General features: G+C 45.7%; 9 protein-coding genes across 46 annotated transcripts in view; 4 read left to right on the forward strand and 5 right to left on the reverse strand.

The window, feature by feature from the left end:
- Window positions 1-16,832, forward strand: part of wnt5b (wingless-type MMTV integration site family, member 5b) — a 99,948-nt gene extending 83,116 nt beyond the window's left edge. For 4 of the 5 annotated variants that reach the window (XM_010891997.5, XM_010891999.5, XM_010892000.5 and 1 more), the window contains 4 exons: window positions 3,489-3,652; window positions 4,324-4,571; window positions 8,218-8,510; window positions 15,351-16,832. In XM_010891997.5, coding sequence (XP_010890299.1) covers window positions 3,540-3,652; window positions 4,324-4,571; window positions 8,218-8,510; window positions 15,351-15,809 — 1,113 coding nt within the window. In that variant the 5' untranslated portion in view covers window positions 3,489-3,539 and the 3' untranslated portion in view covers window positions 15,810-16,832. Of the gene's footprint in view, window positions 1-3,025; window positions 3,653-4,323; window positions 4,572-8,217; window positions 8,511-15,350 lie in introns of those variants that run through there. The other variant, XM_013138652.4, reaches the window with a different exon arrangement.
- A 1,867-nt stretch (window positions 16,833-18,699) lies between these two features.
- On the forward strand, window positions 18,700-52,383 carry LOC105023093 (adiponectin receptor protein 2). 2 transcript variants are annotated; one of them, XM_034287720.1, is made up of 8 exons: window positions 18,700-18,719; window positions 29,769-30,154; window positions 40,874-41,050; window positions 43,687-43,858; window positions 44,965-45,151; window positions 45,457-45,644; window positions 47,788-47,981; window positions 48,996-52,383. In XM_034287720.1, exons 2-8 carry the CDS (start codon window positions 30,032-30,034, stop codon window positions 49,122-49,124), a joined length of 1,170 nt encoding a protein of 389 aa, XP_034143611.1. In that variant the 5' UTR covers window positions 18,700-18,719; window positions 29,769-30,031; the 3' UTR covers window positions 49,125-52,383. The 2 variants fall into 2 exon arrangements, with proteins under 2 accessions (XP_034143611.1, XP_010890303.1); XM_010892001.4 differs by lacking the exon at window positions 18,700-18,719 and adding an exon at window positions 20,820-20,939.
- Window positions 52,384-57,527: 5,144 nt separating this feature from the next.
- cacna2d4a (calcium channel, voltage-dependent, alpha 2/delta subunit 4a) lies at window positions 57,528-167,227 on the reverse strand. 12 transcript variants are annotated; one of them, XM_034287674.1, is made up of 41 exons: window positions 167,018-167,227; window positions 164,889-165,214; window positions 160,343-160,424; window positions 154,948-155,124; window positions 154,620-154,782; window positions 153,932-154,063; window positions 153,383-153,443; window positions 151,267-151,417; window positions 150,669-150,743; window positions 150,282-150,371; window positions 149,863-149,976; window positions 149,506-149,584; window positions 146,788-146,921; window positions 145,521-145,538; window positions 144,662-144,739; window positions 144,396-144,476; window positions 143,860-144,021; window positions 143,661-143,732; window positions 143,460-143,521; window positions 143,264-143,331; window positions 142,840-142,885; window positions 142,227-142,324; window positions 141,847-141,940; window positions 141,601-141,693; window positions 140,717-140,734; window positions 139,430-139,557; window positions 137,591-137,671; window positions 135,498-135,572; window positions 74,027-74,088; window positions 72,096-72,110; window positions 70,582-70,626; window positions 69,118-69,180; window positions 65,008-65,078; window positions 64,123-64,198; window positions 63,267-63,319; window positions 62,980-63,038; window positions 62,746-62,763; window positions 61,963-62,083; window positions 58,789-58,904; window positions 58,332-58,414; window positions 57,528-58,091 (listed from the first exon to the last, which is right to left on the reverse strand). In XM_034287674.1, exons 2-41 carry the CDS (start codon window positions 165,035-165,037, stop codon window positions 57,975-57,977), a joined length of 3,480 nt encoding a protein of 1,159 aa, XP_034143565.1. In that variant the 5' UTR covers window positions 165,038-165,214; window positions 167,018-167,227; the 3' UTR covers window positions 57,528-57,974. The 12 variants fall into 12 exon arrangements, 9 of the variants coding, with proteins under 9 accessions (XP_034143565.1, XP_034143566.1, XP_034143568.1 ...); XM_034287675.1 differs by lacking the exon at window positions 167,018-167,227 and having other exon boundaries at window positions 62,980-63,035; window positions 164,889-166,038; XM_034287677.1 differs by lacking the exons at window positions 145,521-145,538; window positions 167,018-167,227 and having other exon boundaries at window positions 164,889-166,038.
- On the forward strand, window positions 96,579-126,956 carry lrtm2a (leucine-rich repeats and transmembrane domains 2a). 3 transcript variants are annotated; one of them, XM_029114586.2, is made up of 4 exons: window positions 96,579-97,100; window positions 107,806-107,978; window positions 122,313-122,909; window positions 126,457-126,956. In XM_029114586.2, the coding sequence occupies exons 2-4, from the start codon at window positions 107,909-107,911 to the stop codon at window positions 126,945-126,947; spliced, it is 1,158 nt and encodes a 385-aa protein (XP_028970419.2). In that variant the 5' UTR covers window positions 96,579-97,100; window positions 107,806-107,908; the 3' UTR covers window positions 126,948-126,956. The 3 variants fall into 3 exon arrangements, with proteins under 3 accessions (XP_028970419.2, XP_028970418.2, XP_028970420.2); XM_029114585.2 differs by lacking the exon at window positions 96,579-97,100 and adding an exon at window positions 99,952-100,044; XM_029114587.2 differs by lacking the exons at window positions 96,579-97,100; window positions 107,806-107,978 and adding an exon at window positions 116,854-117,489.
- A 10,262-nt stretch (window positions 167,228-177,489) lies between the features above and the next one.
- Window positions 177,490-191,737, reverse strand: dcp1b (decapping mRNA 1B). Of its 3 annotated transcripts, none has more exons than XM_029114500.2 (9): window positions 191,105-191,737; window positions 190,528-190,568; window positions 186,995-187,122; window positions 182,735-182,798; window positions 182,044-182,191; window positions 181,300-181,428; window positions 180,214-181,140; window positions 179,160-179,378; window positions 177,490-178,648 (listed from the first exon to the last, which is right to left on the reverse strand). In XM_029114500.2, the coding sequence occupies exons 1-9, from the start codon at window positions 191,261-191,263 to the stop codon at window positions 178,568-178,570; spliced, it is 1,896 nt and encodes a 631-aa protein (XP_028970333.2). In that variant the 5' UTR covers window positions 191,264-191,737; the 3' UTR covers window positions 177,490-178,567. The 3 variants fall into 3 exon arrangements, with proteins under 3 accessions (XP_028970333.2, XP_028970332.2, XP_028970334.2); XM_029114499.2 differs by having other exon boundaries at window positions 182,735-182,801; window positions 191,105-191,735; XM_029114501.2 differs by lacking the exon at window positions 190,528-190,568 and having other exon boundaries at window positions 182,735-182,801; window positions 191,105-191,192.
- Window positions 185,468-455,211, forward strand: cacna1c (calcium channel, voltage-dependent, L type, alpha 1C subunit). Of its 14 annotated transcripts, XM_029114495.2 has the most exons (48): window positions 185,740-185,777; window positions 194,853-195,093; window positions 250,962-251,355; window positions 257,781-257,886; window positions 375,560-375,699; window positions 384,524-384,663; window positions 385,427-385,597; window positions 388,429-388,628; window positions 390,976-391,079; window positions 395,773-395,945; window positions 402,070-402,144; window positions 406,761-406,851; window positions 409,968-409,994; window positions 411,071-411,231; window positions 412,535-412,760; window positions 417,566-417,767; window positions 420,045-420,165; window positions 420,743-420,857; window positions 421,012-421,138; window positions 421,688-421,781; window positions 422,172-422,304; window positions 423,676-423,805; window positions 424,458-424,517; window positions 424,646-424,752; window positions 425,141-425,228; window positions 425,753-425,860; window positions 426,525-426,577; window positions 426,726-426,872; window positions 427,378-427,579; window positions 428,164-428,322; window positions 429,048-429,158; window positions 431,681-431,764; window positions 437,126-437,176; window positions 438,703-438,840; window positions 439,473-439,538; window positions 439,839-439,930; window positions 440,339-440,492; window positions 440,786-440,913; window positions 441,260-441,459; window positions 441,604-441,833; window positions 442,800-442,934; window positions 443,835-444,211; window positions 444,494-444,520; window positions 445,484-445,615; window positions 446,483-446,628; window positions 446,849-446,946; window positions 447,162-447,533; window positions 449,149-455,211. In XM_029114495.2, exons 2-48 carry the CDS (start codon window positions 195,036-195,038, stop codon window positions 449,572-449,574), a joined length of 6,879 nt encoding a protein of 2,292 aa, XP_028970328.2. In that variant the 5' UTR covers window positions 185,740-185,777; window positions 194,853-195,035; the 3' UTR covers window positions 449,575-455,211. The 14 variants fall into 14 exon arrangements, with proteins under 14 accessions (XP_028970327.2, XP_028970320.2, XP_028970319.2 ...); XM_029114494.2 differs by lacking the exon at window positions 194,853-195,093 and having other exon boundaries at window positions 185,468-185,777; XM_029114487.2 differs by lacking the exon at window positions 194,853-195,093 and having other exon boundaries at window positions 185,468-185,777; window positions 446,483-446,601.
- A 6,588-nt stretch (window positions 455,212-461,799) lies between these two features.
- On the reverse strand, window positions 461,800-470,591 carry napepld (N-acyl phosphatidylethanolamine phospholipase D). Of its 2 annotated transcripts, none has more exons than XM_010892010.5 (6): window positions 470,383-470,591; window positions 466,968-467,165; window positions 466,580-466,778; window positions 464,859-465,508; window positions 463,655-463,769; window positions 461,800-462,454 (listed from the first exon to the last, which is right to left on the reverse strand). In XM_010892010.5, exons 1-6 carry the CDS (start codon window positions 470,505-470,507, stop codon window positions 462,326-462,328), a joined length of 1,416 nt encoding a protein of 471 aa, XP_010890312.1. In that variant the 5' UTR covers window positions 470,508-470,591; the 3' UTR covers window positions 461,800-462,325. The 2 variants fall into 2 exon arrangements, with proteins under 2 accessions (XP_010890312.1, XP_010890313.1); XM_010892011.5 differs by lacking the exon at window positions 470,383-470,591 and adding an exon at window positions 469,353-470,124.
- A 2,872-nt stretch (window positions 470,592-473,463) lies between these two features.
- Window positions 473,464-485,849, reverse strand: LOC105023100 (calpain-1 catalytic subunit). Of its 2 annotated transcripts, none has more exons than XM_010892013.5 (22): window positions 485,739-485,849; window positions 481,349-481,663; window positions 480,802-480,871; window positions 480,102-480,220; window positions 478,989-479,122; window positions 478,710-478,878; window positions 478,535-478,618; window positions 478,269-478,354; window positions 478,107-478,181; window positions 477,604-477,764; window positions 477,319-477,479; window positions 477,178-477,189; window positions 476,776-476,987; window positions 476,556-476,595; window positions 476,347-476,412; window positions 476,195-476,252; window positions 475,709-475,773; window positions 475,526-475,594; window positions 475,292-475,370; window positions 474,962-475,078; window positions 474,481-474,539; window positions 473,464-474,144 (listed from the first exon to the last, which is right to left on the reverse strand). In XM_010892013.5, the coding sequence occupies exons 2-22, from the start codon at window positions 481,598-481,600 to the stop codon at window positions 474,118-474,120; spliced, it is 2,115 nt and encodes a 704-aa protein (XP_010890315.1). In that variant the 5' UTR covers window positions 481,601-481,663; window positions 485,739-485,849; the 3' UTR covers window positions 473,464-474,117. The 2 variants fall into 2 exon arrangements, with proteins under 2 accessions (XP_010890315.1, XP_010890316.1); XM_010892014.3 differs by lacking the exon at window positions 485,739-485,849 and adding an exon at window positions 485,491-485,578.
- A 4,290-nt stretch (window positions 485,850-490,139) lies between these two features.
- The window catches only part of frs2a (fibroblast growth factor receptor substrate 2a), a 36,702-nt gene continuing 7,035 nt past the window's right edge, over window positions 490,140-519,806 (reverse strand). Inside the window, exons 2-8 of one of the 3 annotated variants that reach the window (XM_010892016.4) lie at window positions 498,448-498,543; window positions 498,318-498,374; window positions 497,692-497,783; window positions 494,710-494,896; window positions 493,244-493,405; window positions 492,028-492,191; window positions 490,140-491,809 (exon numbers count right to left, since the gene is read on the reverse strand). In XM_010892016.4, coding sequence (XP_010890318.2) covers window positions 490,526-491,809; window positions 492,028-492,191; window positions 493,244-493,405; window positions 494,710-494,896; window positions 497,692-497,757 — 1,863 coding nt within the window. In that variant the 5' untranslated portion in view covers window positions 497,758-497,783; window positions 498,318-498,374; window positions 498,448-498,543 and the 3' untranslated portion in view covers window positions 490,140-490,525. Of the gene's footprint in view, window positions 491,810-492,027; window positions 492,192-493,243; window positions 493,406-494,709; window positions 494,897-497,691; window positions 497,784-498,317; window positions 498,375-498,447; window positions 498,544-499,122; window positions 499,191-519,806 lie in introns of those variants that run through there. The other 2 variants (XM_034287979.1, XM_010892015.3) reach the window with 2 other exon arrangements.

A 519,806-nucleotide genomic window follows, 5' to 3' on the forward strand; every position in this document is an offset into this window, starting at 1 on the left:
ATGGCAGTTAATATTTTACTCTTCTTGAATGAACCCAGATCTGGAGTGTTCTGGTGTTTAAAGTTCAAATGTGCATTTATTCAACTGCATGAACCAAAAGATCTGAAGTACTTTTTGCTTCAAAAAGTAAAAATGACAAATGACAAAGACTTTCCCAAATATTTCTTAATTCTAAAAGAAGAAACCCTGCAATATTTAATAAACTTATTTCAAACAACACACATTACACCAATTGAATGTTTAAAATATATTTAATGAAACATGTATTTGTTTAGAAATTAATACCTATCTCTATGATCAAGATAGCCTATACAGTGAACTCTAAATGTATTTGGAAAAAGACACATTTTTAGTTTTCCCCTCCATATCAGATTAACCATTTATAAATGACGGCACATATTGTACATTGTCCCCCCATTTAAGGGGACCAAAAGTATTTTGACAATTGGCTTCCCAGCTGTCTCTTTAGGCAGCCGTGTTAGTTTGCATCTCAGATTTTGTGCACGACAGTTTGGTTTGTTAGTCAGTTGGTATGAATGGACAAAGTCAGTCTTTCTGAACAATGAAAAATGAATGTGACATGGCACGCAACATCTATGCAGTAATGAAATAGTCTATAAATCATAAATAATAGCAAAAAATCTAAATACAAAGTATATACATTACAATGGTGACTAAAAGCAGTTCCAGTAAATGTAGAAATGGGAATATGGACAGTATGAAATCTTAAATATTATAAATAGAAGTGTTGTAGTGCCTATAAGTGGATACATTAAAAAAATATGATTATGTACATTGAATGTACATAGAAAGGGACCAGAGTATATGAAATGTCCATGTGATTAATAGATCAATGTTCCTGGATGAGGAGCCTTATAGTCTGGGGGTAAAACCTGTTTGTGAATCTGGAAGTGCGTGACGGAGTCAAATCCACCATCTTCACCTTTATTTCATGGAGGGGACAATGACGTAAAAATAATAACTTTACTTAAACACCATTACATCCTAGTTAGGATTATAAAGAGACCTCAATGGGTTCTGGAATGTGTTCACAGCCCATAGCTGTAACTACTGTATGTTCCCACCGGAGGGCGTACTTATTCAATGCTGGGATTCAATTGATCCTAAAGACAAGCAGGAATGAGATAAGGAGGGACACGTTTCCCTTTGCAGATTAACCAGCAGAGGGCGCTGTTTACCTAATAACATAAACATTTTCCTTACAAAATTGATAGATTATTAATATCTAACTACCATTAACAGACTGTTTGTCTACTCGCACATATTGTTATGCAAAAACATTCAACCAGTCCAGACAGAATTGTAAAGATGTGTCTGTGTTTTTTTTTTTTTTACAGATTTATAATCTTAAACGTTCTTTAAACACTTCGAGAATTTGGTGAGGGATTTTTTTTTTTATCAATTCATTATTTAAAACATATATATATATATATATATATATATATTTGGGTTAAAAAAACTTCAAAGGGTCCACTGGTAGGGAACGGTCTACACGCAGACCTTTTATACTAGCAGTTAAGCATGACAAGCTGGAATAAACACATGTATATTGTATGTATATTGCAAGCAGTCAAACCCCTTTACCAGAGGGGCGGGGGGCGGTATTAAGTCTAGGCTGCCAGGCGACGGTGGGCGCATAAAAAGGTGTTAGGTTGGGGTCTAGGGGTCTGGTGAAACATGAAAGGCGCGAAGACCGTGGTATTATCATGCAGGACGGGTCGGAAATCGAGTGGCGTCTCCCTCGCGCCAATCAAGTCCATAATTTTCACTGACTGGTCTGCCCTTTGTGGAACGGAGCTATAACAAACACTCACGCAAATATATACAACCGAACGCGCACGCACACTGTTTAAAAGAATACAAGTGACCAATGATAATTTAGGCTGCCTGTTCGGCTCCTCTGTGTTCTTATGCAATTGCCCGGAACAGAGGATGACAGATTATTTTGTTTCATTCGAACATGCATGAAATATTTCTAGTTTTTAAAATGCATTATTACTACTACTAATAATAAATGTACATTCCTATTATTAGTAAATTTGTGTCTGAGTTATATAGGGTTGATGACAAGTTTTATTTCTTTTACTTTGATTATGTTTATCGCTGCCCTAAAAACGGTCTATTGACTGTTTTCATTAAAAACATATTTTAAATTAAATTACTTTTATACCTTTAGATCAAAGGGCCTCAGTTCAGCATTGCCTATTACTTTTAAGGCCAAGTTGTGAACAATTCAAATGAGGAATGCTCGCTTCAACACGCCTTTTCTTTAGAGGAGCTAGTCCTCAGAGCTCAGAATGTGTGGCCGTCTTTATGTTGCTAACCAAAGGAGGATTAAGGTTTTTGAAGCACTCACGTTTATTCAAACAAATCATCAAGTTGAAAAAAGACGGATTTAGCGGACATGAACTTTGAACTACGTTCTTCTCTCATTATTTTCTCTCTCTCCGTCTCTAGCTCAAGGTGGCACCAGCGCGCCCGCGTACCACAAAAAAGCCTCAGTTCATTTGTAATTAATTCATGCCATCCCTGCCAGAAATCTGTTTTTTTTTGTTCTTACACATATAAATATAAATGGACAATGACTTTCATCTTTAAAAATATCCTGACCGTTTAGTTTGAAACTGGTTGAAATGGGGCTTAGAAGTGCAACCTTTATTCTAACATGGCATAAAGTGCATCTTCTTCATTGAAGAATGGGGTGCGGCCGTTAAATTGGTTATTTTCGGTCCGCGTCTTATGTGCAGATCGGAGGCTTGGATATGACCGTGCGTTGCAGTGCAGTCCGTCTCTCTACCCATTTGCTATGCCCCCTTGTTTTCCTATCACACCCCGGTGGTCTCTCCCTTGCGCCGGGACATGAACGGTGTCCCCCACCGCCGTCCCTCCCCTCAGCCCATTGTGTGCCAGTAGAACAAGGGGGGGACGGGAGGGGGAGGAGAAGAGGGGAGAGGGATGAGGAGAGGCAGTCACTGTTAAGTGTGGACTTACAAAGTAGATCAGACCTGGGCAGGAACCAGCACTTGTTGAAATGTTTTCATAGTTTGCTTTCTTTTCTTTTACCTTCCTGTTATCTACCTGCTGAGGCGTATTTCTTATTGTATTAACCGACGTTTTTACCTCATCCAGACTTTCCATGGAATGTTTCTTTAAATGTGACCTATTTTTAGTCTTCAACAAAACGTCCATTTGATGTAGCTGGCTTGCCACTAACCGCATTGTCTCTAAAAACAGATTAGATTTTCCTTTTTCTAAATAGTTTACGCACGACTGGAAACTGGGATTAGGCGCTCCAAACAGAGATTAGACAAAGCTACGAGTCAATAGGGTGTTGTGGAAAATGCGCAGGACACATTATCTTCTCGGAATCGGATATTGACTCTTGTTTCTCTTGGCATCATCTCCGTGAACCGACGAGAAACGGAACCCCCCACAGAGGATTACAGGTCGTCTTTTTTTCTTCACAGAGGACCACTTTTCCGTTTGGTTAGGCCTATTTATCGGTGGCACAAGGGGGCATGGAGACCAGCACCGGCCGGAGACGGTGGAACAGCGCCGGACAATACCTACTGCTGGCGACTTCTCTCATCGCCTGCAACTCGCAACTACCGGTGGACGCAAACTCCTGGTTGTAAGTTGAAGACATTTCACACACTATGCCAAACAAATTATGTATAGACAAGGATTAGTTGCGACTTCAGTTTAAGTGCAATGCATTGGCTACATTGACAAATGGTAGAGTTTCTGACTGTGTTTGTAACACAATTCATTGTATTTGTTCTGGCGAGTTGTGGTAGAGCCGTGCGTGTGTTGTGTTAGCTTGTAGTGTCATGTCGTGTTCTGAAGAGTGGTGGAAGGGACCAGTGGAGAGAACAAATGTGAAGGCTTTGTCACAATATTTACCCATGCAGCCGCACAAATGGCCAATCTGTCGCAATGAGCGGGACACGGCGTCTTGACCTCGTTGCGGAGAGACTTGCGTTCCCTAACGTTCCATTCTGACAGAGAACATTTAAACAGACCTTTGAGTCACCATCCGGCACCCATACAGTCCTCTGTAGGCTGTTTACATGCAATTACATTAACATCAGAAAAGTGTAGCCCTTGTACTTTCGTATTCATTTAGCCCATTCCTCTTCGGTTTTAAATCGTGCACGTTCGCTACGGTAGTCAATGTGTTTTGCACTATGTTGACATTTGGAAACGATTATTGTTGGACTCGGTGAAGGCTAACTGCTTTTACTTGACTTGTTTCACGCACACATCACTGTCTATAACACCGGCCCCTACTGTCCTGCGCAGGTCGTTAGCGATGAACCCTATCCAGAGACCGGAGATGTACATCATTGGCGCCCAGCCTTTATGCAGCCAGCTTACGGGTCTGTCGCAGGGGCAGAGGAAGCTGTGCCAGCTCTACCAGGACCACATGGTTTACATTGGCGAGGGAGCCAAGACGGGCATAAAGGAGTGCCAGTACCAGTTCCGGCAGCGGCGGTGGAACTGCAGCACCGTGGATAATACTTCGGTGTTCGGACGCGTCATGCAGATAGGTGAGTTTTATCGGTAGACCTGGTTGGAATTGGACGCGCGTGGCTCCGATCCAAGCTGTCCCTGCGCGTTCCTTCGCCGACGGTTGGTAGCGGCCTACTAAGCAATGAACCGGCGCCAGTTTTAGGCCCACGGGCCAGAGAATGACACGTTTACATTCTGATTTCCAGTGTCAGCTGGTGCACTTCAGAAGAGTAAACGGTGGAATCTGTAGTTTTGAAAGTAATTTAAAATCCGTTTTAGGCTCCCTAGCCAGTTAAACTAGGCTTCGCACTTAATTATAAGATTCCATGGTAAAATTGAGAGGCAGTTGGCTCGTGGCAAGTGAAACTAACCTTTCTCGACAATTGAGTGTTAGTTCCGTTCAGTGGTGAGACGAGAATGTGCCCCTGAATACCCCCTGCTCTACCCCTCGTACGGCCAAGCAGGTCGACCCCCTCTCTCTCCCTCCGACGCCGTTCCGTTCCAAACAGCAATGGAGTTGTTTGCAGTCAATCGCATGCGTTGTTTTGAGGTGTTAGTCTGGCTATTGTCCACGGCCGCCTTTTGAAATGCAATCATGGGATGACACGGACTCGGCAGTTCCGGGCTTCTATTTGAAGTCGGGATTCTATGGGCCAATAAAAACCTGGTCTTTATCGGGCGCCCAGGCTCGTGGCGCATCTAGGCCAGAACATTCCGCTTAAAAGAGAACATAATGAAGTTCCAAACTTCTTGACACGTGACTAGTGCCAGGAATCAAGATATAAAAGTAGTTTGAAAATCTGAACGTTCTGTACTTACCGAAAAGCGTTACGGTTGCAGAAATTGTGAACTGAAATAGTTCCTTGGTGCGCCAAAGTTGATAGGCAAATCAACCCACGCTATACTGTAAATCATACATGTACACATTACTTTTGTATACACAGAAATTCTACATAACATACATACATTGTATAATGCAGCCATATACAGTAGCCTACATTTACATAACTAAACTGGTAGCCTACAGTAAGCTACAATGCCTTATTACCTCTCTAAAATAATTTGAAAATCACAAACCCAATATAAGGAACTAGAACAAACAGAAAAAGTATATACACTCACCTTCAAAACGATTGGCAACATTCATAAAAAAAATTAACAACAAAGTCTGTACAAGATAAACAGCACAGACTGCAAGCTGTAGATATTGCAGTTTTCCAACATTTGGAATATATTGTAGGCCACCACATTAATGATCAAAGGGAATCAACAGATATGACATATTTCTTGAGTGATACATGTTTTTCCCTGAATAAAAGTTGTCAGAATCTTTGGAACTTTTGTTCTTTGTACATTGAGAACTATCTTTTGGCGGAGGGAACAGCACTCAGCCTTTTCCGACAATTGTTTATGAGACTGAAGACATTGGAAGGGATTTTACGCCAGTCCTCCATAAAGAATCTTTCCAGTTCTTTGAGATCTGTCAGAATGCGCTCATGGGCTGCCCTTTTCAATTGAAACCTCAGGTTTTCATTTGGAATAAAGTCCAGAGACTGAAATGGTCATTGCAAAATGTTTATTTTGTCATCAGTCAACGATTCCTGTGTGGATTTCGACGTGTACGTAAGATCCACTTGCAGACCACCTGCTGTAAGATCCACTTGAGCACCAGTTCTTTCAATAATAATTTTTCAGGCATTTCTCTTTCTTTATTGGACTGGAAAACAGGGAGATATGGAGGAGAGACTTTTGGCCTAAAGAGCAATGAGAGGCAGCTGTTTAGATCGCTGGACATCTCTCTGACACGCTCATTAAAATACCCAATTGATGGTGTTATAGGGTTCATTTGGAATTTAGATTAATTGCCTTTATTCAATAATAAAGTGCAGTACATTAAATATGTTTTTACACCAATTGTTGCTCATATAAAAAATTTGTACATATATAATATATATATATAAATAAATAAACACATACATACATAGTACCCCCTCCTGAAGTTTGGACACCTACTTATTCGTGGTATTTCTTTATTTATACTACATTGTACACTGTAGAGTAATAGGGGTGACATCAAAACTTTGAAATATGGAATCATGTAGTAACTCAAAAAGTGTTAAAAAAAAAACTAAACATGTTTATATTGTAAATTCTTCAAAGTAGCCACCCTTTGCCTTGATGGCAACTTTGCCCACTCAGAGTATTCTCTAATCCAGCTTTATGAGGTAGTCACCTGGAATGCTTTTTCAACAGTCTTGAAGGAGTTCCCACATAGGCTGAGCACTTGTTGGCTGCTTTTCTATTCACTCTGTGGTCCAACTCATCCCAAACCATCTAATTTGGGTTGAGGTCAGGTGATTGTAGAGGCCAGGTCATCTGATGCGGCACCATCTCTCTCCTTCTTGGTCCAATAGCCTTTACACATCCTGGAGGATCTGGGTCATTGTCCGGTTGAAAAACAAGTGATACTCCCACTAAGAGCAATCCAGATGGGATGTGGTGTCTCTGCAGAATGCTATGGTGGTCATGCTGGTCGGGTGTGCCTTGAAATCGAAAATAACTCAGCGACAGTGTCTTACAGTAACGATGGACTGTCATTTCTCTTTGTTTATTTGAGCTGTTCTTGCCATTACATGGACTACTGCAGTACAGACAGAATGATGGTCTTGCGTATACCCGCCTTGCCTTGTCACAACACAGCTGATTGGCTGAAACGAATTAAGAAGGAAAGAAATTCCACAAATTAACTTAACAAGTTAACTGACAAGGCACACGTGCTAATTTAAATGCATTCCAGGTTACTACCTCATGAAGCTGGTTGATAGAATGCAAAGAGTGTGCAAAGTCAAGGCAAAGGGTGGTTACTTTGTTTAGCCTATCCATCTGTCTATCTTATCTATCTGTTTATCTGTTGTCTAGCTTATCTTTTCATCTGTCTATCTGTCTAGCTCATCTATCTATCTATCTATCTATCTATCTACCTGGCTGTCCATCTGACTGTCTGACTATTTATCAGGTCTCAATCAACTCTCATTCTCTTTCTCTCTGGGTTTCTCTACCTCTGTGTATATAATCTACCAATCTATCTGTCTCTGTGTCTGTCTGTCTGTCTATTTATCAGTGCTCATGCTTTTTCTCTCTCTGTGTTGCTCTCTCTGTTTTTCTCTCTGTTTCTTTCTCTCTCTGTTTTTCTCTCTGTTTCTCTCTCTGTTTCTCTTTCTCTATTTCTCCCTCTGTTTCTCTCTCTGTTTTTCTCTGTTTCTCTCTCCCTCTGTGATCAGACCAACCATAGTCCCCTGGCCAGGAGTGCCTGAAGCCAGGACTCATTTTTAATTGTCCCCTGTAGTCACACTTCAAAAACAGGAAACGTGGTCACAGACCCAGCACCACGTGGGGCCAAAAGGGGTATTGCCCCCTCAGATAGAAACTACCCCCCCCCCCGCCCCAGTTTTGTGGGGGGTGGGGGGTGGTGGGGTGCGCGCAGTGATTAGACACGCCCCCTCATTTGTGCAAAATGCATCCTCAGGCATGTCATTCTGGCGCTGGACCTGCACGGTCAACTGGGTTAGTTAAAGGGCTAGCAAGCGAAGCGCACGTGTGTGCGTGCGTGACAGTGTGTTAGAGGTGTAGCTGTTTACGCTAACCCGCCTTCTGTGTGCGTGTGTGTCTGTGTCCATCCAACAGGCAGCAGGGAGACAGCCTTCACCTATGCCATCAGTGCTGCAGGCGTGGTGAACGCGGTGAGCAGAGCGTGCCGGGAGGGAGAGCTCTCCACCTGCGGATGCAGCCGCGCAGCTCGTCCCCGCGACCTGCCGAGGGATTGGCTGTGGGGCGGCTGTGGCGACAACGTCAACTATGGCTACCGTTTCGCCCGGGAGTTTGTGGACGCGCGGGAGCGAGAGAAGAACTATCCTCGTGGCTCCGTAGAGCACGCTAGAACCCTGATGAACCTGCAGAACAATGAGGCTGGTAGACAGGTGAGGAACTAGAACAAGCACAGGCATAAACACACACACACACCTTTATGTGTCCATCTATGATTTAACAAGGTTTGTCTGACCGACATGATTGGAGGGAGATACAGAGGAACCGATTGATTGGCTGAGAGAGCAACGAGAGTCAGAGAGAAGAGGGAGAGAAAAGAGACAGCGACGAAGAGAGAAAAGTGAGAGAGAAGTGAGACAGTGCCAGTGAGTGAGCAGAGAGGTGACAGAGAGAGAGAAGAGAAAGCGTGATTGAGGGAGAGAAGAGAGACAGAGAGAGAAGAAAGACAGTGACAGAGAGAGAGAGAAATAAAGAGATAGAGAGAGAGATGAGGGACAGTGCTGCCTGTATATGTGGGAGGAGAGCCCAAATACACAAGCCCTCTAGACAAGAACGGAAGCCTCTCAACGCCCGGTTACAGCATCCTCATCATTTGGTTGAGAGAGAGAGGGAATAAATGGGGGAGGGAGAGAAGGGGGAGAGAGAGATACAGGGAAGGAGAGAGGAATAAAAGGATGCAGTAAAATAAATAATATTCTTATTCTTGGCCTGACTAGTTCCGCATTAAAAGCGGTCTGGTTTGACCGTCCCAGTCATGTTCTCCTTGACAATGTACCACTGATGTTTACCCGGCAAGTCAACGATGTATACATGGAATTGAAAGAGAGAGAAAAGAGATCTTCACTGTTTGCTTAGCTTGATAATTGTTGGTTTATTTTCCCGCAAAGTCAACACAGAACTGAGATAGGAGGGGAAACCCAAAGCGCCGGCTAAACCAACAAACTCAACTCCAATGGACAGAGGAGCACCAGGAATTAACTCTGTCCCAAATGGCACCCTATTCCCTTACGTCCCCCTCGTGGCCTGGGTTAGACACTGGCTAACAGGAAATGAGGTGCCATTTGGAGCCCTGGCCAAGCTCACAATGCCTGGGTGTCTGTGGAGTCATCATAAGCACATCAACAAACAGCACGCACAGAATGTGTGTCTGTGTGTGTGTTGAAGTGGCTGCTTTGTAGCAGGGGGAGGAGCAGCAGAGTGGAATAGATAATTTATTAGGAGCCCCCAAATGGCCCCTGCTCTACAGCAGTGTGTGTGTGTGTGTGTGTGTGTTGTCAGAGTGGCTAACGCCCTTGGAGTCTGTTGGGGTCACGGGGTCAGAGAACATTCCTCCAGGGTAACAGGGCCACTCACCCTGACTTACCCACTCTCTCCGTGTGTGTGTGTGTGTGTGTGTGTGTGTACGTGTGTGTGTGTGTGTGTGTGTGTCAGTTACTTAACCTCTCGCTGCCTGCTAAATACTGAACCCATCATTCAGGGGCATGATTGTTTGAAAAAGGAAAATGGGAATCAATCTCACTCTTTTTAGACCACTCATCCTGACCCACTAACAAACCGCTCCTTGCCTTTTGTAAGGTGACTTACTGACTGCCTGCTTCAGTCCTATCATGTTGTAATATGACTTACTTACTGCTTTTGACCCATCATGTTTTAATGGCTTACTGACTGCTTTATACCAATCATGTTTTAATATGACTTACTGACTGCTTTAGACCCATCCTGTTTTAATGACTTACTGACTGCTTTATACCAATCATGTTTTAAAATGAATTACCGACTTCTTTAGACCCATCATGTTTCAACATGACTCATTGACTGGCTGTTTTGGATCTTTAACCCTTTTAGAGGTGAGAAGGTGGAACAGAATTTATATCTTGTAGAGTGGTTTTGATTCCTGCCCACGTTTCTCTCTGGCTCTTCATTGCTCTTCATCTCTCTTCATTGCCCTCTCTCCGTCTCTCTCTCACTGTGTCATTCCATCTCTCTTTATTTCTCTCTCTCAATCTCTCTATTTCTCTCTCCCTGTCCATCTCTTTGTCTCTGAACCTTCATTCCCGTCTCTGTCTGTCTGTCTCTCTATCCCTCCTCCCATCCAGAGTGACCGATAAGTTTGAGGTTTTCAAAAGAGAGCCACTGGTCTCAACCTGCCCATCCTCCCCATTGAGCCAGCAATGTGTTCAGGGAGGAGTCTGTCTGTGTCTCCAGCTGAAAGCTTTAATGCCTCCCAAAACAAACACAGCGCTGTTGACATTCATCACCGCAGAGAAGCTCCGCCGCTCACAGAGAGACTATGGCCATTAGAGTCTTGACAGTTCACCCTCAAGAGTAATGCTGTTCAGAGATGGAGAGATGAGAGGAAAAATAGAGAGAGGTAGAGAGGAGGAGAATGGAGAGAAGGGAAGGGCGGGAGACACAAGGAAGTAGAGAAGGGGGGAGCAGAGAGGGTAGATGTGAGGTGTGTTTTCCCGTGTTGACCTTTGACACGTCCAGGTGGGTGTTAATGCCACCACCAGCTTATCACTCTCTCTGAAAGAAAAACGGGACCTGGGGAATTTCAGTCAGATTTATCCTGGTTGGGATCACAGAGACCGGCATTCCGCCGTGGAATGTTAAGGTTTTAACCTCCAGAATTACCCCCCTTTAGGATGGGAAACACTCCTGGAAACTAGGGTGCCGGACGTTTTCCAAAAGCCCACTACTCCCCATAGGCTCGCTCCTACTCAAGTACACTCTGTAGGGAATAGAAGGTCATTTAGGACACAAGCCTAGTCCGTCCCTATCCACACCAATTCTGTCCCCTATGGCTGAGACCAATGTGGCCCCCTATTCCCAATAGTGTCCACTCCTGACCAGGGCCTTCAGTAGAGACTAGAGTGCAGATTGGGACCCTGGCGCGGGTCTAATAAAAGGTCCATTTGCCTGGTCGTAACCATTCAGGATGTCATCTGAAGCTGGATATCTGTTCAGCATGTGTTTGTCTTAAGCTGTTTACAGAAGACCCCTTACACACAGTGTTTGGGAGAGTGTGTGTGTGTTCCGAAGAGGTCGCGGGGTCAAGGTCTGGTAAGGTTATGGCGCTGTTGAGTGTCCCATTGGGGCTGTATAGGGGAGAGAGAAAGTGTGTGTGTTTGTGTGCGCGTGCACCTCTGAATGCAATGAATGTATATATCAGTGTAGCCGTGTGTTATTTAAACATTTAGGAATTAATTTACTTGTGTGTGTGTGCACGTGTGCGTGTGTGTGTGTGTGTGTCTTTTACAGGGGCACCACTTGGTAGAGATTGAGGAGATTACATGCAACCCATTAGATCAGGGGGCTTAGGGTTTGCAATCTGGCCATTGAGCCTCGGCCCGTATCTGATACTTTGACAAAGCACCTCGAATCAGCCCCCCTCAGCCCCCCACTACCTCAGAGACCCCCCCCCCCTCAAGAGCATGTAAGATTAAGGTCTCAGTGTGTTTGAGTGACGAGGGCTTCTGTCCCTGTTATTGTTGTCTTTCAGGCCGGGGCGGAAGACGGGATGAGAGGGATGGATGAGCAGGGTGTGGCACGGCCCATTTCATCCCTTCGTTTTCCAGCCTTCCCTTTCTCTTTTACTCCTGCTCCTCCTTTCTCTACATTCCCTCTCTGTTTTCCTGCGAGCCTGCTTGCTGCTCCGCCAGGCTTGGCCTGCCTGGGATTTGTCCTGCATGGATGCTTTGGGTTGGGGGGGTCGGGGGGGTGGGGGTAACAGGGTTCGCAGGGCCTTTTGTGGAAGTGACACGGGTGTATCGGTGCAGTCACAGCCCGCTGGACACCTCAGCCGTCTGGCCTCCGAGACGGGGTAGACACGGCGCACCGGGGTGGGGTGGGGGGGGGGTGGGGGGGGGCTGGGGCGGCGGGGAGCAGCGGACTTCCTGTTCTCTTTCCGAAAACACACACACCTGGCGATGGCGTGGGGGGTGGTGGGATCCCTCCCGCTCTCCCTCTGAATTTCTTTTATAACGGACTCGCGTTCGGGTGGGAAGGTCAATATTACGTTACTCATCTTGAAATGTCGACAGCGCTAGAATGTTTCCATCTTTGAAGTGAACACTTGATATTTTTTAAAGTGTGGCTAGTCCTCTCTTTCGTCTCCCCCTCCTGTCATCCTTCTCTTATCTACACACCTCTGGGTGTGGGGGGGGGGGCGGGGTATTTACTTACCCCCCCCCCTCCCTCCCACCTTTCTCCCCCTCTTTCAGCCTGTCTGAGCTGCCTCTATTGTCCCTGTGCCGGGAAGCATGCATTCGACGGACGGATGGATGGATGTGTGTGTGTGTGTGTGTGTGTGCGCGTGCGCGTGCGCATGTGTGATGTCAGCTTCAGTTCGGGACCCTGCAGGCACGGTGACACTGTCATCCACCCCTGTCCTATAGGACACAGCCCTGACACAATGACCCCAGGCCCGTTGACCTCTAACCTTATACCCTGCAATTAACTGAACTCATCAGTCACGCTGAGAATCCAAACATTAGCCGGGAAGGCCCGGAGTCAAGCGTGCTTCTCGTGTAACAGGGCTTGCGTGTATTGAGGCCTACGTAAGTGTTTTAGGTAGGATTTTTTGGGGTTTTTTACGAGGGCAGCTAAGATAGTTGAGCTTCTGGACCTCCCTCATGAATCCTTATGTTAGAACAACTCTGACCTGGGTTGCTGTGAGTAATGGCGGATAGAATGTTCTAGAATGCAGTAGAATGTGCCAGAGTTCTAGAAGGTCAGTAGGGGTCATATCCTGTATTGCCGGGTGCAGAGTGGTGTCCCCGTTGGCCAGTTTGAGGGATGAGGTGTGCATGTAAGTCTGTGTGTGTGTGTGTGTGTGTGTTGAGGGAAAGGTTTGGGTTACAGTTTGGTGTTGTGGTAGTCAGCAGCCTCAAGCAGTGAACACGGAAGTGTAAATGGATGCTATCGCCACCTTGTGGCTCGGTGTGCAAGAGCAGGGGAGGTGGTTGGGGGTGGCCAGGGGACCTCAGTGTGGGGAGTTCGCCCAGGTGTGCTGTCATCCAGGTGCAGAGACCTCCTGACAGTGCTCTGGGGGAAAGGGGGACAGAAAGGTGTCAGGTGTCTGTCTTCAATTCACCTTTCTCTCTCTGCTCCCCTGTCTCTTTATCTCTCTGTCTTTCTCTGTACCTCTCTCTATCTCTCTCTCAGCCCCCCACTCTCTATCACTCTGTTTCTTCCTTCCTCTCTGCCCATCTCTCCAACCCCCTCTCTCTCTCTGTGCCCTCCCCCTTTCTCCATCCATTTTTCTTTCCTTCTCTTTCTCTCAGTCAGCAAACAGCTGTTGCCTACTTAGAGAGGTAGGGGGTTGCTGAGCTGTGGAAGCTGGTGAGGGAAGGGAGATTGGAATCAATGCAACACCTGGTCTCCATCATTATCAACTATCCGCCCTTCACCAACTTCCACTGAGGCATCATTCTGCCATGTTCTCTTGTTTAAACCACCAAGGCCATACAGGGAGGCAGAGACAGATAGGCAGACAGACAGGCAGACAGACAGGAGGGAGCGAGAGAGGTCCGAGAAAGATACAGAGAGAGTCAGAAGAGAGAGAGAAGGGGAAATCCTTTGATGTCATCATGCCAAATGGTTAAGGTCACTGGAGCCTCAACACACTGACTGCACAGGCACAAAAACATTTCAATAGTTTCTCTGACTCTTTCTATCCATCTCTTCTCTCCAACTTCGTCTATACCCATCTGCTCTCTCAAACCTTTTATCCATCTCTTCTCTCACTATCTGTCTCTTCTCTCTCACTCCTTCTGTCTCTGCTCTCTCACTCCTTCTGTCTCTTCTCTCTCACTCCTTCTGTCCATCTCTTCTCTCATACTCCCTGTTCCTCTCTCTCTTTCTCTCATTTTCTGTTCTCTTACTCTCTTGGGGAGCCTGGCTCTGGAATTTATTCATAAGCTTTGCTTTTGTGTTGGACATTTGGTTCGCTGCTTGATCGAATGGACACATTTCCAAACACAAGTGTTGGGCATCAAAGTGAATTTGTGAGTGTGTGTGTGTGTGTGTGTGTGTGGATGCGTGACAATGGCATCCTCATCCCGTCCCAGCAGGAGCTCGATACACTCTTTGAACTCCCACACTGATCCGGTGGCAGCACACACACACACACACACACACACACACACCGAGTCATCCCTGCAAGTCATGCGTGTAAAAGAGTCACGCTTGTAAAGTCAGTATCGGAGATTTTTAAAGGCAGTCTGTAGCTTTTAAGTCATGTTTATTTACTTAGGTCGTGCTGAGGAGTGTGTGTCGGCGTTTCAGGCTAAAGACATTTCCTCTAAGAGCCTTGTCTAATACCTCCAGAGACTGTTTGAACTCTCTAGTCTCTGCTGACGTTTGTCCTTTCAACAGGTGTGTACCCTGGATTTGTCATAGCAGTTTGTTCAATGGGTACTTTTCCTTCTCTGGCCCTGTGTGCTCTTTTTTAACATCTGACCGTTTGTTTAGGCTTGTTTGTAGCTTTGTTAACTAGCTGGGACGTTCCCTGTTTAAATCAGTGGGGAGCTTTTAGTGCACTCAACTGAAGGTCTGTTGCCTGTTGTACGATGGAGTGGCCATTGTGTCCAAAAAACGCTCACCCTGTTTCTCCACCACTCTCTTTTCAAAAGCCAGTCTAAACGGAAAGACCCACAACCTCTCGCAGTTCTTTTCGGAGATGGCGTTGTGGTGCAATGTTTTGACGTCACCACTAGGGGGCATCCGCGTTGCACAGACGGCAACAGCGCCCAGGACATCACAGTATTAGTCAATGTGTAGATTGAGCTCATTTTCAACATGGCATTTTGAAAGTCACCGACAGCCTAAAGTGCTACAGTGTGCCACAGTGTTTAATTAAATAGGACATTTATGTAAATGTGCTCTTTTGGCTGGCTCACGACATTGCAGATGTGTATTTAAAGCATCTCCTTCTCCCTCTCCCCGTCTCCCCCTCTCCCCGTCTCCCCGTCTCCCTCTCCCCCCCCCAGTCTGTTTATAACCTGGCCAACGTGGCGTGCAAGTGTCACGGCGTCTCGGGCTCCTGCAGCCTGAAGACCTGCTGGTTACAGCTGGCTGACTTCCGGCGCGTCGGGGAGTTCCTCAAGGAGAAGTACGACAGCGCCGCGGCCATGCGCGTCGGGCGCAAGGGCAAACTGGAGCAGGTGGACAAGCGCTTCAACGTTCCCACCCCGGAGGACCTGGTCTACACCGACCAGAGTCCAGACTACTGCCTGAAGAACGAGACGACCGGCTCCATGGGCACCCAGGGCCGGCTCTGTAACAAGACGTCTGAGGGGATGGACGGCTGCGAGCTGATGTGCTGCGGGAGGGGCTACGACCAGTTCAAGACCTACAAGCACGAGAGGTGCCACTGCAAGTTCCACTGGTGCTGCTATGTGAAGTGCAAGCGCTGCACGTCGCTGGTGGATCAGTTTGTCTGCAAATAGCAAGGAAGGGAAAGGGTTAGGGATGAGTGGATGGATGATGGATGGATGGATGGATGATGGTTGAATGGCTGGATGGATGGATCTATGGGTGAATGGATGGATGATGAATGGATGGACATGTGTTAATCGTGGGAAGGGAGGGGTTGGGGACTTGGAAAGGACACAGCCTGTGGGGGGAGTGAGGTTAGATAACAATCAAAAATAAATAAATAAAACTAAATGAAATATATAAATAAATGAACAAATGTGTTGATAATAATTTAACGAGACTTTAAATGACTCAAGCCACCTAAGGGAAGACCTGACTGACAAGCAGGCAAACACAAAACCAAGACTGCTGTTTTTTTGCTCTGCTCTTTCCGCTCTGCGATTCGCTTCTTCTCCCTTCTACAACTGTCCACTGATTGGTGGCTTGTGCTGACCAGGAAGTACGGTCACTAGTATCTCTGTTGCCCGATTTGCAGTGGGGGAGGGGGGTTTGACTCCTTTTTCGTTAGAGACTCTTTTCAGAGCAAAAGGTTAAGAGAAAGACTGAGAGTGGAAAAGTGAATGTAAAAACGACAGAAGGAAAGAAAAGGCTGAGAATGGATAGACTTCAGTGAGATGCAGCCAGTTTCTATGGCCTCCTGTCCCTCCCCTCCACCTCCCCTGTCCTCCCCCTATAATCATCACCCTGGCAGAGCTCTTAAAAACCACCACGCAAAGCCAAGGGACTGCTGACCTCACACAGGAACGACGGAGTTTGAAACTGTTGAACTTCCTGGTCAGGAACCATGGAGCCATGGAATGTGTTCTACGGTTCTACCGATATTTATGATGTAGGAAGACGGCTTGTGACTTTGGGACAAATAACAGAACTTTGTGTGCTCATTGTAACCAAGACTCCAAGAAGGACAAGAGACACAGAAGTTGTGTTGATTGAACAGGCGGGGACTCTGGGACAGTCACGTGTTCCGGTTTCAGAGTGAAGGCCGGGGACCGGCTCTTGACATGAAAGAAACTCATTGGGGACCATGTCATGAGTCTCGGGTGGGAGGGGGGGGGGGGGGGGGGGGGCAAGGAGAAGTCGGTGAGTGGAGAACTGGAACGAGGGTCTTTTATTAATGTCGTACCCCTCTCTGCTTAACTCCATTAAAAAATAAATAAATGTAAGCTGTTTTTTTCATCTAATGTTTTTGAGAAGGAGGCAAGTCACGTGCCACGGAGAAATGGCCCATGACTGGACAGAGACTTGAGGGGTGGAGCCAACACCAGCACCGATCTGCTTCTAACCCATACTAATCTAGCACCATAGCCCGGGCCTGTCACCATACCTTAAATAATGTTGTATGTCACCTTTCTGTATCATCACATTGTCTTGGTCTGGTGAAGGGTCACAGTTCCGTCACCCTCTTCCTATTTGTTTCATAAGCATTGTGTTCAGCCAGCTGTTGGATGGGGAGAAGCCCTTCTGACATTACCATGACCACCACTAAGGCAATGTCTTAAACAGATTCCACACAGCTATGTAAGGGGATGTGACATGTGTTTGTGTTTTATGAATGTGGGAGGGGGGTGAAACAGAAGAAACTTGGGGGGAGGACTGCAAATAAGTATTGTCGGGAAAAGCTAACATAAAAATAATGGTTCATTAAAAATATATATTTTATTAATAATTGCTTTTTTCAAGTCAGACCATGTATGTATTGTTTTGATTATACTGTCTTTGACATGGAGCCTTGGAGAAGGGTTCGCGTTCCAAATGGCATCCTATTCCTTATCTCTATAAGCTCTCCTATAGGCTCTGGTCAAAAGTAGAATGCTACATAAAGAATTAGCTGCCATTTGGAACTCAGTGTTTGAGACGTTGTTGTTCAGCAGAACCTCTCCCTCAGGGTTCCTTCCTGCTTCCAGTGGAATGTCCAGTCTCTGCCAATGCTGTCCACTGTTCAACCATTGACAGACAAGCCTGTCCTTTGTCATCCAGTGAGTGTTGTACTAAACATGTAAAAAGCAGCAGCCCTTACCCATATACGCAGATTATTATTGCAGCATAAAGACTCCAGGTCCTGTGTTGTTTACTTATATTATTATAATTATCTCAACGTTTGTTGTTATGATACAATCTATAATTATGCTCCATGTGTATATTGTATTGTGTTCCCCATCAAAACAGTCATATTAAACCAATAATAGTGATGATTATGATAATAAGTGTTTTTCTCATGTTCCTGTCCTCTCCTAATGCTGGATTTTCTATTTTTGTCTAAATCGATTTACGCAGCAGGTAAGGAAAGGACACATTAGGTTATGGTTTGGAAATAGGGTTAGGGGTGAGCTAAAATGCAAAAAATTAAACTTTTGTAAGTCAATTTGACATAAACGGTATGTTATTTAGCTATGACCATAATGCTCTTCCTCTGGGGACTGGCTGTGTGTTAGTGAGTTTATGTGTGTATTTGTGCATGTTTTCATTGTGATATTCAGTTATCATAATGAAAACATGTTTGCACATGGAGATGCTAAAATGCTAACCTTGGATTTTATTAATAATATAGCAAGCAACATATTATTGATGGGAAGAACTATTGTGAACCACAGGGTACAAATAGACAGAGACTTCAGAAGATTTTTGTCCCACGCGGCTAAATTGGCCCATGATGTCGTCTTCTCTGGGAGCGACCTTAGATCATGACAGTAGATTAGAAGCAGCGCCCAAGGATAAGGCCACACTGGCCTAGGTAATCCTTGTAATCACCCTGACAACTTGGACAACTGTCACTATGACTCAGTAGCCCCACCTCAGCACCACACACCTTTTTTAGAAATTACAACAGGATGTGGTCTGATCGTCTGACTGTCTCGGAATTAGTGAAACGAATGAAAAGATTCTAGAACGATGTTTCTATGGTTTTGCAAATTCACAGATTGGTGAGTACAGAGCATTCTCCCGAGGCATTTTATTGGCAATTAAAATGCCTCGGGAGAGAACGTGTTTAAACCGGATGGACTGGATGGGAGAGCAACTGTTACATTGCGTTTTGTTGTGCTGTGATCAGAGACAACGGGTGTTCACAACAGGGTATGTGTTCCAGCAGCAGGTGTAAAACCTGTTTCTAGGGCGCGGACTCTCCTGGCTCTCTGACTTTATCACCCAGCTAACTTGTTTTATCAAAAGACAAATTCCACCGTCAGCCAGAGTCAACGTGTGTTGGGATTTGGGGTGAAGGTGAAGAGCCCGCAGCACCTCTGAAGACGATCTGCATCTTCTTTCAGCCCTGCATTATCCTGCTGTTTATTTGTGATTACGTGATACTAAGTAGTTATCTTAACATATTTTAGATCATTATAAGGGCCCTAATCAAAATAGATAAGATGTTACTGGAACAAACAGTCATATATACTATCTGGTATTGGATAGCCTCCAATACCCATGGCTCAATGCAATACAGTTAGTGACAAGGGGGTTAACCAAGGTGAGTGTGTGTGTGTGTGTGTGTGTAATGGATATAGGATTAGGTAATTGCAAGCCTTCATCTGACATGTGTTCCTTAAGGTAGCTGCAGGTGAGTGACCCCTGGGTGTGTGTTTTCCAGCTAGAGGATTTTCAGCAATGACTCCCTTTGGATCAGCCTGTGAAACCCACCAACACAACACACTGACACAACTCTTATTAACGGATCATTGCTTAAAGGAGGCAGGCAAAATGCAACTCTGCAGAGGTCCAAAAAGGTTAAAAGGTCACATTTGGGATTGGTACATTGTTTAAAACCCTATGGAATTTCATGCCATTTGTGACCAACTGTACCATTGCATCATGGGCCTGTTGCACAACTGCCCCGAAACTTCGCTCTTTGCACTCAGCAGTGTTTTTATGTGTGTGTGTCCAAAAGTCCTTCCACATGCCAAGGGTGCATGAGTTCATCAAACATACTTGGCTTGGACTGAAATAGCTGCCTGGAATAATTTGAGTGCAGGTTATGTTGTCTTCCAAAATTGTGGGGGAACTGTGGATTGGACTCCATACTTGCAGTGTTACATATTGGACTCCATGCTAGACAGTTTCCTTTTATGACCAATGGATATTCCACCATTTTGAATTTGTGAAAGACACACGTGGAACACTACCCTTCCGGCATTTACTGAGTGGATGGGTTGGTGCTTGCTATACACAACCAATCAGATGACAGAATGCGATGACAGCTGAGAATCTAGCTTATAACTTGAGGGAAGTTGAAGCTCAGTTAATTACATCACCATAAGCTGCAACACAGATATTGATATTAGCTTCCTACATCAATCAGTCACGGATATTTCAGCATAGGCAAAACTAATCAAAACAAAAACCGTTAACCACGTGGCGCAGCTATAAGGAACGCATATCTATACCTTTTAATTAGTCTGACTGGGAGTGATTAAATTTGGCACACATGCTCAGAGTGATGAGTATTGTTAACCCATGCCTATCTCCAACACAGCAGGCACCGTTTTTCTAAGCTGTGTCTTGTCATAGGAATTTCGGATTAATAAAGTTCCCTGATTAGCCCATGGGGGATGACATACTGTAGCCTAGTTATATTTAATAGTGGGAACACCCCAGTACCCTCAATAGAGTATGGAAGGAGCGCTCTACAATTGTATCTGCTGAAACTTCGTAAAGTAGTTGTTTAGTTGATTAGTAGTCCTTAGAACCATCCATGCATTGCTATATCTTGAGCGCAGGCCTTATAAAATATTGATTAGTGTTCAGTGTTATTAGTGAGGTTGTAAAAATGAATGTAAAGTCAGGTACTCTCAACGCTGAAATTTTATAGAAACATTTATTGTTCTGACTGGGACAATGTTCTGCGGTTGTTCGGGACGTAGTGTATAATGACAGCGCGCAACGGTGAGACAAACACCAAGGAACTACAGTTCCCATCAAACATATTACCAAATAATCTTTCTCTGCCACCTGTCCCCGATAGGGCCATCTGATTGGTTTCAGGGAGCTCACGCGAGGGGCGTCACAAAGTGTGCTACGTCATTAGGGGAGTCAATTCTAGGCAGTCTTCAGAATCGCTTTCAGAGCGGTCGGAGCCAATGAAGTAATAGACGGAGTCGTGTCAACTCTTTTGGAACAACGCTAGACCAAGAGGACAGCACAAGCAGGTACACATAGTGGTTGTCACGTCGATTTAACCGGCATTTCTGATTTTTACTTACATTTATTCTAACGGCTTTGGGATAAATAGATAGTTACGTTAGCCTAGCAAATAGCCAATGCGCTCCATCCAGTGACAGTGTTAGTGACGCACTGCTTAGCTAGCTAGTGTTAGCTAGGGCTTTCAGTTCCACAACATCAGTCGGTAGGCTCAGTTGCTGTCGTACACCCAGTACTGTAGCCAGTGAGTTCTTGTCTGGGCTAGATTGAGCCAGTTGTTGGAAATTACAACGTGATTTTAGGCTGCCTAGCTGACGTAAGCTTGTACAATAATATATTTGTCGGTAGTATTTGTATCTAGATGGCCAGATTGTTAGCTTACTAACCTTCGACGATAATAACATTCGATTTGGTAACTGATCAAAAGTCACTGACCCGGTTCTTTCAAAGACTACGATACGTTCAGTACACTGAAAGCTTGCTAGTAGCAGCTATCCATCTACGCTAACTAGCTAGCTTGTAAACAAAACCCGTATCTGTCATCACATCGTCTGGTATTTTGTTTTCGCTTTGGTCGATGACATTGTACATTTGACACCTGGGTTGTTTTGCTTGTCAGTTGTTCATTCGTAAAGTTTTTGTCATATTGTCGATACGAACATTGTATTATAGTGGACTCATTTTAGGCTGTCAACATACTGTGGGCAGAGATGTCAGAGGAGACCTTGGGAGTTTGGATTTCTTTGTCTCGCAGCTCGACACAAATGTTTTGCTAGCGAGCTGGCTGGATTAGGCTGGTCCAATGCCGAATGGTATATCGTCAAGCTACTGACTAACGGTATGGGGTTTGTAACAAACCTCCAATTACTGCTCACTTTTTAAACGAGCAGGGAGGTATTTAAAAACATGTTATTATTGTCATGTAGCTAGGTAACTAGTATATTGTCAAACTCAAAGAACTTAAGCTAGCTGTCACACGTTCCTTTGTTTGCATCGATTACAGTACAGCATACTTCACAATTTGACGACGCTGATTAAATTGCCGTTAACAGAATACTCTGTCTGCATTTTTATTTATCCGAGCACAGCCTTTGCCAATACTGACAGTTGTTTTTTATACAACTAATTTGTTCATACTGTTACTGAGAATATATTTCTAGGTGGTGGCTGTTTTTGAAGTCAGTTTGTCAGAAAATAACTGTAGGGCATCCAAGGCCGTTTAACTTTTCTGGATCTGGTCAAAAGTAGTAGCTGCTACGTAAAATGTATTTGGCACACATTCTGATTGTGGGTGAAAGCATGTGTGTCATGCAATCACAAGGAAATATCTATTACCACAACTGAGGCTTGATTACATCAGACATCTCCAAATTATCTCAAAATGTAACTTGCCATGTAAAAATCGATATTTTTTTATTTGGGTGAATAAAATATTAACTGAGATTGTAGGTTTGTCAGTGGATTTGTAGCCCTTCTCCCTATTCAGAAATTATAAAATTTCTAAGCCTATTTCCATGAATCTGACAAATGTTTAAATGTTAGTGATTTTCAAGCTTATCTCTTGATCCTGAGAGGACATTTTCCATTTAAATAGTAAAAAAAAATTCCTCAGCGAATTCGGTGTTCTTTTGGTCATCATAATAACAAATTACAAAAAGGCTCTGAAATACGTTCAAAACCATCTCCTGAGCACCTGCCCAACCACATGAAACTCCTGACCACCTGGTTTGAACCCCCACCCACACGCTTTGCAAGTCACTGTTTTAGATTGATCGACTGTGACAAGCCCACAACCTCCGCAATGAATAAGTCCACTGATAAAGGCACAAATTAGACTGGTGTCTCAGAAGTACATATATAATTTATACTGCTTGACTATAGAAATTACAGTTGACCCAGAGCCAAACAATCATGCAGTCCACGAAACTGGTTCTGCCCTAGAGTTTACCACAACAAAGGGTTTTCTTCCTTTTTTGGTTTTGGGTGATTCTTGGGTTAATAGAAATTCAAGTGAAGCGTCATACATCCCTGGTCTTTTTCAGTGGAAATTGCAATGTGTTCTTAGCCGCATATAGCAAGGTCAGCAGCCGGCGTTCAAACTAAAATACTTGCCTTTTCTGAGAAGAGTCTGTCACCTGCTCGAAAACGTCAACTGATACTAGAAATGATACTCAGTCGCCAGGCCCTGCTAATATTAATGGGTGTTGTTCCCAGGCCCTTGTGGACTGAAGTCTTCGTCACATGACGTCCCCACTGCTGCCAGGCATTTAAATGAAACGCTTGTCGTGGATCTCTGCGTTTTCTGTGGTTTTGTTGGCCTAAATAGCCCTCTACTTAACGCGTCCGTGGGTCCCTCATTGTTTTCACAGACTTAACTAGCGACTTCTTAATGCGTTTGTTAACCTGCGTCCGTCAGACATGCCCAGAGATGCACGTGTTCCCAAGGGCAGCCTATTCCCTATTTGGTGCACTTTTCTTGGACAAGGGGTCCTGGCTGGGTCTCTTTGAGGCTCGGTGGGTAGGTGTGGTGTGTACTTTTCCCTCATGTCCCCTCTTTCTTGGTATTCGTCTGATCCGGCGCCGGCCCTTACGGTCAGGTCTTATGATGCAGGCCCAGACACAAAGGGCCCAGTGTTAACACGCACACATCACATGTTAAGCACACCCAGAGATGGCTCCAGCAGGTTTTGTGGCTGTTTAAACTCAGCCCCATTCTCACTGCTCCGTATTTGGCTAGTTTCTTGTCGTGGGTCTGTCTGTGCTGAATGAAACAGTGTGGCCCAATATTAATTATTCACCCTGCTAGGCACAGGCTGAGTTGGATATGCCCTGGGCTGGTGATGTTGTATTGCCTCTGTGGTGCTATGAAAAGTGTCTGTTAGACAAATGATACTCTGGTTCTCCCGAATGACATGCTACGATTCTTAAGCATGTGACGACACTGAGTTGTATTCATTCGTTCTTTGCCACAAACCAGCAACCAATTCTTGACAGAGAATAGCCTGGTTGAAAACCTGTGGTGCCTGTAAACATAACACACTAAGCTATGACATGTGTACATCTTGTTGAGTGTACCTGTTATGACTACCAGGCTTTCCTCCAGAAGGTTTCCTCTTCTGGGCTTAGTAAGGTGCACCTGTTTTTTTTGGTTTTACATTTTTGATGAACTGGCTATACTGGTTCTCTGAAACCAACTCGCAGAATAGTCAATAAACCATCGGCCAACTTTCAAAACTGGTTTTGTCTGTCCGGATCGTGTCAAATTCAGTTCAGAATGGATTCCCTTCTCAGTTCTGCTCTTGAGTTAACTTCATTAGCTTTAATGATGGTGTTGTTTCAGGTGTCATTTTGCGTAATGTATTCATGTGAATATTAGGTTACGCCTGTCTGTCAGTCTGAGCGTGTTATAAGAACTGAGGTGACATGCGACCTGGAGCATAGAGTACTTTTTTTTTTTGGGGTCAATCTGCTGTAATGGAACTACTGTAGCCTGATCTTATTTGGTTGGACGCCTAGACCAATGATTCTCAAACCTCTCCTGGGGTCCCCCAGCAATCCCATCTAGCCACTGTATTCCAGTGCTAGCACACCTGGATCAACTAGTGAGCTAGTTCAGGGCTACAACAAAAGTGTGTGTGTGTGTGTCTGTCTGTCTGTTTGTCAGGGGTGACTAGCTAGACCACAGTGGATGTCACTGGGGCAGGGCGATTTACACGTGGCCATAGAATGGCATTGTCTTTTTAATCCATAGAAGGGGCATGTGCATATAATGTCAATGTATTAACATGCATTAGTTAACATGTCAAAGAGCTGAAAGCAGTACATAGACTACTCCTTCTATAAAACGTATTTGAAACTAATAATTAAAGGGAAAACAAATGTCCCAACAAATTAACCAAATGATTCATAAGGCCAACCGGTTGCTTTTCAAATGGTAAGCTTATATAAATCATTCTCAAGTGCAACACTAGACAGACCGGTAGGTCCTGCTCCTCATCCGTTGTTATAAACCTGTTCTTCAGGTTTATAATAAATGCATGTTATAACCCTGAAGGACATTGACTATGGTGAATAGAGACCAGGGAACACACCTGCTGTCATGTTATCCTCACTGCTCTCTGGGCTCGTGTTCTGGTGGACCCGGGCAGCGCCAGTCAACTTCAAAACACAGTAACACATGGTTTTCGACACTGCGGTGTCATCGTAGTATCTATCATCGATAGAGGTGTCGTCCGAGGCTACAGAACCAAAACGCCCGTCCCTACGGACCTGAAGAATCCAAGTCTGTGATGCTGGCTGTCATTTCTTTAGCTGGTCCCGCCCAGTAGAGCACCCTGGAACCCAGTGAGAACATCGCTGTGGAGGTAGTCGCTGGTCACTGATGCTCCCCTGGCTTCCTGCAAGTCCCCGTGTTCCCACATACCGTCATAAGCAAGGCTTTGGTCTAGCCGGAGCGGTCACCGCGTCATGCCCACGGTTCTGACCGGAAAGCCCTCAACCGATAACACGCTCTGTATACACACTAGAACCCAATGGCCCCCTCCTGAGGTTTAAAGCCCCAGGGTTTCGCCGTCAATTCTCCTCTCAAAAGCACTTTGAGCTTTACCGCAGCCACTCTTGGAAAAAAAAATCTGATAGAAATCAATTCTCAATGACATTTCCCCTTCCTCCTTTCAGGCTTCGCTCCATCTCTTCCTGCGACTGGCAATGCAATTGATTTTTCTATTCCTTGTGGTACCAAAGCGGTGAGGTCGTTCTCTAGAGGAACATTGACAATAGACTCTACTGACTTCTTTGGTAGATCTTTTTTTTTTCACGTCTGTCCTTTGTATTACAAACTTTTTAGATTTGACCAGGGTGAAGCCCTGTGTGTAGTAATATTCAACCTTTAGACACCATTGAGATTCCCAGAGTGTCTTGACCCCAGGCTGTGGTGTGGGTGGTATTCAGAGCAGAGGCCAGGACTGTCGGCGGTGTGCCAGATACATGTTGAAAGAGTGAGGGGGAGGTCCGGGGTGGGCTCAGAGTTTTAAACCGCACCAGCCACATGCCCAAAGAAACAGAGGACTTCTTTACCTTATGTTGTGTTTTCCGAGACGTATTGGTTATGACGCCAAGTGCAAAATTGTTTTGTATATTGATGGCTTGAGATGCCCCCGTCCGAGGTAGCTTGCGCCACATTTTTGTTACAGCCCCATTGGATTTTGGCAAGTGTGAAGACCGTTCTGTTGGATCTGCGCAGTGCACGGGTTTCCCGCGATTGACGGCCAAAGTCCTGTGTGGTGCATCTCGAACATGCCGGAGCACATTCAAATGCTATGGGAATTAATATGCAGACCAACAGCAACAAAGGGTTAAGCAGGGGAAAGAGAGAGGAAAATGTCCAGAGAGACTCTTGAGGAATGACCAGTAGACTGAGGGGAGAAGGACATAACCTTAGGTCAAAAGGTAAGGCAAACTAAACATGGCCCTTGGGCTTGGCAGGTGGTCATCAGGCTGGTGTCCATGTACTTTGGGGCTGTGGTTTCTAGGCCCAGGACCTTAAAAGAGGGTGTATTGGAGGGTTAGGGGAAGGACCTAGAGGGAGGTGGTGTGAGGTGCCATTTAAGACACTGGCCTGCACTAGATGACACGCGTGTAATAACTGATTTTAACCGTCCTATTGTCCGTTATCCTCCCTGTGTAGGAATTACTGGGCTTTCTCACAGACAAAAAAAATATACTTGAAAGCGGTCATTGTAATTTCGCCGATCGCAGCTTGTAGGGACTAAAAGGGGGAAAAAATTCAAACGGTCCTGAGATTGATCGAACAATCACACTAGAAGTGGCGGTTTTAAGTTGGTCTGGAAGCTTTTCATCAGGCAAGCAGCAAAATGAAATGGGCTGAAATGTCGGCCTGTATCATCAGAGCTGCAGAACGAGGTGTTCGTTTAGTGTGAGATCTGAAATGGCCCCATTCTCCCTTGGACTCTCTGCATTCACAGTGAGTGACAAATTCAGATATTTAGCATTATTACTGAAAAGAGCTGATGTAATTAGTCGCAAATGGTCAGGATTGGGCTACCTTTAACAATGCATCCAACCCAGGTCTGTTGTTTGATGCAACTTAAAAAGGACATCAGATTGTTTTTTAAGAGAGGGAGAGAACATTGGAACTGCTAAGTCATTTAACAGCTGTAGGTAAAATGCAAACACACACTTTTAAAAAAACTTATTTTTACAGAGCTGTAAGAGACCACTGCAACTTTTTCTTTTCTTTCCAGAATGTTGAAAAGAAGTGTTCAATTCAGTGGTCTCCTAATATTAACCCTTCCGTTCCTCACTCAAAACCTTCCTTTTCGACTTTTTTGGAAAGGAAAAGGTTCAGTGGTCTCTTAATTTTTTCCAGAGCTGTAATTTAATCTTTGATAAACTAAGCTATTTAGTTTACCCATGCTGGTCCTTTTAATGAAAAACACTCCTGCAAACTGCCTTTCCATTTTATTCTTTCAGATTTTCTCACATCCACTGCTACTCTAATTGCGCAACCTTTTTAATTGATGTCAGAAGATTTTACGTTGACTCTCAATCTTCAGTGTGTTAATATATTATTCTCTCTAGGAAAGACACATTAATGCCACTGGCCTGGTGCATGCTCTGTAAACCGTAGCGAGATGTGTGAGAGAAGCTGTTTTGACAGTAGACCCCTCACACACATGCACATGCACGCTCCTTTTCCGATGTTTTAGTGAGTGTTTACACAGTGTGCTGAAAGCTAACAGAAACTCCTTAGTTGCTTTTTGTGTGTCCTGGTTAAGCCGTGTCCTCAGTCCTCTGTGTGTCCTGGTTAAGCCGTGTCCTCAGTCCTCTGTGTGTCCTGGTTAAGCCGTGTCCTCAGTCCTCTGTGTGTCCTGGTTAAGCCGTGTCCTCAGTCCTCTGTGTGTCCTGGTTAAGCCGTGTCCTCAGTCCTCTGTGTGTCCTGGTTAAGCCGTGTCCTCAGTCCTCCGTGTGTCCTGGTTAAGCCGTGTCCTCAGTCCTCCGTGTGTCCTGGTTAAGCCGTGTCCTCAGTCCTCCGTGTGTCCTGGTTAAGCCGTGTCCTCAGTCCTCCGTGTGTCCTGGTTAAGCCGTGTCCTCAGTCCTCCGTGTGTCCTGGTTAAGCCGTGTCCTCAGTCCTCCGTGTGTCCTGGTTAAGCCGTGTCCTCAGTCCTCCGTGTGTCCTGGTTAAGCCGTGTCCTCAGTCCTCCGTGTGTCCTGGTTAAGCCGTGTCCTCAGTCCTCCGTGTGTCCTGGTTAAGCCGTGTCCTCAGTCCTCCGTGTGTCCTGGTTAAGCCGTGTCCTCAGTCCTCCGTGTGTCCTGGTTAAGCCGTGTCCTCAGTCCTCCTTACTGGGGAGGAATCACAAAGTGGTACAGTTTGTATAGCCAAATGTGAAACCGTATTGGGTTTCATTGGTTTAAGTTGGCCGGACAAATGTCTTGGTGTAGGATCTATTCATCGTCCGGTAAATAGTCTGTGGTCTTACATGGCGTATAATGCTCCTATTGGTGGACGAGCTTCATGTTTTATTCACTTTGACTGGATAAGATCAACCTAAGCAAGTGGGTGTGGTTCAGAACATTTGTTGTTATGGTTTCTGTCAACAATAGCCTGATATTTGCATGCATATATGTGCAAGAGAGCCGTGTTGATGCCAGAAAGATCGGAGAGCACCAAAGCATATGCTAGATGTTGCATGGGGCCTTCACCCCCCACCCCATCCCCAGCTTTGTGGTGGATTGTGGGTAATTCTAGTGTCTCAGAAGACACTCCACTGTTCATAGCTGATTGTTTTAACATCTGTTTTTAATTTAACTTGTCAGCCTAGTCTACTCTATCACAATCAATCACTGAATGGATCTATCTATAGGCCTAGCCGAGTTCCCTTTTATAGAGTTGTTTGCTAATAACCTAGATTGAAGCTTGTAGGCCTAATATTAGAGAAAAGGAGAATTACAAAACTCAGTGACCCCCCCCCCCTCCTTCCGGGGGTAGTCTATATGAGGTAGGTCACCCCTTACACAGTGACACTCCAGGTCCCATCCAGTTGTTCTGCACTGCGGTTCCCAGCCCACCCCCTCCCAGCCAAGGGACCATGTCATCAGAGAATGGGGGGGGGGGGGGGGTGTTGTATTGCTTCAGGGCGTGCTCACCTTGAACATGCCGCTGGTGTTAAGGCAGTCCTGTCCGAGGCTCGGGGGGGAATGTGGGCCCGTGGCGTACCGAGCCGTGTGTGGCCTGTCCCTCGGGTCTGGGATGTTTCCAGTAACCTACAGCGACGCCCCTGACATTCAGAGAGGGGAGAAACTATGCAGCGGGACATTTGGATGTGTGTCAGACGCTCAGATGGCGTGAGAGCAAAGGGGAGGGTGTGAGATGAAGGCAGGCATTTATTTTATTTAATATATTTTTTTTAAAGGCCAGTACAGAAGAGAGGGAAGGAGTGAGATATGAAAGACGTGTCCTTGGCACGATTGGTTGCTAGGCTACGGAGCATAACACCCCGCTCAGCCAAAATGTCTGGTGGGGAGCTGTCTTCTTGTCATTTAATTGCTGCCATCTCGCCGTGAAATGTGTGCTGTCGGCTTGCTTGTATTCCCCTGTTCTAGACCCGGTTCTTCTAGGCTCCTTGCTGTTACGTGGTTGTCGCCAATCCTCACACCAGCGTATGGGAAGTCCACCTCAAAATGCCGCCGTTTGTACATTAGACGCCAGCGCCTCCTCGGCTCAACGTTTTTGCCCCGGCGGAAGGGTTACGAACGGTTAATAACAAGGAAGTAATTAACGACGAGTCATTTCCTGTCTCCTGTTCTCTCCCGTCCAGACCTCTCGCAGATCTCCTCGAACCCCCCCACCCCCCAATCCCTGGAGACCCGCCCGCTGCCCTTTTCTAACGGGTGGGGGACAGTTCCGCCCGTCCATCTCCACCGGTCCAGCCGGCGGCCTCTCAATCAGGCCCATCAGTCCGCAGCGGGGAGCACCAGGCCGGCAGCCAAGCTGGAGGGAGCAGGAGGAGGAGGAGGAGGAGGAGGAGGAAGTGGCGGAGGGGAGCAGCAGGGGACCGTGACGTCCGATGCCCCCAGCTTCATGTTGAGGCACAGAGGCTGTGGGAGCTCTGCTGTGGACGCTGATGGTGCCACTACAGAGGGACCGGGGGGCTCCAAAGAGGTCCACCTGGGGGGTCACGCGCACAATGGACAGAGCAGGAGGGTGAGTGCTGATTTTATTGCTTCCTGTCAGGCGGATGTTCTAATCGCACTCCCAGTACCCCCCCCCCCCCCCAATAATGTCTTATTGTGTTTTTCTGTGGAGTTCCCCATTTGACCCGAGTTGACTAGTGTCTGCTATATTCAATAACGACCCCGTGCAATAATGGCCACGGTTCCCAGTAGTCAATATTGATTTCTGTAGCAACTGTTTTACAATCAAGATATTGATACGGAACTAAGATGAGGAGCTCATCGTTCCTTGCGGGTATCGGGCTACGGCAGCAAACACACTCTTTAGGACAGTAAGTTGATTTATAACTACAGCTTGGTTTAATACAGGCAGGATCGTGTTGGAGGCATCTAGGAAGTCGCCGTGCAGGGCCTGGTCCAAACCCCAGCCGTCTACTTGAAACCTAGATAATTGTGGTGGCATACGTGGTGTTAGATGGTTCACATGTTCTGTGACAGCCTCAGTGCTGGTGTCTTTAATGACATGTTTCTACAGTAGGAAATGAAAGGTGAATTTGGATGACAACAGCGTAACGTTTGTCTCTGGCCCCGGGACCGGTCTTGCTTAACGTGTTGGGTCTGCTTCACGTTCTGGACCCAACTATGCTAATGACATCAACGTGATGGTGCAACCACAAACCCAGAGTGGTCAGTGACAGGGTGTCCAAGGCGAGGATGAGATGACGACCTCTGAAAGGTAACGTCTTTATTCAGGGCTGTTTAAATCCTGTGTCGCGGTGTCCTTACGTCTCCGCCTCACGTCTCTCTTTCATTAGGTGGCCCTAATCATTATGCAGTGTGTGAAAGTGAGACTGTGTATAATGCACTGTTAGAGTCAGATAAAGACTCTGCATTTCATTTGATCTCTGCTTAGCTTGGGGGGGTGTGAGGGAAGGAAAACGCACCTCAGTCTGGCGTCTCTCCTCTTTCGCTCTTTCCTTTGTTTCTCTCTCTCTCTGTCCTGTCCTCTCTTTTTTTTTTTTTTTCTCCCCTCCCTCTCTCGCATCTGTCTCTTGTCTCCCTCAATGCTTCTTCGTTTTTCTCTCTGTTCTCCAGTGTTATAATCACATTGAGGGTTTCATCAAACAGCGTGGAGACTGAGCCCCAACATGTGGCTGTCCATCTCATCTTAAAAGATGAGCACAGAGCCAAACAGACATGCACAGTTGCACAGTTGCACACACAGAAGATGACAAAACACGTCTTTCGATTTTGTTATCGTGGCAAGTGAGTCATGCTTACTTGTTCTCCACAACGCCACCCCCACACACACACACACACACACACACACACACACACACACACACACACACACACACACACACACACACACACACACACACACACGATTCTCACTGCCATCCGTATCTTCATTAACCTCCCTGTTGTTATTACACCAGATCACGCCAGTGTCGTTGACCCAGTTTGGTTTCAAGCATCATCCCGACACACTACAATTGATTCTGACGGAGAGTGTCAGGAGGGAGGGACGGGCGGGGGGGGGAGACAGGTGGGGGGGAGACAAGAGGGATGGACGGGGGGGGGGGGGGGGGGGGGGAATGGACGGGGGGGGGGGGGGGGGGGGATGGACAGAGGGGGTGGGGGACAGGAGGGACGGATGGAGGTAGATGGGTGGGTCAGATGGGGGGAGGGAGGGGGAGAGAGCAAGGCAGTGGACCCTAAATATGACCGTGCACCTCACCTGGAAGCTCAGTCCCACAGGCAGGGCTTTCAACCGGAGCCCTCTGGTGTTGATCGTTGGAGGTACCGTTCAATGGCCTCACTAGTCCTCCATGTAATTGGACGGTCAGGATGAAGGACACTGGCCTCAGTATCCCTCTGTGTAATTGGGCGATCAGGATCGAGGAACACTCAAACACAGGTTGGACCTCACTCACTCGCTCATTATTGACTGGTTAACGTGCTGACATAATTGGTCCTCCGGGTCTGAGATGTGGCCCAGGGATGGAGATTATTGGCCTCCTGTTCTGTTCTAACGCGCCAGCAAACCCCTTCGATGCACGATCAGCCCCTTGAGTAGAAAGGGATGATGGGACGCCTTGGTGCTGGGAGAAACCCCTGGCCAGGGATTCACCGGAGCGTACCCAGCCAGCAGACACATGTCCTGCAGGGCTCTCCCGGCCGAGCGCCGCTGGCTGTACCTGAGGTTGGTGCGTGACGGTGTTTGGGAGAGACGCGTGGTTGCCTCGGCAGGCCGAGCGCTGTTCTGTGTCACTTAGGAATTCCAGCCTCACACACCGGCTGAGGTACTTTTCTCCTGACTGATTTAATGAGACTCTGCTAGCTGGCGGAGGACAGGCTCTGATTTACAAGTGTGCCCCGGTCATACCGTTTTTATCCTTTGTCCAGTGGCAAAGATTGGGCTGAACTGTGCTTGGCCCCACACACACACACACACACACACACACACACCCTTCCAGTGGTTATGTTAGTTTTATCCCAGCCCTCGTTTTGGGTTGTTGCCCTGCGTGTTCATCTGTTGTTATGTGAACCAGGTGTGGTGAGTCAGAGTGCGGTGTGGCCTGTATGGGCTTCACCTCCACTGTAGAGACCAGGCATGAAATGCTGCTTTACCTGGGACCTCCTCCGTGTGATGAAAACAATCAGGTCTCAGCGACACTCTCCCCATTTAGCCTTGTGGTGCCTCTAACAGGCCTGACTACTCGTCTTCTGTTGAGTGTGAAAAGGCCACTTAAAAAAAATACAAAATAAAACAGAAATGTTTTTGAATGTCTGACAAGTATCTTTGATAGCGTGCTTCCTCAGACGTGTGTGTGTGTGTGTGTGTGTGTGTGTGTGTGTGTGTGTGTGTGTGTGTGTGTGTGTGTGTGTGTGTGTGTGTGTGTGTGTGTGTGTGTGTGTGTGTGTGTGTGTGTGTGTGTGTGTGTGTGTGTGTGTGTGTGTGTGTGTGTGTGTGTGTGTGTGTGTGTGTGTGTGTGTGTGTGTGTGTGTGTGTGTGTGTGTGTGTGTGTGTGTGTGTGTGTGTGTGTGTGTGTGTGTGTGTGTGTGTGTGTGTGTGTGTGTGTGTGTGTGTGTGTGTGTGTGTGTGTGTGTGTGTGTGTGTGTGTGTGTGTGTGTGTGTGACAGTCTGGCGTCACATGGTGTCTGTGGCTTTTCTAGGCCTTGGTTTCTAGGTACAGGGGTTAGCCAGAATTTCACTTCTTCAAACTTTCTACCCAGTCACTCCCTGGCCAGACATCCGCTCCCTCTAAGCATGTGACTGTTTGCCCCCGTGAGGCAGTGAAAGGTCATTGCCCCCCCCCCCCCCCCCCATTTGGATTCCACTGTCGTTCTGACTTCTCCAGTTCCTTGTTGGGTTGATAGTGTCTGGCGAGATTGATATGGGACGTTACCTGGACACGGGCAGGTGTCTGGGAACTCTGTTATGTGTGGTGGAACATGCCTTCTCCAGAGAGCACACAGCTCTTCATTGATATGGGACGTTACCTGGACACGGGCAGGTGTCTGGGAACTCTGTTGTGTGGTGGAACATGCCTTCTCCAGAGAGCACACAGCTCTTCATTGATATGGGACGTTACCTGGACACGGGCAGGTGTCTGGGAACTCTGTTGTGTGTGGTGGAACATGCCTTCTCCAGAGAGCACACAGCTCTTCATTGATATGGGACGTTACCTGGACACGGGCAGGTGTCTGGGAACTCTGTTGTGTGGTGGAACATGCCTTCTCCAGAGAGCACACAGCTCTTCATTGATATGGGACGTTACCTGGACACGGGCAGGTGTCTGGGAACTCTGTTGTGTGTGGTGGAACATGCCTTCTCCAGAGAGCACACAGCTCTTCATTGATATGGGACGTTACCTGGACACGGGCAGGTGTCTGGGAACTCTGTTGTGTGTGGTGGAACATGCCTTCTCCAGAGAGCACACAGCTCTTCATTGATATGGGACGTTACCTGGACACGGGCAGGTGTCTGGGAACTCTGTTATGTGTGGTGGAACATGCCTTCTCCAGAGAGCACACAGCTCTTCATTGATATGGGACGTTACCTGGACACGGGCAGGTGTCTGGGAACTCTGTTATGTGTGGTGGAACATGCCTTCTCCAGAGAGCACACAGCTCTTCATTGATATGGGACGTTACCTGGACACGGGCAGGTGTCTGGGAACTCTGTTGTGTGGTGGAACATGCCTTCTCCAGAGAGCACACAGCTCTTCATTGATGATCCCTTTGCAGATCGAGGACACGAATTGATTGGAATTAGACGTTTCTGTGTTTTCACACATGTACCTTTTGAAACCGATACAGTCACGGACCGACACACACACCCGTCAGCCAGCCGGCCACACCGGGTACACCCCCTGGAGAAGGGCGCCTGCTCACATCCTGTCCCATCTTTCCCCTCCTGTAGTAATCTCATCTCAATCTGGCTCTCGCCTGCTGTCGTCCCGTTTTTTTTCATTTCTCTTCATTTTTCTTTTCACTTTTTATCTCAGTTTAAGTTTCTTTGTGTCTGTCGGTCTGTCTGCCGTATGTCCCAGTAAAACTGGTTCCTGTTTATTTACCAATCTAGGGGCCCCCGTCTCCGGCCCTCGTCTGCCCTTTAAGCCCCGCCCACACGCGTACATCCACCCGCGTCCGTGATTTATTAAACTTCAAAGCCCTGTGAAGCGTCTCTCCGGTTTCCACCTGGGGGCATTGGCTACAGTACGATGACCTCTGAACTCTTCTGGGCGGCTGTAGAGCTGTTGTGGTACAATAGAGACACGCCTCCTATGAAGGAGAAAAACCGGTCCGACACCAGGGCTGATGGGTCTGCATGAGGACTCTATTCCAGTGAAGAGCACAAGGACACCGAAGGACTTTCCACTCGGCACTGCAGTTCCTTGCTGTTTCTCCTATCTGGGAAAATCAGCCCTTTTCCGCCCGGTTGCATCTTCAGAATGCCCTGGATATGTGCTGTGTCAAATAATAAACCGTTTTCTTTTTCTATCCTGCCTTCTCAGCTTGCCCAAACAACAGCGCGCAGCTCGCCCAAACGACATCGCAATTCTTTTTTACATTTTCAAAGTGATGTGATAAAAGCTTAGATGCAAGCTAGAATTTAAAATGTAACGGGCAAGGTTTCCCTTTTCTTTACATTTATGCGTTAGCTATATTAATAAAAAATTTATATATTATAATATTTAGGTACTCTTCAATTTTGCCATGTCCTTGCAAAGCATCATGTTTTTCTAAACGTGATCTCAAATGTTATTTGGTTGCTGCTATTTTCATCTTACAAAAACAATATTGTTGCCATGACATAATAAATAATTCATATGTGAACCATGTTTTCGGTGCCAGTGTTCTCAGCTCCACGGGAGCATGTTTAGAAGTACAGGATATCTGCGTTAGAATTACAACCATCTGTCGGTTCAATAGAGAAATGTGTTGAACCTTGGGACACTTCTTAAAAACAGTGCAGCGTTATTGGACATAGTCACCCAGCGTCAACTCCAGCAATAGGAGAGCGCGAAGGTCAGGACACCGTTTGTGAGGTGCTGATGTGCCCCCTCTAATGTTGGTTGGTTTATTTTGTCTTCGTTTGATGGTGGGCCGTAAATCCTTAACCTTGAACATGAAAGGATTAAGGGCAAAGCCCCCTATATACACACGCACACACTCTCTCCCTCATCTACTGCTTACCTTGGTGTGCCCTCTGAGCTTTCGTGCTGTTTATGTAGCCAGTGTGCTGCTCTGTGGTTGCCTGTCACACGTAATGTTGACTTCCTGGTTCATCGTGTTCTATTACTGGGAGTTCATCTCGGTCCACCTCGCTGAGCGCTGTTTCAGAATGTATGCTGGCCATCTTTGAAGACTTCATAGACCATACGCCTTTTCTCTTTAAATCACCCTAGCTTAGGCCTTCATTTCTCATCTGATCCCTTCAGTTTCCGCTTTAGTTTTACTCTATAATGTCATTGTTAACATACTTTACATTTGGATGAATTGATGAGTGTTTTGTTTTTGTGATTGGGATCTGAGTTATGGTTTTTTTGTTTTGCATATTGTGTGCGGTGTGTAGACCTGTGCTTGTACATGTTTTGATGTCTGCACGCGAGCGCTCTGTAATCTTGTCGTCTTGGACTCAACATGGCCCCCTGCTGAAAATAAAGATTATCACCAGGAATGATGATACTTACGTATAATATATTCCTATGGACACCAAAGACGGTCAGTGTGCAAACAAATCTGGTTAGAAGTATCCAGGGAATAAGGTGTCATTTCAGCCGGCCTGTGTCTTATTTCCAGCCTGAAGGAGTCTTTTGGCCAGGAGGTATCTGCCAGTACATTTGAGGACACTACTTTACCAGTGCACTTCAGCAGGATACCTCATCGTTTAGTAACCTTTGACCCTCTGGAAATGGCATGACCCCTGTCCTGGTTTTGTGCCCTTTGGCATTATTTAATATTCATGACATCTAGTGTATGTTCCAAGGTGTAGTCTGAGATTGAGGCCAAGATGAATTGATCTGTTAAGGCGATGCCGGGATCATCACTGTGGTAAACGTTGTGACAAGTAGACAGTGTGTGTTGTAAATGGCCTCACCTTGTGGACTTTGATAGGAAGATGTTTTCTGTCTGTGTTTTGTGCTCTAAGGATGTGGGGAGACAGACATGGTGGGACTAAGAGACAGGAATAGAGGGTGGGGGCAGATGAGGGGGCTCTCCCTCCCTGGGTGTCCTTAGGGTTTGTAGTGTGGTGCCTGGGCTTGTCATGTGAGTAGGGTAATCTATAGTGACGTGCTTTCAGGCTCCAGTCGCTCCTGCTAATCTCCTCCTCTGCAGTGAGGGGAGAGGCGTAGCGCTCCTCACCTGTTTACATGCACCAGTTCTCCCCATCCTACCTTGTCATAGATCCCTGCTCTTACTGCACAAGGTATTTAAACGGTAGCCCCGTTCTAAATCAGCCACGGCCCATCCCTGTGAATGGTCCTACGCTGCTCCCACGTGGCCTATCAGTGTGGTCGGCTCCACCCCCTTGATCCGGACGGCAGATCTGCTTCGAATAACTACTTGCGGGGGATGTACCCAGAACGCCAGCTGGACGTCGTGGCAACGATTGTTTGTTTTGATGGTGTGGTCTAACATGACACAGATTAGCTGGATTATTTCAATCCCATTGTTGCTAGGCAATCAGGGACATAACTGCTGACCGGCCTAGACATGTAGGGTTAGATTACTGGGCCCTTGTCTTAATCTGACTCCGTTAACCGCAGGTAATATTTTATTTTGCTCACTATGTTCTCGTTCCTGTAGCTTGGTGTTTTACGTAGGCTTTAGCTACACTACATGAGTCTGGTTGCCGTGACATCAATGTCATGTCAACGTAACGTTCAACCTGCTACTCCGGAAACCAGCAGGAAGTAACTCGCTGAACCGCCTTGTCATTTGGGTAAACCCTGGCCGTTGGCAATCAAGCCGTGGGATTCCTGAGGTTGGACGCCACCGTTTGACGAAATCCAGACAGTATGTTGGTGTTAGTTAGATTTCAGATGTGTTCCATTGATGGCTGAAGGCTAACTACCAGGGTTGTAGCATTGCAGAGCGACAAAGCCACAAAGCTGAGACCATATTTTCAAATGTTATTTAATCAGCAGAAAAATGAATGTGTATTTTAATTGAAAGGAGCTTCTAAGACATGATTGAGGGTTCTGTTGACACAGAACATGGATTATTCTGTTATAACTAAAAGAAGAGCGTTGGACCAGTTTTCAAAGAGGCTGCTCCGCATATATGAAAGAGGTCCCTTCTGGACAGATGGTCACAGGCTGTATTTGGGGTTTGCTGCTAAATGAAACAAATCCTTTGAGATTGTGAACAACAGATTGTTAGTTATGAGTCTTAATATTATAAGTCTAATCTTTCGCTCCGTGTCTTCTGGTCAAGGGCTTTCAACAGGAAATGGATCAGCGTTCGAGGGTAATGGAAAACGACGGCGCCTCAGTTCATTAGGCCGTGAAGTTGGAGTGATTCAGCAACGCCACTTAAAAAGAGCATGAGTTATTACTGAGTTGTATCACGGTTGATGTGCAGCATTTGCCCTGTTTCATGGCTGACATATTTCCTGTTTTCAGCTGGCTCTGTGGATTTTTCTTTAAGTGTATTTTCCAGCTATTCCAGCAACTGAAGCGCGTGCGTGGTGATGGCCGGGGGTGGGGGGGGGGGGGCGCTTCTCGTGGTGTAGATCTTGTGTGTTCACGCATGGTTGTCTATGTGGGTTGGTGACTTTTGCGGTGCGTGTGTGATTGACCTGTCTTGAGGAAGGGTTTGGTTCACGTCTTGGTTGTTTCATGTTTTTAGAGTCTCTGTTCCGTCTGGCGCTTCCAGCAGAGCGTGTGTACACTGTAACGGACATCCTTGTTGTTTAAATAGATCTGAACCAGGTATGGGTAGCTGAGCTGTCTTGGTTTCCACAGTTTTCACTATAATAGATTCAGTCCAATCCTATAAAAACAGATTTAGAGAACCGATTTGTCTGCGTGTCTTCACAAACGTGCGCACGTGCTCACACTGAGTAGGCCCTAGGATAACTTTAGAGTTAGCCTAACATTGAGACATGGCGATGTCTGCAACAAGCCTAACTGAAAACCCACACACACTCCCTGGCCAGGCTGTTGTTAGAATGCTCTGTAAGTCTGTTTGTCTAGCTGGCGGCCATTGGAAATGGGTTAGTCATGCATTATAAATCCAGCCAGCATCTTATCTGATCACCGCTAGCTAGCCCCTCTGTCGCTGGATGAGAGAGCAGTCCTGCAGAGCCAATGGGGCCGAGGCCCTCTAGTGGTTAGTTTTCCAGCTCTCTCATTCTTCTCTTTGATCCTACACACATCCAACACAGCTACACGTGTCCAACACACATGCCCAACACACCTACACGCGTCCATGTTAGTGTTCTTGTTTGATTGATTGACCCATAGCGTTTCTCTCCAGTGTCTGGTGTGGATTAAACACTAGCCTTGATTCACTGTGAGTCTCTGTGTGTTGAGATGCAGTTGGCTAGTTATGAACTGGTTTCACTGTGCCTCTCTGTGTGTGAGATTACGTGTGCTATCATAAATGTGTACAGGTTCTGTTCAGGGCCAAGGACATCAGACAGCCATGCTCCCAATTAGGTCATAGTACCAGTCCCGAGATGTTTCGTGGGTGGAGGTTGGTGTTGGCTGCGCCAGTGCTCTGGCTTGGCTCCAACAGTGCTCACCAGATTAGTTTTATGGGTGTGACAGTTTGTGGTGGCTAGGGAAATCACTTTAAATCACATTTTAAAAAATGTTTTATCAAATGACTGGAGACATTGGTTCCTCTAAGACAATGCTCTCTCCAGGGGAGGCAGGACAACTCTGTGTTTTTGGAGGTTGTGGCTAATCTGGCTGTGCCTCTTTCTCTGTCTATCATGTGCTCCCTGACTCGACGTCTTCCTCGCTGGTATCCTGGCACTCAAACGCTGTCTTTTCTACTTGCATCTGTTCTCTGTATTGCTCTGAATATCTTCCCTTCTTATCTCTTCCTCTCATCTCTCTCGCTCGCTCTGCCTCTCGTGCTCTCTCTGCCGCTCTCTCTGCCACTCGCTCTGCCACTCGCTCTGCCTCTCGCTCTGCCTCTCTCCCTTCATTTAACTAGGCCTAACTTTTGGTCTTTATCATGTTTGTGTGTTTGTGTGTGTGTGTGTGTGTGCGTGTGTGTGTGCGCGAGTGCCAGCTGATGACATTATGGTGAATCGGGGGCTGTTGGCGTTGAGGAGGAGGGCCTGGTGATTAGAGGTCTGAAGACGGAGAGACTTGCGCGTCTCTGCTCGGTGGAAGCCCTTTGTTCTACTGCGGATGTGTGTGCTTTTTGTGAGCCATCTCATACTGGTCGCCTTGCGCATCTGCACGTGTGTGTGACTGCCTTTGTAGTGGGAGTGAAGCGAGGAGATGCCAGGGAGGGGGACAGACACTTAAGATCTGCATTCCAACTGGCACCTTGTGCCCTTCTATTAACCAGGGTCCGTAGGGAGCAGGGTGCTGTTTGGGACAGCTTGTGCCCTTTCTTGTGCCCTTCTATTAACCAGGGTCCGTAGGGAGGAGGGTGCTGTTTGGGACAACTTGTGCCCTTCTATTAACCAGGGTCCATAGGGAGGAGGGTGCTGTTTGGGACAACTTGTGCCCTTCTATTAACCAGGGTCCATAGGGAGGAGGGTGCTGTTTGGGACAGCCCAGGGCTGCTGAACGGGAGGGAGGCGGCCACATGAGTGGGCGGGGCTTTGAACTCTGCCGAGCCTCAAAGTGACTGGCTCAAAATTGGCACCAGCCAGACTGCACCAATTGTGCGTGTGCGTGCGTGAGCGTGCATGTACGTGTACGAACGACCTGCTGATATTCCCTGTTGTGATGTAGAGCAATGGGCTCTGACCCAAGTCTCCACCTGTGCATGCTTGTGGGTGTGTTCCCAGACTGTGTGGGGGGACTTCAAACACTTCTGTTCACACACAGGTTTTTTGGCAGGTCCCCACTACAGAAAATCCCATTAGGGCGTAGTGTTAGAACTTGGGTTACTTTTCGATTAAGGCTGTACTGATTCGGAGAGAACGTTACTGGGTTTCAGGTCCCCCACAAAGATAGAAAAACTAACCAGACATGTCTGTGTTCAGGGTCTGTGTTCAGGGTCTGTGTTCAGGGTCTCACTGTTCCACACTCCCTTGTTTTCTCAGCGACCCAGTGATCTGGAGTGGCGGAAGGAGGCGGTGGAGGAGGACGGAGATGGGACTGAAAACTGCAGCTCCCCTGTGGAGGAGGAGCCGAAGACTCCAGACGAGGGCTTCATGGGGTTGACACCCCTGTTACAGGCCCACCACGCCATGGAGAAGATGGAGGAGTTTGTGCACAAGGTGACACACACACACACACACACACACACACACACACACACACACACACACAGGTCCACGGAAGTCCTGCTCTCCTTGTCTGTGCATTAAGAGCTGAGTGGCCATGTTTCTGCAACTGGATGAAGTCCGCAGCTGACAGCGGGTGTGGGGTCAGTTACATGGACAGTGTTTCTGACTCCACAGCTGGTATTATCCTGGGTTCGTTAATACAACGTCCCGCGCTTTGCCCACACCCCATAAGGTTGACAGGACGTGGAGAGGGAATGCTGGCTAACGAGACTGAGACTGCTAACAGGAGTGTGACTTTGTCATTGCTGTTTTGCGTTGTTTTGTTCACATTTTAACCCATGGCTGTTTATCCAGTGTGGTTTATTTTTAGTCTGAACGTCTTGGGGGTGTTCATTTTTACTTTGTTCCTGATTATACATGGACCACGTCACCAACTTGTTTATTCAACTTTTATTCATTTCTTCTCATAAAAACAAAAAACACGCTTCCTAAAAGGATGTGCCCTGATTCAGGCTGTTAAACACATTAGGCCAGCAAGAAGCCAACATGGTACACACACACACACACACACACACACACACACACAGATCAGCTGGAGACTTTAGGCTATTTTACCCATTCTACTGAACACTTCTCCCCAAATATGTTGAGAGGCAAAACACACCAACATGTTTGACTGACACACACACATCCAAAGAAACAAGACGAAGTGGGAGAGTCATGGTTCAACACCTGCTTTCTGTAACTTTCAGCTTTTCCAGCTCTTCACCACCCCAACTGCTTTTCTCTCTGACAGCTTCTCTTCATTCAGGGTTCGTCCAAAATGTCACCCTGTTTCCTACTTAGTGAACTGTGGATGAGTACTACAGTATTCATCCACATCCATTCTCACAATGAGGAAGATTATTACTTGCTCTGCCCCCCCCCCCACCCCAGCCTCTCCCCCTCCCTCTCTCTGCCCCCCCCCAGCCTCTCCCCCTCCCTCTCTCCTCCCCTCCCTCTTGGCCTCTCCCCCTCCCTCTTGGCCTCTCCCCCTCCCTCTTGGCCTCTCCCCCTTCATCTCTCCTCCCCTCCCCCTTGGCCCCTCCCTCTTGGCCTCTCCCCCTCCCTCTTGGCCTCTCCCCCTCCCTCTTGGCCTCTCCCCCTCCCTCTTGGCCTCTCCCCCTCCCTCTTGGTCTCTCCCCCTCCCTCTCGGCCCCTCCCTCTCGGCCCCTCCCTCTCGGCCCCTCCCTCTAGTGTCTCCCTCACCATCGGCCTCTCTCACCCTCACAACAAAAGCTTCTCAGATATCCACATTTTATGGAAACTAAGTTAACCTTGTTGGTATTTCAAAAGGCAGGCTTTCAATTAGGGAAATGAGTCATTTCATGTGACAGATTCTCCTGTGTTTACCAGCCTGTTGAAAAATGGCTTCTCCCAAATGGAACCCTGACCTCTATACAAGTCAGTGTGTCTGGCCTGAACCAACTGGAAATGGGGTGCAGATTGGGCTGCTGCCTGTGTGTTCCGGTCCATGTCCGCTAGCTTGGAGAGACATTGGGATTTTTCCTCTCTCGTGGCCATTGTCCCTGTCTTTCCCTCTGGCCTTGCTGAATCCAGAAAGCTGTGTGTAGGAGGCCAGCTTCACATTATGCATGTGTTGGAAACAGACTGGGCTCTGCCAGCATGGCTCATCTGTAGAACTGGATTAAATGGAGGTTATCTATACTTTTGTGTTGCAGCATACTCTAAACCTGGCTTTATATTAATCCTAGTTACATTTAGTCATTCGTAATGACTAAACAGCCACTTCGGATATCCGAGTTACTGCCTTACAGGGCCTGGATTGTGGAGCCCTGAAGGGAGATTCCAGCTGGGCCTTCTCCCTGGATGGGCAGTGTGTCGGGCCTTCTCCCTGGATGGGCAGTGTGTCGGGCCTTCTCCCTGGATGGGCAGTGTGTCGGGCCTTCTCCCTGGATGGGCAGTGTGTCGGGCCTTCTCCCTGGATGGGCAGTGTGTCGGGCCTTCTCCCTGGATGGGCAGTGTGTCGGGCCTTCTCCCTGGATGGGCAGTGTGTCGGGCCTTCTCCCTGGATGGGCAGTGTGTCGGGCCTTCTCCCTGGATGGGCAGTGTGTCGGGCCTTCTCCCTGGATGGGCAGTGTGTCGGGCCGTCCCTGATGGATTCCACCCCTGGGATATTTAATTATTTTCAAGCATGTGAGAATCACAGTAATCCGCTAATAGCTGGATACTTGCTCGGGTCTCTGCAGCCACTTCCTGGCGGATTCTGATCCAGGTCACAGGTCACCAGAGTAATTAAGTTGCTACTTCCTTGTTGTACTTCTGATTGTTGGGTTTAGGCCCATATTTCTCCAGGTCCATCCCTAAGTTGTCTCTATGGACCTGAGGCCGGGCATTCGCTTTAACGTCCAGTAAATATTCGACCCGAGTCACATTTCCTTTGTAACATCCCAGCCAGTAGATCTCCCAGTGATGTGAACTCTTCCTGCGCGTGAACAAAACACACCAACAAGATGTCAAACACCAATCCCATTATTTCAGTATTTTTTTCAGCATGTAGCCGTGGCCCCAGCCTTACTATTCCTCCCCCGGGGACGACTGTAACCGCCCCTGTGTCTTGTGACTAGGTCTGGGAGGGCCGGTGGCGTGTCATCCCACACGACGTGCTGCCGGAGTGGCTCAAGGACAACGAGTTCCTGCAGCACGGCCATCGTCCGCCCATGCCGTCCTTCAGGGCCTGCTTCCGGAGCATCTTCAGGATCCACACGGAGACCGGCAACATCTGGACGCACCTTCTGGGTGAGAGGGCCACCATCTGACATGGGTCGACCTTGAACACGGGTAGAGGGGGGGGGGGGGGGGGTGTGTGTGGAGGGAGAGATAAGGGGGAGGAACAGCCTATAGCGGAGCCCCCGTCACACACCAACCCAAGGGATAAGCACACAGCCATCTATCTGTCCCTCTAATAGAGCTGCGTCATTAAGCCCACGTGTCCTAACGCCCTGCCCTAATCACCAGTAATCAACTTAATGTTCCTTGTTCTAACATGCGCACGGGTGAACGCACGCACGCACGCACGCACGCACGCACGCGCACTGCTTGAGGAAGACGAGTGGCTGAATGCCTGAGTCAGCCCAGAGACATCGGTTTGAGCTGAAGCACCGTCAGACAAACATTACACTGTGGTGATGCACTACCCAAGGAGCACACACACACACACACACACACACACACACACACCTTCTCGCGCCAGTGCAGATACGTTTAGCATTAATTGGGGACAGGGCTTCTGAGTAAACATGGAACTGAATATGCATATATCCCATTTAACTGGTAGGGTTTAGACTGTCCCTGGTCACCATTAAACAACCAGTCCACCAGGACTAACACAGTAAATAGAAACCAGCACGCTACAACCTACTAAACCAAATCAACCAACCAAACGGAACATGCTAGAACCCCCCCCGACCAGAACCAACACTCTGAACCAATGACGGTTCCAGGCAGCCATGCAGAGTGGTTGGTCGGTTGTGCTCTCTTCAGGCTCTTTCACAAAACATGAATATATATATATTTAACTGCGCCACATTAACTCTGTAATAGTGTGACTACTGGACACACTCTCCACGCGTGGAGTGTTCTGCCACCTAGTGGACACTTGTATTATTATTATTTTTTACTTTACAGTCTTAACATATGTATAAAAGAGAGGCCTGATGAGGGACAGACCGGTTGACATTGCGGGGAGGCCTGATGAGGGATAGACAAGCTGACATGCAGGAAGGCCTGAGGAGGGACATTTATGTTATTAAAATGTCTGCATGGAATGTAGTTTCCCTTATTCATCAACTCTGTTTCCATCTCCCTCTCTCCTTGTCTCTCTCCCTCTCTCTCTCCCTCTCCAGGCTGTTTGTTCTTTCTGTGCCTGGGCATCATGTACATGTTCCGGTCCAACATGTACTTTGCTGCCCCGTTCCAGGAGAAGATCGTTATAGGCATATTCTTCATCGGAGCCATCCTCTGTCTGTCTTTCTCCTGGCTCTTCCACACCGTGTACTGCCACTCAGAGGGCGTGTCCCGCGTCTTCTCCAAGTAAGCCCCTGGCTGTGTAGAATCCTGGCCTGTGACTGGACCACCTGTCTTAGCAGAACCGCTTTTGAGTCATTTCATCGGGACTAACCCGCCGGTTCCCTCGGTTTGAGCAGTCGAGGGAGCGGCGGTTCGGTTTTCCCCTCGTCAGTTTCGACGGCAGAACGCACCATTCCAAACTGCTTTATTAACATGCCCTAACGATGCACATTCTGGCTAAAGTGTACCTTTGCAAATGTGATGATTGACTAACAATTGGTCTCTTTCCTCCAGGTCATTCATCTCACTGTCTCCCTCTCTCTCTGCAGACTGGACTACTCTGGCATAGCCTTCCTGATAATGGGCTCCTTTGTTCCGTGGCTGTACTATTCATTCTACTGCTCCCCCAACCCCAGGTTAATCTATCTAATCGTTGTCTGCATCCTGGGTGTCTCGGCCATCATCGTCTCCCAGTGCGACTTCTTCGCCAAGCCACAGTACCGCGGCGTCAGGGCAGGTCAGTGGCTCTTTGTGGATTTTATTCTTTTATTCTTGAACGCGTAGGACTTAATCGGCACGGGAAACTTTTACGTCGCCCAAACGTAATTGGGAAATAAGGACAGAATTAAAATAATAAATAACACAAGTAGGGGGGAAAACATCCCTCTTCTCCTTCCTCTCTGTCCCTCCTGCTGGGTCTCCAGCCGCTAAAGGGGCTGAGCTGGGCCTAGTTGGCTGTAAATAATCCACTGAGGCTGGGATCTCCTCCCCCCACCCCCTTTGCTCTCCGTCCTCCTGCTAGGCTGGCCCCAGAGGTGAACTTCCCCGGCTGGCTGTTTTTCCTCCCTCCCTTTTCTCCCTGCACACACACACACACACACACACACACACACACACACACACACACAGAACTCTTTCCCGTATCCCTCTGTCCTCTATGTTTTATGGAGCCCATTAAGCTGGTCCTCATCAGTCCTGTGTGACGTTTATGGGGTCATTAGGGTGAGCAGGCCCGGTGCCAGAGATGTGTCTGGGCTACCAGGCAGGAGAGGGTCATCCCCTCAATCTCCCTCCATCTTCTCCTAACTTTAAAGTCTGCTCCTTCTCTCCCAATCCCTCTCACTCCCTCTTGGTGGAAAGAAAGGGCACAGAAATAATAGTATTTTCTGGGATAGGAAACGGTGCGTCGGGACAAGCATGGGAGACCTGCTTAAATCCGCTGTGGTGTCTCACTAGCGTTTTGGCTAGCTGGCGTTTCTGTGAGCAGGACGTGGGGCTCTTTAGGGGAGGTATTCCGCCTTAGCCTTCATTTGTACGGACGGGTGACAAAGGAAGCACCTGAGTAAATGAGTGGAGGAACGTAGTTTCACTGTGTGGTGTGATTAAGCAATTAAAATCCTTTCATGCTCATGGCATGTATGAGAATGGCTGCGCTGGCCCGGTTGACCCTCGGTTTTGGATCAGGGTGGCAAGAGGAAAGGAACAAATTATTAGGCCGTGCTCTCCACCATCACCACCATCAAAACACCAAATGATTTGGAACGGTGGTGTTCCATCCCTCCAGGAGAGTTCCAGACACTAGTAGAATCAATGCTAATGCGCATTGAAGCTGTCCGGGCAGTTCTCGGGGGCTAGCACACCTGGTTAGACAGCCTGACCGTCAAGCCTGTGAATAGTGTGTCAGGCGTGCCTGTTGGGGGGGTTAGTTCAGACTGGGTCTATCGTCATATTCAGTATGGGACTCCGGTTCGTCTCTCTTCACAAACCAGGATGTTGGTTGGTTGAACCCATGCAGTCCGCTTTGCTGCCTCAACTCTGTAAGGAAGCATGTTTTCGAGACTTGCGCTATAGAGTTGGGAATATGAATTGTGGAAATTGTTGCAAAACGGCCAGGAGTAACCAGGATGTAATAACCATTTTAGCGTGTCTCATTGGCCAATCTGTTTATCTACTTGACATGTCTTATTGTAAACAATAGCAACAGCATATCAGCAGAGAGCTGATCTATAACCTTACAGTGCCTGCAGAAAACATTTGTGTTGTCAGTGCCTCTTGGTTTCATCCATTTACATTTTCCCCAATTAACTACACACCGTAACCACACTCTCGTTGTTGTGAAATAAATAGTACATAAAAATAACTATTGTCAAATTTTTTGAAATCCCTGACCCTCTGTGTTGATATTTGGTGGAAGAACCTTTTGGCAATGTGACTCTGGGCACGTTCCACCCTACAGTAATAAAATGAGTTTTCTTGGGTAGACAAGTGAAGAAGGAAAAGAGAACCATAATTCAGATGCATACAGCAAAACGAAGAGACGTTTAAGTATATAGTTTCAACATAAAATAAACCACAGTATAAGTAGTTTTAATGAACCAATCAAATAAGCGTTTGTGTTCCTCACTGATCATCCATTTCCTGTCAGCTCCGCCCCCGTGGCACATGTCTTCAGGAAATGGCACAGATGTTTTATACTGGATCCCTCAGAGGTTGTGGCTGTGAGCCACTCGGCTCGACAGACCAGGGGTGGTCGTGGCTGCTCTCGTTTCTGTCTCTCAGGTGTTTGCTTCCGTCTGTTCTTTTATTTATTTTGTGTCTGTTGCATGCCCGTCACGTGCGTGCGCGTGCCTCTATGAATCCCCCTGTCTCTCTCCATCCAGGTGTGTTTGTGGGTCTGGGCCTGAGCGGCGTGGTCCCCACCCTGCACTTCGTCATCACCGAGGGGCTCCTGAGGGCCACCACCATGGGCCAGATGGGCTGGCTCCTACTCATGGCCACGCTCTACATCGCCGGCGCCGCCATCTACGCGGCCCGCATCCCTGAGAGGTTCTTCCCGGGGAAATGCGACATCTGGGTAGGGTTAAGTCGAAGGCCTCTGGGCCTTGGGCGGGGCGGCATGGGTTAACGCACACGCGAACAACATAGGGTTTTAAATAGAGCTCTCAGGCGGTTTTGTTCAGGATGATTAAACCCAGATGTGTGTTTGTTTTGGTATTACGGATTTGTCAACCTGATCTTCCTGTACACACACACACAGACACACACACACACACACGGCTGGCTGTAGGTAAATTGTTATGAATGGGGAACGTTGAAAATAGTGGTTAAGTCATAAAGTACGCAATTCCCCTCCTTTCCACATCCCGCCACATGTGACCCTCTGCCTTGTCGGCGTGGATACCAGCTGGGGGCGGCTGACCCACGTTCCTCCTCTCCCCACTGGAGGGGGTCGGTTATGCATCGGGTCCCAAAAGGCGGTCTATATCCAATGTGGTGCAAGACTTCTGGCCAGTGTCCGTAGTGGGGCGGAGTGTGATGGGTGGCCAGTGTCCGTAGTGGGGCGTAGTGTGATGGGTGGCCAGTGTCCGTAGTGGGGCGTAGTGTGATGGGTGGCCAGTGTCTGTAGTGGGGCGTAGTGTGATGGGTGGCCAGTGTCCGTAGTGGGGCGTAGTGTGATGGGTGGCCAGTGTCCGTAGTGGGGCGTAGTGTGATGGGTGGCCAGTGAACCGCAGTCCTCCCCAGAGCTTCCGTTTCACACCTTGTTCACCTACATATTCTGCTTACCACTTTGCCGTTGTAGTTTGCTGGCTTCCGTGTGTCTGGAACACTTTGAGTTAGGTATTCTACAAAACGTTTGTTGTCGCGTATCTCCATTTTTGTGCTCATTTGCTTGAATGGCTTCCAAAGTTTTACACTTTCAGAGTATTTCAGTGAGCACATTTTTTGGGCAGTTGGGATATTTTAGCCAGTAGTCACATGCAGGGCAGAAAGAGGGGTTAGGTTTAGGGAAAATGGTCGGCTTTGGGGTTAGCCATTACTGGTTAGGGTTAGTAAAAGTCTAATTTTTATGCCTCTCTCCTCTGTCCAGTTCCACTCCCATCAGCTGTTCCACATCCTGGTTGTAGCGGGAGCGTTCGTCCATTTCCACGGTGTGTCCAACCTGCAGGCGTTCCGCTACGCGGCCGGGGCGGGCTGTGAGGTGGACAACGCCCTTTGAGGCTACCAAAAAATGCCACGCCCACGGTGACCGTCGCCACAACCGGGAGACACACGGGTGCACACTCTCCTCTGTGGTGGCCAGTCTCTCTGTGCGCCCCCTACAGAATGACTCATAGAGGAAACCAGGAGAAAAGACTGAGGGGGGGGGGGAGATGGAGGGAGATTGGGAAAAAAAAAACACCTTTTGTCTAGTTTTTGTTTTCTCTTTACTGTTTTGAGGGGTTCACTGCTTCAAGGGTTGAGACCACCCACCCCCCCCACCCCCCCCAAAAAAAAATGTTGAGGGAAGGGAATAAACTTGTAAATTGTAGAATTTGTCATGGCTGTTATAATTCTGAACATGCTGCTCATGATGTGAAGCAGTGGAGAGGCTTATGTGGGTTCATTGTGTCAAACTAAAGAAGAGCAAAGAGGTCATTCAAAAAGTGGAGTAAGAACATTTGAATTTGATGTATTTTTGTTTTTTCTTCCATAAAAATTGCGGGGGGTGGGGGTGGAGTGGGGGTCCAGGAAGGCCACTTTTACAAACGTTTTTTTTTCATGTAAATAAGATTTCTAAATTTGGGTTATATAGATTTGTATTGAATATATGAAGAAAAAAAAAATGCAAGTTGATGATTTTGACCGAGAGGAGTTCATTGGGGTTAGAGGGCAACCGCGTCCGATTGAAGGAAGCCACTGCGCTGAGATCGTCTGTGTGGCAGTAGGGGAGCACGTCTCCACCAGTCTGAAGGGGTTAAACCTCCGGCTGGATACTCAGCCTCTGACTGTCTGAAGCAGTGCCGCAGTTGGCCAATCAGGTGCCGTATTACTGAACTAGGGGACCAACGGGCTGTGTCGGTATTCCAAACGGAACCCGGTCCCCCGTGAAGTGCACTCCCTTTAACCCTAGCCCGCTGAGGCCCAGGTCGAAAAGACTGCTCCGTGTTGGGATTAGGGTGCCATTCATGTGGATGTGGGACCCGGATCTTGAGCTGTCGCTACTGTGTATGAAGTGAGTGCACGGCCAAAATGGCACCCGATTCCCGATATGGTGCGGTGCTTTTGACCTGAGCCCGACACAGGCACCTGCGGTGATGGACTAGGGGAGTGGTGCCGTTCTTGAAGCGCGTCGTCAGTTTCCGACCCCGTCCCGACCCTGTCCCGGCCCTAGGCTCCTTGTTTAGGTATTGCATAAAGTGACTTTTTGTAGTAAGTTTTTGTGTGAAGTGTGATTCATTGACTTTGAGGCCGCATCCCAGAATGGTATACATTCCCCTACTGAGGGCACTACTTTTGACCAGGGCTCTGGTTACGAAATGGGTTGCCACTTGGAATGATGCCTAACAATATGGACCAGCTTTTCACGAGTCATCTGATTGGATGTCAGCAATCAGGGGTCAATGCAGAGAGGTCGAATCAGGAGTCAGTGCTTAGAGGCGGGGTGATTCACTGACTTGCGTGGGGAAACCCTTTTCTAGTTCTTGTTCCTATGCATTCAATCCTATTCGATTGCCAAAATCCAAATCCGGTGACTTTTTAAAAACTGTCCAGAACATCAACGATAGTTCAGAACAAAGATCTCAGATGTGTGATTGATTATCAGTTTGTTTTGCTATTATCTTTGTAAAATTCATTTTTTTTAGTTGATTTTCTTTCAACGTTTACAAATTGTGTCTAGGTTTCTTTCTATTCTCTTGCAACGATATGTACGAACCAAACCACTGTCCTGTTTCCACAGTGAGACGTAGTGTATTAAGTACAGTGTTTCAAAACGACTTTCTCTAGACATGCATTGCTGTGCTAAGGCCCAGATCCTTCTCGCTCCAAACCCGATGAATCTGCTGCACACCCTGCTCTGTACAAATGTACCTGTCGCTGAAGGACAAACACTAGCATTTATTCATTTTAAAAAGGTCGAAACAGGGTGGAGTCAAAGCCAGGCCCTGTTTCATAAGTAGTTTTCCGACTAAAACCTAGTTGCCCCGTGTGTATGTGCTTTAGCCAACATGTGCCATGACATTAGGAGTCGGATTAGTTTGCTAAATCCCAAACATGCAGTGTGTGGGTCCATTTTCCCCAAAGCATCTTTGAGGTAAGTTCCTCCTTGGAATGTTGTCACATTCGTGAGATGTTGTGAAAAAGCCATTGCAACCGAAGCTGCACTCGAAGCCCAATCACTTCAGAATGAAGTCTACTCAAAAAGGAGAAGGAAAAAAAAGGTCTTGGCAATTGGTACCAACAGGTGGTAGGATAAAACATTAATATGAACACAGAACACACTGCATTAAATGTATAGGCTCAATGAATAGGGCTGTTTTTAAGTATAGGCTACAGGTATCAGCTCCGAACACATTGTGTTCAATTTAGCCATTAGGCTGTAGTATTTTGCCTCTGTATATTTAACAAATAACAACAGGAGTGCAATAATGTGCAGCATCTGCAATTGGCGTGTATTTGGGTATGCATAAAACTCCCTCTCAATATTTGTAACCATGGTAATATCTCTAGGAAATGATTGGTGGTATGTTCTAATGTTATGGTGAAATTTGATTGGCAAAGGCAACACTTCTTTTCTCTGTCGTACCACGATCTGACAATTCATCCCGTGTGTTTTTCAAACTGCATCTTCAACCATTGCAGGAACAATACATTGTGAAACTACTCGCGAGACTTAAACCTTATGGTTATCGGGGAATTGGGCACGTAGACCACAGTTTGGTTTGTCAGACCAATTACGCAGCCATCTTCATCAGTGTTTTAATTTCTGTTGGGATTTAAAAGTGTGTTTAAACCTGATCAGGGAGGCAGTTGTCACTCTTTAAGGGGAAGAGTTTCCCCCCTTTGTCCTTCTCTTGGGTTAGGGTTCCTGGTTCCAGATCTTTTTGGGCTGTATTGCCAAATCAATGTTAAGAATATTGCTGTAGGAGCAACAGGTGATGGGGAGGGAGATTGCACACGCACGTCTGGGTCCAGGATAGGTCCTTGACACTCTGCATCAACACTATACATAAACATAGAAACCTTCTGCCCCATAGTTAAGAGGCCCTTTGTTTCTTTTCGATATTGTCAACGGTCAAGAGAGACATGGGAGGAAAACTTTTTTTTCACTTTATTTTTTTGGTGTGCTTTGATATTTTTATCATTTTAAAAGTAATTTATTTATTTGTTTTCTTTTGGGAAGTGCATATTGTTTGTTGTTGAAGCACATTCAGTTTTGAGAGGATGATTGAGCTTTATATCTGCTGTATTGTTCTAATAAAAGTTTATATCTGCTGTATTGTTCTAATAAAAGTTATTTGAATCTGTGAAAGTTCTATCTGTCATTTCAAACTCAAAATACTGTGCAAATTCTGTAGGGTTTATTTTCAGTCTGTTTTATGTGGCATTTCAGACTGTGTTGCCATCTAGTGGTACACTTTATTTTTTTTTGCAGGGCATTCAGTAACTTCGCGTTCTAATTTCTACTTTCACCTCTGGGGTTAATGATCGTGACATGGTTCTTTTCTGTTTTGAATAAAAATTGTTTCTTTAAAAGCCCTGATTCAAGCAGAATAGTCTAATCAGAGGATCTTGTGATGTTGCGCCAAAATATATATATTTTTTTACTGTTCTCTTTTTCTGAAGAGCAACGTCTGGGTTTATCTTTAATATTACCCATTAATCTCCAATTTTGAGTTTTTTAAACGAAATGGCAAATTACATGGTGTATTAAGGAAGACCTGGAGTGGATAGCCAAACAATGCTTACCCTAATGAAGAAAAAAACGTAGTTATGAATGTTTCAGCCAGCCCTGAATGATAAAACTTCGCCAGCCAAAATACAGAGACAAAACTGCAAGGTGCAAGGTTATCCACCTTTTCCCTGCATTAGCTAAGGCCCTGAGTGAACAGACTTTAACATGTACCAGAGCGGTGTGTGATTTCTCAGGGCCAAAAGTAGTTCTTCCTTGTCCAAGTCAATCACCTGATCTGAATCAAAGTGACAATGCCTTTCAGATGCTGATGACATTAAAGGCAACAAGGCCCTGAAGCAAACCACACATGGCAAAAAAAAATCTACAAACTGGCCTGAAGAAAATTTTTAACCCAAACCATCTGTTGCACATCTAAACAAGCTTAAATCCTTTCTGGGCAAATGTCTTGTGGGCCGATGAAGAAAAGTTGGAGCCCTCTAGCCAAGAAAATCAATACTGTTTTTTGATGTGTGGAAGCCTTCAAAGAAAAGAACACCCTACCAACAGTAAAATATGGAAGAGGTCCAATAACATTCTGAGGTGCTGGAGGTCTTCAATTGTTGAAGGCATCATGAAATCAATTAATTATCATGATGTTTTGGTGTGCAATGTTAAACCTGGCATTCAGAAACTGTTGTTGAAGCACATCCAGTCTTAAACTTTATATTTGAGCACTGTATCTGCTGTATTTTTCTAATAAATGTTTTTGAATCTGGTGAAGTTATATGGGTTTATCCAAATATAAACACCATACTTAAAGTATTAAGATGCATTTGAAACTCAAAAATACTGTGCAGTTTCTGTAGCAGGTGATTTTTACATTTCAAATGTAGTCTGCAATTTCAGACTGTTGCCATCTAGTGGTGAAATGTTTTTGGAGCAGTGTATACTGTAACAATGCCCGTTTTAATTTCTAGCGTCACCACTCAATAGAAGACAGGTCTATCTCCAAATCCACTCACACCACTCCGTTCACTTTTCCCTACCATTTTCTGACTGCCAATTATAATGAAGGTCGCTGCCCTGACAATCTGTTTATTGTGGAGATAAATCACCCAGAAGTTTGTTGGTTTTCAGTGCAGCAACGTAGGTATTCTTTCTGCACTATGCGCCGCTTGTGCTGCTGTAGATTACATAATGTCGGTTATATGGCATAATTGTAGGTTTTTTGTAGTTTGTTAACATGTTTAACGTGTCTAAATAATTGTCCAGCTGATCAGCTATCTAGTTAACTATATATATTGTCAGTTGGTTATTAGCTTGTGATAGCATTTGATTTCAGTGAAATGACATTGTGCTTTCGACATTCAAACTACAGTAATCGGGTTGTTTTGAAAACCATGTCGTTCGAGTTTTAAATGAATTTCAATAAAAAAACAGATCATTGCAAGTATTTTACAAAATTGCAACTCAAGACTGATTTTGATAGACCACGTGATATCTGATCGCTATAGCTAATTACTAGCAACACAAATGTACAGATACACAAGTTAATGTAGCTAGGAGAAATTAAAGTGTTATTAGCTCCTAGTACAGCTATCAAATTGATAGATTCCAGCTAACGTAACATTGGTAAATAAACGACATGCTATTGTCAGTTCGTGGCTTGTTTAGTGGTGATACGTAGGGTCAACAATTGTTTCAAGGGATGCTGTCTTTTCCCTCTTTGTTCATTTGTTTCGAGTTAACGTTTTCTCCTGGCCGAAGCCTTTTAAAGGGGGTGAGCGAGGTATCTGAATCTGACTAAGGTTGCCGTCCGTTCCGTAGAATACCGGTTCGTTTTCTCTCCGTCAGAAACATAAATAAATTCATAACCTCAGCCTTAAATTTATTTTCTCACTAATCAGCTATAGACACCTCACGCCTGTAGCGGCTGTTTGCGTGCGTGTGTCTGACGTACACTTAACTGTCTGCTAAATGACGTAATCTACGAGGTCGTTGTTGGAACGATGAGGCCTGCAGGAGAGATCTAAGACTTTCTCTATGTACACAAAAGGCCTATTTCTCTCAAATATTGTTCACAAATCTGTCTAAATCTGTGTTAGTGAGCACTTCTCCTTTGCCGAGACAATCCATCCACCTCACAGGTGTGGCATATCAAGATGCTGATTAGACAGCATGATTATTGCAAAGGTGTGCCTTAGGCTGCCCACAATAAAAGGCCAATCTAAAATGTGCAATTTCACTGTATTGGGAGGGTTTGGGGGGGGTCCGAAAACCAGTCAGTATTTGGTGTGACCACCATTTGCCTCACACAGTGCAACACATCTCCTTCGCATAGAGTTGATCAGGTTGTTGATTGTGGCCTGTGGAAAGTTGGTCCACTCCTCTTCAATGGCTGTCTGAAGTTGCTGGATATTGGCAGGACCTGGAACATGCTGTTGTATACGCCGATCCAGAGCATCCCAAACATGCTCAATGGGTGACATGTCCGGTGAGTATGCTGGCCATGCAAGAACTGGGATGTTTTCAGCTTCCAGAAATTGTGTACAGATCCTTGCAACATGGGGCTGTGCATTATCATGCTGCAACATGAGGTGATGGTCATGGATGAATGGCACAACAATGGGCCTCAGGATCTCGTCACGGTATCTCTGTGCATTCAAAATGCCCTCAATAAAATGCACCTGTGTTCGTTGTCCATAACACCCTCCTGCCCATACCATAACCCCTCCGCCACCACAGTCAGGTCGAGACCCCGATGAGGACAACGAGCATGCAGATGAGCTTCCCTGAGACGGTTTCTGACAGTTTGTGCAGAAATTCTTTGGTTCTGCAAACCGATTGTTGCAGCAGCTGTCCGGGTGGCTGGTCTCAGATGATCTTGGAGGTGAAGATGCTGGATGTGGAGGTCCTGGGCTGGTGTGGTTACACGTGGTCTGCAGTTGTGAGACTGGTTGGATGTACTGTCAAGGCTTATGGTAGAGAAATGAACATTCAATTCTCAGGCAACAGCTCTGGTGGACATTCCTGCAGTCACCATGCTAATTGCACACTCCCTCAAAACTTGCGACATCTGTGGCATTGTGCTGTGTAATGGAACTGCACATTTTAGAGTGGCCTTTTATTGTGGCCAGCCTAAGGCACACCTGTGCAGTAATCATGCTATCTAATCAGCATCTTGATATGCCACACCTGTGAGGTGGATAGATTATCTCGGCAAAGGAGAATTGCTCACTAACAACGATTTAGACAGTTTGTGAACAATATTTGAGAGAAATAGGCCTTTTGTGTACATAGAGACAGTTTTAGATCTTTGTGTTCAGCTCATGATAAATGGGGGCAAAAACAAAAGTGTTGCGTTTATAATTTTGTTCAGTGCATATATAAAAGAGCCGTAAATGAGCGTTGATTGACATGACCGGTGATTGACAGCTGTCAAGCAGGCTCTGTAGCAGTTAATTAATTCGAGATGCTTAACTGCCATTGGTAGACGCGTTAAACTTCAATTATTGTATTTCTCTGCGCTGTTGGAGGCCATGAACTCCTGAGATTACACTGGCACATTTGGAGGTGTACAGATCACAATGGAGTACACCAGCAGTTTTAATAGACACTAAGCACTAACGTGGAATTGTTATTTTGATAAATGTTTTACATTTTAAATGTTAATGTAGCCTATAGCCTAATGCAACATCTTACTACAGACTGCCATATCCGTTAAAGTAGAACACATTATTTCTTCACTACTGAGTCCCAGACTCCCAATTGCATGGGCTATTCTGTGTTCTTCTCTGCTGAAGGTGGTAATCTTATATCTGTCAGAAAAAGTGAATTCACTGGCCAGAAAGTCAAGCTTTTCCAAAAGCCAGTAAGACTTGTGGGGTGAGCTGAACAAGTGAGCCCACAAGCGAGGACCAAGGAATCAAGATGAAATTCTGCATGGATGAATTGTCTCAGGCCCCTTGCTTCGTTTTCTCCAATCTGATCAACCATTTGAGGTGAAGGATCAATTTTATCTCAATTAAATATTACATTACTCTCTTTTGTGTGTAAGATCAAGCTGATAAACAACAATTACATTTTTTCATAGCATTTTTTTTCACCCATCTTTATCAAGTGGCGAATAATTCTAGAGGGCACTGTATACATAAACAGGTAACAGCTTTAGCATCTCATTCAACAATATCAGTTGTATCATTAGGATGCATGATGATATAAAATCATTATGGCATTAATCTAAAAGTGTACAGCCAAAAGATTGTTATTTGAAAATCACAAGACACTGAAATCGTACAAAGACTTAATATGTCCAGCAAGCAGTACTCAGGATCCTATATTATATAACTCAATTTATTAATGACTAAAGGCAATTAAATTCACTGTAGCTAGTGGTACAGCTCTTCAGTCGGTGATCTTAGCAAAAAGCCAAGTCATCTTGGCCCCTTTTAGAGAGCAATTTGTTTTTGTTTAGCTGTAAGATTTGAAATAAACAGTATGTAAATGTCACACTTCAACTAACATGTGAAAACGAATTGGTTCATCCACTGCATTTCAACTTTTATTACCTAGCCCATCTCTGATGATGAGTGCATCTCCAACCTGCAGTGTCATTGCCAGACCAGCAGAGGGTGATGATTCCAATTCAGTTTGTTTTTCTAAGTGCCTGTTGTCCAAAGTGGTGCATGGTTACTCCATTTCATGGCGCACGTTAAACCAACAATCACATTGTACAGATCCAGAGTATTCGTTATTATAGTCTTTTATTTAAAAAAAAAAACATAATTCAAAGAGTTATGAGTAGCTTCCCATGGTCTTATTTGCAAATTCCTACAAAAATATGGGCCGGAGATATCCGTTCCTCGGTCAAAGCACATTTCCTTTTCCATAGAAAACACTGTGATTGCTCCCTTATAAGACACAGAAGAGGAAAATAATAAATAAAGCCCTTTCATAGTTTTAGAAGTCTTGTCCAGAAGAGGCAACACTCTGGCGGTCTTCGAGTGTTCAAAGAGAGTCAGCCTCCCAGGGGCTCGGGGTGAATATTCCATGTTCTTCTCAGTCCAAAACACAAACGATCAACGTAATAAACTGAAGTCGTACGGTGAAATGTATTGATAAACATGATGCAGGCATGCTAAGGTCAGGCATTCTGGATTCCTCGAGGGGGAAGGTAAGGTATGTGTCTGTCTGTCATCGACAGACCAGTGCGGAGGCCTTGAGACAGGCCAGGGAGGCAGTGAGACAGGTAAGGAAGAGAGAGACAGATGGGTAGATGTGTGATGCCCCTCCACACTCCTTGGCATTTTCCTGCAACGACACACACAGAGTTGGTACAACAAACATACAGGAAGACCAGAAAAAGACGATTTAGATAACATTCACATAGTCATGAAACAAAGTCCTGTCAGACACATTTTGACACATTGTCGATGTTTTACTTTAATGTTTCGGTCATCACAAATGTTTGTATTATGCTGGCTTCATTAGGTGAAATTTTTTGGTTGAGCGAGTTGTCAATCAGTGGCAGTGAACCAATGGGATACTGACATGTGGGTGGTAGGCGTGGCAGGACTCTGGCCTCCTGCGGACCTTCTGTGATTTCATCCTGTCACACTTCACTGATGCGTTATGTAAACAGACGTCAAGGACAACAACACACATCAGCATCAGTAACATCTGGGTTGCATTTTATCTCCGGTATCAGTTTCATTCATGAGTGACTTCATGAGATTCAACATGTCAAGGTGAACTCTCGGAGCAGAGGCCATTTGTATCAGCCGCTCATGACCGGAGTACGTAAACAATGTTTGACATTGACGCCAAACGTGAACTACGTTGTCTGGCTTACGACCACGGAGCTATCCCTTCTGCCCCGCTGCAATGACTGTGAATCACCGTTATTTTGGGCTTTGTGAGAGGAGGGCATTTGACATAAGGAACTAGCTAAAATCAGTCACGAAGGACAGTGTTTCCTCGGGCGTTAGCTGTTATCTTTGAAGGATATATTTGACTTCTTTGGGATTCATTGTGATGGGGGGGTACTGCCTGGAGCAGTCACAGTCTGCCTGCACCACCAGTATCAGCAGGTTACTGTCCGGGACAGCCTGGGTCACAAACATCCTGGAAAACACACACACACACACACAGTGAGAGAGGACGAGAGCAACAGCAAGTGTAGGACCGCTTGTATGGAACACATTTCCCCAAGTGAAAATGTTTGGCTCATCTGTGATATTTTGGCTTAGACTCGGGTCAAAAGGTTTTTGGGTTGAGCAATAGACCACGTTACATTTGAGCTATGTACCAGATTACTTGTTATTAGGAATACATAATTTTGGGGGGGAATAAGGTTTGTAATGTAGTCATTTGTTATTTGTTTTTTATGTTGTAATTAACTGGTAAACACTTGTAGTGGCTGATTTTTAATATACCTGCCACAGGTGCTCTTTATAAAGATTTAGAGAAGTTGATTAGCTAGAATCCACAATTGTCATCATCACAAACAAACAATGCAACCCTCATGATTTATCTTCATTTGTCGTCACAGTACAGAAAAAAAGATAAAAGGTACTCTCTTGCCTGGGTAAAAAAGGTGATGCAACTTCTGAAAGCTTTTCTACAAATAAATCATTTCCCCCAGACCCATGCAAGGACAATCAATGCCGCCCCTAATTCCCTGTCATAATAAGGCACACATTATTTGTTGTTATTCCCAACTTAGCCAAATGGAGGCGCTGGATCACCTCAAATCAATATTCCTACCCAGATCAAACTGAGATGGCCTTTGCTAAGCCCATCACAGTGGAAACAAATCCTTAGGAAATTGAGTGCACCTGCCCAATTTACGATCATTCCTGGCTTTGCTTCCTCTCTATTGCTCTATTCTCCTTTTATCCTAAATGTATCTACTTCTCATTTAGAGTCTTACACTAAGAGCAATTTATAAAAACTGAATCTTTTGTCTTGTAAGATAAATGTCAAAAAAGCCAAACCTTTGATATAACAAGAATACTCTTATGTAATAGCTTCTTTATTCTTTTTGACTTTCATTTACAGTATATTAACCAATTCGTATATACTTATAAAAATATTTATAATGAAAATAAATGTGTGAATGCTTATGTATGTATATTTAAGACCTGTGTGAAGTTGGCCCCCCAACTTACAGGTGCTGGTCATAAAATTAGAATATCATCAAAAAGTTGATTTATTTCAGTAATTCTATTCAAAAAGTAAAACTTGTATAATGTATACATTCATTCCACACAGACTGATATATTTCGAGTGTTTATTTCTTTTAATTGTGATGATTATAACTGACAACTAATGAAAATCCCAAATTCAGTATCTCAGAAAATTTGAATATTACTTAAGACCAATACAAAGAAATATTTTTTTGAAATGTTGGCCAACTGAAAAGTATGAACATGTAAGGTTTGAGCATGTACAGCCCTCAATACTTAGTTGGGGCTCCTTTTGCCTGAAGTACTGCAGCAATGCAGTGTAGCATGGAGTTGATCAGTCTGTGACACTGCTCAGGTGTTATGAGAGCACTGGTTGCTCTGATTGTGGACTTCAGCTCTTCTGCATTGTTGGGTCTGGCGTATTGCATCTTCCTCTTCACAATACCCCATAGATTTTCAATAGGGTTAAGGTCAGGCGAGTTTGCTGGCCAATTAAGAACAGGGATACCATGGTCCTTAAACCAGGTACTGGTAGCTTTGGCACAGTGTGCAGGTGCTAAGTCCTGTTGGAAAATGAAATCTGCATCTCCATAAAGTTGGACCTTGGAAAACACAGTGGACCAACACCAGCAGATGACATGGCACCCCAAACCATTACTGACTGTGGATACTTTACACTGGACTTCAAGCAACGTGGATTCTGTGCTTTAGTTTCACAATCCTCTCCAGGGTGCGGTTATCTCTATTGCTTATACACTTATGAACAGCCAGCCTCTTTAGCTATGACCTTTTGTGTCTTGCCCTCCTTGGGCAAGGTGTCAATGGTCATCTTTTGGACAGCTGTCAAGTCAGCAGTGCTCCCCATGATTGTGTTGCCTACAGAACTAGACTGAGAGACCATTTAAAGGCCTTTGCAGGTGTTTTGGGTTCATTAGCTGATTAGAGTGTGGCACCAGGTGTCTTAAATATTGAACCTTTTCACAATATTCAAATTCTGAGATCATAAAAGAAATAAACACTTGAAATATATCAGTCTGTATGGAATGAATGTATCAATTATACAAGTTTCATTTTTTGAATGGAATTACTGAAATAAATCTACTTTTTGATGATATTCTAATTTTATGACCAGCACCTGTATATATAGGCTCAATTGTTTGTTTCTCCATTGGTGCTGGTTTGTAACATTACAATTTTCATTTGTGCTGCTATCATTTTTAGATTTAAAGAACATATAAAGCCTCATTTGAGTCAATTTGGAGCAGGTTGGGGGGCAGACCTAAAATTAAATGTCTAACACAGCTTCAGCATAAACAAAACTTTAACGGCACAAACTTGCACAAACAGGGCACAAACAAACAAGTCTATTTTGGGTGAATTTGGAGCGTGTTGGGGGGCCTTGTATTCTTTAATATTTAAAAAAAGATAGCAGCACAAACAATATTTTTACATGAACAAACCAGCACAAACAGAGAACAACCAATTGAGACTATTTTGCCAACCTTTTGCATTGGGCAGGGGGCCAACTTCACGCAGGTAAGTAGAATCATGTTTTTGTATTGTGTGTGTGTGTGTGTTTTATGGTCTAACTATACTCATGGGGACCAAATGTCCCCATGAGTACAGTAGTCCCCATGAGGCAAAAGTTAATTTCCAGCTCAGGGTTTAGGGTCAAACTTACAATTCATTTTAGAGTTTAGAATTGAGGTTTCTTTAAGGTCCAGGCGTTGTTGATTAAGTTTAGGGTTAACGTTAGACATTACATCTAGGTAAAGTTTAGCCATAAATGTTACTTTATTGAGGTTAATGTTAGGGTTAGATTAGGGTTAGGTTAAGGTTAGGGTTATGGTTAGGTTTAGGGTTAAGATTAGGGCAAGGGAGCATGCAATTTCTATTTTCTGGTCCCCATGATGATTGCCATAAAAACGTGTGTGTGTGTGTGTGTGTGCACGGGTGTGTGATTTTGTTGAGAGTATGTGTGTGTGTGTTCTTACTTCTGACAGCGTCCACACTTGATGAGGCTGTTGGTCTCCTTGATGGAGGGCTCGTAGACAAAGCTAGGATACTCTGTGTCACAAGGCTGCAAGATGTCTGCCTTCTTCCTCTGGGCTGACGCTGAAGAGGAGCACAGACCATAATTCAGCCATCATCAAAGACCCTCAAAAATGATCACCTCCTTCACTCCTCACACCAAAAATAAAATGTCTCTGCTGCTTTTCGATCAGTGCACCTGCTAAGCACCTTCTGCATCTACCCATACAAGATGTGCCCCTTCACCTGGTGTAATTTGTTGATCTTTCAATTATTACCTTGTGTTTATACATCTACATTTTAAATAGATTATCCAGAGTATAATACTGTATATTGTTTCCCTTACTGGCCCCCAGTGGGAAGAAAGTCCATAACCCAGGCTTTGGAAATTGTCAGGTTGAGGACTTTGCACATGTGTTCACTAGAAACATCCCAGAGAGCCCAGAGATCCCAGGCTGAAAGCAGCGTTTACAGTGGAGAACATTGTTTCATTAGTTATGATCAAACCTGCCTGTCTTACAGCGATCATCCCAAACGGCCACGCGGTGGAACTGACATCTTAATGACCAAGACAAGCATAGACCCTCAACCACGTCAGCCAGTTTAATTATTCACCAGCTGTCATTACTGTGGACATCCGTGAGCCCTGATCAACTTAAATACGCCAGGAATCTGCATCTACATTCTCTGAAGACATAAAACACACAAACACACACACACACACACACGCAATGCTTGATCTATACCTTTGAAGCCTGGCTTGGCTGAGTGCCGATGTGGTGACAATGATTGACAAAGGATGTGATGATGTGATGATGAAGGTGACGATGATGAGGTTAGGAGAGAACATTAAGAGACGTTGTGAAAGGGCACCCCCAAAAAATGGCAAAACAACAATGGAATTCCAGCAAAATTAATGGGGGGTTAGGGGTTAGGGGTTAGGGGTTAGGGGTTAGGATTAGCTTGTGCGGTGTGCTCACCTTCAGCCAAGTGGTCTGAGTGCCAGAAACCACAGATGTTAAACTCCAGTAAAAATCTACTGAGATAGAAAGAGAAACATTATCAAAATGAACATTTAGCAAAGAGAACAGTTACAAAAAAATGGCACAATATGCAATTATCACAGCTCTGGTGTTATTATTAGTCAACATAATCTACATTGTAAAAATCTTGAACATAAGAAATTATTAAAGGGTTTAAAATCATATTTGAAGAGGATACATTGTATAGATAGTAATAAAATATCTTTGGCCTCTCTGACACTTACAGCAAGAAGTTGGTGAGGAACCATTTCAGAGCAGCCACCATGCCATAAAAGGGCTGCAGAAAGCAGAGAGAAACAGGGAGAGAGGTAGAATCGATCAATCAATTTAATTCAAATCCTTTAATTAGCACTTTTGACAGAAACATTTGTCTCAAAGTGCCTTTGACTTTCTCTCACACATGCCCACAAAAAAAAAAAAAACACTCCCAGAAAGAGGAAGAGTGAGAATTGAGTTTCCACTCAAAGTGTTAAATCCGTCTGCCTTTGGCAGTAACAGCTCTGGGAAGTCTGTCAGAGCTGAGGGATGAAATGTCTGCTGTGAAGTAAGTCTGTGCTGTAATCCCTGCCAGTATGCCTCCATTTACAGCCATATCATACAGCAAAGCAGGCTTCAGCTTCCTGCACTGAAACTACGGTTACCTTGCAAAATTCCAATGGAAATTATTCTGGTTCCCGGAAATTACGGATGGAACATTTTCCCGGAGAGAATTACCTGGAATTTACTCGATCCTCAAAGCAGGATTTCTGAATTATCAGTGGCTTTATTGAAATGTCACACAATTTTGCAACCCTAATTGGCATGAAGGCAATGGCCCACAAATACTCTCAAATGCCCCAAGTGGTCCACTGATCCCCGAGCCCTGCCTCCAGCCCACTATCCTGGCCAGTCCAACCCAGCCACGGTGTCATAAGCGTGGGATCGCTTATGACACGTAACGTGGTCTTCTCCTGACCTTGGGACGCATACCGATAATGAACACCAAGATTACATGATGAAGCAAAGCTGTGAGTGTGTTTGTGTGCTGGTGTATGCAGAAAGAAGGAGACACACACACACAGTTGAAACATTTCTACTCACACTAAGAAGTGGTCGAGCGCTACTGGTGGAATGTCCTCCCATTTTACACATAGCCTGGTAGTCATACAAAGATACCCTGCGGAGACACACACACACACACACAAACAGCTTATGTAATATCCTCTGTTAAATGAAGCTCTTACATTTCTTCCAGGTGTTATAAATAGCATGACATCACTCAGCAGGGATTTCCGCATAAAAGACGCTACTGAAGGATTTTATTGTCAGTGATGTGGCCCACTCCGCTAAATGCACCCAAAGGGCCCTGGTCAGAAGGACACAGAGAAAGGCCGTCATGTAGGACACATTTACAGTAGATGGAAGACCAAAGGGCCCTGGTCAGAAGGACACAGAGAAAGGCCGTCATGTAGGACACATTTACAGTAGATGGAAGACAAAAGGGCTGAGCTAAACAAACTAACAGCCTTACTAGGATGACAGCTTGGTATGGTTGTATACAGGAACAACTAAACAGCCTCAAATGAACACCCGGCTCTAGAGCAAAGAATTGTAAAAACCAACAGAGAATTTTTTTTTGGACAACGATAAGAACAGTGCAGAAAATATGTTTTCACGTAAGCGTTGTCAGTTTCCTGTTGGGAAGGACGCAACTTTACCCTTTACCTAAACACAGCAACAGCATTCACCATCGTTAACAGACCCTTCCAAAATTAAGAGGACATCACCCACAAAATGTCTCTAGATCATTTTAATTCTGGATAGCCAAGATTATGCACACAATCGTACACTTACAACTTGTGCTTAGTGTTTATGTCATTGTTAAAAACTTTTAGGATACAGTTTTCAAAAAAAATATTGATGCAATATACAATCTACAATCAAAACTTAAATTTGAATGATTCATATGTCCTAGTCTTGTGTTACCTTTTGAACATACCCATTCTGATGAGCTGAGCCATCACAGACCCATCAACCTCTCCAAAGAACCTCCCCACCTATGCACACAGACAGGCAGACATAAAGACAGACATACAGACAGTTAGACAGACAGGAATATCCACATAACATACATATACTTAATACTTGTAAATATTTTCTGCTCTCCTCTATTAGCACTTCTGGTTAGATGCCAATTGCATTTCGTTGTACTGTACTTGTACTGTTCACCGACAGTTAAGTTGAATCTAATCTAATACAGGCAGACAGACATACAGGCAGTCAGACAGACAGTCACAGTACCTCACATTTAAATATTCACAGGGTTTACTGTTTTACAGTAAATGTAGTCCTGAGAGGCATTCCTATCCAACCATCATCCTATCCAACCATCATCCTATCCAACCATCATCCCATCCATCCATCCAGTTTTGCTTTCACCTCATTTGGCAAAGTAGAAAACTCTAAATATTTATTTTCCATCTCTCTCCAAATGTACCTCTCTCTCCAGTCCTTTCCCCCCTATAACTCTCACTCCACCTCTTACTCTTTCTCTACCTATCACTGTACACACTGAATTATTCATTTCAACCTCCCTGGCTTGGCCCAGGCAAGCTCGGCTGTGTGCTGCTGTTTTTTGTGCCCCCCCCCACACACACAGTCTTGTAGTGACGCAAGAAAGAGACACATTGATCTCATTCATTCAAAAACACTTGGTTTTCAGAGTGTTTCTGCAGATGCTGGTAACAGCGCCATTTCAGCTGGTTTGGACTGGTCAGCTGTAACACCATCAACTGCTGTTCCTATGGAGGCCGTAGCCATCTCTCCACTGTATTACATTTGACTATTACATATTACATGTTTTAATATTCTACTACCTCTAAGGGTTTGGTCGACTCCTAGGGCTTTTAGTTCAGTTCGAAACATTTCTTTTAACACGCAAAGTCTTAGAGGACACATTTCTCCTCAGAACACAGCTCTTTGCTAAGTTGGCCAACCTTTCGCTAAGTTGCAAGTTCACATTCAGGGTTACCAACTGCCTTTGGACCTGGATGGGGTTGACTTTTTGTAGCGGTTTACATGGTTGTAGCGGAAATGAAGTCAGAAGTGGAACCCACTGGACGAGGAAAGTGTGATGTCCTTCCCTTATGACCTCCTCCAATGGGTTTTGAGGAGGAAGGGAAAACCTGACCACCTACAACATTTAGAAAAAGGTCAGTTGTGTCTACGACAAAGTTTATATATCGTGGCTAGTTATTTAGCCATGCTAGTCAGGGTAACTGGCATATTAGACAGTAAACAGACAAACTTTAGCTAGACCTATGATGACACGTTGATATTGTAGCTGGTTCCACTATTAGTATATTTGGTGGAGAGTGAAATGTCATGTTCATGTCTCTTCTTTCTCAGAATCTGCTGCTTGTTTCACCAGTACTTGCTGACGTAATTTACACAATATTTATTTTAGGATCGATGATCTAGAGTTTGTTAGGCATGGGCATGTCTGTAGGGAAACATTGTATGCATTAACCTTTAGTTTAATAGAATTGAATTGATCAGTAGATAGATATTATTTTGGTCTGCTTTGCCCAAATTCTCCCTTTAAAGAGGCGCTATGTAAAGACTGACAAAAATCTGTTATTCTGCTCACGATCCAGGACAGTTAGAATTTTAAAGAAGAATTTCACAACTTGAGAATTTTAAACTTCATTTTAGACGGCTCAATTCACAATGAATGTAATCTATTGGCCAAGATAATCTGAACTCCACTAATTATTTTAAACCGCTGTTGTCCTGGCTCTAAAACTTCAACCGATTTTAGATACTGCTAGCTAAAACAAATCTATGGAAGCAATCAGGGCATGTCAGGCTGTTTATTTATTAATGGCCAAATGACCTTCAACATTTAGCCCTGTATTGAATTGATTTAATGTTTAAGAGATTTTAAGCACGCCCAAATGCCCTGTTTACTTCCACAGATGTTAAGTTAGGCATGGCTGAGTTTATCGGTAGATTGCAATGGCTGAATAAAGAAAACTGGACCGTGGAAAACAGTTTATCTTTCCATCCATGTACCACTTCAGTCTGAGGACTCACGCTGAAATTAATAATGAAAACAAAATGTAATTTAAGGCAGCGCGATTTCAACACAAAAGCAAACCATTATCCAAGGATGACGTATTTAATAATATTGTGAATCTGTTTCCACATCCCTCCTCCAGAGAGAGACAGGGACGTAAACATTCACCAGGACACCGAGGAGTTAAAACGTCTGACACAGCCAGGAATAATGTGACAGTACAAATTCTAGTTGCTGGTCCCACTTCCTTTCAGAGGCCAATGATGTTTGTTTGGACCAAACGGTGCTTCACAGTTTTTGTTCTGGTAGCTAAAAATGTAACTCCTCACAGTCACGGATAATGACTGGTTACTCATGTCATTTCACAACGTCTCGCCACCCTTGATCGGCGGACATTTCAGGACCCCGTGGAGATGACCTCGCGGAGATGACCTCGAGGAGATGAACTCCGGGGTTGTGGGATTTTAGTCAACACGTGCGTCACTAGTGAACTTGAATTGCCATGACCTCCCTCTAGTGGCCAAGTAGGTAAACAACTCAAACGGATGTCACTCGCCTAACATCAAGGAAGTTCTGCCACCGCTAATGGAGCCTGTCAACGTGAAACAGAAGTGAGGACACCTTAGACACTCTGTCCTCAACCCTATGTGGAGGCACAACACTGCAACACACACACGCACGCACACCCAAACGCACGCACGCAAACACACACATACACACAAGCACTCACACACACACATTCACACACACACACATGCGCTCACACACCAAGGGATTACAGTAAGGTATGTGGCTGCGTTGGGATCAGAGCTGGGGTTACTATAAGGGTGTGTGTGTGTGTGTGCGTGCGTGCATGCGTGCGTGTTGAATCAATGTGTTCATGTTTTTTCTCTCCTCAGCTATAAGACACACAAATGGATTGCGGAGATGTGGCCTGTCCTGCTGGTCTAACGAAACACAGGGGCTCGCTTCCTCAATGACCCCCTTAACCCTACTCTTTCCTTTACTTTTAACAAGGGCCCTCAGGGGCAACATATGCACTGCACACAACCTAGGGAGGAAGGATGCACTTTGGTCTGTGGACACGCACCTTCAGTGCTCCTTAAACAGACACGTTTATGTTCCACAGGGGTGCTGTTCTCTGCCTCAATTGTGCTGACAAACACCAAAAACAGTGGTCAGAAGCCGGCACGATGACACTCTGGTCCGTGGGTTTGTGAGGGTGAGAGAAAATGTGTGTGTGTATTTTTGTGTATGTGTGTGTGTTAGACAGAGAGGGAAAGAGAGATAATGTGTGTGTGTGTGTGTGTGTCCGCTCTCTGTCCCAGAGGAAAGATTAGTAAGGTTGTTGTAAATCTCTTGGTACAGCTGTTGTTTGTGGTATTACAGTCTCCCACTGTGTCCTGCTCGTTGACCGTACATGTCCAGCTGGATGGCGACACATCCTCGTTTGCTTTGTCTTCACGTGTCTTGTCGTTGTTTTTCAATAATGTACTGGAAGGCCCCTACAGGTGACTAGAATCAGTGAACCGGGCAGCCGAAACCAACACACATCTGCAGTCACTAGACAGCTTCACAGAGAACAAGGCAGTGCAGAATCATTGTGAATTATCACTTAGCAACAGCTATAGAGCAGTAAGTGGAGTTCTCAGAATGTTCACACTGAGACCTCATTGGCCGATCTCTCCACACATGACTCTACTGTTAGACCAATCCCTCTACATGTGACTCTACTGTTAGACCAGTCAACACACATGACTCTACTATTTGACCTATCCCTCCACACGTGACTCTACTGTTAGATCAATCCCTCAAACAGGACAGACAAACACAGACAGACAGACACACAAACAGGACAGACAAACACAGACAGACAGACACACAAACAGGACAGACAAACACAGACAGACACACAAACAGGAAAAGACAGACAGACGGACACAGAAATGGGACTGACAAACACAGACAGACAAACACAGACAGTGCATCGATCTCTGAGTGCTGCCAGAGTTACTCACATCGTTTCTTTCTTTGGAGATGATGATGAAAGCATTGTTGTCAATGATGTAGCAGGCCAGGTCCTGTGAGTGGGAGGGGTGAGAGAGACAGGGGGGAGAGAGGGAGAGAGGGAGGGAGGGAGGGATAAAGCGAAGGCGAGACGAAGAGAGAAGGAGGAAGGACGGAGGTGAAACAGGTAGATAGAAATGTGTAAATAAAAATAATAACAGTGGGAAGATTAGACAGAGAGAGAAGAGTGATGAATATTACTGCTTGACTCTCTGTTTGTCACAAGTCCTTCAAACTCTGTCAGGGACTAGAACTTTAACTAGAACCGTTTGGCTACAGCAAGAAATCAGTCCTGCAGCAGCAGCAAGTGTGGATTATTAAATGTTATTATCGCTGCTGGTGAGGAAAAATCAAGTCCAAAAATGTCAACGTGGAAATGCACTCACTCCAGAAGCCAACGATCGCCGTCTCCCATCGGGGGTCTTATATGAGCGACTTTGCAAGGACAGTTCTGACATGTTTACATTCCACATTACACTGAAACTGGGCAGCGGAGTGAATGTGCATGTCGGCTGGAGCCTGGAACTATACCGTCAGACACTGGCCAAACCAAGGCTCCCATTCAACGTTAATCAAAGAGAAATTACAGATAAGTTAAAGGGGAAAATCCAGAGTGTTTAACCATTTAGGAGGCTATTACCTAAAGCACTTTCCCAGCCTGTTAATGGCCCAGTATGACCATACAGTTTAACTTTCAAGGTCTGGGAATAAATGAATAAATGACTTCTATATTTCACCGGCTAAACGAGGCAGCTGGAAAGCTGTAAAATGTCTCAGTGTAAAATGGACCAATATGTTACAGTAGTGAAAAAAGCAGGATCTCAGCATTGGTTTTCTAGCCATTAAAATCCAATTAACTATTCCTTTTTAGCTTGACAACTCAAATGCATTTGAGATATTATTTTATAATTGTGGAGCATTTATCAAATTCCTGCATTAGTGATTCAAATGTGTCTAGAAAGCAAAAACGAATAGAATCTGCAGCCGGACGAGGCTTCTCACCCGGGACGGTTCAACAACCGACCACCGTCTCCAACCTTCAACATGACGACCGTGTCTTTACAACACAACGACTGGGTCCGAGGACACCGTCAGTCATGTGACTCGGGTCACTGAGGTGACGGCCGTGCTCACGGCTGACAGTCACATTCGGGGAAAGCAGACCTCATCCCAAACAACACCCTATTCGATTTCAGTGTACTATGGGCCTCGGTCAGAAGTAGTTTACTATAAAGTAGTGTACTAAAAAGTATTTTACTATAAAGCAGTGTACTAAAAAGTAGTGTACTAAAAAGTAGTTTACTATAAAGTAGTGTACTAAAAAGTAGTGAACTAAAAAGTTGTTTATTATAAAGTAGTGTACTAAAAAGTAGTGTACTACAAAGGGCTGCATTTAAAGCCCATGAAAGACTCACCATGGCTTCACAGGTCAATGGACAGATCCCCTCGGTATTAGAGCACTGAAGAGAGAGGGAGACAGCTGCAAACATCCATTCATGCCCAAAAATGCATCTATTGAACTGAACTGACAGAAGGAAGGGATGACAAGTGTGAAAGAGGGGGGTATAGAAATAGGGATGGATGGAAGGAAGAGAGGGATAGAGGGAGAAGGACGAAAGAGAGAGATGGAGAAATGAGGCAAAGGGATAAGGGGATGGAGAGAGAGATGAGGAAAGGATGGATGAGGGAGGGAGATGGATGAAGGTACCAACAGAGAGGAACAGTGGATATGAGGTAATAATTCTGAATGCTCTTGAACCGCACTTAGCTACGGAGACGGTACCATGGTAACAAGCGCGCATGAACACGTGTGCGCACGCACGCACACACACACACACACACACACACACACACACACACACACACCATCCGTGAATAATCTCTCTTGTCTGTTATTGGAAACAGGATAGGGAGGCCGACACAGACATACGAAGACTATTGACTCCCCTGTCTCTATGATTAGGCCCGCGTCACAACTGGTACCCTACTGCCTTCACCGAACACTTCACTAGACTAAGGCCTATTGGGCTAGTGTGGTACAGAGGGAACAACAATAACATTTGGAACACATCCTGATGTAGCCTCCCTGCTTATCACAGCCTTATGTAACCCTAACAGTCCTTCAAATCAGCTGCACACACACACTCACACTCACACGCACACACACACTCACACTCACACACGCACACACAAACACACTCACACATACACACACACTCACTCACTCACACACACACACTTGAACACTCACATGTACACGCACAAACACACACACACTTACACACACCTACCTATCTTCTAGAGTATCTGTCTGCCTGCCTGTCTGCCTGTCTGCCTGTGGGTCTGTCTGTCTGCCTGTCTGCCTGTCTGTGGGCGGTCTCACTTCCACGCACTCTCGTTATTCCCTCTCTCTCTTTCTCTCTGTTCTTTCTGTCTTGCTGTCTCTCTCTCGTTGCCCGTCTCTCTGCTCTCTCTCGTTTTGTTCAGTCAAAGGGTGTGAGAAATGTTTGTTCGCGTTTCAAATAGTTTACGTTATATTGAATTATTGTAAACATTTACAGATGGCTAAAGTATGATTGAGAAGGTCAAATAAATACATACATTTTAGTTGATTCTTTTTTGTGCCCTTTTTTCATGGTAACTGGTCACAAATCAAACAGTTAAAGGAGTTTATTAACTTTCGATTCAAGTCATGAATGTTGATGTAGACAGTGATTAGATTGTCAAAACCAACAAAATGAGATGTCAGTGAATGGATGATGTCTGTGTGTGTGTGTGCGTGCGTGCGTGCATGCACAACGCATAAACCCTGCATACTGATTTTCAGTTAAGCCAAAAGAGGCAGAGGGGCGTGTTAAACTGGGTCTGGTGAAGGAAAAGAAGGGAAGAGTAGAAGAATGAAATAGTGAAAATGATGCTGTCAACTTACGTCTGTGTCATTGGGCTGAGAGGTACATAATCCACAGGAGAGAGGGGAGAGGGGGGAGAGGGAGAGAGGGAGAGAGGGAGAGAGGGGAGAGAATAAAAGAGGGGTTATTAATAGAGGCCATGACCTTTGACACCATTAAAGCAGGTAAACTGGGTTTCTTAAATATAAGACTGTTTCTGTTATCCCGTTGAGAAAGGGTTAATCTGAATAGTTTATGTATTAATAATCTTTGAACCGATGCTCCGTGTCCATTCCAGAAGGCTCCCACACGGAACATCGACATTCCACTTGAGAACTTTGAGGGGATTTGAAAAAGCTGTTCATTTGACTCTACTTAGCAGCCTCTGAAATAAAGATGGAAGCAGTCAACGTTGACATGAGTCAGTGAGGTACTTACATAATCTGAACGAGACGAGGAGCAAAGAGAGGAGAGATGAAGGATAGAGAGGAAAGGGAGAAGACCAGGAGGAGGAATCGGGGGAAAGATGAAATGAGAGAAAGGGATGGAAGTAAGAGCGGAGAAGTGAGAAAAGAAAAGTGGAGGGTTTTACCATTCTCTCTCCCTCTTTTTCTCCCTCTGTCTATCTCAGTCTCTCATCTGTGGACTTTCACACATGATTTGTTAACGGAGCGGAAGGATTGACTCTATGTAGGTTGTTCAGTCCAATCCTACTAGACAATGTCACTGTAGTTAGCTTGTGTAAAGGCAAGTTGAAAGACAGTACGACCACCAATGGCCTTCAGGCTAGTTCAGAAATAGACATCTCCCTTCATGGCCTTCCTTTATCCAACGTTCCAGGGTCAGGAATCTCGTACCAAAAGAAACCCGCAGAGAAGCCCTAACGTTGGGAACAAACATTGTCGCATTGTCATCAAAAGTCACGTCTATTTACGTTCCGAGGAACAGAACGTCAAAAGGCTCGTATTCAAGGGACCAAAACAATAGGGCCTGCTTCAGGTTTTCATTGCTGCCAGGGGAAATATATTGCTCTAATGTTATTGTCACAACTGTAATTCTACACAGTAAGTAAGCCATACTTCACCCAGGAAACGGCTGTAGTCTGTATATACCGTGTTCCGATCCCATCAGAGGCTATAATGTGGTAATGAATCATGTGATTTCCGTCCCAGTACTGTATGCGAATATCCCCTACCACGACGGCGGTGAGAAGCTCCCAATGCAGATGGCTCTACATACGCTACGTGGTAACGCTATGACTCACAGATAATTGATTTTCTTTACACACAGGGGTAAACACACACACACACTAACACACTACACCCACTAAACACAGAATACAGCTTATGTGTCAGGACTGCTAACTGTAAGTTACTCTGAAAAAGAGCCACGGCTAAACATTTAAAAAGAAAAATGTCAGACTCAGTGCTGCTGATTGAACCTACAGGGATCAGGAACATGAATTGTCTCTTTAACCGGAGACAATCAGATTTCTGCTTCCACAGCTTGGCACTCGTGACATTGCCAGTACAGATGCAATTTTTTAATTGGAGCCAGTTTACTTCAGAAACGGAAATGTATTATAATTGATTAACTGTTTTTATTAGGGGAAATTAATTCTAGACATTTTCAAGATTTTTCAAGTTCAGGTGGCTTTTATTAAATCTGCAGTTCCACAAAATTCCTGCATCAACAGGCAATCCTATTGAGGTCTCGCAACTGTAGATTTTTTACGGAACTGCTGATTCTATATCCACTCCCTATGATGTAAGGTTAGAAAATATAGTGACCATACGCTCTGTTCTTGTTATCAGCTCAGTGACTCAAAGCTTTAATGACTGATTTGCTGAAAGCCATGGTATAAGTATGCAATAAAGCATGAGGAGATGCAGTGGCCATGGCCAATACATCACGGCTAAGAGCTTTCATTAGGCACAACAAAATATTGCTCACCTGCTCAGCTGTAACTCACCTGCTTAGCCGTAGCCCAGAACCTCGTCTCTAACAGGTCCAAGGTCATCTGAATGCCAATGGCTGGAAGACACAAAGAGATGAGGTCCATCATTTTCCTGGTCCTTCTTTCTAATCCTAATTACTTTTGCACAGTTTCTGTAGCGTCAAAATATTTCTTCGGCTGTCATCATAGGAGAACAATCCCTGGTGGAAAGCAGGAAAGACCCTCCCTGTATTTGGTTATTAACTGGAACAAAAAAATATTCTTCAAAGGGTTCTCCTATTGGTACAACTGAAGAACCTATTTGGGTTTTAGATACCACATATTTTTCTGAGAGTCGTCGGTTAAATCAAAAGTGGTTTCAATGATCTTCAATGTCAAGGGGAAAAGTATCTGGAAGAGAAAAGGTTGTTTTGAAGGTGTGAGATCAGATGAGCATGCTAAGCTAAAGGTAGATTTTGCAATTAATTCCAATAATTAATCCAATAAGAACTTAAGGGCCTCCAGGCGCTGACAGCATTATCACTACAGGAAAGGAGAGCATCCAGTAACTAGCTCTGATTACATTATCACTACAGGAGATGAGAGCATGCAGTAACTAGGTCTGACCGCATTATCACTACAGGAGATGAGAGCATGCAATAACTAGCTCTGACTACATTATCACTACAGAAAATCAGGGCTGTATAGTTCCCAATAATCTTCAAAAAATTTGCAAATACGTACACGCACACAGACACACACAAACAAACAAACACACCCACAAAAAAGTTACTGAGTGATGGTTGTGTGTGATGAGCTTTGCCTTGTCAACTGCACTGGGTGCCTGGACAATAAGAGACAGGGATATGATTGCATAAGATACACCATGTGGCCTGCACAAAAACACACACACACACAGGCTTCCCTGCCGTGGGGCTGAGGAAACATTTCGAATCAGCATCAAAGCTGCAACCTCCCAGCATGCTTTGTAGCCACTCAGGGAAGCCTACGCTTCACACTGCCGAGCCAAGCGCCTACTATTCCCGTCTCCCCGCTCACCCGCCCCCGCACGCCTCCTCTCCACACACACATCTTTCTCTCTCTCTCCAAAACACTCTAGGAGACCACTCTTTGCTCAGCAGGATATGAACAACTAGTCATTCTTAGACTGTCACTGAATGACAGGTTGTATGTTGTGGGAAGACTCTCTGACAGAACAGCACTTCAAATGTTGTGCTAATGTTATGGGATGTCTCTGACAGAACGGCAGGTCTAATGTTGTGCTAATGTTATGGGTTGTCTCTGACAGAACGGCAGGTCTAATGTTGTGCTAATGTTATGGGTTGTCTCTGACAGAACGACAGGTCGAATGTTATGGGATGTCTCTCAGACAGAACTGCAGGTTAATGTTATGCTAATGTTATGGGTTGTCTCTCTGACAGAACGTTAGGTCTAATGTTATGGGATGTCTTTCTGACACAACGGCAGGTTTAACGTTATGGGATGTCCTTCTGATAGAACAGCAGGTCAAATGTTATGGGATGTCTTTCTGACAGAACGGCAGGTTTAATGTTATGGGATGTCTTTCTGACAGAACGGCAGGTTTAATGTTATGGGATGTCTTTCTGACAGAATGGCAGGTTTAATGTTATGGGATGTATTTCTGGTAGAACGGCAGGTTTAATGTTATGGGATGTCTCTCTGACAGAACGGCAGGTTTAACGTTTTGGGATGTCTTTCTGACAGAACGGCAGGTTTAACGTTTTGGGATGTCTTTCTGACAGAACGGCAGGTTTAACGTTTTGGGATGTCTTTCTGATAGAACAGCAGGTCAACTGTTATGGGATGTCTCTCTGACAGAACGGCAGGTTTAACGTTTTGGGTGTCTCTCTGACAGGAAACAGACGTAGAGATGAGGAAGTTTGTCTGTGTTGAGTGGAACAAAGTTCCAAATGTCACCCTATTCTTCACTAAGTGCACTAAAACAATATGTCCACCATCCCTCTCTGGTTAAAGGGAGGGCACTACGTAAGGAATGGTGTGTTTTGGGACAGGAAGCCAGGCTCTAATTGTTCAGGGACTTTGAGACAGACGGTGTGTGTTTTTGTGTGTGCGTGAGCGCACACATTTCTAATTAATTTAAAAGTCTGATTGGGCGGCAAATGCAGAGACACAGGACTCAGAACTGGAACACAAGCCTGAGTTCTAATTACTGTGAGCTGTCAATCTTTCTCGCTCACACACACACACACACACATATTCACTCAAACAGACACACACATATTCTATATAAATAATACATAAATAAGTGAATATGATAATTGAATTGATTGCCTCAAAGACAGAGAGAAAGTGTTTGGTTAATTTGTTCTTTTAATTCTCCATTTGCTTTGGCAATGTAAACAAATGTTATCCATGAACAAGTGACTGTAAATTATTATCATTATTACAAATGAACTGTTCATGTTGATAAATCCCACAGTTTTGCGCAGAAATGATCTCAAGCATAGTTTACTCACGGATTTGCACACACACACGCTTGATGAATGAGGCACCAGGCACTCTACACCAGGGGTTTTCAAATCTGACCCTATGAGGTCCGGAGGTTCTGGTTTTCTGTCCCACCTCATCATAATTGCACCCACCTGGTGTCCAATGTCTAAATAAGTTCCTAATCAGAGGGCTAAAATGAAAAAACGGAGTGGATCTGGCTTGGAGGTCCGGAGTGGAGTTTGAGGGCTTAAGACCGTGCCAAATGTATGAACACCTATTAGTGTTCAACCCTCTCCTCAGGGACCCCAAGCCGTTCCATGTATTTGATAGATTCCAGAGCTAGCATACCTGATTAGACTTGTTGTTGGGGTTATGTTGAGGTTAAAGTTTAGATTTAGGGTATTGGAAAATAGGACTGAATGGGAATAATGTTTGGGTTGCCTGGTAGGGAGGGAAATATAGATGTAAGCCTGCATCTACTGGAGAGTTAAGGTAGACAGATAAAAGAGACTGAAAGAGAGAGGAAAACACAAAACAAACTCTCTCTTCTTCTGTAGTCATGTTCAAAGTCGCACACAGGAAGAAGAGCATCATGGGAAGCCCCTTGAGGACGGTTGGGAAAGAGAGGAGGAGAGGAGGAGGTGGAGAGACCCTCCCTGCGGTCCCAGACTGTCACACTGAGGAACTGACTGTTACTTTAACACCCTTCGTTAGGAATCCAAAACACACATCTCGCCCCTCTGAGACTAACAGAGAAATAAATAGGTTGGGTCTCAAATGACACCGTAGCCAATCCGGTCCACAGCTATCTACTTCAGCACAGTCTCACCTCAATGCCATAAATCATAAAATGGCAAAAATATACCCTTGTAAAAAGCAATTAAAACATTTTTAGGTATTCATTCCAGGTTTGGAAGAATTTGAAGGACTCCACTATCAAGTAGACCTGTGGTTTAATCTAGAAAATTCTCTGACCCTCGCTCTTGGTGGCCAGTATTCAAGTGACATATTTGGTAGCCCACAGCCAGCCCACGAGTAGCCCAATGGATCCTATTCTCTGTCAAAGACAGTTGACCATTGCAGGGAAGGAGTTTGACCTCAAGCTTATTGGCTGACCACTCTGTTCCTCTTTCCATCTCTTCCTCTGTTCCTCCTTCCATCCCTCTCTCTGTTCCTCTCTCTGTTCCTCCTTCCATCCCTCCCTCCCTCTGGTCCTCCTTCCATTCCTCCCTCTGTTCCTCCTTCCATCCCTCCCTCTGTTCCTCCTTCCATCCCTCCCTCTGTCCCTCTCTCTGTTCCTCCTTCCATCCCTCCCCCTGTTCCTCCTTCCATCCCTCCCTCTGTTCCTCCTTCCATTTCTCCCTCTGTTCCTCCTTCCATTTCTCCCTCTGTTCCTCCTTCCATTCCTCCATCTGTCCCTCCTTTCATCCCTCCCTCTGTTCCTCCTTCCATTCCTCCCTCTGTTCCTCCTTCCATCCCTCCCTCTGTTCCTCCTTCCATCCCTCCCTCTGTTCCTCTCTCTGTTTCTCCTTCCATCCCTCTCTCTGTTCCTTTCTCTGTTCCTCCTTCCATCCCTCCCTCCCTCTGTTCCTCCTTCCATTCCTCCCTCTGTTCCTCCTTCCATCCCTCCCTCTGTTCCTCCTTCCATCCCTCTCTCTGTTCCTCCTTCCATCCCTCCCTCTGTTCCTCCTTCCATTCCTCCCTCTGTACCTCCTTCCATTCCTCCATCTGTTCCTCCTTCCATTCCTCCCTCTGTTCCTCCTTCCATCCCTCCCTCTGTTCCTCTCTCTGTTCCTCCTTCCATCCCTCCATCTGTTCCTCCCTCTGTTCCTCCTTCCATCCCTCTCTCTGTTCCTCCTTCCATCCCTCCCTCTGTTCCTCTCTCTGTTCCTCCTTCCATCCCTCCCTCTGTTCCTCCTTCCATTCCTCCCTCTGTTCCTCCTTCCAATCCTCCATCTGTCCCTCCTTTCATTCCTCCCTCTGTTCCTCCTTCCATCCCTCCCTCTGTCCCTCCCTCTGTTCCTCCTTCCATCCCTCCCTCTGTTCCTCCTTCCATCCCTCCCTCCCTCTGTTCCTCCTTCCATCCCTCCCTCTGTTCCTCCTTCCATCCCTCCCTCTGTCTCTCCTTTCATCCCTCCCTCTGTTCCTCCTTCCATTCCTCCCTCTGTTCCTCCTTCCATCTCTCCCTCTGTTCCTCTCTCTGTTCCTCCCACCTCATCCTTCCCATACAAAACACCGGGGCATTTCTGCCCCACATTCTGTGACAAGGGGATTACAGCGTGAAGATGAACGATGAGGGGGGGACATTTCATTTTCCACCAATGACCTCGCTTTCCCACTGAGTCACATACCACTTTTGTTTCAATGTCACAAAAGCACATATAGATATAACTTAATAACGGTATGAAGGAGAAAAGGGAGAGGAGAGGGGAGGACAGCGGATTTCATCACTGATGGCTACAGTAGGTGTGTAGTATCTGTTGATTGTGTGGGTGTGTGTGGGTGTGTGTGGGTGTGTGTGTCGTCTTGTTTTCATCACTTGTGGGGACATTGTTCTGGTCCCCATGAATCAAAAGTAAATTTCCGACTCAGGGTTTAGGTTTAGGGTCAAACTTACAATTAACTTTAGAGTTAGAATTGGGGTATCTTTAAGGTCCAGGCGTTGTTGGTTAAGTTTAGGGTTAAAGTTAGGCATTACATCTAGGTAAAGTTTAGGCATAAATGTTACTTTATTGAGGTTAAGGTTAGGCTTAGATTAGGGTTAGGTTATGGTTAGGGTTAGGTTTAGGGTTAGGTTTAGGGTTAAGATTAGGGCAAGGGTCCCCACAAGTTACAAAAACGAGGATGTGTGTGTGTGTGTGTGTGTGTGTGTGTGTGTGCGTGTGTGTGTGTGTGTGTGTGTGTGTGGAGCCCTTCTGGCTGATCATGAAAAGCCATCCTCACATAGTCTTGGCACTCAGTTGCGTTTTAGTTCCTTGCAAAAGGAGGGCCGTAGCCACTCCTTAGAGAGCGTGTATGCAGACAAGTCCTGTTAATCCCACACTGGTTCCCATGTTTTAAAGGTACAGCAACATCTAAGCTGTGTTGCTCAATTTCAAATGGCCATAATAAACGCCCAAGAATCGCAGAATAACGCACTTTGGGGATTACATGAGGCGGCCATGTTGGGCTATTAACTAGTCCGCTTCCTCGGGAAACACACAAGTGTGCGGTGTAGGTTTGAGTCCGGCCCACTGCTCTTTCAGGGTTGCCCTCTCTGACACTCTCACGTAAGGGGCGTGGCCATGCGTCTTGTTCCCACGGCCACAACCGTGACGGACCACGTTATGACGCAGACATAACAAAAACGCTACGTCAACCGCCGTCGTAACAAGCGTTTCGTCAGCGAACGGAATTCGTCCAAAATTCATAGGCACTATTACACTTATATTGATAATATTTATTGTATTTCATATTGGCAATATACCCCTTTTCTACACACTTTGGATTTGCTGCTAGTTTACAAGTGTTAATTTAGTGCTAGTTAACATTTATGTAAATTATTTTCTATTTTCTGCTTTCTATTTTACTTAATGCTACTGTGTAGATGTCACGTGCCTTGTCATAAGAATTTCATTGCTCAGAATGACGCTGTGTTAATTTGTGCATTTGTAAGAAACACATTGTCCCTTCAGTTACGACAGAGTATGATGAAGCGTGGTATAGGGGAACCTGCTGAGTTACAGGACCACTGCTCGTTAAACATGAAATATTCAAGCCATGCAGGATGTGTAGAAAGCAGCTGCCTTGCAGTCGCTAACGTACACGCACCTGCGGTAAGCACCTGACAGCCACTGAACTGTGTGTGTTTGTTTGGGTGTGTGTGTGTGTGTTTGTGATAGCTGGGTATGCGGTAGAAGGACAACCTGAAGTCCCTCAATGTAGCTATAAGCGGAGGGCTTAGCGTCTAGTGTTTCTCACACATCATGGGTGTGTGTGCTTGCGTGGGTGTGTGTTTGTTTGTGACAACAGCCGTGAACGCATACACAGACACACACACAGAGTCGACGAGAACGTGTGAGCAAAATAGCTTTATAAATAGAAAAGTGTGTGTTTGCATTTGTGTGTGTGTTTGAATCTGGTGGCCTTTTCAGAGTAGAGTGGGTATAGTGTTTCTCTTAATGTAGGGAATGGGGAGTGACTGCATTGTGTAAACAGGAAGGACCAGTTATAAACACCATGCCTCTTTCCTGTTTAATGTCCACTCACCATGCCTCCTTCCTGTTTAATGACAATAAGCATGCCTATATCCTGTTTGTGTTCTTTTTAATGACCAATCACCATGCTCTTTTCTGTTTACGTTCTGTTTAATGACCAATCACAATGCCTCTTTTCTGTATTCAACCACTTAGTTCTCCACAACAAGACCATTTATGGACATTCAAAAGGAAGACATAGTGTTGGGTATTTACTCTCTGTTTCTCTCTCTCTCACACACACACACACACACACACACACAAGTAGAACATAAGCAGTTGACGTGCACGCGATTGGCTGCACTTGAAAATTGGTTCATTCAGACTCCTTTCTCTTCACATTCACTCTGACTAGGCATCAGTGGTGCTTTCAGTACACCACCACTGAGCTGTGTCAGTTCACACTGCCGTGTCCCAGGGTGCATCAGACAAACACACACAGCATCTTTAATGGCCGTTTTCTGGCCAACAACCAATGGCCTGCAGCCAGAAGGATTTCACACCTCACAAACAAAAGGCTTGTCTTCCCCTGTATCGCTTGGCTCCAAGAACCTGGAATATTGTTATTTAAACTGTATTTAAAATAACACTAATGAAGGAGTAAACATCCCTTTTCCAACGGAGATCAGGCCACATTTTCAGCAAGCACAGTTTTAAACCCCACTAAAAACACTAAGGAATCCTGAAGGATTGTACCCAGAACCAAAAAAGATTTCTCACTCAAGGAGAGAAGAATAACCATTGGCTCTGAAATTGCAGAGTGGCCAGACGTCAGATGTGATTGGTAGGATGTGAGCAGTGGGGCGGGACAGGTGGACAGATGTTCAATTAGCTGCAGTGTGGCTCAATGTCTAAAGCTCATTACAGTATGTCATTGGTTGTTGTAGAGAAAGAAGAACATTTCCTTTTAATCTTCATTCTACAAAAAATACATCCCATGTCCCAGATTTTCAAAAGCATTTTGGTTAGCAGATGAATGAACGGGAGGGACTGGGCCCCATCCAAGTCAGTGATTTGTCAGTTCCATATCTTGTATTTGTATGGGTAATCCCATCTGACGGTAGATGTTTTGAAAAACCTGGCCCTGAAGTCTCGTGTCTGTCTGTCTGGAATGACCAGATGTTCTATGAAACATGGATCCTGGAATGAAGTGTTCACAGTTAAAAGGTGAAACACAGTGTTCGGCAAAATTGTACTTCTGAACATTCACTTGAACACTCCAGAGCATGTAAAATCTGACATACAGTCCATTAAACATTCTGAAAATGGGGGCAAAGGAAGAGAATGGGGGGTAACATCCCACCCCACCACCCCAACAACAAAACCAGTCAGAAACTGCTACTGTGGCCTGACCAGTGTTACACCCTGCGTAGCCAAAGTCCAGAAGAGTCGCTTTCTAAGAAGCCACGGTCACCGTCGCAAGCTTAACAAACGATATACAGAAAGACGGATGGACAGACAAGCTCTTTGGTAGATTTCGACCTCCTCTGGAACAGCAGTGTCCCCCACCTAGCATTTCATTGTACTGTAGTTGTACTGTTCAATGACAATAAAGCTGAATCTAATCTAATTAATCTTTGTCTGTGAATCTGGCCCCTAGTAGTTGGGTTTAGTGTTAGCGTTATGGTTTAGGTTACGTTCAGGCAAAAATATTAGGTTACTCGGGTTAAACCTCTGCTAAAATATGAAGGGGTGGCTAGCTACAGTACTGTATTTCAGCTAGCATAGCGACAGCTGTGGCTAATTCTCCCAGGCTTTCTCTGAATATGTCATGGCTGATTAAGCAGTAATAAATGGGGCTTTTGAGCAGAAAGACCTTCCTGAATTATATAGCAGAAAGGCTTTTACTCTCTGCCACAGAAAAATATAAAGAGAGAAGACAGAAAGAGGAAGAGAGAAATGGAGAGAAATAAAGAAAAGGGGGAGACCAAAGGCACTTAACTAACCTCTGTGCTAGAACGCTAATTCATAGAATTAATCATGTCAGATTATTATTTGAAAATGTCATCATCAGTGAAAGATTAAATAATGAGGAAGAAGCGATTTTGTTAAGAAAAAGACGGGAATGAAATACCCCCCCCCCCTCAATGTTTTTCCACGGACAGCGATGCAAACGTCAGGTTGTGTGATGAAGAGAAGGAAAGGTGGACAGAGAAAGGGAAGTGGGGGGGGGGGGGATTCAAGATGACAGGCTGAGAAATAACCTGAGATAAAATCTTGCATACTTCGGCCATCCACTGGTGACTGTTTTTAATGAATCAATTGTGAAATCAAAAGAAAGAAATTCACATGTCCTCTATGTAGTCGATGTCATGCCAGCACAATGTCAGCAGGCAGCACTATTTCTTACACACACACACACACACATACACAAAAACACAAACACACACACACACACACAAAACACGGACACACATTACTGCATTTACGGTCTGTCAAATATGCACGCAGGTTTGAAAGCCTGTTCGTTGGTGTGAAATCGTTTCCCAAAATACGACTATTCTGGCAGTATGTTCCCCTACTGAGGGAAGAAGATGACCAGCGGTCATGACCTCTGACCCGGCGTTACATTCTCGCAGCTCCTCCCATTACGCCGCCAACTGGCCCGCCGAAGTAACATCGTACCAGACGCATGGTATGACGTCTAAAAGGGAATGGTGAAACAATTACTATTTGGGCGTGACCGAGGCTTTGCGTCACGTGGCACAAGCTGATTTTGCTAATGTTGACCTTGCGTAAAAAGGCCTCAACACCTTTGGCAGGCTTTACCAGCCGAGCAGCGTTCAGGAGCTTAATAAATACAGGAAGAGGTGGAGCAGCCAGTGCGGACCAAACGCACAGCAAGAGTCGACAGAGACAGAATATAAAGTAAAACACAATCGACTGCTTTTAACAATTTCATTCATAGTTGGTCTCAATCAAAAATGCATAGACGCACAGACACACAGACACGCTCCTTTAGAAAAACAGGTTCAAATGAAGATAGTGTGTGGCCCATGAATCCCTTTTTATGGATTTTCTGAGAATATGGAAATGACTGCAAAGGCAATTAACAATCCTGGGATACATCCCAAATGACAAACTTTTTACAGTTTAGTGCAATTTTTTGTCCAGGTGAACATCCAAAAGTAGGGCACTGTGTATGAGAAAAGTATGCCATTTAGGACACTATCCTGGAGAATGTTACAAAAATATAACAAGAGAGTTCCCATATTCAATTACATGAGTCATAGGGAATTTATCGGGTACCAGAGCTGTAGAACTTGACTATATTTCTTCCCCTTAAATTGGCTCATAGCTGTTCTGCTTGGTAGTCAGACCCCATGTGTCCCACCGAGTAGCTGTGGACTAGGCAGGTGAAAGTGCCTTTGTTGAGTTAGTAATGTCATGAAGTCGTCAGAATTTAACGCGAACGCTTTAGGATCTCAGTCCATGTGGGGACATTATTATTATTTTTCTGAATGCTCCTTGTTTTAAAGTCATTTTAATGGGTTTGGTAAAGAATAAAAATGTGTTAAAGGTTCACATGGTAACTGAATGTAACTAGGCAGTCAGATCAAGTTGGAACAACTAATGGCCAACCTTACCTAAGATGTTTCTGACAAACAATCACTGGCTGTCCTTCCCTGAGATCTAATTGACAAACAACCAATTGCTGTCTTTCCCTGAGATGTCACTGACAAACAACCAATGGCTGTCCTTCCCTGGGATGTTGCTGACAAACAACCAATGGCTGTGTCTTTTTTTGGCTATGTTTCTGATAGTGTTCTGATTTTCAACCTTATGTTGTCTTGGTCCTCATGTTGACAGACACCAATACCAGAGTCCAAAGGCAAACGCAAAACCCCGGTTCCAGACAAGACATTGACAGCTGTCTCATGTCTGTGCAAATGATGTGACGGAACACACCTGCTTAAAAGAAGACAAACCAATTGCACTAATACCTTGATGCTCTGAGATACACGGACAGATGTTCAAAAAGTGTTTCTGAATGGTCAAACCAACATGTAAACGTGTACCCTGAAATAAAAGCTTGGAATGTCAACCGCAAAGTAACCGTTTCAAAGTCAAAATGAGTCAAAATGAGTCAAAATAAGACAAATATCTCCACTGTCTTTCAGATCACATATCATAGTGGTATTCTTTGTATGATAGATCAGTTCCAGAACTTTGGAATTTCATAAAGAATTGCTGTCCAACCTTTTGGCATTTAAACAAAACGTCTGGCTTTTAAACCAACGTTTATATTAGTTCTGTGCCGTGTCTGTTTTTGATTATAGTAAGATGGACGAAGAACATTATGATTAACCTTCTCTTCCAGCCCCCCGATAGGGCAACAATAGGTTTTTCATGTATTTGTAGAGCCTATACATTTCCATACACACCATTTAATTCCATGTGAGGCATAATGTTCCAATCCCAATTTACAATGATATTCAGAAACACAATGCCTGCGTCACCTCATTCATCCGAGAAGATCTGTCTTTGATCAATACATTGAAGTATTTTCCATGACATATGTTGAAGTACCTGTTCAGCCCCTTCTGGGGGATAATATTTTAATTCTAACCTACTCGGCACTGTGTAATTTTGGTAGGAAGATACTTCCAACTTGAGATCCATTTCCATCCAATGAAAATGCTAGTTTTCAATCTGCAATCATATTTCATCTCTTAGTTGCTTGCTGGAAAACCAGTTTAGATTGAAAAAGCATTTCGGTATTAGTGAGGCTTTCAGTGATAGGGTCAAAGCTTTCATATTTCAGTGTTTTAATCTTCCAGATTCATGCTTTTTTTTATTAAAAAGCATTCTCCATTCCAGATGATTTGACTTTATTTTATCAGATGACTTGGAAAAAAAGATTTTTTAGTCCCCTTGACTAAATTATCCAAATTACAATACGACAGACAGGTATTTCCCTTCTTTTTATAATTTCAAAATCCTGTGTATGTTGCTAGGCTGTGAGGTGGTTTGATCTACCTGGGATTGGGGGCGAGGGGGGGGGGGCTTTGTAATGATGGAGATCTAACGAGGTCAGATAGGAAGTGACACACACCTTTATCACAGCCAACCAAATTACAGGCGAGGCAGCAGCTGGTGTGTGTTGAGCAGGACCCAACCCAACTGACCAACACGATCATGCGTCCACAAAGACGAACAGAGAAACGCGGTACGAGACAGAGGGAGACTGGGAGAGAAAAGGGAGGGAACAAAAGGGAGGGAGGGAGAGAGAGACATGGGGAGACAGGGAGGGGAAAAATAAAGATGAAGAGCTGAATACGGACAGAAATAAAGAGGTAGAGATGAAGAGAAAGGTAGACAGAGAGAGATGGAGAGATGGAGGGAGAGAGAGAGAGAGAGAGAGAGACTAACAGCTCTGTCTGATCACAGCTAAATTACCTTTTCCCTAAGAAGACAGAGGTAGAAAAATATTCTTCACAGCCCACTGAACTGTACAACATCAACAGTTCATACTGATGGGGCCCAAAACAACACAGAAGAATACGAGAACGCAATCAGTGACCAAATAAACCAATTACTGCTAGATAACACTCTGGATAACGGGTGATGTCACAGTGGAGAAGGCCTTCATCAAATAACATTAACAACATTTCAGTCAAACAGCGAAAACATTGCTGAAACTGACAAAGCATGCAAGGCGAAATTAGGCTAATATACACTAATAAACAATGTTAAGCAAAGCAACAAAGAGCAACATAGATTCGGAGACGTCTAAAATACCGTGATGCTTTCTAATAGCATTAGCAAGCCCTGTAAAACCACGAGGTCGACAAAGATAAAAGACCCTTTATCCTACTTGGGCTCAGAAACTTGGGCTCAGAAACTTGGGCTCAGAAACTTGGGCTCAGAAACTTTGTATGTGTCCCAAATGACACGCTAGTCCCTATGTAGGGCACCAAGTCAGCCCATGATAGACCCCCGACACCCCCACGACAGCCCATGATAGACCCACGACAGCCCATGATAGACCCACGACACGCACACACACATGCACGCACACACACACCCACTACAAATGCAGCTTCTGTGTGATGCCCAAAGGCTAAACAACCCAAGGCCTAAACATACCTGTTCAAAACATACCATTCAAAACATACCATTCAAAACATACCATTCAAAATTTGCTATTGAATCATCACCATCCAACCAGCACCATTCGATAATTTACTATCCAACCATGTCAATCTAAGCATCGCACGACTCTCATCATCACAATCCAATCACTACTATCAAACTATCACAAGCAAGTCAAATAACCACTATATGACCATCACCATCAAATAATCACAAATAAAACATCACTATTCAAGCATCACTATCGAATCGCCATCACACAGTGATCACTACTCAATCCTCCTGAATATTAACTGACAGGCTTTGTCTGTTGGTTTGGTGACATGCCAAAACACTGACACAAGCACTGACAAATGTGCCTTTGGCTATTTGTTCAGGTAGTAATGATTTAGTGAGGGGATGGGGAGAAGGGTGAGACACAGGGAGGGACAGCAATGGAGACAAATCTCCACATTAAAGCCTGCCTAATAATAGTGAATATGGAGGCAGCCGGGTGAGCTGGTTTAGAGATAAAGAGAGATGAAGAGTGAGAGAGAAGGGAGGGTGTGAGAGAGACAGAGAGGGAAAGAGAAGACAGAGAAAACAGAGGAAGAGAGAAAAGAAGAGAGACAGTTTACAGGGCAGAGTGAGTCACTCTCCACAGCCAATCGCAGCCCTCCCCTCTCCCTGCCTGTTGCTTAGGTAACGTGATGTCAGACAGCCCCTGGTGACACCTCTGAGGAGTGTCGAAGGAGAGTGCCTTATTCTCCCTGTCCAGTGTGTGAGTGTGTGTGAGTGTGTGAGGAAATGGAACTGGAGTAATCCTGTCACGTATTCTTTAAATGATAGCAGTATAATGTCTGTGTTTCTGTGTTTATTCTAAAATGTGTTGTTTCTGTAATCTGATCATGTTCTGTCAATGTCCTGTATATAACCCGTAAATGTTCTAGATATAACCCGTAATTGTCCTGTGTTCTAGATATAACCCGTAAATGTCCTGTATATAACCCGTAAATGTTCTAGATATAAACCATACATGTCCTGTATATAACCCGTAAATGTCCTGTATATAACCCATAATTGTCCTGTATATAACCCATAATTGTCCTGTACATAACCCGTAAATGTTCTAGATATAACCCATAAATGTTCTAGATATAACCCGTAAATGTCCTGTATATAACCCATAATTGTCCTGTATATAACCCGTAAATGTTCTAGATATAACCCGTAAATGTTCTAGATATAACCTGTAAATGTCCTGTATATAACCTGTAAATGTTCTAGATATAACCCGTAAATGTCCTGTATATAACCCGTAAATGTCCTGTATATAACCCATAATTGTCCTGTATATAACCTGTAAATGTTCAAGATATAACCTGTAAATGTCCTGTATATAACCCGTAAATGTTCTAGATATAACCCGTAATTGTCCTGTATATAACCCGTAAATGTCCTGTATAGAATCCATAATTGTCCTGTACATAACCCGTCAATGCTCTAGATATAAACCATACATGTCCTGTATATAACTTGTAAATGTCCTGTATATAACCCATAATTGTCCTGTATATAACCCGTAAATGTTCTAGATATAACCCGTAATTGTCCTGTATATAACCCGTAAATGTCCTGTATAGAATCCATAATTGTCCTGTACATAACCCGTCAATGCTCTAGATATAAACCATACATGTCCTGTATATAACTCGTAAATGTCCTGTATATAACCCATAATTGTCCTGTATATAACCCGTAAATGTTCTAGATACATCCCGTGTATGTTCTAGATATATCCTGAATTTGTTCTAGATATATCCTGTATGTGTTCTAGATATAACCCATGTATGTTCTAGATATATCCCGTATATGTTCTAGATATATCCTGTATGTTTTCTAGATATATTCTACATATGTTCTAGATATATCCTGTATATTTTCTAGATATATTCTTTATATATTCTAGATATATTCTTCATATGTTCCAGATATATACCTTGTATGTTCTCAATATATCCTGTATATGGCTTTTGGCGGCAAGTTACTGAAGGTTCATTTAAGGCTGAAGGAAAGTAGGATATTCTCTCATCCCATCCCTCAACTTGCTCCTTTTCTATTTTATTCTCCCTCTCTCTCTCCCTCCATCGCTGTTTCTCACTCTCTCCTCCATCTCTCTCTCCCTCCATCGCTGTTTCTCACTCTCTCCTCCATCTCCCTCTCCCTCCATTTCTATTTCTTTAATCTAGGAAAGCCCTATAACATCTGGCTGTAATGTTGGAAGGGACTAATCAATTTGGTCAATTTACTGAAAAACCTTGTTCTGAAAGATTTATGCTGTGACCACTAAAAATTATGGGAATGTGTTAAGGGACACTGCTTTGATAGTGCAAACAAGAGAGGACAGGAGAAGAAGAAAGGAGGAGAGGAGAAGATAGAAGAAGACAGGACAGGAGGAGAGAAAGGGAGGAGAGGACAGGAGAGGACATGAGGGGAGGAGAGGACAGGAAGAGAGGACAGGAGAACAGGACAGGAGGACAGGACAGGAGAAGACAGGAGGAGAGGAGAGGAGGAGAGTACAGTAGAGGAGAGGATGAGAGGAGAGGACAGGAGATGACAGGAGGAGAGGGCAGGAGGACAGGACAGGAGATGACAGGAGGAGAGGGCAGGAGGAGAGGGCAGGAGATGACAGGAGGAGAGGGCAGGAGATGACAGGAGAGGGCAGAAGGAGAGGACAAGAGATGACAGGAGGAGAGGGCAGGAGATGACAGGAGAGGGCAGAAGGAGAGGACAGAAGATGACAGGAGGAGAGGACAGGAGGAGAGGACAGGAGGAGAGGACAGGAGATGACAGGAGGAGAGGGCAGGAGATGACAGGAGAGGGCAGAAGGAGAGGACAGGAGATGACAGGAGGAGAGGACAGGAGATTACAGGAAGAGGGGACAGTAGAGGAGACAGAAATAAATATAAACATAATGGGCCAATTAACTAACCAACCTCTGAAAGGGTTGAACACTGATCTGAAAGAGACAGGAAATAAATGGTCGAAGTGTCAAATCACGATAAAGAGTCATTAAATGATTCAGAAATACAGGCTGTTTGTGTAAATACATCGACCCAATTAGGGAGTATCCTTGGATATGACAGACATTACATCACTGTGTGTTTTCCTCCAGCTGAGGCAATGCAAGCGTGTGCATGTGTGTACGTGTGTTTGTGCCTGTGTGAGTGTGTGTGTCAGTGTGTGTGGGCATTCAATGTAATTACTTTTTTCTAATGTGACACATCGTCTCTCTCTCTCCCTCTCTCTCCCTCTCTCTCTCTCCCTCTCCCTCTCTCTCTCTCTCCCTCTCTCTCTCTCTTCCACTCTCTCTCTCCCACTGCTGAACCAGATAACAAGAGATGTCTGTTCCAGAGGCTTCAAATAAACACTAGAGGTTTGTCCCGCTGGGCAAATTGAAAAAAAACTGTCTTGGTCAGTGCAGAAGAAGGAGCAGAGACATCAGTCATCGGACACTCGTCACGCTGGGCCTGGATGGGGAATGGGTTAGGGTTAGCGTCACTGAAGCCACAGTCTCAAAACTAGCTCATTTTATTTGCCTTTCGCAAAACCTTAGCTCTTTGGAAGTTATGTAACCTTAATCACACCCCTTGAGGTAGTAATCCAACCAAACCTGAAATGAATCCCAAACTTCTCAGGGTAATCCACCCAAAACTCAACTTAATCCTAACCCTCAAGTAGTAATCCAACCAAACCTACATTTAATCCAAACTCTCAAGGTGTGGTCCACACAGTATTATGTCTTGAATGTAAAACATGTCTATACACAATCACGCAAGTATATATCCGCATACGTTAATTAGTTAAATTGTATGTTAATTGTAAAAAATCCCTTAAGACAAACTGCAACATCTGCATGGAAGTTCCAATCTTACCATGTTCAACTTGGTCAAGATTTTGTTTCTAGTTTAAAGCTGTGTGAAATTGGTTGTCATGGCAACATGCAAGGGTCCCGGGAGTCTGCAAGCGATGAGACACGGGATGAGACACAGGATGAGACACGGGACGAGACACAAGATGAGACACGGGACGAGACACGGGACGAGACACGGGACGAGACACAGGACGAGACACGGGACGAGACAAGAGACAAGACACTTGACGAGACAGAGGATGAAACACGGGACGAGACATGGGACGAGACACGGGACAAGACACTTGATGAGACACAGGAGGAGACACTTGACGAGACACGGGATGAGACAAGGGACGAGACACTTGACGAGACAGAGGATGAGACACGGGACGAGACATGGGACGAGACACGGGACAAGACACTTAACGAGACACGTGACAAGACACAGGACGAGACACGGGACGAGATGACGATAGCATGACGATAGTTAAACTATGAAAGGACAATATCAACATTTTCAAACTTGTAATTTCAGGGAGTCAAACCGGCAACCTGCCGGTACTTGGCCCAGCCCTATTTCTACCAGCCTAGATACCATCCTTAACAAACATCTCAAAAATGAAATCATTGTGGTTTTTTTAAATTTAAACCACAGAAAATGATAGGCCTTCATCAAACTGACAGTTGTTTCATGATCTGTGTTTCAGGAGGATGGATTACCGCTTCAACCCTTAACGTAATTAGCAGTAATTAATACCTAATCTTAACTATAACCCCAACCATATTGGTTTACGCACACACACGCACCCACACAAAGGTGGGATTTACTATCAAGGTAGGGCCTGGAAATTTTATAACTTCATAAATTAATATTTTACTGAACCCTTAACTTTAACCTTAATCTAACCCTAGCCTAACTCAAACTTCACGTGATTTTCTTTGTTATACTGTCACCCAGATAGTAAAACAGGAACACACGTAAGATCAGATTCTGAATTTCACCAACAGGTTGTGGAGTGAATTAAAGGGATGTTGAAGTGGATTTAAACAACGGATTCTAAATCAATCTGAACAAACCAATCATGAAGTGAACTGAAACATCGGATCATGAAGTGAACTGAAACATCAGAACAAGAAGTGAACTGAAACATCGGATCATGAATTTAACTGAAACATCGGATCATGAAGTGGATGTAATACCTTGCTGTCTGTCCTGCTTTCAGTCTCCCCCTACCCACTTAAGGTTTCAATTTAAATGCACATAAATATTTTACACATTCACCACTGTCTTGTTTCACTTCAATATAACTTTCGTAAGTATTTCATGGTAGTGTCTTAACACAGAAACAGCAGTGTGTTATCCCCATCTGTTAAGACTCCAAGGTGATAAATTTGCTCAGTAGTCCGAATTCACTCAGTTAAACCAATAAATCAACATTGGTTACCATGAAAATGTGCACTATAAAGGAAATAGGGTGCCATTTGGAACGCACTGTGAAGAATACTGCAGTGTTGGTTAGTAGGGGTTCAAATGACTAGGCTTCATATTACCTGCCCACGGGAGAGAGAGATATGAAGAGACAAGGACAGAGTGATGGGTGGAGGGTGAAAGGGACAGAATCTGATAGAAGTGGAGAGCAAAGAGGGAGAAGGACAGTGAGGCACCGAAAGACAAAAGACTTAGAGGTGAGGGGGAGGAGAAAAGAGGCAGAGAGGAAGAAGCTCAGGAGAAAGAGGGAGCAAGAGAGAGAGATGTAGAAAGAAAAAGGTAGAGAGAAAGATAGGTAGAGCGAGAGGTGCAGAGAAAGAGAGGTAGAGAGGGAGAGAGAGAGAGAGGAGAGAGAGGGAGAGAGCGAGAGAGGAGAGAGATAACTCTACAAGGAGAACTGAGCAAGACACACACACACCCACTAATGCAGTCGTGGTCTGACACATACTGGAGGTGTGTGTACGCAGACATTCTGTACTGTGGCAATAACACATCATAGTGTCAATGAAAGAACACGTACACACACACACACACACAACAAGAGGCTCTGCCTCGTTCCCTGTCACACCTCTGAGGCGTGCGGTCATTCCCCAGCGCTGAGGTGCTGTCCGCCACTCTTCAAAGCCTGTCGGTGTTAGCGGTCAGGGCAGTCGATCGATACTCTATCGCAGTGTCCGGTAACTCACACACGCCCGCACACACGCAGTCCCACACGCAGTCACACACACAGTCCCACACGCAGTCCCACACGCAGTCCCACACGCAGTCCCACACGCAGTCACACACGCAGTCCCACACGCAGTCACACACGCAGTCCCACACGCAGTCACACACGCAGTCCCACACGCAGTCCCACACGCAGTCACACACGCAGTCCCACACGCAGTCACACACGCAGTCCCACACGCAGTCACACACGCAGTCCCACACGCAGTCCCACACGCATGAGGTGAAGAACTGGAACCAAGCAGCAAACGGTCTTCATGTCGTTGTAGTGTGGATGTTTAATGCGAAGGATCAATGCTTCGTCTTCTCAACGATCAGGTGGGCAAAAAAAAACACAAATCCACTCCTACACACACACGCACACACACACACACACACACACACACACAGGAAACACACTCAGACACACACTTGCATTTACATGCAATCTGTTACTTTTAAGCACTTATTTCATGCTGTAGATTTCAGTCACTCTACTCAATATTTTCATTGCTCCTCTCAGTCTCTTTTTCTCCCTCTTGGTTAGGAGAGCAGGACGAATGCACATAAATGGCTTCTGCAGTAGGACACCGTCGCCAAGAAAGGCTGGCTCCTCCCTAGGAAGCCAGATCAGATAGCTAGTCGGTGTCTCATGGGAGAACGTAGTGAACTACATACAGTGAATATACAGTGAATAAACAGTGCAAAAACAGCACTGGAATGGAGTAAATAAATTTCAGACCTCCACGTTGCACCTCCTAGACCCCCCCATTACACATCCTAGACCCCCACATTACACATCCTAGACCCCCACATTACACATCCTAGAGCCCCACATTACACCTCCTAGACCTCCACATTATACCTCCTAGACCACCACATTAAACCTACTTGGACCTCCACATTACACCTCCTTGGACCTCCATATTACACCTCCTTAGACCTCCATATTACACCTCCTTGGACCTCCACATTACACCTTGTTGGACCTCCACATTACACCTTGTTGGACCTCCACATTACACCTCCTTAGACATCCATATTACACCTCCTTGGACCTTCACATTACACCTCCTTGGACCTCCACATTACATCTCCTTGGACCTTCACATTACACCTCCTTGGACCTCCATATTACACCTCCTTAGACCTCCATATTACACCTCCTTGGACCTCCATATTACACCTCCTTGGACATACTGTACCAAACAGGCAGCACACATTTTAAACATTTAGTAAATGCTCTTAACTCTCTTTCATCTCTCTCTCTCTCTGTCTCTCTTTGTCTTCCAGGGACTGATGCATTCATCCAGGAAAGACAACCAAAACAGCCCCGGAACTCTCCCTTTCATGCCCCCTCCATTTCTCTCTGTGTGAGTTTCAGGACCGACATCATAAGTGTACTCTTGTATTGAAGCGTTGCATCGGCACAAAGACGTAACTGAGAGATGATGTGACAAGGCCTCTCTAACACCAGACCTCAGCCCAAAGGGGATCTTGAAGAAGGAAGGACCCTTCATTTTGCAACACCATGCCATACCCTGTGGACAGCACTTGATTGGAGCCAATTTCCTCATACAACTGTTCCTAGAGCACAGCTCCAAACTATGCAAGAACTATTTAGGGAAGAAGCAGTCAGCTGGTACTCTGTCTATAATGACCAGAACAGTCACAGAATCTGAACCCTGTTGAGCTGTTGTGGGAGCAGCTTGACCGTATGCTACGTAAGAAGTGCCCATCAAGCCCATCCAACTGGTGGGAGGAGCTTCAGGAAGCATGGGGTGAAATCTCTTCAGATTACCTCAACAAATTGTCTACTAGAACACCAAAGGTCTGCAAGGCTGTAATTACTGCAAATGGAGCATTCTTATACAAAAGCAAAGTTTGTAGGTCACAATTATTATTTAAATTAAAACTCATTATTTCTAACCTTGTCAATGCCTACATTTCCTAATAATTTTACTATATTTCCTGTTCAAACTCATTTCATGTATATTTCATGGAGAACAAGGACATTTCTAAGTAACCCCAAACATTTGACCGGTAGTGTACTTACCCTGAAAGTAAGACTTGTACTAACCTAAAGCCTGACTTTAATATTAATCTAAATAACGTATCTTTTATGCCTAAACCTCACCTGACAATAACCCCTAAACCTAACCCCTAATGTCAAAACGTCACCCTAACCCGACATTAGAATATTAAACTACTTTTATTTTAAGTGAGGATTGGCAATGATCTACCAGGAGTTACTAGTCCTGTAGACCAGATGTCATGATCTACCAGGAGTTACTAGTCCTGTAGACCAGATGTCATGATATACCAGGAGTTACTAGTTGTGTAGACTAGATGTCATGATATACCAGGGGTTCCTAGTTGTGTAGACTAGATGTCATGATATACCAGGGGTTCCTAGTTGTGTAGACCAGATGTCATGATATACCAGGGGTTCCTAGTTGTGTAGACTAGATGTCATGATATACCAGGGGTTCCTAGTTGTGTAGACTAGATGTCATGATATACCAGGGGTTCCTAGTTGTGTAGACTAGATGTCATGATATACCAGGGGTTCCTAGTTGTGTAGACTAGATGTCCTCACAAGTATAGTAGTAAACATGCACAAACGTACAAACACACACACACACACACACATACACACAGCCAGCCCACCACCTTGTGAAACACAGCAGATAAATGGATCAAAAGGGAGGAGGGAAAAAAGACAATGAAAAAAGATAAAAGGGAGGAGGGAGATTCTCATCTTCTATGAGACCAGCTGATCCCCCCCTCTCCTTCTACACCTCTCCTGCTCCCCCCCTCTCCTCCTCCTACACCTCTCCTTCTGCACCTCTCCTGTTCCCCCTTCTCTCCTTCTACACCTCTCCTTCTACACCTCTCCTTCTACACCTCTCCTTCTACACCTCTCCTGCTCCCCCCCTCTCCTCCTCCTACACCTCTCCTTCTACACCTCTCCTGTTCCCCCTTCTCTCCTTCTACACCTCTCCTGCCCCCCCCTCCTCCTCCTACACCTCTCCTTCTGCACCTCTCCTGTTCCACCTTCTCTCCTTCTACACCTCTCCTTCTACACCTCTCCTTTTCCTTACCTCCCCCTTCTTCCACCTCCACCCTCCCTCCCTCCCCACCTCCCTCCTTTCTTTCCCTTGCTCTCTACTCCATCTCTCTCCCTTCCTCTAATCCCACCCCTTCTTCCTCCCATACCTTTCTCTCCCCCACTCTCCCTCCTCACCCCTGTATCCCCTCCACTTCCGCCTCTCCTCTGTCTGCTCTCTCCACACAGTTCGTTCTGTCTCTTTCACAGTGTGGGACTAGACCTAGCTCAGACAAGCCCAGCTGTAATGTTACCTTCTTTGTAAATCTGAAACTCACACACACACACACACACACAGACACACACACACACACAGACACACACACGCTCCTGACGCACACACAGAACTGCACACAAATGCGTACAAAGGGGGAGGAACACAAACACAGCACACCAGAAAGGCTACCCTCAGGAGTGCTCACACACACACACACACACACACACGATTTGTCTCTCGCACTATCTCTCTCACACACACACACACACGATCCGTCTCTCTCCATCTCTCTCTTCATTTCTCTCTCACATACACACATGCACACACACACAGACACGTGCACAATCTCTTTCTCCCTCTCAAACACACGCTCTCTGTCTTTCACACACATACACACACACACGCTCTCTGGGCACTGGCGCGTGTTGGGGAAGACGACTCAGAAGCATAGCGACACATAACGGCTAGTGAGGGAGTTGGGCGCGTGACGACAGGAGAGCAACAGACAGAGAGAGAGACCTTTACTGGACTGGGATATATTCATACTGGGAGAGGCAGACCTCGTCATGGCAACCAACCAACCTCTCTAAGGATTAAACTTCTCTTCCTCCAAATGACTTAATCCTCCATCCTCTTTTTTGTTCATCCATTCTCCAACATCCACCCGTCCGTTTTCTCCCTCCCCCCCCACAATCTTTTTTCTTTTTTCGGTTGTTGCTGCCGGCAAGAGATCGCTGTGAGGATTTATACCAACAGTTATTTTTGGTCGCTTCCTTTGTATTTTGCTGTGAATTTTTTGTCTGTTGGGTTTTGTTCTGGGTCGTTGGTGGTTTTGCTCTGGGTGCTTGGTGGTTTTCTGGTGTTTTGAAAGGTGAGTGTTTTTGTAATCTACCTGCAATGTTAATGTTCGCTCGATGATTTTTACTGTCATCAATTACAGTATATTAAATACAGAATTCATGTACACACAATAAACACAGACACATTTTTTCACACAATAACACACACAGAGAGAGACACACACACACACACAGCATTCTCACACATGCCTGCACATACCCAGCAAATATATAAATGACATATTTAAATGACCAGATACAGTCAAAAAAATAATAATTAAACGATAACACATATTTGAAGATTATGAAAAGAAGAACATATTGCCTAAGCATAAGATATGTTTTACAGTCACTTGAAACATTGACAGCATCAAGTTCTTTCCAGATTGACACTAAAGACAATGTTGTCAATCCTTTTGTGTGTGTGTGTGCGTGTGTGTGTGTGTGTCTGAGTATGTGTGCGTGTGTGGTGGATTACAATGGTCTCCAAGTCAATTACTCCACAGGTCTAAATGTTTAATGTCTTTGTTCGGGTGTGTGCCTTAGTGTGTGTGTGTGTGTGTGTGTGTATACATACATAATAGCATGGGTGTATGTGTGTGTGTGTATCAGCACTAACCTAGTGTTTTCAGGCAATGTTGACACCATAGCAAAACAGCATTAGAAAAATGGATAGCGATATGGGCACAATCAGATGCTTCAGGAATACACACGTACACATGCTGGAGAGATAGACAGAAAAAAGGAGAGAGAGACATAAAGAGAGAGAGAGAGAGGAGAGAAAGAGAAAGGGAGAAGGGATAGTGGTTTTAGAGATGTGAACTTTGTTGACGGTATGTTGCCAGTTTTGACCAGAGGGGTATTACTGAAAGATGACTTCACAAATTCAGGCTTCCCTGATGAGGGAGTCCTGGAGTTTTTGGTTCCAGAACAGCTGGTTGTCATTTAAATCATTAGTGAAGTGCAGATTGGTTGAACCGACAACTCACGCACACACACACACACACACACACACGAACGCACACACACACGCACGCACATACACACACACACACACACCATTTCAAAAGGTCCTTACGATGATGAGAGAAAACATGATGGACATCAAGGAGTCAAAAGACAATATTTTAGTTGTTTGGAACAATAAATTATTGTTACTGCCTCTACCGATCAAGTGAATGTTTTTTCCCATTTAAAAAAAAATTATTTTCTTATATTTAGTTATGTCCTTTTTTATACCATTGGTTTTCAACTACAGAGTAAATGTGGAAAATCACTTGAGGAATTTAACAAAACACCATTCATATATTAGCTATGCAATGAGCCTACCATTGCAATTATTACACAACATTGGCTATGTTCAGGTTTATATTCCAGCTTCTTAACCAGTGTCACATATCTGCTTAATACATTTTATGAACTTCATATATCAGCTTCATTTCCAGCTCCATATATATATATATATATATATATATATACAGTCTCTCCAGACACCACTGCACCTTTTCCTTTCCTTTCCAAAAAGGTCAAAAAGGAAGGTTTTGAGAGAGTAACAGAAGGGTTAAAATTAAGGGACCACAGGATATTGAACACTTCTGTTCCTCACTCAAAACCTTCCTTTTTTAACTTTTTTGGAAAGGAAAGAAAAAGGTGCAGTGGTCTAATCATTTCTTCCGGAGATGTATATCAGCCCCATTCATCATCTTCATTTCCAGCTTTATATTAGCTTCATATCTAGCTTTAGCAGTTTTACAAATCAGCTTCTTAACAGAAGAGCAGTTTCTGTTGTACAAAAACCTGTGATGTTGCCTCAACAAGTTGAACTATGGAGCGATACCTTAAATGTACATCTATATCAGCTAGTCCCAACATCTTGCTCGCTATCAGCCATCTCTGTACATCAGCCTGTTGTATAAATTACCTAGCTCTACCTAGCTTGATATATATCTGTTAGTTTTATATATCAGCCAGCTCTATATCAGCTAGTCCTGTAAATTACCTACTGTAGCTCCATATCAGCTAGTTCTATATCAGTTATTTCTACATATCAGCTAGATCTATATACCAGCTAGCTTTATGTAAATCAGCTAGCTCTATATATCAGCTAGCTCTATATCAGCTAGCTCTATATATCAGCTAGCTTGTAGATCTAGGGCCTGTTCTCCCTCCATTGTGTGGAGGCTCTCAATAATTGATACTGGGAGCATGCAGCCAGCCTTCTCTTTGTTAGGCTCAATGCTTTGTTCCCACAACAACAACACACACACACACACGCACACACACTAACATTACAATACAGCTGTTATTGACTCTGGAAGCAAGGCCAGAACTTCATCTTATTACCTCCGTATGGACGGGTGTATGTGTGTGCGTGTAATTGACACTCTGCTGAATGGAGAGGGGAAGAGGGCAGCTGAGGGGAACTGGAGGTATTTCCGTACGTGCCAGTACACAGTATGTGAAGACAGCAGTCTTGTCGCAAGAGGAACGACTGGGCATGAAAAGAGGAGCAGAGAGGAGGATGAGAAACGACTGGGCATGGAAAGAGGAGCAGAGAGGAGGATGAGGAAGGATAAGGAGAAGCGTGACCGGCACCTGGCTCCACAGCACGGAGGACGCATTGACACAGAGTATTTATGGGTCCAGACTCGAGAGAGCGGGACAGACTGGCTGACAGAGGGAGGTATTAAAAGCCTTCTGAGAATACAGACCGCTTTAGCACTGTAGGACTCGACCTTTGTGTCGACCAGCCTGACCTCGGGACAGGAAAACAACACAGCCAGCTGTGTTTAAACCCACGTCCTTTTCACAGTCCCGGGCCTTAACCACGGACTACATTCAACCTTCAACGGGGACCGGGCTCCGGCGTGGGCTGTGAAACAATGAAGGTCAAGGGGCAGCTGCTGGATTCATTTCAGAACCAGTGATGAGTACCAGCGTGTTGTTGAAGAATGAAACCTGCACGTGTCCAGTGAGGTTGGTTTAACTGTCGTAGCCCAGTAGAAGCAAAAACTGAAACTATATTTTGCAGTTTTAATATTTGTGTGAGTGAATGAAAAATACAGTATTGAAAAGTGGGTTAAGCAATCATGGTATCATCATGAATGGTCTTTACTAACACTGTCTACCAAAACGGCTTGGATAACGCTTTGGTCAATCTCAACTGCTGATTAATTCTGTAAAAGCCAAGTACCGAGTTAATGTATTTTTCAAAGAGAATAGTAAGATTAGGAGAGGAAAGTGGAGAGTATCCCTCTTACAAAAGCATGAGAGGTTGACAAGGGGTTGTTGAGAAGTTCTTGAAAGGAAGTGATCTTCAAGAGAATTAAATTAAGTATTATACCTTTACCACTGCCTTCTGGAGGCAGCACACAACCAGGTCAGTGTGAGCACAACTTTCTGGCTCAACCCCAGTGTGGAGGAGAATTTAATAGCTGAGTAATGTTTTTATAATGAAAATACAGAGTGCTCTCTGTGGAGTGTGAGGTCAGTACAGGACAATAGTAACCTGCTAGAGACTGACAGACAGACTGGCAGACAGGCAGACAGACAGTCAGGCATATAGACAGACACTGTCAAACTGTCAAACAAACATTCTGACAGACAGACAGTTCAAAGTTCAAAAGATTTATTTGTCATTTGCAATGACAAGTTATGACAATGAAATGCTTGGGTTGACAGGCTGGCAGACAGACAGACAAACACGTTGGCAGGCAGACAGACAGATAAACATGATGACAGACAGACAGGCTGGCAGACAGACAGACAAACAAACGGGCTGGCAGACAGACAAACAGATAAACATGCTGACAGACAGACAGGTGGCCAGACAGACAAACAAACAAGCTGGCAGACAGACAGGCTGGCCGACAGCCAGACAGACACACAGGCAGAAATAGAGTAACGGCACCCACTTCGAATGTTATCATTGGATTGAATGGGCGTTATCAGTGGTTATCAGCCACATAGACATGGGTCAGAAGGGGCCTGCTACGCCTACTGGTAGGCTCAGAAGGCTGTTATCATCCATTCGCATGGTTAATCACGGATAAATACACGAGAAGACTCCAGATCCAATCCCAGACAAATCCAGGTCGCCACTAATCGGAAGTCTACAGGAAAGGGTTAGGTTTAGGTTTAGGGTTAAGGTTAGGGTTAGGGTTAAACTGTGATAATTTAGTCTAAATTATCAAAATACTAAATTAACCATGGGAATGGATGATAACAGCCTTCTGAGCCTACCAGTAGGTGTAGCAGGCCCCTTCTGACCCATGTCTATGATGCTGATAACCAATGATAACGCCCATTCAATCCAATGATAACATTTGAACCGCCTGGTAACAGCCTAGAACAACACAGGAGGAATCTGGACCTGATGATCGGAGATAGATGCAGAGATACAGACAAAGAGACAGACAAGGGGGTTAAATACAGACAGAAGCTACTGGCTAATTCTGCTGGCTGCTTGTGGACTGTTATGGCAACCAACAGGTACTGACATCTCTAATGATAATGGTTGTAACTCCAGAGGGACACAGCTGAGAAGGGAGCAACACCTAACATCTCCTCTGGCTCTCCGCTATTCTTCTTTCACTTTTCCTCCCATTTTGTGTCTTTTCTTCTCTGTCCCTCTTCCAACAGTACTTCACTTAAACATACAGTTACTACCTACTACTTATATAAATATACCGTTACTACCTACTACTTATATAAGTATACCGTTACTACCTACTACTTATATAAGTATACCGTTACTACCTACTACTTATATAAACATACCGTTACGACCTAGTACTAATAAAAAAATATTTTTAGGAATTGAAATGCTTTAATAGACAAACAGATTAGGTTTTTCTTAAATAGTAGTGGGCTGAATTTGAACCAAGACTGCAGGGGTAGTTATATGTCTGGGCCACCAGCCCACTCCCACAGGCCTCTCCCACAGGCCACCCCCACAGGCCTCTCCCACAGGTCACTCCCACAGGCCACTCCCACAGGCCTCTCCCACAGGGCAATCCCACAGACCTCTCTCAAAGGCCACTCCCACAGGCCTCTCCCATAGGCCACACCCACAGGCCACACCCACGGGCCTCCCTCTCCACTCCTCCTGATGCCAGTTGTTTTACCTTCTTTCCTATCTGTTTCTGAAGATCAACCCAGGCTCATTTATGAACAGCATGTGTCAACAGCATGTTGAACTGTAGTAGTTTGGAACTCAAAGAACAACCTTAATCTCAGTCAGTGTCTGTCAGTGTCAGTCAGTGTCTGTCAGTGTCTGTTAGTGTCTGTTAGTGTCTGTTAGTTTCTGTCAGTTTCTGTTAGTGCCGGTCTGTCTTCATGATTGCCTACCTGTCCATCTATCTACTTGTCCATCAACGTGACCGTCTGTCTACCTGTCCATCTACAGTGGGGAGAACAAGTATTTGATACACTGCCGATTTTGCAGGTTTTCCTACTTACAAAAGAATGTAGAGGTCTGTAATTTTTATCATAGGTACTCTTCAACTGTGAGAGACGGAATCTAAAACAAAAATCCAGAAAATCACATTGTATGATTTTTAAATAATCAATTTGCATTTTATTGCATGACATAAGTATTTGATCACCTACAACCAGTAAGAATTCCATCTCACACAGACCTGTTAGTTTTTCTTTAAGAAGCCCTCCTGTTCTCCACTCATTACCTGTATTAACTGCACCTGTTTGAACTCGTTACCTGTATAAAAGACACCTGTCCACATACTCAATCAAACAGACTCCAACCTCTCCACAATGGCCAAGACCAGAGAGCTGTGTAAGGACAGCAGGGATAAAATTGTAGACCTGCACAAGGTTGGGATGGACTACAGGACAATAGGCAAGCAGCTTGGTGAGAAGGCGCTATTATTAGAACATGGAAGAAGTTCAAGATGACGGTCAATCTCCCTCAGTCTCGGGCTCCATGCAAGATCTCACCTCGTGGGGCATCAATGATCATGAGGAAGGTGAGGGTTCAGCCCAGAACTACACGGCAGGGCCAGGTCAATGACCTGAAGAGAGCTGGGACCACAGTCTCAAAGAAAACCATTAGTAACACACTACGCCGTCATGGATTAAAATTCTGCAAGTCCCCCTGCTCAATCCAGCGCATGTCCAGGCCCGTCTGAAGTTTGCCATTGACCATCTGGATGATCCAGAGGAGGAATGGGAGAAGGTCATGTGGTCTGATGAGACAAAAATAGAGCTTTTTGGTCCAAACTCCACTCGCCATGTTTGGAGGAAGAAGAAGGATGAGTACAACCCCAAGAACACCATCCCAACCGTGAAGCATGGAGGTGGAAACATCATTCTTTGGGGATGCTTTTCTGCAAAGGGGACAGGACGACTGCACTGTACTGAGGGGAGGATGGATGGGGCCATGTATCGCAAGATCTTGGCCAACAACCTCCTTCCCTCAGTAAGAGCATTAAAGATGGGTCGTGGCTGACAATGACCCGAAACACACAGCCAGGGCAACTAAGTAGTGGCTCCATAAGAAGCATCTCAAGGTCCAGGAGTGGCCTAGCCAGTCTCCAGACCTGAACCCAATAGAAAATCTTTGGAGGGAGCTGAAAGTCCGTATTGCCCAGCGACAGCCTCGAAACCTGAAGGATCTGGAGAAGGTTTATGGAAGTGTGGGCTAAAATCCCTGCTGCAGTGTGTGCAAACCTGGTCAAGAACTACAGGAAACGTATGATCTCTGTAATTGCAAACAAAGGTTTCTGTACCAAATATTAAGTTCAGCTTTTCTGATGTATCAAATACTTAAGTCATGCATTAAAATGCTAATTAATTACTTAAGAATCATACATTCTGGATTCCGTCACTCACAGTTGAAAAGTACCTATGATAAAAATTACAGACTTCTACATGCTTTGTAAATGGGAAAACCTGCAAAAATCGGCAGTGTATCAAATACTTGTTCTCCTCACTGTATCTACCTGTCCATCTACCTGTCCGTCTGTCTACCTGTCCATCTATCTACCTGTCCATCTATCTACCTGTCCATCTACCTGTCCATCTATATTCCTGACCGTCTGTTTACCTGTCCATCTATCTACCTGTCCATCTATCTGTCCGTCTGCATGTCCATCTATCTACCTGTCCATCTATCTACCTGTCCATATACCTGTCCATCTATCTACCTGTCCATCTACCTGTCCATATACCTGTCCATCTATCTACCTGTCCATATATCTGTCCATCTATCTACCTGTCCATCTACCTGTCCGTCTGCATGTCCATCTATCTACCTGTCCGTCTACCTGTCCATCTACCTGTCCGTCTGTCTACCTGACCATCTACCTGTCCATCTACCTGTCCGTCTGCGTGTCCATCTACCTGTCCGTCTGCGTGTCCATCTATGTGACCGTCCATTTACTTGTCCGACAGTCTACATGTTTGTCTGTCTTTCAGGCCTTCACCTCTCTCCCTGTTCTAATCCTCAATGTTGGCTTTTGATCCCCTCTTTGTCCTCATTTTCAGAGATCACTGGTCAAACACAGTATTTATAGTTGGGGGAAAAGTCAAGGGATCAGACCAGTGTGTCTGTTCTGATGGGTTCTGATGGGTTCTGATGGGTTCTCAGGGTTCAGAGAAATAGGTCAGAACAGAAGAACTGTCTCCTTTTAAGGTGGTGACACTGTCCTCAAAAGACCTCCTGTGTTCTCCAACGCACGTTGTCAGCCAGTCAGCATCAAGAGCTGGCCTCTTTAGCACAGCCAATCAGGAGGAAGAGGTAGTCTCTCCAATAAACAGCCAGCCAACCGGCATGAAGAAGTATCCTCTCCAACACACTGCCAGCCAGTCATGTGCACAGACAGGGGGGGACTTGAGCCCCGCCCCTGTCACTTCAGAGTCAACAAGTGCCCATTTTGCCCGAAAGTCAACGGGGGCCGCATGACCAAGTCGCTGCATGACCATCCGGGGAGGACTTTGTAATTTCAGCCCCTCCAAAAGGTCTGTGCACGCCTCTGCAGCCAGCCAATCAAGATCAAACGCTGGCCTCTCCAACACACACACACACACAGTCAGCTGGCCTGTCCGCTTCATTATTAATAACTTCCTTTCTTCCAGAATGAAACCAGTTTTGTTCTGCTGCTATTACATAACATAAATGCCAGATGCTCTCAGCAGAATAGTACAGCACGACCGTGCGCTGTTCGTCCTTTCCTCTGTCCCCGCAAGATAGACTCCCCACAGTGCAAATCTCTGTCTGTTTGTCTGTCTCTGTGTGTTTCTGCCTGTCTGCCTGGCTGCTTGCCTGTCTGTCTGTCGGTCTGTCTGCACCCCAGGATTGCTACTCACTCTCCCATCTCTCTCCCATCTGTCTCTCGTCTTTTCTCCGTAATTGTCTTTCTTCACGCTGTCTCTGCTATTCTCATTTCTCTCTAATTTCCATCCATTTCTCTCCACCCCAGTATGGTGTGTGTGTGTGTGTGTGTGTGTGTGTAAACTGCTAAGACACAGAGTGTATTATTCATGTGTGGTGACCGCAGGGCTATTTCTGATAAGCTGAGACATGCTTCCTTCTGACTCTGCTGCCTACATCACCCAGGGACTGACTGGCATGGCTGGGACTGTGTGTGTGTGTATGTGGTGTGTGTGTGTGTGTTTGGAGTGTGTGTGCACAATCCTCGTCTAACTGAAGTCCCCCAAAGAGTGTAAAACTGGAAAAACTGCCCCCACATTTTTTCTGCCAGGTCCTCCACTTTGCAGCACATTTCTGGCTCAGAGGTTAGGTTTAGGTAATAACAGACAACTGGGCATATTGTGAGATTTGAGATTTCTTTCAGATTTAGGCATTGCCGGTTTAGGCAGATTTCGGCATTGCCGGTCATGGTAAGGTGTTATGGCTGGAGAACCTTAAGACACAAAGGTTAGGATAATGAAGTTAAGGTTGGGTTTAGGGTTGGGGGAACGTGAAATTCTGGGACGCTGTTAGGCCTCAGGTCCCCACAAGCATAGAAAAACAAATGTGTGTGTACTTTAGCAGGACATGAATAGAGTCTTTATATGCAAAGGATCCACAGTCTTATAACAGGGTTTGAAAAACACCCAGCAGAGACAAATCCACACACAAAATTACCCCCTGCCCCCCCCCCCCCCCAAAAAAACATTTCAAAACCTCCAAAACTGCTTGAAAACCCTGATAAGGGACTTCAGTGAAGTGTGCAAAACTGGCAAAGACTGCCGTTATTATCCTGAATTTCAGTGTGTCCACGGAGAGGGGATTCTCTCTCCAAAACCGAGTAAAGGCGGCCTCAAGGAGATTCGATTTCCTGACAGCGGGAGATAACTTTGAGCAGGCCAAGATCTGCACCAAACGTATCTGGTGACACTCCTTGTTTTGAGTCAAATGTCTGGTTTATTTGAGTCAAATGTCTGGTTTATTTGAGTCAAATGTCTGGTTCATTTGAGTCAAATGTCTGGTTCATTTGAGTCAAATGTCTGGTTCATTTGAGTCAAATGTCGGATTTATTTGGCTGATTTGAATGCTCAAACAGCCAGTATTTATTACTGTGTTGGCTGAAGGCTTTAGCTCATGGTGCTGTATGCTGTGTCCAGTACATTTTTAAAATGTCAGAGAAAATAAAATAATGGAAGCCCTGACACACACACCCTAAACACAGACCACACACATGGCAAAAACCTTGAGGCCGGGTTTAAAGAACCAGCTTATCCTGAGCCACCTAGATATATCAATTGCATGAATGACGTATCACTATTTTCTACAAGGGGGAGGAGAGGGGATTAACGAATTGGATTGGAAGCTGGGGATGTTAAGGTGGTCATGATGGTTTGAGGGTTAAGGCTACCAACAGAGCCAGGAAACCAGGGATCAAACCTCTAATCTTTACTGACCACAGAGAGTCAGGACACCTGCTTTACATGCGGTCAGAAAGACGGCATGCATCCCCTCTACTCCGCTGGGGACCCTGTTTCAGTGTAGACATCTTCTCCTGTAACCGTCTCTCTTTCTCCCCAGGGCTGGGTACATCTTCTCCTGTAACCGTCTCTCTTTCTCCCCAGGGCTGGGTACCTCTTCTTCTCCTGTAACCGTCTGTCTTTCTCCCCAGGGCTGGGTACCTCTTCTTCTCCTGTAACCGTCTGTCTTTCTCCCCAGGGCTGGGTACCTCTTCTTCTCCTGTAACCGTCTGTCTTTCTCCCCAGGGCTGGGTACCTCTTCTTCTCCTGTAACAGTCTGTCTTTCTCCCCAGGGCTATGTACCTCGCCTTCTCCTGTAACAGTCTGTCTTTCTCCCCAGGGCTGTGTACCTCTTCTTCTCCTGTAACAGTCTGTCTTTCTCCCCAGGGCTGGGTACCTCTTCTTCTCCTGTAACAGTCTGCCCTTCTCCCCAGGGCTGTGTACATCTTCTCCTGTAACAGTCTGTCTTTCTCCCCAGGGCTGGGTACCTCTTCTTCTACTGTAGCAGTCTGTCCTTCTCCCCAGGGCTGTGTACATCTTCTCCTGTAACAGTCTGTCTTTCTCCCCAGGGCTGGGTACCTCTTCTTCTACTGTAAAAGTCTGTCCTTCTCCCCAGGGCTGTGTACATCTTCTCCTGTAACAGTCTGTCTTTCTCCCCAGGGCTATGTACATCTTCTCCTGTAACAGTCTGTCTTTCTCCCCAGGGCTATGTACATCTCCTGTAACAGTCTGTCTTTCTCCCCAGGCCTATTTACTTTGTCTACTCCTATAACAGTCTCTCTTTCTCCCCAGGGCTGTGTACATCTTCTTTGCCGCTCTCAAGACGAGATGGCTGGCATCGTGGCGCCCTGATGCTAGAACTCGTCTAGAGAGGGTGGACGCGGGACACTTCGTCATGCCCCGCCCACTCCACTCTGCCGGGCCCCCCGATTGGCGCCAGGGGAGGACCACGCCCACCAGACCCGGTGAGTCTATCAGAGAAGCCACACTGATCACTGGATGAATGCGAGGAGCCTGACTAGTAGAGCACAAAGCCAAAGAGAAGATCACTGCAAATATAGCATAGGATCACGTTAAGATCACATTAGGATCGCTTTACTGCCACCCTATGTGTTGTCCCTGACAAGCAGATGTTCAGGCTTTCGGGGAGAACGTAAAGAGAACTTCTGATGTGGTCTAACCGGGCAGATTAAAAAATCTCCTTGCAGTTTTGCATTTATTTGTTAATCTCATTAAGACCATGGGATATGCAGTTTTCAGGCTACACAGGGCAATGTAAAATGGACACACATACACACACACATAGACACACACACAGACACTGACACACACATATGCAAACACACACGTCCGTTCTGTTGACGTTTGTTACTGTGGCAATTGTTCTAGCTGACATTTGGCATTTCATCTGGATTTTTCACATCCATTTTGATCTTGTGTGTTATGTCTGTATGTGTGTGTCTGTCTGTGTGTGTCTGTATGTGTGTATGTGTGTGTCTGTCTGTGTGTGTGAGTGAGCCTTAGCAGTCAAACTGGGAACAAACTGCACATGCTCAGTGCGTGTTTAGGGCTCCTCACCGCAGGGCCCAGGTTCAAAGTAGTGCACTAAATGCTTATAGGAAATAAGGTGCCATTTGGGACGCAGTGGTGCCTTCATTTCTCCATTAACATTGTTATGAAACCCCAAAAAGATGAATAAAAACAACATTAAGATTCAGGCTGGCTACTGTTCTTCCGCTGAATCGGTGAGATGAAAAGCTCTACACAACCATTCTCCCTCTCCCCCTCCATAGCCCAAGGCTAACATCTCAAGCGCTTATGACTCCTTCTCGTCTGTGAAATAACTAGACTCCCCATCACACTGATTCCATACATGGCACTAATAATAGCCAAGTGAGCTCTTCAAGTTTGGAATGAAAAGAAATGGGAAAACTAGAAATGTGTCATTGTGAAATCAACACGTGTGTGATGACCAGAGGGAAATGATTCAACATGAGTGAAAGGATGAGGGGCCGTGTCTCCATCTGCCAGTGACCACACAGCAGCTAAGGAAGTGACCGTCCTGACAGACTACCTCACCGTGACCACACAGAGACTAAGGAAGTGACCGTTCTGACAGACTGCCTCACCGTGACCAAACAGAGACTAAGGAAGTGACCATTCTGACAGACTGCCTCACCGTGACCAAACAGAGACTAAGGAAGTGACCATTCTGACAGACTGCCTCACCGTGACCACACAGAGACTAAGGAAGTGACCGTCCTGACAGACTACCTCACCGTGACCACACAGCGACTAAGGAAGTGACCGTCCTGACAGACTACCTCACTGTGACCACACAGCGGCTAAGGAAGTGACCGTTCTGACAGACTGCCTCACCGTGACCACACAGCGGCTAAGGAAGTGACCGTCCTGACAGACTGCCTCACCGTGACCACACAGAGACTAAGGAAGTGACCGTCCTGACAGACTACCTCACTGTGACCACACAGCGGCTAAGGAAGTGACCGTCCTGACAGACTACCTCACTGTGACCACACAGAGACTAAGGAAGTGACCGTTCTGACAGACTGCCTCACTGTGACCACACAGAGACTAAGGAAGTGACCGTTCTGACAGACTGACTCACCGTGACCACACAGTGGCTAAGGAAGTGACCGTCCTGACAGACTACCTCACCGTGACCACACAGCGGCTAAGGAAGCGAGGAAAAAAACCCAGACAGAAATGCGAAACGTTAGCAATCATAACAGCTGAAATGTCAACAGTTGATTTTGTCATGATATTCAATTTCCCTGCATTATTGAGCAACTCGCTAGCCAGATGAAATATGAATATGAGATACATGTTGGACTAGAGGGTTAAGGTATATGAGATACATGTTGGACTAGAGTGTTAAGGTATATGAGATACATGTTGGACTAGAGGGTTAAGGTATATGAGATACATGTTGGACTAGAGTGTTAAGGTATATGAGATACATGTTGGACTAGAGGGTTAAGGTATATGAGATACATGTTGGACTAGAGTGTTAAGGTATATGAGATACATGTTGGACTAGAGTGTTAAGGTATATGAGATACATGTTGGACAAGAGTATGACAGATGTCAGCCTGATGACCTCATTAAAAATTCCACAGACTACCTCACCGTGACCACACAGAGACTAAGGAAGTGACCGTCCTGACAGACTACCTCACCGTGACCATACAGAGACTAAGGAAGTGACCGTCCTGACAGACTACCTCACCGTGACCACACAGCGGCTAAGGAAGTGACCGTCCTGACAGACTGCCTCACCGTGACCACACAGAGACTAAGGAAGTGACCGTCCTGACAGACTGCCTCACCGTGACCACACAGAGACTAAGGAAGTGACCGTCCTGACAGACTGCCTCACCGTGACCACACAGCGGCCAAGGAAGTGACCGTTCTGACAGACTGCCTCACCGTGACCACACAGAGACTAAGGAAGTGACCGTCCTGACAGACTGCCTCACCGTGACCACACAGCGGCCAAGGAAGTGACCGTTCTGACAGACTGCCTCACCGTGACCACACAGAGACTAAGGAAGTGACCGTCCTGACAGACTGCCTCACCGTGACCAAACAGAGACTAAGGAAGTGACCGTCCTGACAGACTACCTCACCGTGACCACACAGAGACTAAGGAAGTGACCGTCCTGACAGACTGCCTCACCGTGACCACACAGCGGCCAAGGAAGTGACCGTTCTGACAGACTGCCTCACCGTGACCAAACAGAGACTAAGGAAGTGACCGTCCTGACAGACTACCTCACCGTGACCACACAGCGGCCAAGGAAGTGACCGTCCTGACAGACTGCCTCACCGTGACCACACAGAGACTAAGGAAGTGACCGTTCTGACAGACTACCTCACCGTGACCACACAGCGGCCAAGGAAGTGACCGTCCTGACAGACTGCCTCACCGTGACCACACAGAGACTAAGGAAGTGACCGTCCTGACAGACTGCCTCACCGTGACCAAACAGAGACTAAGGAAGTGACCGTCCTGACAGACTACCTCACCGTGACCACACAGAGACTAAGGAAGTGACCGTCCTGACAGACTACCTCACCGTGACCACACAGCGGCCAAGGAAGTGACCATTCTGACAGACTACCTCACCGTGACCACACAGAGACTAAGGAAGTGACCGTTCTGACAGACTACCTCACAGTATGACAGATGTCAGCCTGATGACCTCATTAAAAATTCCACACATACACACACACACATACACACACACACACACGTACACACACACACATATACACACACACACACACATACACACACACACACACACACATACACACACACACACACACATACACACACACATACACACACATTCAGCAGAAAGACCATAGAGAGTAGAAATACCTGTCGGAACACGGGGGACAAAGCAACAGATAGTTGCGTGCAAGTGTGAATGAGTGTGTGTGTGTGTTTGTGTGTGTGTCTTTGTGTGTGTGTGTGTGTGTGTTCAAGGATATCTTGACAGTACATCCAGCCCCTTTACAATTACTCCCTCCGACTCACTAGTACGCTCTGATTACAATCACTGGTTGTTGAGGCAGGTGGTTCACAGCAGATCCAAGTCCACATGAGATGTTTGTCCAGCTGAGCAGAACGAGAGATACCACTGTGAAAGCTATTACATATGTATCTTAGACTGCCCACGAAAGCATTATGAATGAAATTGGCGTGTCGTAGACGACTAAAACTCCAAGGGTTGCAAGTTCAAATCCTAGGAGAAGCAATAAGGTTTTGTGGACAGACTGATATGTTAGCATCTGTGAAGCCACATAACTTTAACCATTGCCATAACCATACAATATTAATACCAAATCTAATGTTTAATACCAAACATAAGTCACCCTAATCATCCGCAGACCATCATCCACAGACGTTAGCTTTCGCCACACCGACAGGCGTTCCTTCTCCTTCACTTGTCATAACAGACAAACGTCTCAAACCATAAAGAGTGACAGTGAGATCTTGTTGAGTGATGATTTTGTTGGTGTGCATGTGGGGGCGTGTCCACACGCAGGCCAGCCCCCAGACTCACCATTCAATATTCCAGAGTGAGATAATCACAGTCAGATAACCACACAAGGTCTGTCCCAGAAAACAATGATTGGGAGCAGAATGAGCGGCTACATTGACGCCTTCATCTATCCAACACACGTCCAAGTGTTTCCGGGTTCCATCCTATCTCTCTCTCTCGCTCTCTCTCTCTCTCCGTCTCTCTCTCCGTCTCTATCTGTGATTCACCCACTCCCTCACTCACCCCTTCCCTGCCTTTCGCCTTCCATTTTACGTCAGCTATTTCTTAAAAAAAAAAACATTAGGCAGGGCGTTTCACTCCCACTGGGGTTCACTCCCACTGTGCTTCAGACATGTGGGTGGTGACGTAGAAAGACAAACCTCACTTCCTGTTGTGACTGAGGGGTTATCAGCCAACAACCCCAAAGCTGTGCTACGGGGCTTCAATGAAAAATATTTAAAAAGGAGGCCTGATAAACTGCTGAGTTTCATTGCGGCAGGCACAAGCGGGCTGCTTCAGAAAGTTGTTAACTTTAAATTAATTTAGAAATCCACACGACTACAGTCAATGGTTTATTAGCCAACAAACTTCTGGTACAGAAAACAACAACTTTGCTAGCAACCTATCCAGCCCTGTTGCCCAAGGCAACAGAGGCTTTGACTGGGCAAGGTGCCCCACACACGTTTTCCGCCATAGTCGGCATGAAACCCTCCCACTGCCAGTGTAAACAGACGAACAGAGCTACATATAAGGTACATCATGTAGTGGAAAGGGGACCTTAAACTCCCTCCCTCATTCCTGTCCTCTCCCTTCTCCACTCTGAGGTTGTAATTTTCTGATCTCTTCTCCAAATCCTTTCACACACACACACACACACAAACAACACATTCACGGACAAATCAATATTCATATAAACAAACTCACTGCATGACCTGTGTATTGACATGCTGTCACCCCCGGAGGCATACTGGAGTTGGGTTGCGGTTTTGGCTCTGAGATGTCTGTTAAACAGTGGCGTTTAGTGGCACCTAACAGGCTGACATAGAAGCGGGTGTCTTCAGTCCATCACCCAGGTCTATAACTGTTGAACAGGTCTAACAACCAAACAGCTCCCCTTCACAGTCCCTATACACAACCGCCTGTCCACAGGTACGACTAATGTGTAGTCTCTTTCACATGTCCTACGTACCTCTCCTTCACAGCTGTTATACAAACCTCCACAGCTCCTACAGACACCCTCTCCTTCACATCTCCTACAAACACCCTCTCCTTCACAGCTCCTACGAACACCCTCTCCTTCACAGCAAGGTACACACAAAGCAAGCTACCAATTACAGAAGAGAGGAAGAAATAAAGAGAACAAAGAGAGAGGGATGGAGAAAAAAGCAACAAATGTGTACATAATTTCAAACGAGGCATAAGGGACACCGAGAGAGGTAGAGAACAGACTGGTGAGAGGTTGAGAACAGACTGGTGAGAGGTAGAGAACAGACTGGTGAGAGAGAGGTAGAGAACAGACTGGTGAGAGGTAGAGAACAGACTGGTGAGAGGTAGAGAACAGACTGGTGAGAGAGGTAGAGAACAGACTGGTGAGAGGTAGAGAACAGACTGGTGAGAGGTAGAGAACAGACTGGTGAGAGGTAGAGAACAGACTGGTGAGAGAGGTAGAGAACAGACTGGTGAGAGGTAGAGAACAGACTGGTGAGAGGTAGAGAACAGACTGGTGAGAGGTAGAGAACAGACTGGTGAGAGGTTGAGAACAGACTGGTGAGAGGTTGAGAACAGACTGGTGAGAGGTAGAGAACAGACTGGTGAGAGAGAGGTAGAGAACAGACTGGTGAGAGAGAGGTAGAGAACAGACTGGTGAGAGGTAGAGAACAGACTGGTGAGAGAGAGGTAGAGAACAGACTGGTGAGAGGTAGAGAACAGACTGGTGAGAGGTAGAGAACAGACTGGTGAGAGAGGTAGAGAACAGACTGGTGAGAGGTAGAGAACAGACTGGTGAGAGAGAGGTAGAGAACAGACTGGTGAGAGGTAGAGAACAGACTGGCGAGAGAGGTAGAGAACAGACTGGTGAGAGAGAGGTAGAGAACAGACTGGTGAGAGAGGTAGAGAACAGACTGGTGAGAGAGAGGTAGAGAACAGACTGGTGAGAGAGGTAGAGAACATACTGGTGAGAGAGAGGTAGAGAACAGACTGGTGAGAGAGGTAGAGAACAGACTGGTGAGAGAGGTAGAGAACAGACTGGTGAGAGAGGTAGAGAACAGACTGGTGAGAGAGAGGTAGAGAACAGACTGGTGAGAGAGGTAGAGAACATACTGGTGAGAGAGAGGTAGAGAACAGACTGGTGAGAGGTAGAGAACAGACTGGTGAGAGAGGTAGAGAACAGACTGGTGAGAGAGAGGTAGAGAACAGACTGGTGAGAGGTAGAGAACAGACTGGTGAGAGGTAGAGAACAGACTGGCGAGAGAGGTAGAGAACAGACTGGTGAGAGGTAGAGAACAGACTGGTGAGAGGTAGAGAACAGACTGGTGAGAGGTAGAGAACAGACTGGTGAGAGAGAGGTAGAGAACAGACTGGTGAGAGAGAGGTAGAGAACAGACTGGTGAGAGAGAGGTAGAGAACAGACTGGTGAGAGAAGGATTCTTCCAGTGCAGAGGAGGACAGCAGAGCAGAGGAGGAGAGCAGAAAGAAGATGACGCGCAGGACAAAGCAGGATAAAGCCATATGGTGCTGGCCCTGTGCCGTGAAGGCCCGCCATGTGTCTCAAACTACTTGGAAATTCTCTCAAACACACACAAACACACACACACCATATACGACAGCTACACACACCACAGCTCAAATCTCCCACATGGGGTTTAGTGCCTCTAATCACCATGAATGAGGCTAGCTGTGTTCTGTGCATATGTGGCTACACCTCAGTACTGTCAAGATGGCGGTGGGGGGTTTACTGACGTAGCTAATACCTTCCTAAGAGAAAGGCATAGAGGGCGGTGGTGGTTTGGCGGAATCGAATTAGGATCAAAGTCAACAACGGTGTGGGCCATCTTGTGTCCTTAGCAGAATCCTTGGACTGAGGTGGTGTCAGCACAGACTGGAACAGCCTGGGGTTTATTCATTCTGCCAAACGTAATGTTCTGGGGAACATAAAGGGCCTGTCTGTACCTGTTACCAGATTGTCATCAGCTATACATAATGTGGGTGGATTGATTTCCTGCCTGTTGGGCCCTGTCCGGGGCCTCCCCCGGGTAGGGCCACAGTGTCGCCGGACCCCCCCGTCTCAGTTCCATGGTGTTATGCTGCTATATTATAGTGCTGGGGGATATGAGGAATGCACTTTCTAACTTTTCTCAGTCTCTTCCAGTATTAAATTTTAGGAGGAGATGAGGTCATGGTCCACACCTGCAGAGTACCTGGTTTGGGGGGCCCATTGCTGTCCCTGTCCTTGTCCACGTGGTCATACTTTTGACCTAGTCTAGAATCAAATGGACTCTGGATTTAGCCCAGAGAAAAGTATTTATTATTCTAATTGGACTCTTAATATCTCACCCGGCACAGCCAGAAGAGGACTGGTCACCCTTTGAGCCTGGGTCCTCTCTAGGTTTCTTCCTAAAATTCGGCATTCTTAGGGAGTTTTTCCTAGCCACTGAAATCCAACACTACTGTTGTTTGCTCCTTGGGGTTTAAGGCCGGGTGTCTCTATAAAACGGCTGTATGTATTGTAAACATATGGATTTTCATATTGCTATTGTCTGCCACTAAATATGCTGGTGATACAGGATTTCAGATCTCCTCTTCATCCAAACAAATCACCCAGATTGACTGACAGAAAGATTGACTGACTGAGAAATCTTGACAGATTGGACAGATTGACGCGCACAAACTGACCCCACAGAGGCCCAGGAGAGCAATACAGTCAAAATCATGAAGTGCAAAAAAGAGAACTATTTGATACACTGGGAAGAATAAAAAAAAAAAAGCAAATTGGAAAAGTTACCTAGCCCTAAAAAGAAAGTCCATGTTGGCAGAATTCCTGACCACTGTCCCAGAATTAACAAAAAACTATTTTTACACTCAGTGAACATGGACATGCTGTTGAAAGAGGACAGACTTGGCACTCTAGAGAAGACAGGCTGCGTGAAACTGCCAACACAATGAAGTGGAAGCGGAGCTGCACTAACTTCCTGCCAAATGTATTACCAAATAAGAGCCATACATTTTCCACAGAGTTCATACAGACCAGTGGATCCCAACCAAGGGGACGAGGACCCCTGGGGGTACTTGGCCATTCCACAGGGGGTACTTGAGAAAACTCATGACACCATAGGCATAACAGTCAAATTAACATGAGGGGGTTCTTCGGGGGTACACAGCAAAATCGTGTTGGACGTACAGTAACAGAAAAGGGTTGGTAACCACTGATATAGACCCTGAAATAATTTTCTATCAAATCAAACATGTTGGTTAAATTTTGTAATGTGCAATAACAGAAGAAAGATATCAGACTTGTTGCCATGAGGACAGGGCAACCAGAGGAGTAGAAACAACACAGTGAAATGTGCCAAATGTTGTATCATTTGGCACATTTTTACATCACTGTACATCGCTTGCAAAACAACATTCAAAATATTTTTTGGCATTCGTGTGCAATGTCTACTTAGAATTGAAGATTTTATTAACATGTTTATTTCTATCACTTATGTTATTTATGATAAAGGACTAAATAAAGCACTACATTTTATTTAAATTGATATAGTATTGTTCATACATAGAACAGAACAGAACAGAGGTACCATACTGATGATAGAACAGAACAGAGGTACCATACCGAGGAAAGAACAGAGGTACCATACTGAAGAGAGAACAAAGGTACCATGCTGATGATAGAACAGAACAGAGGCACCATATTGAGGAGATAACGCAACAGTGTGTGTGTGTGTTTCTGTTTGTTTTTGCTTTTTTGTGTGTGTGTGTGTGTGTGTGTGTGCGCGCGCGCGCGTGCATGGAAGCAGGGGATTTTTTTTTTACCAGCCACCAGCCAAAATGTGCTTTCCAAACAGACGACAGCCACAATCACAGGAAATACATGAGTGTGCTCAAGAACAGAAAATGCGCACAAATGGTTCTGCCCGGGGGGGCCGTCCGGAGAATCAGGTGCCATTTGGGGCCGGTGCCGTCACGTCCTCAGGCACGCCAATGAGGCGTGTGGCTCACAACTTTAGAAATGGACCCACGTTTCATGACTGCGGTGCAGGACGTGACGGCATAAATTAGCACCTCCTTTCAGGAGGCAAAGGTCTGCTCGTCAGCACAGGAGCCGTCTCTCTCCCAATCTGTCTTCTCATGTTCTCCCTCCCTTTCCAGCCCTCCACCTATCAACGCAACCGGTTAAAAAGAGGTGAGTGTGTCGTAACCGTGTCACGTCGTCTCCTCAAGGCGACACAGGAAGCACTGCCATGGTGAGGCAGTTTTCTACGAGAGAAAATGGCTGCCTCAGAATTCCAGCGATGAGCTTGGTGGCATCGCTAACTCACGGGATACGGATTACTTTATCATGTGATAATGTTTCTGCTTCAGACTTTTGATGGTGTCACTGCTAATGAGATGAACTGTCACTGATGCTGCCACTGTGTGTGTGTGTGTGTGTGTGTGTGTGTGTGTGAGAGATAGGTAGTGTTGAACAGTAGACAGTGCTATAGTGGTCAACACCTCTCTCTACCTTTTCACAGCCTCACGGCAAACACCAATTACTGAACATAACAGAATAAATGAATGAAAAAGTTTCTCAGAGGCAGGTAGATAAAGAGGCAGGTAGGAGGTAACTATCTAGAGACAGACAGAGAGAGACAGCAGGAGACAGAGGCAGAGAGGGAGGCAGAGAGGGAGGGAACAAGAGATAAACAGGAGGCAGAGAGATAGACAGAGCCAGAGAGGGAGGCAGAAACAGAGGCAGAGAGGGAGGGGGAGAAAAAGACAAACAGTGATAAACAGAGCACAAGAAACATGAGCAACTCCCGCAGCTACAGGCCTTCAAATATAAATCAGACTTGGAGAGCTCTCCTTTCCTCTGTTTTCTCCTTTCCTCTGTTTTCTCCTTTCCTCTATTTTCTCCTGTCCTCTACTCCTCTCCACACTCCTACTGGCTTCTCCTATTGCCTCCCTTCCTGACTCCTCACCTCTTCTCCTATCTCCTCTCCTTCTCTGTCCTCCCATCTTCTCCTTATCCTCACTCACCCTCTCCACCTTCCTCATCTCTCCTCTCTCCTGTAGTCTTCTCCTCCTCTCCCCATCCTCTCTCCTGAAGTCTACTCCTCCTCTCCCCATCCTCTCTCATGTAGTCTTCTCCTCCTCTCCCCTAGACAGTCAGAAGGCTGTCTGCCTGCGTGTGCGCGCACGTGTGTCACGCACTGATGAAGCAAGAAGCAAGTAGGACAAATACAGAGCTGCTTGACACACAGACACACACAGACACACACAGACACACACAGACACACACAGACACACACAGACACACACAGACACACCTTAGGGTTTCTTATTTATCGTTCATGTTGTTCTGATTGTTATCATTTAAAGCTGTTGACTTATCGGCTATCGCTCTCTCTGTCCACCTGTGCGAGCCTGTCTGTGTGTCTGTGTGTCTCTCTGTCTGTCTGTCTGTCTGTGTGTGTCTGTCTGTCTGTGTGTGTCTGTCTGTCTGTCTGTCTGTCTGTGTGTGTCTGTCTGTCTGTGTGTGTATGTGTGTGTGTGTGTGTGTCTGTCTGTCTGTGTGTCTGTGTGTGTGTGTGTGTGTGTCTGTCTGTCTGTCTGTCTGTCTGTCTGTCTGTGTGTGTGTGTATGTGTGTGTGTGTGTGTCTGTCTGTCTGTCTGTCTGTGTGTGTGTGTGTGTGTGTGTGTGTGTGTGTGTGCGTCTGTGTGTAATAAATCTTGCCTGGATGTGTAATCTCTGAAGGCACTGTAGGCATGAAGAGGGGGAGGGAGGGAGGGAGGGAGGGAGGATGAAAGAGAGAGACACAAGCCAAAAATAATGCCAGTCTGCTGCCAGGTGGAAAATCGTGTCCTCTCTGTGGCCTTCGCCCCCTCCCTCTCCCCCCTCCCCACTTCCGTCTCCCCTCTCTCCCCCCTGTCCCTCCCCCTCTCCTCCCTCTGTACTAGCGAGTGGCGTCAATGTTTTAAGAGTGGGGATACATTCCCCCTGTATGTGTCGGTTGTCTGGCAACCTTGGCTGTTCTCCGGTTACAGAGAAGGGATTGTGGTCTCATTGAGGACAACTGCCATCCGCGCACGTCGTTGTGTAACAGCGTCAAAGTCACTCATGCCTAACATCCACCAGAGCCCCGAGCCCAGCCCAGCCCAGCCCAGCAGAACACCTTTAAAGAACGCGTGCGTGCGTTCTCATACAGCCACGCATTCCGATTGGTCGAATACACCGGACCCCGGAGCCAACTGTGCTTCAATGCAACAATGTAAAAAAAAATACAAAATAAAACGGGCCCTGACCCAACGGGATGGATCAGGACTGGGCTGTGATGTGTGTCGGGTGTCCTTGACCTGGTTCTGGTTACCGGGCGATAGGAAAGTCCTCAGCGATGGTACAGGATCCTGGAGACATCTCAGGGTCTGAGTAACACCATACACCATCTCACCTTCCCGCCCGAGTACTGACCCATCCTTCTCACCGCCATTATGCCACCATCTCCCCTTTCTCTTTGTTTCTGTGCCCCCCACCTCCCTCTCTCTCTCCCCCCTCCCTCTCTCTCTCTCCCCCCTCCCTCTCTCTCTATCCCTCCCTCTCCCTCCCCCCCTCCCTCCCTCCCTCCCTTCCACACTCTCTCAGGGTGTAAGAGCTAAGATCCAATTATCAAGCCGCTGTTCACGCACATCTAGCGGAGATGATTCAGGAACGTCTTCCCAGTCGTAGCCGGCGTAAAAGTGATATTAAAAAAGAAAACGTTTAAGGAGCTAAAATAAGACCCTGACGACTGAGAAGTCGCTCCGGTAAATGTTGAACAGGAACCTTTGATGAGGAGATACAGAGAGCCATTAATGGTGAGAAAAACAAATCCTCCGGCCTGTCCTCCTCTCCTCTCCATTCTTTATACACATCACCGTCCCTCCACCTTTTCTCTCCCAGCACTGGAGACAACAAAGCAAGTAGCTGAATCCCCTCATAATTCAGGACCCCTGGAAACATCTGCCTCAGCATTGAATTACACCTCTGTAATGCGCCTCGCACAGTGCTGGAGTTGCCCGCAGATTACATCAGATCAGATATGCTAAGATGATTAGAGCTTCTTCATAAGAAGATGAGAGTGTCCACCGCTTTATTTCAACAAGGAACACAGACAGAGACCGAGGCCTGTTTTACAGCCCGGCTCTGAGTGTACAAGATGACATGTACAGGTTAGTTTCAATGATTAAAAACGAACTAGAGTACAGACAAAACAGGACATGCAGTTAGGATACGAACACAGAGCGCTCAAGACAAGTCCAGATGATGACAACTGTGTTAATGAGTGACTCTGAAATCTGCCGCCACACCTGAGACTCTGGCATTGAGCAAATGTCTGGGGCAACCGATGTAGAACTTCAAAGCCTCATTGACATGAGCAGGAAGTCTATTCTGAAGTAAATCATGCTAATACACAAACCCGCAGTTCCCACAAATGTCTTCATCCTTCTTGACCAGAGGTCTATTAGGTTCTCCCAAGTACTTCAACATCACTCTCTTGATTATGGGCCTCTCCCCGTCGCATTCTGCCCTGGAAATACGTCGCCTCCATCACCTCACGCTGAAGAAGTAGGTGTATAAATATAGACCTGCCTGCTCCTTGTAAAACGCTGTGTGAATAAAGTGCCTTGTGTAGAGGAACACAATCTCAGGACAGAACACGCTGACTGATATAACAACATGAGTCAGAGTCTTGGCACGCTATCACCAGCACTTTTATTCAGAGAGCGCCAATAACTTATTCTGAAAGGGATCGATTTACTTCAGTTGACCAGTGAGTCCAACTGGGCTGTGACACAGGGTGTTTTCGGCAAACTGAACACTTTTACTAATTAATGAGAGTAGAATGTGGCAGAAAAAAAAAAGTAAAAAAAAAAGTAACAGAGAACTGGATAAAACCCTCAGAGACAAAGACCTGGATAAAACCCTCAGTAACAGAGACCTGGATAAAACCCTCAGTAACAGAGACCTGGATAAAACCCTCAGTAACAGAGACCTGGATAAAACCCTCAGTAACAGAGACCTGGATAAAACCCTCAGTAACAGAGACCTGGATATATACCCTCAGTAACAGAGAAGTTGTGTGAATATAGTGTCACTAGCATGTCCAGTGTGTGTGTTGTGTTTGTTCTTATTCCATCTCAATGTTCTGCTTCTTGTCACCTCTCGTCTGTTGATTTGGGCTGCCTATGTCTTCTATCTAATTAATAACACTGGACAAGATAGAGATCCCTAGACACTGACTGGTATTGTATCACACTGTCACACACAGGTGCTGTTTCACACCTCTACATACACACACACACGCACACAGGTGCTGTTTCACACTTCCACATTCGCACACACATGCTGCTCCACACCTCCACATCACACAAGTGCTGCTCCACACCTCCACATATACACACACACACCTGCTGCCCCCCACCCCCCCCCCACCCCCCCACATCCCAACACACAGATGCTGTCTCTCGACTGAAGGATAAAGGCAGTGGGAAGGTTTCAAAGAAAAAAGACAGACACTGAGAGAATTCATATTAATTAATTAATCCTCATTAGATCAGCCAATATATACAGCTGGGGAAAAAATGTATAGACCACCGCACCTTTTCCTTTCCCTTCCGAAAAAGTCAAAAAGGAAGGTTTTAAGTGAGGAACAGAAGGGTTAAAATTAAGGGACCACTGCAAACTGAACGCTTCTGTTTCTCACTGAAATCCTTCCTCTCAACCTTTTTGAAAAGGAGAGAAACAAAGTGCAGTGGTCTCTTAATTCTTTCCAGAGCTGTGTATATAAGTGCAGACAAAGGTGTATCAATAATAAGAATTTTTCTGCCCTGCCTCTCTCCCTTTTTCTCCCCCTCTCCCTCTGCTCATTCCTCCCTCCCTATGCCCCCCCGCCCCTCCCTCTGTCTTCCTTTCTCCCTCCCTCCCTCCCGCCCTGTCTTCCTACCTTCCTCTGTACCCTCCATCTCCCTCCCTCTGTCTCCTTCCAGTTCTGCTCTGTATGGTGTGTGTCTTATCATCCCTGGTAGACCCAACCGCTGCCTGTCCTCCTTTGTGTCTGTGCAACGCCACCGACGTGGACTGCAGTGGGCGCGGCCTCCACGCCATGCCCGCCCTCAGTCAGCTCCCGGTGTCCACTCGCACTCTCCTGCTACCCAACAACCGCCTCTCCACCCTGGGGGCCGGGGCCTTCTCCAACCTCACCGCCCTGGAGCGACTGGATCTCTCCAACAACTATCTGGATAACCTGCCGCCCGGGCTGTTCCGGGACCTGGGGAACCTGGCAGAGCTCACCCTGCACAACAACAGCCTCACGGCCCTCGACAGGGATCTCTTTCAGGGATTGGTGGAGCTGAGGAAGCTGGATGTGTCCCTCAACGGGCTGTCTGAGGTCCCGCTGGGCCTGCTGGACGAGCTCCGGAGCCTAACGTGGCTCTCCCTGGCCGGGAACAGGCTCCATGCCCTGGAGAGGGCGGCATTTGAGCCCCTGGCGAACCTTCAGTACCTCCAGCTGGGGGCCAATCCCTGGGAGTGCGACTGCAACCTGAGGGAGTTCAAGCACTGGATGGAATGGCTTCTTTATAGAGGTAAGAAGAGGAGGGTGGGGGGGTGTGGGGGGGTGGGGGTGGGGTGTTGACCGCGGGGTGCGGTAGAGTTTAATTTAGTTTTTTTGAGAAGGTTAGTTACTTGCTGCAAATGAAAAAGTGCCCTTTGGGGACCCAAGACTGCACTTATTTCAGTATCCTCTTCCCCACCATTGTTATGTAGTGCATGCCTCAGTGGGTTTCTACCTACTGTACAAAACATTTATGTGAAGTGTATCTTTTATTGAATCAGTGGAACCCGGACAAAACAATGGAAATTTGATGGAAACACAAGGCGAGAGAGACTGTAGGGAGTTGCCTGTAGCTTGGATATTGTTTAAATGTGTCGTTAACAATATATTGCTGCACGAAATGGCAGTATAATTCCTTTAAGGATGTGAAATGTTCATTGTCATCGCTATCAATCAACTGCATTAAAGCTAAAATCAACTATTGACTAATGCCATCTGTATTGTTAGATATCAGCCCACCTAAGCCCAAAAAGTGACCATTTGTAAATGCGTCAGTCAAATGTGTCAGTGACATCTGCCTGGCCCACAGTGTTTACCAGTTCAGTAATAACAAGGAAATAAGATGGAAATAGTTACTGATAACATAGTATATTAAGTTTGTAAGAACAAGTTGTGACGACAAACATTTCAGAAAAATAAGCAGAGTTCAGCAATCATTTTGACCTTGTGGCTGTGGAAGCTGACAACTGCCGAACACAGGGAGAAAGAGTGGGAACAGGAGTGCCGCAGAAACTCTAACCCTGGCAATGTGCCCGGCAGTCGGGGCATTTCGGCAACGACAGCCTGGTGTTCTGATGCCATGCGCAGCACTGCAGACATTCAGTTCAGCAACCAATCTCACAGCCATACACACATTCCAAATTAGATGGATTTACTCTGTTACAGTGGGGGGTTTTGGACTAACTAGTCTGTTTTACATTTAGCGTTCATTTAATTTCACCGTGAGTCTACCTTTACGCCATCTCAACAAATAACAGTATGACTCCCTGGTTTTCCTCCAATCGGTGCACTTCATGGTTCTCCTCCAATCGGTGCACTTCATGGTTCTCCTCCAATCGGTGCACTTCATGGTTTTCCTCCAATCGGTGCACTTCATGGTTCTCCTCCAATCGGTGCACTTCATGGTTCTCCTCCAATCGGTGCACTTCATGGTTCTCCTCCAATCGGTGCACTTCATGGTTCTCTTCCAATCGGTGCACTTCATGGTTCTCCTCCAATCGGTGCACTTCACGGTTCTCCTCCAATCGGTGCACTTGCTGGTTTTCCTCGAATCTGTGCCCTTGCTGCGGTCGACAGCCCTTCAACTCTAGCCTTTCTATTTCTAAACCTAGTATCGGATCAATTTGTTCGTACTACTAAGTTCTCGGTCCGGAACAAAATTGCAGACGCCTTTTTCACAAGGGAACAAGTGGGCAGCTGCAAAATAAAGAAATGTCTGACAGCGTGTTGACAAGCGTGGACCAGGGCGTCGCTCTTTCATATTATTCAGGCTAAACTGAGGTGAAGGGGAGAGACTGCAGCACACAAACATTTCACATTCAATGTGATGTCGAGTGCACAGGCTACTATGTTTGTTGGATGTTGCTGTTTCTTCCCGACAGAACACTCTGGAGAGCAGGAGAGGGAAAGCATCAACCCAGAGACAGGCCTCTCAGCCTGGGGCTGTCCTGCCTGCTGGTACCTCTATTCCTGGAGCTTCTGTTACTAACCTTCATTTAGATAAAGGAGCTGGTCTGCTAAAGCACAAAACAGAAAAAGGTTACCATTTATGTGGTTTATGATTATTTGTAGGGGTAGATACATTTCAAACAATGCCAAACAAGTTCTGACTGTTTATGTGGAAGAAAATTCCAGTAAAAACATAATGATCCAAATCATGTAGCTTTAGTCCCCTGTTTCAACTACCTCATGAAATGACCTGTTAAAAATTATATGTGTGTGTGTGTGTGTATGTTTGAGTCAGGTGGATAGATGCTAATCTCTTGTAGAGAGGCTACTGAAATCCAATAAAACTATCAACCTGTTAAGAAAAAACTGCATCCCTGCGATAATGAGCAGCATTAGTTATGAATCTTTAGGTAATACAATGTTTTGAATTTCTGAAAGGGCAGGGACTTTTGGCCAATAGGAAGAAGGAGTTGGACTACTTTGTTTTGGTTCCAATGTCCAAACACCTAAAGCATACAGTTTATGAACCCAGAACTTAATCCAGCATCTGACCAATTGCACAATTCTTCTGGATACTTCTGGATTAACTAAGGACGTGGATATGAATTGATGTACGGTATGAGTGAACCCCTCTGAGGCAGATGCATTATATTCATCTGTAACTACCGTCAACCAGATGAGAAACACTGACCCCAAATCACCCAAACCGCTGGCTTCAGCAGCCTCTCGTTCTCCAAAGCACTCCTCATTGGGTACACAGCTGAGCGGTCTGCAATATTTAGAGCCGTGTTTGTTCGGCCCCTTCGTTCGCCTGGAGACTTCAGGAAACCATGTCTCAGGCTGTAAGAGCCTCCCCTCTCCTTTTCTCTCTGGATCAATTCTCCCACATCTCGATGTTCAGCCCTGACAAATGTGTTGTGACAAATGCAGTGTGTGATCATACGTCCTTCGCCCTTCCTCTCCACTTTCTGGAACAGCTAGTGAGTCACCAAATCCTTGTGCTGACTGTCTCACACACACACACATGCACGCACACTCCCTCACACAGAAAGCTAGACCCTCTTCTAAAGCACGCACAGACACCGCGGCACAGACACCTGCTGCCGATATGCATGTTGTCCATCAATTACGCCGGGACTTTAGTTGAGGCCATCAGCGATTTAGCATGGAGGGTGTCACACATTAGGGTGATTCACCAATAGCGCGACAGCTAGGCCGGGGGCTAATCGTCACGCACGCACCGTGCTCATCGGACGGACAGAGGGCAAACATGCTCGAGCGGTGTGCGCGCTGGGACCGTCCGTCGGTCTCACAGCAGCTTGCCAACCAGTTTCTGATCCTGTTTCTCTGAAAGCTCAGGGCCGTTGAGGCTTCCAGGGGGGTGTGGTTATGTTAAAAACCCGTGGACTTTTGCAGGCAAAGGTCATATCTAGAAATGCGAGGCAGGTGTCCTGAGACCATTTATTCCAACACCAACACACACGTCATGAGGAGGAGGGAGCGAGCCAGTTGCTCCTGACATTGATATAAGTTAAAAAGTGTATTTTTCAATATCCAATTGTGGATATTTTGGAAAATGGTGAGGGTCAGGTTAGTAGAGCCTGACTGGTAGATGTGCTGACACGTCTACATCTAGTCAATTTAAGGGGCTTTTGTTGGTGCAGGAAAAAATAGCATGCATCGCTAAAGCATATGGCTGTCTCTCTCTCTCTCTCTGTCTCTCTCCTTTCTTCTCTCACCCCTTCTTTCCCCCTCTCTCTCTCTCTGTCTCCATTACTGCGTCTCCACACCCGTCAGCAAATGCAGCACGACGTCTCACGAGTGCCCTGTTCTCTTGTCTCTGGTTCCAGGGGGCCAGGTGGACGCGGTGGAGTGCATCCTGCCCAAGGACCTGCGAGGGCGGGACATCCGCGGCGTGCCGGTGGAGATGTTCAACTACTGCCTCCAGCTGGAAGACGAGAACGGGGGAGGAGGCGGGGCAGGGGCGGGCACGCGGAGCGGAGGCCGAGAAGGGCCGCAGCTACCCTGCGGCCGCGCCACAAGCACCGGCAACGCGGCCCCGACCCCCGTGTCGGAGGCGGCCGATCAGTCGCCCGTGCCGGACTGCGGGCGGCGGCGCTACCAGCCGGTGAGCGTGCGGCGGGCCATCGGCACCGTGGTGATCGCCGGCGTGGTGTGCGGAATCGTCTGCATCATGATGGTCGGCGCAGCGGCCTATGGATGCATCTACGCCTCGCTCATGGCCAAGTACCAGCGAGAGCTGAAAAAGAGGCAGCCCCTGATGGGCGATGGTGAGGGAGACGCGGACCCAGAGGAGAAGCAGATCTCCTCTGTTGCGTAGACGGGGAGGGGGGGGGGGGGGCAGAGGTAAAGGTCAAAGGGCTGAAGTGGGGACGTGTTCCCTGTCTCTCTCTCTCTCACCGTTCTTTCCCTCTTTGGATGCCGTCCTACTGCACTGCTTGTTGAGGAACGTTTTTCGCGTTCAGCTCCTTTCTCCTCGCTCATCCTCTCTCGTCCTCCAGAAACTAATCAGCACCTGTGCTACACCTGTCTATTTAATAATCATTATGATTGGTCCTCAAGTCCATTATAGAAACATTGGCTCATTCTTGATTTGATAAACCCAGACCTCTGGTCAAACACCACGCAATGCCAACGGATGGTAATTTCTTCACCGGAACTAAATCTCCTTATTGGTCCTAGAAACTGATAGGTGTCATCTGATTGGTCCCGGAAACCAGAACGTTGGTTTAAGGATAGCCAGAACACAGGAGAGGCCAAGCAACATTTTGAACATTCTTAATGGACTTCGAAACTCTGATTGGTTGGACCTGATCCAATCGCTGAACATTTTTTTTTGTAAAACACCCCTCATTTTCGCATGACCTAAACAATTGTCATGGGTCTCGGATTGAAATATGTAGCCAACGATAATGCAGCAGAAGATTACATAGTTAGGGTCGTCAGGCAACCAGGCTGCTAGGCAACCATCCGTCAGGCTGATCACACACTCTGAACCTTGAACCTTCTCGATCTCTTGGCCCCATAAACCCAAAAGCCCAGAGAACCCAGCCAACTGTGTTTGGACTGGTTAGAACTAGTATGGACAGGTCTAACCTGGAAAGGTCTGGACTCCGGCACTTTATCTCTCTCTACTCTCTTTCTCCTCTCTAAGATGGTGGTTCTGTCTTTCCTGCTGCTTCTGTTGTTCTCTGGGATGGAGGGCCAGAAGGCCAGACGCTCAAGGAGGCATTTTAATAAATGTAAAGACGCTCCCTCCCTCCCTCCTCTCCTCTCCTCTATTTCATCCCTCAGTTCTCACCTTCTGGGGTAACAGGCGTCCGCTGCTTGGACATGCCCTCTATGTTCCTCATCCCTCCATCCTCCTCCATCTACATGTTTGTGTATTCTCTGTAAATGGACACCAATCATATGTATGAACTGACAGTATCTTGCCCTGTTCCAGGATTGATTGGCTTGACAAATAGATCATGTTCTGCTGTAAGTATATCCCAATACGATTAAGATCATAATCATTTTTGACTCTGTTCTGTGTTGTGACCCAGCTTCCCCGGCCATTTCCATATATATATAAATATTAATTTATTCACATGTCGCCATTTGTTTTAAAGATATTCTTTCAATTATTTTGGTTTTTACGTTTAAAATTGCTCAGATAAAACCTTAACGATATCGATAAAATGTAGCTAGCCGAATCCAGTTGTTCTGTGTTAAACATGTAATACTAACCCCCCCCCCCCCACACACACACACACACACACACACACAGCTCCCAACGCGGCCGTTTCAGATCCTGCAACATTACCCATGTTTACATATCAACTTTCGAAGGCATCTTGAGCTTTGAGAGCCTATAACAATAGCTAGATCAAAACGGACCGATCAAAGGGGAAATATTGTACAACAGAGAGAATATTAAGCAAGCGTTCCAAATGGCATCTTTCTCACTATGAAGTGCACTACTATCAATCAGAGCCATACGGGGGAGAAGGGTGCCATTTGGGAGATCACGGCTGAACTCCAAACACAAAGTAGACAGCCCCTAAACATTTGCCCTAGCCACTTTCCCTCGGGGGGGAATCCCCATCAAAACAACAAGACGTTTTGATTACATTTTTAAGAGGTGGTCAGATTTGGAAAAGCCGAGCACTCGGTCCTTACATCACCCACAACTTGATGCAAACTGAAGTTGCGTGTCAAACGCCAGGGTCACATTTATCCGACACAACTACGTCTACTTTGCGTGAGTCCAGTCTATCGCTGAGGTCACCTGCTACAATGGGAACAATGGGAAGTTCATAGTTCCCACATGGATGTTTCACCTGAAAAACAAGTTCATAGTTCCCAGTTGGATGTTTGACATGAAAAACAAGTTCATAGTTCCCAGTTGGATGTTTCACATGAACGATAGAATTTGGATTTAAAAGTGGGACATTATTTGGTTGCATAAGTTGCCATGTTATAACGTTTTACCACGGACCTTCTGTTATTTTAACAAAAAGATGACAAAACTCCCCTTTTGACAATTACAACCATATGATTAGGGTTAATTTAACTCACCTGATCGTTGTCAACTTCAAGCCAACTTTAATTTAAGCAATGCTGGCATACATATCAAGCTAGCTAAAATTCTACTGTTTGAAGACTTCATTTGTTTGTCCTGACTTCAGAAGCACTTCGGAACACAATTCACGTTAGGCTTCCCACTTCCTGTTCATTTCCTTGCTCCGACGAGCCACTTTCTGAGTCTATAGGTCAGAATGAATTATACTTTTACAAACAGTATTATATTGATGTCTTGTTTCCTGCCTATTCGCTGCATTACTCAATGTTTGTTTACTGTTTGTTTACTGTGTGAAATTGCATATGTGTTTCGTTGTTAATTAAGAAACATAGAAAAAACGTGATTATGTGACCTAGAGGGACAGGAAGTAGGAAGTAGAATCTGATGGATCAGTCGTTGACTGGCTTTGTGTGTGTGTGTGTGTGTGTTTTTTAGATCAGATACATTGCAAGAATTCTAGGGTTGATTGCAACGAACAGACATAACTTTCCATGCTAGTCTTGTCTGTTGACGCTGAGCTGATATAAGCTGCTAACTGGAGACAACCTGCATGTTGACACAAACTTGAGTGGAATATAAAACTGGCAAGATCCAAATCAGCAGTTCAAATCACACTTTTACACTGTCAGGTGATTATGACACCCGAGTTCACTAATCCCACTCCCAACAAAATATTGACCAGAATATCAATCAGGATCATGGGAAAGCATGCGTCCTCATTCCTAGTATAATTACACAGGTGAGTAAAATGACACTGAAGTAATGGAACTAGGCCTATATCTCACTTTAATGTTTTTCCATGAAAAGCCCAATCAGAAGAGGGTTTTTAAAATGACCAAATAAATTGCATTTATAACCGTATACAACACAAACATATCAGATTTACTCATCAAGACCAACCTGACTTCTGTAAAAAAGTAGAACGTTTATGGATATTTCCACCCCCAGTTAAACATACTCCCACGCTCGCTTTAAAAACATGGATTGCATTGAAAGAATAAGAATCTGGGAGCATTAGTGACCAGTAATGGCTGTAATTGGGCTGGTGTACAGTTGATTTTCTCTGGCCAACGTTCATTGCAATATGCCCTTATGATCTTAGGTCTTCCATTAGAAAACAAATAAAGGTACATTAGGTTTGGAGCTCAGAGATGCACAAAACTCTGATCCGTATATATCACGTCTAAGGCCATTCTTGAGACGAGCAAGTACGTCCTCTATCCAACTCTGCGGTTTTGACTATTGGCGCCATTTTGTGCCACCTGCGTGCGACAGCTTATGACATTAACCGCCAAGGTCCGTGCATCACAAGACATTCAATAAAATAACCAATAATAATCAAACACTCTGAACGTCGAGGGCACTGGCCCGTTCAGCCCGGAGAGAAAATACAGGCTGTTTCGACTGACTGATAGTAAGAGTGTGGTTGATAGGGAGGGACCACAAGGGGCGAGAGACAAACAGAAGTAAGAGAGAGAGAGAAGGTCCATATTAATAAACTAGTCCTAGTGTGTACAGGTAGAGGTCTCTTCCTGCCCAGCGTTGCCGTCCCAGGAATAGAAGCCCTAGTAAGCAGGGGCAATTTGGGCATGGTTTAAAACTGTAGGCTATAAGCCTGTGACCGATAAAGTTGGCACATGGACACAGACGCACACACACAAGCAGGGGAACATATACACATGCAAAGAGAGGCTGATACTCTCACACACACACAAACATGAGCACCACACACCCAGAAGTAGTAAATAACAATAATAGACAGATAATTCAAGGGGATTCTGTATTAATCTGAGCTCATTGTGGCCCCTCTCTGTCGCCCTCTCTAAATATTGTCTTTCTCTCTCTCTCTCTCTCTCCAACCCTGCCTCTCCATCTGTCTCTAAAAACACTGTCTCTCTCTCAACATTGTCTCTCTCTCTGATCTGGCAATAATATTTTCTCTCTGTACGTCTGTCTGCGTTCCCTCCTGGCTCTCGTCTTTCAGCAGGGTGTGATGGTTGATACCATATTGGAGCTAGCGATGTTTTGGGTACAGCGGATTTAAATACGTACACAGTCCTTAAAAGTGATCACTACCAAAGAAATAATCCACAGAAAAACCTAAATCCAATGCCAACATGCAAATCAGTCACTGTTACAGAAAGCAACAGTGACACCAGGAGGTGGAGGAGAGTATGGCAGGGTGTGCAGACTATCAATTGACTGTTGCAGTATGTATGAAATATATGTAAAATATCCAATAATTATTTGACCTTGACAAATCAAGAGAAACTCTATGTGACTATATATATTAGCAATAAGGCACACGGTGTGTGGTATATGGCCAATATACCACGGCTGCATCGTGATTGGACACAGGTCTTAGCCATGGTATACTGGCAATATACCACACCCCCCGAGATGCCTTATGACTGTTATAAAACTTTTACCAACGCAATTAGGGCAGTAAGAAGTGATGTGATGTCATACCCGTGGTGTACGTTCTCATATACCACGGCTATCAGCAGTCCCAGATTCAAAGCACCCGGTTTACAAATACAGACATATACACATACATATACATATCTATACATATATATATACAATCTAATGTCTTGTCTTCTACCCACTGTTGCATATAACATTATATTTGACAAGTGTGCTTCTAAAGCGGCATTCCTTTGAACAGTCTCATCCAAGGGCCTGAGTCCGCCGCTTGTCCTGTCTGTGTTCCTGGCTCCGGTCTCATGACATCCTAAAGTTCTATGTAATAATACACACATATCCAGTATAATAGAAAACTTAGACATTTTCTGAACAGCGAACAAAAAAAAACAACAAAAAAAAGAAGATATTCTCGAAATAGCCCAAAAGCATAGGCGTGACGTGTTATAAAAACTCAATCATCTTCACTTTTGCGTTGCCTGTGATAAATACTGTTATGAAATGAACTAGTGTTTTTCCGAAGTATCGACGAGGGCTTTAGATTGCTGTGTCAAAGGTTAATGCATCCCATAATAGAAGACTGCGGGTGAACGGATTCATACAGTCTCTTGCTAAGATTTCCGTCACTGAGAATTGAGGTTGCCTCCAAATGTAGCCGATTGGATCAAAGCCCAGGAGTGACACCAAACTCTAGACTAATAAATCAATCAAAGTAGAAGCAAAAAACAAACATGCCTTCAACCAACCTACTGTCAATCAACAGTGATATTATAATGTGGCAAAACCATTTAATGAGACTGTACATTTAATGAGACTGTACATCATCTTGAATGCATCCCAAAAACACACCTAATACCAAATCTGTCCATGGTCCCGCCACCTCCAATGATTTGTCTCTTTGACAAATAAAACAGCTGGGATGACAAAGACTGAGAGACAAGCAATTGGCGTGATAACAGAAACAGGTAATCAGGTCAGCAATGGTCTGATTCTAGCCTGGTACTAAGCTCATGGTCTGGTTCTAGCAGTTAGTTAATTAACAATGATCTAACGGGAATAAGTCCTGCCTCCTGAATGGCACCCTATTCCATACATAGTACACTACTTCTGACCAGAGCTCAAGGCACTCTGGAGGGAGCCATTTGGGACACATTTTCCCTGGACTGCATTGGTTTGAATGGTGATAATGACGTGTGGCTGTTACATTTCTGCTGGGAGAAAACCACAGAGAGAATAAGACATGAATAAATACAAGAACTATTGAACGTCCATGCCAAGATGGACAGAAAGAGGGAGAAACGAGAAAAACAATGAACAAAAGAAAGGAAGGTAGAAGGAAAGTGAAAAAAGGATGACAGAGAGGAAAAAAGACAGAGAGAGTTTCCCTTTAGAATGGGACTGGATACATCTCCTTTGATCTGTTATTTTATTCTATCTAACCTATGATTCATTTAATCTATATTTTATTTTCTATGTATTATTTGTTAACCTACTGTATCAGTCTTTTTTTCTAAGATTGTTATAATGAAATTATACATGATGATACAAAAATGCTTCTTTATTTTTTGCTCAAGATAAAAAGCTGTTTGGAATAACATTTGTGGGTTGTGTATAAAAAAAGAAAAAAAAAGATTAATAAAGAATGTATTTCCTTAAGTCGATTTGTTTGGAATGTGCTCCGATTGTGCATTTCTTAGACTTTGCCTTTCTGTCTGTCACACAGGTAAATACAACACACACACATACAGCACGTAACAACAGCCTATACAAACAGCTTTATTGTGCAGTCATAAAGCATTGTCAGTGTTCATAGCAATACAACATGAAGTCCACACGAATTTGAACCCGGGCCGCAGATATGGAAACCCTGTGTCTGATTTGGATAACCAACCCTAAACGTAAAGATCATGCATACCTCACTTCTGAAGAGCATGCGCTCGAAATGCCAGGGTTTAAGGATCGATTCCCATGGGGTAGGAAAACACAAGAAAATGTCAAGGAGCGTAGACCACGTTGTGAATCCATCTACACACCTTAAAATGTCTGCCTCACAAACACTGTTCTCTAATTGAAATGCTCCCCTTCTCAGGTCACCGAGTCCACGTGGACCTGTCGCAGAGCTCGGGGCTGAACATGCAAACGCACAGCCTTGAATATTTCATCCGTTCCCCCATTCACCACGCCGTCTCTGCCTCACATGCTGAGACAGTTGATGAGGAGAGAACGGTGCAGGGTATATAAAACATTAATAACAACCACTTCCTGTGTGTGTGTGTGTGTGTGTGTGTGTGCGCCCAGCAGCTGTTTCTCTGCAGTCACTTGAAAGCTGGCACGAACACACACACACATTCACACACCCTCCAAGCTACACACACTCCAGAATATGCAAAAACGGCTAGCCTGGTGCAAATGAGCCACTGATTAGATAGGTCCATAATCAACAGTAGGACCAATGGGAACCCAAGGCACTTATAGGGACCAACTCATTAACCTTCATAGGGGGGGTTGGTCTTAACTAGTGCATGATGTAGTGAATAGGGTGCAACTGGGTCCCCTGCCACTGATGAAGAGGGTTGTCAGGGGAACATCTGTTAACATCAGGGGTGATGAAGAGCTGAGGAGTTTAGCCTAAGAGTTAATGTGTCAGAAATAAATGAGTACACACCAAACTGAATATTCATGGGAAGTCCACGCTACGAGTGGATTGAACAATATTGATGTAGTCTGAGTGTGTGTGTGTGTGTGTGTGTGTGTGTGTGTGTGTAAAACAGACTGAATCAGGACCAGACATCCTCATGAATAGTAAAACATGAAAAACTGCCCTTATTAGGGACGTTTGCTAGTCTCAATGAGCACAGTCAAATTCTGGCTTAGGGGTTAGGTTTAGGGTCAAACTTACAGTTGGGGTCAGAGGTTTAGGTTACTTCAAGGTTTAGGCATCATGGGTTATGTTTAGGGTTAGGATTAGGCAATGGGGTTAGGTTAGGTTTAGGCATACATGGTAGGTTATTGAGGTTAAGTTTAGGCTTAACATGTTAAGGAACATTTTGTTTGTTTGTTTTGTTTTCTGGCCCCAACACAGATATAAATACACAACTGTGTGTGAGTGTGTGTGTGTGCAAATAGGGTAACAGATGGACACACTCAGGATGTTCATCGGGGCCGAGCACTTCTCAGATTATGACTAATTAGTGTGTCAGTTACCACAACCTGCCATTACAAAGACACACAGAGAAACACACACAGACACAATTACAATACCATTCATTATATACCATTAAAGGTATTCTGTCATTTCTCTTCCTCAACCAGACACAATGCCATTAATAAGACATTACAACCAGATACCACTGGAAACACACAGAGACATTCTCACCTGCAGGCAGAAACGCACACAAACAGAAACACACACACACACATCCCATCACAATTTGTAGCCAGTGACAAAAACATTTCCCAAGACCACCAGCCATGAGCTGAAAAGTGAACGGAACGCAACTTAGAAAACAGAACTGAATGAAAGTATTAGCGCTACAGCACTACCCACTAAACCATAACATCTACCGATTCCATTTACAAACCGATGCCACTATCCAAGCATCGACAACCAACGTAAGTGGTGGTCAATCTCTGGCAAACAGTAACCCACAGAAGTAGGAGGACTAGAGAGGAACAAATACAGATACAAAGAGAGAGAGAGGGTGTGTGTGTGTGAGTTAAAGGGAGAGATACACCGACAGAGTGTGTGTGTGGGATAGAGAGAGATAAAGAGACACAGAGCGTGTGTTTGTGTGTGTGTGTGTGTGTATGTGTGTGTGCATGTTAAAGAGAGAGATACAGAGAGGTGTGTGAGAGACAAGTATAGATCATCTTGGGTCCTACCTCCAGCTACTGCAGTCTTCTTTTCCACAGTGACAGTCACAGCTGTAGTAGAGATCACCATCTTCCCTGATACCTCTGGCAGAAAGAGAGACAGAGAAAGACAGAGAAACAAAGAGGGACAGAGAGAGACAGAGAGACAAAGAGGGACAGAGAGAGACAGAGAGACAAAGAGAGACCGAGAGAGAGAGACAGATCTTTTAGAACTCCAGATCAAAGGCCTACTGCATTTCTAAATCATAATCCTGGGAACCCTGTGGGCAGGGTTTTGCTCTTGCCCAGCTGTAAATGTGAGTTAACCAATCAAGTATTCAAGGACTATTCAAAGAATCTCTTAATGAGAGAGATTCAGTACTGGGAATAAACCCGGGCATGAGATTTAGTACTGGGAATAAACCCGACATGAGATTTAATACTGGGAATAAACCCGGCATTAGATTCAGTACTGGGAATAAACCCGGCATGAGATTTAGTAATGGGAATAAACCCAGCATGACTGTGAATCTCCTGGAGCACAATCTGGACATGTACAAATAACATTTCAGAGACTCTCCACTCACCACAGCATTCAGGGCGGATTGGGAAAACAGGTGACATTGGGTGTAAGATCATTTACGAATCGCGCATTAATGCCCTTTTATTATAACGTTTGCATTGTTACTGTCTGTAATGGATATGAACCAAATGGCACCCGATTCCCTACATCATGCACTACAGTTGCCAGGGAGCCATATGTGGGCCGGTCAGTCACAGTGCGCTAAGAAGGGAATAGAGTGCCATTGGGGAAGCATCCATGCCATTCTATTCATTACCTTGGGTGGGAAATGACACGGTTATGTTGCACTACAAACAACATGAGTCATCAAATTAGCCTAAATGAATGAGCAATTCTGACTGCTGACTCAGAGTGTGTGTGTGATTGTGTGTGAGTGTGTGTGTGTGTGGGTGTGGGTGTGTGTGTGTGTGTGTGTGTGTGTGTGTGTGTGTGTGTGCGCGACTGACCTATTCATTCGCATTGGTCAGCGATTGTTCCGAATAATGAAACTGAACCAAATAGCTCAGAGCTGAGCTCAAATGCCACCCGCTTGCACTTCAAGTTTACAATGCCTAATTATGCAGACACTGAAGTCATTATTTGTTTTGTGTTGACTGTGTCAGGCTACTAATTAAAGCTGAGACGCTGCGCTAGCGGTTGCTTCTGCAAATTAGGAGAGTGTTATCGTGTTTGGTTTCCGTGGTTACACGTTCACAATGCCTCCGTCTGTCGATCTGCCTGTCTGCCGGTCTGTCTGTCTGCCTGTCTGTTTGTCTCTCTGCCTGTCTGTCTGTCTGGAAGGGGTCAGTCGATGGTATTGAGTGGTTGTCACATGTCTGGGACAGGAGGAGAACACTCCCCAGAGAAAACCCTCTGTCTATCTGTCTTTCTGTTTCTCTTTCTGTATGTCTTTCTGTCTGTCTGTCTTTCTTTGACTTTCTGTCTGTCTCTCTGTATGTCTCTCTGTATGTCTCTCTGTGTCTTATTGCAGTGGTTCTAAAACCTCTTCTGGGGGCATTCCAGATACCTCAAAATGTGGTTGTACAATGGCTCGATGATTACATCCGATACACGGACCATCTGGGGGCCCCAGGGGGAGGTTTGAGAAGCACTGGTTCATTGTAAGAGTAGTGCAACAGAAAGCTCAGTGTTCTAAATGAAACGGTTAGGAGGAGTCATGTGAAATGTTAAGCCCATCAACATGTCACTTAGGGAAACGGAATGACCTTTCATTCATCTCCCCCTTGATGGGCCATTTCCTCCCAGACAACATCATTCATTAAACCACTGACACCTGGAGGGAGTGGGACATGGCAGGACTTCATGACCTCCCAACAGCAGATGCGGTACCGTCACGCAAGTAACAGGAGGACAACCAGAAACTTGCAGGGGAAAAGAACCATGCTGGGAACAGAACCACGCAGGGAGGGAGAGGAGGAGAGAGAGAGGAGGGGGGGGGGTGAAGGCAGAGAGAGGAAGAGTGGGGTAAAGACAAAGAGGAAGATGAGAATAGGGAATGGTAATCATGCTGGGAGTTGACCAGGCTGTTTAGATAAAATACCGTCCAGTTCTTCCTGATCCTGCTGGTCAAGGTCTTCTGGACTGGTGGAGCTGTAATCCTCCTCATAATCCCTGAAAACATCTGACCAGGACACCCTGGTGGTCATCAGCCTCTCAAACACCAACATTTTCTTCACATTTGGTTCTGTATATGAACCATAACCTCAAGCCCTAACCGTAAAGAAGCCGTTAACTTTCTAACTCTGACCGGACAAAATAACCTATTTTCATTTCTGATTTTGACTTTTGTGGCGGTGGATTTTGTCTTAACAACTATCAGAAACCAAGAAGATACTGCTGAGTGTGTCCTCTGACACAGCAGGACAAATAAAACCCAGCACAGCACAGAGTTTAGTCAGTCCTTCCTGCACGACCACAGGACTAAGAAAACCCAGCACAGCACAGAGTTTAGTCAGTCCTTCCTGCACGACCACAGGACAAAGAAAACCCAGCACAGCACAGAGTTTACTCAGTACTTCCTGCACGAACTCCACGATCCTGATAGGTAGACAGCTGACTAGCTCACGATACCCTGAGTCTCTGAATACGAGCAGCTGTTTCTTTAAAATGTAAAACAAGGAGGCCGTTTTGTACGGAACATCTTGCAACGTTAAAGCTGCTCTGCCTCCATTCAGTTACAGCCTGTCTCTGTGTTCTCCCTGTTTGGGCTGTGGGTGATGGATTAGATTTCACGCCTCAGCTCGAACCCCCGCCGGGCTCTCCGCTGTTCAGACGTTATTCCAAACAGACTCCATACGTCTGCAGAAATATGCCGCCGTTTTTCGGTTACAGAGACAATCGCGAACATGACAGCTATTGATCACGTCTGGGCTTAGAAAACAATCACTTTACAACGGTTGCTAGGCCACAGCTTCAACAGCTCCCTACTCCCTAAAAACGGGCGCTAGGCTCCTTACACCCTGACAACGGTTGCTAGGCCACAGCTTCAACAGCTCCCTACTCCCTAACAACGGGTGCTAGGCTCCTTACACCCTAACAACGGTTGCTAGGCAACCTCTTCAACGTCTCCCTACACCTTAACAACGGTTGCTAGGCTACATCTTCAATGTCTCCCTACACCCTAACAACGGTTGCTAGGCTACATCTTCAATGTCTCCCTACACCTTATGGCCTCTAACGTTGACCTGGGCCGACAGGGCTCTGCTCAGAAAGTAGTACACAAGACAGGCAGTAGGGTGTCATCTGTGAGATGACTTGTGCCTTCTGCCTATGGCTGCCGGGGTGCAGGGGTTGTCATGACGACCTCGTCTGTGTGGGAGCACGGACCGTATTCCCCAGAGCCATGCATTTGTTATCATACATGCCACCAACACGTGCCTTAATTGAGTTGATGGGGTGCTGGCACTGACATCATTGCATTATTTAAATGCATCAGAATGCAGAAACCTTGATTACCCAAATGGACAAAACACGGCTCTGGTGGACATGAAATTGAAGGCACCTATTTAAAGGGGCGCTTCACTCTGGGGGGACCTCAGGTGGTGTGCATCATGTTTGAGAGATTTCTAGGTCAGTGAGATTTGTTTCACATGTAATTGGCCAGGAGCGCGGGAATGGGCATTGAAAGTGCTCCCTAACTCTAAAAGAAAAAGGTAGTCCCTACTACGGGAGGAGGAAAGTAGTCCCTACTACGGGAGGAAGAAAGTAGTCCCTACTAGGGGAGGAAGAAAGTAGTCCCTACTACGGGAGGAGGAAAGTAGTCCCTACTACGGGAGGAAGAAAGTAGTCCCTACCTCCCCTATAACAGTTCATCAGTGTCATTAGATGGTTATTCTGCAGTTGAATGACAGTTGAACAGCACAGATGAAATCTTCCCTACCTCGGGTGTCCTCCTTGGGGATGTAGTACAGGAACTTGCCAGCGGGGTACTCAGCGGCGCGACGATACCACAGAGGAAAGTGGTCCAATGTAAAAATGTTCTCCTTGTCTGACGGAGATAGGAACTTCCTGTGAGGAGGACAGAATAGAATGAAACACAGACTAAGGAATTGACTGATGCATTAATTATAGGGGGTGTGGCTTATCATTGCCAATTATTTGCATACATTCAATTGCTTACACCATTACGTTATAATGTAAAATACAAAGTATACAAAGATGGCATAATTAACCACGACAGTACTCTCACAGGAAGACAAAAAGTAAGATCTGAAAGCGATAACACTAATTTTATTACTTTGGACAGGCTGTTGGCAAAACAAAATATTATTCAAATACTATATCAAACACAAAGGTTCCTTTTTTTTATTTACACAGGCATTCCTCAAACACCCTTTTCAGATGGGTGGCTTTTTTTTGTTTTTTTACCTAAAAAGGTTCCCCCACTACGGCAATCTTTTGAACCCCAAAATGTTCTTAAGGCTCTTTTACATCCAAGGGCCAATTTATAATTCCACAATTAACAACACTGTAGACAACTGAAATGTGGGCAATGTCTCCGGTCAAAACCACATGGGTAGAACGTCTGTAGACTTTCTACTGGAGTCGGATTCCTTAGTCACAGAGAGAATACAAATACGTTGAATTCCAACCCTGATGATGCACCAGTGGTAATGGTTACTAAAGTATGTTCTAGAATGTTCCAATGGAATGCCAAGGTCACACCCACAAAGCTGTGGTTCGTAATTCATTTGCTATTCACTTGTACATAATAAACATTTAACTGACGTGTATTTTTTGGTGTTTATATACAACAACGATGCTATGGACTTCCAGGTTGGTGATTTCATGAGGCCTGTTGAGACATGTCCACTAGCGGACATCTTGCCTAGCGTTTGTGCTTCTTATCAAGCAGCTCAGTCAACCAGGAAGGACTCACCAACACCTATACGCTTGGGGGACAACCAACCCAGATGGTTCCAGGCTACATGCTTGGGCCCCTGCTTTTGTCTATTCAAAATGTGTTCAAACACCCGGATGGAATGAAGCAGCTGTACTGCCAGAAACTGAATATCTTTTTTAATAATGTCGTTGAAAGCTTTGATGCTGCATTAGTCTGCTCATGAGCAAATGCAGGAACCATTCCAGTTTTGTGTTTAAAAAAGACAAAAAAAAATAATGACCGAAATGAACCGAAATCGGGTCATTTTCATGTCATTTTACTGACTTGGAGAAGACCTTTCGTCTGGAGACAAAGACGAGATAGAAGGGTTCACAGGTCACAGGTCACACAGCACGAGGAAGGAAGTGAGAGTGGATAAAGAGAAGTTAGCCAGGTTCAGAAAACAACATTCTTGACAAATTACACCACAACTCAGAACCTAGAGGAGTACCTGTCCCTGTGGGATGATCCAGCAAAAAGGTTTTAATTTGAAAAAATCTTTATGGTTCCAAGTAGAATATTCTTCTGTTCCATGTATTACCATTTTTAAATGAATTCCAAAAAGTTTTTTCTAAAAGACAGAAAACTAATTTGGCACATACACACACACAGATAAAACTTTGTCCAGAAGATATATAACATAACATGGTCAGAAGAGTGTCAGTTTTGGGATTATGTGGTGTGATTTTGAGTGTGTGAGTGTTTGAGCATAATTTGGAAGGTGGAAGAAATCAGGGCAGAGTTTTAAAGAGCAAAAGGACAATTAGAGATGTCTGAATTTGATCTGAATTTGGAAAACAATCCCAAAACTGTAAACCACTTATTTGTGGTAGTTGAGATTTTTTTAAATGAGCAAATCAAGTGGAAACAAAGCTTTTCGAAAACTAGTAAACAGAACAAGATTTGCATTTCTAGCAAAAACGTCATGATGAAATCATAACACAGGATCTGTACTGAAGGAAGAGAGTGGAGTTTCTCAGCAGTTTCTGCAGAATAAATGACAATTTCAGGCACAGAGAACATCCCCTGGAGAAAGGAAACCTAACGGTCCGGGGCCCGCTAGAGCTCTACTCCCTCCCTCCCTCCCTCACTCCCTCACTCAGGCACTCATGAGTCTCACCCGACCACCTTCCAACACAACCTTCGTTACAAAGGTTCGTCCGACTTACTTGGCGACACGCTTCTCACTGCCGACATATCTGGTGACCCTCATCAGACCCGAACGGGTTCCCAGGAAAGCAGTTTCCACCCCCTCCTCCATACTGACCACACAGAGGAGAGACACAATGAGGAGATGCAATGAGGAGACACGGTCGTCGATAAAGAAAGTTTCGCCAGACGTTGAGACGCGGTCGTCCAAATGTCTGGCGAAACGTCAAACCGGCGACTCTGGGCTGTGATGCCGTGACGGTTACCCAGAGGAGTCCAGCATGACGGCTGTCCAGTAGGCCTCCATGGGAGCAGTCACCACAGCGTCGAACAGAGTCTGTCTCAACAGCTTCTCGTCACCTAGGAGACGCAAAACACAGCGCTGGTTACTAGGTCCGTCACCGTGGACGCAGGCTCACGGAGGATTTACAACCAGACTAGTCCTGGGGCCGGGGTGAAAGAGCAGCAGTTCCAGGCGTGAGAACCGTGACGACGGAGGACCGATTCCTTCACTTCAATCACGTGGAACGTTGAGAACCGTTTCATGGTGTGCATTACCCCCGAAGGGGCCCTGTGATGGTTACGTGAGGCCGTAGGTGTAGAAGCCATGGATCACACAAGACACTCTGCACTCGTTTCAACTTACACTCCAAATCAGGCTCCTTCCCTGTGAGGTATCGAAACACAGCCTGGTGCTGGGTCAGCTTACGGTGGTGAGGGTCAATGTCTGTTTCACAGTAAGTCCTAAACACACACGTATGCACACGCACACCCGCACACACACATACACACACACACACACACACACACACACACACACACACACACACACACACACACACATAAAGAAGCATTACAGAAACACTTAGGTGCAAAGGCTTCTGAAATAGAGAATCACAAATAACTGTCACATAATCCAACACACACAAATATAAACATACACACAAATATAAACACACACACACACACATAAAGAAGCATTACAGAAACACTTAGGTGCAAAGGCTTCTGAAATAGAGAATCACAAATAACTGTCACAGAATCCAATATACACAAATATAAACACACACACACACACAAATATAAACACACACACACACAGAAGCATTACAGAAACACTTAGGTGCAAAGGCTGCTGAAATAGAGAATCACAAATAACTGTCACAGAATCCAATATACACAAATATAAACACACACACACAAATATAAACACACACACACACACAAATATAAACACACACACACACAGTAACTCTCACCACTCATCAGCGATAGTCACATCGGGCTGCATCAGGTCGTTGAGGCCTGTGGATTAGAAACATCCGGTAAAACATCCCAGCGGAGTACCGTGACCCTGGCTCCTCAGGCCCATCGCTCCGGGGCACCCAAGTCTGGATGTGAACACCTCGTCAAAAACGCCTGAGAAACGCATTTGGACCATTCCAATTGGTCTCAGGAACAGAAGGGCTCGGCCGGAACCAGAGCCAAGCCGTGTTTAGATCAGCAGTCAGTGGTTCTGATACACTGTACAACACCAGTCATTGTGATGTCAGCGCCAAAAGAAGACGCCCGTCTGGGACTAAACTGCGTTTCTTAGGCAACGATGGAGCAGTACAATACTTTGATTTGTCGGGCAACTCCTCTACTGCCGAGCAGAGTTTCTTGGTCAGAGAGAAGACATACCCTCTTTAATGGACACGTTTCCTGTGAAGATGAATTCTCCATGGCCTCTGGTCAGCACGATCCCAAGACTGCACGGACAAAACACCAAGACATCTTTCCACATTTCAGATTTAACAGGAGCTACCATTGTTTGTACGACATTCTGTGGATTTGGAAGAAGAAGCGTATTTTTATTGTCCATTTTAAATCCACCAACCTGAATGGTGTCTCGTTGATGGTGGTGTAGAAGTAGTCATTCTTCAGGAACATAACTCTCCTCTGGCAGGTGTGTTATGCCGCCGTGTAAGAACAATAAGGATATTAAATGTATTTTGTTGATGTTTTGTATTTTGTGATTATGAGTTGTCATCATTTTTACCACTCCGTTCTAAAAATCCTGCTATTTTATGTGACTAACCCCTTTCTCCACAGTGGCTCTGACATCTAAGGACATACTTCCAGTCTCTCCTTTCACCATGGCAGTTCTCAACTAGGAGGGAAAGAAAACACACACGGCGAATGAACAAACACACACACACAAATACGCGGAAAGCAGCAACGGTCTCACTGCATTTTGAGCAGCGGTTATGTAAAGGTGTCATTATTTCAAGACTCACCTTCTCGTCATCGTCCTCCCACTCCACCTCCGACAGGTCAACACTGTTGTAGTTGGGTTTCGGCTTCAGCTTCTTCCCCTCCTTATACAGAGGTCGGAGGTCAGGGTGGGAGAGGATGTAGCCATTGTTGGTATTGAGAAAAGCGTAGCCGTGGACCCCCAGCTGCCCAGCCATGGAGTGATTACAGGAAATAAACACAGTCATTTATTGGACAAATTGATCATTTAAAAATATTTTCCCAATTCGAAAGACTGAATGAGGTCTATAAAACCTCACGACAAAAGAGAAGCACACAGAAAAAACAACATTTCAGTCAGAGCAGAGGAAGATTTTCAGAAGCAATAACGGATGGGGCACAACATCAGATTTCAAGTAGAAAGTTCAGGGATTCAAACCAGTGACCTTTTGGTTGCAGGAACAGCCACAATGCTGTTAGACCCCAAACAGTTGAGAATAAACAGTGTAATACATGATGTTGGAGAATATCAAACATGGGGGACATTTTGTGACATTAAAAGGGCTCAAGGGTCTGTTACCTTATATCGAGGAGCCAATCGCATCAGTTCTTTCAGAGGGACATCTGTCCCCACCACACCCAGGAGGATCCCATGGGACAGCTGACCAGAGACACACAGAACGACATTAGGACACAACCACACACACACACACGTGTTCACACAAACACACTCCACACTCCCACACATGAACACACACACACACAGGTTCACACAAACACTCTCCCACACGTAAACACACACACACAGGTTCACACAAATACACTCTCACACGTAAACACACTCACCGTTTCTTTCTTCTTACTGAACACAGGCATAGCTACTGTGGTCATGAGTAGCAGGCTCTGAGCACGAGTGTTGAACAGCTAGGGAGAAAGAGGAGTCAAGAAGAGAGGAGACAAAAGGAGACAGGAGGAAGAGGAGTCAGGAGGAAGGGGAAACAAGATGAGTCAGGAGGAAGAGGCGTTAGGAGGAAGAGGAGACAAGATGAATCAGGAGGAGGAGGAGGCAGGAGGAAGAGGAGGGAGGAGGAAGAGGAGTCAGGAGGAAGAGGAGACAAGAGGAGGCAGGAGGAAAAGGAGTCAGGAGGAAGAGGAAACCAGATGAGTCAGGAGGAAGAAGAGTTATATGGAGTCCGGAGGAAGAGGAGAGGAAGAGGAGAGGAAGAGGAGAGGAAGAGGAGAGGAAGAGGAGAGGAAGAGGAGAGGAAGAGGAGAGTCACCATTAAACTTGTTATTTCAGATCTATCTATCTATCACTACACTAATCATAACTAATAGTAACCCTTTCATATCTATCACTACACTAATCATAACTAATAGTAACCCTTTCATATCTAACACTACACTAATCGTAACTAATAGTAACCCTTTCTGATCTATCACTACACTAATTGTAACTAATAGTAACCCTTTCATATCTATCACTACACTAATCGTAACTAATAGTAACCCTTTCATATCTATCACTACACTTATCGTAACTAATAGTAACCCTTTTATATCTATCACTACACTAATCGTAACTAATAGTAACCCTTTCTGATCGGTGAACTTAAAAACCAGCTGGTTTAGCTGTGGTACATATCTCCATACACCACAACCCACAACAAGGCTCCCACAACTGTAGCCGTAGGCCAGAATTTACCTCTTCAGTGTTTGGCAGCTGTGTGGGTGGGAGTGTGACAACATGGCATGGATGAAGACAGGGCACACAGCATCAGACAACATGGAGGACACAGAGATGGCAGACAACGTTAGATGAAGAAACAAAATGGCCGCACCTTGGATAACAGAGAGATAGAGTGACAGAGATGCAGAGGTCCAGTCCTAAACAGACCCTAAGACCCAGACTGTGTGTTTGTGGAGATCTGAGAGGATTTGATTGGGCATCAGTAATATGGTGAAATTGTGCCTCTCTGAAGCATATTGGTGGATTCCTTGGTGGAGTCCTCTTGTCAAGATCTCCACAAGCACATGGTGCAGAGGGGTTTGGGTTATATTTGGGACTGGAGACAAGGAGAAAAGGAGAATGTGAGACAGAGACCAAGGGAGAAAGACAGACTGAGACCCACAGAGGCAGAGAGAAACAAGAGAGAGTCAGAGAGTGACAGACAGAGAGACAGACAGACAGAGAGACAGAAAGACAGAGACACAGACAGACATATAGACAGAGAGACGGAGAGACACAGAGACAGAGAGACACAGATACACAGAGACAGAGAGACACAGAGACAGAGAGACAGATACACAAAGATGGAGAGACACAGAGACGGTGAGACACAGAGACAGGGAGACACAGATACACAGAGACGGAGAGACACAGATACACAGAGACGGAGAGACACAGAGACAGAGAGACAGGGAGACAGGGAGACACAGATACACAGAGAGAGAGAGACATAGAGACACAGATACACAGAGACACAGAGACAGAGAGACACAGATACACAGAGACAGAGAGACACAGAGACAGAGAGACACAGATACACAAAGACAGAGAGACACAGAGATGGAGAGACACAGAGACAGAGAGACACAGATACACAAAGACAGAGAGACACAGAGATGGAGAGACACAGAGACAGAGAGACACAGAGACACAGATACACAGAGACGGAGAGACACAGAGACAGAGAGACACAGAGACAGAGAGACACAGAGACACAGAGACACAGACAGAGAGACACAGAGACAGAGAGACAGAGACACAGAAACAGAGACGGAGAGACACAGAGACAGAGACGGAGAGACACAGAGATACAGACACAGAGACAGAGAGACACAGAGACAGAGAGACACAGATACACAGAGACGGAGAGACACAGAGACACAGACAGAGAGACACAGAGACAGAGACACAGAGACAGAGAGACAGAGACACAGAGACGGAGAGACACAGAGACCCGACTCACCACACTGTCCATGTAAGCCTCTGTCCAGATGATGTCATGATCATGGTTGATGACCATTGGTCGACTGAGGACGTGAAGATATTCCATCACGTTCTCCTGGACATCAGCCAGGGTGGATATGTGTGTGTAGTAACCTGTGCAAGATGACATGACACCAGAATCACACACACACATTTGTTTTTCTATCATTGTGTGGACAGTTACCCAGAAACCCATGTTTCCTATTCCCTTGCCATAGACCTCATGAATAACTTGAACTGTTACATCAACCCAAGACTTAAAATCAATCACCCAACTTTACGCCGAAGCCTGAATGCCTTCTGGGCTTCTGCCCTCACCATAACTGGTAACAGACCGCCAGCGCAAGCGGTGCCTGCACAGGGTGTGTGGCATCACCAGGGGCCCTTCACATCCATGCCCCAATCTGTTCACCTTCCTACCATCAGACAGGCAGTACAGGTCTCTTCATTCCCGCACCAGCAGGCTCAGGAACACTTTCTTTCCATCTACTCTAACCCTGCTGAAATCTGTGACCCACCACTAACCACACCCACCCGCCCATCACTTAGTACCGCCTCTCAGGGACCTCGTTGCACTACTCTCTTGGGAGTGGATGCTGACACTGCTTTGCAAAGTTTGATGAGGACGTTTTCAGTTGTTACAGGTACATGTCTACCTCAGGAACCTCACTGCTGCTATCCCTGCATTTCAGTTGCACATGCTACCTTGCACCTTCAATTTGCCTTTATTACACATTCATACATCCCACCTATAACAAAAAAAAATCTTAATTCTTCCACTTGGACATTTTCTGCACTCTTCTATTTGCACTTCTGGTTAGATGCTAACTGCATTTCGTTGTACTGTTTTTGTAGTTGAAAGTTGAATCTAATCTAATAATTAAATCTGAAAATAACCCAATTGTAAAATGCCCAACTTTAAATTCTTCCCTAAACCCTGAACCAGAAATCTAAATCAACCTAGTGTGGACTGGAGCTTTATGGTCCTCACAAGTATGTTCTGGATCAAACACACACACACACACACACACACACACTCAAACCATCCACACAGACACAAAGCCAGCAAAGTTAATGAACCAGATGGGATTTGCAGGATAACGGTTGGCAGAACTGATAATCATATATCTGGCTGTGTGTCCTCCAAGTCCCAAAACGCTAATCTGGTATCAGAGCTATGCGTTGCTTTAACTGTCCACAGGAGGGCAGCACACACCCGAACACAGCAAACTGGCCCTATTAAGACCACAGTCCTAAAATTGGTGTTCTCAAAGCATGCAAACACCATGGTAATCTCTTCGCTCTCTCTCTTACACACACACACACACACACACACAGTGTCCATTAAGCCCTGAGGTCCCAGTAATTGTGACTGATGTGCGATAGACAGCTTTACCGTCTCGTTATTACAGGATTACAACCAGAGACATATCCGTGGAGGTGGGAAATCTTAACGTTCCCTATGGCAAGCACGAGTCATACTGACTGTGGATCATTGCAACATTTAAATGTGAAACACCAACCAGAGCAGTTGATGGAATTTCCTTTATTGCTACCAACGCTACGTGGTTAAACGTTTGGAATAAAAATGTAATTATCACGAAGGGATAAATACAGAATGGGACTAGCATGGCGTCCATTCCGCTTTTATGGACGGCTCTGGTTACAAGGCATTCCAGGCTATGTCATCATGCTGAGGTGATGAATCAGATTCCTAAGGGACTTTCCCAAATCCCCCGCAAAATAAAGAGAACACTTGAATAAATGAGACACACATGAGGTGTTGGGATTGCCTCTGCACCAGTGGATACAACTCCAATGTTGAACCCACGGGTTCACAATCAGCAGCTCCTCGACTCCTCGACTAGATGGACCCAGGGGTCCATCTAGACATCATATTCCTGGAGTTGGTTGAGGCGGTCAGTTGTGTCTTGCACCAAATGTACAAATATAATCCTGGGTGGGGAGTGGGGGGTGAGGGTTCTGGGGATCGGGAAGTGACTCCCCCCGAGGAGATTCCGAAAGTCACTTTTTTTTCTCCGTCTTCTTCGCCACTTACTCCGCCAGCTGCTGCCTTTGCGTGTCACGCTGCCGAAACAGGCGCCTAAACAACTGAATCCCCCCAGGTGTCAGCCCCCACCCCGTCAGAACCCCCCCATCCCACCAGCCCCCACCCCGTCAGAACCCCCCCATCCCACCAGCCCCCACCGCCGTCGGCACCCCCTGATCAAAACGTCTTCCAGGCTATGAGAGCAAAAGCCTATTGCCGAAAGGAGAAGCTTAATCTCTCTGTGTAAACTAACATGTATTCTCAACAACTCACAACGAGGAAACATCAGGAAAGTCGTTTTACTTTAGGCTACTCTCCGACAACGAGCACATATGCCATCACCTGAGAGTTGCCCTGGCTTCATGTCCCCCACTCAGCGAAACGGGATGCTCTATATAGCAACCTCTTGCAGGCTTTAACATATTAATCCTAGCATGTTCCAATATGTCTCCTTATTGACCTGGCCCAATGCACGCATCCAAGAACATTAATCTCAGTGTTTCATTTATAAATACAATCGCATTGAGGTTTTTCATTAAAGGCGGATTTGTTGTTCCAGAATAAGCACATTACGGCGTTATTATAAAGTGAATGAAGATGTCGGTCGGTTTTAAGGAACCCAAACGCTGTGGCGGGAACGTGGGGTACCTTTGTTGTTGCAGGCGATCCACTTCACATTCTGTGCAAAGGTCACCTCCCGACCAATGAGGTATGTGAAAACACGGACCTGAAATATATAAAGAGGTGACATCATAGTTTTAAAAAACATGGTGTTCTTTCAACCTTATTTTGCCATGTGTGTTTGACTGACGACACATTGTCATTACAGGAATGACCAAGAAGCTACAGATCTTTCACCGTGCCAGCTCTGGGATTTGATCAAACAACCTTTCAGTTACTGTTCGGATGCCCTAACTGCAAGACTGTACTATGTGTGTGTGTGTGCGTGTGCGTGTTTGTGTGTGTGTGTGTGAGTGTGAGTGTGTGAGTGTGTGTGTGTGTTACCCTGCGTTCAGGCCAGTTGAACTCCTGAAACACGTCCTCGTAGTCCTCCATGGCTCCGTCAGTGATTAGCATGATGGCCTGGTTACACAGACTGCCTTGTCCCCGCGCCGCAGCCTTCACACACACACACACACACACACACACAGTCATGTAGGAGGACTAGAGGGCATTGACAACAAACTTGCCCTTTGACCTCTGGAGCCATTTGAAGGCCACCTCGTTTCAGCCCCACGTCCAGTTTGACCTGATAACCGAGACTTTCGGGACCTGATCTAACGGACGAGCACCTCCCTGGGGCCTCACCGACCTCAGTAGCACCAGGCGTGACTGGGTGTCTCCATTATGTCGGAGTCAGGACAGTTAACCAGCAACACCAGGGAATAGTCACTTTCAATAAGGAGATCTCTGCGAATACAGACCTCATTGAGGATTTTAAAGGATTCCTTCATGGCCTTCTTCACTTTCCCTTCTCCCTTCACCTGCAGCTCTTCTACCAGGAGTTTGAAGTGCTGCCGAAAGAGATCAGATGAGATAGTGAGGAAGGACACAGAAAGGGAGGGAGGAGTTTGAGAACTGAAGGGGCGTGCTTGACAGTACACATTATGTATTAAACAGTGACAGAACTTCACTTTGACCCCTTTTCATTCTGTTTCGTGACTCTGTGTCTCCGTCAGGTACATCCACTGTGGTGACAGCTGGCCCAGCGGTGAGTCCCACTGATCCAAGCCTCCTTAATCAGCCTCAACTAGAGGACAGCCAGCTGGGCTCAGCGGGTTAATTGAGTTGATTAGAATTATTTCCGTTACCTCTCGATTATCCAGGTCAGCCTGGACCAAGGTGCCCTTGAAGCAGGGTTCCACGTACTGGACGTAGTCGCTGTACTGTGGGATGAAATACACAGGAAAAACGGGTCATGGTGTGTGTGTGTGTGTGTGTGTGTGCCCGCAGGGGAATATCAGCAGCTTGACTTCAATAAGAGATGTTTAACCAGGTGTATAAAACGTTTTTACATTTCACAACAAAAAACGAAACTAGCCACAAAGCGCAATTGTGACCGAATCAGATTTAAATATACTGGAGACGGATGGTTAAGGTAATGGGCTGAAGTTAGGAATATCAATTCCACACAGATACAAAAATGTTGTTGTACTGTAAGCTTTTCCAAAACCCTAATCCTCACCTTAACCATCCAGAGTTAATACCTAAACCTAACCATAATATCTTTAATAACAATTCCACATCAATCTATTTAGATTACAGCAAACACCATGTGGCAAATAAGGTGGTCCTGCACTGAACAGCTGCGGAGCACCAAAAAACCCCTAAGCCCTGGTGTCACCCGCGAACCCAAAACACTGGGTGAAGTGCAAGCGTTGCTTTTCCTTTAATCCACCATGTACTCACGGCGATGACATTGACAAAGTCGTTCTCGCCCAGCGTGTCCAGGATGGTGTTGATGGTGTGCTTGGCGATGGTGAGCCTGAGCCCCTTCATACTTCCACTGATGTCCACCACGATGATGATGTCCTTGGGAGAGGTCGCCGCCTGAATGTACCTGGAAGTGGTAACGGGAGAACGGGTCGGGGGGCGAGGCGACACATGGGATATTTCGGTTTCTGGTGTTTACTGGGTCAGTAGCGTCTCTGGGTCATGGCGGGTCAAGATTACTGTCCAGGCAAGGGGTCAGCGTGTTCTGCAACAATAAAGATTACCGGACAGGGTTCCTAGAACGCCAGGGAGTATTCTAGGTTTTGAGATGAGAACAATGGAGCGCTTAGAAGGAAGGCGTGTTTCACAAAGACGAGGAAATCTCTTGGGAGGTTAATGAGCTTTGGTACAGCGGCATGAGAATGTACAGAGGACAATGAAAAGGGGGAGAGAGCGGAGGTTTCACTTTTCTCTTCTGTCTCCATCTTGTCTAACGGCTGCTTTACCTCGCCTGTCACCCTCTTATCATCTCTTTACACCATGGCAACCTGACTTCTGTAAAACAACTGCAGCTCATTCAGAATGCTGCTGCTAGAATGTTAACTAGGACCAAGAGAACAGAGCACATCACTCCGGTTCTTAGATCTTTGCACTGGCTTCCAGTCAGTTACAGAATAGATTTCAAAGTGGTGCTTTCAGTTTATAAATCTCTGAATGGTTTAGGACCCGAATACATTTCTGATATGTTTGCCGAATATAAACCGAGCAGGGCTCTTAGATCCATGAAGACAGGTCAGCTAGTAGAGCCCAGAGTCCAAACCAAACATGGAGAAGCTGCGTTTAGCACTTATGCTGTACACAACTGGAATAAACTACCAGAAGATCTTAGATGTGCCCCAAACATATCAATTTTTAAATCCAGGTTAAAAACACTTATATTTTCACGTGCCTATGACTGAGCACTTAAACTTAACCACACTGTTTAGCCTTATAACATCCTATGTTTTCATCCCATTTTTAATCCTATTTTTATAATGATTTATATTAGTATTCATTTGCTTTGATGTTTTCATTTGAGTATTTGTTTTTATGTTATTGTATTTTTATTTATTTTTCTTTGTAAAGCACATTGAATTGCTTCGATGTATGAATTGTGCTATATAAATAAACTTGCTTGCTTGCTTGCTCTGTATTTTCCCAACGACCTGTCTAACCTGTGAGGAGATTTTCAATATCCAAGACCCAGGGTATTAATTAGGCTTGCACTGACTTGCAAGATTCCCTGAAAAGTTTATGCAATGGAGTTTTCGGGAATCTTGATTGGAAAATCTTGATCGGAGGATTCCTGGAAGCGGGGTATAAATAGGTAGACATCTGGAAACCCTGTCAATGGGATCTGGTAACCGGGATCCAACACAGATTGTCTGACAGGGCTAGTAGTCGTCACAAGATCCCTGATAACAACAACAAAGTGAACCTTCCATGACCCATACTCCAACAGTGACCCCTTGACCTGGGGGCCTGTTAGTCATATATTCTGTTCAGGTGGCCTGTGGCGAGTTGCAGTGTTGTCATCCTCCAGAGAGAATAAGGAGGTCAGTGACTGACAAAACAGATTAGTGAAGACGGATGGATTCTCTGAAACCAGACGTTCCTTGGCGAACAGATCACTTCCTCATTACGCTACTCTAAACAGGGACGTGTCAGAGACACCGACCTGCTTCCACGGGCTTAAGACGGTAAGCTTGATGCCTGCCAGGACAACGCCGCCATTGTTCAGGCGAGAGAGAGAGACCAGGACCTCGTCATCACATACACATAAATACACTACGCCTGCAGAGCGCGCAGACTTCCACATCACCTCTTCTATCCCCTTAACAAAGTGCTCCTGACACAGGGAGACAAAGACAGACAGACTAACGGACAGGCAGAAAGACAGGCAGAAAGACAGGCAGGCCAACAGACTCGGGAGTGGAAGACAGATATGGCCTTCGCCCAACATGGCGTCCGTCTCCCCACACAGAGCCCCACTGTGACCGGGGCCTGTGTAGGGAACCGGCTGCCATCAGGGGAAAACAGTTGCAGGACTCACCAGTTTCTGTTCCTGCAGTCAAACGTGACGACGCCATTTTCGTCCGGGGTCCACGCGATGCCTGTGTGAATGGGGGCATTGTAGAGGCTTGGGGTACTACAGGACACGCCACCATGGCCAATCACCCCAACAGCGCAGAGCACGGTTCCCCCAAATATGAACGGCTAAGGAAACTCTCAAGGCATTTATTAATGTGGCTTTTCATTGTGTGTGTGTGTGTGTGTGTGTGTGTGTAAGATGCTGAGGCCCTCGCTAAGTCCCGTGCTGAGCCTTTCGTTGCCACGTAGCTCTTCTGTCCGAACACGGGGCTGATAGATGGGCAGCAGTCTAGCTGAGTCAAGCTATACCGCTAATTACCTGATAGACTCAGCAATACACACGCACACACATACACACTCAAATCTTCCACTCAATTACGAGTGCTGTCAGTCACAGGTAGTCAGGCTGTCCTTCACTGTGCAGGGCTGATCTGTGTCTTCCCTGGGGCCGCTGTGTGTTTTTGTCTCTCTCATGTATGGTTGTGTGTGTTTGTGTGTGTGTGTGTGTTACCAGGGTATAGTCTGAAAAAGCCAGTGGCGCTCCCAAAGTACTGCCAGGTTAGCGTAGGGTCCTTCTGGAAGTTATCCAGGAACACATCATTCAGGGCCTCCGACATGTAGACTCCATTTAGAATATTAGGATCTGACCCAGGAGAGGGAGAGAGTGATGAGAGTTTGGTAGAGAGAGGGGTCAACAGAGAGGACAAGAGAGGGAGAGAGAGGGAGAGAAAGAGAAAGATGGAGAAGGGGGAGAGGTGGAGACGAGGAATAGAGAGAGAACGAGAGAGAACTTTTGTCATTTTAGTTTTAGTCTATTATATTTCTCATCATCTACATTACCTCTGGACAACAGGTCTACTGTAATGTGACAAGGCTACCTGAACGTGCTCATGCTGGAATGAAGAGGTGGCCTAAATATGTCATAGAAATGATGTCATAGAAAAACCTCAGAGACTAAAATCTACGAAATAATGCATATTTAGGCGGGCTCCTCTTAACCTGGTGCCATGTGCAGAATGAAAAAGCGTTTTATTACACGTATACCACCTCAAACTATGTCCGACCAAAACCGGTGACGAATTCAACACTGTTAGGGAGAGTAAGAACTGAAGAGGGCGCGAGAGGCCTTAGAATCACAGGGTCGTTTGAAACCACCCAAGGCCACCGAGTTGGAGTGGCCACGCGCTGGGACGGATCACCTTTGTTGTATACGTTGGTGGGGACCTGGATGTCGCTCTGCTGCGTGTTGACCGCCAGTTTATTGAAGTGTTCGTTCTCCTCCAGAGGAAACTCCCCTCCCAGCTCCACGGGGTTACCCTCTTCATCCACGGAGTTGATCGTCATGGAGTTGTAGTAGTCAAACTGCGGAGAGAGACGCCGTGACGACACACAGCCGGATGGATTACAACAGGCTGACTTTTGCCTCACAACGTTGTCATGCGTCTGGGGTCAAGGGTCAAGCGCCGTAGCCTTCTAGTTAGGGCAGCAGCCGACCTGCTAGGTGTTTTCTAGGATGTTGCTGTGTACCTGTAAGGTGGCGTTGAACTCGTGGTAAAGGTCTGCATCCTCTGCGGCCTCGGCCAACCTCTTGACTGATTTCATTTTTCTACCCAGCATGCCCTCCATCTCCTCGGCAAACCTCTTCACCAACTCTTCGCCGTCCACCTCCTCCATCTTCACCGTTGACTCAATGTCTTTGTATTTCTGGGGACAGAAATGATGTTTTGTTATTACGTAGTTACAGTGGTTGCCCTGATCATGTTACACACTCGTTCATTTTGATAGATTAAAAAAACTAAAAGCCGGCTCCTCTTTGGATCCCTCCGGAGGTTTCTTCTGTTCTGTTCAAGGAGGGGTTTTTTCTATTCCACTGAGCCTCAGCACACAGGGGTTTGTGTATATATAAGCGGTTTTATAAAATTAACTTGACTGATCAATTTCTTATGAATAGACCATGCAAACTTAAATGGGACCGAAGATCTGTTACAGGCAACTACTGATGAGATAACACACAGCAATAGTTCCGGTAACTTAAACAGATCCAGAATTAGCTGGTGTTAGCATCTTTGCAATTTTGTAAAGAGAGGAGAGGTTTCATCGATATACACGCCGGTAATTTTCAAAGAAAGGTGAAGCTGCTCATTCTGGTTGCAATCTCATCTCATCAATTACGCAAGACTTGAGTTAACCAAGATTAATTGGAACCTAATATCACGTGAAGTTAAATACAATCTGAGAAAAATCTGGTGTTTTCAATTTCAATCTTACTGAACCCTTGGCTGTGTCTAAAATCATTTACCAAGACCCAATAAAAGCAACAGAAGCATAAACGCAAGTCTGTGAGGTCAGCACTACTCTAAATAGAAAAACTCTAAACGGCTTGACCAAACTCTGTCTGGTCACAGTTGTTTGTAATATCTGGCTGTATGGAGACTTATATGAGAGAGGTGTTGGAGCATTGAGGCAGTCCACGTTAATCCACTGGGGCCTGTGGATATTACCAGCCTGGACGATGGCGTTTGTCCTCAGCCCTCGTGAACCTTCATGATCATTCATCATGAGCTTAAACAGACAGGACACACCCATGAACTCCCTGATACAGGCACCAGCTGGAAGGAGAAATGCATGCTACAGATACACACACACACATATTTATCCTCATGTCTTTGTGGGGACCTGAGACTTAACCCTGATCAAGAAATCCATGGTGCCTAGCCCTAACCTTAACTGCTAATTCCTAAACCTAAAATTAACTCAGATTCTATCGCTATACCCAGTCGTATGTTTTTCCTTATAACCTAAAACCTATGCTGTAAATAGCATTTTCCCTACATCTCACTCTCTCTCAAACACACACACAAACACACACACACACACACACAGGCCGGTTGTCCCAATAGCTCTGGTGCCCTGCGGTATAAAAACAACATGGGGGAGGGGCCAGGGGGAAGGTGTCATGGGAGATGATTGGCTGCAGGATTTGGAGGATTAAGTCAATGGTTTTCTGCTCTGGAATTTCACACAACTTCCTTACTGGCTTATGAAGGCCAAGTTGGATGGGCTGTTCCCCCAGAACTTCAGAGGATTTCGACGGAGGCATCAGAGAGCCTAAGTTAAATCAAAGCTGAGAATCAAAACTGGAATCTATACTGGAACTTACAAGCAAGCTAATATAGACTATTGCAATGTCGAGACAAAATAAGAAACAGAAATCTTCAGTACTTACAGAGGGCACTGCGTGTATAATATAAACCCAGTATACAATACACAGCAATGTACATGCAATGTCTTGGCATTAGGTTCTGCTCCTCTGGTTTAACTCACTGCCACCACATGACTGTTGGGTTAAGTCCCTCTGGGATATGAACCAGCAACCTTTCGGTTACTGGACCAATGTGCTAACCTGTAGATGTTCCTAGATGAAACTCTCAAACAAGGTGAAAAACTCTATCATTCTTTTTATTTTGGACTATCTGTTTATCCATGCTATGTATAACAGCATATGTTTTTTGCAATACGTTTCTAAGCAACATAACAAGGTCAAGGTTATTATAATCACACAGGTATACTAAATGCAGTCCGAAACAAGCTGTAGATGTATATTTTGGTATGCCCAGGTCATGAAATTCATCTTAAGGGCATCTTAAAGACATCATGATGTGTTCTCCACTCTGAGCTTGGAGGCCCGGAGCACTGCTAGATGTATATTCTACTGTACCGCAACGAAAACATCTTCTTTCTGACCAAAACAAAACTTTCCAACCTTTAAAACCTTTCCATCTGTTCCTGAAATACAGTGTCTCTGTAATAATTCTGTCTCTCAGGATAAGTGGGGATTGTGTTTGTCGCAAACTAAGCTGACAGGAACTACCGCCAGGTCGTCCAAGGGTAAATCCAGTAGAACACAGAGGTTGTGTCACAAATCCAACCCCCCCACCACCCCCCCACCCCGACTGCCAGAGTAGTGTGCTTCTTCCGTCCAGTGCCAGGTTAAGAGTGGGGAACAGGACCCGGTTCTGGATGAACGGAGGAACTGGAGCGTTGCTGCCAAGGTCCCAGACTCCATGCTGCTCTCCATTGGGAGGTGGAGACATGGAAACCACGAGCATGCACAAAGACACATACACACAGGAATACACGCAGAAATACACACACACACGCACAAACACACACTCTAATCCTCTTTCTTTCTCTTCCTCGTCTTCTATGTTCCAGTGCAGACCGCTCTATGAGACATGTATGCTGTATGTAATACGTAAGGCAACAGGGACTGTGTTATACGATCAATATCCCATTACAGACGGGTTACAAACATAATTCATGGCGACAGTAAAGACAGACCACAGCGGTCAACCATTTAGCATGCCTTGGTAAGTACCACTTGGCAATGCAATAAAGCACAACACCCCCTCGTGCCGCATTCATTAAAAAAGTGTTTGTTCACTGTGCGAATTAAGTTGGCGAACAGTTTACAATTGTCAGGAACAGAATGATGTTCTTAGCGGCTGCCCTCTGGAAAGAAATACAAGGTCCCACAATTTAACAAGAAAAGAACCAGGACAAAGTCCATTCCATCATCTGGGAAGCTTCTGAGAAGCCTTAGGAGAGGGGAACACCTCAGAGCCTGACACGGGGAACTTAGATTTGGACATTTTCCAGTGTTTCATGAATTCCCCAACCTCAGTGGTAGTGTACAACGACCAGAAATGTTAAGAACCTGTTATTTTATTCCGTCCAGTGACACAGTGTCTTTGTCAGGAGATCAGGGAGATACTAGGGAGATCTGTGTGTTATGTGGTGTGTGTGTGTGTAGGTGTTTGTGTGCGTGAGTGTGTTATGTGGTGTGTGTGTGTGTGTAGGTGTTTGTGTGCGTGAGTGTGTTACATAGTGTGTGTGTGTGTGTGTGTGTGTGTGTGTGTGTGAGTGAGTGTGTGCTACATAGTTTGTGTGTGTGTGTTTGTGTGCGTATTACATAGTTTGTGTGTGTAAGTGTGTTACACAGTGTTTGTGTGTGTGTGTGTGTGTTACATAGTTTGTGTGTGTAAGTGTGTTACACGGTGTTTGTGTGTGTGTGTGTTACATAGTGTGTGTGTGTGTGTGTGTGTCCAGCCAGATGGAGGTAGGTCCTGCTGGGTAGTCTTAAGGGTCTCTAGGGAACAGGGAGCATGTGCTCATTACTGAGGACGAGCTGGTGGGTAATGAGGCCGAAACTCACACCAACACACACACACACACACACACGCACACACACACACACACACACACACACACACAAACACACACACACACAAACTCGCTAACACCAATTCACTCATACACAAACCAACTTCCCCACGCCAACTCAGACACACGCTAATTACCAAACACATTCCCACTCACAATAACGCACACTTCTACACACCCCTACAAGGTCTGCCCTCCCATACCCCTGATCTGTTTCCAGATGCCCCCGAGAGACCAACGGATCTCAACCAAAGTACTGCCACTTCCATTGAACAGTGTGGTGAAAAGACCCCACGGGGAGAAATGCATGGATTTTCTCATCACAAAGTGTGCCTTCATTTGATTGTGTCTGTCACTCAACGTCACCTGGCCTGTCATTAAGTCAGCACACCAACGAACTCCGGAGCTCGTTCGTTTGAATTACTAAACTTCAAACCATGTAAAAGGGCCTTTTCTAAGCCTCGTAATCTATTTAGGATACTTTTGGACAATCTGGATATGATGCATAAAATACCCTGATATACTGTAGGTCTCTGGACGTGGATGGGATTTGTGCCAGAAATGCTAGTACTTGGAAGTAGAGCCATGGAAACAAAACCTAAGCATGGATTCTTATTTAACCTTGACCAGACTGTTCACAGGGCAAGTTTTGTTAATTTAGTGCTATTTTGTTATTGGGGTGAATTTTCCCCTTAACCTGCCTGTGCGGCTTGCTTGCAGGGTTCAATATTATTGTCAAACATAATGTTCCCTACCAGGGAAAAGACAACGTATTTTATTTGAATTCACATGTTCATGTTCATTGTCACCCATCATCTGCACTACACATGAAGAGAATTTTGACTAACACAAACGATAGCTACAGTGATAGCTACAGTGATAGCTACAGCTATGCTCCCAGCTCATATGAACAGGGCCGGCATCTATGACTCAATCTTTCTAGATCTGAATAGGGCATTTCGTTAAAAAACTTTTCGAAATCTGACCGGCGTGAACTCATTGCGGGCCTGTTATCGTAAATATATTGCATGAGAGAGTCTGTGGGTCAATGACAACTTCGATCCCCAGGGTGGGCATTCCTTTAACCTCTTTACCACATCTATATTAGCTACAGTCTCAGCGTATGAACTGTGCAGGCAAGTCAGTTGTGCAGTTATGCATCTGTACAGATGTTAGCCCGTAATGAATGCCAAGAAGGCCTTCTCTGATTGGCCGATGGAGCGAGGGGGGGGGGGGGCTATACACTAGCATCCATGGTGATGTCATAAAACTCCGGTAAAGCCTGTAAATCTACAGTACATTCTGGCACAACTGTTCTCTCTCTTGCCCTTTTCTCTCGCTCCCTCCCTCAATCCATTTATCTCTTTCTCTGTTTCCACACAAACGTACAGAAGAATACATATTCTGTGAGTGTAATCTCATCAGTGTGACCTCCCAACTGTCACACACACGAACACAGAAAGCCATTGTCATACAAAGCTCCACCCGCTGACCCTCTCTCAGTAATAGTGAGGTTAGCGACACAATGAAGGTAAGCCCTTGTGTGTGTGTGTGTGTGTGTGTGTTGCTGTGTGTCTGTGTGTTACACACCATCTCTCAGGTCAACAAAAAGACGACACAACCAACGAAAAGGTGCATGCTGTACAGCGCCGCTCCGACTAAGAGCACCAGACCTAAACAACGCCATGGAAACCCTTACCTTCTGCAGTAGAAGAGAACCAGAATATTTTGTTGACAGAGCAAGAATTTGTTTTCCATAGGAGACTGCCCATTGCTGAACCCTGGGAAGATAAGATGAAAAATGTCATTACTTGATTTTTAAAATGCCAACAACAATAGTAAGTTTGATAAATATAAATGTAATTCACTTTATACTCTGGCAGTAGATTATCACAGTTTCTGCAGTTTTAGTCAAATTACTTTGAACATCAGATTTAAACAATTTAAAACACATGGAAGGACCACCCAAGGTTTCTCCCTAGGTTCCTGCCTTTTCAGAGTTTTTTCCCCACTGCGCATCAATTGGGGGGGTTTAGTCTGATATTTAGATTTCATTGTTTTTCCCCTCAGTTTTACGGCATGGAATATATCATTTTCCAAAAGCCAAAAAACTTAATAAAGCAAACTGTTACAATTGATACTGAACAGTAGCCTTTTGCTTCAAATGTCAATGTGCCACACATTTGTTCTGATACACCTACAGCACATTGTCCTTAAAAAAACTATTCACTCCAAACGCAGTTTCGCACTCGAGTTGTCGGGTCAGAAGTGCTTTATAAATGCAAACACTGAGGAAGCTAAGCTAACATTGGCTGCTCTAAAGCCACACAAAACAGTAAACTTAGAGCCAGATCCAAGTAGACTCCCTGGGGAGAACTGAACAGATAAGCTGCTTCATATTCGCCGCTCTGAGCCTTGCCCTGGACAAACAGTGAGCTTAGCCAGTCGCTACAATCGCTGCACGCTAAAAATGGAGAGCCGTTTGTCGCTATACAATGCTGCTGCAGTGGTATACTGGCAACTGTCTCATTTACCAGTGTTTGATACAGTGCTACAAGACTGACGGAATGTCTTGACAAAAGAGTGACCAGCCAGATTCCAACCCCTTCTTTGGCGGTATAACACCACTGTACCAGAGAACGCATCTTAGATCACTGGAACACCCTAGGCCAAGGTCATGACCCCACATCTCCCCCAAATCTACGACCCCACCCTACTGGTCTCAGCGGGCCGGGTCAACGCTGGCAGTTCTTTTTGAGATTCAAAGTCCACAGACGTAAATCAGCAGAGTGAAGAATGAGAAGTATCAGAACTCCTTGCCAGCCTCTTTACCGACAAGTCCCGGGAAGGGCTTGAACGCTTGCTAAATATAGCGACAAAATCACCAAGTTGGCATTGTTGCCCGCTACAGGTCAGAGAGAGCTCACCACCCAGCACCCCGGAACATTGGGCATGTGCAGGGAGGGTCCATGAAGTGGAACGTCCAATAACAATGCACTCTTCTGGTCACTTCCACTAAAACAAAAGTCAGAGGTCAACATAAGCGTAAATACGTAGCAGGCAAGAAGCACTGCTGCTCCACTGTGTGACGCATTCGCCGTTCTAATAACAGTACTGAGATAGATTCTCTGTAAGACTTCTTAGGGTATGGGACCAGGACAGGTCAAAGGCTAATGGGACCAGGACAGGTCAAAGGCTAATGGGACCAGGACAGGTCAAAGGCCAATGGGACCAGGACAGGTCAAAGGCTAATGGGACCAGGACAGGTCAAAGGCTAATGGGACCAGGACAGGTCAAAGGCTAATGGGACCAGGACAGGTCAAAGGCCAATGGGACCAGGACAGGTCAAAGGCTAATGGGACCAGGACAGGTCAAAGGCTAATGGGACCAGGAGAGGTCAAAGGCTAATGGGACCAGGACAGGTCAAAGGCTATGGGACCAGGACAGGTCAAAGGCTAATGGGACCAGGACAGGTCAAAGGCTAATGGGACCAGGACAGGTCAAAGGCTAATGGGTTAATGTAGCTTCAACTGTCTGGATGTAAAGACATTTGGCCCGGCAACCATGATCTCCGAAGGCTCAAATGTTGGCACACATTTCAGTTATTATTCAAAATGCATGCTGTCACAAGACTGGCTCACACATACACACGCACACACACACACACACACACACACACACACACACACACAAAGAATATGTCTGTTAGTGGCCGCACTGAATTTAGACTGAGTTACTGAGCACATCTAATTTAGACTAAGTTATTGTGCACATCTAATTTAGACTGAGTTACTGTGCACATCTAATATAGACTGAGTTTCTGTGCACGTCTAATTTAGACTCAGTTACTGTGTACATCTATACTCTCCACTGTGACTGAAAAATCTTGAACAACATTATCACAGGCAATTCTGTGATAATTCCATTTCCATTTTATACAGGACCCGTGGGAATTGAACCCACAGCTCAGTTTCCAGGAGATCATAAGTGTTGGATTTATTTTCAGATTCCTTGCGGGTCTTTGTGACCAGTGGAATCACTCTCCTCCCTCTCCTCTTCCTCCACTCTCCTCCCTCCTCTTCCTCCTCCCACTCCTTGAATAAATAAAGGTGGAATAAAAGTTAATATATACCGGCACCCCCCCCACCCTCCCCCAGCCTCCTCTCTCTCCTTTCATTCACTTCTCCCTCCAAAGGCTACCGGTCTCTAAGCCGTAGGATTTTCAGGAACCAAAATCACACCGTGGTGTTTGTTCTGGCCGTGATCATTGAATCCTTCAGCCTGGGTCGGTGGCGGTGCCAACCAAGCGGACCCGGCTCTGTGTGCTGTTGAAACACTTCCTCCCTTCACACTGCCCTTCTGATGACCAGGGCCCATGGAGAGCGTGTTAGAAGTGGTACACTACCCAGGGAATAGGGCGCCATTCGGAAGTCCCTGTCCATGACAGCGGGTAATCCCCGGCTCTAATCCCCCACCAGTCGGAGATATTGGCGGCGGTGGCGTGTTTTGGGTTTGCTACACGGTGATTAGAGGTTGCATTTCAGCTGAGAAGATGATAGGGAACAGGGTCGTAACCCAGTAAAACCGTATCCGAGGCCCAAACCACGCACTATCCCCACCCAGGGCACTACCTCTGAACACAGCACTACAGCCAAAGTAGTGGGCTAAACAGAGAATGGGGGGGGGGGGAGGGGTCATGACAGAATAGATCTGTACGGTTTGTCCTGTGTAGCGAAAACACTCTGCTCTCTATTTCCAGATGACTTCACAGTGGCTTTGCCAAAGGTAGTCCTTTGGAGGACCTTTTCTCTGTGCCTTACTACTAAAAAGGGTCTTTCTTTTGCTAAATAGGTCCTGTTCATGGTTGGATGTAGGGGTATGGTTAGGGTTTGGTTTAGGGTTAGGTTTAGGCAAAACAGGGTTTTCCAATAGAAATTGTTACTCCCTCAAAAACTCTCACTATGAATGCTCTAAAAGGCTGTGTGTGTGTGTGTTGCAGGTATCTGGGTCAGTGGGGAACAGTCTTTACCTCAACATCAGGACATTGTGTTAATGAGGAGCCTCTGGTGCCAACACACAAACATACTGACACAAATACACATACACACAAACGAACTGACACCAATACACTAATTAACACAAACACACACACATTCACAAATATACGCACTCTAACACACTGACAACACTGACATCCCATAGTGAACCAGAACGGACCATTGACATCCCATAGTGAACCAGAACGGACCACTGACATCCCATAGTGAACCAGAACGGACCACTGACATCCCATAGTGAACCAGAACGGACCACTGACATCCCTTAGTGAACCAGAACGGACCACTGACATCCCATTGTAAACCAGAATGGCCCACTGACATCCCATAGTGAACCAGAACGGACCACTGACATCCCTTAGTGATCCAGAACTGACCACTGACAACCCATAATGAACCAGAACGGACCACTGACATCCCATAGTGAACCAGAACTGACAGTGATTGTTCTGAGCTACATGTGAAGGGGGAGAACTGGATGTGGGGGGTGACGGAATAAAACTGACTGTCTAGCGTGAGAGTTGAGAAACAGGAAGGGGGTTGATGATCCATGGTCAGCGAGGGGTAGATTCAGGGTCAGCAAGGGGTAGATTCAGGGGCAGCGAGGGGCAGCGAGGGGCAGATTCAGGATCAGCGAGGGGCAGATTCAGGGTCAGCGAGGGGTAGATTCAGGGTCAGAGAGGGGTAGATTCAGGATCAGCGAGGGGCAGATTCAGGGTCAGCGAGGGGTAGATTCAGGGTCAGAGAGGGGTAGATTCAGGGTCAGTGAGGGGCAGATTTAGGGTCAGAGAAGGGCAGATTCAGGGTCAGCAAGGGGTAGATTGAGGGTCAGCAAGGGTCAGATTCAGGGTCAGCGAGGGGCAGATTTAGGGTCAGAGAAGGGCAGATTCAGGGTCAGAGAGGGGTAGATTCAGGGTCAGAGATGGACAGATTCAGGGTCAGAGAGGGGTAGATTCAGGGGCAGCGAGGGGCAGCGAGGGGCAGCGAGGGGCAGCGAGGGGCAGCGAGGCGCAGATTCAGGGACAGAGAGGGGTAGATTAAGGGGCAGAGAGGGGCAGATTCAGGGTCAGAGAGGGGTAGATTCAGGGGCAGCGAGATCTAAGTTCCAACAGGACTTAGAATCAGGGTAGGTGAGGGGAACATGGCTGTGCAGTGAGGGGTCATTGAGGTCATTGTTAGGGTACTCACGTTTCAGGCGGTATCTTCATCTGTGCGTTGGCACTCCAACAGAGCCAGCTGGAACAGATCATCCACAGGGACACGGAAATCATCCGCCGCCCCTTCCCGGCTCCAGCACCTCTGCCCCATCCACCGGCACTCCGAGAACGTACTCCCATGGCCGCTGGCAATCCCCCCGGCAACCTCGTTGAGGGTCACGTAGGTCCAGTCCAGTCAGGTAGGCTGTGTCCAGTCACAAGAAACCCGGAGCAGCACAGCTCTGCCAGAAGTCTGGAGATGCACTGGTTCTTAAGACGTCGAGCAGACAGAGAGTGCTGAGCTTGCCCTGGGGGTCCCTGCGGTGCAGAGGAACAGGGGTTTGATCACGTTAGACCCAGAAGACCCCAGCTGCACCAGAGGTCCGAGGCTCTGGAAGGTTCTCTGAGATGCTGTCAAGCCCAGGCAGGGGATACTGATGACCCTCTAGTAGACACATAACCGCTTGGTCAGAAGAAAGCTAACAGACACGCCGACTCACACATCCTAGTGTACACTACGGTAAGCATGCACACTTCCATACGTGGAATTCAATCAACATTTTAGACCACTGTCTTAAGTTCCTTCACTCCTCCACTCATCATTCTGCTTCACGCCTTTATGCCACCGCCTCACTTCTCTACCTCTCCGACAGACACATCCGCGGGAAGAAAAAGGAGTGATGGACCAGAAGTGTCCCACTCCTTTCTGGAAAACCCTGAAGAAAGATAAACCCTCAAATCACCAACGCCTCAACTCTGGATGAAAAAGAATCCCCCGAATAGCTTGGCTTGAAGCGGCCCAGAAACTTAGTCACTGTGAGCCTAACTTTGTAATCCTTCTCAGTAGGCTCCAAATGTGGCTTTGGAAAAGAGCAGACGTGCCAAGAGGGCCCCTGGTTAGTCCGTGCCAAGGGTCTAGGGTTTGAAGGGGCGTAGGTTCAGCACAGCGGCTCAGAGCTCAGGGAGAGAGAGACAACGAGAGAGACAGAGAGAGAGAGAGAGAGAGAGTCTGTGTGTGTTGTAAGGGGGCACAGACAGATGGGGCAGCCTGCCCTGCCAGTGGACGTTACTGTAGCAGCCAGCATATCTCTCCCTTTCCTGCTCCGCTCCCTCCCCTCAGACGCTTCACAGCATAATCTGCTTGGATTTAATTCTCCTCCCTTCCTCCCTTCACGAGTTTACAGAGGTTGTTTCAGTGGGGCGGGCGGGGTTTGTGGCGGGGGGAGGCGGGGTGTTTTATCAAAGGGGATTACAGTGACTCCTGGAGACAGGCCCGCGTTGGACCAATCAGGGTAGAGGACATGTAAGAACTCCAGGACTTTAGCTTGTAGACAGACACTTGGCGTGGAGAGACACCTAGTGGAGAATCCCAGCGTCTCATTACCTCGGACACTCCGTCTCCTGCTGACCAAGGATCCCTGGGAGCACAGCCGCTGTGTCTCCGTGGGACTTAGATCCGCTCGTCGCTATTCGTCTCCTATCAAAGCTTGTGAAAAGGGTTTGAACCTGACCTGAACAACACTCTTCAGTCAAACACAATCGCCAGACCGGTGCATAATCAAGGTCTAGTTTCAACATTTGTAGTGGTTTGGGTTTACACAGCAAGGCTTTAGTTGCCAGTGTATTCCATTCAAATTCCGACTAAGTATTTAATGCAGAATCTGACTTGGTATCACAGACAGACTCTGACACAGTGTTTTAGAAAGACTCTGATATTCAGCATCCCAGACAGATTCTGACACCGCATTTTAGAAAGACTTTGATATTCAGAATCTCAGACAGATTCTGAACGAGTACTTAAGAGAGACTGATATTCAGACCGTCAGATTCTGAGTTTGGTTCGGAAACCAGCAGAGTACCTTATCTCAATGACAGTGCACATATTTAAACTGGCCTGCATCCAAGATCTAAATAGGATAATGGACACTGACAATGATGAAGATGACAATGTGGTACAGTAACCTAAACACATCCGACAAGCTGTTTGTTGAGAGAACATCATGGTGGAATGGCAGACCCAGTGGTTGAGTCCTACCTCACACCCAGTACCACAATGTACGGAATGATCCATATTCCTGCGAAGGAGTTGAGACAGAACAACCGAGTTAAGGTCCCACTCACCTGGCAGTCGCTCGTCAGGTTAACTCAGGGGTTCGGAGGAAAACGCTCTCTGAAGACGCTCCTGCGTTTGGAACTGAATCTGTTGACTACTGGCTGAAAAGACATTCTGAGACTGTAAGACCAGTTGTGTTGACATAGAAATGTTCGTCCTCCCCCAACCTCCCCTTATTGATCAGGCCACAGGGACAGTCGGTGTCCGACCCTCGTTTTCTCTCCATCAGCTAAACCTACTGGTGAGGAACCCACTTGGACCAGTCCCTGGGGGAGGGCAGAGGGGGGCACTCGGAAGCCCAGTAGTGCCCGGGGAAAACTGAGAATGAGGACAGAGGGAGGGAGGGAGGGAGGGAGAGAGAGAAAGGGAAAGAAAGTGAGAGAGCGAAAGATAGAGGACAGACAGAGAGGGTAGAGAAAAGATACTTCAACTTGCTCCAACATCGCAATCTCTGCCCAAAATGGCAAACAAACTGAATTCTTGTCTAAGCTTGTTATCCAAGTACACAATGGTTACATTCCAAATTGCATCTGATTATCTATGTAGTACACTATTTTTCACCAGAGTCCTATTCACCCTGTTTATAAGTAGCCCACCACACAGAACAAGGGGGCCATTTGGGACTCAACCAATCACATCCTCCGGAAGGGCTGTTCGAGTTCCTCTTAGAGTTTATCTGCACTAATGCTAGGATGACGGCTTTTTCTTTCATCGCTGTTTTAAAGTGTCTCTATTATTAGCGGTGGACAAAACATTGGGGGGCGGGACATGCTATCTCACATTCATCTGTTCAGCCCAGACACAGTCATTAGGTAACACTGGCCCGGTGGAACTGATTTCTCCTCCTTTACTTTGGGATTATAACAAACCAAAATTGAAAAAAGAGAAATGTGGCTAATAATGAAAAAACTACAAACGTTTCTATTTAGGTAAATGCAGCCAATTTAGTTTTTAGCTTATGGTTCTCTATTATTAGCTACCACCTTTGGGAACTGTTAGGTAGTTTCTTTTATTTGTCTTACGTCTACTAAAGTTGAAAAGCAATGGATTGGTGTATCTTGTACCAGTCTTGGAACTGCTGTACTCCTTTTTAATCCTGATCATATTACATTTGACTTAATAATTGAGCACTAACCTAGAAAATGTGAATTTCTACGGAGTTTTATTTGCGCGTGGTGAACCTGAGAAGCAACGCACATCTTTAGATACATTCAGTACTTACTACAGTGCTTTTTTGCCCAAACTCTGAAAGCGACCACTGCAAAAACAACTTCAAACGTGTGCAGTGTTCTGATATTTAGGTGTAGCTATTAAGCCCATCAAAATGTAGCTACGTTTAGAGAAATTAACTTTTAATAAGGCGCAACTGTTAATAGAAATGCATTCCAAGTGACAATCTCAGCTGGATGAGCAAATGCAGAGAGTGTGCAAAGCTGTCATCAAGAGGTGCCAACTTTGAAGGAACTAAAATATAAACGTATTTTGATTTGTTTAAGACATTTTGGGTCACTACGATGTCACTACTATGATTCCATATGTGGTGATATATTTTTTTTGGTGGAAAATAGTAAAAAGAAAGAAATATCCTTGAATGTGTTGGTGTGTCCAAATGTTTGACTGGTACTGTATATTACACTTTTTTTTTTAAGTGGGCTTCAAAAACCAATAAACATAACAATAAACAAGTTTTAAAGAGGTTTCATGAATAGACAAGGATCTCTGTAATCAGAGGTCAACAAAGTCCCTCCCACACGACCATCTTAACTTCATTTACCACACTATCCTTCCTGCTTCATTAAACATACAGCATGTTTCATCCACACTCATTTCAACAGTGGATTGCCGGCTTCAACAATCTAAACCGACATCATTTTACCCAAACTTTCTGAATGTTCTAACTAAAACCTTTTGACAACACGACAAATTATATATCCACTTCAGGCTATTTTACTAAACCACTATTAGAAACCACCGCAAAAAAGGCATTAGCACATTGCCTACTCCGACCACCTTTGTAGTACCATTACTAGTACTACTCTGACCACCTTTGTAGTACCATTACTAGTACTACTCTGACCACCTTTGTAGTACCATTACTAGTACTACTCTGACCACCTTTGTAGTACCATTACTAGTAATGTGGGGCCACCACTACCGCTAACTCCACTACCGCTAACCACTACCAACAACCATACTGGTGAAGACTTCACACATAGCAAGCACAGCACACGTCCATCCATCCATCCATCCATCTTCTTCCGCTTATCCGGGGCCGGGTCGCAGGGGCGGCAGTCTAAGCAGAGATGCCCAGACTTCCCTCTCCCCAGACACTACCTCCAGCTCTTCCGGGGGGACACCGAGGCATTCCCAGGCCAGCCGGGAGACATAGTCCCTCCAGCGTGTCCTAGGTCTTCCCCGGGGTCTCCTCCCGGTGGGACGGGCCCGGAACACCTTCCCGGGAAGGCGTTCAGGAGGTATCCGGATCAGATGCCCAAGCCAGCTCAGCTGACCCCAGCACACGTTCTCCAGTAAATCCCCTTTTTGAAGACACACTGTCAGATCATTTGCATGATACAGCAATAATGTCTCCCTGACAGTTGAATGGCACCGAGGGTCCCTTATTTTAATTGTCAGAGGTTCAGAAGAGCTGGAAGGACACAACCGCTGAGGTGTACCTGCAAGCGTGCAAGGAGGTGGGGGTGGTTCCTGTCTCCTATTTCCTGTGCAGCCTGGGCCGCTCCATCATTAACCTCAACCACCACGGTCTGGGACCCCTCGTGGTGAAGACATTACAGTCTCTCCAGTCAACCCGTGGGACCTGACGATGTTTTTCTCTCAGGCCGACATGAACGTCACCTGCCTGGAGTTGGCGGATGACTACCTGCTGGCCGAGGGAACCTGACACTTGGTGGAGATGTTGCAGGCCAATTTCGCCATTCGCCATCTGATGCTTTTGTATCAGATAGTATTTAATGCTCTGGCACTGTCAGCGTCTAACTAAATGCTTTAATGACATCAAAAGCGGCCTGGGTTTACCCATGAGGCACTCCGACAGGGAATGGGAATAGTACAGGTTATGCTCTCACGTTGAATTAAAATGGCCGCTGTTTGTTTTCACAGGATTTGTCTGATAACACTTCCATCAAATCCCTCAAACTTTCCGGTGGCGTACATATAAACCAGAAAAAAGGATCAAAATACAGTTTTTTTTGTTATTGCCATGCTAAGCAGTTTTTGTTAAATGTTAAAATCTTTAAAAATAGAGCATGTAACGTGAACGAAACGACTACAACAGACAGCAGGGGGCAGCAAATTCAGTAAAACACATTGGTTAAAAGGGTTCTGTTACAAACCGATCCGTTCAGGATTGCCGGCACAACATATCTCTACTTCATTTCTCAATCATTATTAATAAAATGTATGAACAAAAAACAATGTTGTTTTTTCAACAGGGAACGGATTCAAAGAGAGCAACTCCAAAATGTTTTGCGGGGCGCCCTTGCAGTGAGTGAATGTTAAAATGGCAAACATGGCTGCAAACGGACAAGGTTACGGTTCAGGGTCCATGGCTACCAATGAGCCGCATCTCTGCCTACAGAAAAACTACAGCGTGAAGTAATTGGACCTGAGCCACAGCCAGTTCTGCAGGACAGGTGGGAAGCACCTGGGCCAGATGTTAGGTAGGACCACAATTCTCACATCATTACAACGTTGCAGTTTTGACGTCCCTGCAGCTGGCTAATAACACTCTCACAGTGGAGGGGGCATTGGTTCTTCCCGCCATGGTTAAAAAGACACCCAAAACTGCCCTGGAGGAGATCAACATATCCGTGAGGGTTGACGTTCTTCAATTTGACGTACACTGGACTGTGTAATATAGCATGGTTTGATCAATGTCTTATAACTGTGTAATGGTTTGGTCCCCATGTGTTGTGACTGTGTAATATAGCATGGTTTGGCCAATGTCTTATAACTGTGTACTGGTTTGGTCCCCATGTGTTGTGACTGTGTAATATAGCATGGTTTGGTCAATGTCTTATAACTGTGTAATGGTTTGGTCCCCATGTGTTGTGACTGTGTAATATAGCATGGTTTGGCCAATGTCTTATAACTGTGTAATGGTTTGGTCCCCGTGTGTTGTGACTGTGTAATATAGCATGGTTTGATCAATGTCTTATAACTGTGTAATGGTTTGGTCCCCGTGTGTTGTGACTGTGTAATATAGCATGGTTTGGCCAATGTCTTATAACTGTGTAATGGTTTGGTCCCCGTGTGTTGTGACTGTGTAATATAGCATGGTTTGGCCAATGTCTTATAACTGTGTAATGGTTTGGTCCCCATGTGTTGTGACTGTGTAATACAGCATGGTTTGGCCAATGTCTTATAACTGTGTAATGGTTTGGTCCCCATGTGTTGTGACTGTGTAATATAGCATGGTTTGGCCAATGTCTTTTAACTGTGTAATGGTTTGGTCCCCATGTGTTGTGACTGTGTAAAATAGCATGATTTGGTCAATGTCTTAAAACTGTGTATTATAAACTGGTTGCTTTGAATCTTGAATACCGGTAGGCTGATAGCCCAGGTATGTGAGACCATACAACACAGGTATGGTATCACAGCACTTTTACTGCACTAATTGTGTTGGTAACCAGGTTATAATCGCAGTAAGGCATCATGAGAGTTTGTGGTATATTGTCAATATACCACGGCTAAGCGCTATGCCATGCACTCCGCAATGCGTCGTGGTATGACGGCATAACAACAAGGAGTGCTGTGCTTTTTCCTTTTTTTTATACCCTAACCTTTTTTACTAACCCTAACCCTAACCCTTAACCCTTTTACGGCTACTTTTCAGCACAAGGAAATATGTGTTCTTGTTTAACTGATCTACTGAAGGATTATCTGGATGAACAGAAGCTGCGCTTGTTGGACTTCTTCCGGAACATCGATAGAGACGGGGCGATGATAATGTCTCTAGCTGACTTTCGGAGGTCCCTGCAGTTCTTTTTCATATCATAGACTGACTTATACGGAATCTGTTGAGCTAAAGTATTTCCAGAGCTGCGATACAAACCAAAAATACTCACATGTACTAATATGGGTGTGTTCTAATAATAATGTAACTTTCTGTTCCTGTATATTGCAAAGGCCTTTCGGTTGTCTTTATTTGTCTACTCCATTTGCCCATTCTCCATGTGCACACAGTAATCCAACATCCCCTTGGAAAGATGCCAGATTAAGGAGTTGATTCAGAGGCTGGATCGGGAAAGGACAGGAATTATTGACTACAGGTAGGACAGGTTTATTGACTACAGGTAGAACAGGGATTATAGACCACAGGTAGGTCAGGGATTATTGACCACATGTAGTACAGGGATTATTGATTACAGGTAGGACAGAGATTATTGACAACAGTTAGGACATGGATTATTAACCACAGGTAGGACAGGGTTTATTGACCACAGGTAGGACAGGGTTTATTGACCACAGGTAGGCTTTCAAAGGAAAAAACTGCTGGGGTAAGCAGACCAGTATCGGCTTCCAAAGGCTTCCGACAGGCAGGTCGTGCTCCACCACGGCCCCACCCCCCGGAGTCGCCCCAAGGACTCCCCAAGGACTCCCCAAGGACTCCCCAAGGACTCCCGGGCCACCCCGCTCTGCTCCTGGCCCCAAAGCGCCACGTAAGACAGAGGGTTATTTCATCACCAACCGGCTGAGCTACCCCGTTCACCGGGCCAAGCCGGGGGACAGCAGCCACAGCCGGCTCACCGGATCCACCACCATCAGCTATTACTCCCAGTCGTGCCTGCCGGACGAGACCCCAGTCTACATCCAGTCATTCAGCCTCGGAGATGCTCTCTTACTCCAAGGCTGACGTGGACCTCGCCACTGCTAACAACCTGACCAGATCCAGACTGGCGCTGACATACAAGTGGCCAGCGAGAATAAACAAACCTGCCAAGGCCAGGAAAATGACCAAGAGAGAAACTATCAAAAACTAATCCATGCTTTTGTTACTTCTAGACTAGATTACTACAATGCTCTTCTTTCCGGTTACCCTGACAAATAAATAAATAAACTTCAATTAGTGCTGCACACGGCTGCTAGAATCCTAACTAGAACAAAAAAAATTGAACACATTACTCCTGTACTAGCGTCCTTACACTAGCTGCCTGTTAGGGTTAGGACTGATTTTAAGGTTTTATTGTTAACCTATAAATCAATACATGGACTTGCTCCTACTTACCTTGCTGAAATGATCCAGCCATACATACCTTCACGTAACCTACGATCGCAAGATGCAGGCCTTTTAATTGTACCTAGAATTTCTAAACAAACAGCTGGAGGCAGGGCCTTTTCTCATAGAGCTCCAATGCCTTTCGGGGGAAGAGTCACTGGCTTGTTGTTGTCTCTCTGTTGCGCACTTGTGCAATTGGGCTGTAGTCTGCTGGCAATACTCGGCCCTCATTCAGGGGGGTTGCCGTTGGTGGGTGTCCCTTTGGTAGATGCCTGGCAATGTGGGTGGTTGATTTCCTGCCTGTTGGGCCCATTTCACTAGAATGGGGCAGTGACCACAGAATAACAAAATAGCTTACTCATTTGAACATGGACTTCAATTCTCCCATGATTTGGAGAGATTTTGGCATCATAATTGCTTCCTGCTCCCCTTTGGCCTTTTTTAAGAAGGCCTACTTTGTGCTTACAATTAAACATTTCGAATGCTATTCTTGTAACTTCATATTTTGTTCTAAGTTCACACAAATGTCCATAGCAGGCGCCATTGCATTACAATAAACATTAAACAAATTAAACAATTTAAAATGCTATGTGAGGTTTGATATGTGAATTAACCGTCTGGCGATACGCGGCTATTCTGAACCTATTCTTCCCAAGCCGCCGTAGGGAGGCTGGAAATTACCTGGTGACAAACATAAACGGAGACAAAAGGGAAGAGACTGCCAGTGTTCAGGGTCCTCGAGTGTTACTGACAAAACAGCCGGATGAAGAGACAAAGAATAACCACCGGGGAAGATGGCGAGACGGCGTCAGCATCACGATGGTACTTCTGTAGGTACACGGTCACGTTGTTGCCCTCTGCCTCCCGGGGCTGCCTTTTCTGTGGATCTTTTATCCTACAAAGCGTTGCCTGATCGGAATGGGTGTCGAGCAGCGTGCGGAGTTCAGCAGCTGTGCTGCGTTCTAGGCCTCCATTATGAAGTTTACGCCACAGTATATACGTTGGTTATATTATAAAAGATAGTATAGCCGGCTTGTAGTCTAAAATACTAAATGCATCGATTCTTTAGTATACCAGCTAACTGATGTCGCAACATTATTTTCTCAAAATGAAAATGCTTTAATAAAGCAGTTACTGCTTTGTTCTGCCGTGGATTAGCACAACTGAGCAACTATCTGGTGTTCACCGCATGGGTGCATCGGACACTGGGATGTTATTCTTGTAGGTGATTGGAAGACTAAATGATTAAGACATTGCATATTTGCTAGCAATTTCTCACAAGTTTAGTAGCTCATGAAGGTCATGTTTATTGCATCGTTCCACCAGACCTTCCGTGTATTTGGACATACAAGTAGTGTCTCACGGGCAGAGAGGTTTTACATATAAATATAGCCCAATCGTGCATGACAGCTTGCTATTTTTGGTGTTTAGAGTCCAAGCCAAATTCCCCTCGAGAACAATCAACTGTCATAGAAGATCATGGACCACCGCAATAGTGAACAGCTTGTTATTCCATACGTCTCAGAGGGATTCCCGGCGTTCCTATCCATCAGCCCTCATGTCGCGCTGGTCAGTTTTCCTCCTGCTTCTCAGTCGATTGGAATAACGGGTAATGACGTCTTCGATTTTCCACCGGGAGAACATGCCTTCGTGCCTATAGAGATTTGGGATGGCTGGCGAGTTAGTGGGGACATGGCATTTGAAACTCGAGTTGTGGATTATATTTCCGGCAGGGATCAGTGCCCTAAAAAGTATGACAATTTATTTACACACTACTTAACAGTAGGACACTCTGGGTAAGAGCATATGCTAAATGACGAAATATTAGGAGCACGGACCCATCTCATTCCGTGTCCATTCTTCACTAATCAGTTAATTTGCGCTCTCGTCTAAACTGGTTAGTTAATTTTGATTGTAACAGTTTGCACGTGTAAGGAGTGTCAACCTAACTTCAACTGAGAAAGCAATGGATGTCACAGATTATGTACAAAATGAACACTTTTCTTTAGGCCATGACCATGTATGTACAAGACACACGAAAAAAAGACAATCTTGTAATTTACCACGCAGAGTCCATAAACAGATATATTGAGCATACAATCAGATAACATGATGATTTCAAAACATAAAACAATCAATTAAAACAAGAACATCATACTTTCGCAGCATAACTTAGTGCCTAATTACACAGTCAATATATAACCTCCCACCTCGTCTCGTAGGAATCCACATGCCACGAGGCAGGGTACAATGGGAGCATACCTCATTATCTGGTTGTACTTCATCTGCTTGAGTGGCTACGCTGAAGACAATGGATTTGGTTATTGGAAAACTAATGTAGCATACCGGACATGTTGGGAGCTAATTTGTCCTGACCTACTGCATCAATATTGCTGTGGTTTGAGAAAGTGTGTGTGTGTGAGAGAGAGAGAGAGAAGATGAACGCAGAAATAAAGACTTCATGTTTGTATGATCTCACTGAGATAAGATTGCCTGAATGGCAATGGACCTCAAAACACATTCAACATCTCTTCACACACCCCTGAGAGTAAAACTCAGAAGACTAATATTTTTTCTGCGTCCCAGATGACACCTATTCCCTAAGTTGCAATAAGGCTTGATTCGAAAGATATCCATTAGAGAAGGGTGAAGTAGCACCAGGACACCGATCAAGTCAGTTATCCATGAAGAGTAACTATCACTAACGGTCATTAAACAATCAATTTGCTGCGAAAACCAGATGTTTCATGCTTATTTGTAGTAAAACAAAAAAGTATCCTCTTGATTTCTTCTCTTATTACTTACCACTTTAACTTTTTAGAAGCTAGCGAGTCATTAAATTCATCAATGTTAAGGTACATACCAGTTAGGTTATTACATTTCTTTTTTTGTTGCGAAAGCACGAAATGGACTGCATGCATTCCTAAAAGGCTAAACCATTGGTGTTGCTATAGGTGACAGAGTCGGCTGGATAGTCAGTCATTAAATACACGGCTCAAAAAAATGAAGGGACCACTTAAATCACACATCGGCGTCTCGATGAACGAAATATATTAAATATCAAATATATTTCTGTACATTGTTTAATTAGTTGAGAACAAAATGACGTAACAGCGGTCAATGGAAACCAAAGTCACCAACCGACTGAGGACTGGATTCAAACTCACAGCGAAAATCAAAGCAAACAATTGAAATCACAGGCTGTTCCAACTGGTGGACACTAGCGTAACACCAGAGAATAATCAGTCAGGAAGGATAAGGAGAGAGCAATTGTCTGTGGCCACCACCTGCAAAACCATTCGGGGTTGTCTTGCAGTTGCCTCTCAAGTATACGCTGATTCACAATCGCTTATGCTTCCTAACTGGACAGATTGATATCACTGAAGTTTAACTGACTTGGTGTTATACTGTGATGATTACGTGCCCTCCATTTTCTTGAGTAGTGAAGTGGTGGTTGTTCTGACGCCGTTGAGAAGTTGCGTTGTCACTGTCTAAAGCAACAGACAAGGAACCGCTGATCTTCAAACCAGTTCTCTGGAGTGGTCTACAAACTAGTTCTCTGGAGTGGTCTACAAACTAGTTCTCTGGAGTGGTCTACAAACTAGTTCTCTGGAGTGGTCTACGAACCAGTTCTCTGGAGGGGTCTACAAACCAGTTCTCTGGAGTGGTCCACAAACCAGTTCTCTGGAGTGGTCTACAAACTAGTTCTCTGGAGTGGTCCACAAACTAGTTCTCTGGAGTGGTCTACAAACTAGTTCTCTGGAGTGGTCCACAAACTAGTTCTCTGGAGTGGTCCACAAACCAGTTCTCTGGAGTGGTCTACAAACTAGTTCTCTGGAGTGGTCTACAAACTAGTTCTCTGGAGTGGTTTGCAAACCAGTTCTCTGGAGTGGTCTACAAACTAGTTCTCTGGAGTGGTCTACAAACTAGTTCTCTGGAGTGGTCTACAAACTCACCTAACCTTGAGACCAAGTCATTTGACTGGCAATAATACAAGTAGCGGCCATGCATAGGGTAAGAACAGGTGATTCATTAAAACAGTAACTCAGTAACCTAAACTAAAAATAATTCTGGTTCAAGTATTTGTTCATATATGGAGGAAGATAAAGGGTGAAATTGTGTGGTTAAACTCTTAGGTTAAGATTTATGGATGAAACACAAATCACAGGTATGTGCCAAGGGTCAACTACACCGCAGAGCCATGCTCAAAACCAGTCAAATGAAGAGTCCAAATAAGATTAATGATTTTTATTTCTTTATTTCCAGTTCATTAAGTAACAGCAAGCAACTAGTAAGCAAGAAACCAGTTACGAGAAGCGCTTCACACTCAGAACCTCTTACAAAGAGTTGTCCTTCTAAAGCAAAAAGAAAGAGATGAACACCAAATTGAACAGGTTTTATTGTAACTGATTGTGTTTTATTTCAAATAGCTTCTGATTCCTTGTTGTTATGCAACATTGTGTTTTGCCATCTAACCCAAATGGTATGACAAAAAGCATAGAAAAATAGAAAATATCCTATCATCTCTTTTAACAAAATACATTAAACCCTTTGCTTGGTACATATAAACAGTATATAAAACTAGTCTAGCCGTGTGTGAGCACAGAGAAGTTTCTGGAAGAACTGTGTGGTTTGACCTCTGGTACATACAGCCAATTGCTCTAAAAGAACAGCCAAGTGCTACAGTATCTTGTAATTCCATTCAGAAACTGTTGGAGAACCATTATTCAAAAAGTGACACAGACAGTCACCTCTGTGAGGTAGCCCAAGTTTAAGAATTGCAGTATTTTCTTTTTAAAAAGTACTTAAAGACAGTATACTATAAGAGCATGCAAATAAACAAACATTCTCCAATATCTGAATTAAGTTAAAGAATGCTACCTGCCTGAAAAGTAAAATGTTTAAAAAAATGTCATCTTCTAAAAACAAGTGAGCTGTAAAACGTGTACATCTGTTCGATTTGTTTCTAGTACATTCCATTCACGACCTTCACTTCTTGCATTCTCATTAAAAGAAAAATGCAAAATATCTTAAAAATCTGAATCCAGTTCAAAAATCGTATTTCCTCTGCGAAATCTGAATCCACAGATAAAATCCTTAGTGCTCACACTGGGAAGACTAACTCGACATGATCAACAAATCCCTCGGATTATAAAACTGTGCCAGTCTGGGGATGATTTGCAGGCACATACTCATTAAGGACAAAACAGGACAACTACTGACCGAAACAGAGAGACGGAAATGCAAATTTTTCGCTTCCCGTTGCAAAGCGTATCAGAAACATTTTCCGCCGCATGGCTTAATGAACACACCCTTGGGCTCAGAACTTGTCAGTGTTGGTTTTCGAGGAGAAGCTTTGGGTATAAGCCTTGTAGATGGTGTCCAGGAAAGAGCTGTCGTTCTAGAGAGAGCAACACAGAAAAAATTAAATAATGAAAATGCACTTTGATCAAAAGTATGGCAACAAAACACATTAGAACTTGGACAGGTTTCCCGTTTGACTGCCTGTCTGCACTCTGTTAAATAACCACAAGGCCTTTTGGCAGGAGTGTGTCTGTATACTGAGTGAGAAGACAGGTCATATAAACAGACAGGCAGCTGGGACCCCAAACAGCCCATTTAGCTGTCCGAGGGCGAGACGAGCTGCTTTTCCAAGAGGGCGAGATCAGAGTTTGACGCCGCCAGGATTGCCGGCCTTGTTATTATGCAATTACATAACCGGGTTTCTGTAAAGACACTTGATGGATGTCGGTGGTGTTAAGACACTTCTGCAGCAGGATAGTGTATACACACTGGGCAGGTAGTGGGTTTCTGTATACGTGTCTCAGGGCTGTGCTATTCCACCTCACAGCGAGTGTTTGTATGACTTCCACCCCGCCACCCCCCTCCCATCACCCCCCCCCCCCCCCTACCTGTATGAGGTGCAATAGGGTGGCCTGTAGCTGGCTCTTGGTGAGGCCCCAGGACTGGGTCTCATCGGGGGCCCGGGGGGACAGCAGGGCTGTTGGTGGGCCAGGGGGGTCCCCAGGGGCTTTGGGCTGGACCTGGGGGGGCTTGGCCTGGGAGAACACACTCGGGGAGAGGAGCAGCGTTGGAGCCACTGTGGCTGGGATGCGTTGAGGGGAGATCACCTGGGGGTCAGTGGGAGACACTTAGTCCAATACTAACGGACAAAACACACTATACTCTTGGAGGTCTTTCTGGGGACAACATTCATTCCCATAAAACACCCTGTTTTCCCTAAATGTAACCGCCCCGTACCAGTCCCTAAATGTAACCGCCCCGTACCAGTCCCTAACTGTAACCGCCTCGTACCAGTCCCTAACTGTAACCGCCCCGTACCAGTCCCTAAATGTAACCCCCCTGTACCAGTCCCTAAATGTAACCCCCCTGTACCAGTCCCTAAATGAAACCCCCCTGTACCAGTCCCTAAATGTAACCCCCCTGTACCAGTCCCTAAATGTAACCCCCCTGTACCAGTCCCTAAATGTAACCCCCCTGTACCAGTCCCTAAATGTAACCCCCCTGTACCAGTCCCGAAATGTAACCCCCCTGTACCAGTCCCTAAATGTAACCCCCCTGTACCAGTCCCTAAATGTAACCCCCCTGTACCAGTCCCTAAATGTAACCCCCCTGTACCAGTCCCTAAATGTAACCCCCCTGTACCAGTCCCGAAATGTAACCCCCCTGTACCAGTCCCTAAATGTAACCCCCCTGTACCAGTCCCTAAATGTAACCCCCCTGTACCAGTCCCTAAATATCCCTAACTGTGCTCATTCTCAGCAGCGAACGCTATGCAGAGGCTAAGTGCTAGCGGAGGGCGGTCAACTAAACCCAGCTTGAGGTGCATCGACCAAGACAAGCGCCACGTGATCGCAGTGCCTGCACCTAAAAGTAGCCCAAAATGTCCTCACGTCAAAACACACACAGACATCACCCTACCTCGTGCCCCTTTGCTTGTTTTACCTGGAACTTCTGAGCGGCGGAGCCTGCGGACAGCTTCTCGTGGAAGCGCGGGGCCAGGTTGGAGGCCGGCCGGGCGGTCACTGGGACCAGACCCTGCTCCTGCTGAACCAGCTGCAGCCTCTGGAGGAGCTCACCGGGGGGCACGACGCCCGCCAGCTGCCCCGGCTGGGGGTGACCCGGCTGGGGCTGGAGGGCGAGGTGGGACGGGGAGCCCTGGAGGACAGAGACTTGTTGCTGGAGGTACGGGGGGAGGTGAGGGGAAGGAGGGAGAGACTTGGAGGGGAGGGAGGCCTGCATCTGGGAGGCCTTGGTGGGGGTGAAGAAGATGGGCTGGGATTGGTGAGGGACGAGGTTAGGATGATGGTGGAAGCCTGCGGGGTCCACTAGGAGGGGCTGGGCTGGTTGGAGGCCCGGGAGGAGATGAGGAGGCTGCTGCAGAGGAGAGGGGCGGGAGCAACAGGAGGCTGTGGAGGAACAGGAGGTCAGGGAAAGGGTGGCGGAGGTGGGTTGATTCTGGAACAGTCTCTGGATGGGGTCTTGTTGGGCCTGGTGGTGGAGGGTTGAGGGGGCTCCGTTCTCAAGCAGCCTGTTCTCGGGGGACTCAGAGACTGGTTGGAGCAGCTCCATGGGTCCCCCTCTCTGGAGCCCCGGCTGGGTGGAGGCTTCCCTCATCAGCTTCTGGAAGGCAGGGCAGTGCTGTTGAGGACCACTGCCCGGCGCGGGTGCCCCTGGCTGGGCTTGGAGCCGGGACTGCGTGGGGTCCTCGTAGGACAGGGACCGGGCTACCGCAGGACGCACGCCGGCAGGTTTAGCCTGGGGCTGGGACCCCGGGGCTCCGTAACCCGACATGGGAGAGACGGGCCCCCGGCTGGCCTGCTGGACCCCAAACAGGGTGGCCAGAGACAGGGGTCGGGGCTCTCCTTGGTCCTTGAGGGTAAAAGAGAGTGATGGAGGATGACAAAGTGGGACAGTGAGCAGAGCCCAACTGGGATACAAAGCCAAGATTGTGTTAGGTATCATTTAGTTGTGTGTGTGTGTGTGTGTGTGTGTGTGTGTGTGTGTGTGTGTGTGTGTGTGTGCGCCTACCTGAACAGGCCTCTCCTGTAGTCCCGGCTGCGGATGTCTGTCCATAGGTTTGACGGGTATAGGCTTGATCAGGTTTGGGTTGTCCTGCAGAACGCTCCGTCCAATCTCTTTAGGCTCTGGCTTCCCACCCTGACAGGAGAACCGGAACGGAGAGAGGAGAGATGACAAGCCTGATCTCTCCCTTGACCCCACTTCTCCCCCAGACCACAATTAACTGAGTAACAGTCAGAGCAGATTTCTAGGCAGAGACCATGTGTTTCCAAGATGAGACTGATATCAAGTCAGACCTCGTTATGTCACATTGTCTATCTGTTCTTTTATGGTCCTTGTTCCGTGCTTTTGTAATTAGAATAGGAGTCACTCATTTTTTAATTAGTAGCCTGGGGTTGGATAAGTAATTGACCTATTCATTTCCACAAAAAGTTATATTTAGGTTGAGACTCGGGCCCGAATTGAGATGAATGACCGTGGTGTTGACGTCACACACAGTGTGTGTGTGTGGGGGGTGGGGGGAGGGCTGTGTAACAGTGAAGTGAAAAGTACTTCAATCCTCAGGGCCAGGATGTAGGCTATTTGTTTACTACCTTGAATGGTTTGGAATTGAAAGGACCGTGTCACTGTGGACAACCATTTCCATTGTGTTGCCTCCACTCTCTAGTTCGGCCCGTCCGTTTATTTGGGTTCCATCCAAACAGAACCATACACGGCTGTAACCTGACGAGGTAATTTAAAAGAAGTTGGCACCTTGTCGTACTCATCGCGTGCTTTGGTCAGCATCTGCAGGATGTCCACCCCTCGTGTCTTCCCAGGATCCTCTGCTGCTTCCAGGTCTCCAGGAGACTCCCAGCCACTCCGGCTCTGTTGAGCTAGTGCCTGTTCCTGCTTCGTCAGACTGGAGAGAAGATCTGTTTAGAGAGTGTCTGTGTGTACTCAATAATTGGAGATTATTGAGTAAATCTAGATTATGTACACACACAGACACACACACACAAGTGCGAGCGCACTCTCACACGTAGCACTGAACACAACTAAACAATAACTATACAAATCAACTGGGTATCACTGTGTAATGATTTAAGCCCCCTGTATGTGTGTTTACCAATTGGACTCATAAAGGCTCATCTGCATCCCAAATAGTACACTGGTCCCTATATAGTGCACTAGTTTCAACCAAAGAACCCTGCGTGTCCACACTCAAACGAAGGGCACTACATAGGGAGCATTTGGGAAGTGACCACTTAGTATTAATAGTCAATTTATAGCTGACAGATTGCCTAAGTGTCTGGGTCTCCAGTGAGGGGAATGGCGAGCAACTGAATGCCTAATGAAGCATTAACGTGTTGTGTGTGTGTGTGCGTGAGTGTGTGCGTGCACGCATAACAAACTTCTTCAGATTGCGAGTGACTGAGAGAGAAAGTGTGTGCGCGGTACTAACTTCTTCATAAGCTCTGCAATGCGCTGGCAGTCCACCTTATCATAGAACCAGATACCATAGATAGCTACTGTGGAGAGAGAGAGAGAGAGAGAGAGAGAGAGGGAGGAAGGGAGAGAAACAGACAGAGAGAGATGGGGGGGGGGGGGGGGTTGTGAGAGAGAGAAGGGGGGGGGGTGTGGTTGTGAGAGTGAGAAGCCACAGGTCAGTTAATAGTGGCAATCCAGGCCCCAGACGCGTGTGTTGTATCTGCAACACAAATGTCAGTCGAGCCTTTTTAACAGAGTCCACGGGCAACACACCAGCTAGCAGTCACTTCCCACAAATCAGAAAGCACTGTGAGACAGAGACCATAGTGAAAATCTGCATGTGTTCCCGTGTGTGTTACAATGAAACATGACCCCTGGGGGGGGGGGGTCAAACGTTCTGAGCGGACAAATAACGGCTAATCTGGGAATTCAAACTAAAGTCTAAAATAAACCAAATGATGGATGTTGGCATGGTAAGCCATGATCTGCGTGCTGTTGGCAAGCGAGGTTAAGGGCTGTATCTGTTCCCGGCAGATACAACAGACATATTCCTAGTTTCCAGCAATCTAGGTGACGTTTCTTTGGCCGTGTGGTGTGCATTGTGTTGGGATTTAAACACCAGCCAGAGAGTAATCTTTAGTTGTCTCCCCCATGACACGGTGGAGCGGTGAATCGCGTTTCTTGGAAGACGGAGGACTTTTCTTACGACGATCGTAATAAAGATAAATGCAAAACAGCCCGGCATTGATGAGTCATTACAGTGTTATGATCAAGCGAGTGGTCAGCGTTTACTCAGATCACGCCAAGTTGTTCCTGAATCATGTCCGTGGTATTTGTGGTGGAGTGGGGTTGCTCCTCGGCGTCCTTCAGAACTCCCTCAAAAATTATCTTCGCTATTCAAGTTATATTCTTTGTTTTTTAACTGATCACATGTAATCTTTACAGGTCAGATGTTGTTCAAAGCAGAGCTGATTCATCAAAAGCGGGTGGGGTGGGGTGTATTTGAACTACGCTGCATATGTAAACCCAGCCATAGTCTAGACTACATAAATATTTGTGTGTGTGTGGGGGGGGGGGGGGGGGCGTGGCTAAGCCTCTGGTTCGGTAGCCAGACCAGGCTTCTAATCGACTGCACTGCATGACTGAGACAAGAGCCCATGCTAACCGATAGACGAGGAACACTCCTCCTGTCACCTCCATCAAAGTACACCACCTCAAGCACACACATACACACACAGGGAATATAACAGAACCCCCCCCCCCCCCACCAAAAAAAAAAAAAAGAGGACAGAGATAAGAAAGCAGCGAACGAAAAGGAGGAGAAAAGTGGGGGATGAGTGTCAGGGTGGAGACTAAAAAGTAAAGCACACGCTGGCTACAGGCAGACAGAGGGTGCAGTGAGGATCTGGCAGTCCTGGACGACAGAAGAGGAACACAGAGCCAGAGGGTTCCCAAGAAAAGCACGGACAGTTCTGTGGATATCTGTGCCGGAGCTACCAGCCCACCCTGGAGGGAGAGAAGCTGAGGAAAATCGCCTGGGAAAAGGACCCCGAGTGACACGTCAAACCCTGGGAAAATACACAACCTGTGAGGGGAGAGGAGAAGGACGGAAGGAGTGGGGAGGAGATACAGACGGGGAGACTATTTACAGCAGATGGTTACTGGAGTGGACTACTCCGGTTTGACAGTTTTCATCAACTCTCTCTAGGAAAGAATGAGATAGTACTTCTCATTTAAAGATACCTCTTGGAAGGACAGAGATATCCCGTCCCACACCAAAACAGTCTCTCCACCAACACTCATTTTCCAGCGGAAGAAAGTCATTCCCAAGGTCGGAAAAGTGGGAATAGTGTGAGGATAGACAGGTCCTGGGGACACCTCCGCGGGCAACGAGGCACCTCAGCATTCTTAAACAGAGACAAAGGCGGAGAACCGGGTTCTAACTTACAGACCATACAGACGGAGAAGTTCCTTCGTAGTACTGGAATAAACGTTGTCTGAAGGATAACACCATGCTGTACGAGAACAAAATGCAATCTTTCATTTTGTTGAGGAATAGGAAGGCCAGCAAAGTGGCTAGAGACAAGAATGCACCAGTAGCATAGTAAACGTTGTGTCAACGTTACACGCAGCGCCAACGTAAACATCCTCTCGAAATTACACACACATCACCAGAGCAGACGTTGTGACAACTTCACGCTGCACAGAAGATACATTATCTACTTTACGCAGCAACAGAATAGACGTTGCTTCGACGCTACTTAGCGACAGGCGTTGCTTCGACGTTACGCAGCGACAGACATTGCTTCAACGTTACGCAGCGACAGAGGCAGACGTTGCTTCAACGTTACGCAGCGACAGAGGCAGACGTTGCTTCAACGTTACGCAGCGACAGGCGTTGCTTCAACGTTACGCAGCGACAGACGTTGCTTCAGCGTTACGCAGCGACAGACGTTGCTTCAGCGTTACGCAGCGACAGACGTTGCTTCAGCGTTACGCAGCGACAGACGTTGCTTCAGCGTTACGCAGCGACAGACGTTGCTTCAGCGTTACGCAGCGACAGACGTTGCTTCAGCGTTACGCAGCGACAGACGTTGCTTCAGCGTTACGCAGCGACAGACGTTGCTTCAGCGTTACGCAGCGACAGACGTTGCTTCAGCGTTACGCAGCGACAGACGTTGCTTCAGCGTTACGCAGCGACAGACGTTGCTTCAGCGTTACGCAGCGACAGACGTTGCTTCAGCGTTACGCAGCGACAGACGTTGCTTCAGCGTTACGCAGCGACAGACGTTGCTTCAGCGTTACGCAGCGACAGACATTGCTTCAGCGTTACGCAGCGACAGAGGCAGACGTTGTTTCAACATTGCTGCCCAGAAGCACCACCAGGACAATGTTGGGGAGGTGGTTCCAGAGAAAACCCAAACATGAGCGTCTGCAGGAGGAGCCTGAGGTCCGGGCAGCCAAGGGGACACTGGTCTCGGAGGCTGAGATGGGGTACACACATGTCCGCCCGGGAGGTAAGGAAAGCACCCACTTGCTCTCATACGGCTGTCCCAAACAGAAGGACAGGTGTCCAATTTGGGGAAAAGGTGCATTATATAAGGAGCCATTTGGAAGGCATACATACGCTGGTGACGGTCCCTGGTCCACATTATTCCAGTCAAAAGTGGTCCACGCAAACTACTGCTAATGGCAACCACTGCATTCCAGATTTGCGCTAAACGCTCTATGCTGGAGAAAATGTAGGCGCTGCCCTCAGTCATACTGTGCTGATGTCCCAAACGAGAACATTCTAGAATGGCCTGCACGGCTACCACCTCTACCAGGCCAGTAAACTCATGCCCAGATATTTGCTAAGCGATAAGATTGCGCGACCTCTTGTGGCAGGTCACCACGCTGAGGGACCTGCAGCATTCTGAAACATCTCGCGTGAAACTCTTGGCCGTTTTGTTTTGCGCTGAGGGAGGTCTCCGGCAATATCCTAAAACAAACCGTTTTAGCGGACTGTCACAAAGAATGATCTTCAGCGTGTGGCGTACGGGTTTGTATTTCTATCCTGGAGTGCCGCGTGTCAGAGTGAACGGCTGGTGGTTATCTAATCTAGGCTGGCTGGCTCCCTGGTGTTGGCAGAACACTTGGGGTAAAAAATAAATAATAATAACACACACACACACACACACACAAAAAACAGACACAGTGAGGAAAACCTGAGAGTGAAACCCGGGCCTACTGCCACCAAAATACCCCTGGGCCATATAAGGACCTGTCGAGAGCCGGCCACTAGACGACGGCCCTCTCCTGTCTCCTCTTTAAGTGTGTGTGTCTGCTCATCTCAGGAGCACTGACTATATTCCTCTGAAACAGACCCCGGTTCAGGGATTCAAAAAATCAGATAAAATACTCTCTCTTAAAGCAAGATCTGGGCTCACATACTGCTGTCATTACATGAAGTGCTTCAGGTTTGTCCAGGACAGCTGCCCTTCGGCAGTGAGTTAGCTTCCTCTAGGATCTGTTCTGTCCGAACTCTGTCCACTGGTGTCCACAACAAGTCACTCCTTGTCGAATCAACTCATTTACATTCGGAGATACAGTGTAGCTGACCTACAGGATGTGATAGTGTGTGTGTGTGTGTGTGTGCACGTGCGTGTGTGCGTGTGATAGTGTGCGTGTGTGTGATAGTGTGCGTGATGGTGTGTGTGTGTGTGTGTGTGAGATGTTCCACCATGCGTCTTACAGCGAGCGTTTCTGTACAGCAGGAAGGGGTCCTGCAGCTGGAAGTCCAGGTCTTTAGTGATGGGTTCCGTCAGGTTCTCCATGCTCAGCCGGTTCATGATGGTGAAGCCGTGTCTGGGAGACGCCAGTCTGGGGAGAGTCAGACGGGGCACCGGCAGAACCCGTTCAAATACACATAACACAGAGCCATGCATTACCCAAATACAACTCTAGATGCTGCAAAGACAAAAGGCCACGTGAAAACAGCATTAAGCAACATCCGGTCAGGAGGCTGAAGGCTGAGAAAGGTCCCGGTTTAAGTGAGGCCTAACTGCAGGGCTGTTTGGCACACTTCTAAATTTAGACTGGCCCCATTCCAAAATAATTTGATGCTAAGTGCCAAAATTGGCCTTTGTTCAATATTCCTCGATGGGAGACCCTGTTATCCTGCATACAATCTGAGTCCCTAAAAGGCCAGGGTCTCAGTCTGCAATGCCATATCTAGTGTGCAGCGTCACCTATGTGTCACTTCTGTCGCATTCTGTTTCAAGACATGTGTCCTACATGAAGCACGGTGGCCAGGAAATGGATAAGGCTCCAGAGACTATTTAAAGTGTTAATAGCAGCAATTAGTTAAGGGCCTGTTCGCTTAAAATGCGAGGGACAATAGCACGAAAGTTTAGAAAGAAAAGAAAATCTGCGAATCGTTGCATTTGAAACGCAAGCCTGTTTCCAAACAAAAGTTGCGACGCTGTGTAAAATGCCAATAAAAACGGAATGCAATGATGAGCAAATCATTTATCCCTGTATTTAACTGAAAATAGTAGGAAGACAACATATCAAATGTTAGAGAGATTTTATTGTTTTTGGAAAAACGCATGCACATTTCGAATTGAATGCCAGCAACCCATTTCAAAAAAGTAGGGACAGTTGGCATGTTTACAACACTCTGTAAGCGTTTGGGAACTGAGGAGACCAGTTGCTGTAGTTTAGAAAGTGAAACCCCCCCATTCTTTCTTGATATAGAATTGCAGCAGCTCAACAGTTCAGGGTCTCCTTTGTCGTATTTATCGTTTAATAACGGCCCAAATGTTTTCAATGGGTGACAGGTCTGGATAGCAACCGGTCTCTGGTACTACAGTATGAAGCCATGCTGTTGTAATACGTGCAGAATGTGGTTTGGCAGTCTTGCTGAAATAAGCAAGCCCTGAAAAAGACGTTGTCTGAATGGCAGCATGTGTTGCTCAAAAACCTGTATATTGTTCAGCATTAATGGTGCCTTCACAGATGTGCAAGTCACACATCATATGCACTAATGCAGCTGTGATCCATCACAGATGTTGGCTTCTGAACGGTGTGCTGATAACAAGACAGATATGGTCCATGAATAATTTCACATTTTGATTCGTCAGACCACAGGACAGTTTTCCACTTCGCCTCAGTCCATCTAAAATCAACTCTGGCCCAGAGGAGGCGGCGGCGGTTCTGGATCTTATTTGCATGGCAGTGTTTTAACTTGCATTTGTGGATACAGCGACATACTGTGTTCACAATGGTTTTCGGACGTGTTCCTGAGCCCATGCAGTGATGTCCACTACAGAATCCAGTCTGTTTTTAACGCAGTGCCGCCTGAGGGCCCGAACATCACAACCATCCAATATTGGTTTTCGGCCTCGTCCCTTGCATAGACATATCTCCCGGTTCTCTGAATCTTTTAATGATATCATGTACCGTAGATGATGAGAGCCCCATAATCTTTGCAATTTGTCTGCGCAGAATTTCATGGGGAAGGGTTGAACCCCTCCCCATCTTTACTTCTGAAAGACTCATCCTCTCTGGGATGCTCTTTTCATACGCAATCATGTTACAGACCTGTTGACAATTTACCTAATTAGTTGTGTTTCCCCGAGGAGACCCCGGGGAAGACCTAGGACACGCTGGAGGGACTATGTCTCCCGGCTGGCCTGGGAACGCCTCGGTGTCCCCCCGGAAGAGCTGGAGGAAGTGTCTGGGGAGAGGGAAGTCTGGGAATCTCTGCTTAGACTGCTGCCCCCGCGACCCGGCCCCAGATAAGCGGAAGATGATGGATGGATAGTTGTGTTTTTTGCATTACACACCTTTCCCAGTCTTTTTTTTGCGCCTGTCCCAGATTTTTTTTTTTTAAATGTGTTGTTGGCATCAAATCTCAGTTTCAACATTTGATATGTTGTCTTTGTACTATTTTCTATTGAATATAGAGTTTAAAAATGTGCGTATCATTGCATTCTGTTTTTCTTAAAATTGTACAGTGTCGCAGATTTTTTGGAAACGGAGTTGTAGTAGAATATGACACAGAAACACTGTTTTAACTGAAAAATGCAATTCATAAGAAATTATATTCTCTAACAAACAAAAAAAAACATGAACAAAATGAAAGAACAAGACGCCTGTCCACTGACGCTTGCCCTGCATCGCTTAGCTCCAGTGTTAAAAACAAATGAAACAGCTATGTGGCCTGTAACATTTACCACCACCCCCCCCCCCCCCCCCCGCCCAAAATGAACAGTGCAAATTAGTCTTGACTATCGAAGCAGCTAAAATGTACTTTACATTTACAACAAGAGTGCTTTACAGGATTACATTTGTTTGTGAATAACCTTTATGCCAGTTTTGAAAAAAATTATGCCTTGTAGAGAAAATGTATGGCCACCCTGTAAATAACTTCTCTCTCTCTAAATGACTTAAATGCCAATACCTCAGAGGTGTAATATCGGATTTACTACAACACAATAGTTAGTCAGGGACTAAGCCTCTGCCTCAGCATGGGTTTGAATCCGACCTATGGCTCTTTCAGCAGAAACCTCTCCTCTGTCTTTCAACACTTTCTCATCCAATAAAGGGACATAATTGACGCTAGCCTGAAAGCGCATGATTGATAAAGGGCTTTACAGAGGGTGACCACTTGGGGGCCTCGTCACAGAGACATTTTGATTTTATATATATATAAAATATATAAAATATATATATATATATATATATATATATATATATATATATATGCTTGCTGACTCCCTAAGTGTTGACAACAAGCGCAATTGGAAAAATATACATTTTAAAGTTAAAGCTATAAAATATCTAAAAGGTGCGGATGAATTTTTAATATGGCCAGGAACCCACAGCATGAATAAAGGCATGACCTAGGCCCTACCATAACTACAACAACGAAAAGGGAGGTGATTTAGATATGACAGGACCCATTTCCAAACGGGGATAGGATGGGAGGTGTTTGCTTGTCTACTCAGACTGAATTATTCCGCTGCTCTGTCCTAACTTATTGGTTTCTGGAAGCATTCAAATTGCAGGTGGAGCAGATGGTTTATAGAAATGCTAACAGCTGTGAATAAACAGCTATATGTGAAATCACTCATAGAAACAGCCGCTCTTCTGCAGTGTTCGTTGACAGCGCCACATCTACAACCAGTGGGCGAAAATCTAGAAATGCACCTTTACTGTAAGTCAATGGGGTGCACGGCAATGATAAAGTAGCTTGCATTATCAGATACACTATCATACCACCTTGTGTAGACAAACAGGGTCCCCTCAACGTCAGTCTTCTCCTGCGAAAACACGACATACAGTGGGACTCGTTATAGATTAAATTCATTCTGTTTGTTTTTTAACCTTGACCGCCAGCCCCTAGAACCATCACAAAATAATTATTTTTGGGCGGGCGATGTGCATGGAACTAGCTACTAATATGCGTGGAAATGTAATGGTTATCAAACGAATTGCTACAGAATTACTCTGATCCAACGAACACGTCTAGCAATAACAGTTAAATAACGGTTACTTGAGTACCCCACGTAACTACTGTACATATCTCTACAGCAACAACAGCACGAGTCAGCTAAGCTAGTTAACAGCTGGTGCTAGCAAATATTTTATTGTCATGGTATCTGGCTATGTATGACTTCCCAGATGAAAACTACCCAAGCCAAGACAATTCCATTGGCAACATAACTACATAATGTTGTGGAATACATCGCAGTTCTCTGACAGTTTACTTTGGCTAGCCGAGTTTTTTAGCCATGCGACTTCTACATGCAGCTAGAGTACAGTACAGCACAGAGCGCGCGAACAAAGTCCAACTCACCCATTCATTTGATCTATTGTTGAAAGTATACAACGCCACTTGGCTTGCCACATCTACTATGTTGTTGATGTATGGATCTTGTCTTTGCAAAGCTGCGAGACTAATATCCAAACCTTTTGCAGTGAGACAGGTGTTTCCACCCGATGAGCTCGCCGTCATTGTTCCCCGTGAGCTAGCTAGCTAGTAAAGGTAGCGATGCTAACAAGCTAACTGACACGCTATATCGTGATAGGATTTGACGGGTCTAAAGTGAAATGAAGACTTGTCAACCAATCCCAGCAACAGAACGATATTATGAATAAAATTTGATAAAAGTAATCATAAAAGAGAAAATAAACGTGCAGTTTAACTATAGACGCTCAACGGCTCACTTGACAGCAGCCATGTTTCGCGGAACAGATTGTAAACAAAATTAGCTAGGCAGGACCAATTGAACGTGGCGGATTGGATTCAAGGAATGTTAATCGAAATCGAAAAATGTACATATTGACCGGTCCTTTAGCAGTAAGCAGAAGTGGATGGTGAGGGGCGACTTTAATTGTGCAGCAGGTTTACACCAAAATCTCGCTTCACTATAACAATGTATTAAGTTAACCCTACTACAACCCATAGTTGGATAGGCTATAGGCCCGCCCTACACTCAAGTCAATTGTGTACTTGCTGTACACAGTAGGCATATTTGGTAAAAGCCGTATTATAAGTTAATCAGTGAATAGTTAGCTATTCACAGCTGTTTTACCGGATGTTAAAAATTTGCCGCATAGCAGACAGGTCATTGAAAAACCAGACTGCTCAAGTTAATGGAAAAAACCTATGCAGTCTTCATTGATGGCTCTAGAGGGCGGCACTCCCTTTGAGAAACGTCTAAGCGTATCATTTATTTAGGCCTACTCTAATGCCTTTTTATTTGGGCATTGAACTTGGCTATATTTAGTATGGAACAGCACATCTATGATACGTCATTTTACACTTAAGTCTTCAAGTAGTTATAGGTAGTGTCAGCAAGTGTCATTAGTTGCCTAGTGCACTATGGTAGCAGTACCTGCTCTACTGCGCATTACATTAACTTTGCATGCAAGTAATTTAGCAGAGCAACTTGCATTGAGAAAAAAAAAAGACAACCGCCACTGTAAGGTGGGTGGGTTAAGGGGACTCCAGTCCGGTTTTCATCCTGTCTTTCTAATCAGGGAAGCAATCAGATGTGTGACGGGTGAAAAAAATATCTGAATTTTCAGAGCTCCAGGACCGATGTCTAACCATCCACTGTAGCCCAGTAGGCAGCAAGAACTAGCTCTTGACTCAGGAATATTTTTGGCAGTTAGAACAATCGCACTGCTTTCCTTTTGGGTGGGCAATGAGTAGTTGGTTAGGTTCGTATAAAGGCTCTCTCATGTATAATGAACACTTCAGTGACTTTAAGTTAATATAGATGAATTGTATTTTGTTAGTGTTGACCAGACAGATCAATATAATGCATTTTGTTGTTATTTACTAGATTCTCTACAGAACAATACAAGAGAATTAAAGGGGACATTTCAAAGATTTTGACTGTATCCTACTAGCATTAATGACCAGAAGAATTCTGAAGGGAATGATTAAAGTTTTAGCTATGTTTCAGACATGTTTATACAAAACTGCCTGCGAAATATCCCTTTGATGCTTTCTCGCGGGTCAGTCAGTCGATATTGATTTTTAGTCTCCTCATAGTTGCTTATTAAAAGACTTGCATTAGCCTACCCTCACACTAAACGCGTTCATTTTTATGTGGACTAGCTAATAATACTGCGGTCTCGTTCGTTAAGGGAAGGAGACGACGATTCTCGTCATTGTTTAAAATACAGTTTGAGGATTCCACACAGTCCCCATTTAAGTGCATTGCTAAAGGGCACATCAGATTTTTACCTTGTTGCCTAGGGCATTAAAACCAAAGATACTTTGCTATTTTAGCCTTACACGTGCTAAATGCTACGCCATCTGTCGCACTTCAACTCTAGCTGATGTCAATCTTGATACGATCATCCGTACAGATGGATCCGCCAAGCAGAATATAGGGCACCCGAGAACCTACTTCATCTAATTTGACGGTGCTTTAGGCACAGCGGCGTCGCACCCTGAATCCCACTGCTGGCTGCCCTCTGAAGCTAAGCAGATGCTGCGGAAGTGGTGTTGGCTGGATCGGCAAGACCTCTTTTCACAGATCTGAGGAGAATCTGACGTCCAAGGTCATAAGTTGACATTGCACTAAGTAGGGGGCGTTACAAGTGTCTGGACTAGATTGTTAACAATTCACCAGGTCGTTGCAGTCACCCTACTTGGTGAAAGACGAGTTAAATAAAGGAAACGCCAGATCCATTATGAGTGAGTAGGGCCTGGTGTCTGTGGTGGTATAACTAGGGTGTGTGTATGTGGCTGTGTGTTGCGCGCGCGCGTTCACGTGTGTGGGTGGTGGAGGGTACTCTGGACCAGAAGAGTCTTAATGTCCTACTCAAGTCCCAGAAGTAACAATAACTAATATTGCATCCAACGTACTCTCCAAATGGCATCCCCTAGAATCTTAGGCATAGTATACATTCCCACGACCTGCTCTAGACAGCGTCTATCAGGACAGTTTTAAACAAAACCACGAGTTGACAGAGGACATTCATAAACATAGCCTTATTGCACTGTGTCCTGACTTGATAACACACTTTTAAAACCACTATTCATTTACATTATATTAAATAATTATATTTTGTTTAGAATTTCGATATAATCTCGAAAAATATATATTTAAAATATTGAGCTTCGCGTCGTGTCTGTATCAGTGCAACCCGTTCAGTGCTTCGAGGTTCCATCAGGAGTATCCATTACGCATATTTTTGCCACGTTTTTCGCGGGTAAACTCGAGGTCTTGGAATGCTGAAGAAGCTGTAAACTTAGTAAAATGGGTAGCCTGCAGTTATCAGTAACATAGATCTCACTACTGGGATTGAACACATCCAGATATAATCCAAGTCAGGTTATTAAATGTTTCCTCATTTCTGTCCTCCATCCTCTAGAAATCAAAGCAAACGCACTATTCGACTTCGTCCGACTTCACTGCGCTTATTTAGTTCCCTCGTCTTAGATGGCGTGTCTGTAAAATCATGGACGGTTAACTCTATTTTCTAACGTTATTTAGCCTGCAACATCTGGAACCAGTCAGATCTTCTACAGAGAACGGGGGCTTGGTCGTCACCCCCACTCTCTTTCCCGTGCGCACTCACCCTCTCGCTCCCTCTCTCTTTCCTCTCACCAGACAAGTATCACTGCAGAGAGAGACAAGCGGTCGCTCTCGGTAGGGCTATTGAAGAACTCCGGTTTCGTGCTATTATGGACTGGAATTGATGACAAAAATTATCTCTAAATGAGGCACGCCACGTGTATGTGCCTGTTTTTTGAACAGCATTATATGGAATCGATTCTATCGGAAGATTTAACCCTGTGTGAGCAGTTCTGGAATATATATTTTTTGTTGCGCTGAAAGGTTGAATCTTTGTTTTCTATTCCTTTTACGGCGTCAGTGGCAGTGCCGGGATTTTGTGTAATTGGTCCGGCTTTAGATGTATCAATTTAAAACATTCGGGGTGATAGGGTTTTGATTCATAGGTAGGCTGCTAGCAGCAAGTGGTGCTAGTGTCATGTTTCTTAGGTAGGGCCCGGATGTTCCGAGGATGCACTGGTTTGTCTTCTTAGGTGGTTCTAGCGAATGTCTATTTCTGTGTTTCAGCTCCAGAATGGGGATCAGGTAATATTTACTAAACCGCAAAAAAAAAGGAATACCGAAAGCTCTCCGGGCATTATTCTTTTTCTTTTTTTTCTTTTCCTCCTCTTTGGTTGTTTTTTCCCCGCTACCCCTCCTCTTCACAACCTTTTTTCTCCATTCACCTACGGATAAAGCTGGACCACATTTATGGTAAATGAAAGCAAAAACATGTACATACCGGAGGACACCCTGGACAACCATCAAGGTAATTCACATTAGGATATTTAGTTGTTTTCAAACTGTGTGTGTGTGTGTGTCTGCGTGCTGGAGAGTAGGGACGCAATATATGTATTCCAGCTATCGTGGTCTAGAGATGGAAAACACCGGGAATAGGGTGTTTACCTCCTATTTTCAACATATGCAAATAAGACAGAATCCTCCAGGTGTTATTGGGCGGACAAGGTGTCTTCCGCGTCCGTGTGTTATCACTGCATGCATGCAAGCAGCCACAGTCGGTTAGCCAAGCAGCAACAGATCATTATTATTAACCGACAGGTGACCAACGGACTGACAGATGCTTCTACCCCTATAGGTTAAATAAGGTTTCACACATGCACGTTTGGCTGCAAGACGAATGCTTATTATTTGTTTGGGAACTTGCGGATCGATTCATTTTTAAAGCATTCAGAATAAAAATCAATTTCGTAGCGGTAGAATGTAACGGAGGAAACCCACGGCCTAATTGTATGCACAAAACGAAAACCCACTGATGCGCATTGATATTTTCGATCACCTATCGATTCATTTACCAGATATCGATACTTGTCAGAGACATGTAATATAGTTAAAATGTAGTTTGGCAACTGACAAAACATTTGCATATTAACAGGTTATTTGACAGGCTGTTATTATGATTTCCAATCTAATAAAAGACGCGGGTATAAACAGGGCCTCAGTTGTCATCCGGCGAGAATCACCTTTTTGGGGGGATTTTTATTAGGTTTCAACAACGTGAGTTTAGGTTTGAGCGAGCTCACAAAATGCAACATCAACATACGAGCAATAGCCTGTGTTCGAAACGTGTCTGTCACATGCATGTTGCGCATGTAAACCTAGGCTACTGGGTCTTTCCACGTTCGGTTGAGCTTGACTGAATCAATACAGTTGCCTACATCCAAACAGTTTATTTCATCATATACGTTAATACTGCACACAAAGCACTGGTTTATAATTGTTTCAACTTGTGATTACCGTCTAGCGAGCATAGCTGCCTTTGCCACCGCTGCCACCGAGAGCAGTGGCGACAACACACACACCACGCACACACACACACACGCGGAGAGCAGAGGCGGGGGCCCATAGCAACAGAGAGAGGGATAGAGCGAGCTGGGCGCTGCAGACGGTGGTCGCATGCATGGAATCCAGCCTCACCAGCATATGTGGCGCTGCAGTCGCATTGGTATGTTCTCATATAGCCAACACTTCATCTTTGTGTCCAGCTCCAGACGCCCACTGGAGCTATGCATTAACATATCCATAGGCTAACGCCGCTTGACACACGGGGTTTCCCCCAAGAATCTCTCTCAACCCAGGGCTATAGGGATGAGACTACTCTGTTACGTCAACTTTAAGTTACGAGCAAACTCGGAAAGAAATGCAGCGGGACTCCTCTCCTTTGAACGGTGGCCCGTATTTAGCCTCTTTCTCGAGCGATTCAATTGTCGAATTAGAGCGCCCAGATTGGCGCGGCCTTGCATGGCCCTTTTCAGAACCATGGACAGGTTCTCTATGATTGGCTGACTCGCCGCCCTGCAATGACCTCTGTATCTTGGCACAATACTGAGCCGGCCTGGGAAACCAATGGTATTTCTTCTCTAATAGCCTGTTGTTGAAAAAGCCATCCTATTATTAGCATAGGCCTATATCCTAGCTTTATTAGATTTTCCCGCAGATGAGAAACATCTATTCTCTTGCATGTTTTAATGCAACGAGGCCTAGCCTCTATATTTTTACAGGAAACGTGGAGCAGATCTGCTATTCTGGCTTCTTCCTAAATGGCATCCGGTATCCCTGTTCTCGTTTTGCTTCAGGATTCACATAGAACCGATACACTGCAATTTTTTTATAGTGTTGCCAAAATGCAATCTGGAGAAGGCAAAACACGTATATGCTACTGTAAATTGACAGTAAATGTAGCAATTATATAAGACAAGGGATCTACTTTGTCACCTTAGACATTGTCAGTAATTCCATAATACTCACATTCATGATTAAAAATGTTGTCAATGTCGAATCACAAAGACCACACAATCTGCTCGGCTCTGCCAATGGCTCTACATTAAAAACAGTCTACTGTGAATGCAAATGGTTCACAGGCATATTGTAATCGCAAATGTTTGTTTATTCTAATTCTACACACTTGTTATTGCACACATCTCTTATTAATATTTAGCTTAATTGTTTTTGTAATTCACAATGGAGTATGCTTGTTAGGTTTGTTCAAAAGGATTTGTATGCCTAGCAGTCATTTCGCAAGTGTTTCTGTAGCATGTCCAGCTCACTGTCAATAGAGGATAGAGGATAATGACAACACCCCTGCGATAAGGTCCTTGTGGATTTCAGATCAAGGTAACCTATAAATGATAAGCCATTTTCTTCCCTCCGAACTGAGCGTCGTTGGATCACGTCCACAGAAGGTTTGGGAGAGTCTAAGATCGAGGCATGCCTTGCGCCTCACCCCACGCCAGGCTGCCTTGCTCCTTATCACGCAGCATTTCCCTACTGGGAATTACAGGTTGCACAGGGGACACGTTTCCCCGGGCAACAGCCACGATTGAGCTCTCAGGCTCTAGATATATGGCAAGGAGTCGTCTGAGCGTGACAAGAGAGGATGGCCCCTAATTGGATCCCAGCAGTCTGGTGCCAGGTGTTCTAAAGGCCCGGTAACATCCCTGTGCGACACCCTGGTTTCACCATATTATTGCCCATATTATTGTTTTTTTAAAGCTGTAGCTCTATGACTAGGTGTTTCTCTGGGTTGTTTGTGGTTTCCGACCCACCTGTTGCTAGCCAGCTGTGCGAGAAGCCCTTCTCATAAGCCCCCTTGACCCGGTGAGAGCATGATTTAATTCAGAGCTGTTTTTCTTGTTATTGATTGACGATTAGGGTACGTTCATATGTCATAATACCATATAATTTGCTCAGTGGAGGAACGAATGAATCAACCAACCACACTGCATTGACATTCTATTTGGTGTTGCCTCGGTAGCATACGACTGGCCCGCGGCTTTGTTCAGCAATCAACTATGACCGGCCTATCATAGCAGATCAATAGACTCGTCAATACAGCCACTGTTATTGATACCTTTATCAGATATGTAAAGGGATATGTTGGGATGCTCAGTTCTATGCATAGCCTGTGTTCAGGTGATGAAGCATGATTTCCAAAGAAAACTGCTTAACTGCAGAAACTACTACTACTGCATTTGGCTTAAATGTACATTTTCATAATTTCACCATAGCAGATGGCCATAATGACTTACAGTTAGTTAATTCCTCTTAAGGGAGCTAGGTGGAACCACCAAGCAACTCAGCACCCACTGCAGAACAGTACCCAGTAGGACCCAACAATCAACTCAGCGAACATGCTTTCATTAAATCAGTGCAAAAAAAATAGAACATATTTATCATTCTGGTGCCAGGACAGAGAAGAGCTTAGTTTGTTGGATGGAGCTGTCTTTCTATACCTCCGTTAATGGAATAAGTTGCATTTTAGAGTCACGTCTTCTGAAATGAACAATAGTCCTTAAATATGGTAATACTGAGAGGTAGAGTGGCATTAGCCCCCCTAACAAGTAAGATCTTTTTTTTTACATTTTGTCATAGTTGGTCTGGGCTGCGTCAGCCTGCTGGACAGGGATGGAGGACGGATGTCCGGATTTTTTTATTATCACCCATGAGGAAGATGTGATTCATCATCCCATATTAGCTGGAAATGCAAGTAATGTGATAGATAGGACTCACACAGAGGTCAGCATCCCAGATTGCATTTCTATGATATCCACATAACCTGACTGAAAGGAACTGACTGCACTTAAGATGACATAAGCTCTTTAGTACTGCTGGCCAAACCACACTGCTGTGGAAAAACGGGATGAAAACTATCTTGTGCATTGTGGTATTTTATAGAAGCTTCCGCTTAGGCCAGTTATTACCAAAGAGGAAGTCAATTAACAAACAGCTTTTATCTCACTCGTGTCCATGGGTGACCCAACCTCTTAAGCAGACGTGACTGATTTCCGCTAATTTGGTGGGTGCTCTTTTGCCAAAACCCTTTGTAGTGAGTACGTACATTCTTAATGCGTTTTTCACATGGGCCCCTGGAAGGAATTGAACCCACAACCCTGCTGTTGTGAGCGCCATGCTCTGCCAACTGAGCTACATAGGTAGATGTTGCTACTGCCCCGGTTGTATAACAGTGATCCTCACATTAAATTACATTCAAACTCTTAAGTTCGAATTCTACGGGTTGAACCTCTCACCTTCACCACCTGAGAATGAACACTTTTAGGGGTGTCTGCCATTATGTCGAAGGAGATGCTTTTGTGATCAGGGGCCCTCCGTTTTCTCTGTGGGCTACCTGCCAGACTTTCTCTCTCTCACACACACACACACACACACACATACATTATCACATGCAGGCTGCCTGATGGACTTGTTTCCTCTGGTCACTTGTAAAGCATAGTAATATATATATATATATATATATATATATATATATATATATATATATTATAAAAAAATATATATATATATATGAATAATTTATATTTAAATGTACCTAACCAAACCCTTCCGTCAACTCTGGCTTGTTTATTCGTAGAGAAACAATCTGTTTGCTAATTGTCATTGGCCCAATCTCAACGGGACTGTTGAAGAGGTTCTTAGAATTCAGAATAGAACCTGCGAGCCAGGAAGTGTGCCACAATTAATCACTCTACTTCGTTCTGGCGGAAATCAAGACGTCTTACAAAGGGTGGCAGTAATGATTCAGGAGAATAGGAGAAGACGGCAGCAGCCGACATCTGTTTTGTTGTAGTAGGATGAGTGACAGATGCTGAAAGATGCATCGGTGAAAGATGCAGAAGGAGGAAAAATAGTATGTGATAAAGAGAAATATACAGAAAGAGATTAATAAAAAGAACGAGAAGGGAAGGAAGAAAGGTACCGAAATGAAAGAGGGATAATCAGAGAGAAGAGAGAGGTACAAAAAGAGGAGAGAAGAGAAAGGAAGAAGACAGCGAGGTTGAAGAAAGGGAGAGATAAGAGAGTGTGAGAGTAATAGAAATGGTGTGAAAAGCAGCAGTGGGAGGGAGGGACAGATGAAGAGCGAGAGAGAGAGACGGAGAGAGAGAGAGAGATAGAGAGAGAGAGAGAGTGAGCGAGGGTGGAGATTAGCCACAGTTCTATCTTGCTTAAGCTTGCCATTCCGTATTGGAAATCTATCCAGGGCTGCCTGCATCACAAAGTGCTTTTGGGTTGAAACTTAATTCCTGTTGTGACCGCTAGCTAGAGCTGTTAGAGCTGTTCAGAGTGCACAACAGCAGGCTATAGTGTTCTGAGTAGATATTGTTTTAATTGTTCTCCCATTAATTAAAAGTGGGCTAGGGAGATGGCAAGAGTGAGAATGAGAGACAGGCTAACATTTTAGTTATTTACCTGGCTCTCTTAACTAGCACGACTCCCACAAGCAATTCAGGTTATGTGCTCTAGGACACATATTTGAACCAGCAACCTTTGGGTGACAGGGAGAATAGCCTTTACCCACTGAGCAAAAGACGTTGTGAAGACGTCTTTCTGCGTGAAAATACTTTGAGAAGACGTCTATCTGCTTGAAAAGACGTTGTGAAGATGTCTTCCTGGTTGAAAAGACGTTGTGAAGATGTTTTCCTGGTTGAAAAGACATTGTGAAGATGTCTTCCTGGTTGAAAAGACGTTGTGAAGACATCTTTCTGCTTGAAAAGATGTTGAGAAGAAATCTTTCTCCTTCCAAAGACGTTTTTGAAGACGTCTTTCTGCTTGCAAAGACGTTGTGAAGACGTCTTACTGTTTGAAAAAACTTTGAGCCATTGTATCTTTTACCTCAGAGGTTAGTCTGGGTATCATGTTTAGTTAACATTCCACTCCAACTTAAAAGTAAGTTTGACCTTAAACTCCTAAGTTGTAATTGGCCATGTGGGGACTTAATTGAGAGGTTTTACTATCTTTTGTGGGGACTTCTAGTTCCCACATGTAAGGTAAAACCAAAATCACACACGCCCACACGCAAACATTCACACAGACACTCAAACATATAATCACACATGCAGTGCATACACAGAGAGCTTCACTACATACTACCTGTAGTGTGTACTACCCCCAAGGTCTTAAGTCGGGAAGTCTCTCTTTCTCCATTCTGGTGACCAACACTGGCAAATCCCCATACACATGGTCTTAAGTATAGTGATGGTTGAATGGTAGTGGTGTGAAATTCCACATTATAACTGACATTCTCGTAACTTAGCAGACACTTTTATCTCGTGCTTAATCGTAGGTGGTCTGACCGCACAACCCAGTGATATTGTGGACGGTTTAACAGCAGTCAGGGCTGCGAGGAGGAACCAGGAAACTGTGAACTGCTGCATCGGTTAGAAAAAAGAAACTAATGGGGATTGGGTTAGATACTCTGGTCTGCCTTATCTTGAGCCAGTCTGAGAAAGCAGGAAAATAATCCCACAGGAAATGTGAATTGTTGTGTGGATTAAAATTAATGGGCATTTTTTTGTAGGGGTTGATATATATATATAAGCTTTAGGAGCTTTTATAACGCAGCAAGTTAGCGTTTCCCTGTTCACGGTGAACATTTCTGTTAACAATTATCTGCAACAGTGTGGCCCTGATGTGATCGTTTGTTGTTGTATGTTCTCTGTTTTTGTCTGTTAATTTTGTCAGTTGTTGTAGTATGTTGCTGTTTGATGCTTTGTTTTGTTGTGGTGGTCGGTTGATGTGTTCTGTTGTGGTGTTCTGATGTTTTTGTCTGTTGTTGTCTTATGTTGTCTTGTGCCGTCTGTAGTTGTGGTCTGTTGTTTTGTCTGTTCTTTTTGTTGTGTATGTCTGTACATTTCTTTTTGTTCCCATGTGTAAGCTGTTGTGTTGTGTGCAGGGCTGGACAACATGCCTGTCTGTCGCTACGTCTGCAGAATGGAGAGGTAGCTGACTGTGGCCAGCGGAACGTTTTCTTATAGCATGTTGGTTCCTCAAGTGTGTTTGTGTGTGGGCTCGTATGTGTGTGTATTTTCCATGAGTGTGTGTTCACATCGCTCTTAGGAGCCACATTCAGAGTTTAGCATTTTGCACTTGGGAGTTGGTGGGGGGGAGGTAGCGAAGGAGGGAGAGAGAGGAAGGGTGATGATGACTGGCTGGACAGGGAAACCGGTCCGGGGGTGACCACTACCACCACAAGGACTTCAGTAGTGGTCGAGAGCGATTCGCTGTCGTAGTAATGGAGTCAAGTCTCCACACTCTGAGAGAAACATCTCCGTGTTAGAAGCAGATTTTCTGTGGACGCCAGTGCTTCCCGTGGCGTGGCGGTCCTTCCCTGTACACGCGCTGACAGTCAGAGAGCTTTGAGGTTTCCTGGAACAGGTCATCAGATGCCTCACCTTGGTCGACCTACGTCCTGACATTTCACAGGCTCCACCTACAACCTGGCGGACTGAAGCCTTCTTCCTGTTCGTCTACGACCGGTCTTCATCCATCTACCCACGTGCCGACTTGAGCGAGCTCCTCGGATGAAGCTGTGTGACGTTAAGGATTCCTGATTCAACGCTCCTAATTAAAATTCTGGTTCCATTCCTTGTTAGTGGAGAAGACATGAAACATACCTGCTGCTCGTTAGTGTGAATATTTCATGAAGTTAATTTCTGAGGTAATGGTGGAAGATGGAGGAGAAAGAGACAGTGTGGGACCTGGGCAGATATGCTGGGACCCAGTTTGTGCTCTATAACACTCTCTATCTCTTCAGGGGCCCTTTGAACACCTCCATTAGGGATAAGGCTGTGACATTAGTTGCCTGGCCCATCAGCCTGAACCACCCAGCCCCAGACAGCCTTAATAATCACCTAATTAAATACTGTTCAGGTGTGTGTGTGTGTTGTACGTGTCTGATGTGTGTGTGTTTTTGCCTTTATGTATGTATGTTTGTGTGTGTGTGTGTGTGTGCCTGTGTCATTTCGCTTCATGACTTCATGAAACCAATAAATCAACCTTGACAGAGGAATGAGATCAACCCACACACAGTTCACTGATATCTAAACCGACCCGATAGCCTGCAGTCATGTGACACACCGCGTGTTTCCTGCGTCGTGGGCCCGGCGCACTGGTTTAAATACATTCAGACAGCTGTGTTGACTTGGCTCATGCTATCATGCTATCCCCAGCTAGCCCGTGGCTAGTATTTACACGGTTGGGTAGCTCTGCCACATTGAGAAAATGGCTCATTCTCTAGCCAACGGGTTGGCTCATCCTCCCCTCCTTCCCTTCTCTTTACATTTAGACTCCGGACTGGTTCAGTGTCAGACGCAGGGGCTGGTGCATATAAGACTGACAGCCGTTGGGTTTAGGCTGGTTGTACAGTAAGACTCAGGGCCTGCTGGTTGTAAGACTCAGGGCCTGCTGGTTGTACAGTAAGACTCAGGGCCTGCTGGTTGTCCTGTAAGACTCAGGGCCTGCTGGTTGTAAGACTCAGGGCCTGCTGGTTGTAAGACTCAGGGCCTGCTGGTTGTACAGTAAGACTCAGGGCCTGCTGGTTGTCCTGTAAGACTCAGGGCCTGCTGGTTGTCCTGTAAGACTCAGGGCCTGCTGGTTGCAAGACTCAGGGCCTGCTGGTTGTCCAGTAAGACTCAGGGCCTGCTGGTTGTACAGTAAGACTCAGGTCCTGCTGGTTGTACAGTAAGACTCAGGGCCTGCTGGTTGTAAAGTAAGACTCAGGGCCTGCTGGTTGCAAGACTCAGGGCCTGCTGGTTGCAAGACTCAGGGCCTGCTGGTTGTACAGTAAGACTCAGGGCCTGCTGGTTGTCCTGTAAGACTCAGGGCCTGCTGGTTGTCCTGTAAGACTCAGGGCCTGCTGGTTGTACAGTAAGACTCAGGGCCTGCTGGTTGTACAGTAAGACTCAGGGCCTGCTGGTTGTACAGTAAGACTCAGGGCCTGCTGGTTGTCCAGTAAGACTCAGGGCCTGCTGGTTGTCCAGTAAGACTCAGGGCCTGCTGGTTGTACAGTAAGACTCAGGGCCTGCTGGTTGTACAGTAAGACTCAGGGCCTGTTGGTTGTACAGTAAGACTCAGGGCCTGCTGGTTGTACAGTAAGACTCAGGGCCTGCTGGTTGTCCAGTAAGACTCAGGGCCTGCTGGTTGCAAGACTCAGGGCCTGCTGGTTGTCCAGTAAGACTTTGGGCCTGCTGGTTGTACAGTAAGACTCAGGGCCTGCTGGTTGTACAGTAAGATTCAGGGCCTGTTGGTTGTACAGTAAGATTCAGGGCCTGTTGGTTGTACAGTACGATTCAGGGCCTGCTGGTTGTAAGACTCCAGGCCACTGGGTTTAAGACTCTGTAACAGCTTAGCAGGGAGAGGAATAATTGGGTAGATTTGTTAATGAGTGGACGGATGGAAGGAGGATGGCGTGGAGGGAGAAACAGCTGTGTGCGACAAGCTTGGCAGGAGTGTTGGCGGGGGCTTGTTGCTCAGTGTGTGTGTGTGTGTGTGTTAGGAGGGGGTGCGTGTGTCATCTGCAGCGGGCACGTCATGGGCAGAGCTGTCCTCTGACATCTGAGTTCAGCACCCTACCAGGCAGACGCAGAGACAGAATAATATGAGCTGGCGGAGAGACTGAGAAAAAGAGGACTGGATTTATATGGTGCTGTCCGCTTTCATAGCTCCCCCCGATCCTTCTGACTCTGTCCTCGGTCAGCAGAATGCGTTACAGTCCCCCTTCACCTCACCTATCTTCTCTGATGACATCAACGTCTGTTCTGTTGAATCCCCGGCTGCCGTTCAAATCTCTGTGTCGTGATCCGTGGTTGTCATGGCAGCCGCCCACTCTGCATCTGCCATCAACGTGATCAAAGTGAGGTAAAGGAGGTTAAGTGAAGTTCAAGATGGTGTTTCTGTTCCCAAAAGCAAGATGGCCTCTTATTCAACTCTACCCAGTGAACTACAGATTAAAATAAGGGCATGTAGTGCTGTTCATATTCAGGTTCTTAAACTATTTATCTTGAAGCTGATGCATTTTGTCTGTGTCAGCACTCAAGCAGAAGAACACATGAGGTTCTGGTAATCAATGCTTCAATCCAAGTCAATGACTGATTTGATCCCTTTAACCAATTCAGCCACTTCAAACGTCCTGAACTGTGCCCGAACCTGGCTAGAAAAAGCCCAGAACTAGACCAGAACGAGGCCTGAACTGGGCCTGAAGTAGCCCAGAACTAGACCAGAACGAGACCTGAACTGGGCCTGAAGTAGCCCAGAACTAGACCAGAACGAGACCTGAACTGGGCCTGAAGTAGCCCAGAACTAGACCAGAACGAGACCTGAACTGGGCCTGAAGTAGCCCAGAACTAGACCAGAACGAGGCCTCCCCACAAAATTAGCCAGCTAGCTTCTATGAAAGGATGCGTCTGAGAGGTTGACGGCATCTGTCATGGCCGCAATTTACAGTAACCATTTACAGTAACCATGTACAGTAACCATTTACAGTAACCATGTACAGTTACAATTTACAGTAACCATGTACAGTTACCATGTACAGTTACCATTTACAGTAACCATGTACAGTAACCATTTACAGTAACCATGTACAGTTACCATTTACAGTAACCATGTACAGTTACCATTTACAGTAACCATGTACAGTTACCATTTACAGTAACCATGTACTGTAACCATTTCATTCCCAGTGGAGGGTAAATATCCTTCATTGTAGTGTTTTCACTAGAATGCAGGATTTATGAGTAAAAGTATTGTCTGAGGAGGAAACAAGTTAAGGTCGACGTGTGCTCTACAAGACTGCAGAGGTATGTCTGAGCGTGTGTGTGTGGTGTCTGAAGGGGGGTTGGCATACTTGGGTGTGTGTGTTTGTATTCAGAGTCATTACATCTTTATCTAGGCCAGGCTTGATCTGTATATGTTAGCTCTGAGCTGGGAGGAGAGGAGGGAGAGGAGAGGAAGGAGGAGAGGTGAGAGGAGAGGTCTAGAGGAGAGGGGGAAGATTAGAAAGGAGGGAGGAGAAGAGAGTAGAGGGAGAGGAGATGAGAGTGCAGAGGAGAAGAGAGGAGAGGGAGAGGAGATGAGAGTGCAGAGGAGAAGAGAGGAGATGAGAGGAGAGGGGAGGAGAAGAGAGGTTAAGAAATGACAGGAGAGATGAGAACAGAGGAGAGAGCATGGAGGAGGAGAGGGGAGCAGAGTTTTGTAAAATACCCAGTAAATAATGGACGATGTGTTGAATCGCAAGTAAATGTAAAGAATTATCCCACTTATACCACAGTGACCAGAGAAAATGAATCTAAAGCACACCTGCATAAGTAGTTATGTGTTAATTTTATGAAGTACACATTTTGTGTATTTCCACTACATCTTGTTCTACTTCTATGGACGTGTAGGTGTCATTCATTATCCATGTTTGCTAGTGACGTTTTATCCCTTAAATGCTAGCTAGCCAGCTACGGCTAACACATTCACATCAAGCTCCTCAGTCAGAATATATTCTATGTTTGCATCTGTTTAAGTTGCCTTCTAGTGACATTCATTTGTTACATTTTTGTTTGTGACTTACAAATCTTTCAATATCACACCAAAATGCAACACAACTAGTCCATGTAAACGACTGGTCAAACTAAAAACACAATGAACAAACAAATGCATGTTTGTTCATTGTGTAACATGCGGCAAAAATGCTAAACAGATCAATGCTAGCTAGCAAAATTGTTTCTTTCTGGACCTGTAGTAACAATATATCCAATTTCTGAGTGTTAGGGTTTTTGGTTTTACTTTCTGTAACTCCACCTCTGCACATTTTAGACTTTGCTCCTAGCGAATCAGAAACAAATATTCACCAATGCTGTCATATAACACTGACCTTTCTAAAGGACGGCCTGCTATTCCTTCTGATTGGTATTGGACAGGAGGAGTCTCTCTGTTTCTCTCTCCCTTTCTCAAGGTGCTCTTTCCTCTGTTTGGCAAGGGCCGGTTAGCCTGGATCACAGTAATTACGATTAGCCCGGTCCCTCCATCTCTCTTTCTTTCTCTCTTTCTCTCTCTCTCTCTCTCCATTATATTTTTGTCTGTCTCTCACCATGTTTAATTCATCATTTATCAAACAGTCGGCCTCGTTCCAGCCATTACACTGTCCCAGGCGTTGTTGGCCAGCCTTTGCCATGCTGCTGGCCAGAGACCCCCACTGTCCATTCACCACCCTCCCCTTGCCTGACCCCATCCCTGCCCCTTACGTAGTTCACTAAGCTGGAAGCCCACGATGCTTGGTTGTCCCTCTATGGTTCTGATCATGCTATACATGTGGACACGCTAGGCCCCCATCCCTTCCATTTCGATTAGCTAGCAAGTCTTTGGATAGCGAATGCTAGGTGTCGAGTCATAAGGTGTTGTTGCCAAAAAACTCCCCGTGCAAAGAAATGAACCCACGTGCCCATTCTCCTGGTCCCAGCCCAGCTCACGCTGCCTGTTAACAGGGGAGGAATTTACAGCCCCCACAATTTCCATAATTAATTAAATGTATGCTGTCTCAAGGTTTAATTAACCATTGGTAATGCATTGGTGATTTATTGTTTTTCTGTTTCAGGATTAATCATGTGTAATGCTGTTTGTGTTGAGGAGAGGGGCTAGGGGGAGAGATGGGAGGACAGGGGTGTTGGGGTGAGGAGAGGGGCTGGGGGGAGAGATGGGAGGACAGGGGCGTTGGGGTGAGGAGAGGGGCTGGGGGGAGAGATGGGAGGACAGGGTGTTGGGGTGAGGAGAGGGGCTGGGGGGAGAGATGGGAGGACAGGGGCGTTGGGGTGAGGAGAGGGGCTGGGGGGAGAGATGGGAGGACAGGGTGTTGGGGTGAGGAGAGGGGCTGGGGGGAGAGGAGAGGGGCTGGGGGGAGAGATGGGAGGACAGGGTGTTGGGGTGAGGAGAGGGGCTGGGGGGAGAGGAGAGGGAATGAGGGGAGAGATGGGAGGACAGGGGCATTGGGGTGAGGAGAGGGGCATTAGGGTGAGAGGAGAGGCACTAGGGGGAGGGGAGAGGTGTGTCCTGGTGAGGAGGTGGGAGGAACCCAACTCTTTAGTTCTGTGGGTGAGGACAACCCTGTAAACAAGACGATTAACACAAACCTCTAAAGGCCATGGGTCTTCTGCTGCATAATGCATGAGGCCACGCCCCCTTACTGGACCAGGACATTAACTATTGATGCTGGACTTCTGCCTGAACCCAAACCCTGAGACTGCCCTCGCTCTGCTCCCTCTGCCATTCCCTCTCTCTCTTTCCCTCTCTCACACACACCCTCTCTCTGCTCTCTCTGCTCTCTGCCATTCTCTCTTTCTCTCACACACACCCACACACACACACACTTACACACTAACCACATGCCGAACCTCTCCTGCATCCCTAAGCTCCCCACAGAGCTGTTTAGTTCCTGGCAGGGTAGGCCCAGAGCAGGCCCAGAGTAGGCCCAGAGTAGGCCCAGAGAAGGCCCAGAGTAGGCCCAGAGAAGGCCCAGAGTAGGCCCAGAGTAGGCCCAGAGTAGGCCCAGAGAAAGAGTGGACCAGAGGAGTAGCGGATGCCCAGAGGATTGAGAGGAGAATGGCAGCTTTAGATCAGCTGGTCATTAGTAAACATCTAAATGTACACTGGATTTAACAATGAGCTGTTGTAGATGGACTGGGCTGACGCAGTGACGCAGTGAAACAATACTGAAATGCAAAATAAATCTAAATAAATCTTTGGTTCTTTTCTTGCCCCAGACAAAGCTATTGACGTTCTGAGTCTTTGCTTGTGGGGAACCCCAAAAATGATTACCATCTAACATCGTATTCTCATAACTGTAGCCCCAGAAACGTACTGTAATGCAGCCCTAACATCGACCTCTACACCCAAGTTCAACTTTTACTCTAAATCTATGCCTGAAATGATTGTATCTCAGTTTAACTGCAAACAAAGAAAACTCAGGCTATTTGTGTGTCCAGAGTGTGAAGCCGCTGTTATTGCAACAAGCCGAAACACACACACGCACTTTCTCGTTTTGCAGATCAATACATCTTCCCTGTGTCTAGCCGAGTCTATTCTCCATGCATCTGAAGCAGGTCGACACCATGGGACGTGTTAGTGTGTGTGTTAGTGTGTTAAAGTGTGTATGTGTGTGAGAGATGCCACCTCTGAATTCACTCAGACACGTGAGACAGTGACATTGTCTGTCTGTCTGTTGTCATGCCAACGGCGGGCAATATTTCATGCACTGGCCCAGAGAGAGAGAGAGGGAGAGAGGGAGAGATGGAAAGGGAGTGGGGGGGGGGGCGAAGATGGAGAAAGTGAGGGGGAAGGAGGGAGGGGGGAAGAGAGGGAGGGGGGAAGAGAGGGAGGGGGGAAGAGAGGGAGGGGGGAAGAGAGGGAGCGGGGAGGCCTTTACTGATGATTTGGGATGTGTTGAATGGTTGAAAATGTCACCCATATCTTTCACCAATGTTTTGGCAAATGGACTGTCTGGTCTTGGCTGGTAACGTCTCCACAGCATGGTCTGAACTGAGGCTGTGATGTTCCACAAGCGCATGATTCAGCATTCAGCATGACTCTGTCTCTCTAACTCTGGCAGTGTCTCTCTCTCTTCTTCTTGCTATGTCACTCTTTCTCTCTCTCCCAGTTCTCCCAGTTTTCTCTTTCAGTTCTGTCATCAAGTCCTGCCTTCCAGTTTTCTCCTTCATTTCTTTCTTCCATTTCTCCCTTTGATTTCTTCCAGTCCTGTCTTCTAGTAATGCCTGCCAGTTCTTTCTTCCAGTTCTATCTTCTAGTCATGTCTGCCAGTTCTGTCTTCCAGTTCTGTCTTCCAGTTCTTTCTTCCAGTTCTATCTTCTAGTTCTGTCTTCCAGTTCTATCTTCTAGTCATGTCTGCCAGTTCTGTCTTCCAGTTCTTTCTTCCAGTTCTATCTTCTAGTCCTGTCTTCCAGTTCTATCTTCCAGTCTCTACTCAAGCTATTTCTTCCAGTTCTGTCTTGAAGTTCTCTTGTCAACCTCTCTCATTCAGTCCTGCTAAATATGTTTCTTGCTCCGGGCAATTTTCCTCAATCAATATTAGATGGCAATTACTGTGCGTATATTAATAATGTTGACACTGAAAGTCATGTTTCACCCTAATATTACCTCTGTGCTGCGTGTGTATATATGAGTGTGTGTGAGTCGCTGTGATGGGCTTGTGTGATATAGACACGATTCATCTTTCCCATTAATATCAGCCTGGCCATGGGATTACCAACAGGTAATGTTTATATGATCGTGTCATTGCTGCATTAGTGTATCATTAGCTGGTTTTGATGGCAGGCCTTGTATTGAACAGGCCTGTAATGTGTGATGTCATGCATTGCTCCTCTCCTCATCCACTCCTCAACATCTCCTCATCCTTGGATCCTCTGCTCATCCTCTCCTCATCATCCCCTCACCCTGTCCTCATACAGTCTTCATCTTCTCCTCATCCTTTTTTCATCTACTCCTCATCCTGTACCTCATACAGTCTTCATCCTCTCCTCATCCTCTTTTCATCTTCTCGTCATCCTCTCGTCATCCTGTCCTCACCCTCTCCTCATCCTGTCCTCATCCTCACCTCGTTGTCTCCTCATCTTCTCGTCCTGTCCTCATCTTCTCCTCATCCTCTTCACCATAGGTGCAGGGGGAACATTTTGCTTGCCTCTGTTTCTTTGCCTGGGTTTGGATATCTTAAGAATGTTCCCATCATTATTTTTATCACAAAACAGTGATTACATTGTTGTTTTTTTGGTCTTACCATCCAGCCTCTATGGGTCCGTTCTAAATCCCACCTTATTCCCTGCATAGTGCCATACAGCTGACCTGAGCCCCATGGGCCTGTTCATCAGTTCTCTACCCACTTTATGGGTCATGGTCAGAAATAGTGCCCTTCATATCAAAGACTGCCATTAGGAACGCAGTGTAAATTATGATAAAGAGCATGATCTCACTCTCTGCCAGGCTGGCTCACCCTCTTTCCCCGTTTCTGCGTCTCTCTCTCTTTCTCTGCCAGTGCTTCAGACATTAACTGATCTGATTGGACTGAATGGGTTTTTGTGTTCCAACTAAAACCACTGCTTCTAGGTTCTGTTCGCATGAGAGAGGACCTGGACTGTTTCCGTGGCGACAGCTGGCTTGGAGCAAATTGTGTAACGGGTTCACTTAAGGGTTTAGTGTCAAACCAGTGGTTCATTTGAGTAGAGTTTGGTAACTCCAGAGCCGTAACTATGAACCAGAGCCGTAACTATGGACCAGAGCCGTCACTATGAACCAGAGCCGTAACTATGAACCAGAGCCGTAACTATGAACCAGAGCCGTCACTATGAACCAGATCCGTAACTATGAACCAGAGCCGTAACTATGAACCAGAGCCGTAACTATGAACCAGAGCCGTAACTATGAACCAGAGCCGTCACTATGAACCAGAGCCGTAACTATGAACCAGATCCGTAACTATGAACCAGAGCCGTAACTATGAACCAGAGCCGTAACTATGAACCAGAGCCGTAACTATGAACCAGAGCCGTAACTATGAACCAGAGCCGTAACTATGAACCAGAGCCGTAACTATGAACCAGATCCGTAACTATGAACCAGAGCCGTAACTATGAACCAGAGCCGTAACTCTGAACCAGAGCCGTAACTATGAACCAGAGCCGTAACTATGAACCAGAGCCGTAACTATGAACCAGAGCCGTAACTATGAACCAGAGCCGTAACTATGAACCAGAGCCATAACTGCTAGTTCATGAAGCCCCGGTGAGGCTTAACAAATCATGCCCTAATCCATTAAGGTTGCACTAAAAAAAAAGTTGATTTCCTAAAAACCTTTTTTTAAATGTTTGTCTTTTTACTGCATATATTTTATCGTGTTTATACTTGGGATTTCACTATTTTAACTGGGAAAGTTCAACAACCGACATCTCTAAGATGCCTCTTTAGTTTTCCAGTTTTTTTTGCTTGTACTGTAGATGTCGGCCTCTGTTTACACAGGCCCAATCCTGGTCTTTAATCACTAACAATGTCTAGGGCTTGGTTCTTTGTACCGCTGCTGCCTGGAGCTTAGTTCTGTTCTGTCTACCACCCGGGGGGGGGCGGACCGGCCATGTGGCGTGTCAGGCATATTTGTGGTGCCAGTTAGTTAATTGGTTACAGCCTCTGACCAGTGACTGAATGGTTGCTAGGTCGAGTCCCTGAGCCAGCAAGGGGGGAGAAGCCGCCATTCTGCCCGTGGCACAGGGACATGTTATCCTGGTGTACGGAAACGCAGTGACGGAGGAATGTGATGGAGGAGTATTCCCAGTGTAAGGGGTTTGTAAACTTTATTGAGTGCCCAGTATGGGCCCCAACCCCTGGTTTGAGGAAGCCTCCCTCCTGTGTTTCGGCTGCTGTGCAGCTTGGGCATCTGGTCGTCATCAGTGTTAATCACCCAGGGCTGCCTCCCATAACAACCATTCCAGTGACGGAGGAATGAACACGGGGCCAATGTCTTGTTGCCCCCCCCCCCCCGCTCCCCTGCCCGCCCACCCGCTACGCCCTGTGACCCTGGACCCCCCCCCCCCCCCCCCCGCGAGCGTGTACCCCTTTAGCCCCGATGCCAGCCGAAATGCCAGAGTGGAGCCGAGGGAAGGAGAGAACGGGAGAGGAGGGACTCGGTCGACACCGCTTCTCCCTCTTTCATTTTGGCTCTCTCTTTTCCTACCAATCAACCTTGAGAGTTGAGTGAATGAAAGCTGTTCATAGGAAAAGAGAAAAAAGCGGGCCTTTTTTCTCGGCTTGGGGACGAAATAACACCCTATCCCCTTATTGGTGCTGGTCTAAAGTAGTGCACAGTGTGAAGACTAGGGTGCATTTGGGACATATGCTCTCTGTATGTCTGTCTTTCTTGGTGGTGTTCTAGCGTCCTTGGCGGTACATTCATCAGGATGTAAAGATAGTGCATACGACAGCACTCTGACCGCAATGTAAATCTACAAGTGGGTTATAGCGTGCTGTCGTTTAGTCTGGCCTTGATTAGAGGAAACGAGAGCCACTGAGAGAGAGAGGGAGACTGAGATGAAAGAAGTGCGCGAGGAGAAAGAACAGGAAGAGAGGAAGAGGTGGAGACATTGTTGTCTCTCTGCAGTGAGGAGCTCCGTTCTGTGAGGTCACTTGAGACATGGCGTGTTGGAATCCGCTGATGTAATAAGGACAGTAGAAGGCAGAGAGAAGGAACAAGACGGAGAGAAAAAAAAGACAGAAAATGCTTTCAAATCATACGGATTCTGCTCTGTTATTGTGCAGTCCTGCCGTCTTTTTATTCACGGCGAATCCAAAAGATGTCAGGTCTTTGTGCAAACACTAGTAGACAGACAGAGAGACAGAGACGGACACAGAAAGACAGAGAGATGGAGAGAAAGATTCAAGTAGACAAAGCCGTCAGGACAGATGGACAGACAGACAGACAGAGACAGACAGACACAGACTGGCAGGGAGAACGACAGACAGACAGACAGACACAGAATGGCAGGGAGAACGACAGACAGACAGAGAGACAGACAGACAGACGTACAGACAGACACAGGTAAATGTCCTCAGAGGCTGCCAACCCAATGGCACCTCATTCCCCTTAGTGCACTACTCTTTGGGCCATTTCCCCTTCGAGCGGGAACTAGGTGACGTGGAACTAGGGTGCCATTTAGGACGCCAGCCGCGTCTCCACACTGCCTCCTTCCTCTGCAGTGCAAATGTTGTGGCACAGATGTCTTACATCTAAACAGTTTACACTGGCGGACACCCACTGACAGCCCTGTTCACCTGGCCACTGCCTGAATGGCCCCCTTTTCCCTAGTGTCCTATTTCCTGTGTAAGTGCGCTGATTGTGACCTGGTTAAAAGTAGGGCACTAAATGGGGTATAGGTTGCCGTTTGAGCGACAGGCCTGGCGTTGTCGCAGCTGTGTGCTTCTAGTTTCACTGTGCCATGTCTGGCATGGCCTTTCAACACACACACACACACACACAACCCCATGGTTATTCAGTGAATCGATCAGTCGATCGTTCAGACGAAATTCATGTGGCAGACTTGGTCAAACAAAGGTGCTTTAGGATTAAAAGCTAAAACTGAAGGTTTCTAAGTAAGCAATGAGGCACGGGGGGGGTGTGTTATATGGCCAATATGGCATGGCTAAGAGCTGTTCTTAGGTACCACCCACCACAGAGACATGGCCGATGCAGACAAAATGAAAAAATATGTAACAGACAAATTAAGTGATGTCCAAATTACAGATTATATGATGTCAATGGAGCAATATATGAGAGGATTAAGTAGAAAGATAATAAATAAATAGATAAATACTTAGATTTGGTAGATCAGTTGACAGCCTAAAAGCAACGTAAGGAAGGCAGGTCTGAAAAAGACGTCTTGGGATCTTTAAAATTCTAAAGAGAAAAATCCCAACTGTCTGAGTCCCTCAGATCCTCTGGCGCTCTCTTTGAACCGCCGTCACCCCTGTGGCTGAAGACGGCAACACCAGTCAAATCACTTTCACAGAGAAAAGATTCCGAAAAATATTATTGATGCACTGAAACTGCACTGTGGTTGTTTGCCGGGGAATAGTGCCTGAGTGCAGTAAATTTAGGACTTTGGGATTATGCTCCCCATTAAACACAATCAAAACCAGCAGCTTCCCCTCTCCTGGGTTACACACAAAATATGACTCAATATAAAACACTTGTTACTCCAATCACTCTGCACACTGTGTATTCCTCGTGTCACCGTTTTCCATGTGTTTATTCAAATATTTACTTACTTCTCTCACTAATTTAGCACTGCGTTGGTTTTGAAAGGGCCCCTTCAGTAATTTCCGGGCGTTAATACCCGGAGTAGCGAACACGCAACGGCCGAGGAAGAAACCACACTTGAAAGCGACTAACGTACCAGGCAGAGATTTCCCGTTCCTCTCTCTTCACCCCCCTCTCCAGTGTGTGCTCCATCCCCCCACCGGGTGAACTGATTTGGGGTTGAGTCTTTGTCACGCATCCCCTGGAGCTCTGCCTCCCTGGGCATATGACAGTCATTATTTCCACATCTCCTTGACCTCCTAGTGAGTGTGCAGGGACCTAGGGAGCAGATAGGCCCGATAAAGCCAGACCTGAGCGTTGTTTTTTCTTCTTCTCGGCCCCGCTTAGGGTTTCACAAGGGCTCAGTTCTATTGACTTTTTGAACTTTTCCTGTTGTTTACACCGCAACTGATGAGGCCCAGTCAGTCACAGGAAAAAGGTATTTGATTTTTTTTTTTTTTTGAGAGAGACTATTTGGGTTTGACTGACTATTTGTTTCTGTTTTCTAGCTTTTGACAATTCGTTTACCAGAGAAGCGCTTGAAAAAAACCCACAGCTATTGAATTCATATTTCAGTGAACTCCTCGAGCCACCTGGCTTCACAATTCACCTTTCCCCCGACCTTGGTCCTTCTGTCAGCGCAGGTACCGGCCTTGCTCCGCGGTCCGATGCCCAGGGTACCATTTCACGAAGGTGTAATTAGTTCTCGTGAGGGCAGAAGCGCGGACTGCATGTACAGTTACACTGGACAAGCACGCTCCCTGGAGCATCACCACACCCTCCACCTCTTCATGTGCTGGACCTGGACACTCCCAGCCAGGACATGGCCAGACGCCCCTGGATGGGGAGCTGGGTGGTTCTCCAAAAAGAAATGCACATTATGTGAGTCAGTGTCACCGGTGAATCCTTCCGTGGGTCAGGGTTGAATACGGCAGGCAGGCAACGTGCCCGCTTGGGATCTACGCTAGCTACCTTCTTGCCTGATGGCTGTATCACAATATGGCGTGAGTGGCACAAAAACGCGATGTACCGTAGGTATACCGGAACCACTGGTGTGAGCTTATGCAAGTCTCCTGAAGCCGACTCAGCGGGCGTGTTTTTGCACTGCAGCTGAGGTCAAAGGAATGCGGCTTATCCCCCCAATTGGTATCGGTTCGCTGTGGGGGGGGGCCCATCTATCACTGAGCTACGAGGAAGTGTGAGACACGAGGGAGGAAGAACCAAACACCACCACAGCCGGAAAGGACTGATGGATTAGAACGCTAATTGGGGAAGAAGATATAGTTGCTTGTGGTGAAAACCACGCCGTATGAACACAGGGAGAATGTTGTTTTCCCGGCTGAAGGATAAAAAGGCCCGCAGAGTCAGTGCTTTGAAAGCAGTCCAAAGTAAAGGCCCTGGTCAAAACGGGCGCACTCTGACGAGAAGCAGGGCCGCCATTTGGGGACAATTTCCTATATTATTGCGATATTTCTGCTTTATACGTCTCTTAATTCTCACAGCCTAGATGTCGTGTGCCATGTCAGAAGAATTTCATTGCGCAGGATGACGCTGTGTTATACAGTGAATTTGATGAATGAACTTTGACTTTGAAAGACTGCGCAGTGTGTCTGTTAGAGCACGTAGGGCCTTTACAATACGAGGTGAAAGCACCTTTTCACAAAAAGTGAGAGACGGAGCAAATGGCAAAGCAAATGTGTAGATAGCCTTAATTATTCACTGGGACTTTCATTGTGAGTAACTGGGACTTTTAAATGTGATAAATCGATTAACCATTTGAGATTTTCTTAGTCTCGAATGGGCATAGGGCTCCCAAACAGCGCCCTATCCCTGAGTGTGCACGTGTCCATCCAATGGGTCCCCCGTGTCTTCTTTAGTGCACTACGTTTGACCCCTATATTGACTGCTACAGTGAAAAGGTATCGCGGAAGTGCGCGGTTGAGATGAGTGAACAGGGATGCATCTGGAAGGCTGGCTCGGCCTGCTGAGTCAGGACAATGTCTCAGAACGTGCGTGTCCATGTGTGTGTGGTTCTGGACAGAAGAATGTAGAAAGACGCGTGACAGAATGGATGTTGACACAGCATCCTGTGTTTGGTTACCAGCACGGAATTAGTTGTTTGCCCAAAGGTTAGTCTTTCATCTCAAAGAATCAGAAATGTCTGCATATTTCCAAATACCCCACCCCACCCCCCCTCTTCCCACTTATCACCCATTTTCAGTCTCTCCTCTTCCCTCTCTCTCTCTCTCTCTCTCTCAGCAACAGAATATTTTTGGATTCTATGCATAATTTCCTAAACCCTCACTGAGGCGACCGGCAGCAGGAAAGTGCGGCGCATCTCCATGGAGCCAACCAGTGAGTGAACAGGCACTGAATAGATTCCAGCCTAACGCGCCCCCCAAAACAGCACCCCGTTCCCTTCTCGTGTGCCCTACTTTTGCTGGGCCCTGGTGAGAGGTCCGCCATGCAGGGAACAGTGTGCCCTCCGTTGGGCTTGGCATGCCTGTCAGCTATAGCTGGACTGTTGGGACGCAGCTAAACAAACAAAGCTAAGCTTGTCAGCGGCATTGTCTAAAGCTCGTCAGAGAAAACAGCTATTTTTCTTCTTTCAGGGACGACAGTGCTGCTTATTGCTTCCTCTTGTGCTTCCCTCTGAGTTTCTTCTCGCAATCTCTCTATTTGTCTCTCCTCCTCCCTTCATCAACGCCTTTCTTCATCTAGCTTTCCCCAGTCATCCTCTTGCTTCCTCTCCCTTTCTCTCTTTCATAGTCTCCTGACAGAAGGGAATAAACCACATCAACATTTGTTTTTTAAGCAGTAATTTCCTGTGATGCTAATGATATGACAGCCTTTTGTTAAAGTTGTCACCTTGCTATTATTGTCAGAGAGAGAGATAGAGAGAGAGCAAGAGACATGGAAGAGAGGAAAGAGAGAAAGCCATTGGCATGTGCTTTCATAGTTAATGTTAGCTAAGAACGTGTTTCATTCTGATGCTGTAGGCCTGATGTTCATGGGTGAATGAAGGACCATCAGTGCTCAGGTAGCATTGTGTTGATCTGTGAGAGGACCTATTTGCTGGGTTTGTACAGTATGAATGTTCACAGAGGGCTACGTTTTGTGTTGGGAACTAGAATGAAAGGTTTGGATGGGAGCTATTACTGACATTTCACTTTATTCTGTTTCAGTACAGCGGTTTAAAAAATGACATTATACAACCGTCTGACAGAAACCTATTTTCAGGAACGAAAACGCACAAAATGATCATATTTCCCCATTTTAATGGTCAATTTCAATATAATGTAAGTAAAAAACTAAACTAAACTGGAGAGAAATCGAATTACAAGGTTTTCATCTGACAGCAATATACTATTAATGCTTTATAACACCTAAAACCAATTCATGTTGTAAGGTGAACATGGACACTACATACTTACGAAGTATAAAAGAACAACCCTTTATCGTGAATTCGAGATCAGGTTTCTAAAACTGTCCTGTGTAATAGGATGCAAATGAAGGAACAGTATTGTATGGACTCGTCAGATCCTCCAACTCCATCTTTCTGTCCTTGGTCGCTGTTAAGCTGGTTTGACTGACTGGGGTGAAAACCGGTCACCCTTTTAATCTAAAATATGTAAGTGAGCGTTCGCAGCCCTTTGAGCAGCGATATTGCATTATGCATCAGCCCATGCTGTCTAACACTATTACGCGTCCTTAACGGTATTCTGTTCCCTACATGCCGCACTTGTTCGGAGCGAGATGTGCCCCGAGCGACCGTTAGCAAGGGTAAAGGCTGATCTGCCGTCAGGTGACCGGACAGTGTCCCTTACCAGTAGGCGTTTGGACGTTTAGTGTCAGCGAACAGCTCGAAAGAGGCGGATGGAACGCAAAAAAACATCGGGTCACCATTCATGGACTTTGTCACTGTGGGTAGATGATGAACGCTCTCGTTCCGACCGCGTAGGTAAACCACATTGACCATTTTGACTGAGGTTGACTGGAGTTTCGAAGCCGATGTTTGAAGAGAACTGAACCGTGGGCTAATCTTGGCCTCGTGGAGTGCACTCAGGTTGGTGAACCGTCTGAGGTAAAATCATAAAACAGTGAAACTCCACTTTAATTCAGGCACTTTGTTTCATTGCCTCTTGGCTCCTTCCTGCTGAATCACTCAATCAATATTCCTGCATACTTTCTAATAAATTGGCTCAACATCAGCATGAAATGCACTGTTGCATATACATCGTTGTATGGGACGGGGGACGGGGGGGAGACCCATTAAGAAGAGGTAATTCATTAATATCGAATTCATGTGGAGTAAAATTATACCAAGGACCTTGAGGCCTGGGGGAACCGTTTGACTATTTAGCTGTTTAGTACCTTGCTTCTGACCATGGCCAATGTGAGTTAATTCAGGGGGATACGTTCTATGTGAGCAGTGAAGGATTTATCTGTCTTTTGTGTGCGTATGTGTATGTGTGTAGAGGGGTTTTGTTCATGAATTTTTACCAGTCGACGTCTCAGCGCTGGCCGCCTGTCAACGTCTGAGTACGTCTGAATAGAGTCGTCTTTGAAATATTCAGATGAATGTCAGCTCGGCTCGACTAAGTGAAAAGCCTGAAAAGGGAGATTATTGGGGTGCGTCTCAGAGTAGGGCCCTATGGAGGGAATCGGGTTCCATTTGGGACTGAGGCACCACAGTGGGTCTGAACTGCTATGAATTATCAGGAAGGTGACGCTGAAGGGGAACGTCAGTAGGTTACATCTTAATGTTTCCTGTCAGATGGGTGAAACTGTCATCCGCGTTTTGGGTGTTCGGCCCATGGACCGCTTTAAGCTTTAAAATGACCGAATGTCTTCGCGAGGCTGTAATCGTGACGATTACAACTGGCACATCCTGTTGCAATATTAAAACAACAAGGATGTTTCTGGCAAACCCCCCCCCCCCAGGTAATGGCACAGGCAATTGAGGAGCAGCACTTCCTTTTCTTTTTTTAACCACCTTTGCTTAGTCAACAGCAACAATGGCTGCGGTTTTGTTCATACCTGCCGCGCATATTCCCTTTAATCGTCACAGTCAAAATGATCAAAGGGTGTTTCCTGAGAAAGCCGAAAACCCTCAGCTAAAGAGGTGTAAAATTGGCAATAATTTTCTGTGAGAGAGAGAGGTGAAGAGATTGGTCCTTGTTGGATTTGATACTGTGAATCATCGGTCTCCTAAGATGGTGCTTAGAGAACGTGAAGACAGTTCCGCGGCTGGACTGTGTGATAGAGGAGTGACTAATCCGATTTGTGCCTCTCGGGGTGTGTAGCTCGCTGTGTGCATTCAACTTGTGTGTCTGTGTTGGTGTTAGTGTGTGTGCGCTAATGTTTGTGTTCGGAGGGATGGAACGAGAGACAGAGATATGTAGAGAAAAGGTTATAGGAGAGTCGAAAAGGGTTGGACTAGATGGAGAGAGAAAGAGAGGTAGAGTCACACAGTGTATGGGAAAATGGGGGAGAGAGAGAGAGAGAGAGAGAGAGGCGTATGAGAAATACAAGGAGAGAGGGAGCGAGAGAATAAAGGAATCAAGTCATTTGAATTGAGAGGTTGATAGAGGACCAAGCTGCTATAATGCAGACCCAGATGCCCGCCCCCAGACAGGACCAGGAGAGAACGCACGTCGGAGGGTCCGGCGTCAGACCACAGGCCCCAGTGTAGACATCTTTGTCTGAACACCTGTCCAGCCAGCGCCGCTCAAGTTGAGTCCACACACAGTGGCATGACGCCTCCGCGGGGGTTGTCAGGGCAGCTACCCTGGATACCGCGTCACCCAGCACAGCCGTCGGGGGTTTGGGCTGGAGTTTAGGGCTACTGTGGTTGCTAGGCGCTGTTTGGTCAACGTGCGATCCGCGACCTGTCTGAGGAGCGGGGGGGGGGGGGGGGGGGGGTGTAAAGGAAGGGGGAGAGCTGACAAAAATAAGTGAGAAGGAGAGCGGGTGAATGTGCTTGAGAGAACGAGAGAGAAATAGAGCGAGAGATTGAGGGACGAAAAGGTATGGAGAGAAAAACTCTTTGGCTCCAGCCATGTGACTGTTAGCACAGCTGTGGCTAGGCTTGGTGCGCTAGAAGGCAAAGTAGCATTCATTTAAATACGGCCTCTGTACATTTATTAAACAAGAACTCCCTTAACTAGTGCAGCAGAACCTGTACGCTTAAAATGTATACATCAACATATTCATGGAATAATCCCATTTGAGGTGCAGCGTGTGTCGGAGGGCGGGTTGAACTGCTAGAAGCTAGGTTGTAACCAATAGGTCTGCTTCTGGACTGTTATGATTACAGAGTTTGGCATATCAACTGTTCCAGAGATCTCTCTCTCTCGCTCTTTAACTCATTTACTCTCTATTGGTCTCTTGCTCTCGCTAACTAGATTACTCTCACTGTCTGTCTCTCCGTCTCCGTCTTGTACCTTATACTCTTTGATGATAGATGTTAAGTACATGGTGTGCTGAAACGAGTCTAGATTACCACTATTTCTGCCAGACATTTCCCTTTCATAGCAACTAACTTCAAAACATGTCCAGACCTTGAATACTCAAACGCATTCATTTAGCTATTGGAGTACAAACTGCCTTAAATAGTGTCTGAATCTACTTAGCTCTCTCACACTTTGTATGTACAGTCTCTTGAACAGCTGAGAGACTTTATACATACTGTCCCTAGATTAGTTGAGACACTTAGTACATATTATCCCTAGCTTAGCTGAGATACTTTGTACATACTGTCCCTAGATTAGCTGAGACACATTGTACACACTGTCCCTAGATTAGCTGAGACGCATTGTACATACTGTCCCTGGATTAGCTGAGACACTTTGTACATATTGTCCCTAGCTTAGCTGAAGCACTTTGTACATACTGTACCTAGATTAGCTGAGATACTTTGTACATACTGTCCCTAGATTAGCTGAGACACATTGTACATACTGTCCCTTATCCAGGTTCTCTTATTGCCGCAGTGCTGCCAAGGGTTAAACAAGGTCACTTCCTGTCGTGCAGAGAACAGGTCACTGCTTCCTGCTTCCACACCTCTCCCTTCCCCACTTATAGGTCGTTGCCACGGCACCCAAAATAACTTGCCTGAACTAATTAGCGTAATGAATTTCACTTATAGCAGTTAATTATTTCATGATGATGGATAGAAGGAGTGAAAGAAGAGAAACAAAGGAGAAAAATGAACCTGGAAGGAGGGAAGGAAGGAGGGATGGGTCCCTTGGTGAGGCTGGCCCAGTCTAGGTACAGCACAGGAGGAATCGGAGAAATCAGATGGGGTGTGTGTGTTTCTTATAGCCTGTACCCTGACTGTTCCCTCCGGGAGAATAGCTAAAGTGATGAACCCAATTAAATGGAACAGACGCTCTACTCAGCTCAGGCCCGCCCCTCACACGCTTTTCTTTCTTTCCTTGATATGCGATTAAAGGAAAACAGCTCAACAGCTAATGCCTGTCTAGCTGAGGTTCCCTCTAGGGTCAGGGTCAATTCCATTTTATTTCTTGTCAATTCAGAAATGAAGGCAATCTTCAATTTTTACGACGACAACAAAAGATTCCTAATCAAAATGTCCGGGCCACAATGCTGCTTATCACACCATCAACCTGGGGTATTCAACTGTGACCCTGCGAGGGCTGGAGCCTGCTGGTTTTCTGTTCTACCTCATCATTAATGTCACTCACCTGGTGTCCCAGGTCTAAACAAGTTAAGGGGTTGGAATGGAAAAACAGAGTGGAACTGGACCGGACGTTCAAATTTGAGGGCCACAGATGCTGTTAACAGGAAGTCAACTTTGACAGGGGTCATGGGGAGGCTGATGTTTCTCTGTTTGCCTTCCAACCATTCACCTGTCCCTAATGGAAGCTGTTTGGCAGAACTTGTTGCCCTCAATGTCAAGGGCTCAAAGTAACAAAAACAAAATGTGTCAGGAGTGCTGATCCGGGATCATTCTTTTGATTAGAATTAATTGGTAGAGTGGGAACAGATCTTATCACTTCAACCCCAAAATACTTCAGGAGTTTAATCATTTCTTCATATCATCCCAACATGGTGAGATGTTTTGTCGCTTAGCTTCACCAGTGAAACGACCAAATTAAACCACAAACATATAGATCTGTCCAATGTTTTTCAATGAGGATCACTTACCTGAATATTTTCGTCTCTTATAACTCTCTCCAATGTGACTGTTCAGGTCTTAGAGAACCGAGGACATGGGTCTGATGAGCCAGGGGACATGGGTCTGATGAGACAGGTGACATGGGTCTAATAAGACAGGGGACATGGGTCTAATAAGACAGGGGACATGGATCTGATGAGACAGGGGACATGGGTCTGATGAGACAGGGGACATGTGTCTGATGAGACAGGGGACATGGGTCTGATGAGACAGGGGACATGTGTCTGATGAGACAGGGGACATGGGTCTGATGATACAAGGGACATGGGTCTAATAAGACAGGGGACATGGATCTGATGAGACAGGGGACATGGGTCTGATGAGACAGGGGACATGGGACTGATGAGACAGGGGACATGGGTCTAATAAGACAGGGGACATGGATCTGATGAGACAGGGGACATGGGTCTGATGAGACAGGGGACATGGGTCTGATGAGACAGGGGACATGGGTCTAATAAGACAGGGGACATGGGTCTAATAAGACAGGGTACATGGGTCTGATGAGACAGGGGACATGGGTCTAATAAGACAGGGTACATGGGTCTGATGAGACAGGGGACATGGGTCTGGTGAGACAGGGGACATGGGTCTGATGAGACAGGGGACATGGGTCTGATGAGACGGGGGACATGGGTCTGATGAGACGGGGGACATGGGTCTGGTGAGACAGGGGACATGGGAGGTTGTCTGCTCCTGCATTATTCAACCCTTCCTTAATTATGTAGAAGCACTCATATTTAGCTGTTACAGTCTGGTATGAATGAACAACTGATACTGATATTATGAGGAGGGGTGAGGGGCAGTGAGGGGCAAGCTAGGGGGATGAGGGGGGAAAAACACAGGCTGAGGATGGAAAAAGCAATGGGTTAGAGAGGAAAGAGAGAGCGGCGCAGAAGGAATAAGAGAAAGATATGGAGGAAAAGTGAGAGAAAGGTAGCGAGCAGGAGAGAGAGGTAAAAGAAAAGAAGACAACGATGAGGGTATGGGAGAGTAACTTGGCGCTGGGCCTCCTAGGTGGTGCAGAATCCTAAAAACCAGGTATGGAAAGTGTCTGTTAGTCTTGCAGTCCTAGAGAGAGATTGTAAAGATCATGGCAAAGAAGAGTGGTGATAGCATGACTAGCCAAGGGACGTCCAGAGTGGCCGACAGAGACGGAGCGAGAGACTGAGCTTTGTCAGAGACTACTTGAAGGCGTTGTGAAAGAACTAGAGCACGAGGGAGAGTAGGCCATAAAAGAGAGGGAATGCTTTTGTTTCCATCAAACTGGAATAGAGGGACAAAGGGAGAGAAATGGTGGCAGCGTTTGCAAGTTGTGTGAGAAGATAGTGACGTTAAACAGTCCTATATTTAAACATGGTGAGCTGAGCAATGTTAAAGTTTACACTGTGCGCTGTGGCTGCATGTATTCACCAGCAGTCCTGTGCCTGGGAAAGGGTCCAGGTCCCAAATACCAGGGCTAGCATTCAAACCTGGGATTTTCCTAGTGCAGCTGGTAGCAGGGCCCGTGCCCCCAATGACACCCTATCGCCTCCGTAGTGCCCTACGTTTGACCAGGGAAGCGAACGGGCTGCCTTTTGGGACGCGGAGAGGCAGCTGCACTGAATTCGCCGGCAGGCCAGCTCCATTAAGTTTAATAAGGAAATGGCACCGTTGAAATGACACTATGGAGGAATGTGTTAGTCACCCTGTAGAATGACTGAATCGCGGGCGTGCAAATCCGTTCTGTGTCCCGCATGAATCACGTGTAATGAAGTCGCTCGTCCGTTGTGGTCAGCGGCATCAGTTCATGTGTCGCCGCGGCCGGCCTGACGGCCAATGGGATGAGGCGGGCAGGCTCACTGACCGCACGCGTCCACACATCTGTACTGTTGCAGAAGAGGGGCGCCTGCTCGATGTTTCTAAGTGTGTGTTGTTCGTCGACAGTGTGACGAGTGTGTGTCTTATGTGTGTGTGTATGTGTGTCTGTGTGTGTGTGTCTGTGAGTGTGTGTGTCTGTCTGTGTGTGTGTCTGTGTGTGTGTGTGTGTGGTGGGGGGGTTAATATGCATCATTAGCTTCAGTCCTCAGATGATATTTCTGGTACTGACGTGTGACGGCCTGGGCCACGTGTTCACAGGCTGAAGGTCATGACCTTCAAAATAGAAAGTCTGCATGGTGATTCAACTGCTAGCGAGATACTGCTCTGGGTCAGAGGTAATTGGCAGCCTCCCGGTAAGTATTTCAAGTGTGTGTGTGTGTGTACAGTACTTTGGATTCTAATCCAGATTACTTTATTGTCATTGTCCTTCATGTTGCATTGACTGAAACATGGCTATCACGTTAAGAACATCAAATACACTCGTGAGCGCAGCCATGAGCTTTCATCATTCCCAGTAAGACAGATTTGTAATGTGAGTGCGTGTCTGAGTCCGTAGCAGATTAATAAATATGTGTGTGTGTGTGTGTGTGTGTGTGGGAGCTGTTCGACTGGGCCTCTTAACAGATCACCAGTCCATCAGCTGATTGTCTGACACAGAGGTTTTGGCCCTGTAGGTGGTGGGGGCTACTACTTGTTATTAGGCATTATAAGCAGGGGTTAAATTGGGTGTGAGCCGGCAGGAGGTGAGTTCAACCACATATGGTGGAAATGAGAGCCAGGGGAAGCTGAGCTCCCGTACTCCCACTGACCAGCAGGTAAAAATTTTAGAAAATGGAAAGTAGAAAGTCCCTAATCGCAATTCAGTCTGTGGTTATATGGTGTTATTAAGCTTTGTGAAGTATCCTCATGCTCTACTGCCTGTGATGGTAGACAGGTGGTGTATTGGTAAGCTGTAGTTTTCCCTGCCAGATACACATAGTTCACAAGCTAGCGGCAGGTGACGTTCACGCGTCCGGGCTTCAGAAGGCCGGATGTTGGGATCCTGACGTTCGCTTGGACATTTGATCGAAATCGAGATCGAAATTCACAACGAGGTTTCTGCAGTGTTGCAGTATTTTATCATTTGGCCTGACTGAATTCTTTGGCCTTAATTTGCGAATTATACTAGTCAACATGTTCAATTGGTTCAAGAGAAACATAATGTGTATCTTTGTGAAAGTGACATTTAGGATCTGGATATCCCCAAAGTGTTTTGAAATTACAGTGAAATTGGCCTTTTTGTTATATGCTAACCCCCAATGTAGACCATTTTTAAAAATGTTTGCATGAATGGCCTTTTTTAGACATTGTTTTTAAAATTGTTTTACAGCGAAGGTACTTTGCTTTGCTTATGTGTCGTACAGCAAAACCATGTTCTTGAGTTCCAGAGACTCATTTCAAGAATGGATTTACTACTTGGTACCTCCAACAGTTAGGTCCTGGGCACTCTGTTCTTTAGACAAAACACCTTCCTTTAGTATTCACACCGCTGGCTATTGAAGCCTGAAAACCAGTCCGTGCCCTTACTCTTTCCCTTTAGGATCTCTAATATATTTGTTTGTAGCTCAAACGAATCGGGTGCTTCAGCCATTTCTGTGACTTCTGTCTTTTCTGGGAGCTCATACTCTGATCAAACGTTGCATTCAACCACAATGCAAAACAGTAAAACATGAATGCATTATGTAAGTGGACCCACAAGTGTCACAAAAAGTAGGACTTTATTAATATCAGATGTAAACCTTTTTTGTGCCATTGTACACCATTTCTTGTCAATGTTTTTCTTGCGCTTTGATTAGATTTTTGATTTTTTTCTTACCACACAATGTTCCTATTTATAAAACCCAAAGCTGCATCTGCAAAAAACTTGTTCTCTATTAAAAAGTATTTCTTAATAGTATAATATTTTTTGCACGCTTGGATCTAGGGATGGTATCAAAGGTTTAACGTGGAAAATATACCATTATACCAAAGGTTTTTGGAGTAAACTTCCTGGTTGATCTGGTGAATGGTGAGAAGCAGAGTGGATGAGTCTTGACAGGATGTGCTTATGAGGACATTTCCTGTTCCACTGTCTTGACAGGATGTGCTCATGAGGACACATCCTGTTCCACTGTCTTGACAGGATGTGATTATGAGGACACTTCCTGTTCCACTGTCCTGACAGGATGTGATTATGTGGAATCTTCCTGTTCCACTGTCTTGACAGGATGTGATTATGAGGACACTTCCTGTTCCACTGTCTTGACAGGATGTGATTATGAGGACACTTCCTGTTCCACTGTCTTGAAAGGATGTGATTATGAGGACACTTCCTGTTCCACTGTCTTTAAAAGGATGTGCTTATGGGGACACTTCCTGTTCCACTGTCTTGAAAGGATGTGCTTATGGGGACACATGTCCATGTCTTGATCCAACTGGGAAATGCTGAGACCCTTCATGGCCATCTAATCATTACGAACTGGGCATTACAAAGTCGGATGGGAAAGAAACACTAAGAAGCCTTTTTAAACCTTGATTACCGCAATTTCCTGCAAATAAACATGACGATAGAATTCAAAAACAGCATCATCTGTAACATCTCTGAAAGGTTGGCCCCTTGGCATATCTTTTTCCAGAGGTCTGTTTCCTCACGTGTGCAAAGCCTTGTAGTTCATCAGCGCACATGCACACACATGCGCACACATGCACAGACACACACACACACACACGTAGACACACAGGGGGCATTGTCTGACCCCTGGATCTTAAAATAGAGTGTTCAGTATGGCAGGAGCCTGGTTTGTTGTAGCTGGGATGGCATGGCTAGTCTAAATGTTTAGTTCCATCCTGGGGGTTGTCGGGGGGAGGGAAGGGGGGGTTGAATGAGAGAGAGAGAAAGAGGGAGACGGAGTAATGGAGGAATGCTGAGGAACAACAGCCAGCTTCATGTGTGTGTTACAAATGCAGAGTTTGTAGAGAGGAACAGACTTCTGAGGAAGGAGGACGGTTTTAGGAGCATAGAGTTTGTCATGTTAGCGGGTCTGGGAGTTGGGATTAAGAGCTGGTGTCGTACTGTGCTGGGGGGGGGGGGGGGGTTCACAGAACGGAATGGAGTGTACGCACAGTGGGGGCCACCACACATTTCCCTAGGGACAACCTGGAGAACGGGGACCGCCAGATAGCCTAATGACAGCAGAATGTGTAGAGCTGACAAAACATTCGCTTTAACGCTGAACATGTATTCTCTCAGCGGCATGGCAAAAAAAGTGTTCCGTATGTAGCATTCAAATTCTCTTTGAAACCTCCACATGCTCGTAGCCTCATGACAAATTAGCAGCATGGAGCTGTAAATGTTTCTTTCTGCACCAGTGCCAAATTCAGGGATTTGAGCATGGGCAGAGCTGGGGCTGGGCAGAGATGGAGCTGGGCAGAGCTGGGTGTGGGTAGAGATGGGGCTGGGCAGAGCTGGGGGTGGTTAGAGATGGAGCTGGGCAGAGCTGGGGGTGGGTAGAGATGGGGCTGGATAGAGATGGGGCTGGGCAGAGCTGTGGCTAGGCGGGGCTAGACTGGGGCTTGACGGGGCTGGACTGAGGCTGGGCGGGGCTGGACTGGGGATGGGCGGGGCTGGACTGAGGCTGGGCGGGGCTGGACTGGGGATGGGCGGGCTGGTCTGTGGCTGGGCAGGGCTGGGGTATACTGGCTATGTAAACTGAAACTGTCAAATAATGTCCTGATGAGTCATTGAAACTGGAAATCATCCAAAAGGCATGTTTGTTTTAGTCGAAAGGAATTTTGTTTAACATGACCCGGAATAATCATGGACTTCAGTGGATTTTGCACTAACTTGCATAGCTGTAAACTCTCTCACACACACACACACACACACACACTACAACCACATTGTATTGCTTAATGATGTTCAGGTTTTGGGAGATTTATTATTGGGCCCCTGTAGAGAAATGGCGCGTGTTTGTGTGTGTGTGTGTGAATATGTGTATGTATGTGTGTGTGTGTTTGTGTGTGTGTGTATGTGTGTGTGTTTGAGAGCACAAGAGAGTAGTTTATGGAGGCAGATTAGCTAAGCTGATCAGATCCCGTTCTTTATCTTATCTCATAGAGAGATGGAGGGAGTAATGGGAGAGACAGGGCTCCAGCTACAATACACACACTCTTTCGCTCTCTCGCTCTCTCTCTCCTTCACTCTCTCACACACACACACACACACCCTCCAACCATAGAAGAGATCACACTGTTCTGTTCTCACTCTACTGTTGAGTAATTGACACAAGCCCAGAATCATTGTGTGGGGGGGTAGAATTGGTTGTTTAGAGCTTGGTTCTGTTTACAGTGAGTGTGTTTTGTGTGTGTGTGTGTGTGTGTGTGTGATGAATGTCTCCGTGGAGAAATGCTGGAGGGTGAGTCATGCATCAGTGAATGCGGATGTCACACATACACACAGACATGCAGAAACACACACACACACACACTGTAGTAGATCTAGATTCTTGAACACATAAGCAATCCTCTGCTCTGTCCTCTCCCTGCTTCTGTATAATCTTCTCTCCTATCCCTTCTTCTCTGCTCCCCTCATTCCTCTTCTCTCCTCTCCTCTGCTAAATCATGTGGACATGATTACTATACTCAGGAATGACAGACATCAGTAGAGATTGATCACTACTCAGGAATGACAGACATCAGTAGAGATTGATCACTACTCAGGAATGACAGACATCAGTAGAGATTGATCACTACTCAGGAATGACAGACATCAGTAGAGATGAACACTACTCAGGAATGACAGACATCAGTAGAGATTGATCACTACTCAGGAATGACAGACATCAGTAGAGATGATCACTACTCAGGAATGACAGACATCAGTAGAGATGATCACTACTCAGGAATGACAGACATCAGTAGAGATTGATCACTACTCAGGAATGACAGACATCAGTAGAGATTGATCACTACTCAGGAATGACAGACATCAGTAGAAATGAACACTACTCAGGAATGACAGACATCAGTAGAGATTGATCACTACTCAGGAATGACAGACATCAGTAGAGATGATCACTACTCAGGAATGACAGACATCAGTAGAGATGAACACTACTCAGGAATGACAGACATCAGTAGAGATTGATCACTAATCAGGAATGACAGACATCAGTAGAGATTGATCACTACTCAGGAATGACAGACATCAGTAGAGATGAACACTACTCAGGAATGATAGACATCAGTAGAGATGATCACTACTCAGGAATGACAGACATCAGTAGAGATGAACACTACTCAGGAATGACAGACATCAGTAGAGATTGATCACTACTCAGGAATGACAGACATCAGTAGAGATTGATCACTACTCAGGAATGACAGACATCAGTAGAGATGATCACTAATCAGGAATGACAGACATCAGTAGAGATTGATCACTACTCAGGAATGACAGACATCAGTAGAGATGATCACTACTCAGGAATGACAGACATCAGTAGAGATGAACACTACTCAGGAATGACAGACATCAGTAGAGATTGATCACTACTCAGGAATGACAGACATCAGTAGAGATTGATCACTACTCAGGAATGACAGACATCAGTATAGATGAACACTACTCAGGAATGACAGACATCAGTAGAGATTGATCACTAATCAGGAATGACAGACATCAGTAGAGATTGATCACTACTCAGGAATGACAGACATCAGTAGAGATGAACACTACTCAGGAATGACAGACATCAGTAGAGATTGATCACTACTCAGGAATGACAGACATCAGTAGAGATTGATCACTACTCAGGAATGACAGACATCAGTAGAGATGATCACTACTCAGGAATGACAGACATCAGTAGAGATGATCACTACTCAGGAATGACAGACATCAGTAGAGATGAACACTACTCAGGAATGACAGACATCAGTAGAGATTGATCACTAATCAGGAATGACAGACATCAGTAGAGATTGATCACTACTCAGGAATGACAGACATCAGTAGAGATGAACACTACTCAGGAATGATAGACATCAGTAGAGATTGATCACTAATCAGGAATGACAGACATCAGTAGAGATTGATCACTACTCAGGAATGACAGACATCAGTAGAGATGATCACTACACAGGAATGACAGACATCCGTAGAGATTGATCACTACTCAGGAATGACAGACATCAGTAGAGATTGATCACTACTCAGGAATGACAGACATCAGTAGAGATGATCACTACTCAGGAATGACAGGCATCAGTAGAGATTGATCACTACTCAGGAATGACAGACATCAGTAGAGATTGATCACTACTCAGGAATGACAGACATCAGTAGAGATGATCTCTACTCAGGAATGACAGACATCAGTAGAGATGATCACTACTCAGGAATGACAGACATCCGTAGAGATTGATCACTACTCAGGAATGACAGACATCAGTAGAGATGATCACTACTCAGGAATGACAGACATCAGTAGAGATGATCACTACTCAGGAATGACAGACATCAGTAGAGATGAACACTACTCAGGAATGACAGACATCAGTAGAGATTGATCACTACTCAGGAATGACAGACATCAGTAGAGATTGATCACTACTCAGGAATGACAGACATCAGTAGAGATGATCTCTACTCAGGAATGACAGACATCAGTAGAGATGATCACTACTCAGGAATGACAGACATCAGTAGAGATGAACACTACTCAGGAATGACAGACATCAGTAGAGATTGATCACTACTCAGGAATGACAGACATCAGTAGAGATTGATCACTACTCAGGAATGACAGACATCAGTAGAGATGATCTCTACTCAGGAATGACAGACATCAGTAGAGATGATCACTACTCAGGAATGACAGACATCCGTAGAGATTGATCACTACTCAGGAATGACAGACATCAGTAGAGATGATCACTACTCAGGAATGACAGACATCAGTAGAGATGATCACTACTCAGGAATGACAGACATCAGTAGAGATGAACACTACTCAGGAATGACAGACATCATGCAGACCTGTGTATATGTGTCTGTGTTTAATAGGTGCATATTTTTAGTCATATTTATTTATTTTTTATAATCATATTTATTAGTATATTTTTTTAATTTAATTAATAACCTGTTTTATGGTCTTGAGCCAGGCTGTTGGAACAATGTACTGGTTGACTGGTATAATCTGGCAGGTCCTATCAGCTGTCCACAGAGTGGCTTCATTTACACTCCATGTTTCTGGAAACACCGGGAAGGTTTCAAGGTTTATTTGTCAAATGCAGGGAACAACACAGTGTCATCCTACACAATGAAATTCTTCTGACATGACGCCCGATAACTACGGAGTGAGAGTTAAGAAGAAGAATATATAAGCAAAAATATAGCCAGCCCAAATAATATTAATAATAAAATAAATCAACAGTATACACAACACTGTACACTAGCAGAAGTTTAAAGAAAAGAGTACTGGAAAGTAGCAGCAATCTGGGGAGTATCATTGAACATTTAGATATGGCAAGTATGCAGTAATATACATAACAGTGTAAACTTGCAGCAATTGGTAAAGTTATTGAATATTATAGATACATATGAGTGTAATAAGCTTATGAATGGTGGCATAGCACACTACAACCACATAGTGAGAATTTAATGAGAAAATGTATACACACCAAAAATATAGCAAGAAGATGAAGCAATATTATACATAACACTGTACATGGCAGCAGATTAAAAAGAGAACTGTTAACTAGCAGCAATAATCGTAGTAGAAGAGGGTGACTCTCTCTGTATCTGTCTCTCTCTCACTCTGTGTCTTACCCTCTGTCTCTCTCTTTCTCTGTCTCTCTCTGTCTCTGTTTCTTTGTCTCTTTCTCTCACTCTCTGTGTCTCTCCCTCTATCTCGCTGTCTCTCTCTGTCTATTTCTTCTCTTCTTTCTCCCTCTCTGCCCTCTGTCTCTTAGTGACCTGGCCAATCATGGTGATTTCTCAGTGTTAATAATCCTCTGTGTCTCATTCAAAGCAGTTCTACCTAAGAGAAGATAAAGGATTCCCTCCGTCCTTGTGTCTGTCTGTCCCCCCCTCCCTCTTTTCTACATACTTCTGTCAACAAAGTTTTGTTTCTCCAATTCTCTGACAGAGTCATGATGCGAAGTGTAATGTATGGCCGCCAGTTTGCCCTGTGAAATGTAGCGCTGTAATCTATTGTTTAATATACACTTCAGCATTCAAGTATGAGACGTGAGGAACATCTCAACTAAGGCAATTCGACGAATAAAATTAAATAAGTCTTCCCCCTATACTAATTAAAGGTGCTGTATTCGTACAATAGATTTTTTATTTACTATGGCGTGATTTATTCTTGTGAATATCAACGCCAGATATACTCACTAACGTGCCCCTCACACACAACTAAGGCACGTGTTCCCATTGTACTGTTCTTTTGTGTGTGTGTGTGTGTGTGTGTGTGTGCGTAGCAGCTGTATGTGTTTCTCGGCTACCACAAAATGGAACACAGTTGGTGGCTAAGCTTTGCACACAGCGTAGAACACTGGGCCTCTGATTCCGGACCTGTCTGTCTGTCAGTGCTGATTCCGGACCTGCCTGTCTGTCAGTGCTGATTCCGGACCTGCCTGTCTGTCAGTGCTGATTCCGGACCTGCCTGTCTGTCAGTGCTGATTCCGGACCTGCCTGTCTGTCAGTGCTGTTTCCGGACCTGCCTGTCTGTCAGTCTCCCGCGCCTGCATTCAGCACCTACCTGGTCAGGGAGAATCTGCTGTCTCTGATTGGCTGAGATGAAGGCCAGTGGATTGATCGGGCAGATTATTGTAGCTTTTCCGTGTGTGTGTGTGTGTCTACCCTGTGGATACAAGCTTCCCCCCCCCCCCCCCCCCCCCCTCCCCAGCCAGGGAGGAGGTCTTATGTGTTAATGTGTGTGTGTGTTGTAGGATGCCAAGTGTATATTTTGGCTTCCAGCTGTTAATGTGTATGCATGCCTGGAGCGTGTGTGTGTGTGTGTGTGTGTGTGTGTGTGTATCTCCCACACCCAGTTAAACACTCAGTGAAGAGTTATGGGCGATGGAGGAAATCAAAAGCTTTGATCAGCGTTTTGGAATAAACCCTGACGCACTAGATATCTAAATATATCCGAAAGGCCCGAGCCTGTTGCTAACATTTCACTGACGTACTACTGATTTGTCACTCTTCCCCCCCCAACCCCCCCAACACACACACACACACACACCAACACACTATTGTAAACCCCATAGTTTAATAAATAAATAAAAAAACGATTGGTTCCTAAATGAATGGTTATGTGATGTCACTTAGTGATGAAGATATGACAGTGTTTAGCAGGTCCTCGAGTTATCTTGTGGGTGACATTAACATGGACAGAAATCAAAAGAACGTGGCAAATAAAAATGAGGTTGGTATACTTTCAAAACAAAAAGACGGTACACTTCAAAGCATGGTGAACTTCGAAGGTCGTGGCCTTGCCTTGACATAGTGTTTCTCCCTCCTTGACTTTTTCCACATTCTGTTTTAATTAGGCGTAGCCAGATTTCAACCGGACCTCATGTGAAATCTCTCCACACCCCGGGGCTAGGGGTTCCGCGTAGTCTGACTTGTTGAAGAAAACTAAAATCACGTTATCTCAAAGGCATAGGTTTCCTTTATGTGTTTAGGATTCAATCGCGTGGACTGGATTCTGTTTCATTTTGAAATGTTCATTTAAATAAAACCAGTGTTTTAATGGAATCCTGCAGTCCATATGGAGCAGATACATGGCTACATTATCAGGCATGTCGGCGTGTGCGAAAGGAGAAGGGTCGAATAGAAAGTTGAAACAGGCCCACTGTCTACGACCGTATAAAGATGAAATGCATTCACGTTATGCACACGTGCACACTTGCCTCTGAATCATTAGGGAAAGATATACTCGGCCAGTCCATACTTTAGAAAGGAAATTGAACAACCATATAAAACATGCAGTGGGGGCTTCCATCAATCTTATTGTAGTCAATTCAGAGGGACTTCATTGGCTAAGTCATGATCAACAGGGTTGGACCTTTAGATTCATTGGCTTGACTAGGTTCATTGGCTTAACTTAATTGGTTGGTTCATGTACAAAGGTGAGTGACTTTCACTTTTATTGGCTGAGTTACGTTCCATCTGGGTGGGACTTTTTGTCTTAATTGGCTGAGTCATGTCTAACTAGGAGGGACTTCTACCTCCACTGGCTGAGTTATGGCCAACTGGGTGAGACTTGGGTTGATTATGAACGTTTCAGATTTTGTGTTTTGGATTAGAGTTAGATAAGATCATCCTGGATCTGTGTTAGGATTAGAGTTAGAAAAGATGATCCTAGATCTGTGTTAGGATTAGAGTTAAAAAAAGATGATCCTGGATCTGTGTTGGGATTAGAGTTAGATAAAATGATCCTGGATTAGAGTTACTGTATATTTTCTGATCCTGGGTCAGATTATAGGGGAGAAGCCTAGTTCAAGATGTGAAGTTTAGTATTTATGCAGCGAATCAGCATCAATAGAACTGGGTTCCCAAGGCAATTATTGTATTCATTCTAAATCCTGAGTGATAACTTGAAAAGCTGGACGTCTTTTGCTGTGCTTGAGAGAGGGTGTTTGTGTAGAGCAAGGAACAGCAGTTTGATTCAGCATTGACCACAGTAAGCGGCCCGACTAGCAACCTCATATACACGCCCTCCACTACGGACAGAACTAAAGGCTTGTACACGTCGGGTTATTATGTAATCCATTTAGTGATAATAACAATCATTTTGATCTGGTTACACTGATAAAATCACCAAAGCCATTATTAAATGACTCTGTGAGCTCAATAGAGTAAATCTAGTTGTAATCAAGAGAACATTTTGATATCAAGGCCTCAAGAGAAGGTGGATGATAAAAAAATCGTTTTTCTGTCTCGATTACGACTAGATTTGCAACAAAACTATAGAAAACTTGGGCTTGCTAAAACAGATTTCCGCATGGTGGCCATGTACCCCCAACTGTTGCTTTTCCGCCCAGGGGCACAAATGACACAGAAAAATCTAAACTTGAACTGCTGGCATCACTGCTTTATCAACCCAGAGTAAATGAATAGACATCCTTGGTCTGAAAGTGTCTTCTTTTCGGGAAGGTGAGCAGCTTGTTGAGAAATAGATTATTTTCAGTCCATACTGCAGCCCAGCCTCAGATGAAGTGTCATAGGAACAAAGCAAAAACATCACCATATACTTTGGACTTGCGTCTTTCCCTGTTTTATTTTTAGCTTAGTTAATAAGATAAAGAAACCAAGCACCATTATAGAATGCTTTGTGTAACAGGGGTCCTCTTAATTAAATATTATTTTATTTAGGATATTGATGGAAAGACAATCCTTTTTGCCCAGTGTTTTTTTAAGAAAGTGTGTAATCTCCCCCAAACCTCATAAAGACTACAGCCCAGGGTCTAACCTAACCCCTGCAGAGACTACAGCCCTGGGTCTAACCCCTGACAGAGACTACAGCCCTGGCTCTAACCCCTGACAGAGACTACAGCCCTGGGTCTAACCTAACCCCTGACAGAGACTACAGCCCTGGGTCTAACCTAACCTCTGACAGAGATGGTATTGAAGGAGTGCATGTCACAGTATTGGACGATTTGGATAACGACACATCCATGGACAGAATTGTGTCTTTCAAACAACAGAGCCTATCTGAAATCTACCTAATTCGATGAGACAGGATGATGTCTGTACATATATATACTATATTTCTTTTTCTCTCACACTCTGTCTCTCACTTTCTAGTCCTGGTCCTGTAACTGGATATTGTTGTATGGGGAGTGTCGCTGTGTCTGTAGTACTAGTCCTGTAACTGGATAATGTTGTATGGGGAGTGTCTCTGTGTCTGTAGTCCTGGTCCTGTAACTGGATAATGTTGTATGGGGAGTTTCTCTGTCTCTGTATTCCTGGTCCTGTAACTGGATAATGTTATATGGGGCGTGTCTGTCTCTGCCAGTTTTCTCGTCCTTCCTCTAGTAACTGGGCCAAATAATTGCCATGGTGATAATGGCAGCAAAGCTTGAGTTGATTTACACCCACAGAACTACACTTCCTTTCTGTTCCTCACCTCTCTTATACAGATCTAGCTGAGTGGTGGGAGAAATGGAGGGGGAGAGGAGAGTGATAGATGGAGAAAGGGGAGAGTGATAAATGGAGTGAGAGAGTGATAGACGGAGAAAGCAGAGAATGATGGAGAGAAAGTGATGGATGAATGGAGAGAGAGCAGAGTGATAGACAGAGACTGGAGTGATGGAGAGTAGAGTGATGGATGTGGATGGAGAGTGATATATGTGGAGTGATAGATGGAGAGAGAGTGATAGATGTGGAGTGATAGATGGAGAGAGAGAGAGTGATAGATGTGGAATGATAGATGGAGAGAGAGAGTGATAGATGTGGAATGATAGATGGAGAGAGAGAGTGATAGATGTGGAGTGATAGATGGAGAAAGAGAGTGATAGATGTGGAATGATAGATGGAGAGAGAGTGATATATGTGGAGTGATAGATGGAGAGAGAGAGTGATAGATGTGGAATGATAGATGGAGAGAGAGAGTGATAGATGGAGATGGAGAGTGACAGATGGAGAGAGAACAGAGATGGATGGAGAGCAAGAAGGTAGTTTTTTCTCCTTCCTACAGGAAATTAGGTTACTCTGTAACCTCCCTCTCCCCCTCCCTCCATCATTCCCTCCTCCCTGCCTCCCTCCCTCACTTGAAATACATATTAATGAGCAAGTTATTAATATCTACCTGCCTGCCTGCCCCTGTCTATGTGTGATTGTGTTTTTGTGTGTGTATATATGTGTGTGGTTGTGTATTTGTGTGTGTGTATATATATGTGTGGTTGTGTATGTGTGTGTGTGTATATATGTGTGTGGTTGTGTATATATGTGTGTGTGTATATATGTGTGTGGTTGTGTATATATGTTTGTGTATATACACTCACCTAAAGGATTATTAGGAACACCTGTTCAATTTCTCATGAATGCAATTATCTAATCAACCAATCACATGGCAGTTGCTTCAATGCATTTAGGGGTGTGGTCCTGGTCAAGACAATCTCCAGAACTCCAAACTGAATGTCAGAATGGGAAAGAAAGGTGATTTAAGCAATTTTGAGCGTGGCATGGTTGTTGGTGCCAGACGGGCCGGTCTGAGTATTTCACAATCTGCTCAGTTACTGGGATTTTCACACACAACCATTTCTAGGGTTTACAAAGAATGGTGTGAAAAGGGAAAAACATCCAGTATGCGGCAGTCCTGTGGGCGAAAATGCCTTGTTGATGCTAGAGGTCAGAGGAGAATGGGCCGACTGATTCAAGCTGATAGAAGAGCAACTTTGACTGAATTAACCACTCGTTACAACCGAGGTATGCAGCAAAGCATTTGTGAAGCCACAACACGCACAACCTTGAGGCGGATGGGCTACAACAGCAGAAGACCCCACCGGGTACCACTCATCTCCACTACAAATAGGAAAAAGAGGCTACAATTTGTACGAACTCACCAAAATTGGACAGTTGGACTGGACTGGAAGAATGTTGCCTGGTCTGATGAGTCTCGATTTCCGTTGAGACATTCAGATGGTAGAGTCAGAATTTGGTGTAAACAGAATTAGAACATGGATCCATTATGCCTTGTTACCACTGTGCAGGCTGGTGGTGGTGGTGTAATGGTGTGGGGGACGTTTTCTTGGCACACTTTAGGTCCCTTAGTGCCAATTGGGCATTGTTTAAATGCCACGGCCTACCTGAGCATTGTTTCTGACCATGTCCATCCCTTTATGACCACCATGTACCCATCCTCTGATGGCTACTTCCAGCAGGATAATGCACCATGTCACAAAGCTCGAATCATTTCAAATTGGTTTCTTGAACATGACAATGAGTTCACTGTACTGAAATGTATGTGTGTGGTTGTGTATATATGTGGGTGTATATATGCGTGTGGTTGTGTATGTGTGTGTGTGTGTATATTTGTGTGTGGTTGTGTATGTATGTGTGTGGTTGTGTATATATGTGTGTGTATATATGTGTGTGGTAGTGTATGTGTTTGTGTATATATGTGTGTGGTTGTGTATGTGTGTGTGTATATATGTGTGTGGTGGTGTATATATGTGTGTGTATATATGTGTGTGGTTGTGTATGTGTGTGTGTATTTATGTGTGTGGTTGTGTATGTGTGTGTATATATTTGTGTACAGAAGTCCAGTATCTTCCTCTCTTTGACATACGTCTCTTTTTCTTACTTTCGTATCTCCTCTCCCTACCACCCCCTCTTTGTTGACTCTCTCTCTCTCCTTCTCCCTGTCTCTCTCTCTCTCTCTCCTTCTTCCCCTCTCTCTCGCTCTCCTTCCTTCCTTCACTCTCTCATCTCTCTCCTCCTCCTTCTCTCCCTAACTCACTTTCCTCTCACCTCTGTCATTTTCCACTCTGTCTCTCCAGGCCCATCTGTGGTCTGGTTCTGGAGTCCTAAACTAGCTAAATGGGTGCTAAAAGAGCTATAATTCTGTAGTCTGGCTGTCACGACCTGTGTTCCACACAGTGCCAGAAGAGCTGTGACTCACTGGTCTGGGCAGGAGCCTCTTGTGACTGCAATATTCGCTCAGAAAATGAGAGCGTATTGATTGGTTCTTATTTTCTAGCTAATTGCATGCGGTAACGCCACGAGCATCCCCATCAAATCGCTACGGCCGAGAGTTTGAATGTAAATGTGAGTTTGTTTTTTTGGGACGGTGCTTAGGTTAAACACTGATGATGATTTGTCCAATTTGAAATGGAGATATCCAACCAGTGATGCGCGTCACCTTCATTGTCAACGGCTCTTGCCCACGATGTCAGTACAGACTTTCCCGACTCAGTCAGAAAGGCATTCACTCAGGTATCAGCCAGGCTTACAGCTCTGGGCATCTCAGGACAGGAGTCCTGTTGTGGAACCAGTGTTTTTTCTTCACGTCATATTATTAGATTAGATTATTAGATTAGATTTAATTCTGCTTTTTTTGTCACTGAACAGTACAAGTACAGCAAACCGAAATGCAGGTCCTGCTGTTGTTAGGAAATAGTGTCTCAGACCACCAGGTCCCTTTTCTATGAGGGGTTGTTGACACCTGCTTAGCCTAGGACCCTATGGGAGCCGCTGAGGGAGTGTTCATTGGTCAAGCCATCACTTGGATTCCAGGAAATGACACCAAAAATGTCTTCTGATCAAATACTTGGAAAGGGTCTAAATTGTCATCTGTTAAGAATATGGAGATGGTGGTAAACTATTTGGATCCCAAATATAGGATACTCGCAAACTCAAAATAAGTCATCATGCTGAAAGTTAATTGTTTCAAGGTTTAGTTAGTGTCTCTAAGCTAAATTATGAGGTCCTACATCCAGCGTGAAAGTCCATACTTGTAGCCTAGCGCCAGACCCCATTATACAATGAAAACAAGCTGTTTTAGTTCTTCAGCTTAATCAAGGACCTGTTTTCTTTAGTATACCTCAACTTGAGAGGATGTTGTGCGATCAGAGAACGATGTGCATTTTGACTGAAAGCATCGAGTTAAGTTAGTTGAGCTAACATTTGAGCTAACGATCTGTCTACATAACAAAGGCTCCACTCAAGTGTTGAAAACCAGCCTTTATCACCACCTCTTCCGCAGGCATTTTTCCCACTGTTTACACACACACGCATTCACACATTCAAGATTATATTGTTGACAACAGCTACATGTAACCACGTAAGTGGTTAGACAGAACAGCCTGCTGATGAATCAAGAGACACACACACACACGCATTTTTAATTATTTATATTCCCTATGCATGTTTTAATCATAAGACGTGAATCTGAATACATCTATGTACATTACATTTTGCCTATGTACATTCACAAGGAGAGAGGGCAGAACTAATGTCATCGTGTTTTACATAACATTCATGAGCGGAGTGAGGATCGGAATGAGTGTTGCGATGATGGATGCAACTTGTGGGTGATTTTACAGCGCGTGTCTGTTGAGGGGTCACATGGTAACAGGGCTCCCCTAACCTGGCAGAGGAGTTCTAGCATAGATGGACGAGTTGTGTTGATTGAGTGTGTTAGCGTGTGGATTTGTATGTGTTCGCATTTGTGTGTGTGTGTGTGTGTTTGTTTGTTTGTGTCTGTGTATATTTGTTTGTTTGTTTTTGCGTCTGTATATGTTATGTTTGTCTGTGTGCGTTTGTTTGTTTGTCTGTGTGTCTTGGTGTGTGTGTGTGTGTGTGTAGGAGCCTGGCATGTGTGTTCATGTACATCTTGGCGTGGCACGTGGAAGCAGGTGTGTGAGGTGTGTCAGCTGGGCGAGAAATGGACTGAAATGTGGAGGAGGCGGAGGCAGAGATGACTTAGTTCCATGTACTAATTCAGGGGGCTGGTTCTCTTTTATTTAGATGCAGGAGCTATACAGCACTAATAATTTATAAGAAGAACAGATGTTCTACAGTACTTTTGAACTAATATTTCAGGACAGGGAGAGATAAAGAGATATAGAGAGAAATGGAAAGAGGCAGAAAGAGGAAAGAGAGTGTAGAATTCCAGAGTTAGGCGGTCTTCTGAGTGACAAAGGGGAGAAGGGGAGGGACTACAATGAGAGATGGGTGGACGGTCCACTGGGATTGGTCAGTGCCTACTGGTGTGGGTGTGGCCTTTCCTGTGTGTATGTGCTGCATTTGCATATCCACATGTTTGTGTGTGTGTGTCTGTTCACCTGTGTTTCAGTTTGTGTACTTTGTGTGTGTGTGTGGCATGTCTGTTGGATATGTGTTAGCTCTTCTTGTCCTGGCCAGGTATCAGTCAGAGCTGGTATCATAAGAGAAAAGCCTTTGTCTGAGTCTCTAGGGCCCTTGTTGCCTGGCTACACCAAATGCCACACAACAGCCATGTGTTCTACGAAGACTTGGATCTGCTACGTCCCAGACCGATTGGTCCCAGGGAACAATTGGTTTGGCCGCATCATGACCTGGGTTGTAGTCCTGATTGGAGGGGTACAAATGTGCCTGGCGTGAAGGAGTGCACTGCAAATTGCCTGGTGCAGTCGCGCTCTGGCGACTCCTTGTGGCAGGTCGGGTGTCTGCAAGCTCAGTCTTTGTGTTGACTGGGGAAGTGCATTCTCCATACAGGTAAATAGGTTCGGGTAAATACTTTGTCGTTGAACAAGCATTGTGATGAGAAGCAGAGCGGTTCTGTGAGTCGCGTACAGGCCTTTGACTGTCTCGAACGCATTGAAGCAAGGCATCAAGAAAGTGGGGATGGGTTGAGATAATGTAGTAAAAAAGATGATATGGAGCTACATTTCTCCTTGATGCTGCGTAGAGACATTGCGTTTTTTTTACACACCCAGTATTACACCCAGAGTTTTTCCTATAGGACTTATTTGAATGCATTTCTAACAGTGCTAGATCATGTGGAATTGATCTGTTGTCTTAATCTGCCAATCAATAACGCTTTAGCACTCCAGACGACAAATGTCACACAAGCTTTGTTAAGCCATTTAATTAATCAATTAACCGATCAACGAATCAATTTGCCAGTCAGTTATACACGTCATGCGGTGATGATTGTGGGTCTGTGAATCCACTGCTCTTCGGCCTCCGTTGAGATGGGATGCCTCTCTGAGTTTTTGATCTAGACGTTTCCAGTCTCCATCCAAAGATTGTAACTGTAACTCCCCGCCTTCCCGAAGTGGATTGTGTCCCGGCCATTATCAGCATAGTCATTCTAACGGATGATGTCACAGTAGTACTCCGCCATCAATCTTAATCCATGAGGTGAGTTGGAGAGGCGGATCGCTGGAAGCCATATATCAATGTTTTCATTAAGTGTCACATTTGATTACCTCACAGCTAAAACACTGGCTACATTTCCTTTTCCTGAGCTCTTGGATTATAATCATCTCATTGGTTCCTGACTGTGTTCTGGGGTTTTCTATTGGTTGTAGCAACCGGAACGTGGAAGTCAAGTCAGCTATGGCAGGCGCCGTGGCAACAATAAGAAAATGTATTCTTTATTTCTCTTGAGAAAAAGGGAGAAAAAGTGAGGGGGTGGTGAATGGAGAAGAAAGACAGAAACAAGGAACGGAATAAATAAACAGACAGACAGTGACAGCAAGAATGAACAGAAGTAACAAAACAAAAAAAAGTGTAGAACTACTGTATACAAAATATTAGCCAGTGTCATGTGACTCGTTAGTGTTCCAAGGTCTCAGGTGTGATTGGGGACCAGGTGTGTTCAATTATGTGTCATCGCTCTGACACTCCCCCATACTGGTCACTGGAAGTTCAACATGGCACCTCATGGCAAAGAACTCTCTTTGAGGATCTGAAAACAATAATTGTTGCTCAACATAAAAATGGCCTAGGCTATAAGAAGATTGCCAAGACCATGAAACTGAGCTGCAGCATGGTGGCCAAGACCATACAGCGGTTTAACAGGACAGGTTCCATTCAGAACAGGGCTCGCCATGGTCGACCAAAGAAGTTGAGTGCACGTGCTCAGCGTCATATTGCTGGGAAATAGACGTATGAGTGCTGCCAGCATTGCTGCAGAGGTTGAAGGGGTGGGGGGGTCAACCTGTCAGTGCTCAGACCATACGACGCACACTGCATCAAATTGGTCTGCATGGCTGTTGTCGCAGAAGGACGTTTCTTCTAAAGATAATGCACAAGAAAGCCTGCAAACAGTTTGCTGAAGACAAGCAGGCTAATGACATAGATTACTGCAACTATGTCCTGTGGTCTGATGAGACCAAGATAAACTTATTTGGTTCAGATGCTATCAAGCGTGTGTGGCGGCAACCAGGTGAGGAGTACAAAGACAAGTGTGTCTTGCCTACAGTCAAGCATGGTGGTGGGAGTGTCATGGTCTGGGGCTGCATGAGTGCTGCCGGCACTGGGGAGCTACAGTTCATTGAGGGAACCATGAATGCCACCATGTACTGTGACATACTGAAGCAGTGCATGATCCCCTCCCTTCGGAGCCGCAGGACAGTATTCCAACATGGTAACGACCCCAAACACACCTCCAAGACGATCAGTGCCTTGCTAAAGAAGCTGAGGGTAAATGTGATGGACTGGCCAAGCATGTCTCCAGACTTTAAACCTATTGAGCATCTGTGGGGCATCCTCAAACGGAAGGTGGAGGAGCGCAAGGTCTCTAACATCCACCAGCTCCGTGATGTCGTCATAGAGGAGTGAAAGAGGACTCCAGTGGCAACCTGTGAAGCTCTGGTGAACTCCATGCCCAAGAGGGTTAAGGCAGTGCTGGAAAATAATGGTGGCCACACAAAATATTGACACTTTGGGCCCAATTCGGACATTTTTACTTAGGGGTGTACTCACTTTTGTTGCCAGCGGTTTAGCCATTAATGGCTGTGTGTTGTGTTATTTTGAGGGGACAGCAAATTTACACTGTTATACAAACTGTACACTCACTACTTTATATTGTAGCAAAGTGTAATTTCTTCAGTGTTGTCACATGAAAAGATATAATCAAATATTTGCAAAAATGTGAAGGGTGAACTCACTTTTGTGAGATACTGTGTATGTATATATATATATATATATATATATATATATTGTCACGTCCTGGCTGTGCCCCTAGCCATCTCTGCGCTGGGCTCGGGGCATAGCCAGGACAGGACAGGAGGTGGCCTTTAGCCACCTCTACTCCTTTTTTTGGTTTCCCCAATTGGAGGCAGGTGTTAGTCATTGCCTCCAATTGGGGACCCTATTTAAGTTTAGTTTGTAGGCCCCAAGGCGTGGTTCATTTTGGTTTTGTTTATCCTGTGTAAGGAATACCCACGTCACTGGTTGCTGCTTTTTGTTTTGTTGGAGTCCTGCATTCTTTATTTTGTATTAAATGGATTACCTTACCTACCTCTACTCTGCGCCTGTGTCCTCTTCATCCCACAACCGTGACAGAATGAACCACCACCAAGAGACACAGCAGAAATGGACGGTAGGGGAACTCCTCGGTTGGCCGGACAGCGACACCGAGGAGGAGGAGAACCCCTACTGTCCTCTGCGGCACACCGGGCCTCCACAGCATCCACCCCGGAGGAGACGTCGACGGAGGCGACGTAAGCAAACCTCCGTGTGTCCGCCCCAAGAATTTCTTGGCGGGGTGCTGTGGGGGCAGGCGGAATGGAAGGACGCGGCCGTGCCACCCGTGCTCACGTGTGGGGTAGTCCAGGTGCCCCAGCCCTGCCCGGTGCCAGCTCCTAGGCGTCGGGCAACAACGCCGGGGGGGCCTATGAGGGCTTTCCCTGATGTTGGGAGATGTGAGGACTGGTGGGGCTATCGGGACCCGCCGTACCGGTTCTCGCAGCCAGCGCCCCCTGCTGCCCGGGAGCCGCAGCCGGCGCCGCCAGCGCCCCACACTGCCCGGGAGCCGCAGCCTGCGCCCCCCGCTGCCCGGAAGCCGCAGCCTGCGCCCCCCGCTGCCCGGAAGCCGCAGCCTGCGCCCCCCGCTGCCCGGGAGCCGCAGCCAGCGCTCCCCGCTCCCTGGGAGCCGCAGCCAGCGCCGCCAGCGCCCCCCGCTGCCCGGGAGCCGCAGCCAGCGCTCCCCGCTCCCTGGGAGCCGCAGCCAGCGCCGCCAGCGCCCCCCGCTGCCTGGGAGCCGCAGCCAGCGCCCCCCGCTGCCTGGGAGCCGCAGCCAGCGCCCCCTGCTGCCCGGGAGCCGCAGCCAGCGCTCCCCGCTCCCTGGGAGCCGCAGCCAGCGCCGCCAGCAACCCCTGCTGCTTGGGAGCCGCAGCCAGCGCCCCCCGCTGCTTGGGAGCCGCAGCCAGCGTCCCCCGCTGCCTGGGAGCCGCAGCCAGCGCCGCCAGCGCCCCCTGCTGCCCGGGAGCCGCAGCCAGCGTCCCCCGCTGCCTGGGAGCCGCAGCCAGCGCTCCCCGCTGCTTGGGAGCCGCAGCCAGCGTCCCCCGCTGCTTGGGAGCCGCAGCCAGCGCCCCCCGCTGCTTGGGAGCCGCAGCCAGCGTTCCCCGCTGCCTGGGAGACGCAGTCAGCGCTGCCAGCGCCCCCCGCTGCCCAGTGGCCGCAGCCGCCAGCTCCTCCCGCTGCCCAGTGGCCGCAGCCGCCAGCTCCTCCCGCTGCCCAGTGGCCTCAGCCGCCAGCTCCACCCGCTGCCCAGTGGCCGCAGCCGCCAGCTCCTCCCGCTGCCCAGTGGCCGCAGCCGCCAGCTCCTCCCGCTGCCCAGTGGCCTCCGCCGCCAGCTCCTCCCGCTGCCCAGTGGCCTCCGCCGCCAGCTCCACCCGCTGCCCAGTGGCCTCAGCCGCAAGCTCCACCCGCTGCCCAGTGGCCTCAGCCGCCAGCTCCACCCGCTGCCCAGTGGCCTCAGCCGCCAGCTCCTCCCGCTGCCCAGTGGCCTCAGCCGCCAGCTCCTCCCGCTGCCCAGTGGCCTCAGCCGCCAGCTCCACCCGCTGCCCAGTGGCCTCAGCCGCCAGCTCCACCCGCTGCCCAGTGGCCTCAGCCGCCAGCTCCTCCCGCTGCCCTGTTTTCGCCGCCGCCAGGACCCGCCGTGGACTGGCCGCCGCCCGGGCCCGCGGATGACTGGCCGCCGCCGCCCGGGCCCGCGGATGACTGGCCGCCGCCGCCCGGGCCCGCGGATGACTGGCCGCCGCCGCCCGGGTCCGCGGATGACTGGCCGCCGCCGCCCGGGCCCGCGGATGACTGGCCGCCGCCGCCGCCCGGGCCCGCGGATGACTGGCCGCCGCCGCCCGAGCCAGCGGATGACTGGTCGCCGCCGCCCGGGGCCGTGGATGACTGGCCGCCGCCGCCCGAGCCAGCGGTTGACTGGCCGCCCGAGGCCGCGGATGACTGGCCGCCGCCGCACGAGGCCGCGGATGACTGGCCGCCGCCCGAGCCCGCGGTGGACTGGCCGCCTTGTCCCGCAGCGCCTTCACCTGCCCAGGAGCCCCCGCATCGTCCTACGGCGCCCTCGCCTGTCCCGGCCTCAGCGGCGCCCTCGCCTGTCCCGGCCTCAGCGGCGCCCTCGCCTGTCCCAGCCTCAGCGGCGCCCTCGCCTGTCCCGGCTCTCCCTGACCCTCCGCCGGCTCTCCCTGACCCTCCGCCGGCTTCCCTGTCTCCGGCTCCTTCGCCGGCTCTCCCACAGGGTTCTGACCCTCCGCCGGCTCCCCCGGCTCCTGCTCCTCCACCGGCTCCTATTCCCCCGCCGGCTCCCCCGTCTCCTGCTCCTCCGCCGGCTCCTGCTCCCCCGCCGGCCGTCAACCCTCCGCCGGCTCCCCCGGCTCCTGCTCCTCCGCCGGCTGCCGACCTGCTGCCGGCTCCTATTCCTCCGCCGGCTCCCCTGTCTCCTATGCCTCCGCCGGCTCCCCCGGCTCCTACTCCTCCGCCGGCTCTCCCGCCGGCTCCGGACCCTCCGCCGGCTCCCCCGGCTCCTGCTCCTCCGCCGGCTGCCGACCTGCCGCCGGCTCCTATTCCTCCGCCGGCTCCCCCGTCTCCTATTCCTCTGCCGGCTCCTATTCCTCCGCCGGCTCCCCCGGCTCCTACTCCTCCGCCGGCTCTCCCGCCGGCTCCGGACCCTCCGCCGGCTTCCCCGGCTCCTGCTCCTCCACCGGCTCCTATTCCCCCGCCGGCTCCCCCGTCTCCTATTCCTCTGCCTGCTCCTATTCCTCCGCCAGCTCCCCCGGCTCCTACTCCTCCGCCGGCTCTTCCGCCGGCTCCGGACCCTCCGCCGGCTCTTCCGCCGACTCTTCCGCCGGCTCCGGACCCACCGCCGGCCCTTCCGCCGGCTCCGGACCCTCCGCCGGCTCCCCCGGCTCCTGCTCCTCCACCGGCTCCTGCTCCTCCGCCGGCTCCTACTCCTCCGCCGGCTCTTCCGCCGGCTCCTGACCCTCCACCGGTTTCCCCGTCTCCTACTCCTCCGCCGGCTCTTCCGCAGGCTCCTGACCCTCCGCCGGCTCCCCCGTCTCCTATTCCTCCGCCGGCTCCCCCGGCTCCTACTCCTCCGCCGGCTCTTCCGCCGGCTCCGGACCCTCCGCCGGCTCCCCCGGCTCCTGCTCCTCCACCGGCTCCTATTCCCCCGCCGGCTCCCCCGTCTCCTGCTCCTCCGCCGGCTCCTACTCCTCCGCCGGCTCTTCCGCCGGCTCCTGACCCTCCGCCGGTTTCCCCATCTCCTGCTCCTCCGCCGGCTCCTATTCCCCCGCCGGCTCCCCCGGCTCCTGCTCCTCCACCGGCTCCTATTCCCCCGCCGGCTCCCCCGTCTCCTGCTCCTCCGCCGGCTCCTACTCCTCCGCCAGCTCTTCCGCCGGCTCTGGACCCTCCGCCGCCTCCCCCGGCTCCTGCTCCTCCGCCGGCTCCTATTCCCCCGCCGGCTCCCCCGTCTCCTACTCCTCCGCCGGCTCTCCCGCCGGCTCCGGACCCTCCGCCGCCTGTCCCGGCTCCTGCTCCTCCGCCGGCTCCTATTCCCCCGCCGGCTCCCCCGTCTCCTGCTCCTCCGCCGGCTCTTCCGCCGGCTCCTGACCCTCCGCCGGTTTCCCCGTCTCCTATTCCTCCACCGGCTCCCCCGGCTCCTGCTCCTCCGCCGGCTGTCGACCCTCCGCCGGTTCCCCCGGCTCCTGCTTCTCCGCCGGCTGTCGACCCGCCGCCGGCTCTCCTGCCGGTTCCTGTCCCTCCGCCGGCTCTCCCGTCTCCTGACCCTCTGCCTCCCTGGCCTGTCCCTGCGGCTCCGCCTCCCCGGCCTGTGCCGGCGGCTCCGGGCGCTGAGCCTCCGCCGGTCCGGGTGTGGTCGTCCCGGTCTTGCGGTCGGGAGCCCGCGCCTTTGGGGGGGGGTACTGTCACGTCCTGGCTGTGCCCCTAGCCATCTCTGCGCTGGGCTCGGGGCATAGCCAGGACAGGACAGGAGGTGGCCTTTAGCCACCTCTACTCCTTTTTTTGGTTTCCCCAATTGGAGGCAGGTGTTAGTCATTGCCTCCAATTGGGGACCCTATTTAAGTTTAGTTTGTAGGCCCCAAGGCGTGGTTCATTTTGGTTTTGTTTATCCTGTGTAAGGAATACCCACGTCACTGGTTGCTGCTTTTTGTTTTGTTGGAGTCCTGCATTCTTTATTTTGTATTAAATGGATTACCTTACCTACCTCTACTCTGCGCCTGTGTCCTCTTCATCCCACAACCGTGACATATATATATATATATATATATATATATATATATATATACTATATGCTGTGGAGGTTCTGTAGAGCCGAACAGCCATTTTGTTTAGAAATTCACCATATGGTGATGTCAGAGACATCACTGATAAGGAGGCAAATAAGAGAAGAAATAACGGCTCCTGGTCAAACCTTTCCTAGTTAGATCTTATTCTGGATACAGGGCTCATGTCTAAAGTAATGTACTAAGAAGGGAATAGGGTGCCATTTGGGATGTTTCACCGCATGTCTTTGCCTGTTATAAATAACACTGAATTCAATAAAGAAGTATTAAATGATAACCGAGCCTCTCAGGATCACTGTTGGCGTTAACATTGTTCCATCTTATCCTAATCAATAAGTTCATGTCATGAATGGTTGATCCATTTCATAGTTTATTTCAACATGGATTTTCTTCTTGCTGCTCCGAAGATTGACAGTCCGTCCTCCTCCTCCTCATCTATCCAGCCATCCATCCTCTACTCCGTATCCCTTCATCTTCTACCCCTCATACCTCCATCCTCCCCTCATCACCCCATCCATCCTCTCCTTCTCTTCTGAATGAACAAAATAAGTGATTTCCTGTGCCTTTCTGATTTCTCCAGATAACACAAATATATGTTATTTGGGATATAGCGACAGATCGACAGGAAGGTTTAACCTTTCAATAAGTCTCACAGATTTTCATAGATTGTCACACACACCCACACACACACACACACACAGACACACACAAACACACACATACACAGACACACACACTAAATCTTAGCTGTTGTCAGTCTTAATGATAATCCTTCAGTCAGTCCATTGTATAGAACAGTCTGTGTGTCTGTGTATATGTGTGTATATATGTGTGTGTGTGTGTGTGTCTGTCTGTATGTGTGTGCGTGTGTGTGTCTGTGTGTATGTGTATGTGTGTGTATATGTGTGTGTAAGAGAGAGACTGCATGTATATGTATGGGGGTTTATTCTGTATTGCAGACAGGACAGTCTTCTAAAGTCTCCGCCACTGCTGCCCTTGCTCTGAACCACGTTATGTCAGTTCTCAGACCAGTCTTAGACTCCCGTTAAGTCTCTTCTCAGACCAGTCTTAAGCCCCATAAGTCTGTTCTCAGACCAGTCTTAGGCTCCCACTAAGTCTGTTCTCAGACTGGTCTTGGATTACATACAGAGATCTATGAAAAGAGATAAGACATGAATAAACTAACACATGATTAGTGAGGTCTTGCAGAGTGTTATTGGATTGCTGAATGTTGTTTTTGGGTATTATTTAGGTTAGATGTGGTCTACCAGCTCTCTGCATGTAACAATGTCAGTCTCTCTTTCTCTTTTACTCTTTCTCTCTTGTTTACCCCACACTCCTCCTCCAGCCCTTCTCCTCTTCTCCTCTTCTATCCATCCCATCTGACTACAGACTAGTCCAGGGAGCTCTGCTGGTACTCAGCACCGTGACAATGTCTGTCAGAATGTTTGTTATGATGATATCGCCGGTGTCGTTGGCATGGTTTCACTGCTCTGCATTGTGGACATGTATCTGACTTTTACAACAGATCCCTGTTGGCCATTGGACAACTTACCCAGCCACTTGAAGAAACGTACCTCCACCACATGCGCCAGGCCACCTCACTCACCCCTCTCCCCCCTCCCCGCTTCTCTCTCCCCCTCTGCAGGCTCCGACTACCCCCCCCCACCGTTGCCGGCGCCGGCTCCCAGCCTGAATGATACCAGCGCGGTGGTCGGGGGAGGCGGTGCTGCCGGCGTCACTGCCCTGGACACGGTGGTCGGCGGGGCGGTGGTCGGGCTCGCGGCCGAGCACATCCCCAGCGGCCCGGGGGCGGCCCTGACCTGGCAGGCGGCGATAGAGGCGGCGCGCCAGGCCAAGCAGATGGGCAACGCCGGCGCGCCCATCTCCACGGCAAGCTCCACGCAGAGGAAGAGGCAGCACTACACCACCAAGCCCAAGAAGCCGACCAGCACGGCCGCCACCAGGCCTCCTAGGGCCCTGCTCTGCCTGACGCTCAAGAATCCCATCCGGAGGGCCTGCATCAGTATCGTGGAGTGGAAGTATCCTTTAGTGCTTTCAACCTGTTTGACCCGGTTTGCTCCGGTTTTGGCCTGGTCGACCTGGTTTTAATTGGTTTGATTAGCGATTGATTCACATGACCCGCACCCATTTTACATTCAAAATAACACAAACCCACACCCACCCACACACACACAAACACACACACACACACGTTTCACACAAGTCGAAACCCACACGGATTGATGTGTTTGAGTTAACTGGACTGTCAGACACAACTAATGTCCGTTAATGCACGTCTACTTTCAACACAGCCAGTCCTCAAAGTCAGTTGAATATCAAACCGAAATACCCCGCTGCTCTCGGGAACAGTGTGGTCAACCCCTGACCTAGGCACGTTTCACACTGCACTTCGAAGCGCTCCGGAGTTGGTTCGGGCACGCGTGGACAAACAACGATTAGTCGAGCCGGCAGTGAGATCACAATTAGCACGGCTGGGTGGAATTTGCTCGGGGTGGGGGGGAAGTCGTGCTGCGGTGTTGAGGCACAGAGACGAGGCCGTGGTCACAGATTGGACGTCACGAAACTGTGTGGGAAAAATAAAACTCAATCGAAGCTATTTTAATGAGCAGAATTGATTGGTTAAGGGATTAGACCAGTGATTGATGGGCACCGTGTTGTGGAGGTGGGACTGATGACACTGTGTGTGTGTTTGTGTGTGTTTGTGTGTGCGCGTGTGCGTGTGTGTGTGCATCCGTAGGGGTGTGTCCTTGTGAGGAGCTGTTGTTGTTGTCCGCAGGTTAAGCAGAGGGTAATTGGGTAGAGTGGTGAACACGCGTGTGAATTAATAACCATGTATGTGTGTATGTATATCTGTGTGTGTGCATGCGTGTGCGTGTGCGGGTGGTTGTGGGGTGGGGGTGGTCGTGTTGGGACTGGGGTGGGCTTGGGTTATTAGTGTTTGTTAGGTCAGTTACTGAAAATAAAGCAATCCCTCCCTCTGTCACTCCTCCTTGTATTAAGAGAGGTGTGGAGCGATAGAAAGATAGAAGGATGATAGGACAGAGGGAAGAAATAGAGGATGGACAGAGGGATTAAGACAGTTGTAAAGAGGTGTATTTATTCATTAAATGGAAGCCTGGCAGGGAAGGACACAGCTATCAATCTGCATGGGTGCAGTGGATGACCTCTGGTTCACCTCCAGATGACCTCTGGTTCACGTCCAGATGACCTCTGGTTCACCTCCAGATGACCTCTGGGTCACCTCAAGTGTAGTTGTGCTTATTGGCTTAATACAGATTAAATCTTTAAGAGCAGAATTTAGCACAAGGACCTTGATTGACGTCCATAAGATACATTGGGTTTTTGTGTAAAGTTATGCATCATTCAAAGAAGATTTCATGTCTTTTGACTCAAAAGAGATTGAAGCAAAGGATCTTATTGAAACGTATTAACTCCCATTTACTGTACTTTATCTTAGAAGACGTGTCATACTAAATGGTAGCTTGCCTCTCTCTCTCTCAATGGCTTCTTTTTCTCTCACTCTCTCTCTCATCATCCCTTTCTCTCTTCCTCATCTCTCTAGATCTTGCTCTTATTCTTCAATATTGGCGAAGACAAGTCTTGGGGTTTAGCATTTAGTGATGGGAATCAATGAGAGTTATGCAGAACGAGAGGAAACAATCCATTATTTTTGGGGATAAAATCCATAGTTTTTAATCTAGTTCCACAAAGCGGTCCACTGTGTGTTCACTGGTTGATCCATGTCTGTGGATACACGCGGGAGCATCTTGACAGTCCGTCATGTTGCTAGCAAATTCAGCAGAACTTCCTGCAAGTTTGAAATGACTGTTTGAAAACATGCGACCATCTGGCTTCAGTGTGTCTCCTGGCCTGAGGCTTGACCAACCGTTAAAGTTGCACATTGTCAAATTCTCCTTCAACTGTTCAATTCTTGCTCTTTCCTCCCACGATCTCCTCTCTTCCTCTCCCTCTCCCTCTTCCTCTCCCTCCCTCCCCTCGTCTTTTCCTCCCTCTGTCACTCACGCCCTGTCTCTCTGTCCACCTCGTGGGACTGAGTGACAAAGTGTCATCTTTTCCCCTATTTAACACCTAGTCTCTCCCCGGGTCCTTCTCCCCCCCCCTCCATCTCCCCCATCTCCCCCACCGGCCGGCAGCTGGGGAGTCTGACTCATTACCTGTAACAGATTAAAACAGCCTCCGGGGATGTGCCGCGGTGCTCCATGGAAACAATGGCAAAGGAAGAGAGGCGGAGTTTGAGATTAAGAGGGATGGAGATGGAGTGAGAGTGCTTGACACACACGTCCCGTGTTTAGAAGCAGAGAAAGCGATTAGTAAATCTTTAGTTTCCATGCGTCCTAGGTGGTAAATGTTGTCCTGTCCGGGGTTATGGGCTTGGTGGTTTCCCGCTCGAAATTCTCCCAACCGTTTGTTCCACTGTAGGTGAGACGTGATGTATAAATGTAGCACCACTTGACACACAAAAGACACACAAAAGACACACAAAAGACACACAAAAGACACACAAGCACGCACACGTGTGCAGCAGCTCTGTCTCCAGAGAGACCAGACCTACATCTTAGCTCCTCTTCCTGCCCTGTTACCATGCCAACAGCTCCTCTCAGCGGATGCATGTGTGCGCGTGTGTGTTCGAGGCCAACCAGGTCTGCTGAAACCCACTATGCTGTACATGCGCACACACACACACACACACACATTCATAGGGTTTCATGAAAACACAAATAAACACACAATCGAGCCTCTAAGACAGACCCTGATTCACTTTACCACGATGGTGAACACGATATCACCAGTTCACTTCAGTTGAGGTAAACGGGATGTTATGAAATAAACATAGATATTTCACGGCTATGTTTAGTCATTACTTTCTGATGAGTTAAGTTTAGTTTTAAATATCAATAATTTTCTATTCGGATAGAACATGTATATCAGTATTGAACCTATCCGCCACTTGGAAAAGTTATTCAGATTCGTCAGGGTCCCCTCAAAAAGTATTTTTGGATATAACTAGTTGTGTGCTCCATTTTCCAACACAGGTGCGGACATGTTTTTGGTGAAAATATTAGTGCAGAACCATGCCCTGTTGGCTGGCATCCATGGCATGTATAGACAGCCTTGAGACAAGGACAAACGTCAAATTTTCGCATCAATAAGGAGTGACTTGCCTGAACATTGTGATCCCTCTGAAGCACATCTGGCTCACACACTGATTATAGCTTTTCTGTCTTTCCCGACTGATTATATAGTGATGTATGTCACCCACCTCAGCTGCCACACACATACAGTATACTCGCACACACACACACACACACACAAACACAGTTGGATGTGACAGAGGCTGCAGGAAGCTTATAGTATAGTTTCCTTAACTACAGGGATAGAAGAAACCAGGACAGTATGAAATGTCTGGTATTAGCAGAGATGGAATGTCAAGTATAACAGTGCCTCGTGTTGAAGTGATCTGATCTGTGGTGGACGTCAACAAGCAGTCGGGCTGAAAAATCTTTTTTCTCTTATTAATCTAAACCAGATATTTTGCGTTCAGGACTGTTCGAAGTCACAAACTCAGATAGTGATCATTGTCATAGGGACAAGTTGTCGTTCTGTCATTCCAACTCGCATGTCGGACTTCAGCGTGTGTAGACCGTTTTAGAGCTTGTCCATCAGCTACATGTCATCTATTATCCCGCTGAGGGCATTTTCCCATGATGCTACTCGTCCCAACATTCCTTCCTCAGCCCAATCCATCTCTCTCTCTCTCCCTCTCCTTTTCTCGGCCATGCTACTAATCTTACCTCGCTTTCTTTTTCTAACTCCCCCAATCATTTCCTCTCCCTTTCCCTCCTCTCGTCTCAACCATGCAGTCGTTTATTTTGGTGTTGTCACTGACTCTCCCAGTGCTGATTTAAAACCATGTTTATCTAACTCGTCCGCTCAGTTTTGTGGCCCTGTCATATCTCATGTGGGGATTTTTCAAATATGTCCACACATGTGCACACACACACACACACACACACACACTCACACACACACACATGAACAAACCCATCTGGCTTGTACTTCTGTGTTTTACAGGAGGGAGCTTTCTTTGCTTTGCTTGCCCCAGCCTTCAAACCCGTCCTGGCAAAGCCAGGTGATCTTATCCTCAGTGTTGGTGAGCACAAGCTCTGATCTGGGATCAGGCCCCAAATATTCTTCTTCATTACGATCTTTAAGCCAAAGCTGATCCCATATCAGCATCAGAATCTGACCCATTGACATCTCACAGGATGACACCTAATCTGATTGTTGCCATTCAGAGAATGTTTCAGTGAAAAAAAGTTTATTGAAATAACCACACCTGATCATTTGATTTGCTAATTATATTAGCTACTAAAGATTTGATTTGCTGCTAAATATTATCTACTACAGATTTGATTAGCTGCTAAATATTAGATACTAAAAATGTGATTTGCTGCTAAATATTAAATAAAAATTTTTTTTATTTGCTGCTAAATATTAGATACTAAAGATTTGATTTGCTGCTAAATATTAACTGCTAAAGACTTGATTTGCTGCTAAATATTTGATACTGAAGATTTGATTTGCTGCTAAATATTATCTACTAAAGATTTGATTTGCTGCTAAATATTAACTGCTAAAGACTTGATTTGCTGCTAAATATTAGCTACTAAAGATTTGACTTGCTGCTAAATATTAACTGCTAAAGACTTGACTTGCTGCTAAATATTAGCTACTAAAGATTTGATTTGCTGCTAAATATGAGCTGCTAAAGACTTGATTTGCTGCTAAATATGAGCTGCTAAAGACTTGATTTGCTGCTAAATATGAGCTGCTATAGATGCGCGATCCGGACATAAGCGATCAGTCCCCTGTTGGCCTGACCAGCATACTGAACTGCTTCCCAAATAGCATCCTATGCCCTATATCTTGCACTACGCTTGACCAGAACCCATCAAGGATGGAGGGAAGGACAGAGATAGGAGATGCTTCTGGCGCCGGGTCATTGTCATGACGGAAGCCAGGCCTCTCTCACTTCTGTGACGTTCAGCTCGGCAACACTCACCCCAGTCCAAGTCTGTAAGCCTCGTGGGAAAACGGATGGAGGGGTGGATGAATGGATGGAGAGAAAGAGAGAGAGAATGATATAGCAATTAGGAGAGAGCGACATGAAGAGCGAAGGAGGGAGAGAGCGAGTGACAGGGAATGAGCGGGACGAGCGGGAGAGTGAGGGAAGAAAAATGAAAGCCAAAAATAACGAGGTCGGTTCCTTCTCAAGCGCCGTCCCAAATAAAATAAGATGAGTTTTTCTCTTAGCTCCCCCCTCCTCTTCATTTCCTGTCGTCCACACGACCGTCCCGTGTAACAACCACCTTATTAGGGCAATGCCCCGTGGGGGAGAGAGGTCTCTCTCTTTCTCCCACACACTCCATTCAGAGGTCAAAATATCAACCCGTGTTGAACTATAAATCTGGGACTGTGTGCATAAATTGGTACGGGACATGTTTAGCTCCCCTCTCGCATGGTCACCAGCCATTGTATATGAATGTATCTGAACTTTACTTGGCTTTGATGTGTTATGTCCATATATGTTGTCAAACACTCGCCGCGCCATAAAATCTCGTGACATTCCGGGTATGTGTAAATGCACTCTGCAGGTGGAGGCCATTCTGATTCTTTTGCCTGATATGTACATTTATCTGACATGCCTGCGTTGATTTTACCGTCTCTATCACTGGACGTGTCTGTTCTCGGGGTCTGTTGTCTTCATAAGCGCAGCACCATTTAGGGAATAGGGTGTCATTAATGATACACAGCTTAAGGAATAGGGTGTCATTAATGAAACACAGTTTAGGGAATAGGGTGTCATTAATAATTCACAGTTTAAGGAATAGGGTGTCATTAATGATACACAGTTTAGGGAATAGGGTGTCATTAATGATACACAGCTTAAGGAATAGGGTGTCATTAATGATCCACAGTTTAGGGAATAGGGTGTCATTAATGATACACAGTTTAGGGAATAGGGTGTCATTAATGATACACAGTTTAGGGAATAGGGTGTCATTAATGAAACACAGTTTAGAGAATAGGGTGTCATTAATGAAACACAGTTTAGGGAATAGGGTGTCATTAATGATACACAGTTTAGGGAATAAGGTGTCATTAATAATTCACAGTTTAAGGAATAGGGTGTCATTAATGAAACACAGTTTAGGGAATAGGGTGTCATTAATGAAACACAGTTTAGGGAATAGGGTGTCATTAATGAAACACAGTTTAGGGAATAGGGTGTTATTAATGATACACAGTTTAGGGAATAGGGTGTCATTAATGATACGCAGTTTAGGGAATAGTGTCATTTAAGATGTAGATTTTGTCCAATATTTCCCACTTGTTCTTTCCTTAACTCCTGTTTCTCCAGACCATTTGAAATAATCATTTTGATGACTATTTTTGCTAACTGCGTGGCCTTAGCTGTCTACATCCCCTTCCCAGAGGATGACTCCAATGCCACCAACTCAAACCTGGTGAGTGGACCAATTTATTTTGTATTAAGCTGTGGTTATTACGCTAGTACTGTGGTCATTATGCTATGGTTATTACGCAAGTAATGTGGCCATTACACTATGGTTATTACTCTAGTACTGTGGTCATTACGCTATGGTTATTACGCTAGAACTGTGGTCATTCCGCTATGGTTATTATGCTAGAACTGTGGTCATTCCGCTATGGTTATTACACTAGTTCTGTGGTCATTCCTCTATGATTATTACGCTAGTAATGTGGTCATTACGCTATGGTTATTATGCTAGTACTGTGGTCATTACGCTATGGTTATTACGCTAGTACTGTGGTCATTACGCTATGGTTTTTACGCTAGTACTGTGGCCATTACACTATGGTTATTACGCTAGTACTGAGGTCATTACGCTATGGTTATTACGCTAGAACTGTGGTCATTACGCTATGGTTATTACGCTAGTACTGTGGTCATTACGCTATGGTTATTACGCTAGAACTGTGGTCATTACGCTATGGTTATTACGCTAGTACTGTGGTCATTACGCTATGGTTATTACGCTAGTACTGTGGTCATTACGCTATGGTTATTACGCTAGTACTGTGGTCATTACGCTATGGTTATTACGCTAGTACTGTGGCCATTACACTATGGTTATTACGCTAGTACTGTGGTCATTACGCTATGGTTATTACGCTAGTACTGTGGTCATTACGCTATGGTTATTACGCTAGTACTGTGGTCATTACGCTATGGTTATTACGCTAGTACTGTGGCCATTACACTATGGTTATTACTCTAGTACTGTGATCATTAAGCTCTGTTTATCTCGGTAGTACCGGGGTTATCACACTTTGTTTATTATGTTAATAATTTGGTTATCATGCTAGTTCTCTGGCATGGCGAGTGACTCCTGCCCAGACACTCTCATACGACATGACTGTGTTGTCCACGCGCCGCCAACCGTACATCTGGTGGTGGGTACAGGTTGTCTCTGTGCCAGCATCAGATCCCTCTCTCTGAGGTTTTGTTTGGTGAAGACACCGTGGTGGGTAGTGACTCCTGCCTGCTACCGTGTGTGGTGTGGTGTTGAATGGCATCGTAAACGGGGTAACTGGTGGCTGTGTGGAGTTAGTGTGTCCCACCCCTGCCACAGGAGCAGTGCTGAATTGAATTGCGTGTTTTGGAACGTGCTGACAGTACATATAGACTGGGAATGAGTTGTATCATGGGGTGTGTTGGATCATGGGGTGTGTTTTTGGATCAGGTGGTGGGTTTTTGGATCATGGGGTGGGTTTTTGGATCATGGGGTGTGTTGTTGGATCATGGGGTGTTTATGGATAACGGGGTGTGGTGTTGCATCATAGGGTGTGTTGTTGCATCGTGGGGTGTGTTGTTGATTCATGGGGTGTGTTGCTGGAACATGGGGTGTGTTTTTGGATTATGGGCTGTGTTGTTAAATCGTGGGTGTGTTGTTGGATCATGGGGTGTGTTTTTGGATCATGGGGTGTGTTGTTGCATCATGGGGTGTGTTGTTGAATCATAAGGTGTGCAGTTGCATCGTGGGGTGAGTTGTTGCATCGTGGGGTGTGTTGTTGCATCATGGGGTATGTTGTTGCATCATAGGGTGTGTTGTTGCATCGAGGGGAGTGTTGTTGATTCATGGGGTGTGTTGTTGATTCATGGGGTGTGTTGTTGGATCATGGGGTGTGTTGTTGCATCATAGGGTGTGTTGTTGCATCGTGGGGTGTGTTGTTGCATCGTGAGGTGTGTTGCTGAATCATGGGGTGTGTTGTTGGATCATAGGGTGTGTTGTTGGATCATGGGGTGTGTTGTTGGATCATAGGGTGTGTTGTTGCATCGTGGGGTGTGTTGTTGGATCATGGGGTGTGTTGTTGGATCATAGGGTGTGTTGTTGGATCATGGGGTGTGTTGTTGGATCATAGGGTGTGTTGTTGGATCATAGGGTGTGTTGTTGCATCGTGGGGTGTGTTGTTGGATCATGGGGTGTGTTGTTGGATCATAGGGTGTGTTGTTGGATCATGGGGTGTGTTGTTGGATCATGGGGTGTGTTGTTGGATCATGGGGTGTGTTGTTGGATCATGGGGTGTGTTGTTGGATCATGGATGTCACATATCGGTTTTATTAAAACCTGGCTTCTCTGTCGGGTGATAACATCTTTTCTTATAAGAAGATTGCTGTTGCTATTAACAAGTTACAAAACGTCAGAAGCAGTTTTTTATTTTTTTTGGCCCTTGAGTCAATTTGAAATGACTAATTTAAAAGACCTTTCAAACAAAAAACTGTTACTCATGAAAATATCTGAAATGTTGTTAAACGGTTTTCTTCAGACACTGAACATCTCAGAATGTCCCAAATCAATCCTCTATGGATCCCTTTTTCTTTCTCCTTCTCACTTTTTCTTTTTACATAGGACATGTTTGTGTAGTGAACTTATCTTTTCCGTCAAATGTCTTTGTGTCCAATGTATTGCATACACCAATGGTATTCTTACATTTGAACAAAATCCTACCGTCTGAATTCAGTGGTGTTAACCATTTGTCCTGGAGGGCAAACGTAGGTAAGATAAAATAAATACAAATTAAAATTAGAATTTCAAGACATGGTCCTCAGTACCATCAATACTGACCTGTTAGATCCTTATTAGAATGTTAATGTGGAAATCATAGCCAGGAGTTATGAAGGTCGCATATCTAAATGTTAATCAGTATGGATTCCTGGAACACCTCCTCCATACTCTATCCTATTTTATTTCCCGTCGCAGGTGTATGTTTGTGTGTGTATGTGTCTCTCTGTGTCTGTGTGCGTGTTTGTGTGTCTCTGTGTATTTGTGTGTCTCTTCGTCTGTGTGTGTGTCTCTTTCACTGTGTCTGTGTGTTTGTGTGTCTCTGTGTATTTGTGTGTCTCTTCGTCTGTGTGTGTCTCTTTCACTGTGTCTGTGTGTTTGTGTGTCTCTGTGTATTTGTGTGTCTCTTCGTCTGTGTGTGTCTCTTTCACTGTGTCTGTGTGTTTGTGTGTCTCTGTGTATTTGTGTGTCTCTTCGTCTGTGTGTGTGTCTCTTTCACTGTGTCTGTGTGTTTGTGTGTGCCAGTAGAGATTATCAGGTTGCTGATGTCTGTTAACATTAGAAGTGTTGAACACTAAGGGATGGTTTTTGCGGGCACTGATCTTTGTCTGTGAAACCGGACCTAATTCTCAGGAGAGATGGTGTTTATCTGTCTGTCTGTCTGTTTGTCTGTCTGTTTTTCTGTGTTTGTCTGTCTGTTTGTCTGTCTGTCTGTTTGTCTGTCTGTCTGTCTGTCTGTCTGTTTGTCTGTCTGTCTGTTTGTCTGTCTTTTTGTCTGTCTGTCTGTCTGTTTGTCTGTCTGTCTGTCTGTTTGTCTGTCTGTCTGTCTGTCTGTAGAGTTACCACCCTAACCCTAATGTTTCTAAGCCCCTATCCTCCATACCAACCCTCCCCCATACCACCTCCCTCAATCTCAACCCCCTCTCCCCATAGCCCTTCCCTCGATATCTCCCCCATCTCTCCCCACTCCCAAATTCCCCCTCCCCCATATCTCTCCCATGTTATTTACACCTCCCATTCCTATACAGTACCTCTTTCTTTCTCCCTCACCCTTCTCTCTTTTACACATTCTTTCTCCCTCACCCTTCTCTCTTTTACACATTCTTTCTCCCTCACCCTTCTCTCTTTTACACATTTTTTCTCCCTCACCCTTCTCTCTTTTACACATTCTTTCTCCCTCACCCTTCTCTCTTTTACACATTCTTTCTCCCTCACCCTTCTCTCTTTTACACATTCTTTCTCCCTCACCCTTCTCTCTTTTACACATTCTTTCTCCCTCACGCTTCTCTCTTTTATACTTTCTTTCTCCCTCTCTCTCTCTGCCGTTCCATCTACACCGCCTCCACTACTGTAAGTTACCATACATAAGTGCCTCTGTAGAATGACTTTCATGTAAATGTCAGCCAAACAGGCCTGTGATATTGAAGGTCTACCACTATATTTTACAGTAGGTGTGGGGACCTGTCCTGCTTTTTTTGATGCCTTCTTGTGTGTGTATTGGCAAAAAGCTCTATTTTCATCTGAGGGGCATTATCTTTTCATAGACTGCATTGAAAAATTGTCAACCCTTTTCTATGGCTTGTTTTTCATGTGTCGGAAAGTATTTTGAAACTACACATACAGCCGACAGGCTTTGCTTGTTCCTCTAATAAACCGCAGTCAAGCAATGCTACAGACATTATTTTTAATTCCCTATTCTAAGTTGCCAATTAACATGGAAAAAATGAAAGGCAATTTAATCCTGAGCCAACACAACGCGAGCAAACTGTCAGTCCACCCCAGTGATATGGCGCTAATCCACCCCGGTGGCCGGCTCTCAAGTCATGCAGACCTTTTTCCCCCAACCTTTTCCCCAGCCTGGACAAACGTCTGATTTAGTGAGTCAATCTGCTGAGTAAGGCTGGGCCATCTCATCACAGAACTTATGCAACATGCATGCTGACAAGCATCAGAGAGTTAAGCACAACCTGAAAGGACCTCTATGGTAGCACAGAGTTCCGTGTGTGTGTGTGTGTGTGTGTGTGTGTGTGCGTGCGTGTGCTAGATACAGTAAAATATTCATCTTCTAAAGTGGATCTTCCTCCCTTAGCGGCGAAGCGGTAACAAAGTGCAGATCTCTCTCCTCTTCCTCTCTTCTCCTCATTTTAAAGTGTCACACATTATTTTCCATGCCACCTTTCATTTCTCGGTGTGCAGTAGAAGAGCGGAGAGGTGGAAGGAGATGAGTGGAGGAGGAGGGAGGGAGCAAGGGAATGAGGAGAAAGGGAAGGAAGCTAAGGACAAGGAAGGAGGGAAGGAAGTGAGGGAGCTAACGGGGGACAAATGGGGACAAATTCCAAAGAGCCAGTACTGAGTTGATGTGAATGACGATATACTTGGCTATATGTTATGTCTTTGGGGTTGAAGCTGTACAGGGTCCTGTCCGTTCCAAACCTGATGCACTAGTATTATTTGCTGTGTCTGCCATAGTCTGTGTCTTGCTATAGGAACAGTCTTGTGTCTGCAGTAGTAGACAAAGTCAAACCCCTATTTGCACTGACAGTGTCTCAAAGCCAGCAGCTGAATCTGCAGGGTCACAGACCAAAAGCCCTGGAAGTACATACACCAAACCTTCATAAGAATAAAGAAATGCCTTTGTCCCTCCATATCCCTTTATTTCCTTGTCCCCATTTGTTTCATTCTCCATCTCTTTTCACTCTCTCTGCCTCTCTTCTCTTTATTTCAACTCTCTCTATGCTGGCAGATTGCCAAATTGCTATGGCATCTGACCAGTAACCAAAAGGTTGCTTGGTCATCCGGAATAATCTGTTGTTATGTCCTGTTAACCCTAACTGTTCCCATGTCAGCCATTGTGGCGGTCTCCCACACTTGTCCAATTTGGAGGGGTTGGTTCAAAAGCAGAAGTCAGATTTCGATTGGACCTTGTGTTCAGCTGACGACAAGGGGAATTGAATCGTCTCTCCTCTCTATCTTTTTTTCTCTGTCTTTATCTTTGTTTCTCGGTTTGTTTTCCGCATTCTATTAAATGTGGGAGATCGATAGCATCTCATGCTTGTGTCACTAGCCTCTTAGAGACTCAGCCCATATCCTCAGACCCTGGAGTCATCCCCAGTCTCCTCTTTCTGACCACAGCTGTCAGAGGCAGAGTGACCATTTGGCTTTTTGGACACATCCCAGACAGGCTGATCTATTGTGTGCCTAATGGGCCAGGGAAATAATTATTGAAAAAAAATTGTGCCAAGTTCTCGTTATCAGGTGAATAAAGGGGACCTGAAGGATAACACTTACTTGTGTGTTGAAAATTCCAGGTCAAATTCCAGGCCATTTTGTAGAGGAATTCTGCACTGTAATTCACCAACACCTGTAATTTACCCCCAAAAGTTGAGGTTTTTTTTATACTTGAATAGTGACGTAAATACATAATTTTTTTCACCTGCATCTCAGGCTATAATTTTCCTGAAAAGTGCCATTGTCTTCAACTATTCTTTTTATCTGTATTACTCTAAACGTGTAGGGTGGTTTTTGACAGCCATGTTCACAATGGTAAGTTCTTGGGCTTTAGAAATCGTTGATCATCTACTACCATCAGCTGATGTTTATTTTCTTCTACAAAAAGAGTAAAAATAGTATTTTGTACACATCTCAAGATGTAAAAACGGTTTGACTCAAGTTCATGTAAAACACTGTGGTGTTTTTCATGAACTTGAGGGAAGGAGCAGACAGAGATGCACTTACTCCTCTGGAGTGAGACATATTCCCCAACAAAAATGTCTCTGTCCAATTTTATTTTACATAAATAAACATATTTATTCAATGTGTTTCATTATTAAATCTATAGGAAAACAATATGAATGGATGATATCTGTTGTCAAAAGCATGCCTAGCGCCTAGCGTATCCTTTTGACTGCTGCACGATGAAGTAACACTGTCTATTATTGGTGTGATTACTATTTTTATTATTGCTTCTAGTTATTTTTTTCATTAAAATTTACTATATTGTATACATTAATGCTTTAGCAGTATTTATAAAATGTTTGTCGGAACAATTAAGCCGCTTGAATTTTAATGAAGAAAAAAATCTGCACAGGAAAATGAGAGAGGAAAGAGACAAAGTAGAAAGAGAGAGAGATAGAGAATGGAGAGACAGAGAGAGAGAGAGAGAGAGAGAGAGAAATGGAAGGAGAGATACCAGAGATGGAAAGTAATATTTCCAAAACCCTCTGTTGATTTGTGAATGTTGGTATTTGTGTGTGTGTCTGTGAGTGTCTGCATGTGTGTGTACATAAATGAGGATGTGTTTGGGTGTTTTAGTAACCACACACCCGCCCCCGAGGATTATATTAGATTGTCCTTCTTCTTTTTACCTTCCTAAAAATGTTAATCCAGAAGTGTCACTGAACAAAATATTTCTCCAGATATGTTATTTTTAAGCGGAAGAAGATGGATGGATGGATGGATGGATGTTATTTTTATGTAATATTCAATTGTGTCAACGGTTATGACTCTGACCTATACTCTCTGACAAATGCACTGTGATATGGATTTAAACACTATACACTCACCTAAAGGATTATTAGGAACACCTGTTCAATTTCTCATGAATGCAATTATCTAATCAACCAATCACATGGCAGTTGCTTCAATGCATTTAGGGGTGTGGTCCTGGTCAAGACAATCTCCTGAACTCCAAACTGAATGTCAGAATGGGAAAGCAATTTTGAGCGTGGCATGGTTGTTGGTGCCAGACGGGCCGGTCTGAGTATTTCACAATCTGCTCAGTTACTGGGATTTTCACACACAACCATTTCTAGGGTTTACAAAGAATGGTGTGAAAATGGAAAATGGAGAATGGAGGAGGAGAATGGGCCGGCTGATTCAAGCTGATAGAAGAGCAACTTTGACTGAAATAACCACTTGTTACAACTGAGGTATGCAGCAAAGCATTTGTGAAGCCACAACCCGCACAACCTTGAGGCGGATGGGCTACAACAGCAGAAGACCCCACCGGGTACCACTCATCTCCACTACAAATAGGAAAAAGAGGCTACAATTTGCTCACTACAAGCTCACCAAAATTGATCAGTTGAAGACTGGAAGAATGTTCCCTAGTCTGATGAGTCTCGATTTCTGTTGAGACATTCAGATGGTAGAGTCAGAATTTGGCGTAAACAGAATGAGAACATGGATCCATCATGCCTTGTTACCACTGTGCAGGCTGGTGGTGGTGGTGTAATGGTGTGGGGGATGTTTTCTTGGCACACTTTAGGCAATTGGGCATCGTTTAAATGCCACGGCCTACCTGAGCATTGTTTCTGACCAAGTCCATCCCTTTATAACCACCATGTACCCATCCTCTGATGGCTACTTCCAGCAGGATAATGCACCATGTCACAAAGCTCGAATCATTTCAAATTGGTTTCTTGAACATGACAATGAGTTCACTGTACTGAAATGGCACCCACAGTCACCAGATCTCAACCCAATAGAGCATCTTTGGGATGTGGTGGAACAGGGGAGCTTCGTGCCCTGGATGTGCATCCCACAAATCTCCATCAACTGCAAGATGCTATCCTATCATTATGGGCCAACATTTCTAAAGAATGCTTTCAGCACCTTGTTGAATCAATGCCACGTAGAATTAAGGCAGTTCTGAAGGTCAAAGGGGGTCAAACACAGTATTAGTATGGTGTTCCTAATAATCCTTTAGGTGAGTGTATTTCCCACTGGTCAGGGAAGTTCTTGTGGGCCACAGGACAATTCAAGACCGGGCACCTCTTTCTCAGATGAACAATTTGTAAAAAATACATTGTATCAGAGTTAGACATCAGAAATCCCTTCATTCTCCCAGTAGGTTAGCACAGAATTGTAACACATTTTTAGGTACCATCAGCACCAGATAGTGTTCAAATATAACAAGAAACCAGGCAAGTCTAGTTCAGCCGGCCGCGTTAGAAAATGTTTCCACCTCGAGATTCAATCTGGATCGCCCACGTGAGAGGCTGTCGTTAACCACTACACCACAGAGCTGTACCGGTGCAGGGTGTCAGTTTAGCCTCTTGTGTCCACCTGGAACAAATCCACTTTTGCCACTGGCTGTTTTAATCGTTAATTGGTCATTTGTGAATGAATTTTTTTTAGTAGTTAATTGGCCATCCGTGAAGGACATTGATACAGTTAAACTGACGAACGTTTCTTACTATGTAATGCATTTGGCACTGGCTGTTTTAACAGCGTATTAGCCAGTAATAAGCTTTACCGGTATCTACTAACTTACTGGAATAGTCATAAGAATTGAGCAATTGCTAGCAAGTCTGCCAAAGCTATTTCAGTCAGTCAGTCACGAAGTAAGAGACATTCGCTCTTCTTATCCTCAGACCGCTTACGCGGTCCGGCAAAAATACAAGGATTAAATATTTACCCATAGAGAAATATGTAATACATAAATTAAATATAACTACACATATTTGTCCTCCACACTTATTTTTTGTTTTCTACCGATGGGATGTATATCCATGTGCAGGCAGAGGTTGTGAGTGGTCTATGAAGTACGTTCATTGGGTAATTCCGTGTTTCGGGCACAGCACCAGATCACCAGGCGATCAACCGGCCTTCCAGAGCGGGGTCATCACCAAACTGAAGTAGTTAGGCAGATGCATCCATGGCACTGCAGCGGTTTGTGCAAGTTGCAATGTCTCGGTTTCCCGGTGATTCCAATTTAGTGTAGCGTGGTGCGTGGGTTGAATACCTCTTCTGAACTGTGCGTGCGTCAGTTGGTGTGTGTGCGCGCGTGTGTGTTTGCGCGCGTGTGTGCGCTTGTGTGTGTATGCGCACACGCGCCACCATCTACACGTGAAATGAGCCTAAAGAGATGAACAGAGAAAGATCTAATGGAGTTCACTAGATTACGACCAATACTCACAATCACACCACAACCCTTGTAGCCTTTATGGACCGGGCGGTTTGAATCCTAAATGCTGATTAGATGACAAGTCCCATTTACCATACCCCACGCCAAGCTTACTGCTAAATCAAGATCACCTCCGATAACATGCCTAAACAAAAAATCTGTCTTGCTTTAACATCTATTTTACTGAAATTACTGTTGAATACATTTATAGGTTTTGCCCCGAATAGGTAGGCAACGAAGAGCTTGAATTGTTTCAGGATTTCCTTTCATTTGTGTACATTCTGTGTACCAGTGCCGAGCGTTGTGAAGGGCACCTATGCAGCATGACACCCTGAGAGGGCCACCAGAATATACTGCTACAGGAAAAGTGGCCTTCATCAAATGCTGTAACACACACACACACACACACACTTGCACACACCCTTGCACACAATACATAAAGGCCTGGCCAGTCAGAAGTGTGTGCCTTCGATGGCAGGTCTGTAAAACTGTGCCTTTAATCACCACACACAGTAGTGTGTGTGTATGTGTGTGTGTGTTTGTGTGTTTGAAATGTCTCCTCAGAGATAAATTAGACAACCAGAGGGTGTGGGTGTGTGTGTGAGTGTGTGTATGCGTGTGAGTGTGTGTGTGAGTGTGTTTGTGCGTGTGTGTCTGCGTGTGTGTGTGAATGAATCATTCTTTATGAGGGTAATGATGCAGCACACAGCAGCCCCACATCCCAAACGGCGTCCTATTCTCAACGTAGTGCCCTCCGACCAGCCAGTACGGTCTGGTCCAGCAGTGCTCCAGGCAGGGAACAGGGGGCTGTTTGGAACACTGCAGGGGTCAGCAGCCAGGAAAACACCACTTGTTCCGCAACAGATTCTTTTTGGCCCCACAAAGTTTTTAGATTTTTTTTTTTAGTAATGGGTTTCATTTAGGGAATCTGTTACGAAATGTTCCCGTGAATAAAATTATCTGGGAGACATTATCTGATCGTGTCTGAATGCAATCAGTGTATAATATTATTGTTATTTTGGGCTTAGTTCTGGTAAATTTGAGGCGTCCAAATTATTTTTCATAATTATTATAATTATGTTCCGGTCTCCAGACCATCTGCTGAATCTAGTAAACCCCTGCTGAAGTATTTCCAAGATGTGAGCTGGACTGAGGGAGACAGGCAAAGAGACCAGAGCAGCAAGAGAGAGAAAGATAGGTATAGAGACAATGAGAGAGACAAGGAGAGAGACAAGGAGAGAGATGTGTCAAAGTGAGAGGAGGGAGAGAGAGAGACAACAAAGACAGGAGAAGGAAAGGAAAAGATGTATGACCACATTACAGGCACACCTTTCCCTCAGATTGTAAAAGGAGTTTGAAATCAAATCAAACATTGATGAACTAACATTTCTGTTAAGTTGAGTACAATGTGCAATCACAGGATGATTTGTGACTGAAACAAACAACATTATAAACCTATCCATGTATTTCTTTCCCTTATCATTTATTCTCATAAAATGGTGCAACCAAGCACAGTACCAACATAAAGTACAGCTAATTGTTTTATATCCAAAATGCCTTTATTCAACATGAGTATAAGGTTTACATGTGGGCCTAGCATTTTGTGTCAGTTTGGATGTGTGTTTGTGTGTGTGTGTGTGTGTTTGTGTGTGTTATGTTACCCAGACTCTCTCCTGTGTGTGTGTGTGTGTGTGTGTTATGCTACCCAGATCTAGTCCTGTGTATGTGTGTGTGTGTGTGTGTGTGTGTTATGCTACCCAGACCTACTCCTGTGTGTGTGTGTGTGTGTGTTATGCTACCCAGACCTACTCCTGTATGTGTGTGTGTGTGTGTGTGTTTCAGAAGCGAGGCCCAGGGCCACTCCATTGGAACATGTTGGTGTGCTCTTCTTTCTGCCTGTTGCTAGGTGCCACTATTTATAGGTCTGCTTGGAATGTTAGGCATCTCTGTATGTTCCATTAACAAAATACAGGCGTGTGTGTTTGTGTGTGTGTTCAGGTTTCTGTGTTTGTGTGTGTGCATATTTGGGTTTTGTTAGTCTGTACATTATTAAAAGCAGATCAAACCTTGTCACCAGCCAAGTTATGTTCAGATTTCTCACTCCTTCAGTCCTTATCTCTCACTCTTTCAGTTCTAATCTCTCACCCCTTCAGTCCTAATTTCTCACTCCTTCAGTCCTAATCTCTCATTCCTTCAGTACTAATCTCCCTCATTTAGTACTAATCTCTCACCCCTTCACTCCTAATTTCTCACTCCTTCAGTCCTAATCTCTCATTCCTTCAGTACTAATCTCCCTCATTTAGTACTAATCTCTCACCCCTTCAGTTCTAATCTATCACTATTTCAGTACAAAACTCTCACTCTTTCAGCTCTGATCTCCTACTCCTTAAGTACTAATCTTCCTACTTCAGTACTAATTTCTCACTCTTTTGTTTCTAGCCTCTCACTATTCATTACTAATCTCTCACTCTGTTATGTACATGTGCTTTCTGCTTAGAGATTGAGAGAGGTAAAGATAATGGCCTTTTTCGCCTGTCTTTCACTAAAACTTGGAGAGAAAGGTGTATGCCTATTGTGAAAAGCCCACAGCAAGAATGTCCTCCACATTGACAACTTTTAATATTCGAATGGACAAAGATAAAAATAATGTTCTAAGCATCCTGGGTGATCGCCATAATGTGGATGACCAAGTAATTTCTGGTAAATTGTCTGGTAAATTAAAATAAAGCTGCTCAGATTTGGGGCACCAAAATCAAAAGGAAACCCTGGTGTAGGTGTCATGTATGGAAACTGCATAGTGTCTTGTAAAACCTATTCTCTCTGGAGAGTATACCTCAATTGATGTAGTGGCCATTTGCATCCTGGGAGATGTAGTAGCCATCCCATATGCTTCCAGTCTGACCCGTAGAACTGTGCCACGCTTAGATTACAGTAGTGGGGCCGCATATACTCACACAGAAACACACACAGACACACACACACACACAGACACACACAGACACACACACACACAGACACACACTGACACACACATTCAGACACACACGCAGACACACACAGACACACACAGACACACACAGAGTCCTGGTGTGACCAAGCATTTTTCCCCTCAAACTGATTTATACCCTTCATCCCTCCTTCTCTACTCCTCTTTCTTCCTCTTCCTCTTCTTCCGTCCATTCCTCCATATCATCTCTTCCACCCTGTCGTGGCCCTGGGAGCCACATAAAACAGAATGATGCAGTCTGATGTATGACAGCTGTGGTAAAACCTTTATTTCAGTGGGTTTTCCTCACCTCTCACTCCTCTTCTTTCTCTTCTGTTTTTCTCTCCTCCTTTCCTTATCTTTCTTTCTCTGTCTCTTTCTCCTCTTCTCTCTCCTTTTCCTTCTGTTTATCTCTTCATTTCTCTCCTCTTCTCCTCCCTCTGTTTTTAATGGTCCCATTCAGCCGATGAAGACATGCAGTAGATATTTCTTGCCACAACCCTCTCTCAACCCTCTCTCAACCCTCTCACAGCCCTCTCTCAACCCTCTCTCAACCCTCTCTCAACTCAGTCCTCTGCACATAGGACCAGGACTGGGGGTCCTGAGGCCCCCTGCCTGGGCATATATGGATTTATAGACAACATTGATATTATCATAATCAGTGGGTCCTGTTCAGCAATGGGCCCCTTTAATCATATCACCTTAGCGATGGCCCAGACAGGTCATTTCTCCTTCTTTGTAAATTCTCTGTAAGTCTTAGGAATGCACTCTCTACATTTTCCTTGTGACCTGCTCCATTTATACTTAAGTGGGCCCTTGGGCCTCACCTCAGGATTACCAGGTCCAAATGACTCATATTTGTCCCTGTCCAGAGTCCTCCTGGTTGTGTTGCAGATCAAGTAGCTGACGATACCTGATGATTCCGGCTGCCAATCTGCTGATTGACAAGGCCTTATTGGCCTGGAATGTGTCACCACATGCAGTACATGACATTGCCAAAGCAAACATTCAGACACATATCAAATCAACATTGGTGCTGACTAACAGATCGGAAGAATGGAATAATTCTGTGAGTAACAAAAATGAATAGGAATAGGAAAAGCTGGTACAAAATGGACTAGAGCAATATTTAGTGAGAAAGATACGAGATGTGATTGTAAAAGCTTTTGTCTTGGTTGGTACAGCTGTGGTGAAGCACACATTTAGCTGCTTCTTTGACACACATTAGCATTGTTTGTCTCACTGTCTGTGGCTCAGTTAGCCTGCCAGATCTGTGATGAGGGAATCAGCTACTGACCGTGGAGAAGGGGATCTCGCTAGGCACAGACAACATTTCAGCGTCTGGCTTTTATTTGCTTCAGTTTGAGCTGACAGCTAACGTCATTTTAGTGTCCATTTTCAATTTCACGCTGACTCGACTTAATCTCATTTTTCAGTGGCCTAAATGACGTGGGGATCGTCTGATTTGGACCAGATCTCCCCCCAGTGGGATGTCATGCTGGTGTTAGGGAAGTCCCCCCTCATCTTCCCATGATGCACCTCTCGTCCCTTCTTCAAAACACATTCATATGGACTTACTCCAAACTTTCTTTCGGTGCTCTTAAAGTGACGCGTTTCTCCACATCCGACAGAACCGCCTGTCTCCATTAGCGCGCAGAGGAAAGTCAGTCAGACCCGCACAGAGACGGGTCTCTGCAGCTGTTCCCCTATGCAGGCCCGGTCAGAGACGACTGTCTCACTGGAGAAGTTACAGATCAGTTGACACACAAGAGGGGAAACCCTGGTAGCATAACACACACACGCGCGCGCACACACACACACACTATGGAATATTGGACTTCCAGTTCCATTTTCAGTCTGTTCCTCAGTGAGCGCTTTTCAGTGGAGAAATCAAAACAATGGTATTTTTAGTGACCTGTGAGAAGAAACCAGTGTGTAACTGAGACAGGGAGGCTTTGAAGGATGTGTGTTTGTGTGTGTGGGTGTGTGTGTTTGTCGCTGCATAGCTTCTCTGGCTAGCCTCCAACAATAGCAAAGATGCCTCCACCTCCATGTTCAGAGGCTGTCTCATATCTCCTCCTCCATGTTCAGAGGCTGTCTCATATCTCCACCACCATGTTCAGAGGCTGTCTCATATCTCCACCACCATGTTCAGAGGCTGTCTCATATCTCCACCACCATGTTCAGAGGCTGTCTCATATCTCCACCACCATGTTCAGAGGCTGTCTCATATCTCCACCACCATGTTCAGAGGCTGCCTCGTATCTCCGCCTCCATGTTCAGAGGCTGTCTCGTATCTCCAGCTCCATGTTCAGAGGCTGCCTCGTATCTCTGCCTCCATGTTCAGAGGCTGTCTCGTATCTCCACCACCATGTTTACATGTTGCCTCATATCTTCAGCTCCATGTTTAGAAACTGTCTCATACCTCATATCTCCTGCCAGTGTTATGCCAGAACCAGTCTTCTCTGTACTGGAAACACACACACACAGAAACACACACACACAGAAACACACACACACAGAAACACACACACGCACACACACACACCCACACACACACACACCATGTCTTTCGTTAATTGCGCCGTAGTGTTAAGATGCACGGCTGTTCCCCTAAGAAACAGAACACACTAAACAAATATAGAAATGCAAGTGAAGTGCTGGTTCCTTGGTTCACCAGCTTAGATGGGAGACCTCAGAGAGGTTCCATGTGCGCAGAAAGAACATTTTCTCTCCGATTTTGGTTTGCTTACGTACATCCCAGTTAGTATATTTCCTTTGTCAAGATAATCTGTCCCCCTGACAGGTGGGGGCAGAAGCTGTTGCTTGTTGGGTTTCGATTTTTGCTCTGTGTATTTAAAGGTTCATTAGTATTGCGTTCAATTTCTTTCTGCAGTGTTCCGTTACACCTAATGCAATTCAGCGCAGGTGTTGTTTTTAGAGGTGGACTGATATGACGAGCGCACATGTTCTCCCCGCGCAAACACAAATTCCTTTTCATCCCCTTGTCATTGTAAACAAATTGAATTGATTTAAGCTTTATTAATCCTGATTAGGTTTCATTTTCGTTTAGCGCTGAGAAGGTGTGTGCGTGTGTGCATATGTGTGTGAGCTCGCACGCGCCTGTGCGTGCGTGTGTGTTTGCGAGACGGTGGCAGATACAATGCAGCGGTTTGAATTTTAATTGGACAGTTACACCCATTACAGCGTTCTTCCTCTATTTACCTTTAAGAAATGTGCGCTGGGGAGGGCTGAGGCAAGGAGGCACGGCGCCTCTCTCTGCTCCACATCTCCTCTTAACCGCCATAGAGACACCTGTAGCTTCATGGTCACCTTTATATCTGCATGACAAAAGGAAATCCTATTCCCTCTTTAGTCTTTTAACCAGCTGTGGATGTGTGATCTGTCCTACGTCTGGAAGGAGGGCGCCATTCGGGATGACAACCGTATCATTTCTAAGGCCGGAGATTTAAAGAATAACTTGCAAAGGGTGTGCTATTAAAGACTGGACATTAAAGGTTTATGCTGATTTGTTCATGGCTGTAACACTTGGAATGGGGTGGCCATTTTGAATTAAGGCTGTTCATTTACGGGCCAGCATTATCATAAAAGGTTAGATTTAAATAACTTGGCTATAATCCAGGCACGGCGTCCGTGCGTTTCAGCCAAGCTTTCTGAGTAGGTAGCGGTCAGCCTTGGGAAACGGCACTAATTATTGTGTTCATGCTCTCCTCCTCCTCTCTCCCGCGTCTTCTTCATCCTCCTCCACTCCTTCCTCTTCCTCACGGGTGCCTAGTTAGGCTGTGTAAAAAATGACAGGGAACCATTTCCGTGTGTCTGTGTGTTTGTGTGTCTCTGTGTGTGTGTGTTTGACCCTGCATTGACATGGGTATAATTTTAGCTGCTGTGGAACATTGCTGTCAGACGTCTCATGCTGAACACATTAAAGAAGACAGATTAATGGAGAAAATAGAAAACTGTAAATGATCAAGAAAATCAGTCCCGTGACAAAGACGGCTGCCAGAGCTGATGCCTTCTGTTTGGGCGCTCTGTGATGTGCCATAGACCCCCCCCCCCACCAACTCCTCTCCTCTCCCACTCTTCTCATCAGCGCCCCTCTCCTCTCTGATCCTCTCCTCCTCTCTGATCCTCTCCTCCTCTCTGATCCACTCCTCCTCTCTGATCCTCTCCTCTTCTCTGGTCCTCTCCTCCTCTCTGGTCCTCTCCTCCTCTCTGGTCCTCTCCTCCTCTCTGATCCTCTTCTCTGGTCCACTCTATAGGGAGGCAGCAGAGTATTTTCAGGAGGCTAAAACGGTCGATCGTGGATCAGGGTGACCCAGATAACGACCGAGGCCTGCTAGTCTTTCCCTCGCGTCTCTGTGCCGACAACGACCTTGGAGGAGTCGGGCCTAAGTGCCCTTTTCAAGGGCAAATCGACCGACTGGCAGCTAACAGACTGGACAGTGGGGGTGCATGGTGAATAGACCACATAACTGTTGGCATCCTAGTTCCCCAGGTTGGGAACCCCTGGTTTATCTCATACTTTACTACAAACATTCGTTTTCACCCCAGTGTGGTGCAACCAGCCCCGAGTGGTTAGGGTCAAGTGATGTATTTGTATTGTATAGGTCAGGGTCAGACTCCTAGGGTCACATGTCGTGTGTAAACTGTGTATGTCGGTTCATGGTCAGGCGTTTAGGGTCGGAGTTCATGAGTATATTGTAAGCTGTGGTTCGGTTCTGGATGAGTAGGGTTAGATGTGATGTTGAGGTTCTGTAGATCAGGGTGAAGCATGACACCTCAGAGCCCATGTCTCCGCAATGTTACATATCTGTAGGTATGTGTGTCTGCATACAGTGTGAGAGTGAGAGTGTGTGTGTGTGTGTGTGTGTGTGAAAACCCACATGTTTAATTTTAGAATCCCTTTTCCGGGTTGGGTCAATTCCATTTAAATTCCACTCAATTCAAGAATTACACTGACATTCTAATTACAGGAAAAAAAGTATGAATTTCAAATGAAGTTTGGCTCACTTTCTCAATGTAGTGATATTAAAATGGCTGTCTGGTCAGTCAGTTCTGCCTGGTCCGATGCTGGCCCATAAAACTTCCTAACAGCAGCCAGTGGGTGTCAGTCAAACACACACACACATTTGTTATTCTATCCTTGTGACCTGTGACCTAACTCTAACCCTATCCCTAAGCCCCAAACCAAACCCTCTACCTTTAGCTGGGAAATGTTTTCTTTGTGGGGACACCAGGTCTTCACACAAACACATGACGTTTATTACGGACACACTTGTGCCCTGATGCTGTGAGCGTTTCATTACAATGACACGGCGACCTGTCTGTCTAAGACAAACGGAGGAAAAGAGTGAGAAAGAGAGGGATGGCAAGAGGGACCGAAAGAGGGTGGGAAATGGAGAGAGGAAGACAGATGGAGAATAAAATAGGGAGAGACAGAAGGAGAAGAAATGAGAGAAGGAGGTCAAGGCTGTGATTTTCAGGGAACAAGGCCTTGGTGCAGCCTAAATGTCCTGGTAGAGAGAGTCAAGCATTTCCAGTCAGGGTACTTGGCCTTGCCTTTTTACCCTGATCTCTTAGTGTGGTTGAGGGGTTAAACTGTTAGATGGAGGTGTGCTGACAACCTCAGAGCCCAGTGAGACTGAACAGAGCTTGGGGGGAAACAAAGTCTCAAATATTAACAAAACAGTTGTACGTGTTCTCAGTAACTTCGGCCGTTTTGTGAGAGTCGCAGTAACGGGAGATATTTATAAGTGGGTGTCCAAAAACACTGTTAACTGGTATCTGGGCATCTAGGCCCCACTGCTGTTGTTTTCTGTTTTATCTGTCTCCTCCTGTCTCTGTGACTCCTCCTCTCCTTCGCTCCTTCAATTTAAAGGGCTTACTGCATTCTCTTACCTCAGCTCTGAAGGATTTAGCATTTAGCATCACAGCATGGTACAGATTATGGAAATAGAGACAATCAGATGTTTGCACACATAGTTTCTCTCTCCCTCCATCGCTCTCTCTCTCTGTTTCTCGGTATGTCTCCCTCTCTCTCTCTCTCTCTCTCTGTTTCTCGGTATGTCTCCCTCTCTCTCTCTCTCTCTCTGTTTCTCGGTATGTCTCCCTCTCTCTCTCTCTCTCTCTCTGTTTCTCGGTATGTCTCCCTCTCTCTCTCTCTCTCTGTTTCTCAGTATGTCTCTCTCTCTCTCTCTGTTTCTCGGTATGTCTCCCTCTCTCTTCTCAGTTCCTGATGTGTAGCAGGCAGCATGACAGGCCCTGCTTCTGAAGAGAATCATCATCCTTATACAGTTTAAGGTGAAGCCATCCTTGTAATCTAGTCCTTCAGACTGTTCTTGCCTGTCACCCCCTCTGTAGATCATTGTGAAGCAGCTTACTGTGAATCCATTTTGGTTCGGTGGGACACGGTAATCTCTGGCTCTTTCCACTGCTGTCGCCCACCCCCAACCCCTCCGAAGAGCGTTGTGAATCCGCTTACTCCGGCTGCATTCTGGAACTACATTTCGCAGTTTTGTCATTTAGCAGACGTTCCTATCCAGAGTGACTTGCGGTCGGTGCATTCATCTGGAGGTAGCGAGGTGGGACATCCACGCCGTGCGGAAACAGGAAGTACGATTTACCCATCAGTAGACTCAGTGCTAAAAGACTAATAAAGTGCTAAAAAAATAGGAGAATGCCAGAAGACAGGCATTGGCTAATGAACGGCCAGACTGGGGGGGGCGGAGGGACCGGCGATTGGGGGTTGACAATGTAAAGCAATTCAGTTAAGTTGATGTCGCATACAAGAAAAATTTTTTAACGATAATGAGTGTGCAAATGATGCATTTAGAATCTAATGATCATGGTCTACTCAGATACTGGGGTTCCTTAGCCGCGTAGCTATGTTAGCCATCTCAGGGTAGCAAAGGCTTCTGTCTGGTTTATGTAAGATGGACCTTCTGAAACACATGCATACATACACTTTCATGCCCACACAAAAACACACGCTCAAAAGCTAGTTCATCCCTGCACAATCGGAGTTACTCCGATCAGTTCACTAGTGAAATGGTGCCTGTATTAAATCTTGCCTATGTTAATTGCTTGTTAAATCCTGTCTATTTTAAATGGTGCCTATATTAAACGGTGTCTATATTAAAAGTTGACTATATTATATTATGATCATATTAAATGGTGACTAAATTAAATGACGCTTATATGGTCCATGTCATGGTTCTTTACTGGTCCATGTTGTCTTGGTTCTATACTGGTCCATGTTATCATGGTTTTATACTGGTCTTAGTTATCATGGTTATATACTGGTCTATGGTATCATGTTTCTATACAGGTCCATGTTATCATGGTTCTATACTGGTTCATGTTATCATGGTTCTATAGTGGTTCATGTTATCATGGTTCTATACTGGTCCATGTCATCATGGTTCTATACTGGTCCATGTTATCATGGTTCTAAACTGGTCTGTGTTGTCATGGTTCTATACTGGTCTGTGTTATCATGGTTCTATACTGGTCTGTGTTGTCATGGATCTTTCTTGTTTCAAGATGTCATGGTTCTTTTCTGTTCCATGTTGTCATGGTTCTTTCCTGTTTCATGTTGCTGTGTATTTCAACAGTTTTTCAGGGCCAGGTGTGTTGCTCTGTCTAGAGCCTTCATTATTATTGAGAGTCATTATTTCTGACAGTCATTATTATTGAGAGTCATTATTTCTGACAGTCATTGTTATTTATTGTTATTGACAGTCATCATTTTGACAGTCATTATTATTTACCAGTTAATATTATTTACAGTCAGTATTACTGATTATTATTTACCATCGTTATTATTATGACATCTTCAAAAATCCTTTGTCAATATAATCTGACCATAATAACTGACTCTCCGATTCATTTCACAGCCTGCTCAAGTGGCTCAATGTTCTGACTTCATGCACTGATCTCCAGCTGAGGTTTTGTGCTTAGAGAAGGTTTTGAACCAAATCTACTGCTCTTAGTTTTAGCTGTATTTACCCATAGTTACTGTATTTCCCTTGTTCAGAGTCTCAGTAAGCTCACCAGCTTCAGGTGCTGACATGTGTATGTGCAGAAAAGGCTGGAGTCATCATACATCACCATTCTAGCTTATTGTAAGTCGAGTGGCAAGTCATTTGCAATCTCTCTTTAAAGTAACGGCCCTAGGGACATGGCCCCATTGAAGAACTCTCTGAGTTTCCCCAGGATAAGTAATGCTCCAATCAAGTCGCAATAAGTCAATTGGTTCTAAATCAATTCAAGATGAATAAGATCAAAGGACATCTAACAATAAGGGCTCAACAGACACCTCCTCATCACCATATTTTAGCCAGTCATCAGTTATCCACGTTTGGACAGAACACTGTCATACATACTGTCTATGTATGCTGACAGTCAGTGGTTCATTTGTTGTTTGATAAATAGCGTGGTATTTGGTCCCACAGTTCCCTCCGTTTAACACGAGGAGGCAGCCAGCTGACTGTGTGGCTGTCAGAGTCAGTAAAGGAGGCTCCGCCATTTTTAGCTTGTGGAACGACTTGCTTCAACGCCTGTGGACGCGCATTCTCTTTCAGGATCGGTTATTTTAAGGCTAGCCAGGATGCTAACTGACTCACAATACACTGGTGACTGATGCAGACTAATGAGCAAACAGACACACATACACACAACCACGCACACACATGCACACAGACAGACACACACATACACACACACACGCATACACACACCCACACACACACACACACACGCATACACACACCCACACACACACACACACGCATACACACACACACACACACACACATACACACACAACCACCATCCACGCAAACACTGCAGTCATGGAAACTGTGAGCGAGCTGACACTGAGCACAGAACGATTCTTAACGAGTGTGAGTGTGTGCGTCTGTCTGTGTGTGTGTCAGGGGTCACCTGCTATGATAATGTATTAATGTGTGTATCCCAACCATTGTAAATATTTCACCTGTCCTGGTACTTTGCCTGTGATGTCATCATGACTGTATTTCACTATTCACAACATCTTTGTCATGATGGCTGTTAAACTGTTAACCCTGTGATGTCATAATGGCTGTTTAACTGTTAACCCTGTGATGTCATGATGGCTGTTAAACTGTTAACCCTGTGATGTCATCCAAGGTGGCAGTTAAATTGTTAACCCTGTGATGTCTTGATAGTGCCTGTTTAACCGTTAACCCTGTGATGTCATGATGGAGCCTGTCATACTGTTAACCCTGTGATGTCATGATGGTGGCTGTAAAATTGTTAACCCTGTGATGTCATGATGGTGGCTGTAAAATTCTTAACCCTGTGATGTCTTGATAGTGCCTGTTTAACTGTTAACCCTGTGATGTCATGATGGAGCCTGTTATACTGTTAACCCTGTGATGTCATGATGGTGGCTGTAAAATTGTTAACCCTGTGATGTCATGATGGTGGCTGTAAAATTGTTAACCCTGTGATGTCTTGATAGTGCCTGTTTAACTGTTAACCCTGTGATGTCATGATGGAGCCTGTCATACTGTTAACCCTGTGATGTCATGATGGTGGCTGTAAAATTGTTAACCCTGTGATGTCATGATGGTGGCTGTAAAATTGTTAACCCTGTGATGTCATGATGGTGCCTGTTAAACTGTTAACCCTGTGATGTCATGATGGTGGCTGTAAAATAGTTAACCCTGTGATGTCATGATGGTGGCTGTTAAACTCTTAACCCTGTGATGTCATGATGTTAAACTCTAAACCTTGTGATGTTATCATTGTATTCCAGTTCCGCTATGCTAGACAGGCTAAGTTAGCACACTCAGCAATAGGATGTGATTTAGGATGTTCTGGCTATGTGGCACAGGTCTGTGTCTACACAACCTCCGACCAACAGTTCATGGAATTCAATCAAAATTGATTTCCTTAATGTCACATTACATTCCCAAGTCTGACACTCCACCCTAAAAGGAACCATTGGAGGATTGAGTAATGATTCTGTGATATTTAGTGACATTTAAAAAGCTGTTGGCTGCTGTCTCTCCACTGAAACACTAGTATTGATATTCCGAATGAAGAGCTCGGCCGGCACTACCGACGCTACACCCCTGTCGGGAAAACTGCAACTGGCAACAGCAAAAGGTGTGTGTGTGTGGCGTGTGTGTGTGTGTTCCTGCCTGTCTGTCTGACTGCATCATCAAAGGGCCCGTTCCCATAGCAACAGATGAGCCTGTGGTGGCTGCATGTGACAAGATGTGTGTGTGTGTGTGTGTGTGTGGGTTTGCACATCTGCAAGTGTGTGTCACCTCCCACTCACCCTCTCCACATCCATACACACACACACACACACACGGCCCAACCCTATGCCTTTAATTTTGGCCTTGCCGCTGAACCCAAGAGTTCCAGTCTGACATTAGCTGACCCTCAGACCGTTGGTAGTATGAAAGTAGTATTGACGGGGTGCAGTTTCATGGAGGTAATGTAACATCAGTGATGACGGGGTTTGGTTTCATGGAGGTTATGTAACATCAGTGATGATGTGGTTTGGTTTCATGGAGGTTATGTAACATCAGTGATGATGGGGTTTGGTTTCATGGAGGTAATGTAACATCAGTGATGACGGGGTTTGGTTTCATGGAGGTAATGTAACATCAGTGATGACGGGGTTCGGTTTCATGGTGGTAATGTAACATAATTGATGACGGGGTACGTTTTAATTGAGATAAGGTCATTTTGTTGATCAGAGGTAACGGTTTCCTGGAGATAATGTATCAAGAGTGGCGATACGGCCGGCCTTCACGGTGGTAATGTATCATTAGCGGTGCGGTCGGGTTTCATGGCAGGATGCCCTCTTTGCAGTAATCACCAGTGGAGCAGACACCTTCATTGCAGGTCTCATTTCTGGCAGGCAGGCGGACAACTCTTAGCAGCACTGGCCTCATCTCTGGCTCAAGGACAAACTGGTGTGTCCACCTAACCCTGTGCTATCCTTAAGAGGACTTAATATCTGTCTACATTATTGAGCTATTGAGCTATAGGTCTAGTCTGTCCACTCCTCCCATATATACATTTAGATACATTTGTTTTGTCACTGTAATTTTAGCTGCTGCTCGTTTAAGTTAACCTGTTGTGTACGCACAACATTTCTATCAGACATAGTAGAAACAGCAAAGGCTTTTGCGTTTTGAAAATGCCACAGTTATCCTTATAAAGTGTTCCATGCTTCACCGTAGCAGTTTGGGACGTGCGTTCAGATAAGTTAACCAAGATGGTTCGTCTCTCAAAAAATGTCAGCAAACAGAAGCGTTGTTATACTTTGTCTGAGTTTTCAACAAGGTGTACCTACCTCTGGTAAAGTTTTTGGTGTTTTCCAAGACCTAAGCCTTTGTCCAGTATGAGCCTGCATGTTCAATATACCTTGGTACAGAACCCAGCTCTTACTTTGACCAAGATCTACACAGCAGGAAAATTGTTCTGAAAAACAGGGCATGTGAATGGATATCTCCTTTGTGGTGATTTGACTTTACTTTTTACACTTTTTCGCGAGGGCAAATCAAGACTTATTTGAAAGTGGAAATGTCATATTTTAGAAGGATGTTAGAACGTACACACTTGAGATTGCATTACCTGGTCTGAGCGACATCTGAAGCCTCTCCTTTGGGAGCCCCTGTGGTTCTGAAGCCTCTCCTTTGGGAGCCCTGTGGTTCTGAAGCCTCTCCTTTGGGAGCCCAGTGGTTCTGAAGCCTCTCCTTTGGGAGCCCCATGGTTCTGAAGCCTCTCCTTTGGGAGCCCCATGGTTCTGAAGCCTCTCCTTTGGGAGCCCCATGGTTCTGAAGCCTCTCCTTTGGGAGCCCCTGTGGTTCTGAAGCCTCTCCTTTGGGAGCCCCGTGGTTCTGAAGCCTCTCCTTTGGGAGCCCTGTGGTTCTGAAGCCTCTCCTTTGGGAGCCCTGTGGTTCTGAAGCCTCTCCTTTGGGAGCCCTGGCCATGTATTTGGTCTGTTCCAGATCCCGCACACCTGATTCAACCTGTCAACTAATCATCAAGCCCTAGATTACGGGGATCAGGTGAGCTAGTTCAGGGCCACAACAGAACATGAAACGTCCCTGGGTCTCTGGGGAGAGGTGCTGGGCTGGCTGCCATGATGTACAATTGGAAAACATTGGTGAAAGGTATTACATCAATCTACAGCCTCTGAGCCCCCCTACACACACACACACACACACACACTCACACTCACACTCACACACACACACACACACACACAGCACAGGCAGATCTACCAGGGTTGATGAAAACCTCATGATGTGCATCATTACTCAGCAGCCAGGACACACACACACACACACACACACATTGTGAGAGCAACAACCTTCCCACAGAGAACAAGCCAAATATACATTACATTCAAGTGTCAACTGTGTGTGTGTGTGTCTGTGTTTGGGTGTCTGTGTGTGTCTCTGTGTGTGTCTCTGTGTGTGTGTCTGCGTGTGTCTCTGTGTGTGTGTCTGTGTATCTCTGTGTGTGTGTCTGTGTGTCTCTCTGTGTGTGTCTCTGTGTGTCTCTGTGTGTGTCTCTGTGTGTGTCTCTGTGTGTGTGTCTGTGTGTCTCTGTGTGTGTCTCTGTGTGTGTGTCTGCGTGTGTCTCTGTGTGTGTGTGTGTGTGTGTGTACGCGTGTATTAGAATTGCATAGAGGAATGTGATGTCACGCTATTAATAGCTGACGGTCTGACTATGATCTTACACAAACTATTCCTACCTGAAATATTCCATGCTTTTTATATCCTGTGTTTATCTTTGACACAGGGATTGTGGAGAATTGTCGTGTTGGATCTGAGATGTATGTCCTGACAGGTCTGAGTAATAAATCTGTTATCAGTCTTGTGGATGATCTGAAAGAGCTTTAAACCGATGTGTTTTTCATGGGAGCCTGGTCGGGCACAACACGGCCCAGCATGGCTGAGAAGACAGTCCTTGTCCTTGTGCCTCATCTGACAAGCTTAGCGGTAATTTCTCAAGCTACCTGAAGTTACTGCTAGCCTTAGTGAGGTGTGACATGCTAAAGAGTGTGTGTGTGTGTGTGTGTGTGTGTGTGTGTGCCATGCTGTTAGCCCACTCTCATGTGAACTTGTTTTTTTCACGTGAATTCACTTTTCCCCCAAACTCATCTAAAGCCTGACCCATCCCTCTTTCTCCTCCTCCATCCTCCTTTTTTCCCTCCCATCCCTCTTTCTCCTCCTCCATCCTCCTCTTTTCCCTCCCCATCCCTCTTTCTCCTCCTCCATCCTTCTCCTTTCCCTCCCTATCCCATCTTCTCCATCCTCCTATTTTCCCTCCCCATCCCTCCTCCTCCATCCTTCTCTTTTCCCTCCCCATCCCTCCTTCTCCTCCTCCATCCTCCTCTTTTCCCTCCCCATCCCTCTTTCTCCTCCTTCATCCTCCTCTTTTCCCTCCCCATCCCTCTTTCTCCTCCTCCATCCTTCTCTTTTCCTTCCCCATCCCTCCTTCTCCATCCTCCTCTTTTCCCTCCCCATCCCTCCTTCGCCTCCTCCATCCTTCTCTTTTCCCCTCCCCACCCCTCTCCGTCCTTCCCCCACCCCACTCTTACATCAGCTCTGACTGACCACAGGTCAAGACATGCAGACATGTGTGCATGTTAGATGTGTGTGTGTGTTAGATGTGTGTGTGTGTTAGATGTGTGTGTGTGTTAGATGTGTGTGCATGTTAGATGTGTGTGTGTGTTAGATGTGTGTGTGTTTTAGATGTGTGTGTGTGTTAGATGTGTGTGTGTTAGATGTGTGTGTGTGTTAGATGTGTGTGTGTGTTAGATGTGTGTGTGCATGTTAGATGTGTGTGCATGTTAGATGTGTGTGTGTGTTAGATGTGTGTGTGTGTTAGATGTGTGTGTGTGTTAGATGTGTGTGCATGTTAGATGTGTGTGTGTGTTAGATGTGTGTGTGTGTTAGATGTATGTGTGTGTTAGGTGTGCCAGGTCGTCTGCTCCTTCTGATGGAGAGAGAACGCACGGACTCCCTCTTCACACACCCGCTGCGCCAGGCTCCTGGGAGGTGACCTAATTTCCCATGATTCACCAGCGTGCCATGCCACGCTGCGCTGATGCCATCCAGAGACTAATACCGTATGTGACTGCCCTATCTATTATGAATGAGCCACAACACAGGGCTTTTAACCGCTTTAAAGGCTTCCACAACGGGACAGGTGGGGGATTATGGGTAGGACTCCGGTTGGAGCCCCCCCCCCCGTTGATCCAACGCTTTGGTCACTACGGTAACGCAATCCCAGAGCATAAAGCATAACTGCAATTCCTTTCCCATTGTGGCCTCTGGCAGGATCTGGATTTGGGTTAGGACTGTGGCCCAGAGGTTGCTGGGTAATGGAGTCCATTAGGAGTGTTGTGTGTTATATAGAGTAGGGTTGGTGCTTTGGTCCACAGGTTGCTGGATAATTGAGTCCTTAGGCCTGTGGTGTATTTAATAGAATACAGTTGAGTTGGCGATGTGGCCGAGAGGTTACTGGGTAATGGAGTCCTCAGGCCTGTAGTGTATTTAATGGATTGTAGTTGGGTTGGCAAAATGTCTCAGAGGTTGCTGGGTAATGGAGTCCTTAGGCCTGTATTGTATTTGCAGACATGTTTAATGAAACTGGGTCCTGTTGATTTCCATCATAATCAAATGTGAACAAACACACCTCTTGATAGAACAGTTAAGTCAATGTAAAGGTTGATGAGGCATGGACACAAGTGCAGGGAGAATGGAGGACGTAATAAATGAACTTGAATTATATCAACAAAGAAAACTCTACACCAGACAGAACAGAACAACCGAAACAGAAGGCACACGCCAAACAAAGTGCGACAGGATACACTGGGAAATGAGGAACTTAAACAGGCCCAGTGATTAGGGAAACAGGTGAGGACGATGAACAACAAAACAAGTGGCTAAGAGACTGAGGGTGAGGGCGTAGAGTTAGAGGCTGAGGGTGAGGGCATAGAGTGAGGGTGAGGGCGTAGAGTGAGGCTGAGGGTGTAGAGTGAGGGTGAGGGCGTCGAGTTAGAGGCTGAGGGTGAGGGCATAGACTGAGGCTGAGAGTGAGGGTGTAGAGTGAGGGTGAGGGTGTAGAGTGAGGTTGAGGGCGTAGAGTGAGGTTGAGGGTGTAGAATGAGGTTGAGGGCGTAGAGAGAGGGTGAGGGCGTAGAGTGAGGTTGAGGGCGTAGAGTGAGGTTGAGGGCGTAGAGTGAAGTTGAGGGCGTAGAGTGAGGGTGAGGGTGTAGAGTGAGGGCGTAGAGTGAGGGTGAGAGTGTAGAGTGAGGTTGAGGGCGTAGAGTGAGGGTGAGTGTAAATATACAGTATGTGTGAAATCCTTGTCAGCTACTGGGCTGAAAAGGATTGGTGTCAGTGTCTGAGTTCGTAAGTGCATGCATGTGTGCGTGTGTGTGATGGTTCGGCCCCTATTGCTCACTGCGTTACAGTTTAATCTGAATTAGTGCTGATGGAAGCACACGCCCAAACACACACAACACACACACACACAGACACAAACCACAACTGCTGTCCAAAGCCAATTGCAGATAGGACCACAGCCCCAAGCTGTCCACTCTGAGGAACGCTGAGGTTCTGGAACACTGGCGTGGTGGACCTATAGAATTAGAATGGTTGGAACACTGGCGTGGTGGACCCATAGAATTAGAATGGTTGGAACACTGGCGTGGTGGACCCATAGAATTAGAATGGTTGGAACACTGGCGTGGTGGACCCATAGAATTAGAATGGTTGGAACACTGGCGTGGTGGACCCATAGAATTAGAATGGTTGGAACACTGGCGTGGTGGACCCATAGAATTAGAATGGTTGGAACACTGGCGTGGTGGACCCATAGAATTAGAATGGTTGGAACACTGGCGTGGTGGACCTATAGAATTAGAATGGTTGGAACACTGGCGTGGTGGACCCATAGAATTAGAATGGTTGGAACACTGGCGTGGTGGACCCATAGAATTAGAATGGTTGGAACACTGGCTCACACCTAAAACCGAGGACTCCTGGTTGCCCCCTATTGGCAGGCTTTGGATGCGATTCCCGACGTGCTTGGGACTTGTTATTCATTTAGACAGGGAACTGGCAGAACCTCACTGTGTTTAAATGTGCCAAGACAATTTTAACCATGTTGGACTTGATGCACCAGGCCCTCTGCACACACACACACACACACACACACACACCAATGCACACACACACACACACACACACACCAATGCACACATGCACATACATTTGTCTGTTTTTCTATTCTTGTGGGGACCAGAATACAAAACATGCACATTCCCTGTTCCCTAGTCTTAACCCTAACCTTAACTTCAGTGACCTCACCTTTTCCTAGCCCCCTAACCCTGAACCATTCTCATAATGCCTAAAACTAAAAGTAACCCAAAATCTAACATTATGCCCCAAAACCCATGAGGCTTTTTTCTAGTGAGGACCTGCCAATAAACCTTCTGCAGACTAAGATGTCTTGTTTTGCTGTCTCTGTTGAGACCTCTGGTTCCCATATGTACACACTGGCCTGTATCGCAGACACACACGTTTACGCAAACACACACACACACTCACATAACGCCCAGGCAGCATTTGCAAAACATACACACTCAGATGTGGAGAGAGACAAAAGGGAAAATTGAGGGAAAGAAAATGAAAGAAAAATAATAACAGTAGAGGTTGGGGGGTTAACAGAACACACACACACAGAGACCACACACGCACCACACACAGACACACACACACACCACACACAGACACACTCAAACAGAGAACACACACACACGCGTGCACACCCACACACACACCACACACACACACACACACACACACCACACACAGGCACACACACACAGACACACACACACACCACACACAGACACACACGACACACAGGCACACACACACACCACACACAGGCACACACACACAGACACACTCACACACACACACACATAGCCATACATTCCTCTTGCTCACACACCCACACACACACACACACACACACACATCAAAGCTCTCATTATTTCCGTCTCTAGAAAGGATGTGTTAATTGGAAATTGTTAGCATGTGTTGCATGGCGTGTGTGTGTGTGTGTGTCTGTGTGGTACAGTATATGTTTGTGTGTGTGTGTCTCTGTGTAGTACAGTAAATATGTGTGTGTGTGTGTGTCTGTGTGTGGTGTGTGTCTGTGTGTGTCTGTGTGTGTGTGTGTGTGTGTCTGTGTGTGGTGTGTGTGTGTGTGTGTTTCTGTGTGTGTGTGTGTGTGTGTGAGTTCTGCCAGATGTATGCAGACTACCGAATCTACTTATGACGGAGCAGTACCCAGCGGACTCACATGCTGCATGTCCCAATCAGTGCCCTATTCTCTAAATAGGGCACCACCTTACACCAGCGTCCATATGTGCTGTATTGGAACCAGCGGCCCATTTTTGGACTGTCTGAGATCCACATCGTCTATCTAACATCCCGGCGCTGTGATGGGCTGTCGTTAGGCTAAGTAATGTGGTAACCCGGAGAAGGCCAAACGGCACACTGCGGTCTAGCCGACAGCTTCGGACCAGTGCCCAGCGGGCCATGGAGGGCGCAGGGCTCCTAAACCAGCGAGGGCAGTGTGGGGTTGCGGGAGCGTGAAGCAGGAAGCTCTATTACAGTAATAGCTCTAGGATTGCTCTGCATTTCATTTCTCCTGATTCCTCATTTTTTAAACCCGAGGCCTAAGGCTCTCACACTGATAGGAACTATTCTCGGTTATTTAGATTGAGAACGGAGAAGCCGCCTCGGCGTAAGAGACGCTAGCGGGTAGGGATCATCGTTATAGCATTCTGAACACAGTTGTCAGGAGCGGTGCTATAAAAATGATACCGTGGGCCCGGTTCATTGTTATCGTCACTGATCTTTGCTTGAGAGCGTTTTCCGCTGCTCAGAATCCAGCTGCACTGCAGATGGACTGTCACTCTCTCACTGGATCCTTCCTAACGTGGTCCCTGGACGTGGAGTATCCCTCTGGACAGGCGAATCGAGGTGTGTCGTCCTGGAATTGTAGAACTAATTGAAGAACTTGGTCCGGTTGTGTGGTCGATCAAGGTTTTGGAACAGATTCCAACTGGGTTTCAAGAGTTAAAAAAAAGATAATAATGTATGCACTCTGGATATATCTGGATAAGAGTCTCTGCTAAATAATTTTAATAAAAAGAAAAAATTATAATTGGGAAAATGAATAATAATAAAAACAAATCAAAGAGTATCACTCGCTTTCTCTTGCCAGCAAACTTACTGGTTGCCGGGCAACTCGGGCAAAACAAACACCCATCTATGGGCAGTGTTGTTTAATCTGCCTTCTCTTCTTTACTTGCTCACATCTCTGTCTCTCTGTCTTTCTTTCTCTCTCACTTCGTTAGACGCTTATTTGAAAAGGGCTCACCTCGTTGGAACACACGCGCCCACACACAAACTCTGCCGCACGCAGGCGGACACACACAGATATGTGTTTCTCCCTCTCCTTGTAGGAGACATTGGTTCTCACCTCTGGCCCGTGTCCTGGGCTATAGTTAGCTGCCTGCTGCCTAGCAACCGCCTCTGAAGCAGTTTTGTCCCTCACTACTCCAACCCCACCCCCCCACCCACACCCTGTCTCTCCCTTTCTTCTCCCCATCTCCATCTCTCTTCCCATCTTACTCCATATCTCTTTCACCCATTCCCGCTTACCCCCGTGCTCTGTACATCTAGTCATAGACTGTACAAAGAGACATGACAGAGACAGTCATAGATAATGTATAGTGGCATGTCTGAGTCAGAACCATTGACATTATAAAGACACGCGATGGGGTCAGTCGTAAACAGTATATAGACACATGACAGAGTCAGAGTCATAGATAGTATATAGAGACAACAGAGTCAGAGTCATAGATAGTATATAGAGACAACAGAGTCAGAGTCATAGATAGTATATAGAGACAACAGAGTCATAAACATTATATAGAGACATAACAGAGTCATAGACAGTATATAGATACATAACAGAGTCATAAACATTATATAGAGACATAACAGGGTCATGGATAGTATATAGAGACATAACAGAGTCAGGGTTATAGATAGTATATAGAGACATAACAGAGTCAGAGTCATAGATAGTATATAGAGACATAACAGAGTCATAGATAGTATATAGAGACATAACAGTGTCATAGATAGTATATAGAGACATAACAGAGTGATATACATTATATAGAGACATAACAGAGTCATAGATAGTATATAGAGACATAACAGGGTCGTAGATAGTATATAGAGACATAACAGAGTCATAGATAGTATATAGGGACATAACAGGGTCATAGATAGTATATAGGGACATAACAGGGTCATAGATAGTATATAGGGACATAACAGGGTCATAGATAGTATATAGAGACATAACAGATTCATTCATTGCTCTTCCTCCGACAGCTCTTTCCTCCTCTTCCCAGGTTCCTCCACTGGCTCTTGTTTCGTAGAATGGAGTCTGTCTCCGTGATGATACTCAGGACAGTCTAACAAACGCCACTGAAGGAGTCTTATCAGTGTGTCGTATCCCTTTTTGGCCTAATGTGTCGTGTGTGTCGGCACGCCACCTCAACATTCATCTGTGGCACCCCGTCCTCCTCGGAATGTTCTAGAGTTGTGATTCATAAGACCACCCTCTGAGGACCACCCGCTCTCCATTCTGACCCCGTCGCGCTTCCAGCGCCTCCTTCCTCCTCTCCCATCCCCTCTCATCTCATGCATCTCTCCTCCGCCTCTGCTCTATCATCCCCTCCCTCTCTCCCCCACCTCCCCATTCTCCTCCACTACCCCTCGCCTCCATCACCCTCTGCTGAAGTCCTCAGCTCCGCCTGGCGAGATGCCCACGCACTATCGCTGTGGAATCGGATTCACTTAAGTGATCCGCTTTCATAGATCATGGCGTTGCCGAGGCCGACCAGGCCGAACCGGTCGTCTCAGGCTGACACAAAAACACACACACACACTCACAAGCTGCTCGCTCCACTGGTCTACACATGGAGAGATTCCTCAGAGGTCAGACATACATTCTAGTCTCTGCTCGGTGCTGTAGCCACGCCCACCGACACAGACATTTTTTGTTTTGTGGAATAAATGTGTCCAATGTGTCTGGAGGATTGAAAGATTAGATTCCTTTTTTACAGTCTATTTAAATTGAATTTCTGCATTACAAACCACTCCCAGGTTGTCCTGGTGCTACTGCTAACTATAGATTAAGACAGACGCACGTAACAAGGCTATGACTGACTCTAATGTCTTATGCTGCGGGATTAGCATAGTGTATAGTGTTGTATGTGTGTGTGAGTGATACCAGCAACGCTTGGCATCGTTTAAGTGAAGTGGTTGAATGCACAGTTCTGATAAAATGTTTTGAAAGTTAACTATATTCGACCAGACTGTATTAGACAGGGGGGCAGCCTATTGGTAGAGAGCGTTGGGCTGGAAATGTTGTTGGTTCTTAATCCTCGAGCTGATAAGACCACAGAAATAAAATGTTGTTCTGCCCTTGAGCAAGACTGTTAACCGTGATTGCTCCCAGGTCATTGCTGTAAACAACAGTATGATCTTAGCCAATGTATCTAATACAGTAACACCCTGACAAACATAGTCCCTTGGAATATCTCATGTATGTCTGTTTCTAATTTTCAAAGAAAATCGGTGAAGGGAGTGGTGGAGAATTGAATACTAGACAACTTGGATGTTGACTCGATCAATCACATTTATTTTATAAAGCACTGTTTACATCCCGTGGGGTTCAACATTAATGATGGCCCGCTGGCCTGGGCCCAGAAAGACCTAACATAGGGCCAGTAGACAAAGAGAGTCACTGGCCCATAAGAGCCTGTGCTCAATTTCAATTCATAGCATCGTATTAAAACGTTTGCTTGTCATCTTTGTCACTCTTCCCGCTTCAATTTTCGCTTGTTCACCCATTAAAATGAGTCTGTGGAGCTTCTTCTCCCACCTTGGTGTGGTACAGTACCGGTGTCGTCTTTTTGACCAATAATATTCAATGGCTCGTCTGTTTTGACCAATCCTAGTTCATAGTGCATTCTAGAGCAGGACCCAAATATGGTGTTGTACGAGCAGCAGATGCAATCATTTTTGTTTTCTGTGAAAGAACATGTTCCGTGGGTCGAAAACAATAACGGCAAAAGACACATGTACTGCGTTGATGTTGTGCGTTCCCGAAAGCCGATAAGGCAGGGTCGTTTATTAAGTAAGGGAACGAACAACTGCCGAAAACCTGCTCTTGTCCCCGCAGCATGTCGCGTGTATTGCGGCCCGAACGGGCTGTTTGGTTGACAACCAATGAATGTCTGCCTGCTCCGAATGAATGAGGTGGCGCGTAGCCAAAAAAAACTAATTACGACCGCCTATCATGTTGTGAAGATGGAGAAACCATTCACGGACTACATCCATGACATAGTCCGTTGAATACGGATAGAGAAACCATACGGATATGGCTTGTCGACAGTAAGTGTCATGTTAACTATGCCTGCCTAAGCGCTTGCAAGCAGTAACACACAAGAAGCCAGTCAACCAACTTGTGCCAAGTACTGTATTAAGCCATAATTATGTTACCAAAAATATATTAACTCAATTATTTTATTTTCATGCCTTTATGTCACATCAAATAAGCAAGCATCTTCATGAATAGATGATAATAATATTTATAGTAGCTAATATTTGATAACCATTTATTAAGAAGTAATGATGTGCATTGCATCATATTTATGTAAACAGCAATTGCTTGTATCAGCTCTCATGTCTCATATCACACGCAAATCTGTGGTATAAATCAATATTCTGATTATATGATATTTACATACTATATATCTCTAAAATGTATTTATATAAGGCTTTTTTATATTTAGTTCAGGCCAGTAAAAATACAGTAGATTTCAGACCATAAAGGTCTGCAAAGTTAGAGTTGGACCCTTTCACAAGTTTTCACAATGTGCTTATAAAGACACCCAGCTTAAAAGAGCATCAACAACAAGAAATTGATGCACAGTGACTAGGAAAAACTCCCAAATGGAGTCCTCCCCTGGCTGTATGGAGTGAGGATTATAAGAGTACATTACCTTTTTGGGCCACACAAATTGTTTCCATATTTTTCATATACAGATAGGCTGTGCCCAGAGTCTTTAGGCAGAATCCAGATCAGCTGTACACCCAGGTGGACAAGAACAAGGACAGGAACAGCCAGTCCTGGAAGTCCCAAGGCATGGCCCAAGGACTCAGGACACCAGAGAAATTAGAGGGAGCTTTCCTTAGATCCAACAGGCAACTCAACACACTGTAGAGTTCTGACTGACCCTGGTCCCCCAGGCATAGTTTGGCCCTGACTGAAGATAACACCGGCTAGAGCCAACAAGGAAATAAATAGTCCCACCCATTTTCCCGAGCACCCAACCACCAATGGGGTACCAACCAAGCGCCATGGGACAGGGCCGGAGGACAGCCCACGTCGTTCACTCCCATCACACGGGTGTTGGCTGTGGAATAACAAGAGTAAGCCAATGAGTCGGACCCTGTAGTGTTATTGGAGAGAGGATATCCCAGCGCCTCTGCCGTCCACCTTCACGCCTCGATCGCACTGAGTCTTAGACCCTTCTGAAGAGACCATCCCACGGTATCGGCTCTACGGAAGAAAGGGGGGGGGGGTGTAGGCTGTTCGACCGCCAGAAGACAGAGAACAGTATGTCCAGTATCTATCGGTAATCAAACATTGTTTCACACAGTGGAATGCTGTGCTTAGCTATTTGTAGACTTGCATCTCTGGCCTTTATCAATGACAGGGCTGGGATCTTCTACATGCGGAAGACCACATACTGAACATACTCGCATTAGCAAAGAGAAATAACAGGCAAACTCGTGTCAGGGAATAAAATAATAACTGTGTCCACACTGTGGGCTCTGTGCTGTCTTGTAATGCCTCACAAATTCACCTAAGTAGTCTCAAGTAAGGCTCTTTCTCTTTGGTTTTATTTATATTAACTAACCAGGGATAACTCTTAGAAGTTGCTATTTTGTCCACTCTTAAAACATTGGTCAGATGGATGACATTCCTTGCATTGTATTTATATTGTATTTTATCAATATACTGATTGTAAATGTGGCTGCTACTTTAACGCCTGAATTTCCCCTCAGGGATTAATAAAGTCTTATTCTGTTCTGAGGAGTTTTAGCTGGACAATCACCAGTCTAGAGAAGGATGAGCTGACCAATCATTCCACCACACCATTCCTACACAGAAAATAGAGTTTTTTCCCAAACCCAATATTTATGAAAGGAAAATGTATTTTGGATTTTACAGAAATCGAGAAATACTGGGCAGTTACTTGACACAACCTTGCCCAAGCCTTTTTAGCCTTTCATCTAGTTAGGCTGTAAAGAACACCGCAGGGTATATATGATGGGGATTAGGCCTTATCTTGCCAGGGGCTCTGTCAAGGCCATGGAAGAAATGCACAGACATTTTAGTTCAATGTTAGGTTATGTAGTGTGTGTGTGGGTGTGTGTGGTATATAGATCAGATTTAAGACTTGTGCTGATCTTCGTAAATCCAATTATGACTGGATGGGATATCCCCTTTTTTCCCTCATCTAGATATTTGGATTTTCGTTATTTGCTCTAGATAGGCATACTGTGGAAGGGAGAGCAAGATAGAACGAGAGCGGGTATAGAGAACGGATTTGTATGGAAATTGTATTGAGATATAAAAGTGCCAGGCGTTGAACATACTTCGGTTATCAGGTATTTTTCATTGGGCTCCTCTGTTAAAACGAGCTGAGAGATTGGCTCCACAGAACTGAAAGAGAAAGTTGGACAGTATAATAAGAACACTCTGTCATGTGCCGTAAATAAAGACATACGCATATATACATTCATAGTTATTTAAAAAATATATAGATAATTTAAAGATGTGTGTATATATAATATTGTATGTGCTGTATATGTACACATATATAAGGTTTATTGATCTAACCTTGCTACTTAGTTTTTTGTCATGACACTGGAGGGGGATAGACTTGTAAATAAAAGACGGAGCCTATGGAATCCCTCAATGTTGCAAAAACAACCAAGAATTCACAAAATAGGACAAACATCCAATTGAGGCTCTGCATGTAGGATTCCGCAAAAGGGGTCTTCAAAGTACAACAGGAAACCTTAAATAATGCATGCAGAGTGCAATCAGGACAATGCACACTAATCATCCAAACATAGCGAAAAGGGGCAATTTTAAAACCTTCCATGACAAAGCCCAGATCTACCTAATGATGAACCTAGTGAACATCCTCTCACACCAGCTGGTCTTGGGGCTCTGTATCGAGAAATTAACAGGCTGAACGGAGTCCCCGGACAGCGACATAGTTTGACCCAACCAAATCACCACATGTGATGCACTGGCAAGAATCAAGAAAAAGATGGAGCAAACATCAAGATGTGGGCCCAGGCACGCGGAGATGTGTGACAGCACACATCTCCGCGTGCCTGGGCCCACATCTTGATGTTTGCTCCATATTTTTCTTGATTCTTGCCAGTGTAATCTGTATAGCAGTGATAGAACCGACCATGTCAGGACATGACTGAGACAAGAGATTTGGTGTATAGCGAGGAGAGGGCCAAGAACTGAGCCTTGGGGAACACCAGTAGTGACAGGCAATGCGGCAGACACGATCCTCTCCACGTCACCTTGGTTGGAGAATTCAAGAGTGGACAGAGCCTGAGATGCCCAAAGCAGAGAGGGTAAGTAGGACACTACGGTTCACTGTGTTGAAGGCAGTGGATAGGTCAAGGAGGATGAGAGCAGGGGAGAGAGAGTTAGCTTGGGCAGTGGGAAGAGCTTCTGTTACACAGCAGAGATGAGCCTCGGTGGAGTGGCCCGTTTTGGATCCTGACTGCTTTGGGTGGAGGAGATTGTTTTGAGAGAGGCAAGAAGACAGTTGGGTAGACAAACATTCGAGCTGTCACACTCAGGACACGCTTGACTTCAGTCTGGAGGGAAGGCAACCTATGCACCCGTTGTTCATAAAATGAGGTGGAAACTGAGCTGCACTTCTGAATCTCCTGTGAAATGCATTGCCAACAGATTTCCCACAGATTACAAAGACCAACAAAACATTTCAAAATACGTGATTTACAAATGCTCAGGCTGTTAGTGGTAATGTTTGTGACCCGTTCACATGAGACAAAGGCCAACAGTGTAGCACAAACAAACCTTGAAAAATCAATATTGTCCTTAGAGAGAGAAACAGAGAGAGAAAGACAGAGAGAACAAGGGAGAGAAACAGTGAGAGAAACAGAGAGAAAGAGAGAGAGAACAAGGGAGAAAAACAGCGAGAGAAAGAGAAAGAGAACAAGGGAGAGAAACAGAGAGAGAACAAGGGAGAGAGAAAGAGAGAGAAACTGACCTGTTGATGTGGTTGTGGGACTTTTTATCTGTCATGCAAACCTAATCAGATGCATCTCATAGACTAGCTGTTTAAGTACTGCCAGACTATGTGTGTGTGTGGTGTGTGTGTTGGTGAGTGTGTGTGTTTGTGTGTATGTTTCTGTGTGTGCTTGTAAATATGATATAGATTAGACCAGGCGCTCTATACAGGAGCAAAGAGCTCATCTCATGGTTAGACTCTGTGTTTTTAGCCCCACCTAATTGGTGTGAATGACTGCTGGCACTACAGTGACTAGCTGTCTGTATCTGGAGCACAGTCCACTGACAGAGAGAGAAGAAAGAGGGATGGCGAGGTGGGGGAAAAAGAGAGAGAGAGAGAGAGCTTAATATGGGATAACATCTATTTCTAATTGACTGGTGTGCAGCAGCCTAGACCAGCTAAGAGAAAGATAACTTACAGAGATCTTACAAAGAATCTCGCCTCTCTCCTCTCTGTTTCTCTCTCACTCCCTCCCTCTTCCTTTCTGTGTCCCCCATCTCTCCCTCTCCCCCCTCTCCCATTCTTCTCTCCTCTACTACCTCTCTCCAATGACACAAACTTTTCCTCAAACCAATTTCCCTCGCTTTCTCTCTCTTGCTGGCTCTTTCTTTTTCTCTCTCTCTCTCTCTCTCACACACACACACACACACACACGTATACTCCATTCCTTCGTGTATCTTCTCTCGTTTTCTCACTCATTTATCTCTCCCTCATTTTCCATTCTTCATGTTCCTTTCTCTTTCTCTCTCTCTCCATCTCTCATTTTTCCACTGGGTAGTGAAGGAGGAGGAGGAAATGAGGTAGAATTCAATTTGCTGCTCAGTAATATCCGCTCAGATCACTGTGATGTAGGCCTTCTGTCAGGACTTGTGCATCAGGCGATTGAACCCACTCTCTCCTTCTCTTTATCCATCCATCCTCTTTGTCTCTTTCTCTCTATCTGTTTCTCTCCTTCTGTTTGTCTCCCTCCATCACTTGCTAACTCTGTTGCCTTCTTCTCCTGCGGACCCATCACTCTCTGTCTCTCAATTCAATTCAAAAGTCTCTCTCTCTGTTTCTCTCTCTCTCTGTTTCTCTCTCTCTCTGTTTCTCTCTCTCTCTGTTTCTCTCTCTTTTCTCTTTCTGTTTTTCTCTGTACACATTGTTCTGATTGGCACGGTTATCAATGCCGTGTATGAAAAGAACGACGCAAATTAAACTTTTTCAGCAGAACTTCTTTAATGAAATCTACAAAGGCTCACGTGTACAACATGGTTGGTTTATATGGTGTCTTATAATATGACAAGCTGGGACATATTCTACAGTGGAATCTACTGTGTACATTTTCTCCCCCGAACAAAATGCATATCTTCCACTCAGCAAGCAGTTTAAGAAATCCCACAATTATTTATTTAAATTTCTGTGGACCAACAGTTCTGATTGAGAAGTAGAGTGGGACGCTCTGCCAGTGCACCTGAACCCCAGTGTTATAACCTTGTTATAACACTGTTATAACTTCCCCCGAGGCATTCAGACTCAAGTGTTGCAAATCCTGGAACAACACATATTTGACAGTTGGCCTTAATGAGACTTTCCAGATCATTCTATGGGAGTGACCTTAATGTATTTGTCATAATTTGGATGTCAGCAAATCGAAATACTGCAAGTCGTGTCTCAAAATGAAGCGATGTTTCTGTCGATTGAACGTGTCAACAAGCTCTTCATTAGAGTCTTCATCAGGTCTCTGCCGGTATGCACAGCTTTCCCCAAAGAAACATAGCGATTGTTATGAAACGTGGGAGATGATTGGTTGGTAGACTAAGCCCATTAAGGTAGCACCTATCACTCAGAGAATTCCCAACAACTTTATTTTGGCTAATGAAGGCCACGTTCGACAGATCGTTCCACAATACCACTGTCAGGGAACAAGATTACAGTGCTTTTATCTTCTCTGGCTGTCCATGTTTTTCTATGGTGTCTCCAGGCTATGGACGCTGAATCTGTTCCTTGTTAAGGTTTTCCTTGGTTAGAAACCTTTGATTGGAGTGTTCTGACAGTGTTGTCCGAAAAAATAATACCTCTGTTTAGAACGACAACGCTGAATGTTGTGATTAAATGTAATTCTGCCTTGTCCCGACGTTCGCTCTGTTTCAAGGTAATGGGTTAGAAATGGATGACAGAGGTTAAAAAGGGATGACGGGTTAAAGCCTTTCTCTCATCCCTTTCATTACCCTGTTTATTTACCCACAGAACAGCAGTTATCAGGTACCTTTCATTCAGCCTAACCTTTAAATCTGTTCATTTCCTTTTCTCCCTCTCTCATCTCTCAGTCTCTCTCTCTCTCTCTCTCTCTCTCTCTCGCCGGGTTCGCAGCCGAGCGCCGCTACCTGGCAACAAGGCAGTTGCCAGGGCAATGCGACTCTGGCGCTGTGTGCGGCAGGCTCACGTTGGCAGTGACACACACACACACACACAAGCAGTAGCCCAGTCTACACACGCAAATACACTAAGACAATCTGACGTAACGTTAAGCTTATGATCTTTTAACTCTCCACCCCCCCCCCCACACCCCTTGCTCCCCATCCCTGTCCCTATACCCCCCTCGCCCCATCCCGATCCGCCCCGGCGCACCCCACGCCCCCCTCCCTACCTCCCGGCGCACCCCACGCCCCCCTCCCTACCTCCCGGCGCACCCCTCACCCCCCTCCCCATGTGAGCCCTGCTCTTTTTTTCCCAGCAAGGTGACTTTCCAGGTCTGCAGAATGTCTTTGTTTCTCTCTCTCTCCCTGCGGCTTCAACTCTTCTTTTTAATAATCACACCGGGTGGACGTCCTGAACGGCATCCTGTTCCCTTTGTAGTGCACTCCCTCACACCAGGGACTATAGGTAGAATACAGGGAGTAGGGTACAATTTGGAACTCAGGTTGATCTCCTAATGAACACTTAGCATGACAGAGCTGTGGCTGAAGACACCTGAGAACAGTGCCTCTTTCCCTCACACATACAAATAGACAAACATCACACACACACACCCACACACACACACATACACACACACACACACACTTCTAGTCATAGACAAACCCCAAACTGTCCTCCTTCCTAAACTGGCCCGCTGGGCTCTGACCACACTGTCCTCATCCTTAGACCGGCCCGCTGGGCTCTGACCACACTGAATTCTTCCCTAGATCGGCCCGCTGGGCCTTGGCCAAACTGTCCTCGTTCCAAGCCCGTTGCGTTCAGGCTGTGACCATGCGGTCATCTCTCCTAGACCGGCCCGCTGGGCTGTGGCCATGCTGTCCTCAGTATGTCTGTTTATCCAACCACTCAGCCAACTCAGCGACACACACCTGCTACCACGCACACACACACACACTATAACACACGAGCACGCTCTAGCACACTCACGCTCACATGGTCACATCCCCCACTTCTACTCTGTGTTCACCATTTTTGGCTGTGCCTTGGTTTTGAGTAAGACAGTGGGGGGGGGACTGGAGGGAATGTAACAGAAGAACAGAGAAGGTGGAGAGAGACAGAGTTGTGTTCGGGGGTGGTTGGGGGGTGGTCTGCCCTAGAAATGAAATGTTGACCCAGAGAATGTCAAGTATTTCTGAAGTATAAACCGTGAATGTTCTCTATTCCTCATAGTCCTGTTGCCTCTCCTCTTCCTCCTCTTTCTTGTCCTCCCCTCTTCCTCATTTATTATCTGTTTGTTTTTTTGACTTGGACAGTCTTGTGTGTGTTATTACCACCGTGTGTGTGTGTGTGTTTACAGGCAGTGTTTTGGTCTGAGCTGGAGGGCCGGCTCTAGGCCTGTTTAGCTACGCCCCCAGAGGTGGAGCAAAGCTCGGAAATGTGTATGTCAACTCAGCTTCAGGCTGTAGAGCCAGCCAGGAGGGTTCCATGTCGGCTTAGTTTGTGTATGACCGGAAGGAAAAGTGAGAAAGAGAGAGGCAGAGGAAGAGATGAATGGAGATATAAAGACAGAGGGAAGGGAGAGAGACAGGAAGAGAGAGAGAGATGGGGAGAGAGACAGGAAGAGAGAGAGAGATGGGGAGAGAGACAGGATGAGAGAGAGAGATGGGGAGAGAGACAGACGTGCAGAGATGCGGGTGGGGCAGAGAGAGCGACAGAGGGGACGAGATAGAGAGATGGGGAGAGAGACAGGAAGAGAGAGAGAAATGGAGAGAGAGACAGGAAGAGAGAGTGAGATGGAGAGAGACAAAAACGTGGAGGGAGAGTTAACAACAGGTCGTCTGAGTTAAAGCAGCCTCAGGCCCTCCTGTCCTCTGGGAACTCACTGGGACTGTACTATTTCCCATCCAAGAGGTAAAACAGCATGTTTAAAGGTTGTGGTTGTTATTTTCGGGTGGAGGCAGGGAGGAAAAGGTTGCCCCCCAAGCTATGGGTCCCAAGGGGAAGGAGAGAGAGATGCATGGAGAAGGAGAACAATGAGGAGAAGAGACGAGGAAGAAGGAAGGAGGAGGAAAAGGAGGAATAGGAGAAAGAAGAGGAAGGAGGACATTACTTACCTCTAAGGAGTATATACCGTACATATTTCAATAATTTTTTACCTTTTTTAACCAGGTAAGTCGATTGAGCACCTGTTCTCATTTACAGTGATGACCTGGCAAAAGCTACAACAACTGCAAGAGAAACGCTTAGTTGCACATGAAAAGTTTATGTTCAGAAATGTCTGAATGGACATACTGGCCCTTTGAATCCTGGCTGTGGACTGATGTATGATCTAAAATAGGAAATGTACTTAGGATGTCTATAATAGTTCATGGATATTTTACTTTGGGTTCATACATTTTTCATGAGGGAAATAAAATCTGATATTTCAAAGTGGAATACTAATTTCAGGAGCCTTTTTAAACCTCAAATGCACTCGACGTTTTAAATTCTCCTGCAACAGACACTAGACACTGAATCGTCCCACAACAGGGTGATCAAATGAAGAGTGTGGAGAGAGAGGGTATGTGGAGAGAGAGGGTGAGAGAGTGCGGTGAGAGAGTGGGGTGAGAGAGTGGGGTGAGAGAGTGGGTGAGAGAGAGGGAAGTAGAGACAGAAGGAGAGATGTTGCATGTGGTTTTGGTGACAGACTGACAGACAGCATGTCACTGATTAGTCCCACCTGCTGAGATGCTAGAGTGTGAGTGTGTGTGTGTGTGTGTCTGTGTGTCTTGGTTTTATTGTAAGTTTGGAAGACAAAAAAAGAGATGAGAGACGGAAAGAAAATGTAAGTCCTGCACAATATAGAGTCCAGTACAATGTAGAGTCCAGCACAATATAGAGTCCAGCACAATATAGAGTCCAGTACAATATAGAGTCCAGCACAATATAGAGTCCATAGAGTCCAGTGCAATATAGAGTCCATAGAGTCCAGCGCAATATAGAGTCCAGCGCAATATAATGTCCAGCACAATATAGAGCCCTGCACAATATAGAGTCCAGCATAATACACAGTTCAGAATAATATTGAGTCCAGCACAATACACAGTTCAGAATAATATTGAGTCCAGCACAATACACAGTCATGCATCACATACTTTAGTCCCACATTTCCAGATATAAAATCCTTCCACCCCTCAGGTGTTCCTCTGTACCTCCAGTAATATCCCAGTGGTGGGCATTTAATGAAACTAAAATCCAACCCTAAGGCAGTGACCGTCCGTTTAAATACTAGCATCAGGTCTAGTGGCCCTCTTAACCTTTTCCTTCTTGTCAGCCATATGGCCAGGCTTGGCCTGGACAGCCGAATCATTCAACGAAACACACATTTGGCCCTTTCGCTGTTTGAGCCGAAGTATCCCTGGAGAAAAGGCCGCCATGGGCCCAACGGACAGGGACCGCACTACCTTGGCACACACAGGGACCTGGAAAACACAAGGAAACATGATAAAAGTCCCCAGGTGATTGAGGGAGCAACCCCGCCCGCAGGTGATCAAGATAGGATGAAAAGAATCCGGCAGGTGATCGGGACAAGACTGTCACTGCTCTGACCCCGAAATGCATTAGGCATCCTTGACTTTCTTGCTTGATTGCATTTCCATCCAAGTCTATGGGGAAGTCTTAATGTCATTGTGTGTCCTCAAAACTGACAAAATATAGACCAGGTTAGCCCTCCCGATTTGTAAATACATCATTTTTGGACTGGAAAATAGAAGAGTCTGGAAAAATAGGATGCGTGGATGTTTATATTGAAATGGGTTATGATCTTATTACTTAATGTGATAAGATTACGTATACTCTCAGCTCAGGGGGCCCCTTTTCAATTTCTGGGAACCACTCTGTCCGAGCCTACTAAGCTCTCTCTATTGACTTAGTGTTTGTGGTCTTTTTGCCTCACTGTAGCTCAGCTCACAAGTCTCTGTCAAGTTACATTATATGAGTATTAAGAATGTATACTATTCTATGTTTTAAAGAGTTATCCCTATCCTAATTAAAATGTGTGAAATGCTCATGCTGAGTTGAAGCTCTTGTGAAAGACTGGCCGTCAATTCGTTTCTTCCATCCCCTCTGTCTCTGACCTTCAGGTCTTGTTGTTGCCAAGTCAGTCCCTCTGCCTTTCTCTCCACTTGTGTGTTTGATCCATTGGTCTTTCCTTGTGACTTCCATGTCTCTGAGGGTTAAGAAGATTGGAATGTATCATATCCCTGAGGTTTTCTATCTATACCCAGAAATGCCTAGATATACCCAGATATACCCAAATATAACCAGATATACTTAGATATACCCAGATATACCTAGATATACCCAGGAATAACTAGATATACCCAGATATACCCAAATATAACTATATATACCTGATATACCCAGACATACCCAGATTTACCTATATATACCCATATATACCCAAATATAACCATATATACCTAGATATACCCAGATATACCCAAATATAACCAGATATACCCAGATGTTAACAGATATACCTATATATACCCAGATATACCCAAATATAACCAGATATACCTAGATATACCCAGATATACCCAAATATAACCAGATATACCTAGATATACCCAGATATACCCAAATATAACCAGATGTATCCAGATATACCTAGATATACCCAGATATACCCAGCCATACCCAGATGTACCCAGACATACCCAGATATACACAACCATACCCATATATACCCAGCCATGCCCAGATATACCTAGATATATCCAGCCATACCCAGATATACCCGGCCATACTTCCCAGCCATACCCAGATATACTTAGCCATATCCAGCCATACCCAGATATACCCACCCATACCCAGCCATATCCACCTATACCCAGATTACCCAGCCATACCCAGATATACTCAGCTATACCCAGCTAAACCCTTTTAGCCAGCTAAACCCAGCCATACCCAGCTATAACCCGTCATACCCAGATATTCCCAACCATACCCAGATATACCCAGCTCTATCCAGCCATATCAGCTGCGGGTAACTGATGTGGCGTTGTTTTGGTGCATCTTCCACCATATCTTGGCACATTGCTTTTTTCCAGGTGACTGCTCTCTTGGTGGAGGAGAGTGTGTGTGTGAGAGTGTGTGTTTTTCCTGCATGCATATGTGTCCGCACTGGGCATGGGGGAGTGTGTGGGCGCGTTTGTTGAAACAGGAGGTTTTGGCCGACAAAGGGTTTCTGCGGAGACACAGAATCACACTGCCAGCCCCTTGCTCTCCGCAGAAGATGTTTTCCTGACCACGCGTCATTCATGACCCGGAAGGAGCTTCTCTTTTGCCAGATCACACATCTGAGGCACAGATATCCCTTTCCCTGCCAGATCACATGGTCGCTGAGTTCTTACTGGTCGGGTCGCACGCAGGGAGTAAATACCCGACCTTAACTTACCCTTGAAACTCCCCTTCGGTACTCTGCCGTTCTTAACCGTTTCCTGACCTCTAGGGCCTCCTCCAGATTCACAGTGGACAGGCGTCTGTTCCATAGCGATCAGTGTGATGACATCATCCAGGGCCCAGGCAGTCATCCTCCACAGCTCCTTAGCCGCTGGTAATTGGAGTGGTCTGCTGCCGGAGACAGCAGCAACTCGACAACCCTGCTACACGAGTGACAACGCATAATTCCTCTGTGCTTCAGGACGAAGTGCCACTTCGTCGAGTCCCAGAGCTGACGAGGTAACAGATCCGGGTTTTTTTTATTCATGCCCTTGAGCAAGGCACTTGACCCTAATTGCCTTGTGTATGTTGCTGCAGATAAGAGCACCAGCTGAGTGGGCTCACACATACATGCTTGTGGAGTTGAGGAGGACACTACACGTATTCACAGATGCTGTCAGGAAGCTGAGTGGCAGAGGCAAGGTGTGGAATCAGCAGGGCTGTGTTTAGTTTTGTACGGTGAATCCCAAATACCACCCTGTTCCCTAACAACAGTGTACTATTTCTTGCTTGTTTGCCCAGCTTATGAGGCCCCTGTGCTTTACACTTCAGAATTCAGCAGTTTTCTCTCCCGAAAACGTGAATTGACACCAACAGCGTCGGTGACAATCTTCAGGAAGACACTGGTCCCTGTGACAATCCGGAGGCTTTGATGCGGAAGCTTTTGGCAAAGTAAAAATCCCGGGTGGTCGTGTGACCCTCTAGAACGGGGGGCCCAACACTTAGGCAGCCTGGGTCCCCCGTGCTGAACTGTGTAAATATATTGAATGGGAGAGACGCACTGTTTAAGTTTTGGTGCTCCCATCTGGATACCATCTGGTCCTCACTGCCTGTGTATATATGTGTGTGTGTGTGTGTGTGTGACGTGGGGACTGAGGGGCATAGAGAAGGGAGTGTCATAATCATATGAGAGAGTAGAGGTCCTCTATTCTTTCCTTATATCCCCCCATTCTCTCTCTCTCTCTTCTCCATCCCCCTCTCTTCCCTCTTTCTTTCTGTCCCATACGCCTCTTTGTCTGCTGTATTGCAAGACTTTTCCTGGCACAGCGTAATCAATGTGCGCCTGTCATCGGGGTCTCAGAGCCACCCCCCCCCCCGCCCCACTCCTTGCTCTCTTTCTCATTCTGCAATTTTTGGAACAGATGTAGCAAAGCGAAACACATTCGAACACGTCTGTTTGTGTAGATAGGATTGTGACAAATTGTGTTACATTTAACACAACTGGAGTGTTGTCACACTTAACTCATGGCTTGTGTTCATTTTATCGATGTAATGATTGCGCTAGAAATAACAAATTACAGACGCTGTGTCTTCATTTCAAGAAAGCTATTAATATCTTACAAACATAAAATACCCAGCTAACAGGTGGCGTTTTAAGGACGACCAGGGGGAACTTATCAGGAACATTTATAAACATAATTTTCTGTTTGCAAGGAATCCTGAAGCGACTGGATATGTCAACTTTTCATATGAACTGGAATCGTGTTTTCAAAAACTTAAACAGGCTTCACCTAAAAAATCATCCATCCTGCAACAAGGTGAACAGCGTGTTGTCTGTAACTGCCATAAATATATGCATTGTCCAATCAGTTAGTTCTGCTAGCTTAACCTAGATGCCTAGTCGATGAGATGATTTGTGATTTACCAACCCTCATCTGGGCTGGCCAGGCCCCTTCTTCAGCTGATGTGATGGGTCTTACCTGCCGGTAATGCCTTCTGGATTTGCAATGCTCTCTCGGAACAGGAAGCGGGTCTCTCGAATGCCTTTCAAATGATCTCAGTTTTCCTGGCCTTGCAGTAAGCTGACAGACGACTGGTTGACAAGCTTTGGAACGTTGTGTTTCTTTGTTTTCAGCTGAGTTGTTTCATTCAAGGTCCCCGTGGAACCACCAGTGGAGCTGATGGGTACCCAGATAAATACTCATGAAGATCCTGGTTCCTGCAGAGATGTTTGCAGCGTTTGCTTTGAATTTCAGTTTGTTATGGCCTAAAATATGCCTAAAGCGGGTTGGGCTAAAAAGGGTTGAGCTAGAAAGGGTTGGGCTGGAAAGGGTTGGGCTGGAAAGGGTTGGGCTGGAAAGGGTTGGGCTGGAAAGGGTTGGGCTTAAAAGGGTTGGGCTAAAAAGGGTTGGGCTGGAAAGGGTTGGGCTGGAAAGGGTTGGGCTGGAAAGGGTTGGGCTAAAAAGGGTTGGGCTGGAAAGGGTTGGGCTAAAAAGGGTTGGGCTGGAAAGGGTTGGGCTAAAAAGGGTTGGGCTGGAATGGTTTTGGCTGGAAAGATGTTTCGGTTGGACCTTGCTGACGACTAAATTGCTTCAATCCGTAAAGTGAACTTGGCATGAAAACACATGCATGTGCGTTAAGTAATGTCCTGACATTTGAATGAAATCAACGGAAAATGCAATCCGGTCGCCACCACGACTGAGTGCCAGCGAATAGGGACATTCTGCCCTAAATTCTGTCCTGAAAACACACCGCCACACTTGGCTTCAGTGTGGCTGGCACCCTTTTCATTAGTGGGGAACAATTTACAACCAAACGGCAGTTGACACTGGAGGTTGAGATGACTTTGGGGACGCACCCGGTCCTGGCTTTCCACTTTCAGTTGGAATCCTCAACCTGCTTCTCAAGAGCTAACTCTCGCCAGCTTGTCCCGAACCCCCCCCGGGCCTGTCTCAATACCTGACCCTTTAGTCTGTTCAGAGGGAAAGATAGTTTTCAGTGAAATTAATGAATCGTCATGTTTCATGTTTTATCACGATTTAAATCACGCTGCATCACAACGTGAACAGCGTTGCTTATGTGACGCCTAATGACTATTGATGGGTACACCATGCATCCCTTTCGAAGTGTGGGGTTTAAGATAAACTGAAGGAGTTTGCCTGTGTGGGGTTTAATGAGTGAACGTATTAAAGTAAATCTACCTATGTACGTTTGTGTATGATGACTTTATACTGCAAGATGACTTGACATCCAGACTTACAGCTCGTTTGGCTTTAGCAAATGGATAATCGTCACGTCAACATCAACATGTATATCATTCAGTACTGATGGGAACTAACCAGCCTTAGAGCGCTTTAGAGGCCTTCTACATGGCAGATGGTCCAGTGCCGGGCTCCTTGACCGCAGCGACAGTGATCGTACAGTTGTGCTCGTTGTGGTTGAACCATGTCTGGGAACGTCGGCCCACGCAGATCCGTGCTCCTCAGACGAGAGGTTAGGAAACATTTCTGTTTGGCCTTTACTTGTATGTGCCAGCAAAGACGTGAGGCCCCCTCGTCGAGTCTCGCCAGAGTCAGCGGACGTTGCTAGTAGATGTTTAAACTGATAATGGAAAACATCACGACTCTGCCTGGCTCCGAGCACGGATATGAGTTGCCTTCTGTGACGTGTCGGGAAAAATGACAGACACAGATGCAGAACTGAAAAAAACCCAAAGACTGCTTAGTCTCAAAAGCAAACACGATAGTGACTTCTAGTGGCTACCGTTCTCAGACAAATAACAATAGGCCTACCTAACCAATAACACAAACGAGTGCCTAGTATATTGAAGGGATGAAGAGGTAACAAATCCGGCGCGTGGGACGAGTCTGTGAATGCCGGGCCGCGTTCAACGGTGCTAACAGGCAGGCCGGTGGTTAGCATGCTGGTGGCGTCAAGCGCTGGAGGGGTGGCGCGGGTTCAGGAGCGGGGTGGAGGGGTGGCGCCCTCGTCTTGGCGGGATCATTTGTGTTGTTTCCCGCCATCTTCCAGCCATGTCGACCGGCTTTGTGGTTCCCCGTGACTGTGTTACATGTCGGCTCTTACATCTGCCCGAGATTTGGAAATGCTCCACTGTTTGTCGTGTCCCGATATCAATTCATGTCACTAATCAAACAAACACGTCCAAAAATGGATCACAGAAGTCATCTATTGTGGTTATTTATGTATTTTGTTTATGTTTTTTCCCGCCCTACTTAATGTTGAGTACATTTTGTGGCCATCTGCTTGGTTGGTTTGTCCTCCAGGTGACAGGTGGTGACTTTATCCACTGCTGGAAGTCCTTGGGTTAAATCCATAGCATTTTAACTGTGGCCTCAGATTCACTGTCTGTCTCTCTCTCTCTCTGTTTCTTTTTCTTCTTCTGAATGTCCCTGCTTCTCTTTTTCTCTGCTCTCTCTATTGGTGTCTCTCTCTCTTACATTGCACCCTCTCTCTGCCTTTCGCATTTTCACATCACTTTCCCACACATCACATCACTTTCTTCTCATGCAAATTCGCTACTAGCTACATAGGTTTGTTTTCCCCCGCCTGCCTTATAGAATAAGATGGATTCAAACTCACCAGAGACACCATGTATCGGTTATAAATCAGCTTTAGGAGTTAGTAGTTAGCGTTGGCGCCTCATCGACGCTCCACCTCATTCAGACAAAAGTACTACAAAATATGTTGTGTTACTTTTAACACAATCACCATATTGGCAACATTTCCCACACCTTTTCCAAGAGTGAAGTCGTGTGGGGACACGATTGCCGCCCACGACCTTGGCACTGACAGCCTGTCAGGACCTGGCTGGCTATTCCCTGGTGACGTTAATGTGTGTGTGTCGTTGTGTGTGTGTGTGTGTGCTTGCAGGCGCGCCTGTCTGTTTGTGTGCATGCAAGCGTGTCCACGCGAGTGTGTGCATGTGTGTGTTAGTGTGAATGTCACGGTGGCGTGGTGTGTTTCATGGAGCCCAGTGCCGGTCCATCTGTTGTTGAACAGAACCAACTGTCTTTACTGCTGCTCAGCCACAAGCGTCCTGGCAGCCCAACATCCCTGCTCACTTGTTATGACATCCTTTTTCATGTGTGGTAACATCCTTCTTCATGTGTCGTAGCGTCCTTCTTCGTGTGACGTAACATCCTTCTTCATGTGTCGTAGCGCCCTTCTTCATGTGTCGTAACATCCTTCTTTATGTGTCGTAACATCCTTCTTCATGTGTCGTAACATCCTTCTTCATGTGTCGTAACGTCCTTCATGTGACGTAACGTCCTTCTTCGTGTGACGTAACATCCTTCTTCATGTGTCGTAGCGCCCTTCTTCATGTGTCCTAACATCCTTCTTCATGTGTCGTAACATCCTTCTTCATGTGTCGTAACATCCTTCTTCATGTGTCGTAACGTCCTTCATGTGACGTAACGTCCTTCTTCATGTGATGTAATGTCCTTCTTCATATGACGTAACATCCTTCCTCATGTGTAATAAACACATTCGTGTGTCAAGTGCTAAAACACATTAATGTGTTCATGTGTTATAATGTCTTTCTTTATGTGTTATGTTATCCTTTTTTTGTTTTGCCATCCTTCTTCATGTGTTATAACAACCTTATTCATATAATCATTTTAGTGTTCCACAGACTTTTACTGCAGAGCTATTTATTGTACGGGTTATTTTTCCTCTGCGCTTGATTTGATTGGGAATTACAAGGCCAATTTGCCTTGATTTCATGGTGACTTGAGGAGGAGTAGAGGGAAAGTACTCTCTGGAAAGATGTGTTCTCTGGTGAGGAGCAGTGTGAAACCTATAGAGGGATTATCAAAGAGACCAGGGACCACCAGACCAACCAGCCTCCGTTCTCCCCTCCGATTCTCTCCTCTTCACCGCCTCCTCCCCCTACCATCGCCTCCAACAAAATAGAGAGAGGAGATTAGTCCCTCTAAAACTCTGCCGGACTGGTGACGTGTCCACTGATCTGTGTCCAGCATTGACCGATATATTGATTAGACCCTACACAGACCACACTGACCTACTGACAGCTTTCGGTGGAGCTGAGAGCAGTAACCGACTCCGCCTACCCACTCCAGCCATCAATTTACTTTGGGAGCCATTTCCTGCTCGTTAGTTGTGCGGAAGTGACGGCTGACAGGAAGTCAAGACCTGATCCGAAATAGGTTCTCCAGTGTCAAATCCCGGCGTGGGATCTCGGGCCTCCTCCAGTGGGCTGTGAATGAGGTGAGGACATGAGGAGGAAACGCACAACAGTGGGACGAGGTATTTTCTAAAAGGACAAAGTACTTTCCAGGGCCAGATTCCCCCTATCTTGTGGTATCAGCCTGGAGAAAAGCTCAAAAACATCCTCTACGCGTTCCGCTTGGCTCAGGAACCGACGGTGCCTTGCTCCATAATCACTGTGCAGGTCAAAGGTTGTCGTTGCTAATTTCATTTCCAGCGCCGCATCTCCTTGAGGGAGTCATTTTTGTGGGTTATTCACCACATAATGCCGGCGTGTAGAGGAACTGTTAAAACGCAGCAGGCTGCCAGGATGTAGCAGTCAAAACGTGCATAGAACAGCCTTCTCCGTGAGCTTCACCTTCCAGCATGAATAGAAAGCGAAGCCCCCTCTAGAGCCTTTAACCCTTCCAGTTAGAGGTGGGATCAATCAACCACACACAAGCACAGTGCTCCCTCCAGACACATACTGACAACCTGTAGAGGGTTATTGATCAGTGGCGTGCATACAGACATACGCACACACACACACGCGCGCGCGCGCACACGCACACACAGCCAACCTGTGAAGTGCCATTGATCGATGGTCAGTAGAGACCCTGCTTCTCTCCTGTGCCCAGCGAGGCTGTAATGAAGCTCCTCTGGCTACAATTAGAGGAGCTCATTTAGAAATGACACCGACAGAGCAGCTGACAAGGGCCAGATTTACACAGAGTAGAGAGGAGGAAGGTGTAGACCTGGTTTTCAAATTCACGCGTCTTTTCCCTGACCGATGTGGACACCGTCTTTACACTCGTACTTTTATGCCCCTGCAGTGTATTTAAGATTTGGAGTGTATTTAAAAGCTAATTCTGAAGCTTTTCCCTCTTTTCCTATGTTCCCACTCTGTCCTCTGCCATCCTCCGCTCCTCCTCTCTCCTCTAACTGGGTCTCGTCCCCCTCCTCTCCTAGTCTCCTCTATTACTCTCTCCTCTAACCGTCATCCTCCTCTCCTCCGCTCCTCCTCTCTCCTCTAACTGTGTCTTGTCCCCCTCCTCTCCTGGTCTCCTCTCCTACTCTCTCCTTTAACCGTCGTCCTCCTCTCCTCCTCCCTCCTCCAACTGGGAGTTGCACCATCAGCCCAGCGTTTGTTCCACCTTTGATATGGCGTTGTGACAGGACACAGGCCAGGGCCGCGGAGCACCAGCGTGTGTCTGTAAGACAGTCTCACCTACAACCCCCGGCCTCTTTAATCTGACGCCAGCCGCAGAAACTCTCATGACTCCTCAAGGGAGAGGGTGGGAGGGAATCAGGGGTGGGGGGAGGGAGAGAGTGGGGGAGAGATTTAGGGGCGGGGGTGGGCCACCTATTGGTGTGTTATCCAGTGAAGACCTTTGACCTCTGTATGTCGGGGGAAGTGTCTGTCTTTCTGGTGTCTGTCAACGGTTTGGTTTGACTTATGGCTAAATCGCTCTTGCCGTAACCTTGTCAAAAGTATTGCGTCTGTGCAGCGCTTCACAGAGACGTTTTGAAACTGACGTCGGCTGAGCAGAGCAGACAGTGTATCTAGCCCGGCATGTCGTTTGATTGGCTAATGACGGACACCAGGTAGTGTCCGAAATACATTGGTATGATATCACTCTGATGGAGAGGAGGAGGAGGAAATGAGTGGGAGGCCCTGGGGAAAAAAAGAGGACAGAAAAGGAGAGGAGAAGGAGGAAAAGAGAGGGAGTGGAGATGGGAGGGAGGGAGGAGAGAAGAGGAGAGGAGATGATATGGAGGAGAGGGGTGAGGAGAACAGAGGGGTGAAGATGGCAAAAAAGAGGAGCAGAAGTAGAGGGGAGCAAAGAGGGATTAAAAGAGGAGAAAAGAGTGTAGTGAGGAGAGGAAAGGGAGGAGAGGAAAGAATGATAAAAAGAGGAGAGGCGAGGCGTACTCTGTGTTCTGGAGGCTGACCTAGTTCGCGGGCCTGCATTGGGCACGCTAGCTCCTTCTCTGGGGGTTTAGACACAGGAAGAGAGGGACTGTGTGTGTGTGTATGTGTGTGTGTGTCAGCGCGCGTGTGTATAAGTGAATTTGCTAATGCGCATGTGTGTGAATCCCAAAGAAATGCATGCCAGTAGGGTCGGATGAAAATAATAAATGATATAGTTACGAAATGACTCTTTTACGCGATAGCGGTGAAACGCGTAACGTATGGGCTGCTGTGGAACGGCCCGCAACAAGCACCGCGTCCTCGCCACAAAGCTTCTGAGGCGCCAAGTAAACGATATCAGCGGGGATTTTCCGTTGTTCGCGTCAAACAGGCTCTGTGTGGTGGAGAATGCACCAGGACGCATACACACTGTCCCCAGAATGCAATTCACCCGTCTGAAATCAACTAAATGTTGAGTCATGATATGATCAAAAAGCATTTCTGATTTGTGTTGTCCTACAATTTTCTGGAGAGGCGAACGCGGGAATGCCCCAGTGTGAGCATGGGTATTTGGTACAATATGGGTAAAATGTCCACTTTGTGCAGTGGTCATATGCTAATGTGATAAAAATGGCTTTCCCAAAATCATTCTAAATTTAATTTCTCCTACAAAGCAGCCTGCATCTGCTGGGCAGAATTATATCATCATCCTCGATCAGTGCCAGTTTATTTCTGTTTCTGGTGCACACTTCAATAAACGTTGTGTCTTGGTGCAGTTCAGGCATTGTTGTGGGCTTACAACACCCCGTTGAAACAACCAGAAGAACATGGACTAATAAGAACCCTGAACTGAATTGGATATGAAATCGTTTCTGCAGGCCCCTAAAGATAAAGTTAATGCTCTAATACACACAAACCATATGATATTACATCAGAATCTATTAAATTTGAGTGTCTGTGAATGTTTTCAGGTATATCGTCATCATGAATGTATCATGAAAACAACACAGAAACCCAAATGTAATAGATTCTGCACATAGACACAAGGTTTATTCTGCACATAGACACAAGGTTTATTCTGCACATAGACACAAGGTTTATTCTGCACATAGACACAAGGTTTATTGAAGTGTGCCCCAGAAGTTGCCTTTAGGGTCCTACTACAAGGCTGACATGAAAGGGAAACATTTTCTGCACACATCTGGTCCAGGTCTCCTCTAGCCCTGGTCTAGTCTGGGTTTGGTCTGGGTCTGTGTTCAGTCTAGTCTGGTCTACCCTAATCAGGTCTGGTCCAATCTATTTCAGGTCTGCTCTTGGTCTGATTTTGGTTCAGTCTAGTCTGGCCTGGTCTGGTTTAGGCTTGGCTGATCTGTCCTGGTGTATTCTGGCCTAGTCTGGTATGCTCTGATCTACTCCGGGTCTGAGTCCGGTCTAATCTTGTCTGATCGGCTCCAGGTCTGTTCTGGTTTGGGTTCGGTCTAGATTGGTCTGATCGACTCCAGGTCTGATCTGGGTCTGGTTTGGATCTGGTATATCCACCGACCTGTTCTGACTAGTGTATGTAGCTGGTGTGACTGAGACAGTTGAAGAGTGGACCTCTGCTGGTGAGGACAGAGAACTGCATGCACTGGAAGACTGGTCCTCATTTGTCCAGTACATGTAGCATTGGGAACAAAGGATGGTCTGCACCCAGTCTTCCCAGTTTGTCATCTTCCTCTGTCTTATCAGGTCCAGTTCATCATTCGTACCACCACCAATCCCTTGCTAGTGGAGGTACAGCACCTCATGGGTCTGGTCTGGGCTGGTCAGGTCTTTTTTAGTCTGGTCTTATCTGGTCTACGATGGTCTACTATAGTTTGATCTCGACTGGTATAGTCTAGGCTGGTCTGATTTAGGTTGGTCTAGTTTAATCTGCTCTAGGCTGGTCTGGTCTAGTCCGGTCAAATCTAGTCCAGGTTGGTCTGGTCTACTTTGGTCTGGACTGGTCTGGTCTCTCTTACTGTCTCGTTCACGCTCTTGTTTCTTCTCTTTCCTTCTCTTTCTTTCTCTCTTCCTCTCTCTCATCTTCATTGTGAATAAATTATGAATACTTAATCAACCAAGCAGATGGACTCCCGCAGACAGGAAGTTCAGCCTCAAGTCGTGTTCCTTCAGCACCTGACAGAACACATTGAGCCACTCCACCTTCTACTGTAATAAACCAGACAGAGTCATTTTCCTGGTTCACTGGTGCAGAACTCTTTCACGTGTCTTCAGTCGCACGCCCTAATGAACAGAACCAGGCTGACGACGTGGTTAAGGTGGACCACAACGTCCGTCCCTCCCTCCGTCAGGTTTTCTTTTGGGACAGGTGCATTGTGGGTAGGATGCTGTCCTGAATGGCCTCGTGACGCATCTTGCGGCACCAGTCGGAATATTTAACAGGAAACATTAGTGATGCTTCCTTCTCCTTTCCCCCGCTTCCCTCTCTGTTCTCTCCACCCCTCCTCTCTCTCTCCCTCACTCTCCTCTCTCTTCCTCCTGCCTCCCTCCCTCCTCTCTCTCTCCCTCCTCCTCCTCTCTCTCCTGTTCCCTCTTTCTACTTCTGCTGTCTCCCTCCCCAATCTTTCTTTCTCTCTCTCCCCTAGTTTCCTTTTCTCTAGCCTTCTGTCCCTCTCTCCCTCTCTCCCTCTGTCTTTCTCTCTTTCTTTCTCTCCTTAGCTCCCCCCATATCTCTCTCTGTATATGTCAGTGGGAACCTCTGTGTCTGTTCCTGATTCCTCCCACGCTCTCCCTCGCCTGGTCCTTGGCTGGTGGGTTTGTGTTTTTATTTCTTTTCTTTTTTTACAGGAATCTCCATTGGAACTGAGCGAGTGCTGCCACTCTGCCTGCATGGAGTCACCTGCTACTGCTGAGGAATGGCTGCGTGTGTGTTGCATGCGTGCGTGCGTGTGTGTCGCATGCGTGTGTGCGTGTCACGTGTGTGTGTGTGTGTGTCTGCATATTTATATGAAATGTAGCTATTCGAGTGGAGAAGGAGAGAGACTGAAGGATGTGGGGTGAATTTGGGAGGAGGGTGTGTTTAGGGGCAGTTGGGTGTGTATGTGTGTGTGTGCGTGCGTGTGTTTGTGTGAATGTGATCTTTTTTACAGAAATACTGGACAGAGTAGAGATCCCACATCAGGTTACCTAGCCTTAGCTCCTAGGACCCCAGGACATATTAGCTTCCGTTGTCGATGCCTGTTAACTTGCCCCTGGCGTTACAATAGAGCAGAGCGTTTCAGCTTTCCAACCGGGTTGCCAGGCATGTCATAGTTCTTTGACCTCTGGGAGTAGCCTATCACAGAGAGACAACATGCACCGGTGCAGCCAATCACAAACACACACACCAAGAATCATACACACTCAAACACAAACACACAAAACTCTGCTCGTCTTGCTCTCTCTCTTAACCTCAAGGCTCGCCTGTTAGATGGCGTTCGATGGGGCGCAGATTTGCAAGTCCAGGCCAGGGGGGTGGGTGAGGCTGGGTGTTTTTCAGGCTGGGTGTTTTTCAGGCTGGGTGTTTTGTGAAAGCACTTTGTGACAACTGCTGATGTAAAAAGGTCTAAATAAATGAATGGGATTGATTGATTGATGACGAGTGGGTGGAGGAGGATGCGAAAGAGGTGGATGAGGATGAGGAGGTTGTGTGGGGGCTATTTGAAGTTGTGCGGCATTTGTAATCATCCCCGGGGTTTGGTGTGTTGTTAGGGTAATGTCAGTACTCATCTGTCCAGGGCTGAGATGGAAGTCAAAGCAAAGGGTTAAGGTTAGGGTTAGTTAGAATGGTTAAGGTCAGGGTTAGTTTAATGTTAATTTCAGGATTAAGGCTAAGACTGGTCTCGAGTTAAACAGCAGCAGAGAACCAGATCTGAACCACAGGGAGTGAAGTCTGTCTCTGAGTCATCTGATGAAATGTATCCAGCCCAACGGAGAACGTGGGTTTGGGACAACCAGAACCAGGGGTCTGCCGACAAATGTACTGTGTGTTTAGGTGTGCAGGTGTCTCTGTGTGTGGGTGTGGATGTGTGTCTGTGTGTTTATTTGTGAGTATAGAGAAGATTTGTTTCTGTAATTCCATTAGTAGCCAAGTGCTCTGACTGAAGTGATGGGAGCCCGCACACTAACACACAAACACACACACCCACACTCCGACACTCGGACACACACAGCATTCAGGTCCAGACCCCCTCCCGAGTGGACGCTTAGTCTGTTGGCTGACCCGGCAGAGAACCTGAGCCGTCTGCTAACACACACACACACAGACACACACATTCACTCACAAAAGCCGGACAGCTCACACAGACTTCCCACCCAGCCACACCTCTCTGATAGGGTAGGCGACGGACCACTGAGGTTGTCTGCTCCAACAAGGACATGGCGAGAGTCCAGAGCCCGCAGTTTACTGTTCTATGTTTCGGAACGAGACGTCCCCATTTTCAAATGGTCTTAGAGGACAAAAGCATAAATCTACTGGGGCCCCAACAGCATGTTGAATAGGCTGAACCACTGTGTCTACAGAAAGCAAGACGTCGTGGTTAAGTCACCTAAACTCTGTTGTCGACTTCCTGCCCTCAACTGCACTGCGGTAGGCGTCAGAGATCTCCTCAGAGGACCAGGGCCAGAACACAGGCTGGACAACAGATCATACGTGAGACCTTTCCACAGGGTACTTACTGCCAACTACTGTGACTACAAATAAAATGATATGGTGTATTGACAGTTGATATGTGGTTGATACAGTCTATGGTGTACTGATAGGTGATTTGGTTGATACACTCTATGGTGTACTGATAGGTGATTTGGTTGATACACTCTATGTTGTACTTATAGGTGATTTGGTTAATACACTCTATGTTGTACTTATAGGTGATTTGGTTAATACAGTCTATGGTGTACTTATAGGTGATCTGGTTGATACACTCTATGTTGTACTTATAGGTGATTTGGTTGATACAGTCTATGGTGTACTGATAGGTGATTTGGTTGATACAGTCTATAGTGTACTGATAGGTGATTTGGTTAATACAGTCTATGGTGTACTGATAGGTGATTTGGTTGATACACTCTATGTTGTACTTATAGGTGATTATGTGGCTGATACACCTATGATATGACTGTGAAGTGTGGTTGTCTCATCTGGCTGTCTTGAGCTGTTGATGCCGTGTCTGCTACATTATCCTCAGCAGAATGGCAACAGTGTCTTAATAACATTAAGGCAATGTTGTCCACAGCAACATGACGACATTATCTTTCCCTGTAACACAGCGCTATCCTCAGCAATAAAACAACGTTATCCGTAGCAATTATCCATAACAGTATCCTCAGCAGCAAGGCAACATTACCCTAATTCGTAAGGCAACATTATCCTCAGCAGTAAAGCACCTGTTTGAATAGATTATTCTCTTTAGGTGTTTCAACTGTAGGTATTTTTATCCTGTCTCTCCTTCCCACACACACCCGCACCGTGCAAACACACACACACCATGCAAAAACACACACACACAAACAATCTCACTCACACACAAGCATGCATGCACGAACACACACACACCCACACACACACGTATACACACGTATACACACACGCGCGCGCACACACTCACACACACAATGTTCCACACAGTTTCTAAATTTACCAACTCGTTGCCTTGGAAACACTTGCTGCTCGCTGCTTGGAGCTTGTAAAGACACGAAACAACGGTTGGACAGATACTCTGATGGATGCTGTAATAGATGTGTGGCGCTCTCTACACGTAGCTGGTCGTAGGTGTTTAATCAGCAACCTTTCAACCAACTGTCCACTAAGCTGACATGTACGCCTGCGTCCAAACCCGCATTCTCACCCAAATCCTGAACCTGGCAGGCTCTTCCTTCTCGGTGGATTGTAGTGTGGCCACCTAGATCATCCACTCTGTGGGACTGTCCAAATGAAGTGGATATGGATGTGATGCATGACGGGAGGTTGTTGTTGTTTCACTGGATACCCGCGAGGTGCGTGGGCCTGGTGTTGATCTCTCCGTTGAGGTTAGTGTTGATCGTCATTCAGACCACTTGACTTCCGTGTCTTCCCTTTCGCACGGTTTTGAGGACCTGTACCTTCAGGCCAGGTTGGGTTGACAGTTGAGGTCAGGTTTATGGTCAGGGTTAGTGTGAGGGTTACAACCTCTTTGCAGTATCCAAACCCCTGTTCCCTGTATTTTTAGAGAACGTCTTCTTCTCCGGGTCCCCCTAAAAGTGTGTTCCACACTCACACTCGCACACGCATGAGGGTGTTGCCGTGTTCCTGGTGCGTACCTCTGTTTTCTCAGCTCTTGGTATGTCCAGATGTTAATAGCTTAAAGATGGCACGGTAAGACAACCAGAGCCAGGGAAGAGATCTGGGATCGGGGAGCGATGTCTGCCTCTTGGTTTCAGTTCATTTTAAAACCCAGACCCAACCCCACGGTAGAGGAGTTTCAGTTAAACTGATCTGTCTATTTCTGCACCCACAAAAAATGATTTTTACAGTTCCTTGCTCAACATGTAATTAATATCTTTTAAAGCAGATTCACGTTTGTGCTCCTTTTCATTGTGACCACGAACAAATGACCCACAAAAAATGATTTTTACAGTTCCTTGCTCAACATGTAATTAATATCTTTTAAAGCAGATTCACGTTTGTGCTCCTTTTCATTGTGACCAGGAACAAATGACCCTAGATAGCGCATTCACAACCAATGAAGGGTCATTTCAGCCCCCTGCTGTCCCAGGCCTTAATCAGCCCCTGGTTGGATGAATTCTGGGGAACTTGCTGGGACCTCCAAAAATCAGTTGAGGGATGTAGTGGACATGCAGAGGTCAGTTGAGGGATGTAGTGGACATGCAGAGGTCAGTTGAGGGATGTAATGGGCATGCAGAGGTCAGTTGAGGGATGTAGTGGACCTCCAGAGGTCAGTTGAGGGATGTAATAGACATGCAGAGGTCAGTTGAGGGATGTAATGGGCATGCAGAGGTCAGTTGAGGGATGTAGTGGACCTCCAGAGGTCAGTTGAGGGATGTAATGGACATGCAGAGGTCAGTTGAGGGATGTAGTGGACATGCAGAGGTCAGTTGAGGGATGTAATGGGCATGCAGAGGTCAGCTGAGGGATGTAGTGGACCTCCAGAGGTCAGTTGAGGGATGTAATGGACATGCAGAGGTCAGTTGAGGGATGTAGTGGACCTCCAGAGGTCAGTTGAGGGATGTAGTGGACAAGGTGTTGTTAAGACGTCTCCTATGTCTCCAACTACTTTGGGATTTACTGCGTTTATCATGCAGCCCATATATGAACTGTAAATTTACTGTAATACTGTATTCATCCTATAGGCTTATATGGACCTGTATATATACTGTATTCATCCTATAGGCTTATATGGACCTGTATATATACTGTATTCATCCTATAGGCTTATATGGACCTGTATATATACTGTATTCATCCTATAGGCTTATATGGACCTGTATATATACTGTATTCATCCTATAGGCTTATATGGACCTGTATATATACTGTATTCATCCTATAGGCTTATATGGACCTGTATATATACTGTATTCATCCTATAGGCTTATATGGACCTGTATATATACTGTATTCATCATATAGGCTTATATGGACCTGTATATATACTGTATTCATCCTATAGGCTTATATGGACCTGTATATATACTGTATTCATCCTATAGGCTTATATGGACCTGTATATATACTGTATTCATCCTATAGGCCAGTATAAACCTCTAGATCTTATATTTGTACTGTATTGTTTCAGGGAGTAATATTTAAGGGAGGTATAATTTATCAGTCTTAGTCATACTTCAGTGAATAACACAAAAATAAAACACAAAAAAAGCCCAAATAATCTCCTTTAGCATTGGGCAGTGTTTCAGAAAATAGCCAGACACTTTCCTTCATTTTTACCCTCTCTCTCAATACCTTTCGCTCTCACTCAGTCTCTCTCTATCTGGAGGGATTTCCATGTGTAGATCTGTTCATTGTCAACTAGCTACAATATCCAGAAAAACAACCCCCTAAAACTAACACACGCACTTCTACACACACACACACACACACACACACACACAACCCCAACAAATACACAAACCACATGTGTACAATGTGTGAGGTAGCGTCAGGCTTTTCAACTGTTTCTGTTTCATGTATGAGTCATTGTGAGTTGCTGGAACACACAAAAGATATTTCACAAATGACTATCCTTGTGGAGACCCCAAGCTAGATTACCCTTTCAAAAAGTATTCCTTATTGTACTATCCCAGCAGGGATTTGTGGTCCTCATCAGGATTGTTAAAGAAATGTGTGGTGTGTATACAGTGGGGAGAACAAGTATTTGATACAGTGCCGATTTTGCATGTTTTCCTACTTAAAAAGCATGTAGAAGTCTAAATTGTTTATCATAGCTACTCTTCAACTGTGAGTGAGGGAATCTAAAACAAAAATCCTGAAAATCCCTTTGTATGATTTTTTAAGTAATTCATTTGCATTTTATTGCATGACATAAGTATTTGATACATCAGAAAAGCAGAACTTAATATTTGGTACAGAAACCTTTGTTTGCAATTACAGAGATTGTATGTTTCCTGTAGTTCTTGACCAGGTTTGCACACACTGCAGAAGGGATTTTGGCCCACTCCTCCATACAGACCTCCAGATCCTTCAGGTTTCGAGGCTGTCGCTGGGCAATACGGACTTTCAGCTCCCTCCAAAGATTTTCTATTGGGTTCAGGTCTGGAGACTGGCTAGGCCACTCCAGGACCTTGAGACGCTTCTTACGGAGACACTCCTTAGTTGCCCTGGCTGTGTGTTTCAGGTCGTTGTTATGCTGGAAGACCCAGCCACGACCCATCTTTAATGCTCTTACTGAGGGAAGGAGGTTGTTGGCCAAGATCTCGCGATACATGGCCCCATCCATCTTCCACTCAATACAGTGCAGTCTTCCTGTCCCCTTTGAAGAAAAGCATCCCCAAAGAATGATGTTTCCACCTCCATGCTTCACTTTTGGGATGGTGTTCTTGGGGTTGTACTCATCCTTCTACTTCCTCCAAACATGGCGAGTGGAGTTTAGACCCAAAAGCTCTATTTTTGTCCCATTAGACCACATGACCTTCTCCCATTCCTCCTCTGGATGATCCAGATGGTCATTGGCAAACTTCAGACGGGCCTGGACATGCGCTGACTTGAGCAGGGTGACCTTGTGTGCGCTGCAGGATTTTAATCCTTGACGGCGTAGTGTGTTACTAATGATTTTTTTTGAGACTGTGGTCCCAGCTCTCTTCAGGTCATTGACCAGGTCCTGCTGTGTAGTTCTGGGCTGATCCCTCACCTTCCATATACACACAGAAGTTACTTGTCCATCTAAATGGGGACACCGAAGTAGATTTTCCTTAAAGGAGTCTTACAGTCCTAACCCTTTCTCTAACATTAACATTAACCTTAACCTTACTTTAACCTCATTAACTTAACCTTCATACCCACACCCAATCAAGCCCTAATGCCTTATCCTACATTTAAGCCAAAATAATTGCCTTTTTCAAAATGGGGACAAAATGGATTCAACCAGTTTGGGGACAGAAACACACATACACACACAAACACATACACACACACACACACACACACACACACACACACAAACTAGTCAGTGCAGTTTGAACATTTTTGTAAAGACTGTTTGGGAAATGAGCAAATTATAATCAGGATAAATGGCCCTTGTTTCAGTTGGATATGAGAAAGACAGATTTTTGTGAAACTCCAAATTTTAATGTATTTCCGTAAGCCTTATTTGGCCCTTGAAATGCTCAGTTGTGGGCATTAGGACACAAATCTTACAAAATGTACATTCTCTGACCAATGGTGAGTCTAATCATCTCTAAAGCTCCTAAATAACTTCCTGTCTGCTTTACACAAAAATTAGTTTTGTGCTGCTGTTTTTTTATTGATTTGGCTAAAGCCTTTCACAGTGTGAACCAGCACATCCTAATTGACAGACTCGGCAAACTGGGGATTTCGGAGGCCCCGTTCCCTTTGTATATTAATGATTTTGCACTTGTGCTGGTAACGTCTCATCCACCTCTCAACATCTCATCCACCTCTCAACGTCTCATCCACCTCTCAACGTCTCATCCACCTCGGTGTCTATGACACCATCCTGTTTACAACTGTCCCCTCTCTGGCCACCCTGAAAACACAATTAAATACAACCAAAAATTGTTGGGACGCTGCGTAAGATCCAAATAAAAACAGAACGCAAGATGTGCAAATCCCCATATTTAATTGAAAAAAGTACAAAGACAACATATTAAATATTGAAACTGAGAAACGTTATTGTTTTTAGAAAAATCCATGCCCATTTTGAATTTGATGCCAGCGACATGTTTCAAAAAAGTCAACCTCAACAGGTCCACTGCTGTTTGTCAGAATGAGGCATGTTTACAAGTACCTTGATTTACAGTCTGACTGCCCATCTTAGTCATGAACGTCCCACGTAACCCCCCTTAGAGTTAAATCCAGGACATGTGAAAAAGGACAGCCTTCTCAACTGTCGACCACGACTATGTATTTCCTGGGCTCGCCGCTAACAGAAGAGTTGCATGCAATTTACCACACTGCCATTGGCCTTGTCACATGCGCCCAACAATGCTCATGATCCTTGTGACCTTTGCCCTGTGATTAACGGGTCCTTGCTACAAACACCGGGCCCACTGGTACCAACTAGCGTACCACTACCTTTTCTGCAAATGTCCCCCTCTACCTCAGCTTACTCCTGAATATCTGCTACTGCGTCAGTACTCTCTGGTAGAAATCTCACCCAGGTCATTACTGAAACCAAGTCTTCCTTCAGTTGTCCTTCACTTCAGTCTGCCGAGGGTGAGTTGCAGAAGACCCCTTAAGCTTGAGACTCTGATCACTGCACCTGCTGAAGCCTTGTCTGGATACGATTAGCTCGCATTTATGGCCACTCCATGTTTGTCTGTGTTGCTTGTACACAGTCAGTTTTGTATTTTAAGTAAATGATTTGGTTTCACGTGCTGTTATTTTGCATTGGCATACCCTTTGCCAGGTCGTCATTGTAAAATGCTAATTGTTTCTCAGGTGGCTTACTGTACCTAGATGAATGAATGAAAAGGAAAATACCAAATAGTCTGGACTGTGTGAGGGGAACTTCAAGATCCCACCCCATATTTAAACAGTTGTTGGTCAGTTATAATAAAATCATCCTTGTTACATTTGCCCTAAAGTACTTTCCAAACAAAAGAGGAAGGAATTCCAGGCTATTGATTTTGTATAAACAGCTGTGATTATTTGTATTTTTTATTATAATAACATATGATAATATTATTGCCACCATCATTAAAAAGGTACTGCACTGGGAATTTCAATTGCATAAGACATTTTGGCCGTTAGAAAAACAGCAATGGGCGGAGAAAGGTTGTGTGTTCGAAATAATTGCGTGTTTCTTTCTTTTCCAATCTGACTGAAGTCATTTTCAGCTCTCCAGTTTGTCTACGGTTGGCTCTGATCTGATCACCATGGAGACAGTTGGGGATATGATGCCTTTATTACAGCATTCATAACCTGAGATCTAAATTCACTCATCCTGTGTCCCCTGCGCTGCTTTGGAAGCAGTTTTACTGTCTCTGCACAGACAAAGGCTGTTTGAGAAACAAAAGCACCTTGTTGGTCCTTTATTGGACAGACAGACATGTTAGCATGATGCTACAAGGTTGAACATGACATGTTATAACATCATGCTTTGTGGAACATTTAACGGAGTGAGACTCTGGGTTCTGTGTGTGGCAGGGTGTTACTGCTACTGTCTTTTTTGGAGACTGTGTGTGAGAGGTCCTGGAGTGGTCTTTTGTCTGGGGATGTTTGTGTTGGTGTTGTCAAGTAGTGAGAGGGGGTGAAATGTTATTTGTCCAGGCTAAACTGTCTGTTTGGTTAAAGTGTCTCAGGGTCGAATTTGAGTTCCATGCAACGCTTAACTGGGTGGATTTGTTTCAGGAGGTTTGGGGTCTTGGTGGAACTGCCTGTGTTTATTTTTTTCGGGGAGCAGTTTTGCGAAGCGGTGCTCACGTGAGTATTGCATTGTGACCATGCTATGTGTGTCCGTGTGGAAGATTGTGCGCACTAAGGGACAGTATATGTGGGTCGATTTAGAAATATGCTTGTTTGCTCTGTGTGGTTATGTGTTTTTTTTGGGGGGGGGGGGGTGTAAAGGTTAGTCTTAGTTAAATCAGGGAGTCTCATTCAAGGAAGACAAAAAGTTTTTTAAAATGTCCCCCACTGTCATCATCCCTCTCTCTGACTCCCTTACTCTCTCTCCCCGTCCTTCCCATCCTCATCCCCTGCGGATAAGGCCTGTGTTATTGATTCCATCTGTTACCAGCTGATTGGTGACACCAGCCCTGACAATGAGGGTCTTGTGAGAGCCAGCATCCTGTCGGCACGGTTACGGCAGAGTAATCAAAAACCCCATTTAAAATTAATTTGCCCGCTAACCTGGGTGCCGGCTGTTAACTAGCGTCCCTTTTGTTCGCTCTTATTAAATCAAACAGCATTATGAGACGCAGTGTAACGGCTGTCTCCACGGACACACACACACACACACAAATATTATATACACACACAAACATACATACTGTATATACACACACACACACATACTGTATATATACACACACACACACATACTGTATATATACACACACACACACACACACACACACTAAATAAACACACACACATACTGTATACACACATACACACACATACTGTATATACACACACATGCAAACGTACTGTATATACAAACACACACATACTGTATACATACACACACTCACATACTGCCCACACAAACACAGACTGTCTGCTCAGCTAACTAAACATCCCCCTTAGCTTTACATTACTTTATTACATAGCTTTATTACATAGCTTTATTACATGCCCTGTCAAAGGACTAACCTCCACACTTCTCTGCTCTTCTCCTCCCTCCTCCTCTGTCATCACTCCTGTCCTCTCTTCACCCCTTCTTTCTCCTCTTCTGTCCCCTTTTCCTCTCTTCCCTTCACTCTTCTCCACTCCTTTTCTCCTTCTACACTGCCCCTCTTTTTTCTCCTCTCATCTCCCATCTCCTCCTCTGCCACTATCTCCTCTCTTCTCCTTTCCTTTAATAAATAAAGCAAGACACAGGACTTTACCGTTCTTGTTCCACTTATTGCGAGGGGAATCATGGAACCACACCCCTGAATGGTGTAATATTGCATAACATTGATGATTATCGGGAGGCTGGTGTCCATGAGTACTCATCCCAACGTGGGGTCGACCGATATCTTCATTAATCACAGTATTGACACACTTGACCTCGTCAGTGGTGACAGAGTCGCAATATGGTGAATGATGTTTGACCAGAATATAAGATATACTCTATACGCTATAATCAAAACATAGGCTGTAGCTATGATTTAAATGTAGGGTATAGCTATAATTAAAATGTAGGCCATAGCTATAATTAAAATGTAAGCTATAGCTATAATAAAACTGAATGCAATAGTTATAATTCAAATGCAGGCCATAGTTATAATTAAAATGTAGGCCATAGCTATAATTAAAATGTAGGCCATAGCTATAATTAAAATGTAGGCTATAGCTATAATAAAAATGTAGGCTATAGCTATAATAGAAATGTAGGCTATAGTTATAATTCAAATGTAGGCTATAGTTATAACTAAAATGTAGGCCATAGTTATAATTAAAATGTAGGCCATAGTTCTAATTAAAATGTAGGCCATAGTTATAATAAAAATGTAGGCTATAGTTATAATTCAAATGTAGGCTATAGCTATAATTAAAATGTAGGCCATAGCTATAATTAAAATGTAGGCCATAGTTATAATTAAAATTTAGGCTATAGCTATAATAAAAATGTAGGCCATAGTTATTATTAAAATGTAGGCTATAGCTGTAATTAAAATGTAGGCCATAGTTATAATTAAAATGTAGGCCATAGCTGTAATAAAAATGTAGGCCATAGTTATAATTAAAATGTAGGCCATAGTTATAATTAAAATGTAGGCCATAGTTAAAATGTAGGCTATAGCTGTAATAAAAATGTAGGCCATAGTTATAATTAAAATGTAGGCTACGGTAAAGCTACATCCACAACCTATTCTTTCTCATTTGTTCATAGAACCAACAATATGTTTTGTTTTGCTGTCTTTTTAAAAACAGCCTTCATTGCTTTCTCTCTTAACTGTAAAGGCTATGAATAACTTTGGGCTAGGCTATGCTTTCATCGTTTAATGCATGGCTTTTCCTCGATCAAAGAACACATCTAAAAAGAAAGTTGTTTAAATGGCCCAAAAACAAAGGCACCCAGGGGACAAAGAATAAGAATGAAAAAGTAATATCAATAGCCTTTAGAAAAAATTTACTAATAACAACCATTATAGTCTATGACAGAGGTATAACAAACAGTATAATTTATTTACTATTATTTCATGAGGCAAATAAAGCATTTATTATCCATATCACGTCCTGTTGTGCAGGTGAGATCCAACGCCCTCCCTTCTTTAGGAGCACAGACACCTGTTTGTTTTTATCTCCCTCACCAGTTTTCCTGACCACATTCCCTATTCAGGCCTCTCCTTCCCTCATGTGTCCGGTTGGTCGTTGTTTGTTCTGTATGACATTGTATTTTTCCATTAAAAGTCACCCGTCCTCCCTACTCTGAAACACACTGACACTCCATGCTGTTCCTCCAGCGGGAGCAATTAGTAAACTATTATTTACCTGCAATGAGCCTCCGACGTTAGTTCGCTCACACTTGATGCACATTGCGATGTACATAGGCGTTGAAACGTGTTGTTTGGTGTTTTCTGTTGTGGCTAACTTGTCAGAGCGTGACGTCGTTTAGTGTGAGACTGAAGAAACCTTGGGATATGAAACAGTGAGTCATTCTATTGGGTTCTGTTGGGGTCAATCTATTCGGTGACTGTACTGTGTTTTTTTTTTGCTTTCTTTGAACGGGCCAGATGAAAATGAACCTCCGGGTGCCATGCAGTCTCCCAGGTGGGAGATTGCAGTAAAATTATGCTATTGCATGTAATTTTGAGGTCTTAAATCCCCTCGTAAAAAATCGATGATGATTGGGCTTTGCCTTTGTGAGTTAAACAGGCCGGGTTAGCTGTGTTTTCTAGCTGGGGGAGAGTCAGTCATATGGGAGGGCATCGCGTTGTTGGGTGTGTCTGGCTGATGCTGAAGGAAATGTTGTGTTTATTCCTTGGGTTCATTTGACTGAGAAACTGTTAATTGAATGGTTCAGTGGCTTAACAGCTTCCAGGTCTGTTTACATCCCCCCTTCACACGCACACACACATGCACGCACACACACACACACACACATACACAAGGACACGCGGACACATGCATACAAACTCTTTTTCTCTCTCGCTCTCTCTCTCTCTCCCTCTCTACCTGACTTAGGTCACATGAGCAACCGTAACCAGTCATTTTCCCACAGTTGCGGCATCATATTGAAACGCTAAGACATCCACCGGTTGTATTATTTCAGTGAACCAGTGTTTCCTTACACTGTCGGGGGAAAGGTCCTGTACCAGCCGACCACTGGACACTGCTGTCATTAACATGTAGTTAGATGGGAGCGCCGATCTCTACCAGCGGCCATTATGGTCCCCACGAGTCACAGTTTTGTACCGGAACCTGGGAGATTGATGAAACTGTCGCAGGGCATGACTCCTCTGGGTCTGGGGAGCAAGATCTCGGGGCGTGCTGGGAGGAGAGGCTCCATTAGGCTCCAAGCAGCCAGAACTGAATCAGGGTCCTGGGGGTGGGGTGGTGGGGGACAGGGGCAAAGAGGTGGTGAACTCAGGGGTCCACCTGGGTTATAGTCCATTCTGCCCTGGTTAAAGGGAATAGAGTTTCCTTTGTATGTTTTTCAATCTCTATCGTCACTCTGCTACCCACTCTCCTCTCCCCTCTCTCTCCTCTCTCTCCTCTCTCCTCTCTCTCCTCTCTCTCCTCTCTCCTCTCTCCTCTCCCTTCTCTCCTCACCCCCTCTCTCTCCTCTCTCTCCACTCTCCTTTCTCTCCTCTCTCCTCTCCCTTCTCTCCTCACCCCCTCTCTCTCCTCTCTCTCCTCTCTCCTCTCTCCTCTCCCTTCTCTCCTCACCCCCTCTCTCTCCTCTCTCCTCTCCCTTCTCTCCTCACCCCCTCTCTCTCCTCTCTCTCCTCTCTCCTCACCCCAATCTCTCTCCCCTCCCTTCTCTCCCCTCTCTCTCTCCTCTCTCCTCTCCCTTCTCTCCTCTCTCATGTCCATTCTCTCCTCTGCCTTCGTTCCTCTCCTGTCCTCTCTTAGGTACTGTGAGCACTACAAAGTACTACCATTTTGTTTAGACAGGAAATTGCAACATATACCAATTTCAAAATTAACAACATTTAGTCTACAAGTGTAATCGTTTGTTTTGCTCCTTCTATTGAATTTATTTTTGCAAATGAACAGATGGGTTTTGTGGGCCTGTTTTGATGGGTGTTTCTTAATTACTGATTGAAATTTTACCTAAAAGCTCTGGAGCATGACTTCACTGGAGCGTGACTTTAACCCTAGTTCTTCATGTCATCACTGGAGCGTGACTTTAACCCCAGTTCTTCACTGGAGCGTGACTTTAACCCCAGTTCTTCATGTCATCACTGGTGCATGACTTTAACCCCAGTTCTTCATGTCATCACTGGAGCGTGACTTTAACCCCAGTTCTTCACTGGAGCGTGACTTTAACCCCAGTTCTTCATGTCATCACTGGAGCGTGACTTTAACCCCAGTTCTTCACTGGAGCGTGACTTTAACCCCAGTTCTTCATGTCATCACTGGAGCGTGACTTTAACCCCAGTTCTTCATGTCATCACTGGAGCGTGACTTTAACCCCAGTTCTTCATGTCATCACTGGAGCGTGACTTTAACCCCAGTTCTTCATGTCATCACTGGAGCATCACTTTAACCCCAGTTCTTCATGTCATCACTGGAGCGTGACTTTAACCCCAGTTCTTCATGTCATCACTGGAGCATCACTTTAACCCCAGTTCTTCATGTCATCACTGGAGCATGACTTTAACCCCAGTTCTTCATGTCATCACTGGAGCATGACTTTAACCCCAGTTCTTCATGTCATCACTGGAGCATCACTTTAACCCCAGTTCTTCATGTCATCACTGGAGCATCACTTTAACCCCAGTTCTTCATGTCATCACTGGAGCATCACTTTAACCCCAGTTCTTCATGTCATCACTGGAGCATGACTTTCACCCCAGTTCTTCATGTCATCACTGGAGCATCACTTTAACCCCAGTTCTTCATGTCATCACTGGAGCATGACTTTAACCCCAGTTCTTCATGTCATCACTGGAGCATGACTTTAACCCCAGTTCTTCATGTCATCACTGGAGCATGACTTTCACCCCAGTTCTTCATGTCATCTCAGTCAGGTTGATTTGGGTTTGTTCTCTCTCTCTTTGTCCTCTCTCCCCATCCCACTCCATCCTTCCAGAAGGCTATTGATCTGGACGGTCATGTCACTGAACCTACCGTCCCTCAGGGGAGTTCTTCTGACTGGTCATTGATCACCCGGCGATGACATCACCTAGTCCAGTGTCCTCATTTATCAAGCCTTCGAATGCACCAATCTGTGTGTAAACCATGCCTGCAATCATTTTTAGATGGGGGGGGGGGGATATGGCAATGTGTATTCACAGAGCCAAGTGGTGAAATAAGGCAACTGCTTCTGAAATGAAGACTAGCCAGTATAGTAAAGATATTTCCAAAATATGTGAATTACATTTTCTGATGCATCAATTTAATTGTATTTCCATTTCAACTTTCATGGAATGTTACTTAACAGGTTACGATATTTCATGTAATTTGACTTGGGTGGCAAAGGTGCCTATTGAAATAGGAACATAAATGGCCGCGCGTGAAGACTGACGCTAAGAACAAGTGGTATTTATCAACGGTGATCTCCGACCAGTGTACGTAAAATGCTTGTAGGATCGTTCAAGTAAATCACACCTTTTCTACATCTGCACCCATCCCAAATCCCTTTCATATATACATACTACTTTAGAATAGGGTCCCTACCTAGGGTCCCTATTTAGAGTCCCAACCCAGGTGTCCTTTGCTAGAGTCCTTACAGTACCTAGGGTCTCTATCTAGGGTCCCCCACTAATGGCTCAATGATTATAAGGAGATCAGACCAGTGCCTAAATTAGAGCACTAACAGAGGATTTACATCAACAGAGCATTTGCAAGAGAGAATTACAGAGAGGGGAGGGAGGGGGAGAGAGAGAGGAATTAAGGGGACAGGGAGACAAAGTTGGGGGGAGAAAAATAAGCAAGTAGGTACAGAGAAGTAAACAAATTCTACTTCTTCCACTATTATACATTTTTACATTTAGCTAGTTTAACACACACACACACACACTCACACCTTATGTCTGTGGTGGGCAGGGCGGGAGGAAACGTAGCTGGATTGATTTCCCGTGTTTAACCGGTCCTCTGGGCCCATTACAGATAATGGAGGCTGCCTGGCGCCGCCACAGACTGGCCCTTCTTCAGCCTGACACTAATACCGGACAGCCGGGTTCAGCTTACAGGGGGAATCTGCTGTAGGTGGAACAGCACCACTGTCAGTCGCACTGCTGATGTCTGTTTCTCTCCCGTCGGGTTGGTTTGATGGACCGGTGGCGGGGAGGGCTGAAAACGACAAGGCAAAAACGACCATAGTTGGTTCGATGGGCGTCTGTTTTAACGAGCCCGCGGCTGTGTCCCGAACACACAAAACATTGCGTTTCGTTGTGAGAGAAAGTAACTGTTTGTAGTATAGGTCTGTTTGGATTGGTCTGTCTGGATTCCTGAGACATTGTCGTTCTGTTTTACCGGCCTCTTTCCTGTCTTTTCCTGTCTTTTCTTGTCTTTACCGGCCTCTTTTCTGTCTTTCTCGGAAACATGTCTTCCTTCCTGTCTGACCTTCAAACTGCTGTCTCTCTTTCCAAAAGCTCAGTTTGATATGTAGCAATTTTTCAGGTGATTTTCAGTCTCCAATTTGGTAATTTTGTCATTCCAACCCATTTTCTGGTATCCTCGGTCCTCTGTGTGTCTTGATATCGACCCATTTCCTGGTTTTATCAGTCCTCTGTGTGTTTTGATACCGACCCATTTTCTGGTATCCTCGGTCCTCTGTGTGTCTTGATATCAACCCATTTCCTGGTTTTATCAGTCCTCTGTGTGTCTTGATATCGACCCATTTTCTGGTTTCCTCGTCCTGTGTATCTCGATATTGACCCCTTAAAGACTGAGCAGAGAGGGAAAAAGAGAGTGAGGTTGGGCAGGAATATACTATATATATTTACATACACTCATACACTATATATATATATACATACACTCATACACTATATATATATATATATATATATACACTCACTTAATGGATTATTAGGAACACCTGTTCAATTTCTCATTAATGCAATTATCTAATCAACCAATCACATGGCAGTTGCTTCAATGCATTTAGGGGTGTGGTCCTGGTCAAGACAATCTCCTGAACTCCAAACTGAATGTCAGAATGGGAAAGATAGGTGATTTAAGCAATTTTGAGCGTGGCAGGGTTGTTGGTGCCAGACGGGCCGGTCTGAGTATTTCACAATCTGCTCAGTTACTGGGATTTTCACGCACAACCATTTCTAGGGTTTACAAAGAATGGTGTGAAAAGGGAAAAACATCCAGTATGCGGCAGTCCTGTGGGCGAAAATGCCTTGTTGATGCTAGAGGTCAGAGGAGAATGGGCCGACTGATTCAAGCTGATAGAAGAGCAACTTTGACTGAAATAACCACTCGTTACAACCGAGGTATGCAGCAAAGCATTTGTGAAGCCACAACACGCACAACCTTGAGGCGGATGGGCTACAACAGCAGAAGACCCCACCGGGTACCACTCATCTCCACTACAAATAGAAAAAAGAGGCTACAATTTGCACAAGCTCACCTGGTTGCCTGGTCTGATGAGTCTCGATTTCTGTTGAGACATTCAGATGGTAGAGTCAGAATTTGGCGTAAACAGAATGAGAACATGGATCCATCATGCCTTGTTACCACTGTGCAGGCTGGTGGTGGTGGTGTAATGGTGTGGGGGATGTTTTCTTGGCATACTTTAGGCCCCTTAGTGCCAATTGCCAATTAAATGCCACAGCCTACTTGAGCATTGTTTCTGACGATGTCCATCCCTTTATGACCACCACTTCCAGCAGGATAATGCACCATGTCACAAAGCTCAAATCATTTCAAATTGGTTTCTTGGACATGACAATGAGTTCACTGTACTGAAATGGCCCCCACAGTCACCAGATCTCAACCCAATAGAACATCTTTGGGATGTGGTGGAACGGGAGCTTCGTGCCCTGGATGTGCATCCCACAAATCTCCATCAACTGCAAAATGCTATCCTATCAATATGGGCCAACATTTCTAAAGAATGCTTTCAGCACCTTGTTGAATCAATGCCACGTAGAATTAAGGCAGTTCTGAAGGCGAAAGGGGGTCAAACACAGTATTAGTATGGTGTTCCTAATAATCCTTTAGGTGAGTGTATATATATATAGAGAGAGAGAGAAAGAGAGAGAGATAGAGAGAGAGAGACAAGGAGCAAGTAATAGAGATAAAGATGGTGAGAGAGTGATAGAGACATAAAGAGAGATGGAGAGTTGAGGAGCCGCTTCAGTAAATGTACTGACTGGTATAAATTCTGTGCAAACAGGAGACAGTATCCATGTGTTATCATGATTTATGATATGCTTGCCTGGGACTTGGTGTGATACTCATAGTAGCTATCAACACACCTACATTCAGCCCTTGTCTATATACCACATATACCAATGGACTCCTAAAATCTATTTTTCTTTCTTTTTCTCTCCTTCATTTTTGCTCTTTCTCTCGTTCTCTCTGTCTCTCGCTTTCTGTTTGTCTGTTACTTTCCAAATCTGAAATATGTTATTGTGTAGAGTGTTTGGGAATTCGTGTCTTGCTGGAACTGCTCTCACCCTCAGGCAAAATGTAATTTGGCTGTCCCTTTCAGTGCGCATTTGGGTTCCAGGTAGAACGTTGTGGTTCCAAGGCCGAACCCTTTTCAAAGACTCATATCTGAAAATGGAAATGGTTCAGCCCTTTGGGAACCCACTCTTTTCTCAGAGTGCTGGTACTGGATGTGTGGAATCAGCATAGATTAAGAGAGTGCCGTAGAACTGGTACTCTAGCTTTTCCTGGCGTAACTGACGAAAATGTTATCAAGTGGGTGGTCACTGTGTGTGCATCACTGGCTCAGTGCACCCAGATAGAGGAAGCGTGTGTGTGTACGTGTGTGTGTGTCCGCACCTCCCCACCATTACCCTAGTGGGGACTGAGTCTTCACTCTTCTACCCGAGCGTTAACAGCAACACACTCTCTTTTGGCGACGATCAGCTTTTGTCAAGTCGTCAAACTTTGTAATGGAGAGTTCTGAGCCAGGGCATTTGGCTTCTCCTTCTCTCTGTCTTGACTGAGGCTGCCGAGGTAAAGGATGCAGAGTTTTTATAAGTCTCTTTTGTCCCGTTACTTGTTGTGAAAGAGTGGTTGTCTAAAAGATGGAGGATCAGGGCTGATTGGATGGGTGAAGGGTGGGCGGATGTGTGGATGGAATGACACAGAGATGTGTCGCCTCTCTGCTAAGGCCAAGGCAAGCAACGGAGCATGTAGGTAAAGGGGTGTGAGACAGAGGGATGGAGGGATGGAGGGAGAGAGTTGGATGGGAGAGAGGAGAGAGCAAGGTGTGGAGGGAAGTGTCCATCTCCCTCAGGAAAAGTCGAGAGGCGATGACAAAGGAAAACAGAGATCGCTGGACGGATTGAGCCTGAGAGAAAACTGAGAAAATGTGGAGAAGACGGCCGAGATAGATGGATGGAGAGGGGAGATAAAACAAGAGAGGGAATGAGAGAGAGAGAGACAGGGAGGGGGACAGAGTTGGAGAGGGGAGAGAGGCACTCGGCTCCAGAGCCCATAGGCGGGTCACCGTGCCAAGCTCCACTGGGACCCTATTTTGATGACATCATGCAGAAAGCTAGAGACCCTCTCCCTCATCCGACTAATAACCGAAAACCACCCAGCCCAGAGTGCAGTGATTTCAGCAGTGATACTGCATCCATCCATTCCAGCTACACACAAACACACGGACTCAACACCACGCAGGGTCTGCTTTAAGTAATAGGGAGATGAAATGGCGTGTCAGAGACACTGGGGGGAATTCATGAGCCCTGCAAACCAACAGAATAATTCCATTAAGCCCCCTCCTTTTCTGTCTCCCCACTCTTATTTTCCATTTAGATATAATTAAATTAAGGGTAATAGCAAAGCGCTAGCTAGCCTGCCAAGACAAGGCAGCGTTCATTAGGCCAGTGTTGTGTAAAAGCTACATTCCGACACTTTGTATCACTTCAGAACCCTTTATCTGGCTCGTCTGGTCCGGGATTGGTTTGTGCCTTTGCCAGTTACACACGATAGCAAACATGGAAATGCTACTAATCATGGCCGTGTAGACATTGAACATGCCTCCCGAACAAAAGACAGTGATGTTCTCTTTTAGGAGTAGAAACACTGTTCTACTGACAAGATTTCACTGTCTGGCAATATTTCATGTTTGTTGTTAAATTGGGTTTAGACTGGTTAAGGTAAAGTGCAATATAATAGCTGATACTTTGAGAAAAGAGGAGCTCAATGTTAATAAAATCTATTGTCCCTCCCTCTGATGAAGATACTGTATGTTCCTGGCCCTGCCAAGTGAGTTTGAAATTGATGTCAGCCCGTGGAAAAATAGCATGACATAAAATAATTGTTCTGGTAGGCTATCGGCCATGATTTCTAAAAATGTGTCTGAGTGTAAAATGTTTTAAGCCTAGTTCATGGTCAAGCATGGGTACTCGTTTTGATAGGAAGAATCAGTCAATGTCAGAATATAGTTTTCTCTGAATCTCTGATTAGATAGGCCTGCATGGTTACGGCAATGCTGGGAAATGTTAGCTGAGTGGAGTGTTCAGGACCAGTGTTAGTGTAGTTTGCTGATCCGTTAATGTCACTAATTGAGACTAGGCTCATGTGGAAAATACAGCTCGTCGTTTTGTTTAACTTAATGTCGTCACCTTCAGCCTTTATTTGGTTGATTACCTCTGTCTGGTCAAGGTGCAACTCATTTCTATTGATTGGCCTGACTGTCCTCCACAGTCTAGGTCATCTTTTTTTTGTACGATTTCAGTTGGAGTTCCTGTTCTCTGTGGATGAGTTCAATAAAAACTGTTGTCCAGGCTAATTGGCCTTGGGGAGAACTCAGCATGCAAGCAAATAGCTGCGGTGTGCTGGAGGTGTTGTTGAATAATATTTAAGACATTTGCCACATCATATAATTACTTCTGTCTGTGTGCAGACACATTTAATTATTGAATGGCTTCCTTGAAACAATAGGCTTTTGGCCTTGGCCAGCTCAGGAAGTGTCAAAGAGATGATGGTTAACGTGTCGATGCGGCTGGCGGTCGGTTTGGATATCGGAGTGGCACCGGGGGGCAGGTGGACTATAATTCCCTCTTAGTCTTGAGTCCTCCTCCCTTCTCAATATGCTACAGGCAGTAAGGTCAGGGGTCAGGGGTTAGAGTTGCCTGGTGTTTAGGTATTTTGTCTGGAAATAAAACATATTCTTAAAATGTCTACATTAAATAATTCTAGAAGGGGCCGTTTTTTTTTTCTCAGGCCAGCAAGTTCATTGGTATTCATGTGGTTCCCTCGGCCCCAGGCCTCCATAAGCTTCAGCCTAAACGTCATGTCTGGTGATGTCCCTGTCGCTGGGTATGCCAGCCCCTACGGCAGGACCCTCTGCTGGACTGAATGAACATTTTAAACACTGTAAACCCCTTCCCCCGAGAGGAATTTCAAGAAGGATGACCGGCCCCACCATTTTCCTTTCTAGGCCAATTGCGTGGATTTGGCACACATACTGAGGCCACATATTTGAACTCAAAGGTCAAATGTAGACGTTCGTTCCAGCTGGAGGAGCTCATTTGGTTGATGTTCCATCCGCAACGCTGCAACAACACCACGACATCGCCACGACGACGCCCTGACAACGGCACCAGGCTACGGTGTGGTGATGCCGAGGCCCCTGCAACCTGAGCAGCATGTGGCCGTGTTTGGGGAGCCGTAACGCTGTTGACAGCTCTTTAACAACCAGTTCTAATAGGGCTTTATCTGTGCTAAGGCTCCAGGACGGAACCAATAACCTCATTAATTGATGACGATGATAAAAATAATTAGGGAGGGACTGCGAGAGAGTAGACTAGAGTGGAGTGGCGGTGAGCGTTTGTGTGTACATGTTTTCAAATGTTGTCCCTCACCTCATTAGCATTGGCCTATCTCCCCTGCTCTCTCTTATATGCCTCCCTCCCCTCTCACTTCTCTCTGTAGCTGTGCGTGTGTGCGTGTGTGCGTGTGTACGTGTGTGCGTGTGTGCGTGTGTAAGAGAGTGTATCTTTAAGTACTGTGCTGATGAAGCCCTTCTGCTCTGGTGTGTTTAGAGAGTCCGAAGAATCAAATCAACATGTGTTGGACACAACAGTATACAAAAACTGACGGATGTCATGGCAGTTGCAAAAGAAAAACACAACAATCAAAACAAAAGACAACAACAAAAAATAAAATATATATATATATATATATATATATATATATATATATATATATATATATATATATATATATATATACACAGTATAATAGATACACCGATCAGCCATAACATTATGACCACTGACAGGTGTAGTGAATAACACTGATAATCTCATTATCATGGCACCTGTCAGTGGGTGGGATATACAGCTTCGAAAACAATTAGGACACCACTGTACCTTTTTCTTTCCTTTCCAAAAAAGTTAAAAAGGAAGGTTTTGAGTGAGGAACAGAAGGGTTAAAAGTAAGACACCACTGCAAATTGGGCGCTTCTGTTCCTCACCCAAAACTTTCCTTTTCAACTTTTTGGGAAAGGAAAGAAAAAGGTGCAGTAGTCAAAAGAAAATGTGGAGCTGTATTACGCAGCAAGTTAACATTCTGTCCTCAAAGATGATGTGTTAGAACCAGGAAAAATGGGCAAGCGTAAGGATCTGAGCGACTTTGATAAGGGCCATATTGTGATGGCTAGAAAACTGGGTCAGAGCATCTCCAAAACTGCAGCCCTTGTGGGGTGTTTCCGAGTCTGCAGTGGTCAGTACTGTTTTGGGCTGTTTTGGCAGCAAAAGGCGGACCTACACAATATTAGGTCATAATGTTACGGCTGATGATGTAATGCTAAAAAAAACAACTAATTTGGTTAATTGTTAACAAGTCAGTAACATGAGTGGGTATAAAAAGAGCATCCCAGAGAGGATGAGTCTTTCAGAAGTAAAGATGGGGAAGGATTCACCACCACAATTTTGGGTGGAATCATGGACTCCGCGTCCTCCGGACTAAAGAGGAGGGAGACCATCCGGCCTGTTATCAGCACACAGTTCAAAAGCCTGCATCCGTGATGGTATGGGGGTGCATTGGTGCACATGGCATGGGTGACTTGCACATCTGTGAAGGCAACATTAATGCTGACTGATTTATACAGGTTTTGGAGCAATATATGCTGTTGTCCAGACAATGTCTCTTTCAGGGAAGGCCTTGCTTATTTCAGAAAGACAATGCCAAAACACATTCTGCACGTATTACAACAGCCTGGCTCTGTAGTAAAAGAGTCTGGGTGCTAAACTGGCCTGCCTGCAGTCAAGACCTGTCACCCATTGAAAACATTTGGCGCTTTATAAAAACAAGAAAACGACAAAGAAGACCCTGAACTGTTGAACAGCTGCAATCCTATATCAAGAAAGAATGGGAAAACATTTCACTTCCAAAACTACAGCAATTGGTCTCCTTAGTTCCCAAACGCTTACAGAGTGTTGTTAAAAGAAGAGGTGATGCAACACAGTGGTAAACATGCCCCTCTCCCAATTTTTTTTAAACATGTTTCTGGCATCAAATAAAAAATGGGCATGTATTTTTCCGAAATAAATAACATTTCTCAGTTTGAACAATTTATATGTTGTCTTTCTACTATTTTCTATTAAATATAGAGATATATGATTTGCAGATCATATCACATTACTCTGGTCTTTGCGGATTGGCTCTGTGATTGTGGCTCGGCCAAAAGGACACGATGTAACTTGTGTGGTTATGGCTCGGCCAATAGGACACAATGTAACTTGTGTGGTTGCGGCTCGGCCAATAGGACACGATGTAACTTGTGTGTATTTATTGCCATTATCATGGAAGGGAACAGTGAGCCACAGATTGTTCTCTAGGAGGAGAGGAAGAGTGATGAAGAACCCTACGCAGGTACCCATACAAAGGACCACGATGCAGGAAATAGAAAAATGATGAATAAGGTAGAAATTGCCCACGTACGCAAGCACACACGCACACACACACGCACGCACACACACACGCACACACACACACTCAGCAACTGGAAAACTGTGAACGAAAGCATAAAATTCACTCTGAAATCATATGGTCAGCATCCACTCTCCTCCTTCTCTAACCCAATCCCTTCTAATTTCACCCCCTTCCTCCCTCCGCTCCTCCCTCCTCTCCTCGTCCATCCTCTCCTCCTCCCTCCCCTCCCTCCCTCCCTCGTAAGCTCCAAACCCCCCATGCTATGTTAAGTGGCTCCTCTACTTACCTCCTAGCGTTTACGCTCCAAGAGGTCTGTTGCATTGAATTGTTCCACGGGAAAATATCAGCCCGCTTGTTTACCTGATCCCAAAAAAATACATTTTCCATCACCGAAAGCTAATCTGAAATCTGTCATGCCCTGCCAGCCGGAGCCGAGTACACAATGTGTGAGAAGAAACATTTATATAAAACTTTTTTCAGAGTTTTCTGAATGCACCTCTGGATCTCCTTATAGCCCCCTGACACCTGGGATTTAAAAACATAAACACTATGTAACACTGAACAATCTGCAAAAAACAAAAAAAAGATGAGAAAAACACAAAATACGCAGGATCTCAGGAAACAACAACCTAATACAACCCAAACACTAGACCAAACATTATGAAAGACCAAACATTATGAAATAACTGTACAGGAATATAACTAGAGACAACTACAAGGGGAAAATAACTTTACTATTATGAATTGACTATAAACGTTTGGTGAAATGCATGCAATAGGCAACTGTTACTTACAGTAATCTGTTTAATATTAGGCATTTTTTAGCCCATATGATGTACATTGGGGATACAGAGATGTAGTCTTCTGAATTCAAGTTGCTGTATAGGTGCTTTTTCACAGTTTTTTGTGCCACTTGTCTGTAGACCAAAGTGTAACACAGAACACACACACACACGGAGCTGTTAGACCACCCACTCTGGAACCAAGTGACAAACATTGCGCCTGTTTTTCTTTTAAAGACAAGATGAGAGAAACACAGAACATTACTTTGTTTAGGGCTACTGCGGAACCTGATACTAACAAGGTCCGGTTCATGGTCAACTCTTTAGATTCCAATCTGTTCTCCTGTTGAGTTGAAAGCCTGCTTGGACTGTGTGTGTCTGTGTGTGTGTGTGTGTTCTACTGAAGTATATGGAATGATGATATAATTTACTGTCGTCTTCTGCATCACTTTCCTCTGATCATATCTCTCGTACACACACCCACACTCGCACACACACACACAGGCACACACACATACACACACACACGTTAGCAACCTCACTAGCAACACGCTGTTGCTGGGGTAACTATTGTAGTGGCGATGAAAAGATTTAGAAACACTGGACGTTTTTTTCTGATCTTTGAAACTTTATAAAGTGTGTGTTTTTATGTCTCACGCAAAGAGAATGTCGTGGAGGACCCATTACAGTTTTTCTTAGTTTTTTTATCCAAACTGTGGGGTAAATCAAATAAATCATTTGAGGAACTCAAAAAAGTTGAACCCCTAAAAGATCTTCAAGGATATTTCTTTCTACATCTGACATATGCGAGGGGTCGTTACGTTGCCGATATCAGAACAAAACTTAAACATAATCACTGGGAACATTGTTACCAACCTTCCATAATCACTGGGAACATTGTTACCAACCTTCCATAATCACTGTAGGAAGCAGAATCTGTAGCTGGATTTTGAGCATTGACAACACAGGGGAAGTTGTTGAAAGCTTGCCTGGATTCGAGTACTATCTGAATCCATTTGGAGTACTGGCGGGCTTGACTGAGCTTGCCTGGCCCAGCGGAACCAATAAAATAGTCTCTGCAAACATCATCTTTCGAGCTCTCCAGGCAAGCTAAAGCAAAAAACTCACTGATTTGAAAAGATAACGAGCACTTTCTGAATAACCTGGGTCCGGCCACTAGGTGACATCTTGTCATGTCATCATGACTCGTAGAGCACTCATTTAATATGACATAACTCATAGAGCACTCATTTAATATATCATAACTCATAGAGCACTCATTTAATATATCATAACTCATAGAGCACTCATTTAATATATCATAACTCATAGAGCACTCATTTAGTATATCATAACTCATAGAGCACTCATTTAATATATCATAACTCATAGAGCACTCATTTAATATATCATAACTCATAGAGCACTCATTTAGTATATCATAACTCATAGAGCACTCATTTAATATGACATAACTCATAGAGCACTCATTTAGTATATCATAACTCATAGAGCACTCATTTAATATGACATAACTCATAGAGCACTCATTTAGTATATCATAACTCATAGAGCACTCATTTAATATGTCCTGACTCATTGATCACTCATTTAATAGGATCTCAATGGTCACAATTCCCTCAGACCATTTTTAAGTAGAAAAAAAAAGCAGCGCATGCTTTTGGTGACATTCCCTAGCTGTGCTTATCTGCAGCTGCGCCTGAACAGGTGAATGATGGGTCTACAGCTGTAGAATGATGAGGACAGAACAAAAAGAGAAGAAATTGACTAACCACTCCTTTGGCTTTCTCTGTCCTGTAACTTTGTCCTTTCATGCCGAGTCCCACCCAGAAATAGAACCACGTCAGAATATACTAAAGGGTTGAGGAGAGGAGGGGTATTATGTCATTATGAAGAAGAGAGGAAAAAAAAAGAGAGAGAAGAGGGAGAGAGAGAAAAAGAGACAGACAAAAAGACAGAGAGACAAAAAAGAGAGAAGGACAGAGATAGAGAGAAGAGAGAGATAGAAATAAGAAAGACAGAGCAGGACGTTGATAAGGGCACGGTTACCATGGTGAACCAAGGGGATTGAGAGAAAGTCGCCTCATTTAGTGTGATTGATCATCCCATTACAGGATTCTCACTACTCTCTATTTATTTCTTCCCCCTTTTTTAACTCTCTTACTTTATCACTCTCCTTTCTCTCCCTTTCTCTCTGCGTCCCTCCCTCTCTCTATCCCCCCCCCCTTCCCCCTCCTTCTCTCTCCATTTCTCTCTCACTCTCGCTCATCTCCCTCCCTCCCTCGGGAAGGGTTGGAATCAACCGGGTGGGCCAGGTGTCTTTGGTCCACGCTCTTTCCTGACAGGCTGTTTGCGGTGTTGACGGACGGTTGACCTCCACAGGAGGACGGTACTTGGAGCTCTAGGCACCATTAGGCTTCTTGTACACCTGGATCCTGGTGATGTGGAGGGCTGTCGGTTTGGTTGTTGAGTCTGAAACTCTAGCGTGTCTGGATCAACATTGTCCCAGGTCCATAGGTCTGGTGGACCTGATAACTTGTTGGTTCTCTCTATGTGAACTGTTTGAATATAGCTTTGGTCAACGGAGTGTGATAGTCTTTGTTTGTGTCAGGGGCGGCTAAATTAGGCATTTGTCATACAGAAGTGTTCGGCATTCAGTGCCAGGGGTCTGTGGACATGGTGAGCCGGCCTGAGGGTCGAGTATGACTGGAACCGACCTGGTGGGAGACCGGGATAAACTAAAACTTCACTGGCTACACGCTTCAGTAGCAACATATTGTAAGCCAACAGTTTATGGTTATATGGTCATGGACGAAATGCAAGCGACATGTCTAACATCATAAATCGCTTGAAGTGTTGGACTCTTTGCCTTGAAACACTCTGTTCTCTCACCTGGGTCAAGAGGTTAGACAGGGCAACGAAACGTGTTCCTCTCTCTAATCCACGTGATAGCACTCCGTGAAAAACTAACAACAAAAATATGTTATGTAATTTTGACAAATGTGTAGTATAGGCGTCCCACCACCAATGTTTCTAGAGTTCTAAGATTACATTTTGGACGTTACACCAACCTACACTACTGCGTGGCTTAGTGGTCGGAGAAGCAGTCTCTACACACACTGAGTTCCCCGCCAGCCGAGTCAATGCTAACGCAGCAATCTTTGCGCCGGACCGAGTGCAGTTTATGTTTGTGTTGCGATGGAAGATCTGCAACCGACATGCCAGCATCATAAATCGCTTGAAGTGTTGGACTGTGTCTTGAAACGCCGCTCTCTCACTCAGGCAGAGCCGTTTAGAGTGAAGGCAATGAAACACATTTCCCTTTCCGAACTAATGCGCATGATACAATTTGGTAAGGAAACTCATTAACGAATAATTAACAACAAATATACATCATGTTGCCTAGCCTAGTTTTTCTTTCTAGTTGTTTAAGTAAGAGTTTATTGTTTTGTGTGCTATTAGACCCTCAGACATCAGCCCCTACCACCCACACCCTATTCTCCCGTCTTCTACGTTCTACAGTGTATCGGTTACAACAATCGCCTGCCAGGGCTGCGTTTACCGTTAAAGTTCTTGTTTCAATAAAGACATAATGACCTCCATGCTTTTAAAACGATGTGCCAGAACGTCTTGATTATACAGTGGCTATATGTTTTTTGTTCAGCAGTCATAACTTGTTTGAAAAGCACTTATCCCATCATTATTTCTTGCATAATTAAACATAGATTTTAATGTAGATCCAAATAAATAAAACCCTGTAGTGCACTAGTGTATACAGAACCAGTACCACTGGCCGGTTCCCTAGATTCAGATTGGAATGTTGTAACCCGTACGTCAATGCACGACTGCAAATCCACAGCTACGGAGGCTTACATGGCCGTTGCACTCGCGTGATTGCATGTTGTGTTAAAACCAAGAAATGTGTCACATAGACCAGATAGAAATATTCCCCTGTTGAAAGGACAAACATCTATTCGTTCTTTCGAATTTGCCCCCTACGTCTGTAACAAGCACTCAGTTATTTTCTTTGTGACATTCTTTGTGCTTTCACTGACTGACCCACATTGTCAGTGGAATACGGCCTGCTGTCACCAAACAGGCTATTTGTTTAACTATTTTTTAATCACCTGATTTTCTATTTCTCCACTTCCATCCTGGTGTCCTCTAAGACCACTGTGCTGAAGGCTGGTTAGGTTTAAGTCTAAATTCTAAATAGTTAGGATAAGGGGTCACAGTTTGTGTTCAGTAATAAGACTGAAGATTGGGGTTAGTGTTATCTTTGGGTTTTTATTTAAACAGGCGAATAGTTCGATTTGAGCTTAGGTATTAAACCCAAGTCATGAGGATTTGAACTCACAACCCTTGGAGTCAGACATGGTGGCTGAAATGCCTTGTTAATGTCCAGGGGGTTGTGTTTCAACTTCTATGTTTTCATGAACCTGGACAAACATACACACACACACACACACATAGGCTATGTTGTCATTTATGTGGTGTTGGATTTTTCAGCACTCTCCCTCTCACACTTTCTCTCTCTCTCTCTCTCTCTCTCTCTCGCTCTCTCTTTCTCTCCCTCTCTGTCTTTCTCTCTCCTTCTCAGGTTTTGTTGTTGATACATTGTGTGTGTTTTTAATCCCCCACTGTTTTGTTGGAGTTTTTACTGTTGGAAGATGTTATCACCACACAAAAAAACTGAAAAGATAAACAGACTGTTTTCTTTGTCTCCCTGTTTAAATCATTTTTCAGACTCAGATTTTGACGAAAATTGCTTCCATAACACTTGTCATATTTCTTACATTTGAAGGAAAGTTTTTCTCTCTCCCCTTCTCTCTCTTTGTCTTTGGCTCTCTGAGGTATCAGGATTTTCCCCCATGTTGGAGTTGTGTAGTGGGCTGGGCGGGGGCAGAGTGTAACTGGGTGTAGTGGGTTGGGGGAGGGAGAGTGTAACAGGGCATAGTGGATTGGGGGAGGGAGAGTGTAACAGGGCGTAGTGGATTGGGGGAGGGAGAGTGTAACAGGGCGTATTGGGTTGAGGGAGGCAGAGTGTAACGGGGTGTAGTGGGCTGGGCGGGGGCAGAGTGTAACAGGGTGTAGTGGGTTGGGGGAGGGAGAGTGTAACAGGGCATAGTGGATTGGGGGAGGGAGAGTGTAACAGGGCGTAGTGGATTGGGGGAGGGAGAGTGTAACAGGGCGTATTGGGTTGAGGGAGGCAGAGTGTAACGGGGATAGATGTGGGTGAATGGTGGGATGGGGGGTATATTCCGTGTGGCAACAGCTCTGTCTGTGTGTAATTACTCAGCTATGTTTCCAGAGTGTGTGTGCGTACATGCTTGTGTGTGTGTGTGTGTGTGTGTGCGTATCGAGCTATGTTTCCAGAGTGTGTGTGCGTACATGCTTGTGTGTGTGTGTGTGTGCGTGCGTATCGAGCTATGTTTCCAGAGTGTGTGTGCGTACATGCTTGTGTGTGTGTGTGTGTGTGTGTGTGTGCGTGCGTATCGAGCTATGTTTCCATTCTCAGCTCCAGGGCTACTCTTCCAAATAATACAATACAGAGGAGGGCAAGGAGAGGAAAAGAGAAACATTATTTCTAAGTTGTTTGCAGAGATCCCGACTGACTGGTCGCCTGGGTGTTTTTCTACCTCAGAGGGAGCGGATGCTGTTTACTGTACGATGTCGTTTCAGCTTCACACCACCACTTGGTCGTGTACTGCCCCGGGCACACCAGACCCCTCTTCCTCATTCTGATCCCTTCTGTCTGGCTTTGTGGAGGAACGTTCAGCGCTGCCTGTTTCCTCAGGTCTCTGGCTTCCCGCTGGAAAAGAAATCCAGGAGGTGAACGACTTGAACATCCTACCGGGCTTCACTTCGAAGGCTTCCCTATGAACAAACTCTGTGGTGTGTCGGTTCTGTGCGTGCGTGCGTGCGCGTGTGTGTGCGTGTGGAGAGTGCACGTGCGTAACAGTGCAGTAGTGCGATGGTAGCAGCCAGCTCCGACCCCCCAGGGTGAGTATACCAAGGCTCCTGGTTGGGTCGCTGGTGTGGTTGGAGCCGTGATGGATGTTCTGTTTCCTCCCCCACAGAGCAGACCGTAGCCACTGTGGTCCGCACGGCTCAATGCTTGGCTCCGTCTGTAGAGCCTGAATGGCTTCCAGATGTGTGCCTGGCGGTTAGGTCTGATGTTCTCCCTCCCTGATCCCTGTTCGAGGCGAGGAGAGAGTGATGGAGTTCTTGCAACAAGGCGTGGCCACAATGCGAATTGGGACCGGAGAATAATAATATTGAATGAAAAATAACTGCCCTAATATCTGCTAGTTTTGGACAAAATTGCCGAAACCGACACATGGAAAAGGAGCGTTATGCAAATAAATCACAATTACAAACACAGCTGCGGAGGTCTCATGAGGTTGATTGTCAATTAGGACGGACACAAATGGTGTGTACAGGGCCATGGTGGGCGGAGGAATCAAAACCAAATGTCAAACCTTGTTTTTTGGGGAGGCAGCGTTGACCCTGGGGAAGCCTCCTGGTGGGGGGTTTGGGGCGGGGGTGGAGCTGGCAGACGTATCTTCAAGGTCCCCTGCGCCCTCCATCTCCTGGCCCTCTCCCTCCTTCTCTTGGCCCTCTCCCTCCATCTCCTGGCCCTCTCCCTCCATCTCTGGGCCCTCTCCCTCCTTCTCCTGGCCCTCTCCCTCCATCTCCTGGCCCTCTCCCTCCATCTCCTGGCCCCTCTACCTCCATATCCTGGCCCTCTCCCTCCATCTCCTGGCCCTCTCCCTCCTTCTCCTGGCCCTCTCCCTCCATCTCTGGGCCCTCTCCCTCCTTCTCCTGGCCCTCTCCCTCCATCTCCTGGCCCTCTCCCTCCATCTCCTGGCCCTCTCCCTCCATCTCCTGGCCCCTCTACCTCCATATCCTGGCCCTCTCCCTCCATCTCCTGGCCCTCTCCCTCCTTCTCCTGGCCCTCTCCCTCCATCTCCTGGCCCTCTCCCTCCTTCTCCTGGCCCTCTCCCTCCTTTTCCTGGCCCTCTCCCTCCATCTCCTGGCCCTCTCCCTCCATCTCCTGGCCCTCTCCCTCCATCTCCTGGCCCTCTCCCTCCATCTCCTGGCCCCTCTCCCTCCATCTCTTGGCCCTCTCCCTCCATCTCCTGGCCCTCTCCCTCCATCTCCTGGCCCTCTCCCTCCATCTCCCTCCATCTCCTGGCCCTCTCCCTCCAACTCCGTCTACGCTGCCTTGTCCTGTCCTCGCTTCTGGCCTCCAACCCAAGCTGCTCCCTGGGAGCCATTAAACGCCTCCCCTGACCAGGTCCCCAGGAGGGAGGCGTGTGTGTGGCGATGCGGCGGACCTAGCAGGCAGTTTTCAAAGCAACATGAGGCAGAACAGGCAGCCATCTTGTGGGAGTTGTCGGTGATTGCTCCGAATGGTTGTGTAACGGCCAAGAACACGAGGCCATTTTACGGGACCAGATGCATCCAATGGTGCTGACACTGATCCCTCGCGATGTTCCAGTACTCCAGGATGATAAAGCCCACATACACACTGCTAAACTAACGTAAGAGTGGTTTTATATACTGACTCTACAGGCCCTGTAATTGTATGTTTCAGAAGGCTGTTTGTACTCGGCTGAGACTCTGTCCTGGCGTGTTTCACAACAACCTGAGCTACCTGTGATATTGCCATGGTGATACATAACTCACTAGTGATGCCCCACCACGCCTTAATGGATGAATAGGGGGAGATTTTATGGTGAAGATTCTAGAACTTACAGTCAACACCTTGGTTTTTGGTGTTGCCATGCCGATAAGAGGTGGTGTTAAAATGTCAGAGCCACATTGGTTTTTTCATCCAGTCTCTCCTACAGTATCTCTTTGTCCCGACAGGGCAGTACCTGGAAAAATACACCGCAAGTTATTGCGTTGACTTGAGCAAAACTAAAGAGCATTTATACCCTTTGTAGAGAGGCACTTTCCTCAGAAATGGACAGACACGTAACACTTTATTTACCTTCAAACACACACTTTTGCCTTCAAGGTGAACCATTTCTTTCAGATCATTTTCCCTTGTCAGTGACATCACTTTAATTCTTCCGATGCTTGATGCTAGAGAGACGGCTGAGAGATCGAGGGAAGCATTTGAAATAATTGTTTTCATTTCTTTTTTGCCTTTTTTTAGCTTGTTGCCTGTTGCACTTAGTTTCCATGGGAGCGCTGAATGTAAATGTTCTAATCCTGTTGAGGCGTTTCGGTGCTATCACACACTGCAGGAGACAAATTTACCATCTCTCGCGCACACACATTATCCGCTATAGTCAGGATGCTTCCAAGTGTTTGATATAGTTCGATAAACAGTGTTCCTTTTAGAGGGCGCCACAACCATAGTTACCTAGGCGACAGTATGTTCCACTTGAGGCTGCTAACACATGGCTTCATTTGTGTGTGTGTGTGTGTGTGTGTGTGTGGTGTGTGTCAGTGCGTTGATTGCTTGCATAGGAAGTGTCAACTTTCTCCCAGAGGGGGCTCCTGAAAATCTCAGTGGTAGAGTCACTACCATGTGGTTAATTTACTGCATCATAGCGAGGCCAGGGTTCGAATCCCACCCGTTGACTAGCCCAGGGCTCTCGCAGAGGGCGGTGCAATTGGCTAGCACCGTCAGCGTGGACCACCTCCAACACCTGCTGCTGCCCGGAGGACCTCCACCCTTCATCATCTCCTTGCAAGACCACCCAACATTGTGAACCCAAACCATCTCACGAGTCTGGCCCACAAGCTAGCAGTGGTCTGCACTCTGGCGTGGATGAGCGGGTTGTGGATGAGTGCATTTGATGGTTTGTGGATGAGTGGGCTGTGGATGAGAGGGCTGTGGATGAGAGGGCTGTGGATGGGAGGGCTGTGGATGAGTGGGCTGCGGATGAGTGGGCTGCGGATGAGTGGGCTGCGGAAGAGTGGGCTGCGGATGAGTGGGCTGTGGGTTGTGGGTGAGTGGGCTATGGGTGAGTGGCTTGTGGGTGAGTGGCTTGTGGGTGAGTGGGTTGTGGGTGAGTGGGCTGTGGATGAGTGGGTGAGAGGGCTGTGTGTGTAGGTTGAGGAACAATATTTCCTTCATTTTCCATGCTTCTGGCCGTGAAACGTTTCTGTGAACATTCAGTCTGTTTGCACGCCAGAAGCTCTGCACTGTAAAACGAAGTAATACTTGACATGTCGAACTCCTGCAGATCTAAGAGGAACAAGTGCCTGTTGTATTGTTATGAGAGAGAGAGAGTGAAAGAGAGAGAGCGAGAGGAAAGGGTGCCACAAGGTTCAGACAGCTAATTAGCGGTTAGCTTCATCCTCTAAATGTCTCAGAGCCAGAGCACAGAAAATGGAGGATGGTATTTTAGTCATTAACTCCTTGGTATCTGGGTCTTTTCAGACTGGGGCCTTTGTGACATGGCCTCTGCGCCTGTATCCCAAATAGTACACTATTCCATAGTTTGTGTATTACACTGTGAGTCCAGTGGTTCCTGGTTACGGGTATTGGGCTGTGAATGGAATAGATTGCCGTTTGGGAAGCAACATATTTCTCTTTCAGTCACACTATAGAAAAGGCCCTGTACTGTACAGAATGGAAGACGTGTGCATGACAACCCTGTGCTCTGGCTGGTGAGTGCTTGCACAGTGCAGCAGGAGATCCACATCATAGATTGCTGGAATTCACCAGAGTTCTGAAAAGTGATTTCCCTGGTGTTCTGCAATTCAGCAATGGGAAGGGTCAAGGCGAGGATGTTTCTAAGGCTCTGAGGCCTTCACGGTGTTCTGCGATTCAGTTCAGGTAGTAAATACTTCTTCTCTGGTCGTCCGTCACCGTGGTGACACGGGCTTGTATGCACATCTGTCTGTATTAGGGATAATTTCTTCTTCCTCGCTTTTTCTTTCTTTCGCTCTGTCTCGTTCTCTGTTCTCAATTTTAATTGGCCAGGGAACATGTGGAGGTCTTAGATTACATGAGTGGGTCTTGTCCATTTCACAGCAACCCATCAACTGGCTCCAGTAGAAAATTCAATTTTCATTTCAAGTAAGGTTGAAAAAAACTCTTAGAACAATAAAAAGGTTATTCCACTGAGAGTCAATACCAGGGTCTGGCTCGCCATGTCTCCTTTCCTCCATTCTTTCTATTTTTCATTTTTCATGAAAGTAAAGAATAAACCTGAAACTAGTCAGGTTGTGTGGTTTGACAGCATCTGCTTTTTCAGTACACACGTTGGAGGCTGGAGTAGAATCCAGTACAATACAATAATGGACTGTACAGTTCAATAAAATGCAATACATTCAAATACATTAATGTACAATACAGTACAATCAAATATATTACACAGAAAAAAGTATGATACAGTGAAATACAGTACAGTAAAAATAAGTAATAACACTGCAAAACAAAATACAGTACAGTACAATATAATGAAGTAAAATGCAGTTCAACACCCCATTTCCTGATGCCATCGAGCCTTTCACAGCACCATCTGATCATTTAATATGTCAGCTTGCAAACCAGAACATCACCATATTCCCCATAACAGGAATATCATGTGTAATTCCCACAAATAAACAGGACCCCCAGTAAAAGACACTACCTGGAGGTGACTGTCATTTGTGAAGATGCCTGAACATCCAGGTGGGAGAAGGACCTAGAACAGGAGGGACTATTTGAAGTTGATGTCAGGTCAGACTTCCTTGGACATTGTCTCTGTGAAACTTTGTGAGTTGGTGTGTGTGTGTGTGTGTGTGTGTGTGTGTGCATTTGTCAGAGTGCCTTAGTGTTTGGGGCCCTTGTAGTCCGACTGTGTCTGTCAGCCTGTAAATGTAAACTAGTGATAACCACTGCTGTCCCCTCTCTCTCTCAGGGATAGAGTCCAGAAGCTATTTTGATTGATCTTCCTCGACAACTAAATGACTAAAAGCATCCTGACTGTCTGACTTTGAGAGAGAGGGAGAGGGAGAGAGGGACAGGAAGAGAGAGAAGGACAGGGATAGAGAGAGAAAGTGGGAGGGGTGGAGAGAGAGGGCGAGGGAGAGAGAAAAAGAGAAGGAAAGACAAAATGAGGGAGATGTGGACTGAAATCTTCAGTCTTACAGTATGACTGTGATTTCTGTTTGAAGATGACAGTCATTCATTGCCCTGGTTATTCCCTTCTGCCGTGTGTGTGTGTGTGTGTGAGACATGTCAGTACAAATTTGTCTTTGTGTACATGCGCATTTGTACTGACATGCATGTTTCTGTGTGTGTGTGTGTGTGTGTGTGTATGACATGCCCATGTTTGTGTATGCCTAAGCACGAGTCTGTGATTTCTCAGGCTCCTTGCGGTCTAATGTCCTGGATCAGGGCCGGCAGTGAGGGAGGTTGAACTGGGTAAACATCCATCCACAGGACTCCTGCACCACGGAAGGCTTCTCGAGGACAGATCTGGTGTAAAAGTGTGTGCTCTGGTGTCATACTGCTTGTGTCTATATGCACACTGAATTGTGTGTGCGTTGCGGTTGCTTATTCTCTACACTCCAATTTAAACTCTGGAAAACACACACACACACACACACACACACACACACGCTTACCAACCTCCTGTAGTGTTGTCATGGTCAGGGCAGAGTGGCTGTGTGTTCTGTGTGACTACCAGGTGGACTGACTGGTTGTCTGATTGTCTGACTGGTTGACTGACTGACTGACTGACTGGTTGTCTGATTGCCTGACTGGTTGACTGACTGGCTGACTGACTGACTGGTTGTCTGATTGTCTGACTGGTTGACTGACTGGCTGACTGACTGACTGGTTGTCTGATTGCCTGACTGGTTGACTGACTGGCTGACTGACTGACTGGTTGTCTGATTGTCTGACTGGTTGACTGACTGGCTGACTGACTGACTGACTGGTTGTCTGATTGTCTGACTGGTTGACTGACTGGCTGGCTGACTGACTGACTGGTTGTCTGATTGTCTGACTGGTTGACTGGCTGGCTGGCTGACTGACTGACTGGTTGTCTGACTGACTGACTGGTTGTCTGATTGTCTGACTGGTTGACTGGCTGGCTGACTGCCTGACTGGTTGTCTGATTGCCTGACTGGCTGACTGACTGGCCGGCATGTGGAGGGTCTCCCTCCGTAGTATTTTTCCTAGCTCATAGAGAAGAGATAGAGAGGCAGGAGAGTGAGAGGAGGGTTTGTTACTTCAATTAGACATCCTGATTTCACTGTAAACCCACCTGCCAATGGGAGAGAGACATACAGAAGGTAGACAGAACAGAGGAAGAGGAAGATAAGGAGAGAGGGAAGAGATCAATTCACCGGGAGGAAGGGAAAAGTGACAGGATGGATGAGTCAATGTGTTCAGGACAATGGAGAGCAATGGAGGAAGAGAGGAGTTAGTGGATGAGGAGAGGGATGAAAGGACGGCCTTATCCTTTTCTAGTGCACTTTTTTGACCAGGACCACAGGGCTCTGCACTAGGAGGGGGGGGGGCTGCCTTTCAGGACGTAGGACTGGTCTTTAATTGGTTGGCAGTCACGGCCCATTAGCTGCTACACAGGCTACCCCAGCCTCCACAACGACTCTGATGGATGTCCCCCAGCACAGGGACCAACCACTGACAAAGATGACAGACATCAGACGGGAGATAGTGGGAGGGAGGGAGGGAGGGAGAGGGGGAAAGAGAGAGAAAGGGGAGAGAGAACGACCGAAAGAGAGATGTGTGAGAGACCAGAGAAAGAGAGACGAGGGAGGGAGGGAGTGGGGGAGAGAAAGTGGACGGTGCAATTGGCCAAGAGTACGAGATGGAAGGACCACTGAAAGAACCACCGTAGAGATGAAAGAAGGAGGAGGCGAGGGAGGGGTGGAAGGAGAAGATGTCCCTCGAAGACAAGAGAAGGAGAGAGATCTTCCACTTCATTTGCTGCTCGCCACGTTCTCTGACACTCACATATTCACATAGTTACACTCAGAAACACACACACACACGCACGCACGAAGACGCAGAAACACACACACACGCCCGGAGGTTTTTCTGAAGTTTTAGTTTGGAGCGTTCACACGACGACGACAACAAACAGGCAACGGTATTGACAGTTAGGTAACGTTGAGGCTAGCATTACCTCTGTTAACATTACCACACGAAACTAACCCACGCACTATCCTTGAACATCACAATCACCTGCGCTAATGACTGCTACCCAAAGAAACACACGCAGTGACTTAAATGTGCGCGGAGCACATTTACCACAAAACCCTGCCATGTCTGGTGATGCCGAAGCTGCTGCAGTCCGCGAGACTTTGACAGTAGCAGGGGCACAAATCCAAGGTGACCGTAGGGCATAACATGATTTTCGGGGCTGCGTGGCTAAAGCGAAGGGCGTCGATGGCCATGGCCGTCATGAGATTCCTAGGCTGGTATGGAGTGGCCTGTGATGTAGAGATGGGATGTGTGTATTGCCCTGTGTGGGCCTTGTGTGTCCTCTCTCGGCGTGAGTTCAGGATCGATGCCGTGACAGCCAGAAGCCAGTGACCAACACACACACACACACACACACCAGTAAGACCCATTGACATTCACACTCTGTCGTTATGGATGAAGGTATGAAGGGGTGGAGGGTGGACGGAGAGGCCCCTCGTCACCAACCGGTCCCCCAGGAGAGGCTGCGTGGCTGGGCCTAACGTTTGCGGGTTTGTGCCCCTGCCGGTCCGAGCTCCAGCTGAATAATATATGTCATGGGCCCACGGCGACTGACAGACGCGGGTTGTCTGGTGTCACGTGACAATGTTACGCAATACATGGCTTTGCATGCCTCCCAAATCACACCCTGTACCCTACATACTCTCAGTGGCCACTGTGTTAGGTATGCCTGCTCTTTCATTTCAATAGCCAAGCAGTTGCAACTCGACATAGAAAGCGTGCAGACATGGTGAAGAGGTTTAGTTGTTGCTCGCCCCTTGAGCTGAGCAACGTAGCCCGACTGAATCCTGAATGCTGATTGGCTGGTATGGGAGTGTGTACCACGGTAATGATATCCCATCACCCTTCGCTGCTCTAATCGCGTTGATAAATGGTTTATAAGCATCTCGAGGGTCTCTGACATATTGTCAATAAACCGCGGCTGTATTAGTTCCAGGCCACACCCCCTTGCGTCTTACTGCGTACCTGACCGTGGTGTGGTTGTTGATGCCAGACTCTGAGGTTCCAGTGCCTCAGAAACTGCTGACCTCCTGGCATTTTCATGCGCTCCGGTCTTCAGGGTTCACAGAGAACGGTGCCATTGACAGGAAACATCCAGGGAGCACTGGTTCGGGGGTTGAAAACACCTTGTTAATGAGAGAGGAGGATTGTTAATGACCTGAACAATCTGAATGAAAAGACACAAATACTCAAATCGCTCCTCTTTACTAGGAGTGAGCATCTCTTTCTCTAGTACTACCAGTAGTGTCTGTATTATCTTAGTACCACTGGTTCATCTCTGAGGCTGTTCTGTTCTCTCTATCTGACCAGTAGTATCTGTATAATTAGTACTTCTGGTTTTCCTTGGGGCTGTCTTGTTCTTTGTTCCTTTCAGGTACCAAAGACTCCGCTGTGGTGATGTCCTCTCTGTTAATTATCACCGTGATACTGTATGTCCCAGAACCCTTTGCTCTGTGCCTTGCCTCCCTCCCTTACTCTATCATTTGTCCCCCCCTCCTTTCCTCTCAATCCCACCCCATCTTCCTGTCTGTTTGGCACCCTTTCTGTGTGACAGACTGCTTGCCTGTCTGTCTGTCTGTCTGTCTACCATCCTGTCTGTGTGTGTCTGTGTGTGTCCGTCTGTCTGTCTGCCTGTCCTCCACAATGATGAAAACATCTGAGATGACTCACCCTGAAACCATCCCTTTGTGAGTCAGACCGAGAGGGAGAGATTGTAAAAAGAGTTAAAAAGAGTAAAATGAACAGAGAGAGAGAGGGGGAGGGAGGGAGGGAGGGAGGGGGGAGGGATAATGAGTGATAAGGGGAGAGATTTCATTATTTCAATTAAATGGAAAAATAGCCCAACTTGTCTGAGTTGACCTTGCGCGCTGTACTGAACCGTGTACTAGTCCCACTACTGTGGTCGTCTGAAAGAGAACAGTGCTGATGAAACCTTCAAGTGTATTATAAACCCAGAATGCTGACATGGCTGAAAGCCATGCTGTGCCTGAGAAATAAGGCACGAGGGGATGTAGAATATAACCGATATAACACGGCTTAGAGCTGTTCCAAGGCACGACAAATCGCGGAGTGCCTGGACATGTTGCCCAGCCGTAGTATATTGGAAGTATATCACAAACCCCCCCCAGGTGGTTTCACAGGTGTCGATGCTGTAATTGCACCAAAGGCAGTAGGCGGTATTTCACAGAACAGATATGAGAGTTCATCAATATTTGATTTGTTTCCACAAATTCTTTGTGGGTCTGTATTATCTGAGGGAAATATGTGCCTCTAATATGGCCATCAGTTTGCGTGTGTTTGGGTGTGTGTGTGTGTGTGTGTGTGTGTGTGTGCATGTGCGCATGTGTGGTGAGGTAAGGTTTCTTTCTCTCTCAACCCCTCCCCTCTTATCTTTTTCTTGACACGAAGACCCTAGATGTGTGTGTGTGTGTGTGTTTGTAGCCTTTAATATCACACCCAGATAGCCTGGGGTAACGATGTTTCTTAGAGGTCCTAATATATGACATTTTATATAAAAATAAGAACAGCTCAAATAAGTGAAGAGAAATAACAGATAGTCATTACTTTAAGACATGAAGGTCAGTCAATCCGGCCGAATTTAAAGAACTTGAAAGTTGAACGTTCCTTCAAGTGCCGTCACAAAAAAACCATCAAGCGCTATGACATGTAAAAAGGTCCATGTAATGGACAGCCCTTTTAATCAGAGCGAGATGGTGGAGAAATGCCTTTGAGTCCAAAGTCAGTTTTGGAACAACACAGGTCTTGCGATCACTTAACAATAAAACTGGGCCAAACGACTCGGGGACAACTGACCTAAGAACCCTCATCCCTTCCTTAGACGATGTTGTGTCTGCTAATTAGAGTCTCCACTCCCCAGGTCCTCTGGCTCTGTGCGTTTGGCCAGGTGCAGAATTAACTCTCCAGGTGTTCCCCTGTTGTGTCTGACTCCCCCCGTTGCTCACGCGCTGGATGGGGCTGCTGCTGGGTCCACCCGGGGGGGGGCAGAACTGTCACAGGAAAAACTGGCTCTCGTGAGGACCACCATAGAAAGAGAAGACCCAGAGTGAGCTCCGCAGCAGAGGATTAAGTCATTAGAGTTACAGGGCTCGGGTGTCAGCAATTAAATGCGCCTCACGTTGCAGCCCGAATAAATGCTTCGCAGGCTTCAAGAGACAAACACACATCTCAACATCAGCTGTTCAGAGCAGACTTCTTACAGTTCAGATTGCTGCATAGGAACCACTAATGAAGGCCAGGCATTCCAGGTGACTGACTCGTGAAGCTGGTTGAGAGAATGCCCAGAGTCTGCAAAGCTTTCATCAAGGCAAAGGCTGGCAACTTTGAAGAACCTACAGCATGAAATGTATCTTGATCTGTTTCAAAGTTTTTCGTTTGCGACATTATTCCCTATGTTTTATTTCGTAGTTTTGGTGTCTTCGCTAGTATTCTAAAATGTGGAAAATAGCAAAAATAAAGAAATACCCTTGAATGAGTGGGCGTGTCCAAACTTTAAGACGGATATTGTGTACAAACGACTATATTTTTTGTTTGGGTGAGAGAAACTCGTGTTTCCCGTGCCAATAAAGCCATTTGAATTTACAACCACTTCATGTTGAGAGGTGAGAGACCTGAGGGGGAGAGAGAAGATGATAAGAGATACAGAAGAGCAGAGAGACATGGAGAGAGACAAGGAGGGTAGCATCATCCTTCAGCACTCTGCTCTAATCATAACCTGGCTCTATGTTATCATTACTCCTCTTCTCTATTGTACCATACATAATCACATCACCGTCTCTCCGGAGCGTCCCTGCAACATACTACATCAGAGCTCATCATGGATCCCCTCCCCTCCTGTTCAATTAATGGGATTCATTAAGATATAAAAGGCCAGTGCTGTCTAGACCAGCAGCACTCACACAGGAAGAGCCTATGAATTTGGGCCCCGTGACATGATGTGAAAACCTCCCATCTCAGCAGGTTTAGTTGCCCTGTGTGCTGATTGGCTGCACTCTGCTGTTCATCAGACCGTATAACGTGTGTGACAAAATACTCTGCTCCTGTTTAGATTGTGAGGCTAACCTTTCCATAACAACAATAAGATAATGTATGCAGAATCTACTAATTGGTACGTCCAGGCATTTTCCCTGGCGTCCGGGCTTCGGGCAGGTGTGGTGCAGAGCCCTTACTGATTCACTGTCCTCTACTGGCTCTCCTCACTAGTGACTGTGGGTCAGGCTGACGGTCTTGGCTCAATTCTGACAATGCCACCATAGATCTTAGCTGCCTTCTGCTGATAGATTTGGCCTCACTGCCGCTGTGTGAGATGGATAAGAACGCTGTGCCGGTGAAGAGAACGACAAACAGTCACTGTGAAAAATAGTCGTCATTTCAAACAGCCAATTAACTCAGTAATTGGACATTTTCACCTTCCTATAGCTGCTGACAGGTGAGACTTTTATGAGGACTAGAACTTAGAGAGAGAGAGAGAACAGAGAGTAGTTAGCATTTTACGGGTCTGTCTCAACGTTCGGCATTGTGAAAACACAGCAGGGGTTCGTTCCTTCTCGTCACACAGCTTTTCACCATGCAATTAGCAACCTCCCTCTCACTTTCATTCTCTCTCCCTCTCTGGTCTGCCCCACCCTCTCCTCTTCTCTCACCTCAGTCTCGTCTTCCTCTCACCCCCCCCCCCCCCCAGAAGTATCGTAAGAGGGCAAAGACGACAACTTGGTTACCAGGCAACCCTTCCAGTGTTGGACAGGACAGGGCAGGGAGGAGGTCTCTGCCAGACAGATGTCCCAAATGGCACATCATTCCCTACATAGCACATTACATTTGACAAGGACCAACAGTGCCGAATCATGTGTGGTGCAGCCTAAAGGGAAGAGTTCACCATTTGTGACGCAAACTCATTCCGCTACATAATGGAGAGGGAGAGTGAAGTAGAGACAGACAGGATAGAGAGAGAAGAGGGGAAGGGAAAAAGACGAACCGAGAGAGAGAGAGAGAAGGACTGGTTGAGGGAAGAGAGGAGCGAGAGGGAGACAAACAGAGAGAACGAGGAGTGAGAGGGAGACAAACAGAGAGAACGAGGAGCGAGAGGGAGACAAACAGAGAGAACGAGGAGCGAGAGGGAGAGAGGGGTAGAGTGCCGGCCTCAGGATTTTGGCGTCAGGCGTTCATGTTAGCGGCTCGGCCGACTGTCTGTGGCCTTCCTATCGGATTTTCTCTTCATACCTGTCTCCTAGCCACTCCTTCCTAAATGTCCTTCCGTTAAAATATTTAAAATATTTTAGAAAAAAGAAAGAAAGGAAGAAAGAAAGAAAGAAAGGGACAAAAAGATGAGAGGGGATAAAAGTGAGAGGGGATAAAAGAAAAAGGATGGCCCCCAGACATTTATAAAAGAGGACCGAGGAAAGACAGAAAAAGAGAGATTAGCCCCCAGTGTCTAAAGCACACAGCAGGATTTCTGTTCATGGTTTGTCTGGCAACTGTAACCTTGTGTTTAGATCCTGAATTATTCATTAAGCCTTGTAACTTCACCCTATGCCTTGTACAATGTCTACAGTCAGTTTGTCAAGTGTCAAGTAAATCCATTTCAATAAGAGTCAATGCCCTTAGAACAATCCCTCAGCTCACTGATCACTAATGCTCGCTTGCGTTTTACAGACTTGCTCGCTGACCCTTCACTGGAGTCAGATTGCGTTGAAGGAGCAACATGGTGGCTACTCTGGCTTCTGCCGTGTGGCGGTATTATGAATGAATGCAGTCAAGTATTTGAAATGACTTGAGTAATTGAGTATTTAAATTCTGTTTACCTAGTTAAAATTCTCTGTCAGACTGTAATTCGACACCATTAAAAAATGTCTCTTGGTTAAATGCAAGGGAGTTTTTTTTTTTTTTTTTATTCAGTGCATTGGAGCATACCAAAATACGTTCAACATGTTTTCTTTAAATGCATTTCAACGTCTCCATACTTAAATACATCTAAAAACTGTCTTAAAATGTATATGAAAGTATTGAAGTAATTACAAATACTTTACAAATGAATTGAAATCTTCATTCAACCCCCTTCCCTCGGTCATTTCACTGGGATATATGTTCTGTTATTGTTTGCAACACCCTGACGGTCCCCATCTCACCCAGTGTCCAGATTACCTTGCCAGGCTAGGGAGATTCTATTCCCTTTGGAGCTTACTGAACCAATGAGTCTGCTTCGTTCTCCTTGGCCCATGTCCTTGGTCGCCTGGTGGTGAGTGATGGTCTTACGGGCCCACCCGGGCTTTTTGTACTGACCCTCTTCAACCGCCCAGTTCTGTCACGGAGCCAGACCTCATTTCAAATGCGGTTGTCAGTTGTGTTAATTAGTTTCAAAGACATCTGGAAGTGTTGAGAGGTCTTTTCTTTTCATTGTTACGCAACAGCGTTTTTAAGATGCTATGGATCGGTGCTAACTTTTGGAGATCAATACAGGTGCCATTGCCAAGGTGAATGCTGGCACCGCTTCCCAAATGCCTACAGTACAGAGACTATTTTCAAGACGACTACATGCTGTGTTTTGTTGCTTCTGAGAGTGATATGTCTTTGTCGGAGCGTCCCTTTTGAGACGGGTAGTGTTAAAATGACACACAAGAAACATGGCAACTTGGGAGCTCATTATCACTAATATAATGTCAGTTACATCCCCTCCCACACCAACTCTGGGATGTACACCCACACACGCACACACACACACACACAAAACACGCACACACACAAAACACACACACACACACACACACACACACACCCCTCCCTGTGGGGCCTTTAGAACCCACTAGACATAGTAGCTCCTGCTACTGGACACACAAACGCGCACACACACACAAACACAGATGCACCAAGCCTTTTCTCATGTATTTGTCACAATCCTGCTGTGAATGACTCACCAGCACACAGCTTGACCAACAACTCTTTATAATGACATCTCCCCGAACTGGAAGTCTAATCAGAGTGCTGTATGTGTGTGTTGTGTGTGTGTTGTGTGTGTTATCGCTGGCTTGAAATAAGAATATGAGAGAACTGGACATAGGACATTACGGGTAGTGTCCCAAATTGCCTCCCTATTCCCTCTGTAGGGCGCTATTTTACACCAGGAATTTACAAAAGTATGGAGGTGGACATGATCTATGAAAGCAACAAATTGCTTTGTGGTCTTATGTTTAAGTTTAGGCCTACACGACTCTTCACAGTGTGGTTAAGGTGGACAGTTAAAGGTTAGGGTATTGACAGTAGGCTGTGTTTACCCATGATTATCAATCTGTGACTGTGGGTCATGGTGATGACAGGGTATTCTGGCTGACTGTTTTCAGTCTGTGACTGTGGGTCCTGGTGATGACAGGGCATTTTGACTGACTGTTTTCAGTCTGTGATTGTGGGTCCTGGTGGTGACAGGGCATTTTGACTGACTGTTTTCAGTCTGTGATTGTGGGTCCTGGTGATGACAGGACATTCTGACTGACTGTTTTCAGTCTGTGACTGTGGGTCCTGGTGATGACAGGGCATTTTGACTGACTGTTTTCAGTCTGTGATTGTGGGTCCTGGTGATGACAGGGCATTCTGGCTGCTTGTTTTCAGTCTGTGACTGTGGGGCCTGGTGGTGATAGGGCATTCTGACTGACTGTTTTCAGTCTGTGACTGTGGGTCCTGGTCATGACAGGGTATTCTGGCTGACTGTTTTCAGTCTGTGACTGTGGGTCCTGGTGATGACAGGGCATTCTGGCTGACTGTTTTGAGGCTGTTGCTCTACAGGTGGAATCCCAAGTAGAGTTCCAGGACTGTGACTGTTGTTGTCCTTCTGCAAACAGGCAGACACTTTACTTCTCTTTCGATTGTCTCTCTCTTCCTTTCTGTTTTATATTTCTTTCTCTTTTCTGTCTGGCTCTGTCTTTCCTACAGACACATGTGAACACGGACATGCAGTACAGACAGACAGACAAAACACAGTTGGAAAATGTAGGAGTGTTTGATGGGCACAGGCATTAAGACAGCACACACGTTTCATTAACTTTGTGACGTCCAAAATCTATTCATTTTGTCGTCTCAGGAGTACAGTACTGCATGTGTTTGTTTTATTTAACCAGAACTTATTCAGGTGTTCACACACACACACACACACACACACACAGTAGTGATAGCAGCATCAGCTCAACAACTACCGTGTGTGACTGGCTATAAATATGGTGCGATTGGTTAAAGACCTCTGCTCTCCTTCCCTCTCTTTTCCTCTCCTCCTCTTCCTCCCGTCTTCTTCGCGTCACGCTGCTTGCAGGTAGTTTCCATGGCAACCCGGTCCATCTTGGTCTCTATGGAAACGTCAGGAGAGCATCCCGCATTACAGTAGTGGAGGTTTTTTGAGGAATAGGAAAAAGCACTGTTGATTGTTCCAAGTTGTTTTCCCGGAGTCTCTGGCGTGAACTTCGTCAGCGGTTGGGTGGTTAGCCCGGCTGCCGGGGGAGCCCGCGTGAGCGTGAGGCGGACTGAGGCGTTCTGGTCTGTAGCCGCCGCCTCTCCGGGATCTCCTCTCCCGGTCAGATCCTCAGTAACCATGCATGTCAGCTCAAGCCAGGCCCACGGAGGAAAACAAACGCCTCCAGGACTTCCTCCATCACCTGAATCATCTTCCTCTTCCCCGCCCTTCCTCGCTCCGTCTTTACCTCGTCTTCTATTTCTCTTTACCTGCCTCTCTCTCCTCCCTTGTCTCTTGTCTCTCCTCTCTTGTCTCTCCTGCTCTAGCTCCCTCTTTGTCCCTCTTCTCCCTTTCGTCTTCCTTAAAGCTTGTTTGAAAGAAGCAAACAAAGAGCGTAAGTAGATAGAGATGCGCCGTGCCGCAGTTGACAGAACAGAAAAGGGAGGGGCAGAAAGACGAGGAAGAAGAGGAGAAGGACCAGAAGAATGGCAGGATAAGGAGGAAATGGAAGGAAGGCGGAGGAGAAGGCGGAGTAATGAGATATTTTGAAGATGTGATTCAGGGGTGGGGTTTGGAGGTACGGTTTGCGTGTAGCCTGTGAGTGGGTGGTGAGGTTTCCTGTTGTCCTAGACGATGGCGTTTATAACACTATACCACGCCCACTTACATGCATGACAATAATATCATTATGGGATTGAGACGCATGGGGAAAGAGGAGACGACTGTGGCTGTACACACAAACACACAAACACACAAAAGCGGTGGTATTGAAATGCCGGCCTGTTTTGATGACAGGTTGGAGAGACCTGTAGTCAATTACAGTACAGAAGGAGGTAACATTGGTGGGCGTTGATGTGCATGCGAGTGTGCTCACATAAAGCGCTCACATTCACAGAGCCAGAGAGAGGGGGCGAGAGAGCTAGAGGGCGACACAGAGAGAGCGAGAGAGAGAGAGAGAGAGAGGAAGTGTATCAGTGTTAAGGTACACTCTGTACTCTGCCTGACTGCGTTTCTGACAGACTTGTCACGCTAAGCATGGCTGCTCTCCGTCCTCCCTCTCTTTCTCCACTCCAGAATGTGAAGAGTCTCTCTCTCTCTCGCTCTCTTTCCTCTGTCCCCTCTCTCTATCATTTCTCTCCATTCATACATCCACGCAGGCTCCAGGAAAGGCTGAAACTGTCAGATGCTGATGCTGTCGTGTGGCTCAACGTAATGCTTGTTACACTAAATATATACCACACTCTGTTGCAGTAGGTCGAGTGTGTTATTATTTCCTGGGTCACAAGTGATGATGATGATGCTTAGTTTCTATGGCTGACCTTTCTAGGAGTCAGGCGGTAGGTTGAGTGTGTTGTTGTGGAGCGTTTCTCCTTGCAAGGTCCAGGCACAACACATTATAGCAGTAGTCAGGGATTGATACCCTCACCTCTTCGCTCTCTGTTTGCATCAACTGCTGTTGCAGCATTTCACACCCACACAGACACACACACACACGAACACACACGAACACACACACATACATACACACATAAGCAAGCCGAATCTTTCAACATCCACCCCTCACTGCCACACGCTTCTTCCTTTTATTGTCCTAAGACACCAGACCAGACCTTGATAGAAGGTTGACCTGTGGGCTAATCCTGTTAGCAATGGCTAGCATTGAAAGAGTGAAGGTCATGTTAGCATTAGCCTGCGCCAAAGGGCAATGTAAGTAAAAGGTTACTTAGCATAGCAAGCAGCACCATGGTCGTGGATTCTGTAAGGAATACTAGTGGAAGGTTGTTTTAGCATAGGTAGCGTCGACGTTTGGGCTAGCACTAGCTTGCTCCAGAACACACAGAGTTGGTCAGATTAGCACGTAGCACCATAATGCTAGTGGACACGGAGGGTTGTGGGAAATGGAGATTTTGCCCTCCGATTAAAGGATGTCAGTCCACTAATAAGATTGGCCCTTATGAAAGATTTTTTGGATATTTCAGAGATAACTGAATTATAGCTCAACTGACTGACTGGTGCTGTCTGGGACCATTGGCTCTTTATACTTTAAGACAGGATACTCCTTCTCATCCTCCCTGTCATCCACTCCTTCTTTCTCTCTCCAGCAAATCCCTTGTCCCATCCCTGAATTGATAGATGATCGGGAGATTTCTTCTTGTTCGCTAAGATAGTTTTATTGGAACTGGGGTCCGGTTGATCTTCATTGTATCCTAACGAGGACAGCAGTGTTACTTTTTTTTACAAAACAGTTTCTTATTGCGTTCCAGCACAATGTCACCGCTAAGCACATTGTGGCCAAACCATTGGGACACACCAGATACGATTTACTCCCTTTAATGTCAAACTCTTTTGCCCCTTTACAAAACATATTTGCCCAATTGTTCAATCACATATGTCCATATTTGTTGCTGTTTGCAGGAATGGATCAAGCAAGGGTAAGAGGGTAGGGGTTCAGATGCATGGTGCTGAAGTGGTTCAAAGTGGTGGATTTGTAGAAAGTGTTGGAGTAGTACAAAGTGCTGGATTAGTAGAACGTGGTGGAGTAGTACAAAGTGGTGGAGTAGTACAAAGTGGTGGAGTAGTACCAAGTGGTGGAATAGTAGAAAGTGGTGGAGTAGTACCAAGTGGTGGAGTAGTACAAAGTGGTGGATTAGTACAAAGTGTTGGAGTAGTACAAAGTGCTGGATTAGTAGAAAGTGGTGGAGTAGTACAAAGTGGTGGAGTAGTACAAAGTGGTGGATTAGTACAAAGTGGTGGAGTTGTACAAAAGTTTCAGATTTTAAAGGGCATTTGGGCCACAACTCCTTACCATGTTGTCAGTCCGGTCCTTTCCATGAGAGAGGCTGGTCAGCAGGTCCAGGCCAATGTCAGCAGATCAACTGTGGCTTCAAAAGTAAGAATATTCAAGAAATGACAGTACAATGCTTCACCACACTGTAGAAGACAATATATGTGTAAAATGCTAGGGTATATTGATAGACCTGCTGTAATGAAGAATAAAATCATACACACAGTAATTACACTCTCTCTCACACACACACACACACACACACACACACATGTACTGTACTCACCCTTCCTTCCAAAAAGATATGCACATAATCTTTTCTCATATGCCTTATTTTCAGTGTGAATCTGCTGACCTGAAAGATAATTTCATGTCTTTCTCACTATCTCCACAGAGTCTGTCTCTCTGTCTCTTTCTCTCTCTTACTCTCTCAGACTCTCTCTTTCTCATTCTCTCTCTTTCTCTCAAATTCTCTCTCTTTTGCTTTCCTTCTCTCATTCTCTCTCTGTGCGCCACTGAGTCTGCTTGTTAACAGTATATTAAGCAGTAACTCACTTTTTATCACTATACCTGCCTTTTCTTTCTCTATTCACCTCCTCATCCCTCTCTCAATCTCTCCCTCCTCATCCCTGTCTCAATCTCTCCCTCCTCATCCCTCTCTTAATCCCACCCTCCTCATCCCTCTCTTTATCTCTCCCTCTTCATCCCTCTCTTTGTCCCTCCCTCCTCACCCCTGTCTGTATCCCTCCCCCCTAATCTTCTCTGTAAGTTCAAATCTGAAGTAATGAAAAGTGTTTTTGATGGTTGGGTGCCTAGCCCGGGGTGAGGCAGTGGTCTCTCAGGAGACGTGTCACACCAGGCTGAGGTCTATATTAGACCAGGTATGTTGAAAAACAAGACAGCGGATTGGTGGTTAAGCCACCAATCCTCCTTTTAACTACACCGGTAGACGTTTGAATACTGACATTAGACTCTGAGATCATGTTGCTATGACACTTGTTATGAGGAAAGACGTTGAATACCGACGTTGGACTCTGAGATCATGTTGCTATGACACGTGTTATGAGGAAAGACGTTGAATACCGACGTTGGACTCTGAGATCATGTTGCTATGACATGTGTTATGACACACGTGTTATGGGAGTTTTCTTTATGCAAATGTGATTGGGGTTATGTCTGGGGTGTTATGTCAGGGGTTAAGTTTAGGGCTAAGGGTTAGGTTTAGGTTTAGTGTAAGTGTTATGTCAGGGGCTAAGGTTAGGGTATGGAAAAGCACTAACCCTGGTCAGACGTCCTCTTGTAGCATTCAGCCTGTTTGAAATTCAAACTCTTCCCTCTCCACTGAGTCAACCAATCACAATAATTTCTGCTTTCAGGGCAGATCCGCCTCCATTCTATTTAAATAAAACTCTACTTTGTGACACAGCAGACAGCACAGAGACAGGACAGAAGTTAAAAACAGAATGACGATGACTGTGTGTGTGTGGTGTGTGTGCGCGTAGGTAGTTGGGTAGGTGGGTATGCATGCATGTGCTCCCTCATCCTTCTCTCAGACACACACACACACACACACACACTCAGTCACATTCACACTTGCACACGCCAGTCAGCTTTACACCTCAGCCCTCAGGGAGTTCAGGCCTTAATCAGTGGATTTAAATGGTCGTTTAGTGTCATTTCTGTCTGTTAATATGATGTTACTGTAGATATATCCACTCCACTGGTTAATTAGTAAATGTAGAGGTCGGTGTGCAGGGGAGTAAGCCTTGTGGATCTGGGGAGATCACTCTCTAATCCCCAATATGACGCACGCACACACATACACACAAACGCTCTCACACAAACCGACATACACACACACACACACTCACACCCACACATACACGTATCGCCTGACACTCTCAATTGAACACACTCACTCACACACACACACACACACACACACACACTGGTGTTGCCCTCTGGAGTACATGCAAGTAGAGAAGTGACATGTCTTTTTTTTCCTGGAAATGTTGCCCTGCGGTGTGAACTGACCTTTCCTACCCTACGTTTGTTATTGTTTGCAATTAATGCCAGTCCTGGTGCCTTAAGCTGATTCCCCATCCTAGTTAGGAACCAAGGCAGTTCATATTACTGTTATTCCTCTCTCTCTCTCTCTACAGCTTCGGAAAAAGAGTCCACTGCACCTTTTTCTTTCCTTTCCAAAAATGTTGAAAAGGAAGGTTTTGAGTGAGGAACAGAAGTGTTCAATTTGCAGTGGTCTCTTAATTTTAACCCTTCTGTTCCTCCCTCAAAACCTTCCTTTTCAACTTTTTTGGAATGGAAAGAAAAAGGTGCAGTGGTCTCTTAATATTTCCCGGAGCTGTTGTGCTCTAAAGTTTGCATACCCTTGGAGAATTGTTAATATATGTACCATTTGTAAAGAAAACATGAGTCAGCAGGCGAAATGTTATTTCTTATGGGATTCACATTTAACTGTAGGTCATAACAGAATGGCACAATCATAAAACAAAACATGACAACAAAGAAAATAATGAACTGACCCCTGTTCAAAAGTCTGCATACCATTAGTTCTTAATACTGCCCCGTTTAACATCAATCACAGGGTGCAGCCTTTTGTAATAATTGTCTATGAGGCCCCAAATTCTTGCAGGTGGTACAGCTGCCCATGTGTCTTGGCAAAATGCCTCCAGGTCACCGCTGTGTTGCAGGTCTGTCTTTGGTTTGCTTTGGTTTTCTCCTTACAGTTCTGTGGGGTCTGTTTTTGGATTCTGAAAAGAGCCCCCCAAACTGGTTAGTTTCAGAATATCTCCTCAAGGTTTATCTCTCTGTAGATGAGGGGTTTGTTAAGGATGGCTTGAGAGTAGCTTTAGTAGGTTTGAAATTGAACAGCTTTTTTCTGGGTTTTGAGTTGTACTTTTGCAAAATTTAGCATGCAGTCTCAATTGGGTTTTTATCCCATGTAATGAAGTCTTGGTAGATAAGAGGACCCCAGACTTCCCAGACATAAAGGGCAATGGGTTCTTTGACTGACTAGGATTTTAAGCCAGATCCAAATTGAAAGACATTAAATGTTCTGTTCTATCTGATGGCATAGAAGGCCCTGATTGGCTTGTGGTTCTGGCATCATTTAAATATTGAACAGAATGAGACTCAAGCTCCTTTCCTGTCTAATCCCCCTGCCATGAGGACCACTGCACCTTTGTTTTAGCCGCACACTTCGTTTGTGTACATATATTTTATAGTATGTCAAATTTATCTCAATTTGTTTTTGTGAACTGGGGTGATCAAACCTTGGTTCCAAATTTTGAGGAAGATGCTAGAGATAAGTAAAAAGTTGAAGAGTTTATGGGTGGCTAATTAAAATTTGTGGTTTGTGAATTTTATCATGTTGTTAAGTCTGCCATCAACACCAAGGCATTTTTGGGTTGGAGGGTTGTATTTTGTCTTGTAGTTTAGTCAATAATGTATGGTGGCTTCTGTCACTGCTGTGATTTACGACCCTCTGGGTGCCCATCAAATGATTGGACGGTGGGTGGGACTTCCGGTGTGGTAAAGTCAAACTTCCTGTGTGATATGTAGTAGGGCGTGTCTTCGGTTATGACCTTTATGACGTATGCATGTCTGATGAATATAATATTACAGTGTGCCGTTTGACTGCGTAAACATCACATGGTAAAACATCAAACGTCTATGAACACAACCAAGTAATCACAAATAAAACCCAACGCGTAGCCCTTGTGTTTATGTTGTCAAATCACACCCGTCATAATTCATTCACCAGACATGACTACGTCTTATGTCATACAGGAAGTTCAGCCTAGTTGCACTGAAGACAGACAGGTGGTTTGCCTGGTAATTACTGGGGTGAGACTGGTGTTCTACCTGCTAATTACTGAGGTGAGATGGGGTTTATCTGGTAATTACTGAGGTGAGACTGGTGTTCTACCTGGTAATTACTGAGGTGAGACTGGTGTTCTACCTGGTAATTACTGAGGTGAGACAGCTGGTTTACCTGTTAGTAACTGAGATGAATTGGGGTTTAACTGGTAATTACAGAGGTGAGACAGGTGGTCTACCTGGTAGTTACTCAGTTGAGACAGGTGGTCTACCTGGTAGTTATTGAAGACAGAGAGGTAGTCTACCTGGTAGTTATCTAAGATACAGAGGTAGACTACCTGGTAGTTACTGAGTTGAGACAGATTGTCTGAACCAAAGGACACCATCACAAACATTTGGTTGTCAGAGGAGTCTGATTTGACAGTAATGATAATGTTTTCTCCAGCATGACTAATAGTTTAGATCTTCCAGGAACCGTAAAGAATTCTCCTCCGGGGCCAAAGAATCCTATTTGAAGCTTTGTTCTAAGAGTGCCCTCTGTTTCAGCTGTGAGCAGACTGGCTGTTTACAGAAGGGAGTGCTGTCTCCTTGAGCATCCACACGTACATATATCAACATGGACGATTTCTGGATGGTTCCTAAAATGTACTATTGACCACTGGATCCAAATCCAGTACTATAAAATCTGTGTGTGTGTGTGTGTGTTTCTGTGTGTGTCTCGGTTTGTGAACTGCTGTACTCAGATCCAGATGTCCTCACTGGTATAGTTACCCATTGTAAATAATGCTTTTTAGACTTGGGGTTATGGTTAGGGTTATAGAGGGGTTTTAGGGGTCAAGGTTAGGGTTAAGGTTAGAGGTTAGAAAGGATATGTTTTTTATGGGCATCAGTTGTTGTCCCAAAAATTTTCTCACAAGCATAGTTAAACAAGCAAGCATGCGTGTGTGTGGGGGTCTGTGTGTGTGTCTGTGTGTGTGCGTGTGTGTGTGCACGTGTGTGTGTGATTTTAGTTAGCAAGGTTTGAAGGGGAGCAGCTGGGGAGAGAGAGAAAGATCCGGGGTGGTCAGTCGTGTTAAGGAGAGAGAACATTGTGTTTTCTAGTAATTATGTGCCTCACGGAGGCTACACACACACACATACACACGCACACACAACCCCACAGAGAGAAACACAATGACACACAGAGAGACATTAACACATATACACACACACAGAGGCCATGCTAATTGTTCCCTGTTTGATTTTGGTTGTGTGTGTGAGGGCATTCCTGTCTGTTCGGTATTAATAGGGTCAGCCCGGAGTCCAATTGGAATAATAAATACATTTCTCTGGGCTTAATCCAGAGTCTATTTGATCCTAGAAAGTTTGACCAGGTGGACAAGGACAGGGACAGCAACAGGCCCCCCAAACCAGGTACTCCGCAGGTGTGGACCAGGACCTCATGTCCTCCTAAAATGTATAACTGGAGGAGACGGAGAAAAGTTAGAAAGTGCATTCCTCATATCCCCCAGCACTATAATATAGCAGCGTAACACCTTGGAACTGAGACGGGGGGGTCTGGCGACACTGTGGCCCTACCCAGGGGAGGCCCCGGACAGGCAGGAAATCAATCCACCCACATTGCCAGGCATCAACCAAAGGGACACCCACCAACCGCAACCCCCCTGAATGAGGGCAGAGTATTGCCAGCAGTGTACAGCCCAATTGCACAAGTGCGCAACAGAGTCAACAACAAGCCATTGACTCTTTCCCCGAAAGGCATTGGAGGGAGGGCATCCCAGTGGGGTTACACCTAATCATAAACCGTGCTGTAGAGATGAGTTTTTAGTAGACACTTGAAAGTTTGCACTGATTTGCATTTCTAACCTTAATTGGCAGATCATTCCACAGTAGTGGAGCTCTATGAGAAAAGGCCCTGCCGCCGGCTGTTTGTTTAGAAATTCTAGGTACAATTAAAAGGCCTGCATCTTGCGATCGGAGGTTACGTGTAGGTATGTATGGCTGGATCATTTCAGCAAGGTAAGTAGGAGCAAGTCCATGTATTGATTTATAGGTTAAGAGTAAAACCTTAAAATCAGCCCTAACCCTAACAGGCAGCCAGTGTAAGGACACTAGGACAGGAGTAATGTGTTATTATTATTATTATTATTTATTTATTTTTGTTCAGTTAGGATTCTAGCAGCCGTGTGCAGCACTAATTGAAGTTTATTTATTAATTTGTCTGGATAACCAGAGAGAAGAGCATTGCAGTAATCTAGTCTAGATGTAACGAAAGCATGGATACATTTTTCTGCATCAGTTTTTGATAGAAAGTTTCTAATTTTTGCAATGTTTCGAAAGTTGAAAATAAGCAACTCTTGAGACATACACTCACCTAAAGGATTATTAGGAACACCTGTTCAATTTCTCATGAATGCAATTATCTAATCAACCAACCACATGGCAGTTGCTTCAATGCATTTAGGGGTGTGGTCCTGGTCAAGACAATCTCCTGAACTCCAAACTGAATGGCAGAATGGGAAAGAAAGGTGATTTAAGCAATTTTGAGCGTGGCATGGTTGTTGGTGCCATCAACTGCAAGATGCTATCCTATCAATATGGGCCAACATTTCTAAAGAATGCTTTCAGCACCTTGTTGAATCAATGCCACGTAGAATTAAGGCGAAAGGGGGTCAAACACAGTATTAGTATGGTGTTCCTAATAATCCTTTAGGTGAGTGTATTTTATATGTTCTTCATAGGAGAGGTCAGGGTCAAGGGTAACGCCAAGGTTCTTTACAGTTTTTTGGGATACGACCATGCAGCCGTCAAGGTTCACAGTGAGATCTGCTAACAACGCTCTTTGTTTCTTGGGTCTTAAAACGAGCATTTCTGTTTTCCTTGAGTTTAAGAGCAAGAAATTCTCTGTCATCCACTTCCTAATATCTGAAACGCATGCTTCCAAAGTAGCTAATTTAGGGGCTTCTCCATGCTTCATTGAAATATATAACTGTGTGTAATCAGCGAAACAGTAAACGTTTACATTGTGATTTCGGATTACATCACCCAGAGGGAGCATATATAGTGAGAACAATAATGGGCCCAGAACCGATCCTTGAGGAACACCAAAGTATACCTTTGACTTGTCAGAGGATATGCCATCCACACTAACAAACTGATATCTTTCAGATAAATAAGATTTAAACCAGGCTAGAACATGTCCACGCAACCCAAGCTGTTTCTTAACCTTTGTTTGTTTATTACTTGCCTTAAACAGCGTTAGGTTGTGTGCGTCTATGTGAACTTGTTTGTTTGATTGTGTGTGTGTAGGTGTGTGTGTGTGGGTTTCAGTAGTATTTATACAAAGGTCTACAGTGGACCTAAAATATAAGATGTAAGTCATTATTATCCTGCTTTTGGAGAGGTGGTGTTTGGCTAGCTCTGCCTTGGATGGACGTCAGCTGTACCCAAGGACAAAGCTGGGCACAGATAGTATTTACAACCTTTGGATGTGTTAGCAGCATTTCACTGAGCTAACCCAGAGCCCAGGTCTGAACAGTGCCCGTGCTGATCTCGTGTTATAGGGAGACTAGAGAAATGGCTCAAGGAATTTGAAATGTGAAATGGTACTTGAACCTAATGGATAGAGCAGAGATATGTGTTTAAGAGATCTGGGAAGAAAGCCATCTGTATGTCAGTCTCTCTGTCTGCCTGCCTGCCTTTGTGCCTGTCTGCCTGCCTGCCTTTGTGCCTGTCTGTCTGTCCACAGAAGGTCACTCCCGTTACCGTATGTTTTTGTGGGAATAGATCCTTGGTGTTTTTTTGGCTGTTTTTCTGGCTGTCTGGAAGCTGGAAGAGTGCACCCACTCACTCTCTCTCACACACACACACACACAGAGAGGCACACACACACACACACACATACATGTGCACTCACACAAACACACACGCATTCACACACACACACACATTGAATGTGTGGGTTTGGACAGGGATTCTGTGCATGTGGTAACACGCCAGTCTGCTGCCTCTGTTTGATTGTGTGTGTGTGTGTGTGTGTATGTGGTTAGAGAAACAACTGCGAATTCCACAGCAGAGCCCAGGTTTTCTAGGGGATCATTTACTGGAAGGCAGGAAAGGACCTACTGTCATAACAATAACCATTGTCACAGAGGAAACACCAAACCACTGATTCTGAGAAATAATGCTCTGCTCCTCCGTTTAGGTCATCTGGGTCTTGAGTGGTGAGGATAGTGTTGGGGTTTAGGTCATCTGAGTCTTGAGTGGTGAGGATAGTGTTGGGGTTTATGTCATCTGGGTCTTGAGTGGTGAGGATAGTGTTGGGGTTTAGGTCATCTGAGTCTTGAGTGGTGAGGGTTAGTGTTGGGGTTTAGGTCATCTGAGTCTTGAGTGGTGAGGGATAGTGTTGGGGTTTAGGTCATCTGGGTCTTGAGTGGTGAGGATAGTGTTGGGGTTTAGGTCATCTGAGTCTTGAGTGGTGAGGATAGTGTTGGGGTTTAGGTCATCTGAGTCTTGAGTGGTGAGGATAGTGTTGGGGTTTAGGTCATCTGAGTCTTGAGTGGTGAGGATAGTGTTGGGGTTTATGTCATCTGAGTCTTGAGTGGTGAGGATAGTGTTGGGGTTTAGGTCATCTGAGTCTTGAGTGGTGAGGATAGTGTTGGGGTTTATGTCATCTGAGTCTTGAGTGGTGAGGGATAGTGTTGGGGTTTATGTCATCTGAGTCTTGAGTGGTGAGGGTTAGTGTTGGGGTTTATGTCATCTGAGTCTTGAGTGGTGAGGGATAGTGTTGGGGTTTATGTCATCTGAGTCTTGAGTGGTGAGGGTTAGTGTTGGGGTTTATGTCATCTGAGTCTTGAGTGGTGAGGGTTAGTGTTGGGGTTTAGGTCATCTGAGTCTTGTTCTGTGGGAAAAATCACCATCGTACAGTGAGTGTTCTGACCTTTTCCTATTTATTAAATTTCTTTGAATCTCTTTCTTTCTGTATCCCTCTCTGACTATCCCTCCATCCCTCTCTGTCTCCCTCTGTCTCTATCTGTCCCTCTCTCTCTCTCCCCTCACTCCATGCCTCCCAGTAAGGTCTGTCTCTGGAGACTTCAAAGCCAGTGTCGGGCTCTTTAAACCAGGGTCCGCAGGCCAAACAGGCCCAGCGGTACTATGACAACAGACGAACGAGGCTCTCAGTCACTGTCCCTCTTGTGACCTGCAATCACAGGCAGTCATCCATTCTGCTTACTGTTCACGTCCTGCCTCACTGCAGACGTTGTCCATGCGTGTGTGTGCGCGTGTGTGTGCGCGTGTGTGTGTTTTCAGTACCTGTCTTTGCCCACCGGCAATTCTTCAGTACAAAAAAAAGATCCCTGTAAATGAATGAAGGCCTTAGGCCCGGCCCAGAGGGTTGAAACGTTGGGCTTTTTTTGAGGTGATTAACTGATTAATTGATATTGTCACGGATTAATGACACTGACTGGGCCGTGGATCCTGACCAACACACAGCCTGGCTAGCGTAGAACAGGGAGAGGGTCAATGAATCAGTCCCCTTCCTCAGATGATAAATTCCCATGGCTTTTTCCCAAGGGTGCCGTTCTTGCTGACATATTAATAGAATTAAATCCGACCACGAAAGGATACTTATTAAATCCAGTACATTAACAAACTCTTTTTCGGTGAGGGAAAAATGTAAAGTATATTTATGGTTGACAGCTCGGCTGCAGAGTTTAATTAAAAGCATCGCTGTAGGTGAATATGGGACACACCTTTGTACCGTAGATCCAGCCAGATATGCCCAGCCGGCAGTGCTGGGGTTCCCAGGGCTGGACTGGTGGGAACAGACCTGGCGAGGTCCTCGTCCCCCTCCCTGGTCCTGGGAATGGAAGTTTTCCGGAGGGGGGGTCTGGAAGAGGAGGGGCCGGCATCTGTGTCGGTGTCCCACGATAGATGGACTCACGTGGGCTAGAGTAGCAGGATTAAATGGGCGGTTGGGTGGAGGGGTAGATGACGGCCTGGGTGGGGTGTTCTCGCTCACATCCAGACCGGGACGTACAATACGTAGGCTGTATCCCAAAATATAGCGTGGGTTGACCAGGGCTTATAGGGCTAGATGTCATGCATTAGGAAATAGGGTGTGTTTTGGGATCCACGGGCATGTGGCGTTTACACAGGCACATACAGATATGTTTGTTCCACTCTTCCGCCTTCTGACCAATCAGAACGCCTCCAGAAAAGACACGAAGAGATCAGATGTGATTGGTCAGAAGACCAGTCTGTAGGAAGAGGTCAGAATTGGGTGTTACTGTGTAAACACAGACATCGTGACCCCTGTGGCCAACCCCGGATAGTTCCCATGATCCCATCTGATCCCGAAATGCTGAGCAGGCAGTGGAATTTTAGGAAGACGGGATGTTCTGATCAGCATCTGTGACCGAGAGAGAGTGATCATTATGATATCATTTCAAATAATATTTATGTAACTATTTATTTACACAATCATGGTATTATTCCCAGGATACGATTTGGCAATTTGTACAATGTAACGTCGGGCTAATGAAGCAATTAGAATTTCAGTGGGTGAAAGGTAGAGTGAGACAAATGGAGTGATAGAAAGAGACGGAGTGAGACAGAGAAAGTGGGTGAGAGAGTGAGAGAGAAAGAGAGACTGGAATTCAACCATACACTTGTCTCCCCCGCTGTCTCTATTTACTTGCGACACAGAGGACAGAGAAAGAGACAATGACAGAACAAAGCCGTCTTCCATCACATACACTGAAGCACAGTTATTGCTTCCTCAGGGAGTTCTGGTGACCTCGATTGGCCATGACACTTTCTCTCCCTTTTTCTCCCTCCCTCTCTCTCCCTCGCCTCCTCACCGTAGAAGGGTCAGGGTACCTGTCTCTGCAAGCACCTCCCAGTCTACACACAGTCTCCCCAACGCCCCATGGATGGTAGTGTCCTGAAGGTTAGCCATCTCGGGTGGTGCAATGCGGTCTAAGACACGTGGTGAGACGGGTGGTGAGACGGGTGGAGAGGCACATGGTGAGACGGGTGGCGAGATGGGTGGCGAGACGGGTGGTGAGACGAGTGGTAAGACGTGTGGTGAGACACGTGGTGAGACGGGTGGTGAGACGCAGGGTGAGACGCATGGTGAGACAGGTGGCGAGACGCGTGGTGAGACGGGTGGTGAGACAGGTGGTGAGACGCATAGTGAGACAGGTGGTGAGACAGGTGGTGAGACGGGTGGTGAGACGGTTGGTGAGACAGGTGGTGAGACGTGTGGTGAGACGTGTGGTGAGACGTGTGGTGAGACGTGTGGTGCTCGGCTGCTGGCGAACAGTGATCATCACTGAAGGACACTGACTTGGGCTGTCTTAAGGGCAGATGGGGCAGTCAGGAGTCTAATCACAGGCTGTCCGTCTCCACGTTGGGTTTCCACATAAAGCGAGTCAGAACATGGACAGGCCACCAAGGTCCATGAGCCACAAAGTAAAGGGCAGACGGGCCGCCCAGAACCAGGCCGTGTATAAAACACATTAGTACTGACTTCCAGTCACAACTACTTAACGGTCACGTCCGTTACCTTCAGTATGTGTGTGTGTCCCGGGCCTTCAGTATACAGCAACTCTCTATGGAGAAGAATAGGGGGAGATGTATTCAGTCTTTGTGTGTATGTATTTGTGTGTGTGTGTGTGTGTCTGTGTTTATCTCCTGGACTGACAGCTTTTCCCAGTCTACTATTCCGACTTTGCAGGTCTCTATGTGTGCTGTTCATGATGTGTGTGTAGATCTGAGGGTGTGTGTTTTATTCCTTCCTCTGAGCTCAAGATCTTTCGTATGTTCTCATTATATTGATTAACGATACAGCAACGGCAGACACATCCACACAAATGTATCACTGCAGACGTAGCAAGATGTTCTCCCCTAAGTACGGGTGTAAATCAAGCGCTTGACATTTCAGAGAACATTTAAAACGTCTGGGTTTAAATGCAGCCCTCTTGTTTTTATTTATTACAGCTAATATTGAATCATAGAAACAATATCCTTTCATCTTCTCTTTATATATCACTCCCTCATTCTTTCTCTTTCACTCTACCTGGCTCTCTCTCGCCACCTTTCTCCTTCTCTTGCCCTCCGCTTCATTCTTTTCTCAGTCTAAAGCTGAGTCTTTAGTGGTCCTTGTGTAAAATGGATAATGAGGTAATCTTCATCCCGTTTCTGTTTCTGTAGGAGCGAGTGGAGTATCTGTTCCTCATCATCTTCACGGTAGAAGCCTTTCTGAAGGTAATAGCGTATGGACTGCTCTTCCATCCCAACGCTTACCTGAGGAATGGATGGAACTTGCTGGATTTCATCATCGTGGTTGTGGGGTGAGTATGACAATCAACCGGTCAACAAATCACCCGGACAACCAATCACCCAGTCAACCAATCACCCAGTCAACCAGTCAAACAAGTGTTCAGTCATCCAGTCAACCAATCAAACAAGTGTTCAGTCATCCAGTCAACCAATCAAACAAGTGTTCAGTCATCCAGTCAACCAATCAAACAAGTGTTCAGTCATCCAGTCAACCAATCAACTAATCACACATAGAAATAAAAAGGCCTTCAAGATCTGTTTGGCGTCTTTGAATCGAAGGCCCTCATCATTCAAATTATATATATTTTTTCGCCGGTTACCTTATTTGCTGATTGATTTATGTATATTGATTGGTTTGTTTTCGTTGAAACCCTTTTATATGACAGGGTTTCTGCTGTGGAAGCAAAGCATTATCTTTCATGACTAGATTAGATGAACCCTAACCCGACAGAGGGTGCGGTGAACTACAACCTCCTTCAGCATGGGTAGTTTGGTTGAGCTCTCCCGTATCTACAACTCACAGTATGTCTTCCCTCTTCACAACATGATTTATTTCATTCAGTTTTGACCCGGATCTTATCGTATACCACTAATACCGACCGACATCAGTGGGGATCATCTCTGCTCCTTTGTCCTGTGGGATCTGTGTGTGTGTGTGTGTGTGTGTGTGTAAGTGTGGCCCAATACTAAAAGTGAACGTAGGGCTGAGATGTGAAAGGGACTAATATGACTGATGTCCTTCGTGATTATGTCCCATGAATGTATAGAACACAGTTTCTGTGAAGCTCTTATGTCTTATTATGTTTTGTCTGTTAGAGCCCTGTGGGAACTGACCCCACTACCCTGGTGTTCATTCTTCTACTGTTTTCTTTCCTCTCTCTCACTCTTTCTTGCTGTAACAGTTCACAGAGGCCTCACGTCTCAGAAAGAGTAATGAAGAGAGTGGAAAATTACCCCGTCAGACAGGTGCAGCCTGGGGAGAACGAATGAAGCCATCCCTCTTTTTTCCCTCTCCTCCATGCCTCTGTCTGTGTCCCTCTGTACTTACAGACGGGCCGTGGGCTGGTCCTGATGAGCATACAGGCACTGTGGAGAGTCTCAGACAGAGATAGACAGAAAGGGAGAAGGGAAATAAAAGAGAGGGGGAAAAAGACTGATAGACTGGCCAAAAGGGGGGGGGCTGGAAGAGAGAAAGAAAGAAAAGAGCGAGGGATGAAAGAGAGAGAGAAACAAAGACAGAGAGAAATAGGGAGAGAGGAAAAGAAAGAGTGATAAAACAGAGGATAAGAAATAGGGAGAGAGGGGAAGAAAGAGTGATAAAGCAGAGGATAAGAAAGAGAGAGAGGGGGGGGAGGAAGAGTGATAAAGCAGAGGATAAGAAAGAAAGAGAGGGGGGGAGAAAGAGAGAAAGAGAGCAAGACAGAGACGAACAACCAGAGAGACTAAAAGCAGCTGAGAGAATGCCCGTGAAGGGCCCACACGACCCCCAAATGGCTCCATCACTGACGGCAGTTTCTCTGTCCTCCTCCTGAGTGCAACCTGACAGCCGGTAACTGGGCTGCTGGGTGCATTGTCTTCATGTGTGTTTACTCCCCCTATCTACGTGTTAGGCAGGGGACGGACGAGGGGGGGGGGGCATTGTGGGGTGGGGGGCAGCGAGGAGAGGAAGGGGCATTGGAGTGAGGCTGATATGGCGTAGGAAGGCGTGTCACGCTAGATTAGCGTTTCTTTGCTTTGAGGGATGGTGTGTGTGTGTGTGTGTTTGTGTGTGTGTAGAATATGAGGAAATGGATGTGTCTAAGTGTCTGAGCCCCAGGTTTCACATAATGAATGACAGAATAACAGAATGCACTCATCTCTCTCTCTCTCTTTCTCACTCCCCCTCTTTCTGTTTCTCTCTTCCTCTTTTTTCGCTTGTGTTTCCCGAGATCACAGAAATGTTTTACTACAGAAAGGTCCTAACATGGCTGCCGTTTTAAAACCTAAACTATGTTAATATACAATAGGCACCTTAAGTCTGCAGGTCATTGTATAGTCTGTGGACAGGCCAGCGCTACTTCCACCCTGTTGAATTGATTAGGTGTTCAGAACCCAGGAAGACTAGCTGTCCCTGTGGCGTCAATCTGGGGACTCAAATCAACAGGATCCCAGAGTACCAAATGGCTCCCTTGTGCTCTCTGTAGTGCACTCTACAGGGACTTGGTTGCCAACTGGGTCTCGGACTGTAGGGGTTTAGAGGTGTGCTTTGTGGGGTCCCTACTAGGAAAAACTAGATTTTTTGTTTAGGTGAAACTTACAATTTGGGCTAGGTTATGTTTAGGGATTGCGGGTTAGGTTTAGGGTCAGGGTTAGGCATTAGGGCTAGGTTAAGTTTCGGTTTAAGTGTTGTCAGGGTTATGGTTAAGGTTAAGATTAGGGTTAGGATTAGGGTTAAGGTTGAGGTTAAGTTGAGGTTACAGTAATTTAGTAATACTAGACTGTGCGTGTGTACGTTTGTGTATGCTTGTGTATGTTTGTGTGTGTATGTTTGTGTATGTTTGTGTGTGTATGCTTGTGTGTGTATGTTTGTGTGTGCTTGTGTGTGTATGTTTGTGTGTGTGTGGAGATGCCTTCTGCTTAAACATTTTGTATTATTATGAAGCGTTTGGAACAGAGAGACTGTAAATTGTACCGTGGGATAACTAAAATGTTTCCCGACACGCAATGAGACAAAAGTAGACATACAACAAATGAGTTCAACGACACTTTGAGCATTTAAGTACATTATTAGTCCTTTGACGGACGCCATACACACAGAGTAAAGAATAACAGCCCTATTGACTGGCAGCTGTTATGGCAGCCGGTGCCTTTTTCAGTACACACTTTCATTAATGAGATGCTTTACAGACGACCTACAGACTGTCAATAACGCTTAACTATATTCTAACTCTGGTAACCTAAAACCTCATCCTCCCCCTAACCCTTTCTGTAACACTGTAAACGTAACCTTCAATCTAAGCTTAGCAAGCAGTTACTTTAGTTTGTTGACAGTATGATTATCTGTCGAGCATCATTTTGACTATCCATAAAGCGTAACCCCTTTACCAGAGAAGATTTGACTTCAGTAGGGGTAACTCAGAGTCTAGCCTGATCAACGTTACCATGTCCGAATCCTCGTTGGACCCACGGGAGCTCTCTCACTTTGGTAAACATCGCTCTCTGTTTGTGTGTCGTTGGGTTAAAAGCCTCTGTTCCTCAATTTGAAAGGATTTCTCATCTTTAAGGGTTTAGATTTTCTGAAATGTTTGCCATGCATTGTCCTCTACCTGTCTGGGATATCACTTATTAATAAAACATGAGATAGATGTTTTGTGTGTTTCTTTTGCTTTAATGTAGACAAGTAAGTGGAGCTTATCCAGAACCTTTCAGCTAGAAAAGAAGCAGCTATTCTTCCTGGTGTCTAAAACCACCAGACATGACAGTGACAAAACAATTGGAGACAACTTTGAATGAAAATGTAGAATTCAAACAATAAACCCAAATCAATGGAAACGACACAAACGGTTGCGTAGGATGGCAACTTCCTCCCTGATGACAACGTCGTCGTCCCTGACAACAGTGTCCCTCTGCTCTGATTCCGACCCGCCACGCCTCAGAGCACAGGGCTGGGAGAGGACAGGAGACTGGAAACACTCGCACGGGTCTGGCGTCACTGAGCCCCTCTCCATGTAATAAATACAAAGCGTATCACACAAACAACAGAAGCTGTTAGAGCGAGAGTTATTCAAGTTCAACACGGTACACTGATATCCATAAACAAATATATTAAATAAATGTATGTAGCAAAAACTGTGAATTAAAACAATAGCCTGTGCTGACAGTCTGAGCCACAATGACAAGAGCAGCGTCTTGACAACAAAAAGGAAGCGCACATTGTGAGATTGATCACACACAAACTGCCTCAACCAAAGGACGGTCCACTTTAGCCATTAAATATAACTACAGTGTCATGTTTTTTTATTGACAAGTCCTCTATAGAGCCGCCAAGAATAGGCTTCACTCAGGAGTTAAGACAGCCAAGCACTTGCAGAATGGCTGGCTAGGGCAGCAGTTTAACACCAACCTCCGCCCCTCCACCTGGAAAGAGGCAAAACTGATTACAAACCGAAAGCCAGGCCAGCAGCCAAGGAAACCTTAAACCCTCACTGTGGAATAAGCATACAGTAGCAGAAGAACCCTCACTGTGGAATAAAGGTACCACAGCCGAAGAACCTTCTCTGTGGAATAAACATACAGTAGCCGAAGAACCCTCATTGTGGAATAAAGGTACCGCAGCCAAAGAACCCTCACTGGAATAAAGGTACCGCAGCCTAAGAACCCTCACTGTGCAATGAATGTACTTTAGCTAAGGAACCCTCACTGTGAAATGAAGGCACAGCATCCGAAGAACTCTCACTGTGGAATAAAAGTACAGCAGACGAGGAACCCTCACTGTGGAATAAACGTACTGTAGCTAAGGAACCCTCACTGTGAAATAAAGGTACAGTAACCGAGGACCTCCTGATTAGTAAGAGGCAACACTTGGAGAAGTACCCAAGACTCTTTCTCCCTGACCACTGGAGCAATGCCAGGCTGCACAGCCCCCCCCCCCCCACTCTACCTCCAACAATGCAATGTTTGTTGCCTCATGATCTGGTTGGCGCCGATTGTGTGGCATACAGGGGCTCTCGGGAGTCTTCATATGAATGGAGCCCCAAAGCCAGCTGGCCAAGGGGGAGTTTCTCCAGGTTAATCTCTCTTTAGATGAGTTCTTTGTTTTTGAAAGGTTTCAAAATCACTTTTCTTCTTGAGATTGTGTCTCTCTCACACTCTCTTTCTCTCACTCTCCCTCCTCTCTTTCTTTCGCTTTTTTCTGAGTGCAATTTGTTCTCTCCTCAACTTTTTCCTTTTGGCCTTTCGCTGGAAGAGAAGATTAGGAGACATCCTGTTATCCGTGCAATTACATTCATCTGGAATAATTTGCATTTATGCAGGGACGGGGGAAGAGGGGCGTGGAGAGGAGGGGGTTTGAGGTGGAGGTGGGTTTTAGGTGGAGGAGGCAGGAGGACGGGTGGAGGTAGAATGGTTCCGGGCTGCTCTGAAAGAACAGGTAGAGAAAGAGCAAGAGTGAAAGAACCAAAGACCGGAAAGAGAGAGAGAGAGAGAGAAAGATGCAAACACTCACAGTACAGACACATGCCTACGCACGCACGTACACGTGCACACGTGCTTATTCACACACTTCTGGCTCCCGGGCTGCACAGAGTTCAGCATTGGCCCGGGTCCCCCCCCAGGATGATCCTCTCAGACCCGTCCAACGTAGCGGAAACGTGAGCGTCTGTTGCCCGTGAGTTTGGACTTGAGTGAGTTCAGCTGACGCAGACTACAGGATGGGCTCGAACTGCGACGCTCTGACGGATCCGGTCCCTGTGAGGTCTTGTTGGTTTGAGTGTTTACATTGGTTACATTATGTGTAAGTGGCTGAAAACGCACCAAACACCAGGCAATGAACAGGAGCGGAGGAAAGGGGTGTGTGTGTAGGTGTGTGTTTTTTTAATGGTGATGAGTGACTTTCCCAGCAGATGCTATACATATTGATGAGGGTGTGTGTACCTGGTGTTTAACAAGCCAAAGTGCATTCCGCCCTCGCTGCACACACACACACATACATAGACACACACACATATAGACACACACACAAAAACACACACACACACACATACAGACACACGCACACACACCCACAGAAACACACACACAAAAACACACACACACACATTCAGACACACACACACAGACGCACACACACACACAGCTATCTCCATGTCTGTGTGTCAGTCAGTATATTTGCTGTGACTCCCACCTCCTGTCCTTTAGAAGCTTCGGGCCACATGTTCTGTCCGATTGGTAACAGACGTCCTTCTTTCATCGCACATCATTTTTACAGAAGACATTTGTCAAAAGATTTGGGACACAGTCGCTGCCTATTGCATTTTTGTGACTCAACCTTGTTCAAACTCAATGTGTCACATGCTTTCTGTTCCCTGTGACAGGTGAGGCAAACGTGCGACAACGTGTTCCAAATGACACAATAGTCAGTAAACAGTACACTTCTTTCCAGTAGGACTGTTTGGGACACAGGTAGCATTCACGGAGAATAGGAAGGATGTGGCATGTTGTATGACAGGATGTGGTGTGTTGTATGACAGGATGTGGTGTGTTGTATGACAGGATGTGGTGTGTTGTATGACAGGATGTGGTGTGTTGTATGACAAGATTTGGTGTGTTGTATGACAGGATGTGGTGTGTTATATGACAGGATGTGGTGTGTTGTATGATAGGATGTGGTGTGTTGTATGACAGGATGTGTTGTGTTGTATGTCAAGATTTGGTGTGTTGTATGACAGGATGTGGTGTGTTATATGACAGGATGTGGTGTGTTGTATGATAGGATGTGGTGTGTTGTATGACAGGATGTGGTGTGTTGTATGACAAGATTTGGTGTGTTGTATGACAGGATGTGGTGTGTTTTATGACAGGATGTGGTGTGTTGTATGACAAGATTTGGTGTGTTGTATGACAGGATGTGGTGTGTTGTATGACAAGATTTGGTGTGTTGTATGACAGGATGTGGCGGGTTTTATGTCTCTAATGTGGGTCTGATTGAGAATAACGGAATGAAACAAGAACAGGAAGCTGGCCGTTACAAAGCAGCCAGCGTCATCGTACTAACTCATTAAGCAATTAAGTGTATGTGGCCCAAGGGAAAATAAAATAATAAACTCAGCTACTACTAACTACTACTACTAACTACAACAGCTAACTTCTACTACCAACTACTACTACTAACTACTAGTACTAACTACCACGGCTAACTTCTACTACCAACTACTACTACTAATTACCACTGCTAACTACTTCACGGGAAAGATGTAAGAGAGAAGCTATACTGAAAAGCATAAAAGAGAACAAAGAACTGTCACCACACAACCCACAACAACCTCATGAAACTTCCATCTGGACACGGGGAAATAGAGAAAAGTGGATGAAGAAATATAGAGAGAAAAAGAAAGAGGTGGGTGATTGGAGCGCAGAGAAAGATGGGGAGAGAGATGTTTTACAGATAAGTGCTCTTTTCAAGCACCCATTACACTGTGTTAATTGATCATTCTGCAGATCTAATGCGGCGCCCATTGGCCCCTGAGATCACTTTGTCTGACAATATTACAGTGCTTAACAGACACTCAGAGATGGAGAGAGGGAGAGAGGGTGAGGGAGAGAGGGTGAGAGGGTGAGGGAGAGAGGGTGAGGGAGAGAGACAGCGATAGGGGCAGGCACTGAGGGGAAAAGAGAATGACAGAGCACAATGGTGTAAAACAGAAACAAAGAGAAAGAGAGAAACCAGAGGGTCTCAGCTGGGTAGAACCAGGTCAATCTCTAATGGACAGATGGATCTAAACACGATAACCTGAACCTGTCATGAAACATGAGTGAGAACCAGGAGCCCTACTTCCTGTGCTTTGGAGAAGTCATGGTTTCACAGGATTTCAGCTCCTATGTGAGAAAAACTATCCAGAGTCCGTAGCCACGATCTACATAATTCATGCTAGCTAAATATTCGAGTCTATCCCGATAATAGATGGAAGGAATTACCCTGAATACTCTGCTAACATTTTCAAGAACCGGGCAGAATATCTAAACACTGACAACTAAAATGTGACACTGACTGATTCATGAAGACGTATCGCCCCAGCGCTCGGGTCTTTTATATTAATGGTTAGATTAGCATGTGACCCAAACAATACATCTACAGTAGATTTGCGCCAGCAGAGTAGCAAAAAGGTTCACGGCTGACCCTAACCCCAAAAGATTCACTGCTTACCCTAACCCCAAAAGATTCACTGCTTACTCTATCACCAAAAGATTCACTGCTTACTCTATCCCCAAAAGATTCACTGCTTACTCTATCCCCAAAAGATTCACTGCTTACTCTATCCCCAAAAGATTCACTGCTTACTCTATCACCAAAAGATTCACTGCTTACTCTATCCCCAAAAGATTCAATGCTTACTCTATCCCCAAAAGATTCACTGCTTACTCTATCCCCAAAAGATTCACTGCTTACTCTATCCCCAAAAGATTCAATGCTTACTCTATCACTAAAACCCTGTTCCTGGTCTTGTCTTTGGTTAATACCAATAAAAAACAATCAGCATTATTTTGACTGCTCTGAAGGGTAATGTCCGCTCCCAACACTCTGAAGGGTCAAGTCCCTCCCAACACTAGATGCTCAGTGCGGTTGATGGCCACCCACCAATGGGTCTCCACTGACTAGCCGAGTTTTCTGCTCCCTAAAAGTTCTATAATCTTGCGTGCAGGTACCACATTTGATACTAATCTGACCCACACCAAACTCTCTTAGCGCAAGCCTCTGTTCGACAGAACTCTCCTAGGACACGCCTCTGTTCTACAGAACTCTTTGAGGACAGACCTCTGTTCTGCACAGCTCTTTTAGGACACACCTCTGTTCAGCAGAACTCTCTCTCTTAGGAAACGCCTCTGTTCTATAGAACTCTTTTGGGACACACCTCTGTTCTGCAAAACAGAGCCGGCTCATTACAGAATCACAACCAAACACACCAAACTAGCAGAGATGCATGACCACCCCCGCCACCGCTACCAGGAGTGACACCTGGAGAATGATCATCATTATACCTCATTAACGTTCCACGAAGTGGATATTCATGGCGGACAAAATGATGATGGTAAACACGACGCTGATGATTGACCCGGTCTTCTCACCCTCTGTCTCGACAGGCTCTTCAGCGCTATATTGGAGCAGGCCACCAAAGTAGATGGAGGTACACCCATTGGAGGGAAGGCGGCGGGCTTTGACGTAAAGGCTCTCCGGGCATTCAGGGTGCTCAGGCCACTCAGACTGGTGTCCGGAGTACCCAGTGAGTCACACACACACACACACGCTGAGTGTACCGCAGGGTTCATTGTTAGCCCACCCTCTCCCCCCCCCCTCACCTGGGATCAGGTGCGGTGGGAGATTGGGGGAGGAGGACAGGAGATTGGATGTTGGACTGGGCTAGCGATAGCGCTTACTGATCGCTGACATTGTGTCCAGACCACTGCTTTACAAGATGGCTTTTCTGTCTGTGGTCAAAGCTGCCAAATAAATCTTGAGAAAGAGAGGGAGAGAGGAGAGAATGGGAGGATAGGAGAGTGGGAGAGTGGAAAGGTTCTGCATCAGGTGACTTAGAAAAACACCTGACATGCTTATAAACACACACACACACACACACACACTTTCCTCCGGACTTTAAGGAGCCGCAGGCTTACAAACAAAGCCGTCCCAATAGGGCTCTTTCTTCGGCTATGTGTGTACAGATGCCATGTCTTAAATCAGTCGGTCTGTTGTTGCCAGAACCGAGCTCAAGTTGTGATTCAGCATCTGTAGAGAAGTGAAGGGTGTCTGTCAGATGTTTTTGTGTTCTAACATCACATCAGAAAAACACACACACACACATACAGTAACACACACAGTAAAACACTATAATACACTCACATTAATACACAGCTAGCTAATTAAATCTTCTGTGTGTTGCCTATTGTTCCTCTGTGTTAGTATACTTGTCTAGGCCTTCAGGTGGTGGTCTGTCAGGGTGTGTGTGTGTGTGTGTGTGTGTGTGTAAACTCTCCTCTCCATCTCAGGCCTTCAGGTGGTGCTGAACTCCATCATCAAGGCCATGGTACCACTGCTCCACATCGCCCTGCTGGTTCTCTTCGTCATCATCATCTATGCCATCATCGGCCTGGAGCTGTTCATGGGCAAGATGCACCGTACCTGCTTCTTCTACAGAGAGGGGTACCCCTACCACAGGGGTGAGAACACACGCGCATATGAGCCTGGACACACACACACACCACACACACACACAAACATGTCACACAGACACGCCACACACACCACACACGCAAGCACATACACACCACACACATATATAGGCCTGGATACACACACACACACCACACATGCCACACGCCACACACGTATATTGGCCTGGACAGACACACAACATTAGTTCTCATGTCCCAGTGTCTAGTAGAACCATTAGTTCTCATGTCCCAGTGTCCAGCAGAACCATTAGTTCTCATGTCCCAGTGTCTAGTAGAACCATTAGTTCTCATGTCCCAGTGTCCAGCAGAACCATTAGTTCTCATGTCCCAGTGTCTAGTAGAACCATTAGTTCTCATGTCCCAGTGTCTAGTAGAACCATTAGTTCTCATGTCCCAGTGTCTAGCAGAACCATTAGTTCTCATGTCCCAGTGTTTAGTAGAACCATTAGTTCTCATGTCCCAGTGTCCAGCAGAACCATTAGTTCTCATGTCCCAGTGTCTAGTAGAACCATTAGTTCTCATGTCCCAGTGTCCAGCAGAACCATTAGTTCTCATGTCCCAGTGTCCAGCAGAACCATTAGTTCTCATGTCCCAGTGTCTAGTAGAACCATTAGTTCTCATGTCCCAGTGTCCAGCAGAACCATTAGTTCTCATGTCCCAGTGTCCAGCAGAACCATTAGTTCTCATGTCCCAGTGTTTAGTAGAACCATTAGTTCTCATGTCCCAGTGTCCAGCAGAACCATTAGTTCTCATGTACCAGTGTCTAGTAGAACCATTAGTTCTCATGTACCAGTGTCTAGCAGAACCATTAGTTCTCATGTCCCAGTGTCTAGTAGAACCATTAGTTCTCATGTCCCAGTGTCCAGCAGAACCATTAGTTCTCATGTCCCAGTGTCCAGCAGAACCATTAGTTCTCATGTCCCAGTGTCTAGTAGAACCATTAGTTCTCATGTCCCAGTGTCCAGCAGAACCATTAGTTCTCATGTCCCAGTGTCCAGCAGAACCATTAGTTCTCATGTCCCAGTGTTTAGTAGAACCATTAGTTCTCATGTCCCAGTGTCCAGCAGAACCATTAGTTCTCATGTACCAGTGTCTAGTAGAACCATTAGTTCTCATGTACCAGTGTCTAGCAGAACCATTAGTTCTCATGTACCAGTGTCTAGTAGAACCATTAGTTCTCATGTCCCAGTGTCCAGCAGAACCATTAGTTCTCATGTCCCAGTGTCTAGTAGAACCATTAGTTCTCATGTCCCAGTGTCTAGTAGAACCATTAGTTCTCATGTACCAGTGTCTAGCAGAACCATTAGTTCTCATGTCCTAGTGTCTAGTAGAACCATTAGTTCTCATGTCCCAGTGTCCAGCAGAACCATTAGTTCTCATGTACCAGTGTCTAGCAGAACCATTAGTTCTCATGTCCCAGTGTCTAGTAGAACCATTAGTTCTCATGTCCCAGTGTCCAGCAGAACCATTAGTTCTCATGTACCAGTGTCTAGTAGAACCATTCGTTCTCATGTCTCAGTGTCTAGTTGAACCATTAGTTCTCATGTCCTAGTGTCTAGCAGAACCATTAGTTCTCATGTCCCAGTGTCTAGTAGAACCATTAGTTCTCATGTCCCAGTGTCTAGTTGAACCATTAGTTCTCATGTCCCATTGTCTAGCAGAACCATTCGTTCTCATGTCCCAGTGTCTAGTAGAACCATTAGTTCTCATGTCCCAGTGTCTAGTAGAACCATTAGTTCTCATGTCCCAGTGTCTAGTAGAACCATTAGTTCTCATGTCCCAGTGTCTAGTAGAACCATTAGTTCTCATGTCCCAGTGTCTAGTAGAACCATTAGTTCTCATGTCCCAGTGTCTAGTAGAACCATTAGTTCTCATGTCCTAGTGTCTAGTAGAACCATTAGTTCTCATGTCCCAGTGTCTAGTAGAACCATTAGTTCTCATGTCCTAGTGTCTAGTAGAACCATTAGTTCTCATGTCCCAGTGTCTAGTAGAACCATTAGTTCTCATGTCCCAGTGTCTAGTAGAACCATTAGTTCTCATGTCCCAGTGTCTAGTAGAACCATTAGTTCTCATGTCCCAGTGTCTAGTAGAACCATTAGTTCTCATGTCCTAGTGTCTAGTAGAACCATTAGTTCTCATGTCCCAGTGTCTAGTAGAACCATTAGTTCTCATGTCCCAGTGTCTAGTAGAACCATTAGTTCTCATGTCCCAGTGTCTAGTAGAACCATTAGTTCTCATGTCCCAGTGTCTACATATTGACAGTAGCTGGTTAATCCGGCTGTAGAATAAATTGGGGGTCAGCAGATAAAACGGATGAGTGAAATGGAAGTCTTTCAGAAATAATAAATTGTTTGAGAACGGCATGTCACTGCCAGCCACGCCGACTGAGACCGGTGAACTGAGCAGCCATGACATGACAGTCATTTGATTGTTTTGGGGGGTGGGGGGGACCTTGAGCGGAAGATATGCTGGCCATGACCAGATACTCTATTTACATTGTTTTATTTACATGATCATTTTCATTTTAAGTCTGCCACGGCTCGTGAATGCCACTGCCTGAAAGATTAAAGGTCCCCAACGCCCCGTATGGCTGGCGGCCCCACCATAAGGGCTGAGAGGTTGGAGAGAGGGACCTGATGGGTCACAGTGTTGGAACGCAGGGGAGAGAGAGTCAGCCTGGGCAGCGTGAAGAGCCTCCCTGGGCTGGAATAGAGCTGCCTCAGTCGAGTGCAGCAAAAGCCCAACACAGAAACCTTTAATATGCGGCTTGGGTTAATAATGAATAATTCAATTGTTTGTGTGTGCGCGTTGTACAGGTCCCATGGTGGAGGAGAAACCCGCGCCCTGCGCTCCGAACGGGGCCCATGGCCGTCACTGCACCCAGAACTCGACGCAGTGCATGATGGGTTGGGAGGGGCCCAACGACGGCATCACGAACTTCGACAACTTTGCCTTCGCCATGCTGACGGTGTTCCAGTGTATCACCATGGAGGGCTGGACAGACGTTCTCTACTGGGTGAGTCCGCACCGAGCACGGGTCAAAGGTCACACACAGAGCACGGGTCAAAGGTCACACACCGAGCACGGGTCGAAGGTCACGCACCGAGCACGGGTCGAAGGTCACACACAGGTCCTCGCTTGCCGGCGTCCGCTCCATGTAGCGCGTCTCCGACGCCAGTACGCCAGAATCCAGGCCCAGGTCCGGTAGATCATGCGCCCCAGGCTACCTAACGGGATGTCGGGCGGCTGGCGGCTTCCGTCGACGTCGATAGCGAAACGCTGACGGAAATCACGCCAGCAAGAGTGACACAGGAAGACGGTGTCTGGTCAGACACAAAGCGTCGCCTTGGGAGACAACCACCGAGCACATCAGTCTGCTGATTATAGATGAGAGAGAGTGTGTTACAGGCCAGACTAGCTCACACACACACTCAGACACACACTCAGACACACACTAAGACACACAGACCGACAGAGACACACAGCGATACAAACACAAGGCCTAAAGAATGAAACACACAGCCCGTAATTGCCTTTATATTTATGTTGGTTATGGTAATGTTAAAGGCTAATGCATTCTCACTGTGTAGTATAATCTACCTCACTCTACAGAAATGCAACAGTGCCTTCCTCTCCACACAGCAATTCTCTCTGGCCGTGACCAGTGACACAGTGAAATACCTCGCCAGCCCCATTTGTTTTCTGTGGGTACTTTAAGATCATGTAGGTACTTTAAGATTGGGGTGAATTCCAGCGGTAATGCGGTCATTTCAGAAAGTGACCTGAAATTCCCATTCAGTGATGAAACGATTATATTTCTGAGTACTTCTCAATGGCCTGAGTAAAGGGCTTCTATGGAGGTAGGAGCCGTCCTCGTTAAAAGCTGTTAAATTCCCTTTAAATGGTTCTATTCAAATGACTCCACAGTCTAGTTTTCGGTTCAGAATGACCCCCGGCCGGCTGGTGTACGTGGTGAGGTGACGAGGTGTGATGCGTACCGCCTGTCTCCACACCCCTGACTGACTTTCTTCCTACCGTCACTCTGCTGCTCTTCTCACCGCTTGGCGCGCGCACGCTTGCAGAACTGTTATCGTCAGCCGAAGGCTGGAAGAAGCCAAAAACCATGTGCTTCGGTACAGCCCTCTTGGTTCCTCTGCGTACGTAATGGTGAGCCCGTGCCACTGTTTATTCACAGATTGCATCTCCACTGTTCGGTGTCGTCGTTGGCCTGGTCGTTATCATTCTATAGACACTGAGGCCATGTGGATGACCAGAAATGAAACTATGACTTAAAACAGGGACTAATTACCGTTTCGTCTTAAGTACACTGAAGGCGCTTGGAAATACAACAACATTACTGTAGTAATCTAATTCTTAGCAGAAAACAACGTTGTCATTAGCTAGCGAAGTCAGGAACAGCTAGTGAAACTAACGTTAATAAGCTTAAATTTGGTGGCCGTCAATAATAACAAGCTTGTCAACATTATACTGCATCTATCATCAATTTGGTGACATCCAATGGAGGACGAAAGGTTTAGCTAAAATCTGTTGTGTTTTCAAGCCTTAGTAACGCACTTTAGACCAAATCTACATCCACCTCCAATGAGGATGCGTTGAGTAGAACACTCAGTTGGACATCAGACCCAAAACGAAGTTTCAAAACAGTATAGTGACAGAACGTGCCGTCCATGAATAGCGCGACCAGCATCCACTGGCGTTAACCGTCGACTAAGAGGTCGCGTTGTGCCTGGATCTCAACGAGCGGGTATATATATATATATACACACACATCACCATCAAATCACACGAACAGAGTCTTGGGGAGTGCTCACGCGCTCATGCACACATACTGCACTGTGGACACGACAACAGCCCTCCATGAACCAAAGAGCCCTCTGCTCAATGGCATTTGCGATCAAGTGCCTGTTGTTGACTGTGTTCCCGTAGTTGTAGAATTCCTGTGTTCCCTCATGGTGGCTAATGTCCTGGTTCTATCTTCTCTCACGGCCGTTGTTGGAATTCTATGGTGGGAGCTTGAATTAATTAGCTCCATTGTTTGGGGATTTGTTTCTCAAGTAGCTCTAATGTACACAACCGAATACAAACACAACTAAATACACACACAACCAAAAACAGACGCACTCACACACGCACACACCTGCACTGCAACTGCTCTCTTTAACTCTGCTCTTCGTCGCTCATTTTAACCCCTGTCCTCCTCTTCCTTCCCTATTTCTCCAATTCCTCTTGTTTGCTTCCTTCTCGTCCTCCTTCTGTTCCACTTCCTCCTCCTTTCCCCCTTGCAATACTCTTTCTTTTCCTTCTCACCTCCTCCCATTCCTCCTCTTTTCTCTATTCTGTAGATGCAAGACGCTATGGGCTATGAACTTCCCTGGGCCTATTTTGTCAGTCTCGTCATCTTTGGATCCTTTTTCGTTCTAAATCTGGTTCTGGGGGTGTTGAGCGGGTAAGAGCTCTTTTTCTGTGTGTGTGTGTGTATGCGTGTGTTTTTCGAATGTGTGTGTGCGTGTGTTTTCGTATATATGTGTGTTTGTGTCTGTGTGTTTGCCCTCCCTTTGATCACAGACCAGACAACAAGACTTGTGGGACAGAGAAAGAGAGGGATGAACGGAAAATATGAAGAGGAGAGGGTAGGGAAGAAGAGAGGAGGGGGAAGAGAAAAGAGAGGAGAGCGGAAAGGAGCCAGGAGAATGGGGAGGCGGGGTGCAGGAGGCTCCGAAATCTAAATGAGGGCGATGTCAACAAACTGATCCTTTTCAAACACAATGGCTTATTTCATTACCATGGACATCCCAACCCTATTTCATTACCATGGACATCCCAACCCTATTTCATTACCATGGACATCCCAACCCTATTTCATTACCATGGACATCCCAACCCTATTTCATTACCATGGATATCCCAAACCTATTTCATTACCATGGACATCCCAACCCTATTTCATTACCATGGACATCCCAACCCTATTTCATTACCATGGACATCCCAACCCTATTTCATTACCATGGACATCCCAACCCTATTTCATTATCATGGACATCCCAACCCTATTTCATTACCATGGACATCCCAACCCTATTTCATTACCATGGACATCCCAACCCTATTTCATTACCATGGACATCCCAAACCTATTTCATTACCATGGACATCCCAAACCTATTTCATTACCATGGACATCCCAACCTTATTTCATTACCATGGATATCCCAACCCTATTTCATTACCATGGACATCCCAACCCTATTTCATTACCATGGACATCCCAACCCTATTTCATTACCATGGACATCCCAACCCTATTTCATTACCATGGACATCCCAAACCTATTTCATTACCATGGACATCCCAACCCTATTTCATTACCATGGACATCCCAACCCTATTTCATTACCATGGACATCCCAACCCTATTTCATTATCATGGACATCCCAACCCTATTTCATTACCATGGACATCCCAACCCTATTTCATTACCATGGACATCCCAACCCTATTTCATTACCATGGACATCCCAATCCTAACATATTGTTATACAGAAACTCATTGCAAAAGTCCATCCAGTCTTTCAGTGGCAGTCTACACTTCCAGTAAGCTTCAGTCCATCTTGACAGGCTCTCTGAAAGGGCACCCGAGGCGGTGGTCAGAGTGGAAAAATACTGTGTGTGTTAGTATAGGTTGGTTTAGTCATGTTTAGAGAAGTCGCTGAACTAAGCCTCAAGGGACAGGTTCAGGAGCAGGTCACTGCAAAGGATTATGGGTACAGTGAGACGAAGAGGAGGAGCATAAGGAGAGGAAGGTGGGGAGAGGTGATTCCTGGGAAGGTGATGTCCAGGGCCTGGTTGAAAGCCTGTCTGCTAGGTGCGTGCAGATGTGTTGACATGTGGGTTGGCGCGTTATGTACCGGTCGTATGGTAATCCCTTACCATCTGTCTGTCCGCTTTATGGTAATACGTCCCGTGTCTCTGCCGGGGGGGTGACGTGATGTCACAACCTCTCAGAGAATGCGGGTGTTCCCACAGGACAGACACACTGTCAACATGTCACACAGCAAGAGAGCAGGGCATTCTGGGACATATCTCTTGTCCTCTTCTCTCCTCAACTCTCCTCTTCCCTTCTCTCCTCTTCTCTCCTCTTTTCACCTCTTCTCTCCTTTACTCTCTTTATCTCCTCTCTGCTCCTCTCTCCTCTTCTGTCCTACTGTATACTCCTCTTCTCTCCTCTTCTCTACTCCTGTCTCCTCTTCTTTCCTCTCCCTTCCTCTCCGCTTCTCTTCGTTCTCCCTCGCTCTACCTCATCCACCACTACACTGAGTGAAGTCGGTCAGTACTTCAGCACATCAAACTTTTCTCAGCTCCTCTATGTGGTTTAACCCATGACCCTCCTAGGGGAGCTCCTATTCCCATTTAAAAACAACTTAGCTTGCTTTGTTTCCGCCAGGTGGTCTGAGTTCTGTTTTTAGTTTACCCAGCGAGAGTCATGTTGTGAGGTACAAGCCATAAACACTGATGCACACACACACACACATACACACACACACACACACACATACACACACACACACACACATACACACACATGGCAGAGAGACACTATGATAAATTATTTATACTCATGTTGACTAAGATGTTGAACATTTTTATTGTTTTGTATGTGAGGTGCGTAGGAGTTGGAATGTTTCCGGTAACTAAGCAGGTACAGAATGGACAGCACCATGCTGGCTCCTCCCACAGTGTTAGCCTGCTGAGATAACGTGAGCAAGGCATTAGCTCGGGAAGCTAACACAAGTCTTCAGGTCTCAGGCACCACAGGATTCTCATCACACCCCTGTTACACGTTCACACACACACACACATACACACACATTCACAGACACACACACACACCCACACACACGCACACACATTCACACACCCACACACACACAGACAGACACGCAGGAGGGCAGTCCACTGGAGTCTTGTTGTGGCGTGTGTGTTGAAGGGACACTAACTCTCCCCTGCCTTCCCCTCTCTCCAGGTCAACGACGCTGTAGGAAATGGCTGGCCGTGGCTCTACTTTGTTACACTAATCATCATAGGGTCATTTTTTGTGCTTAACTTGGTGTTGGGGGTGTTGAGCGGGTAAGAACTGGCTCCGACTGGTCTGAACTGGTTCTGTGACCTTTTCTACCTATCTGGCTGACTGACTGCTCCTCTCTTTACCCCCTGACTGACTGGTTCCAACTAGATGAAAGGGTAAATGACTTACTGACTGACTCATTAATTGATTCACTGACTGACTGACCGCAGGATTGGTTCTGGATGACGGACTGATTGACTGGCTGGTTCATACTGACTGGGTATGACTGGTTATGGCTTGCTGACTGACTGAATTGATTACTGATTGGCTGACTGACTGAATTGATTACTGATTGACTGACACAGTAAATCAGTGATAAGGCTGACTGACTGACTGGATTGATTACTGATTGGCTGACTGACGCAGTAAATCAATGATTAGTTGACTGACTGACTGGATTTGACTTACTAGTTATGACTGTCTGACTGATTGGTGACAACGTCTTCACACTGACTGATTTAATGGTTTTGCTTTTCTTTCTGACTGCTCTGCGGACTTCATCTTTTCCTCTCTGCCTCTTCCTGTTCAACCATTTTTAGTTGGGACTGAGGTGTTACAGGCTCTCTTCTCCAACAGCTGTTAGCTGTAGGATGTCAGCCTTGTGTTAGCCTGGTATAGCATCTTTATAACAAAAGGATCCACAGGTAGTGTTTGAATTGGGTTTTTTCTGGTTCATTTCCAAAAGAAACATTATCGAACTTCAGTGACTAAATATATTCACGGAACGCCTAAAAAGCCATGGTTACTAATCTTATGGCTACTGATTCCAAGCAGTGACAGAGAGAGGAAGTCTGGGCCAGGGATTCCACATGCACATTCTGAATGTTGATTTCATGTTAGTGTAAAAAAGTGTGAACCCTGTTTTGTTGTTCTACTTCTAATCATGCACTTTATTATCGATGATCATTGCTGGGCACCGGTCAGAGTACAACGCAGAAATAAAACATATCAGCCATTCACGTAAATAGGAAAGAACCAAGATAGAGCCCAGGATGTATTTTCTCTATAGCCAGTGGGTCCTACTGATCCCAGTAAACTGCATGTAGTTTCAAATGGAACCCCTGCCCCTGTGTAGTGACCTCCCATTAACTGGTGGGCCTGTCTGTTGGCTCTGGTCAGAAACACTACTCACCCTGGAGACATAGGGTGCCATTTGAGAGGCGGCCAGGACGAGATCGGTGCTAGGAAGTAGCCTCTGCCCCACTGGGTCTGTCTGTGGTCTGTTTTGGGGGTTTCAGTGGTGGTTCTGTGATCCTTCTGTGGTGTGTCAGTGGTGTGTCAGTGGTGGGTCAGTGGTGTTTCAGTGGTGGGTCAGTGGTTGGTCAGTGGTGTTTCAGTGGTGTGTCAGTGGTGTTTCAGTGGTGGGTCAGTGGTGTTTCAGTGGTGGCTCAGTGGTTGGTCAGTGGTGAATCAGTGGTGGGTCAGTGGTGGGTTAGTGGTGGGTCAGTGGTGGGTTAGTGGTTGGTCAGTGGTGGGTCAGTGGTGGGACAGTAGTGGGTCAGTGGTTGGTCAGTGGTTGGTCAGTAGTGGGTCAGTGGTGGGTCAGTAGTGGGTCAGTGGTTTGGTGCTGGGATTTTAGTTCTCTCCAGATGCACACTAGTACACCAAAAGATGGTGGATGAATGAAGGTACATTTATCTACACACTGAATTATGTAGACTTTTCTTAATGTCATGCAGTAATTATTGAAGTCTTACGAATGCAGGATTCTCATCTCCATGTGGGTGGATTGTTTATACTTTACCTACCAGTGGAAAAAATGTGGTAACATTGATTGGGCCGAGAAAAGTAATCCTGTTTTCAGATTTGTTTCAAAATTCACTTTCCTTTTTCCTTTTCTAATAGACCTACTGCTTGCTCAGAAAAAAATAAAAATCAGTCGACACGATTGGTTTTCAGATCCTCTTTTTCTCTCTACCTCTTTCCTTCTCCCCTCTTTTCTCCACCCTTCTTCTCTTCCTCCATCCTCCTCCCTCTCTATTCCTCTCTGTCCATCTGTTCCTCCTCTTCAGAGAGTTTTCTAAGGAGAGAGAGAAGGCCAAGGCCCGCGGAGACTTCCAGAAGCTGAGGGAGAAGCAGCAGCTGGAGGAGGACCTGAAGGGCTACCTGGACTGGATCACCCAGGCCGAGGACATCGACCCGGAGAACGAGGACGAAGGCCTCGATGACGACAAGCCCAGAAACCGTGAGTGCAGGCTGGGGAGGAGGGCGGGTGGGTATGGAAGTGGGCTGGATTAAATAAAAATGGAGGGTGGCAGGATTAGGTGTGTGTTTGTGTGTGTGTGATGGAGTTAGGGAAGAGGTGTGCAAGTTTTGTGAGCGAATGACGATTGTACCGATCAGGGCTGAACTGCAACTGGTGTGCCCATCAGCACTCATCTGTCAGCTGCTGGGTGCTCTCTCAATTTGTGTATGTGTGTGTGTGTGTATGTGTGTGTTGCCTCCCCTAGCTAAATTAAAGTCTACCTAGTCAGGGCTAGGCTGGAGCTCATGTGCTGATTCCATCTAACACCACCCTGCTCGGTTGCCATTCACTCCCTGTCGTTGCAGGGCTTCTCAGTACCTTAGCTGTCATCTAGTATCGCTTCAGTGTCTTAGTGGTCATACAGTATCTCTTCAGTGTTTTAGTTGTCATACAGAATCTCCTCAGTATCTTAGTTGTCATATAGTATCTCCTCAGTAGCTTAGTTGTCATATAGTATCTCCTCAGTATCTTAGTTGTCATACAGTATCTCTTCAGTGTCTTAGTTGTCATGCTGTATCTCCTCAGCATCTTAATTGTCATACAGAATCTCCTCAGTGACTTAGTTTTCATACAGAATCTCCTCAGTGTCTTAGTTGTCATATAGTATCTCCTCAGTATCTTAGTTGTCATATAGTATCTCCTCAGTATCTTAGTTGTCATACAGTATCTCTTCAGTGTCTTAGTTGTCATACAGTATCTCCTCAGTATCTTAGTTGTCATACAGAATCTCCTCAGTATCTTAGTTGTCATATAGTATCTCCTCAGTATCTTAGTTGTCATACAGTATCTCCTCAGTGACTTAGTTGTCATACAGTATCTCCTCAGTATCTTAGTTGTCATACAGAATCTCCTCAGTATCTTAGTTGTCATACAGTATCTCCTCAGTGACTTAGTTGTCATACAGAATCTCCTCAGTGACTTAGTTGCCATACAGTATCTCCTCAGTGACTTAGTTGCCATACAGTATCTCCTCAGTATCTTAGTTGAAATACATTATCTCCTCAATATCTTAGTTGCCATACAGTATCTCCTCAGTGTCTTAGTTGTCATACAGAATCTCCTCAGTGACTTAGTGGCAGCATGTCTGTAATATACATCACAGGCGTAGGTCACCCCCCCTCTTTGATCCTGTGAGCCAGGTTGAGATAGAGCTGTATTGGAGGATTTCACTCAAGGTTTGTAGTGAGAAACTCGACCGCATGACAGCTATTTATCCTTCCAGGCCTTCATGTAGAAGAGGGACCAGCTTATCTCCCTACTTCTAGCTTCAACTCTCTCTCTCTCTCTCTCTCTGTCTCTGTCTTTCTTGTAGTCCTATACTCACTACCTCTATCTCATCCCTCGTTCTCTCCACTTCAAACACCAAAGGTAATTTATTGCAGAATATTTTTTCAGCGTGGTTGAGTAGCCAAGTCTATGTGCTTCCATTGCTTGCTTTTTTCACATACTCTCATCCCTTTCTCTCCCTCTTGCACCCTCTTTCTATCTCTCTCTCTGTTTGCCTTTCTCCCTCTTTCTACACACACACACACACACACACACAAACAGAGTGGATGTAATTTGGGCCTTGCTCCAACAGGTTTAATGCTCTTTTATTTTCTCTGTGTTCATGGTCCAAGCCTGCCTCTTGCAGCGCACCATTACCAGTGTTAATAACATCTGACTCGGTCTGTCTTTCTCAACCTCATAGTGGCTCATTACCAGTGTTAATGACGTAGATCTGTCTGCCTGCCTGCCTGCCTGCCTGCCTGTCTGTCTGCCGGCCTGTCTGCCTGCCTGTCTGTCTGTCTGCCTGTCTGTCTGTCTGTCTGTCTGCCGGCCTGTTTGCCTGCCTGTCTGCCTGTCTGTCTGTCTGCCGGCCTGTCTGCCTGCCTGTCTGCCTGCCTGCCTGCCTGTCTGTCTGTCTGTCTGCCTGTCTGTCTGCCTGTCTGTCTGTCTGCCGGCCTGTCTTTCTCACTGTGCACTCTACACGTAGCTTTTCCACTCATCCGGTTTCAAAGCATTTAATCCGACATGCAAAATGCAGATGGATAACTTTGGGAAACCTGTACCCTGGGGGCTGTGATGGTGTTGACTGATAGGGTCAGGGCCTAGACTACACCAGGCCGGCTAATGAACTCACTGTCTGGAGCCCAGCTCTTCCTGGCAGACTGCCAGACCTATCTGTTTGACTGGCCAGGCGCACAGACACACACTTTGAGTACTGTATTGCTCTGTACTAGACCTGAAGCTTGGACGGACAGCTCTCTTGGGAAAGGAACACCGAGACCTGAAGCCAGGACTCAAAATCACCAGGACTGGAAGACTTGTCGCCGTGGCTGGAGGTTATTATCCTGTGGGTGTTTGCCAAACTACCCTTGTCAAAACTAGTGCACTTAGGAAGGGAATAGGTGGGCATCTGGGGCTCAGTCTGTATGATACAGTAGCATCTGGGGCTCAGTCTGTATGATACAGTAGCATCTGGGGCTCAGTCTGTATGATACAGTAGCATCTGGGGCTCAGTCTGTATGATAGCATCTGGGGCTCAGTCTGTATGATACAGTAGCATCTGGGGCTCAGTCTGTATGATACAGTAGCATCTGGGGCTCAGTCTGTATGATACAGTAGCATCTGGGGCTCAGTCTGTATGATAGCATCTAGGGCTCAGTCTGTATGATACAGTAGCATCTGGGGCTCAGTCTGTATGATACAGTAGCATCTGGGGTCAGTCTGTATGATAGCATCTAGGGCTGTCTGTATGATACAGTAGCATCTGGGGCTCACATACACACTATGTGTTAGCACAGTGTGTGTGTGTGTGTGTGGGGGGGGGGGGGGGGTGTCTGCTAGCCTTTAGCCCATGTCTAGAGCAGCATGTTGTTGTTTTCTCCCCCAAGCCTTTTTTAGCGTGGGACCTAAGGATTCTGGCCAGGCCTCTACTGTTATCAGAGCTGAGATGGGAACATACACACATACACACACACACACACACACACACACACGTGCAAACACACGCACACACACACCAATCCACACACACACACATAAACACACACATAAACACACACACACACATTGAATTGGCTCATCAGGTAGCAATACAGACTGTAACAAGAGTTCAGGACAGGCCAGAAATAAAAGACAACATCCCCAAGGATATATGGGCTTTAGCTCAGTGGCATAACTAAGTTGACCTGGGTTCAAACCTAGCAATCCCATGTCATGGGAATCAACAATAAAAGAATCTCTCATCAACAGAGATTTTTTTGTGAACATGGCAGGAATATGTTGAGGCAGCGTAGAAGTGTCATTACAATCAACAATTCTGAAGTATTGTCTTCATTCATTATCTGGAAACAAACAGGATTGGGTGAAGGTCATGTTTTACTGGGTGAATCCAGCTAACTTTGCAGGGTAACCCCCTATGTGTGTGCTGGGCTGGTTAACAGACTTTGGAGCCAGGCATGCTCACAACAGTTAAACGAAGAAGCAGTCGAGTGGGACAGATAGGCTGTTTACATTACATCCTGCAGTCAGGAGAGAGGGAGAGAAGCTGGGAGAGAGAAACAGAAAGGATGTTATAGATTGATTGATTGATGGACTGACTGGTTGTTTTTTTTGCTCGGAGACAAACGTTGGAAGGAGATTAGAAAATGTACAGGGTTGTTGATGACTCAAGGTCAACATATTCCAGACTTTGGGCCGTCTAATCAGTCCATCCTGGATCCACAGAGATTTTGATATCTGAACGGCTAAAATGATTGATTTTGTCGCAGCAATTATGATATTTCTGTGTGGCAGTTTGCTATTTTGTTTGTCCAATTTGTCACTTGGCAGTTTTAAAATATTGTGTTGGTTGGTCAAATGTTCAAGCTGGTGCATCGTAGGTGCGACCAAGTCGCTATTATTCTAGGTGCCCATACATTTTCTAAAACAGTGGTTCAGGTATAAGCTTGTGTACGTGATCTAAATATATAATAGTTTTTAGCCTGCCGGTCAGTCATGCAAACAGTCTGCCAGTCAGTCATTCAACCGGTCTGCCAGTCAGTCATTCAGCCGGTCTGTCATTTTACCAGTCTGCCAGTGTGTCTTCATTCAGTTGTTTAACCAGTCTGCAAGTCAGTCGACCAGTCAGTGAGTTTGTTAGTCCTTCAGTCAACCGTTTAGCCAATCCACAGTGGAGCAGCCAGTCAAAAAATCTACCAGACAGTCAGTGAGTTTGTTAGTCCTTCAGTCAACCGTTTAGCCAATCCACAGTGGAGCAGCCAGTCAAAAAATCTACCAGACAGTCAGTGAGTTTGTTAGTCCTTCAGTCAACCGTTTAGCCAATCCACAGTGGAGCAGCCAGTCAAAAAATCAACCAGACAGTCAGTGACTTTGTTAGTCCTTCAGTCAACCGTTTAGCCAACCCACAGCTGAGCAGCCAGTCAAAAAATCAACCAGACAGTCAGTGACTTTGTTAGTCCTTCAGTCAACCGTTTAGCCAATCCACAGTGGAGCAGCCAGTCAAAAAATCTACCAGACAGCCAGTCACCAAGCACATACGCCAGCCAAACCAATCAGTTAGCTGTTCAATAAGCTTGTTATTTAACACTCTAAAAATCAGCCAGCCAACCAGCCAGTCAGTCTGTCAATCAGTGACCCCTCCCTCTCTTTGTGTCAGTCTGATTCCCTCTCCAGCTCTTTCTCTCAATAGATTATATAATATAATAACTCTCCCCTTGATGTGGCAGCTGATTTTGTTTGTGTGTCTGTGTGTGTAAGTGTGTGTGCATGTGTGTGTTTGTGCGTGTCTGTGTGTGTGTACGTGTGTGTGCATGTCTGTGTGTGTGTGTGTTATATGGGGGCATACTGCCCTCATTCATCTCCCCTGAGGAGGGGGCATCCATCACAGCAGTCTGAGAGGGAGGGGGGGTGCCAGAGGGGGGGGGTGGGGAGAGAAAGGTAGCAAGACACAGGGAGAGAGGGAAGGAGAGAAAGAGAAGGAGATTGAGAAAAGAGAGAGAAACAAGAGAGGGATATGAAACAGATGGGCTCCCTCACACTATAGCCTAGGCGCACCACACACCCTGCTTCTTAAACACACACACACTCACACACACTCACACACACACACACACACACCACTTCAAGGGGCATTGATTTATCTGTGATCTATCGTTCTTCCTTTCCTCCTCCTCATCCCTCTCTCTTCTCCTGCTGCACAGTGTGTGTGTTTCTGCGTCACGGCTTCATCCCTCCTGTGTTTGTGGTTGTGTGTGGAAACCAATGACATCTACATCACCAGGAACTCACAGAACATGTGCATTCATACGCATTCTCTTCCCTAACAGTCATGTTACGTTAGGACGTTAGTTCCTCCGAGTCACTTTAGACCGCGGACACTCTCAGAAAGGTTCCCTCGATGGACTTCAGGCCCCTCTTGGGCCCTTGGGCCTTTTACAGGGTTCTTCGCATAACTGACAGGGGTTCCCCCAAAGTATTAATTAGAAGATCCTCTGAAGAGTCATCCAGGGAGTGAAGAACCCCTAAAAGAACCTCATGTGGATGAAATGTTTTAATATCCAAGGCTTGAGAACAGGAATTCCTTGGGTTTGAATGGCTGTATGTGTGTGCAGATGCATTTTAACTTGTACTTTGTGTGTGTGTGTGTGTGTGTGTTTCATGTGTATTTAGGGGGATGAAATGTTCTATGCAAATTACTGTATATGTTTCAAAGTTAAGATCTGCATAAACAGGTGTGCATTCTGTGTTCTGTGTTAAGTCCTTGTGTTTGTGTGTGTGTGTGGGTGTGTGCGCGAATGAGTGTATATATATATATATATTTATGTATATATACAGTGTGTGTGTGTGTGTGTGTGTGAGTATATATATATATATATATAATTATGTGTATATATACTGTGTGTGTGTGTGTGAGTATATATATATATATATTTATGTGTATATATACTGTGTGTGTGTTTGTGTGTGAGTATATATATATATATATATATTTATGTGTATATATACTGTGTGTGCGTGTCATTGGGTGGCATAAAAACATAAACAAATGAATGACCCTAACCCTTCTTGTTTGAGGAAGGACTGACCTTGGCCGACTTGCTCGACAAGAAGAAGGGGAAGTTTGCTTGGTTTAGTCACTCCAGTGAGACACATGGTAAATGCCCTTGGCGCATGTGTGTATGTGTGTGTGTGTGTGTGTAACCTGTGTATGTGTCCTGGTCTCCCAGTGTGGTGGCGTTTTGTGTGTGTAGCTGTTCCATCTCCCGTGTTGCCAGGCTTCCCGTGGTGTGTGTATGTTCTGCGTGTGTCTCCGTCGCGTGGCTGTGTGTCTACACGTGCATCGACAAGAAGAGGAAATAAATGAACGGAGCGCACTTCTATTGAGCGCTCTCATCAATATACAGCTGAAGGCATAATGTCTCTCTCTTTCACTCTCAATCTCTCTCTCTGTCTCTCTCTGTCTGCTTTTGCATTCATACTGTATACTTTTTTGGGAAAGATTTGGCTCAATTGGTGTCGGTTGAAGATTTCTCTGGATGCGTTGTGAATGAGTGCGTGCGTGTGTGTGTGTGTGTACAAAACCTCCCTGTCTACAGAGCAGCGCGAGGGTGTTTATGTACATTTGCGGAAGACACCGAAGCGCGTGCGTGTGACTGAGTGGGAAAGCGTCCTCTCAGCCCACCTGCTCTCAGCCACCGTTCTCTGTTTCTAGGTAAGAGTCGGCATTTACAGTGCATCCGCGGAGCGGTGAAGAAAAAAGCGGCGATCCTTCGTAAGGCGTGTGCGTGTGCATGACTGTCCTCCTTAAGTGCATTGGGCCCCTTACTGATCTTGAATCCAACTTGACCGCAACCTTTCGCTACTCCAGAGACTTGAGGCCAGCGGGCCCAGTGATCAGTCGCTCTCCTGTCACTTTACGGAGGACCAACCGTCGCCTGTCTCGCAAAGGGCTTTCTATGTGTTGTACGTTACTTTTCTGACCAGGCTGCATTTGGGCTGAGTTATAACCTCTGGTCAAAAGTAGTGCTACTAAATATAGAATAAGGGGCGCCTCATTTTGGAGCCACATCTTGAGTTGTACTTTGTGGTGGATGACGTTCAAGCCTTAATCCTGGATCACTTCCTGGATTAATAATCTGACTGATAATGACATTGCATGTCAACCTCATGTTCCCAATGTAATTAGTAATAAAATAGAATATCATAGAATATCATTCTTTTTCAAAAGTGCTGCAAAGCTGCTTGAAATATTTGGATTACAATCTGAACGTTGATGCATGTTGCTTTAATGTCTTCATCCGCTTCCAGAAACTTGAATCAGATTTGTTCATTTTTTCTATACGGACGATTTTATAACATAAAGAAAGAAAAAAAATCAGGAACAGGAGCCACTCTTTATGTGTGACCTTCGACCTGTGTACTGGATGCTTGCATGAGATCACTGCATCCTCTCTTTCATCAGTGCAGAATTTCGCAAGCCGCCGTTTTTACAGAAAACTGAGCACATCAGATGTCAACGCTTTTCAAGCCCTAGGAGACTGGCTGTGTTGTTTTACCCATTTTCCTACACAGCCTTTTGTGTTTCCTGATGACATTTTTATTATCGTAGCATAATGTCACAGCCAGGCATTTTTTATTTTTATTTTACACTTTGAGAGGGCAGTTAATTAGCGGACTATAGATTTGTTCTTGGAAAGAGCTATGGCATATCTCTCTCGCTCCACTCACCCCTCTCCCTCATGTTGCCCCCAACCTCCCCCCTCTCCCCTCAGTCTGGCCATCAGGCTCCAACATTAGAACGGTGAACTAGTTCAGTGTTTCGGCAGACGTATTTGTATATTCGCCAGGTGTGGGAGGGGCGTTAGCGGACAGATTCAGAGTGGTTTTATAGGGACATGGTTTCACATCGGGGGGCATTTCTTAAACGACGTTTCTAAGACTTCGGTAGGTTCCCCGTCCCGTTTTGTTCTGTTTGACGAAACATTTAGCCAGATTACCCCCTGTACAGGATCATAAGAGAGTTTATAATAGGCTGTTCATTACCAGGAGGGATCTCAAACCAACAGAGGGACTGTAGCTTGCCAGTTTCTGTTCTATATGAACCAATCCACATTGGGCATTTGCACTTTAAATCTAGATTCCGGTATGTCACATTTGACCCCCTAACACAGGGGTTCCCAAAGGTTTTTGGCCGACGACCCCATTTTGATATCTAGAAATTCTCGAGACCCCAACAATGTCAATCATTTTTTTATTTTAGGCTATGAGAGTCAATTGTAAAACATTCTCCGCCGACCCCATTTTCATATCAGGTGACCCCACATTGGTCCGCGAAACCCTAGTTTGGGAACTTCTGCTCTAACAGGTCGTGCATCATGAGAAGTTTTATGGTGTTAAAACATCAGAGTACATGAGGGACCTGCGTTGCTCTGCACATGTCACTGGTTCTGCAGGAGAAGAATGGCGCGTGATGGGAAAGTCATGGGGGTTTTGCTGAATGGACAATTCTGTTTCCTAAAGCATACTTCAGGGATTGTGAATCAAGCACTGCATGTGATTGGCCGCTCCTTCGTTCTTTCAAGATTTCGATTGGCTGCGCAAAAACGGGCTGCACATGATATGAGCTAATATTTAGAAATTTGAAATGGTCTCATTATTAACTTTGCTGCATCATGCTTTGCTTAGCAATATGTTGTTTTACAATTTTAAGTTTGCTATTTTCAGTTCTGATCCAGAGAGAGAGTGAGTCTGGCTTCATCTGTTTTGTTTATTTTCTTTACGATTTCTTCGTATTTCTTCTCCACGTTCTTTCTCCAGTCATGTAGTTGAGCTGCGGTATGAACTTGAAGGAGAAAACGCATGTGGAAATAGAATAGTGCTGTTAAGTTTCAGTTGTTAGCCTCTGTCATGGTTTACCCGTAACATGATAGCAGTGATGGAAGCATTTCTGGGGAGGCAACCACTCGCTCCAGAATCCCCAGAGTGGAGGTGAAGATTGACGGGTCAATAAAAGGATTTTCATATCTCCTTTCCTCTCTTCCCATCTACCTCCCTCCCACCTCACCTCTGTACTCCTCTAGTCTACCTCCCTCCCACCTCACCTCTGTACTCCTCTAATCTCCCTCCCTCCCACCTCACCTCTCTACTCCTCTAGTCTACCTCCCTCTCACCTCACCTCTCTACTCCTCTAGTCTCCCTCCTTTCCACCTCACCTCTCTACTCCTCTAGTCTCCCTCCTTTCCACCTCACCTCTCTACTCCTCAAGTCTCCATCCCTCCCACCTCACCTCTCTACTCCTCTAGTCTACCTCCCTCCCACCTCACCTCTCTACTCCTCTAGTCTACCTCCCTCCCTCCTCACCTCTCTACTCCTCTAGTCTACCTCCCTCCCACCTCACCTCTCTACTCCTCCCTTCTACCTCGTTGCCATCCCATCCTAGTGCGCTCCTGTCCTTCTCTCTGTGTCCCTGTTTCTCTGGCTTTCTCTCTCCATCCCCTCCTCTCTGCCTTATTCTCTCTTTATCCCTCCTGTGCCTCATCCTCTACTTCCCTCCCTCCTTCCAGCTCTCCTTTTAAATCCCTCCCTTCACCTGTCATTCCATCCCTCCCTCCTCTTCATTGCGTTAAACCCCAGGGGATAGATGTCAGTTAGACAGTACCTCCAGACGGCTTTCTCCCTCCCCTCCATCCCTCCCTCCCCTCCATCCCTCCTTCCTTTCATCCCTCTCTCGTCATTGCCTTCTCAACCAGACACCTGGTTTTTGTGGCCAGTATTGATATGATTAGATTTGACTACCCCAGCGTGCTGTTCAGGGACGGCGGTCTAAAACAACCTCCTCCTTACACTTATAGAAGAGCTGATTCCACTGCCCGTCAGGGACTGTGTGAGCCAGCAGATATTTGATTTTGTACAAATTCTTCTCCTTCTTTTTTTCAGTGGCATTCTCTGTATTTCTTCTCATGCTTTTTTGTCCTGCTGCCTGTTTCTACCTAAAGTCTTCAACTTTCTCTCAGAGTCCGGAACTCTGAAACGCAATGCGAGGATGTCTATCTGTCTAGGGTCTATATGTGGGGTCAGGTCAGGGTCAAACATACAGCCTGCTGGTTAGGGTCAAACATACAGCCTGCTGGTCAGGATCATACATACAGCCTGCTGGTCAGGGTCAAACATACAGCCTGCTGGTCAGGGTCATACATACAGCCTGCTGGTCAGGGTCTTACATACAGCCTGCTGGTCAGGGTCATACATACAGCCTGCTGGTCAGGGTCATACATACAGCCTGCTGGTCAGGGTCATACATACAGCCTGCTGGTCAGGGTCATACATACAGCCTGCTGGTCAGGGTCTTACATACAGCCTGCTGGTCAGGGTCATACATACAGCCTGCTGGTCAGGGTCATACATACAGGCTGCTGGTCAGGGTCATACATACAGCCTGCTGGTCAGGGTCATACATACAGCCTGCTGGTCAGGGTCATACATACAGCCTGCTGGTCAGGGTCATACATACAGCCTGCTGGTCAGGGTCAAACATACAGGCTGCTGGTCAGGGTCATACATACAGCCTGCTGGTCAGGGTCATACATACAGCCTGCTGGTTAGGGTCATACATACAGCCTGCTGGTCAGGATGTATGAACTCATGTTAAGAGCAGTTCAGCCCGGACGCAGGACGAATAGAGCAGGCATTCTGTACATCCACGCCTGTTCCTCTCGTTTCATCCTGCTTTCCTTCTCTCTCTGCCTCCATCTCTCCGTCCCTCCTCCACAGTGAGCATGCCGGCCAGTGAGAACGAGTCCGTGAATACAGACAATGTGCCTGCTGGAGATATGGGTGGAGAGACGTGCTGCACCCGATTAGCGTAAGTACCTCCTCCCTCACCCGCTCCTTCCGCCCCTTGTCACCCCTCCTACCTCACCCTCTCCACACCTCACTCTTCCCCACACCTGCTCCCTGAGAACGTGCGTCGTGGCAACCCTGCCTCCCCCTTTCTGAGCCTCGCTCTTCCTCCCCAGCTCTTTCACCTTCCGCCATCTTCCTCGACTCCCCCCCTCCCTCAGCCACCCTCCCTCAAATCGCCACTTACTGTCTCTCCTAAACCTCCCCAAAACGACGGAATGATGTCTCTTCTCTTCCTTGAACCATGTGATTGGGTTTTTTCACAGCTCTCCCGCTGATTTTACACCTGCTCGTCCCATTTATATGAGGTTTACTTGACTGCTTGTTTTAACGCTTGGCTTTTACATGAATGATCTACTTACCTGGTTATTTTATGTCATTTTCTTTTACATATGTTGTCTACTCATCTAGGTTATTTTAACTCTATTTTTTTTTATGTGAATGGTTTAGTTCACCTGGTTAATTTTACTTCTGTCTTTTCTTCAATATCCCTAAGCATTCTAACTCGTGCATAAATCACCTTCTAAATGAATGGTTGATTTCACCTTATTATCGTAACTTCGGCCTTTTACATTGATGCTTTATTTAATCTGGTTATTTTAAGTCCTACATTTGACATTAATTGCTCGTTTCGCCTTGCCGTATTAACTTCTGCCTTTTACATGAAGTGTTTATTTCACCTGGTTATTTTAAGTCCTACATTTGACATGAATTGTTCATTTCACCTTGGTATCTTAACTCCTGCCCTTTACATGAATGGGTTAGATCACCTGGTTAGTTTCCTGTCTTCCAGTTGCTCTCTGTTGTCTTCCTTTAGCTATTGTTTGTCCTGTTGTCCTCTCCTCCTTGAGTTGTGATGAAACAATGGCTCATAAGCTCTTCTGTTCACTCATCTATCCAAGTAGTCTCCCATTCATTCTCTTCTACCCATCTTCCTGTGGTTCTTCCCGTTCTCTAATTCATCATTATAACCACGGTCATAGAATTTGTTGAACTACACTACTGACACACACACACACATACACACAGGTGTTCTATTTGTCCGTTGTGTGTGTGTGTGTGTGTGCTGGTCTTGGTATTGGAATGACCTGGATCCAGTCTACCTAGTGTTTTGTTATCAGTCGGACTTAGTCCATGACGCCATGTTGCTTCTCTCTATCTCTGTTTCTGTCTCCATCTTTCTGTCTATTTATTTCTGTCTGTATCTTTAAACTCTGGTCCTGCTCCTCGGCAGGCAGCCGACCCTCCGTGACGATGTAGCACCTGCCTGGTTGATTCTGCGCATTCACGTTTGTTGTTGTTGTTGTTGTTGTTGTTGTTGACATTGTTGTCGATGATGTTGATGGCGATGTTTTTGTTGTTGCTGTCAACGTTGTAGCCCAAGCCTGAGGCAGCACACAGCATCTTCTGGGTTGACGAATGGTTAGGTCGGTGCCTTCTAACCACTAAACTGAACGTTTTTGTCTGGCCCCCGAGCTGGGCAGTCGTCTTCCCTGGTGAAATAGCGTGTACAGCAGCTAGCCCCGTGGTTGTCAGACAGCAGAGAATCCACATTAACATTCTATAACACAGATCGTACGATCCCCAGGGACAGGCAGCTTCAATATCAATACCTACTTATCGCATCATCTCAATGTTCTTGGAGCCTGTGGAGTAGCAGGGTTCATCTATCAGACAGTCTTACTGTGGAAAGGAAGATAAAAAAGACAGCATGTCTAAAAATATAGAAATAACTTACCTGGCAAGAGTAGTGGCTTTCAGTATCGCTGTGACTGAAAAAGAATCGATGTAAAAAAAATATATATATAAGACACAGAGCCGAATGGAACTCCATTTCCTGTGTAGTGCGTTGCTTTTGACGAAGTCTGTCCTAAAGCAATGCGGTAATATACTAATATATTCATATGAGATTGTAAAATGGTGTCGCTTTAGACGCAGAAACTGAGGAAAAGTAGATGGTGTGTCTGGAAAAGACTGATGCCATGTCTGTAATACATCCTCAACAGGCTGTACAATCACACGAGGCTTACAGCTGCTTACATACAGCTCTGCTTCCGGCTAGGTCATTTGCGTCGGCCACTGATTCCAGGTCAGTGGACTCCAACACTGCAATGAGCGCGGCCAGTGTTGTGCGGCCTAAGAGCTGATCCAGGACCTGTGGTTGGATGGTGGGCTTCAGGGAGAGTTGGAAAATGAATGGAGTTTAATGGGCTGCATCCAACAGGACCTCTCTAATGGCCAGCCGGCCCCCGCACAACCACTTTGTCAGATTTACACAGAACATACGTTCAGCAGCACACACACACACACACACACACACACACACACACACAGAAGCACACTTGTTCACAGAGTTGATAAAAGACATTAGTCAAAAACAAAGATCTGTTGCCCTGGTGACGCCCGGGCCGCCTAGGGCCTGGTTCCAAATGGCACCCTAGTCCCCACAGAGTGCACTACGTTAAGCCTTTGGTCGGAGGTGGTGCCCTTTAAAGGAAGTAGTGTGAGATGCCAGCCAGAAACAGCATCTGTTGACCTGTTTAGGATACAAAGCTATTGTTTGTTCAGTGAGGCTTAACCCAACAGACCAGGCAGCTATCTGGAAGCAAATGGTGTTATCTCCTATTCCCTCACCACCTCTCCTATCCCCTCACCACCTCTCCTATTCCCTCGCCACCTCTCCTATTCCCTCGCCACCTCTCCTATTCCCTCGCCACATCTCCTCTCCTCTCCTATCCCCTCACCCTCTCACCTCTTCTCTCCTATCCCCTCACCTCTCCTCTCCTATCCCCTCACCCCTCACCTCTTCTCTCCTATTCCCTCACCCCTTCTCTCCTATCCCCTCACCCCCTCACCTCTCCTCTCCTATTCCCTCACCTCTCCTCTCCTATCCCCTTGCCCCCTCACCTCTTCTCTCCTATCCCCTTGTTCCCTATTCTGTGGAGCAGATAGCCTGGCTGTTGAAACGTATTGTACATGCTGTGTGGTCTCAGAAACACGTGGTCAACATTGTCTTGTTGTTCCATACCCTTTTTCCTGTGTTGTCTTCTGTATAATCAATGTTGTTTTTCCTTCCAGAAATAGAATCTCCAAATCCAAGTTCAGGTTAGTACATGTGTTAACACCACATCACTGACTCCTTGATTTACTTTTTTATTTACCCTTTTTTTTCCTCTTCCTTCTGGCTGCTGGATGGACTTGCGTCTTTGTGTGTGCGTCTGTGTCTGTGCGTGTGTCTGTGTGTTTCATGTGTCTGTGTGTTTCCGTGTGCGTCTGTGTGTGTGTCTTGTGCATGTCATCTCACGGGACGTGCGCCTCGTTCCTCGTCCCTTTAGTCACTGTGACCCATGACCCGCCGACACAGAATCATACCTGCCGTTGCCATAACGATCAGAATTAGGGGATGTTCTAGACTGAAGACCCAGCGAGGAGCTGAGCTTGCGGCGTCGGTAGAATGCATGGTAGAATGAATGTGAATCCATTTCTCTTCTAGGTGAAGCCCTCCCTTGGCCCCGTGCCAAACACTTCGCCTCTAGTAGTACCCGCATCGTGTTTTGGCGGTCGTGTCCGAAATGGGATCACATTCCCCACGTCGTGGACTACTTCTAACCAGAGACCAAGGCCCTCGTTGACCACAGTCCTGCGTAGTCCTGAGTAGAGATCAGCAGCAGCTGTCCGCGTAGGGAATAGGCTGTCGCGCTGAAATTGACCCGTGTCGCTCTGTCCATCACGGCCCCATTATCCTCCTTGAGCTCTGCGGAGCTCTTATCGGTCGTGGCAGGAGACGGTGGGCTGTGAATCGTCTGTCGTTCGTCAAATCTAACATCCCCTTCACAGCTCCGTCTCTCCCTGGAGAGGCTGCTGTCCTCCGGCCTGCTGCTCTGCTGCATGTTCTGTTATGATCAGGTGGACTGGTTTCCAAACTCAGGATGGACTGCTCTTTTCTTCTCCCCCCTCACTCTTTCACTCTCTCTCCCCTTTTGTCTCTAATTCCGTTGCTCTCTTTATCTTTTCGCTTTTTGCTCTCCTCTTTTTTATATCTCTGTTTCTCCCCACTTGGTTCAATTTTCTCTCCCCTCTCCTCCTCTGTCACCCCTCCTCTCTCTCCTCTCACTCCTTGGCTCTCTCCTCCTCCTGCTCCTCTCCTATTTCCTCATCTCTCCTCCCTTCCTGCCCTGCAGCCGGTACTCGCGGCGGTGGAACCGGCTGTGTCGCCGTAAGTGCAGAGCGGGGGTGAAGTCCAACGTGTTCTACTGGCTGGTCATCTTCCTGGTCTTCCTCAACACCCTGACGATCGCGTCAGAACATCACAAACAGCCTCAGTGGCTCACGGACACCCAAGGTGCTGACCGACCCGGCGGTACCTCTTCAAGTCCATTAAACACAGCACACTCATTATTAGCATATATTTGCATGTATTAACATATTAATATAACTATTATTCATATTCAGGTTTCACTCAGGTGGTGTATTAAACACATCACAGTACAATATTGCTGCTAAGCCTTGTGGTGAGATCAGTTTAGGACCCACTGTTGGGCTCTGCCGGTTCCCCTCTTGCCTGCTCTATATCAGTCTTAGTCAATAACCTGTTGTTTTACTGCACATCACTAATATTGCACTTTTTCACAATTACTAAGACACGTTTCTTGATACCTTCACCCATTCTTTCAAAACTTTAAACACAGATCCAAATCTTCAAACTGCATTCTCAAAACCCCTGACTCTTCTGTCAAAATCAAACAGAGCATTCATTAGACACTACATAAGAAAACAGAACCCATCACCCAGGGCATGTAAATACAGATTTAACTTTTTCTTTTAATAGCAAACACATTTTGCAGTATAAAAGTATAATAATCCGAACTTAGTTCAGTGAATATATTGAATGCTGTAAGTACTGCAGTTTGTACAGTATTGAATGTCTGTATATTCAGCAGTGGAATGAAAATACAGTAGTCCAACTGCAAAAGCCCAAAGCTCAAAGAAAACTAAATGAAAAGCACATTACAATTAACTCACCTATGCTGTGCAACCGCAAAATCAAAGTCAGTGAGAGATTCATTCTGCCTCAGCATCATGTCTTTGTGCTTAGTCCTCATCCACCACCTCTTACACATACTCTTCCTCCTCGTCCTACTCTTCCTCCTCGTCCACCACCTCTGACACGTATTCTTCTCCTCTGCCTCAGATCTGTGTCGGCTGTGCACTCTGAGTTATATTCTGAACAATTGGTTTGATCACATCATTTAAGTCACTGTGTGTAAACGATGACAACTGTGTTGTGGTTGTGTTTACCATTTTGCAACACAAGTGCATCACAGTGCAAAATGGGATTTAGTGAGTGAGAATGTGTTTAGAATTTTGCAAACAAATGGTGTCTAACTACAGTACCTGAATTTGTTATAGGTTTTGCCAAAAAAATGGCTGATTCAAGAAATGGGTTTAGTCCACTGACCATTTGATTCAGAGAATGGGTTTTAGTGTTTTAGCAATTCAGAAAAACTGTAGACATACTTCTCACTATGACTGGCCATCCCTCCATCTCCCTCTCTGTCCACCCCTTTCCCAATCTCTCACTACCCCTCTACCTCTCTTCCTTTCCCACTACCTCCTCCTCTCTCCCTCCTTCTTCCTGTCCTCAGACATAGCCAACAAGGTCTTGCTGGCCCTGTTCACGGGGGAGATGCTGTTAAAGATGTACAGCCTGGGCCTGCAAGCCTACTTCGTGTCCTTGTTCAACCGTTTCGACAGCTTCGTGGTGTGTGGCGGCATCCTGGAGACCATCCTGGTGGAGACCAAGATCATGTCCCCGCTCGGCATCTCCGTCCTCCGCTGCGTGCGTCTGCTGCGCATCTTCAAGATCACAAGGTGTGTTAGCGTGTAGCAGAGCATGTGAGCGGAGTTGAGCGGGAGCGGGCGGATTTTGGACAGAGCGCAGAGCGGCATTTTTAAAAGGACGGAGCGAGCGTCCTATTTCCCGCTCCGCTCAAACGCGAGTCTAAGCATGCTCAGTCGGGCCTGACCCAGAATCCATCTGTGTCTTACAAAGTAATCAACACACAGTACAACAGACAGTAGACAGTAGACCTAATGGAGTTCAAAAAGTACTTTAAAAAAGAAAATGACAAGTCATACAGGTGTAGTATTAAAATAAAATGAACTAACCATGATAATGTGGTACAAGAAAACGAATGTGGAGACATCGTTTTTGTAAGTGAAGATTCATTTTGGAATCTGAAAAGAATCTCTCGAAAACACGAAAGTGTGCTACGTGAACACGCTGGGAAAACAGCAAAAGGTTAGCAAATTGAATACTTAACTTGTAACAAAGTTTAAATTAAATATAGTGTAATATTCAAACAAATTTGTTTTGTCATTCAAGTAGGCCTAATGGTTCGTTTTATTTAATTTGTGTCGTCCGTGAATTTGTATTTAATAGAGCGAGAGGAGGAGCAGCAGAAACAAAAGAAAACAGTTGAGGAATTCAAGTTTCTTCACAGTACGCAAAGGCCCAACAATAACAAAGGAGAGAAAAAGAGAGCTGGATGTAGCATTTCTTTAAAAGATTGTGGTCTGAGCTAAAAGTGAAATCTACATGTAGATTTTTTTCCTTTTTTGGTGCGAGCGGGGGGCGATTTGAGTGGAGCGCGAAGCCAATGCGTTGAGCGCTGAGCGATAATGAGCGGAGTGGCCTGATGTGGCTTTGAGCGGGGGAGCGGAGGGGTGAACAGTTCCGTGAGCGATGAGCGGAGATTCTCACCGCTCCACTCCGCTCATGTGCTCTGGCGTGTAGCGCGTAGCACAGAGCGCGTAGCACGGAGTCCCAGGTTCCAGTGAAGCAAAACACAAACCATGGCGTCCCTAACGCTGATGTCATTGTTATTTTAACCAGTGAGGCCTGGAAAACCATGTCCTGACAGAGAGAGTGCCATTCTCAAAAATGGTGTGGGTGTAAACAAATGATGTCCAAGATGGAAGATGTTGGTAGACCCAATGTTTTTGTACACTTCATGTGGTTGTTTTCTGAGTTATTTCTGCAGCTTTCTCCAGTAGTGTTGTTTCCCAGCATCAGCTTGACCATGTTTACAGAACCGTACCGACGGGAAGCCATTTTTGGTTGAGGGAGTCTATTTAATTTCACAGCAAATTTGTTATGAATTGTGGGTAATTAATTGCCCTGGCAGCATTCACAAAATTTCACTAATCTCATAATGGAGCAATTAATGAGTTCTAATGAGGCTATACATTGGTACTGCTAGTTGACTCAAATGATTTGTAAGGCAGCCTTGAAATACCAATCTAAATGTTTACTTCAACAACTGTAGAGAAAAAGAAAAGAATGACTTATGTGGTTGACAGCGGTCTTTGCTGCATGAATACTAGTAAGAGTAATATACACTGAACAAAATTATGAACACACCACTTTTTTTTTTGTCCCCATTTATTATGAGCTGAACTCAAGATCTAAGACTTTCTCTATGTACACAAAAGGTTTATTTCTCTCAAATATTGTTCACAAATCTGTCTAAATCTTTGTTAGTGAGCACTTTACAGAGATAATCCATCCACCTCACAGGTGTGACATATCAATATGCTGATTAGACAGCATGATTATTGTACAGGTGTGCCTTAGGCTGCCCACAATAAAAGGCCACTCAAAAATCATTATCTTGATATGCCACACCTGTGAGGAGAACAATGTTTGAGAGAAATAGGTCTTTTGTGTCTATAGAGAAAGTCTTAGATCTTTGAGTTAAGCACATGATAAATGGGGGCGAAAACAAAAGTGTTGCGTTTCTAAATTTTATCAGTGTATTATATGAATCGTGGTGTAACTAAAATGATCACAACTCGAATCCCCTTTAACAACATGCCCAGTTACACTAAAACATGAGATGCCCAATTATACTTTAAGACGAGATGCCCAATTACACTGTAACACAGGATGTCAAGTTGCACTCTAACACAGGATGTCCAGTTACACTGTAACACAGGATGTCCAGTTACACTGTAACACAGGATGTCCAGTTACACTGTAACACAGGATGTCCAGTTACACTCTAACACAGGATGTCCAGTTACACTCTAACACAGGATGTCCAGTTACACTCTAACACAGGGTGTCCAGTTACACTCTAACACAGGATGTCCAGTTACACTGTAACACAGGATGTCCAGTTACACTCTAACACAGGATGTCCAGTTACACTCTAACACAGGATGTCCAGTTACACTCTAACACAGGATGTCCAGTTACACTCTAACACAGGGTGTCCAGTTACACTTTAACACAGGTTGCCCAGTTAGGTGTGTGGGTGTGTGTGTGTGTGTGTGTGTGTGTGTGGTAAGGAGGGATATACATTTTGATGAGGAATATTGTGAAGAAGTTACAAAACCATTGTAATGTAGCCCCCCATTCTACTCCTGACCTGGGTACCAGAGGACACACAGAGGACTGTGTCATGCATTGGGGACAAGCATAGAAGAGAGACAGATTGGAGGGACAGATTAGTTGTCTGGGGGAATAGTGGGGGTGCTGACTGAATAAACACAGTGGGAACCTTCTAGAAAGTTGTGTGCGTATACTACAGTATAGAAGTAAAACATAATACCTGCTCTATTCATTTCATTTCTACGGTGTGCTTGCACCAGTGACTGCCTCTCACAGAGTCGGCGAGCCTGAGAGTGCCGGCCCATTTGCCTGCCTGACTGACTGGCTGGCTGACTGGCTGACTAACTACTGAGCTGCCTGTCAGGCAGAGTTGCCATCTACTGGAGCACTGGAGGGGAAATGACCCTCTGTCACTCTGACTGCCAGGCATCTACCACACACACACACTCACGCACACACTCACGCACACAGTCACGCACACACTCAGACACATTCATCTCACTTCAGATAGAGTGTCCGCCACTGACATCCTTGCCTCTGTTCGATGTTTCGCCGGGTTGATGTTTTGAACATGCTTTTATTTAAACAGAAGCCTGCAAAACCTCTGCAGGGTATACAGAGTCAGACAGACGAGAGGCACACACACACACACACACCACACACACACACGCACATCTCTCAAAGTCTCCAGTGTCATTGGACTGAACTGGGCCCTTAACTAGTGATGTCACCACGGGATTTTTCATATCCGTAGGATTGTGTCTGTGCTTTCCTTTCATTCCTTTGTGTTTACTTATGTTAACTTTGACGATTTAATCGTTTTGCAGACACTAGTGCATGTGTGTATATACGTCTCTTTTGTCTATCCTGTCACTGTGCTTAGTGATTGGTCTCTTCTCCTTGGTGATTAGTCTCCGCTCTTTCCCTCCTCAGTGATTGGTCTTTTGTCTGTCTTGTGACTGTGTGGTCTTCTCTCCCTCCTCAGTGATTGGTCTTTTGTCTGTCTTGTGACTGTGTGGTCTTCTCTCCCTCCTCAGTGATTGTCCAATGGCCTGTTGTATTCCCTGTAACCAGAGGGAGTGAGTTTTCTTCGTTCCATTCTGTCCCTGCCCTCTCTGTCAGCATGGGCCTGCGATTGTCTGTATGTTGGCCTGCTGGACCTACCCCGGTCCTCCCACCACAGAGCGCCTACAGTTCCCATAATGCACTACAGTCCTCCTCAATCCCACTGCACCTCTCCAAGCCTGAAAGACCCCTGAGTTAAATGAAATGCCTGCATAGTCCAGAACCGTGCTACATCGCCATTCAGCACTAGGCCTGCAAAGTTCCTGAAACCTTTGATGAATTCCCTTATTTTTTTAAAGAAATTTGTGCTGGTGTGTTCCCCGGAATCAGGAGGGAGTAGGAAATCTAGAATCCTAAAACCGGGATTTCTAGAAAATGGGGGAATTTATTGAATGTTTTTTCAGTCTTCCTCTACCTCTGGTGTGTTCAGGTTCTCTCACCGGATAGGAACTGATAGATGAATGCTGATGCTTCGAGTAGAGGTGTCACACTCTGACCCAAGACGTTCTGCGGATATCAGATCTTTATTTGATCAACGAGTTGCGGGAGAATTTTCCTGCAACGCTAGACATCGCCTTGTATTTTTTTTCAATTGGCTAGAATTGTGAGCCCTTCCTCACTATATCGGGTTAACACATTTCCTGTTGTTGCAGGAGGATTCTTCTGTTGTAGCAAATGGGCTCAAATCACGTTGCAACATCTGTGTAGGGCCACAGCCTGTGTTGTCCCAGGGGGAACGAGGGCACTGGTACTTCAGTAACATGACACAGTACAAAACGTCCCTGTGTCTCTGAACGCAACTCTGTGACAGGAACAGGATTACACTTTAGTGCTAATGCCCCCTCTTTCACCTGGTGTCTCGTGGGTAATGTAGTCAACGGTAGTGAACGTGACAGCTCTGTGGATTGCGTTCCAGTATAGCCATTGTATACCCATTGTCTTGGGTATTGTAGTTCTGATGCCGACTCCTTTGTATGTCTCCCTCTCTCCACTCCTTTCCCTCTCTCTCTTATTGCTCTCTTTCTCATCCTTTCTCCGTGATCCTCTCTCTGTCGCTATCCCTCAATCCTTCTTTTTCTCTATATCTCTCTCTTAATCTCTCTATCGCTGTCTTTCCCCATCTGTTGGTGTCTCACTCACTAAGTTATTCTCTGTTTTGCCCTCCCTTTTTCTCCCTCTCTTGAATCCCTCCTCTTCCTCGGTTTGTTCTCCTCAGGTACTGGAACTCCCTCAGCAACCTGGTGGCGTCGTTGCTCAACTCCGTTCGCTCAATCGCCTCCCTGTTGCTGCTGCTCTTCCTCTTCATCATCATCTTCAGCCTGCTCGGCATGCAGCTCTTCGGAGGCAAGTTCAACTTTGATGAGACGCGGCGGTCAACCTTCGATAACTTTCCCCAGTCACTTCTCACCGTGTTTCAGGTAGGGAGGCAGATTCCAGGTGGTTGGTGGCCCGGTCTCTTCTGTTCTGTTGTCTGTTCTGTTGTCTGTTCTGTTGTCTGTTCTGTTCTCGTGGTTAGTTTGTGCTCATCGGGGTGGATTCAATTGGTTGCCAAAATTGCGTTAATCTGTGATGTCACTCAAGTCATTAAAGATCTAATTCTCCTTCATCGTATGTTCCCGGTCTGTTCTCCTCCTGTCTGTTCTCCTGTCTGCCCCTCTCCTCCACCTGACTGTCTCTTCTCCTCCTGTCTGTTCTCCTCCTGTCTGTTCTCCTGTCTGTCCCTCTCCTCCTCCTGGCTGTGTGTTCTCCTGTCTGTCCCTCTCCTCCTCCTGGCTGTGTGTTCTCCTGTCTGTTCTGTCCTCCTCCTGGCTGTGTGTTCTCCTGTCTGTCCCTCTCCTCCTCCTGGCTGTGTGTTCTCCTGTCTGTTCTGTCCTCCTCCTGGCTGTGTGTTCTCCTGTCTGTTCTGTCCTCCTCCTGGCTGTGTGTTCTCCTGTCTGTTCTGTCCTCCTCCTGGCTGTGTGTTCTCCTGTCTGTCCCTCTCCTCCTCCTGGCTGTGTGTTCTCCTGTCTGTTCTGTCCTCCTCCTGGCTGTGTGTTCTCCTGTCTGTCCCTCTCCTCCTCCTGGCTGTGTGTTCTCCTCCTGTCTGTTCTCCTGTCTGTCCCTCTCCTCCTCCTGGCTGTGTGTTCTCCTGTCTGTTCTGTCCTCCTCCTGGCTGTGTGTTCTCCTGTCTGTTCTGTCCTCCTCCTGGCTGTGTGTTCTCCTGTCTGTCCCTCTCCTCCTCCTGGCTGTGTGTTCTCCTGTCTGTCCCTCTCCTCCTCCTGGCTGTGTGTTCTCCTGTCTGTTCTGTCCTCCTCCTGGCTGTGTGTTCTCCTGTCTGTCCCTCTCCTCCTCCTGGCTGTGTGTTCTCCTGTCTGTTCTGTCCTCCTCCTGGCTGTCTGTTCTCCTGTCTGTCCCTCTCCTCCTCCTGGCTGTGTGTTCTCCTGTCTGTTCTGTCCTCCTCCTGGCTGTGTGTTCTCCTGTCTGTTCTGTCCTCCTCCTGGCTGTGTGTTCTCCTGTCTGTCCCTCTCCTCCTCCTGGCTGTGTGTTCTCCTGTCTGTCCCTCTCCTCCTCCTGGCTGTGTGTTCTCCTGTCTGTTCTGTCCTCCTCCTGGCTGTGTGTTCTCCTGTCTGTCCCTCTCCTCCTCCTGGCTGTGTGTTCTCCTGTCTGTTCTGTCCTCCTCCTGGCTGTGTGTTCTCCTGTCTGTCCCTCTCCTCCTCCTGGCTGTGTGTTCTCCTCCTGTCTGTTCTCCTGTCTGTCCCTCTCCTCCTCCTGGCTGTGTGTTCTCCTGTCTGTTCTGTCCTCCTCCTGGCTGTGTGTTCTCCTGTCTGTTCTGTCCTCCTCCTGGCTGTGTGTTCTCCTGTCTGTCCCTCTCCTCCTCCTGGCTGTGTGTTCTCCTGTCTGTCCCTCTCCTCCTCCTGGCTGTGTGTTCTCCTGTCTGTTCTGTCCTCCTCCTGGCTGTGTGTTCTCCTGTCTGTCCCTCTCCTCCTCCTGGCTGTGTGTTCTCCTGTCTGTTCTGTCCTCCTCCTGGCTGTGTGTTCTCCTGTCTGTCCCTCTCCTCCTCCTGGCTGTGTGTTCTCCTGTCTGTTCTGTCCTCCTCCTGGCTGTGTGTTCTCCTGTCTGTTCTGTCCTCCTCCTGGCTGTGTGTTCTCCTGTCTGTCCCTCTCCTCCTCCTGGCTGTGTGTTCTCCTGTCTGTCCCTCTCCTCCTCCTGGCTGTGTGTTCTCCTGTCTGTCCCTCTCCTCCTCCTGGCTGTGTGTTCTCCTGTCTGTCCCTCTCCTCCTCCTGGCTGTGTGTTCTCCTGTCTGTTCTGTCCTCCTCCTGGCTGTGTGTTCTCCTGTCTGTCCCTCTCCTCCTCCTGGCTGTGTGTTCTCCTGTCTGTCCCTCTCCTCCTCCTGGCTGTGTGTTCTCCTGTCTGTTCTGTCCTCCTCCTGGCTGTGTGTTCTCCTGTCTGTCCCTCTCCTCCTCCTGGCTGTGTGTTCTCCTGTCTGTCCCTCTCCTCCTCCTGGCTGTGTGTTCTCCTGTCTGTTCTGTCCTCCTCCTGGCTGTGTGTTCTCCTGTCTGTCCCTCTCCTCCTCCTGGCTGTGTGTTCTCCTGTCTGTCCCTCTCCTCCTCCTGGCTGTGTGTTCTCCTGTCTGTTCTGTCCTCCTCCTGGCTGTGTGTTCTCCTGTCTGTCCCTCTCCTCCTCCTGGCTGTGTGTTCTCCTGTCTGTTCTGTCAGATCCTGACGGGTGAGGACTGGAACTCTGTGATGTATGATGGTATCATGGCGTACGGAGGACCCTCCTTCCCAGGGATGTTGGTCTGCATCTACTTCATCATCCTCTTCATCTGTGGAAACTGTATCCTTCCAGATTCCATCTCAGATGTGTGAATTTCCTGGCTTCTGACACTGGCCAGGCCAGTTAACCTACTAAACGCAGTAAAATAAGCAGGACAATATTGTTTCCTGTTGATCGGTCAGTCATATCACATGGAGACCAGTTGGCCTTTACCACAACAAACATCCATTAGAAGACAATTCACTGTTTATTTGATACTATACTGTGTCACATAATATTATACATTAAAACACTAAAGCTAAATAAAATATTAAATATCAAGCACTATATGATATATTAAAGCAGAATAATTTCTCTTTTTGTAGATATTATAACCAAAGTGAAACATGATAACTATCAGTTAGCATTATTAGTGCTGCATTCAGACACTGGAAAAATACATTCCTGAGTGACGAAGTGAGTTTGTCGTGTTTGTTTGTTCTGGCATTGCAGTAATATTGTCAGGACATGGAATAATTAAACAACTAGTTCTCATTACTTTTTTATAAGAAAGGTTTCTCTTCCATGAAACATGAAATGACATTAGTTCCTGGTAATCCCTGTTCCCTTGCTTCCTTTACACCACATTCCTGACCAGACATTCTCCTAAATGTCTTCTTGGCCATTGCCGTGGACAACCTGGCTGATGCTGAGAGCCTAACCTCTGCCCAGAAGGAGGAAGAGGAGGAGAAGGAGAGGAAGAAGCTTGCACGGTAATCTGGGGTGCCACAGAGAACGGAGAGTGTTCACAAGTCCATAAAGTGGGTTGTCTCCAGAAGTAACTCGTTTATAGACAGGAACTGGGTGTCCCGCACACTCCTCGCGTGTGTTTGTATACCTGAGAGGTTCTGATGTATTCCCACACAGAACGGCTAGCCCAGAGAAACGACATGACAACGAAAAGCCTCCCATGATCGAGGTAAAGGAGAAAAAAGAGGAGAAGATTGAACTGAAGTCCATCACCTCCGATGGAGAGACCACCAACGCCACCAAGGTGGGGCTCCTGCACGTGTCCTCTAAGAGGGGGGCACCTTGATCCTCGTGTCCTCTGGGGGGGGGGGGGCACCTTGATCCTCGTGTCCTCTGGGGGGGGCACCTTGATCCATGTGTCCTCTGTAGGGGTCGCCTTGATTCTCATGTCCTCTGGGGGGGGGCACTTTGATCCACTTGTCCTCTGGGGGGGCACCTTGATCTACATGTCCTCTGGGGCGGCACTTTGATCCACTTGTCCTCTGGGGGGGCACCTTGATCTACATGTCCTCTGGGGCGGGCACTTTGATCCACATGTCCTCTGGGGGGGCCACCATGATCCACATGTCCTCTGGGGAGGGCACCTTGATCCTCGAGTCCTCTGGGGGGGCACCTTGATCTACATGTCCTCTGGGGCGGGCACTTTGATCCACATGTCCTCTGGGGGGGCACCTTGATCCACATTTCCTCTGGGGGTGGCACCTTGATCCTCGTGTCCTCTGGGTTTTGGTACATGATGACGTGTCTTTGCTGTTGGAAGTGCCCTCACGTTCTGTCCTTTTTGTGTTGACAGATTAACATTGACGAGTACCAAGTGGACGAGAATGAAGAAAAGAACCCGTATCCAGCCAATGATTTTCCAGGTACCACAGTACCGGTGTTGAAAAGTAAGATTACGATTTCTAAGGGGTGAACCAATAATAATAAACCAATAATAATAAACCAATAATAATCCCTTTTCAAAACATTGTCCATAACCCCTAAACCCAACCCCCCTCTACGTTTTACCCTCAACCTAACCTTAACAATAGCCTTTTTCCTGCAGATAAAAGTGTCACTAAGACACACACACACAGGTGTAGCACATAGCATTCAGTTTTCTGGTTCTCTTTAACTTTGGTCTCCTGTGCTTTGCCGGTAACTGAGCGTGCACGTGAGTTTTGGGTGGGGGGAGATAACGAAAGGAAAGTAATTTGTACAGATTTTCATTTCGATCTCCGCTTGCCTCCTCTTTGCTTTCCCCTCCACTCCACCTCCCTCAAACGTGGCCCCGGCAGGGGAGGAGGACGAGGAGGAGCCTGAGATGCCGGTGGGTCCCCGGCCACGCCCCCTGTCAGACATCCAGCTGAAGGAGAAGGCTGTGCCCATGCCGGAGGCCCGGGCGTTCTTCATCTTCAGCAACACCAATAAGTAAGAGACAGACTCACAGACACACTTACATACTCACCCAGACACAGACACACTCGCCCAGACACAGACACACTAACACAGACACACTCACCCAGACACAGACACACTCACCCAGACACAGACACACTCACCCAGACACAGACACACTCAACCAGACACAGACACACTAACACAGACACAGACACACTCACCCAGACACAGACACACTAACACAGACACACTCACACACTCACCCAGACATACTCACCCAGACACAGACAAACTCACCCAGACACAGACACACTCACCTAGACACAGACACACTCACCCAGACACAGACACACTCACCCAGACACAGACACACTCACACACTCACCCAGACACAGACACACTCATCCAGACACAGACACACTCACACACTCACCCAGACATACTCACCCAGACACAGGCAAACTCACCCAGACACAGACATACTCACCCAGACACAGACACACTCACCCACACACAGACACAGACACACTCACCCAGACACAGACACACTCACCCAGACACAGACATACTCACCCAGACACAGACAAACTCACCCAGACACAGACACACTCACCCAGACACAGACATACTCACCCAGACACAGACAAACTCACCCAGACACAGACACACTAACCCAGACACAAACTCACCCAGACACAGACACACTAACCCAGACACAGACACACTCACACACTCACCCAGACACAGACACACTCACCCAGACACAGACACACTCACACACTCACCCAGACACAGACACACTCACACACTCACCCAGACACAGGCACAGACACACTAACCCAGACACAGACACACTCACACACTCACCCAGACACAGGCACAGACACACTAACCCAGACACAGACACACTCTCACAAGCACACTTACTCAGACACAGGTGCATTCAAACAAACACACACACATACTTGATGACATCATGGATATATCTCACTCCCTTCCCAACACCTCTCCCTCTCTCTCACCCCCTCCCCTCTCTCTCACCCCCTCCCTCTCCTCTCACCCCTCCCCTCTCCTCTCACCCCCTCCCCTCTCTCTCACCCCCTCCCTCTCCTCTCACCACCTCCCCTCTCTCTCACCCCCTCCCCTCTCTCTCACCCCCTCTCCTCTCCTCTCACCCCCTCCCCTCTCTCTCACCCCCTCCCCTCTCTCACCCCCTCCCCTCTCTCTCACCCCCTCCCATCTCTCACCCCCTCCCCTCTCTCTCACCCCCTCTCCTCTCACCCCTCCCCTTTCCTCTCGCTCCCTCTGTGCTTCCCTCCATCCCTCCCTCTCTTCCTTTCTCTCTTTCCCTCCATCCCTCCCTCTCTTCCTTTCTCTCTTTCCCTCCATCCCTCCCTCCAGATTCAGGGTTCTGTGCCATAAGATCGTCAACCACAACATCTTCACCAACCTCATCCTATTCTTCATCCTCTTGAGCAGCATCTCTTTGGCTGCAGAGGACCCTGTCAAGAACAACTCCCCTAGGAACCAGGTGTGTGAAGCGTAAATAAATACACACACACACACACACACACTTGTTTGCTGTTCCTTTTGTCTCTCGCTCTTTAAGTGTCTCACACATGTTCACACACACACACGCACGCACACAAACTACCATAAGCACACACACACGCGCAGAGAAACAGACATCCAGCTGCACCCTCACACACACACACATGCAACACGCTTGTACACTCTTTGTTTCTTTCTCTCCCGCTCCCTAACACACGCAGAAACCCGCACGCCCATTCACACTCTGCCTGCTTTAAACAGCCTTCAGGGTGGTGTTTGTTTGTCATGCCAGCGGAGGCAGTTCTTTGCTGCTTAAATACACCATTAGAGCCCTGGTTCAATAGGCTTTAGCCATTCTCTTCCGCTCCGCTTGAAAACCTGAAGTGGATTAATGAATCTCAATGTATAACACTTAACTATGCATTACTTGTTGCTTCTTTTCTTTTTCTACTTAATTAGATGAATAATTCACTCTAGTGTCCTAGCTTCCGTGTGCGTCTGTAGCCCCGCGTCCCAAATAGCTCCTCGTTACCAGGGTAGTGCACATCCTTTGACTGATTGTGTGGATGCCTCCGGGTGGCGCTAAAACACGGCGTGGCGGCGTTCACCTGAGCCCCTGTGATGTCTTTCAGATCCTGGGCTATGCAGACTACGTCTTCACAGGCCTCTTCACCATAGAGATCATTCTAAAGGTAAGCCTCCCCCCCCCACTGCTCACGGCTCCCGTGGGCGCGGTAGACCACGTTAATGCGTGTGAGTGTCCTCTCTCTCGCTGGTTTGTGGGCTTTGACACTCGACCCTTGAACTCTGACCTCCGTAGATGACAGCGTATGGGGCGTTCATACATAAGGGCTCGTTCTGTCGGAACTACTTCAACATCCTGGACCTGGTGGTTGTCAGCGTGTCGCTCATCTCTTCAGGAATCCAGTGAGTTGATCTCCGTTGTTGTCGCTTTTTTGGGGGGGGGGGGGGGGGGGTTCGCAGGTAAGCGTTTCATGGCAAAACCTTATTGTATTCGGTGCATGCGACGGTTGAAATGGTATTTCATACGACAGAGATCTTATTCGCTTATGACTGACTAACTGGGTGACTTCTTATTAACTCTTAATGACTGTGTTTCCGACTGACTGCCTTTCTTTCCGCCTGAGTGGCTTTTCAACTGACTGACTGACTGACTGACTGACTTCCAATTGACTGAGTCTTCCGTCCCTGTGGGGAATGTGAAGGTGCTGTTTTATTAACCCTGAACCACTAGCCGATGCGTGGCTCCATGGTTGAACGGCGCTGAACGTCCTCTGTGTGTGTCTGTGCTCAGGTCCAGTGCCATTAACGTGGTGAAGATTCTCCGGGTTCTCAGGGTGCTGAGGCCTCTGAGGGCCATTAACCGGGCCAAGGGCCTCAAAGTGAGTCCAACTGTTTGCTCCCTCTTGTCTCCTCACACACAAACCACAGCCTAGACGGAGCCAGCTGAGATCAGTGGCGCTGGTTCTCTAATGGTGGTTCGTGGCCGACGTTCGGACCATTGTGAATGGTTTGGACTTAATAGAAAGAAAATTTGAAAAAGATATATACACATGTTTTTCGTAATGAGCACAGACCTCTAATGTCCCATCACAGTGTTTTCCAGAACTGAGCTACATTTATTAGCATTTAATATAGCAGATTTCAAACAAAATGGGTTTTCTAACATTATTAACCAAGAACATGAGCAATTAATACATGGATGTAAAAAACAATGAAAAAAGTGGAGATATTGTTACAACGCTTATTCCTTACAGATGTCATTTAGGCCCAAAAATAAAACAGTGAGAATGTCAGGTCACTATCCAGACAACCTGGTTCACTTAGAGACCCCAGGCCAAACCGGCTGACAAGTTGTGGCCTTGAGAAGCGGTAAGGACATTGACTGTTGATTCTCCCTATGCAGCACGTGGTCCAGTGTGTGTTTGTGGCCATCCGAACCATCGGAAACATTGTGATCGTCACCTCCCTTCTGCAGTTCATGTTCGCCTGCATCGGAGTGCAGCTCTTCAAGGTAGGAACAGGTGGAGAGTTGGAGGAGAGAGCAAGGGAAGATGGCGGAGGAGGAGAGATGAAGGAGAAATGGAGGTGGAAAAGAAAGATGGAGTGATGAAAGACAAATGGAGAGATGGAGGGATAAAGTATATATGGAGGATGAAGTGAAGAAAGGGGAACATTTCTTAGTAGTATTACATATAGAAGTACTGATAGTATTACATATAGAAGTACTGATAGTATTACTTGTAGAGGTTCTAATAATATTACTTATATAGATACTGATAGTATTACTTATAGAGGTACTGATAGTATTACTTATAGAGGTACTGATAGTATTACTTATAGAAGTTCTGATAGTATTACTTATAGAGGTACTGATAGTATTACTTATAGAGGTACTGATAGTATTACTTACAGAGGTACAGACAGTATATATTTCAGATGTTTTCGGTGAGTCTCTTCCATTAGAGAGTTGGGTCATGTCCAGGGTCTGCCTTTATCAGCGACCAGCCCGAAGCAACTGCTTTCCTCAAGGGCATATCAACAGATTTCTCAGCTTGTCCTCTCTGGGATTCCAACTGGCAACCTTTCAGTTACCGACCCAGCTCTCTAACCGCCGGCCAACCTGCTGCTGTAATCTGAGTACACCGGGGACTGAAATGCTGTTGTTCTGTTCTCAGGGAAAGTTCTCCTACTGCTCTGACAGTTCCAAGTCTACAGAGCCCGAGTGCAGGTGAGTTCATCAGGTCATCTTCCATCTCAACCAGGCTGCCTTTAACCAGGCGGTCACTGCAAGTGGATGTGGGCTCAATTTGGGCCAGAATATTAGGGACCTCTGGGCAAGGTGAAAGGTTTCAACAGTGGGCGTCTGTTCCACCCAGGGGTTCCTACATAATGTACAAGGATGGTGACGTGGGGAAGCCTCAGAGATCTTTGCGGGCCTGGGAGAACAGCGACTTCAACTTCGACGACGTTCTCCAAGGGATGATGGCTCTGTTCGCTGTGTCCACCTTTGAAGGATGGCCAGCGTGAGTACATCACAGCAGCATACCACACACACACACACACACACACACACACACACTGGTCATCGCAGAGGGTTGCTTCAGATTGTCGTCACAGCTCAATTGTGGTTTTTTCATTGGTAAACTTCCTGGTTGAGCAAGCTAAGTAATAAGTAGAAGAACAAATTGGCAAATTGACACATCCTGATTGAATCTTCTACAACAAGCCACGGCCATAATCACAATTTGGCCACTAAGAAAAATGGACAAGGAGACAATGAGGATAGAAAATGAGAAATTATTAAATCTGAAATAAAAAAACATATTTTTTTATTTACACACACACACACAATCTTACTTGGTCCTATAGTCAATATGTTTTCAACCTTGCATCTTGTCATGCATTCATCCATCTTTCTCCTCACACTCCATCTATCCCTCTTTCCATCCCTCTTTCCCCCTCTCCATTCCCTCTCCTTCTCCCTCCTTGTATCTCTCTTTCTGTCTCTCCTTCCGTGTCTCTCTTTAGGCTGCTGTACCGGGCTATAGACTCCCACTCGGAAGACCTTGGCCCCGTCTACAACTACAGAGTGGTGGTGTCCATCTTCTTCATAATCTACATCATCATCATCGCCTTCTTCATGATGAACATCTTCGTCGGTTTCGTCATTGTCACTTTTCAGGAGCAAGGAGAGCAGGAGTACAAGAACTGTGAGCTGGACAAGAACCAGGTGAGTGGTTAGGGGTCATTAATGTCAAAGGTCAAAAAGATATACAGTACAGCGGGGTGTTTGTAAGGTGTACATGACCTGGTACAGGCAAGTGGCCTCTCCTGGTTTCCTGGTTCCTATCTGCCACACTCATGGCTTATTTAGTTTGGCTTGTTTGAGTTCTACCCATAGAAAACATTTATACATGGGAAGAATGTAAAATAATTGTGAAGAATTAAAACTTTTGCTGAATCATTAATTTCACTAATGCACAGTATGTGCATTAGCTATTTATATTTTCCATTAAAAATATATGTATTTTAAATATTAACTCCATATGGGTGGGCTGGGGGACCTGCCAATATTAAGTTAAATGAACAAATAAATGTTGTTTATTGCTGTAAATATCTCTCCAAATTCAATAGTAAAATGAAAGATAAGGCTGATTTTAAATGTGTGTGCATGTGTTCTGTGTGTGTGTGTGTGTGTATGTGTGTGCGTTCTCTGTGTGTGTGTGTGTGTGTATGTGTGTGCGTTCTCTGTGTGTGTGTGTGTGTGTGTGTGTATGTGTGTGCGTTCTCTGTGTGTGTGTGTGTGTGGCACAGCGTCAGTGTGTGGAGTACGCCCTGAAGGCCCGTCCGTTAAGGAGATACATCCCTAAGAACCAGTACCAGTACAAGGTGTGGTACGTAGTCAACTCCACCTACTTCGAGTACCTGATGTTCACACTCATCCTGCTCAACACCATCTGTCTGGCTATGCAGGTAAGGACTCTGTGGTGTGTGTGTGTGAGTGTGTGTGTGTGTGTGCGTGTCTCTGTGTTGGTGCGTGCGTGTGTATTCTGTAAGACCAAGGCCACAGGGGTGGCACATTTTATAATGCGATAGAAACACCGCGGCGTCTTGAAAAATGAATCTGGCCTGGCTATTGTAGCACACGGCCTCTCCCCATTCCCTCACTGACATACTGGATCTAATAAATGTAACGCCAGTAGGCTAACATCGTAAGTTCTCTGGGACTGCCCACTAAAAATAGGAATTTATACTCTGGATAATCACTGAGCCGCCCATGATGATGTTGAAAACCTATATTATCTGTAATAAAACTGTTAATTGTGAGCCAGAATCTATCGTAATATTTTTATGTAGTGGTAATAATTTCGTTGCCGCCCACACACACACACGCACACACACAGACACACGACTCTGGGAACTGTAGGTGTAGCCTACGATATCTCTGAGATTTCACCCGATGTGCCGTTTGAAATCAAATGCTAGTGCATCAGGTCTGCTGCCAGGAACTGCTGGTGTAGATCCTGAGTCTAACAGTTGTTTTCACTCATTGCTTTCAAGGCTTCCACTTGGATGTGGCCTGAGGGAAGTGTCGACCAAATAAATATATGTAAATGCAGGTGCGGGAATTAAGTGTGTGTGTGTGTGTGTGTGGGGCTGTGTGTGTGTGTGTCTGTGTGTGTGTGTGTGTATTGCAGCACCATGGCCAGACCAAGTCATTTAACGATGCCATGAATATCCTCAACATGCTCTTCACCGGTCTTTTCACTGTCGAGATGATCCTCAAACTCATCGCCTTTAAACCTCGGGTAGGTGTCCTGCTCCCCCCTGTCCTCCTCCCTCCCTGTCCTGCTCTCCCCCTGTCCTCCTCCCACCCTGTCCTGCTCCCCCCCTGTCCTCCTCCCTCCCTTCTTCTGTTTCTAACTCCACCTTCACCTCCCTCTCTACCTCCCTCTGTACCTCCATTTCTACCTTCACCTCCCTCTGTACCTCCATTTCTACCTTCACCTCCCTCTCTACCTCCCTCTGTACCTCAATTTCTACCTTCACCTCCCTCTCTACCTCCCTCTGTACCTCCATTTCTACCTTCACCTCCCTCTCTACCTCCCTCTGTACCTCCATTTCTACCTTCACCTCCCTCTCTACCTCCCTCTGTACCTCCATTTCTACCTTCACCTCCCTCTACCTCCCTCTGTACCTCCATTTCTACCTTCACCTCCCTCTACCTCCCTCTGTACCTCCATTTCTACCTTCACCTCTCTCTCTACCTCCCTCTGTACCTCCATTTCTACCTTCACTTCCCTCTCTACCTCCCTCTGTACCTCCATTTCTACCTTCACCTCCCTCTCTACCTCCCTCTGTACCTCCCTCTGTCTTTTACTCCCTCTCCACCTATGCTCCCCTGTCTCTATCTACCTGTTATTTTCTCTCACCTCAGTAAGTACTCTCCTCTCTCCAAAACCCTTCTCACTGTGCAAGTGGGTCTCTTCACTCAAACAGGAGTCTGAGCCTTCATTTGGGCGCATTTGCAATCAAGTGTCATTAGTTTCCACACTGTCATTTTACTGCTACACTGTTATTTGGTCAATACTGTCCACTATGCTAATACTCAGTTCCCCTGTATTGAAAACGAGCTGAATGTAGAACATAAAAAAGTGTGGTCCCTGTGGGGTGTTTTGGATGTTGTTTTATTCCTTGTTTACCCCGTTGCTTGGTAACCTGGTGAGTTTATTGGTCCAATCAGAATGCCACCTATGCCGGGTAAATCGGTGACTCGCTGTTTAAACAACAACAGATGGCTTCCTCAGTGGGATCGACTTAGCAGCCCAGACTGAACCCTGTCCAGTGGATAATTCAGCACCTTAGGACAGGGCCCATAAGACTCTAATTGTTCCACAGGTCTCAGGTCAGTTTTAGTGCACTAAAAAGTGGACGGGGTGGCATTAAGGACACTGTAAATACATTATTACAACTGAGCCAAACTTCCTCTCATCCTGGTTACCTGGCAACGCCTCTGTGTTTATGACAGATGGACTTAGTGACACACGCGGCACCATCCTGCATCTGTCTGCCGCCACCAACTGGACGGCCGGGCAGTCTGTGTGTCTCCGATGACGTCGCTGTTACGTTTCCTGTGAAAGATGAACCGTTGTTGCAAATCGCTCTGGGTCCAGAAAGCAGACGACGTGCTAGTCAATCGTTTGGTTGGTCAGTCATGGAACATATCTCTTTTTGTCATTATTTAGCATTCTAACTGATGCATCAAAGTCCTCTGATAGAGACCCAGAGCGATATGCAACTCATGGTTCGGTCTCCTACATGTCTAACAACTATTTTCTCTCTTTAAACAGCTAGGATCAGTTGCATAATAATGAATACCTTTTTCTATAGGTGGAGAGGACAAATCCAGCGTTAAACTATCCTAAATAGCTCCCAATTCAGCTATTAAATTCAATAGCAACATTAGCTTTAAAATAATGTAAATGTTTTAGAGACATTAAGTTCATTATAGTTGGGTCCGAGGAAACTTAACAGGGGCTTTTACACTTGATCTCCCTGTCTTTCTCATATCGGTATGATTTCTGGCAGCAGTGTTAGTAGCCGAGCAGTTCTATCGTCTGGGTTTAGCAGTCTTCATACTGGATTGTTGTCTTCCTGGTTAAAACCTCCCCCTCCTAAGTGTTTACGCTCCACACTTTTCCCATCCCGCTATAGGCAGCTGCATGAACCCTCGTTTAGACATAGCTACTTTGTCACTAACTACCACGCACAGTGAAAGTGTAACTAACTAGTGGTTAAAATCATTTATGCCATACCAGAAGTCGTATTGACCCTGGCAATAATCATGATGTGTTCAAGATTTCATTAAAATGCTAATGATAACCTATTGAATAAATAAATATTGCTACACAACATAGAACACAATATTTCGTTATGACCTCACTTCCTTATCACACAGGAAGTAGAGTTCCCGGCAGGAAGTAAAAGAAGAGCATGTGAGAAAGAGCAGTAGTTCAACTGTATAGTGCGGTCATTTAACCTAGTAAGATGTTAATATGTGCACCTCTGTGTTATTCAAATTTCACCACGGCTAACAAGTTTAGATATTTGCTTAATTGCAGATTGCACGTTAATAAAAAAAAAGATTTAGTCCTTTAATGCTGATGCTGCATTGTGTTGCTCGATTGACTTAAGATCTAAGGAGAAAGTGTCAGAAGAAATAAGCCGCCCCAAACAGTTTGTAAAGGGCTGAAGAGATCCTTTTCCCATATAATGCCTGTCTAACTTGCCTCTCTTACCCCTTCCTCCTGCACACCCCTGTCCTATGTAGGGTTACTTTAGTGATCCTTGGAATGTTTTTGACTTCCTCATCGTAATTGGCAGCATAATAGACGTCATTCTGAGTGAGATCAACGTAAGTACATCGCCACCCCTTTCTCTACACTCGCTCTGTCCTTCTCTCTCTCTCTCTCCTTCTTTTCTTGTCTTTCTTTTTATGGCTGTCATTGTCTTCTCTACCACCGCTCTCTGGTGTCTTTCCTTCCCCAAAGCCCACCCTCCTCTCCTGCTCCCCCTCTTTCTTCGTCCATCCTTCATTTTAAGATGGCTGCTGTCATTCGAAGCCCCCGAAGCGTCACGTGGTGAAACGAAAAGGTGCACACTCGTTCTTCACTGTACATAGAACAGCGGTCCATGGCTCTAGAGTACAGAAAGCGTTATAGAGTATTGAAAGGGTTCTAGAGTGCTGAAAGGGTTCTAGAGTGCTGAAAGGGTTCCAGAGCGCTGAAAGGGTTCTAAAGCAAGACTACGACATGTCCCAGGGTTTTTACATCTGACTAACAAGACACTAACTAACCAGAGACCCAACTATAATTCTATATTTTTTCTGATTGCTTTGGTTGTAATTTCATTGTTGTTATTGTTGTTTATTGTTGTTGTTTCTTGATGTTGTTTTCCAACATGGACAAGCATGACTGGTTGCCGCTCCTCTACATCATCTTGGATTTCGCTCCTTTTATTTCCTTGCGTTTTCAAACTGTCTTTTGATTTTCAACCAATTTCCTTCCTGCCTCTGATCCCAGAAGTTCATATATAACTGTCTTTGTTATTTTTCTCCTCCCTCTCTCTTTATGTTCGTTCCTTTCTTTTCCATTTTCTTTTCTTTCCGTTCTGTTTGTTTTTCTTGTTGGTGTTTTTCCCCGGCCCCTGATGCAGCATTATTTTGTTGATGCATGGAACACATTTGATGCCCTAATAGTTGTGGGTAGCGTTGTTGACATAGCGATCACTGAGGTTAACGTAAGTAGACACACCGCTGAGCCTGCCTGCCTGCCTGCCACCGTCACCATGGAGACTATTGCATTGTCATTTCTCACATTCATCACCTATTTGAATATATATTTATATATATTGTCATCACTATTGGGGACATGTCAGTTCCCCAAGGCATGATTGAAACTGTATAGCAGGGTTGAAAAAGAGGTGATATTCAGCTCTGAGTAAATAGTATATATTTGTCAATGAATGCCTTTTAGCTGTGTGCTAAAGAATATAAGTATATACGGTATTTTCATGAATAAACAGAATATCCACCTGTCACTTTTCATCCAGACGTCCTGTTCCTGTTCGTACTATGAACTAGAGATGAGCAGAATATAACAGTAGCTGTTGTGAGATCCTAAATATAACATTTGTATCTGGTCTGTGCTGAATGGCATGACCCTCCATGATGAGACACAGGAACAATTGACAGAGTTTTTTTACTCTTTAAATCAAGGATATAACCCAATCATATTAGTAAAACATTTTTCTTAGCTGTATATTATTGTATAATATTTGCTGGACCTAGTAACTAATCAGGTCAGTGGCCACAATTCAGTTACCAGCTCATTGTTGCCCGTGCCTGAATGTATATCATTTGACAGATCAGTAGTTGATTCAGGCTTGTCTATAAACTCTGTCTCATGGCCACTTCCTATATTTTTCAAGTCTCCAACACAAAATAGTGAAGTAACCATCTTTCACAAGTCAAGAAAGACACTGCATCCAATCTGGTAGTTCAACAACCCCTGGCTTTAGATCAGTGACAACAAAGCATGTTTTCTAAATACTCAGTTACTCAAAAGTTGTACTTTGAGATTGATTGGATTATTTGTTATATGCTAAATACAGTATGTGCTGCTATTATTGGTTTGTAGTTGGTAGTACTAGTACTCTTTTTTAGCCTCTGACAAAATTTCATAATTTCCTTCTAGTGTTGTTATATAGCATACATTATGTATATTTAGTCAAACCACCGATTTTCCCTTTAACTCTGACATGCTCTTGACCTTATCTTGAGGATGGGTGGATTTCCCCTCTTTGAAAGTGAAGCTGTCTGACCACGAGATGTTTGACCAAGGTCTTTATGAATGACTCCAGTGCAATAAACTGTACATCACTAGACCTTCAGCTGTATCTGAAGACATACACCCTCTTCTGCTATACAGTTCACCCACCCCTCACACTGCACTGAGTTTGATTTGCATTTGGTTTGCTGTTTTCATTTCTGTTTAATAAATTAACCTCTGACCTAGGCATGACCTTAATCGTCTTCTTCTGTGGTAGTTTGATTGATTGATGAGCAACCACTTTTAAGAAATTCTCTTTCACTTTTGGAGAATGCTTGACTAAAAGGTACAACAAATATTCAAAAGGTGCTCGTACATTCTTTTGTCTTGTTTAAGTGAGTTTACTGGTCTTGTTAAGATAGCCGATTGGGCAGGCGATTGTTTCTTTAAAATTCCAAACAAACGTAAAGATAATACATTTGAATAAAAACAGATTGGATTTCCCTACACCACTTGGCCATGTGCTCTACCATTCCCAACTCTAAGTAACCACCCCCAGCAGTGATGCTGACCAGAAGATTCTTCCTAAAACCTTTCTAGTTTTGCAAGTGTTTTTGTTTTACTCGTTTCTTTATTTTTATTTGCAAGATTTTTGTGTTCTGAAAAGTTTTTCCGTTGGTTTGAAAATAAAAGCAGCTTAGGAGATTTATGAAAAAACATTGCGTTTTTTTTTTTTTTTGCCATGGCAATGGTGTCTTGCAGGCGATGATGCCACATCTGCATTCCCCCCCTCCCCAAACCCCCCCGCCCCTGCCCCCCCCCCTCCGGAATGCCCCCCCCCCCCCGCCATCTCTGTCTGAACTGATCTTTCAGTGCACTTTGCTCTTCTTGTGAATGTTTACTTCTGTCTCTCCTCTTACTTGATGGGTTGTGGTGCTCATGCACGCCCTGAAATGCAAGCTGGGTACCCTGGGTCTCCTCTCTGACTAACGTTAGATGACTTTAACTAACGATAACTAACCAAGGTGACCCTACTGATCATCGCCTGGGCATCAAAGGATGATTGCTGTTGTTTTCCCGCTAAGATGGCCGAGTATGGAGACGGCGAGACACAAATTCTATATAGTTTTAATGTAGAATGGGAATTTAGGGAAAGTAAACGATTGAAGTCCCTATGATGTTCGGACATTCAAGAAAGCCCTGCAATTGTTGATATTAATCAAGCAATATTTTTGAACAGAGACCTAGGTTACCCAAACAATATACCTCTACTGTAATGATTAATTGCAATGTGAATGAAAAAAAGTCAGTTGAAATGTCACCTGCTTTGAGCAGTGATTGTTATTTTTTCCAGTTTGACAACTCACATTTGCACAGTTGAACTGGATCGTAAAATTATTGTGTTTTGTGTTACCCAGCAACTAACCAATCACAATATCACGTGCACGATAAAAGTTGGACGATCCCCTCAGTGACAAATACGCCGCATAAAGATTTCACAGCCGCAGCAAAACGTCCCCAACAAAACGTAAAACGGCCGATTGGGCAATTTGAAAATGATACAGTATAATTTCATCATGGTTTCATCGCAGAAAAGGTTTTCGTTGCAGTCTCACAGCTGCCTTTCATCGCTGCGGTGCAGTTAGCTTTATCTTTCATTTAAAGCCAACTTCACCGTGAATGACTGGCGTCTGCTCCAACGTATTTTATCCTCCCGTTTTCACGTAAATCAACATTACACTCCTACTCTCCGAAACGCCCCCCCCCCAGCCCCCCATCCACGTCAACACAGTGTTGGCCATTGGTCCTCAAAACACTCTTAGTGCGTAGACACAGTCTGTCAGACACTTTCTGAATGTGTGTGCCTAACAGACTACAGTGTCGTATCGTGGGACCGCGTGCGGACGCTTACTTGAAACAAAAAGACGGACAAACCCCACACTCTTCCAAATCTCATGACTTCTCTTAACCCCCCTCCCTTTTACATAGTAACAAGGCCATTTATATGGTGTGGGTCAATAAGATGTATCTTCCGCCCTGATAAGACCGTGGTTCAAACTGCTTAGTGTACGTTTTCAGTGTGGCTGACTGGCTGACCCTGTGAATTATGGCCACGCTGACTGGACCAAGACCACCAGTCCAAACCCGTACTTCAGTCGGAAATGTTCTGCCGTGCTCGCGTTGATGCCAATGGGAGATCGTGAGCGGTCATGTCTTGTGGTCGAAGTACCCCGGACGGCCACTGGGTGGCTCCCTGCTGATGTCGCTGTTGTACTGAACGGCGCTTCACTTAGCCGGGTCCACCTGGCACAAAGACAGAGACCGCGACAGGCCCGGCGGCACTAGGGGCCAAGAGGGGGCTTAGCTCCCTCAGTTGAATTTTCTGCCTCCCCCAGTTTTAAATACCCTTTAGAAAAAATGACAAAAAAAAAGATTGGCCCCCTCGCCATTTTTAACTGCCCCCTCAGTCACTTCATCCTGGTGCCGGGGTATGAACCGTCAACACCCCCTTCCATAACCCCCCCCCCCCCCCCCCGGCTGTACCGGGGACAATCCTTTTGGAACACCCTTCTATGTTTTAGTGTTTCGTGAACACTCATTATCACCCCCCCCCGTTCCACTCAAACGGCAATCCTCATTCGGCCTCCAGCCCAGTGCAGGTAATGTTCAAATTTATTAGAAACGAATTAATAACTGCTAAACACCCACTGGCTGCATATGATATTCAGGCTAGTCAACCCCCGTCCAACCTCTTCTAAGGGGACTCTATAAAAAGCTATTTACAATTAAAGTCACCCCTACAAACAAGAGACACTCCTATATACGATGCCTCCAACACAATCAGATATTCGCCATATTCTGATTCGCAGAGTCAGTATCTGCCACACCAGGGATGAATTCGAAGCAGAGGTTTTAGGATTAACTGGGTCATTTGGCTCCTGAATTCTGGCAGGCTGAAAGCCAAAACCTTGGTGTGTGCCACAAGTATCATGAAACATTTATTCTTTATTCTTCAAATTGCGCCGATAAAATGTTTCTAATAGGCGTTAAGGGAACCAATGGCCAACAGGGCGTGGCAAAGGCCCATGTCCGTGGTTAATCAGCCATTTACCAGACACCCACATGCCCTACTGCTTAGTGTGACCTAAACATTTGGGAGAAATTCTCCTTACTCTGAGTTGCTCTCAAAGACCCATGTAGTCATTTTTCCCAACAAGCCTTTATTCACCTCCGTCCCATCCTGGAATTAGCATTATTAGCATCGTCCAAATTCATGAATTGAAACTGTGCGTCCTGAGCCGCAAAAGCGCGAGGCCTGCGCCCCCCTGGTACCCGGGAAAGCCGCCCGCAGTCCAGACACCCAATGCGCATCACAAACACGCGTCCCACTGACAGCAGGGGAGTCTGTGCTTCTATAGCTTTGCTCTGTCTGCCTTTCTTTAAAGCCAGCTGACCCTGCCAGCAACTCCTCCCAAACCTCCTCGGTAAGGACAATGGTACGGACACACGGTAACCTGCCGTCTTCGCCGCGCCTCCATCCCTCGCCACGAACCTCCATCCCTCCCCACGCACCTCCATCCCTCCCCACGCACCTCCATCCCTCCCCACGCACCTCCATCCCTCCCCACGCACCTCCATCCCTCCCCACACACCTCCAACACTCCCCATGCACCTCCGCCCCCCCCACCATCACAAATAGCATGCTACCTGTGTCTCCACATCCCAAATGCTGCCCTGCGCCCTGTGTGCTGTACTTCTTTTGATGTGGGGTACGTAGTACTCCTGTTCAAAACTAGTACGCTTCATAGGCAACAGGCTTGCATTTTGGGACTCCGCTTCCGTGTTTTAAGCACATGGGACGGCCACACCCTGCTGTTATCAGTAGACTGTGGCTAAGTCTTTTGCAGTTGCTGTCGTGTTGCCGTCGCTCTCAAGCAAAAGGAAAAACACCTCGCTTTGCGCCTCCTCCAACTCCTGTTTCTCCTCCTCCTGTGTTGTCATTGGGTCAAGCCATGATCCCACAGTCATGCTCTGTCTTTCGCTCTTCTTTTCTATCTGTCTCTCTCACCCTCTCCCCTTTTCTCAGCTTCTCTTCTACGTTCTATCTCTCTCTCTCTCTCTCTCTCTCTCTCTCTCTCTCAGTGGCACAGTGGCTCCCTCTGCTGTTCCATAGTTTTTTTTTAATCTACTTTCACTAAGGAAAGGGGCATCTTGATTGTTAAAACAAAGCTGAGCTGGTGGCTTTATGAGAATCAATAACCAAAACCAACAATCGAATGCATTGTGCTGATTGTTTTTGTCATTATTTGTTTGGGAAAGGTTGGGATTTATTTATTCCTAGTTTTACCTGTGTGGTAGATGGTTTTGTTTAATGGAATACATTAGTTCTGTTTGATTTTGTAGTTAACTTAAGCACAGCTGTTTTTTCAACATGACGTTTGATGGTTTCCCACCTTGAAAGATGTGCGCACGGGTCAAGCCGAACTGTAATCTATGATTGAGTTTTTTCAAACAGCTATTACAAACATCAGGGAACCATATATAATAATGTTGAATTGCCTTAAATTGAAAGGAACATTTACTCTGAAGAGGTTTTGTGTAAATATTTAATAGCCTAGTTTTTGTTGTTGGCAGGTTTGAAATATTAATAAAAACCAAGTTGGGGCCCTCTGTTGGAAAACAGGAAGTGAAGCAGGATGTAAAATAATGCAGTTTCTCTGTTAGTTTTATTTTAAAATGTCCTAAAGCCACCAGATTCAGCATGATTCTCTCCTAAAGTCTTTTGTACGTTGTTTTTGATGGGAAGATTTAATGGACTCAACAGCGATTTATTTATTACGTTGTGTATGCCTGCGTATGTGTGTGTGTGCGCCTGTGTATTTGTGTTTGGCATCTGTGTGTGTCTGTGTGTGCATATTGGCATGCCTGTTTGTATCCTCACCCACGTGTGGGTATACACTCGCATATGTTTGTGCGTGTGTGTGTGTATGTGTGTGTTTTGATGTCTGGTACCTTACTAAAGGGACTACAGAACTCAGAAGACAACGCCCGGATCTCAATCACGTTCTTCCGTCTCTTCCGAGTGATGCGGCTGGTCAAACTGCTGTCCCGGGGAGAAGGCATCAGAACCCTGCTCTGGACATTCATCAAGTCTTTTCAGGTGAGGGGTCACGAACCCACACATCAGACACCGGGGTCAGAGGTCAACTCCAAGCCGAGCTGGGGCACAAGTGTACCGGAATTCAGATTTGATAGGCGGAGTTTGATGCAGTGTTGGATGTCTTTCAGCTGGGGTCTGTTTATATGTATATGTAATATGTACTATATTCAATTATTTATTGGTAAACTGAGAAAAATCACTTCCTAAATTGGGTGACTTGAGTTCGAGGGGACCTTAACTGTCCTTGAGCTACCGTAGTGGGATGTCGTGTCAAGCTAACCAGCTAGCGAGCGTCAAACTGCCTCTCAGTACTCCCCCACATATACAGGCTTTCATAGCCTGCTCACCCTGCTGGAGGTTAGCGATAAGGCATGGAAGGTCTTAGAAAATTTGCTTCTGAAGTTGTCCTACCGTTTGGTTACCATTTGGACATATTTTATTTTCCTTCGACCCAGAAACACCAGAAAAAGTACATTCACTATTTTGTAGCGAGTATAACATTTAATGGTGACTTAATGTTAGTGCACTTGGTTGTAATCAAGGGTCTGATCAAAAGAAGTGCACTTCATTGGGAAAAGGGTACCTTATTCTTGCTGCCACGTGGTGTCATGTGATCTCTCTGTCCCCCCCAGGCCCTCCCCTATGTAGCTCTACTTATAGTCATGCTGTTCTTCATCTATGCTGTCATCGGGATGCAGGTACGAACTCGTGGTGAAAGCTGGACATCTGTGTTTGTTTTCGTCTCTGCTCTCGCTCCTCTTCCCCCGTTGCTCCTTCCTTTTCTCCTTTTCTCTCCTCTAGTCTGTCTTATCTTCTCTCCCATCCCTTTCTGTCTTCCCAACCTTCTCTTCTCTCTTCTCTCCAACAAGTTGCATGTCGCGTCATGAAACTTCCCGTGTTTTCCTCCTCTCTGGGGTGTCTGTCCATGTGTCTGTGGGGTATTTTTGGAACCCGTCTGCTGCAGTCAGTCCTTGTTGTAACGGCTTTGCCCCCTGCAGATGTTCGGTAAAATAGCCCTGAGGGACAACAGTCAGATCAACAGAAACAACAACTTCCAGACCTTTCCTCAGGCCACGTTGCTTCTCTTCAGGTGAGACGTGCCACTATTTCCTGTCCTACTCTCTCCTCTCTTGCTCCACTATATTTATATACCCTAGTATTCACAGGAGGACCTCCTGCTGTATATTTATATACTCTAGTATTCACAGGAGGACCTCCTGCTGTATATTTATATACCTTAGTATTCACAGGAGGACCTCCTGCTGTGTATTTATATACCCTAGTATTCACAGGAGGACCTCCTGCTGTGTATTTATATACCCTAGTATTCACAGGAGGACCTCCTGCTGTATATTTATATACCCTAGTATTCACAGGAGGACCTCCTGCTGTATATTTATATACCTTAGTATTCACAGGAGGACCTCCTGCTGTATATTTATATACCATAGTATTCACAGCTGCTGCGTTTCACACCTGTGTGTTTACCTGTACCCAGGTGTGCCACTGGCGAAGCGTGGCAAGAGATCATGCTGGCGTGCGCCCCCAATCAAACCTGTGAGAAGGGCTCTGAGGGAGCCAGCGATGACCAGTGTGGGAGTCACTTCGCCATCTTCTACTTCGTCAGCTTCTACATGCTCTGTGCCTTCCTGGTAAGTCACAAGGGGAGCTGGGAGGGTCGCGGGGCTCCGATATGTCACGTCTACTGCATTTATAACTGTGGTGGAATTAACTGGTAAGATTTAAATGAATGAAGAGTAATTTTGACCGTAATCTGATTATTGATCTTGATTATGGTGTTGATTATGGTGTTGATTATGGTGTTGATGTTGATGTCCAGGGGTATCGTTAGTAGAGTGGTGGTAATGCTTTGCGATATTTGATTGATTTGCCGTCTGCCCGCTGATCAGTTGATCGCTGTGATCTGTTTTCCCTCCGCTGTCAGATTATCAATCTGTTTGTGGCTGTGATCATGGATAACTTTGACTACCTGACCAGAGACTGGTCCATCCTGGGACCGCATCACCTGGACGAGTTCAAGAGGATCTGGGCCGAATACGACCCGGAGGCCAAGTCAGTACCACCTCCTGCTGCGTATATCTCCGGAGATCTTTCAGTTCATTCATCTGTCCGTCTTGACATACATTTACACAGCCCCTCTCTCCACCTCTCCCTCTCCCTGTCTCACCCCTCTCTCCACCTCTCCATATCCCTGTCTAACCCCTCTCTCCACCTCCACCTCTCCCTGTCTAACCCCTCTCACCACCTCTCCCTCTCCCTGTCTCACCCCTCTCTCCACCTCTCCATATCCCTGTCTAACCCCTCTCTCCACCTCCACCTCTCCCTGTCTAACCCCTCTCTCCACCTCCACCTCTCCCTGTCTAACCCCTCTCTCTCTGAACGTCTCTCAACTCCACAGGGGTCGTATCAAGCACCTGGACGTGGTGACTCTGCTGAGGAGGATCCAGCCGCCGCTTGGCTTCGGGAAGCTCTGTCCCCATCGGGTTGCCTGTAAACGCCTGGTGTCCATGAACATGCCCCTGAACAGCGATGGCACGGTCATGTTCAACGCCACTCTGTTTGCCCTGGTGCGAACTGCCCTGAGGATCAAAACTGATGGTAACACGTCTGATTTCACTTTTCAGTTTGGTTGTAACGCATCGGTTCTGACAGACACTGGAAGAGTAAAGCTCCCGACGCAGCAATGACTGTCATGTTGTTTCGTCCGTTGTCTGGTATGTGTGTGTGTATGTGTGTGTGAAGGTAACCTGGAGCAGGCAAACGAGGAGCTTCGTGCAATAGTGAAGAAGATCTGGAAAAGGACCAGCATGAAGCTTCTCGATCAGGTTGTGCCCCCTGCTGGTGACGATGAGGTGACTGTTGGGAAGTTCTACGCCACGTTCCTAATCCAGGAGTACTTCAGGAAATTTAAGAAGCGTAAGGAACAAGGACTAGTGGCCAAAGTACCTCCCAAGACTGCTCTCTCCCTGCAGGTCAGTCACTACAAGGTTCTGCCTTTCCATCTCTCAAACCACATCACTGTCTGGACGTCTCTAAAACCACATCACTGTCTGGACGTCTCTAAAACCACATCACTGTCTGGACGTCTCTAAAACCACATCACTGTCTGGACATCTCTAAAACCACATCACTGTCTGGACGTCTCTAAAACCACATCACTGTCTGGACGTCTCTAAAACCACATCACTGTCTGGACATCTCTAAAACCACATCACTGTCTGGACATCTCTAAAACCACATCACTGTCTGGACATCTCTAAAACCACATCACTGTCTGGACATCTTTCAAACCACATCACTCTGGCCATCTCTAAAACCACATCACTCTTTGGCCATCTCTAAAACCACATCACTCTTTGGCCATCTCTAAAACCACATCACTCTTTGGCCATCTCTAAAACCACATCACTCTTTGACCATCTCTAAAACCACATCACTGTCTGGACATCTCTAAAACCACATCACTGTCTGGACGTCTCTAAAACCACATCACTCTTTGGCCATCTCTAAAACCACATCGCTCTTTGGCCATCTCTAAAACCACATCACTGTCTGGACGTCTCTAAAACCACATCACTCTTTGGCCATCTCTAAAACCACATCACTCTTTGGCCATCTCTAAAACCACATCACTCTTTGGCCATCTCTAAAACCACATCACTGTTTGGCCATTTCAATTTGAAAGGGATCTTGCAGCTACTTGGCGGCTAAGATTCTTTTCTAGTTTCAGTAATATTAACTTATGGATATCAGTTAGAAGTTGAAAGTAGTTTCTGGAGCAGTAGCACAACAACCTGATGTGTAGAGGATCAGCTAGCGTTGCCAAATGTTGCACTGTAACTAATTAACATTTCGTTTCGGATGAGTATTATTTATGTGTCTTTTCTTCCTGTCTGTCCGTCCCTGCATGTGCGCCTGGCGTGTCTGTTTCTGATCAGGCGGGCCTACGGACACTCCATGACATGGGTCCTGAGATCCGAAGGGCGATATCAGGCGACCTGACGGTGGAGGAGGACCTGGACAAGTCTATTAAAGAGCCGGTCTCTGCTGCCTCGGAAGACGATATCTTTAGGGTAAAGGTTGGCAACAAACCCCCAGACAACCCTCCCCCTTCCGCCGCTTGAGTCAGGCCCATTGCTTCTGCTAGAGCTTCTCTCCAAACCAGTCCCACATCAGTGACCTCTGGCTCACAGGGCTCGTATCTGCTCATCTTCTGTGTCCAGGACATTGGCTTTGACACCTAAACCACTGTCTCACCTAGGGATGTACGAATCTGTGACGTTCCCAAATCTCGTGTTTTTTTTTCAGAACGCCTTGTTGAAAGATTCCCATGAATCTGGAAACAAACTTGAAGTATGGAATCTTTCTGGATTTCGGAATTCTGCATTTTCTGATAAATTATTCCCCAGATTACAACAATCGGATTTCGAAAAGAATAATAATAGGAGTAGAACCGAAGATTGAAGTTAATGATTCATCAGTTTTAGTAATGACAGTGAATGGTTTATTCTATCAAATAGGGAACACCAGGTAAATTAATTTAGAAAATTCGCCCCTCTGGAGATTTCGGGAAAGCTCTATGATTTGTAACATAAATCTTGCTCCAGTCGATTGAGAAATTCAGCATTTCCATGAACCATGCTATTGCTTTGCATTGTCCATACTGCATAGAGAAAAATAAACAGATGAAGTCATGTGAAAAGGTTATTACACCTCCTTCATAGTTGTCTTTTTTTTTTTTTATACATTTGTGCATGGATTTATCATTGGTAATTCAGCATCGCTGACTGATGAACGTAACCTAATTTAAGAAATGAAACCGAAAGATTTCACGTGGCAATAATTTATTCATCAAAACCACCGAAATGCAGAGGGGGTGAGCTTCCTGTTTCCTCATGACGGTTGTTATCACAACAATTCAGAACAGTCATTCCCTTTTCTCCTCCACCTCTTATTGTTCTCCTCCACCTCAGAGAGCGGGAGGGTTGTTCGGGAACCACGTCAGTTACTATAACGACGGGCACGAAGACGGACGGAGCACCTTCCCCCAGTCCTTCACCACCCAGCGGCCGCTCCACATCAGCCAGACCGGCAGCCCAGGGGAAGGGGGGTCGCCGTCCCGCCAGAAGCTAATGGACTCCACCACCTTCACGCCGAGCTCCTACTCGTCGTCGGGCTCCAACGCCAACGTCAACAACGCCAACAACACCGGGATCCCGGGACTGGTGGTCGGCCCGGGGGGCGTCAGTCGCTTCCCCAGCCCCAGTATCAGTACGGTCGACGGGCTGAGCAGACCACCGCTCACCCCAATACTACTGCCAAGGCCCGCTTGGTGCTTCCCTCCCAAGAGGTAGGCAATAAATCTCCCAGAGGAAAACTGAATGGAGTCGGGAGTGGGGGGGGGGGGGCAGAGACTCCCCAAAATCGAATTTTAAATGTCCCAGTTAAAATGGTCTGTTTTCCTCACACTCTCCCAAGTCGTTTCGTCTCTAACTCAGTGGATGTGATTCCCGAACGCAGTGCCTTTTTCCTCCGTTCAGATGCACCTCACAGATTGTGTCTGTCTCTGTCTCTCTTCTCCTCTCCTCTTTTGATCCTCCAATCTCTCCACCCTGACCGACGTCGAGCACAGGACGTGTCTCTATGACTCCCTCATCCGGTATGTTGCTTCCTCTCCCCGGGGGAGTGGGTGAGAGAGGTAAAAAAGAGAGAGACATATGATACGGATAAAGCTTTAGTCGGGACCTTGATTTGAACAACAGGGGGGCGTTGTTTCATCCGTGGACCGTAAACAGGGTGGATCTTCAGGGACGATCCACAGATATTTGCAGAATATTTTACACCTGAAAATCTGTGGATTATAATCTGCAAATGTATATTTATCTTAGTGAAGTGGTTCAACCCTGGTTCTGGAGGGCCAAGACACTCGAAATATGAGTTAGAATACAAGGTAAAATGCAAGACCCTTCTATTTGTCGGTTTGTCATCCCTTCCTTGTAAAAAGTGGCCAATTCGGAACTGTGTCTGTGTGTCAGCCCTCCTGGACCTGAGCTGAATAGCCGCGCTCTAGTGTTACTGTACTTACGGAAAAGGTACGCTAGGAGCAGTTCTTCCTGTACACCTCGTCGCCACGTTATTTGCTCACAATATGTATGAGTCTGGCGCAAACGGCCGCCACGCTCATCGGCCTCCGGTTCATGCTTGACTGGAACTCCCGGGGGGGGCTCTCTAGCCTATGTAACTCTGGTTGGATCCACCCTGACCATGGAGTATTGACCCCCCCCCATCCCCCGGCACGCCCCCCGCCCCCCATCCACACACACGTCCTAGTGATCCTAGTGATCATGACGGAAGCTTCCATTATCACCACTGCAGCATATCTAACTGACACACTGCCAGGCCGCTGTCAACACCCCACTCCTCCTCCATCCTAAGTGCCCGCCCGCTCCCCCCCTGAACGCGTTGCTTTGTCCTCCTGCTCTGAAGGTGCTGCTTCCCGTCTGCAGTCATCGTGCTTCCACTCCCCCCACTTCTGTAGAATTTGAATCACCAAGGCTTTCTTCCATTTAGTCTGACTTTCCCTCAGGGCGTGTTCGTGAGAGGTTTTCCTTTCTGTCAGCAGCTCGGACTCCACTGACAGCCGTATGCCAATCATCAGGCGAGAGGAGGCAATGGCAGAGGCGACGTACGACGAAAGTTATGTCGACGACAGAGAGTATCACCACAGCAACCAGGATATACTCACCTCAGACATGTACGGTTCCTCGTTATGTCTCTGTGTCTTTTCTCTCTACTCTCTGTCTCTCTCCTGTCTCTATCTCTGCCTTTCCTAACCCAATGTCCATTTTAAAGGCTTGAAAAGAAAGCCTTTAAAAAAATTTATTTCTTACAAATAACAAAAGTTAAAATGGAAAAACAAACATCTACAATTTTAAATAGACATTACACACAAGCTTTGAAAGGATACAAATATTTGGAATGCTATTTTATAGACTATGTACAGTAAAATGTAAAATGTGCAAATAGTTGAGTGAGAATGACAAGGTCAAATGAAGACATGAATATGGTTCACGTTCACAAGGTTGTTTGTGATCCGCTGGTTTCCCTTTCCTCATAGCAACAGGTCATGAATCGTGCTTCTGGAAAAACATGTGGAGGTTCTTAATATTTAGTCTGATTTGAAATTATTTGTGGGTCTGCATGATCTGAGAAAATTGTGTGGCTTTAATGTGGTCATGGATTTGGCAGGAGGTTAGGAAGTGCAGCTCAGTTTCCACTTCATTCTCTGGGCAGTGTGCACATAGCCTGTCTTCTCTCAAGAAGCGGTTTGCCTATGGCTTCTCCAGAAAGCTCTCTCTGTTCTTCTCCATATTATCATATATCATTCTGTCCTCACTTTCAATCTGTCTGTATGTCTGTCCTCTCCATGTGTCTGTGTCTGTCACTCGATCTTCCTTTGTCTGTTAGGCCCATTTCAATTCAATTTCAACTCTTTGTTAATGTTCATCTGAATGCTCATTACCACATACTTATGTGCATTTCATGAGCCGAATATGTCCCTAACGTTAGTGTGTGTGTATGTGTGCGTGCGCGTGCAACACGCCCATGCGTGTGTCTCCAGGCTGGTATACCAGGATGAGGAGAACAAGCAGTTGGCTCCTATGGAGGAAGGAGAGGACGTGGATGAGAGGAGACACTGGCAGTCTCCCAGAAGAGCCTTCCTCTGCCCCACAGCACTGGGTAAGACCTGCCTGCCTAAAGCACTGGGTAAGAAATGTTCCCAACAACAACAGCCCTTCCTTCCTCAAAGCCTCCAAACACCCTTGTAAACCCCACTAACACACACCCTCGCTCCACACCCCCCCCACTCCCACCCAGATATGTCTCTTTATGTCTCCACTTCCCCCTCTGCAGAATGTTGAAATGTTTAAGTCCATTCTAGTCCTTCTCTGTGCAGTCTCTCACTCCTTTCCTCCCCTGGGTTCAGGTCGGAGGTCGTCCTTCCACCTGGAGTGTCTGAGGAGACAGACCGGAGCAGAGGTCACCCAGAAGACAGTATTACCTCTACACTTGGTCCACCATCAGGTGAGTAATCTATAACCCCACCGACCAAGCCGCCCCACAAATAATGCTTTGACCTCATTCATGTAGGTGTCAAAACGTAACTGCGCGTTATTAACGTGTTGCGTCCCAATTTAAATGTGTAATTAGTTCCGTTTTGTACATGCACACACACACGTACGCACGTACGTACGCACGCACAACCTTGCAGCGCTCACACGTACCGTACGCCCCGCCAGGCCCTAGCTGTAGCAGGCCTGAGCCCGCTGCTTCGACGGAGCCACTCCCCGACGCTCTTCGCGCGGCTCTGCTCCACGCCGCCCACCAGCCCCACTGGCCGAGGCGGCCAGGCGTCCTACCAGCGTGTGCCGTCACTGCGCCTGGAGGGCACGGGTCCAGCCACCGGCTCCTACGAGCTCAACTCCAGCCTGCCCTCGGTCAACTGCGGGTCGTGGCACAGCGACAGCAACGGGAACAGCCCGGGCACCGGCCACAGGGCGGGAACGGCAAGTCACAGGGCGCCGCGGCCCGTTTCCCTCACGGTGCCGAGCTCTGTGCACCTGGACACGGCGTCGTTGTCCCACGGCAGCGCCGGGAGTTTGGTGGAAGCGGTGAGTCAGCTGGGTCCTCCGTCTCTCCCACCTCAAACCCGGGTAACTCTGTTTGGATAGTCAGTCCGTAGACGCTCTCCAGACTATCCACAACATTTCAGTTAACTATCTACTAACCTTAATTAAAAACCTTGAACCTCTTCCAATCTCTGACCGTATTCACACTCTTTTTATAAACCTAAACCTGATCTTAACCTTAGGAAGCATTTACTTTGTTTTTGATAGTTTATTAATATTACGATCTGTAGATTATCTACATTTGATCATTTTGACTATCCAAATCAAGTGAAACCCAAACCTTTTCTCTAATGTCGCTTTTCCACTGCGTGGTACCAGCTCTACGTGTCTCTACTCGCTTTGGGAGCTTGACCACTGCATGGTACAAGCTCTCACTTTTGTGCTTTTCCACTGGACAAAAGTTAGCATAGTACCTGGTACCCAATAAATGTTTTAGTACCTGCTCCTTTGAGGTTCCAAGTGAGGCGTCTGGTGTCTGAGTATGGCTTTATGAGACGAGTGATGCACGTCTTTGCGGGTCTGTCCCAGGTGTCATTGCCTTGAAATGGGTTAGTTATGTTTAGGATCAGAGCATACTTTCCCAAAACTCCCAAAAATAATTCAGCGAGCGTATTTTCCCAAAACTCCTCTCGGCTTGGACTTATGCACTGGCGTTCAACTCGTTATCCCCGTGAGAGCCCCGCAAAGATGCGCCTACAGAAGATTTCTAGCCTACAGAAGGACCTTGTCTTTTTCCTCCTCTGGGTTTTTCTATAGGCTAACTGGCATACATTGCACTGGTCAAAGTTGTAATGTCAAGCCAAACAGAAGCAGCCTACCAAGCTTTCAAACCCCTTTTTGCAGTCTTTAATGTATTAAGACCAAAGTTACTGCTCACGCGTGCTTCCTCACTACTACCAATATAAACGCTGCGCTGTGTACAGTCCGCGTGGTGTTATAGCCGGCAATTATTTATACCTTTTAATCAAGATGGAGGGGTTATGTAGGTTGTTTTAAATGTGTTGGTGTTGAGTTGTTAGGCGTATACACTTAAATCTAACAGAACATTGCAGTTATGTCATCTTTTATACTGCAGGGCGATAATTATATTCTTATACTTTTCACTGTTTTTCAAACAGGGTCTGTGACCTTGTTATCCAGATTTATTTGACTTTTTATTTGCCACTTTACGTTCCATGCTTGATGGAGTTCATTCAATAGATTTCTCTTTACGATATCTCCATTGTTGTTCCCGTTTGGGTCACGTTGGGGGTGGCGTCGGGTTGGACTCTCAGTCCGAGGTAGTTTTCCTGTGATGTCACTATAGGGTGGGGACAGGGTACCATCTGCAGTGGAAAACGAACCGAGCCGAGGCGAGCTGGTACTAGGCGGTGCAGAAGCTCCCAAAGTGAGCAAAGTTCTGGCGAGGCGAGTAGAGTCGAGCTGGTACCATGCAATAGAAAAGCACCACAAGCTGCGGTTCTGGGCTGAGAATGACCCAGTCAGTAGAACTTGAAAATGTACAAAGCATTTCTCCCTGTGTGTAATTAATACTAGGTCTCAGGCTCGAACTCCAACTCCCATTACCCCAATCAACTCCCTCTATGTCTCTACACAGGTGCTGATATCGGAGGGCCTGGGTCGTTTTGCCCAAGACCCCTCTATTATTGAGGTGACCAAGCAGGAACTGGCAGACGCGTGCGATATGACCATCGAGGAGATGGAGAACGCCGCCGACAACATACTCAACGGCAACAGCCAGCCCAGCCCCAACGGGAACCTTGTTCCCTACATACACTGCAACAGGGACCGTGCCGCTAGCCTGGAGGCCGGCCTCGACGAGAGGCCCGGGGCCCTCCTGGAGGGGATCCAGGAGCTGCTCGGGGCCACTCACCTGGGGCAGCACGGGGATCCGGAGGACGAGGAGGGGCTGGAGGTGGTGGAGGTGGAGCACATTGGGGAGGAGGAGGTGATAGGGGCGGTGGGGCGGAGGAACAGCAGCCTGATGGAGGATGAGGACATGGAGTGTGTGACCAGTTTGTAGGGGTAGACCCTTCACACACAGACACACACACATCCGCTGAGGACCTCTGTCTGGGCCCTCTCTCTCTGTCCGATCCGCCGGATGAGACCTGACATTGGCGGCCCACGGCGCCGGACGATTAGATTCAGACATATTTATTTTGTTTTATGGAATCCGTTTTTTTATTTTTGTTTTAATTTTGGGATTAATAGTTTTCCTGTGAGTGCGTGTGACTGAATGTGTGTGTGTGGGTGTGTGATTGTTTATGCGTGTCTCTGGTTGTTTCAAAAGTGCCTCTCAGTTATCCGGTCCTGGTTAAGGAGGAGTATGGAAGATGAACTGAAAATGACAGCAGTCACAGAAACAGAGAAGGTAAAAGAAAGTGTCGTTTTTGGACTGGATGTGCCGTTTCTTTCTTTTTTTCCTTTCACTTTGTTCTTCAAGTGCGTCAGTGTCGTCGCCGTGGTCGCCCGGCATTCTGGGACAGTAAAGTCTGCCCTGTGGGGTTAGAGGCCATGCTGAGGTCAGGCTCTGAAGGGCTCTAAAGTTAAGGGTCAAAGATCAGGGGTCGTCAGACAACCTCCTCACAGGGAGCAGCGGGGGCGAGGAAACCCTTTTTATTGTATTTTTCCTCTTCCTCCTCGTGGGGTTAGAGTTCGTGCTGAGGTCAGTCCCTCCCTCCTCGTGCCGCGTGCTGTCCCCTTCAGAGCTGGGCTTAGCGGCCAACCAACCAAACCCAGGGAACCCTTGGAAGAGGGAACTGCCAGCCGTGGGGGGGTGTGTTTTAGGAACGGACCCTCGGCCAGGATATCAAAACGGACATTAAACACTGACACTAGACCGTGAGGAGGAGGCGGCGTCGGCAACAGGGTACAGATCAGAGAGACGCTAACATCCAGGATCATCTCCGTCATGCTCAGCTGTCGTGCCGTACCCCAGAAGCCCATGCCCTCCTTCTCTCCACCCCATATCCCTCCTTATGTCCCCCCCCACCCCCCCCCCCGCTCACCTTCCCCCTGTCATTATGCCGCCACTTCCTCATCATACGCTGCCGGCCACTTCCTGTTCTGAACGGTGACTGCTGTGTGTCCCGACAGGAAACAGGAAGTGACTAACGGTAAACAGGGACGGCGTCACCTAGTTGCCGTGGTTACCTCGATCTCCCTTTCTCCGTTTTTCTCACCCTCTGTTCTGGCATCAAGTCTGCATCGTTTTTGGTTGGTGTCGTTTATCTGTTATGGTTTAAACCTCCGTCACTGGTCCGTTCATCCCTCCATCCTGACTGTATCAGGCTTTCAGGGAGGAGCGTGGGGGGAGGAGCATCAGGGGAAAGGATTAGGTAAGGAGGAGGAGTCACTGCGCAAGCCAGTCTCAGCTATTGGCTGTCTTATCTGTGCTTCGTCACCCCTCGTCCAATAGGGGCTAGTTGTTGGGCAGAACCGTCTCCGCGGAACCAATCAGAATCCCATTCACTTCATGTATTTCACGCAGTGCAGTGTTGTGCAAAATACTTTTTTCTTTTCCGTTGATGTTATGTATTCTTATTTTGCACAAAGCTGGTCCTGACTACCTGTTTTTGGCTTGATTTATTTTTTTAGGAGATTTTAAGAAATTAAGAAGTATTGAAAAACCTGTGTGTGTATGTGTGTGTGTGTGTGTATGTGTGTGTGTGTATATGTATGTGTGTGTGTGTGTATATGTATGTGTGAGTGTGTGTGTGTGTGTGTGTGTGTGAGAGAGAGCGGGTGAAGCACAGGACGTAGTTACGTGTTTCTATCAGTATGCACCTTTTAAACAGATTGTATTTATTTATTTATTTATTTTGTCCCTGAGGTGAAAGCTATATCTGGAGGTCAGGGTGAAATATGCGTCGTTGTTTCTTAATAGCAACATTATGCCTAAACAGTTAAATTAAGGTAGCATTAATTAAGTACGGTGTCATGTGGGACTTCTATCTGTCACCCTACAATACCACCTCAACACAAAAACATCATTTTGACAGGCATGCTTCCAAAGTTTCCTCCTAATGCTGCTTTTTTATGGTTGATTGTTGTTCTAAACAGCGAACTACTGAGCTTTTTATCAGAACTCAAGGAGCAAATCACAGAACAGGATCAGAGACCAATCAGAGAACAAGAAAGGACGGACCAGAGATGAGACGATGGCTCTGTGACATTTGACTTTGGAGCCGTAACATTTGAGTTACACCTGGGTTTTGCCAAAACAAAATGTCCTTGTCTCCTCCCTCCTCTCTGCATCCTCTTTGGCCTCCTTTTGAAAAATATGAAAGGTAATCGAGGAAAGGAAGCCAAGAGAGTGAACATAACGCCTCTTTTCACATCTTCTCCACTTGTGCGCCATAAAGCAATTAGGTGGTGGACCCAAAATAAATGTGTAAAGGGATCAATTGTTAGTTTAGCAAGACATTTTTATTGATAAAAACAATAAGTAGCTTATTGTTTTTTAATACCTGCATTATATTCCCTTTGGAAGAAACAAAAGCTGAGACATCAGGGTTGTGGCAGATTTCACAACACTTCAGCGATTGGGCACGCAGTTGTTTGGGGCCACGAGAGGACGGATGATTAATAATTTAGTATGAATATTTAGGATTGAAAATGCACCTATATCACCATGAAGGTAAAACCCATTTAGGCACATAAGAGATTCACTAGGGAGTTAATCTCTAGACCAAAACAGTATTTCTGGCCAATTTTGTCTAGTTAACAAATTCACTGTTCCATCATTTGGTCATTCTGGTAGGCCTATAAGATGAATATGATGTAGCTCCATTGTCGTGTCAATTGTATCAACACCCAGTAACTCGCAGACTGAAGCCCAACGTAACTCGAAGATCTGAGGGAAAATATGTCCGGCCAGTCTGAGACATTATGGTAGTAATCTTTAAGGTAAACACTTTTTATTGTAGTTCACAGGGCTAAATACATTATTATTAAACATCTATGTCTCTGCTTTGTGGGGGCATTGACTGTATGCATGCACACAGCCTCAGAGTAACGGAATTACTTATTATTAATTATCTAATTATGCAAATATGGTGTTCAAAGTGTTCAAGTTTTAATGTCAATGATAATGTTGTGTGATCAATCTATCCTGATGATATGGTCTGATGCTCTGTGGCACAGCAGAGACTGTCTGGGATAAACTGCGTCATCTGTACAGTGCAAATGACTTTAGCTTAAAATATTTACAAAATATATATTTTAACGCTATTCTGCCGTCCAAAATCATTGTTTTTCTTTTTATTTAGTTCTCCGCCTCTCGGGTTTGAACATATGCCAAGATTGGGGAGGAGGTTGGGATGCCGCTGTAGTGAAGTATGTTGATAATGATAGTTCTTATACTTTTAAAAGTCCCCGAGATGCTGTTAGTTGCAATACTATTGATATCTACAATAGTCCTTTTTTTTGGGCCCTTTGAAAAATGGAAGTGGAAGGACTTAGCCATTCTGATAAAGGTCCAAGGCTGTGTGGTAAGTTCCTTCATTAGTTGAAATGTAAAATACCTTAACTTAAAATTCCAATGTTAAATGGCTAGCTGCAACTAATATTGAATTTCATGCACTTATCATATAGCCTGATAAATGTTTAATTTAATGGAATGCGCTGCATTCCAAAAGAATGCAACGTTTCTGAACTGAACTGTAAGTTGAGACTCTTACTAACCCACCCCCTTCAACAACCCTTTGTCTACGGTGTTTATTCATTTTGTTTCTACACATCTGTAACAGCTGTGCCATGCACATACACTCATATACGTTCTGAGAGTGCTTCATTAGTACCTTGTCGTATGCCAGAGGCTGGTACGATCCCTGTGCGGTGTGGGTAGGTCAGCATTTGAGTCTTTGTTTTGTTTGTTAGCGTTAACAGAGTACGTTGCTTTAGTAAGGAGTGAGTGGAATCCTGCTTGCATTCCACAAGATATGCAAAAACAATGCAATAACTTTGACTGTAAACAAGAATATTCATATGAGTTATAAAAAAGAGATATTGTTGTACATAAGAAGTGATGAAGAGAAAACATGGTCCCATAGATATAATATATTTACTTTTTTGTTTTGTTGGTTACAGCATTATTTTAAATTGAGAAAGAAACCTGTTATACTTGAAATCAGGTGCATTTCAGTATATGATAAGATGTATCTAGTGCCAGAAGTGTTTGATTGTTGATTTCTATCTATTTTCTCTTTTTATTAGTTGTCATTAACGTTCCTGAATTGAAAAACGACTAGCTGTACATTATTGCATGAGTTTCATTTTTAGCATTTCAGTGTGCCAAGTTTTTAAATTTGTTGATGATTTTTTAACAGGCAAAGTCCAGTATCATAAGGTCAAAGGGTAGCTATTTCTATATCTTCTTTTTGTAAATATCAACTTTGGGTCTTTACATATTGCAGCTGTTGTGGCGGATGGAGAGACAGGAGAGGAATATGCTTTGCGGAAAAGTGATTTTGCATAATGTATCTTGTGCTAATTGCGGAGGCGCCACGCGGCTGTACTTCTGTCCAAAGCAGCCACTCTTTCTTAATATTGTCTTTCTTTAAATGCCTTCATGTCTTCTTGTCATGGACAAAACTGAGCAGCCATCCAATGTCACAGATTAAGCTCACTGCACGTACGACAGAGGGTAGGTGCTGACGGTCATACCAAAAAAGGAACTAGCCCCGCCCCTTATCGTCAATACTGTCCAGGTGAGTTCACCTGTCACTCAACCCAACCTCATTCCACAGGAGTTATTTGATACTATTCTGTTGTGTTGGCCCTCAGCTGGAAAATGGGCATGTCAGTCGTTATGACGGATAGAAAAGGGTTGTTGAAGCTGAGGCCTGAATTCTGTCTGACATTTGAACTGCGCTGTCGTCAAATCAATGTGGAAACCTAACTGTGGATCTCATATGGGACCTAGTGGCTTCTTATACACGCACAGTCGGATACTGCTTTTAGATTTGGACTTGTTGAGACTTAGTATGCAAGTTAGACTTAGTGACATGGACAATCCATCTGACGAATAGGGATTTGTTTTTACTGACAGTATGGAGTGTTTTGTCAAGGGACGTTTGTTACAGGAGAAGATTTCAGAGAATTTGTGTATTATTTGCACAGATCTGAGCATACCCCTGGCCTGGCTGGAATGACGTCATTTTACTGGTCAATGATTGTATATTTTTATATAAACAAAATAGTATTATAGATAGGTTTCAAAATAGAATACGTGACTCCTCTGAATGTCAGGGGGTAAAGGAAAGAATCATAGTTGAGAATGTACACAGTGAAATGTCCAGATAGTGCAACAATAGTATGACATTGTTCTTGAACTGTACAACCTCGTCGGGTGACACTGAATCGGAATTATTATTTAGTTTATAACAAAACTGTACAGCATCAACTTGGGGTGTTGGGGAGTTTCATTGATAAAGGGGAGAAAAATGTCACAGTGGATTGATTTAGGCATCAAAGGGCTTTCTAAAGGAGAGTTAGGCTGCCTCACAAATGACACCCTATTTTGTAAATAGTGCACTTCTTCTGACCGGAGACCTATGTGAAGTGATCAAAGGCAGTGCACCATATAGGGAACAGAATGCAATTTGGGACCTGACTTTATTTAATCTTTCCATATTTATGACTGAGATTAGGGCCACACACATAATCTACCTAATGCATCCCTTCCAAAAGCAATTGGGTTGCTGTCGTGTACATCTTCTTTAATCAGTGCTGCTGTCAAGCCTGTTTAGTTGTTTTGCCTAGTGGATTTCCCAGAATTCATTTCAGGGGCACTGAGCGCTGGGCTGCAGTGTGGTGTGACGTTGGTACCCAGGATGTGTGGCCCGGCGTGAGGTGTGTTGGTTTCCTTGCCCTCTTTAGCATTGTTGTGGTTATGGCGTGTTGGGATTATGTTTTTGACAGGGAAAAGGACAGTCAATGAAAGATTGTAAGGAAGGTTTAGGTTTTCTTAACGATCTGTTATTGTAACACAGGACTGCACAATTTGCCATCTGTAGCATTTGGGGGAACACTTCTCCTTGACAAGTCATTAAGGCTTTTATCAAGGACTCAACGTATATCACCGTTCATGGACATTTTACCAAAAACATTTCATTTGCTGAAGTACTGGCGGATTAATTGTCCCTTTTTTTCTTAGTGCTTTTCAGCCCGTGATACATCAATATGTAGCTTTTTTTTCTCTTTCAGAGAGGACGTTATTTATCTGTCACTCAATGCAATGTATATGGGGGAAAAGAGTTGTAGGTCCAGTGCAGTCAAAAACACGTCCTCGTAAAAAAATTATACTGCTATGAGTTTGACAACAACACTATGAAATTGTGGAAAATACTATAATGCCTTTTTTGTTTAAGACCTGTTCAATAGAGACACCACTTTTCCAGGTGGGATTAAACTTTTAGCCTATTTAGTTGTCATGGAGATGATCTGTTTGAAATAATATTATACCAATGAGTGTTCATCTGAGTAAGGGGTGGTCATCTCGACCATCTTACCAGCCAATCAGAACCTTTGATGTAAATATTTCAGACTTTCTTTGCCATATGCCCAGGTGATCAGACTGAGAACTTCAAGGGCCAAATATGATTGAAAAATACAATTACAAAGACTGCATGGGAGCTTTTAGGATTTTCACTGAAGTAGTTTGCCAGCTTTGGGTAGCTAAACACGCTGGACGCTGGCCACCAGGAGAGGCTGTTCACCAGATATGGGGAGCTGGTGCATTGTTTTTCTATGCCAGATGTGTGGTGCTAGTGAGCCATTAACCGGGCCACTAAGTGCTTGTTAGCAGGGGGAATACTGATAGGTGCCCAACGAGATTGATAGGTTATCATTGAATGTCACTGAATTAAGACCAGTTTCTCTCTCACATCGACTACTGAGGGACAACCATAGAGATGTGTCAGAGGGCTCATCTCACATCTGAACAGGTCCAAGAGAGCCCTCTATCCAACTCTATGGGGAGGACGGTTGAAATGGCTGATGGTCTTGTTCTGACGTTAATTATACTGACAACTGTATCTGTCAAAGCATTCACAGGTTCCTTTATTAAGATGTGGATCTATATCATAATATTACAGATGTATGTTCTATTTTCTTGTATATGGATTGTTGTTGATCTTTTTGATCTAGACAGAAATATTTTAAGAACTATTTTAAATATAGACTTTATTTTCATTTTCTAGGTAAAATCAAGATGTAGTGAGCATATGCTATTTAAACAAGGTCATCACTTCCCTTTTAGAAAAAAATGAAAGATTATCACTTTTTCTTTTTTGTTGTACAGCCACTGTGCATTATATAATGGAAACAGAAAATAACTATTTATGAGTTAAAAACACAATTGTTTTTCTATTTTATATGTCATATATTAAACACATATCTATATAAATATATAAAACAGATTGTGGATGCCATATTTTTGAGGAGTGGAAATGGAGTTACAAGTAACAAAGATGAGAACTGAATTTAATCTTTTAAAATGAAACAGGTATTCGGTATAACGTCCACTGTTTGAGACAACAAAATGTAAGGTTGTGCTTTTCTGAGAGGAAAATGTCTGGTTGGGGATTTCTTAACAAAATGCTATCCCAGTATTTGATTATTGAATGTTTCCCTAACCCACAACACGCTAGCATGCCAAGCCTTTTCTCAAATCCTATTTTGTCTGTAATTTGCTGCTGCTTGTGCATAAATCATTTCATTTGGTGTGGTCTTGCAAGGGACAGTGTCAGAGACCATTGGTTATAACCTTTACGTGAACCTTCATAGACGTGACTTAACTAACCTGCGACCACCGTACTGCTACCACTAATGTTTGACAGAAGCCCCCCCCCAAGTAGCAAAATCGGAAGCACCTTTCTTGTAATGTCCTCTTCTTAAAAGACTGTTAGTTTATCATTACTCGTTATGCTCATCAGCATTACCATCGATATTATGCAGATGTGGCGAAGACAACATTTCTTGAGATCACACGTTTGCACGTGACAGTGTCATCTAGTGTGACATTGACTGCTCCTACATGCACAGAGGGGTTGAGAGACAAGAGGCAGGAAGAGGCCTGGATGCAAGACACAGTGTGACTGATGACTAAAGGCTTTTATGACTGGGTTAGTAGGTGTCAGTTGGTTTGAGTGGTAAAGGTTTCTCTCCCTCTATTTCTTCCAGATAGTTAAAGATAAGTGTTGCACCATCACACCAGAATTTTTCACAGAGCTGTTCCAGGGGTCTGTATGGAGCAAAAACACAGTATTTTGATATAAAATTCAGATATAAAATGATAACTATTGAGGTTTGAATGTTGTTCTATGATCAGAAATGTGTTGTTTTCTGGTTTGATTTTACTTTCCTAAATCCACATGGGAGAGAGGTTGTCTACGTAGTTTGGATGACAGAATACTGAGGATGAGGATGTTGCTATGGGTACTGAATATGGTTTTGCGTGGCACTATGCCGACTAGCAGAGCTTCACAAATGGTTGTGATTGGTGAATGTTGAAACAAATATGTTATTTTACGGTCCCCGTCTCTAGCCTTGTCTAGGCAGTAGTAGAAGTATGATGACACAAACCAGATCAAGTCAAAAATAGGTCTACATGATGTTAGATGGCTCTCATCCTGAAAGTAGTTTATGGTCCAAGAGTTTGAGAATTCGTGCTTTAGTTTTCTTTAAAGAGCCATTTCAAACTTTAGCTACCACTTACAAAAAACTCAGTTGGGGTAGTGAGAGCATTTCTTTTTTTATGGATAAATCACCTTCAAATATCAAACCAAATGTGTAGTCAATGTGCAGTGATTCTTTTTTGAAACATTCTCACATGCCTCCATTACTTCAATTGATTTTTAGCTGGTGGTTGCTACCATGTAAGACTTTGTTCAGGGTAAAAAAAAAACTACTATCAAATAAAAAGAAACATTTTAAATTCTCATACTTTAGTTATACCCCATATAAATATATTCAGTCATGCACAGAATCAGAAGACCAGTGGAAGGATAGAAAAATGTTGAGTTTTCTTTTATTCTTTTATCTAAGAGCCATTAAAAAAAAACAACAGAGGTTACTTGTTGTGAAATTAGTTGTGGCACTACTTTTAAATGTAGTATTTAAGAAAAACAGCACTAGAATGTGTATTGTGCTTTATGGTAGCTTTGGAGGCAGCCATTTTGTTTAATCAGTTTCCTCATGCTCAGAGACAGTACCTCACTTTGACTATGCGAGGTGTTTGACTCGTTTTGTTGGGGGAGTTGTTGAGTGGACATGCCCAAATCAGAACCCCATTTCCTTTTGCCGCTTTCCTTTATTGAGTGACAGGTCTGCATGAACTCACAACACCCGTTACCTGTCTTTTTTTTTTCTATTGAGAAAAACATTTTGCTCTTTAATTTCCATTTCTCGTTCCATTCTTTCATTTTAGAAATGTTTAAAAGGGAAAGAATACAATAAATAAAAATCTGAATATTCAATCACTTTTCTACTCCTATTTTCAAAAAAAAGAAAAAAGAAAAAAAAAAGTTGATTTGTATATAAGTGATGTACAGTTTGTATCTGTTAATGTCAGTCTGTCTTTGGTGACAGAGTCTGTCTTGCTTATAACGCACGCTACCAATAAATAAAAAAGGAAAAAATATATTTAGACTGTATGGTCCTTGAAAGCAAGTTTTAAATTAATCTCTGATGTATATTCCTGTAACATTGCATTTTTATCTGAGGAATGATGTTATTAAAAAAATTGCAAATAAATTGCATTTCCTACAGCTTCTTTGTTATTTGGATTATCTGTGTTGTGGTGGTTTAGGACTGCAGGTCAATAATTTACAGTACTGTACTATTCACATGGCATTGTTTATGGCACACACACACACAGGTTTCCAAACTCTAACCCTGAGTTTAAAATCAGTCAGTAGGTTCGATAAGCTTTGAGCTTAAAGAGGATGAAAATAACAAACATTTTACTGGAGCTGCAGTTCTCGCCAGTACCATCCAAATGCTTGGCACGAGAACAGCTATCAGGAGTCTCTGGAATGTTGTCCAGTGTCTCCGTGGACTCTGTGGCTCTGATGTTAAATCCCTGTTTTAAAACCGCAAAATAGTATGTTCATATCTCGGCTTTGGGCTGTCTACAACGATGCAGCTCTAAAAGTCAATTATAAAAAGAGAAGCTCCTAGACTGTGAAGTCACCTGTGGCTCTGAGATGGATCTCTGACTCAAAATCAAGGGGTAATAGATTCAAATCCAATACTGAATGAATGTTGTCTAATAGCAAAATATGAGAAGCCCTGAAAAGTAGAAGTCTCTGGCTCTAAAATTTTATTCTTGCCTTACAACCAAAATGTTAAAGATTCACAATTCATCCTCTAGCTTGCAAACAGAAAGAAGTGGCCAAAAAGTCCCATTTTTAATAATAGTGTGTTCAACCCGCAACTCTCAAGGTCAAATGAGACGGACTGAGACTGGTTGTAGTTTAATCCAAACATTGTACCCCTGAGGTGGGTTACAATCCTAACTCTTGTGCTCTGGAGGATTCCTGCAAATCTCAATGTAGGAAAACACAAAGAGAAACCTAATATGTCTGACAGTGGTTTGCACAGGGTTGGAAAAACATCTTGAGAAAAGAATTGGTCGCATGGCATCTGGTGGACGAGGGCCGAGCTCCCCCAGAGACAAGGACTCAGTCAGAAGTGCATTGTTGACAGCCTGGTGCGCTTGAATAACAACGTGATCTCTATCAGCAGCATTTGCAAAGCCGGCGTTGTAGTTCTGCTTTTCCCTTTTTCCAAAATGTATGCGTTCGCCGCTGTACTCACTTCGGATGAGAGCATCGGTTAAAATGGCAAATGTAAATGGGACGGCACAAAAATGTTAAGTGACCACAACTCTCCGGATGAGAACGTCTGCAGAATTAATTGAAGGTCAAATGTATATCAAGAAAAATGCTCCAAAAACTTTGCTGAAACTGCATATTGGACTGAATTCCAGTCAAAGGACATTAGGTATGGATGGTTGACACCTAACCTGGCAAGCCTGTGTAGAGCGAAGAGAGGCCATTTTAATGACGGTAACACAGTGGGAGGAACCGACATTTCATTCAGATTTGTGTCCAAAAGCAGACATTACAACAGCACACCATGGGAGGACAACTGAACAGAAAGCCAGTTAACCAACCATCAGGTGTTGAGCTGCAATTCAATCAAAACCTCCATAATATACCAATGTTTACAGTGCCCTTATTCATAGTATTTATCCTGTGACCCCACGTTTCCAATTCTAAAAAGTGACAACATGTCTGTCTGGTTCCCCTGGTAACAGCTATAGGGTTTCAACACAAAATCCAACACCAGTCAGCAATGTGAGCTTGATTGAATTGGGACCATGTTCCATAAATGTGATTCAGCACTGGTAAATTATGCAAGGAAGTTTTAATCCAAGTTGTAGAATTAGATTTCCTGTGCAGAAGAATGATGTTCTCCTCTGACTTGTATTCATAGTTTAGCCTGTTTCCCTGGACCTGTTTGTGTCCTATCGCCAACTCTTCCCAATAGACCCAAATAATGACTTGAGTCAAGTTGCCTTAAACTACAGTCAAAACGTTGACTAACTTCCACAATTTCTGACCGAAATCTATATAAGCCTATTAAAGGGTTCTCTCTTAGAGTATTAACAGTAAATCGATAAGGGTTCTCCTCTTCGAGTAGTAACAGTAAATCAGTAAGGTTCTCTTCAAATAGTAACACTAAATCGAGAAGGTCATCGCTTCTTGCCTGAATTCTGGCATGAGATATTGGTTTGGCATCAAAGCCATGGAAGAGTAGACCTGTCCTTGTCCGACCCCCAGGGGGAAAAAATGTAATAGTTTACGCAAAGATCCGGAAGCTTCTGTGCAAAAATCACACTCTACACCTGCATTTACTCCCTATACAAAAATAGGCTATTTGCAGTTTGCTTATCCCGTCTTTCCTGACTTATTGGCTGCTCAACTATATTGCCTGTAGCCCATGATGTGTAAGCTAATTAATGATGTAGGTACAATTTAGACAAAAAGGGATTGGCATTCACCAGGTCTATTCAGCTCCTGTCACCAAATCACTTCAGATTTTTCACTTTTACCTAGAAGTGAATCACCATGTGTCCAAGGTCTGAATTAATCCGTTATTAGAAGAGGATGGAAGACAGAAGCATGTTTGCCCTCCAGGGCCAGAGTTAAGTAGCCCTGCCATACACAAACAAACATTGCATAATTTCAGTTTTTATATATAGGTAGACATTTATCATTAACAAATAGAAAAGTAAGGCTGGAGCTCCAATAAACTTACTGTACATAATGAGAGTATGAAGAATAAAAACATGTTAAGAACATATTTCACACATGCACAGAAGGTTTAGGATCATTGGTGAAAGAGTTACTCTCTGAAGGTCAAAGAATCGATGGATACACAGCCACTCCTTAGAAAGAAAGAAAATAAAAAAGAATTACATGAAAAATAATAGCGTTCATTTCATAGTCACCTTTATTCAAACTATTGTGATCGATAAGGGCTTAGTTTGAGACTCACACACACACACACACACACATTCAAACACACACACACACACATCCAAACACATCCAAACACACAAACACACACATCCAAACACACACACACACACACACAAACACACACACACCCACCCACCCACACCCACACACACACAAAATCCCGCATTTTCGGAGTCCATCTGCAAGATGGGAGGGGCTTATTGCCCAGGTTTGGTCCATTCATTCAAAGACTTCCTGGTCTTCGTTTAACACTCTGGATTCTCCATGGTTCAGAACAAAGAAGTGTTCCACATTCAGCCCATTCTTTTCCATGGCCTCCCTGAGTTTTACCGGCGGCTCCAGGTAATACTGCCGGGAAAAAGGAAATAGGAACGAGACATTGATATTAGGCACCTCCTGTTAGTCGCCTCCTTCTAGTTAAAGGACAGTAGAGGAGAAGTGCTGGGATTGGGAGTTGAAGGTGTATTGTTAGAGGAGAAGTGCTGGGATTGGGAGTTGAAGGTGTATGTCACAGTAGTGGTGGGGACATTTTGATAGCAGCCTCTCTAAGCAGGAACAGCTCGAAGCCAAAAGGTCCTCCTTCATTAACTGCCTGCAAGATGACTGCTGATGGAAAGGAACTACATGTTTTAACAACGTCGCAGAAGAGACTGGTGTCAAAACAAGAGTCATGTGGCTTCTGCTTAATAAACAAGTAGCCAACGCTTCTTGCGTTGCTTTTCTTCAAGCACAATTGAAAATGAAAGGTTCATCCACAAGTGCTTAATTAAACAGAAATATTTAGACAAAAGAATTCGGGAAATGATTTATGATATCACAGACTATCAACAAAGGTCTTCTTTCACGACCACCAACAATATTACTCTCCTTGTGCCTTTTCCCAAAGCACAGACTTAAACTGAGAGAAACCAACAGCATATGCATTTTCCCTTTTAACTGAGCTATTGTGGGATGCCGAACAATTCCACCATTGTGTCCTTTTGTGTGACGAGAACAAACCCACTGTCACAAACCCTTCTACCTCGGTCTGAAAACAATGGCAGATATGTGCCCGCCTGGCCGATGGGGGGCTAGAATGTCCAAAACACAGGCACCAGATTTAGGAGCATGGACATAACCTCAGTGATGTAGGGCAAGTTTACACCTACAGTAGATTTCATGGGCTTCAGTCTCCAGTGTCACAAGCAGCAGGCCTTTTGCAGAGAGCAGTAGTGTAGGATTTTAAATTGCCAAAAATATGTTTAATGGAGTTCAAAATATAAACTGCATGTTGCATTTCATGTTAACAACTAACACAAACAGGTTCTTTTGGTAACACTTTATTTAGGCTAAAATAGTACGGTAAAACATGTACTCACCTCATAGGCTAAAATAGTACGGTAAAACATGTACTCACTTCACAGGCTAAAATAGTACGGTAAAACATGTACTCACCTCACAGGCTAAAATATTACGGTAAAACATGTACTCACCTCATAGGCTAAAATAGTACGGTAAAACATGTACTCACCTCACAGGCTAAAATATTACAGTAAAACATGTACTCACCTCATAGGCTAAAGCGAAGGTTCCCCAGTGGATGGCCAGGGAGTGTTTAGCCTGAATGTCTTTGTGGATCAGAACAGCTTCTTCTGGGTCCACATGCTGACCACGCATCACATCTCTGAGGGAGGCACAAATGTGAATGTGTGTAAATTACTTAGTATTCATTAAAGTAGAGGGCTATCTAATGCTGTGGTAAATGTTCTAGACCGCCTGTTACATGGAAATGCTTGAATTACACCCAGTTAATATTAATATCAAGCAGAACATGGCTGCCACAGAATGGTGGAGTCCAGCCCTGCTCTGGTCCAGCCCTCTTCCTGGATCACTACTGGGCAAGGTCATGATAAACAGTTGATTCAGCTCATCAAGGTCATGATAAAAGGCTTTATTAGATAAAGAGTCATGAAAAGGTTTTTGTCCCCTTTCACATTCTACCCAGAGACCCCTTTGACAGGAAGTACATATTGTCACTGAATGTTTTAAAATGTTAACAAAAAAACAATAATTAAAGAAGGGAAACCTGAGTGAACAGATTTTTATATTTATTTTATGCATGAACGTTATGCAAATCGTTATGCAACAGCCAATGGCCCTGTGAGAACCTGATTGTCCCCTTAACACTGAGAAACAGTCAGGAGCTGAATCTGAAGCACACCTGGGTCATGCAAAACAATAACCCAAAACCTTTATTGAGATGTTGTGACATGGCCTGAAGTGAGCAGTAAGTGCCCAAAACTCTACAAACGACAATAAATCTGTTTTCTGGGCCCAGATATTTCCACAGTGATGTGAGAGGCTGATTAACTACTATGGTAATGGTTTAGTCGCAGTTATGCAGCACAAACAGTTACTTGTAAAAGGGAAATCACAGCGGGGCATTTATTTATAAATTAAATAAACATGACTTAATAAAAGGAAATAAGTATACAACTTTTATTTGTTCACTCAGGGTTCCTTTCTTGACTTGTTCAGTTTAATTTTTTTTATATCTGAAAACAGACACACAAAAAAAGTTTATATCTGAAAACAGACAAAAAAAATTGAAGGGATAAAAAAAAAATCAGAAAGGGGTCAAATCCTGTTTCACAGCAGGGTCAACACAGAGCCAATTAAATAAACCTGGCGTTAGAGCAGGGCTGGAGCTAAACCCTGCACTGCCAGCAGCTCTACCAGGCCAGTCACGGCACGCTCCTCTGGAGTTCTGTACCTGGGCCAGTAAGCTCCGATGGGCACGGCGGCCAGGTCGAAGGGCCCGAAGCGCCTCCCTATCTCCCGGAAGGCGGAGCAGTAGCCGGTGTCTCCGGCAAAGAAGAAGCGGTTGCAGGGCCCCAGGACAGACCAGCTCCCCCACAGCACTCGGTTATCATCCGTGGGGGTGCGCTTGCACCAGTGCTGTGCCGGCGTGCACACGAACGTGACGTCGTCGCGGCCCGGCACGCAGTTCTCCTCCCACCAGTCCAGTTCGATCACGTTCTCGCAGCCGCTCTTCTGCATCCAGTCCATCAGCCCCAGGGGCACGAACCAGCGCAGGTCCCCGCCGAAGCGCTCGTTCAACTGGGCCACCGTCCCGGCGTCCAGGTGGTCGTAGTGCGTGTGGCTGATGAGGACGGCGTCGATCCTGGGGAGCTGGTCCACCGTGCAGGGAGGGCCGCGGTACCGCTTAGGGCCGACGAACTGGAAGGGCGAGGCCCTCTGGCTGAAGATGGGGTCCGTGAGGAAGACAACGCCGTCCATCTCCACCAGAACGGACGCGTGCCCCAGCCAGGTCACCCGGAGGGCGGACCCCAGCGCTCCCGACGCTCCCTCTGGGACACGGACGAACCAGGGCTCCACCACTGGAAGTTCTTTGTCTAAAACCTGAGTGGACAGGACACAGGGAGTTGTTGGTATGGATACAGGAAGACGTCTGGCTCCAACGGTGAAAACCACTGGTCTGGCACAGGCGTCTGCAGCCTTGTGGCTACTTTAAAAGACATTCAATTTAGTCTGTGTCAATGATTAAATCACATCAGGAGATTCATTTTAGGTCATCTGACTCAAGTAAATTTGATGGCATGACAATGATTTGGGCATTTTCTGTTAATGAAAAATGCCAAAAATCATCATCGTCATCTTCTTCATCATGGCTGCAGCGTCTGTAGAATATGATACACATCCTGCGAAAACACAGCACACCTTCTCCTTCCTCAGTATCAGAAAGATGGCTGGAAATATAGGCAGATGGAAGTATACATTTCAGTTTCCTTCACCAGCCAAGCCCTCCCAGATTACCAATTTGTCTCATAACACATATACAGTGTGAGACCTGATGGAGCCCGGACAGAACCCGATCTACATGTATATAAAAGCCCTGCACAGCCTCGGTCCATTCTGTGAGAGCTAGATTGATTTACCAGCATCTAAAAATAGCCTAAATTGGAACGGGAATACAGATCAGTGTTGGCGGAATGGGAAGAAATGTCCCGGAGCCGACAGCTAACCTGGCTGTGAACAACGAGGCCCCAGCTGATAAATATCACACTTGACAAACCCTGACAGGCTCAGTCGGAGATGATTGAACACCTCATGTCTCAGGACAGAAACACAGAACAGGTTGGGTGAGGACGGGATGGGTGTGGCGTGTACAGTCCACCATCCACTTGGTAATTATCTAACCTGAAGAGCTGAGGCCCGCAGGCCTTCTTCCAAACAGATTACTATGTACGATTTGGCCGGTTGCACAGCCAGACTGTACTTCGGACCAGGGTGAGTTTACTAGAAAACGGGAGTTGTCAGAGTCGAGGTCCAGGCCCGAACGTCCTATAAATAAATGTCAGAATGAGGCCTAGCTCTTTTGGGCGGAATCACTGCTTGCTCGGGTTAGGCGACTAGACCAATGAGCCCATCTAGGTGCAGGTGATGTAGTAACTTCGGGCCCCGGCGGCCTACCTCTTTGGAGCTTGGCACATTACTGTGGTTCTTCTCCAGCAGGACAAAACGCAGCAGGGAAGTGTAAGACGGGAACCGCCACGTCGGCCAGGGATTGGTGAAACGCCCGTGTTTGTCCCGGCTCGACCCCGTCACATCCTCCTCCAGCCGGTAGTCCAAACGGAAGCTCTTCCTCGAGGAGCGGCTGGAGCTGCTCTGCCTGGAGAAGTCAGTCGGTCAGTCAAAATCCATTCTAGCGAGCAAACAGTAAATAAATCAAGTCATTACATTCGTTTTTTTGCAGCCGGTTGTACTCAGAATGGAAAATATGTTTGCGTTAAGAGGTAATTCCTTTCCGATATGTTGAGAGAGTAAAGTGAAAGGGTGAAGTGGAGAGGGGGAGCCTGACCGGGGTCCGGGGTCCTCCTGGGCTGCGGAGACGGCGGGGCGGGTGCGTGGCCTGACCACAGCCTGGGAATCCTCCTCTGTCCCCGGCAAACCAGGGCTGATACCCTTCTCCCCCTCCTCATCCATCAGGACCTTGTTCTCCTCCACCTCTCCTGCTCCTCCTCGATCCCCCATAGGGTAACAGTGCCGGGCTTCTGGGCTGTGGGGGTGGGGGGTGGCGGGTAAGATGGTAAAATGTAAATGTATTTTAAAGTTTATGTGACTTGCGAACCTTGCACTTCAAACCATTTCCACTATGACCCATTTAGCAGAGCGCGCCAACATGTGACTCCGCAGAGAAATAAAAGCCCAAGTCCGGTACGTGTGACTCCAATGGTTGTTACAAACGTAAACCTTCCTGGGACGTACATAAGCAAATGCTTATTGTGACACAACACGTGTTACAAAACAACCCCACCCATCAGATCTCTGGGGCGACGGTACGCTCCACAGCAACATGACTCAGCAAGATTATAGAGCGGGCAACAATGACACTTTCAGTGGTTGGCTAGCTACTTTGAATAATGACACAGTACAGTCCGTCTGCAAGACTAGTTTAAGCAGAGGCTGGAAGTCGCTGTTAATATAAACGGCCAGGGCCATTGTTTCAGCTGTCATATCACTCCCTGACAGGGGGACAGGCCTCACCATATTCAAATTAAAGGGCGGAGTAAATTACTTTGCCTACCAACATCACCTAACGGACACATACAGCAGCAGAGAGGAGGTCATTGGAGGGCTCAATCAGTGCCGGCTCTAGCCTTTTTGGGGCCCTAAGTGTAACAGAGGCCAGCGAGTGCTGTGCAATGAGTGAAAACCTCACTCCCCAATGTCTTAAGAGGCGTTCTAGCGACAGACGCTAGAGCCCATGGGTTTTAGCCTCCTTTCTAGAGCGCCTTGAATCCGAGTTGGACCAGTTAAATAAGCAAAATTTGATTTGGGGCCCCCTCTCCCTGATCAGTCAGGGGACCTAAGCAACCACTTATGTCGCTTATGCATGGAGCCGACCCTGGGCACAATTACCAGAAGATACTAAAGTCTGAAACAAACTTAGAATGTTGTCTATTAGGAAATTAATGAGTAAAAGTTCTAATGGATAGTAACTTCACAGATCTGAACTTGCCATTGATTCCGTCTACATTGCACTGTTGATGAACAATGTGCCCTATCACTGATCCCTAGCTAAGTATAATCAATTTGTTCTTGTTTGATCTCGAGTTGAGTCGCAATCAATGTTGGAAGGATTTGCCAGCAACAACATTGAGTCACCAACAGCACATACTTTGAAAAAGTCAATTGGGAAAAGGCTTAGCTGTCCTTGTGTTTGTACAGTATAACTGTGGTCACACAGACAGGTGCTTTAAGTCGTACTTTAAAAACCAATAACTTTTTTCCTTGTTGCTTGCTCAATTAACCCTGTCCAGCTATAGTGACCTGTGCAATGTGACTCTCATTTGATGGAAAAGTGTTTATTTGGAGACAGGGACCTTGGGATACTAAGCAAGCTGACATTGTATTGAGAAAATGTAATAAGTATGAACTGGGTATACTCAGTTTAAAGTATGAATTGTCAACTCAGCTAACTAAACCCATGTTTGACATTAAATCAGCAAGCTTGAACTCAAGTAGCACATCTTTGTATGTCAACTAGCGTTAAACTCTCTCACACACACTATTTCCTGTGTTGTACAATATTCCATAAATCCTCCGTTTACAGTAAGGTAAAGAAATAACTATTAACACAGACAGATCCCATGCATATAATTCCTTCAGCTCAACCTATTCACGACAGTCATATAATATTGAACTACGCTGTTTAACGGCAACGAATAGACGAATTGCCTACCCCTAGGGTGTAATGGGCTTCCTACAAATATAAAAAGCACACATAACAAAACAGGGAGCGCGCGAACTAAAATCTTGCATATGGCCCCTTTAATAAATGGCATGCAACCGAATAGGCGTAAACAATGCATTCACGTAGTTGTCCACAGAAGTGAGTTTTGTCAACGATGGCAGATTTACAGAGCCTTTACAATAAACGCTCCTCGCGAGTCATATTGCGTGTTACATAGAACACCATGTTGCACTTTAAATTGGCCTATTGAATGCAGCCACAATAAACAGATACACTAAACAATTAATCTTCGTTGATCTGACGAATAACTAAAACTGATCACAACATTTGTGCCGTATGTATCGGTAATGCTATCGTAATAATAGCATTACTTAACTCAAACGATTCATTTAATGAGGTTAACTATCCGAGCAGAACAACGGAAATATTCGATAATTCGTAGTTGATTCTGCAGTTTCACAATCACAACAATCCAGTCTATAATATTACCTGAAATCGGGTAGAAAACAACAAGGCAAAGTGCAAGCCGGTAAATCCGTCACTGCTATGACATTTCTTCTGATATTATTGCAACGAGATATTCGCAGTAGTACTGTGTTTAGAAAAGCTGGACGCACAAAAACACGCACGGGTCACAGCAGAGCTTTCTGACGTCTGTGAACAAAAAAAAAAACGACCATGTGACGAAATTAAACCTTATAGGCTATGTATGCCACGTTCAGTTGCAAAAGGTTCTTAAACGTTACAGGTGGAAATGTAATTCAGACATTAGAGACTCGCAAAAATGAGATGTTCCATCCTCCGTCGGAAAAGATCTACGATTTTAGGCACTGCGTAGTGGAACTAGCATTGTGGTTATCCAAAACAAACGGAGCCAACATAGCTATCAGGTAATCAGGGCTGGTGAAGTCGTACTGAAACCAGCTTCATTCAAACAAAATCTGTAGGCCTGTGTATGATTATGAAATATATCGGATAGAGTAAAATACTTTAAAGCGCACGTTATTTAAGTCATATCATATAGCTAAACTAGTCCGCGGGTCGATTGTAGCATATAGCCTACACATACTACTAGGTAGTGTAATTCTCATTTGGGGAGCTTTTGAGTCAATGATGAGCTAAGCCACAAGCTTTAAGCTCTGAACACAAATCTTTGCTGACAAGTCCCAGGAAGAGTCAAGCGAATATGACGTCAACTAAAACTAGCAGGCAGTGTATAGCCCATGTCGCTTAAAAAACATCGTAATTCAGCTACTCTAACGTTTTTCCCAGATAAACTGTTAACTCGGAGATTCCAAGTCCCCAAGAAAACGCTAACAGTATACTGGGCATGTTTATGTGAGTTACAAGAGACTTTGAAATTGGATACAATGTAAAAAAAAATAATAATAATACGAGTACAGACTAACACTTTATTGTCGAATAAAGACAAACGTCTGCGAACGTATGAAACGACAGGGCTACATTGAAACCCTGTCATATATTAGCCTACTTTTTAGACTGATAATTAAATCATTACCTCGAGTTTTTTGGAACACACGAGGCTTGGTGAATGGTTCTCGAATAGAGCAGTCGTTCGTTTTGTCTCCCAAACGTGTTAACTGGAAGTAGCAATAGTCTGAATAGTCGATTTCGTCTAACCATAATTGCTTAGACTACAATGAGAAAATCATTTTTGAGAAAATTCATTTTTAACCTTAGGCTACTTTTTAAACAGGAACTATTGAAAGTTGGTCATGGGTAAGTAGATGGCTACTTCCTTATTAGTTAACTATATGGTTCGACCCAGATGTTAGAAACGGCCATGTTAGTAAGGTGAAGGTTCATGCAGAGCTTCATGTTACAGATCTTTATACATTCTTTATTTTTCTAGATACGTTTGCTCATGTGCACAATGAAGTTCAGTAGACTGTATCAGGTAATATGAATCACCGATGGCCACATTTATTATATATTGGGAATATAAAGTGCAGCTTTGGTGTTCTATGACCTGAATGGAGCGGGTATTGTAAGGAGAATGAACCCGTAGTTTAAATGTGTTACTGTCGACTAAACGTCTTTTCAGTTCATTCTGAAAGTGTGGCCACTCTACCATCAACACCTGGTTGGTGGAGCGCTGCAGACGCAGGGATGGTTGTCCTTCTGGAATGTTCTCTCATCTCCCCACAGGAGCTCTGGAGCTCGGTGACCGATGGGTTCTTGGTCTCCTCCCTGACCAAGGCCCTTCTCAACGGATTGCTCAGTCCTATCTTGGAGCTCTATGGGCAAATCCTTGGACCTCATGGCTTGGTTTTAGCTCTGACATGCACGGGGGAACTCCGGTCAAGTTGTAGAAACATCTCAAGGTTGATCAATGGAAACAAGACGCACCGATTTTGGGTGTTATAGCAAAGGGAATGAATAATAAAATGTGTAATATTTCAGATTTTTTATAATTTAGTGTAAAAAAGTTTTTAAAGTTTTTGCCTTATTTCTGGGTAGTGCGTGTAGATTGAGGAAAAACATTGGACAAGGTTGTGATGTAACAACATTTGGAAGTGAAGTGCAATGAACTAGTGTTCTTCTACTAGTGATTTGTAATCAGGCTAGCAGATGTATGCCAAATAGGCAAATTAGGCAAAGTAGGCAAATTCCAGATAAATATCTGTGAACTAGCTGCATTTCCTAGTGATATATCTGAATCAGTCTTATTACAAAGAGTATGAAAAGAAGCATTGATCCGCCCAGCATCAAGATTCAAATCAATACAAAGACTGCGTGGAGACTAAGTTAACATGGATCACTTTTCAATATGTAAAGTATGTTCATTTTCAAATAGATAGTTCTAGTCTAGCAATTTTTCAATGCAAAGCATCGTAGTTTAAGCCAAAACTATTTTGTTTTTATACAATTAACTTATTTCCCATGGCCACCCGTCACTGGTACTCTTTCCTCCCCCTTTGCTCTCCCGTAGAGAAAATTCCAGAACTCATGCCTTTTTATGTATTCCTAGCCCTCTTGGGAACTGAGGTTGGAGGCTGGTTGTTCCTCGCTTTTCTCCGGGACACTCTTCTGCTCCGAAGCCGTCTACTCTGACATTGCCGGCTCGGGAATTTTTTGTTTCTGTGGCGTGGGACACTTCAGGTTGTGAATTAGTCATAATAGCATCATTCTTACATAAAAATTCACTGTGTTTTCACATCATTACATGTCGCTTTACATTTTGTTTTATGTCAGTGTGTTTTTGCAACCCTTTACATTGAAATTCGTGTGGGCAGATCAAGTAATACTGACATTTCATGGGATGTTGATGAATGAATAACTTTGATCTCTGTGTAATTACACTAAAGTGTCCTTAATATCTAATCCAGATCAACAGTTGTAACCTTACTACCAGTTTCCTTATAACTTCCAGCAATAATACTGCACAACTATTTAAGCCTGAGCCCTTGGGAAGTTCAATGGGCAAATACCAATATAACCAAAAACCTAGGAGTCACACATGCAATGTGTGCATTACCAATTTCCATTGTCAAAGTACTTCAAAACAATGACAACCAATTAATTACGATATTAATGTCCATAAATAGCAACAAAAAAAAAGCAGCTGAAATGTATTCCCAAGACGTTGCAAGAACCAATGTGAAATGTAATTCGGTAGTCAGTTGAAACCAACATAGTGTGTATATTACATTCTACAGATAGCCCAGGTGTTGGATGAATAAAAGACATTACCTTATTCTGATCAAGGAAAGTTCTCTCCCGCAAGGAATATGTATTCGAGGAGCGAAGGAAATCTTGCTAAACATTGCTCTCTTATATACCAGGCTTTGGGGTTCTTCCTGGCCATTTCCTTCTCATTCATAGACCCATAATACAGTTTAAAGACCCAAAGTTTAGCAAATGGGTGGAGCCAAAGAGTGCAAAGGACCTTTTTTTCTTCATCACATTCTATTTTTCCTTTTTCCTATATCGAATATGGAATAGACACTATAACACAAGAATCAATAAATCCAGGATTGAAAGAAACCTTGAAAATGTGAGCGTTGTGAGTTTCTGTCTTTTCACTAAGGTGGAGACTGGGTCAAGTTTATGAACATCAAACATCAAAAGGGCAGGTTGAATATTGAGTAGGTATTTGCGATAGGACCCATCTTGCTGTTCCAAAAGGACTTTGCACCTGTTTTACCCAAAAGGCTGGGTTAGGTGGTTAAGTCTTTCTGTTTTTATTGGCCTGGCTTTTCGCTCTATACCTGGTAAACTGCATGCTGTACTATAACAAGCAACACCACACAAATATATCCAAGGAATAAAGCGTGAGGGGTGTGGTACATGGTAAATTTCATCTCAAATACCACAGCTATCAGCCAATCAGCTTTCAGGATTCAAGCCTTCTGGTTTATAATTCTTAATAGTATTTTAATACACAGTATTAATAGTAATACTGTGTATTACTAATGACTATAAGTAGCCTTGTAAAACAAAATTGTCCACCGTTCTGAAGCTTCAATGGTGCTCTGTAAGATCAAACCATAATCACAATAATCTATATTACACTATTTGGGTTTGAGACAACTATCTACCTTTAATAGTATGATTGTTTAAAAAAATAAAAATAAAAGATTGTTATTTATATGCTTTATTTGACAGAAAATTGTGAAGAGAGAAGTGTTTTTGCTGAACGAGCAGTGGGTTCAGACCCAAACCCATACTGCAACAGTGTGTGTTCTGGACCCAGTGGATTAGACCACTGGACCAACGGACACCAATTAAAGTCCCACAGTGCCATTGGTGACAAAGTCAATTGGCTGAGTATACCTTTAAGATAACATCAGTCCTTTGCCCTTTTTTCCACTGAACATTATCATAAAACAACCCCAATTAAAATAAACCTACAACCCCCCCCTCCCCCATTTAAAACAAACTAACACCATAGTCATTGACTATTCCCGAAACACTGTCCCCAAAAATACAATATGATAAGTAAATAGGGAAACATCACACAAGACGACAAGTAAACACTTGTTCCTCGTGTCCAGTGGGAGGCAGTGTCGATCTCTTAATGACTTCTATGCTATTGCTCCGGCTGAGTCTAAAAGCGTCGTATAGACTCATGACATTGACTCATGACGATCCCCCCATCACATTGAAACATTAACAAAGTGTAAAAAACCAGTGGACGTCTGTAGCACAGAGAAGAATGGCCAAGGTAACGGAACTTCTGGGGTGACATTATTGCAGTCTTGTGCAAAAGCATCACTGAATCCATCCTCCCTTAAGCAAACATGCTCATGGAGATCCACTGTAGAGAGATGGAGGAGGAGAGAGGCAGGAAGGAGCAAACAGAGGCAGCAGGAAGAGAGTAGAGAAAACAAGAATATGAGAAAGAGAGACAGAGACCGAATTTAGTTCCACATCATGTCAGTTTAACAGAACATTCTCATCATGTCCGTTCATTAGAACATTCTCATTATGTCAGTTTAACAGAACATTCTTCATGATGCTTAAAAACATAGGAACCACAATTATTCATCAGACATAGATCTCAACTGTACAGCTACCAGTGAGTCTGTACCTCTATATTAATTACATAAAAAAAAAAAGCATGTGAGGTGAGGTCGATAGGATGTGATCAAACCTGGGAGAAGTTGAGCTGAATGACTCCATCAGCATCCGTGTCCAGCGTCCTGAAGGTCTCTGTAACATTTAACATTAAAGTCATTTCCACACACTTTCTCACTGGCCTGCACCAGTTTTTTAAGCAGGTCATTAGAACCATTAAAGACATAACCAGAAGAGGACTGGCCACCCCCTAGAGCCTGGTTCCTCTGTAGGTCTCTTCCTAGGTTCCTGTCTCTAGGGGGGTTTCCCATAGCCATGGTAACATTGTATTGCTTGCTCTTTGGATGTTTTTGTGATCTGAAGGTGAAATGCTTTATGTTTACTCGGCAGTTTTGACATTTTCTGTGACAATATGCAAATAGTTTGTCCCATGTGTTTGGAAAATGTGCTGGTGACAAAAAAAAAACAGTTTAGCTTGATTGAACAATGTTATAAATTCTGGCAGTTGATTGTGACATGGATTTTTGTCCATATAGACCTGTTTTAATTCAACTTACTAAACATGGTTTCCAGTCTAACCAGGCAGGTCACAAAGCTATCAAAGTCCACTGTCAGGTCAGGCTCCGCGTAGCGGAGGATAATCAGCTGGAATAGATGTTTGGGCAGCTTAAAGCCTGAGGAGACAAACATTCAGCAGAGAGACAGCATTAATAAAAGTTCACCACTTCATGCAATCTGAAACCCCCAAAAACACAAGATGTTTATAAACCCCAAATAATGGATATCTCCAATTGGTTTAAACCCATCTGAACATGCCTTGTGAAATAAAACTACTGTCTGAAAGTCCTTGGATCAGTTTAGCATCCAGGGGAAAGACTGTACTCTACCTGCTGATTCCAGGGCCATCCTCATCTCATGGGAATTCATGGTCCCTGACCTGTCCAGGTCAAACTGTGAGTACACAGTCTGGCAGTGGAATGGAGAGAGACAGAGAAAACAGTAGAGGAAAGAAAGAGGAGAGAGATGAGAAACCAACGGAATGGCTGTACACCGAGATGGATCCAACGACCAGGCGGAACTGAAGCGTAAAGGTGAACGGCAGACGTTCACGCTTATCTCACCACGTATCGTTTGATCTTCTCCCACAGCACATGGAACTCTGTCAGGCCCAGTGTACCACTACCATTATCCTGAAGGACACGGTCAAGGAAGATTGTTTATACAGGCATACAGAGAGAGGGGAGAGAAATGGAGAAACCAGGCAGAGTGGTCCAGAACTGTCTGGGTCAGAACCAAAAGGATACGTCCATTAGGTTGACCATTGTGCGACAGGCTTCCGGCCCAAATCCATCGGTCTTCAGCTCTTTGTCTGTAATGGTGGCGACAGAAAGACAGAACAAGGTGACCGAAAATAATGTGTGTTATTATTCAGGGCAGCTATTTATACTGGAGAATCTGAAAATGCAAATATTTACATATTTGAATTTAAGAAAAGCTGCCTACAAGGACCAACAGATTGGGATAGAATGAATGTGGGTGAGATTCTGTATAAGAAACTTCAGAAATACTTTCAGAAGGTATTTGAAAATGTCCCGGGAGTCATGTAAACACATGAAAAGTTACCAATGGGGGTTTTGATCCAGAAGCAACACTGTTACTGTGTTCTAAGAGATTCAATGGGGGTTTTGATTCAGAAACAACACTGTTACTGTGTTCTAAGAGATTCAGTGGGGTTTTTGATCCAGAAGCAACACTGTTACTGTGTTCTAAGAGTGTTCCTGTGGACTCACGCTTGCTGATGATCCGGTTTAGAATACACCGCAGCTCAATGCTACTGATCTGCATGTCCTGAAGGCCCAGACAAAGAGAACATGAGGAAAAGACTACAATCCCATCAGCCCCTCTATCCGGCTCTCCCCAACTGTTCCCTTGGTGTCCTCACCGCTGCAGCCAGCTCCCTGAACAGATGCTTGAAGTTTTCGTCAATCTGGCTCTCATCCAGGTGGTTCTGAAACGGAAGACCCAGAGGAATGGATGAACTCTTTGCTTTGTCTGGTGTCAGCGTATTCCACAGGGACCCAGGTCTATGGCAGTGCACTATCTAGTTAGTGAATAGGATGCCATTTGGGACATAAACACAGCTCAACTCACCTCTGGATGAAGATCGGCACAAACCTCATCGTCCAGCTCCCTAGCACAGACAGAAAACAACACTATAATTAAAGCCTGACTAACCAAACTCCTTGCTATGGCCAAACTTCATTTTAAATAATGCCCTTCATTTTGACGTCACACAGACATGGTCCAAAGTAATTTGTTGTCAGTTAATTAACCCGGTCAAACAAAGAAACACACATTTAAAATCACTTACTCGGAGTTGGCGGGTTTCTCAGAGAAGACCCTGAGCACGAAGTCTCCCTCCTTCTGGGACTCGAAGGTGGACGGGACAATGATGTACTCGCCCGGGGGCAGCTTCAAGCGAGAGCTCACCTCACGCAAGTTGATGAAGGTTTCAGAGCGGGCCGCGGAGCCGTGTGTCAGGAAGAAGTCTCTCTTCAGATGGACGCCGGTGGTACCCCGGTACTGAGAGGACAGAGAAAGTATGGGTGGAAGTGCTTTGAGGGGGGGGGGCAAACTTACCAACCCCGCCCCTCACCTTTTACCTCTAACCCGTGACCTGCTCACATGCTAAAGACAGATGGCAGGGGAAAGCAGTATAAAACTGTTAGTGAATGAGTCTGGCAACACGAGGTGGTCTAAGGTGAGTACCTACCTCCTCAGGAACCTGTAGGGAAACAGAGAAAGACGGGAGTAAGAAGCCAACAAAAAAAATCATAAATTCCGTCTGCTGCACACGATTGTGTTATCCAGCCATTATCTGTAAAAACACGCCGAAATCCACCAAGCCTCTTGCCTCGTAGACGGCGAATCCGATGGTCTCCATGTCCTTGCCCTCTCTGCGAGCCTTCCTCCTGTCCTTCTGCATCAGCCCGACCAGGAAGCTGCAGTCCGTGTGGTCGGCCGTGTCGGGGTGCTCCAAGGTGATCTTGAACTGTGGGTTGATCCAGAATGTGGCTAGGGATTGCGGGAGACAGAGTCGTCCGATTACACGTGTTCAACCAGCCGATCTATTCCCTGTGCCATGTCGTTCTTTTTCTACGTGGCGGCATGTAAATGACGTCCCCTCCGCCACACTTACCGGGGAAGTTCCTACAGCCTCCGGCGGTGCTGCCTCTCCTCCATTCCCCGGGATACATGGCTGAGCTCCACTTCATCAGCTGGGTGGACTCCAGGGCGTCAGCGGTCAGGTTGCAGATTTCCAGACGCGAAAACTCATTCAGGAAGTCATTGAACGACATCCTGAGCAGGAGGGAGGGAGGGAGGGAGGGGAGAGAGGGAGGGAGGGAGGGGAGAGAGGGAGAGAGGGAGGGGAGAGAGGGAGGGAGGGAGGGGAGAGAGGGAGGGAGGGGAGAGAGGGAGGGAGGGGAGAGAGGGAGGGAGGGAGGGAGGGAGGGAGGGAGGGAGGGAGGGAGGGAGGGAGGGAGGGAGGAGAGAGAGAGGGAGGGAGGGGAGAGAGAGAGGGAGGGAGGGAGGGGAGAGAGGGAGGGAGGGAGGGAGGGTGAGACATGCATGTACTGTACCGTAAGCATCAACAGTCATTAGATACAGAAACATTCTGGACACACACACACACACACTCACCAGAACTCTCCATCCTCACTGCGCATCTGCAGCCGTCCTCTGACCTCAGGGTCAACACCGTCCCACTCCCTGGAGCTGAGAGAAGCATTTACTGTTTAGCTGTATGATCCCATGTGATACGACCTACTGAGAGGGGTGTGCAGATGCGCTCAAGTCTCTTACTTGTCACTCCAGGCTCCAGTCCACTCTACCTGTCCCCATGGGTTACGGACACGGACCAGTTTGGTCATAATTCCCCTGTAAGACACCTGCAGAGGGAGGGTCACGCTACATAAACACACGGCTGACAAAAATAACCGACGCGCTGATCAAATTAACGGCATTCGTTTCAGCCACGTTTGTTTCCCGAGCCAACCCATTCTGGCGTTTTGGGGAAATGACCCGTCTGTGTTAATGAAAGGGTGCGGTCTAGGCTGTCACATGCTCACCTGTTCGACCCCGGTTAACGAGTAGGCGTGGCCTTTGACCAGCTTCTTAAAGGTCACCGCCTCCATGTCACTGTTGCCAGTGATCTGGGGACAGAGAAAGGGTCCGGTCAGAGAGGACAGGAAACACACACACAGCGGTGTCAACTTGGGGCGGTAGAGGGGTATCGCCACTGACATCTATCGAGCATCCCAGGAGGGATCCTCTCTCCACAGCCCGGGACATAATGCTGTAGAGGTCAGAGGGCGCCTTCTTCAGGTCGTACGTCTCCGTCACCCCGCCGGTGAAGTCCTCGAAACCCTCCGACGTGCTGCCTCCGGAAAGAGCCTCGTAGCAGCCGTTCAGCCTGAAGCCAATCACACACAACCGTCAGCGCGCCCGTGCTTCATAGCCCGGCCTTCGTTGGGAAACGAGCGGAAAGCGGGGAAAGGACAACTGCATGTGACAGTCCCTTACTTGGCGTAGGCCTTCTCCATCAGGGCGCTCCAGAACTCGCCCCCCTCGGCGGAGTGGACGAACAGCAGCTTTCCGTCCTTCGTCGGCAGCCTGTCGTCGATGACAACATCCACCCAGTCACCAAACTGCCAGAACTGCAGTGGAAACAGGACAGAGTTGTAGTCAGGCATCTGTCCAACTAGGAGAGTTTTTACATTTGACATAATGCTGCTGACAGGTTAGTGTCATAGGGGGGCGGGGCTCGGAGTGTCACATTGCCCCCTGCTAAAACACAGGAAGAGGAGACCGGGAAACAAGGGCCTTATAAGGAGTTGTGCGTACCTCAGAATGTGGATCTCCTGGTTGTAGACTGTTCGGCATGCAACTTGTGTTTGACTGCCATAATCTACGTGGAAATCTGCACGTAAAATCAGCTAGCACTTGTTTCACACTTTCGCTGTGTTTAAGCTTTCAGCGGGACATGAAATAATGTTCCTGTGAAGGGACCAACCTTCTGATCACATTACAGGCTTCACTGCAGTAAGCTTTATCTGATCTTGCTGGGTCTATTTGACAGAGTCGGCATCTGCTCCATGTCAACATTATTTAGAATGAATTCCAGTGGAGGAGAAATTGATAAGATCTGAATACCGGTCTGTGCAGAATAATACAAACATCAAATGACAAGCATTACTGATATACATTCAGGTGAATCTGACCATGACTTCATCACAAGAACCCAAAATATTTCCAAACTCACAAAGGTATGGACCCCTACAGTAGCTAGCGTGCCTACTCTGAATGGGTCTGCATTCAAGCGTTTGGGATTCACTATGAGTCTCCCACAGTTATGACACCAGGGTTATGACACCAGGCTAGTGAAATCGGGCACAGGACCTGATCAGAACACTTATTTTGTGTGTGGGTGCGTGTTTGTGTGCGTGTGTGTGTACAGAGAAGATGTTAACACAACAGTGTATTGTTTGGGTTAAGCCATGAAATGGCACACACACACCACACCTTCCTGCCTGTAGGCAAATTGAACATCAACAATGTGTACTGACTGAAGAGGTGTTAATAACTGGCTCAGGACTGAGACTGTGTGTGTGTGTGTGTGTGTGTGTGTTTTTTTACCTGGAAGTGGAAGATCCCAGCGTACTGGCTGTCAAAGTCTTGACCTTGGGGCACCACCCTCTGGAGGAGGTTGTTATTCAGAGTCAACGAGGCTATGGCCGCCAGCAACCAGCAGTCACCTGAAACACACCCACACACGGACCGAAAAACACAAGGTATGACCAAGAGCCATTCAGGTGTCAGACCTTAACAGAGCCTGGGAATTCAAGATCATGTTATCGGTCAACAAACTCCGGCCCAACCCCAACTAGACAAGACATACATACAGTGCATACATACAGTGCATACATACAGTACACACATACAGTACACACATACAGTACATAAATACAGTACACACATACAGTGCATACATACAGTGCATACATACAGTACATACATACAGTGCAGTGCAAACATCTGAGGCACCTGAAAGTTGAACTAAAGCCATTTATTTAGGTAGTAAGATATTCATAATAAAAAAAATATATATATATATATTCCTGTATAATATACAGGAATATACATATATATATTTATTTTTTTACAAATAAAGACTTGCTATCCAAATAAATTACTTTAGTTCAGCTTTCAGCTGCATATGGGTGATTTTGGGAGTTTGAGGCTGCTGGGGAGGAGTAGGGCTTGCTGGCAGATGCGGTCACACTCCCTCTCTCTCTACTGGGGTGGGGGGGGGGGTCTCTGTGTGTCAGGGGCTCACCCAAAGCTCCTTGGCAGACATCAGTGCAAGTGGCTCCATCCATGATGAACTGTGGACGGCTGCAGATCTCCTGTAAGACGCAAAGGGGTTGTGGGGGTTTGTTAGATACACCTGGTTTGTGTTTTTGATTATCATCCAAACACACACGCCCACGGCCGCACAGAAACCGGTTGGCTTACTGATCTTTTTCAAAGTGCGGCAGTGGTAAAGTAACCTCCGCACAGTACCACTGTACCATATCGGGGGGTGTCGGACAAGGGTTACCTTGGCCCACTGGACTCTAGCGAGCCCTTGTGGAAGGTTGGTTGTTAGCTGTTCCTGCGTTATCTCAAAGCACAAAGGTGCCATCTGGTAGTTCTTTTTTGAGCAAACAATGTGGTAACTAGCTAAAAGATAGGGCTGGCCTATGCTCTAAGATAGAGCGGGCCTAAGCTCTAAGATAAAGGATAAGCTCTAAGATAGGGCCTAAGATCTGTAACGTTAAGAACAGGTAAGCCCAGGGAGTTCCTGAAAACTAAGGCCCAAAGTTTTCCCCATGAGATCTCACCGTGGGTCTTTTCCAGATTATTCCCTGGGTCTTGGAGGTGTGTGGCCCCAGCTCCTTGAACCCCAGAGAGGAGGCGGCACAGGGGAACAGGCTGTCCTCAAAGAGGTTGTGGCTCTGGAGGCACTGGGCCCTGAGCGACTCAAAGTCCTGGCCCAGGAACTTGATGGCTTTGTGGTTCTGGCCCAGGCCCTCGTCCCGGTCCCACTTGTTCCGTAGTTTGGCGGCCATCCCAGATGCATACACCTGCTCCATTCTGAACCCACGGTAGATGTGGTTGGCTGTGCAGTGGTCAGTGGCTCAAGGAGGACGTGTAGTCTAAATTGGGAATAGGGAAGAGTAACTGCAGTAAAAACTTTCAGATTGCATGTATCAGGCACATGAAACAATATCCACACAAAAAAGAGAGAGAGTAGGCAAATAGCATGTGGCTCCCTTAAACCAGCCATTATTTTCAACCAGCTCTGCAAGCATGCGAATGAGCAAGGGAAGTAACACCGTGAATAGTGCTGAGTCATAGATACTACTCTCTGGGAGTACACTCAAATGGAGAACAGGTTATGTCCGAATGTATTTACGCAACGACGGGCCACTGAGAGTGTGTTTAACCCGGGGGAGAATTGGTGCCGCCCTCTCTTCTTTCCACACCCCACTCAATTTGTTCACTCCCTCTCATTTCTAATCTTGTTCTGCCACAAACTAAGGGAGAGACATGCAAAAAAAAATAACAGGGTGGGGCACCGCCAGGGACCAAAACCCCATGGCAGTACTTCATGGCCGAAGCGCTATGCGTTAATGACAGATGCCAATCTGCAAAACGATGTTATTGAATAGATCTTAAACCCTGTCTCACTTCCTGACGTTGCAAGTACTTCCACATTATGACCGCAGCACGGAGCTTCTGCTATTCATGGGTGCAGAACCTATACCCTGCTGTGTAGGACACATCCTTGGTCAGTGTCATGAGTATGAATACCACTTCCCTCCACTTCTTGGTTGTCTGGTTTCTTCACCGTTTACAGAGACAGCAGGTGAACGTTCCACTGCACACCTCACGCCTCCACTACAGCAGGTAGCCTGGGTGACTAACGAACTTAACATTTGATTTGAGATCACGCGTGGGGCGAGGGGACGCCGAGTCCCAGCTTCCACCCACCTGACAGAGCCCACACCCATTTGGGGCTGGTTGTTTACTGACACCGATTTGACATTCAAATGTCTGAGTCCTAAAGGTAGAACTAGGCTGAGTGGTGTACTACCTTGTGAGAAATAATATGTGGACAATAGTGGAAAAATGCCCAACACTTGGCAATATTGTGGCCAGTTTAATTAAGCAGCAAGAGAATCCCTACTACTGACCCCTTACAGAGGTGCAGTTTGTCTTCATTCTGCTACATGTGTTTGACAGAACAATTTCTATCTTCTGTGGCTATGGTGGATTGACAGGCAGACAGGGAAGTGCTCAGGTATTCAGGACAGGTAGGCAGGTAGTGTATTCTTAACAGAAACAGTATCATTGCAGGTCCAGACAAATCAACCTTGCTCGCTGACATGTTTTAACTTGTTATTTGTTTTTAGTGTCAGTTTTTCCAAACTGGCTTGGTTTCAGAATAGGTATGGCATCTTGGTTCTAGGTGGGTTGTGGGATGTTTGTTCTAGGTATTAGTGCGACAGGTTCCAGCTGCCTTAGGGGGTTACACTGCATAGGTTTGGGATCTTTCTTTAATTTTATTGTAGTTTTTTGGGGGATTGAATAACTTGTTTTCTCTTATCTTAAATAATAAAAAAATAATTGACCTATACATTTTTGAAAACAATAAGGTACATTAAAGCTAGACAATATGGTTGCATTTGTACCATGCAGACGTAAAATTGTGTGAAGAATTGTGTAGAATATCAGAAAATTATCTTTGAAACTGCAAAATGTTCTCCCTGCACTCAAGATAAGGGAGTCAAATTCAAACCACTGCAATTATCTAAGCCCTTTATTTGAAATAAACAACACTTTGTATTGCGTACGGGATGACCTCAGACCTACGTTCTACATACAGACAGTGTCAATGGGCGGAACAGGTTGGTGCACCAGATTACAAGGAAGTAAACAGCTGAAGCCCTTGTTCTGTAGCCTACAGTACCTGTTGTAAAGTGATGAAACACCACAGTCAGCCTGTGTGTCGACAGTAGGCTGACTTACATTATCTAAAAAGCATAATAGAAAAATATTCCAATGGTCGACACTTGTCTTAAGACTAATACATTTGTTGCATTATAATATGAACAGAAGAACAATTTTAAAAAACTCAAAGGGGTTTGTTGTTTCTATAAGTAAGTCAGCCTTAATTGTAGAAGAGACTGGCCACACAGGTACTCCAACCACACCTGACAACTATTATGCTGTACACAGTAAACACACATGCACACATACAGACACACACACATACGGACACACACACGTTGAATGGTACGTTCATTCTGTATCCTGTTCATATGACACATGAATCATGTACTCGAGCACACCCACAGATTCCCACAGAGAAAGAGACAGAAAGGAGACAGAAAGACAGTGACAGAGATAAGGTGACAGAGAGGAGACAGAAAGAGACATATGTGGGAACTCCTTCAAGACTGTTGGAAAAGCATTCCAGGTGACTACCTCATGAAGTTGGATTAGAGAATACTCTGAGTGGGCAAAGCCGCCATCAAGGCAAAGCAAGGGTGGCTACAGTCATATGTAGTAACCACTTATTGGTTATTACATCATTCCATGTGTTATTTTTTTATGTCTTCACTATTTTTTCTACAATGTGGAAAACAATAAAAATAAAGAAATACCCTTGAATGAGTAGGGGTGTCCAAACTTTTTACTGGTATTGTTAATCTGACTGATGCTGGCTCTTGACATCAGATTGGAGTTGTCAGTACACAGCCGCAATCAAAATAAATTGCTTTTTTTATGACTATCAGCCTGGAAAAGATTACATCAACAACAGTTCTTAAATGGATTTGGAGATTAGAAATCACACCGTTAAGTGTTCTCAATTTGCCGGCCGCATAAATTAGTTAATTAAGATGGCGTTAGCTAGCCAACTTACGCTTCTCTATTGTAAACCCATGAGCCGTCTATGTTGGAAAAACATTTATCGCGAGAGACATTTATCACATAAAATGTATATGGAATTTACCACAATCGATTAAGATTCGCCAATGTTGTGTTTTTGTTGTGACAGAACATCCGTTTTTCACGGTGTATCAAATCAAATTAGAGGAGGGAGAGCAAAATAACCAGATGACGCCGCACTCGCGCTAGATCGACCCCGCTATCCCTGAGTGAGAGAGTTGCGTGCAGAGAGACGGTCCAGAAAAATTACGCGATATTTGAACATTAACAAATTGTAGATATTCGTCGTTATTCCCTTTGAACTGTTTCATTTATTTTGACTTGTGGCACTGTAGAACGCAGCTGAATCATATGTTTTATCGGAATTGTTACACTTGACTCCATATTTCAGGGGTGTATGTGGGGCATAGATAAGGATGATAAGGTGTACGCTTTTGGTCATGTCCCGAGGACACTACGCTACAAATTACGCCATTGTCAAATTGACGAGTTTATTTTCGTATCATTTTATACACTCCTAACATTTTTATAGGTAACCAAATTATACTGGCATTATATGCTACTTCATTTATCATTACTTGCTGTGTAAATTCTACTAACCTGCTACGAAAAGTAAATTATGTTATTTGTTGCATTCCATAAAGTAAAAACCGTGCAGTAATTACATCATTTAATAATTCAAGGACCTGTATGTGGTTGGTTAAGAACGCGTGGGCACAAAAGTAATCGACATTAACAGGAGTACATGAACAGATAACTATCAAATATCCTTGGCAAAGTTCTCTGAACAAGTTTTTCCTCCATGCCTTCCACACAATTAGGTGTGCCATTTTAAATAAACGAAAAGCCGGACCACATCTGTTTCATGGAGTCTGACAGTATTTAGATGGTACAGTGAGACAAGGGTAATTACTTAATTCAAAACATGACAAAAGAGAACTTAACACACACTGCCATCAGAAGAAACGAAATAAAATGGATCTGTCGAGTCCATAAAACATGCAGACTATAAAATAAATAGACCTACCCATTAAGTATTCTGTAAAGTCAAGACACCTGTTGCACGACTGCTACATAGATGTATATGATCAGAAGACAATTTGTAGGGTTATATATTACCGACACTCGCTCGAGAATTAATTACAAGGTAGCCCCCGCAAATTCTGAATGAAACTCAACTAAAAGTTGAGTTACCTGTGTAGTAAACTAGTAATATAGCTATACTTTGTTCAATTGTAGGTTTCACGTCATAAAAAGATAACGAAATCACCATACCTTGTCTACTTGATGCTGGTTAATGTGAGGATCGATATGTCTTCTGTTCAATGCTACCTCCCTCGCATGTATAGTTCCGTTCAATCTACAGCTGGGCTGGCTTAAGTTGCTCGTCGGAAATAGGAAACTGGGAAGTTGGACGTGGTAATTTTGACATTATTGTGTTCTGGTGCTTGAATTTCATGTTGCCTACATTTTTTTCAAGCCATAACAATTTTGCTTAATGCGTTTACTAACAATGATAATACCAAGTTGTCATCTTGCTTAATTGACATTTGTCAAATTATATTAATAAAGTGGTAGTTCTCAGGAAATTCCTACATAAACTCGGCTTAGTTCATGTATCGTCCCTTGTTTGAAATGCGTAATTAAGCAAAAGCCACAGTCTATTTCTAATATAGTCTTAAAATTATGTTTTAAACACAACCTTAACCACAGTAATCTTTAAGTCTAACTAACGTTAAACTATGGCCAAAAGTTGTAACTCCCAACAAATTGAGTTCAAGTTGTTGAAGTCTGAACAATGCTGGTACCGTAGACCACCAGAGAAGATAGTAAGCATTCAGTGGGGTCAAATGGATCGCAGACTTCAGGCATGAGCTGCATTCAGAGGATATGCCACCAAACTTAGATGCTTGAATTCGACATTCATCTGTCCCAATCCTTTCTAAATGGTACAGAAATATCCCGAAATAAAATGTTTGCTTTAATCTCACAGTTGCCTAATGGTTTGATTTCAGAGCCAAACGTCCGGGGAACAGAACAAAAAAAACACTGTTCCAATAATTACATTGGACATTGTATACATTTCAATAGTTTCTGAAGTGGTGCAAGCGTAGTTGGTTGGAATATGTACTCACTATAACCATTAGGGGTTGCTCTTTTTCTTTTCCCCGTTCGATGAACTCAGGAGGGAATGGGCATTCCGAGTATTTTTTGGTGAGCCGGCTCTTCTGGCTCCGTTCACCTGAAAGAGCCGTCTCATTTAGCTCCCAAACGGCTCTTCGTTTAAAATGCTTAAACATTATCCCAAAACAATTAATTGAATCTTCAGTGCGGATATACAATCTTTCATTAATAGTTTTTCGCCATATATGCAAATAATCATTGTTTGAGCGTTAGAATTAAGGAAATTGTGAGCCAAATGAACGTCTCCTTTCGCCAATGCGATTCGTTTTCAAACGTACACCAAACAGTGCCGTTCGTTCGCGAACCACCCATCATCACTGGTCTCAGAGCTGGAGAGTGGTAACACCCGATGCCATGATAGTGTCGGTTACAGCTTAGCCAGTGCACCTGAGCTGGCCAAATCCACTTTAAAGTAGTCAAATTCATTATATTTTACTACCCAGTTGAAGATGAACCAGTTGGAATTGTGATCAACCAGAGGATCAACCAGACAGCCAAAGTCCAGGGTCATCAGGAGAGATCCACCAATTAAAACCCACACGTCTGGCAACAAAAAATTGCCATATCCATTCTAGACCCTTATGGGATGAAAAAAACACACAAAACGCTATTCCGGTGATGCAAATTGGAAAAGATGCCACAGCGTGCCACTGACATCCTGCATTTACAAAACCTCACCCGATTCACCACAATTTGCCTGATATGTGCGCTGTATTTTTTTGGGGGACGACTTGTTTACTGTCTACGTGTTTTTTTTGTTGACATTTTATTACCATTGAACGATAAATTAACCAAAGTTAATTGGTGGAATTTATCACTAATACAAGATAAACTAATGTGAACCTTTGAAATAGTTGGGCCTAACATAACTCACAAAGACTGCAGGCTACTTCCATTGTTTTATTGTTTTGCCATGCTAAAAAAAAAAGGGTTTTGTTGGCAGTGATGGCATATGTATGAATGGTGTAGACGTCACAAAACACAGTGTGTTCATACTTGCAAAGTGCGACCACAAAAAGTGTATTTATTTTTTGTTTCAAAATGTGCATCAGTCAATTCAAAACATGAATGTAGCTGCGTGTGATAAAAATCAACGTTCCCATTACTTAACCTGGCAATTTTCTTTCCGCTGACAGCAAACGCTGATGTGAAGCGATAAGTGTCACTCAGCTGCAAATCAAAGGGACTAAAATACTTGCGCAATTTCATCTGAGCACTTAGATTTACACTTCTGTTAGAGAAGGGTAGAGCAGCCACCACACGAAACATTTCAAAATACTTCGGAGGAGCTGCATCTTTCCTCAGCCATGTAGACAAGTAGCCTACACCACTAATCAGGTTGGTTAGGTTTGCATATTTTTTTACAGACACTAAACAATAATTTGGTGGGTGCTTGTATGTCCTATATGTAGGCCACACGATGTTTATACACAAGTGAATTTAAAGTATTTTTCTCGTTCTACACCGCTCTTCTCGAGACAACCTCGGACAGTGGGATCAAAGCTGACACTGACAGCGATCCTGGATGAATAAAGGTTAAACTGCAAACCAACAACTTTTTCAGTCACTGCTCCAACACTCTCTGGTCCAACCACACACCGGCTTCACGTATGCCTTGTATATATTATTAAAGCAATCCATCTCTTCACATATTAAATATTTTAAAAGTAATATTTTGTACCAAAACGCTGAAAACTTGCAAATGACTTTTTGGATGTAAAGTCGAATGTCTTTCGATAGTGTGATGGTAGTGTGATTAAACGTAATCACTGCTTAAAACAGGTTGTGATGCAAGCATGTCCCATTTAATCAATGGTAACTATGTGAATTCTTGAATTGGCTTATGCACATTTAGAGACAGAGAAAGTTTATATTTGAACACTTTTTTTTGGACCCAGAATGTTTATTCGTCCATTTAAAAAAATCATCCTGAAAAATGAAAATTCAATAAAATACCTGTACAATATTGTGAAATTGTGTTTCAATACAGTAAAACTGTCTTATTTACCACACGCTTCCTTAGGGTCACATCTTTACAACGTTTTACACCCATTTTTAACTATGGGATATCATCATACTCATTTGGCAAATTATTAATTATTTCCTTTGACAGTTTTCCTTGTAATAAACAATATCTATTAAACTACTTTTTGTACAATTTCTAAGCATTCTTTCAAAAGGTAGGCAGAAAAAAACACAATGCACGTAAGAACACACAATAACTTTAAACACTATGTTACAACAGAAGACAGAATCCAGGCACCTCCTGTAAAACATGGTTACGTGAGGGTTCCTGGAACATTTAGTGTTTGCTTACAAACTCACCCTGAAGGACACTTGAAACTTAAGATGTTGTCCACGACCATCGGGCAGCCCACAGCACCTTCCACAGACAATGTGGAATTACAGGCAGTACTGACTTCAGTGACTTAAGAGCCCAGTTCAGTCTTGCATGCAAACAGCATGATTTGGGTGCTTTCAGTACAACATTAACTGCCTGGTCTAGGAACTGATTGTGCGGTCTTGTCAAGATGGCAAGAGAGCACAAACCTACCTGGGACCAAGCTACATCTAGCATAAACACACACACACACACACACATACACACACACACTATTACAGCTTCATTGTGGCAAACATAATTTGGCGTTCATACATACACATTGTTTGTCTGTAGTAGTGGTTGAACATCAGTGTACCAAAGAGTGTGCCCTGAAACATGGCTTCAGACCCAAAGGTTTGGCTCAATACCATTCCAGTAAATTCACAAAGTAAAACTGATTTCCTCATTGAAATGCACCAAAGGGAATTCGAATTTCAATGAATCGACGTAAAGAAATTGGATTTGACCACATAAACATTGGTGGGACCAACCATCTTAAGGTTTGCAAAGTCTACAGCTCAGTTGAAAGGCAACCAGGAAGTGATCTTTAAATAGACATGAGTGTTTACATTGTTTGAGATCATTTGGAATGGAATGAGTTCATAGTCATTATGGTAATGTATTCCTACCCAGAGATTGGTGACTAGTTCAGATGCACGTGACATTTGGCATATCAAAAATTGCCAAACAACCCAGTGAGCTAAGCAATTTGAAATATGTCCCATAAATGCATTTTCAACCCAAAACACGCAATTTTAACATATTGTGAACACAAGGGAGCCAAAACACAGACCCCAGATTAAAGTTTGACCAAGTTCCCATTTGCCTATGCTATTATGCCAGCTCCCAGTCACTCATTTGGCTTGACAGTGACAGCGACAGCAATGAAAGAGAAAAGAACACATACAGGCTAGAATTAGAGGATATTCAGTAAAGGTACCTGTAATGGTGTTCTGCCTGGAGAGTACATGATTCCCTCAACCATAAGTCCCTTTCAGTAAGTATAGCCAGTATACAGTACTAGTTAGTTGTGTGCTACCATGGCATTCATACATTTTGAGATTACCGATGAAGTAAAAAAAAAAAAAAAAAAAAAGATTTTTTATAAATCCAGAGCCCTTTCACCAAAACATATATTTTTTTTTAATTTTAGTTTTTTTGCAGATATGAAAAATAAAAAACCTCAGTAATGACACGACCACGGGTCAGGTCACGGTGCAGCTGGAGAAAAGACAGTGCTCACATCCTGAATAGTGCCCTATTCCCTATGTAGTGTACTCCTTTTGATCCTATCGCATCACAAGTGTGGTGATGATCCAGAATCAGGTCAATGGGGACACAGCACCTGCTAGGATAGGTACAGTACGCTAGGTGCGGTACGCTAGGTACAGCACGCTAGGTGCAGTACGCTAGGTGCAGTACGCTAGGTGCAGTACGCTAGGTGCAGTACGCTAGGTGCGGTACGCTAGGTACAGCACGCTAGGTGTGGCTATGCTCACATGGGCAGGTCAGTACTGTTGTGGCGTGTTTTCCGAGAGGTACCGTCGTCACGCGGCAATGCTTTCTGTAGACTCGACATGGCGGCCGTGCGCTCTATGTCAATCATGGCATACAGTTCCGTCCTCCGTGTGGGGGTGGACGGGGGGAGGAGGAGACCCCCTAGGCCGACCCCGCTGGGAGTGGTGGGCGTCTTGGGCGTCTGCGGGCCGCTCGAGTCCGAACCCTTCTCCATTTCCAATTCGATATAATTCAGCTGCCTCAGGGGATCCGACGCCAAACCGCCGGTCACTCGCCCCGGCCGGAAGTCGAAGTTGAAGATGGTGGGAGTGGAACCCACAACCCTGCCGGTGCAGTCCCTACCCCGCGGAAGTAGCCTCGCTGAGTCCAGTTTGGCGCTAAGCGGGATGTTTACATTCTCTGTGTTGACGTAGTTGTGCATGGGGTCCAGGCCCAGTCCTCCTAGACTGTGGCGATGAAGATGAGGGCGATGATGATGATTGTGGTGGTTGTGGTAGCCGTTAAGGGACGGGGTCTTTGGTCTGTATCCATGATACACCTCCTCTTCATCCTCCTCGTCGCCTTCGGAGAAGCGCCTGGCGGTCTCCCACACCGGGGGCAGTGGAGGGAGGTTCTCGTAATTCAGAAGTGCCGTGCGCCTCTGGGCGGAGTTATTGACATTGTGGGAGGAGTCTGGGAGAGGGACCGTGGGCCGGTTACGACGGGGTGTGGGGGCCGATATTGGGACCGGGGTGGACCTCTGAGACTGGGTGGCGCCGTTGTGGGGTTCAGGGGTAGAGATGGAGCTGAGCTCGTTCGCCGGATAAGGTGGAGGGCCAGGGTGGGGGTTTGGGTTGGTTGGGGGAGGAGCGTCTTTCCGTCCGTCACTGTCGTAGCCGTTGTCGCAGTCTCCCGCCTGGAGACTCACAGTGTCATCCACCAAACAGCCATCCCCGCTCTGACCCCCAGGGGGCACTGCCGGGCTGGGCTCCCCGTTCGACCCAGACCCGCCAAGCTCCACGGGCCCTCTGAACCCAGGATCCCCGCCCCCTGGCGTCTGCTTCCGTCTCCGCTGGGCCGGGGTGGGACCCAGGATGAATTGAACCCCGTCGGGCTCGAGCAGCACCTGGGGCTCCGTGTCCGTGTCGGTCGCCGCAGGGGAAGGCGGGGTAGCGGCTGCCGTGGTGTCGGGTTTGGGCAGCCGTACCTCCGAGGGGGCACGGCTGCCGGGGCGCGTACGCCGGTCGTCCTGGACGTCTGCCGTGTTAACGTAGGTGTGGACCTGGAGTGGAGGGAGACGGAGGAGAACATTCACCGTCACACAATGACCGGACACGTTCAACAAACACACAGGGACCTAAAACACCTGAGAAGAAGTATTGCACTCCTGATAGTGGGGTGACATCACACCAGGATGATAAAAGCTAACCACGATGCAGGAAATGAAAGAGTGTGTGTGCGCGTGTGTGTGTGTGTGGGTGTGTGTGTGCGCATGCTCACTGTGTTGTCTGCGACCAGGAGCGGATGGGTTGACTCTTCTCCGACCGACGGTAGCCTGGCACTTCCTACCGATGGATGTCGGCTAGAGGGTCGTGACCAGGCCTCACCAAATGACGGGCAGCGCCCAATCCCATTGGCTAACGCAGGGACAGAGCAGCCAGGAGCTACAACAAAGAGATGCAGAAGATGAGTGTGTGTGTGTGTGTGTGTGTGTCTCAGGTGTGTTTTTGTGTGCATGCGCTGTACGCTGAGAGCGACTGTTCGTTCTATGACATGTGGTCCTATCTACATGGGGACTGGTTTGAGTTTTACACTAGGTGAGGACTGGTTTGAGTTTTACACTAGGTGAGGACTGGTTTGAGTTTTACACTAGGTGAGGACATTCTTGCTGGACCACACATTAAAGTGGAACTTATTTTTAGGCTCAGGTTTAAGTTTAGCAATAGAATTAGGCATAGGGTTAAATTGAGGTTTTAACAGTTAAAGGTAGTTTAAGCTAAGGCTTAAGGTAAGTCTCTGAGAAATATTCTGCTGCGTGAGTGTGATTAACTTGATCAGTCCCACAACGTTGTCAGTCTGGTCCTCACTAAGAAAACTGCAGGAGGTTCAGGGAAAAACAAAATATTGGGCAGTGTTAGAATTTGACTTTTTGGCTTAGGCATTACAGGTTAGGTTTAGGGTTAAGTGTTAGGGATAGATTTAGTTTATGCAGGTTAGCTTATTCAGGTTAAAGTAAGATATGTTTGAACATGGATTTGTTTGTATATACACCAGGGTTTACTGGTAGGAATGTGTGTGTGTGTGAGAATATATCTTGTGTGAGTGTATGTATGTCTTACTGCTAGAAGTGTGTGTGTGTGTGTGTGTGTGTGTGTGTGTGTGTGTGTGCGACCGTGGGGAACTTTTGGGACATTTTCACTTAGGGGTGTACTCACTTTTGTTGCCAGCAATTCAGTTATTTTGAGGGGACAGCAAATGTACCCTATTATACAAGCTGTACACTCACTACTTTACACTGTAGCAAAGTGTCATTTCTTCAGTGTCATCACATGACAATATTTGCAAAACCGTGAGGGGTGTACTCACTCGTAAGATACTGTATATATCACGTATTACTGCTAGGAGTCTGTATCATTACTTACTGCTAGAAGTGTGTGTGTTTGTGTGTATACATCATGTCTTACTGCTAGGAGTGTGTGTTTATCTCAAGACTTACTGGTAGGAGAGCATGGTGTGCAGGGAAGCTCCACCTCAGTAGATCCTGTAGGGTTAGCCTCCATCACCGTTTCCTCCACCACACTAATGCTGTTGCTGTGCATGACGTCCTGCAGCATGTTGAAGATTTCCTCCGCCCGCGCACACTTGAACGCAAAGATACCTGCAAGGAGAGAGATGTTTCACCTACTTCAGCCTAATCATCGGCACCTCAGCTTAAGCAAGACTGTGAATGATGTAAGAGACAAGGCAGAAATGGCTTTCCATGCCGCCAAAAGAACATAAAGAAATCAGCAACCCGATCAGGATACTGCTTAAAATTCTCCAATCGGTCATAGAACCCTATGGTTGGAAAGTCTGGGGTCCACTTACTAACAAAACTGGATAAACACCCAATAGAAACTCACAATAATAAATGTACAACATGTACAATAACACACAAAACTCCAAGTAAATAATACACAGTTGGAATTAGGACCATGCCCATTAGCTATCAAAATGTAGAAAAGAGCAGTTATATTTTAAACCCACCTAATGGAAAGTGATTCTAAATTGTTCCATAGCAAAGCTTAGAGGAGACTCTCCTACGCAAGCAGGACTTGGGGTTCTGCTCAATATAAACAGACCCCACAGAGCCCCAGACGAGCAACACCGTTTGATCCAACCAAATCATGAGAAAATAAATATTTGACACACTGGAAAGAATCAACCTGGCCCTAAACAGACGAATTCCTGACCACTCTGCCAATTCAAGGTTTTTCTTTATTTTGGGTCAGCCACAGACTCAGCGAGAATGGCCTTACTATGGAAAGGGGCTACCATGTACAGACAACCTGAGTCTTCAGAAAACAGGCTACTTGCACACTGTCCACACAATGATGTGGAAACAGAGTTGCAATTTCTAACCTGCTAAATGTTTGACCTCATTAGAAACACTTCTCTCCGATTACCACAAAGAATGAAACTCCTGTAACTAGTGACATTTTGAAATGTCAAATCACAGCAGCAAGATTTGAGACCTTTTGACATGATAAAAGGACAATCATATGTATCTTCATTTATTTTCACTTTGTGTTCACGCTTGAGCTATTTGGACACTAGAAATCAGTGCGTAACAGTTGGAATTTAATTAGCTATAGATTTTGTTACAATTTTCTTATTTTTTTCACCTGCTTTGGAAATGTAAAAAAAAAAAAAAAAAAAGTATACCCATTCCAATAAAGCCCTTTAAATATAACAGAAAGGGGGTGTGTGAAAGAGACTCAATATAAAAATCCAACAAAATAATTCACCTAGAATTACGGATAGCGGTCTTTTTATTTTCCCGTGTGCCCGGCTCTGGGATTCCATCCAGCAACCTTTTAATTACTGTTCATACGCTCTGAACAGTAGTCAGAGGTAGCAAGTGTGAGAAATAAATGGGCACAAAGAAAGGAAAAGCAATATAACGAGAAAACCTTTGCATACCCTGCCCAGTCTGGCATCGTCGCCCACTCTCGAAAGAAAATAGGTTGGAGTCGTAACCATAGCGGCGAAGGCAGAGGTAGGGCCACGTGACGGCGTCACGTTTCCTGGTGTGGAGCACGAGCTCCTCTTCTGTCAGCTCCATCAAGCCCGCGCCCAACTCGTTACCGTCGTCGTCCACATTTATCACCTGGGAAAAGACAGGATAAATGGATTTAGATTGACATATGGATACGTAGCGCGTGGTACCGAGGGAGAGAGACGGACAGAGAAAGACAGAGAGAGAGAGTGGATGAAAGGGAGACGGGGAGGGAGAAGAGGCAAGAGAGAGGAAGGGAGGGGACGTGAAGAGAGATGAGTTAGTAGAGGGGAGATAGCGAGAGGAGGTAGTGGAGGAGAAGTACATTAGAGAGCGGGAACGAGAGAGGTAGAGAAAGGAGAAAACCATCAGTGCGTTTTTCAGACAAGTAAATACCTGTTAATAGTGTTTCTGGCATGCAGCCAGTAAAAAGGCTGTACTAAGAAAAATAGTTACAAAGAAAGAAAAAGGTGAAATAAGAGATATCTGCACTGCCAATCAGACCATCTGAGATTCAATTTGTGCAAGGACACAAAACACACTTTTGATAAATTGTTTTAATTGTATACTAAGTTGTAGCATGCAATAATTGCATTATCAGTGCACACTCCACAGAAAACAATTATAGTAGGCTATGACCCAATGCAAAACCATGAATGCTACTCAGTCTTGGTAACAAGGAAAAAAACTACTGAGCCTTATAAGATTGTGCATAGGCAAGGCAAGATCTATTGTTTTTTTTTTGCACCAAAGACACCCCCCCCCGTCAGTACTTGATATGGTAAAGAAATAAGTGCAAATGAACAAGTAAACACTATAATAAAGGACCAACATTACATTTCATTAAACACAGCAGCACACATACAGATGGTGAATACAGGTTTGTAAATTCAGCAGGTGCAATAATACACAAGTAAGGTGTTGACAAAAGTGTCAAGCCTGAAGGCTTTTTTGCAGTTTGTTACATTAGCTGGCGGTAGCGAACCAAAATGAATGTCGACCAAAGGCAGTTTAGGTTTTAGGAGTGACCGGAGAGAGATATCTACCGGAGGGTGCTGTTGGAGCAGCGGATGTTCAGGAGGGAGCTGAGGTAGAGGAGGCATTTGCCTAAACGGGACTTACAATTAAAGTTGGTAGCAGAGATACCGATTGTGGATTTACTTTAGACTGGAAGTGTGTGATATGGGTTCTGAATGAGAGCACAGCATAATACAGACTAGCTTAGCATCTGGCCAACAACTTAATAATGACATTTGTACATTTCTATCATTTAGCAGGTGCTGTTATACAGCGAGACTAACTGGAGCCGTTTGGGTGAAACACTTTGCTCACGGGCACAACAATATAATTAATGTTACTTTTTAGAATAGGATTGGAAACACTGACCTTTTGGTTACTGGCCAGACAATCTTGATTAATATTTGTGCTTAACTTAGTACAGAACAGCGTAGTATCTGGCCTTACAGCATAGTACAGAACAGCGTAGCATCTGGCCTACAATATAATACAGAAGAGCGTAGTATCTGGCCTACAACAGTACAGAACAGCGTAACATCTGGCCTATAACATAATACAGAACAGCATAGCATCTAACCTACAAGACAGTACAGAACAGCACAGTATCCAGCCCACAACACAGTACACAAGAGCATAGATTCTGGCCTACAACAATATTGTACAGCCCAGCATAGATTTTGGCCTAGAAACCAAAACGGTCAGGCTGATTGGTTAATGATTTGCAGAGTCAGATAATTGACAACCAGATCAGTTATTTAACCCAGAATCCATATGCCTGGCTGACTGGTTATAACAAAACTTAGCAGAGTTAAGCTAAATGGACAAAAATCGCGCCTCAAAGCAGACACACTGAAAATGTGACAAGTAGTCTGTGAGGTCAATACTTTTCAAAATATCATCCCAGAAAAAGAACAAACAATGTGTCAGCCAATGGTAAAGAAATGTCAAGTTCTGTCCCTAAGCAAGCAGTTAAACCTAATTGATCCCAAGGTTGTTACTGTGAATGGGGTTCTGTTCTTAGTCTGTCCTGACCAGGTAAAATAAGGTTGAATTAATAAAATAATAGTCCTGAAACGCCCTTGGTAAAAGTTGCTACCTTATTCTTTCACATCATGTGAATGAAAGAAGAAACAAACATTTACAGAAGGCCCCTCCCTAAGATAAGTAGGCAGAAGGTCGTCCAGCGGTCAAGGTTTGGTCCAGCGGTCAAGGTTTGGTCCAGCGGTCAAGGTTTGGTCCAGCGGTCAAGGTTTGGTCCAGAGGTCTCCGCTGGTCCAGAGGTCTCCGCTGGTCCAGAGGTCTCCGCTGGTCCAGAGGTCTCCGCTGGTCCAGAGGTCTCCGCTGGTCCAGAGGTCTAGGCTTGTCCAGAGGTCTAGGCTTGTCCAGAGGTCTAGGCTGGTCCAGAGGTCTAGGCTGGTCCAGAGGTCTAGGCTGGTCCAGAGGTCTAGGGTTGTCCAGAGGTCTAGGGTTGTCCAGAGGTCTCCGCTGGTCCAGTGGTCTCCGCTGGTCCAGTGGTCTCCGCTGGTCCAGTGGTCTCCGCTGGTCCAGTGGTCTCCGCTGGTCCAGAGGTGTAGGGTGGTCCAGAGGTGTAGGGTGGTCCAGCAGTTTTAGCCACTCCCTCAGGAGCAAATGTACAGCTGCAACGTGGGTTCGAATCCAGCCCACTGCTCTTTCAGCAAAACCGTTTTCCTCTATCTTTCCCCATTGTCTCTATCAAATAAAGCATACAAATACCTGAAAATAGTTTATAGATATTCATAGGGAAGAGCTGTTTAGGAGTGGAGAAAGAGGGGAAAACAGAGAGAGAGCGAATAAAACAGAAAGAGGAGAGAGAAAGACAGACAGAATTGGGAAGAGGGATTACAGCTGAAGAAAAAACGAGGACCCACCTTGAATTTGCTTTGATGGGTATCAGGGATGGAGTCTTTGTCAGGACAGCTACAGTAGCTACCCATGGCTTCGTTAGAACACCATCTGATTTCTACACGCACAGGGAGAAACAGAGAGAGCGCAAGAGAGAGAAAGAGACAGAGGGTGACCGGGAGAGTGGGAGGACAGAAATGAACAACTACAGCAGCATTGGCTTTAGAAAGATCTCTGAAGGAAAAAAAACAAAATGGAGAATGAAGTATTGACAATATTATCACAGACTGAAATGGAAAAATGGAGACTGTGTCAGTGTGCCTTGTGTGTGTTGAGAGGAGGTGGCGTAACGCTGAAGCCATGGCTCTAACAAAACTTGGCTGCATTTCAAATGAAACCATTTGAACTGGAAAATGTATCCGCGGTTGGTGGGCTGCAAATCAATGACATTGCACTTTGGATTGTCTTGCCCCTTGTTGACCAGCAGGGGGCAGACTGCTGTAGCAGCTCCACTAAACTAGCCTGCCTGACCTTCATACAGCATCTTCCTTCTAGTCCTAAAATTAAAGGTTTCCCGGGGCTTATTTTAGGGGTTCTTTAAATTAAAACTGTGGATTTAGCCTATGACATCCTTCAAAGAACCCCATTTTACCTGGTTCCTGCACAATCCTTTTCAGGTTTATTCCAGGGCAAGGTTTCTTCAAGTAGTCTGTTCAGGATGGAATCAGTCAGACGTACAATAAAGGTGTGTCAATATAATGTACACATCACTGGTTACTCACCTATATCTAGTAGCCATGAATGTTTCTGGTTCCCTCCCTGCCACTGGGTTCTGAGTCATGTCTCCTGACCATGGCTCCCTGACTGGCCTGCCCAGGCTGAAAGAAAGAAGCAGAATATAATAAATAAAAAATACTTTGGGATTGAGATTTAGTCATTCAAATGCCCTCCATCCTGATGTATTTGGCAGCAATTGATCATTGATTTCAGTTTGCTTCCATCAATGAAAATAATCCACTGAAACTTGACACCAACAAAGTTAGAGATCACCATGTTGAGGTCCAAAACTATGCCCTGCCATTTCAGCTTCACTACACATACCTGAAATGATAAGCACGTGATAAGACATACCTTTTATGGGGCTTTGTTCCCAGTAATAATTGTAATTGATACATGCGTTATTTTACTGTTGACAAAAATGTCAAAATTGACCCAAGTAGCCATAGCTAGTTGACAAACAAAGTGTTTTAAGACTGAAGTCAATAGAGAATGACTGCAGCTGCACTCCGCAGTGCTGGGGATACCGTTTACAATCAAACGACAGTCCAAATCCAACAGGCTAAGCACTCTATGTCCTTTCTAGAAAGAATGTTCTCGCAGGTGTTCTTGAAACTACTTTTTCTTTAAACTTTTTCCATCATATGCAAAAAAACCTATGTTACGAAACACAGACCTACTTTCAGGAGTGAGAGGGGTCACCATTTCCAATCTTGCGCATGAGCGTGCATGCGCGCATGCGCGCTTCTCGCAGAACCCTCCTAATGCATCCTCAGCACACGCGCGGCCAATGAGGGAAGACAAGCATACAGTGGTCAGGTGGGCGGCTGCACGAGAAAGGTCAGAGGTGGAGGGCGTGGAAAATAAAACAAAAAGATTGACAGAGTTGGAGGATGGACAGTGGGGGCTGACTGACACCAGACTGATAGTTGGACCTGGCAGTGATGGAGAATAACCAGAAATGGGCCGTCAAGAGTGTGTGTGTGTGTGTGTGTGTATGTATATGTGTGTGTGTGTGAGATAGAGAACTACTGTAGCAGAGAGGGTGTCAGGCTAATAAAGAACGCGGGGCTCCAGGCTATATCAGCCCACTCAATCTTTCATAAAACAGAAAAGTGAAGAGAAGAATGTGCCCAAAGGCAGGCTGTTTTCCTAGTCCCACAGAATGTGCCCAAAGGCAGGCTGTTTTCCTAGTCCCACAGAATGTGCCCAAAGGCAGGCTGGTTTCCTATAGTCCCACAGTTGGAGGCCAACACATGGTGAACTATTAGCTTCATGCTGTAAGTAACCTATATTCAGTGCTGAAACCAGAACAGTTTCAGAAGTTCTGTACAATACTGTGAAATAGGCAGAGAAAGCAGAGCCCTCAGATTTAAGGCACTAATGAAACATTAAGCTCAATGAACAGTTAGACTGCATACCCCCTGATGGGGGATGTTACTACACTACAACGATAGGGAATTTCACTGTACTACAAGGATAGGGGATGTTAGTATACCATAACTTTACATGGTTAAGTTTTGAACTATTGATCAAAGAGCGTTGTTACATTGGACTGGTGTCTGTGTTTAGGAAAAATGGTTGAAGGTATAGTGGACGTTCTACAGGCGCCATCCTGGAGGGAAAGGAAACTGATCCCAGATCTGTACCTAGGGGAAAGTCCCAGCTCCACTGGGTATCCAACAATCATAGGACAGGTTTTCCCTATGACAGTAATCTTGGGAAAGTTTTGTATTTTTCCACACAAATCGTTAAAGATTAGTAGGGAGGGACTGCTGTTCCTAGATCGGTACATAAGTGAAAGTTCACCATAAAGCAAGAGCAGGGTTAACCAACCTAAACCCCTTCATTTGGCTCAAAAAGACAACCCCTACAAATGTGTTACCTGGTTATTACTGAAGGTAGAGGTGGACTACCTGGTAGTTACTGAAGACAGACAGGTGGTCTACCTGGTAGTTACTGAGGTGAAACAGGCGGTCTACCTGGTAGTTACTGAAGTGAAACAGATGATCTACCTGGTGGTTATTGAGGTGAAACAGGTGGTCTACCTGGTGGTTATTGAGGTGAAACAGGTGGTCTACCTGGTGGTTATTGAGGTGAAACAGGTGGTCTACCTGGCGGTTTAAAGAGATTCATTCATGGTCAACCTCACTGTGTGGAGAAAACCATTTGTATCCTCATTGTCGATACATATACAAAACCTTTAAAAAATAAGAAATGTTTTTTGTGGATTTTAATGAAGTATGTCATTAACAGGCCAAGAGCATCCTGTCTGAATAACATGTTAAACAGGCTATGCTAATCCCAGAGTCCGCCTGCTTCTCTACGTAACTTCATTGTTAATGTACAACAGACACCTCAGAAAATCTTGAACCTCTTTCCTCCCCAGTTCTCCAACACACACACTCTCTCTCCCTCCTGTTTCAATTTCAGTAGTGTAATTTGCATTAGAAAAATGTGTTTACTTTGCCATGGCAACTGGAAACTAATGAGACAAAATATAAATAAGAGGAAAAACATTAATGCACACATTAATGTATAACAATTTATAACATGTATAGGTTAATACAAAATTTTTTGACACCCACCCTCATTTACTTATATTTCTTTGCAAGGCATTCATCGACTGTGGAGAGAGACCAGTGAAATGGAGACACAGAGAAGGGCTCAGGTTTTGAACCCCGGTCTCCAGCGGTGAGCCACATGTGAGCACGGAACATGAGGATGTCACCAGTGGACCACAAATCCCCCGCCCAAAAATATCAGTGTCCAAGTTAACATTGCACACTCTTCGCCAATCTCTTTCAGGGGGCGACTCAAAGTCAACAACATGGCGGTCAGTCAGACACACGAGCTGACTATCCAACACCTCTCCTCTGTCTTCCCGTTGTGACCGACAGTTGGCGCTCCGTTCAGGTCACTCTTACTTTTGTGACACTGAGCCAAGCTCCGCCATCCTGTTTTCACAGGTAGAGACGAAGGGGACGGATGGAGGGGAGAAGAAAGTCTGAGCGAGGGAGGGAACTTCATGTGGCGTGTGTGTAGACAGTAAAAAAAGGGAGAAAGGTGTAGAAGAAGAAAAAACGACATAGAAAAGGGGAGTGGGTTGGTATTGTCCAACCTCTCTGCCCGCTCTCTGAAGAGGGATCTTGAAGGCTTGCGTGCATTCTTCCCGGCATTCCTGGTCTATTTTTAGCTGGGCCCTGATCACCCCCATGTCAACACCAGTGGTCAGCCTGGGAATGGAGCTTAGCCTGGGAGCCGGAATGGGCAAAACCAAAAACTGGAGAATAGGGGGAGTGACAGATACAGCCACCTCACAGAACCTTTATTTTCATCCTCATTACAAAACAGCCAATAGGAGGGAGGAAACGACAAGTAGATTGTGGTGACTTGAGAGGACTGGACTGACAGACTGACTGGGCAGTAACAAGAGACATGGGCTATCAACTGTCTTTGTGTATGAGATGTAACAGAGAGATGTAACAGAGAGTTAACTGAAAGTAGTAAATACACGTATGTACTACTGTAATTCGCTCTGAATAGGAGCATCCACTAAATTACACAAAGGTAATGTAAAATGGAGATTTGTTTGTATGAGAAAAATGTATAAAAATCTGAGTAACAGATTACCCGGAGGACAATGTGGTGTTTTGTATTTGTACATATGTACTGGTGTGTTCTGATTGCCTATGAATATAATTGCTTTCTTAACTGGGGTCACAACACTCCCTGGGGTCACAACACTCCCTGGGGTCACAACACTCCCTGGGGGTCACAACACTCCCTGGGGGTCACAACACTCCCTGGGGGTCACAACACTCCCTGGGGGTCACAACACTCCCTGGCTACACCTTAAGCTTACACACATGCCCACGTGCAGCAGTCATTGCCACAGCAGGGAAGTTCAAAGGAAGAGAGTGATGCCTGGAAAAAATACAGATATCATTCACTGTTACTTAAATAGCCTTTCCTAGGTTATGTGAAATGAGTCCTGTCATTGTGCTCTTGACGTGGAATTACCACAGACGAACGAAAGAAAACGCAAACATTCTCTGAAATCCGAGGAGGAGAAAAAACAAACACGTTCCGTTTCAGCCAGCATCGTAGTTTGTTCTCTCCGCGGATCCTGCCTGGCTCTGCTGGCAAGGGAAGGACGAGAAGGAACGAGTTACAACTCATTTAAAAGGCATTAGGGATTTCTGTCTGCGTTCCAAAACGTAAAAATAAATAAACAGTTTCTCTCTTTAAAAAGGGAAAATCTGGGATTTGTAAGTATCAAAGTCACAATGCCCACTGATTAATTTAGTAGTTGAGGAATGGAGAAGGACAGTGTTGAAGTAAGCTGATGTTGAATATCAAAGTTACATTCTTCAAGAATCAAACAAAATCTACAGACATTTCATTTAAAAACTCCAAAATGTATGTACCTATCTCAGATTATATTAGCCTACATTTTAAAACATATTAGATGTATTGCATTGAGTATAGAACTAAAGAAGGTCCATGGCTAGTATATTGTTTTTTCAAATTAAGTCAGTAATGGCTAGATCTGACAGAGCAGCACACCAACACAGTCAACAGAAAATCACTTTGTTTTGTCTTGGTGTTCTGCTGTTAAAATGTGTCATCACATGACAAGATCAGACAGACTGAAACCCTCATCCTGGCCTTAGCTGCAGCATAACTTGGTAGCATGATTCAGCCAGCCAAAACAGGGGCATAGCTTGTTAGTGTGATTCAGCTATCCTTAGCAGCAGCATAGCTTGTTAACGTGTTTCAGCTAGCCATAGCAGCAGCATAGCTTGTTAGTGTGATTCAGCTAGCTTTAGCAGCGACATAACTTAGTAGCATGGTTCAGCCAGCCAAAACAGTGTCACAGCTTGTTAGCGTGATTCAGCTAGCCCTAGCAACATCATTGCTTAGCAGCCTAAGCTGCCTTAGCAGGGAGATAGCTTGTTGGCGTAATACAGCTAGCCTAGGGTGACCAGACGTCCCGGTTTGCCTGGGTCTCGACATTCACTACCAAATTGTCCCGGTTTTCACCACCTCAATAATAACCTAATACTGTAATGTTTCCACATACGAGTCGGAGACAAACAACTGCGTTGAAATGCGGAGCAAAGCAACAATTCTCATCGATGCTCAAAGCACCCCGCTCCTCCAACCACAAGCACGCAATGAAAAACCAACATGCGTGCACAAGCGCATACACGTGCGCGTGCATTGACGTGCGGTTACACAAGGGTCCCAGTTTGGGGGTTTGAAAATGTGGTCACCCTGAGCCAGCGGTGGCATAGCGCATGATGTCAGAGTCCTTTGAGGCCGGTAGCAGAACTGTTAAAGATCAGTCTGTATGCACTTCGTGGCAGTAACTCAGAGGGCCAAGCATCCATCCAACCAGTCAGCCATGTAGCCAGCCAGTCAGTTCACTTCCTGGCCCTCTCGCTGTCCTGCCTAGCCCTGTGCTCCTTTATAAACAACGTTCACTGTGTGCCCTCAGCCCTGCCCTACTTTCTCAGCATTCCAGAGCCCCATCATCAAGATGAGATGATAACTATTGCCAGGGGGGTGACGAGAAGAGCTAACACACACACACACACACACACTTCTATCCATGTTCTCTAACCCTGCCCCCACAGTTGACTACATTAAATGTTAAATGACAATGGTGCTGCCCATGCTAAAACAGCCACCAGAGGCCATGTGTTTCGTGGCCATGTATTTCTAAACACAGCAAACACGTTCTCCCTTTTACATTGCCTCATAGATAATCCACCAGTGACATGGCGATGTTGTAGACTGGCGATGTCAAACATACTGTGCGTGCAAATGTAATTTCCATGACGATGGAATCGCCCACTGAAGCAAAACACATAAAACCCCCTACGCACTGAGTGTAGGCAGACACAAGCAGGTACAAACACATTTACATTTTAGCCATTAAGCAGATGTTCCCCAGGGCGACTTACAGTCAGAGCATTCATTCTTTTGACAGCTAGGTGAGACCACACATCACAGTTAAGCGTATCACATGTCACAATTACGTACACCCATGCACACACACACACGCACACACACGCACACACACAATTGCATTTAAGCACCCATGGTTAATCGCACACAAGCAGACTCCTGATTAATGTATCCATGGACATCTGCTACTCCCAGAACTGCCCCAATCATTTCAGCAAAACAGGCTCTATTTGGACAGAAGACCGGACATCTATTATCTAAAACCCCTAACATAGGGCTACTCACGCACGCACGCACAAACAAACGCACCCCACTGTGACATATACACACAAACGCGCAGACACACACCCAACTATGACACACACTTGCAAACACCCACACACACTATTACATCCCGTGCACTCTTACAGCCCGTGCACTATTACAGCCCGTGGTAATCTCACACTGGCACTTACACACCACCCACTCGCACTGTGAACTAGCCTTCACGTGCACAGGGGTATTCGCTCTCAGGCGAGACGCCCTCAGACGGCGCAATGTGGCCACCAGCGAATTAGTCACGGCGCATCAGGGCTGTCCATTTGGACAGGGTCCGATGCGTGTGGATACCGTTGAACCCTGACCCCGGACGGACGGACGGGGGGCTAGAGGTGATCTCTGGGTTGGACTGTGCCGTGATGTGTTACCTTTGACAATGTGAGTCATTTAAAATGTCACGGTTAACCCTAACCATAACCCTAAACGTGCGATGGAGGCAATGGAGACGAACAAGCAGCTACCACTTGTCGTAGTCCACTCCATGGGGAAGAGGGTGATACACAAATAATAGGGCTACTGGGCCTCTGGGCTTCATACTGGGGTGTGTGTGTGTGTGCGCGTACGTGCGCGTCAGTGTCACGGCGGTATGGCAGCCATCTCTGTTTTGATCGATAAACAAACAGAACCTCTGGTCTTACCCACTACCCTTGACTTCTAGCCTGCATTGTGTGGGATTCAGCCAGGGTCCTTACACAGCCAGGCATGTTTTTACCCGGCATCATTTTATTTACCGTACTTCAGATACATTGGTGTAAATATAACGTTTGAACACTTCCATTGTAAATTGAGAAATCGTGCTTGGTAGTGTATGGCACACTGAATGAGCTCTCTGAACTAAGCAACAACTGTGAGCAGTGGGATGTGCTTACCTAAATGGACAACATTTTGACAGCTTTGTATTGAGGCTTAAAACAAATGCAATTGAGAGTTGAGTGAGTTGAGATTTTGTCTGGCATGAGACTAAGCATCTAATTGTCAAACAAGTTCAGGAATCCAGCAAAGGCCAACAGAAACTAAAAACTACACATGCACAGGAGGAATTTTGTGTGTGTGTGTGTGTGTGTGTGTACGCGTGTTAGGAAACAGGAATTCATAGTATCAGTGTTAATCTTAGACAAGTGGTGGGAGAAGGTTACAGCGTTGGCCCGTAACAATATTTTGTTATCAATATTTTTTTGGAAGGCTGTGCTCTTGAGCAAGGCACTTAACCCTAAATGCTCCTGTACATCTCTCTGGAAAAGAGAATCTTCTAAATGACTGAAACATCAAGGTGAGTTCACAAGACCATTACAGTTTTGAGGTCCCAAAATTGAATGTAGTGTGCTCGGATACTTGTTATCCTTCGAAACGCAAAAAGAGTGCGAAGAGATGGCAATATAACCCTTCCGACCAATCACTGTAAGCAAACTTCAAGCAAAATGTTAAAAAAAAAAAATCTAGAAAAGAAATCTGCACAGCTGAAATCTGTCAAAGAGTTAGGTATTTCCCCGATCAGAGGCAGAACAATACCGTTTGAGTACTAAGCTCTTAGCGCCACCTCTCAGTCTCTTCTCCATGAAAACGTTTTGGTCTGGCCACCCTGAGAAGTGTAATCAGTTGCTTAGTATCACTTAGAAGTCAAATACCTTCCCAAGAGTCCCCCTGGTTGTCCTTTAGCTCAGCACAACCAAGTAAACTAGCGTCTACAGTTCTGCTGGGGGCTGACATTGGACCTTTGGCTGAGATGGAGGAGCCATGTTGCTCCCCATTCACTAGACATGGAAAAACTCAGCAACATAATAAAGGTTATCTTGAATACTCCACTAACAACAGATTTCAGAATATGCCGAGTAACCTAACCTAACTATTGCACAGCACATACAGCTCTGGAAAAAAATTTACTGCACCTTTCTTTCCTTTCCAAAAAAGTCTAAAAGGAAGGTTTTGAGCGAGGAACAGAAGGGTTCAAATTAAGAGACCACTGCAAATTGAACGATTCTGGTCCTCACTCAAAATCTTCCTTTTTGACTGTTTTGGAAAGGAAAGAAAAAGGTGTGGTCAACAATTTTTCTTGAGCTGTATAAGCCTGGATACCAGTTGGCCCAGAACATAAAGCTACCCCACAAAAAGCTGACCAGCTGTCCCACAACAACAACAACAAGCTATCCAGCTGTCCCACAAAAACAACAACAAGCTATCCAGCTGTCCCACAAAAACAACAACAAGCTATCCAGCTGTCCCACAAAAACAACAACAAGCTATCCAGCTGTCCCACAAAAACAACAACAAGCTATCCAGCTGTCCCACAAAAACAATAACAAGCTAACCGGCTGTCTCACAAATACAAGCTAACCGGTTGTCCCACAACAACAACTAGCTAATCTGCTGTCCCACAAGAATAACAAGCAAACCAGCTGTCCCACAACAAGCTATCCAGCTGTCCCACAAATACAAGTTATCCAGCTGTCCCACAAATACAAGCTAACTGGCTGTCCCACAAAAACAAGCGAACCAGCTGTCCCAGAAAATTTGTACAACAAGCTTGGGTGTTCAAAACACTGTGGGAAGTTCTTGAGGGAGATTATTGATTGTTAAACCAATGTAAATTGTGCCAGAATTTCTCACTACTTTCTTACTGTGTTATGCAGGCCAGGCATTTTTCCAAGTATCTTTACACTTTCTTGGACAAGAAAGTGTTGAAAGAAAGGAGAGCTTTCACTGAAAGAGCAGTGGGCCGGACTCAGTCACACTGCAGTGTACTCAAGTTAGCGGCTCAGACCAATGACCCCACCACGCAAAAGGCCAACTCTGACACATTGTTTCACCAGACCCTCCAGGCAGATGCGTCTGGGAATGAGATTATGTGGTGAGTAACCACACAGGACTTCAGATTATATAGTTAGTAACCACACATTACTTCAGATTATATAATTAGAAACCACACAGGACTTCAGATTATATAGTTAGTAACCACACATTACTTCAGATTATATAATTAGAAACCACACATTACTTCAGATTATATAATTAGAAACCACACATTACTTCACATTATATAGTTAGAAACCACACATTACTTCACATTATATAGTTAGAAACCACACAACTTCAGATTGTATAGTTAGAAACCACACATTACTTCACATTATATAGTTAGAAACCACACAACTTCAGATTATATAGTTAGAAACCACACATTACTTCACATTATATAGTTAGAAACCACACATTACTTCACATTATATAGTTAGAAACCACACATTACTTCACATTATATAGTTAGAAACCACACATTACTTCACATTATATAGTTAGAAACCACACATTACTTCAGATTACAAAGTTAGAAACCACATTACTTTACATTATATAGTTAGAAACCACACATGACTTCACATTATATAGTTAGAAACCACACAAGATTTCAGATTATATAGTTAGAAACCACACAAGATTTCAGATTATATAGTTAGAAACCACACAAGATTTCAGACTATATAGTTAGAAACTACACATGACTTCACATTATATAGTTAGAAACCACACAAGATTTCAGACTATATAGTTAGAAACTACACATGACTTCACATTATATAGTTAGAAACCACACAACTCCTCTTCAGAAAGGATGACTTAGCTGCGAACTGCGTTCCCTCAAATTCCTATCTAAGGTTGAGTTTTGTATCACTGGACTGAGGATCATTCGGGGAAGGGATCACTTTTTGGTCACCCATTCTCACCCAATTCTGCAATCTAGTCTTAAAATAACAATCAACTGCCATGTCAGTTGCCGCCTTGAACACATTAACCCTGGACAAAGGAAATGGCCTTTAAGTCAAGAGGGACTGGAAACCCCAAATTGCCTAAAAGACGCTCAGACACAGATGAGGTGAAGGGGTCTCAATTTAGCCCAGAGAACATCCAGCCGGCCAGTCTCTATGTGGTAATGTATGAAGCCTGTGGTTCTGCTGTCACTTCAATGACTCAAGGTTGTGTAAAGACTCTCTTCTGTGTGTGTGTGTGTGTGTGTGTGTGTGTGGGTGTTTGTGAGTGAGTGAGAGTGTATGTGTGGGTGATGACTAAAGGCCATGTGAAGTTTGTCTGTGTGTGTGTGTGTGTGTGTGTGTGTGCGCGCACGCACGTGCACACGTGTGAGAGAGAGAGAGAGAGAGAGAGAGAGAGAGAGAGAGAGAGAGAGAGAGAGAGAGAGAGAGAGAGAGAGAGAGAGAGAGAGAGAGAGAGAGAGAGAGAGAGAGAGAGAGAGAGAGAGAGAGAGAGAGAGAGAGGGAGAGAGAGATGACTAAAGGCTATGTAGAGTCTCTCCTCCACACAGCACACACTGCCTTCGGAGGAGAACTCTAAGGAATGTTCTCATTACAGACGGCAGGGTGTGGACATTACTGATTGACTAAGGTGGATTCCTGACGGCCGCACCAACCACTGGCATGAGTGTAGTTTTTTTATGGACCAAAGAGTTAAAACAAAACAGTGGCCACAGTGAAACTAAAACATCTGAAAAATGAAATGGGCTAGTACGACTGCAGCGTTGCATTCGTCATATGCATGACCAGAGTGGACGGAGCGGTTGAGGCAGGGGTGTACATTGGCTGTCTCTGAGGGCCCCTCCCCTCTTTATTCAAGACTCAAACACGTTGAGGGCCCCTCTACACGTTAGGGCCCTATATACTTAGCACCCCTTTCATCCCCGATCTGACGCCATTGGGTAGAGGCACCTGTTCATTCTACTGGGAGATGGATGAGTTTCCGCGGCTCATGGCATGCCCGAATGCCCCTGGGAAAGTAGCCTACTGATGGGCTTTCTCAGTCATTTTGGCGAGCCAGAGACTGCTTATTTGACTCACACAAGGTTCCATGGTAAATCTGTTTAAAAATGCACGCTAAAACATAAGTGTACAGCACCAATATTTCCATTTGTCAGATTGTGAAATGCACGTCCAAATGGGCGACGTTTTACCATGCCTAGTAATCAAGGGTGACTGAGGTAGAAAACGAAAATGGTAGCCTGCAGTTATTATTCTGCTTTGGGAAGCTAAATATTTTGTACGGGCTACATGATACAGCCTATGAAAAGACAGTGGAAACTGACATCGGCCACCGAAGTGGCTGCACTGACATTTTCAGCCCTCAACACACTCTCGATTTATCTTTCGGGGTAATGTCAATTTAAAGCCCAAGACGTAACGTAAATGATTGCATCTGCAGTCCCGGGACAGGAGTCGCGAGCAGGACTACGAGACGCTTCCTGACCGAGCTTCTGAACCTCAGAGACTGACTGCCTTTTTTCCCAGGCGCATTCCATCCATTGCATCTTGGAAGTATCTCCACAGCACTCGGTAAGTGGCTTACTCGTGCACTTTCAAGTCAGGTCGAAGCCCTTTCGGAGCTCCCTCCATCAGTAGTCTATAGCTGATGGCGCTATTCCTGTAACTTGGTATCTCCCACCACCACCACCACCACCACCACCACCGTAGTTGACAAGGCATGTTTAGCGGGGCCAAAGGGCCAGGCAGACGCCCACCAAAAAAAATCCCTAACATTAGATCTTACTTCCCCAACAATCCCCATTCAGGAGTAGCGCACTGCATAGGAGAAAGGCGGCCATTTTGGACACGGCATACGGAACATCTAGCCTCTACGCAGCAACGGTCCCGTTTATTACCTCTAGTCCTCTTCTCTGTCAGACACGCTGCATCTCAGAGGAGACAGTCTTCCAGTAACATGCAATCAATGTTTCATCCTCTGCGAGACACACCCAGTAATTATGTGAGAGATGTACTTCTTTCAGTCAATAAGTGGTGTAATAAAATCAGGAGTGAAAGTATATTTAATTACTTAGCAGTCAGAAACCTACGATTTTTATTGGTCGGCTATAAATCATAGAGTGACATAGATTACATATAATCCCTGTTCATTCAATAGCCTATTATCTCTGTGGGCATGGTGCGCGCGTAACCCCGTACTGTGGCATAGGTCTATACACGACCAGTCGTGGTGTATTCATCCATTTTTCAAACTGTCACTTCAAAACGGGAACTCCAGTCGGCTGGCCAGGCACGTGGGTCAACGCAGGCCAACTGTCTCCTCTCACTGCAGAACCGACAAACCGTCGGCTGATTTAAATACACATCTGCATCGGTAGAAGAAAGTCTAACCATCCTATTTCACTGCTCTGCAGGCTGCAGACACTCAAGATTACATTTGAGTCACTTGCTCACAAAAATAATTAAACTCTGTACCAGGTTTGGAAATTTAAACGACCGAGTCGCTCTGTACATCAAATCATTGTGATTGCAAATTGTCAAATGGTTTGCTGGTCACCAGCAGGCTGGAGAACAAAAAAAACAAAACACAAAAAATGACAAGAGCAAAGCCCTGCTAAAAAGAAAACCTAGTTCGCTCCGCAGACATTTGCTCACCACTTCATGAATATGAACAATTCAAACTCCTGATATTGCTAGAAAGTAGAATTAGGATGTACAATAACACACACAAAAGGTGAGGAATGTATTATTTGGAAGTGAATTCAACAAACAAGGACCTGGGATCATAAAAACCTACCACCTGTGTTCAGGCATTTGATATTACTACAGTGTCACCCTGTAAACCATCTGATCCTAGGGTTTCTACCCACCGGTCAGCTGACCTCACCTTGAACCCTGGGGCCAGTCAGCCCTGATCAGAGCAAGAGGATGAACCCAGAGGGGAGAGGAACACTCAGGCGTCAGTCAGTGGTAATGAATGCTGTCATTCTCCTTCGTGAGAGTGTTGACAGAGTGGAATAGACAAGGGCCTCCTCGCAAAAGAGAGACTTTGATAACAGAGACAAGTACAGTGCCCCCTAAGGCCCACATTCTCCATTCTTTATGTACCTCTTTCACCCACCCAGCCACCCCCCCCACCCACCCACTAGTCCTCTGCTTCTCCTTACACTCCTGGTCAGGTCGGCAGGCCTGCGCTCTCCCTCCCTCCCTCCCCCTCACAAAATTCTTCCTCACACGGGCGACGTCACCCAGGAAACTTTGCAGTCCCATTGGGACCAGCAGGACTCTCCGCGCTAAGCCCTGTTCCCCAGTCCATTCCCCCACAATCCCCTGCCCCCACCCGCCATCTGAACTTTTATTTCACTTCAAACAGGCCGCAGGGAGTGTACTTTAACTCCCACGCTGTTGTCACTCTTAGGGGGGGGGGGGGCTGCACCAAGACTCAGAGGGAAGGGGGAGGAGAGACCACTGGGCAAAGACAGGGGAGTCCAAAGCTTTGTGTGTGATACATTTTTTTTCCGGCTGATTTTCAACACCCAGTAACAGAAACAATCCGGGGGCATCGTTTTTGACGTCTTTCCCTGTCATTTCCAGTGAATCACGGACGGCCTGAAGTCCAGTTCAAAAACAGTCAATTCAGAAAGTAGACCAAAATCTCAATCCTAATGAAAACACATGAAAGTTGAGGTTTGCGGGTACTTTCTGAATTGGGATTTTGTGACGCCGTCAAAGTGAGCAATGAGGAAGCCAAAGGGTGTCGTCATGACATGTTTACTCTGGGTGTGGGTTTGTATTGTAGCTCAGAGTGAGTGGGAGACTGAGCAGAGTCAGAGAGAGTAACAACGTGCAATACTCACTTTGATTTCAGAAGAGAAAGACAGACAGGGGGAGACAGAGGGAGAGGGGGGAGACAGGGGGGGGCAAAGAGAGACTGGGGGAGGAGAGGTCAGAGAGAGTGGGAGACAGAGAGAGGGGGAGAGACAGTCTGTGTCAGATACAGACATCCAACAAAGATCAGTGAAGATGCCGAGAAGGGAGAGAGAATAGGCCTCATGGGAGTTGCACTCCTGACCTCTCCACTGTTGGTCTGGTGAGAATCAGCAGGAGATTAATGCAGAGCTGTAACACCTTACACACACACACACACACACACACACACACAGAGAACTAGAGTAGAAACACCTTACACACATTAGCCTGCTTGTGCGATTAATCACACTGCTTTGAAACTCAGGCCAACCCTGACCTAAGACACATCAGCCTGCCTAAAAGCCATCCCATGCAGGGTTCTCACTCACTGGGACGATGGGGATGTCGGGCTGGGGATGAGCCTTCATGTCATAAAGGGATATAGTGAGGTTGAAACACTAACATGGCGACAACCAAAACACAGGACTTAAGTCAGTGTTGAGTTGTGTACTGAGCAGTTGAATATGGGAACTGAGCTAAAAATACGAACATATCCTGACCGATACATTCCTACGCATATAACCCAGGTACTTCTATTTTAAATACTAGATACTCAAATGTGTTTTCGTCCCGGGTCTGAGAGACTGCGGAGAGTTTCAGGAGAAAACTACAGCAAACTAACAGCCTTAATAATGCTACAGGTCGCTTCAAGGCAGAAAATATTTGTTTCTGCTTTGAAGTGACCTATAGAGAGTTGTGGAGACAGTGAGACAGGCAGGGACACAGACAGGTAGACAGAGACAGTGAGACAGACAGGTAAACACACAGAGATCAGCAGGACAGACAGGTAGGCAGTCAGAGGAAGTAGAGACAGACAGTCAGGAAGGTAGACAGGCATGGAGACAGACGGTGAAGGAGACAGACAGGAGGGCAAGTCTCACTGTCACCTGCGAACACCAGTACCATTCCCTCTAACAGCCACTGCTCATGGCTACTGCTAGGTGATCCATTAGAAGCCTTTTTCGTTCAACCGCCGAATCAAAGCTTGAGAAGTCTTTCGGTTTCATTTTGTCACAGGGGCCTGTTTACTCTGCCAGCATGCGAGTGAGTCACGTTACTTTTAGAGTTATTGCTATTCAGATGCTTAGTGAGACAAGGGGCCTCAGGTCACTCACGTTAGCGAATGGGCGACACCGTCAGACTGATGTTTAGATCATCCACTCGTCCATTTCTTATTTAGGAAAAGGCAGGGCGTCGTCAAGACCCCTTCAGTTAGACGGACAGAAAACATGTCTATCACCACCACTGTGTGAGGATGAAGGATAAATGCGGTTTCTCTGTTTCTCTCAGCTAGTTGGTAGAGCCCAGGTCAGTCTGATTGTGGTTTACAATAGCATGCTAGCATGCATACCCCAGTTGCACGCACACACACACAAACTCTTGCGGTCTTACCGAATCTCAGGATTGTGTGTACTTTGGAAATGTAGTGCTTTGTGTAGAATATAAAACATGTGTGTTTCTTAATCTCTCTGTCAGTAATACAGAGAAAAAAAAGAGACAAAGACAGACAGAAACACACACAGAGACACACAGACAGGCAGAGAGACAGACAGGCACAGAGAGAGAGACGGTCAGGGAAAGAGACATGGCAGAGGGCGAGAGACCGGCAGGCAGGGTGGGTCTGGAGGTCACTGTCTGAACGTTCCTGGGCAAGAACACGGTAACAAAATCACGCTGAGATCAAGATTTTCACGTTTAAAAGAATGCCCCAAAAAAAAAGCCACTGATCGCAAAGTTAAACAAACCATGCACAACAAATGCTGTTAAATTCCATAGAAAAAATGACACATTTGAAGAAGAGTAATGTGGTTTTCTAAAAGAGGGACGTAAAAAAAATATTAACTAAAAAGTCTTGACCAGAATCAACATTCAAAGAAGCAGAAAGCAACCAAAATATCCATATCTTATACCTTGAAATTAGAGCCTTTTCCATGTTCTTTTTTATATACCCCTATTCAACAACAGCCATGAACATGTTTTCTGTGCTCCTACATCGTTTTGCTCACAGGTCATTTTTATGGTCTGGTGTTATTTTGCCTTTCCTCCTCTCAGAGAAAGTTGGTTCTGCATGGAACTGCTATGTCCTCAAACACATAACGCCGGAGAGGTTCCAGGAGAATGGCCAATCAGGGGGTGTCATCCTTCGTTCCCTCATGCTTTCTTAAAAGACATGTTCCTCCATGACGTTCCAGGGTGGAGCTAGAGAGGAAGCCACCAGACAAACTGAGCGGGGAAAAGACATGAGAGGAAGCAACCGAGAGAGAGCGAGACAGAATGAGAGAAAGCGAGAGAAAGCAAGAGAAAGATAGAAAAAAAGGAAAAAACCATCACATCATTGGATTTAAGTGTGAAAAATAGCACAGACAGTGCCTTACACACAGACAGACAGGGCCTTACACACAGACAGACAGGGCCTTACACACAGACAGACAGGGCCTTACACACAGACAGGTCTGTATAACAGCACAGCTGCCCTGACGGACAGACAGGTCTGTATAACAGCACAGCTGCCCTGACGGACAGACAGGTCTGTATAACAGCACAGCTGCCCTGACGGACAGACAGGTCTGTATAACAGCACAGCTGCCCTGACGGACAGACAGGTCTGTATAACAGCACAGCTGCCCTGACAGACAGACAGGTCTGTATAACAGCACAGCTGCCCTGACAGACAGACAGGTCTGTATAGCAGCACAGCTGCCCTGACAGACAGACAGGTCTGTATAGCAGCACAGCTGCCCTGACAGACAGACAGGTCTGTATAGCAGCACAGCTGCCTTGACAGACAGACAGACACGTCTGTGAAAGTGTGTTTACTCAGTCAGATGTTTTCTACCTCCAATGGTTTCTGCCTGCCAGGTGCATCTCCATGTTGCAACAGTCAAACCAGACAGCAGCTACCGTAATGCCGTCAGCACCCCCATACGACAGACCGGGCTTGTCTCGGTTCGGTGTCCAGGCATGAGTCACATCAATTATTAATAGTCTTCATTAAGTCAGTCATGGTGACGGTTTCAACATCCCTGGTAAACAGAATCATGACTAGCTCACAGTCAGGGCTGACTGATCACGGTTGCAGAGAAAGACTGTGTATTGACCAAGCACAGGTTGCTAAGAAGCTAATGCCCAAAGATTTAAATAAACATAAAAAAAATAGACATTGAGCACAAGACATTAAGCATGCGATTTGCTTTTCTATCCTTGTGGGGAAGCGTTAGTCCTATCCCTGAAATCCATGTGCCCTATTCCCTTACCTTAACCTAACCCTAACCTAACCCTTACCTTAACCTAACCCTAGCCTTAACCTAACCCTAGCCTTAACCTAACCCTAGCCTTAACCTAACCCTAGCCTTAACCTAACCCTAGCCTTAACCTTAGCCAAACCCTTACCACACACAGACACACACACCTCCATAACAGTCTCTTTTTGTGTTTGACCACAACCAGCTACCCCCCTCCACCCACCTCCTCCTCACCCTCCTCCCTCCCAAACATAATTTATGCCCGACTTGGAATCAGAGCGAACAGTCCCTCGTTTTCACTGGCATGTGAATGACCCTGCTATTCTAAGGGCAGGCAGGGAGGAGGCAGGGTGACCCGTTGTTTACAAAACCAAAGATGCCACAGTGCTGGCCACATCATGGTCATCCTAACAATTTGCTACACATAGTCTATTACACAACAGTGTGTGTGTGTTTTAACATATATGTGGATACCTAAAAATTCCCAGGAGTACAGTGAATCAACAAAAATGGGACCTTGAGATGGGAGTTCAGCTTCAGGGGGTTAGGTTTGTGGTAAAAGTTCCAGTTGAGGGTTGGGGTTCATAGTCAGCATGTGTTTAGAGGAATGGTTAAGGAGGAAAATAGGATTTTGAACAGGAATAACGGTGGGTCCACACAAAGATAGCAAATGATGCGTGCGTGAGATGAAAGACAAACCAAAGTAATTACATGGCAATAACCCTAAATGAGGGAGTCTGAAGTTGTCCCTGGATGTTTGAAACCTTAGCAGCGTGAATGATGACACACACACACACACACACACACACACACACACACACACATACACACAGGGTTATTTGTAAACATACTTTGTGGAAAGACAAGGCTATTTCAGGAGAGGAATAGAGATCACAGACCACATTCACCTAGGCCGAGGAGAACGCGCGACAAAGGGGTCATCCTTCCCTGAAGACTGTATCCTCTTACCCAGAGATAAACGCACAGCCTTTTTTTTATTTTACAATGACTGTAGCGGTCCAAGGTTCATCACAGTCCTCAAACCTCCAGGGCAGACCCCATCCTCGGCCAACCTAAGCCCAGGGAGGCCTCTCTAGGCTTCGGGATCTCAAAGCAGCCAAACGAATTTAAACCACAGGCTGAGAGGCTGGGGCCAAACGGCGTCCTACCCCCTTGATGATGCACTGTGGTACACTACAAACTCAGTTCAAAAGTTGTGCACTACATAGGCCACAGGGCGCCATTTTGGACACGGGCGGTGTTCGTGAGTCACAAGCAGTGATTCAGCCTCTGGTTTGACCCCCTTCTTGTCTACCCGGCTGACGTGTTTGTTTTTGGGAAAACTGGTATCGGCAGGTCACTGCAGCTTCTTCTTAGGCAAGGAGAGAGCAAAGGAAAGGGAGAGAAAAGCCAGAACAGGGAGAAAGACACCCGGAGACAACTCGATCCCTTTGTCTGAAAGAATGCGGTTGTGCGGTATGGAATGCGAAAACGAGTGTTCGGTGGTCTGTCCTGACGCTCTCGACAGAAAGAAGTCTCTGCTTAGAGGAATCCACTGTGAGAGCGGTTGCTGTTGCTCAACCAGCATATTGGCTAAGACCTCAAATGATTCTAAGACCCCCTACAGTCCCTGCAGAGTGCAACATTCAGACCAGAGTACTATGGCCCCCTATTTCCTAAAGAGCGCATTACTTTTGAGTAGCCCAGTGGGGAAATTGGAAGACTTTTTGAAAGCCATGTCGGCAGCGGTGACATATGTCATTGTCTGTACAGCTAGCTAATGACTAACTCAGAGAACACAGACAAAATCGTTTGAGAAACCTTAGTGTTCAGGTTTAAAAACAATACAATATTTAAAGATTATATTCACTCCATCCTTCCCCCTGCGATTGATGTCAGGAATAGATCTTTACGGTGTCCTAAAAAAACTGCCATTTGGCAAGTGTGACGGAGTTGAGACTCTATTTTCATTGGTAGGTAGAAGGGACTTAGAACGCCATTCAAACACCCCCAATAATAAATACAGAAGTTTCACTTTTCCATCGTCTCTCACCACTTGAAAAGCTAAATATCACTCGATACATATAGGAGGACAGTCTCCCAGCCAGGGCCCAAACACTCGGCCAAAATATGGACGGAGGGGCTTTGGGCCCGTGGGGACGGAGGGGCTTTGGGCCCGTGGGGACGGAGGGGCTTTGGGCCCGTGGGGACGGAGGGGCTTTGGGCCCGTGGGGACGGAGGGGCTTTGGGCCCGTGGGGACGGAGGGGCTTTGGGCCCGTGGGGACGGAGGGGCTTGGTGTAGCATTGGTTTCAGGTTGAACGCACTCTTACTACGAGACCCCGCAGATGTCCTTTGTGTGACTGTAAGGTGAGCAAGCACATAGTTGTGTTGCCTCTCGGCCGTCTCTATCACAACTCCCCCCCTACCGACCCAACCCTGCCACCCACACAAACTATACCTCCATCCCTCCTCTCTTCCACTCTCTCCCTCTCTCTCGCTTATATTCACACTCACTTTCCCCCTCTCTCATACTGCCCCTTTTCCCCTCCCCTACTTCCTGGTTTAATAGTCTCTGGAGAGACCAAGTAATATGCTCAAAGGTCTCCTCAAAAGTCTGGCCTGCTGCTCTGCTTTCTAAAACCACCCCAAACAGGACCAGAGCCATGGGCCAGCCAGTCAGTCACTGTGGTTCATTTCTTTACCGCCAGGGGAGAATCCAAAATAAACCCTCCAAAATATGTTGGATTATCACATTCTACAGAGTGTTAAGCGACACAGACATGGAGAAATTGATTTTTGTTACTTTCGGTTAGTTAATGAAACTTAAAATTAGTCCCTGATTAGGAGAGGGTGAAAAGCCTCTGGGCCAACCACCTTGCTCCAGCCTGTCTGCAGATTGCGTAAACCAGTAACGCTAGGTCCAAACATGTGGCTGAGGTCAAAGGCCGCGGCTTTGGTATGACTTGAAAGTCAAGCATGCCAGAACCCTGGAGAATCGGTGGTGGGGAGTCGTAGCATCTAATTTGAGATGGTTATCTGTGAAAAGTGTGTGTGTGTGTGTGTGTGTGTGTGTGTATACACATGACATGGCTTACAGAGGGTTTATTAGGTTTTCTGAGTAAGCGCAGCTTTGAAAACTGCTGACCATCTCATCAGGCACAAGACTGTCTAGTCATACCCCTGAATCAGGACCGAGGGGGAATGTCATTGAGGTGTCATGGAGAACCCGTTCCCTTTTGCTACTCCGTGGGGCGACACAATAAACGTTAAGAAAAAGAAAACGTTCAACACCAGGCTTGATCTGACCAAGAAAAAAAGGCTCATTAATTAGACTATAATCCACATTCCCAGGTGTCGGAGGGATATTTTTCCTTCTGTGAGAAACTTCCACTACAATTTCACTTTAGCTCACGTTTCATGGAGGAGTGCAGATTAACAGTGGAATGGTTGCATATGGGCCTGTTTTCTAAAACGCAGAGTTGGAAAAATACAGAAGTAAATAAAAATCAAATCTAGATGCAGTCAGAGCTAGAGACTTACTACCAGGGCCAAGTTAGAGTACAGGTAGTCTACACAGGAAAAGCACAGTACAACGTGTGTGTGTGTCAGCCGAGGACTCCCATCTAGGGCTGCACGATATATCGTTTCAGCATCGACATTGCTATGTACGCATCCGCAATAGTCACATCGCAGAACGTGCGATTTAGTAAGGTAAACGGATCAGTCTACACTATTTTTTTTTTTGCAAATGGAAAACCAGCATAATATCTATCTGATATAACGTAATTTACTCTGATTCATGGGTTATTGGATACACAGTTAATTATAATAATTATTATTATTATTTTAAACACGGGGTTCGTTGCTGCACGTGGTTGACATGCAGGCTCTGCTTGCATGTGACGAAATGATGAGCGAGGAAAAGGCAAAAAAGTCAGAAATTGAGAATCTGGATGCAAAAACAAATGCATAATCAATTACATGGAACTATTTAGGCTACAGACAGGATGATGTTGACCAAAAACAGGTACTTTGTCGAGAGTGCCTTGCAATTGTTGCCACAACACGAGGCAACACAACCAATTTGTTTGATCAT

This window comes from Esox lucius, chromosome 18 (assembly GCF_011004845.1).
Source record: "Esox lucius isolate fEsoLuc1 chromosome 18, fEsoLuc1.pri, whole genome shotgun sequence".
Classification (NCBI taxonomy): Eukaryota; Metazoa; Chordata; class Actinopteri; order Esociformes; family Esocidae; genus Esox; species Esox lucius.

Excerpts from the sequence above, each read along its gene's own strand:
- LOC105023093 (XM_034287720.1), top strand. The coding sequence starts at position 30,032 with ATGTTGAGGCACAGAGGCTGTGGGAGCTCTGCTGTGGACGCTGATGGT. Across the intron at positions 45,152-45,456 it reads GTGTCCCGCGTCTTCTCCAA|ACTGGACTACTCTGGCATAG; the intron begins GTAAGCCCCTGG and ends CTCTCTCTGCAG. Across the intron at positions 45,645-47,787 it reads GTACCGCGGCGTCAGGGCAG|GTGTGTTTGTGGGTCTGGGC; the intron begins GTCAGTGGCTCT and ends CTCTCCATCCAG.
- lrtm2a (XM_029114585.2), top strand. The coding sequence starts at position 99,995 with ATGAGTACCAGCGTGTTGTTGAAGAATGAAACCTGCACGTGTCCAGTG. Across the intron at positions 107,979-122,312 it reads GACCACGCCCACCAGACCCG|TTCTGCTCTGTATGGTGTGT; the intron begins GTGAGTCTATCA and ends GTCTCCTTCCAG. Across the intron at positions 122,910-126,456 it reads GGAATGGCTTCTTTATAGAG|GGGGCCAGGTGGACGCGGTG; the intron begins GTAAGAAGAGGA and ends CTCTGGTTCCAG.
- cacna2d4a (XM_034287674.1), bottom strand. The coding sequence starts at position 165,037 with ATGGGAGTACGTTCTCGGAGTGCCGGTGGATGGGGCAGAGGTGCTGGA. Across the intron at positions 154,064-154,619 it reads CACCAACGTATACAACAAAG|ATCCTAATATTCTAAATGGA; the intron begins GTGATCCGTCCC and ends CTCCTGGGTCAG. Across the intron at positions 137,672-139,429 it reads CCCCAAGGAGGACACCCGAG|ATGTTTTCAGGGATTATGAG; the intron begins GTAGGGAAGATT and ends TGTCCTGGTCAG.
- cacna1c (XM_029114494.2), top strand. The coding sequence starts at position 185,651 with ATGTTGGGGAGGTGGTTCCAGAGAAAACCCAAACATGAGCGTCTGCAG. Across the intron at positions 385,598-388,428 it reads GGGGTACCCCTACCACAGGG|GTCCCATGGTGGAGGAGAAA; the intron begins GTGAGAACACAC and ends CGCGTTGTACAG. Across the intron at positions 388,629-390,975 it reads GGACAGACGTTCTCTACTGG|ATGCAAGACGCTATGGGCTA; the intron begins GTGAGTCCGCAC and ends TCTATTCTGTAG.
- dcp1b (XM_029114499.2), bottom strand. The coding sequence starts at position 191,263 with ATGACGGCGAGCTCATCGGGTGGAAACACCTGTCTCACTGCAAAAGGT. Across the intron at positions 190,569-191,104 it reads ACAATAGATCAAATGAATGG|GAGAAGACTGACGTTGAGGG; the intron begins GTGAGTTGGACT and ends GTGTTTTCGCAG. Across the intron at positions 178,649-179,159 it reads CCCTATTGCACCTCATACAG|AACGACAGCTCTTTCCTGGA; the intron begins GTAGGGGGGGGG and ends TGCTCTCTCTAG.
- napepld (XM_010892010.5), bottom strand. The coding sequence starts at position 470,507 with ATGGTTAGACGAAATCGACTATTCAGACTATTGCTACTTCCAGTTAAC. Across the intron at positions 465,509-466,579 it reads ATGTGCCAAGCTCCAAAGAG|GTTTTAGACAAAGAACTTCC; the intron begins GTAGGCCGCCGG and ends CTGTCCACTCAG. Across the intron at positions 462,455-463,654 it reads CCTTCGCTTTAGCCTATGAG|TATTACCTGGAGCCGCCGGT; the intron begins GTGAGTACATGT and ends TTTTCCCGGCAG.
- LOC105023100 (XM_010892013.5), bottom strand. The coding sequence starts at position 481,600 with ATGGAGCAGGTGTATGCATCTGGGATGGCCGCCAAACTACGGAACAAG. Across the intron at positions 478,355-478,534 it reads CGTTAACCGGGGTCGAACAG|GTGTCTTACAGGGGAATTAT; the intron begins GTGAGCATGTGA and ends CTCCCTCTGCAG. Across the intron at positions 477,480-477,603 it reads AGGCTGTAGGAACTTCCCCG|CCACATTCTGGATCAACCCA; the intron begins GTAAGTGTGGCG and ends CGCAATCCCTAG.